Genomic DNA, 576,716 nt, shown 5'->3' with positions numbered 1-576,716 from the left:
CATCAGTGCAAATGGCAACATAGTGAAAAAGGCAAACAACACTTTAGTATTATTCCGATAATAATTTTGACCCTGCAGACCTCCTGAGAGGGCCTTGGAAACCGCCAGTGGTCCATGTCATCACGCTTTGAGAACTGCTGTTATGGGTTGAATGGTGTTCCCCTAAAATTCCTGTGTTGAAGCCCTAATCCCAGAACGTCAGAATGTGACTGTATTTGGAGATAGGGCCTTTAAAGAGGTGATTAAGGTAAAACGAGGCCCTTTGGGTGGTCTAATACAATCTGACTGATGTCCTTATAAGAAGAGGTGATCAGGATGCAGAGAGACACCAGGAGTGCGTGTGCACAGAGGGACAAGCATGTGAAGAGGCAGCGAGAGGATGCTTATCTGCAAGCCAAGGAGAGAGGCCTCTGAGGAGACCGCCCTGCAGGCACCTTGATCTTGGCCTTTCAGCCTCCAAAACAGAGAAAATAAATGTCTGTTGTTTAAGCCCCTCAGCCTGCTATTTTGTTATGGCAGCCCTAGCAAACTGACAGTCTTTCTCACGCCCATGCTGTGTGTCAGGTGGCTTCTGCAACAACTGCCCCTTGAAAACCATTCGCCCTCCTCTCAGGCGGATTGCTCTGATGCTTGTGTGTACGTGTCCCACGCTCCTTCAGAAGGAGCCTGCCGGCTCTGCTTGGTGTTTACATTGCACTCTGTCCACATTTTCATTACAGCTCTAGCCTAGGCACTTTTCCACTCCTATAACTGCTTCGTGGCTTAATTAGGAGATCTTTGAGTTTGAGGACCAATTCAATTTCTCCTCCACGGCCTAAGTGCCCAGTGCAGGGCTCAATGTGTATCTATTAAATGAGTAGAGAAATTGACGCAGCGTGCCTTGTGTTCAGCAGCTCAGGGAGGCAAATCACACTCTTCTCTGATAGATTTCTGTTCCAGGATCTCCTGGCCCAAGGCCGTAACTTGTATAATATTAGTTTGGATGCCATTTTAGCAAATTTTTTAAAATTACCATTTTATAAGAAAGTATTACTCTTCCTAACATATATATTAAACATTGAGCCACAAATAAGATTTCCTTGTGCACAGTTTGAAAGAAAATTTTAAAATTTCACTTCTCATCAATACTTCAGTTTTAATCATTCATTCTTTCTTTTTTTCAAAATTATGATCTATCTCACATTTTTCTCCCCAAAGAGAGTTCTTTGTTCCTTAGGCAAATTTATAGTTCTGTGTCAATGGTAATGTTTTGGCTTTTTGTCTTTTATAAATTTATTCATTAATTCCACAAATATTCACTAAGTGCCTCTTCTGTGCCAAGGACAATTTTTGGTGCTAGGGATGTGGCAATGAGCCAAACAAAATCTGTACCATCACAGAGTTCACAGTCCAGTGAATAAATTGTGACCGATCAAACTACTTTGGTATAACATTCAAGGGTATATCTTTTGTCTTTGATTACGTGTTCTGAAAAGTTCTCCCTCAATCTTTAGCAGTAAGTGTGTTATTGGCACAGATAATATTTTGGTGCTATCTTATGTAGATACCAAGGACTCAATCGTTACCCACTGTGTCCGTAAGAAAAATAGAAGAGGCCACAGCTTAACAGTAATTTAATCATTCTAAAATCCCACTCTTATCTTGCGAAACAGAAGACTGGGCAGTATTGGCAAAGTTCACATATGATTGCACGTGATTCTCCAGAACTCAATTCCAATCACCAAGGATGATTTCCTAATAATTTGAGATAGTATCAAAAGATGTCAATGTGTCGATTTAATGGGACAAGACAAAACTGGACATAGGAATTTTAAGGGAGGGATCTTTTAACTGAGCAAATACTTACGAAAATAACTGAGCAAATACTTAGGAAAAGCAGCCTTCTTAGATCTGTCCCTAATAATCACAACTTAATTATAGAGGACCAGATAAAGCACTTACTAGAGAGATATAATTAGTGTCATTAAAGTGCCTCTCAGGAGTAATGGGAAGAGAAAGAAGGGCCCAAGAAATTACATATAATGACTCTCTTCTCCTTATTTTTTGCAAGTTAATAACTCTTACTCTAACTTTCCCATTTCTTTTCCTTGTCTACAGGCCAGAAGTTAGCCTATTTATACGTGAAAACAACAGCTAATCCCCTGGGCATGGAGTGGGGAGCTTAAATCATACCACTTTAGCAAGACCCCCCATGCTTCCCTGCCTTGGTGACTGATGTCTTTCCTAGGATGCTTTTGAATCAGATTTGAGCCAATATCTACAAAGCTCCTGATGCTACATACGTTGAAGGCAGAAGAGTGGTTTGATAACGGACTGTCCAGTAGTCACCACCAGATGATTCCTACGATCTCCTGTGACCTTCAAAGTGGGCCCATATACCCTGCGGGAAGTATAAGGAACTCTACTGGGATGCTGGAAGGAAATAATAGAACTTCTGTTTATACTTTATTTTTCATCTCATCCTTTTGTAATTTCTATTTTTGTGTATGCTTTACGATATAAATACCATATAGGAGCTTATGTCTATAATTTATAAGTGAATAAATGCACATTGGGGTGCATGCTCAAATGTTTGATTGATGGAGCATACAATCAAGCTTGGTGACACCATTCTGATCAGCAAGGGTAGAAATACTTCAATAGAGCAAGCTAGATGAAACCCTGGGGAGGCCAGAACAAGAGCAGCAGACCACTTTGCCTTCCCTGCCTTGGTGTAGAATGGTGTAGTGGGAAAATGTTGCCGACCCTTCCTTAGGGTCTGGTGTTCTCTTCAGTGTGGAGTTACAGGAAGTCCCTCTTTTGGGGCTCTGCCATCAAGTCTCATGACATGTCAAATTAAAGGACTTCCTGGTGCTTCACTCAAATGTCTACCTGGAGTCATTGCCCTCAACTCTAACTTGTGGAGATGTATCTGCCCTGCTGTTTCTGCTGCTTGGAAACTGCTAGAACGTGCTGCCTGGCCACCTTCGAACTCCATCCCCACTGCTGGGCACTGACGCAGAGGCATCCTTCCCCAGGCCTTGTTGACGTCTTGTTTCAAAGAGGCACAGAACAATGTCTCCTCAAAGCCAACGGGCTCTGGTGTCCTCCTGTCCCATGGGGCCTGAACCCCTGCAAGTGCCCCTGCAGCTTGGTGGGAGTGAGACAGCAGAGTGCCCCAGGCTGGGCTGGCCACACAGCTGAGGCCCACAAGCCTACCAGCTGCCGCATGGCAGAGGTGAAGTATCTCTGCCCTTTTCCATCTCTAGCGAGCATCCCCAGCCTGGGCCCAGGTTGAAACCCCCTTTTTAGTTTCTCCCTTCAGGTCCTCACAATGGCACCCTGGTGGTTGGCCCTGAGGGTCAGGCAGCTTGCTGTGTTCAGGCTCATTCATTGCCTCTGATGCTAACTTTTGTTTGTTTGTTTTTTTGAGGAAGATTAGCCCTGAGCTAACATCTGCCACCAATCCTCTTCTTTTTTGCTGAGGAAGGCCAGCCCTGAGCTAACATGCACGCCCATCTTCCTCTACTTTATATGTGGGACTTGCCAAGCGGTGCCATGTCCGCACCCAGGATCCAAACCGGCGAACCCCGGGCCACCGAAGCAGAACTTGTGAACTTAACCGCTGTGCCACGGGGCTGGGCCCTCTGATGCTAACTTTTAAACATTAGTTAAGCTTTTGGCTCTTTTCCAGAGACTTCTCACCAGACTGCCTGAAACACCCAGTCAGTGCAAAGAATCCTTCTCCAGCCAGAGCCCCTCAGGTACCACAGAGCAACCGGACCTCTACATTCTACCCCGAGGGTGGATCATGTTAGTTCAGCCAAGCCTTAAATGCTTTCCAGAAAATTCTTTCTAGTATTTCTTTCATTCTGTGTCTCTCACAATAAGTTAATAAGTTGTTAACCACTCCTCTTAAGCAAGAACATGATTACCTTTTCAAGATGAAAAGAGATTTTATGGTCTCTGATCTTTCTCAGGTATTATACTTCCCTATTTTCTTGCCACGCTCCATCCCTCAGGCCCTAGACAACCACTTTTAAATACTTCTTCAGCTTTAGTTCTAACACACTTGTTTTAGCCTTCCCGAGGGCTTAGGGCCCTGATAGGAAGGAGCAGTATATTAAGTAGATCTCACTTATTTTCACTTTTAGCTCTTAAAAATGCCTCACCTTGATAGCGATGCGGATGTTGAAATATATCGGAGTGTGTTCTGTGGTTCTCTGGAAAGACACGTGAATAAAACCTCTTTAGCATTCCGAGCTTTCCCTCTCTCTCTTCTCTTTGTGGTCAGAAAGGAGATTCCCCTCTCCTCACGCATTCTGACTCATTGAGGCATATTTACCACGAGGGTGTGTGACCCAATGGCGTATTCTGTCTCAGCTCTCAGCAACGCCTGCGAGATTTTTTTACCAGTAAGATGCTGCATTACGAGTCACTCCAAATCTTCCTCTCCACTTGATTTCTGGATCCCAAAGATCCAACTGACGCAATAAATAGTTATATTTATCTGTGTCACTCACAAAAGGTGAAGTGTTATAATAAAAAAAGATGAAAAAACGTAAGCCTTGAAAACAGAGATTTTAAAGGTACATGAAAAGAATAAAAAGAAATTCATCATCAAATACTGGAAAATCAGACATGGTACATTTTATACTTTATGAATGATTCCTCCTCCATGCCTCTCAGCTCTTTTCTCCTAAAGCTCTCGTTTCATTGTGTTGTAGGTATTATTTACATTGGTTTGTCCTACATTTGATTTCAGTTGCTCCAGGATAAAAGCCAGGTTTTATTTATCTCCATATCTCCAGTACCCAGAATGGTGCTGAGAAAACCGTGGTTGCTCAACAAAGGTTTATTAATGGGAAGGAGTAAAGAAAGTGAGAGAAGAATAGAGAAAGTCTATTGAGAGAAAAAATTGGAGTGTAGCACATAACTAAAAGGAACTCAATGATTGTCTGCACCGTAGAAAAAGTTTCCTTATGCAGCCATAAAGTCATGTTTTCCCTCCAGCTTATTGTAAAGGTACTGAGAATTACCTACTGCATTGAGAGGGGAGGGGTGACAGAGTGGGGAACAGGATAAGACTCAGTGCAGATGATGAATTTTGGAGAGGGGTTTTTCACACACATGCTGTCTTACAGGCTGTAAGAATGAAAGCGAATTAATTAATCACCAAGCGTTAAATGCCTTTGAATCCCCCGGGAATGATTTGGGGATATTTTGAGAATTAAAGATGAGTAAAAGAATAAGCCCACATAGGTAATTTAGTGGTCTCTAAAAAGAACTAGAGGAAAGAGAGCTTCTACCAGCATCACCACCATCATCATCCACAACATCATCATCAAACAAGCAGAAAACATAATGTCAGTGTCAGTACACAGGGAAATACCCACATTAGAAGATGCATTTTCCGGATAGATGCCCCTTCCATCACTAGATCCAAGAGGCAAATGAGGTAGATAGGTAATGAGATGTAGCTTAGTACTTGTGTTACACTGTGATTTTAGTAGAGTCGTTATTGAGCATCTCCATTAATATAAGATTCCCCAACGGGTTAGTATTCTGTTAATGTGGAAGAAGAAGGAATTCAGGATTTTTATATCTTCTGAAACAGATGGTTATAATTTAAACTTCAGGAAATACAGGAAAGAAGAAACGCAATCAAAAACCTTAAAGTCCTAGTTTCTCATTTTCCAGGCCAAAGCCTGCAGTATAATTGTATAAATAGTTCTGAGACTCTCTTCTATTTTTCTTCCTTCCTGGAGATAATCCACAAAATGTCTGTGTGGACACATCTAATGGTTAGCCAGATGGCATTCCAAGAATCGCTCTTCTAAAAGTCTGAGATCTCATCAGATACATTGGAATGATGTCGAGCTGGTAGAGGGGAAGCAGCAGTAAGTATAGAAGCTGTGGAATGGAAGGAAGGGGAGGGTATAGAAGAATGCCATGGGAGGAATATTTACTTTGAAAGGCAGAAGGAACATTTGAAGGTGAGATGAGAAAAACATTATACGTATTAACTCTGTCATGACCCTTATGACACAGTGTTGCTCCGAGCTGGTCTTAACACTATCAACACCTCTTAACAGCAGAGTAAAGGCTATATCAGGGCTTGTAAATATTTCACAATCAGACTTGTTAACTGCAACACTTTCCTAACTGAAATGAAACAAGTTGGAAAGCAAATTATAACCACTTTAAGCAAAGCTGATAAGACTTTCCTTCAGGGCCAGCCAGATGCTATTCCAGCAGACCCCACTTCAGACTCACGGGCTGATGCTGAAAATTTACCCAGAGCTTCAGTACTTTAATTTAAGGCTCTACTCCCTGTTAAAATGCACCCTCCCTAAACACCACTTTTTCATTCACACTCTTCCCAGAGATAACATTTAAAATAAGCTGCAGACTGATTACCTAGAGATTAGTGAATGAGCTTCAGTTTTGGTCCTGAGTATAAGTTTTTTAAGTGTCTAATTCGATGTTTTTATACATTCAAGACTATGCAACCACAACCTTTTTAATGGCTGAATAGTATTCCATTGTATAGATATACCACATGTTGTTTATCCATTCCCACATTGGAGGACACTTGAGTTGTTTCCTTCCACATGTTGTGAATACTGCTGCTATAAACATTCATGTACAAATATTTGAATACCTGTTTTCAATTCTTTTGAGTATACACCTAGGTGTGGAATTGCTGGGCCATTTGGTAATTCTATGTTTGCCCTTTTTTTGGCAAACATACCTTTTTATATGTTTGTTAAACTATTCTCAGAGTGGCTGCACTATTTTACATTCCCTCCAACCATGTATGAGGGTTCCAGTTTCTGCACATCCTTTCTAACACTTGTTATTTTCTGTTTTATTTTGTTTTGTTTTTATAATGACCATTCTAGTTAGATGAAGTGGTATATCATTGTGGTTTTTAATTTTTTTTCTGTGTTTTCTCCCCAAATCCCCTAAATCCAAGTACACAGTTGTATATTTTAGTTGTGGGTCCTTCTAGCTGTGGCATATAGGACGCCACCTCAGCATGGCCTAATGATTGGTGCCATGTCTGCACCGAGGATCTGAACTGGTGAAACCCTGGGCCACCAAAGCAGAGTGTGTGAACTTAACCACTCGGCCATGCGGCCGGCCCTCACTGCAGTTTTGATTTGTATTTCCATAATGATTAATGATGTTGAGAAGCTTTTCATGTGCTTGTTGGCCATTTGTATTTCTTCTTTGGAAAAATGTCTATTCAAGCCCTTTGCCCATTTTTAAATTGGGTTGTCTTTTAGTTATTAAGTTGTAAGAGTTCTTTATATATTCTGGATTCTAGACGCTAGGATTGCTGATAGTCACCAGAAACTAGGAGCGATGCATGAAATAGATTCTCCCTTAGAGCAGCTTCCAGAAGGAACCAGTCCTGCCACCACCTTGATTTTGGACTTCTGGCCTCCACAACTGTGAGAGAATAACTTTTTCTACTGTTTTGAGATATCCAGTTGTGATTATTTGTTACAGCAGCCTTAGGAAACTAATACAGAGGGTATCTACAAATAATCTATTGCGAAAAGTATACTCAGTGGAAAAATATAGAATGCCTTCCTCCTGAGAATGGGATGGAAACAAGGACGACACTCTCATCAGATCTCTCAGCACCAAAGGGGAGGCTGCAGCCAGTGCAATAAGGCAAAGCAAGGAAAACAAAGTCGTAGTATGGCCAAGAATGAAATAAAACTGTGATTATTTTCAGATGATATGATTGTGTACATTTAAAAAATCCAAAAGAATCTACTATTAAATTATTAGAAATAGTAAATGAATTTAATAAGTTAGCTATATATAAGATACCAAAATCAATTGTATATCTATATGCCAACAACAAACAAAAAATTTTAATGTTATCGTTTACTATAGCATCAAAAAGCATTAAAAAACTAGGAATAAATCTAAGGAGATATACGCAGGTCACAAAAATACATAAGAAAATATAAGACATTATTAGCAGAAAATTTTAAAAGACAACTAAATTGAGGTATAGATCATGTTCATAAATGGGAAGACTCAATATTGTAAAGATGTCAGTGCAATCTCAGTGCAAATCCTAACAGGCTGACAAACTGATTTTGGAAATTACAGAAAACCAAAGAGCCAAGAGTAACCAAGACAATCTTGAGTAAGAAAACAATTGGAAGACTTTAACTAAGAGGTATCAACATGTATTTTATTTTATTTATTTTTTTGAGGAAGATTAGCCCTGAGCTAACTGCTGCCAATCCTTCTCTTTTGCTGAGGAAGACTAGCCCTGAGCTAACATCCATGCCCATCTTCCTCTACTTTATATGTGGGATGCCTACCACGGCATGGCTTGCCAAGCCGTGCCATGTCCGTATCCGGGATTGGAACCGGCAGACCCCGGGCCACCGAAGTGGAACGTGCGCACTTAATGGCTGCATCACTGGGCCGGCCCCAAGATATATTTTCAGTGTAGAATAATTAAGATTGTTGGTGTTGGTGCAAAGACAGACAAAATAGATCAGTGAAAGGGAATACAAGTAGAGGAACAGATCCAGGCTATATTAATGATTTATGACAAAGGTGGACACAGCAGTACAGTGGGAAAACGATGGTCTTTTCAATAAATGATGCTAGATCAATTGGATAGCCTATGAAAAAAGCAAATCTTGACTCAATTCACACCACACACAAAAATCAATTCCAAGTAGATTTTAGGCATGAATATAAAAGGAAAGTAATGAAACTTCTAGAGGATAGCATAGTAGAAAACCTCATGACCTTGGAGCAGACAGAACTTTCCTAAATAGGAAACAAAGGTCACTAACCTTAAAGAAAAGACTATAGCATAGTTAAGAACTTCTGTTCGTCATAAGAAACCATTGAAAGAATGATAAGCCAAGCTACACAGCAAGAGATAATATTTGTAATACATACATCTTACAAAGTACATACTCATTCCCAGAATATATAAAGAACTACACATCAACAACAACAAAAATACAGAAAACAATTTAAAAATGAGCAAATGAGTGATAAGCATTGATTATTGGATAATTAATGGATGATTAATCTCATTGGTCATCACGGAATTGCTAATTAAAACCACCATGTGGTACCACATCATACTCATCAGAATGGCTAAATAGAAACAAAACAACTGACAATACTACACTAACTTAGTGAAGATGTCAAGCGCCTGGAACTCTCACACACTGTAAGACAGTACAAATCAGTAAAACTTCTTGGGGAAATTGGCAGTTTCTGCTAAAGTTGAAAACAAGCATAGCCTATGATCCAGCATTTTCACGCCTAAGTACGTTCCCAACAGAAATGTGTACATGTGTGTACAAAAAGACATGTTCCAGAATGGCCATTGCAGCATTATTCATAATCATCACAAATTAGAAAGAACCCCAAACATCCATCCACAGTAAGAGGGATAAATGAATTGTGGTATATTCATGCAAAGGAAAAGTATGATATCAATGAAAACACAGCAACACTGATGTATCTCACAAGCATAATATTGAGCAAAAGAAGCCAGATCCCAAAGAGTGTGTAAGGTGTCACCTTATTTAATTTAACATAAATGTATATATAAAGTTCAAAAACAGGCAAAACCAATCCATAGTGGTTACCTTGGGAAGGGTTGTTACTGGAAGGAGAATAGGGAATGAATCAGAAGATTTGGGGTGCTAAGAAGGTTCCAGTTCCTGTTCTGGGTAGTGGTTCCACTAGTGTGTTCACTTTGTGAAAATTCTTCTAGTTGTATATTTATGACCTGTGTACTTTTCTATATTATGCTTCCATAAAAATATATATATATTTTTTAGAAAGATTAGCCCTGAGCTAACATCTGCTACCAATCCTCCTCTTTTTGCTGAGGAAGACTGGCCCTGAGCTAACATCCGTGCCCATCTTCCTCCACTTTATATGTGGGACGCCTGCCACAACATGGCTTGCCAAGCGGTGCCATGTCCGCACCCGGGATCCGAACTGGCAAACCCCGGGCCACCAAAGCAGAATGTGCACACTTAACCGCTGTGCCAACAGGCTGGCCACCATAAAAAAATATTTTTGAAAAACCAAACAAACAAAGCTTCGCTTTAGCCCTCTGTTCGTTGACTCCTGGCCTTGAATTCAGCAAATTAGCTGTTATCCCATTTGAATCTCTCTCCATCTGTTTCCACTTTATTTTCTTTTCTCCCTGAGGCAGATCACAGACAAATAAACCCTCACTTCAGAGTGTACTGAAGCTTCTCCTTCCCCACCTTTCTCCCTCTTTCTTTTGTCTTCTCCAAACTCCTGATCTACTTCTGTTTCCTCTCTCTCCTTCCTGCTCTTCTGTTCAGATCCCACTCACCCCTTCCTTTCTCTCCCTCTCCATCCCTGCTCCCTTGCCCCTCTCTTCTCTGCCCATTTCTTCTCTCCTCTCCCCTCTCTTCATGAATGAAGTATGCGCAGACAGGGGAGCGAGTGTGTTGCTTTCATTGCATAAAATTTTACGTTTTCTATTTTTCTGTTTAAAATCAGATAAGTTGAAAATACTCATTTTCCCTAAGAAGCATTGTCCAGGTCAGGGTTGCTCCCATTTTAACTTTCCAAGTTGAATACTGCTAAAATGAAAGTCGTAAGAACATGCCCCATATATTAACAATGATCACTTCTGGGTGGCAAGGTTACAGGTGATTTTTATTTCCCATTTTTAAAAATCTATTTCTGTGTTTTAAAAGTTTCTACATTCTTTGCAAATACTACTCTCCTTAAAATGTTAGTAACAAATTGCCACAATTTCTCTTTTAGGCTTTACGCTTTTTACATTTCAGAAAATAAATGTTTTAGAAAAAAATAAAATTTGTAACCAGTTCTATTTTTCCTCTCTGGCATTATGGAACATCAGAATGAGGCTTTGACTTTTTCTCAAGTTGTTGATTAGGGTTGACAGGTAAAATATAGGAGGCCCTGTTAAATTTGAAGTTCAGATAAGCAACAAGTTTGGGACATACATCACATCATTATTCATTGTTTATCTGAGCTTCAGATTTAACTGGGTGTCTTGTATTTCTTCTCCTAAGCCTGTCAACCTTAGTGTTGATGGATCTTTTTCTGTGGGTCACCATCTTCACTAGAAGGAGAGGCTCCCTAGCCCCCGCGGAATAGGAAATTGGCAGCAGACGTTGAGTGGGAAGGTCAAGCATGAGGCAGAATCGTTCCATAGGCATTTCTAATGATACTTTCCCTTATCATCCTGTTCACCAATCAGAACTTACTGTAAGTACTAAGCAGTGGCGGAACCTTCCACAGAGAAAAGCACAGTCTTTGGGGTCAGGTACACCTGGGTTCAAATCCCAGCGTCTTCTTTTATTGCTTGATGACGTTGGGCAAGTAACTCAAGCTTCATCTTAAAATAATAATCCTGTTGTCACAAACCTGTGTGGTTGTAAGCATGGAATAAAATAACACATGTAAAGTCCTTAGTATAATACCTGCCATAAATTGAAGTTCTCAGCACACAGCAGTTCCTGTTATTGTTAGTAAAGAGACACGATCGCTTTCCTTCATAGGAAGAGAAAGGACCTAAGACAAATGCCGAAAGGACTCTACGTCGAGGCCTACAATGGTGTGGGTGGAAAGAGGGAAGGTCGGTGTTATGGAAGCGTGAGCAGAGAGGGCTAACTCTGCTCTTGCCATCAGGTGTTCACTCAACACCTGACATGAACAAGAGACATTGGGCTATATTTGAAGTGGGCCTAGATCATGGGACTTAGAGTAAGGACATTCTAGATGGAGAAAATGACTGGAGCCAAAGCACAAAGATGGGACAATAGGGGATATGTACAGGCAACAGCAAATGACTTAATTTGCAGAGGAGAAAGAGTAAGGAGAAGTGTTGGGAGATCCCACGGCGCTAAATGCAAGGCCTCTGAGTCTGGACTTGATTTCATGTCATGGGAGTGTTATCAAAGGTGTTTTAGCAGAGGCATGACAAGATGAGGATGCCCAGAAGATTATTCTGCAGCAATGCATAGAAAGGATTGAAAGGGAGATTTCCTAGTGGCTGGGGATGGAGCGCTGAGTTCAGGATCCATTGAAATAATGCTGAGCTCATGATTCCCCTCCTTGAAACTCTTTGGTGGCTTCCCACTGCCCCCAGGATCAAGTCCACAATGCGTTAGGTGGTGTAAAAGCCCTGCACGTTCTGGCTCCTGACTACTGCTGTCGCTGACCGTGTGGGATCTCTGTGCTCTGGCCACACAGACACCCCTCAGCTCCTCAGGCTGTCCTGGCTGTCCCACGTTTCAGCCCTCATGCTTGCTTTTGCTTCTCCCTAACGCTCTTCACCCAGCATGAGGCCCAGGCAACAGACGCTTGTCATTCAGATTCCAGCCTCATCAACCGACCCTCCCATGGAAGCTGTCCCTGAGCCTCCAATGGGGCTAGGCCTTCCTGTACACACTCCCAGTGCACCCTACAGAAATCCTGGGCACACTTGTCATTATTTACACATTTGTATTGGTTTTCACACCGCTCTCCAGGTTCAAACACATGGTAGCAGGCTTTCAGCAAACACTTTTTGACTGATGAACACAGAGAACAGTGATGAGATCCTTCCAGTAGCATGATGGCAATGAAAATGACAAGGAGGGGAGGGGAAACATGCATGTGTAAATCTGTGCTTGCTCCTCTCCAAATTGAATGCTCCAGAATAGAGGTCAGCACACTGTGGGTGCGACCCGATCAGGCCTGCTGCCTGCTTTTGTAAAGACACTTTTGCCAGAACAGAGCCCGCTCACTCATTCAGACATTGTGTATGTCTGCTCTCTCACTACAATGCCCGAGGTTTAAGTAGTTGCAATAGAGAGGACCTGCAAAGCCTAAAATATTTACTCTCTGGCCCTGTGCCAACAAAGTTTGCCAACTCCTGCTCTAGAAGAAAGACTGCATAGAGGTGCCCTATAATAATTGCAGTGGCTATCTTTATGTGGCAGGATTCCCGATGAGCTTTATATTCTTCTTCATTTTCTGCATTATTCATATTTTCTACAAAGAACATGTATTATTTTTATAATCAGTAAAACAATAAAGGTTATTAAAAACCAGACTGAGTGCCCCACTAATTCTTTCTGGTTTTTAATTTCCAAGTGTTTTATACTTTTTTCAGGAAAAAAACTCACAAATCAGAGCAACCTTCTTTGCTGGCTTTGGAGAACATAGTAAGACAGCCGTAAGAGCTACAGAGGAAATCCGTATTCTCCCATTTCCTGCACCAGCGGGATGAGGCATTTCTGCTATTTTATGGCTCTGGTTGTTGATTCTGAGTTCAGAGAATCATGCTGAATGTTTCCGTGAAACCTGGATTCCAGTAAATGTGCACCTGTCACATTCTGTACATGTCCATGATTAGCATCTTTAGGGGGATATTGGTTAATATCTAGCAGTATTCTGATGGGGACTTATTTTCTATATTTTAATTACCATTATTAATATTAACTAAAACTGCAAAACATAGACACAGCTCTAACAATAATTGCAGGTTTTTAAAAAAGTGTTAGCAAATGACTTTAATTAAAACAGAAAATGAATAACCCAGATCTTTAAACATCTGGTAAGAAAACAAGGTCAGATTTCCCATTTAGACACTTCTCCCCTTCCTTTCCTTCCAAAAAGTTTCAAAATAATTTAAGCAAATGATTATTATGGAAATTTTCTGCCTATAATTTTCCATTAGAAAGTAAGCTCTGTGAAAACAGGAATATTATCATGGGTATGGTTGATGATGGTGTCCTGCATGTAGAACCGTGAGAAGCACATTGTAGATGCCCAATAAGAAATATTTGTTGAATGAATGACTATTAAAAAAGTAGATAAGAAAAAACTGGTCCCCAGGGAAAGTGCTCTTTTGCAAAACATTTTTGTTAATTATAAGAAATATGCACACTCTTAAAAACACAGACATTTAAGCAAAGTAGAAAGAAGAAAAATCCGTTCTGTTCTCTCAAATGTAAAGCTATCATTGTTATTTTGTTGCATTGCCTTCTTTCTTTTCCATATGTGTAATTTTTAATGTAATGTTAACCATGTACATATACAACTGTCTTCCTTTTAAAATTAATCTTACAATGTAAGAATTTTCCTGTAGGGACTGGCCCGGCGGTGCAGCGGTTAAGAGTGCAGGTTCTGCTTCTCAGCGGCCCAGGGTTTGCTGGTTCGGATTCCGGGTGCGGACATGGCACCACTTGGCAAAAGCCATGCTGTGGTAGGTGTCCCATATATAAAGTAGAGGAAGATGGGCATGGATTTTAGCTCAGGGCCAGTCTTCCTCAGCAAAAAGAGGAGGATTGGCAGCAGTTAGCTCAGGGCTAATCTTCCTCAAAAAAAAAAGACAAGAATTTTCCCTGTAATTTCAAGGTTTTTGTAAACATTAACTTTAATGATTGGATAGTAAATTGAGTGGAATTGCATTATTTACTTAATAATTCTCAGTTTCTTTTCTTTTGAAATTATAAATAATGCTGCAATAAATGCCTTCGTGCATTTAGTCATTTTTCAAAGAAAGCACTTGACAGATGGCTTATCAGCTCAGAGTCTAGGTTATGCTGCAGTAACAAAGAACCCCAAAACCTCTGGGCTGACAACAAGCATGGTTTATTTCTTGCTCATGCTATATGTCCATCACAAAAATGGAGAAATGGAATGAAGTCTTATAAAAATTCAGTCCCTTCGATTCAATTCAACAAATAATTTTTGAGTGCCTGATTATAAGTCCCACCACTGGCCTCGAATGTAGCTGAAAAGATTTTCTGATCAGTCACAGACAAATGAAAACTGGGAACTCCATTTTCCTAACATGCTGTTCAACAGCAGAAAAAAAAGTCAATGAAGGCAAAAGATCATTGTTCTAGAGGAGGATTGGCAGCAGTTAGCTCAGGGCTAATCTTCCTCAAAAGAAAAATAAAATAAAAAAGTTAAAAAAGATCATTTTTCTAGTCTAATCTTTTATATGCCATGTCTATACTGTTTTAAATGGAAGTCTCTTTCTCCGTCTGCCTCCTAAGAACCCTGCTTTGTGCACAAGGGCCAGCATGGTATGTCTCTATATGGACCAGTGACGTAGCCGGATGTGACTCCATGCCAGGCACTAGCATTGCCAGCCTTGGTTTTGCAACATGCTCGTGCTCCCACGACCTCAAAAGCTGTTGTGAAATTTTCCAAACAAAACACATTTCAATTTACCAAAAAGAATAAAATAAAAAATATTCTTTAGACCAATAATCCTAATACTAGGAATATTCGTAAGGAAATATTCAACCAAAAGAAAAAATGATACACACGTGAAGCTCTTCACTGTAGATATTTCTAACAGCCAATAATGGTAGGTAAGTTATGGCATGTTTACCAGACTGAATATCACAAATCAGTGAACATTAATAAGCATGAAATTTATATAGATGCTTATGATTTAAGATAAAAATGGAGAATTTCTTTATGATTTAAGGTAAAAATGAGGGAAAAAGGACAATAAAATTCCATCTATGTTGTGCAATTGTGTATAAAATATGAATATTTAAAAAAAAAAAGACCAGTAGGAAACATGGCAAATGAAATGGTTGGTTTGTTAGGGCATGGGAATTTTGCATTATTTTTAAAGATTTAATATTTCTGTTATTTTTGTTTTAATATTTGAAACAATAAGACACTTTTTCTAAATACAATAAAACCCATTTCTGGGAGTAATCTGTCACATTAATGTTTTTAAAAGTTGGACATAGGAGCTGGCCCAGTGGCTGAGTGGTTAGGTTCACAGTTGCGCTTCTGTGGCCCAGGGTCTCGCCAGCTGGGATCCTGGGCGCAGACACGGCACTGCTCATTGGGTCACGGTGAGGCGGCATCCTTCACAGCACAACCAGAGGCACTCACAACTAGAATATACAACTATGTACTGGGGGGCTTTGGGGAGAAGAAGAAAAAAAAAAAAGATTGGCAGCAGATGTTAGCTCAGGCGCCAATCTTTAAAAAAAAGAAAAAAAAGTTGGAAATAAAGCCTTAGTTAGACAACCAATATTGTGTTGGGATGTTTGCCAGCTCTTCTGGAAGCATCTTATCAGTTCCTCCTTCGTCTGATATGCCTTTATTCCTCAACACTCAAGAACTGAATCCTTTAGATAAAGTTTTTTAAATAGAGCTGTTTGGAGAAAAGTGTAGCCCTTGCTAGCTAATCTCTTGCTATCACTTTCCAAAACGCAGGAAATGAACAGAATCCTGAGGCATGCTTCTATGTGAAACGTGCGGGTCTACGTAACAGGGGACATTTTTCAGAACTGATGATGTGCAAGTCTCTCCTTTTGCTTTGGACTGGGCACTCAGAAGACCCAACAGATACCTGAGGGAATGCAAAGGAGAAGAAATGATATGGCACACCTGAAACCTGAGGGACAGAGGGACTGTGTTGTCCAGAGCGGCAGGCATCCAAAGCAGGAGGCAGGAAGGATAACGGGAGGAGGCTTGGGAGCCCTTGTGGAGAGCACACCTGATCACAGGCCACCTCCACGGAGACCTTTAGGAGCGGTGAGCAACAGCAGCCCCCGTGTTGTGGAGGCAACGTGCACTACTCTGGGGCCTTCACATCAATTTTCGTAGCCTTGTCGACAAAAGGTGGCAGGAGGTGGCTAATGAAAACTACCCAAGAGCGGTTGGGTTGGTGTACCTAATGTCAGTAGATTACATGCTTTATGGAAAACTCTCTCAGGCCCGACACTGAAGGGACAGGCTCTTGGAACCACTGTTTATCTTTGAATCAAAAACCCTTTGGAAACATTCCCGTGCTTTGCCATTTGAATCCATAATACTCCAACAAGGCTAGAGACTTTTTTAAAAGTCGCGTTAACAACTCCCCTTGTTGCTGTTGGTTTGTTAGTGTTTGGTGGTTTAGGTTTGCCTGGAGCAGACCCAGTTTCCTCACTTGGTAAGCTTGGCGACTGGCACACCACAGCAGCAGGAGCCTTCTTCATAGTACCGATGCCATCAGTCTTGGCAGCCAGTCGTGGCACGTCACAATGTCACCTTGCCTGTACTCCTGCAGACAGTGTGTTGGCTGTTGACAGTAGCATCTGTTCGGCTGCTTCTCTGGGCTGAGCCTGAGCAGTGAAGAGACCAGCGTGGGTTTATCAGGGACCAGGACGAGCCTTAAAGAGACAATCGCATATTCTGCGGGTAGCAATACTTGATGTACTTGCACGGAGCGACTGGCGCGTGATTGCTCCTGCCAAGCTGGCGTGGGAAGGCACCGGATCCAGAGCCAGCCACCCTGGGGGGCCCAAGTTTGCTCCATTGGCCCTGTCTCCTTACGTTCTTTTGCTCTACTTTGTTGCAAATTTAGCTGACATATGTCCACTCCTTGGGTCATTGTGAAGTTTCAATTCTCTTTGCAAAATATTTTGAGGTCCTCAGTAGAGATGAGACAGTAATTGTTGAGTACGAGTAATGAATTAGACTTGGGCCTTCTCTTCTGGGTAGCTAGCAGGTAATTTATTTTCTTTTCACATTGCAATGAAATCCCAGAATGCTGACAACCTCACCTGCATTCCTGGTTTTGGGTTTACTTTTTAGGATCTTCTTTTTTTTCCTTGTTTCTTTTAAAAATTAAGGTAGAATTGACATACGTTATACTAGTTTCAGGTGTACAATATAATGATTCGATATTTCCATATATTGCGATATGACCACCATAGCAAGTCTAGTTAACATCCATCAGCATACATAATTCCCTGTTGTTGTTTTTTATTGAGATAAAATTGGTATAGAACACTATATAAGTTTCAGGTATACAACATTATAATTCGATATTTGTATACCCTACAAAGTGATTGCCACCATAAGTCTAGTTACCATCCATCATTGTACTATTAGAATCTTCTTTAAGAAGAAGCTTTCAAAAAAAAAACTATGCTATTTAAATTATCTGATGTTTCCTTTGCCAGAGATTTAAAAGATGCAAAGATTTCAGAAAACTGTGGGAAACGAATCTTCAGTTGCCAAGTTTCGCGAAGGAGAGGACACTCTTTCTGAGTGGTTTTCAATCGTCTGCAGCAAGAAATGATTAATTTTCCCATTACATTGCATTAAAGGGATTAAAAATGATCCTACCCTCCTTTTATATCCAATTTTATGAGTCACTTGTATGATGATGTGTCCTGAGTAATAGAAATGGACCAGACAGTTAAACAGACTCTGTCCCAGCAGAGGGCTCCTGGGCGGCATGAGTTTCTTCTAACGTTTCCTGTCCACTGGGGAGTGGGTTCCCTTCTGAAACAGGAGCCCCCAGAGCTGTGATGGAATCAGAGGCCGGTGCCTGTGGGGCTTCAGGCAGCGGGGGTCCAGTTCTGCACGCCTTCTGGGGCTGGATGAGCCTTCCTTTGACCAGGCCAGATTCCTACACTCTCATTGTATTGGGTTCCTGGGGCCACCATAATGCATTACCACAAATGAGGTGGGTTAGAACAACAGAAATGTATTCTTTCACAGTTCTGGAAGCCAGAAGTCTGAAATCAAGATGTTGGCAGGGCCATGTTCCCTCTGAAGGTGCTAGCGAAGGATCTGCTCCAGCCCTCTCTTCTGGCTTCTGGTAGGTCCTTGTGGAAGCATAACTGTCATCTTCACATGGTGTTTTCCCTCTGTGCATATCTGTCTCCAAGTGGCCCCCTTTTATAAGGACACTAATCCTATTAGATTAGGGGCCCATCCAAATGTAGGACCTCATCTAACTAATTATATCCTCAATGACCCTATTTTTAAATAAGGTCACATTCTGAGGTTCTGGGTTTAGAACTACGAACCTGGGGAGACAAAATTCAACCCATAACACTCATCCAGGTAGGCCCCTCCCTGATACCTGTCTTGTAGCTTCAGACTCTCTACCCCGAAGCTGCAGGTAAGTTGCCATGTCTGTCAGGCTTTTCAATTTCATGCGACTGATTCTCCTCTCTTGTTCCCACCCCCCTTGAAGAGGAGAAATTCCAGTTTGTGGGGTATAGGTGAAGAAGCCTGAACGTGGTTTGTGTCCTCCCCATTTTCATTCCTCTTTCCTCAGATTACAAGTGACTTAATTCACCCTCTATCTAAATCTCCTTTCAAGAAATGATCTAGAATTAATTCACACTAAAGGAATGCAGCACATGATCATGGACTCTTGGTGTTAGATCTCACAGTTCATCTAGTCTAAATCTCTTCCACAAATGACCCTGACACTTCAGAGACCAAAGCCTCAGGCCCAATGAATGGATAAACATAGTGGAATTCTGGGCCCTGGTGATCAAGAGGGTCAGTTTATGGGGGGGGGGGGAGGGTTGATGATGAGATTATAAAGTGACACCCTTGAGGCCAACTCATCCTGCCCTAGATATCATCTGTGGGGTTTCATGCCTTGGATTCAATTAGCACCTTCCTTGGAGGCTGGGATTCTGAAGGAAGATGGGTAAGTAAGAGACACCTACCCTTGAGTGGGAGACACTCCCAAAATCACCTGGAAGGGTGACATGGGATTACCCCCCTACCACCACCACACACGGTGACTCTGATACACTCTGCCCTTGAGGTGAGTGAGTGTGTTCGACATCAGGCGTGTGGAGCGGAACATACATCGAGGCCCTGATCCAGGGAGCTCGGAATGCTTGGGGTATTTAGCTCCTCCTCCCCCTCCCTCAGGAAGGGATGGTCTTAGTGAGTGTTGATGTAGTTGGATTAATATCTACCATACTGTCACTGTTTTCTATTTGTTGTCCTTGTTCTTTGCTCCTGTTTTTGTCTCCCACTCTTTTTCTTTCTTTTGTGGTTTTAATTGAGCATTTTATGATTCCATTTTCTCTCCTTTCTTAGCACATCACTTATACTTTTTTTTCCACTTTTTTTTAGTGGTTGCTCTAGAATTTGTAATATACTTTTACAACTAATCCCAGTTCACTTTCAAATAACACTATACCACTTCACAGGTGGCGCGAGGACCTTATAGCAACAAAATAATCCTAATTCTCTCTTCCTGTGCCTTGTATCATTGCTGTCATTCATTTCACATGTATATAAACATACGTATGTAAATATATAAGCATACATAATTGGATACATTGTTGCTATTATTATTTTGAACAAAATGTTATCCGTTAGATTAAAAATAGGAAAAATAAAAGTTCATGTGATTTTCACTTATTCCTTCTTCAGTGTTCTTCTTTCTTCATGTAGATGCAAGTTTCTGACCTAGATTATATTCCTTCTTGCTAAATAACTTCTTTCAACATTTCTTGCATAGCAGGTCTACCAGCAGCAAATTTCCTCAATTTTTATTTGTTTGAGAAAGTCTTTCCTTCTCCTTCACTTTTGAGGGATAATTTTGCAGGTTACAGAATTCAAGGTTGGTGTTTTTTTTTTTTCTCTTAGCAATTTAAATATTTCACTTCACCTTGAAGCCATATGTAATTCTTATTTTTATCCTCTGTAGGTAAGGTGTTTTTTTCCTCTGCCTTCTCTTGGGATTTTTTTTCTTAATTTGTGACATTCTGTAATTTGAAAATGATATGCTTGGATGTCGTTTCTTTGGGCATTTATCTTGCTGGGTGTTCTCTGAGCTTCTTGAATCTGTGGTTTGGTGTCTGACATTAATTTGGGGAAATTCTCAGTAATTGTTGTTTCACATATTTCTTCTATTCCTTTCTCTCTTTCTTCTCCTTCTGATATTCCCAATATGTATGTGTTACACCTTTTGTAGTTGTCCCATATTCCTTTGATATTCTGTTCTGGTTTTTTTCGGTCTTTGTTCTCTTTACTTTTTACTTTTAGAGGATTCTGTGGATACATCCTCTAGCTCAGAGATTCTTTCCTCAGCCATGTCCAGTCTGCTAATTAGCCCATCAAGGTATTCTTCATTTCTGTTACAGTGTTTTTTATCTCTGGGATTTCTTTTCAGTTCTTTCTTAAGATTTCCATCTCTCTGCTTACATTGCTCACCTGTTCTTACAAACTGTCTTCTTTATCCATTAGAGCCCTTAGCATATAATTCACAGTTGTTTAAAATTCCTGGTCTGATAATTCCAACATTCCTGCTGTATCTGGTTCTGACACATGTTTTGTCTCTTCAAATTATATTTTTTGCCTTTTGGTATGCTTTGTAATTTTTTTCTTGATAGCCAGATATGATGTACTGGGTAAAAGGAACTGATGTAACTAGTCATTTATTAATGTGGTAGTGAGGTGTGGGGGCAAAGGAAGCATTCTGTAGTCCTGTATTTAGGTCTCAGTCTTTTAATGAGCATGTGCCTCTGGACAGTGAACTTGACAAGTGTCTCTCAGTTTTCTCTCCGCTTTAGGTAGGACAGGATGGCTAGAGCCCACTGGACTAGGGTATTTCCCTCCCTGGGTCAGTTAGGCTCTGGTAATACCCTGGCAGGTTAGTCTCTGGTTAGCTATTTTCCCCTGAGGGCAGACCTTGTTAAGAAGAACCAAGTGCTCTGGTGTATTTCATACAGTTCCTTTTCCCCTTCTCCTGCCAGAAGCAGGAGGGGATTTTCCCCTGATATTTACTGCAGGAAGCTGGTGGAGCTCCTGGAGGTAAATCTCACAACATACTGGCTCCCCCTGGAAATTTTACTTTCAGACTTGTCCCCACTGAACCTCAACCAATTCGTCAGTTACAGTTCAGTTTTTCCTACCCTGGCAAAGAAGGGATATTAACATATCTGCCTAGAGCCAGGGACAAGGAGACCCAGAAGGGAGTTACAGAAGAACATTCTCTAATCCACTTACTATACCTGTTTCTCAATCCAATGTACTTTTCTTTTAATACCTTTTCCCCTAATGTTTAAAATACTACATATTCATTGTATAAAACTTTGGAAAAGTACATATTCTTTGGTGAGGAAGATTGTCCCTGAGCTGACATCCATGCCAATCTTCCTCTATTTTGTATGTGGGATGCCTCCACAGCGTGGCTTGATGAACAGTGTGTAGGTGCACACCTGGGATCCAAACTGGTGAACCCTAGGCCACCAAAGCAGAGCATGTGAACTTAACCACTATGCCACTGGGCTGGCCAAGAAAAGTACATTTTTAGTTACTAGCATCCCTTTCTTTACCCAGAGATCACTACTGCTAATATTCTTGTGTATATATATTAAAAAAATACATGTATATTTCTTTTTGCTGAGGATGATTCACCCTGAGCTAACATCCATGCCAATCCTCCTCTGCTTTTTAGAGTGGGCCACCAGCACAGCATGGCCGCTAACAGAGCGGTGTAGGTTTGTGCCTGGGAACCAAACCTGGGCTGCCAAAGTGGAGCACACTCAACTTAACCACTAGGCCACCGGGGCTGGCCCATCCTGTATATTTTATTTCTGATTTTCCCCTATGTACCTGTGTAGACAGATAGATAGTAGACACATTTATAGAATAGAGTTGATAATTGTAGGTTATAGTTTCATATCCTGTTTTTTCCAATTATGTGCTATTACGAATATCCCCCCATGTCACTTAAAACTCTTATGCACATTATATTCAATGGGTGCTTAATTATACATTGTTTGGATTTTCTGTAATTTTATTAACCATCCCTTCTTCGGGAACTTTAGGTTTGTTTTGTAATTTGGGGGCATAAATATTTGATAAACAGTTGATTATTTTCTTTGATTAGTGTTCTAAAAGTGGAGTTGCTGGGTTAAAGGGTACGGAAATTTGAAAGGATCTTGATAAATCCTACTAATTCATTTCCAGAAAGTTCGCACCTGTGTCCCTTCCACATCCTACAACTGCTGAGCGTATGGGGGTACAGTTCTTTGTAGAGTAAGAAGCCATTGTCCTGGAATGGACGGGATATGGAGCTAACTTTCCCATCATTTTTGTTATGCTACAACGATGTTGATAAGCCCACAGTAGCCACACCTCTCCTCTTTTATTCAAATGCTTTGATTATTTTTTTCCACTGCTGCTGGAGAAGGTTGGTGAGCAGAAGACTAAGAACTCAGAAAGAAGAAAGAATTGCTGTAAATCAGTTACCTGCTTTTTTTTCCCCCTAAATAAACCCAATCCTTAACAGGAAGGAGATGGGGAAAAAGATGAAATGAACCAAAGTGATTGCTAGTTGCTCACATTTCCTCTCAACAAATCATGTAACATAAGCTGCAGGAGGCAGATATTTAATCTCAACAGAATCATTATTTCATGAACCAGGAAACTGGGCAATGTGGGTGGAAATGTTGGCCAAATCAGTGCCCAGATTGATCCCAAGGCCGCTTCCAGAAAAATCAGTGTTTGCAGGACCCACAGACGCCTCTGAGTGACCTGGGAAAATCTCTTTGGCTGATCCCTCTTTCCTAATCTGTTTGTTTGATTAAGTTTTTACTATGAAATATTTTAGATATGTGAAAAGGTGTATCCACAACCCAGCTCATTAACTAAAACATAATCAATAGGATGAGGCTTTTGCTCATTTATTATTACATTCTCCTCTTTCCACTGTCACACCTCTGTACCCAGCAATAATAATTATTCATAATTTAATGCTTATTACTCTCACATATTTCTCTATACTTTGCTGCATATGATGTATGCCTAAGCAAAATATAGCATTGCTCGCCATGTTTTTTAAACTTTATAAGGATACTGAATGCTTCTTTCTGCAACTTGTGTTTTTGTTCTACATGATGTCCGTGAAACTTGTTCGTGTTGAACAGGTAGCTCAAGTTTATTCATTTTTGCTGCTGTTTAATGCTCCTTTGTATGTATGTACCATTTATTTATGAAATCTCTAATGATGAATGTTTAGGCAGTCTCTAGTTTTCATTATCAAAAACAATGATGCTACATATATTCTTATACATAATTTTGTGCATGTTCCTTTGGGTTTCTATACAACTGTGGTCAAAAGGTCTGGACAGCATTAACTTTTCTGGATGGTGCCCATTTACTCTTCAAGAGAGCTGCATCTTTGAGTTTCCACAGCCTCATTAATTCAGTAGTACCAGACTAAAGTTTTGTAATCAGATGGGTTTTAATTTGCATATCCCTAATTGCTAATTTTAGCATCTTTGCATGTATTTATTGGCCATTGGTGCTGCTTCTGTGAACCCCTCTGTGTTCATACTGTTTGCCCATTTTGCTTTTTAGGTTGTTTGCCTCCTCTTCCCTTTTTTTTTTTATTGGTGAGGAAGATTGGCCCTGAGCTAACATCTGTGCCAATCCTCCTCTACTTTATGTTATGGGATGCTCCCACAGCATGGCTTGATGAGCAGTAAGAGGTCTGTGCCCAGGATCCAAATGTGCGAACCCCAGGCCACCAAAGTGGAGTGTGTGAACTCAACCACTATGCCATCAAGCCAGCACCAGTTTGTCCCATTTTTGAATGGTGAAATCTGGACAGAATGAGCATCATGGTCAACCCTAAAAGGGGCAGCATTGGGAGACGAGGCTGATTCGTCTGGTTGGTGGTGATAGGCCATTGTTTGGCCATCAGCAGATAGAACCACGGTACTCCCCGCCGTCTCCTGGTGGTGAGGGGCCCAGGGAAGTCTCCCAAATCATTGTATTTCAGGAATACTCCACAAAACCAAGTCAGTCTAGCTCTCCCAGTGATCAGTTCAGGGGTCTTTACTACAAGCATCAGAAAGAAGCTCCAGCTAATTTAAACCAAAATGGAATTTATTGAAAGGGTGCCAGCAGTGTTGAGAAGTTGGAGAACCAGGCTTGGACAAGGGCTTCTGAAACAGGAAAGATGTCCCAAAGCATTTCACAGAACTAGCTTGGTGGAAACACCACCCTCAACGCAGACATTAGATACCGCCATTGACTTTGGCATCGGGGACTGCACTGGCGACTTTAACAAGAGTGGTTTCACTATTATAGTGAGAACAGAAAGCTGATATGAGAAGATTCAGGAGAGAACAAGAGGAAAGGAGGTGGAAACAGCTCCATATAGAGAAGTCCTTGTGAAGGGAAGCAGAGACATGAGACTGTGGCTAGAGAGGAAGGGGAGTAAAGAGGGTTTTTTAAGATGGGAAATGTGACAGTGTGTTTGTACGCTCGTGGGAAGGACCCAGTGCTGAAAAGAGAGCAGATAGTCATAGGAGCAAGTTTTTGAGTAGGTGGGGGAGAACGAGATACTTTGCATGGGGAGGAAGGACAAGTCACTCGAGTAATGTGTGAAGCTGACGTAGACAGGGACGGATGCACAGAGGCTAGTAGATTGGGGGAGGTGGGACTCAGAAGTTCTTTTCTGATTCCTTCCATTTTTTTGGTGAAATACGCAGTAGATCAATTGCCAATAATTCAAAGGGGGAGCAGAATGTTCCAGGCTTGAGAACAGGAGAGAAACAGATATAGCATAAATCAAAATTCAAAGCTTATTGTTTTTTTATTCCTGATGTTTTTATATCCTATGATAAAAATCAAATAAGAAAAATCCTTAAAATGTCCACGAATGAACAAAAGTGTGATCTCAGTTACATACGTTGTTTTATCTTTGGAATGAACTGCTCGTCTACGAGAGCAGTTTCTCTATCGGAGAAGATCATCAGGTTCTGGAGAACCTCTGCAATCCACAATCTATTTACCTTTCTCCAGAAATGAAAGTGACAGAATAGCTTGCATCTAAGCTTGTCCTAAGCTTAAAGTCCAATTTGTAATATTTATTCTGACCAACCTTCAGAGAATGAGAAAGGAGTCTTTTAGAGCAAAGGGAAGATTTTAACCAACGACAATACTCTGTGGCAAGTACTGCATTTTAAAGAAAAAGAGAGGAAGCCAGAAGCAGCCAGTTTTGCGCTTCTAGAACGTGAAATGGTCTTCTTATAATGAGAGAAGCAGAATAACCTTCCATGGATGTATAAACAGCACCGATGATTCTGCCGGCCGCAGAGCCCGTGATGCCAGGCACTGGGAGTGTTTCAAAACTCATGTTTTGAAACTTACCACCCACACTTGCCACTTCCCTATACCAGCTGAACTTCAACACTGGTCTAGTGGTGCAATGTTGACATTCCCCTGGCAGAAACTCCTTCCCAGAGGTTAAAGAATGGGGCAGGCAGGCTTCCTGACAGCAGCTTTCCTACATCGTGATTTGATGGTGTATAGCGGACTTATAAATAACCTTGATTTGAAAATTTATTTTGAGCACAAAATTTTGCCAGCCCATAAATTTTCTCTTTGGCTCTTTCCCCGACGTGACACCTCTGACGCTGCTTGCTGGGAGCACCAGCAAGAGTATGGATTTGACCATCAGTGATTCATTCAATTCATTTACACTGATTGTTGACTCTCCCCACCCCCAGCCTAATTTATTTTGGAACTGATCTAATTTCGTTCGAGATCTGTGCCTGCGGACTCATGTTAATTTGTTAATTGAGTTAGAGCGCTGCCAGAATATCAGAAGACCTTCGTTTGCCCCTATCCTGTGTCTAACGGTGAAATGCTGGGCTGTAATGTAGTTATATCGGGTGAAAAAATGAGAGCTGATGAATTACAGCCAGAATGTGACATTGATGGCAGTCGTTCATTCCCGGGGGGTGCACATCAGTCTCGGAACTGCAGATTTCACAGAGCAGACCTGGGAGTAGGAAGATTGGTGACTTCTAAGCAGTGTGCCCTTCTTCTGGAAGCTTTGACACAGCAAGTGACACTGGGCGGAGAGGCATGACTCAGCGCCCAGGGACTCTCCATTCCCCAAGATTGTCGTTCAAATGCTACTCTCTATGACTCAGCTGTCGTGACCTCTCTGGGCAAGTTCCACGGCATGTTTTGTGGGCCAGGGCTCTTAATCTAAATACAAAGACCTTATCAGCCAGGCAGACGGTCGGAGCAGCTGCCACTTCCCAGGGAAACTAGGAGTTCCCCGGGGTCAGCGGGGAAGGGTTTCCTGTGACGATGCCACGTGTAAAGTCCTCGGGGATGCCAGGCATTCTGAGGATGTGAGTGATCGCAGCGAAGCTCACCAAGGCTTCTCCGATTTGATATAAATAACTCTGTGCTGGCAGCAGATGGGAGGGGAGCCAAGTAGTAACGAATACTAGGACAAACACACAGGCCTCCGGGACGCCGGCCCAGCCGCTCCGAACCACGGCTGGCAACAGGCTTGGGGGTGGTGGTGGGCGAAACTGTACCAACAACATTGCATTCATCCGTGTGGACGAAGGAGGAAGCTCTTGAGAATAGTGCAAGCTTGAATAATTAGGAAAGGCCATAGCACAGGAAACCAGAGCGCTGATTAGAGGGGCGTAAGTGTGAAGCACGTTAATTTGCCCGATTTGATGTTAGTTCATATTTAAAACCAACAAATCAGAAGTTACATATTGGACACTTCCTATTTACAAAGTACTGTGTCAAGAGATAGCAAAGAAGCACGAGCCAGTTTCAGCACCAAATAGAGCTTACAACTAAGTGGAAATGCCTGGCAGCAGAAGGGAGAGGAGGATTTAGTGCAGCATTGTATAGCACACGGCAACTAACACGGCAACTATAGCACACGTGTATAAAACAGGCTTTTTATTGCCTTGTTGGGCTCCTGTTAAATGGGGTGGGGGGGTGGGGGGCGGAAGACGAACCGAGGGTGGGAACACGGGGGAACAAGCGAATTCGGAAGGCAGAGTTCAAGCTCTGCGGTTAGGTCAGCACTGTAACGATGAGTCTCAGCTACGGAAAGGGGATGGGATCGGAAATGGAGACTCTGGCCTTAGGCTGGGATGTGCCCCTGGCCCTCAGTAGAAGCAACCTCAAGTCCTCTCTGGATAAAAGCATCCCCATTTTAGGCCCTCAGGAGTCCCCAAAATTAAGACCTGTCAATGACTTCAGAATCAAAGAACACGAAAAATACAAGCAAACAGGCCACCATGAGTGAGAATCAGCAGAAACTATGACGCAGAATTAACCCCCTTCCTTCAGGTAATGAAATTGTCAGGCACAAAAATACATACAATAACAATGTATCAAATGGTTAAAGACTGAAAAAAGGAATCACAAAGATAAGCAAGCAACGAGAGACTACAAAAACGATCAGGAAGATTTTGAAAAGAAAAAAAAGTAAATTTGAAAAATGAGAAATAGAATTGTAAAAGTTAAAAAAACACACCTCGATAAGTGGGTAAAACAACAAATTAGATATAGCTGAAGAGAACATTTTATTTCTTCCTTGAACACACAGTTATTGAATATTGATCAAAGTCAGCTACTGTTGTAGGCCAGGGGAACAAAACACACAAAAGTCCCTGCCTGCACACAGGTTACAAAGCCAACTGTAACATAAGTAAAATGTATAGCATAATATTTTGAAAACCATAAATTGGGGAAGGCGGATGGAGAGCACTGGGGGTGCATAGAGCTGTGTTTTAAATAGGAAGGACAGAAAAGGCCTCACTGAGAAGTTGACATTCGGGTAAAGATTTGAAAGAGATGAAAGAGTAACCCATGAAAATATTAGGGGGGAAAGCATTTTGGGGCAAGGGAACAGCGAGTCCAGTGGTCCAGAGGTGGGAAAACAGTTGATATATTTGACCTCCTGGCAGAGGTCAGTGTGGGTGGAAAGGTGGGGGTAGGGATTGAAGAGGTAATGGGGGCAGGTCCTGGGGGCCTTGCAAGATCATAGCAGGTGATGTCAGCAGCAGTCACACTATAAAGGCCCACATGAAGTTAGTGGTTATGAATTTTAAGTTAGAATTTAACTGTAAAATGCAGCTTGCAAGCGACCCCTAAAGCCCCTCCCATCCTGGCCTGTCTGGCCTCTGTCTCCTGTGTCTGGAGTCCTCTCGTCCCTCTAGTCCGTGATCTTTGATGTTTTCCCTGACCCCTTCTGTCAGGTTTGTTTGCGCCGCATCCCTGTCCCCATCCCACTCTATACTTATGTAGAGAACTGACATTGTACCTGGTGATTGTGTATTATGCCTTCAACCAGGAGCAGCATCCTTAAGGATGGGCCACAATCAAGTGCAACGCTCAATAGATTTCCACCAGATCACTGCAGGAAAGGGCTCCGTGGGGCTGTTTGCAGTAAGATTCTTTTGGTGCTGTTACCAGATTTGATTTGTCTTTAATTTAAGCACACTGCCGAATGTGCAATCAATATTTTAGTAATTATGTACAAGTAGTTCTTGTTATAAATCAAAGTCGTTATTACTGCCTTAAGCTTTGGCTTTGGTAACAAGACCTTCCTTGGAGAGTGGGCTGTTTTCCTGGTATCCGCCGCCTCAGTGGGCTCCAGCACCGTTCTCCCACAAAGCTGTGCACGGGGGGAGCTGGGAAGGAAGGAAGGGCAGACACAACTTTCCTGACATGGCCAGAGTGGGTCTTAAGTGCCTGTCTCACCAATGGGAGAATCAGGCCTCCACTCCTATAGGCAGGATTCTAGCCTGAAGCCTATGGTGTTTTGTCCAGGCCACCATGACCTCTTGCACAAATCTCTCCAATGACTTATTGGGACCTAAAGTCACTCAAATTGAAGAAAACTCTGGAACTAAAAAAACACAGCAAGTTTGTCTCATCTTGATGTAAGGGGATGGCCTTTTGTGCCCTGGTCATTGTACCCTGGTGGCCAGTTAGTTACAGGTTGCTGCCTGCAGGGCAGGGTGTTTATGGGGTCGGAGGGTAACCCCTCAGGCAAGGCAGCTCCCGTGTGCCAGTCCAGCTTTCCAGGGGAGCAGCTCTAAGCAGTTGGGGGACAGGTGCGTTGGCCAGGTAAAGGGCACCTCGGTGGGTGCCCACAGCAACCAATTCACACTCCCAGGAGATTCAAGCTAGAACAAGATGGCGTAGCTACAAAGATGAAGAAAGCACACAATCTATATATATATATTTTTCCTTCTTCTCCCTTGAGGAACTAGGCTTGGCAGCAAACCAAGACAAGAGGATTCTTAACGGAGTGGTGTTCCATGATGAGGAAATCCATACATAACCAAAATGTTCGTTCAAGTTCTTCCCCAGTCACTACCAAATGGTTCCGCTTTATCTAAACTTGTCCAAAGCATGACAGTATATATTTTGCCATCCTTACAGAGGGATCCCATCTCTGAGTTCTCTGGCATCCCTCTGCCAGTCTCCACAGCCCCCCACTGGGTTAGGACAGAGTTCTGCTATGTAGCCCTAAGGCCCCATCATCACTCCGATTTCCGGCCACGGCAATTTCAACTCCCTAAACCTGTACCAGGTGGGCAAGAAGATCCAGGCGCAGTCATGAACAAGAGAGACTCCAGAGTAGGAAACCTTACATCAGGGGCCAGCCCCCCCAGAAGATGACCTATGCCTTCATTTTTTATTAGAGAGAGCTGTAGCCTGAATCGACAGCTGAATGACACCAGCCATACCCATAAAACTTTGATTTGACTGCTTATAATCAAAAGGAAAAATACTGCTCACCTCTCCATTTTATCCCAACATTGCATCTGCTATTATTGTCCACAAAGTCTTTGTTTTCAGCCCAGCACAGACATGATAAGAGGGCTTACCAACTTCTCTTTTAAAGACGAATCAGTGTGTTTAAAGTACTACTGTCTGCCTCCCTTCTTGTTCCAAGCAACATTCATGCACCTCTCTGGTTCCTCATGAGCTGGACCTGAGGAAACCCCACGGGACTTGCGTTCCCCTCCAACACACACACTCGGTTCTCACAGAGGTCTCGATGAGAAACCTGCATCTTCCACCCTGTTCTTGCCTTTGGTTCCAAATAAATTAAAAACCCAACAGAAAGATTCTAATAAGAGATGTAAACAAAAAGAACTAATCACTTACCCCCTGGTGGTATGAATAGCTCATGGCTGGCTCAAATCGTGGCACTGAATTAAAAAGCGCATGTGTTAAGTATATATTTAAGCCTTACCTCAGACAGATGACTAATGGGTGTTATGCTGTGTTTTGTTTCTTGTTAAACCCACAGAGATAATTATTTACTCAATAAAATTTAAACAGTTCTCATAGCCTAATTGGAAGCTGAGGGTAGTATTTTCCTCTCCCCGCCCCTTCCCAGCTGCAGCTGACACAGTCATGGAGTAGACAACATGATTATTGGTTTGCTTCTGTAGCTTTGTGACAGTCTGTGGAGAGAAATCCACAGGCCCCATCTTTAACAGTCCCCATGAAGGTGCCCCTCGTAAATTCTTTCCCGACCGGAACTGTCACCCCCTATTTCTAACAGGTTCGTTTTCTCCATCCCTCAGGAAAGGGGGTGTTTTCCAAGTTACTATTTGGGAAGGGGAGACCTGCCAGCTCGAAGCCCTCTCCTTTCTCATTTACGAGCTTTGCAGTGGTAGGAAGAGTTTTGAATCATCCAAGAGAACCACTGGGCGTCTGTCCCAGGTCTGAGGGTGACCTGGATGCTTAGTGGGTTTCAAGATCAGGAGATGTTAGGAATAGATGGGACCTGGGTAATCACAGAGGACAACTTGCCCATCCTGCAGGTGAGCTAACTCGAGCCCCGGAGAGGGCTGTTTCTGTGGCTAAGAGCTAGGCATAGTTAACAGCTGGTTAGCAGAAGAGCTGGGTCTAGACGCAGGCCAGGTCATGGTCACTCCCCTCTGGGCCTCCTGACCTCTCTCCCTACCTGCCTTATGGCAGTTTTCCAGGTGGCTGCATGCGTCTCTTCTGACTTCTGGAGGCTGAGTTTCCACACGGCGTCCTGGGAAATGTCATGCCCAGAGGAGTGAGTTAACCTCTACTTGGAATATATTCCATAAATCACTCCAGTTTATCAAAATGTAGTTCAGGAACCATGAAAATAAAGCGTATGTTTGGTGTACATCTTGAGAATACAAAATGGCCCTTCTTAGAACCCATTTCAGCAGGTAGCAACAATTCAGTCACGTTCCATGCTTCTGTGTAGCTCCTGCTGTTAATGGGATGGGTGATGGAGCCTACTAGAATGGATATGCAAGCAATCTCAAGATTTCAATCTATCTGGGTCAGCCAGCCCTTTGTGTGGCGTGAAACAAGCTTCTGCCTTTCTCGGAAACCTGTAGACAGAGGCCTCATTGCCTTCTCTCTCCACTCACACACGCCTTCCTCTATCTGCATTCTATTGCCACAGGGATCAAATGGCTGCCATGCCAGCCTGCAGAAATTCCTTGGCTCAGCAGGGCCCCTGAGTCATCCTTAGAGAGATACTAGGAGCAAAGAGGCAGATGAGCAGGACACAAATGGGCTTTGTCTTGGGGAAGAAGGCTGAGGAAAAGGCAGCACACCCAGCGACGCAAAGATGCTGCTGTCAGATGTTCTGTTCATCCTCCTTTTCATTTGCTGCTGTCCATCCCTCCATTCCTGACGTTTTCGGACACCAGCTCCTGCCAGCTGGGAGCACAAGGAGACCAGGTGACTATTGTCTAGAATCTACCAGTGTTCTGAAAATGGCCTCTTTCCTGTCCACCAAAGGGGAATCAACAATGCCATGGAGATTTAAATCATCATTAATGAGGACACTTCTTTATTAGAAAAGGTATTTTTCTTTTCCAAAGGGGATTAAGATTATTGGTCAGGTGGTTAGTATTTAAGTTTATGAAAACATACAGCATAGGTTGCTAATGCTTTTCTATTATTTTCAGTGATATTTATACATTAAAGAAAAGGCAAGAAGACTTGAGGATTTCTCTCCCTAAAGATGAAATATGGGTTGCATCTAGGAGCTCTCAAAAAACAGGAAGAACTATTACCTTGAAAAATATATCAAACAAGAGAAAGAGAAGAACCTTTGTGTGGTCTTCTGAGCTATCATTCGTTAAAGTAGTTTTCTCGGGCAAAATGCCCTGATTAACTGTATCCTCACAACCAATGACCACACGAGGGAAATAAAGGACCTGGTGAGGAGGCCGGTTACAGATCTGTTTAGCCAAGGGGTAAAGGAAGAGATTCCCCCATCCCCCTCTCCCCTATGGTCCTTCTCCCTGCAACCACTGCCTGCGAAAAGCATCCCTCCTTTCTGTTTTTGTGACTCTGTTTCTAGCACCCAGTAGCGCACCGTCGCCTTCCGCTTTCTCCGGTCATTTGCTGGGCGCTGGCTCACAGAGCTGCTGGGGGCATTCAGCTGGCACTCAGCACCACTGATGCTCCACCGCACGTTGCTTGGGGAACGGGCTCTGCCTCTTGAAAGCTGCAACACAGCTGCTAGGTGCTTGCATCCCATAGCTGCTTTGTGAGCGAAACTGTGCCTGCCTCAGTTTCCTCCTCTGTAAAAGGATGATGTTTATACCCAGTGACTTGGTGGACTTCCCGTCTCCCAAGAGCAGAGTCTGAGTAAAGAACTGGGAGCAGATACATCATTTGGAAAGTGCGTTCATTTACTAGGACTGCTGTAACAAATTACCGCCAACTGGGGGGCTTAAAATAACCGAAATGTATTTTCTCACAGTTTTAGAGGCCAAAAGACCAAAGTTAAGAGGGGGGCAGGGCTATGCTACCTCCGAAGCTCCTAAGGGAGAATCCTTCCTGGCCCCTTCCTGGCTCCCGGCAGCTGCTCACAATCCTTGGCATTCCCTGGCTTGTAACTGTATCACTCCAATCTCTCTGTCCAGCGTCACATGGCCTTCATCTGTGTGTCCTCTTCAGTCTCTTTTTTTTTTTTTTGAGGAAGATTAGCCCTGAGCTAACTGCTACCAATCCTCCTCTTTTTTGCCGAGGAGGACTGGCCCTGAGCTAACGTCTGTGCCCATCTTCCTCCACTTTATGTGTGGGACGCCTACCACTTTATGTGTGGCTTGACGAGTGGTGCTATGTGTGCACCCGGGATCCAAACCAGCCAACCCCGGGCCGCCAAAGCGGAATGTGCGCACTTAACCGCTACGCCACCAGGCCAGCCCCCTCTTTGGTCTCTTATAAGAACACTCTTCCTGGATTTAGGGCCCACCTGAATCCAGTATGATCTCATCTCAATCCTTATCTTCATTACATTCTGAGGTTCCAGCTGGACATGAAATTTTGGGGGGAACATTACTCAACCCAGCACAGGGCTCAAGCCTCCTTTCCGGTCCTTAATTCTAGAGTTTCCTAATGTTGACAGTGGGACTAACCTGAAGGGAGGGTGGGGCAGGGAGAGCGGATGCCGTGGAAGGGACGAAGAGCACAGCTGGTGCGCCAAGTACCTCCCTCTCCACTCACTCCTGTGGCTGAAATTTCCCCACAAACAACTTCTAAGCAACTTGATTCAGACTTCAAGACTCAATCCTCAGAGAAATGGCAAATATCTCAGAGAATTGAATTTCTCAAACTGAGATTCTCAAAGGGGTGGGACACATTAGAATCACCTGGCTGGGGGTCTTTTACAAAGAACACCTGCCCCAGGAATTCTGCAAGGGGGAGGAGCAGGACGGAGACTCTTGCAAGTGAATCGTTTCTATAGTAAACTGCTGTCACTCCAGCAAATGTCATATACATCTCAGGTGTGTAGCTTCTGTTTCAAACCATGATTACTCACTTCTTGGAAATTAGTTGATCCCGGCACTTGTTTGGGGGTTGGGGGAAGAGAAGGTACACCAGGTAGGCAGCCCACTGAAAGGGCAAACCACCCAGATTTCATTTCCTAGAATAATAAGCCTAAAATTTGTAGCAGGGATGGCAAATCCAATTTGGCCCACTAGTTGAAATCTTGAAATATGTGGCTGAGCAGAGTGCTGTGTTAGGAAAGATTCTGAGGCTGTATCTGTGCTAAGTGGGAAGAGAGCCATGATAAAGTCACTATCTGCCACAAACATCCCCAGGGACTTTCAGGGCACGTGCCACAAATTTGTCATCCCTGGTAAATGGCTTTTTGGGGACCATTTCCTAACTATGCCATTGCCAGAATAGGTAACAGATTTTTATGTCCTGATGTAAAAATATACAAAGTCATAGGAACAAGCTCTTTCTATGCTATCACCACTTTTTCATATTTCTGAAGATATCTTGATACTCATGTAGAAATCTTGTGATTTTTGAATCGTTAAGTTCTTAGAGGCAAGGCCCTGTGTCTGTTTCTACTCTCTAGCTGAGTGGCTGCTGGATGTCAGTTGTGTAACCAGGATTACTGGGCCTGGGTCAAGCCTGAGCTGAGCTGGTTGGAGTCGGGGTAGGGGTGTTTTAGTCCCAGTTCTGCCTTAAGGTTATCTGCATGCACCTCTGTGGATAAGGTATTTCAGCTCTCCGCATCTCACTTTCCCTGTCTCTAACAGGAATAATGATTCCGCCCCCATCTTCCAACACAGGTTGGTGTGAGGTGTGTATGCAGCAAAAGTATGGGCCCTAGACAGGGGGGGAGTTGTCATTTAGAAATCATTCCTGCACATTCTGAGGGCATTGCCATGACAAATAAGAATGTTTGCATGAGGAGGGCACTGCCCAGGAAATCCGGCTCTGATTAAAGAGAGACATCCGGAAGTCTTCTAAAGATGCCAAACAAGGAAATGTGACAGTCTGAAAAGTCAGCCGTGCCCCTGGGATGGGTTGCAAGGAAAGGTCAGAGAGGCGGTGCCAGGAGCTGACCTTTCACTGCATCGGCACCATCCACCATCCGTGGGGCCTAAGACAGGCGGCCGAGGTCATTTGACCTCATAGCCAATCCCTGAGGACACTAGAAGGGGCCCTGGAAATCACTCAGTTAAATGTTTGCTTGTGAGGAAGCAAGAGGAAAAGTCATTTTTGCCAGGATTCCAAAGCTAATTAGTGGCTGAAAGGGGACAAGAACCCCACCTCCCAGATGCCAGGGAGACAGAATGTACAGGGAGCTGGAGGGAAGACCCAGAAGGAAACCCCGTATTCCCTGTGAAGAGCTGGCCTTGAGACCAGAGGGAAAGCGCTGGACTCTGCTGTCTGTGGGTCCCTTCCCAGGTAAAGGGGTTGTAGCTTGAGTGGGAAAAATCAACCTGTGGGATTTCAGTGTTTAAATCTATTACAATCCTGTACAATGAAACCAGTTTGATGGTAGGAAGTTACAGGGTCTGTGGGAGCAGAAGGGGATGTTCCTAAGATCTACACCACAGCGTTGAGGCAGTGAATTTTCTAGTTGAAGGTTGCGGGTTAAAGAGTGGGCAGTGGGAGAATCTGCCTGGTACAGGACTAAGGGGAGGGGGGCATCGTCTAAATTTTAGAAAATTTAAAAACACTAACTAGTAAAGCCATCTAAAAATTGGTCTGCCTTTTATTATCACCATGCACAGGCAATTCTAAATAATGTTACTGATACATATTCCCCCCCCCCCCGAATAATCTTCTGTTGGCCTGAGTTCTAAGCAATTGTGCCTACTGTTGAGTTTAATATTATATACTTAAGCCTGAATGAGCACATTCTTGTTGTTTATCCTTAAATAATGTATTCCGCATGGAAGTTAACTTGGCTGTCAACTCTCTAGGGCTCAGCTACACGTGTTTTGTTTCCAAAAAGCGCATGAGAAGCAGACAATGAAAACGATTGTAGACAGAGGCACAAACTTGAGTGACTTTAATTCTGTTGCTCTATGTGACCATACAAAAATATTTGCAAACTGTCAGAAGCCACCTTAAACAGGGTGCACAATGCTTTAAAATTGTTCCTTGAAGATCAGTGCGAAGAAATTGTAGAGAAGGCTGTTACGTCTGCCAAAGGGAAAAAAGTGAGGAAATGGACAGTTACATAAAAAAGAGAATCAAATTCAAGGAGGAAATGTTAGAAGAAATGGCCAAAGGTGTTGGTCTTACATTGCCAGATGAAATTACAAGGGCTGTATTTGAAGCCCGAGTCACTTTCACTGGGAACTGGACAAGAACACAATGGCTTGGATAAGTCCATTTGCTGTCATTTATCCATTTTCTGTGATTTTTGCAGAAGAAAAACTTGAGAACCAAATACAACAGAAATTTCGCGATAAGCTTCCTGGTGATGGGTTTTTAGTGAAAATTTTTCAGTTGTGGAGACATCTGAAAGCTGCTAGAATCCATCCTGAAGAAACAAAGAAGGGGGCTGTTTTGCCGTTTCTGGAATTTGCTGTCACATAGGATTCACATGAGTCTCTGCCAAATTTATCCTTATGCTTAAGACTTCCCTGAACTACTTACATGTCTCTTGTTACAGGTAAAAAAAAAAACTTGAGAAATTAAAATGGATGAAAAATATTCTTCAATCAACTATGAGTTGGATTGATAAATCTGGTTCTGCTGCCTATTGAATGTGAATATACAAGATCAATTTGGATGCAATCATTGACAAATTTGCAAAAGTCCCCAAAACAAAAACTGGTATGTTCTCTGTTACCAACATACCGGCAAAAGGTTTTGCCCTTTTCTTTAAAAAAAAAAAAAACAACACCTAATTTAAAAGTATCTACTTTTCCCCTTTTTTGGTAATGTAGTATTTATTTACTTGTTTATTCATTTATTTATTTAACTGCCTTGATTATATACGTCAAGTTTAATAAAAGAAAAATTTCACTATCTGCATTTCTTTCTCTGCTGTTACTGTTATTTCTTGAATTTCATGATTATTACTAAAACTAACTTTGTTGTATGATAGGAGAGTTGTTAAAAAGAAACCATTCCAGGTATGAAATACGCGAGGTCCACGCTGGAGCAGGCATAGCATTTCAGCAGTTTCTGCTCGTTAAAAGCAACATTGACTCAGAGAGAGAGAATAATAACAATATATAATTTTGCTGTTGTTAACAGCACCAACATTGATAACATGTCTACGATTGCCTTTATCACACAGTGTCACACAGTATCACACTGAATGTATGAAATACACTCAATATTTGCCATCTGCTTCTCATCTTGGCTGCCCAAAGGGAGAGTTTGCTGAATCTCGCTGGATGCAGATAACTTGATTTTGGGGGAAATGTCAGCTTCCACTCTTAGCTTCTCTTACTTCAACCCAAGACCAGCCCAAGGTCGGACTGTGAAGTCTGGGTGGTGTATCTTTGGCCCCACAGCCTTCCTTCTGTTCTCTTCTCCCTCAGGAACTGAGTTCTCTGCCTCCCCTGCTGTCTTCCCCTGGCTCCTTCTCAAATCCTCACCCCCTGAAGGCTGTGTGATACAGTGGAGAAAGCAAGGGTTTTGGGGGTGAGGGAGAATAGGCCTATTTTGATAAACCTGGCTCTGCCCCTTAATGGCTGTATGATCTTGGGCAATTCATTCTCTGACTCTCGATTTTTTTCATCTGTAAAATGGGGATAATAGCAGATTATGAAAATTAAATGAGTAAACATACGTAGAGGACTTAGAATGGTGTGTGCCCTGTAGTCACCAAGGCTGTGGACTCCAGGGCTCTAGTGGACTCGAGTCCATTCTAATGAGAGAATTCTAGGCATCAGCCAACAGTGGAGTTGGGAGGAATTTTAGAGGTACCAGTTGTCTCTTTTGAAAGACCTCCTCTGCACTGTCTTAAGGCGTTTAACAATTGGCATCCGCTTTGACCCTCCCACTTAAGGACCCACACTCAGCTCTAATCCGAGTTTCATCTCAGCGCCGGCTCTCAAACAGTTGCATTGAGGATAGTGAGGCTTTGTCCCTGCTGCCTGAGAACGAAGGCTGAGATTGATCAGCAAACCCTGCTAGGGAAGAGGGAGCAGAGAATGCTGGCAAACGAGCTCCATATTTGCCATCTCTGTTTTAGCCTCTCAGCTGTCAAAGCCAAGCATGTGTCCTACATCCAAAGGCTACCCTTGCCTTACCTGCTTGACACTGAGAGTGGGATAAAAGCTGCATATTTAAGTAAGCACAAATACATTATTGGCTTGTTTGAAATCAGATTGTTTTCCTCGAGCCAGGGTCATAAACTGAGAGGTGGGGCCAGGCCAAATCTAAAAGAGCCGCTTGGCAACTCTAACAGTTTGCAAAGAGGAAAGAAATCGGTAAACAACGTTTTAAAAATGTTAAATGCCAAGCATTCTGTATTTCAGTTTTAATGCTTATTTATGGATACCTACTGCTATTTTCGGGAATTCCAGGAGCAAGTACCCAACTTTTCCAAACCCCCACCTGCTACTGAGGAGCAGCTCCTGAAACACGTTCCTGCTTCCAACAGCCTAGATAGACAGAGCAGAGGTGTCCTTTGGTGTGATCTCAGAGAGAACATCCTTGCCTTCCAAAACACTTCCACCACCTTCTTGGTGGTGAATAAATGAGGAAAAAATCTTGTCTAGAGAGAGAGCCGTGTACTAAAGTCCATTGACTTAAAATTACTGATAATCAATTTTTTTTTCCCTGAGCCCAAGTTTTGATAGAGGAGAAAAGGAAAGAAAGATGAGGGCTTGCAACTTTGATGAGAGAGGAAAGGAGGGATAGAGAAGAAGAAATGGAAGGTACTCAATACCAGATTCATCTATTTCACAGTGTCCCTGGGATGGCTCAGAATGTGTGGCTGCCACTGAGGCTGCAGTGCCCAGATTATTTGGGGTTACATGTCTTTGTCTTTTTGGGTACTTTCCCTGAGCCATTCAGCGGGCAAACGGGAGGGCAGCTGGCAGCCTCAGGCTCTCTGCCCCGTCGTTCATAAACCAATGACTGAGGCTGAAGCTAGTGAAGGTGGCGCTGAGGGGATTTGTCTAATTGTACCTGTGGCGAAAATCTGTCCCAAGGTATTTAGCAGGTTAGCTTTGGTGGTTCATATGTAATAATTACGTCAATCTGTTGTGTTTCTAAAGCCCCTGTTCTCCAGACTTCTCAGAAAAGCAGCAAGGAGTGAGTGAGTTATACTTTGAGGACCTGCTATGTGCCCAGCCCTCTGTTAGGGACTCTCATGTTTTATTTCCAAGCCTCATCACAGCACCACAAGGAAAAGACTATTTTTTCCAACTTACATTTGAGGGAATTGAGGATCAGGAGGATATCATGAAGCTGGCGTTCAATAGAACCTTTGTCACTTAGAAAAAGCAAACTCATCTATAGCCAATACAAAGGGGAAGGCTCTTTCAGGGGATTCAGTGGCGGCAGCCCGAGAGCTCTTCTCAGAGTTTTTTGACTCTTTAGTCCCTTTTGGTTGTGGCCTGATGCCCATCAGTGCTGAGGTCAAATACCTACAGTGATCTTGATGGGAGAAGTTGCCTCAGGTTCTTTCTTCTGTCCAAATGGAAATGTAATTAATTCTGCCATGTCAACACCATCCTATCTTTCTCAGCTGGTCACTCTCTGAGTGTTCTAGAAGAGTGTTAATGGGCATCAAGGGTTCTCCACGGATGAGATGCTGACAGTGCCTTCTCTGCCCACCCCAACCTTGCTGGGTACCAGGCTAACCTGACTGAGAGTTGCCTCCTCCATTAAGCCCCGCAGCCCTGAGAGCCTCCTTTCACTTGTTCCATCTGCCCTATGGTTTGGTTGTGTGTTGATCATGAGCTCATCTGGGGAGGGAGGTAGAGGAACTTGATCATAGACAAGCCTATTAATGAGGAAAGCAGTTGGAGGTCCTGTCTAACCCGAAGACTATGTCAAATGTTAGGGATAAGTGCCATCATCTTCTAAGTCTGTTAGAGCAATTTGCGGCTACCTTCTTGAGATCCTCATTCAACTGCGATACTGGAAGGGGAGGAAGGGCAAAGACCCTGGGCCCAACCTTCAATGGAGCGCCACCTGGTGGAACTGTTTTTAAATACAAGCATTATGCTGCCAGGGGAGTCCTTTTGCGTAAGGGCCCTGGCATGTGCTTCTTATTTTAGGTGCTGTGTCAACAGGATGATTGGGCATTTCCTAAATCCAAATAAGCTGAGTTAACATATCACGGATTTAAACAGGGCGTGTGTTAATTGAACTAGGCTATTTCAAAGCCTAATAGCTTGAGTTCCATTTACTCTTGAGTAGAGGGAGCAGAGTGGATCTGTTACACTGGGATGGAGTCCCTGGCAGGTGGGAAAGTGGCAGGGAAGGAAAGGAAAGAACAAGGCAAACATTCTAGAAATTTCCATAAAAGATCAGGCACGGGCAGATTAAATAAATGTCATCCTCACGAGAACAGGCAGACAGATGACCTGGCGTCCCAGGCTTCAGAAGCGGCCTCTCAGCCATCGCGGCGAAAATCCTCGGCAGGCTGGCATTGTACAGAGGCCCTAAATGTTTAAATTCTTTCCACATCACCTGTCGCTCAATGTGATCTAAACACAAATGATTTCAATCCTCTCATCCCTCTTGTTTAGAGGCAGCTTGCTGTAATTTTATTAGGTTAGAATTTCAGGGAATAAAAACCTGCTCAGATGAACACCCACCACCCAGTGACCCCGGAACTTCTCTCTGGTAGGAATAGTGTATTCGTTTCCTAGGGCTGCCCTGGCAAAGTACAACAGACTGGTGGCTTACAACAATAGAAATTTATTCTCTCACAGTTCTGGAGACCAGAAGTTCAAGATCAAGGCGTCAGCTGGGCCAGGCTCTCTCTGAAGGTGCTACAGCTTCTGGTGCTGCTCCTGGTGCTGCCTGCCATCCCTGGCATTCCTTAGCTTGTAGACACATCACTCCAGCCTCTCCCTCCAGCATTACACGGTGCTCTCCCTGTGTCTTCACGTCGTTTTCCCTCCGTGTGTGTCTGTGTCTTCACGTCGTCTTCCGTCTGTGTGTCTGTGTCTTCACGTCGTCTTCCCTCCGTGTGTGTCTGTGTCTTCATGTGGCATTCCACTGTGTGTGTGTCTCTTCTCTTCTTATAAGGACACCAGTCACATTGGATGAGGGGCTCACCGCCCACCAGTGTGGCCTCATCTTAACTTACATCTTGATTACATCTGCAAAGATCCTATTTCCAGATAAAGTCACTTTTACAGGTACTTGGAGTTAGGACTTGAATATATCTTTCTGGGGACACATTCGACCCACAAGAAATAGGAGGGCAGAACAGCAGGCAGAAAACCACAAGAGCAACTCTAGTTACGAGGGTGAGGGACAGCAGATGGAAGCAGGGACTCCCCAGTGCTGCTGGCTGAGGTTTTCCTGAGTTCCCACAGTCTGATCCATCCCAACCTCTATTATACGAGGCTATGTGTGCAACACCAGACAAGACCATGACATCGTATACTGAACATTATTTTGATAGGATTAGAAATATATTTCAAAGATGAGATGTTTCCTTAGAAAGGTGATAAGGGCCGTGATTTATTTGGAACACCTTCAATTTAGATATGTCACTAACTTGCTGCCCTTTATTTTTAGTGGGCATAGAGGAAATCAATATGACCCATTTAACACTATCTGTGCATTTCCATCGAAATGGAGAGTCAATCTGAGATATGTAGAAACTTTCCTCCGTCATTTTATCCAGGACTCCTCCTCATTTAATACATTATCTGTTCAATTGATGCTTCAGTAGGTCTGATTGCACTAAAGCATATAACATTCTGATTCCTTACACCTCTTGCAATCCATGTTGCCTTGTTACTGATAACACATGCGTGTGTTAACACTTAAGTGCTGTCCTCATAGGAAATACTTTATCCCTCCTTTCAAACAGATGTTAATGACACTTGTCTAAATTTACTGACTGCCTTCTATGTGCCAGACACTGTGTGAACTGGTTTATATGCATTATTTTATTTAATTCTTAAAATCAACTTATGCTGTAAGTATTAATAGTCTCGTTTTAGAGATGAAGAACCTGAGACTTGGATAACTAAGTATCTTCTCCCAAGTCACATAGCTCTTGGGTGGCAGAGCTGGAATTTAGATTCAAGTTTATGCTTCCAAAGCTCATATTGGACGACCTTCATATAACATTTTCCACAGTAATCCTGGTGGATTTCCTTGACCAATCTAGTTCTTTTTCCCCTCCCCAAGGAAAGGACTCACAAGAAAGCCAGCCCAGGTTTAGCTGCATGGACCATTACTTAATGGGTCAAACCCATTTGAATGTCCTCACATTTTGCTTTTGACCACTAGGTGGCGATATGCCTATTTTCTCTCCGGAAGATCTTGAACTCTTAACCAAATGCCTTAGTGAACTCATCTCCCCTCTTTGGGCCCCTGAAATCTAAATGGCTATGGAACCAGAACCAGATTACTAAGGAGTAAAAACACACAGAACTGGGCCTCTGGACACTCTGTCATCAGAGTGTTTCTCTAGGCTTCATTAGAAGTGAAAAAAATTCCACAGCGATTCCAGATGATGGTTGAATCAATAATCCACTTATATACAATAGACACTATAGGCTTGGAAACTAGATGAATGTGTTTTTTGACCTATAAAGAGCCACATCAATGTAGTATTCATAATAATAAAAATTATATTTTGAATGAAGGTGAAGATGTGATGAGCAACTTTAAAATGGCTTTGGTAGCTTTTAGGAAATTACATCTAATTTTTATGGATTAGGTCGCTGGAGTAGGTGGTAGATGGAGTGTGGTAGACGGAGTGTGACTGACCTTGCTGGACAAAGTGCCAGGCCCTGTGCAAGGTATGTTGTGTACAGTGGTGAACCTGATACATGACTCCTGGCTCATATCATGGCCCGTGCCATGGTAGGTGCACCATACACAGATCAGATCTGACCTGGGAGTTACATATGTGTATATATGTGTGTGTGTATATATGCGTGTGCATATATATATATGTAAGTGTGTATGTATGAATGTGCATGTATGTATAGAGTTGATCCTTATAATTCATGAATTCCATATTTGTGAATTTGCTCACTCACTACAATTTGTTTGTAACCCCCAAATCAATACTTGCGGTACTTTTGTGGTCATTTGTGGAGATGCACAGAGTGGTCAATAATTTGAGTCACTTGAGGTGATGTGTTCCCAGCTGAGGGTGAACAAGGCAATTCTCTGCCTTCTTGTTTCAGCTCTTATACTCTAAACGAGTGTCCTCTTCACCATCTGTTTACTGTTACAGTTTTCACATTTTTGTGCTTTTTGTTGACTCCATTGTTTGAAATGCCCCCAAGCATAGTGCTAATGTGCCGTCTGCTGTTCCTGAGTGTGAGAAGGCTGTGTGTGACGTGCCTTACGGAGAAAAGACGTGTGTGAGATGAGCTTCCTTCAGGCACGGGTTATGGTGCTGCTGTCGTGAGTTCAGTGTAGTTAATTAACAATCTACATTAAATAAGATGTCTTTAAACAGAAACACACATAAAGCAATGCTATGTATCGACCAGTTGGTGAAAGAAAATGTGACCAAAGTCTTGAAGGAAAGTAACCCTATAGTTTCCCCGGGAGCAACAGTTCAGGATTCACTAATTCAGTGCTCATGGCGACTTTACAGACCATAACTACTGTGAATAACGAGACCTGACTGCATATTCTATATGTACACACACCTACAGCTATAAGGAGTATTAATAAAATGCCACATGATCCTGATGAAAGGTGGCATCCACCACAATCAGTATAGCCGCTCAGTGAGTTCTCAGACGAGTTGCATGCACGCACGATGGAAGGAGGAATACATGGATTAGGGTACACACTAGGCTAAGAAAGAAGTCATTGGATTTGGAGAGGATTTCTGATTTGTAGATCAGATAGCCTAATCTTTGCGTCTGTCATCTAAGGCAGGAAGGTATGGATAAGAAGAAGGAGAGAGAAGATGGAAAACTCAGAATGTCCCTACAAATGAACATGGGGCTAAGGTGGCTGGGGAGAGCTGACTGCTGATACCATGAGGGTATTGAGAGCAAGCAGATCTTGATATAATCATCTCAAATATGTTCCGGGGACGACTATCATAGATGTTAAAGTTTTCTTATAATTTTCCCATTATTTTTAATCCTCTTCTCGGACTGTTTTCCTGCCCTCCCCAGCACTAAATTGCTTTGGATAACTTCAAAAATATTTCTAACCTTATTTAGAGTTGGAGGGGATCAAGAATGATGTACAGTTGGATTCCTTGCTGCAGTGCCCAAGTGAGAGAAGGAAGCCTGGAGAAAAGCAGATAGTGGCAGCTAAGAAGGAAAGCAGTTAGCCACTCCCTGGGACCCACTGAAAAGAGCAGCAAGGGGCATCCCTCATCACGCAGAAATTACTCTAAGACAGTGTCCATAGGCAAAAGGTCCCGGCGTGACTTCCCTATGGCCAACCATCTAAAAGGAGCCTGGACCTTTAAGAATCGTGGCAGGAAGTTCTAAAGACTACAGCCATCAGGGCTTGTGACAAAAACTGTGGCCAACCCAGAGGGCTTTGCTGCTCTATCAGAGCCAAGGAACAAGGAAGACCACTAACAGGCCTGAGGGAGAGTTCAGTGTAAATACCTCCAGAATAAATACAGGACTACTCAGAAGTACTCAATGACGCTTTTGTTTCTGTATCACAGACAATGATCTACCGGGAAGTATAAAATAAAAATAAGCTTAGAGATGTGAAACCCGAAGTGGGAAGAGTCCAACAGCTTTAACATCTTGAGTGCATGAGATGGGCGTGGGCAGACAGGCCTCCAAGCTCAGGTGAACTGTGTTCCACGGGGGCCTGGGATGCTGCAGGGGTGGTGTCTAAAGAACCAGAGCAACGAGAAAGAAACGACAACCCTAAAGACAAATCTGATGTCATATGATTTAAGAAAAAGGGGAAGGTGGAATCTGGGGAGTATAGACAAGTAAGTGTTAATTCCTGGCTAAAGATTAGAATCTATCATAAGCTGTCAGTTTTTCAGCCCTAGGCGTGAACACTAAGAACAGGTGACGCCAAACTAACCACATTTTCCTATTTTATAGGATTACTATTAGATTAGCGAATCGGGGAGTCCAGAGAGCTGAGGTATGTGGATTTTGGCAAAGACTCTCAAGGCACTGCGTAAACAAGATGGAGAAATGTGAATTGGAAATATCACCTCACAACCCTGGCGGTGAGGACCACCTGACCAAGAGCACAGGCCCGCTGACAGCAAAGCTCCCTCCCAATTCCAAGACACAGGAAAATTGATGGGATGCTAATTTTGAGCAAGAAGTCGATGACTCGCTACATTTCTACTACTGCAATTGATACTGGAATATAAAGATGAACTCCTTCCGTGAGTGAACTTGTTTCTCAAAAAGTTAAGTCTACTCATTCCACTATGTGTCCACTCAAAAACTTGCACATGAACATTCATTACAACGTCACACTTAGCCAAAAAATGGAACCAGTCTAAATGTTCATCAACTGATAAACGAATAAACAAAATGTGATATGGCCACACTTAACATTTGTATGTTTCAGTGTATATAAATGTCATCTCAATAAAAGAACAGTAAACAACAATAAAAAAATGTGTTATATCCAGACAACGGAATATTATTTGACAAAAAAACCCCACCAAGAATGAAGTACTGACACACACTACAACATTCATGAACCTTAAAAACATTATGCCAAATAAAAGAAGACAGTCACAAAAGACTATATATCACGTGATTTCATTTTCATTTCATTGTACGAAATGTCCTGACCAAGCAAATCTACAGAGACAGAAAGATTAGTGGTTGCCTAGGGCTGTGGAGTAGGTTGAAGGAAAATGAGGAGTGACTGTTAATGGATGTTGGCTTTCTTTTTTGGGGTGATGAAAATGTTCTAAAACTGGTTGTGGTGATGATTGCACAACTCTATTAATTTACAAAAAATCATTGCATTGGACACTTCAATGGGTGAATTGTGTGATACGTGAATTTTTATCTCAATAAAGCTGTATCTAAGAAAAAGAGTGAACTCTACTAGTGGAAATGTATGTAAACAAACAATCACAATACACTCTGCATGGTCCCATGTCAGAAGTTCTATGAATTTATATGTTTACCTGTCAGTCTCCCCTACCACATGGTAAATCCCTCCAGGAAAGGAACCATGGATTAGTCGTCTTTGTATCCCCAGCTTCTAGCACAGTTCTTGGCCCATAGAAGATCATCACTAAATGTTGTTGATTGCTCGATAATGGGTAACATGCTAAATGGCAACCTGGTAAAATTAAATGCAAGAGAAACGAATCCTCAATGAGTGCTTTTTTGTAAACACATGATATTGACTATTTCTGCAAAGGCAAACCCTTACTTAAAGGACCCACTTTATAGCATTAAATGCCAAAATTGATAAAAATAAACAAAAAGGAAAGTCAAATCTGTATTTTTGCAAGCATTTTTTCAGTGTTGAAATCCAAACAGGTAATACAAATGGCGTGCTGTAAATATTCCCTCTACGGTGCTTTTGCAAGAGCACGGTGCAATGGAGCTTTTTAGAGTTGCTATTCCATAAAGTTTTGATTGAAGGCATGGTGTTCTTTTTCAGGTTAGTCATTCAGTATCAACCAGTGGTTTTGTTTATTGTGCCAAGAACCTCTAACTCCAGTTAGGTTCAATCTTCTCAAAAACTGTCGTGGACTATTTGATGGGTATAAATGCCTCCTAAGGTATTCAACGGCCTGTGCTGCTTAAAGGAGCTCTTTGAAGCTTCTGTTCCGTGAATTTTGGCTGCTTATTTACATAAACTCCTCATGGCTGAGCTACTCTGAATGAGAGCTTGACAATTCGAGCCCATCCATACGAGAAACTTCTTTACTCAACATATAATGGAGCCAGGGAGTGATTTTTCTCCTCTGACAACCTCAAAAGGTGTTACTGTCCAAAAGGAGTCCTGTTTCTTTGGAATTCAACTCTTAGTATATGGATCATAGAAAAAGAAATGGAAATTCCATTTCACTGAGGTACTATTTCACCACTCCTTTCTCAGAGTGACAAAAATCCAACAGGGGACAACTTACTCATTGCTGGTGGAAATGCTCAGTGGCACAGTTCTTATGGAGAAGAACTTGGCAATAGCTAGCAAAAGTATATGCATTTTGACTCAGGAATTCCACTTGTAGGAATCTATTCCAAAGAGATGCTCTTAATAATAAGAAATGCGTATGCACAGGCTTTTCATTATAACACTATTTGTAAGAGCAAAAGACTGGAAATAGCCCAAATGTCCATCAGTAGGGAAGTGGCTGAATATACTAAAGCTTATCCATATATTAGAGAGCTATGTAAGTGTAAAAAGAAGGAAGAGGTTCTCCATGTACTGATAAGAAGTGGGTGCAGAACCAAGTACAGGAAATGTATATAATAGGTTACTTTTTCTCTGAGAGGGAAAAGAATGAATATATACACACATATTAATATATATACATATATTAATTTGCCTATATAAAAAAACTGAAGGGCAAATAAAAATCTAAAAAACAGATTACTACAGAAAGAGGGAGGCAACAGACAGGACAAGAGTGACAGCTAAACTTTTCTAAAGATACCCTGTTTTGTAGTTTTGACTTCTAACTGTGTACATATCTAACAAATTAAAAGAAAAATTAAATCAAAATGGGAAAAGCATGTTGAGAAATTGAAAGCAAACAGAAAAAAATGAACCTAACTATCTGTTCACTTGATAATGTAATCACACAGAAAACCAGTATTGCAAGTGACTTTAAAACATTAGTTTGACTGCACACCCCTCGTGGAATATATATATATCCTAAGTACAAAGTCTCAAAACATGAACAAAAATCCGGGGGGAAAACCTGCAAAGAAATCTTAAAGAATTTTCAGTAACCATATTGTTGGTAGTATTATTATTTTGAACATATTTGTAGGATAAAACAAATAAGGAATTATGTTAATGTCTTAGGAACCAAGATTTTCAGCATAAGAGAAAAGAAAGTGAAAAATCAAAGAAATAAAAACTCTATAATTCTAATTTTGAATTGCAATTATCAGTGTGAACTCAGAATGTATAGTATCTTTACAAAATTATTTCCTAGATAGTCCACAAAAAAGATCTGAAACCAATGACCAACCCAGAATCAATGAGTATTCCTAGTGCCCAGATTGGGGTCTCTAAATACTATTTCCCAATAAAAAGAAGCAGACTCCTTTGGGAAATGGCTGATTCCAGTTCAGAGGCAGGAGATGGACAAGATGAGCCTTGAATATCTCATATAAAAAAATCGAGGAAGTTATCCAAGACTACTGGGGTTTCATCTGGAGAACATAGTAACTAACTTGAAGGGGTTCCCATTGGCCAAAGCTGGGAAAATTTGAGCATCAAAAATAAAAATAACTGTAATGAAATGAAACATAAATTACATTAAAATTCATGAATCCTCAAAAAAACTCCTATTGGTCAACTTAGGAGATTGCTAGGGTACCATTCATTATTCTGAAAACTGGTAAATAAGGGAAAAGAATCAAGTGTGCATCTTACATTTTCTGCATAAATGATGCCTCAAGGTAATCAAATATTTGTTAAGGAAAAATTATTCTTTATAGAGGAATTCCAGCTAATATTTGCAAAAAAACTACAGAAAATACAGAGAACAGAGGAACACGTTATGTGACACCAAGGACACCAAGTCAGAAAAATTCAGAATGTGGGATAATCCACAGGACAAATGACCCAGTGTATTTAAATAGATAAATGGCAAGAGGGAAAAAATGAGGAGGGGGAAGCTATAGAATAAAATCTCCTTAAGAGACATATCAGGGGCTGGCCCGGTGGCCAAGCGATTAAGTTCGTGTGCTCCTCTTCGGTGGCCCAGAGTTTCACCAGTTCGGATCCTGGGCACTGACGTGGCACCACTTATCAAGCCATGCTGGGGCAGTGTCCCACATAGCACAACCAGAGGCACTCACAACTAGAATATACAACTTTGTACTGGGGGGCTTTGGGGAGAAGAAGAAGAAGAATAAAAAGAAGATTGGCAACAGTTGTTAGCTCAGGTGCCAATCTTAAAAAAGAAAAAAGAGACATATCAACCAAATGCAATGTGTGGGTTTTGTTTGGGTCCTGGTTTGTACAAAGTGTTGAAAACTCATAAGAGAATTAGGGACATTTGATGATATTAAGGAATTATTATTATTTTAGATGTGATAATGATATTGTGGTATGTTTAAAATAGTCTTATCTTTAGAGATACAAACTGAAGCATTTTTTAGGTGAAATTATATGATGTCTGGGAATTTCTTTAATGGATTGAGGATGGAAGGGAAAGTGGGTTGAATATAGAAGAAACAAGATTGGCCATGTGTTGATAATTATCGGACTTGTTTGGTAGCTACATAGGGGTTCATTATATTATTCTTACTCCTTTTATATGTTTGAAGATTTGCTAAATAAATAAATATTTGTCATAAACTCTAGCTTTTCTCTTTCATGATTTCCTAGAATATTATTTACTGCCTCTGAACCCATGCTTGTCCCCTGAATTCTAATACTAAATTAGCCAATGATCAAGCCATCCTTCTTTGCTATTTCTTCTAAGCTGTTTTACGTACATTGAAAGGAAATAATATTTTTGTTAAAACAATACCGACCTAGAGGCAAAATAATTTGTTGATTGCCATGGGCTTCCATCAGCTATTTTCTGTGTAGTTAAAAACTGTGCTCCCAACTTAATGGAACAATTTGAACTGGGAGCTCCTCCATGTGTATCCATTTCTGACTCCCATTCCCAGGTGGAGGATAGGCCTTTTAGCTGCCCAAGGGGTTTGTCAGGGTGACTCCTAGAGACATCTGGGGCTGACTGGATCAAGAGATCCAGGCCTCAGCAGTGAGTTCAGAAATATTGCTGGACCAGGTTGTTCTAGCCTGAACCTGAGGATGCTGAATGAGGATTCTGTTCATGCCTGAGTGAATATGTTCCTCATCCTGCATAACTGAGATGGATACAGTGCACCTGGAGCAGGTAAGACAGTCACTGGCACATATGCAGATTAGGCTACATGCAAGCCTGTGTAGCCATATATAGATGGTTATGTTTCCAGAAGGTGTGATGTGACCTTCATTCTCTCAGACCAAATGTGCACGCCTCTCCTCCATGACGACTTTATGATCTACAGCTGGGCTGTGGTAATTTATATTTAAATTATTTAAAATTAAATAAAATTAAAAATTCCCTTGCACAGTAGCACCAGCCACATTTCAAGTACTCAATAGCTATATGTGACTCATGGCTACCATATTGGACAGCACAGATTTAGAACATTTCCATCATCTCAGAAAGTTCTTTGGGACTACTCTGATCTAGAAGGTTGCACCTCCATCTTTGATAGCATTTCTGATTTTTCGCAGGTATCCTAGCTGAGGTGACCTCATTCTCAATCATTTAGAATTGAAATCCCCTTGACATCATACAAACCATCTCTGTATCTGATTATGTCCAAAGTCTGAGCCTGTTGTTTACATTTGTCAAGACAATGTGGAACATCAAGCTTCATTTCTTAAGTGATGGCTTTTCTCACATTTTTGCTGATTTTGTATTTTATACATCATGTTCCTTTTCTCAGTCATGTGTGATGAATGAAAAAGTTTCAGAGTTTGGAAAAAAATGTAGGAAAACTAAAGAGAGCTATAAGAGAGATGCATTAGCTTGAGGTGTGGGTGCTGACTGGGCTGATTTCTGGCTGGCCATCAGGCAGACATGGATGTGAATTTGGTTATTAATGAGGGTATCATTTATGATAAGTGGGTTGTGACAGCAAGGGTTACAAGCAGTCATTATATGTCAGAGTTGACTTGCCACACCTCAATTCCTATAGCCAACATAATTGATTTCAATGTCTTCATAGCTTGATATTCAAAAAAATTGGTAGTTGATGAAGCCACACCCATTTAAGGTTTCAGTCGAGAGTGGAAAATCCATAGTCGTCGTAGAAGATGATCACAGTGAGGTTTTTTTTTTTTCCTGTTTCTACTATGCCAGAGAACCTATAACGAAGCAACTCAGATGATGCAAATTGCCCTCTCCAACTGCAGTGAGGGGAACTCTGCTGTCATAAGACACAACTTCTGACAACCTGATTAAATCCTCCTTCAGATGTATTTTAGTCAAATAGAGGCATTGTTCCTGCCCAGGCAACTCCAGGAGGAGCCCCATCATGCAGATTTCTGGGAGGTCTTTCCTGGAAGAGGGAACTCTTTAAAAGTTTTGCTGAGATGCCTAAAATTTCCCTGAAAGATCACAGGAAAATATTCCTGGCACGGATTTGACATTACCGCACGTGCTATCCTGGCTAACTGATGGTTACCCTACATCATCTTATGCAGGAAGGGGCTAGCATGCTTTATGAATTTAAATTAATATTCAGAAATATGACTGGTGTGGTAATGAAAAGATTTTGGCAGAAGCAATTGTGGAGCCCTTGACAATTACAGTTGAGAAAATATACTGAGATGGCTGGAACATCAATTATGAAATAACCTTCCAACTTGACATTTTTGGAATTTCATATTTTCCAGCATTCCAAAAGGGAAGACAGACGGCTCTCGTAGTCAAACATATCTCTCAGTATATTGAGAGGGCAAAGTCAGGGCAAAAAGGCGGTGTGTACTGGACGCAGGAGAGAGAAGCAAGCAGATGTGGGCGCGGGTCAACCTCTGCAGTAAAGGCAAAGTTTTGGGGCCAAAGTTTCCAGTCTTCTATGAGGTATGAGAAAGTAGGAGTTTAAAGACATTGGATCATTCATTCATTCATTCATTCATTATTTATTCAATTGATTGTGGGAGAATGGAATATTCTCTCTCCCTGAAAGCCTTCCTTCCTTCTGCTCCTATTCCAGTGAGGAGAGTGTCTTAGAAGATAGCCGAGCTGGGCAGACATGTTAAATATGATAATATAAATTAGCAGTCAGTCTTAGCGAGGAGGGTTTATTTGTCTTATTCACGTGCTGCTCTGAGGAACCAGAAAGTCTTATGACTTGTGCTAAGCGGGGCAGCAGGGGTACACCTAGCTCTGCCTTCCCAGATATAGTGCAGGATGAATGGTCCTCATGACCCTGTGGGCTGCTGCCAAGATGGAGCCTGGATCCTGGGGAAGGGGTGGGGAAGGAAGGAGAAAAGGAGAGGGAGCAGAGAGAACAGGGACCCTCTCAGGAGCCTGTAAGGAAGGCTCTGTGTGAGGACACGCTGAGGGAGAAGTAAAGAAATGTCTGGCCCCATCTTCTGGAAGGCATGTGTGTTTCTGATTGGCTAGAAATAAGAAAGTTTTCTTTCTGGCCATGGACTGATCAGCTGGTCCTCACACCCTGGGGGAGGGAGGGTGGAGGCTAGGCAAGGGCTCGTTTATCCAAAGGCCTGTGGAGACCCTTTGTGAGGAGCCTTAGAAACTTCACAGTGGAATCATCTCCAGCAGCTGCTTCTAAGGACTGACCGTCTATTAGAAAGAAAAGACTCAGGAGTGAACAAATGGACACAGATGGCTGAAATGTAGGTGAAACGGATGAGAGAAAGAAGCACGACGTTTACTCACTACCACACGCCAGGCACTTATGGATAACATTAGGCTCCCTCAAGAAGGTTCCACGAACAGATATTTCATTGCTGGGTTTAAACATCTTAGTAAATTTGCTTGCTGTGGTAGGCAGGGTAATGGCTCCCTGAAGACATCCACGTCCTAATCCCTGGAACGCATGAACATGTCACCTCACGTGGCAAAAAGGACTTCGCAGATGTGATTCGGTCAAGGACCTTGAGATGGGGAGATCATCCTGGACGAGCTGGGTGGGCTCAATATAGTCACAAAGGCCCGTCCAAGTGAAAGAGGGGAGCAGGAGATTCAGAGTCCGACAAGGGGACATGGCAACAGAAGCAGAGGTGGGAGTGATGCCACTGCTGGCTTTAAAGGTGGAGGAAGGGCCACAAGCCAAGGAATGTGGACAGCCCCTAGAAACTGAAAAAAAGAGAGGCAGATTCTCTCCGAGCCTCCGGAAGAAATTGCCAACACCCTGATTTTAGCCCAGTGAGACCTGTTTCAGATGCTGACCTCCAGACTATAAGACAACACATTTGCGTTGTTTTAAGCTGCTAAGTTCATGGCCATTTGCTACAGCAGCAGTGGGAAATGGATATACTTGCCTTTAACCAGATGATCACCTGATGTTTTTATGAGAAAAGTGAAGAGGACAGACTTTTTCACACCCCTAAAATATAAAATATTATCTTGGGAAAGCAAAACAAAGCAAGATTAACATATAGGATATAGGACGTAGATTTCCCCCAAATAAGTGAAATTCTTTGCTGTCAATGTCCTATTTTTATAGTGTGAGAGCAGGGAGGGACAGCCCTGTTCCGTTCCTGCACCAGCGGAAGCAGCACCCCAAATGGACGGAGTGGACCTCCCCACTCCTCCCTCTGCGCTCATGTTCAGTTCCCCTCTGCCCAGCCACAGCCTGGCGCTCATTCCCTCTCCTGGTGAGTCTTCAATGAGCCCTGCCTCTGCTTGGGCAGTCCTTCTTAGGAGGCCATCCACCACGCTCCTCTTCAGGAAAAATTGGCCAGCAGGCTTTATCTAGCCCAGGAGACTGAGGCCAATCCAGCCAAGGACGGGTTCTTCAAGTGTTGGTTACAGACCTGTGTGGTCCCAAGCTTTACGGGGCCTGTGTTGCATCCTTCCAGTTCCAGTAGGTTTCCTGGAGGACCCCCCGATGACGAAGACTCCAAATGATCCTGAGTGACGGGATAATGTAGTTGAGAGATCAATGGTGTCTTACTTCCTGCTTGAACTCATAAAAGAACGATATTTTCCCTTCTTCTCCAAGAGAGCAGCCCAGTGTTTCCATCCTGGAGGACTGGGTTTCCTTCACCTTACTAAAACTTTGATTTTCAAAAGTCTAGGCTAAAGAGCTCAATTGTCCATGGGGAAAAGGAGCTGTATTAGGTGCTTGTTGCCACCATAACGAATCACCATGAACTTACAGGCTTAAAAAGACACAAGTGTGTTATCTTACAATCCTGGAGGTCAGAATCCTGAAATGGGTCTCACTGGGCTAAAATCAGGGCTGCATTCCTTTTGCAGCCTCTGGAAGAATGTTTCCTCACCTTTTTCTTCCTGCTTCTAGATGCTGCCTGTGTGGCTTGGCTTGTGGCCCCATCCTAAAGCACATTACTGCAGGATCTGCTTCCATCACCACATTGCCTTCTCCTGTAGTCAAATCTCCCTCTCCTCCCTCTTATAAGGACACCTGTGATTACATTTAGAGCTTGAAAGATATTCTCCCCTTCTCAGGATCCTTAACTTAATTGCATCTGCACAGTCCCTTTTGCTATAGAAGATAACATTCCCTGGTTCTAGAGAATAGAATGTGGGTATCTTAGGGGACCATTACTCAGCTACCAACGGGCTGGAGGGCTGAGGAAGTGAGGAGTGGTGTGACCTCTGATAGAGGGGTCAGATTTCCCAAGCTGGAGTGCAGTGGATTTCTCCTCCCACCCCCTTGCCATGCAGCACCCAGTTGGTTACAGTTTCTGATGAGATAAACAGAAGGCCAATCCCTAAGCCATGGGGCTAAAGACCTCGGTGTCCAAGCACGGCTCAGGAAGAACGTGGCAGTCCACCTTCTAATGGGCCACAAGAGCTGAGACAGGAAGCATGAGGATCCACAGCATCATCCAGGATGGCCTAAAAACCAAAGACCTTGCCCCACATTTTTGGACAGACTCCTTTAGCACCCTAGGGATGCAGAAGGGGCACCCCATAACCTGGCTGAGAGCGAATTTCTTGCTACCTTGGTCAAGTAGAGGCCCAGAGCTATATTTAATTTGATTTAGAAAAAAATGTACTCATAGGACCTGTTTTGCTCCTGAATGTGGAGCCAGTTCATACCCATTTGGAGATGGGGCCTGGTTGGCTTCTAAAGCAAGTATGCTGATGCCTCAACTTTCTCATCATGTCCTGATTATCTGCCCAAGAGGCCTGCTTTTTACAAAGGAATTTTCTTATCTCCAAGGCTTGAGGTCCCCTTCTTTTCTTTTCTAGTTTATGGGAGAAAATTCCCCAAAATAACATGCAGAGACAAGTTTCGTGGTTTGGCCATTTTAATCTCAGTCCATATCAAGTGGGCCAGACCAGAGATCTCCAGCTCCTATAGCAAGAACTCTTTTCCTTTCCCCCTATTTTATTTCCCTCCTGAGAAAGAGGGACGCCGTGTGCCTTCAGATCCAGATGTGAAGAGGACAATTTTGAGCCCCACAGATGGCATCCTCCCAGGGGCTGATCAGGATGAGAGCTAGAAATGCAGAAGCAGGAGAGCAAGCTCTCATCACCCTCCACGGGGAGTTGTTGAACTGAGAAGACAGTGGATACAAGTTGAACAGGGAACCTGGCTCGGCAATTTAAGAGCCAGAGTGAAAATTTTGTTATTTAAAACCTGAGGTGACTAGCCTTCTCCAATTGATAGGTAGTACATCACTCATTTCTGTGGGAAAATAAATTCCCTTCTGCTCAGTCCACATAGAGGGACTCGGAGACGGGAGCCAGGGAGAGTGAAGTTTTGCAGCCTCTGCTGTTTGTTGTCACCAGGAGCGGGTGCTTTTGGCTGTGCAGAGGCCGGCCAGGAGCCATGTAGGGGGCCAGGGGGCAGGTACTTTGCTCTGAGAAAGAACAGAACTGAGTTGGAGGGTATGAGTGAAGGAAGTCCAGAAATGGAAAAGGTGGCCTTGGGAGATAATTGGCTGGGGGTAGGAGTGGCCATGGACATGGCAAGACATAGAGGATGTGGAGAAACCTGCCTGGTGAGAAATCCCCAGGATTGGAGGCTGTATAATATTCATTTATGCTGTTTGTACTTCCGCGGGTAAGACTAACACGGAATATTTACTAGGCAGATGGGCCGTGCCTGGCACACTAGGTGGCTTACGTCGTTTACTTCTCACAATGGCCATTATGAAATGGATACTGTTAATAGGCTTGCTTGGGGGGTAAGGGAGGGAAGCACAAAAGGGTTACGTATCTTGCTCAAGATCACAAAGCCTTTAAATGATGAGACCTGAACCCCAAGTCAAAGCCCAGGGGCCCATCCGCTTGCCCACTGAACCACACTGCCACAGGACTGTAGTCAGGGCTGTGCACACATACATTTTGGGGAGGTTTTATTTGGGGGGTTGGGCAATGGAAGCCCGCTGGGCTCCTGGCTGGAGTGGTGCAGCAGAGAGAGAACAGCTCTGAGGGGTGGGCCCAGCCCAGAGGCGGCTAGGTTAGCAAGAGCCGGCCTTGAAGCACCAGGGCCAGGAGATCTGGTGAGGCTGGGGATTCACAGAGATCCTGGGAAAGGTCCACAGGACCCAACTTGCGGCTTGGGCTGCGTGGATTTCCTCGATGGCCTTCGGGATGTTGTGTCATGCTTGACTAGATAAAGTAATGAAATTATTAGAATGAACATTTTTCACTTCTTACTAGATGTTTTGAAAGATTATATAAATGGCATCGTATTGCATTTTTTTTGGTGTCTTGCTTCTTTTGTTGAACATTCTGCAGTTCGTTCGTATTACTCTATGAAGTGTACACACACTCGCTTTCACCGCTGTACCGTATCCCACTGAAGGACTGGGCCAGACTTTATTTGTCTATTCTATCGTGAATGGACATTTGGGTTGTTTCCACTCCGAGGCTATTTTAAGGAAGGGTACTCTGAGCCTCTCTGCTTACGTATCCTGGTGCACATCTGTGCAGGTTTCTTAGGGTGCTGTGATATGGCGATTTATAATAAGAAATACGTATTTGGCCTTCGTCCCTGTTTCTGACACAGAACTCCTAAAACCCTCGGAATTTCCTAAGTGGTGAGAGCGATAAAGCTGTCTTTTGTTATGTTAATGAGGTGACTTGGGAAGTCCTTAGATCACCTAAGGATGGGGGCTGGTTGCCGGGAGAACCAACCAAGTGATTAGAGGGCTGGAACTCTCAGCCCTGCCCCCAGACCTCTGGGGAGGGGAGAAGGGCTGGAGGTTGAGTTCAGTCACCAGCGGCCAATGACTTAATCCATCCTGCCTGTGTAATGAGGCCTCCATAAAAACCCAAAGGAGGCGTCCAGAGAGCTTCCAGGTTGGTGAAGAAGTGGAGATGTGGAGAGAATGGCGGGCTCCAAGAGGGCACGGAAGCCCCTTCCCCATGCCTTGCCTCACGCATCTCGTCTATCTGGCTGTTCCTGAATTGTGTATCCTTTTATAATAAACTGGTAATCTACTAAGTAAGATGTTTCTCTGAGTTCTGTGAGCCACTCGAGCAAGTAAATCAACCCCAAGGAGGGGGTCGTGGGAACCTCTGATTTATAGCCAGTAGGTCAGAAGCACAGGTGACAACGTGGACTTGTGATTGGCATCTGAAGGGGGAGAAGGCAGTCTTGTAGGACCGACCCCTTAACCTGTGGAACCTGGTGTGGGAGAATTGCTTGGTGTCAGAATCGTAGGTGTACACCTGGTAGTGGAATTTGAGTCACAGGGGACACCCTTGTCAATGAAATGAAAATTTGGGTGAGTTTATTCTGAGCTGAAATCTGAGGACCATGGCCCAGGGTCTTTCTTCCCAAAGGAAGACAGGGCACCAAAGAAGTGGGGTGCACAGAGTGGTTATATACCCCCAAACAGGGTGTTCCACATATGATTGAAATGTCCCTCCCACAATAGTCACAAGATTGCCCTGTCGGCACAGCACTTGATGGACACAGCAGGTAGTGGGTCTGCTATCTTGGTGGGCGTAGCAGGAGGCAAGTCTATTGTCTCAAGCTGGGCGGTCACAGGTGAGCGCAGCAGTCAGTTTCTAGCCTAAGGAAAGATGCTTAATCCCTAAGGAAACGCCAACGCCAACGTTGGGAGGCGGAGGGAAATTGCACCTTTACCTCAAGGGCCTTTTGCTCTTGCCATAGGGAGTCTCTAAAGCAGATGTACAATGCATGCTCAACGGCCTCGGTCAGGCCCTTTTGAAAGACAAGGTCAGGCTGAATTAGGTTTATACCAAATGGCTTCCTCATATTCTCCAATATATCCTATTGCTTGCCATTTTTATTTGTCACCCTGAACTTTGTCATATGACAGCGAACTTTCTCCAATGTGTGCTCCTGATTCATTCCCAGCAGCGACATAAGAAGTGCCTGTGTCTTTGTTTCCTCATCAACAACTAATATTGTTAGAACTGTTCAAATTTTGCCAATGTGCTGGGGATGTAATGGTATCTCATTGTGGCTTTACTTTGTATTTTATTGATGAAAAATGACATTGGGTAGGTTCTCACATGTTTATCAACTATTTGGATTTTCTCTTTTTTTTTTTTTTGGAGGAAGATTAGCGCTGAGCTAACATCTGCTGCCAATCCTCCTTTTTTAGCTGAGGAAGACTGGCCCTGAGCTAACATCCATGCCCATCTTCCTGTGGGACACCTGTCACAGCATGGCTTGACAAGTGGTGCATAGGTCCACACCCGGGATCCGATCTGGCAAACCCCAGGTGGCTGAAGCAGAACGTGCGAACTTAACCACTGCACCACCCTGGATTTTCTCTTTTGTGAAGTGCCTGCTTGAGTGTTTTGCTTATTTTTAAAACTAATTGTCTCTTTTTCATATTGATTTTCTTATTGCTGGAGTCCTTCATGTATTTCGAATACTAGTCCTTTCTTAGTTACGTGTATTTCAAATATTTTCTCCCACCCCGTGGTTTCCATCTGTACTCTCTTCAGGGTGTCTTTTGATGAAGAGAAGTTCACTCAGTGTAGTTGAATTTACCGGTTTTTTCCTTATGGTTAGTGCCTTTTGGGTCTTTATGAAATCCTTCCCTATTCTAAGGTCATGATAATCTTCTGTTTTACTGTCATTTTATTGTCACTGACATTTTTAACCAGTTCTCTTGTTTTCAGCCCCCGCTGCATCCCTCCTTTCAGAGGCTCCAGGTGCCTGAGCTTTTCTGGGATTCTGAAACACCAACAGATCTGCTTCTTGGTTTTGCCTACTACCTACGAAGGTTTCCGCTTTCCCTGATGGGCTCTCTGACCTGACATCCACCTGCTTTTCAGCTTCCAAAACATCAGTGCTTTCATTTCTTTCCCTGTTATCTTTGTCCTTGTGAGTTTTTACCGTGTGTGTGTGTGTGTGTGTGTGTGCGTGTGTGTGTGCACACGCACGCACATGCGTACAGCTTTATTGTCACATTGGTGGGGTTTCAGGAGAGAGAGGCAATAAATACGTGTTTAAATGGAAGCCACAGCAGCATTGCTTATAATAGCAAACAAAACTGGAAACAACCTAAACATCCACGCCCAGAAATAAGGCACAGTATGTCCACACAATGGAAGACCACGCAGCTGTACAGCACTGTGTTACATAGTGGCAGGCTAGTGTGGTGGCTAAGGAGACAGATTCTGTTACTTACTAGCTGTGTAACTTCAGGTTACTTTATCTCTCCACCCTTCAGTTTCCCCATCTGTAAAATGGGATAATAGTATCTACTCTGTAGAGCTGTTGTGAGGATTAAGAGTTCATACATGTAAAGAAAGATGAACAATTGCAGGTGCATATTGAGGAGCACATAAGAGTGATTATTGTTATTAATAAAAGAGCGAAGTGGCATTATACATGAAAATATGGCAATCTCTATAACGTATATTATTAGGTAGGAAAAAAAGTGAAAAACAATATGCATAAAAGAAAAAATACACTTAAGAAAAACAGCATGATCACACTTTTAAAAGGACAAATGTGCATACATACATGCATAGGATATTTCTGAAAGGATGCTCAAGAGACTGGAAACAATGGTTACCTTGGGGTAGAAGGTAAAAGGGACTGTGAATTTAATGTCTTTTGGTATTCTTTGATTTTTTTTTTTTTGCTATGTGTGCTTACTACTGTTAGAATTTTTAAAAAGCACATTAGAATGTAGATAATTGTTGGAAGATGGAGGTTTGTTACGTTATCTCTACTTTTGTGTATATTTGAAATCTTCTAGAATAAAAAGATTTTTAAATACATTAAAACAAGCAAATCATTATCTCTGGCAGATACGCTCCAAAATCCAATGTTAAACAATTGGATGGCATGAAATAATTGCTTAAAGAACCCTCCCTCCCTAGCTGCCCAGGGGCCTCCCAAGGAGGCACACAGGACCCATGCTGTGGAGAACCAGCTGTCCTGCAAGAACACTGGAGGTCTTAGCATGGTTGTAGGACAATTTTAAAAAAAATTTTGAAAATTTTCTAGGCCCTAAAACGCTTTTGTTTCCTAGAGATCTTTGTGTTCAATTTCAAGAGCAAATCAAAAATGGCCTTTTTAGGGAACTCCTGGCTTTCTCTGCAGCTAACTGTGGGCAAAATGACCTTCCATCTGAGCAAGAACACAGATGAACTTCTCAACTCCCACAGTAGGTTATCAACCCTACCATCTGCTCACTTGCTTTCCACATTACGTGCATCTACGTTCCTGCAGCAATATAGGAGACAAGCCTTCTAGACTCTCACCAACAGGTTCAATTTAAACTATTGTTCACCTATCTGTTATCACTGGATTAGAGAAGTGATACAGAGATGGCTGTGGACACAGCATGTGCATTCCATTTATTCCTTTAACTATTCTGAGTTTTAGCCTTTGATCAGTTAGGACACCAGAAGCCTTGATATTTGAACTCTATTAGATTAGCCTGTCAGAAGATTATCTTTCACTGCCTTGGCTGTTATCCAATGTTGCTGTAAGAAGCGGTCCTGTGAAATTTGCTTCTGTAGTTGCTATAAAATGTTGTCTCCTACATCACCTATATAAAATGCCATCTGAAACGTTTATTTCAGAAACTGGGGCCAAGAAAGTGTTGCCATGACATCATGAAACCAAAGGGATTTCTTCCAATAATGAAAATCACATAATCTCAGCATTTCCCTCATTTTCTTAAGCTGTTGGGAAGCTCAGAAATGGCTCCACAGCTCAGTCACAGCAGCTCTGTTAACCTGAATAGTTAGCATGCTTGCATTCTCTTTATTCCATAATATTTATTCTCTGTTTCACTAAATTTTCTGTCTGTCTGGCATTGTCTCTTCACATGTTTTTTTACTTAGTTGATCCTCTTCAAAAATTTAATAGATTATATCCTGAAGAGGTACATATTTCTTTGGGTGATCAGGGTCAGGATCTTTTTCTCCTGGCGGGGTAACCAGGAATGGTTTCCTGAAAACGTGACATTCGAACAGAGCCTTTGAGGACAGGTAGGGTTGACAAACGCCGGGAAGGACGTTGGACAGGAACGATGGAGAGAATGCACAGGCCATTTTTTGGGAATGGTAGGATTCGGTTTAGCTGAGGCCTGAGGTGTAAGAAGAGATCAAGAATACTGAGCAGGAAAGATGGGTAGTGCCAGGTCAGGAGGGACCCACGTGCCAAGCTGATGAGTTAGGCATTACAGCATAAGAGGAGGATTTTATCCCCCCAGGATAGAAGAAACTATTGTACACTTTTAGGTAGAGGATAGAAACTATCAAGACAGAGAGTTTAAAGACAAAGATAAAAGAATAGAGCTCTAGCAAGGTCCCAGGCGATGTGGCATGAAATGGGATTAAAGGCACCAGAGGAGAGCTTCACCTTGGAAAGAATGTGGAAGAAGAGAAGAGCATCAAGCGCACACAGAGAGGCTGTGCTCTTCCCCAACTCTGCTGTGACAGATGTTTGAACTGTGCTTTTCTTCACAGGTACCTTGGTAAACATAAACAATATCACACACTTAACCACAGCATTAAAATGGATTCCTGGGGCTGGCCAGGTGGCACAGCGATTAAGTTCATACATTCTGCTTTGGCGGCCTGGGGGTCACCAGTTCGGATCCCGGGTGTGGACATGGCACCGCTTGGCAAGCCATGCTGTGCTAGGCATCCCACATATAAAGTAGAGGAAGATGGGCATGCATGTTAGCTCAGGGCCAGTCTTCCTCAGTGAAAAGAGGAGGATTGGCAGTAGTTAGCTCAGGGCTAATCGTCCTCAAAAAACAAACAATAAAATGGATTCCTGCCCAATAATTGATGAGGGAAGGTTTTCTGTTTTTGTTTTGTTTTAACAGAAGAATTCCAGCCAATACAATCAAAAGGGGATAATCGAATTTCATAATCCCCTTTTACCACTTTAATATAAGGGATCTAAGCAACACTCAGTGGTGGATGCTGCAACCATCAGCTGAGCCTTTGAGGGCAGGAAGGGATGAGATTCCCAGGAAAGAACATCATGAGAATGACGGACTTTCTAGTGGAGGGATCAGGTGGACCTCACTGAGTCTGCTGATCAATCTGGGACATAGAAGCATCGGGAAATGTGGGGTGGTTAGACACAGTGTACCTCATGATGAGACACAATAAGTAGGACATACTACTGCCTAGGAAGTATTCTTGCCTAAAATAATTAAACCTGAATCTAATCATGATTCTAGCTGTAAATATTGTTTTACAAGAAAAACAGTAAAAAGAAGAACCCGTTAAATGACACCCTGAGGAAGCAATCAGCCAAATCCAAAATGTGCAACATTCTATAGGATAGATGACTCATTTTCAAATAAATCAATGGCAATATATATATATTATATATATATATAGAGAGAGTCTGTAACAGAATAAATAGAATAAAGGGGACTTAGATATTATAATCAAATGCAATGTATGGATCTCATTTGGATCTCGATTTAAGTAAATCAACCTTAAAAAGACATTTTAGGGGCCACCTGGTGGTGTAGTGGTTAAGTTTGTGTGCTCTGCTTCAGCAGCTCAGGGTTTGCAGGTTCATATCCTGGGCATGGACCTACACACGGATCATCAAGCCACCCAGTGGTGACGCCCCACATGCAAAACAGGGGAAGACTGGCATGAATGTTAGCTCAGGGACAATCTTCCTCAAGCAAGAAGAGGAAGATCGGCAATGGATGTTAGCTCAGGTCCAATCTTCCTCACTAAAAAGAAAAAAAAAAGACATTTTAAAGACAATCAAATAAATTTGATATGGGCTGGTTATTAGATAACGTCAAGAAATTATTGCCAATTTTTAAATATGACAATGTCATGTTGATTACATAAGAAAACAGGTAGAGTTTGTAAACAGTAAACATCCCTTATCACATAGACAGGCATACTGAAACACTTACTAGTGAAATAACATGATGTTTAGGATTTGCTTTAAAATACTATAGAAAAAAATTAAGGGAATAGGTGAAATAAGATTCACAAAGTATTGGTGTGGGGGATTGGAATTGGCCACCCCAAGATATGTCTCTTTGGCATGAGGATTATTGCAGGCTGGTTACTTTTAAAAACTGCAGACATGAGAGAAACTCTGAAAAGTAGAATTTAACCCTTTGTAAAGAGACATTTACATTGTAAAGGAAATCTCCATCTGTAAAGGTGTCTCCCTCTCTGTACCAGGGAGAAGGGAGGAAGACCCTATCTCTAGAAACTCTTATCAATGCAGAAGGCAAGGACTTAAATCTGCATAATAACCTTACTCTTGTTTACTGTCCTTTTGTGGTAATCTCCCATAACTGACTCCCCCAACTCCAACATCCTCCTTTGTCTTTAGCTGAGAATGGTATTTAAGGGGAGAGCTTCCACCATTTTGGTGAGTTGCTCAGTTTGCCTGAGTCTCTCCCATGTATACATGTTATAAAGCTTTGTTTAATTTTCTCCTGCTATTCTGTCTCACGTGAATTTAATTCATTGTCTGGCCAGAAGGACCTAGAGTGGGTAGAGGAAATGTCTTCCTCCCCTACATTGGTATCTATATAAGCTGGCGATGGGTACATGGGGGTTCACTATATTATTCTTTCTACTTTTGTGTCTGTTTGAAAATTTCTGTCATAAAGAGATATTTATTTTAATGGATTCTTTATAGTGAGTAGTTTGAAAAGTATTCGTTTTGTATTTGGTGAGAGAAAGGGGTCGTTTTAGTGTATGGTGTGTAAATTCAGACTAGCCCCAATAGACACTCAAGGGACTAAATGCATTATTTTACCTAGTATAAAATGATACTATTCTGTAGATATGGTTTGTGGAGAACAGAGATAAGAAAAATCTTTTCTGACTCTCACAAAGGAGATATCTTTGGATTAAATGACCTCCTGGCTTCTATTGCATAGATCCCTGGAAGCACCGAGTCCCACAGCCCCTTCCATGAGCCACACGAAGACTGGATTATGCAATTTACAGCATAACCCAAAAGGCCAGGAGCTGACACAGTAACCAGCCCCATAACGCCAGTGTGGATATCTCCAGCTGAACCCTGGTCTGCCAAAATGTACCTGCTGTATACAGAGTGACTAAAAATGTGTTCATCTATTCAGTCTCTTGGTCAGCAAATATAACTGAACATTGATTATGTACATCTTAAGAAGGTAAATCTTTTCAAATGAATGGCTGAGTTTTATCTCTTAAATCAGATCTCCTCCTCCTCCTCCTTCATCATCAGCACTTCTATTATCAGGTCATCTCTATTCTGAAATGGTCAAATGGAGAGCACTCCAGGAGACAGAGCCAGGTACTCACTGTACTCGGAAGAACTGGCCCCAAAAGGAATCGCAGGCAGAGTTTAGCAACGACAAATGATGTTCCTGTTTTCTTGAGGACAGATCCTGTTTATTCTATGGGGTGGATGTTGGGAAACACCGACCAGCTCCCCTTCAGGAATAGAGGACCCAGCTCGTCAGCTGCCACAGTGTTGCCAGCAGATGGCTCTCAGCCCTCATCTGTCTTCAGAAGTTACCCTGGCTGAAGACAGCCATTGTGCCCCGGATAACCCCACCTCCTGGGCAACCAAAGAATGGTTTGACTCCAGAGTATAAAGGCCTCACTCCCTCACTGCAACTTGAGATGACTCTGAAGGACCATGCCAGCCTCTGAGCTCCCCAGGGATTTAGCTGAAGCCTTCGTTGAGGTAACATCATAGCCCAATCTCTCCCTCCGCTCAATCCTGCTTCCTGCTTTTCTTTTCATAGGTGTTGATCCTGAGAACACTCCCTAACAAACTTCCCGCAGCTAATCTCTCTCAGAGTGTGCTTCCCAGAGAACCCAACCTGAACAGCTCCAACAGCACCTCTCCTCAGAACAGGTAGGCAGATGCCCTCCGAGGAGCTGTCCTTCTGCTGTCCCCAGCTACTGTTAGAGAGGAAAGGTGGCAGTGGGCCTAACTCCTGCCTCGTTCTGCCTTCTCAGGCCACTCATAAACAGCTGATTGAGGGGAGGGGGAAAGAACAAGTCACAGATACCTGCTGCCCACAAACAACCCCCATCCATCCCATGGAAAGGTGTGGAGGTGCCATTGTTGCCAACATCTCAATTTCCAACCTCTTTGCTTAAATTATTTCTTTGCTTAAATCACTTGGATACAAAAAGTATGAAACGGTCACCTTGCCTAAAAGCATTTATCATGGAGTCAATGTTATTCCTTCTTCCACCTGCCCCATGTAGACCACATGTGTGCTGGGGCAAAATGGCAGGTGTCACCTTCCAGGACAAAGATAAGCACAGGAATAGACATATCTATCTTGAATGCCACTAGCTCCGTGAGTCTTGTCTTTGTGTTCACTGCTGTGCCTGGCACAGAACCTGGCACGCAGTAGAAACTCACTAAATATTCATTTAATGGGAGCAACGAGAGGGAAAGAGGATAAAAGAAGGAAATACCACCTTCATCATGAACCTCTTCTTGGTGTCCCGACCAGGATAATATATATTCTGTCATGGAACCTTGAGCTACTTGATGGAAGGTCCCCATCTATGTTTATCTTTGTGTCCCTCCTCCCTGTGACTGAGTCACCCAGTAGATGCTCAGGAAACTATGTCTTGAGTGAATGAAGAGAAAGAAGTTCTGCAGATCAAAGGCAGTATTTAGTCATCTATGGCCGAGGAACAAACCATCTCAAATCTTATCAGCCTAAAACGGCCACCATTATTTTCTCACCACTCTGGCTCAGCTGGGCAGTCTCCTGTGGACTCACTCCTGAGGCTGTAGGGTCTAAGAAGTCCTGATTCTCATGTCTGGGGCTACCAGCTACGGAGCCTTGGAGCCTCAGTTCTCTTCCCCATGGTACCTCTCCAGCAGGAGAGCCTGGGTTTTTTCCATGGCGACGGCAGCACTCCACAGGGCAGGCTCCCATGTATATATGTTTATCAAGCCTCTGCTTGAGTCACATGTGCGGGTGGGTCACATGGCTCAGCCCAGCATCAACGTGGGAGGAGACAACCGCAGGCCCTAGATGCTGGGAGGAATGATTCACTAGGGGCCATGAATCCGGCAACAACCTACCATAGGCACATTAACTCAGGTTTAGCCACTTAGGTCCAGAATTCTGGAAGAATTCTTTTTCTTCCAGTGGTTCACAGGCGACTGGATCTTAGATTTAGGAATTTCAGTGGCAGCAAAAAAGAACCAACCAGAGAATAGTCAGGCAAAACCCTGCAGAGGAGCTGAGCGTGGTGAACACCTGGGCTGCCACCCACAGTGGCGGCAGTTATGGGTGGCCTGGGTTGGGAGTTGCCACAGTGGCTTCTGGACAACCACCTCCTCTGAGCTTAGGCCAGCTCAGGAGTTCCATCTCCTCCTAGACCTCCAAGGGTAGTGGGCCTGGCCACCTCGATGGGGTGCAGAGGACCACTGCACAAACAACTAGGCCTGTGGGCAGGAAGCTGGGGATGAAGGGATCGGAAGTTGAGATGTGGGAAGGGACCTGGAAGCTGGGGCCAGCAAGGTCTCAGCCATACCACTGGCTGGTGACTTTGTCAGTGAAGGACCCTGGCTGCTCCCCCCTCCCCTCATACACCCTAGTGCTTGGCCCCCTGTGCACCCTGACACCTCAGAGCTCAGCACTCGGGTCTTTTCTCCGCTCATCTTTTGGCACCACTGATTGTTTCATGCTCTGAGTAATTAGTAAAATTAGTTTGCAGTAATTATATCATTTCTCTTCTCATCCCCTTTAACATGGTGTAAACATTTATGCAAATTGAGAATATTTTCAATAATGAAGTATTTATATCACATCTGCTATGAGACAAAAAATCAAGCGAATTAAGAATTTCCAAGGTAAACTACTTCAAATTCTGAGACTTCTGGAACTCTCAGGCCATCTCTGGGAAGTGGTTTAGTTGGAGTCGTAGGGGGAGGAGGTTTGTCTGTGATTACTGACAAAGCTTCCGAGTGGAGGTGAATTCACATTTGCAGGGGTTACAAATCCAGGATAAGTTAAGATCAGCACAGAACCACCTGGGGGTTGATTATGTAGAGGAGTCTGTTTATTCCTGTGCTGGCTTCTGGGTTCTTCGGAGCACTGCAGTCCATGGTAGGAGGACAAGAGGCGGGGAAGCACCTCCCACCTCAAAATAAGGTCACATTTCTCGGCACCAGGGGTTAGGACTTCAACATATTTTGGAGGGGACACAATGCAACCCACAACACCGCCCCATAGGCCACATGTCTGGGAAAAGCCTTTCTTCAATAGCGACTGAGGACAGGGATGCCTGAGTGAAGACTGGGAGCCCCATCTCAGATTTGGTCCTGAAGTACTTGAAATTCTGCGGCAAAAAGGGGCCTCCCAGTTCCAAAGCTTCACTGCTTCTCCATTGTGCTGACTTCCAGCTAGAGGTCGCCTTTGGGGCCTACGATGCTTCTGCTTTAGGAAAAATACCCTGATTGCCCTTTTGTTTATGCAAAGTAAAGCAAATATCCTGTTCTGAAATAGGGTGGCTCAAGATAAAGGGACTTCTGCGGCAATAGGAAAGTCTATCTTCATTAATCTGTAGGTTGTTTCTGAGGGATGCAGCTGGGCCTGGATTCTGGTTAGGGCAAAAATGGTTTCAAGAGCATTCCTTTGCTGGGGGTGGGGATGGGAGAAGTGGATGGGGCATGGGAGTTACAGGCAGTGCAACCAGGAGCCGGGCTGAAGGCTAATGAGAAAGTTACCCCCAGACTGTAAGATTTTCAGGAATTTTGCAAGCTGGTTGATAAACACAGCCATCATTAAAAATTAAATTAGATAAACTTACAATTAAATAAATGATATTAAAAACAAAGTTAATAAACACTCAAGCTCATCACCTCATAATTAATTTTACTACATTTTGTATTACCTGTGCTCTTGAGGTCTAATGTATTAGTTGATGGAAATACTATATAAGGGTGAGCTACTGTGCATCTCTTCCCAACTCCCATTCAATGACATCACAGTTGGCAGCTTGAAATTGGCCGTGGTGGGAGTATTTACACCCAGGAAGTGCAAACACTGGAAATCAATCCCCTCCGGCAGGCTGTTCAACATCTCCCCGCGCATCACCAACAGGCGGTGGAGGCGACTGATCTGCTGGCTCTGGGAGTTGTCTGGTTTCCAATGCTGTTTGTCTTTTCTGTGCTGGAAAAATGGAATTAAGGAGCAGGCTAGTGTCTATGCATGGGGAATATCAATATGGAAGAGCCTAGCAGCCTGGGCAAGCAGGTGACAAGGTGGCAAGAGGGGACGTGCAGATGGAGTACAGCCTAGCCCAGAGAGCCGACACCTCTAAGGATTTACAGACCATGTAAGCTCGGTGCTAGCAACTGAGCACTGTTGGCCCAACTCCATTCTGAGGCCCCCAGAATAAAAAGAGTATGTAAACACGGCTTGAGGGTTCTCAGAAGCAGTCTCAGAAGGGAACCTGAGAAAGGCCTGGGTTTCCAGTCATCCCACAGGCAGGGCCTCTGACCGCTGTCCTCAGAGAGACTGACAATATCTCAGTTCCAGAAAGTCAATGGCAGCCTTTCCTGTGGACTTTCTCGGGCCCTTCAATGATCTAACATGCCCCAGGACTCCCAGGGGTGTGCGTTTATAGTATTTCCCAAAGATATCTGTCCACGATATAGCTCAGGGCTAGAGCTCCAAGAAAACAAATTTGGAAAGCTCTAAACTAGATGCGTGGGCATCATGGAAGTCGACCTCCTGGCCAGCCTGGCATTTTCCAGGCCCGATCACAGTTCAGCGAACTGTAAAGAAGGAAGTGATCATTACATTCCCAGGAGCGATTGTGCTCAGATGGAGCCTCCCTCAGCGCTCTTCCCCATCACTCCACCACCCAAAGTGTACAACAGGAAGACATCTTTTTTTTTTTTAAAGATTTTATTTTTTCCTTTTTTCTCCCCAAAGCACCCCGGTACATAGCTGTATATTCTTTGTTGTGGGTCCTTCTACTTGTGGCATGTGGGACGCTGCCTCAGTGTGGTTTGATGAGCAGTGCCACGTCCGCGCCCAGGATTCGAACCAACAAAACACTGGGCCGCCTGCAGCGGAGCGCGCGAACTTAACCACTCGGCCACGGGGCCAGCCCAGGAAGACATCTTTGTGCAATGACAATAAAGAAGAGTAAACTGCAGAATATTGGCATCTCCATCGTGTGGCCAGAAAGCATCAATGAGGGCCAGGCTACAGTTACCAAAAATATAGGATGCCCAGTTAAATTTGAATTTCAGAAAAACAAGAAATAATTATTAGTATCTGCATACCTCATGCAATATTTGGGACACACAAATACTAAAAAGGTATTTATTGTTTATCTGAAAATTTAACTGGGCATCCTGTATTTTCCTGGGACCCCAAGTGAGGGCAGGATTTTTAAGGGATGCGGTCAGGTATTCAGGGAGGCAACTGTGTAGCATTGGGAAGAGGACAAGCTTTTGAGTCAAAGAGATCTGGTGGGACTATGAGTTTTGCCACTTAACTAGCAATATGAGCAAGTTAATAACCTCTCTGAGCCTTGATTGCCACAGCTATAAGTAATTACAGGAGATAATATTTCCTTCATAAGGTGGTTGCTAGAATTAAATTTGAAAATTCATGAAACAGACTGTAGCACAAATTAATAGCACACAGTAGTTGCTTAGCCAATGTTAGTTCCACTCTCTCCATCATACTGTTCTCTTTTTTGGGGGATCGATCATTGAGGAAACAAATAATTTTGCTGGAATCCTGAAGGATATCATGAGCAATTCAGCCACTTGTAAAACCTTCACCTTCCACCGTTCAGCTTCTATGGGACTTCAGTTGTTGAGAGCGAGGATCTGACTGACAACTGGCTTCTCGTCGTTCCCGGGACAGCCCTTCATGACTGAAGACCTCAAGAGACACATCCAGAAGCTATTGCAGTGAGACTAAACCAGTACCCACCTACGAATTCAAACATGCAACAATGCCACCAGGGACAACTAGCTGAAATCTTCACGGAAGCATCTACGATTTATTTCTAAAGTGCTGATTTCACAAACAACGTTTGCTGCCAGGTGAGGAAGAGTCCTGCCCGCGTGGCTCTGCTCCACCTCTTTCCCTGTCACCCTGTTCCTGACACATCTTCATGCTATTCTCAATTTCCCAGGGTAATGAAGAAGAACTGCAGAATTGATGCTCCAAAGACCGCGAGTACTTCAAGTTGCGAGTATTTGTGTCGACACTGGTTTATACAACTATTTTGATGACAGAGTTAATTCTCTAATTATGTTCCATTTGGACTAACGCTAATTATTTAAAATTAGTTTGGAGCATGGCTGAATTGACTGGAAAAAAAAATCAGTTGGTTTAGGCAGTGAGGGGAATTAGAGGCAAATTTGGGGCAACTCAGTATTCTAAACTGGTTAGGCAGAATTCTGGAAGTAGATAATCCATATATATCATATAGACAGTTAACTTTTTAAGAAAAACGCCATTTCCTGCAAGAGAAATGAAGAGTCGAAGGTTGTCATTGTTATAATTATGGTTTCGGTTTTCCCCAGAACGCAGGAATCTTCACATTCTTTTCAAAACAGCATTAAGGAAGTTGAAAGCTTCCTTTTAATGAAAATACAACCTGATTTGAATGTTTAAAAATACCTCTTGAGCACTGGATCAATTGCTCTCCTACTTAGTGCTTGGGCATCAAGGATGTTGATTGTAAAAGTTTTCATTAAACAATAAGAGGGAAAAAGCCACAGTTTAAGAGTGCAATTACCTAGAAGAATACTTTATTTCATTATTAACTTCTTCAGATAGATCTAAAGCCTGTAGAAGCCTGGCTTTTAAGGAAACAAAACAAAACAAACTCTGGCCATCATTAGCAACTATTTTTAACTGTTTTTAGAGTCAGTTTGTCGACAATACCAAGTGCTAGCAAGGATGGAAAACAATTGGATCTCTCATCTATTGCCATATTGTAAACACACACTTACCATACAGTCCAGCAATCCCACTCCTAGGTATTTACCTAAGAGAAATGAAAACCCACGTCCACACAAAGACCTGCATGTGAAGGTTTATAGCAGTTTTATTCATAATTACCCCAAACTGGAAACAAACTAAATGTTGCTCAACTGGTGAATGGATAAACAGACTATAGTACATGCAAACAAAAGACTACTACTCAGCAATAAAAAGGAACAAACTACTGATGCATGCAAAAACACGCATTGTGCTAAGTGAAAGAGGCCAGACTCCAATGGCTACAAACCACATGACTCCATTTATTGGGGAAAAGACAAAGCCACAGGCCCAGACAGGGGGGTCAGCGGTTGCCAGGGGCTGGCGGTCGGAGGAGGCAAGTCACCACAAAGGAGCAGGATGAAACTTTTACAATGATGGAAATGTTCTGTCTTGATTGTGGTGGTGGTTCCATGACTACATGCATCTGTTAGAATTCACAGAACTATAGACCTAGGAAAGGTGAATTTTACTGCATGTATATTACACTGATTCAATGAAACTAATTTAAAAACCAGTTATTTTGTGACTTCCTAAGTATCATGCTGATGTTGAATAAGCTTTCATTAACATCTTGATGCAAACAAGTGCAGGGAAGGTGGGCAGGTGCTGGGCTTCAATAACTAGCCCGGATACTAAGCTATGGCTGGTTCCCTGTCTGAGCAGGAGACAGATGCACTCTGTTGACAGGGCCCATGAGTGACTGTTGTGCTCCTGGAGAATGGTGGCCACCATCTGTCCCTCCTGGAAAACGTCCTCCATCCTATGGACATCTGCTCCTTGTCCAAACCATCCATGGATACGGGACATGAAGGGTCAAGTAACTGCTGGGTTTGTATTTGTTTGCTCTGGTTTAAAGATCTCTCAGCCATGCCTTGGTGGCTGTTTCATCATTTATAGTAAATGCTGTAATGAATATACAGTCATCGACACAGATCTATAGGGCTCTGCAGCATAGACCCAACGGGATGCAATAACAGACAAGCGCCTATCAGCTACCGTGAGCGGGGTTGCTCATCCTTCTGTCACTGCACGTGAATCTATACTTGCTCTAGGTGCTAAAAAAGGGTAACCAGTATCACCTTATGCACAGAATGGGCATAGGGCCAATGGACTGGAAGCTTAGGATATAAAGCGTCTAACGCAAAGCTTTAAAGCTCACTATTGAATGTGAGAAATGAAGTCTGATTATAATGAAAAGGTTCGGGGTATTTTGAAAATATTCCCATCATTGATTTCCTCCACCTACATCAGTTCAACCCTAGTGTACCTTATTTTGCTACAGCTGAAAACAGAATATGTTAGAGGAAGCAAAACATACTGGATATAAACCTGACCAGCTAGCCACAAAGTCATTATAACAATGGGCAGGAATGCAAACCTCGGAGCTTGGACGCAAACCACACATACCAGCTTTGTGAGTTTGTGGAAGTTCATTAACCTCTCTGACCCTGTTTCCTCTTCTGTAAAGACAATAGTCACCTCATAGATTGACTGTGATGCGAAGTGAGGCTCTCTCTTTACCCTGAGTAAAACTCACATTCTTGTCTTCTTGCTATAATAGAATTGTCAGTGATTGCTGCTGTTGCTCCTTCCCCTTAGGCAGCCAAAAGTGGATTTATTTACAACAGAAATTTAAGGTCAAGAGCAGAGGCTGCTGTCAGTGTGAGGGGCCTGGGCTCAGTGACAAATGACAGCTCAGCATCAGGCAAGGATCCTGATCAGAGTTCAGGGCCCTGACAAAACACCACACTCTAGTCCTGATACTTGAACTCTTGCAGGGCCAAAGTTTCTTTCTCTTATTGTCAGGAATTATTTTTCCCCAGATTTATTGAGATATAATTGACATATAACATTGTGTGAGTTTAAGGTGTACAATGTGATGATTTGATACACATATTATGAAATGATTACCACAATGAGGCTAGTTAACATCTCCATCATCTCACATAATTACCTTTGTGTGGTAAGAACATTTAAGATTTATTCTGTTAGCAACTTTTAAGTATTTAATATAGTATCGTTAACTATAGTCAACATGCTGTACATTAGATTCCCCAGAACTTATTCATCTTATAACTGGAAGTTTGTGGCCTTTGACCAACATCTCCCTATTTCCCCACCCCCGGCCCCTGGCAACCACCGTTCTACTCTCTGTTTCTATGAATTTGCCTTTTTTAGATTCTACATATAAGTGAGATCATACAGTGCTTGTGTTCCTGGCTCTGACTTATTTCACTTAGCATAATGCCCTCAAGGTCCATCCATGTTGTCGCAAATGGCAGGATTTCCTTCTCCTTTATAGCTGAATAATATGTCATCAGGAATTACTGCTCTAGCCTTCCTTTACCTTCTGAACCAGAGCCAGCTCTGGCTTAATAAACATGCCTATTTTAAAAAGGAAGGAAGACACACAAAGAAGGCTTATCTAAATAGTCCCACTTTTCCACCATGGCCTGATGAGTGGTATGTAGGTCTGCGCATGGGACCCAAACCCGCGAACCCTGTGCGGCTGAAGCGGAGCGCGTGAACTTAACTGCTACGCCACCAGCTGGCCCCTGTATCTTTTCTTGAGTGATTACCAAGAGAGCAGAGATTGGAAGAGAATCATCTCATCCTGTGTTTGCACTTATGAGACCTAGGCGGTCTGGGGCTACACATGGTTCAGGGGTCCACCTTCCAACTTACCTCTGGACACATTCCTGCCCCCAGGCCTGACTGTCCCAAGTGGCCTTGTTTTCTGTTAGTGGCCTTCCTTGGCCACTGATTGGCCCGACCCACACAGGCTATAAACGGTAGCCTGGTTCAAAAGTTATGTTGCGATAACCAGAGACTCTCTCTTAGAATGTGGAACTGTTATGTATAAACTGGATATAGTTTACATACTGTGTGTGTGTATATAAATATACTAAATATAGTAACTATAAAACATTTTACATTTTAAAATATTAATATAAATATCATACATTTAAATAATATATTACTATATAAATATACTATATTTAGTATACACACACACATATATACATACACACACACAAATACATATGGCCAATGGGTAGTGGACACTGGAAATGAAAGGATTTAGGAGCTGAAGATTTGAGAAGAGGGCAGCCATTACATGCAATGCACATAGAAAGTTATGACGGGAGATGGAGAGTCTGAGAGAGGAAAATGAGGGAGCGAGAATAGAGGGGCAGTTTCCAGAGCTTCCTTATTCCTGCCCTTTCAACATTCTGAGGCTCATTTTTCCTGGCTTCTCGAGATGTCTCCCTGAATTGACTTGCTTTCACCTGAGTGGGCTCCTAGTCCCTGAGACATTTGTATAAGCCTTTGAGGCTGTCAGAAATCATTGTTGCTTTTAACTATTAAGCATTGAGCAGGGCTTATGGGTTTAAAAAATCATTTAAATAACAGTGCTATGCAGGGGGCTGGCCTGGTGGCCTGGTGGTTAAGTTTGGCATGCTCTGCTTTGGCGCCCCAGGTTTGGTTCCCAGGCACAGACCTAGATGGTGGCCATGCTGTGGTAACGAATCATGTACAAAATAGAGGAAGACTGGCACAGATGTTAGCTCAGAGACAATCTTCCTCAAGCAGAAAGAGGAAGATTGGCGACATATGTTAGCTCAGGGCAAATCTTCCTTAGCAAAAAACAAACAAACAAACAAACAGTGCTATGGATCCGTACATGCATCCAGAGGCTGAAATGATGAGGTCCAAGTCCAAACCCCGCCCTTTGCGTCTGAGGGGTCCTTCCTGAGGGAAGATGGGTTCTGGACTTTGCCTGGACATGAAAGCCATGTGTCCACTGGAGCAAGAGGAACAAACAGTAATTTCCAAGAAAAGGGCAAGTTCTAAAAAAGTGATTGGTAGAAGGTCTAGCTCCGGCAAGAAGATCTTACCACAGCACCCTCTGCAGCCCCAGGCTCTGGGATGGGGAGGGAATGGAGGACCAGGCAGAGGGGAAGAGCAAGGACTGGAAGGAGAAAACGAGGAGACTGACCAGGGGAGGCCGAGGGCCCCAGGAGATGAGTATTAAGGCAGGAGGAACAGAGGAGTCACTGAGGGAACAACAGTTAAGAACTTTGGGACTCACAGGGAAGGATGGAAAGAGGGAGTGCCTGGGGGAAGATGCAGAGAGTCGGAGGATGGCTTGAACAACAAGAAAAGAGAGAGAAAGGGACACAGAATTAAGGAACGCAGAAAAGAGGTCAGGGAAGTTGGAGAATAGTGGAAGAGGATGGGGAGGAGCAGACTGAGATAAAGAAGACTCTGATTCTGACACGTTTGCGTCAGTGACCCCTGTTCCATGTCCTGGCCTCTGCCCATCTAGATTGTCCTCGTTTTCTGATTGGTTAAAAAAAAGAGTAACAAATATCTTCCCAGTCTATCTCACAGGAAGAAGTCAGGACCACAGCAAGAACTGGTGGAAGAAATTTGCAGTCAGAGAAAACTGCATGTGCAAAAGCCCTGAGGCGGGAGGTGCGTGCAGTGACGACCAGTGCAGCGGGAGTGCAGAAGAGTGGTATGAGATGAGCCTGGAGGAGGGTGGGGCATGGAGTCCATGTGAAAGACTTTGGTCTTTTATGAAGAAGGGATAGTTATGGTCAAATTCATAATGTCCTGATTCTTCTTTTCCCGTCATCTGTCCATCTCCGCCATGGTCTGCTTCACTAGCTGCAAGTATAAATACGGTCTCATCTCTTTTATTTTTTCCTATTAATTGCTGGAGCCCCCATATGTCAAACTGCTCACATGTGAAGCCTCCCACCGCAGGCATCCAAGACCCCCAAGGTCTTACTCAGTCCAAAGCAGAAGGCAGCTTCTCCTTCCCAATAGCACAGAGAGATGAAAAGGACTAGTGAGCTCAGTCGTGCCCTGTCACAGCCTCTGGTCACTGTCAAGCACTATCCCACACATACAGATACTTGTGTGCTGCCGAGGGGAGGAGAGGCTCCAGGGGTAAACTCCGACTTACCTTGCTCTCGCTCAGCCATTATCTCCAGAGAAGAGTCTGGGGGGCTGGGCCTGTAGGAGTGTCCACCTGTCCAGGCCCAATTCTTTACCACCAGCCCAAGTGCCACTCTGGAAGCCTCGGTGTCCTTCCTGCCAGGGGACCTCCCTTAGGATGAGGCTAATCCTTCAAGAAGCTCCCACGTGTCGAACCTCTCAGGAGGCTGCTGCGCTTCCATGCAGTCTTGCCTTCCTCGTCCCCCAGACCAGGGGACCTGCAGACCAGGGGACACCTGTGGAGGCGTTTCTGTCAGGGCACAGCAGCTCCTGTCACTCTCTAGGCCAATATAGCCCATGGCAAACGGCCTTTCCCACTATAACAAGACCAAGCCCACGGCCACCTGCTCTCTCCATTTCCAGACATAGAGGATGATGATGATGCCATTTGGAGTTTTTATTTTTCCCTAACTCAACACCTCATCATTAGAATATTAATATATAAAATCATGAAATCAGAAAATATCAATAGAAAAATATCCCATTTCCTCAACCAATAAAAGACATTTATATCAGCATGTTTATGACAAAATGCAGTTTCCATGGGTGAACGTGCCTCCGGGCAGGGTGACTGTGGCATTCGATACAGCCTTACAGGACTGGCAGCCCACTGAGCAAATGATGGCTCTAGGCCCCGACACTAGGAATTCCACTTTGAAAACAGGCTTTATTGTGGAAACATCTACTCTGAATAAACGTTACTGACATATGTCTCCTGGAACTCAATTTTTGTTAAAAACTGAAAAACGATAATGTCTTTACTTTTTACTAATGGTAGTAAATACCTACAGAATACCCTAAAAGCTTTAAAAATATATCTTTCCATGGTTTCTTTTTCACTGAAATAGTAAGGTCCTAAAAATCTATATATTTTTGTATCCAGAATATATAAAGAACTTTCAAAACTCAATAAGAAAATAAACAACAGAATTTAAAAATGGGCAAGAGATTTGACACACACTTCACCAAATAAGAGATAAAGATGGTCAAATAAGCATATGAAAAGATGCTCGGTCATGGGCTGCAAATTACAGCTACAATGAGATACTATCCATCTATTAGAATGGCTAAAATTAAAACATATGAACAACTGACAATACCAAGTACTAGTGAGGATGTGGAACAACCAGAACTCCCATTCATTGCTGATGGGAATGCAAAATGGCACTGCTACTTTGGAGAACAATTTTGTGGTTTCTAGTGGAGTTAAATATATACTTACTGTATAGTCCCACAATCGCACTCCTAGGTATTTACCCAAGAGAAATGAAACCACATGTCCACGTAAGTTTTATAGTTGCTTTATTTGTAATTGCCCCAAACTGGAAAGAACCCAAATATTAGTGAATAGATAAACTGTGGTACATAAATACAATGGAATACTACTCAGTAACAAAAGGGAACTAACTAATGATGTACCCAACAACTTGGACAGATCTCAAGGGCATTATGTTGAAAGAAGCCAAACTCAAATGGCTACCTGTTCTATGATTCGATTTATATGACATTCTAGAAATGGCAAAACTGTAGGGACAAAGAACAGATAGCAGCTGCCAGGGGTGGGAGGTAGTGGAGAGGGGATTGACCATAAAGGGAAAGAGGGGAAATTTTGAGGTGCTGAAAATACTCTGTATCTTGATTGTGGTGGTGGTGGTTACACAACTATATATTTTTGTGAAAACTCATAAAACTGTATAATACCAAAAAGGGTGAAATTTACTGGATATAAATCACAAAGAAACCCTGATATAAAAAATTATGCTTATTTTTCCACTGATACAGTAAGTATTTAGAAAAAGCTCTTCTAAGAGCTTTAAATATGCATTTTTTTAATGGTCTCTTTGCCATTGAAATAGAGAGGCCATAAAAGCCAATTAAATTGAATTCGCTTTTCCATTTTAGGGTAAGATGTTTTACTGCCTCTGTTTAAATTAAGGCAACTCATAACAGTCTTATCATAAGAATGTAGTCTTTCTCGTGACTTTAGTCCATGTAGCCTTTGTTTCTGGGGCTACTGCTGCCCACGAGAAATCAAGAGCCTGGGTCACAGTGAAAGCTTTTACTGGGCTCCAATCCCCTTCCAAAGGGGCTTGGGTCTATAATGCCACCTCTTCCAAGCTGGTGGCCAATTTATTATCCTCCTCAAACTGGGAGAGACATCCAGGACACTGGGAGACAAAGAAACACGGCCTTTTAACCTATACATCCTAGTATCCTTCACTCTCCCCAAATGTTAGTGGCTGGAGCGGAAGGCCCACCGAGGCCCATTCTAACTGTGCTGTCCTGCTAAGGCAGTGTATCATGGAGCTACATGGCACAAGTCCACTTCCCTCAGTGTGTGATGTCAGAAGATGAGAACTTCGGGTCAACCACCATAATCTTGTCAATTGACTGTGGAAAAGGTGCCCTTGGACCTGGTTTCAAAGAGTAGGAAGGTGTCTGGGATGGGCATAGTTAGCTTACAGTTACGTGGTCCAATTCAGGAAGGGAACATGATGTCTGAGACTGTGGCCATGTCCAGGAAAGGACAGATGTAAGAGACAGAGAGGGAGAGTGACGCATGACAGGTGGGTCTCCACAACTGGTATCTTCTAGGAACTCTGCGGTGCTTGGTTGTACCTCATCCCATTTCATCCTCACACCAGCCCTATAAACTAATATTGTTATCTTCAATTTACACATGTAGAAAACAAGGCTAAGAAACGAAGCGGCTGCACAAGGGAAGTCAATAGCGTCTGAGTTTTGATTCCAGGTCTGATTGCAAACCTTCTGCTTGTTCCGTTACAGAGGGGGACAGGGTAACTTCACCAGCCCCTGTGGTAGAATGAAGTTACTGTCATAGACCTGGAATTTGTCACTTTAACTTTTATGCTATTGGTAATCTTATTCTTAAATTAAGATTTTTCGGAAAGTGTTCCTGCATGTCAGTTTTACTAAGGGGAATGGAGGAAAAAGATGTTAGACAAGCATGAGTTTCAATCTGGGGTTAATAACTGTGGAGTAGTGAGGTGGACAGACAGACAGAAAGTTAGACTTCTAAGAGCCATGAAAAACCATGGTGAAGGGGTCACAGTCAGAGGTCACTTAGGTGTCCCTCCCAACTTGGAAATTTATTCAGTGCTCCCCTTGTTCAACCCTTGGGGGACATGGGGTTGTTTTACCCAGGGAGACAGTTTCTTAGTGGGGGCTGCCAGGGGAGTGTTGGTCCAGGGTTTCCAGTGCCTTGGCCCCCCTGATCCTTTGGGTTTGGCTTCAGTGAACCTACCTGACATGTTTGTGCCCACTGCTCATTCCACCACTGCCCAACTTTAGGTCCCACCTCTTTTTGGCAAGGCCTTAATAGTTGCAAGCTAGTGTTTGTGGAACAGCCCTGAGGGTCAGGAATGTCACAGATAATCCCTTCCCAGCTGCTCCTCTGGTGCCCTGGAGCAGAGCAATGTCCACAGTCTTCCCTGCTCTGTAGGACATTCCTAGACTCCTTAGGACTCTCCAGCTATCTTTATCTCGTTTCTCAGGGATGCTCAGGGCCCAAGCGTTAAAAGCACACTAATAAAAATGATGATTCACAATCGAATGTTTAAGGCTTTGAATGCTTGCAACTCATGCCTGGAGAACCTCAAAACTCCCCAAACCAGATGGCCAAGGGGAGTCATGTGCCATCAGCAACTGTCAAAGAGCAAATGTTTCAAAATTACATCTCTCCCACCAAAGACACTACCTTTGCTCGAGCTCACCCTTTTGCCCAGTACCTACCCATAAAGAGTCTGTTTGTTGAACCAGCATGAAGAGTGAACACCAACAACATCCATTTATGTAACAGGTTCCTCTACCCAAACGATCTCACCATTTTTCTTGACTTTACAAATAGTCACTTATCAGTGCTCTGTGCCGATGGAATGCAGTAGAAAAGTAGATCCAGTTCTCCAATCATGCATATTTGGCTTTGGAAGAAGTTTCAATACTTAAATGTGAATGTTGGTGTCCTTCCAGTTGTAGGAATCCACTGTACTGTGCATCAAAGGAATTCGACCACCAGAGAAGGAACCACTTATTAGAGGCTGGGAACTGCTCCACTCCTGCTCCAGATGCACTCTTCCCTGTGCCATTTTATTCAAACAATGTCACTGTGGTAGATAGACGGCAAAAGGAGCCCCATTCTTCCCTTGTATCCACCCTTCTCCCAATGTCACCCTGTAACTCTTCTTATCAAGAGGTGGGGGTCTATTTCCCCACCTCTTGAATCTGGTGGGCCCTTGTGTCTTGCTTTGGCCAACAGAATGTAGCAGAAGTGCCAGTGTGCCAGTTCAAGCCTAGTCTCGAAAAGCGTGGCTCATTTTTGCTTGTCTCTGGGAACACTACCACCGCCATGAGAACATGGCTAGGCTAGCTTTCTGGGAGTGTGAGGGCCTGTGTGAAGAGGGCTCAGTCTAGCCCAGCCAACCCCCAGCCGGCCAGCCTGCAGATTGCACATGGGTGGAGCAAACCCAGCTGAGCTCACCCAGGCCTGAAGAGCCAACCAACTTGAACCAACCCACAGAACTGTGAGCTCAATAAATGGTGACTGTTTCAAGCCACTAAGTCTTGGGGTGGTGGTTTGTGACACAGCACCCCCTTCCTCACATGAAGCTTTCAAGACATCAAACTGCCCTTTGTGCTTAAGGTAGAAAGAGAAATTAATTCTTCCTTCTTTTGGTAGTAGAGTTAAATGTGAGTAGGAAACCCTAAATTCCACATCCCTTTCAACTCTTTGCATAGCCAACCTGTATTTTAAAGAATTTTCTTATGAGATAAATAGCATATATGATATATCTATCATAATACGCTATATCATCATAGCAAGGCATTTTCTGTCCCAACTCTGTTGCTGAGGTTTCCACCAATAAGACACAACATAACTAACATTTGACCTCATGGCACACCACAGAGATCAGGAACAAGTCAGACCATTATTTCACAAAGAACTCTGTTTAAGCAAGCCATGAAAAAAAAAATTCTCTATGGTCAAATACAAGTTTAATAAAGTCTTTATCACATGCCCCTCTCCCCCAATTTTTCATTATTGTCTTCATTTCATTCTGTTTACATTTGTTACATACATCTCTACAATATAGACACAGACCTTTTTATATTTGCTATACATTTCCTATCATTTCATTGTCTTTGGATCAATATAGAATTAGTAAGGATCAGTGTGGGAAAGAATACTACCTTTTTCTGAAAGTAGATTCTTGTGTATTTATTTAGCACCTTTTATTTAAGGAGCTCAAGATACTTTAACAGGCACTGTAGCATCCTTTTGTTATCTCTGGGTAGGGAAAGTGTCAAATATGATCATTAGTGCCTTTTCATAGAAAAAAGAAAGCACAGGAAGGTAAAGTAACATCAGTGAGATGATGACAGTCACAGTCGAAACTTGGGTCTCTAGTTCAGCATTCTATTTTGTGAACTCTGTTTTGTCTAAGATACTCCATATCAAAAGGTATAATGGTTTCTTCCATTTTTATAACATTTCTCTTTGGATGGATATTAACTAAAAGGGCAGGACAGTAAATTCCCACCACTGATCATTCTGGCAATGCAGTTATTTCCTGTAGTTTTTTATGTCAGCTAAGGAGTCCCATAAATTACAGAGCCACCCTTTGCTTCTTCATTAAAAATCACAATTTGCTACTACTCTTCTAGCATTTCCAAGAGATCTGCAACAAGTAGGGAGAAACCAGTGACCAACGGCCATTCCTTTCAGCTGGGCATTGTGGCCATTAAAGTCTAGACAGTGACAACTAGCAGCACTCTTAAAACCTACCAGGTCCACAAAGTTAATTTTAATATGCTTAGGTTTTTAATTTTTCTCCAGTATTTGAGGAGAAGAAATGCTCACTGGCCACAACAGATAGAACTCAGGGTAATTCCTTTCAGTCTGACTCAGACGCTCTACTTCTTCACAAGAGGACTGATGCTAAGAGAAAAGCATCTTCAGGGTAAGTTTTCTTCAATTCACAATATGAGGATTTGATTTTTAATTTAAATGCATTAGAAAATAGCAGGAATGTTTTCCACTTCTACAAGGCTAAATTACAATTATTTAGGAGGAAAATAGGGCCTATTGCCTAAACACATTTATGCCCTTCTTATTCAGAAAGAGAAAACGCAAATTAACATTTCCACTTTATTCTTTCTTTCTGGAACTTCCCTGGCACCTTTTTTCACTCCGTGCAGGCTATCCCCGTGCCCTGTTCACTTTCCTCTTCTTTTCCAGAGAGACATCAAGAATAAGAATGCCAAGCTGCAGCAACTTGGATTTTGAGAGATTTAGTTGCCAAAGTACCTGACTGCATCTGCTGGAACAGGTAAATAAATTCACCCCAGGGGATGAACTATTTCGGGATGGCGAAAGGGACGAGGACGAAAACTGCCACTTAGTTCTGCCCAAGGATTGACACAAACCTAAAAACATTCAAGGGGGAAAATGGGGTTTCCCTTTCTCCTTCCTTCAGAAAAACGGAAACAGAAAATTTTTCAAAAACTAAGAATCTTTCCACTTGTTCCCTGAGCCTCCCTCCAGGCTTCACATTTCCAGCTTTTTCCCCAAAGTGCTTAGTACAGACAACCCCTCCCTCGAGAAGCCATCGCCCAAACACAGGCACCTACTTGTGAGAAGGGGTGCGAAAAATATGTAAAGACCAGGACCCTTAGGAGAATTTTCAAGAAAATCTTTAAATAGTCAAAGGGGGGGGGGGGGCGGGGAGTAACAAGAACAATGCTAGGAAAGTTATGAAAGTGACATACAAATATAGGGGGAAAAATACAAACCCCAATAGAGCCAGATAGCCATAAAAAGAGATGTCATAGAGACCAGTACTGATGAAATGATGGAAGGAGGGTGGGAAAGGAGAAAGAAAATCCATAAAAGGAGGTAAAAAGTGGAGCTACCAAAGAGAGCAACGTGTACCTGTGTCATTAGTTGGTATGTGACTTTGGACATCAGCAAATGGTAACAACTAATGCACGTTTTTAAAAAGTCCCCGATTCTATGAAGAGCAGGTGGGCAGAGAACGTCAGGTAATTTGACGCAGATGTACCGAATGGAGGCGCGGAAAGGCGCAGATCGGGGCCCCGCCCCCTGCTCCCCGGCCCCGCCCAGGTGCAGGTGCTAGCGGCCGGCGCCGCCGGGTAAGGATGCGGTCCGGTTCGTGCCCGCGCAGAGGGCGGGCTGGACGGCCGGGGGGTCGGCACTCCGGCGGCATCGCGGATCCGAGGGGCGCCGTGGGCCGCGGCGGGTCCCCGGCCGCTCAGCGCCAAGCCCCGGGCGCGCGGGCGTCGGCCTCGCCCTGCTCCTGCACCGGCCGCGAGGCCTTGTCGGGCTCGGGGGCACCGCGCTCCTGAAGCCCCGGGCCCGGGCGCGCCTCGAGGCCGGCACACGTGTCCGGGAAGCGCGGCCCGAGGCCCGCGAACGAGTCACAGCGCGGCGGGCTCTCCTCCTGCACCGGGCGGCCCACCGGCTCCCCCGCGCCGCTGCCCGGCGCCGCCGGGCCCTCCTGGGAGTTCTGACTGACGTAGACCACGATGATGTCGCCCTTGAAATTCATCACCTGCCCGCTGGAAATAAACGTGGAGTTACTGTTTCCAGTCACATTGCCTACAAGGGAGAGGAAGAGAGAACACGCAGAGGGTGAGTCAGCAAGTCTCCGTGAGAACTTGGTCTTGTGAGAGGAAAGTTTCCCCAAGAATCGGGGGCGATGGCGCCCCAGTGCGCTCACAGGCTGTTCTGGAGCGGCCCCTCCTACCGACACGGCTCCTAAACCGCATCGGGCACCCCCAGCGGCTCCTTCATTTGTCATCTCACCAGGCCTGACTGCGGCCGAGGAAGGAGGGAGGGGGAGAGAGAGAAAGAAGATAAGAGCAGAGCAGCCAGAAGAAGCGAAGGGAGAAGCCCAGAGACGAGAAGCAAGACTAATGGCCATGCGCGAGTTTTGAGTTTGCCACCGGGACCCTGGGAACAGAGCACACCCGGACTGTAGAAGCACAGACAAGATTCAGATGTTACCAAAGGGTGCGCGCGCGATCGATATGCAGCGAGCAGCCCACGGCCCAGCCGTGGTCAAACGTGTCAGGAAGGGAAGCGAAGGCTGGAGGGAAGGTTGTTGCCTGACAGGACCCTGGAGGCCACCTCAGCCCTGCCCTGCCTCCTCTCTGACCGGACCCTCACATCTGAGGCCTCTGTCACCTTGGGTGCCTTTACACTTCCCACCCTCCATGGAGGTCCCTAACAGCTCAGCCGTGGAGGGCCATGGGGCCACCCAGGCTCAATTTAGCAGAGGTTGATCAGTTTCCTTTTTTTTCTTTTTTTGATTCCAGGAACAAAAGAGATTCAGAAAATCTGGGGGGGGGGGGGGGGAGATCAATCCTTTAAATCACTCTTCTGAACCCTGAGGGATGTTTTGCCCCTAGGAGGTTCTATCATCACTTCTTTGTGGATGACTGGATTGAGCCAGTCTCTAATTAACGGGCCTTTTTAAAAAACAAATAGAAAAGTTCAAGTGTTAGGAAACTCGCTACCTCTTATTATTCTTCTATTTTAAAGACTGATGCTCTAGAAATGTCCCCAGGGAAAATAAGTGCCACAAACCAAGCAGATGCAGAAATGCCCCAACACTCAGCCTCACAAACAGAATTTTTTAGTCTGACCAGGGGAGGTGAGCATCAAAACGACTCATTATTCATCTCCCTCATCTTTTTTCTTCTCTATTGTGACCCAGCCTAATAATAATTTATGCAAGTGAAATTAAGTTTCTGTCACTACTCCACATGGAAAGATGTTCCCTGACTTTGGAAGGCATGTTTTGGATGGTCTGACTAAAATACAAAGGGCATACAGGAGATCCCTTTGGGGGGCCTTCTCTCCACCCACAGGGTACCCACAGAGAAGCCGAGACCGAGGCACAGAGGCCCATGAACACAGGGGTTTCAATGTGAGCAATAAATCCAAAGTCACACGGGAAGATTTGAGACTCATGCTGTTTCTCCCCTAGCCAGTTGTATGGGGGTATATTCCAAGATGGGTAGTGGCAGGGATTTATTTGCTTAATAACCCCCTAAACAAAATGGGGGAGGCCAGCTAGTATTTCCATTCACCAGCTAGCCAGATTGACCCACGTTCTCCATTCCCTCTAAAATGTACCGACAGGTGCTCATAACAGACAGCGTTCTCTCTAAGCTAGGCGTCTACTCTCTAGCATGTCTGTGCCTTCTTGCTCCCCCCAGTTACTAAGTTAGTTCTCAGGTCTGTTTTTACCAGTTGAACTCATTAGGAAATCTAACTAAATATCTATTATGTAAAGTGGTGAAATCTAAGTGTGAAAAAAAATGGGAAACGTTTCTATGAAAACTAAAGTGAATGCTTTCCAAGGACCCAAATAAAAGTGAGACACTAAGGGTAGAACAAAAGAAAAAACCAACAAGCTGCTGAACTGGTGTGGTGCTGTGGGCAAGGCAACTGCTGGAAAAGGGAAAAAAACGAAACAAAACAAAAAACAGTAAAACTCCAGAAGGGTTTTGCACTGAAATTTGTTTTGCAAATGTCTCTAACTTCTCGCTCTGCACTAAAGAAATAGAAACCGGAAATTCAGATGGCATGGTTAATGTCAAAATGGTTCAGGAGACTATAACCTGCCGATACAGCCTTATACTAAAAAATAATCAGTGTGTGAATGTAAGTTATATGTTTTAAGTTAAAAAAGATGTTTAAGATGTGAACTTGAAAATGACTTTTTCAAGGAACTCAGCATCTGCTGACCAAGAGCTGATACAAGGGCTTTTGTCGCAGCAGAGTGAGTGAGCATGTAACACCGAAGCCTTCCTATTGAGAGGTCACTAGTTAGTTAACAGAAAAAAGTCAAAGTGAGAAATCAAAACCAATGTGTATATACCATAACATTCTATTCTGATCTAAAATATACCATGTTTGGGGCCAGCCCCACGGCCTAGTGGTTAAGTTTGGCACGCTCTGCTTTGGTGGCCCAGGTTCAGTTCCCAGGCACGGACCTACACCACTTGTTGGTGGTCATGTTGTGGCAGCAATGTACATACAAAATAGAGGAAGACTGGCAAAGATGTTAGCTCAGGGCGAATCTTCCTCAGCGCAACAAACAAACAAACAAAAAGGGGCGAGCCCTGTGGTCTAGTGGTTAAGTTTGGCACACTCCACTTCGGTGGCCTGGGTTTGCAGGTTTGCATCCCAGGTGCAGACCTATGCCACTTGTCAGCCATGCTGTGGTGATGACACACATACAAAATAGAGGAAGATTGGCACAGATGTTAGCTCAGGGCTAATCTTCCTCAAGCAAAAAAAAAAAGGAATTTTTTATTTTGAATGTGATTTCACCTCTTCTTTGTCCTCTTCATATTGAGATTTATAAATTAATATCATGGTATATATGATTTCTCCATCATTTTAAACTTTACTTTCCAACAAATTGTCATCATGAATCCATTGTTGTGTAAACTTCTTCCATGTCAGAACCTTCAATTTGTCTGAACTCAGGTAAAAACCCATGTTTTTACTATCATCTTGCACATCAATTTTCATATGAAGAATTTCATTCCATGGCATCACTTCATGGCAAACAATATCATTGATAGATTCTATAGGATCTATATTCTTATTTTCTATTTTTTTCCTAAAAATGGCACTCAAACCCTTTTGCCTAAGAGATACGTGTAAACATTTCAGAATCCTGATTCACAGACTGGATCAAGAATATTATTCTTGTGGGGGTGGGCAGAGTTGGGGAAAGGACAAAAATAAGACCTTTAAATTTCCTGATGATTAGGATGTAAAGAAAAGTTACCTAGAAAGAATATGAGATTCTCAAACAATTTTATTCTTCACGTTTCTTTATCAAAGGTACAATGATGGAAACCACCTTTGTCAAGTCCAAGTCCATTCCGTCCATGCTGACTTTTATGAGACTAGGAGACTGGTACAGACTAAACTTCGTTAAAAAAGTCTACTGATTTGCCTATGACAATAAGTGGCGGGAGCCATCTTCATGTGTGTGTGACCTGTGCAGTCACACAGGGCCCTGTGCTCTGAAAGGCCCCACGCCTGCTTTAATGTTCTACTGTCATCAATTTGAAATTCTTGTTAATTTTTGCACAAGGCCTCGTATTGTCATTTTTCACTGGGCTCTGGAAATTATGTAGCCAGTCCCAAGTGGCACGCAGCACTTAGGAGTATTGCTCTGGGATTTTTTTCCCCACTGATGCTCTAATTTTAGCATCATTCTTTTTGGAGGTAATGTCTTATAAGTGGGACACGTTTTGATATTGCAGAAGTGTTTGCCAATCTCATTTTCTCTATGGATGAAGAAGTAAGTGTTGAGTAAGACACTGGGTTGCAGAAGCTATCCACTGGGGCTCCTCAAATACGGATCCTATGTTGCCCTGGCCTTATCAAGCCATCTGTCACTTGCTGTAAATCGTTCAACACAAGCTTTCTGATACAGCATTGAGGCTTGTCCCTTTGAGAAAAGGTCTACTGACTATCAATTACTCCTTTAATGCTTTGCCTACAACCTCTAGTTTTGGTTTCTTTAAAGTGGAAGGAGAACTAAGTCACTTGCCAAGCAGTCTAAGTACAGAATCTTTCTAGGGTTTTATTCCCTTCATCTTTCATAGTTGTTTCACCCACCTCAACTTCAATAGCAAAAACCTTCTAGAAACTCATTCTTTGAATCGTCCTGAAGCAGTGAACAGTTTTCATAGAAACAGTTCTCATGCTTATCAACCTCATTTTTTACCAGTTAATGTAACAGTTAAAGTTTTAAGTTAAAGCTCATACTCACAGGACTGGGAACACCCACGGTTAGTAAGCGCAACCGTTCCCCAGGTGGGAGCAGAAAGGCCCAGGTGTTCTTGAGTGACCTGTTAACTGAGAGCCATCAGTGTGGTGTGGGCTTCAGGCGGCTTACTTTACAGAGGGAAAGGGGAGTGTAGGCTGATCCATGGCTACTGGAGATAGATTAAGAAAGCACCCGTTACGGCAATAATAGTAACAGAAACAACACTCCAAATCCAGAATTACTGAGCGCTCCCTCCATGCCAGGCTGGCTGTCCTGCAAACACCAGCAGGCAGTTACTTTGCATGTGAGCATCCCAGGTTTGCTTCTTTTTCCCCCCTCTACCGACTGACACTGCTTCAAGGATGAAGACTGTCTAACAGCCTTCTTTTTCCACGGCTTGTCGTAATGCAGACTCACCCGCAAGTAATCTAATAACATCAATGTCATCCTGATGTTTCGGTCTCTGAAGAGCAGAATGTACATAACTAGTGACTAAAGGGAGGGTGGATTCCGTGGCTGCCTGAGTACAGGAGGGTAAGAAATGGGTGGGGCAGAGGATAGTGCAGGGGTCTGAAAGCTCTGCTCTTGTCCTGGCCTGGCTCCCACTAGCTGTGGAATGTGGGACAAACCACCTGACAACTCTCCAGATCTGAGTCTGCTCATTTATGAAATGAGCATCAATTTTCAAGCCCTGCTAGCTTGGCAGGGTGCAGCTGCATATGATAAATGTTAAATGAATAAATGAATGCAAGAGAACCCGGCAGGATGGCATAAGGGTCGAATGAGATGATAGACTTGAAAATGCTTGGGAAACAGCAAAGAATTAGTCAATGCATTAGGTGCAGTGATGGCCTGACTACTCCCTGAAAGTAGTCTTAGTGCTCATGGAACTCCCAAGGAAACAGAGATTTAGGAAATGTACTGAGCAGTAATGTTATCTTTCCATCCCTATCTTGGAGGACTTGTCTTGAACACTGAAAGGCACTTTCCTCTAGAATCTAACCAACTTTTGTTTTCTTTGCTGAAATAATCATTATGACTGTCTCTGGTTTGAACATTCATCTATGTAATTCTACACCAACCCTTTCTTTTGTTTCTCGTCATGCAAGTTGGCTGTGAGTTGAACACAGCACTAGAGTAGATCAAGGTTTAGAATGAGTTGGTAATATTCTTATTCTATCATATACCTCAGTCCCAAACGCGCCTTGTTTAAAAGCAATAATTCCTTAAATGTTGCTTTCTACCTTTCAGAAGAGAATGGTTTTACATGGTCATGTGAACTGACCTGAGAGGGCAAGGCCCTGGGATGGCAAATCAACAGCACACCATGCCAGCAAGCTGCATAATCAGGTGGTTGCTGTGGGGCCTCCTTTTCAGCATGGTGGCCATGATTTCTGCAGTTGAGCCCCCCAAAGGGGTAACTCTTTCCATTGAGTGCCAAGGAAGCCCCAGGATGTTCTGATGTTAGGGGGGCCCTCTCCCTTGCTGGTGGCTGGTAAGCAGGGAATGTGAAAAGGGAAGGATGGTGTGGATGAGGCTTATCCAAGATGCCTTAAAGGCCTGAGGCTTTTATAGGTACCATTAGTCTATGTTGCCCCTGGGAATACAAGTGAAGCAAGGGCCCATCACTCCCCTTTTCCTTACTCACCTCAGCTGCCTTTCCAACAGCTTTCCTCTGCAAGGCTGCCCCTCACATTTATTTTGTTTCACTTGCAAAAAAAAGATGGGGTTGGAGGCATGTGAAAGAAAGGGGTTTCCTCACAAAAGAATCGGTGATAGTGAAAATAGCAACTTCCTGAGACAACTGGCAGAAGAGAAGGACTCATAGGCCAAGATGGCCATCACCTGCATGGACCCTAGTGTCCCTTCCCGTGGAACCTTTGGGCCGGGCTTGGCTACTGCTCTTCGCTCAGCCAGAGTAGGTGATTATCCCAGGCCCGAGTCTGCCCTTGTCCTGTGGCACACTGGACTCTCCAAGGCACGGTACACAAATGAAATCCCTATCAGCGGCACTGATTTAAGGGGAGCCCATGCAGTGGTTTAAGAGACAAGCTTCACAATCAGATGTTTGAATCACGGTTTCGTCACTGACTAGCTGTGTGGTTCTGCATGAGGAACTTGCTGATAGGATTTCTGTGAGGAATTGGGAAGATAATACACACGAAGCCCTTAGCCAGCACTTGGTAACTAATATCTATAATGTCATTGATAAAAATATAACCTTCAGGATGTCAACACGGTCTTACACGTCTCTGAACACAGGCGACTGATAGAATTCTATTTGAAGGCTAGTCAAAAGTATGATTTGAGAGCCATAATGACATGAGGATTTTTGTTTTTTTTTTTTAAGGAAGATTAGCCCTGTGCTAACTGCTGCCAATCCTCCTCTTTTTGCTGAGGAAGACTGGCCCTGAGCTAATATCCATGCTCATCTTCCTCTACTTTATATGTGGGACGCCTACCACAGCATGGCTTGCCAAGTGGTACAGTGTCCGCACCCAGGATCCGAACCGGCGAACCCTGGGCCGCCAAAGTCGAACATGCGAACTTAACCACTGCATAGCCCGGCCGGCCCCTACGTGAGGACTTTTTTAATTAGAAATTTTGAAGAGTTTCTAACCTTTAAAATGGGTTAGTTGACTTAACATTAATATTTAATGTGACTTAACTAGAAAAATTTTCAAGTAACTTGAGAGAGTTACAAATAGCATTTAAGTCAACAGAAATAATAATAAATGAAGTGCCCCATCGTGACCAGAAAGGTGTTTATATTTTGCTAAGTCCATGCTTTACAAAGTGGGCTCCGTGGAATCTCTTATTTCTCAGGCAGAGAGAACAAGCTTCCTTTTAAGAACTCAATTCCTGACAGAATTTACATTTTTAAGCAAGGCAATGCACACTTCTCTTCTCAAAAGCTTATGTTGTTTAAAATACATGAATATTAAATCACAAGAACTATAGCAAGTAATACCACCCAATTGTCATGTAGATTTTCTTCCAAGGAACAGAACTAAAAATATACACAAATACACTCAAACTACCCAGGCTACATTGAGTTCTTTTGGAATTTTTTAAAAACTTATTTTATATTTAACCCATATGCTTCTCATGTGATTTTCCTTTTTATGGAAATGCAAGCTCTGTTTTAGGCATTTGGAAGAAACTGGGTATATGACGATAAGAGAAGGGAAGCAGTATTTAATAGTTCCATTCTGAATCATGCTTGAAAATTACTTAGAATGGCGTACGAAGGAAACCCTTCCAAAATGAGCCCCATTAGAACAGAAAGAAGGCAAGCAGGACTAAAGTAAACAAAATATACAGTGAACACATTTTTCATATATTTTGAAGTAATGCATTGACTTTTAGCACTAATGAATGCTGAATATTATTACCAAAAACCAAATTATAAGACCTTTTTTAACTTGCAGAGTCAGTGAGCTAATACCTGCCTGTACCACACTTAGCTAAAAGTGAAACACAAGTTAGTGGATGGCATTTCAACAGGAGAGAGAAGAAAGTTAGAAACAGAGGACGAGCCATTCTTTGGGGTGAGGCAAGGAAAGGGGAAGAAAATTAGGGCAGGAAAACCTTTATCTGTCCTTTCAGGATGTAAATAGATGGTCAACAACTGTCATTTCAGGACAGAGTGGGACCCAGGGATGGAGACTGAGGATGGGGGAGAAATGGGGTCGGGCAGGTTCCCTTCATCCTTCAGTGTCCTTGCCTCCCAGGCTTTGGCCTTGGCGTATCGCCATTTGGATGAACCAGTTTGCTTTTGCTTCCGTCGTCTCTGCCTCCTCTACCCAGGACATCTAGGTCTGCCCAGGAGCACTAATGCCAGTCCCTTCATCCCCTGCTTAGCCCCCAGCTCCCCAGAACAGACTGAAGAAGTGGGAGGCTGAGAATGGGTTAGGGAGCAAACAGGGAGCTATGGTCTCTTGTTCCTCTAGTTATTCATGACTGGATGAATGAATGAATGAGCTTATAAACATCTACTCTCTTAACATACTGTGACTAAGCCACCTTAGGAGAGACTAGAAAGATCAGGTGTGGCGAAGGTCATGGAAATTCCTACTGATGGCTGTGGCTGCCTAGAGACGGGATGTTGAGAAAGGAGTGAGTGTGCTAGGCTCAGTGAGAAAGACTCCAAGATGAGTTAGGGAGGGCTGCTGAGGGCACGGAAGGGGCCAGTGGCCGCACAGGCGGCATACCTGCCATTCCTGGTTTAGGAAGTAGCATTTGAGCTGAGAGTTGAAAGACAGGAGGAAGTGGGCGCGCTGAAAAAGGGACAATGTGGAGACAAGGGAAGCACGTCACGGTGCAGAAGCAGGCCAGGGAGAGCTGTTCCCACTAAAAGTGGCTGGCTTTGGCCAAATCTTTGGTGGGTGAGCGGATGAAGGGGCACAACAGGCTGCAGGTTAGAGAGGGGCGTGCCGTGGAAGGCTCTGCTTTCTCAAATTATTGATTCTTTTTGTATTGTCCATTCCCTGAGCTCAATCCCTATTTGTTTTCCAAGTCTCCATGGCTCAGTGGACCCTCAATAAAATTTGATAGAAAAACAATGTGTAGCTGGTGTTAAGAACCATTGTGGGCCTAGTAAATAAACAACTCGCTCCGGCTCAGAAGCAGCTGAACCAATTAAGTGATTTCAGGGGCCAGAAGCAAGTCACTGGCCCACTAGAGACACATTAATTATAAGAAATCGTTCTTTCTTTCCCATGAAATAATTTTCTGGATACAGTGAGAATTCTCCAGACTCAAGGCGAATGGGCTTGTAACCAAGGTAACCACCACCGAGTTGTCAGGATAATACTTAAGAGGTAAATGAAGACATGATTATGTTAGGACATAACCAAAGGTATGTTTTCCCCTTTCTGGGTCTTTGCTAGTAATTCTCACTGTGCTTTGAGGGTTATACCACTGCTAAAATAGCCTTCATGTTGGGTATTGGTGGAGCTGTTTCAAGAATCATCATTCTCTTCAAAAGGATGCTGGGTGCAAAGGAGACACTCTTCCCTACCGAGGAGGTCCCCAATCCTGTCATTTCTCCAGAAACCACTTGATTTGGTTGTGAGTTAAAAAAGCAACAACACAAAATCCAAAACCCAATAAAAAGCCCACCTCCCTCAGGTCCTGAGAGCACAGTGGCTTTTAGGACATCAAATAGGATCAGGCCCCCCCTCTTACCTTCCACCCAAGCTCCATCCTATTTCACACATTTTATAGAACACAGATTATGACAGTTTTTGAAAAAAGCAATAATGAAAAAGTGCTATTTTGACCAGAAACCAGAAGGCCTGTTCATGTCGAAGTAATTATGGAGAGCACAGCACAGCCTCCAAAATCAGTCTGGCTGCTGCTTCTCCTCGGGCGAAAATGAATCTGGCCCGTTTGCCGGCGTCCGCGGGCAGGCTCTCTACGGATGTTCTGCATGGCTAAGCACCAGAAGAAGACAGAAAAAGCAGTGTAAACTTTCCGCAAATTAACACCACTTAGTTGATGACACACTTTTTTTTTTCTTTCCTCCATGCCTAGATGTTTAGTGCTGGAGAAATAAAAGATAATGAAAAACAGACTAGGGCACTTTTTTAACCCTTTACAGGGGAGCACAGATCTGGCTTTTGGTTTTATGACACTAAGTGAAAAAAAAAATCTCTTTAAATTTGGCCAGTACCATTCTTCCAAGAACTGCTGATGATTTTCATACTGTGGCAAACGTCACCTTCCTGGTGTCACCACCGGAAAAACCAGCCTGCCCCTGGCAGTGTTACCAAGACAGCCACGGCCCCACTGAGCTTCGGACTCCCCACAGCCCCCAAAACACTAGCCTTCTGTGTGTCTCTATACCCAACGGGAAGACAAGCAACTGCTAAGAAAGAAACAGAACAATGCAAACAAACAATGGAGCCAAACTTTTAGTCACGGAAATTCCTTAAAATCTTAAAAAAACGTTGACGTTTTCTGAAGGAAAAACACATCAGTTCTTTGAAAAATATCCCTAAACGTATCCCCTCCTTTCAGTTTGAGAATTTATATTATAGAATTTACACATCAGTGAATTTGTGTAGTTGCAGCAAAACCACAGACCTTGGAAAACAGATTAAAGTACACTATTCTACCAAAGAAGCCAGGGGCCATCATCAGCGTGAGGCCAAACAGTCTCTGAGCTGCGGGCAGGGATCTAGCTACCTCTGGTTATAAAATAACTCAAAGACCAGCTGCTAGCACCACTCGCTGTCTAAATAAAAAGGCAGGAAAGAAAAAAATAAAAAGCATCCCAGCATGAAGGTGGTCCATGAATGCACTCTGTTTAGAGGGTGGGAGGATTCTGTGAAGCCCATTAAATAGTATATATCCATATTTTCATTTTTCTGGAGAGAGTGTCTATAGCGTCCAGAAGATTCTCAAAGAGACCATAATCCCCCAGAGCCGGAGGAAGCCTTCAGCATCAGAGGCAAAGTCCCTTGTGACTACATAATGAAACAGATGGTGTTCTACCTTTGTAGAAAAAGCTATAATATTATAATTGGTGGGCTATTCACGCTCAAGCAGTGGGGCAGTGATAAATCTCTATTATGATTTTAAACTGTAAAATTATCTTCCTGGTTCCATAAATATATTATACTCAGTGGTTATAAAAGAGGTTTCTCATATAAAGCATTAAAGGATGGTTTACTGCATCATTAATTTGGTATAGAACCAACAAGTTAATTTCAATAAATATTAATTAAAGATTAAACAATTTTGTTTGTCCTTCTGAAATCTATAACACATTTTTTGGGGGGGGGGGTGGATTTGAGGCGTCAAAAAACAAAAACAAAATCCAGAAATCTCAGCCAAGCCCGAGGTCAATGTTGACATTGTCTTCAGAGGGTCAATACTGGGATTTGAGGTCTAATCCCGTCACAAGAAGCCTGATTGCAGGAGGGCCTCAGCTAAGTATCAATGAAGAGACAGCCCCAGGGGCAGAGGAATAAGTCACACAGCAGTGGGCACAACCCACAAACCCAGTGGGTGGACTGAAAACCCATCCTGTAAAGAGGCCTATCAGGAGAAAATGCTCCAGCTGAATTTTTCGCACGTTCGCTTCCCTCTTCCCTAAATGGTCTGTGACATTTGCCCCCAAACACTGCACCAACAACAGGCTTCTTTGCTTAGAAGCAAGAGACCAGGAGAGCTACTTACCAGATGCAGGTAGCTGGTCACTGGAGGGGCTTCCTGGCCCAGGGCCTCCCTTTGTGGAGCTGGGAAGCCTTACATCAGCCCCATCCACGGGCTGGCCTGCTCCCTCTGCCCCGTCAGTGGCACCTTCAGGTGGAAGGCCCATGCCATAGGCACACTGGGGCAAGGGTCCACTTTTCGGGGAACCCATGAGGGGTTCCCGGTCCTCCCCAGGAGGGTTCCCGCAGCCTGTGCAGCCGTCTGCAGAGTTGGAGCTGGCTGCCCAATGGGGGCAATTGCCACCCTCCACTTTTTGCAAGTACTTTTCGGAGGACATGGGAATCCAGTCAGTCCTGCACAGGCGCTCGGCGAAGTTGCAGCTTTCGGAATCCACCATGTTCTCTGTCCCAGTGAAGCACTGGCTTAAACTGTCATTCTCCCCCACCTCCAGGGGCTCAGTGAAAGGGGGTGTGGATTTGCTTCCAGGCTGAGTGAGGAACAGTAAAGAGTCTGGGGTCTGGGAGGGCCTGTCCACGTATTCGTCTTCCATAGGAATCTGCCTGAAGGGGTCCCCCTCAATCTCGCTGATCAAGGTGAGCATCCCGGCGTCTTCTGCCCGTGCACGGGGACTACCGTCTGCACACGCGCCCCCACAGACACCACCATCGTCTGGACAGCACATGTCTTCAGAAAACATCTTCTCTTCCAGAGTCAGCAGTAAGACACCTTCACGAATTTCACGCTGGCTGGAGGCTTCCATGTGAGTGCTGCTAAAATTGCTGCCCGAGGACTCCTGCTGATTTAAATTCAGAAGACAGAAGCATTAATACCCAGAGTTATTAGAACATGGTTCTGCTAAACACAGCTGAAATGGTGTTTACAGTAATTATTTCCACCATAACAAGTACAGATGGAACACTCACTATGGCACTTTATTTGTGTTATTTAAAATTACAGAGTGGGAGGGAACCCTAAAATGGCATATAACCAGAAACCAATGAATCTAACTGTATTTCAAATGAATGGCATGTTCCCACGGAAGCAAGGGGAAGAGCTATCCCAAATACCTTTAGAACACAGTATTTTGTCTATACTCTCAACCTAAAATTTTAAAAAAACATAAACAAATATTGCATCTAGTTAGTAGCTTCGTTTTTTGCTGTGATATGGTTTAGTAATTCTGAAACTACTTTCTGTGTATTCTAGAATTGAGCAAATGAGTAAATATACTGAGAAAAATGGGAGCCTGGTTCATACTGTTGGAAAAGGGAAGATTCAAATACAGATGAGGGAAAGACTAGAATGAATTCTGTGGTGTTGCGACTGGAATTGGGGACATAGTATGAGCACACGGCCTAAAATTTATCTATCTTTATACCTAAGAAAACAAATCTAAAGGACATAATTGGAATAATTAATGAAATTTTAATATCAAATGTGGATTGGATAATAGTAATTGTACTACTACTAAATTTCTTGATTTTGATAAATGGCCTATGGTTATATAAGAGTATGTTCTGAAGAAATTCACACTGAAGTATTTAAGGGTATAGGAGCATGGTATCTGCCATTCACTGTGAAATGGTTCAAGAAAAAAAATATACATACACACACAGAGCAAATAATAAAGCAATGTCATAAGTAGAAACAAATGGTGGATCTGAATGCAGGATATGTGGAAATTTTCTGTACTATTCTTACTACTTATGTATCATTTTGAAATTACATCAAAATTAAAAGTTACCAAAATAACTACAGAGTAAAGGAAAGTGGTAGCTCTTTCCTCCTAGGAATCTGTACTAGGCAATCACGACTGGCACCAAAATAATAATATAAATAATATACGTACACAGAGATGACAGAAGTGGAATGAAATACAAAGAAAACAGGCATTTAGGATGAGTACCACCTTGGGCTTTGGGTTATTCTGTGGGAATCAACCCTGGGATTTGAGGGTCCATCTCTTCAAGGAAGTACCCCTTACACAATAGGACTCAATATTTCACTAATAATAGCCATATCAGCCTAATTGTTAAAAGTACTTGAAGGAGGCACTTAAGATTTTCAAATTTACCTTATTTCCACTTAGGCGGCGGCAAGCCTCATTGACCCAGTGCCACAAATTAGCTAGAAAAACAAAGAAAGGATAAGGGCTTCATATGATTATTTCCTATTTTTAATTAAGTGTTACTGACCACTATGTCAGTTCAATATTGTCTTTAAACATAATCCTCTGCACGTCTTCCAGGGAGAGTTCCTAAGAGTGAAAACACTGAAAAGAAAATCAACCAATTTAAAGACGATGAAGGCATCTTAGTCTTCCTCTCAAAAACAGAACTTTCTGGGCTGGCCACGGTGGCCTAGGGGTTAAGTTTGGCGTGCTCCCCTTTGGCGGCCCGGGTTTGGTTCCTGGGCGTGGACCTACACTGCCCGTCTGTCAGTGGCCATGCTGTGGTGGCAGCTCATGTACAAAAAGAGGAAGATTGGCAGCAGATTTTAGCTTGGTGAATCTTCCTCAGCAAAAAAACCAAAAACAAACAAAAAAACAAAAAAAACCCAAGTTTCTGATCCATGTAAAGCAAAATGTGATCCAGTACCGTTCTGTCGAATGCCTTCGGGCACATTTGAGGGCTGTCAGAGCTCCTGTTATGACGACAGACATTCTCACTCCCTCAGCAATGTTTCTTTGACGACGAGGGACTAAGTTCAGCATGTACAGGAGCAAAGATGACATGGGCGTAGGAGACTGACTTTCCAGTAAACTAGCTCAAACAGATGTACAATAAAAGTAAAGCACACGCCGGCAGGCTGTGTCAGACCCCAGTGAGTTCCAGTGGTCCCCGGATCCTTTTCCACTATACCCTCTTGCTTCTCAGAAGAAAGAAGGATACGTTCTGTGGCAAATACAAAGTATATTTCCACTAACTTTTTAAAATAGAAGTGATGAAACAAGTCAAATCTAGGAATTAAAAAAAAAAACCTATGAACTTATATTATTCAAAGATAAAATTTTACACCACCTCCGTTGAATATTTAATGTTGAATTCACTATAAAGACTGAAGTCAGGAAGTTGTCAAGTCTCCATTGGCAGATAATCAAGTCATAACAATAGCTAATGATACCTATTATGTGACCTTGCCCCATTTACTTAACTTCACTGAGCCTCAGTTTCCTCACTGTCAAATGGAGAAATTGAATGCCTTCCTTAAACTGCTGTTATGAGATTTAGTTAGTACCTCTAAATGCATATAGCAGTGCTGGCACAGAATACATAGTCAATATATGTCAGTTATTGCTACCGTCATCGTCATTCTTCTTACTGCTGCTTTTCTATAATTTTGAAATTATATAAAAATAAAGTTACCCTGAATAAAAGGAAGGTTGCATCTCTTTCCTTGTAGGGATCAGTACTAGACAATCCCAAATGGTACTGAGAAATATCTGCACACAGACGTGATAACTTTTCATAAGTACTATGATAATTTCTCCCCTGGATGATTGCAAAAGCCCTCCTAACTGGTGTGCCTGCACCCACTCTTACCACACTTCCAAATTTGTTTTAATTACTGAAATAGCCAACTACTAAAACCAGAGGTTTTTGAGATGGCTGTTTTTACTTCCCTTTGACAAGGATAAGGAGCAAACTCCTTAGCAAGTTCTGCGGGGCTGCATCCTCCGGCTGTTCCTCCCTTTCAGGTTTAATCTCATGCTGGTTCCAGCTTTCTACTCCAGCTGCACTAACCTTCCTTCAGTCCCGACTCGCCCTGCTCCCTCCATCACGCAACTCTCTCCACATGGAATGCTTTTGATTCTCCTTGACTCTCCTCAGGCTAGTTAATTCCAACCTGTCTTTCAGATCTCAGCCGCCCTGTCTCCTCCTCTAGGAGGCCCTGGGCAACCCCAAGGCTGGGAAGAGGCCTGTCATATGCTCCCCTGGAGCTCTGCACCTTCCCTTTCAGTACTCAGCCTCAATCCGTGGGCCTAATGCCTGCCTTGCCCACTGAGACGCTACCTCCGTGAGGGCACTCACTATGTTTGTGTTGCTCAGTATTGAGACCCCAGTGCCAGCCAAGTCCCTGGTGGCCAATAAACATGTGTTGAAGGAAGGGATGAAGAGAAAGTTAACAGTCATAAATCCCGGCTTAGTAATCGGTAGGCCCATTGCCCTTCACATTGATAAGATAGGGCAGTAAAAGATTATACAGGGAAAAAAATTAAAGAACATTGGAGGTCTGTTTATCTCATATAAACATAACTATATGAACAACCCACATCATCTGCATATGCATTCTTCAAATCCCCAGCTACGATGTTGTGAGGGAAGTGAAGCTGCATTAAATAAAAATATTAAAAAATGAATAAACTTTAAAAAAAGTGGCTTGTATTCAAACATTGCTCTCTGCTTAACACTGGTGACTTCAATCACCATCTTCTCTCTTTAATCTTTTGATTGCCCAGTGTTACATTAGGTAAGGTAATGTCAATGGAAATAGCAAGATGTGCAGGGTTTCATGAAGCCCATGGGCGTAACGTGGGAGAAGTGTCAAATCACAGCAAAGCAGAGGCAGACGAGATAAACAGTGAGCAACTGAAAATGGAAAAGGATGGCAACCTCTCCAGGCACTTACTGTAAGCAGGTCACCCGTGGGCAATATATGCATCTTCCAAAGCATTTACTTAGAAATGTATTGTTGTCTTTAAGATTCGTTTTCAAAAACCACCATAGACACGATACCTGTTAGTGCTTTCCCTTTTTTCCTGTAGTAAACACCAAAGATGACGGCAGCAACTAATGCCACAGATATGAAGAGAAGCAGAATAATTAAACTAGGCAAGTAAATCTGGGGTTCTGTGTTGGAAGAAAATGAGAAAAAACGGTATTAAAGATTATTTTAATTTTACTCTCTAAGTTTAAAAACCAAACCCTTTAAATCAAACCCCAGCATCAAGGATGTTGGTCTGGAATAAGAGAAGTGTGAAGCTCTGAACCCTGACATAGGTTTGTCAGAGTGCTCACATTCGGAAAGGTGGACTCAGCAACAGAGCCCAGTCCTGCTGCCGGGCATCGCTCCGAGCGAGCCCAGCCCAGGACCATCTTTACATGGTTCTCCTTTAGAACAACCCTAATCATGTTTGTCATGCCATCCGGTTCCATTTTTGCTTACCTACAGAACACCTCAATCTCTCCAGCTAGACGGCCTGGGAGGCAAAAGGAAGCTCCTTATCATATTTCTTTTCAAATAACAACACGGCACCAGGATTTTGCTGGTCATGAGAACAGAACTGCAGCCATCTGTGAAGTGTTTCAGGCATTCCGTCGACAACACAATGTGCACTCACCCAATTTCTTCATCCCCCTTGATCACTTCATTGCTAGAACCTTACACTATAAATGCTTGGTTGACACGACCTGGTTTCCAGGACTCTCCCCTCTCCTCTCCTTCTCTCTTTTTAAAAATAACTTTCTATTCCCTCACTTATTTTTAATATTGTCTTCAAAATGGTCTATTTAAAACGCTGCTCTGACTGTGTAACTCCATATCCAGAACCCTTTGATGTCCTCCTGTTTCCTAAAATGTCACACCTAAACCCTTGATTTTCTCAGCCACAGTTCATTAATCTCATTATTCTGTGGCCCAGGTTCTCTTGCCTCATCAGAAAGGTCTTTTTGCCACTTAGGCCATCTCTGTGCTGCAGTATCTGGACCCGCCTCCAGATATCTCACTCACCTGGGTAACCAGCATCCACCACTACGTGTCAATTCCTGTCAATCTTTGAAACTGTATTCAAGATTAATTTTGTCTACAAAATGTTCCATAAATAAGAATAGCTATATTCCAATAAGTTGTTAACTCTGGTTTATAGCCAAAACTTCCCCATGGACACCCCTACTGTGAACTACCACCATCTTACCATATTTCAGCATTTTAATTTATGTTTGCAGCTCAACTTTCTTTCTTTTTTTTGTATATTTGAATATATTGTTAGATATATCATTAGATTATTAATTAGATAATTAATTAGATTAATTAGATATACATTATATTATTGTTATCCATTGCAGAGTAGAAAATTATCAAGTAAATAACATATCTGGAATTAAAATACTGATAAAAATCAAATCCTGAGCTGATCATGGATAGGATGAGTTGAAAAGGGAGAGATGAACCCGTCTAGATATAGCATGTAATTCAGGAGAAATCTAGAAGAGCTGACTAGATGGGGACACATCTACCAACCAACCTGCTCTATTTAAACATACCATTTGGTGGTTTCATTGATGGCAGAGAAGAACTACAAACCACATCTGATTTATCAGTCCCGTGATGTGCTTCCATCTTTCCAAGAATGGTACAGCTGTGGAGGAAAAGGTAGTTAAGTACTTTGGTTTTATATTCTTATTTAGGAAAAAAAGCTACACAAGGTTTTACTCCAGTAGATTACTAGCTCCTTCAGGAGAGAAGCTCAGGTCTTCCTGGACATTTGAATCCCCAGCACCTGTCCACACATCATAAAGGTGGACAAAAGAATAAACAAAAGTAACCACTGTCAGTGTTCTCTAAGAATGACTCTGAGAATATGGTTCCAGAGAGAGTAGATTGGTGTTTTTTTGAAGAAGAAGATTAGCTGTGAGCTAACATTTGCCACCAATCCTCCTTTTTTTGCTGAGGAAGACTGGCCCTGAGCTAACATCCGTGCCCAACTTCCTCTGCTTTATATGTGGAACGCCTGCCACAGCATGGCTGGAGAAGCAGTGCATGGTTCTGCACCAGGGATCCAAATTGGTGAACCCAGGGCCGCCGAAGCGGAACATGTAAACTTAACCACTGTGCCTCTGGGCTGGCCCCAGATTGGTGTTTTCAGTAAAGAAGATTCCAACACTTCCATTGCTAGGGCTAAGTGATAAACTTCTAATGAATGCTCTTTTGAAGTTGAAAACACAGAGGATCTTTTCAACATAAAACTTGGATAAGTGGATCAGAAAATAAATATTTAATAAGAATATATTGGGCACTGAAAGAATCATTACATTGATTATTAGTATTCAACAACCAGCAGGCAATGAAAGGATTTAGGAATTCCACTATAGATATATTCACATAAGGGTGAAATAGTATATATATGAGATGATTCATTGCAAAATTGTTTATTATTGCAAAAAGACTGGAAACAACCTAAATGATTATCAATAGGAAACTTATTAAATAACTTATGATACATCTCCACAATGAAGTACTACATAGCTATGAAAAGCCATGAAGATCTCAGTGAACTAACATGGAACGAGCCTCCTGCAGGATAGATTACGTGTTTACAGGATGCATCATTTATATAAACAGGGGGCTTCCACATACGCATACACAACACACACCCACAATCTCTGGACAAACGAATGAATGGTGTTGAGAAGCTGGGAAAAGTGGGAGTGGTGAGTGAATGAAAATAAATGTCATAAATCATTTCCAACTAAACAAGGTTAGAAAAAGGAAAAAGAAGCTACCACGGTAAGTCAAGATTCAGTCAAACCGAATCTAAAAAGTAACACACAGTTCTTGTCACACATCAGGATGAAGATTGGTGGGACTGGTTTATTTTGCCCACGTTCAATTGACAGACTCTTCCCATTTTGAACATGGCTTCGAGAGGAAGCCTCACCAAAGTGAATCAGTCTGTTTTCAACCCAGAGGAGACAGGGAGGTCGATCTGTTTAAAATCAACCACCTCTCTTGGCTCCTTCACCATCACTTACTTGGTCCAGGGTTTGCACTTTTCTGTGGAAGAGAAGGCATCGGAGAAGTAGCCTAGAAGGCAGGGCTGACACACCGTGTCCTTGTTGAGCTGCACTGTCAAAAAAACAAACAGACAAAAGAACAAACAGAAAACAAACGAGGACACTTAGAGATCGGCCAGGATGACGTTCCAGAGGCCCAGAGCTCGGCCACTGACCCTCTGCCTCTGGCCTCCTCACCCCCGCCCTTGCCACCTGCGGCTGATTGCTTCAGCCTCTGCTGGCTTTAGAGGGCCCCACGAACCTGTGCTGATCCCAGCAGTAGGTTACAGAATTGTGTTCAGAAAGGGAACAGGCCCAGTGTCAGGCTGCTAACGTCCGTATCTGAGTTAGAGCCAGACCTCTGGTCCTGACCCTTTGCAGTTCAGAGCCTCTGTCCTGGTCACTAGTACTTTGTTCCTAGCCCAGGAGCCTGCTGTCTGACTTGTTTTAGCCAGGCGTCTGTCTGCTCTCCCTTTTTAGCCTCTTGGGTTTACCATCAGCTTTCGTCTACAGAGAATGGCAGCCCTTTAGTCAAGTCAAAGGGTTTTTAAGGGAAACTTCTTGTCCTAACCCCTTCTGCCCAGCTTAATCTCACCAGCCCAAGTATTGGAGTGACAACGTTTTCTAAAAAAAAAAAAAAAAAAAAACGCTACAGGTTCTCTTAAACCAAGGTTTGGTAACAAACTTTTCCTATAAAGGGCCATCCAGTAAATATCGTAGGCTTTGCAGGCCTTCCAGTCTCTGTAACAATTCCCTGTGGCATGAAAGCAATCATAGACAATATGTTAAAAAAAAATGGATGTGGCTGTGATCCAGTAAAACTCTATTTACACAAATACAAGTGGTGGGATGGATTTTGGACACCTGCCTTAAACCTGCCAGCACTGAAAGCAGGAATTGATCCTGGTTAGTAAGCTTTCTTCAACTCTTTCATACTCCTCAAAAACTACACTATCAAAACAGGAAATATCTCAGATTTCCTATGTCCATTATCCTTACTGCCACCAACACATGACAACCCTCTGGTAATTCCAATAAAGAAGAACATTGGCTACCATGTGATATGATAATCAGGCAATTGGCTAGGGCCCCAAACTACAAATTACTCTTGAAATTAGTGGCACTTCTGTGATTTATTTTCATGAATAAAACACTAAAATAAGGAATTACATTTTCTTTGTCCAAAGTCAAGTGGGAAATACATTCTTGATTTCTGCAGTTGCCTCAATAAGTAAGGTAACTCCCCCCTTAATCTAGCAATTTGATTTGCCTTGAAACCATATTAACAAAAGCCCAGTTAATGTCTAGTCACTCACATTAATTCAGACAGCTTTTAAAAAGATAAACACCCTCTTGAAGAGTAATCCTTAAAAACAAAGAGACTTCCTCAGGGGTGACAAGGCACACAGAGCTTTAAGGACATTAATTTCTATACACTTGGCTTCCACGTCCACTCTTCGTAACACTGACCTGCCAGGGGCATCCTGCAGGTTCTCCTTTTCCTTTTCCCTTCCACCCTCGCACTCCTCCCACTTTTCAAAAGAAGGCACACTTCTTACCCTTCCACATCCCGCTGTGGTGCCAAACCTCTGAGAGGCCGAGCCAAGAAACAAGTCAAAACAGTGGTGATGGCCACACTCCTGCATTCGGGGCACCTCAGTGCAGCCTCTGTCTTTCCCTGTCTATTAAGGGCAAAGTATGACAACAGAAGCAGGGTATTTGGGACTAGGCTGAGCTGTTCTGAATTCAAATATAGTGCAAGATAGGGCAGGAGTGAAATTTTCATTCATCCATTCACCCCCTCTATCTCCCACCTATTGCCAAAAAATGCACCATCCCCACAGGAGAAGGCAGAGAGGACATTCAGCAAAAAGGAGGCAGCACCTTTTATCATGCAGGTGCCCAACTTGCGGAAAGGCACTGGGCCTTGTCTATCTTAGAATCAGAATTCAGAAGGCAGCTGGCTGTCATAGGAAGATTTATTCTAATAATTAAAAAACCAAGTCAGACTTTTTCTAAGAGAAAGCTCGTCTGGTTAAGTCAGGGCCTGTGACAACAAGGACGGACTGCGCCAGTTAGACTCTGGGATGGACTCTTCCCTCAATAGGAACTGAAACAAGTAATATTTTAATTCTCCCAATCCTGTGTTTGACTTTTACAGCTATAATATAGCAAAATATAATATATTCATTTTTGACCAATTGTGTAATAAGAACTATAGTAACAACTTAGTCCAGAGGAAAGGTTTTTAACCCTTAGAACCTTGAGTTACAGGAAATTTTTAAAAATTAAGATTTCAAATAGGTGCCTATTTTATTGATGTAAAAGAGTGTGAAAAGGTAATTAGTAAAAGCTCTCGAAGCATAAAAATATAGCATAAAATTCTGTAGGGAAGGTAAAACGGATATGAATCAAAAGAGAGAAAAGAACTATATAAAATTTCCAACAGCTAAGGATGACTAGTGCGTTTTGAAATAGATGATGAAGGGGATGAAATTGCTATGGTGTTTAGATTCCACTGAATACTTTAAAACGCGTTACTGCTGTTAAACCTCCCTGGAAACTAAGTCCTTAGCAACTCTTTAAATTTGTAATAAAAAATTTTAGATGTCAACTTAAAAATATGACAGGGGGTGCACAAGTTAAAAAAAGCTTCAGGACCCCTGCACTACCGGGTGCCCTCCTAAGTGGGGATCCTGAGGTTTCACAGATGCAAGAGTCTTGAGATGAGCACGTGAGCCAAGCGCTCACATTCCCACGGAAGATCCATGACCTGGGGTCATCCTCTGGGGACCCTCAAGGTCCTGCAGCGCCACCTGGCTCCCTGGAGCGTGAATGACGCAGGGAAGCCGGCTCAAGGGCGGCTTTGGCCTCGGGGTCATCGCACGATTGGGTGAGGGCCGGCAGAGGCACTATGGGAGGCGTACCCGGGGGCTGGGCGCCGAAGCCGGGCGCGCACTCGGCGTTGCGGCGGCAGCAGTCGCAATCCTCGCTCCAGTGGTACCCGGCCGTGCAGGCGCAGCGCCGCGGGGCCGTCCGGTTGCCGGGCTCCACGGCCACCAGGGCCTTCCCTGCGGGAGAGAGAGACAGGGCGGCGAGGCAGCGGGAGGAAGCAGGGACACACACCTTCCACCTCGTGCAACCCTCCAGCACGCAGCCCCGAGCCACCCAGAGGCAGCGCCAGGGCCGCTCGCCGACAGATGACTCACTCAGCACGCTAGGTTTCAGAAGTTCCCCTCACACTTCCTGTGCTGGGACCAAAACATCCCAGGAGGTTTTTTTCTCTCAGTAATTAATAGAGTCTTGTGGTTTTTGAAAAACTCAATTTTCATGTTAGTAGGAAGATTAAGGACTGGGAAATTTATGATCATTGACTACTTCGGCTAATGCAAAATAGACTTCACAGGTTCTTGATTTTTAGTAAACTCACTTGTGATAAATATTCTTAACACGAATGCTAGATTGGACCTATGAGGATAGGGTTTCTGGAGATTGGGGATCCATCCTGGGATCCTGTAGGGCCACAGAATCATTCAGAGTCATGAAAACAGGGGTCATGGTGTAATTAGGTAAGTCGAGAAAGTACAGAAGTTGGGCCTGATGACATACTTGGAAATTAATCACTCCCCGGATACTTAGGATAACACGCTTATTTGTCTCCTTTTGCACAACACAGAGTGAAGGGCTTTCCTTCTTATCCCACAGCTCCTGGCCCTTTCCAGTTTTTGTGGAATAGTGGTAAATGCTCACACATAGTCGATCTTTATTATTCACGGATTCATATTCAATTCCACCTACTCGCTAAATTTCATCATAGCCCCCAAATCAATCCTCCTGGCACTTCTGCAGTCATCCTTGGATGCACACAAGTCAGAAAATTTTGAGTCACTTGCTTGACATGCATGTTCCCAGCTGACACTCTGCCTTCCTGTTTCAGCTCTCACGCTGGAAACAAGTATCCTTTGTGTGGCCTGTTTAATGATATTTTTTTCATTTTTGTGCTTTTTGTTAGTGATTCCACTGTTTAAAATGGCCCCCAAGCCTAGTGGTGAAGTGTTATCTAGTGGCCCTTGGTGCACGGAGGCCGTGATGTGTCTTACGGAGAAAATGTGTGTGCTAGATAAGCTTCCTTCAGGCAGGAGTTACAGTGATTTTGGCTGTGTGTTCGAAGTTAATAAATCAAAATACTTATTAAATAAGATGTCTTTAAACAGAAATACACATAAAACAAGGTTATGTGTTGATTGGTTGACAAAAACGTCATGACAGAAGCTCATAGGAGCCTGTATTTGTCCTAGGAGTCAAGGTGCAGTGTCTTTGCTGACCTTATAGAACAGAACCGCTGTGAACAATGAGAATCACTGCACACACACACACACGACACACACAACATCATTTAAAGTAGACCTTCTACCCCATAAGACCCCGTCTCGCTTGGATTGTCCAAATGGCCCTTGTGCTTTACATTCTTGAATAAATTATAGGAGTTTGTTATGGACTGATGTTTCTGACCCCTCAAAATCCATATGTTGAAATCCTAACCCCCAATGTGATGGCATTAGGAAGTGGGGCCTTCGGGAGGTGATCAGGTCGTGAGGTTGGAGTGTTCACGAATGGGATTAGTGCCCTTATAAGAAGAGACAGCAGAGACCTCTCTTCCTCTCTCTGTTCTCTGTCATGTGAGGACACAGTAAGAAAGCAGCTGTCTTGAAACGAGGAAGAGGGCCCTTATCAAGAAACCAACCAGGAGGCACTCCAATCTCCAACTTGCAGCCCCCAGAACTGTGAGAAGTAACCGTGTGCTATTTAAGCTACTCAGCTTGCAGTATTCTGTCACAACAGCCTAAGCTGACTAGGTCCGAGCTCCAAGGGGAAAGAAACAATCCAGAAACCTGTTCCCTCCTTCACGGTCTCAAGTTCTGGCAGCAGGGGAACCTGGAGAAATCTCCATTCCCTCTATGTCCACTCTCCGAGGCCCAGGTCAACTCTGCCGCACCAAGGCCAATATGCCTTCATGTGTACATAATGCCTGGAACATACACGGATAACTGTCATTTCCTTGGAAAATCCTAATTCCAGTGTCCCACTCAAATGGAAGTGAATGTAAGCATGTGTGGTGATGAACGGTTCTGACATATTTTTAAATAGCTTAATGAACTAGGTTTTATGTTTTAATCAATTTTGGCAGTAGACAGAATGAATCTTTATTTCCAAGAGACAGCAATGAGTCAAGGTCATTACTAAGCAGTGGGAAAGAAAAAAAAGACTCAATCAGATGCTTCTGTTTGGTGGAGTTTCCATATTACCTTCTCTGCCAAAATTTGCCAGCTCTCTCTAACACATTAGAAAAATTATGATGTTAAAAAGAAATACTTATTTCCTAGTTCTGTCCACTGGAAAAAAACCTATAAACAAGGATCAATCCAGTAGCAATGAGCCTCCTAGCACTCAGACTGAGGTCACCAAATAAGATGTTCCACTGAAAGCAATCAGGAATCCTTGGAGAAACGGCTGATTCTAGGCCCAGGGCAGGACATGTCCAAGATGAGCCTGCAAGCAAGGGAGCTCTTAAAGACAATTGGGTTGTATCAGAAGACATGGGGGCCACCTGGAAGAGGTGGGACAATCTGAGCACCACTAAAACCACAAACTGCAATGGTTAGAAACACCTCAAATATGTCTAAATGCATGAGTTCATAATATTCATATAAATCCTTTGGAGAAAGCTTGATGATCTTGTCATTATTTTGAAAAGTGGTAAATAAAGTTAGAAGCATTCATTCTGCCTTTCCTGTGTATACAGGACTTTCAGGGTAACAAATAGTTGATGAGGGCAGTTTCTCTTTATAAAGCATGCCAGCTAATAAATGAAGAAGGAATGACCGAATTAGAACATCACCTTTCTGCAGCCCCTAATGAAAATGGATCTAGGTCATGACCGTCCACACCTGCTAATATCACAAAAAGAGGGAGAAGCAGCCACTATATGATGCCTGACGTAAGTACAATACACCAACTATGAAGGAGTTTTGCCAAAAACAAAACTAAACTAAATTCTCATCAGCCTTCTAGATCTAATAACCACTTTACAGGAAATATAGGAGACAGAAGCATATGTTAAATGACGCCAAGGGAATGCAACCAGTAAAAATCAGACTGGACCCTCCCCAGGAGTAACAACATGGTTTCTTCAACAGATAAACTGAATGGAAAAAGGAAAAAACAGAGAGAAAGGAACCTTTAGGTTGAGACTTAAGAGATATATTTTGATCCTGATTCCTACAAATAAATTACAGTTAAAAAAACATTTGAGGCAAAAAAACTATAGCAGTGTGATAAGGAGATCAAACTATAGAGTTGATAAGACATTGACGATTTAGGAAAAAGCTAAGAGAGTCGGAAGATCTGGCTTTGAGCTCTGCTTCTCATTTGTTATCCTTGGAGAAGTCATTCAACCTTTCTTGGTCTCAGTCTCTTCATCTTTAAAATGGGATAATCATGGCTACCTCACAGAGTTTTTGTGAGGATCTAATAACACAATACATGTGGAAACATTGTGGAAATATTTTGTCAACTGTAAGATGGGTTCCATGATTAAACTGCAGCACAAACATATTCCAGAACAAAAGTGCGGCATGAAGAATTTTAGCACAGTGCTTCTGGGATCTGAAGCACATCCTTCTGGGGGTCCATGGTCAAAACTTCTTCCTATGTGCCCAAAAGGAGACAGCACTGGGGTATCTAAATCCATCGTTTATCCACACTCCCCACTAACATGACTGACTGACCTGTATCGCAAACTTTATGCAGCAAGCATTTATCTTCTTCATTCCAGGTGTCCAAGTATTCATCTGGGCCACAGGGCAGACATACACTTTCGGAGGTAGTAGTGCATTTGGAAGACATGTATTTTCCTAAATTAGAAGAGGAAAAAATGCACCAATAAAAAATAGCCAAGAAAGGGCTGGCCCGGTGGTGTAGTGGTTAAGTTTGCACACTCTGCTTCAGCAGCCCAGGGTTCGTAGGTTTGGATCCCAGGCATGGACGTAGCACCGCTCGTCAAGCCATGCTGTGGCAGCATCCCACATAAAATAGAGGAAGATTGGCATAGATATTAGCTCAGGGCCAATCTTCCTCATACACACACACAAAAAACCCAAGAAGCCACAAAACAATAAAAATGCACCAATCTACTGGATCATTTACATGACCATGATCCCAGGAAGTCCTACAGACAGTATGACACACGAGAGGAGGCCACATGGCACAGTGACGGTCTCCTCAAGCCTCCCAGATGGCTAACATCACCTCTCCTGGGTCTGCTGTGCCTGCGGTCACAGCAGTCTTTTAGCTCTTCTAAGCAAAACATCGCCTTTTCCACCCAAAGGACTAAAGAAAAGAATGATGGTTTTCAAACTGATGCCTGCAGAACTTGAGGGGTTCCCTGAGGGCTAAGCAAGAGGAACTTCATTTCACCCCTCCCTTCCCATCTTCAAAATCCCCTCTATTGTTAACATGGATAGTTAATTTCTTTTATCCTCCATACACTGTGGGCTCATGGTTAACTTAGTTTGACCAGAGAGTCCTACACACACACAGACACACACACACACACACACTCAGCCCACACACACATGCATGAAAATTACTGGACCGTGGTTCTGGACATCCAACAAATATCTGAGCTGAAATATCTAAAGGGTCTTGTTATAAGGTAACCACCTTTTGCTCAAGGATACCCTCCCCTCCCCAGAACAATGAGTGAGTGAGGACCCTATGGTCTTGGGACTTCGCTGGGGCTACAGAAATACTTGGCTGCATTCTGGCAGAACACCTTTGGGGAAGTGGTAACCAGTCTACCTTCTGCCCCTCAGCAGGTGTGTGGGGAGAAGGTATTACAGGGTTTAGGCAATTTTCAGCAGCAACCATTCCAGTATGATTATTCCCCCAAAAACTTCTGTGAAAATAATACTTTTAAATAAGAGTTGCATTCCATATTTTGAGAGTTTGACTCACAAAGTGCGAAGATACGGTTTTAAAAAGCTTCTTGCCTTCTCAAGAAACAGTGTTTTGGAAAACTGTGTTCCAGCATGAATTAAGTACGAGTTTCTGAAATTGCCTTTGATTGTGAAGTGATTTCACCTATTGAGAGAAAGGCTTTCGTCTTCAGAGTGACATGCAGCGCTACCTGCTACTACCATAAAAAGTGGATCCAATTTCTTTTTCCATTTGGCAGGATAGGGATCATTCCGTAGATTAAAAAAAAATAAACAAAAGCCCCACCCACTCCTGAAGGACAGTGAAAGGTGGCTCCGAGTACAAACCTGGTTCACATTTGTTACAGCATCGTCCAAAATGCTCATAGTGCCTCTCACTGCCACACGGAGGGGTGATCTGAAAAGTCACCTGAAACGAAAATTGACATCAGGGAGAGATGACGCACAAGTTCTTTCTGGATAAAACAAAAAGTGAATCACCGAATTACCTTTCTGAAAAGCATAAGAAACACCATAAACAGTACTGAAACTGCTCTACATAATTTCCCCCCAACCCCAAAATGTTACTTTTCTATTCTAGCCCATTTCCCCGTGAGAATGTATAAAGCCACCTGATACTGGCATGAAAATCCATTTAAGCACTTAAAAATATTTTGGTTATGCTCATGGCAGGATGACGGATGAGAAGAAAATTTACAAATTGTACACAGAAGGTTGAAAACTGCTTTATGCGAGCCACATACAAAATTGGTCCCACTTCCGTACAGTCACGTGGTGGCAATATGCTCAGTCAATTTGGTCATATAACTGTAGGAGAACATAATGAGGCCCCTTAATATGTGTGTTATACTGGGGGATGTCAAATTTGGGTCTTACAAGCTATCTTTGATTTTTTAAAAGATGTTTAATACTGCTTGACTTTTAAAATTTTAACCATGCAGAGAATTTTAAAAAGCAGGACAGCAAGTTCTTATAGGAACTGTGTGGGTTTGGAGCCAGGAGTCTTGACAGCCTTCTGGCTGAGGGGCCCTGGACAAGTTGCTTAAGATTTTTGAGCCTCTGTTTCCTTTCTGTATGACTCTAATACAGATATTAATTTCTGAATCTGCCCATGTAACTAAAACAAAACAAAAAGCCAAGTCCTCTACAATCACTCAGAGATTCTTATCAGTTTGCAACAGAAAAGCTGTTTTCCTCATCAGCGTTCTCAGTGTAAGAAAAAGACAGCAAAGGCTCCTGTTGGCAGGCAGTCATCTTAGAAATTGAGTGGTGAAACTGAATAGTTGGGTTTAGCTGAACAGACATCAAATTACGCATATCAAGGGTCAGGTTCCCTGCTGGGTCTCAGGGATCCAAAGTTACAGACCTTGCTCTCAAGGGGCTTACACACACCATGGTGTGTGCTACGATGGAGGCAGATGGGCCCCTACCTTGGCTGAAGAAGGCCATGGAAGGTGTCCTAAGGGATGTGACAAGTGAGCTCAGGTCAGATGAGGACAAAGGAAGTGGCAGGTGGAAGTAAGGGGAGGGATGAGGAAGGCTTCCTTAAGACTGAGCAGTTCAAACAGAGGCACTGAGGTCTGAAGTGGCATGTGGCATGGGGGTGGCAATGGAGACCATAAGCAGAGTTGGTGGGAGATGAGAACAATGATAGAGCATTCAGACAACTTCATTTGCATATTAAAGAGCTGGCGTGAAAGGTGTAGAAATAATGTGGCTTAGAAGAAGCCACGCATCTTCAAAATACCTCAGTTATGGAAGGGAGTTTCATAAAGAGAGCACCACATCCAGGAAGCCCAAGGTAGCTGAGTGTGGTGTGGGGGATGCAGCCCATGTGGACTTCTCTGACCTCACCCTGGCCAGGCAAAGGGCTTACAGGGGGATGGGGACAGGGACAGTTATTCTGAGGTCAGTGAGAAGGACAAATGTGTTCCTGGAGCTAGGTGTGCCAGGAGGGTTTTCTTCGGACCTGCTTCCCAGACCCTGTGGACACTGGATGCTCCCCATGCATTTGCTACAGGACAGGATCTGAAGGATAGCGCAGCGAGCCCAGCAGAAATCACAGCACCTCTCCTTTCTGGTCTCTTTTTCTCTTTGTTTTTATAGGAACCCATTTCTCTGCAGGCAGCCCTTGTCTGTGTCTAGCACAGTAATGCACGCACACGGAAGAAAGAGGAACAGAGGCAAAATGGTACAGCTGAATGTGGCTAACGCGAATTTTGTCTAACAAATGGGATTTATCTGAGCCTCATGATGTACGAACACTACTGCAACGCTGATGACAAAAGTCAACAAGAGAGCTGTGGTTGGGTGTATTTCAGTGATTAAGGTAACCAATGGCTTCTGACCCATAAGAAAACTGCAGCGGTCTCAGAAAGATAAGCGAATACTTCATCTGTGTTACATACACCAACAGGTTCTTTTTAGGGGAATTTGGTAAAAGGGCTACCCCTGAAGCAACTGCTTGGGAGCACTGGCAGGTGCTGCTGGCTGTGTGCTGGGCTCTAAATCCTGGTTCGTGCTGAGCATCATCTGACCTGAACACATGGACAGTTTGTTTACACGTTTAGGAGGGTGGCTGTGATTCATTCAACCCATCCATCATCTCACTTAGGAGCTTTATACCTCCCGGCAAAAATGGGGAAGTCACTGATTCCAGAGATGACCAGATGTCCTAGCTCTTAAACAGATTTCCACAGATTATTCTTTAGAATTCATTTCTCTCTCCTAAGCTTACCGGGACTTTATACCTAGACATGTCTTCTTTTTTTAAAAATTGAGATATAATTCACATACCGTAAAATTCACCCTTTAAAAGGGCACAGTTCAGTGGTTTTTAGTATATTCACAAGGTTGTGCAACCACGACTGCTATCTAATTCTAGAACATTTTCATCACCCCCAAACTGACATATCTACTTGATAGAGCTATAGGATTACAGATCTTTTAAGGAGCAGCAGCAGTTTTGCTTTTGGGAAAATTTGCTATGGTGAGGTAGAAAATACGGCATGAATCTAAGTGAAGGTAGAGCTTTAACAGAACCCTACTTTGTTCTCGAGTTACATTATATACTTCGCAGTAACCTTCAAACCTTCAAAATGGCAATAAATACACAACTTAAAAGGCAATACACATACATAGATCTATTTAAGGAAATGTGGTCTTGGGGTAAATTAAAAGAATCTGGAAAACTTTCTTTAGGATCCTGCATATTCAGGAGGCAAGACGTGCCTTTGTTGTCTTCTCTCTTCTTGCCTAGCTCTCCACATCCAACTTCCTTTTCCTCCACTTGCAGAGACCCAGCTCTCGGATGAACTCTCTTAGAGGACTTTGCAGCTCCCCAGACCTCGTACAGCAATGTAAAGGCCACTTTGTGCTGGCCTCACTCTGATCCCATGATCTACTTCTAGGAACAGGCTCCCGGGTTTGCTCTGCATGGCAGTCTCTGTGTTTGTAACTATCAGGGAATCCAGATCTCTGACACCTGGCCTATCTTGCGTTGGCCAGTTCCTAGGGACTTAGAAGAGACTTGTCTCTGGATGCTGCAGGCCATACTGGCTCCGCCTGCTCCTGACTCTCAGACTCCAAGTCCCCCAGTTCCACCTGCTTGGGCTTGCTTTGGGTTAGCCTGTGCTGTATCTCCTTTATGCCAGTCTCCCCCTGCCTGCATGGCCTGCCAAGTACATCCTCTGAATGGCATTTTTTTGTATGAATGAATGGATGTCCTTCAGCCAGACAGATGGGACCCTGTCCCCAGGCCATTCAAGCCCCTCCTGGTCCTCTGGCCCTTCTCTTCCAGCTGCTCAGAATTTGGGCCTGACTCCATCTTCCAAGACCAAGCTCCCAATGGTTGTGAGGTGGTGGCTCTTATTATCGGCAGCAATCCTAGTAAGGCAGCAATCTGATAAACACGTTCCTGCTTACGAGTTAAGGAAACAATCTCCTAGGGAATGGGGGAATTTAGCATAAGGCTGCAGATTTTCAGTTAATGGGGTGATTTTGTCAGCCACCTACAGTCTCCTTTCTTTGCCCAAGATGTAGCAACAGAAGGCCTTCGGGAGTTGAGATGTATAAACTTGTAGTTATCTAGGTTTTTTTCTAGTTTGCCTTTAAGATTGACTTGTTTCCTTCTAAAACAATAGAGCTTTTGAACCATAGTTGTTTTCATTAAGCGAATAAAGCAGAACCACTCCTAAATTTTTATTTATTGAATAAAGAATACAGTTGCATGATATAAAATTCAAAAGATACAACAGGCTATTGGGGAGTATGCCCACCTTCTGCCAGCCACTCCGCCCCACAGGCAGCCAGTGTGATCATTGTTTTGTGCCTCCTTCTGGGGATGTAAGGAGACCTGACTGCCGATCCACTTGGGGGCCATTCGACGCAACAGCTGCCTTGGAGGCCAGCTGGGATCAGGTCTGTTTCCAGCACTTGTGTTTTGGGGAATACAGTTTGATTTATGGTACTTAGAAGTCTTGTAAAAAAACACAGCCACATATTGACAGGGTCCTACTACCGTTCTTAATCAATAAACTACAAAAATGATGCTTGGCCCACAGAATTTACATCAACTAACCTTTGCTTGCTAATAGACTTGCCGTGAATTAATAAGGAACACTAGAGCCTGTCTGTGGCAAATATCCTTTACACCCCCCCCCCCATATAATTCTTTGGAAAGTTTTAAAAAAAGGGAAAATGGTAAGAACGATAAATTTAATTTATTTGCCTTCTGTTGCCTCACTTTCTTGTGTGTTTTGTGTTGAGCGTATATTTGTTTCAGGGCATACAGGCTGGTGTTTATTTTAACGGCTGACAAACTCTTCTGGAATAAGCATGTCCGCAGTCTGTGCCAGGCTTTGGGAGGTAGGAGGAAGGCCATGAGCTGTACATCAGAATTCTGTTTAGAGGGCACGTGGATTTGTTTCTCAATGCACAGTCGTGTTGGGTTTAATTCTGAAAAACCCTAAGCTGAAGAAACATAACAGATCTGTTGGCAGAGCTGCAGAGACCAGTGGATCTGCATTTGGAATCCTGTAGGGGAGGCTGACTCAAATACTCATTTTTCATGCTGTTAATCGACTCAGTCGTAGCGAAAGTCATTATGGATGCTAAAATTACTTTCTTGTTCTATTGAAAATTCATGCTGACATATAACAAAGCAGAAAGCAGCTTAGCCCCTTCTTCAAATCAAGGGGGGAAAGAACCCGATTCAGAGGAACAAATGAGGGATTTTCCATAGATTTTATTTTATAAACTATCATCTGTGACCATATTTGAGAATTTGGCTAATAATTTAAGATAGTATCAAATTTCTGAAAGATGGTTAAAAGAGGAACTATTAAATGTGAAAATAATACCTTACTTAAAAGTCCTACTGCCCTGGGAAAAAATATCCTTAAGGAAAGCCACAATTAGAATTGGTCTTACCCAGAATAGAATACAAATAAATGACTAGTGACCTGTGTCCCCCAGAACACCAAGAGAGCTGCTTGACTGTGACACTTTCATCCCAGGATACTGGTTCTCTCTGAAGTATTTTGTTTTTAGAAACAAACAACAAACAAAGAAAAGGCAGCACTAATAGGTCAGAGTGACCTACTGACAAATGCTGTCACTTGTCCATTTCTCAGAATGTCTTCTTTCTCAGCTGGCTGAGAAGACAGGCCAGAGAAGGTCAAAGTTTCTCCCCTTACAAATGTGTCAGTTAGTGAGTCAAAATGCAGACCCTCTAAATTGAGATGTTCTGGGAGATCTTTTCGGTTTTGCCCCTTTCTTAGCTCCTTTTCCCCAGAAGCTTCCAGATGCCCTTCTCTCTTTTATCTAGCTTTCTAATCTGGATCGTGGCACAGTCAGATGTCTGTTAATGGAAAGAAACACCCCACTGTCATGCTTCTCTGTTCAAAGTTCATAACTGGAGTAGAAATGATAACAGGAGTCACTTGTAGCCCAGAAGTCAGAAGGCAGGTTTCTATGGAAAAAAGAAAAACTAGGGGCTGGTCCTGGGGCATAGTGGTTAAGTTCAACACACTCCACTTCGGTGGCCTAGGTTCATGGGTTCGGATCCCGGGCATGGGCCTATATCATTCATCAGCCATGCTGTGGCAGTGACCCACATACAAAATAGAGGAAGATTGGCACAGATGTTAGCTCAGGGCTAATCTTTCTCAAGCAAAAAAAAAAAAGAGGAAGATTGGCACAGGTGTTAGCTCAAGGTGAATCTTCCTCAGCAAAAAAATAAAGAAAAGAAAAAGAAAATACTAAAATAAAGGCTGACATGCCAGAATGTAGGAATTTAGTGGAACAAAGGTAGAGGCCTGGAGAATATGGGAAGAGGGCAGCATGGTCCTGGAGAGCTGGTGAAGAGGGAGGAAGGGCCTGGCCAGGCGGCCCCACCGGTTCAGACAGGGTGGGCTTCAGGACGGGAAGATTTTTCTATCCAGGGCAGCTCTCAGAATGGCGCTTCCAGTTTGGCCTGGACAGAAGAATGCCTGACATTTCTTTAATAAAATTATCTATGTTTCTACAATTTGAAGAAAAGGAAAAAAAAAAAAAGACAATTCTAAGCTTTAATGTCCTCACCTGTAAAATGGGGCTAATAATTGTGCCCATCCCACCACAGTGAGGATCAGATGCGATAATTCATGTAAATGATGTAGCATTGGCAAGTGGCAATCCTCAATAAAAATTAGGCTCTGCATCCTCATTTTGATGCTAAAGACCTTTCTAGGAGGCTGCTGGGAGAGTGAAGTGAAGTGACCGCATGAGTCACTCGGCACAGTGGCCCCCACCGCGGGCAGGCAATGGCGGGGGGATGCCAAGGTGCACACCTGTGCAGAATTAGTGAGCATATGTTACTCAGATCATTCCCTGAGGAGGTAAAGGGGAAAGAGTGTTACCAGGAAGGGGAAGGAGGGTGGGAGAGAGAGAACGGGACCCGTAGAAAAATTCTGAGGGCCTGACAATTTTCCTGAGCGCACCATCCCGCTTCCTTTGAATTTGGCTCTGATGCACAGGAGGTGATGGCAGAGTGTTTCAGCTGGGCGACTGGAAAAAAATGTTGTTAATCAAAGAGGTCTATTTTTTTTTAAAGTACGTTCAGTTTCACATAAAGAAGCGCTTTCTCGTGGATTGCAGCCGTGACAAGCGGTCCAAGTCATTTCAGCGGTTTTCTGTCTGGGGTTCAGTCAGTGGGGTGTGCCGCGCTCGGGCGAGGGCACAGGCAGATCACTCAGGGTGTCTGCTGATAAAGCGGCTACAGATGCTATCTGGCAGGGGTTCTGTGAACTAGGACATAATCGAGTCATGACCAAATGCCCTTCCAGACATTCTCATTCTAAATAAACTTAACAGAATTTCAAGCTTACAGATTTACAGAGAAACTATCACTCATTTTTCTTTTGTACAAACCAAAGCTTCACATTTCATGCTTTAGAACATTCCATGGGCACCTATCAAGATAGTATAAATTAAAGAGACAAAGAGAATAAAGGGGCAGCTTTTGGGGCTCTCCTGTGCACCCCAATAGATCACCTGGCACACTCCCTGAGCTGTATTCACACCACCCGGGACAGCACTGAACTACAGAACATGTTAAAAACTTGGAGACCCCACATTATACCAGCCAGGTGCTTGGCCTAAGTCCTAACAGAAGCAGACACAGGAGCAGTGGGTTTAATCAGAAAAACTCCCTGAGTGTTTAAAATACAATTAATTTCATGGAAATCTATTTTACACGCAGCTCTTGGTAAAACAACTCTGTTGCCAAAAGTGAAGGCTCAAGTATTCTCTGATTGGTACTCTCTCTACTGGTCTCATTGAATATCACAAAGATGAATCAACTCCCTCCCCACATAGAGTTGATTTACTCACTCGCAAATATTAGAGCAAGGCCAGTCATTCCTTTGCCTGAGTCATTTGCTTTTATCTTGTAAAAACGATTTTCACATAATTATAGTCAGAAGATAAATTTCGGTCTAGTCTAGGGTTTAAAAATAGAAAGCATCAATCTCTTAAAAGCTCTGCTATCATCACATCTTCAAAGCTGTCTGTTCTGAGCTCTCATATATTTGTGCAAGGGACTGGTTTCGTTCAGGACTAAAGAAACTAGCCTGTCCCTGTCCTCTCAAGGCATTTAGCCCCAGATGACAAGGCACAGATAGAGAGGAAAGAAAGCTGTAACAGATAGAGACCCACAAGACAATGCAAGAACTGGTGCACTGGAAAGCTCGGAGTTTCACTAAGTCCCTGGATTCAACCCTCTCTGGTCCTGTAGAGGGAAGGAGAGAGAGCAGCCTGGGACACACTGACTGGTGTCTGCATCTTCCGTCTCTGCGATTGGGAACGAGTCAGAGGGAGGTGCACAAAGCCAGGAGGGCAGGGGCAAGGGGCAGAGGCAGAGGGGGTAGAAGTGGAGGGAGCAGTGGGAGATCTGGGGAGGTGCCGGCTCAGGGGCTGGTGCTGAGGCCCAGGGGTGCTCTGACACTGGGAAGGGGAGGGGCTGCGTCAGGGCCCTGAGGATAGGGCAGGTAGGTGGTAATAGGAGAAAGGGAGGGTCTTTTTTTTAGCGGCATCATGACACATATTGCAAAGAATAGTGGAATGAGAAGGCCAATAAGAAGGTGCCAACTCCTTTTAGACAATGCACAGTATCTTATGGAGGGAAGAACCATGTTAAGAGTTGTGTGAGCAGACGACAAAGTCGCGTGTCTGGATCTTGCAGGAGGCAAAGAAAGTAGCTCACTTCAGGGTGGTGAGAAGGGGCTGTCTCCCACTGGGAAACATTGAATTTGGCTCTTTTTATGCCTGTCCTTTAAACGCTATTTTTTTTTTTTTAACTTTGGGGTACTTTAATTAAAAACTTCTTTTTATTGCGGTAAAATATATATAACAAAATTTGCCATTTTAACCATTTATAAGTGTACGTTTCAGAGGCATTACTTACATCACAATGTTGTGTCACCATCACCACTACCTATTTCCAGAACATTGTCATCATTCCAAACAGAAGCTCTTTTAACCATTAAACAATAGGTCCCCACTCCTCCCTCCACCTAGCCCCTGGTAATCTCTATTCTACTTTCTGTCTCTATGAATTTGACTGGGTACCCCATATAAGTGGAATCATATATTTGTCCTTTTGTGTCTTATTTCACTTAGCATAATGTCTTCAAGGTTCATCCATGTTGTAGCATGTATCAGAACTTCATTCCTTTATATGGCAGAATAATATTCCATTGTGTGTATAGACCACATTTAGTCTATCCATTCATCTTCTGACTGACGCACACTTGGGTTGTTTCCACCCTTTGGCTATTGTGATGCTGCTGCAACGAGCGTTGGTACACAAGCATCTATTTGGGTCCCTGTCTTAAATTCTTCAGAGTCTATACCTGAGTCATATGGGAATTCTATGTTTAGCTTTTTGGGGAACCATCAAACTGTTTTCCATAGCAGCTACACCATTTTAATACATTCCCACTAGCAATGCACGAGAGTTCCAATTTCTCCATGTCCTCGCCAACACTTGTTATTTTCTGTTTTTTTGGTAACAGCCATCCTAATGGTTGTGAAGTGGTCTCTCCTTGTGTTTTTGATCCTCATTTCCCCAATGACTAATGATGTCCAACATCTTTGCATGTTCTTATTGGCCCTTTGTATATCTTCTTTGGAGAAATGTCTATTCAAGTCCTTTGCCCATTTTTTTATGAGGTAATTTAATTTTGCCTGGACCTGTTCACAGGACTTGATTCAGCTGTTAACAGCACTGACTCGTCATATAGGACACGAGTGGTATCAGAGAGCTGGAGGACCCTTGGGTTCATTTTCACCATCTTGAAAGAAATCCTTGACTTTCCTGCTTAAGAAAAATGCTCCCACTCTAAACAGCATCACTGCGTGGTTCTCTAGAAAACACCCCAGGAGATTCAGCATTTAAGTAAGACATGCTGAGTGAGTTTACAACCTAACAGTGAGACAAAATGAATCTACATCCATTTATTCCTCGCATATTAACTGAACACATGCTATGTGCCAGAGACAATTTTATGTTCTGTGGATACAGTAGATGGATGCTAGACACGGTCCTCGCTTACAGTCCACGGAGAAGAGCGACAATAAACAAACACGTATTGAAATCTGGTTGTAATGACTGTGATGAAAAAATAAAACAGGATAAAAAAGGTGATGGGATTCTGACGGGGAGCCTCTGTGATAAGATGACATTCAAGCGGAGACCTGCATAGGGTGAGGGGACAGCCAAATTGACAGCAAGTGTCAGGAGGAGGAGCACTCCAGGAGGACATAAAAAGTTGGTGCAAAGGCCCTGGGAGGAAGTATGCATGGCTTGATCAGGAATAGCAAGAAGGCCTGTGTGACCAGCGCAGTGAAGGAGGGGAGTCGAGAAAGTCACACAACCGATCACAGAATTTATCCAGCTTGTGAGTTAACATGCACCACAGCACCAGGACTGTGTGGCACTGACTTTTGGTTCATATTGGACATTGCTGATACGCCATAAAGCTTTAAATAGTCAGCAGTTCATGCTATTTCCTTTACCAGCCAGGAATTACAACATCTGCCATAAGATATTTTTAACTGTGATAAAATACACATAACATAAAATTTACTATGTTAACCATTTTGCCACAAGATAGTTTTGGAGATATTATGCACAGAAAAAAACCTGACTTAGGTCAGGTTGGATTAAAAAAAAAAACCTTAAAAATGTAGAGTAACTATGGCCTATTAGAAATCTTGACATAGTCACCATTTTGATTTCACAAACTGTTAAACAACTGTCTTTCTAAGCTATATTCAAGTTGCTTCTTATGGACTCCTCAGCATTTCTTCCCTGATCACCTTGATTCCAGATAAGCTCCTTAAAGAAAGTAAAGAGTTCTCTACTTATGCAGACAGGAGCCTATCAAAGGTCTGTTGATTTTTGCTCAACTCTCTTTCTTACCTTCCTCACAATGCATTTATTATCTCTGCTCCTAGAAAAGAAAACATGTGGCCCAAAGGAAAATGAAGAAACAACCTTGCATTTCAAAACTTTAATTGCAAGTTTCTTTGTCTTCCAGAAAGATAAAGAGTGAAAAAAATGAAAAAAGTTTGCAGCTGTGGGCTACTTGAAAGGAAAGTGCAAGGAAGGTTTGTTTCCTAAACACAGTAATTAGGATGGCTTTGTCCTTACCTTATCATTCACAGGCTCCAGTGAATGCCCCTTTATTCTCCCAGTGCAAAGGCGCTTTTTTTTTTTTGTGCCATTCTTGGATTTTTTTTTTTCTTTCATTCATTTGAGAAGAGAGCTGCTTTCTCTTCTTTCCTGTAGTAAATGTCAACGACACCTATGCTCCCAAGACCACACTGGTCTGCTGGAGGCCAAAGCTCCTTCTGGGCTCTGCCTCCATTCTGGGGGTGCACCAAGCTAATAAGGCCATGAGCCCCCAAAGTGGCCACGGAAGGGACCAGACTGCCCCTGGCCCTCAGTAAAGTCCAGTGCTTCTCAAATGTGCATAGAATCACCTGGAAATCGTATTAAAACACAGATTCTGATTCAGTAGACCTGGGGTCGGGCCCCAGATTCTGCATTTCTAACAAGCTCCTGGTGATGCTGGCGCTGTTGGCCTTTGAGTAGCAAGGTCAGAGAGTATGTTAACGACCAAGAGATGACAGTAAAGACCAAGATGAGGTCCGGCTTCTCAACAAGGTTCCCCATGCCTCCATGCACGTCTCCTGCCTTTCCCTCAGCAGCCCTGCCCAGCATCCTCGGCCTAGAACACACTGCAGCCCTGGCCCTCCATTTCTTCCAGCCAACTCTTGTGCTCCTACTCAACCTTCAGGCCCCTGTCAACTACGAGGCTGAAATGTGAAATTACTGATCTTGACCATTTGGGTTTAACCTAAAATCTCCCTCATACGTAGACTGGGGAGACTTATGCTAGACGGTTCCATATCCACCTGGACTTCCTCTTGTCCTTGTCTCTTCCATGCTCTGCGGTTGCTTCTTGTTTGCTTGATCTTCCTGGTAGACTGCAAGCTTGCGACTGGGCCCTCAGCACACCACCCATCTTCCCCAACTCACCTGTGCCCAACATCTGTCTCTAGATGTCCCCACAGTGCTTTCAGAGTCACCCTTGCTCAGTGTCCTCCATTAACTCTGTGCTCACTGGCATTCCACGCCCCCAACCTGGTTTTGCATCACCTGTGCCTGCTCATCACCCATTGCTCACCACAAACCAGTCTACTGACCACACCCACTCACATGCCACCCCGCCCCGGAGCTTTGCTCATGCTCTCCCTGTCTTCATCTTCATTGTCAATCCAAATGCCAGCCCTCCCTCCCTCCCAGCTTGGCACACATCCAGCCTCTCCTGAGGAGCCTTGCCTGGGGACTCTGGCCCATGACACCCTCCAGCCTTCCTGACATCCTACCATGCATATCACATGTATTCCACATCTTAATATCCTCCAGTGTCCTCATGTGGCCACATCTAGGGACTTTGACTAGATTAGAAACTCCCTGAGGAGAATGATGCCTACATCCATGTTCCCTGAAGAACCAAGCAGTGCTGGCTACTGAACAGGCGGCCACAAGACACTGGACCCAGATGGAGAATGCACTGCAGCTCCTCACAGTGGCTGGCATGGGGGCCCAACACCCTAGTGGCCTATGTAGCCTCGGGAGTAATCGTTATCACGCTGGGCATGCTCCATCTGTCTTGCTTTTCAAGACCTTAAACCCCACATCCAGTGCATCCCTGGACTCTTGAACTTGTCCCTCTTCTTCCTTTTTTCTTTGATTAACACAGTTGATCTCCACCTTCTCTTATTTCAGCCACAAGTGACCTAAACTCAGTCAACTAATATTTATTCAGTACCTGTTAGTAATGCTCTATGCCGGGTCTTCTCCTCCACTCCCATGTTCACAGACCAATTCTTCTCAATCAATAACATGCATAAGAATCACCTAGAAATCTTGTTAAAAATGCAGATTCTGGGGCTGGCCCCGTGGCCGAGTGGTTAAGTTCGCGCGCTCCGCTGCAGGCGGCCCAGCACTTCGTTAGTTCGAATCCTGGGCGTGGACATGGCACTGCTCATCAGAACACGCTGAGGCAGCGTCCCACATGCCACAACTAGAAGAACCCACAACGAAAGAATACACAACTATGTACCGGGGGGGCTTTGGGGAGAAAAAGGAAAAAATAAAATCTTAAAAAAAAAAACAAAAACCTTATAAAAAAAAAAAATGCAGATTCTGATTCAGTAGGTCTAGGGCGGGGCCCGAGATTCTGCACTTCTAACAAGCTCCCAGGTGATGCTGATGCTGCTGGTCTTTGAGTAGCAAGGTCAGAGATTACGTCAAAGACTAAGAGCCAGAACTTTCTCATATTCCCAAACACTGCACAGTCATCTCCATCTATATAATGTACATTGAGAACCGCCCCTCCTATCGCTGGATACAGACACCACTTATCTTGAGTGGGAGTGAGGGAAGAATTGGCCCATCCGAAACACCTGCGTGCAGGCACTCTGTCAGAGACTTGACTTTCCTTATTTTCCTGCATCCTCACAAAGAGAGGGAGCACCTTGCTCCAATGGTTAGTGATAAGGTGACTGGAACAATGCTGGCATGTTGCAAATGCTCAAATTCTTGTTAAAATAATGAATAATTTTTCCTGAAGGACCATTGTGATCTCATAACTTCCCTTTACAGAAGGCTCTCATAGTTTCCTTGTAGTTCTGAATCAAATTCACCCTCCCAAGCCCGGACTGGGAAAGGCTCCACCAATTTGGGGCAAAAGTAGAGATTCCCTGGGGGGAGGGGTTGCAAAATCAAGATTCGAAATCTCTTCCTGAGCTCAAATTCTCTTTTTCAGTAGGGACAGAACAGAGTTCTACCTAAGTAACACACAACACAGCTGCTCTGGCCCTTTACGTCTGTCACTCCCACGTGGGAAGGGAGGGCCTCTCTCCTGGAGGAGGCCCCTCTCACGAGGCCCCTCTGGACTTGCTCTCCAGCCACGGAGGAGCAGGGCACCCATCACTTTGGCATTTCCTCACCTGGGAGGACCACTCTGCACCCTTAAGATGACAACCAGTTGGTTGTGCATTCTGATGCTTTGGTCACTTCTAATTTTACACATAAAGAGGGCCTCAAAGACCTGGTCACAGGAACCCCATCTGGGGCTTGGAAAACCTCAGCCCATCAGAAGGGGGCAATTTTTTATGGTTTCATTAAAAAAATGTGCAAACTTTGTGACCATTAGAAATTAAATGGTTAAAGTTTAAGACAGAGATTCCAACTGTGTTCCCACTGAATTTAATTGCCCCCATATCTTATACTCCCTTGTCATAGGTTTGGGGGTCTCTTTCGGATTTCTTGCCCCCGAGCATTAGTAACCCATGTTATTCTTCTCCACACAAACTCCCCTGGCAGCTCGCTATCTCCCTCGAGTAAAAGCTCCAGACGTGTCAGTGACCCAGAGGCTATATATGTCTGACCCTCTTTCTTATTCCAATTTCTCTCTCTACTTAGGGGAGAGCCTTTGAAGAAACGTCATTGAAAAACCATTAGTAATAGAAATGATTTAGATTTGCGCCGTGATAGAGACATCAAAAGAGGAGCGCAGGGCGCTTGGGCGGAGAGAGGAGTTCCCAAATTCACTGTAAACAGAGTAATACTAAGACATGAGGGGCCTTTACAAATATGATAGAACTCCATGCAGCGGCTCACGGTACGCTGCCCGGGGCTCGGGGGCCTTGTCTCCATCCCACCTGCCCCATCCAGCGCAGAGCCTGGCAGGTGGCGGAGTAGGGTAAACACAGCCGTGAATGCCTGGACAGGTGCGGGAGCAGCGCTCCAGCACGGCGGCGGAGTACACTTTACTTCTGGGGGGGGGGGGGGAGCACCGAGGAGTCAGAGATGTCTTTGCTTCAGGAAGTGGCAGAGATGATTCAATATGTCACATTCCTTTTCCTCCTGAGTCAGGGATCAACTGGTGCACAGACCCTGGGCTGAGTGCTCAGGGTGCCTGTTTAAACTCCATTAGCCTTAAAGTCACAGCATTTTTCTTTCTGCTTAATAGTTAATGACAGAAAGTCCTCAATGGGTATCTGTCCTCGAGCAGAGCCCTGCGAACGCAGACTGGTTACGACATTTCCCCAAACACTAAAAGGCGTGCTTCCATCCCACCATTCCCGGAGGTTCTTTCTCTGGTTCTTTCCCCATCATACAGTTGACTTTATAAGCAGTTTACCTGAGGGCTTAAGACCATGCCACTGGAGCAGACGCCTGGGAGGAGTTCCAGCTCTGCCACTATGAGCTGTGCCAACTTGGCCAAGTTACTTAGCCTCTCTGTGCCTCAGTTTTCTCATCTTCTTGGCAAGGTGGAGTGAGGATTAGAGATAATCTGTGTAAAGCATCTAGCACATGCCTGGCACACGGGAGAGATCCAACAAATGGCAGGTACTTTTACTATGTTAATCATAGATCTGAATTTAGAGCCAAGCTCAAAACCATTCTGTGGAATCCCACAGTCTATAGCAGTGGCTTTCAAACTTAAGCGTGCATCAGAATCCTCTGGAGGGGTTGTTAGGCCAGACTGCCGGGCGCCACCCCAGAGTTTCTGATTCAGCAGGCACAGGGTGGGGCCCAAGAATGTGCATTTCTTACAAGTTCGCAGCTGCTGCGGATCCTGGGTCCAGGGGCCACATTCCCCATGGGGCAGAGTCCCAACTCCTAGGTTTGTTCACACAGCCCTTCACGACCAACCAGCGGCCCCCTCCCTGGCTGGCCTTACCCTTATCTGGTCTCTCTGGCCAGCCCTGGGCTCCAGACATGGCACGGGACTCAATTTTCTCCTGCTTGTCCCCACCTCTGCCCCTTCGCTCTGCCCTCAGAATCATACCCGTCCTTCCAGTGCCAGATCAAGCACTACCTGCCCACTTCCCCACTGCAGTCCTCTGTCCCTTCGGTGCTCCTGCAGCTTCTCGCTCCTTCCTCTTTTGTAGGGCTTTTGACCCATGTAACTAATGCAAGGGACGGAGACCGGGAGGTCTCGTCTTCCCCCCTAGATGGGGAGCTCTTCAGGTCAGAGGCTGCGTGGTCTAAGTCAGATGTTTCCCACAGTGCCTTAGGGGCTTTTGTTTGTTTGTTTGTTTGTGGATTTTGCTAGTAAGTGCAAAATCAGTATCCACCGAATTGAAAGGAAAAAAAGCTGACAGAGAGGCTAAAGGAACTAGAATGAATAACCCTGGGCAAGGGGAAGTTGTGGGCGAACAATCTTCAACAATAGAAACATTAAAATAAAGAAGACACTGGCCAACTGATCTTTACCCCTATGAAAGAACAAATTTGAGGAAATGGGGTCAAATTGTGACATATTAGATGCAGGTCTGCTATAGGGAAGTTCCTGACATTGGGAATTAGTAAATGATGAACCAGATTAGCGGATGTGAATAATCTCGACTAACCTTTAAAAATGGTGCAGATTCTCAATTACCCTGCAAGTTCTTAGATGCCATGCTGCTTCACACCTTGGGGACAGAGTTGAGCAATGTGAAGGGCCCTTGACAGGTTCTTTTCAACTGGAGAGGAGTTTGGCTGCTGTTTGTGCTACTTAATGATACACTTTGCAGTTAGTTGCTAACTACATTAGACAAAGTAACAATTTTTTTCTTTTTGAGGAAGATTAGCCATGAGCTAACTGCTGCCTCTCCTCCTCTTTTTGCTGAGGAAGACTGGCCCTGAGCTAACATCCGTGCCCATCTTCCTCTACTTTATACGTGGGACACCTACCACAGCATGGCGTGCCAAGCAGTGCCATGCCCACACCCAGGATCCGAAGCAGCGAACCCCGGGCCGCTGAGAAGCGGAACATGTGCACTTAACCGCTGCGCCACCGGGCCGGTCCCAGTAACAAATATTTAAAAAAAAATCAATACCTTAGGGAAGTGGTTCACTTCCCACTTGGGGGATATAATGAGAACCCAAACCAGCAAACGCGGCGGTGCTAATAGGATTTATGCAACACCACACGTCTTCCCTTCCCACTTGCCAGGTTTAACCATCACATTCATGAAAAGTTGAGAGTTTTTCTTCCTCATTTTTAATGGAAAGTCTTCAAATTTCTGGTAGCTGGAGGAAGTGGCTCTTGCACCCTTAACACTGAACAGGAAATGTAATAAGTTATTATTACTCTGACGAACTGAAAGGGCAGTTTTTGCAGTCAGTTTTTCTCGCCCCTTGAAAACCTGGCAGCTCTGACTTCGCTTGTGTCACACGGGCTCCTGTGTCACCAGCTGGGCTAGGACTTTTTCGGGTGGCGGCTGGGCAGAGAGGGAGGGAAGCCCTCCTGTGAGGCACTAGCAATCCACCAGGAAAACGTGTTTTCTGCAAGCACGTAGTTTTCGCCGAGCTATGGGTCCAAGGTAAACACTGCTTCTGTGGGGGGCAGGTGACATATCTGAGGCCAGTGTGGGAAGACCCCGGGTCAGGTCACACCTGCTCTGACGCTGGACCCTCTGGGGGTCACTGGCTGCTTATCTCTCTTGAGTCCTGAGTTTTAGAGCTCTGCCTACATCCTGAACTTCTGATTCAAAGATACCTTTACGTCAGGAAATGGCTCTAAATTCCAGAGCACACCAATTTCCTGCGGATCCCAGCACCTTGGGCCTTTCAGCTTGTTTACCTCTATACGGTCTGAGGAACATCGTCTCTACCGCCCAAGAAAATAAAACAGCTGAGGTTCAAGAGCCTAAACTTCATCCTTCTTTATTGTTTGTTTGGGGGAAAAAATCCTTTTTCACTTGAACCTGAACAACATTTGGATTTGGATTAACACAGAAATTTCCTTAATAAACTGAAAAATACAATTCAATGGTCAGCTATTTGTTCTGATATCTACCACATCTTTTTTTCTTTTAAATAACATGTCCAACCACATCCTTTGCCCCTGTATTGTGGGCACCGAGCACAGCCCTGCTGGCTCTGAAATCACTCCTGTAGGTGGCTTCTCCTTTCTCTCACCACTACACCGACCTGATTCAAGCCTTTACTAGCTCCTCCCCGAACCAGGGCAGTGGCCTCCTTACTGTCCCCTCAGCCCACCCCGGGGCGCTCTTTCCCATAACACACAAACCAGAACACACAAATCTGATCGTGTCCCTCCTGAGCCCACAATTCTTGGAGATAAAAATCTAAACTATTTCGCTTGCCCTCAAGGCCCCCGAGCACCGGCTCTGGCTCCCTCTCCCCACGTTCCCTGGAGTCCAGGAATGCTGTCCTTTTTAGAGTTGCCTGAAAACTCTGCACTCCGTCATGCCTCCCTGCTGTTCCCACCATGAGGGCACTAGCCACGCCTGAATCTCCAGCCGAAAAGCTGCTCTGTTGTCCCTCTTTACAAGCTTTATACACACACAACTGCACAGTAAGGAAGAACGTGGTATTTTCCCCGACACTTTCAGGCGGGTTAAAGCGCTCCTTGTCGTGGGTGCCCACACTTTGGAAATGCTTCCAGGACACATGTGTCCTACCGTACATGTCTAGACTGTGCTTCCTGAAGACGGGCTGTGCCCAGGGCTCTGCCTTCCTGGCCACCTGCGCGTGCCACCTGGCGGAGGTGCTCACTTTCTTGAAATAAATGACTACACACATTGAACACAAATCCAGTTTTATTTCTCACTATGGAGTGCCCTGCCCTGAATGTGAAAGCCCACAGAAATCAAAGGCTGAAAGTTGATGGTGGCCCACAAAACAAATACAGATATAAAGTTATCATCGCTCTTCCGTCAAGAATGGGTTTCAAACTGCTGACTGCGGTGCTGTCGTGGGAACAGCAGCGCCAGCCAGCCCCTGACGACTGAGACAGAGGGGAAGCCGGCCGGGGGGAGCGCTGGCAGGCTGTGTCCCCGGCAGGAAACAGACTGAGCATGTCTCTTGAAATGAGGACAGAAGATACAGGCCGGTGTGTAATCTTGCTCACCGCCTACTCAGCATTAAACCTCATAAGCTCACCGAGAACTTCAGACGGACCAGATCTTCTGTTTTGCTGAAGCCCACTGCCTCACTCTTGGTTTCTCAGGCTCAGTGCTTTGGGGTGGAAAGCATGAGTTGAGCTTAAACTGTTTCTAGCAGTGGATCCTGTAGGAAGCCCACGCTTTGCAACCAGAGGGAAACAGAGAGAAGGTCAACAACTTTCTACAAACCACGTGGAGAACCTAAAGACGCTTGGAGGGAAAATCACCTGCTGGGCAAAATCTTACCCATGCCAGCTCTGGATGCCTGGAGGTGGGGTCAGGGAGCTGTGTGTGCCATCATGCATGCTTCCCTTGTGGGTTGGGGTCAGGACACTGCAGAGAGACAGCAGACAGGTCCTGGGTGGCCACCTGGCCAGAAGGTGTATGCCCTAGGGAGTGAAACACCTGTAGAGCTGATGACCATGGGAGGAGGCACACCCACACTGGCAAAAAGAACAGCCTAGACAGCATTCCTAGTCCACTGGACACATTATGTGGGAAAAACACTAATATTTTTTTCCATGCACTTCAAAAATAGAAAAATACAATGGGGGAAATTTTAATACTGACATGGCAGATAAAGTTCACGCAGCACCTTCTTAAAACAACACTCTGCAAAGGAGGGCCTGCTTTGGAACTCCCCTTTTCATGGCCTCATAAAGCACTGATTTATTGACCTTCGAAGATACACCTTTATTGTTTCAGTTTTCCTGGTGTAAGAATTGCTGGTAGATAACTGAAAAAGCAAGCTCACATTTCCTTATCAACACAGAGAATGTGTTCATATTACAGATTTGCCATTTTCGGGGAAAGTGGTGGGAAGGAAATAATGTTAGGGGGAGGCATTTGAAACATCTGTTATCAACCAAGTGAACTAAAAGGCCACTGATCTACATGGCTGTGGTTCTCAGAACAAAGTGTCTTCCCTCTAGGATGGGATGGGGGCAGGGAAACGGCCAGGGCAGGTGCCCAGCACCCACCTGCCCTCTGGTCCCAGCTCCACCCTCGGGGATTTCCTCTGCGGGGTCTCCCCACAGGCCTGTCCTGGGCCCTGCAGCCTATCTGTTTCTGAAGAGTCTACCTTACCAACTCAATAAGGGCCATACAAGAGTTATCTCGAAAACTATAAATGTTTAATGCCCCATCTGTTTGGTAGGGTTTCCTGAATTAAGTGCTTTGTGCTATCTATAAAGTCATAAAAATGTGAGTTTTTTTTTTCTTTTTTGGCAAGATTCCTTTAGGCCTAAACATACTCACGCCATCCTCTCGGCTAGAAAGCTTTCTTCCTCAAGTACCTCTTAGAGTCATTCCTTCTCTGACCCTTGATTTCCTCCCCATCCTCCAAAGACCACGGCAGAACCCCCTTCCTCCAAAAGTCCTCCCCATTCCTCCAGCTATACTCAGTCTCTCCGGCTCTTGGCACCCTCTGCGCCTCTCTTATCACAGGCTGCTTCACCCGTCTGGTCCTCTCGACTGGACTGTGACCTGTGAAGACAGCTATGTCTTCGTCTTGTTTCTCACCAGCACCATGTTTTATGTACCATCAATGTCTGCTGGCCTGGCTATGAATGGATTTGCCCTTAGGTCTTGGATACCTGGAATTAACCTGGCTATGTATAATCAATTATCTAATGAAAACAGTGTGCTTCTATTATTTTCTTACTTGGAACAAACCAAACTAGCAACACAAAAACTTAAAATGTTTTATCTGTAGGCAAACACTCTTTTTATGGATGAAAACAAATTCCCTCACAAATACAGGCGGACAGAGATATAATCACCGAAATGTTTGAAAAGGCAAAACACCTAGCCTTTCCAGGTAAGTTTAAATCTATTTAATATAGTGTAAATGAAACTAGATACAATGCTTGCAGATAAAGCACTTTCTAGAAGCTGTTTTTGCCAAGTATTTTACAAAACCAATCCCCTGCCCCTAATAAGCAGTTCTTCAAGCCTTGCCCGGTGTGTGATGAAGAAAATCAATAGACAGCCAATGCAATTCCTTTTTTTTTGAACTAATAGAATAGGTTGGCCAAAAAAACAGTAATTGAATGCACACAGTGCCTATAACCGCAGTGTCGCTTCTGGAGATAATAACGTGATACTACATCTAGCTCCACCTCTCAGAGTGGATGGATTTCCACTGGGGAGATTGGGCACAAACCCTATCATTTGATTAGAACTGTCCCAATGGCATTTGATTGCTTCCTGTCGAGGTATGATTGAAAAATGCACATAATTCAAGTGGTCTAAAGGGAAGGGTAACAGCACTTGTTGAAAGGTCTCTCCAAAAAATAAATTTGTTTCGCTAGCATTTGTTGTTATTATTCGAGCCTACTGTACCTTATGCATAGATGTGGGCAGTTTCTGCAATAGCAACGTGAGACGCTCTTTAAAACCATATTCTTGGTGTGTTTTTCTCAGGAGGCTGGCTGTTCACTGGAGCTGGTCCTTTACTTCAAATAAGGTAGCACCCTGTCCAACCTGTTGGACACTTAATTAAGCAACACCTCAAGTGCTTAAAATAAAAATTCCACTAGGTTTTTCCGCCTTCGTTTCCCTCAACCAACCGTTCTAGAAGACCCAGACATGTAGGAACGAAATAGGATGAATCTTCACGAGGATGTTCCGCTCCAGCCCACAGCATATTCCTCTTATTTTCGTCCATGCTTTCACCCCAGGCTGGCCTCCCTCCCTCTTCTCAGCCCAAATACAGTTCTACAAGCACCTCTCCTGTGTCTTCACGGGGTTCTGTGCCACCCTGCCAAACAATGTTAACAACAGCTTAAGCCAATTTTAAGAGAAGGGGAATCTGAAACTGCTGAAACCAAGAAAACCACCACCATTTCCCTTGCCTCTGAGGTACTTCCAAGTACACAAGATTTTTATAGTATTTGTGGTGCTGGGCTTGCCGCACTATAGCTCTCCCCCGGGAGGACAAACATCAGTGGCTGGCTTTATTTACTTGGCAGCTGGACTGAGAGATCGGTAAAGAAATTTCTTCTCAGAGGACTGGGCGGCAAGGATCAGGGAAGGTGCTCATTTTCTGGCCCCTCAGCACTCTTCAGGCTGCAGCCCTCTATCAGCCCTGCGGTGCTCCTAAGGGGATGGCCCCTGAGGGGAGCCCCAGGTGCATCCCGGGCTGGGGAGACCCAGAAGGGCCTGGTACCAGGGAGACGAACCACAGCCCCACTGTGGGTGCCTGTCCCGGCCCCTCCCGGGCCGAGCGCACGGAACTGGCTGTTTCGGGCTCTGTACTGACTTGAAGCTCGTGTACCTTGGTTTCTCCAATTGCAAACAGTACTTCGTCCTAACATCATCAAAGAGCTTCTGAGAACACGTGATTCGAGCTATTCAGGGCCAGAACCTGAACTGGTGGACCTTAAACTGTTTTGGTGGGGGGGGGGTGGGGGGTGGGGGGGGGGAGTCGGAACGGAGACACACAAAAAAGGGGAGCATAAAAAAGAAACGTGATGTCAGCTTCTCGGAAGAAACTGCCAAATTCGGTTTCACTGCCCGCTCCGGCCATCCCCGCGAGGCGAGTACTGCTCTAGTCCTCAGATGACCAACGAAGCTGAGGCGGGACAGGGTGCGAGCGAAGCGCAGTTAGAGGGAGTGACCCAGAGCTCCGGGGGACTCGAGGTGGCCCGAAAGGAGAAACCGCATTCGGGGGGGACTGCCCACTGTGGGCCCCGTCGCGGCTTCGCACGGTCTCCCTCGGTGATGCGGTTCGCAGCGGGAAGGGGCTGGCTCTGGGCCGCGGTCTCCGCAGCAGCTACCCTGCGTGGGAACTCCGGACGGGCTCCAGAAACGTTCGCGGAATAAACGACATCATCAAAGCCTGTCCCTAAGCGGGACTTTTAGAAGCGCCGCGTCCGCGGGCTGGGGTCCCGCAGCTCCCCCTTCCGCGCCCCAGAACCGCTCTACTCGCCCTATCCCTCCTTCCACCGTCCAAGGCGGGGACCGCCTCCCCCGGGTTTCCGCCGTCTCGGTCCAGGTCTCGGGACGTCCCGCAGCCCCGCGCCCCGTCCTGCCCCAGCCCCGGCGGCCGGGCGGCTTCCTTACCTGCAGCGGGCCGAGCAGGGCGCACAGCGCGAGCAGCGCGGGCAGCGGGCGGCGCCGCCGGGCGCGCGGGGCCATGGCGCGGAGGGCCGGGCTGGGGCCGCGCTCTGCGGCCTCTGAGGTCCTGGCGGCGCGACGGCCTGGGGCTTCGGGGTCGCCCCGCCCCGCCAGGCCCCGCCCCGCCCGGGCACCTGTCCCCGCCCGCCCGCGCTGCGCCCCCCTCCGGCCGGGCCTGCCAAGTGGAGCCCGAGCGCGGGGCGCGGCGTCTGCTTCGCGGGCGTGCCAGGGGTCGGGGGCGCTGGGGGCGCTGGGAGCGAAGGCGGCGACAGGGACCCGGGCGCTCATCGCCCCGGACGCCCGCGTGCTCTGCCCAGTGGGCGCGTGAGTTAGCCCGGGAGCTTCCCATCCTTGGCTCCTCGGGTTGCACGCCGCCACCGAGCACCCCCTGCAGAGACAGGGTTGCCTGCGACCTGACCTAGGTGTCTTTCTCGTTCGCAGGCACCGGCCGGCCTGCATCCCAGGCCTCCTGGGCAGGATTACCGGGGAAGGCAGGCGGCCTAGCGGCCCGGCCCCCGCCCAGCGCCCGCCTGGAGCCCGCGCGCTCAGCCCTCCCAGGCGGAGCTTCCCAAAGGTGGATGCGCCACCACCGCGGATGGACGAGAAGAGGCCCTTTACTGGAAATCTCGTGGACTACACTGAAAGGATTACCACAATATCCGTGCAGCATGTTCATAAAATCTCCTCTTTCAAAGTTTACCAGCCAGCAGCCACCTCCTCTTGCTTTTCCTCCAGGCTGCCAGCCACCAGCCTGTCTCCACCCCTACTAGCCAGATGCGGGGACGCAGCACCTGTTGTTGTGGTCCCTTGTTCTTCCTTGCTTAGGAGTGTGTCTTCCCTCACATTCTAGGTCGATGCTGGATGCACATGTATACCCACTCCTTTGTATAGATAACTTTTTGAGTGAAAATACTTGTCCCATGTCAATAGAATGTATTGTTTTGAATTCTTTGAATGCCGCCAACTATCTGCTTGCCTTACTTTTGGAGCAGCACAGGGTGTATCTTAGTGAATATTCCTGTGCACTGGAAAAAACGTTGTCTTCCACCGCTGTTGGGTGAAGTGGTTTACAAATATCAATTAGGTCAAATTGGTTGAAATAACCATATTGATTTTCTGTCTGCTTGTTCTGAAAAAACTGGAAATCTCCAACAATACCTGGATTTGTCTATTTTTCCTTTCAGTTCTCAGTTTTTTCTGCCATGTTTTTGAATTGCTGATTTGAGGCATAAACATTTAGGATGTTTATGTCTCGATGAATTGACCCTTTTATCATAATTACATGTCCTCCTTGATTGGTGGTAAAATTTCGGGTTCTGATGTCTTTGATATTTGTTATACAGCCACTTCACCTTCTTATGAGTAGCATTCACATGGTATATCTCATTCTATCATTTTAATTTATGTTTATTTAAAGTGACAGCATATAGTTGAGTCTTGCTTTTTCATCTTATCCGGTTTGACAATCTCTATCTTCTGACTGGAGTGTTTAGACCATTCACATTTAGTATGATTACAGATATGGTGAAGTTTAAGTCTACTATCTTGCTATTTGTTTTCTATTTGTTCCATCTTTGTTCCTTTTGTCCTTCTTTTGAATGACTTGAGTATTTTTAAGGATTCCATTTTTTCGCCACTGAGAGCTGATTTTATATACCTGCTTGTTTTATTTTTTTAGCTCTGGGTTTATAATATGTGTCTATAACTTATCACAGTCTACCTTCAGATAAAATTCTGCCACCTCTTGTACACTGAGAACCTTAGAACAGCACACTTCCATTTGCTCCTCTGACCTTTGTGCTACTGTAGTCATACTGATTGCTTTGCTTTGTCACTCCCTACTGTGTGGCCTGATTGGTGTACTGCCCAGCTGCTTTTGTGCTTTTTGGAAAGCAATCTTGTAGTGTTGATTAAAAAAATTAAAAGTGAAAATATCCTTTTACAAAGCAATTCCATATCTTGGAATCTAACATATCAATACATAAAGAGAAAGGTACCAGGATGTTTACCTTAGCATTTCTGTAAAGCCACAAAGAGAGAAAACTGTGAATGTGTTTATAGAGAAATGGTAGAAAAAAATTGTGGTCCATCAGTGTAAAATATAATGCAGCTTTTAAGAAAATTAAGTAGTTTTAGAAGATGTCTGTGATATAGTAAGTAAAAGAAGCAAGTTACAGAGCAATATCATCCCATGTTTGTAAACAACAATTATAAACACTTACTTATATAAGCAAAGGAAGTTTCTGGAAAGACAATAATAATAGCAAACACTAATAGCATACCTACACTTACAAATTCATTTACTCCTCACAACAGCCTTGTAAGGATTGCTATTATTAGTCTTATTTTACAGATGAGGAAACTGAGGCACAGAGAGGTTAATAACGTGCCTAGGGTCCCTCGCAAAAAGGTCAGAGCTGGGATTCAAACCCTGGCTGTCTGGCTCTGGAGTGTGAGCCCTGCTTCACTAACCACCAAATTTTTAACATCAGGTGAGTTGCAGAAGGGAAAGGAGAAACTACTAATTTTATTTTTGATGTTTCTAAATTATTTACATTGAGGAAAAGTACTTTTGCATTTTAACTGACAGTTGTGTAAACATGGTAAGTAGATGTTAAAACTCTAAACAAAGTAAGTACAGGAATGGTTGCAAGTACAGATTAAAGAATATTTAGTTATCTGGCCTATTATTGTCTTGAATGTGGAGCCAAGCTTTCTGGAAAAAGTGGTATGAAAGCTGGATGAGACTATGATTTTGCTAAAGGGAACTGACTTGGGGGAAAGGGTACTTTCACTGTGGCACTTCATGAGAAATACCAAGGCTTAGTCCTGGCACATTTCCAATGTTACCTCTTTCTTTTTTCAGAAAAGATTAGGGGACTTAAAACTTCTGCTTGGAAAGCCCCAGAGGTGTGTGCTGGTTTTGGAAGCACTTTGAACAACAGAATGCCCGTGTTAACACATTCAAGCTAGTAAAAAAAAGAAAGCTTAACTTTAGAAACTTAAGTTACTTTTGAGAGACTTTATTTCTATATTTACAGAACTATTACTCAAATAATTCAAAATTATATAAATATTAATGTAGAATACCATTTGTTAACAACAAAATTAAAAGGGGCCTGAGGATGTCATCTTTCCTACATAAATAGCATTATTATGAGAAACATGGAAGTAAGTTATCTCAAATACTATTTTTCTCTATTAAGTGAAGGATGCACATGTTATAGCTAAAGAGGTTGCTCATCATTTACAAAAACTAGATTAACTGTTACTTATCAAAAGACCTCTCACATTTATAAACACATGTACAATTAAATTTTGTTATATGTAATACATGTAAAAATAGACTTTAAACAATAGATACCATAATATTTATTAAAGTCAAATGTTTCCAAGTTTTAAAAAGTAATCAGCTGACAATGAATTGTCTTATTTGTACTGGGGAGAAACAAATCACATTCTACAAATACAGGAATTGTAGGTATATTTGAAAACTCTTTTCTAAGGATAGAGTGCACCTCACCCTGGAAATCCCCACTCCTCCCACTTCTGCATGATCTCTTTAGTTTCCAGAATCAAAAAGGTAAAATAAAATGTGGCTATCATTCTTGTTCCTAGTGGATGGCTTTTAGGTATTATATTACATTTTAACAGTCTTCGTTTAGGAACCAGAAAACAGAAGCACGATCTTGTTAATCAAATGCTCATAAATGTCAGCAAGAATGAGAATTAATCAGTTTATGTAATTTTTTTCACATGGTGATATAAAAATAGTTACTGTTCCTGGGCACAGAGCTAAAGAGAATACATAAACAAGCAAAGTTATTAAGTAAACATAAGACTTCACACATCTTTCAGTGAAAACTTGCTAACAAACACAAATATTTCTATTACCTACCCTGTTAGCTTTTGCTCTTCTCTTCTTACCTGTGAAACACTTTTTAAACAAAAGTAAATCATTGATAAAGCAGTGGTCATTCAGAGCTAAATTAAGGTGCAATGCTGTCCCATAATGAGGCCCAAACATAATATGAAAACTTTTGAACTGTATACATGGAAACCTACCCTGCCTTCTTTGGTAGATAAGAACTTTTAGTTCTACAGGTTTGGGATTTGAAATAAATGAATTGCTAAACTGTAAAACTAGTAGTTATCACATGCTTTTTGGATATTTTGTTACAGGTAAAATGTTTCAGGTGGGAACAGGGATATAATTTGTATCTCCTCTCCTTCCCTCCTTCTTAACTGGGCTTTAATGATATGATGGAGAACGTGGCTGCATGTCCCTCACGCACGAACATAAGGACAAGTACTATCCCATACGCTGATGGCAAAGTTCTACTTTCGGACCGTCAGGTTCAGATCGGCCTCAGTAGACAACTGATACGGCTCTGTAGATTAGATAGAATGATTTCTTTTTAGCAGTATTTTCATTGAAGTATAATATACATAAGTTGTACAGCTTGATGAATTATCATAAAATGAAAACATACCTATAGCCACTACCCAAATCGTTAAGTAGAACACGATCAGCACCCCAAAAGCCCTTTTGGGGGCTTCTGGTCATTACCTCTCATCTTCCTTGATAGATTTAATTATAATATCACTGATTAGTTTTGTCTACTTTTGAACTTTATATAAATGACGTCTACACTGTAGTATCTTGCGTATGGCTTTTGTTCAATACTCCGTTCGTGAGAGTCACCCACATCATTACTGTATAGTGTTCCACTGTATGAATAGATGACTCTTTATTCATCATTTTACTGATGAAGGCTATTAGAGTTATTTTATATGTTGGTGGATTCAGATTGCTAATATTTAGTTTAGGAGTTTTCACATCTATGTTCATTACAGAGATTGGCTTGTCATTTTCCTTTCTGAATTGGGTCCTGTCGGGTTTTGGTGTCAGGGTTTTGCTGGGCAAGACTGAAATGGGTGGAAGAACTTTGAAAGGGTGTATAAGAACGGTATTTTTTTTCTTAAATATTTGGTAGAATTCACTAATGAAGCCATCTGGGCATTGGGGTTTCTTTGTGGCATGGTTTTAAACTACAAGTTCAACTTCTTTAATAGGTACAGAACTGCTGAGGTTTTCTGTTTCATCTTGTGTTGGTTTTGGTAAGTGGTTATTATTTTTTAATAGGAATATGTCCATTCAATCCAAACTTTTAACTTTATTGGCATAAAGTCATTCATAGTATCTTATATTTTTAATGTCATCGGGTTTGTACAGGTTTCTTCTTTTTCTAATATTAGTTACTTTATGCCTTCTCTTTTCCTTGATAAGTCCTGCTGGGTTTAATCAAATTTATTGTTCAATTAATTAGAATCAACTTTTCAGCTTTGTTGATCTTCTCTATCATATGTTTGAGTTTTCTATTTCCTTAACTTCTGATCTTTACTGCTGCTGCTGCTTACTTTGGCGGTTCTTTTCAACTTCTTGAAATGAACACTAGATAATCGATCTTAAGCCTTTATTCTTATCTATGCATTTAAAGCTGTATGTACAGCTCCCTCTAAGCATGGCTTTAGTTTCATCTCACGTTTTGATATTTTTGAATTTTTATTTAATACAAATATTTTTTAATTTTCATTGTCATTTCTTCCTTAACCTACGGTTTCTTTTAGAAGCACATTGCTTACATTTCCAACACCTGGTATTTTCTAGTTACCTTTGTTATTAATTTATAATTTATTTCCAGTGTGTTCAGAGAATATTTTCTGTAGGACTTCAATCCTTTGAAACTTGCTGTGTGGCCCAGCATATAGTCAGTTTTGTTAAATATTCCATGTACGTTTGAAAATAATGTGTATTCTGCGGTTATGTACAGAGCTCTTCATAAGATGATCAGGACAAACTTATAATTGTGTTGTTCCAATCTTTTATGTCTTTATTGACTTTTAAACTGCTTGTTCTCCCTCAGTTTCCGAGAGGCGTGGGTTAAAAGCATTACAACTTTCCACTATGATTGTGCGATGATTTCTCCTTTTAGTTCTGTCAATTTTTGCTTAGTATATTTTGAAGATATTTTGCACTATTAAGTGCAAAAAAAGATTAAAAAAAATCTATTCTTCCTCTCAATAAACTTGACATTCTTTTAATGGTTAAACTAGAGGTTATAATATACATCCTTCACTTGTTAAAGTCTAATGCAAAGTTTATTTTTATTATTTCCGGGGCAATAAGAAACTTCGACTACTTTAACTTCAGTCACACACCATCCCCACCATGTGTGCTATTTTTGTTGGGTTTGTGTATTTTAAATCTTACAAGACACTTTTAGTTTACCCACGTATTTATGCTTTCTATTGCTCCTTATTCTTTTTTTGCATCTCTAAGATGCCATCTAGGATCATTTTCCTTTTGCTTGAATAATTTCTTCTGGTTTTTTATTTGGTGTAGGTCAGCTGGTAAAAATTCTGTTTGTTTTTTTGGGAGGGAGGAGTCTAAAAATATCTTAATTCGCCTTTATTTTCAAAGCTATTTTTGGTGAATAGAGAATTCGAGGGTGGCAGTTATTTTCTTTCAGCATTTTAAAGATATCATTCCTTTGTTTTCTATTGATAAGTTAACTATCGGTCTTACAGTTGCTGATTTTAAGATTTTCTCTTTGTTTTTGCTTCTCAATAGGTTTACTATAACACATGTAGGCTTAGTGTTCTTTGAATCTATCCTGTTTGTGATTTGTTGCCCTTCTTGATGTTTTTGTAAGTCTGAGAAAATTCATGGCCATTCTCTGTTCAAATAATGTTTCTGTCCACTCTCTCTCTTCTCCTCTTCTGCCTCATATGCCTTTTACCCTCTTTTCTGTGTTGTGCATTAAAAAAAAAAATCTGTGCTGCTTCCTGTTTCCATTTCCACATGTAGGGAGCTTGGAACTCACCACTCCATCCTAACAACAAGTAAAAAGCTGAAGGAACTGAAAAAATCAACAAATCTTCTTAAGACCATAAGAGAAGAGAGGTCAGAGGGCACACTGCTGCCCCCAAATTGGACAGACCAACAGGCAAATACAGAGAATCACGAGTTACCAGAGAAGAAACTACGAGCTGAAACCTCGTGGGAACCAGTGTTGGGGTAGGAAAACCAGAACTGTAACTGATGAATTGCTGGAGGCTCAGTGTGGACAAGTCTGAGAGTTAAAAACTCCAAGGGGACCCAGTCAGAGTGGCCCCTATACTTTTGTGAGCTTTACTTGCAGCTTGACTATGTTCTCCCAGTAAATATCAGAGAAAAATCTCCTGTGCTTCCAGCAGGGGGAGGGGAAAAGGAACCATTTTGAAATACACTAGAGCACTGTGTTCTTAACAAGGCTTGCCCTCAGGGTAAACTAGTTACTGACACCTAACCTGCTGGGGTATTTTCAGAGCTTAACTAACTTAATTTCCAGTGAACGGAAATACCGAACTCCAGCTCACTCCTGCCAACCTGTACTACTTAAAGGGGAGAAAAAACATTTGAAATGCTTGTCAAGTAACAGTCCAGAGACACATCTTCATACAAGACTGAGACCTAATCACAGGACTATAGAATGCTTCCCTTGCTCCCACACCTCACCACCACTCTACTACTAAAGGTCTATTTACAACAGTTCCTTTTACCCAGTACATCATATCTGGCTATCAAGAAAAAATTACTAACCATACAAAAAAGCAAAAAACACAGTTTGAAGAGACAGAGCAAGCACCAGCACCAGACATGGCAGGGATGTTGGAATAGTCAGACCGAGAATTTAAAAACAACTATGATTAATATGCTAAGGGCTCTATTGGATAAAGTAGACAGCATGCAAGCACAGATGGACAATATAAGCAGAGAGATGGAAATCCCAAGAAAGAATCAAAGAGAAATGCTAGAGATAAAAAACATTGTACAGAAATGAAGAATGCCTTTGAGGGGCTTATTAGACTGGTCATGGCTGAGAAAAGAATCTTTGAACTTGAGGATATCTCAATAGAAACTTCCAAAACTGAAAAGCAAACAGATAAAGACTGAGGAAAAAAAAAAGAACAGAATATCCCAAACTGTGAGACAACTACAAAAGGTATAACATGCATAATGGGAATATCAGAAGGAGAAGAAAGAGACAGAGGAATAGGAGAAATACTTGAAAGAAGAATGACTAGGATTTCCCCAAATTAATACCAGACACCGAACCATGGATCCAAGAAGTCAAAGAATACCAGTCAGGATAAATGCCAGAAAAACTACACATAGGCTTATCATTTCCAAACTATAGAAAATCAAGGATAAAGAAATATCCTGAATGAAGCCATAGGAGAAAAACACCTTACCTATAGAAGAGTAAAGTAAGAATTATATCTGACTTCTCCAAAGGAAACAAGCAACAAGAGAATGGAGAGACATATTTATTTATTTATTTAATTTTTTTTAAAGATTTTAAAAAATTTTTTTCCTTTTTCTCCCCAAAGCCCCCCAGTACATAGTGGTATGTTCTTCATTGTGGGTCCTTCTAGTTGTGGCATGTGGGACGCTGCCTCAGCGTGGTTTGATGAGCAGTGTCATGTCCGCGCCCAGGATTCGAACCAACGAAACACTGGGCCACCTGCAGCGGAGCGTGCGAACTTAACCACTCGGCCACAGGGCCAGCCCCCCAGAGAGACATATTTAAAGTGTTAAGAAAAATAACTCATCAACCTAGAATTCTGTAACTTGTGAGATTACCCTCCAAAAGTAAAGGAGAAATAGACTTTCTCAGGCAAACAAAAAGTGAAGGTATTGTTGCCAGTAGGCCTGCCTTGTAAGAAATGTTCAAAGAAATTATTTAGAGAGAAGGAAAATAATATAGGTCAGAAACTCAGATTTACATAAAGAAAGGAAGGGCACTGAAGAAAGAATAAGTGAAGGTAAAATAAAAACTTTTATTTTTTTCTTATACTTAATCTAACAGACAAGTTTTTTCAAAACAATCACAAATGTATTTGATTATGTATACTTATGTATATATCACGTATATATGCTTACATATACTTATATCTAAGTGAAATGAATGACAGCAATGATACAAGGGATGGGAGGAAGTAGGATTATTCTGTTATACGGTACTTACACTAAAAGCATTCTAGTCCTATTTGAAAGTGGACTTGGATTAGCTGTAAATGTATACTGGAAACTCTAGGGCAACCACTAAAAAAAATTAAAAAAGAAGTAAAATTGATAGCAATTTCCTCTTAGTAAAGAGAGGAAAGAAATGGAATCATATAAAATGCTCAAAGCCACAAAAAGAAGAAAAAGAAAACACAAGTATGAACAAAGAACAAGGGCAACAAATAGAAAACAGTAACAAATATGGTAGTTATTAATCCAAGTATATCATTAATCACTTTGAACATCAATGGTACAAATGTACTAATTAAAAGAAATTGTCAGATTGTATCAAAAAACAAGACCCAACTATATGGTATCTACAGAAAACTCACTTTAAACATAAAGACACATATAGATTAAAAGTAAATAGATGGAGAAAGATCTGTCATGCTAACACTAATCAAAAGAAAGCAAGAGTAGTTATATTAATTTCAGACAGAACAGACTTCAGACAAATGAAAGTTATTAGGGATAAGGAGGAGCAGTACATAATGATAAAGGAGTCAATTCCCCAAGGAGACATAACAATCCTTAACGTGTATATGCCTAACAATAGAGCATCAATATATACAAGGCAAAAACTGATAGAAATGCAAGGAGAAATAGATGAATCCACTATTATAGTTGGAGACTTCAACACCTCTCTCTCAAAATGGACAATCCAGCAGGCATAAAATCAGTAAGGACACAGTTGAACTCAACACCACCATCAATTAACTGGATATAATTGATATCTGTAGGCTACTTCATCCAACAGCAGCAGAAATCACATTCTTCTCAAACTCACAGAGAACACTTACCAAGATAGACCACATTCTGGGCCATGAAACACATCTTAGAAAATTTAAAAGAATAGAAGTTAGACAATGTCTGTTCTTTTTTTTTTTTTAGATTTTTAAATTTTTTTCCTTTTTCTCCCCAAAGCCCCCAGGTACATAGTTGTATATTCTTCGTTGTGGGTCCTTCTAGTTGTGGCATGTGGGATGCTGCTTCAGCGTGGTTTGATGAGCAGTGCCATGTCCGCGCCCAGGATTCAAACCAACAAAACACTGGGCCGCCTACAGCGGAGCGTGCGAACTTAACCACTCGGCCATGGGGCCAGCCCCAAGACAATGTCTGTTCTCAGACCACAATGGAATTAAACTAGAAATCAATAATAGAAAGGTAACTGGAAAATCCCAAAATACATGGAGATTAAATAACTTCTAAATAATACATGGGCCAAAGAAGAAATCTCAAGAGAAATTAAAAAATACTTTGAACTAATGAAAATGAAAACACAACTCATCAAAATTTGTGGGATGCAGCATAAGCAGTACTTAGTGGGCAATTTATAGCACTGAACACATGTATTAGAAAAGAAGAAAGATCTGAAATCAGTCATCTAATCTTCCATCTTAGGATATTAGAAAAAGCAAATTAAATCCAAAGTAAGCAGGAAAAAAGAAACAATAAGATTAGAGCAGAAATCAATGACATTGAAAACAGGAAACCAATAGAGATAACAAACAAAACCAAAAGATGGTTCTTTGAAAAAAATCAATAGAACCAATAAGCCTCTAGCCAGGCTAACTAAGAAAGAGAGAAACACAAACTACTCATATCAGAAATGAAAGAGGAGACATCTCTACAGATCTCATGGACATCTCTATGCCAAATTTGATAACCTAGATGAAACGGACCAATCCCGTGAAAGACACAATCTGTCAAAACTTACAGAAGATATAGACAATCTGAATAGGCCTAGATCTATTAAAGCAATTGAATCAATAATTAATAACCTTCCAAAACAGAAAGCACTAGGCCCAGATGGGTTCACTGGTGAATTCTTACCAAACATTTAAGGAAGATATCATACCAATTCTCCACAATGTTTCAGAATACAGAAAGAGAGGGAATACTTCCTCATTCTATGGGGCCAGTGTTACCCTAATACCAAAACCAGACAAAGACATCACAAGAAAAATACAGACCAATATCTCTCATGAACATAGATGCAAAAATCCTCAGCAAACTATTAGCAAATGGAATCCAACAATGTATAAAAAGAATTATACACCACAACCAACTGGGATTCATTCTAGGTCTGTGGGGCTAGTTTCAATTTTTCAACTGAAAATCAATTAACATAATCCATCCCATTAACAGGCTAAAGAAGAAAAACACAATCATATCAACAGATGCAGAAAAAGCATTTGACAAAATCCAACACCCATTCATGATTAAAACTCTGAGGAACAGCCTTAACTTTGTAAAGAATATCTACAAAATCTCTACAGCTAACATCATACTTACTGGTGAGAAACTTGAAGCTTTCCCACTAAGATCAGGAACACTTTGATTTGCAGAGAAAACAGGTGCCCAATGGACCCTATCCTTTTAGTTTAGAGGAACTACCCACCTTCTCAGAGATTATCAGTCTAATGCCATCATCACAAACCTGCTTATCTCACTCACCAGAAACCCAAGGTTTTTCCAACCTGAGCTCTTACCTCTGAGCTACCCTGAACGTTCCTTAAAGTAACAATACTCTTAATACTCTCTCCAACCCTTCCCCACCACTGACTGAGCCCATGGGAACTCATGGTCTGTTTTCAGATGTCTCATCTACACCCTCAAACTTCTCTGAAAGCCCTCTTCTTCATCTTATACTAATTGAATCCTGGCTACTCCTAAGACATCATCTTCCCTGCTATGCTTTTTTTTTTTTTTTTCCTGCTATGCTTTTAAGTGGAGCTTTTCATTTTCGTTCCCACAAACCTCTGTACCTTACAGCCTGGAGATAGAACATGTATCTTATTTGCTTTTCATTTCTACTCCCAAAGGAAGTATCTTTCCGGTTCACTTACTTTGAATATTCTCACTAAAACCTACTTTTGACTTTATTGAGACCCATCTCTCAGACTGTTTATTTCCTCCCTTATTCTGATATCTCATTTTTTCCCTTTCTCCAGTTTAGAGTCTATGGTCCATCACTATAATCATTTCTTTGCAAGCAGCTTTAATATCCTTGTCTTTTCTCCTCCTTTTATGCATCTGGAAAAACCCAGACCTGGTTATACTTTATTCTGTGTATACTTCACATGTGCGCCTGAATGACCCCATCTGGAGAAAAAAAAAATACAATTGTGTTAACTGGCTCTCTTTAAATTCATAATTACCATTCTCAAATGGGCTTTCAAAATTGCTTGGCAATTCTACCATTCCCTCAATAATTCACTCTGCCACTCTTGAAGACAACCATTCCTACCTTCTTTCTCCTCAAACCTCCAATACTTCTCACATGCCAGCCAAGCTAATGTCTTTGCTTCATACTTCACTGAAAAAACAGAAGGAATTAAATGGAAACCCCCAAATCTTCCCACCACTGAATCGACCAAATCACCTCCAAGTTTGTTTGTTCTCTGCTTTCTCTCCTATTACAACGGAGGCCAGTCTCTGCATTTGTGCTCTGAATCTCAGTCTTCTCTTCTCAGTGATTTCACTCTCACAGTTATTGCCTGTTAATGCTCCTGCATCATCACCTTCTCTCACTTTCCTGGTGTATTATCAGCAGCATATGAACACGATCTAATTTCTCCCATTATAAAACAAAACCGTCCTTTGGCCTCATGTTGCTTTCTAGCTACCAGCACTTCTGCTCCCCGTCATGGCAAAATTTCTTGAAAGACTTGTCATTTCTAGTCATTGTCTCTCTTTAACCGGCGCCAATCAGGTTTCTATTTCTACCAATCCACTGAAACTACTATTGAAGCCATTAATGAACTTAATCTTCCAATGAGTTTCAGTTCCATCCTCATCCTGACTGAGTAGTAACTGACCCTCCTTGGAATGCTCTTCTATTTGCTTCCATGGTGCTACACTCTCTTGGTTTCCCTCCTACCTCTTTGTACACTCCTGATCCTTGCAGTAGTTCCTCTTACTTTGCTGAATTTCAAAATACGGGAGTGTCCCAGGGTTCAGAGTTGGATCCTCTTCAAGTTACTCTCTCCCCAGATCATCTCATTTAGTTCCATGCCTTTATCTAAATATTGATGACTCTATCATCTATATTTTTCAATCCTGACCTCTCCTAAGATCCAGACTTGGATAACTAACTTCTTACTTGACATTTACACAGGCAACACTCAGATATTTCAGATTTCACACATCTAAAACAAAATTGTAGATTAACTCCCCAAACTTGTTCTTTACCTCACTTCCTCACTATTGTCACCACTCATCATTTAGTCTAGACAGAAATCTCAGTGATATTTTTTTCTCATTCCCTTACTCTTCATACGCAACCTGTCATGCCAATTCTTCTTCCAAAATCTATCTCAGATCTGCCCCTTTCCCTCCATTTTTGTCCAAGCCGTGATCATCTCTTGCTTGAATTACTGCATTAGCTTTGCCTTCAGCCTCTACTCATGCCCTTCTCTAAAGCACTGTTACCAAGGAGAAGTTTATCTAACCATAATGTAAATTAGATCAAGTCATTCTACTACTTCAACTATTCGAAGGCTTCCCTTTGTAATTTCTAACCATAGTGTACGAGGCTCTATATGATCTGGCTATACCCCCCTCCAAGTTCATCTCTGGATACTGTTTCATTCATTATGCTCCAGCCATATTGGTCTTTTTTTTCGAGTTCCTTGAACATGGCACTGTTTCTCATCTCAAGGTTTCTGCACATACTGCTCTTTTTTCTTTTCCTATTTTCACATGGTTAAAGCCTATTCATCCTAGTTTTCAGGTAAAATGTCACCTTAGAGAGGCCTCCAAAGTAAACCATAAAGATAATCACTATAACTAAAGTAAGTCCTCCTCAGCCCTTCCCTCTCAAGCTGTTTGTTTCCTTGCCTGGCTGCAAGCTCTCTACGTTGGTCTTCTTCAGCACATCCTCATGCCTAGCGTAAAACAGGTACTCCATCAATAATACAGCCTTTGAATGGTGAATGACTTTGTAATCTTTAGAAAGGGATGGCTGCATCACATTTACAAATTGCTTGGAAAGCTTGCTGAGTTTTGTTGAGAAGGGGGACTGCCCAGGGAGCCAGAGACATGAATACAAGCTCTGTGAAGCTTTTTAGGCCATAGACACGTGGCACAACTCTTTATTTGCACTTTTATTTAGTCCATATTTTCTACCTTGGAAATAAATAAGGACATTATGAGACACAGTCAGATACGTTGCTGAGATCAAGATGCACAAGACTACACAATTCTCCTGATCAACATATAATGGCTCCATGAAAAGGACATTAGGGTAGTTTGGCACGTAGTCTCAGTAAACTCATACTGTTTTGAAGGACTTCTAATTATCTTCATAAACTATCCTTTTAATCTAACCAGCAAACTTGCATGGAATTCTTATCAAGCTCAACAATTCATTAATTCATTAAATCAATGTTTTTTGGGTACCTATCATATACCAGGGATTTTTCAAGTACTGGAGAGACACTGAAAAGGATAGACAACATTATCTCATGGAGCTGAGTCTAGTGAGAGAAAAACAATTAAGAACAAGAAAATGAGGGGCTTGCCTTGTGGCCTACTGGTTGGGTTCAGTGTGCTCTGCTTCAGTGGCCTGGGTTTGGTTCCCAGGTGTGGACCTACACCATCTGTCAGCGGCCATGCTGTGGTGGTGACTCACATATAAATAGAGGAAGACTGGCACAGAAGTTAGCTCAGGATGAATTTTCCTCAGTAAAAAAAAAAAAAGGAACAAGAAAATGAGTACTTCTGAGGTAATCATGAAAAAGAAAAACCAGGGGCTGGCCCGGTGGCGCAGTGGTTAATTTTGCACATTCTGCTTTGGTGGCCCAGGGTTCACCAGTTCAGATCCCGGGTGTGGACCTACGCACTGCTTGTCAAGCCATGCTATGGCAGGTGTCCCACATATAAAATAGAGGAAGATGGGCACGGATGTTAGCTCAGGGCCAGTCTTCCTCAGCAAAAAGAGGACGATTGGCAGCAGATGTTAGCTCAGGGCTAATCTTCCTCAATAAAAAAAAAAAAAAAAGAAAAACCAGGGTGCTCTGAAGGAGTTACAGGGGTTCCTTTGCATTGGGTGGTCAGAAAAGGCCAACTTGAAGAGGTTTTATATAATGGAGAACTAGATAGTCCATATTTTATAAAATGTACTGGCTTCTCATGTTTGAAAATCAGGACATTTATCCATTTCTAGTCTTTCATCAATTCTCCATGATTTCTTGAGGATGATCATGTTAAGTATTTTAGTAGTATGACAGAGAAAACAAAATGGTCTCCAAATTTAATTTTACCTCCTAAGATCTGAAGACTTTTGTAGCTTCAGCAAGAAACCTAGATTCTAACTTTTTTTTATCGGTCAATGGTTAACTTAAAAGTTTCTTTCTCTTAGATAACACCAGGAACCAATTATTTTCAAGAAATCCCAGTTCTTAGTTTTCTCCCATTAGTATGAAAAATTTCATTACAAGGAGCTTGGAAGTTCAAACTAAGTATCAAAATAAGCTAGTTTCTATAAGAATCAAATGTATACTAACATACATGAGTGGAGTTGCAAAGGGTAAAATACTTTTCAAAACCTAAATAAATTATGTAATGGAAAATTAACTTATCAAACTAATTTACTTAGGTCTTAAAATTTTTTTTTAATTACAAGTTTTAGTAAATAAAAAGTAAAATCAACTTACTAGTCTTTTCTAGGCTGGAAACCCTAGGAGTGGTTAAAGTAGGTAAAAGTAACAATTGAAAGTAGTTTCTGCATTCTACTACAATTTTAGGTAAATCGTGCCTGGCATGGCAACCTATTCACTTACTAGAAAACAAAAGTATGGGGGAGGAGGTTATCTATGCTTTATTCAGTGATTTAAAAATTTAAATTCCACTTTGAACTTTCATAATACTTTCTAAGTGCTAAAGCATTTTCATGTTTACTATTATGTAATTTTCATAAAGTCCTGTAAGGAACGGAGAGCGTGTTATTATTTCTATGCTCTTTGATGTTAAAAGAATTTGTTAGAAAGGTGACTATGTTTATAAAATACACATAAAAAATAAATTAGGAAATGATTTACATTATGAAAGTATTCACTATAGGTTCATTATTTAATACATGACAGGAAAGCTTATGAACAGGGAAAGCTAAAAATTCGAAGAACTGTCAAGTAATTGTCAGAAATGAAGGAAAAGCATCTATGAAATCATAAAGTCAATGAGAAATTATTACATTATTCAGCAATGTATATTTTATATAGAGATATTTATAGTATTTTTAGCTTTGAAAATGCATATCTAAAAATATCTAAGGTTGCAAATACCAACAGTTCAAGAAAAGGTTACTTTTCCAGTAAGACAGTAGTTTTGTTTACTTTTAAAAAGCAGATTGCTGTCAACAAATGACAACCTTAAAAAAAATCACTGACAAAGAATTTAATACCTGTAACACAACACAAAATGCCAGTTTATAGACAACATAAATTTTACTACATTCAAGTCCCTCAAGAAATCTATACATACAATGATCTAATTGCAAAAAGGTAACAGATTAGTCTTTAATGGAATAAAAGGAATTAAAATGCTCTAGACAGAATTTTCCAGGTATTATTCAAGACTCCTTAGAGAAAACAAATAATTTATATTCCTCACCACACTACACTGAAGGAATTATTTATATGTTGTCAAAAACACATAATAAAGTTTTCTACATTGTGTTAAGTTTACATGAACTGTTGTGTACTTTCTGATCGGTATGCCTTGTAATGAATAGGAATGTTTATTCAAGATTTTTCTGAAACACGCAAACAAAGTAAACCATAAAGAAGGCAATGAAAACAATGCTTCCTGTAGTCAGTCCTGCAGGGAAAATACGAATAAGACGCGCCCCTCTCGAGACTGTGACTAGAGCGCTGATTCCACAGATGAAAGGCCCAAAGAACACCCTTAAGTAGTCTGAAAAGTCTAAAATCCAATTATTTTGCCAATATGCAGAAATCTACCAGATCCACTTATTATTTTTGATTAGTAGCTTATGTCTTTAATCTCTTATTTTTTAAATGTCCTGAAATAAAATAGTAACAAAAACAAGCATACTGCAAAGTTACATCAGAACTTTCAAACACGTCTATTCATATGAAAGGCTAAATTTATTTCAGTTCGCTTATAAGAGAATGAACATCCAACACAGAGTTGGAATTTTGCTACCTGGCCAATCTGGACAATTTACTATAATTGCTAATTACAAAGCTCTTTAGATATACATTTCTTACACAAAAGTTAAGAAATTGGTAACCAGCACAAAATGTTATCTGGAGTTAGCTCTTGTAGTTCAAAGATCAACAAAGTGGTAGCTAGAGAAAGTTACTTTCTTAAAGTTCAAATAATGATCTAAAATAGGTTATTTTAAAAATTCAGGTCATGAAAAGACAACTCAATTCATATTGATTTCACCTCCCCAAACTTTATGAGAGACTGTTCATTTGAACTAATTTTTTCTGTAAAAGAAAGAAATTTGATAGCACCTTGAATTGAGATCCCATTAAAATTACTTAAGTTACTCACAATTTCATTCAGGTTGTAAGTCAACTTGATGTTTAGCAAAGTAACCTTTCCAAAGGGGTGCTGATGCCAACAAATGAAGGTCAAGGGCACCTGTGTACAGAGATCAATAGTGCTACCATTCAAGCAAGGTTCTTGCAATAATTCAGCTAACTATGACACTTCTGGATTTCAGAAAAATTTTAATCTCTGGTTTGCTTAGAAACACAAGAATAATTTCAAATTAGCTTTTCATTACTTTGCAAACTTAGCTTTTAATTAAGTTGAATACTGACACTTGTACAATCTTTACTTCTGTTTAAAGAGTGAGTATGGAAGTTTTATGGCTTGTTTTGGAAGAACACAGTCTCAGTGATTAGTGTCTGCCTTGTCTTTAAAGATTCTATATTTTACCATAAAAATCAACTTCAAAGTAAATATGAAGTCTTACTGACATCAAGATATTTAACAGTATAACAAGGGAAATTCACTTGAAAATATTGTGTATCTTTTTAGCTGTTGGCTTTTAAAAAACTATTAGTATTTAGATAAGTGGATTCACAAATTAATAAAAATTATCACAAAAAAATACATTATATTCATTCACCTGGTAACAAACATACTTATTCTACTGTAGTTCACAGCAAATGAGAGTTTTTTTTTTTTTTTTTCTTAAAGATTTTATTTTTTTCCTTTTTCTCCCCAACGCCCCCCGGTACATAGTTGTGTATTCTTTGTTGTGGGTTCTTCTAGTTGTGGCATGTGGGACACTGCCTCAGCGTGGTCTGATGAGCAGTGCCATGTCCGCGCCCAGGATTCGAACCAAGGAAACACTGGGCCGCATGCAGCGGAGCGCACGAACTTAACCACTCGGCCACGGGGCCAGCCCCAGCAAATGAGAGTTTTAAACATTTTTCTTTAAATCATCTCTGAAATGTATTAATTTTACAGCAAAAAATCTTTTTTTAGTAAAAGTAAACAAAAATTGGTAATTTATATATAGTCCTAAAATAAGATATTCGTACATTTTAATGCATATATGCATTCTCATTTCCTTTTGCTTGGATATAGGATAGTGTTTCAAAATTAAAATAAATACACATAGCCAAAACCAAAACCAAAACAAGTATGCAAAAACATTTTATTTATAACAGATCAACATTTTTGACATGAAAGGTAGCCACTTTCAGTTTCTCAGGAATGCCTAGAATCCAACAGTTTTCAGAAAGACTAGTTGGTTAACAATTACTTCACTGTAGGTAAAAGAAATAATTTCAGAATGAACTTTTTAAATGGCTTTGTCTATGGCAACTTATTTTATAAGCCAGAACGTGTGATAAGCTAACTTTCTCAGGAAGTGAATGTAATCCAACTATGATCCAAGTGTATTAAACCAGCTTATGCAACAAACATGGGAATCACCTATGTGCATCAACTGTGCTCAAACAAGAATTCTCTTTATCAAAATAGTCATTTTTCAAAAAGGCCTCACATTAACCCCTTAAACCAATCACCCCCTTCTATGTCCAGTACCCACTCTTTTCTACTTCAAGTTGCATTACTTTATAGACACTTGTCAAACTCCAGTGGAACTGTACACTGACTTAAGACTCTCTGTAATATATATCAAACACAAGAATAGTCACTGACTTTAAGGGACAAGGTGATAACTAACCAATAATAATTTAGCCAGTGTCATTTTTAGTTCAGAGGGAAAAAAACAGCCCCCAAAAGTCCTTAACTTTTCTGTACTTCTTTGTAACACACAAAATGAAAAGATAATATCTGAAATTAAAATCATTAGAAAATATCTTAAATAAAATGTTTCATGTAAATAAGTGTTAAATTTCAGATTCAAACCACATTTTCTTCTGTATTTCAATTTGGGAAAATATTTCACAATTACCAGCTCTTTTTACTTACATTTATTTTTGAGTATTTAAATCTACTACATGCCAGTTTGCAAAATTCACCTTGGTTACCACTCCCCATGCTTATGCGCTGTCTTTCCTCAGGTGCATCCATTACACGCATGTAAGTGCCGGGGAGGTTTAAATAGCACTTAAAGAATACACATGAGAGCTAGGAAATGCTGAAAGTTTCTTATTATCTACTTACTGTAGGATTTGTAATTCAAATTCATCACAGTATTATAAATACTGTGTGAATGGAATGCACACAGTTCCTACAGACACACAAACTGAAGTCCAAAAGGCACAGAGTAATGCTGGTGGCTCTTTCTAGTCAGTTAAGAAACAATAAAAAGTCTGCATTATTCTTTCATAATTTAAATACTTAAGTAATCTCCACTTTTATTACTTTATAACAATGACTTCAAATTTACATTATTTTAAGTACCATTGTAATAGCTTAGTGTATCATACAGATATTTGCTAATATCCCATCCAAAATTAAAAAAAAAACTCTTCACTATATATATATATATATAAAAAAAATTATTCTGAAAGACAAGAACATAGAAGAAGGACTCGTACAGACTATCAAGTCAGTTTTCTATCACCACAGTTATAACTCCCAAATTAACAGATATACAGCAATAATCAAAAGCAGTGCAAATATCTTTGGAGGTTAGGATAAAATTATAATGCAAGAACATAAAACAAGGAAATAAAAAAGGCAAGTACTTCAAGTACAAGGAACAAATCTGCTTGAGGTCCATCTTAGTGTTTACTGGGGGCTTCCTTCTTGCTTTTACTTCTTTCTCTGAAACACATTGGCCAACATGGCACCTGATGTTGTCAACTGGCCCATTTTGTTCAAAAACTTGGTCTTTGTATCTTCACTCACTAAGCTTGCAGCAATTGACATAGAGCTATGAAAGAAATTTTAAAATCCATGTAAAGCAATTAAAAAACTAATCCATTTTTTCATTTCTTTAGTAGTATATCGTTAATAAATACATTCTGAACTGGTATCACAAAAGGGAAATTAATAATTATGGAGTGGAGTTTTTATGTACCATAATAGGTTGGGAGCTTTTCATGTTCATGGCGTCTATTAAAGCAAGCAGTATGGTGCAATGGTTAGGAGCAAGTCTGGAATGAGAGTGAATCTTGGTTCTGTCATTTACCAGCTATGTGACCCTGGGCAAGTTATTTAATCTCCTCTGTAAAATGCAGAGAATCCTAATATCTACCTCATTGGGCTATGAAGGATTATATGAGTGTAAAGTGCTTGTTGGCAGTGCTAGGCATGTAATAGTATGCCGTAAATGTTAGTTATTTTTCATATTATCAGCATCATTTCATTTAATTCTTACAGCAACCCTGGGAGACAGATATATCCCTATATTCACAAATGAGTAAATTAAATCACAGTGAGGTCTTGTACTGTGCTGATAATAATCCTATGACATGTTACTTTTTTTTTAAGGGGTGGGGGAGAAACATGTCCTCAATTGCCAGTTGCATTAGTCTCAATCAATAACGTCAAATCCATTTCTTCTTTCTTGTTTCTCCAAACTTCTGTGTAGGAAGTAAACACAATCTAAATGACTACTAAAGATTGCTGATTTATCATACTACCAAACAGAGTACTGATCAAGTTCAATTTTTCAGTGATTCAATAATTATGCTGCAATGGACTCAGGAACCCAGTTTACTGGGCTTGTGGCTTTGGCCAAGATGCTTTAGATAACTCTGACTTAGTTTCCTCACCCGTAAAACAAAGACTGCAATTACTACTGCAAAACATCCTGAGGTCTAAGTAAGACAGAACAGGAGTTCAACAGATGTCTGCTGAATCTACGCAAGAAGTATGTGCTGCCACCAAGGACTTGTGGTTCTGTGTGGTCTTTAAAGATGTACACCGTGGATCACTCAGGTAAACACCTGACCACGACTCCCATTTTGAAAATCTCTTCTTCCCGAAGCTCTGCTGCCAGGACACTGACCAGGTCTGTTCCCTCATGTCTTTGACTACTCCTTTCCTGCTGCTTTTTCTCTTCCCACAAAGCAATCCTTCATAAGGTTCAGCATTTGGCTCTTGGTTCTTCAACTACAAACTTACTCTTGAAGTTTCAAATTTCATCTCCAGAAGGACAACTCTAAAATATTTACTGAATCACAACCCAAGGACAACTCTAAAATATTTATTGAATTACAACCCTTTCCCTGAGGGCCAGTCCTATATTACTATTGTTTGCTAGACAAAGCCAGTGTTTCCAGCTTTTTTTACATCCTAACTTTAGAAGTAACTCCCCATTTTTATTTCCTTATCTGCCATTGATTCCACTATTTTCTTCTCTTTCCAGCAGTGACTATAACGGCTCTCTCTCTTTCTATTTCAAACCAATCATCAAATCCTGTGACTTCATTCTACGAAACATCTCCTCTATTGTGTACTTATATCTCCCCTGTCAATACTTTAGAGCTGAATTATTCCAACAGTCTTGGATCTGGTCTCCTTGAATGATCAGATTCACCTCTGAAATAATCACTTCTTTATAACACATCCCTTCTCAAAAATCTTCAATGGCTATTTACTACCTATAAGATAAAATGTGCCTGGCATTCAAGAAAGACAGCAATCTAACTCTTGTTTTGTTTTGTTTTTTAAACCCACCATCACCGCACAACTTCTAAACCCCATTGAGTCAGGTTTGGCTAGTCTAATTGTTCTAATCACTCTCAAGTTAAATCTCTTTCCCTCTGATGTCTAGCCATCTTGCAAATCTCAGTTCAAGTCCTATCTTTTCTATGATGACTTTCCTTAACACTCTAGGTTTACAGTGCTGTTCTCTTTCTGTAGAAAACAGTGTTAAGTCAAAAGATAAGTATGATTTTAGTTTGCATCTAGAAAACAGGATACATGGGTCAGATAATACCTGAGACACTATCAAGTTTTAATGATTTTCTAAGAGGAGGGCAACAACGATGTTAAGGGGTCTGGAAACCATAAGAGGTAAAAGTGAAAGGAATGAAGAAAGTTTGGTCTGGAGAAGAGAAGATTTAGGAGACTTAACGGACACCTCCCTACATCATGTGGGAAAAATTAGATACATAATATATATCTGCACAGCTGTATATATCTGCATAGCTCCACTGATATACATCACAATCACCTGGGGAACTTCTTGAAAATATAGATGCTTCGGCCTAACCCCAGGGATTTGGATCCTTTCCATCTGAGGTAGAGGACCCAGGTATGCAGTTTACAAAGCTCTCCAGTACAGAACCATTGCATTACAGCATCTTTTTCTGAAGAGACAGTTTAGATTTTATCACTTTTACAAAGGGGTCCATAACGCTCTGACCCCTCCGCCAAAGGATGAAAAGCTGTTTTAGAGAGCAGACATTATAGGAAGGGAGATTTTAGCTCAGGATAAGAAAGGAATTTTTAAAAAAGAGAATTGTTAAAAATGAAATGGGCAGGCTTGTAAGTTAATATGTTTTCTTACTGCAAGTTTTCAAGGAAATCTCAGATCCTCCCTTTGCAACTCATATCCAATCAGTTGCCATTTCTTGTTGATTCTGAATCTGTAGAACCTCTTACTTCTGGCCTATTTTTAAAATTATTTGTGTACTAGAATATCTCTTTCTCTCCTTATATCATTCCATGTTGCAAATTAAAGATCACTACTCCATCTCTTTGAAATTCCTATCTGATTTTTTAATACCACTCTGGTTTGCTTCCTACTTCGCAGACAAGCTCTCTCAAATGTTGCATCTTTACTGTTGGTCTAATTCCATGTCTGGGTTTCTTTTCTTCCCCATTGGAGCTCCTTTTCCAAGTGATATCATCCATCCACCCCAACTCTTACCCCAAAACTTTAATTACCACCTATATTCTAAGGGGTCCTAAATCTCAGTGACTGCCTTTAGTGCTTCTCTACCTGTACCTCAAATTTTAAATATTCCTGTTCAGAATAGCTCTTAGTCCATTTTGCTGGATTGTGCCACCATTCAACCTAAGAATACTTAGATTCTGGTTCTCCTTCACTCTTAATCTGTTGCCAAGTTACACTGAATTCACATTTTAAATATATCTTGAACCTATCTTATTCTCATACTCACTGCCATATATAGGCATTACAACATGGTGGCTAAGAGCATGATCTCAAGAACCACAATGCCTGGGTTCAAATTCTGGCTCCTCTACTTAGTAGCTAGGAGGCCTTTGATCAAGTTACCTAACCTCTGTGTCACCTGTAAAATGGGAATAGTAATAACATCTACATTGTAGGGTTATTATGATAATTATTAGCAAATACATGAAAAATGCTGAGATTGGTACCTGGTTTTTAAGTGTTCCTTACTATAACCTGCTCCTCCATGCCCACACCTGCTTTCATCATGGGTTACTATAACAGCTTTCCAGTCTGTCCCATCTGCTTCTCTGTTGCTAGTATTCACTACAGGATGGCTTCTAAAGCAGTGGTTCTCAAAGTGTGACTCCAGGACCCATAGCATTCACATGACCTGAGAATTTGCTGCAATGCAAACTCTCAGACTCTACCCTAGACCTTCTGAATCAAAAACTCTGACGACAGCACCCAGGAATTTCCAGGTGATTCTGATGGACCCTAAAGCCCAAGAAATAAAGTTCCTAAAGGTTGGTAAACTAAGGGTTGGAGGCCAAACCCAGTCTGCTGCCTGTTTCCATAAACAAAGTTTTATTGGAATATAGCTATGCCCGTTCATTTACATATTGTCAACGGCTGCTTCCCTGCATCAACAGCAGAGTCCAGTCGAGTAGCCGCAACGGAGACTATACGGTTTGTGAAGCTTAAAATATTTACTGTCTTTATAGAGAAAGTTTGCTGACTCCTGGCCATAGGATTAAGTCCAAACCTCTCACGTGGCATACAAAGGTCTTTATTAACTGGTGCCTGTCCAGCTTTAGACCCTTATCTCTAGCCTTCTCTCATTCTCCCATACTCTGTGCTCTATCTTTACTCACACTTCCCAAACATGCTTTTCTGTAGCTTTTGTCCTTTTGCAGTGTTGCTATTTCTCCACATAATCCCTTTTCTTTCTACCTTTGCCTCTGGCTAACTGTTCACACTTGGAAGACTCCTGTATTCCTTCTTCCTTGGAAACATTTGAAGGCATTGTTTAAGTATTTATCTATATTTTTTAATAGATTCCTTTTTCCACTTCCAGCTGTAAGTTCCCCAAAAGAAGGGACTGCCTTGCTCAAGTTCATCTTTATGAACAGCCCATGGTAGGTGCTCAGTGATTTTACTAAATGCTGAATGAATATAAGAAGGGTATCAAAATACTTATGCATTTATTTTCTGTCTGCAGATCAAGACTTTTCAAACTTTTCTGACAAAGAGCCACAGTTAGAGATACATTTTACACAATGACCCAATAGCACATCTTTATACAGATAAAAAACTAATACCCATCCTCATTACATGGGATGCACTCTCTGCTTTGTATTTGATTCTATTTCTTGGAATCTTGAACTAATTTAATGATGCATAACAGATCATGATCTGCAGTTTGAAAACCAGTGCTCTAAACCATAGGTTCTTTGGGGATGAAATTCATTTGTGCTTCATCTTTGTATTCCCCACAGCAATTAGCAGAGCATTTCACAGATAGAAATATATTCTGAATGAAATTTCATGAATTTGCATGCAGGAATTTAAAAGGAAAGAAATATCTTTGTAACTTCCTAAGATTGCTTTGGTTACATGACCTTCCCTCTTTTAAAAAAAGAAAAACCAGAGTTCATTTTTATAATCATATTTTTCCCATGGTATTCAAATCTTTTATATTATCACTGATTTTTTAAAACTCTTATTGTAGAGAATTTCAAGTAAACAGATAATACAATGAATTCCTATGTATTCATCACTGAGCTTCAACAATTATCAACTCATAGTCAATTTTATTTCATCCATACCCACCTCCTTCCCTCTCCCATATTCTGGTATGTATCTCTAAAAGATAAGTGCTATTTTTAAAAATATAAACACAGAGTCATTATCACACCAAAATAACAACTCCTTAATATCATCCATTATCTGGCCTTTGTTCAAATTTCTAATTGTTTCAAAAATGTCATTAGTGATTTATTGTTTTGTTCCTTACAGTTTGTTTCTGAGTCAGGATCCAAAGTTTCAAGCATTGCAATTGGTTGATATGTCTCTTAAGTCTCTTTTAATCCACAGGTTCCCCTTCTCTTTTATCTCCATAGAATTTACATGTTGAAGGAACTGAGTTATTTGTCTTATATAGGTTCCCACAGTCTGAATTTTGCTGATTGCATTTCTCCTGAGTTGTTTAACATGTTCCTCTGTGTTTCCCATAAATTTGGTAGCTGGGTCTAGATCTGGAGCTCAGATTCAGGGCATGTTTTTTGTTTGGCAAGACTGCTTCATAGGAGGAGGTGTGAGGTGTGTTCACATCATGAAGCAGATAATGTCTGCTTCTCTCTCTTTTTGGTGATGCTAACATCTGTTAAAGATCAATGCCTAGACCCACTAATTCATTAGCCCTTACAAAATGTATTATTCTAATTCTATCATTTCTTCTTCATTTGTGAGCCAGAATACCTCAGTGAAGAAAACTTTCCCCCACATGTACTACTGTTACCCAGCGATATACTTTATATAGTAAAGACAAGATAAATGTTCAATTCCCTCTCTTTATACACAGTTTCCAAAATAATGAATTGATTCACCCTCTGATGGTGACCAGTTAGGTGTTTCTTTTTCCTTGATATCATTATAAACTCATATATTTAAACATATTTGATGTAATACAACGCATTGCACTTATTATCTTGTGATGCCCAAATTATCCCTTCTTTGGCCATTACAAGCCTTTTCAAGTTGAGTCCTGAGTCCTTCTGATATATGCCTTCTTTGCCAACTGGTATGACAAGATCATAAACGTACTTAAAAAAAATTCCTTGTTTTGGAGTGTAAGGACAGGAAAGGGAGACATTTATAACTTTGTGTATGAACTATTTCTAGTAATTAAAAAATTAATTAAGATTTGCAAGGCTTAATTAAGGATGTGGATTATATGTGAAAGCTTTCACATAGAATTTTTCTCAATTTCGTTCCAAAACCTTTCACATTTTCAACTAATAAGGCACCAAATAATCTTAATGTATGACAAATGGACAGAATGATTTACTTTGGTGTTAATTTTACAGTTTTGTGTTCAGAAAAGAAACCTATCAAAGTATTTTTATTGTTTTAAATTTCCATGGCTAAAATGGTAGAAGAGCTCTTACCATTCTAGGAGGCCAAAGAAAGAGTTGTGACACATAGTAAGAGGCAAAACACTCTGTGTGTGTGGGGAGGCGGGTGGGGTGTTTGGGGGTGTGAAGTGTGTGTATGTGTACCTAGACGGCTCAGACGAAACAGTTTTTCCTGTTAGTCAGCTTTATAAAGAAACACATTTGAGCTTTTTATGCCCAACTGAGTCCATTTAAGATTAACTACTCAAGGTTACTTCAGCAAGAATTAAAGTACACAAAATCTATTTGTAAATTACCTCCTCCCCTGAAATGCCCAAGTTTATTCTTTTATATCTATGTTCATATTTTAATTTCACTGAATCTTTGAATTCTAACTAGTTTGGTTAGAAGCATGTGACTAGAACATTCACAAGTTTATAATCCTTTATTCAGTGAATCAAGTTACATCTTATAACTCATGTCACAAATCTCCAGCTATTTTGACCAGTGATTCTTAAATCTGGCTACATACCAGAATCTCTTTGGAAGCTTTTAAATATATAGATCCCTGAACTGAATCAGAATGTTGAGAGGAGGGCACAGAGCATGGGGTAGAGACCTGAATTTTAAATTCCCCAGATAATTCTGATGCAGATGGTTTATGGACTAGCATTTGAAAACTGCCAATTTAAAAAATTTTCTTATCTTCCAAATAACTGACTACAATGGAAATGCAGTCTAAATGGAATGTCTAAATGTCTAAATGGAAAACTGAGACAGAGAAATTCAGGTTAACATGAAGCCTTAAAAAAAAATTAATGTCTTACCCTTGAGGCTCTTGGACAGTCTTGTTCTCTACTTTTTGTTCACATTCTTTTATCATGGAAGTTAAAATAACCTGATTAAAAAAAATTGACTTTAGTAAAATACAGTTTATATAGTAAAATACTATGGTTTAAACTTTTTAATTGAATTTTTAATATTCCCATAAGCTAACATATTAATTAAAAATTTAAAGTTTTGGCAATTACTTTGTTAAAGGAATTCATGGTAGATTACTAGACTAGGTAGAGAGATTGCTTTAAAAGATCTCAATCATGTAACTTAAGTCATTTTGATTTTCACTAACCTTCTTTCTAAATCTGACTCCCATTCCCCCTTAGCTTTCCCCACCATCTAATGGTAAAAGTAAAATTTATATACATCTATACAATTAACATATACACATACCATAGTCACAGACATATTTTCCCAGTAAAAGCTGTTCTATCCCATGTCCCTTTGCTTTTCCCAGGTTGTAAACAGCAAGATGCTCTATTTTAATGTCTAGAGCAGAGACCATATATGTCTGTGGCTACTAAAATATACTCAGGGGTACAACGGGTGTCTGAGAGTTAACATAATTCCTGCAGGGAGACTGAGTTAGTAATGGAAAGGGCAGAGGGATTTCAGCTGCTGCTCCAATTGCTGGCAACCACACCAGAAACCAAATGGCCCTCTGGTATATTCTTGGCCCATGTTTGGGTATGGAGGTCACTAAACAACAAATATTTATGGTCACCTACTATGTGTTAGACACTTTTTTAGACACAGAAGATGAGGAAAATAAAAAAGATAAGGTTCCCTCCTTGTGGAGCGTTTATGTTCTTATGTTCTGGACAATGAACACAAAAAACAGGTAAATTATATATTAGAAGGTGATAAGGGCTTTGGAAAGAACACTGAGTAAGATAAGGGGTACCAGGAGCCAAAGGGAAGAATGTTGTAATTTACATGGAGGTGTTCAGAGCAGGCTTCATGGAGAAGATGACATTTAAGCCAGAATCTGAAGGAGATGAGGAGTAAGTGTTTTAGACACTGGGAAGAGGTTGAATTAAGGGTGTAAGTGGGAGTATGTCTATCATGTTTTAAGGAAGGCGGCCAGAGTGGTGGGTGCAGAGTGAGCAAGGGAGAGGGTAGAAGACCAGGCCTGAGATGTAAAGGAGGAGAGGGGCTCGACCCTCTAGAGCCTTTCACATTACAGTAAGAACTCTGGTTATTATTCTGAGAGAGTGGGACTTTCTTCATATGCATGTGACATCTCCTAGGTTAACTAACTTTTTTGATTATTTTCTGTTTTCCTGCTCTCTCTCATCTAACAGATTATATATCTTGTTTGTTTGGCTATTTTTTCCTTTACTGTTTTTTGGGAGAGTTTTTTGTATTTTTTCTTCTGCTCCTGGCACTGTCTCTGTTTCCTCCAGTATGTTCTTTCTTGTGTATACGTTTTCATCTGTCTTTGAGGTTAGAATCCATTTCTCAAATGGTTGGTGATCTTGTGATGTCCATCAAAGACTGGGGCACTAAAATGCTGATTAGAATCTCCTCATATATGAGAGTAACTTAACTTTAAGGTGAATCTGGCACAAACCCAACTTTGTCAATCTTTTTCCCCTTCGGGTATAATCCTGGCTGCCAGCATTCTTGGAGTCAAGAAGGGGAAAGGTATTGAGGTTTCTAATCACTAACTATGCCTTCACCTAATTTCCCTTTATTCAGTATAGCAGCTCATTCCTGCTCTCAGCTATGCCTGATCTCCCAAGTCTAGAAAGCAAAGCCCCAATCTTTCATCAAGGTTGGAAAAGGAATCTGGGAGTCTGATCCTTTTAAAGACTTTTAACCCCCCCCCCCACCATTTTCAGTCCCACCCTACACTAACGGAGGGTGGTGAAATAAGGCTTGCTTCTTGTTTGTTCTATCCTACAGACTTAGCCTCCATCTTGGATACAAAAATCCTCAACAGAATACTAGCAAACCAAATCCAACTTCACATAAAAGGAATTATACACCATAAATAAGTGACATTTATTGCAGGAATGCAAAGGTTGGTTTAACATCCAAAAATCCATTAATATAAAACATTGTATCAAGAGAAAAAAAACGATAACCATGCGATCACCTCAACTGATGAGAAAAAACACTTGACAATATCCAACACCCCTTCATGATAAAAATACTCGACCAACTAGCAATAAAAGGGAACTTAACTTGATAAAGGGCATCTATAAAATATACAAAACAAAAATTGAAAACCTAAAAGGAGAAATAGACAATTCCCAATCATAACTTTAACACGTCTTTCAATAGCTGATAGAAAAGCAGATCACAGAAAACTGATACAAATATAGGAGAACTGAGTCAGAAAATTAACTACCTTTACCTTTTAAATAAAATCCATGGATCCAGAAAGAAATAATGGAAATGAGAATCTAGTTTGAACTGAATGATAACAAAGATACAACACAGCTAATGCATGGGATGTGGCCAAAGGAATACCAGACTTAAATTCATGTATCAGAAAAGAAAAGTTAACAAGTAAATAATCTAAGCTTCCTCCTTAGGGAGTTAGAGAAGGAGAAAAAAATCAAACCTAAAGAAAGCAGAAGGAAATAAAGATGAAAATAGAAATCAATGACACAGGAAACAAATTGAGAAAAATCAACATAGCTAAAGTTCAATATTTGAAAAGATTAATAAAATTGATAAATTCCTATCAAAACTGTTTTAAAAAGAAAGTAAGAAACAAAATAACAATATCAGAAGTGAAAAAGGGACAGCAATATAGATCCCACAATAAGACAAAGGGAAAAAACAAAGTAAAAGTATTAGAAAAGAAAACATTATTTGCAGGTGACTTTCCTACACATAAAACATACTCAAAAAAATTCAGAGACATTTTACTATTAAAATTAATAATAAAGTTCTCAAGTTGGCCAGATATAAATTCAACATACAAGTTATATGTATTTCTATATACCAGCAAAGAAGGGTTAAAAAATATATAATCCTGAAAAGGTAGCATTATAACATTATAGATATAAGGTGTCACTTTTTTTTGAAAGAAATTATAAAACTTTACTGAAAGGCATTAAAAGAGATCTAAATAAATGTATGATATAGTATATTCTGGACAGGAAGATTCAAAATCATGAAGATGATGTCTCCTCAAATTAATTTATAGAATCAGTTCAATTTCAATCAGAATCTGAATGAGATCTTTCTTGGAATCTGACAAGATAATACTAACATTTACAGGAAAAAGCTAAGGGTCATGAATAGTTATAATGAAAGGACAGGGTGTTGGACTTGTCTTATTAGACATTAGGACTTTTTAACAAGGCAATTAAAATAAAGACAGTGTACCATTGTTATAATAATTGACCAAGAGACCAGTGGAAAACAATGTTCCCTAATGATAAACACATGCATATATGGAAACTCCATATATGATAGAGGTGTCACTGCCAATCAGTATAGACACGATGTATTGTTCAACAAACAGTAATGGAACAACTGGTTATCCATATGGAAAAAAATGTAATTGGACTGCTACCTCACACCATATATAAAAACCAATTCTAGGTGGATTAAGAATTTTAATGTGAAAATACAACTTTAAACATTTTTGAAGAAAGTACAGATGTCTTTTACAAATGATCAATTTGACTATTAAAAAATTAAGAATCAGTGTTCAAAGGGGCCAGGAATATGAAAAGACATCACAAATTGGAAAAGATATTCATGAAACACAAAACTGACAAAATACTGGTACTCAAATATACAACAAACTTTGAAGAAGTAATAGGAAAAAAGACAACTGAAATGAAAAATGGGCAGAAAGTGTAACATTTTTTTTCTTTTTTCTGAAGAAGATTCACCCTGAGCTAACATCTGTGCCAATCTTCCTCTCTTTTGTAAGTGGGTCACTGCCACAGCATGGCTGCTGAGTGGTGTAGGTCTGCTGCACCTGGGAACTGAACCTGGGCCACTGAAGTGGACTGTGCCAAACTTAACCACTAGGTCACAGGGCTGACCCCTAAACAGAGTTTGCTGAAGAACACAACTAGTCAGTAAACACACAAACAATGCTCAAGTTTGACAATCATTGGAGAAGTGGAAATGAAAACCATATGAGATACCATTTTATATCCACCAAATTAAAAAGTCTAAGAATGCTAAGTGTTGACAGAGATTATGGATGAAAAGGGTATGCACTGCTATAAACTCCTATCAGGTCTGAAAAGTGTCCTTTGAGTGTAGCACTTTAATTACCAGTGATCTTAGGGACCGCGGTTTCATTCGATTAGTGTGATGGTGGTGAATACGACATAACAACAGAGAGTGTGCAAGTTGAGAGAGTGAATGTAGACTACCAGGAGGAAAAAGAGGTTTAGGGCAAGGACGAAGGGAAGATTTTGATTTTGTTTTGTTTCATTTAGGAGGGGGGATTTGAACATGATAATAGGTTAAAGAAAAGTTGGTAGAAAAACAGGTTGAAGATATAGAATAGGAAATAAATGATAAGCAGGGTTTTGGAAGAAACAAGAAGACAAACAGAATGGAAGAGTTAGGAGGAAATGGTGACAGAAAATAGAAACTTTGCTTCTAAGAAAGCTGATTGTCAGAGATAACATTGTATAACATTTTACAGATAAAAGCATTTCATGTACATTATCTGATTCAACTCTATTCAGTGAAGGAGAGTACATTATCCCTACTATAGAGAATTAAACAGAGGCTCAAAGATGTTAAAGGAGTTGCTCAAGATCTCATAACTAGTAAATAAATCCATAAAATGACACTGAAGTAGATTTCAAAAAATTAAGCACAGTGTATCATAATCAAGCCTCACATAATGAGGAACGGAAGTCTCCATAGGAGATATTAAAACATACAAACACAGCACTGATAACCACAGCTGCTTAATCATCACGGTAGCTTACCTCATGTTCTGGAGAAAGATGTTCCATGTCAATCCGTAAACATCTGAGACCAGGTAAAAAGTGATTAACCATTAAATCCTCTGAAATGACTTGAGACAAAGTAGTTAAGGGACTTAAAAAACAAACCGGTATGTCCAACAGAACAACGGAAGAATATAAAAGCAGCAGCTCTTAGATGATACCTATGGCATGCTGATGGCTTAGAGGAAACAGGCTTCCCTCAAGCATGATTTTCATTTGTTGTTAGTTACTTATCAAGAGTCAACTGTGTTTAGTCCTAAAAATCTCTTTATGTCAATGGTATTTATTATTGAACATTACATAATTTAATAACATGTTATATAAGCATATGAAATAATGGGCATGAAAACTAAATTATACAATTTAATTGGATGTTTATTTTATTATTTTTTTTAATTAATTATTTTTTTTTGAGGTAGATTAGCCCTGAGCTAACTACTGCCAGTCCTCCTCTTTTTTTGCTGAGGAAGCCTGGCCCTGAGCTAACATCCGTGTCCAACTTCCTCTACTTTATACGTGGGACACCTACCCCAGCGTGGCGTGCCAAGAGGTGCCATGTCCGCACCCGGGATCCCAACCAGCGAACCCCGGGCCACCGAGAAGTGGAACGTGTGAACTTAACTCCTGCGCCACCGGGCCAGCCCATAAGTGGATGTTTAAATGAGTATGTAAAGTAAGAAAATTAATTAAGACAACCAAGTTGAAAGTTTTGGAAAAAACCGATGAGGTCCAGTTGCTTAAAACATTGTTAATTATGTATATGTGAGACAACTGTAAAAAATTAGGAAAAAAATAAAAATCTAGAAAAATTCTATACCTAGTATCAGAAATGTTTCTGGATCCTCTTTAAAGAAACTTAAACTGAAAATCATAGACAATTATACTCTGGATGTGGTTTATCTAACAAAAATGATGTTTAACTCTAATCGGCAGATTCACACAAAAGAAGGGACTCAGTCCTACACCAAAAGGTTGGTAAAAGAAAATACACTTACGTATTTTAAGTTAAAATAAGTTATCTTAGGTATATACTATTTTCCTAACTTCTTGCTTTAACCATCCCGTTAAACTGACCTACTACTGGTCCTGACTGAATTGGGTAAGAGAGGTTTTACTGTAATAATAGAAGTTTAGTACTACTTATATTTCCCAGTCATCTTTGAGTTTTAGCTCATTATTTTGACATTCAAAAGAATCAGAAAAGCAGATATACTTCTCAAGGAAACAGTTCACCTTGTTTATTCATATCAATTCTCACCTTATCATAGTTTTCTGCCATTAAAAAAATTCTTATTTCATATTACACTATATTAGAGTTAAAAATGCCAGTAAATGACTTCCTTTATAAAGTTGAGTTAATTAGTCTTTCTGAAAAAAAAATTACAATGAATTTCATTAAGCAAAAAAAATAATTATATCTACTGCCATGAAAATAGAGTTATAAATATTGTTTGTAAACAAGGCTCCTATAATAAGTGACATATAAATAGGCAGTTTAAAAATATAGACATCATTTGGTTGAACCAAATCCCTATAGAGGGCTGTGATCTAAGGGTTATACAGTTTGGCTTTCTAGATATGGGGAAAGCATCACCAAGACACATCTGTGAGTGACCTTTCGAGAAGCAGTCAGGAGTCTGATCTAGGGAAATACGGGGATGGACTGAAAAGCTAAAGATGGCCTTATGTGGAGGTGAGAGGGAAGTCACTCTCCTCCTCTCTTTCTACTCACTGTTTGGTCCGACCATTTCCCCATGGAACCACACAATCTTTCTTAAGGGCTGGAAACTGAGAGGTCATTTAGTCTTATCTGATATTAGGAGTCACCTCTACCTCATCTGTGAATGATGGTCATAAGGCCTCGGACTGCTAACAATGACAGGACATTTACAGTTCCATAAGAGAGATCACTGCATTTTTAGATAGCTCCATTTGAAAGTTTTCTTATAAACAAAATCAGCCCCTCTGTGACTTCTGCACCTTAGTTACACAAAAGTGTGCCTAACTTTCTTCTATATAACAACTTTTAAAATAATTTTCAAATTATCTTTTCATCCCTAAGCCATTTCTTCTCCAGGTTAAACCAAATTCCTTTAAATTTTTCTTAAACATGATTTCTTGACTTGTTACTATGCTGAATGTTAAACCTTATATGTCTTCTATGTTCCTACTAAAATATAATGTCAGTGCGAAAAGGAATACTCTTGTGTTCTATTAGCTCAGAACACAATGGAACAGCAGAACAGACTTGGACAATGTGATTTTATTAGCGGCTGCACCACCCTGTTGACACAAGTAGAAGCTGTGACTCACGTAGAACACTCTTAATACTTGAACAAGGTCTATTGTTAAGATGATTCTTCCCCTTGCTGTATTGGTGTAAAGATTTTTTACTGTATTTACTCTAGTAATATTCTGTGCATACCTAAACACACAATAATATTCCTTCTATACAGACTTCTAAGCTCTTTAGAAACCACTGCCTTGCCCACTTGGAAAACTTGGTTTCACAGAGCTAAAATTTTTGATCTTTTGACCTTCCCATTTTCCTTGAGGCATGTTCCTTTAGAAACTCCCTGCTATATAAGATTATACACGACTTTTCACTTAAGTTTTTAAACATCTACTTTCATAAAGTCTAGGGAACAGGTATAACCATACCAATGTTTTCTTTCTTTGAAATAGAAATTCTGACATGCCATTATTACTTTCTTATAAGGGTCCTGTCACTTCTGCATTACTGAAGAGTTCTTCCTTGCTAATTCAGAATATAACTTCCTCTTTTTGCTTCCTCTATCTTCTCTAAGTTGAAAATGCCAACAAGATAAATCAGGAATGATAATAAGTTCTGCTTTTAGTGGAATTAAATTTATAGAAGACACATGGATACTTGAGGTACAGAATCATAAAAATATGGTGTCTCTGCCCACTTTATAATCTATATTATAAAAAAATGGCTTCTATCCTCCACATGAATAGGTAATTTGTAGTAGATTCCCAAAATGAAATGCTCTCAACCATGCATCCAACTTCAAGTTTTAACATTTCTAAAAGGACACATAGCTCCTTAACAGCTCTACGTTCCTACTTTCCCTATTTGATTATTCTAAACAAAAATAACCTCCTATTGGGCCATTCCAGTTAAGAATTCAGTATGAATGAGTGTCAGTGGTGTTTTGGAAGATATTTATCTCATTTAAAACTACCTGTTCACTTTGCTTATTACTTCAAACTGGTATATCACAATGTGAAACCATCAATGTTAATCCTGAAACACTTCCTTTGTCCTCTATTTTCTCCTATGAATCACTAAGAAGCTCACTCTACTGTCTTTTTTTTTTTTATCATAATCATAATTCTCTGATTATGCTGTCTAGCATGAACTTTTATAGTTCTATTTGAGTGTTCAGCCTTTCACTCCTTTTTGAGTCTCTTATTTCCCCTTTCTTGAACTCTTTGGCCTTTTAATGGGAGAGCCTGGAAGCTGGAGTTTACTCTGCCCACCTTTATCTTTACTTCCTTCTTAGTTTTATTTTAGCAGGCCTAGGATAGTAAAGAGAATATTTAACAGGATAGCTAAAGTTCATTGTTCTAGTCACAGTTTCTCTTTTAACTACAAGAAACAGAAGTCACCAATGTCTTCAAACTTTAGTTTAATCATTTATAAAATGCAGTGGTTGACATGGGTTAGATGATCTCTGAGTTTTCCTCCAGTTCTACCATCACTGGGGAAGATTAGCCATGCTGGCCCTATATTTCTTCAATGAGTGATATCTCTCCAAGAGATGTTCAGAGTATTCCACTGGAGAAAGATGGTTAAACAGGACACATACAAGACTTCTTTTTGATTAACAAAAGCCTCAGCTATAACTCATTTCTTGTTCAGTTATAGAGCTAATTAACACAGATCAAATCTGTGGATGTTTTCAAAACTACAGAACATATAAGCATAGAGGACTTAAAATTATCTTTAAAATTATGAGATGGCTTGAATAAGGAGGGGGCAAATCAAATTTTTAGTTTTCTATAATCTTTATGTAAGTAAGTTGGAAAAAAAATTCTACTTCTCAACCTTTAACCACTGAGGTTCACTGTAAGACTGGTTATATAAATACAGATACACATTAATAAAACAAGGATACAGCAACAGGAAAGTGCACTGTAAGCTTCGAAAAGATGAGTAGCAATATCCAGTCTTTTAGAATCCACAATTTGTAAGTTGTTTACCAAGGCTAACTTATGCAAATGTGGTATAACAACTGGAAAAAGAAAAAGAAATGGTTACATTTTTATCTAAAACACGCACTCACAACACTCATACATTTTAAAAAGAATTCATTAATTTATAAAATTTCATTTTAATTCTAGATGATTTCAAAAGATTACCACATCCTATGCTTGCTTTTTCTTACTAGAGAGAAAGTACATTTTTCAGAAGAAAAAGTGTTCTGGGATTTGGGAGAAACATATTATAGCACTGTCATTCTAACCTAATCATGAAGATATACACCGGCCATTTACCCTGGCCGGTAATTCCCCGGCAATTCAATTCCCCAATTTAAAAAATGAAAACCAAATAAACAAACACAAACAATCTACCTTTTGTGTTGTTATTAGTTTTACAAATAAGTTTCTTTATGAAAAACTAGGTCTTACCATTGCTATTAAACAAAAGATAAATATAGTACATTTATTCTTTTTCAACAACAAATTATTTCACTCCTTCATAAAAATATTATTAGCTTTAGTTTCTCAAATTCTTAGGAAAGACCAATGTCAAATAGTATTGATGGCAGAGTTTTCAAGTCACTCAATGGGCTTAATATCTTATATCTCAATGAATAATATAAAATTTCAAAAATATAGACAACCTACTGCTAAAATAAAAGCGATGGCCTAAGAAACAGCAACCAATTCAGCGGGAATGAGCACTCCTAGTGCCTAAGATTCTGTTTTCTAAATACTATTTCCTACTAAAACTAGGATTCCTTGGAGAAATGGCTCCAGGGTCAGTGATTACCACGTTGTTGATCACATGGCTCCTTTCTAGTCTCTGCTTGATTGGAGAATCCAAAACACCATTCATGAGCACATAATTCTTACCAACTGTAGTGACCTCATTAACATTTGCATTGAGTTTGTATATGTTAAAGCATATACATACATAAAGCATATACACAGTCTCCTCTTAGAAAAATTCCTGCTTCCTAAATAAATCGATGCTATAATCACAACTTTTATGCTTACCTTAGTAAGTGGAAAAACCCCCAAAAAAACTTAGGTTAACCATGGCCTTTTTTCAGCAGTCTTTTAGATTTGTCAAAATTAATAACAATATACTTAAGAAGAGCTCTAAAACAAATTAGGAGACAAAAACTCCAAACATTCATTGACTTTCCAATGAATTCATTAAAATTCCAATTCATTAATTGACATGCGGAGGCCTCAACAGAATGGTGACTCTAAGATAGTCTCTCTGAGATTCTCTAGTCCATTTATGCCCAAACCTTTTGAAACTTAGCTTCCTTGCACTTTATCTATTCACGCATGGCTTCTTTATTCCTTCTGCTCCTTCTCTGACCTCCTATACAAGCAATCCTTCCCTCAATGTTTTTCTCAGAAACTCAACAATCACCCTGCACGATATCCCTTTAAAATTGCTTAACTAGAAAATAATCTATAGAAGTTAGTTGAAATTCAAGACTAGAGCCGGTTAAAGGCTACCATAAAGGATCTTCCTAAATCTCAGGAAACAGATGGATATTTACTACAGAGTTCACCATTTCATTATACACATCTATAGCAATTAATTCCCTTAATTGTTAACCCCTCAGATGAAGATGGTTAAAAGTAGTAGGATATTAAAGACTAGGAGAAGATTTAATAACCTAGATGTGCATACTTCTAAAACTGACCTTCAGTGGGCAAGGAAAATAGGAAATACACAACATAAAGCCATTGCAGAAGCCTTTCTCTTAAGAGCAGATTGGACAAAGATTCAAAACTGCAAACAAAATAAAGATAAATCAATAGGAGACTTTATAAAACTAGATTTCAATAAACTTTCAAAAAATATTCTGGGGTACAGCCAACAGCCAAAGTAAAGTGAATCTTGTCCTCTCCTTTTATAAATGGGCTCAGGTCTGGAAAAAGGAACTTCGAAAAAAATAATCTGAAATGGAAAACTACCAGGTTAGAAAATCTCCAAGGTAGGACTGAACACTTTGAGAGAGTCTTATAAAGTAAAAAAGCTGAAAACAAAAAACAACTGTACCATGTTCCAGATAAAACAAATGGCCCTGAAATAAAGTCGAGACCAAAAGGTTCTGTGATAACTAAGAACTGGAAAAGAAAAAAGGCCACTGAAAGAACCAGTGTCCTTTATTAGTTAAGAAGCAGAGGGACAAATATCCAAACTACCACTCCAAGGAAGACTTCACCACCCAGCAATTTTCTGTCCTTCCTCTGAACTCCTAAAGGGAATTGTCTATAAATACGGATGTATAACAATATAGCATCCTTGTCACTATGGGTTCTATTTTATTTACCATTAATCTGATTAATACAGGACATTAAATTCCTCAGGCTAATGTTTTAAAGCAAAATGGATGCCAACTGACTGGGTAGTAAGTACAAAAGAAAAAGTAAAAAATTTTGTCTTAAAAAAAAGTCTCTGGGGCCAGCCCTGTGGCCGAGTGGTTAAGTTTGCGCACTCTGCTTCGGTGGCCCAGGGTTTCGCCAGTTTGGATCCTGGGTGGGAACCTAGCGCTGTTTATCAAGCCACGCTGAGGGGGCATCCCACATAGCACAGCCAGAAGGACCTACAACTAGAATATACAACTACGTACTGGGGGTGCTTTGGGGAAAAGAAGAAGAAGAAGAAAAAAAGACTGGCAACACATGTTAGCTCAGGTGCCAATCTTTGAAAAAAAAAAAAAAAGTCTGGTTGTGCCAGAATGTGAAAGAAGACTGTATAAGACATACTTGCAGGCATACAAGTTGTAGAAGGCTTCAGGGATAATAGTTTACTACACCTATTCAAGCAGCAGAAACTTCTATCCCCAATCTTTTCCCAAGCCAATCTTTAATCGTTATTTTAGGACCATTATGAAAAGAAAATTTCTTTCTTCTCTGTGACACAAAAATCTCTTTTCTTTTCTTCTTCTTTTTTTTTGGTGAGGAAGATTGGTCTTGAGCTAACATCTGTTGCCAATCTTCTTCTTTTTGCTTGAGGAAGATTGTTGCTGAGCTAACATCTGTGCCAGTCTTCCCCTATTTTTTCTACATGGGACACTACCACAACATGGCTTGATGAGCGGTGTTGTAGGTCTGTGCCCAGGATCTGAACCCGTGAACCCCAGGCCACTGAAGTAGAGCGTGGGAACTTAACCACTACACCACCTGGCTGGCCCCTAAATCCTTCTTTTGAATGTACATAAAAAGGCTAGATCATGTTCTAGAAGGGTATTAACTCAACAACATGACACACACCAAAGATCCATTGCCTATTTAGCCTATTTCCAGGAGCAAAGACTTATTCTCCTCTCTTCAGAGCAATTACAGCCTCAAGAAAGTTAGTCAAAACACCTTCAGAGTTTTTACTAGTATCATCTGTAAATGTGATGTTACAACATGTGCAACTATCCCTATTGCTAACTAAAATACCAAACCTTTTTCTGTTAACTAATTATGAAATATTGTTATTTTCTCCTCATTTTACCAACACTATTATTGGTTGAAAAATGATCTTGTGATTCTGTTTCTGTAGCTTGATAAGTGTTCATGCCCTCACCAGACCTTCTGGACACTGCAGTCCAAATCCTAGCAATATTTTTTGTTGATGACTCTTATCTTAAAATCACCAGGCTAGATATGCAATAACTTTGATGCAATGCTTTGATGCTAACCAAAGAAACTGTTGTCATAAAGGTTGAGGCCCACAGTAAAAGAGATACTATAGAAACTAGAGAAAATGCTTTAGCAGATAATCACCAGACCATGTAGCAAATCCACAAGTGGTGAATTAACAAAATGATGTATCACAGCCAAAAGGCATCCTAAGTGGGAGAAATGCATATTTTTCATGAGACCATGTCTAGAAACAGATAGAAATTTCCTTAAAAATAAAAAATAAGCTTTAAGTGTAAGGCAGCACAGTATTTTGCAATTAACAGTTATTAAGAAATATTTTTAAAATAACTTGAAATTGCGTTTATGAGTTACTTTTCATATATCTTACAGCAATCAGTATATAGTTTAAGAAACCATCCAGTAACAGTAATACTGATCAACTCACAATAACTAACTTTTTTCACTTTCAGTTTTCAGTATGTGAAAGGTAAAGTGTAGAAAGGCTTGAACACAAGACAAATCCTCAGAGAACCTTCTGGCTTTGATCTTACATTATAATTCAGGAAAAAGAGGTAGAAAAATGCAACTTACACTCATCTCGGAACCTTGGTTCTGCATTAGGCCCAACTCTACCAAATGTTTTTATGATCTCTGTATGCAAAGAATACTGGTCTTGATATTGAGGATCTTCCAGGAAAGAAGCCAATTGCATTTTCACTCTTTCCAGCAACTTAAAATTGGAGATTGCACAGTTATTTTATAGAGTATTAAAAATTGAGTAGAGTTGTTAAAGAGAAAGATACACATTAACCATAGCTCGCAGCATTGGATTCAAATGATTTACACCAACATGATAGTAGAAATTTGGAATTAAATAAGTACTTATTTAGTCTTTGGCTCAGAAAAGGTTTTACATTGCTGTTTATGCTTGTTAATTCTTCATTTTTTGTTTTTTAAAAATACAAGTATTCCATGACAAACTGTAAAAACAAAAGAAAAAACCCCATAACATTTAGGGGAAAGGAGCTAAGTTTATAATGATTTTGTATCTAAACTATAAATTTTAAAACTAATAGTGTACGTTACCCAATTATTCACCTTCGGAAAGCGATGAGTCATTAATGACTTATATCTTACTCACATTTCCCTAAAAGATATTTTTATTTTAGGATTTAAGAACATGTTGAAATTCTGCCAAGACTGCAAGCTTTGCAGAATGATGTGCTTTTTTTTTGTTGCTTCACCAGTGAAATATATAAGTGAACAAATGGATAACATTTCTTTCCATAACTAACAAAAATGTATAATTTTTGTTGTAAAAATTCATATGAGAAAGAAATTTTACAAAATGGCTTTTCTTTTTTTTGGTAAAATGTCTATTAGATGGAAAACCTTGTCTTCCATTTAAGTGACTAGGTAATATGTCCACAAATAATTTCTCTTCTAATCTACAGGGTTTTTCATTTATATAAGGACATTTCCAATTTGATAACAAAGACTGAAATTCTGATACTAATTTTGAGAAGAGTCTTAATGCTGCAGATAGAACTTAACAAACTTGAAATTAAATCACAGTTTCAGAATCAAAATACACTTTCAGGGAGGAAGATCTTGGTAATCTCCTGAAGCACGCATGACAGAGGGTCTGTCATAGTGATGTGTGCTGCAATGAGATAATACCAGTCCAGTAGACAACTTACAGCTTGATATCAATGACGGTTATGAGAATACAGTCCCCACTGGCCTCCATTTGTGAAACTGAGATAGGTTTGTGTTCCTAAAGTTATCCGGCAAAACAATCTTCAAATCTGTGCAAACTGGCAATCAGGAATTTATGTAGACTGGCCAGAACTCTACTGGGTAATAGAAGGCTTTGGAAGTGATCTGGTTTGAAGGATTATTCAAAACTGCGAGACCCAGGTAGGCTTAAAATAGAACATCTAAGAGTCAGCTTATACTTAATTTTCTAATTGAGAAGAAAGACTAGAGATTTCCTTTAGGATATGAAAATATACTTTGGGTAGGCTATCAAGTTTTCAAATACTGAGATCCTCCTCTGGCCTATAACTAAGAAATAAAACGAAGACCTGATGCTCCCTGCTCCCTACCACTGCATACATGTATGGTAACACGTTATTGTCACATCAACAGTACACAGATATAAATTTCAGTAATTTCCTACCTCTCTTTGAATAACTGTTTCCATAATAGTGCCAAAGGCTGGAATTGTAGCAATTCTGACAGAGCTGTTAGAATTAAAAAAAGAAAGAAACTGAAACTTTCTTTGAGATGAAAAGCTGATGATTATTAAAATGTGTATCAAAGTAAGTACAAGGTAAATATATTGTATTAGTCTCTAGCAATGACAAATTAAATTAAAAAAAAGCAGACCAAGAAGAATGCTCAAAAAGACAGACAGGATAACTTAAGGTCGCAGTCTGTGAAACTCACAATTCAGGATCACTGGACAAGGTAACAAGGGCCGGAGCAACCCGCTTGTCAACTAACGCTTCACTCATGCCTCGAAGAGTCAGCTGTAAACCAGTCAACATGCAATAAAAAATGGTTTGGTAAACTGGAATGAGAACTGGGTTAGCTGTGACTGAGGATGGGCAGGCAGACTCATTGGCCTTTCTTGGTTTAGTCACCCATACGAGACATTAAATGTTAAGCCTTTGGTTCATGCCACTACACTTACTGGTAACAACGTTAGTGAGATTAGCAGAGCATCCCTTCTTGGCTTGGAAGAAATAGTCCACCAGCATGTTTTAAGTTTTGGAAATGTTTATTGAGGACTAATACTATTAATATACATTTTTCAATACATGGCCTCCAAATTAGGCTTACTGTGAAAGTTGACCAAAAAAAAGGATACATGAATAGTAATATGACAAAGTTTAAACCAAGTAAGCAATCCAATATTATTATTTTAAAGAGATAAACATATTCTTCAATGAATTTAAAAGCTGATGGTTATTTCTTGACAGGCGCATTTTGGAAGGGATGCTGAACATAAAAGGCAGGAATGGCACTTACATTTCAGGGTCACTGGAGAGAGTAATGAGAGCAGGAACAACCCTCTGAGCTACCAGAGTTTCATTCACCCCCTTCACCAACAGCTGATTGGTCAGCACAGGGGGTATTCACAGGTGATGCATGGAAAGAGCAAACACAGTGCCACGGGAAGAAGAAAGGAACAACCAAGAGAAAGAGAGAAAACACAAAAGCAAAACCAAAATTAGAAGCTAAGCAAATATTGCTACTAGAGTGCTTTATAAAGGCAGAGAATGCTTAGGAGGAAAGTAAAGCTTAAATAGCCTAGCAGTCCACGAAAACAGAATTTGTCAGAAAATTCAACGGCAGTTTGTACTTTTGGTCAAATGTCTATGCAATTTCCATGTTCAATTAATATGTGATTTAAAAGAAACCTTACTTCTTCTTCTTCTTTTGTTTTTAAAGAAGCTAAAAAGAAGACACATACTGAGTTCTATGGTTAAATTTCTTTAAGCAAATCTGGTGTGATCTTATTATGACCAATAAGGTACAAACTAGACTGTTTTTAAACCAAATGCAAATGGCTAGCAGCCACCACTATATTGCTTCTGCTTGTTCTATAGGAAATAAATTTACAAACTGCACAGAAAAATTCCCAACCTTTTATATCATATAGCTTTCTTGTTTGAGGCACAGAGACACAATGCAGCCGTTGGAAAGCATTACATGTGGGAATCAGATCTGGGTTCAGACTCTAGCTCTCCCTTTATTAGCTATGTGGCCTTGGATATATTACATAATCTCTTGAAACTCAGTTTTTTCATCTGAAAACGGTGATATTGTCATCTACCTTAAAGGATCATTGTGCTACTAACTGCACACAGTATACTTAAATATTGTGTCTAACAAAGGCTAGGCATTCGAGAAATGCGAGTTTAATCATTACGACTACTCCCAGGATACAAGATTTGTGATATATTTGGAAAAAGAAATTATTAATTAAAAAATTTTTTTGGCTGGTCCAAGTAGTTAACATCTACAAACAGTTCTTTGTTTTGCATTTCTCTAAAAGGTCAAATAAAAAAAACATAATCAGACCCATCTCTATAATTTAATCATAAATGATTCATTTAGCAACCTAAACTGGAGAACAAGAGAACAATATTGAGCAGTATGTATTTTGTTTTTATAAAAATTACTGAATTTTATGAGCTCAACAGAGAAGGGTAACATCCTAATCCTACATTCTCAATTTCAGAAGGTAAACACCAATTAATCCTAAATGCTAATCAATCTGTTCACCTTGCTATGGAACAATCCTCATGGAAGATGGAAGATGCCATGGAATTTTCAGTTACGAAAACCCAAAACTGTGTGCATATGTTAACACATTCCTCCTACATAACACATCAGAGAGAGCAGAACTCACTTTATATAAAGATTCTTAGTTTTACAATAATGCATTGCCATTTAACAACTGATTCACTTCAGAATCTATTTCAGTATTCTAAAATAATTTTTATAAAAAACCATGGATAATTAGGTAGGAATAAAATGACAAAAGAACTTTTGTTACTACCTTAAACATTACAGACGTCCTGTAGAAAGAAATAAGTGGAAAAAGTTCAAATATTGTTAAATAAAACTTTCTTCTCTGTATCATTTTATAAATAAGATAGCTTAGATTTGAATCCTAAAGTGTATCCTGATGTCTGTTATCTTGTGCCAGCCAAAAAGCATTAAGAAAAAAACGATAATCTAGGGGACAAGTTAATTTTTCATTGCTCTGGCATTTTTAAGTTTAATTTCTTTATTAAGCTAGAAAATCAGAAAGCAAAATTTAACAGGTACCAGTTATTACACACTTTACACACGATATAGCATTTCATCTTAAAATCTGATGAGGTAAGTACAATTATCAATGTTTTAACAGATGAAGAAACTGAGTGTTAGAGAAGTTAAGTAACTTGTCCAGGGCTTCAGAGCCAATAAGAAGTGGAGCTAGAAAATGGACTCAGTCACATTGTCTTAAAAGGCCATCCCTTTTTTGACTTGTCGTCTAATGTTACATGCTTAATTTCCTTGTGATTGATATAAGAAATCATTATATAAAGTTCTTTTCCGTATCTTTTGGGAAATCCATTATGTTACACTAGGAGTCACATGATAAAGTCTCTTTATAAACCAATTTCAATAATAATTTACTATTTCAAAAAGTAATACACTGTCTTATTTAACGATGAGAATAACATGATTGATTGGGTTTCCCCTTTTAGTCCTGCTGTATGAAAACTCAGAGCTAAATTCAGTTTCAATTTCACTAAGTAACTCCTATTATGTTCCTGATATATCCATTTCTCACTTTCTTTTCAAGTTTCTGGTCGCACATTACAAAATTTTTTTCTTTTTAATTTTAGATGTCCTTTTTTTATATTTTTATTTTGAATTAACTCATTTTGAGGGAAAGCAGGCACAACTATAAATAATATAGTATTGCTATCCATAGAAGTCTTATGAAATATTTATTCTTTTAACACAATTTTGTACAAAATAAGGGTCCCTGACAAAAATGTAACTTTAATTTTTCCTGATGACTTTTACTGGCATGCTCAGTGAAAATTTTTTATCATAAATGAACTTGAAAAAATATTGAAATAAGTCTCTCAAATTAGACTTAGAAGTTCATAATCAACCCGAGAGAACACAGAAAACTGCTTAAGCAGAGGCATAGTTTCCAGACCAGCACTCACAACACAGAAGCCAGAACCAGACAAGAGCCACGTGTAAGAAATAAGGTCAGAAAAACCCAAAACAAACATAAAAGGGAGGATGCTTCATTTTACTTATTTATTTTCATTTGTATGGTATGCTTCACCAATGCATACATACATTTTAGAAACAAATGGTTTAAGAGAAAGAAATTGCTTTTATGGTCTTAGAATAAAATCCTATGAAGAGGGTACATTAAAGAACGAGCTCTTCATTTAAAAGGATGCTTTTTCATTTTGGGGGAAGGACGAGCTAAAGAAAGATTTTGTTCTTTCATGGTAATGACTCTTTATTATCATACTGAATAATCAAAAATTATTTATACCCAAAGTAATTTATACTAGACATCAAACTGAATTTTTAATTTGGCATTCACCTTGACAAAGAACACTTGATTATAGTTTTTTTAATCAAATATTTATAATAACTGAAGGAATAACATGGACAGAGGATTTTCAATCTCCTGATAACAATGGAACTTTTTTAGATTTCAAAAATCTATTTTATATATTTAAAAGTTTTAGAAGGTATATATTTTAAATAGGTAAGTGCTCTAGCCTTTAAATTACAATTTATCTTAAACTGTAGAAAAATTCTGAAATTCAGGAAGTATTCAATTATCTAATCTTTCTCTGGAACTAAATACTTTAAGATATTTTAAGAATCACATGCATATTAGGGACAATTTTAGTTTGAATAAATATATATTCCTTAAACTATTACACTATTTTGTGAAGTGACAGCATAGATTAAAAATCAACAATAACGATAATGATAGTTAACATTTATTATGCTCTTATTATGTGCTAGACACTGTATTAAGGGCTTTATAAGTATTAATTCACTTATTAACAAAAATCCTTTGGGATGGATACCTATTATCATCTTCATTTTGGAGATGAGGAAACTAAGGCACACAGAAGTCTGACCTTGCCATCAATTGGCAGAGACACACTAAGCCCAGGCAGTCTGGCTCCACGGCAAGACTCAGGAGCAAGAAGAAACACTCTAAACTAATTTTAGTGCTCAAAAACAAGTCCTATCACAACTAGAGGGACCCACAACTAAAATATACAACTGTGTACTCGGGGGCTTTGGGGAGAAAAAGGAAAAATAAAATCTTAAAAAAAAAAACAAGTCCTAGAAATATCTATATATAAACATACCAGGCTATGACATAATTTCCTCCATGATGGGTACAAAAGACAGGTATTTCAATTGTCTTACTTAACTTGGGTAGGTGGCAATTTAAGAAAATCTAGTTAAATTATACCAACAGTCTCTTCTCTCTTATAAGTCTATGGGCAGTTAATGAATAGGGATGTTATACCAGCTATGATGTGTGAGGGAATAATGAACTAGGAGGAATCAATAAAATAAATATTTCCATAATCGCAATAACTGATTTTTCAGTGCTACTCATGAATCCAACTATCTTTTACAACTTTAAAGATATCCTACATTGTTTTAGTTTAGTTTAGTAGCCATTTACCTCGGTAACAGAAAAATATAGTTAGAAACATTTACAGAGGATGGGAATTAAAATAAGATTTAAAAGAAAATTTGAGAAATGGAACTAACAATAGAATAACATCCAAGGAACCAATAAGGCTGGAAACATTCTTAATATGTCAAAGCTAAATCTCTGCCCCATCACACAGTCCACAACTAGATACCGTTCAACGCCATGAAATAGACATCAATATAGCACAGTTTGCAAAGGCTTTTCTTTTTTAAACATCCCCTTCCCCCTCTTCCAAAGAAAATCATAATCTGAACCAGCAGAAGCCTTGTTCCCATACCTCAAACATTCTAGCAGCAGTGCACCTCACAAGTGCTGACGTGTGGACAACACCATACCATAAGACAGTTAACAGTAATTCGTGGTAGGCTGGATTTGCACTGAAAGAAAAACAGTCAGTGTTAAAAGTGAGAGCCACAGTGCCTTATGGTGTACTGAGAACTACTACATTTATAAGGAAGATCAATGATAAAAATATATGTAAAACATATGTAATTAATTACTGTGTATGGTTTAATAAGTTATATCCAAGAGTCTTTAAAAAAGGAAGTCACCTTATAAAGCTCTAAATTTTTAGCATATTCAGGAATTATACTTTTAGCTTCTCTAAGCATTTGCAATTATAATAGAATTTTCAACTCTTTAATAGCATAAAAGTTAAAATTATTAAAAAAAAAGAAAAAGAAAATTTACCTAAGAGAAAAAAGAAAGAGTACTGGACTAAGAGTCAGATGGATAAGTTACAATCTCTGCAAGTCTTAATTCCTGCATCTATAAAACTTGGGGAAGTCGGGCCGACCCTGTGGCCTAGTGGTTAAGTTCACACACTCGGCTTTAGTGGCTAGGGGTTCACCAGTTTGGATCCTGGGTGTGGATCTACACACTGCTCCTCAAGCCATGCTGTGGCAGCATCCCACATAGAAAAACTAGAATGACTTACAACTAAGATATACAACTATGTACTAGGGCTTTGGCGGGGGGCGGGGTGGGAAGAAAGGAAGATTGGTAATAGATGTTAGCTCAGGGCCAATCTTCCTCAACAACAACAACAACTTGAGGAACAAATTGAGGAACAAATTGAGGAAGCAATACATGTCCTATTTACACCATATGGTTGTTGTAGGATCAAATAAGATCAACTCAAATCATCTATATGGAAGGGTTAGTTGGTTGTGAAGTCTATCCAAATGCAAGATAGTATTTTTAATAAAGGCATAAGCCTGTTTTCAGTAAAGAATGAGATAAAACTATGCTAGCAGCTAGATGATGTGATTATGAGCAGGACTAGGCAAATCAAATGGAATGGAAAAAGGAGCCTGATCAGCTGGCTTTCACTTGGGGCTCCTTTTTCAGTTTTGGGAAATTAAATCTTTTACAAATCTGTACTTATTTCTCCACCTGCTTCAAAGAAAACATATATCTGTACCCTTCCCCTCACTCTTTTATTACAATGTATTGATTACAAAATATTAAGAATATACAAACAAGCAAAAACAAAAAACAAAAAAAACTTAAGTCACAAAACCAAGAGATTTGGTGTGTATGCTAATCTTTTTAGACTAAAAATATGTACTCTATAAATCCAATTTTAAAACTTTATATGACTTTACGAAAACTGTAAAGCTATTATTTTTACCCCAGTTCCACAAAAGAAGCCTTCAGGCTATCCAGAGGAGCATGAGACAGTGACAGGAGGGTCATTACATCTTCTAAGAATCCAACTAACAGTTTTCGGTCTTCTTCCTACGGAGGAAAAAGACTGATAACGAACTTCCAAGCAACCAAGGAGAACCAAAACCACAATTTCCTATTTATAAGCAGAAAACTTTACCAAAGGGGAAATAGCCAAACTTGGAAGCATTTTAATTAAAGATATTTAGTAAGCATATTATGCTTACAATAATATGAGGACAAATACTATGTTGATTCGTAGGTTTAGACCTGTGCTGTCCCATATGGTAGCCACTCACCACATGTGGTTACATTTAAATTTAAATTAAATATGAAGTAAAATAAAAGCTTCTGTTCCTTAGTTGCACTCGCTACAATTCCAGTGCTCACTAGCCATGTGTGGCTAGTGGCTACCTTATTGGACAGCTCAGATATAGATTATTTCAATCACTGCACAAAGTTTTATTAGACAGTCCTGATTTAGAACATAAAAGGGTATATTCTTTCATTAAAATTTACCAATTCCAGCTCTCATTAATTTTGGCTCTAAATATTTAAATACAAACCACTAAACAGTTATCCCCCTAATAGTAGAAAATCGATTTCCAAGAAATTATCTTCGCAATATCTTAGTGGTGAGAAGCTGAATGTGTGCTGAACTATAGAATATTGCGTTCTTAAAAGAAATAGCAGCACCCTTGATTAAAAAATAATCTATATTTTTCCTAGAACTCTCATATGATTCGGCAATTCTACTTCTGGGTATTTATCCAAAGGAAATGAAAACACTAACTCAAAACGATATCTGCACCCATGTTCACTGCAGCATAAAAAAAAACTATATTTTTCAAACTTTAACAAACCATTATTATTTTCATAATCAGAAAACATTTTTCTTACACAACACTCTATCAAAAAACGTGTTAGAAAAAGTGAGTCTGCTAAATTAGCAAAGTTAAAAAAATAACTGTATGTTAAATTAACCTGAATCTGTAAGGGAAGAGAATCTGACATTCTATCAGGAAATAAAATATAATAAATTAGAGTCAAGTTTTTTGTCATTAGGGATATATCAGATCAACAATAAACAGCTTCTGGATATATCAATAGATCCGTGAGGAAGACTGGATTACCACCTACCATTTTTTTCTACACAGTCAGGTTAGTTTAGAATGAATGAGGCAGAGATAAAGAATTGACAAAAATAATAATCAGCATGAACACAGGATGGATAGAGCAGTTTTAGAAGATGACAGCCTACTTAATGAAAAGCTTAGACAGTGACAGAGAGCATTACAGCTACACTGAAATAAAGATTTCACTCATTTTTAATTGCCTGAGATATCAAATATAGAATATTCATATATTTGGAAAACAAACTGTAAATCTGAAAAACCCTAAGTGTGAAATAAAAGTTATGAAATACACTTCTAAATGAGCATGGATCCTTTTGATTTGAAAATTTACTACAATTCAAGTTCTCATTTTTGAAATCTCAAGAAAAGTAATATTACTTTTGTATTTGAGTCAAAATAATTTTTGTTTACCAAAGCATTCAGGAAAGTGACTTTTACCTTAACAGAAAATTCTCAGTAACAGAAATATTAACTGCTGGTGTGTGCTTCCTAAAACAAGTAACACTGGCAACCTACACAGCTGCCTCAATTCACACGTAACAACTGAAAAGTTCTTATCTCTTTAGATATTTGGGCTTCATGATAGTGACTCAGAAGACACGTCCTTATTCATTTCTTCAATGAATCTATCCTGAGGGCCAACTATGAGGCAAATCTTGTACTTGGTCCTTTATTATGCTTTAAAATACTATTTATGGGAGCCAGCCCAGTGGCGCAGCTGTTAAGTTTGCACGTTCCGCTTTGGCGGCCCAGGGTTCACTGGTTCAGATCCCGGGTGCGGACATGGCACTGCTCATCAAGCCATGCTGTGGCAGGCATCATAAAATATTACTTATATTTTATATGGCAGACATATAAAATAGAGGAAGATGGGCACAGATGTTAGCTTAGGGCCAATCTTTCTCAACAAAAAGAGGAGGACTGGTGACAGGTAGTAGCTCAGCGGTAATCTTCCTCAAAAAAAAAAAAAAAGAAAGAAATACTATTTATGGTCAAAATCAGCATACTAACCAAACTTCCAGGGGTTAAAAAAATATTGACATCACACTTGTTATTATGCTGGAATAGCTTCCAAAATTAAAGAGAGAGGAGAATGCTATGCATACTATTGTGTCTGGCAATGTGCTAGGACTTAATTTCCATGAATTTAAAAGAACAATAGAGACAGTCTGTTAAGGTTAAGAGACTTAAAATATCCTACACAGAGATTCTGTGTGTATCTATATTATGAAGTAGTCTTAGAAACTACTGTAGAAAAGAAAAGTTTAAAAGAATACTGTGCTACTTTAACAGAGTTGGAGCTTCTATTACAAGGTATCATGTGATGTCGCAGAACTGTATTTAATACTGTGAGATGGCTCAAATCTGTTTCAGAAGAAGAGTGCAATACATATGAATTTCTTTACTTTGAGTTCAAGGAAATGTTATTAGACATTAATGAAGGAAAATTCAAGAAAAAAGGTCTTCCTTTTTGATTCTCATATTCTAATTTCTAAAAATGCTTTATCCTGAGTCCGTATTTTCTCACTTTACTGGCGGGACTACCTCACACTTCAAAATGACTGATATGCCTTAATACATGTCATAATATGTTATTTACTTAAAACAATGTTAAGGTGAGTATGGCAGTCTGTTACGCTGGTGACCATCAATGAACCACACTTCCTGGTTCGCGCCCTTCTTTAGTTCCTCCTCTTGAATCTGAGCTGGGGCTGTGACCTGCTTTAACCAACAGAATGCAGCAGTAGTGATGTGCTAATTCCAGGCCTAAACCTTAGCTGAGCAGATTCTGCTTTTGCACTTTTGGGAGCCCTGAGGCACCACATAGTAAGTCTGGCTCTACTGCTCCAGAGGCCCTGTGGAGAGAGAGAGGCCCAAGGACTACAAGGAGACTGAAGGCCAGCCATCCAAGCTGAGTCCTCTGCCAACCAACCAGCTGCATGCAGCAAGAGTGACCACCAGCAAGACTATCAGAAGAGACACCTGGCTGAGCAAAGCCCATGAGCAAATAAAACAATTAAAATAAGCCCTTATGTTTTGAAGTAACTTATCATGCAGTAACAATTAAGAAAAACAAAGTATTATTAAAAAGCAGTTTGCTAAAAATGGCGACAGAGTATAGTATTCTCCGGTGTTCTGTAGTTTGCCTCACCTAACAGGTATGATTTACTTATTGTTTAAATAAGAAGTCATCATGAAACACACAGAAATTCCGCGAAATAAGTGAAACCCAACATTTTTAACAAAATATCAAGAAGCACAGTCTTTAAATTTATTTGTTCAATGGCGATTTTACTTGGACTTATTCAAATATGCTCTCCACTATAAATTATTTATTGAATAAAATGAATAAATACATTTTGTTTCCCTTATGAGTAAAATTTTCACTTATACATACATTAAAAAAATATTCTATTAGGTATCTTTGTAAACAGAGAGTGCTTTTACATTTTCTAGTAAAAGGACTTTTTCCCTTACCTGAATATAACATGTAAGGACTCCTGTTGCATAAATGGGGACAGTAGCTTTAGTGAGGACCCCATTTCCTGCTGAGGAATCTAAAATCATTAAAACAATTTTAAAAATCCGAGCATGTTTTAAATGTAAAGCAAAAAGTCATAATGCAAATTATATTTAAAATTACAACTGGTTACAAGGCTTACAAATAAATATTATCATTACTTCGGAAAATATTTTGATTAAAACACATATCCACTGGTTATTGTAAAAATACAACATAATACTTTTTATAGAGCCATTAGCATAAACATTTTTGATAGATGGGAAAAAACTTTGGTAACCAAAATGAGATGCTATACTTCTAAGTCCAGAACCAGAAATCAAGGCTTTCTTTGAGAAGCTCCCAAGGGTCCATATAAGCAGGTCTTTATAAAATTTTTGCCTTCACTTTGTAGTATTCAGTAAAACGTAAAGGTACTTAGTTAAAAGGAAGTGCCTAGATATATATTATTTAATCTGCTTCCAGAGATGCGATACTACCTAGTTTCCAGTACTAGCCTAGTTCCAGAGCCCCTCCTGAATCCTCTATAGGGATTTCAGCCAGAAAGTACCCTGACTATTTTCATGGAAGATGGAGGAGTCAGGTTAAGTAAAGCAGGGGACAGGTGAGTGCCCCGTGACTACAGTAAAATAAGAGATTTTCTTATGTAGTACTTGTATGTGATTTCAAAAGGAAAATTCCACAGATGATATGACAGCTATTATTCATAGCACCAACAGCTCTTGCTTACTGATCTTTAGGCATTGTTTTAAGTGCTTTATATTTGCTTCCATGTATTCAAAATTGTGTTATTACTTTTTTCTATTTTTATATGGTCAAATTCTTTTCAGAAAGTAGTATATAAAGAAATTAAGTTAAAAAGATGTATTTAATTCACTGGTCTGAAGAATTTTAGCAAAAAGAAAGTTCCATTTTCATATCAATTAGTATTTGAGGTTTGTTTATTCTCTTGGTAAGAGCAATTTTTTCTTTAGGGGAGTACTGATGTTGGTTAAGTGTAACTCTGGTAGTTGGGAGGTAAATCTGAGGCTAGGAACACAAGCTTAACTTGAATTCACAGATATGGACTGTATATACAGGGGCTAATAATCACTTCCTATATAAACAGCTAAACATTCATAGCTAACTAATAATTCTAAAAGCTGTCAATTTCCAAAATATGTAAAAATTCTTTACTAATTTATCATCAGAATAATTAATTAAACAGATAATACTAAGTATTAGGCATTCCAAACATTTAACCCTTTAGAAAGCTATTAAATATAAACTTGGAGAAGCATTTGTCAAAAAAACAAAACACAACTCATCAATGTTTTCAAACTTAAAAGAAAATGATTCATTTATTTATTCTCTATCTCCAAGGACAGCCAAAAATGGAGTTCTCTAGATGACTCAAAAAAAAAAAAAAATCAAATCACTAAGGTTGAAGTGAGATAAGAATTATCTATACACTGAAAGTCAACCAAGTTAAAAAAAAAAGGAGTGGGGCTATACATTTTTTTCTCTAAAATATTCCACCATTTATTCCTAGAAACTAGAAAAATACACAAGGACGTAACATCCACACATAAACGAGTCCCTAGGCCAGCAGTGCTATAACTAGATTTCTTAAGACAGATGAGTGAAAACTATCAACAGAGCGGCTAGAGCCTCACATTCAAGCCTGTAGTTTCTTTAAGATCTCATGTTTCTTCTTCAAAACATATATGCATATCTTGCATTCTATTCCATTGTTTAATTTTTAAAAGTTTTAAATAATTATGAATTGAATGCTCTTTATTTTGTAAATTTCAGTTATCTTGAATATACCACTTCAAACCTCCAAGGGTACAAGTATTCAGTTTGAGAAGCTCAGCCTTAGGTCAATTAGATTACAATGAAAGTAGATATTTACAATCAAATTGACAAAGATTAATCTCACTGCCACCTCACAGGAAGGATATTAGAGGCGACACAGTTTTAAAACCAAGAACTCCATAGTATAAATTTTCCTTTTCAATTGTGCTTGTTAGTTCGTTTATACAACTTGCATATAATGAATATAGTATTCTTCCTTAGTAAAGAGATTCAATTATTTTTAAAAGTAATAACAAACAAACTTACCAATGTTTTCTTCAGACAGTCTTAAAATCTCCTGGAACTGAGGTTTTACCTAAGCAATCCAAAGAAAAGATCCAAAAAGTCTCAGGTTCAACGGACCAATCAATGATTAAACAAATAAAATGTTTATGGCTGCTACTACTACTCTTTATTTTGCTTTATAGACCATTGATTCAAGTGGTCAGAAATGTAATAATTTTAAGAGACTAGGATAAAAGAAGAATAAAGTTACTGAAATTAACACCTTTAGAGAGAAAATATTTTAAAAATCAATTCAGATCAGCAAGTATATTCTGAAGGGCCTTTGGTTTCCTTCACTAAATTAATTTCCAAAATGATTTTAAATTCTTGAAATACTACCTCCTAAAATTGAACTTGATGATAGAAAGGTTATGTAGGTAGATATTATACGATTAGAATTATTGAAAAAAAAATCTGCTGTATTTAAAAGGAATAAAAAGGAAATTCCATTCATTTAGGGCATTCAATAAGTAACATATTCATCATGTGATATCCATCTGCTTAGATTAATCTTTTATTTTAACTTCCTTAAAATTTAAATTTAAACATCAAGTACAGAATTTAACTTTAATATTTTAAGTTAGAGCAAATGTCGTTTCAATTTTTTATTATTAACATTATATAAGATTTCAGGCCACTGAAGTCAACCACTTATTATTAAGTGCGAAAGTGGACTCCTATTTGCTTTTGCAAAAATAAATAGTAATAATAGCTTCTTCTTTTGGAGATGTCAAACAATTTTTGCCAATATTAGTAAGAGTAAACTCAAATTCCATTTGTTTAGTAATTAGACGCTAGTAAAAATGATCTCGCTTCCTCCACAGTAACATCAAGGTCTGATCTTTGCCCTCCTAATGGCAGGTCAGGCATATTAACTTATATATTCAACTTAAACTGAGGTGAAGATTAAAGATTAATCTTTAATTAAAAGATTAATCTACAGAATCATACAGAAACAATTTCTTCATTTCACACACGAAAAAGCTAAGCATAGTTAATTATTTATTATAGATCACAAATATAACAGGGCCGTAATCCATTTTCTGAATTTTCTTCAGTTCACTATACCAAAACGTTTGGCTTTAAATGTTTCAATAACTACAGATTCAATAAGAAAGAGCTGCACAAAATTCTTACCTTTTAAGTGTCTTTATTAACATTTGATTATAGCAACTACATCTTTTTATGTTTTTATTAGGTCTGTAAAGAACTGGCTTAACAATATGCTATGAAGACAAATGGATTAACAAAATTAAAGAAGAAACTGGAATCTAACGACATTCCAATTTTAACATCTAAAACTACAAACTAAACTGGCTAGGCAAATGTGACAAACAATACTTTTGGTAGTGACTGAAATATGCAGTATTTATCTCAAATTTCCATGTTACTCTAAGAAGCTGGCATCCTAGCAGGAAGTCTTCTATATAAGTAGCTTTGGTCCCACAATCGCCTGAGGTTTTGAGCAAAGTGGGCTGAGCAAAGAGCTGCTTCCTGAATCTGTGGTAGATGGTAAAGTACCAGAAGCATAATCAAAGAAGTGCAGTTGAGTTCCCTAGCTGATAATTCCTATGCTGGAGATCTTTGAGATATTTACAGTGAGGAGGTCTTATATCAAATTCTGAATACAAACTAAGTTTAGGCTAAAGCATCTTCTGAAAAATCAATAAACGTAAGAATAATACTGACTAGAATTTTCTTTTACTATCATAGTTTTATAAGACATTAAAAGATAATTAGAGTAAAAGAAGGGCTCAAGCTTTTATTTACTCTGTTACAGTTTAATTAACACATTACATTTCAACGTCTCTTGCATATAAGAAAATATGGAATACAAGTTTTTACCTTAGTGTTTGTAAAAATTTTGCCAAATGTCCGGCAAAGGCGCCAGAAAAATCTGGAGAATTCATGGACACAGGCAGTTGAAGTAACATTAATTCTGCCAACTATTTCTATAAGTTGTGGCAACCTGAATATGAAAGGAAAGAAAAATAGGTAGGGGATACACATAAATTACTATTTCCTTGCCAATTTCTGAAACAATGCAAATCTAACAACCTTTTCTGTTTTGCTTTTCATAGCCAGTAAAATTGGAAAGCAAAAGAGTTGTTTGGAACCCATTTTTGGGGGTGGGAAGAAGAGGGGAGGGAGCCTTTGAAAAGGTCTTAAGTATACATTCTACTGTATAAACTTATTGCAATAAAATATATGAAACCTTAATGGTAGAGTTCTGAGTATAGAGTTAATGAGACTTAAATCAATGTATTTGATGCTCTGTATAAGAGCATGGCTAACATGGCATCCATTTCACCCTCAAAAATGAGAAGTCTGGATATAGTTTAAAATCCATCACCACTATTAGACAATAAGCCAGCAGACAGGTCCTTTTTCAATTTATTTTTTGGTGAGGAAGATTGGCCCTGAGCTAACATCTGTGGCCAATCTCTCATTTGTTTTTTTAAGATTGGCACCTCAGCTAACATCTGTTGTCAACCTTCTTTGTTTTCCTTCTTCTCCCCAAAACCCCCCAGTACATAGTTGCATATTCTAGTGGTAGGTCCTTCTGGCTCTGCTATGTGGGACACCACCTTAGCATGGCTTGATGAGTGGTGCTGGGTCTGCACCCAGGATCCGAACTGACGAAACCCTGGGCCGCCGAAGCGAAGTGTACAAACTTAACCACTCAGCCACAGGGCTGGCCCATCTTTTATCTTTTTTCTTTTTTCTCCCCAAAGCTCCAGTACATAGTTGTATATCCCAGCTGTAAGTCATTCTAGTTCTTCTATGTGGGATGCTGCCCTAGCAAGGCTTGATGAGCAGTGCATAGGTCTGCACCCAGGAACCAAACCAGTGAACCCTGGGCCGCCAAAGCGGAGCATGTGAACTTAATCACTTGGCCATGGGGCCGGCCCCCAGATAGGTCCTTTTGACATAATATAGCAGTACCATCTTCATAGATAAATAACTACACATCCAATGGTGTAAATCTCCTCTCCTAAAGAAGTTTACCATAGATGATGCCAAGTTATATCTTGTTATATTTTGTCCATCAGTGCCCAGGCTAAATATAGTGAGATACCTTCCATTCAACTGACTGAGGTGTACCAAATAAACATGGAGGTAGTAACTTACAATTGATTGACAACCCATAGTAAACTCTCCCAGCCTGTTGTACCCTCGTGTTCCAGCTGGTGGTCATAAAGTTGCAGTAGCACTGCCAATTGCTCACGACTTCCAATAATAGTAGACACATCTTGAAGAGGCGACATAGGCCGAGGGAACCTAGTCACTATAAATAACAGAACAAATTTAACAAAGCTCAAAAATTAAGAAGATTTTATGAGACTAAATAGTTAATAAACAAATACTGTAATGAAATAGTTTGCTAGTGAAGAGTAAATTTTCTTTTAGGTTAAATTAAAATTGGTCCAACGATAACATCTTAGCTGAAATACAGATTTGAATTTGATTTAAAACAAATAGAAATACTGTAATTCCACCAGACTGTTTATTTCAATGAACTAGTAAATATGATAACATTTTCCCTTCAGGGAGTAAGAAACTAATAGGTCAACAGCAGGGAACAAATTGTTTACTACCAGAGAATAATGATATAAAATACATTAAAGCTTGAGCTGAACAGGCTTCTTAAGTATTTAATCTCCAATATTGAATGCTTTATTTAAAAAAGACTTTCATAGTTTGATAAACATTAAGTTAACACAAAGTATTAAAACCAGTGACCAGTAAGATAAGGCAAAATGCATTATAAATATTATAACCATGGTCTCATGTATACACTTTAAAAGTTCTGGGGGAAAACTGAAAAACGTACTTTTAAAATTATATAAATAAAACATGAATATACACTAGTATATTTTAAAGTTTGAACATATCAATAAAATTTGTGATCCTATAGATCATAATTAGATCCCTAAGTCACACTTCTTGGATGGCTGTTAAGTGAATAATGCAGGCCAACAGCTCATTAACTGTTAGTCAGAAACTCCTAATGACCCAACAACTACTGTGTAGAGGCTAACAGCCTAAAAAGACACAAATAAGGATGCATTAATATGTTTCTCAAAACATATTAATGGCTTAATGATAATATTAAACTTAAGAAAATATGAAACACACTAATTTTAAAAATACTCAAAGACAAAATTAAGATTGTCTTCCTATGCTGCCTAGGCTTTTAACAATATATTAAGTACAGATAAAGGTTATCCCTTGCTAGCTGAACTCTCCTATTTGCTATCATAATATAAAAACAAACAAATAAATGAACTTGGGTAACATGGTATCCCTCACTATCTGAGGTTTCTGCTCAAGTTCTCACTATTCTCAACCCAGGAGTTAAATAGATTTAGATGGTGAGGGATATTTGTACTTCATATTTCTATATCATGTCAAAGCATATCTGATATAAGTTCAAACAGGGTTATATCACATTGGTCACAATCTGCTATACTATGATGGAATGAATGTTATTCCTTCAAAAATAATGACAAATTATTGAAAACCAATGGAATAGTTAAAAGTAAAGTAGAAAGTCAAGATTTACGGTAGGAAAAGTGACATTCAAAGATTTAAAGCTAGGTCCAACAGAGGCAAAGCAATGTCAAGAAATAAGCAATTACTTGGATAACTCAGTTATTACATACAAGCAGTCAGAATGGTCTAGGAGCCTCAAACACTATTCTATTTAACAGGATTTTTAAAAATTTGAGCATCTAACTTAAAGCAATACAGAAAGGTCCCCAGAATGTCATTTTTTTTTTAAGATTTTATTTTTTTTCCTTTTTCTCCCCAAAGCCCCCTGGTACATAGTTGTATATTCTTCATTGTGGGTCCTTCTAGTTGTGGCATGTGGGATGCTGCCTCAGCGTGGTTTGATGAGCAGTGCCATGTCCTCGCCCAGGATTCGAACCAAAGAAACACTGGGCCGCCTGCAGCAGAGCGCACGAACTTAACCACTCGGCCACGGGGCCAGCCCCCAGAATGCCATTTTTAATAGTGTGGCAAAACATCAGCATTTTATCGTCAACAAAATAACCACAGTTACACAGCAATACAACAGCTGTTATGACTCTTTAATGTATTTCCCTCTCACTAGAATGTAAGCTCTATGATGGGAGAGATTCCTGCTTTATTCATGAGCGTATCCCAAGTGTTTAAAATAGTGCCTGACATAAATATTAACTAACACTGTGGAGTAAATTGGTAATAAAAATATTTGTGTGTGTGTGTTTCCATCATTTAAAAGAAAACAAATCTTTACTTATATAAATTATATCCCAAATTATATGGATGTATATAAAGACAGACATAGTTATATAGACCTTAAATAAGGATATAATACGTCCTCATTTATAATAAATGCATTATAACCTAGATGTGAGTACAATAACATTAACATTTATAGCTACTGTTAAAAGTCAGAGAATCAAATTAAGTCAACTAGAACTGAAAATAAAAAATTATTTTTGGTATGATGAAGACATAACCACAAGAAAAAGTCACATAAATACTAGAAAGAATATGTTCAGGATGGTAAAGCAGTTGTTTTGAAAATTTTGTAATCTTCAGCATTTCCTTGGCAACGAGCAACATTCAAGAATTATTTATTAAATAAATGGATGAATCAATGATAGCAAATGTTATGAGTTGAACTGTGTCCCTCACTGCCCCCCCCAAATTTCATATGTTGAAGTCCTAACCCCTAGAACTTCAGAATGTGACCTTATTTGGAAATAGTGTTTTTGCAGATATAGTTAGATAAGATGAGGTCATACTGATTAGAGGCCCCCTTATAAAAAGAGGAAATTTAGATACAGAGACACACACACAGGAAAAAGGGAATATGAAGCTGACAGCAAAGACTGGGGTGATGTATCTACAAGTCAACGAACACCAAAGATTGCCAGCAAACCACCAGAAGCGAGGAGAGAGGCATGGAACAGCTTTTCCCTCACAGCCTTCGGAAGGAACCAACCCCATTGACTCCTTGATCTTAGACTTCTAGCCTTCGGAACCGTGAGACAATAAATTTCTGTTGTTAAAGTACTCTGTAGTACTTTGTTATGGCACCACAGCAAACCAAGACAGCAAGATAGAAAGAGACAGAGGGGGAATAAGAAAGATAGGAAAGTCCCTAGGCAGAGGAAGTGCCTTAATGAGCGAAGGGGCAGAACCTGAAGTAGCTAGCTGTGAGCTCTTTATTAAGACTTATCTTAAAAGTTTGAATTTTCATCTCCTCAATAGTATCATTTTAAAATATTAAACTAACTCTACCCCATTCTCAATTTTTGAAGTTAAACTGACATTCAAACAGTATATACCATTTTTATGTTGTGCTTTGTGTATCCCTGGACACACTGTTTCATATCCCAAAGATTATAGGTAGCCCACAGTTTACTTTATATGAAAACTGCAATTCTAAAAACACTATCTGTTGATGTTCTTCATGTTATAATTCTTTTGGTTGTCAGAAGCCAGTAAGAGATAAGGATAATTTCACAATCTGCAAAAGCTGCAAAGAGATTTCATACATAGTAATAGCTTGTCTATATCCATTTATCCTGGGGGTCAGGTTTGGTGGGGTTACCAAATGCCACGGATCAAAGGTCACTTACTGGTTAGCTGGACGATGGAGATAGGAAAATACTGGCTATTACTATCAATTTCATGTATTTCTGAAAATAACTCATCTTCCTTCTTTGGAAAAAAAAAAATTCTGCTGTATATGCTTATATTCCTATCAAGGACATAGTAGGAAAGAGTAATTACATTTACTTTCCCCTACTGAAAATAAGATGAAACACCCAGGGAAGAAAAAATGTAAAGAAAGTGGAAATGACAAGGTTCATAAACTGGCACTGGTAACTGTTAAGTGAATCTTTTAATTGATTCAGCTCTATTAATAAAAAAAAAAACACATTTATTTCATCCACTGAAGAAAACATTATAAATAGACTATAGATTAAGAATGGAAAGAAAGTGTAAATATTATAAAATAATACCACGAGGCTTATCCATAAAAGATGAAGCCATATAGTTTACCTTAGATATCATACAATCTATGACCATGAGATTCCACAAATATAATATATTTTAGTAATTACAGTGTCATAAAAAGTGATTTTTAGAATTTTAATCAAGAACATTTCTTTGGGAAGCTAAGCTGCTAACGTTCTACATCTTTCTTTCAGAATTTAAGTTTAGTACCTTCTATCTGTGGCACTTCACCATGAAGTTTGGCTTTGCTGGAGAAAGGAGCATTCTGTAGCACTAATGCAAAGAGAGATGGGATCAAGGACTGCAAGGCAGAAAGATACATGTGGAGCTTATGTTCATCCAGCCCGTGCTCTCCTTCCTGAAACATAAGGAGGTAGAAGCTAATTTTAGTCTTTGGAAATTATGTATTTATGACGTCCTTCCTTACTGTGGCAAATAAGAAAACATTAATGACCTATGTGTTAGACTCATAGCATAACACCTAATGGAGATGTCCATGAATCTTAATTTCTCCAAGAATGTGAAAATGTGAAGAAGCTCTAAGGTACGTCTAAGTAACGGAATCTTTTATATGGAAAACTTTAGGGTGGACATCAGTCATTTCCATTTGTATGGAACTTCTTTACAGGGTTTTTTTTCTTTTAAGAGGGTCTTATCTTTTCAAATTTTCTAAGTTTAGGATAAAGAAATTAAAGCAAGCCACAGGAATCATTTAACTGCTCAACTATTAAACCAGCAGCAGTGCTTGCTACTTTCCCTCTCCTACTTCCTGTCTTCTTCTATAGATTTGCTGACATCTGTATTTGATAGCATTGAAAGCACTTTAAAATAATTCAACACATAGATAAAACCTAAGAGAAGAAATTTCAAAAGGAAACAAAAGAAAGAGATAGAGAAAAAAAAAAGAGTGAAAGGATCAGCATGGTACACAGAAACCAAATATTAAAGTGAAAAATAGAATCGTTAGAGACGAAAGCATTTTTCTGTTGAAATCCAGTTGAGATAGCATTACTATATTATAAAATGACAACTGTCAGAAATACCAGATATACCAATTATTTACTATCAAGTCCTAAATTCGTAATTTCTTCATGAAAGAATTACTATCTATGCTGAATCCTGCAGATAAGTTCAGTAGCAATGTGGAATTAGCCGTGAAATTAATTAGAAATGAAATCAGTTATGAAGTGGAATAAGAAAAACCGTGTATGAATAACTCTCAGATCAAAGGAACGCAAACGTTTAAAAAATTCCCTAGGTTTCCTAAAAAGGAGTACTTGTCTATTTATAGTGTTTTTTAATACCCATTTTGAAATTTTTAGAAAAAACAGCCTAATTTTTAAATTAAACAAATACACGTGCATACATTTAAGAGCATCTACAGAGTAGTTACAATGCTTTATGTAAGAGCCTTACAGATCCTTTAAAACTCTGGGGTAGAAAGGGTAAGAGCTTCGAGTTAGAGACTGATATTACATCTTGGTTCTGTCATGGACAGCTGTGGGACCCTGGGCAAGGTACTTAAAGACTTGCTTTCCACACAAAAACCAAAATGCAATTCAAAGGGTTATAAAAATATACAATATATTTTATATATAAAGTGTCCACCTTAACGGCACATAACAGGCGTGAAAGAAATGTTAGTTTTTCTTCTAGACTCTAAAAGGGATTTTTAGTTCAAAAATTAAATCAACAAGTTTCTATCATTTCTTCGACTTTAATCCTTTTACTTAGGAAGAATGAAAAGTTCATTTTAAAAAGTGAGGAAATGAACTACTGCAGTGAAATAAACACAGTTAAAGAATTTTGACAGTGTATAAATAAGAAAGCTTTAGAGACTCATATTTCAGTTATCTCTGTATTCTGGGAGCTGGACCTGATACTTTATCTAAAATATTTAAGCCTTCAGAAGAGGCAAGGAAGAGCCAGCTTCTGAATCACGTATGAGTTAGTTCCACAAAGGTGCTATTTCAGCTCATGCCCTTTCTCCTCTAGCTTCAGCAAAGGGAAACTTCCTCAAATGTCTCTTGGCTCCAGTCCAATAGAATCTTTAACTGGTAATTTATTAGAATGTTCAGCTTAGTGGTACTTTCTATCTTTGCTCCCCAACATTCTTTTAAGACTCCTTAAAACACACCTTTCAAATTTCTATAAACTATATAAACAAAGGAAGCATTTACCCTGAGAAGTTTTTCAATCTTGTTTAGCAATGTAGGAATAAGATGAGACTGTAAATTTCCAAGTTCTGTGGTCCAGGCAGCATAAGCCGGTAAAAATACTTGATGTGTTGCACTAACTACTCTTTCTGAGGGATCGCCCAAGGCTGAAAGCAACAATTCAAAACCCTGCCAAAAGGAAACAGGAAACATGTAAATTTTTAGAAGAATAAACTTAAAAAAAAACACACCTCAGTAAAAAGTACATTGCAGTACATTTAGAAAACATTTTAAGCAAGAAAGCAAGCCATCCATAACCTTCCTCTTCCCATTTTCTTTAAAGAACATGTCATATATCCACTGAGGAGGAAACCAAAGATAAAGGGTAGTAAACATGGCATGCTTGTCGCCAAATTTCCTGCCACAAAGCTGTGGCAGATACTGTAAATGAATCATAGCATTCTTTCCTTTGAATTGCAGAACTGAAACCAGGCAGCCAACTCCAACTGGCTAAAGTTGACATACCTGCCATCCTTACTATAGATTATAGGGTGTCTGAATTAGAGATTTGGAATGTTATATTATTTGGAATTTTATAATGGAGTAAATGGGGTTCATTCTGAAAAACATACCTGTTGATATTTGTCTGGATCATCAATGTATCCCATAATGATACCGAGGCTTTTGATCACAGCTTCTCTTACCAAATCTGCCTTATCTTCCATTAACATCTGTTGCAACATTGAAAGAACCAAGGAGCTACGGATTTCTTTCTGAAAATAAACAAGAACATGTCTTTACTATTTATTTACCCTAGTAGCAGAAAAGTATGGAAGATAATATGACCGACATCTATGTATTCAAAATCCAGACTAGATAATACATTAACATTTTGCTACGTTTGCTCCAAGTCTTCATTTTCAAAGACATAAACTATTACAGATACAGGTAAAGTATCACTGTCCTCCGCTCTCTCTCCCTTCCTCCATCCTCCCTCTCTAGAGATCTACACTGAATTCAGTATTAATCATCTCCCAGCACGTTTTCATATCTTTACTAAACATGTGCAAATCCCTCGAATCCTTATAGTGTACAGTAGCAGGCATTTTTGGAAAATCAACCAAGTCAACACTCTGCTATAAATGGACAATGACTCTTCTACCACTACCTGTTTAAGTGAGGGAAGAGTGTGCAGAGTTATAGTAACAGGAGGGGTTACAAAAACCACTCTGATAATAAAAACAGTTGCTCGGGGTAGGAGTGTGGAAACATTGTAAAATCCTGGTATTCCTATTTTTTTAAGTGAGAAAAAAAATTCAAACAAGATGATAAAATATGAGAGTAAACTCTAAAAGTACTTTAAAAAGAATTGCAATGCTATTTTCAGATGCTACTATTTAATATAAAAAGTAGACCCCTGTGGTGTCTTAATTTCATGCAATTTTTTCCACACTTAAAAAATGTTAAAAGAACGTTTTAGCCTAATTAATGGCTAAGGTTAGAGTAAAGAATTATCGTTATACAAATTCTTGCCTTTCCTTGCTTTCTTTGTACCATTATTGTAATTTGATCAATTTATAAAATTCTTTAAACCTGTTTAGGTCCTTTTTAAATATAAATATAAATAAAGATAAAATAAAATAAAATAAAGATAGAGATAAAATAAAGATAGAGAATAAAATAAAGATAGAGGATGTGACAATTTTCATAAATTTACAGTGTGACCCAGTATGCAGAGCAGGGTCTTACAGAAATTTTTAAATGACCTAGTTTTTGTTTTGACTTTTTAGAAACAAAAACGTACGTAATTTTACCAAATTTTGGTCACATTTAGGTTGGGGAATATGACTTTTGATACAGCCTTGTTTATTTATCTTTAGGCTAAAAATTGCCCCCCAAAATGCCTTATTGTATCTTCAAAGGGCTTCTTGGTTGGTATCAGCACAGGTAATAGGACAGAGGTAAGTAAACTTCAGCTGGATATTTGCTTCACACTGATCTGGGCGGAAGAAAACCATGGCAGTTTCAGTACACCACAGGGAACCCACGGTCCAAGACAGGAGGCATTACTCCATTGAAGCCATGACCATGCTGAGATTTTACTGTTTACTACTTACAGTGGGGTACAAGGCAAATAAAGATCCACTGAGGAAACATTCAGTCTATTGTTAATACTGCTTAGCATTCTAGTATCAGAAGCAGTGTGGAATAGCTTACTTATTCTTTGTGAGAATGTGATTTTCATCTCTGTCTGGAAACAATAAATAACAGGAGGCTCAAACTCACTCATATATATCTATCTATATGATTTATCACAACAACAAGATACCAGTTTTCTCCTATAAAATAGGAAAACATTAAAAAACAAATTCATCATGCCCAGTTCCTAGTGAATGTATGAGAAAATAAGAACTCCAATGCATGTTTGATAGGAGTATAAATCCATGCTATAATGGTTGGGGGCAATTTAACACTGTCAAAATCACAAATGAAAGAGGTAGAGGTATTAAAAGTATGAGAAATTTAAAAAATGCACAGATACCTACACAAGAACCTGTCAATGCTGTTTACTGTCAGGGATAATTTTGGGTAAGAAAATTTTAAAGAATATAAAAATGCAAGCTAGTACACACAAAAATTTTTATTTTCTGTAAGTATTTTATTTTCTGTAAGTATTAATTAAAAACTATCAGGGGCCAGCCCCATGGCATAGTGGTTAAGTTCAGTGCACTCTACTTGGGCAGCCTGGGTTTGTGAGTTCGGATCCTGGGTGTGGACCTACACCACTTGTCAGCCATGCTGTGGTGGTGACCCACATACAAAATAGAGGAAGATGGGCACAGACGTTAGCTCAGGGAAAATCTTCGCCAGAAAAAAAAAAGCACAAAAAACTATTAACAGTAGATAGATATCTTTGCAGAGAATGACCAGGGGTCAGGGAAGGAAAGTCTTTGATTTCCTTTTATTTTTTGAGGAAGATTAGCCCTGAGCTAACATCCACCACCAATCCTCCACTTTTTTGCTGAGGAAGACTGGCTCTAAGTTAACATCTGTGCCTATCTTCCTCTATTTTATATGTGGGACGCCTGCCACAGTGTGGCTTGATAAGCAGTACACAGGTCCGCACCCAGGATCTGAATGGGCAAATCCTGGGCCACCAAAGCGGAACACGTGAACTTAACTGCTATGCCACTGGGTCAGCCTTTGATTTTCATTTTATTCTTTTCTGTACTGCATGAAAATTTATTTTTAATAAAATAAAAAAAATATGGTTACTGGGAGTGAGACTATGGATTACTCTTTTTTCTTTTTCTGAATTGAAAAAAAAACATGATAAATTTTACCTTTTAAAAAGACAATTGTTTGACTATTGGTTACTCTTCACTAAAGAATATGAAGTTGACAGTAAATGCAACATAAACAGTTCATGCATTATTGCACAATTCTATTTTTTATATTCCTTTTTAAGAACAATCTTACAAAAATGACTCTTTAAGGCAGAGGTCAGCAAACTTTCTGCAAAGGGCCAAATGGTATACACCCTTGGCTTTGGGGACTATAAAGTCTCTGTTGTAACCAGTCAACTCTGCTGTTGTAGTGTGAAGGCAGACACAGACTACCCAAAAACAAATTGGTGTGGTTGTGTTCCAATTAAACTTTATTTACAAAAACAGAATATAAACTATATTTGGTCTCCAGGCTGCAGTTCGTCAAGCTCTGCTTTAAACTACGGTTGTTTAAATTAAAATAACTGTGATGTCACCTCATTCTGCTATCCCTTCTAAGCCCTGAACCTATGGGAAGATAGCTAAAGCACACAATAGTCCAGTGGTTCTCAATCTTTTTGGTGGCAAGATTCCTCTAGTCATTTAAAACTAATAAGCACCTCAAACAGCTTTTGTTTGGGTGGGTAATATCTACTGACATTTATCATATCAGAAATTAAAACTGAGAAATTTAAAAATATTAATCAATTCATTAAAGAATAATAAACTCATTAAAGGTTAACATGAGTAACATTTTAATGAAAGTAACTATTTATAAAATAAAAAAAATTAGTGAGAACGGTGTTGTTTTACATTTTGTTGCAAATCTCTAATGTCTGACTTAAGGTAGATTCTCTTATCTGCTTTGCATTCAATTGTTCTGATACATTGTTTTGGTTGAAGTATTTAAGAACACCAGGCCTCACACAGACAGGTAACTGAAAACAGGAGGAGTATTTTAATAGCCTTTTCCAATAAGAACAGATATTTTACTTTGATTCTATACTAAAACTGGACAAGTGGTAGTTTCTTAAGGTTAGTTGCAGGGTGGAATCTAAATGATACGGCTCATTGCTAATAAACTCTTTAAACTCTGACACATTAAGTTCTATTGGTCCATCTTGGACTTTGCCTCCTTTTTTCACCCAGACACGATTTTCAGTATTACGCACTGGTCATTTGGGAAATATTGGATCGCAGACTTATGCAGACATTCTTCAATATTAACACATTTTATTATAACCTCAAAAAATCATATTTGTTAGTATCACCACTGATCTCATCAGAAAAGTGATTACATACTTGGAAGCTGTCAAGCTCACAGTAATGGATATAAGTTTTCCAAAATTCCTGTTCTCACCTAAAAGTTCCAATTTTATCATTGGCAATAAATGCTGTCTACTTGTTTTCCTTGAAGTGACAGGCACACGTTATTCATTTTCATGAAAATGTGTGCCATGTACCCAGGTCTGAAAAACCATAGCTTGTTTGTCAGTGGTCAAGTAAAATCAGCATTCCATGAAAAAAAGCAGCTGGTTCAGCTCACAACTCAAACTATTTGAAGTGCTTTTCCTGAAATAGCCATGATACTTCAGTATGCAGCAAAAGGGCCGATATCAGTATATTCAATTTTATCACAGAGAATATTAAAAAGATGCATACTCAAGGGTCAAAATATAGAATTAATAATTTTACTGATTCATCAAGCTTACTTTTAAGTGAAATTAGCTTTCTCTGTGAGTGCATGGCGGTAAAGAATACAAGCATTAACCAGTATATTTGGGCGTCACTGCCTTGATCGGTGCTAATGCACTAGCATTGTTGCCCATTATAGCTTTCACACCAACAGTGTAAATGTCAACACAGAGAAAAACACAAAAGTGTTTTAATATTATTACGGAAATAATTTTCACCTCATGGACCTCTTTAAAACGATCTCAAGGAATACCCCAGGGGCCCCAGACCACACTTTGAGAATGGCTCACTCAGTTTAATATATTTATACTCATGCAAATGTTAATGAACTTGTCTGCATTGCCATATTCTATCAATGTGACCCTTTTCTTTTTGGCTCATCTTTTTCCTTTATTAGGAGAGCACACGCCAGGAGAATTTGGATTAAAACATATAAGACACTTGAAAAAAGTTTTCTCTATTATTAAAAAAGGAAAAAAGTTTTAAGAAAAAATGACAATTCTTACAGGAAGGTAAGGTGCCAACGCTCCACAGGATTCTGCCACAAGTAGTCTTCTTTCTGGGTATTTGTGATTAATCTAGAGTAAAAAATAAATAAATCAAGCATAAACAATATACCCTCCCATCCTCCAACAGAGAATTATTTTTCACCATAAATCCTGTTAAGAATACAATAAAACTTCTTTCTTTTCCACTTCCGAGAATCTTTGAGTGACTATACCTGGATCAGGAATAAGGGAATCAGGGAGAGCCTAAAAAATGAGGTCACAGGGGTTATCTGTTAAAGAAAAAGGGTAAAGCAAAGATGAAAATTTGGCAAGATGTCTAGAGATTGTGGGCTTGCCTAAGACTTGGTTGTCTTTAGGATGTCAGGAGCAACTTTCTCCTTCCCTAGCCATTAGTATATTTTTTAATTTGGAAAACCCAGCTTCTGGATATTATAGATATGGTCTATAATATGTGCCAGTCCTCTTTTTTACCTAAGGGCTTATGAAGCAAGTTAATCAATGATTTAACCAGAACCCGTGACTAGTGATATGATTTTATTTTTAAAGTAAGCAGACTTCAATCCATTCCTGTTTGCATATGCAAGATGATGAGGTTTTGTTACCGGGATGACTACACTGAATCATAACAAAAAATAACAAAAAAAATGACACATACTGGGTTTTGTTCCCATATGTCTTCTTCATAGAATATAAATCTTTCTTTGACTGGAAAAGAAGTATATCTGTTCTCATATTCCCATATGAAAAGGTGACATAATTCATTAATGTATTGGATGCCTAAAATTAAAAAAAGAAATTATATAGCAATCTACTGGGCAACAAACTAGACGTAGGCAGCTAGAAAGATCCCCTATATCCATGTTTATTCAGGTTAGAGAAGAGGAGGTGGTAGAGATGTTTGTAACTGACATCTCTGAATTTAATCTAATCCAGAAATAGCAACCTCAAAGCAGAATGGTTTGAAAGTCAAAATATGCTATTCATAAACTTTCATTTTGCTTTTTTTAGTCTAGCTCAATGAGTCTCAAAATTAAATGCACATACAAAAATCAACTGTATTTCTATATATGATAGCAACGGGCAAACACAATAAAGAAAATTCTATTTATAATACTACCAAAAAGAATAAAATACTTAAGAATAAACAAAAACAGTGCATAAATTATATTCTGAAAACTATAACACTGTTGAAAGAAAATTTAAAAGACCTAAATAAAGGGAAAGACATCCTAGATTAACGGATTGGAAGGCTAACTATTGGTAGGATAGCAATATCCTCCAAATTGATCTACACATTCAATGCAATCCTTAGGAAAATTCCATCTAGCTTCTTTGCAGAAATTGACAAGTTGATCTTAGAATTCATATGGAAATTCAAGAGATCCAGAACAGCCAAAACAATCTTGAAATACGAGAACCAAGTTTGAGGGACTGGTGTTTCTCTTTGGGGTGATAAAATTGTTCTAAAATTGACTGTGGTGATGGTTATACAACTCTGCGAATACACTAAAAATCACTGAACTGTACACTTTAATTGGGTGAATTGTATGGTATCTGAATTATATCTCAGTAGAGCTTAAAAAAATAAAATGAAAAAACTATTAAAAAATTAAATGTACATTTGAATAACTGTACAAAATTGGAAATTCAAAGTTATATATGTTGTTTCCAAGTTAATTTGACTTTTGGTGATTACAGCCTCCCCCTAAACTAGTATGCACTACAATCTAGAGAAGACACAAGGGATTATCAGAGATAATTATGACTACATGTAATGTTCACTTTACATATTGAATCTAGATAAGACTCCACTAAATTTTAAAGAAAAAAATGAATATTCAAAGAAATTGGGAATAGAATTCTAAAAGACCATATACTTTAGCAATATTCCAGAGACCAATTTTTTTTTAAGAATAAGTGACTATGCTATTATAAATAAGGCCATGAAATTTGCCTTCATAAGTGAGAATTCCATCTTTTTAAGGGGGGAAAATAAGCTACTTAATGACCTAAACATCAAGTCTAGAAAATTAGTGACTCTGAGTTCTACAGAGGACTGGAACATTAACATTTGATAGAAAACCACAAGTATTGTTAGTAAATAGTGAGTTGAAGTATAAATACAAAAACCTCCTACATCAAAGGTTTACACTTTACATTTTGTATATATTCATAATATATACAAGGTATTATTTTTATTACCTACCTACACATACAACTTCTTGCTCTCCCTTGAGCTCTTCAAGCACACTCCCACCTCAGGGCTTTTGTATTGGCAGCATCTCACTTCATTCAGATCCTTGCCTAAACATCACTTTCTCAGATTTCTTCTCTGACCACCCTTTCTAAAATAGCATTCTCCATCACTCTCTAATGTTTATCTGCTTTATTTTTCTTCATAAGTTATAACACTACAAGACCTCATACCATTTATTTGTTTATTCTTATCTCCCTGCTAGGATGTCTTTGTCTTTTATTCACCACAGTATCCTTAGTGACTACAATGGTACTCAGCACTGGAACTAGTGTTTCTTAAGTGTTTGTTGGAAGAATGAATAAAACGAAAGCATCCCAGAACATTCTTAAGCACTATTAAATCAGTGTGCTGGGCTACAGAAACAGCACTATAATGTATATGCCACATATTTCCTAATGGCATTTAAAAAAGGAAATATGAACATTTATAATAAATTAGAATATAACAGCTGGGGGAAAATCCAATACAGTTATTTACCTGTTCCCAACACTGTGGTAAAAGTTCAGCTTCTACACGTGTTGGTCCAACATGACGTGCAAATGCCACACAGCCCGTCAGTATCATCTGCCTAAAAAATAATACAAATGAGTAAAGACTTATATTTGCATTAGAAAGCACAACTAGGTCTAAGGGCTAAAAAGAATCAGGTCTGTAATTCACATAAAGTATAATATTTTTATAGAACCAAATTAGACTTTTCCAACAAGAAATTAGGCTGCCACCGAAAGAGTGAGTTCCTTAAGACTAGTTCCTCCAGCAATGGCAAGACCATTTGTGAGAGATGTTGTGAAGAGATTCTCTATTGGTGTGAAGCCAAATCTCATAACTTCCTAAACTAACTTCTTACACATGCATTCTGAGATTATAATATGTCTACTGCTTTAGCTTCTACTGAACTTCAATTTCTAGCCACTAAAACACTAAGTGATTATTTCCCCAGCATTTCTATAATTAAAAACTATGGTATCATATTAGTAAAATATTTCTTAAATCAGAATTTTTGATATTGTAACCAAGATAACTGTGGTAGGCAGCTTATGACTAGCTTCCAATGATGTCCATCTCCAGATATTCATGCCCTGGTGTAATCACTATGACAGTTTTGAAATACAGTTGAAAGGAGAAAAAGTCAGATGGCCTACAGATTAAAAGCATTGGAAACAGGCTCCTGTGCCGGTAGAAATAAGTGTCATTCCAACTTGTGTAAAATCACAAGACAAGGATTGTTTGACTAGTATTTGACCCAGATAGAAATATGGTGTCAATCATAGTTGTTAGCAAAGAACTGGCAAAAACCACCATTACTGAGTTTAAAATTAAGTTTTTCTTAGGATATGATCAAAGAAGCCTGAGACTCACTAAGTAAGGAAAAGTAATAACTGATTATATATCAAATATATTAAAAATTTTACTTTGTTAATTTCTTGTTCATATTGTATAAAGTTAACCAATTATTAGTATATTTTAATAAATAACTGTATTTCTGTAAGGTGAAAGATTTAAATGTGGATGTGAGCACTTAATTCCTGACATATCTCTACCTGAAGTAAGGCTAAGAGGTACTTTTGGCCAGCAGGTGGCAGCTATTAGCTTTGCATGCAGAGTCCATGAAAATAAGCCACAGATCTAGAGGTTTTTGCCTTGCTAATCTAAAACTGACATTGTAAGAAATGGTATCTAATCATTAACTAAGTTACCAAGATAGGGAATATTGCATTTTTTTTTTTTAAAGATTTTATTTTTTCCTTTTTCTCCCTAAAGCCCCCCGGTACATAGTTGTATATTCTTCGTTGTGGGTCCTTCTAGTTGTGGCATGTGGGACGCTGCCTCAGCGTGGCCAGATGAGCAGTGCCATGTCCGCGCCCAGGATTCGAACCAACGAAACACTGGGCCGCCTGCAGCGCAGCGCGCGAACTTAACCACTCGGCCACGGGGCCAGCCCTGGGAATATTGCATTTTTAAGAACAAAATAAAACCGTAATTTTCCTATACACCACCAAGAAACTGTCCTTAGAAAATTTTCAGTTTGCAATGAATGGTACTAATACAGTGATTTAATTTCCCTTATTTCTATCTGACTAGCATGTGAGGCCTGCTGGTGTAGATTAACCTTGACTGGATCCTGAAAAGGACATGTTTCTCCACTTGCTCAGGTACATTTTGGTAAGAGCAAGAAAGAGATTTATACTTAGAGGTTTTTTGCCCCCTTTTTTTTTTTTTTTGTGAAGAAGACTGGCCATGAGCTAACATCTCTGCCAATCTTCCTCTATTTCGTATGTGGGACGCTGGACCAGCATGGCTTGATGAGTGGTGTGTAGGTCCATGCCTGGGATCTGAACCTGCGAACCTCAGGCAGCCAAAGAGGAGCATGCAAATTTAACCATTATGCCTCTGGGCTGGTCCTTACAGAGTTTTAAAGTCTATATGACTGTTTTTATTCTCATTTTAAACTTGATTTGTTTGAGGGTTCACTCTTACGATCTTCCTACATTCACAGGAGAGCTAAAAACTGTAACAGTCAGTAAAACAAGTATTGCAATTGCATGAAGTTATCTAATCATAAAGGACAATTCTATTGTTTTGCAAAAGTATAAGCAAAAATCATTTTCTCATTAAGAAAGAAAATGATAACACAGAAAAACATTTCAACTGCCCAATTTTATCCAACTAGTGCTTAGTTTACTTACCCACCCACTAGGATGTTTCCTTCACGTTCATACTTGTACAGCTTCACTTAGTATTTAAAGGTTTTACCCTCTGAGTTAGACATCTATTATCATTACTCAATCGACACCTATTCCCCTTTCTTCTGGAAAGTCACCCTGATGTGTGCCCTTTCCCCTCACCACCCTCAGGCATAACTCAATTCTCCACATGAGCATCCTTGGTTGTAGGCACTTGACTCAGGACTAACGAAAACAAAACACCATATCCTTCTAGCCACATAGTTATTGGTTTACAGATAGTCCAGTGATGTAGAAATTCATATATTAAATATTTTATTTATTGTTAAGCATAACTATTAAGATTCTACAATATATCTAGTTCATCTATGGGAAAAAGGAGTAATATTTAGGAGTTCTTAGAGGTCAAATGTGAAGGATAAAGTAAAAAGAACTTGAATTAGAAGTCTAAAGGTAACTAACAAAAGGTGTACAAATTCAACACGAGTAATGAGAATAAGAAGAATGAAAACACTGCAGGCGTTGTGAATGGGGCCAGTGCTGCCTCTGTTTATTAAAATAGATAATTGGAAGGAAAGAAGGCATTTAGATTAAAATGCTAAACTTGATGCCAAATTAGTAAAATTAGTAATCAACATTATATTTATTTCCCAAAGAAGTAATCATACGCACCTTTGCTCATCATCTGGTCTCTTGATCAAATTGAAAAGTATGTGAAGAAGCTGATCTCTCTCCTTAGGCTCAGGATGTAGGCATGCTGTACACAATATGAGAGGAATCAACTCCTAAAGAAATAATGAAGTTGGAAAAATTCAAAGTAAAAATGTGTTGCAGAATATTCTTTTTTTCCCAGAGTATGCTTAACTCTGTGAAATACACCTCAACATACAAAAGAGCAAATTTTAATTTTGTAAGGTTGATAATCCAAGAGAAAAACTGAAACATATATTTACGTGTTGGTTGTGCAGAAGATTCAAATCATAAAGTAACGAAGTTACTTAAGATTGAACTAACCTTGTTTTCTTATCCAGTACTTCCCAAGGGTCTACTAATTTTTACACTAAATAAGATTCTATCTTACTATATAATCTGATATAGTAGTTTTAATTTTGAAAGTGTTTTTAAACAAAACTTGCAGAAGTTAACTATATTTTAAAACTTACAAAGATAACGTAAAATAAAGACAGCTTATCCCACTTCTACAAGAACAATACAATGTCTTTATTAAGATTAGATATAATTAATAATTTATACCCTTAGCACCTAACCCAATGGTTAACTGAAAAGATGGTTTCCACAGACGTTGAATGCTCTCAGTATTACTACAGAGTATCAGTAGAAATGTTTTATGTTGAAATGGAAATTTTTAACATTTTGTTTGTTGCACATCTGATATGCAGAGGTAAATTCAACATTTTGTAGAAAAGTAATAGACAAAAGTTCATTTCTCTCTTCCAAAGAAATACTTGAAAATTAAAGTTGTTTCACATTTTAATTAAACTAAGACAAAATTCTATAGTATATTCAAAAGATATTATCATTTTTCACTTTGGAATAGATTTTCAAATATAATGAGAATAAAAATGCAAAAGTGATAAAACATCTTTGGAGAGAAATCCTTTAAGTTATAAAAACAATATTTTGCAGATATTTTAAAGAAATCACTACGATGTAATAAGAAGGGCAGAATGATTACTCCCATTTCATTTTCCCATCTACCTCCCTACCCACCAAAAAGTGATAGCAGATTTAAAATAGGAGTTGATCATTACATAATAGAGCATAACACCCTGAAGAAAAGTCTATCCTCTAGGAGAAGTAACTTTCCATTTTGAAGATGCTCCCTTAGAAATAGATGATATGATTTTTAGAGGAGTTGAGACTGAGCTTAGAGGACTAGAAGTCCCTTTCCATTGTTTCTAAAGTCTTTGCATATTATTTCAAAATTATAATCACCTGGTATAAATCTTAAATTGAAGGTATAAAGATGTAGGTAAGAGCTAAGAATAAATCTGAGAAGTAAAAACAAGTTTAAAACATCTATTCTGTCATCTTTCTATTTGGGCACTTTTGTAGGTTTTAGATTAGTGAGTGAAAAGCAAAAGAAATAAAAATAATTAGGGAAAACAATTTTGCACTGGGAATGGAAGACAGAATATAATATGGATCCTACTTGTTAAGTAATGTTTTCATTAGAGGCTTACTACGATGCTTGATGGATTAGTCTTGACTTTGTAAGAGAAAACAAACAAGGTTTTATAAAATATTAGGGTAGGAGACCATTAATACCAAGGACTATCCTAATCTTTAGCGGATTCCATTTAGGCTGCTAAGAGTCAATGATACTAATGAGAAGACTGAGACATTATATCATCAAAATATCCTACTGAGTAGAACCTTAAGGGTGAAAAAGTAGTTATTCTAGAAAATTAACAAAAGGAGGAAATATTTTAATGCCTGAAAATCAAGAAAAGCCCTAAATATTTTATTTGTATTTTCCCCTTATGTCAGATTTTTCTCTCCCAAGGGTTTCTTACTTCTTCTTCCTAACCCTTCTTTCCTGTTTTCCCATTGTCTCTACATTTGCACTCTTACATTATCTTATTCCATTCTCTTGCTATCATAGCACTCTTTAAAGTTCTGAAAGGTAGGTAAGATATTTGCTGAAATTACAAATACATACTTGCATACTCTGTTTAAAGTAGACAGTATATTTAGCTTCGTCTCAAAAACAAGCATATAAAAACAACTGTATTCCTGTTTATTCTATGTACCTTACTTTTTTACTTTTTTTAAATCATGAGGCTTAGTAATCCTTAATCAAAGAGGAAGTTTATGTTGTACATTAATAAACAGAATTTTTTTAAAGATTTTATTTTTCCTTTTTCTCCCAAAAGCCCCCCAGTACATAGTTGTATATTTTTAGCTCTGGGTCCTTCCCACCGTGGCGTGTGGGATGCCACACCAGCATGGCCTGACGAGCGATGCCACGTTGGCGCCCAGGATTGAACCGGTGAAACCCTGGGCCGCTGAAGCAGAGCGCGTGAACTTAACCACTCGGCCACGGGGCTGGCCCAATAAAGAGAATTTTTTAACTAGAATATGGCTACAGATGTGCCAAACTGAGAACACTAGACCAGAAACTAGAAGAATTCCTGTCTCAATTTACTCTTTAGTACCAAAGAACCTAATGAAAACCACAAACTCTGATTTTTTGTTTCCTCAAGTGAAACTTACAGGAATTAAGATTAGTGTAGAAATGGAAAACTCTTTACATACATCCTGGAATTTTCTTATCTACTGCTAGTGGGATTGCTAATTTTTCCTTTTGAGATCAAAGTTGGCCTCAAAAAGCCTTCTCAACACAGCACTTACCAAAGCACTTCTCAACACCGTAGCCATTACCAACCATACCAACCAACGCAAACTGACAGATGGGAGGAAAACCATTTGTTTGTTAGTTCTTGTTCCCTTGAACTCTAAAATTCTGTGAATTTAGAGCTTTGAAGAAAAATACTTTTCACTTTCCTGAATCGCAGTAATAACTTGTTATCGCCATTTACTTTTATTTCTTGCTGGCAAAATTAACAACCTATGGAAAAGTCACTACCATAATTTTTGGTTGATATTCTATGCCAAGGAGAACTGAGTACACCCTGGCACATTATTGGCCATGGCAGTTGTAACTCAGCGTATAAAGTACGCCAAATGGTCTCATCCTCTTACAGTAACCTAGTGCTGAGAAGAAGCCCTGTAAGTGATGGTCGAAGAACGTGGAAAGAGTAGTCTGTTTCTGATAGAGCCATAAAGGATTTTAATTGCTAAGCTATGACCGGCTCCAAATATCCTAATTTCTCTATCATTCATGTATTTATTCATAAATTCTATTTGTACCATTCTTGAAATAATGAATTCTGCAAGTATGTATCTGCTTTGTTGTACATTCGCATTTATTTATTGTGAATTCATCTTTTCCAAGTCTCTGAAGTACTAACACATCCACATCAGAATTTAAAGTCTGTATTTACCATTTTCACACTATTCATAAGTTTCTAGATTTATGAATAACAATAGATTTTCTTGTGAAAAATTCTCAAGCATATGAGATCTAATGTTCCATGTTCATAATAAAATAATAACCACAGTAAGAAAATACCTATGGCTTTGGTAACATTATATCCAAAAGGTAATTCTCCCCCCAACACACAAAAAAGTTACTGTGGCCATATTTCAAGGCAAAAGGAATCTTAAATATTTTAAAACATGCTTTAGTACCTGACAGTACTCAAATGTATATTGAAGTAAAATTTACTACCAATCACCTACCAATCATTAGTGAGGAAATCAGTATAGTAATCCTATTACAGAAGGTATTCCAATATTGTATTATCATGTTAGAGAAGATATTTCTAAGGCCTTTAGAATTTATTAATTTAAAAGGCTGAGTAATCTGCACTTTACTCATGTAAATGACTTTTGTGTTAACTACTTTGATTTTTGCAATTTTGATAACAAAGCTAGTTCTCTATATGAAGGATCTCCCACTCCTCAAATCTTAGGTTACCTGTGGAATTTTGTACAGAATTAAATAGGAAAAGCTTCCAGCATTTTGATTCTTCTTTCAGTTTTACAACTAAAATAACTTATAATGATAATCAAGAAATCACTTTAGAGACAGTACCTGTCTTTAGAGATTTTAACGTTCGATTTTGTGAATATTTTTGCTTAACTTTCTCATTCTTATAAAGATTAGTGTGTTCAGACTACAAAAACAGAAAAAAAAAAAAGCACCTAAAAAGGATCTAAAACACTGTGAACGATTAGGTGTTAAGTGGGGGAAGCAATGAAGTAGAAAATGAGACCAGGCAAATTTTAACATTAAAAAAAGCATGGAAATATTGATAAGATAATGGCTCCAAGACCTGAAAGAAATCTAAAACAGAAAAGGAAGCATAAATTTAGATCAGATGCCAAGGAGGAAATGTCTGACTTCAGGTCAAGAAGCAAAAATTCTACAGTTCTAGAAAGGTAACACATTAGTCCAATAAATTATAGTTCACTGCTTGCCTTCATTGTTTCACTAAAATTATTTCCTATAACTCAAGCTGTGTTCAAAAATTTTAGATAGCTGTTACTTTAAATTTTTCCATTTAGTCTTTTGCCTAGGAATTAAGCAATAATGAATTGCAATTTAACCTCAAGCACTGACAAGTGTACATCCTCTGATTTAGATATTCCTTTGAAACTTGTCAGGATATATGCTGATAATTTTAACATGTAAAGAAAAAACATTACAAAGACTCACATAAGGAAAAAACAAGATTACTCACCTCTGGAAAAGGTCTACACTTCAAGGGCTGCTAAAATATCTATTCTTAGAATTATTAATATCTATAATTCCTGGGGCTCGACCTTTAAGAAATCTAATTGAAATACTTAAATGGCTTTAAAACTCTGATACTGCTAAAAAGCACGTGATTTACTCTCAAAATTAAAACACATACACACACATACACACACACACATTAAATAGGTAAAGAAGATGGACCAAGTTTATTTATTTACTATACTTATCTACTGTACTACTGTATAACTCTCATACAATTATAATTATCTGGGGCTACTATTATCATAAGTTAAAAAATTTACCATGGAGCAAACATGAATGGCAATGTAAAAGAGCAAAGTTTGGTTTCTCAGATGATGAGCAGGTCTTTAGAGGAAATAAATAGTTTTAAAACTTTCAGGGACTTGGTTCTTTCCTTTGCCTTTTATTTTTTCCTATAGCTTTAATGAGGCATATTTTAAATATCATAAAATTCATCCATTTCAAATGTACATTCAGTGGTTTTTAGTATGTTCAGATTTGTGCAACCATTACCAATTTAATTTTGAATCATTTTCAACACCCCCAAAGGAAAGTTTGGACTTATTCCCCATTTCCACTCACCCCACCCCCATTCCAGGCCCAGGCTTCTTGTTTGTTTTTTCAACTTAGCTAGCTGATGGCACATATTTTCTTGGCATAGAATGAAAATAAAAGTTAAATTTAGATGTATTATTTAAAAATGCTTTTAGAAGTAATCCTTTATAAAATCTTATTTTTAGATTACAGAATTTCCCCTTCAAATGCATTTAAAGCAGAGATCTTGAAAAATCAACTTCTTTAGTCTATTTACTATATACATATATCAAATGACAAATAAAAATATTTATTTTGTAATTTGATTTGAAAGATTCAAACTACTGAATCAACCCATTAAAATGAACTACTATGTATGCCACATATAGAAAATTAGTTCATCATTGTATTTTTTTCTCACAAAATGAATAGGCAAGGCAGTCTTTTTAAATACCAGTTGCTAAAAAGAGATCATTACTTCATAGAACGTAGGAGGAAAATTTCTTTCACTCATTTAAAAAAAATTTTTTTTTTTTGAGGAAGATTAGCCCTGAGCTAACTACTGCCACTCCTCCTCTTTTTTGCTGAGGAAGCCTGGCCCTGAGCTAACATCCATGCCCATCTTCCTCTACTTTATATGTGGGATGCCTACCACAGCATGGCATGCCAAGTGGTGCCATGTCCGCACCCGGGATCCGAACCAGCAAACCCCAGGCCACCGAGAAGCAGAATGTGCGAACTTAACCGCTGCGCCACCTGGCCGGCCCCTTTCATTTTTTATCATCTCTGAAATTGAGATGCACATTACAATGGAGAGCATGTCATAATCTAATTGGAATTCTTCTTTCTTAAAGGTACATAATTATTACGATCAATGGCATCTTAGATTTGAAATACAGTATGCTAAATTTAGAGAATGCTATAATTGTGATCTGAAGGTTGAGATTGTTACTCCTCTTTTAAAAAACAAAAGCAAATAACACTAATATCCATATTTACCATACTTTCTACTTTTATAAAAAATAAAAAGTTTAATTTATTACACAGCTTTAATTAACCTTTGTGTCACTCCTTTTAAAACAGTGGGTCATAAGATCAATTGTATGAGTCATGAAGAGAATTATTTCTTTTTTATTATTTATTTAGGTATATTCTCTATTGTTTAAAAATATTTATAAAACCATTTTTGATACTGATTTGTCTTCTATTTTAAATGTCTGTAATTAGTAAAGGCAAGACTTGATTTGTAAAACTTTTATTTTAATTATATATATGTAATTATATGCTAGCACAGGATGTAAAATGTCTTTTTTACTGAGAATGTAGGCAGCAAAGTCTCAAAAACACTAATATAAAACTATTAAAAGACTATTAAAAGATTCGATATTATGCAGCATTAAGAATGAGAAAGTTCTTTATATACTGATATAGAAAGATACAAAATATAATGTTATGTGGAAAAAAACAAAGTGAAGAATAGTGCATAGAATATGGTATCATTTGTGTAAGTCATGGAAAAAAGGTCATATATTTCTGTTTGCTTAAATGCACAAAATATCTCTGAGAGAATACAAATACAGTCCTCCAATATTAGTCGGAGACTTCAACACCCTAGTTTCAATGATGAATAGTACATCTAGCCAAAAGATCATTAAGTCAATAGAAGACTTGAACACAAAAACAATTAGACCTAATAGATATGTACAGAACACTCCACCTGACAATAGCAGAATATACATTTTTCTCAAGTGCACATGGAACATTCTCAAGAAAGACCATATGTTGGGTCACAGACAATTCTCAATAAATTTTAAAAAGATTGAAATTACATGAAGTATCTTCTCCAATCACAATGGAATGAAATTAAAAATCAATAACAGAAAGAAAATTCAAAAATTCACAAATATGTGGATATTAAACAACACATTTTTAAACAACCAATGGGTCAAAAAAAGAAATTACTAAGGAAATTAGAAAATACTTTAAGATAGATGAAAATGAAATACACAACATACCAAAACTTACGAGATGCAGCAAAAGCAGTAACCAGAGGAAAATTTATAGCTGTAAATGCCTACATTGAAAAGGAAGCACGATCCAAAGTCAACAACCTTGCTTTACACCTTAAGGACTTAGATAAAAAGCAAACTAAACCCAAGGCCAGCAGAAGACAGAAAATAATAAAGAGTAGAGCATAGATAAATTAAATATAGACAAGAAAAACAATAGAGAGAATCAACAAAATCAAAAGTTGGTTTTTCCAAAAGATCAACAAGGAAGCAACCTAAGTGCCCACTGACTGATGATAAGATAAAGAAGACATGGTGTGTGCATATATATATATATATATATATATATACATACACACAATGGAATACTATTCAGCCATAGAAAAGGATAAAATTGTCCCATTCATAACAACATAGATGGACTTTGAGGGTATTATATTAAGTGAAATACGCCAGATAGAGAAAAACAATCTCTGTATGACTCCACTTATATGTGGAAGTTAAACACATGGATAAAGAGAACAGATTAGTGGTTACCAGGGGAAAGGGGGAGTGGGAGGTAGGCACAAAGGGTGAAGTGGTGCACCTATAATATGACTGACAAATAATAATGTACAACTGAAATTTCACAAGGTTGTAAACCATCATAACCTCAATAAAAAATAAAATAGAAAAAAAAGATAAACAAAATTGACAAATTTTAGCTCAACTGACTAAAAAAACATAAGATGCAAATAACTAGAATCAGAAATGAAGGAAGGGACACTTGTAACCACCTTACAAAAATTAAAAGGATTATAAGTGAATACCATAAATAACAGTTCACCAACCAATCAGATAAGATAAAATTAACTAATTCCTAGAATCATATAAATTACCAAAACTGACTCAAGAAGAAATAAAAAATCTCAACAGATCTATAACAAGTAAAGAGCTTGAACCAGTAACAGAAAACTTTAAAACAATGAAAAGTTCAGGATGAGATGGCTTTACTTGTGAATTCTAAAATAAATTTAAAGAAGAAATAATACTGATCCTACTCAAACTCTTCCAAAAAAATAGAAGAGAAGGAACAATTCCTAACACTCTATGAGGCCAGCATTAGCCTGATATCAAAATCAGACACAGATAGAACAACAGAAGAAAACTATAGCCAAAATCCCTTATGAATTTAGACTCAAAAATGCACAATAAAATACCAATGCCAAATCCAACAACATATTGAAAGGAGTATACAGCATGGCCAAGTAAGATTTATCCCAGGAATGCAAGGATAGTTCAACATATAAAAAAATCAATCTGAACCAGCCCTGATGGCCTAGTGCTTAAAGTTTGGTGTGCTCCGCTTTGGTGGCCCAGGTTCAGTTCCCAGGTGCAGAACCACACCAACTGTCTGTCAGTAGCCATGATACGGCAGTGGTTCACATAGAAGAACCAGAAGAACTTACAACTAGAATACACAACTATGTATTGGGGTTTTGGGCAGGGGAGAGGGGAAGAGAGGAAGATTGACAACAGATGTTAGCTTAGGGTAAATCTTCCCGAGCCAAAAAGGAAAAAAATCACTCAAAGTATTATACCACATCAACAGAACGAAGGGAAAAAAATCATTATCTCACTTGATGCAGAAAAAGCATTTGACAAAATTCAACACCCTTTCATGATAAAAACACTCTGCAAACTAGGAACAGAAGAAAACTTCCTTAATATGATGAAGGGCATTTACGAAAAACTCATGGCTAGCATTGGACTCAAAGGAGAAACAGGAGCAAGGCAAGGATATCTGCTTTCTCAAAACACTACTATTCAACATTGTACTGGAAGTCCTAGCCAGAGAAATTAAGCAAGAGGAAGAAATAAAAGCCATCCAAATTCGAGAGGAAGAAACAAAACTATCTCTATTTGCAGATAACATGATTCTATATATTGAAAAACCTCACAGAATCCACAAAAAACTACTAGAGCTAATAAACAAATTCAGCAAAGTTGCAAGGTAAGATCAACACACAAATATCAGTTCTGTTTCTGTACACCAGCAGGGAACAACCTGAAAAGTAAATTAAGGAAATAATTCCATTTACAATAGTATCCAAAAGAATAAAATATCTAGGAATAAATTTAAACAAGGAAGTGAAAGATATGTACACTGAAAACTACAAAACACTGCTGAAAGCAACTAAAGACATAAATAAACATGCATTCCATGTTCATGAACTGGAAGACAATGTTGTTAGAAAGGCAGTATTTTTCAAAGTGATTTACAAATTCAGTGCACTCTGTATCAAAATTTCAATGACCCTCATTGCAGAAATGAAAGCTGAGCATCAAATTCATACGGAATTGCAAGGGGCCTTGAACAGCTACATAATATTGAAAAAGAAAACAAAGTTGGAGGACTCATCCTTCTCAACTGCAAAACTTACTACAAAGCTATAATAATCAAAATAGTGTGCTACAAGTATAAGGATAAACATAAAGACCAGTGGAACAGAATTGAAATCCAATTGAGAGAAATAGATCCAAATCTCTACAGCCAACTGATTTTTGACAAAGGGACAATGACCATTTAACGAGGAAACAATTTTCTCCTCAACAAAAGGTGTTGGGACAAGTGGCTAACCACATGAAAAGAGTAAAGTTGGACACGTGCCTCACTTCATATACAAAAAATAACTCAAAATGGAATAATGACCTAAATCTAAGAGCTAATGCTAAAAAACTATTAGAAGAAAACATAGGGGTTTATCTTCCTGACTTCAGATTTGGCAATGGATTCTTAGATTTGACACGAAAAATACAAGCAACAAAAGAATTGATAAGTCAGACTTTATACTTTATAAAAATGAAAAACATTTATCCATAAAGGACATTATCAAAAATGTGAAAAGAGAACCTACAGGATGGGAGAAAATATTTGCAAATCATATATAAGAGACAAGGATTTAATATCCAGAACCTTACAACTCAAAAACAAAGATAATTCAATTAAAAAATGGGCAAAAGATTTGAAAGAATACACTAGAAGCTAATAAAATTTATTGCATGTGGGATGGTGGTTCAGGGACAGGAGAAGAAGAGTTCTTGTTGTACATCTTTTTTTACAGTCATGAGCCACAGGAAGTTCTAGTCAATGACAAACTGCATGTATGACGGTGATCCCATGAGATTAGTACCATATAGCCTAGGTGGATAGTTAGGCTATACCATCTAGGTTTGTGTAAGTATACTCTATGATGCTCACACAACGACAAAATCACCTATCGACGTATTTTTCAGAACATACCCCCATTGTCAAGCAACGCATGACTGTATTTAAAAGATGTTAAACCATGTAATATATTACTTAATCAAAACCTTAACCCTGTTTCTAATATTTTATTTCTTTAATTAACTAGGATATTACTATGATCAATCAGTTTACTGAAGGACATTTATTATTTTTTTTGTGAGGAAGATTAGCCCTGAGCCAACATCTGCTGCCAATTTTCCTCTTTTTGTTTGAGGAAGATTGTTGCTGAGCTACCATCTGGCCAATCTTCCTCTATTTTATGTGGGATGCTGCCAGCGTGTGTCTTGATGAGAGGTGCTAGGTCCGCACCAGGGATCAGAACCTGTGAACCCTGGGCTGCTGAATCGGCACATGTGAACTTCACTATGCCACCAGGCTGGCCCCTGAAGGACATTTTAATTGTATTTACATACCAATAAAAAGGCTTACACTGGTAAGAGAATATATAAAACTTGAGAATTAAGAAGAAATCAAAATATTAATCCTTCAATCACAAGACCTTATAAAAAATACAGATTTAAGGAACTAAGGTGAAATATTAAATAAAAGTAATCCAATATCAAAAGGTGAAATGAAATAAAAGTTTTGTCCTTTTACGCCCTGGGATTGGTGTCAAACCAAACCAAAATATACTTCATTATTATCAATTTAATTTCGAGAGAATACAAACTTTGGTATATTATAAACGGTAAATTTTCTGATAAAATAGAATAAACAATGAAACAAAGATAATCAATTCTTCATGAAATTATAAGTATTTAAATATTTTTAAATAAAAAAACTTAAAATCAGCCAGAAAAGTAAACATCATACCACAAATGAAATATATGTGTGTTTGTGTGTATGTGTGTGTGTGTGTGTGTATATATATATATATATATATGCCTAGACATATATATTTATATATAATGTATCTGATTACTGATGATGCAAAGTTATAAATACTTCATGCAGTAAAATCAGATTTTAGTGGTAGTCTTCTGTGATAAATAAAAGAGAAAATTAAAATAAAAAAGCTTAAACTGCATAACAATTAGGTTTCTGTGACATTTTAAAGATTATACTGAGGAAACATAGTAAAAAGGATGCAAACATTAATGCATTGCATGGATTATGTTACAAGCTGAAAAAGGAAAAGAAGCTCAAACACCATTCTGCCAGGCAGAACTGCAAAACAATCTGAAATTGGACACTGATCCTTCAAGACACAGGAAATTTTCCAGACTTGTTAATATCTCACAACTATTTTTTAAATATTAGGTAAAATAAAACCAACAGTAAGAAAACAGTCATTTTAATCTTTTTTTAATTAAAAATACTTACAAGAATAAAAATTTTTAAAGCTCTACATGTAAGTTTTCTTGAAGATCAGTACAAATTTCTTGAGCTAAACGGATAATTAAGGATAAGCTTTATATGGGTTTTGCCAATGCACTGTGTACCTATCATACTGTAGGTCCCATGAATTATGATTGAAACCAATGGTAAATATTAAGAAGATAATGGAAGAAACTTATATGATACATTCTAAAATATTCTTAACCTATTTTTTATAAGAAATTTTGTGAACTGGAAATTGATTTCATAAAATGAATAATTCAAATAAACTTGTTTGCAAATAAATCATCCACTGTCATTTAAATGACATTACAGATAACTTTTTATTAATCTTTTACTGGCCAAATATAACTCTACAGATAACTTTATACAGTATTTATAGCTCATAACATATGCTATGTATACTAAAATATTTGCTACTGTACTTTGGATAGTTAAAGCATCTGTCAATAAGGTTAGCTACAAGAAAAACAAAAAAGTACTTTCAAAAGTTATTCTAGTCAATATTATAACTATTCTATCATCATAAGACAAGTGTAATTATTGCCAAACAAATATAATAAACCTAACATTTATAACAGATAATTATAAGTACATTTAAGAAAAGTTACATTATTAGTCTCTGTTAATTTTCCATACAAAGAATGTCTATTTCTGCAGACATCAAGCATATCATATCAAGAGCAGTGATAAAATAAATTAGTTAACTGGTAACGTAAAAAACGGACAGTGTTCATGGCACATAAATGGACCTACAGTAATAGTTAGTGTTGCAGAAGCTAATGATGCTTTAAGCAAAATTGGAAAAACATGAATACCATGCAGTTTTACTGAACTCACCTGACAGAGGTGTAAAACCATTCTCTAGGAGCAGAGATGCATGCACAAAAGTAAGAATATGATTGCAAGTAATAGACTTTAACAAAATAAAAATATACCACTAAACTTCAAAATGACAGAAAATGGACAACATGATGAGATTAGTGGGATGAAATACTTTTTCTGTGTCTCACCTCTCTCTTTGCCAACAGCACATTAGGAACAATGTGTGGCAGGCAGCGGCCCAGCATTAACATAACACTTTTCTCACTGTCTGCAATCCGAGACACCTAGAAAACCAACGAATTAATAAATGATGACAGTGGAGAACTTCTGTGCATGATGGTACTTAAAGTTCATGCTTTAGACCCTACCACCTCTGCTCCAAACACACACCCCAAATTATAACTTACGATGATGATAACGAGAACAACAACTGTGTTCCCAAACAGGATAAACATTTCTGTAGGCCAGAAAAGGATTTAAAACACCATTAGGAAGCAAGGGTGAAGTCAGAGAGGCCTACTAGGCTTCAGTTCTAGGAACAAGTAGGGATAACAGAGGACTAGGGCAGTGTTTTTCTTTTCATGGTTTTTCTTTTGTTCTTGAAAAGATGCCTACCAAGTTACAATCCTTGCCTAAGGCAATAGTTTGTATAATGAAGCTGCATGCAAGGGGAGGCCCAAGAAGGCTGACCCAGTCTTATAATAAGGATTGCCAGAATTGTATCCGAACAAACCATCCTCTGGCTCTTTCATATTCTCAACGACATTGTGGGACAGAGAGAGGTCCAAGACAGGTCAAGTGTAATCAACCGCAAAACACCCAGAAAGGGAGGAGTGAGTATAAAGACAGGAGAAAAAAATAATAAAATACCCACTCAAGAGGAGCCTGCAACAATTAAAAAGCACTTGAACAAGACTAATCTGAGAGCTAACAAACTCAGCAATCACAGACGACCACTCCTAATGAATAAAAATAATGGAGTAATCTAAAAATAACTGAAATATAAACAATATGTAAACTTTAATTGGTTTTCTGAATTATACCAGAGAGGCATATATGTCAGTAGACACAACAAATTAAAAATTGACTGCAAAAGGTCACTTTAACACTAAACAAAGCTTTAATCCAAAGAACAGAAAAAATCAATTACCTTCCTTAAAATTTTAGGAACTGTTTCTTACAGCATTATTTTAAATAATAGATTTGTATCTGAAATAGTCTTGTCACAGCTGTTTTTGGATGAGATACTGAGAAGAAAAACTGAATGTTTTAAGAAAGTTGCAAGAATATCTGGTATAATTTACCTCTGATCCTAAACGACTATCTGCTGACATTCGACAAAAAGAGAGTAGTGCTTGGTGGAAAGCAGGAGACAATTTCCTAGAAGAAAATATTGAATGAAAAGAGGACAACACCAGTTACCCTTCTCATTTAAGGAGATAGTAAGTTGCATGTCATAACTCCCATTTCTGCATTAATCCTACCCCACAAATGTTAACTGGATTTCTCAGCCATCAATGACTTGAAGGACACTTCACTGGAGAATTATACAAGGGGAAAAAAATCAGCAATAATGGCTGATCTTAACATAGCTTGACGTCATGTGAATGAAAAGTAACAGTGGATACAAAGGTTGACCTGGTACGTTGCTGAAAGGAATTAAAGTTTTGAAGATCTCTATAACAATAAAGATAAACTTTAATGCTAGAAACCTATATTAAAAAAAGGAAAATTAAAGATAAATGAAGAAAAAGGCTCATTCAAAATTCATGGTATATATTAAAGAAAGTATTTTTTTGTAATTGAAAACATTAGCCTATTTATGTTTAATAAAGGAGGCTAAAACATTTCTATTTCCAACACTGGTCTCTATGTAGTATTCATAATTCATAAAATTATGACTAAGAGTTGTACTTTATGTGCTCAATCTACAGAAAAGGGTTAACACCAGAAGGTACATAATACAAGTTATTTAGGACACACCACAAAGTTGTACTCAGTAATTTCTATGATTACAGAGTTAGAGTAGTGTGCTAAAGCTTGAGCCTGTTCGCTCAGTTATGTTCCTCTCCCACATTCTTTCAATGGAGGGGGCCATACACCATCCAATCGCCCAACTCAGAAACCACAAATCACCCTTTATCCTTCCCTTCCTTTTAACTCCAAATCTAATCAATCTTTTACCTTCTAACTATCTTGCAAATCTATCCACTTCTTTCTAATACAGGATAGGTCTTAGTCATTTCTTACTTGTATTCTTCCAACAGATACTAATAGTCTCCTATTCTCCAGTCTTGCTACCCTCTGATTACCTTACCTAGAGGACTCTTTCTAAAACTTAGATACCATCATGTCCCAACTCTCTAAAATGAGTTAACATGGCTTATATGACTTAGTCTTCACTTAATTCTCCAACTTCATCTCTTGTCATTCTTCTCGCTTGCACTGTTTGCGTAAACCTTACTAAATGTATGGTGTTCTCCTTGCACATGCCATTCTCCCTTAGCGGAACACTCTTCCTCCTACCTCTTTGCCTGGTTAACTCTTACTTAGTTACTAAGTCTCAGGTTGGATAACACTTTTTCCCTGAAACCTTTACTGCTCTGATGACTAGGTTAAGCGCCCTGATTGTTCCCAAGCAAGGTGAACTTCTCTTGTATTACTACTTTCATACTTTATTATAATCATCTGATTGTCAGTCTCTCTCATACTGTAAGGTCTATGACTGAGGGATTACCATATGTTTTGCTTGCTATTATATTCCCCGTTAACACTGCCAGGCACATAGTTAAGAACTATAAAAATTAGTTGAACAAATTTAACAATCATCCTTCTTCAGAGAATGCCTTTACAGTACTGAAGGAGATACATGGAAGTACTCCTAAACACTAAAGAACTACTACAAATGCCATTACTGTTGAGTATCATAAGATTTTTACTACTATATCTTATACGTAATAGAATAAATGCACCTTGAGGAGTGGGCCATGTTTATTTCAACTGTGTAACCTCCATAATACCTAAGGAAAAAATATACCTAGTAGGCACACGAAAAGTTGTGGCTCATGAGTGGAAAGCTTTGCTTTAAAAAAAAAAATCAAGGGGTTGGCTCTGTAACGTAGTGGTTCAGTTTGGCACACTCTGCTTCGGTGGCCTGGGTAAGCAGGTTTGAATCCCAGGTGCAGACCAACACCAGTTGTTGGCTATGCTGTGGTGGCGACCCACATGGAGGAAGACTGGCACAGATGCTAGCTCAATGTTAATCTTCCTTAAGCAAAAAAAGAGGAAGACTGGCAACAGATGTTAGCTCAGGGCTAATCTTCCTCAGCACAAAAAAAAGGAAGAAAAAAAATCAAATACTTTTCACTAATACTAGGTATCTGTAAGTCTAAAACAAATTAGCCATGCTTTACTATTATATTCCAACAGCGGGTATCACATCTTTCTATTTAACAGGAAGAAGCATGACTTTGTGGCTCAGAATATACCATAGCATATTTGTGAGGATTAAATAAGTTAGTATACATAAAGCATTTAGAACTGTGCCTGACATATAAAAACAGCTCAGTAAATATTCCTTTCTTAAAATTACTTTTTCACATTACAACCTAAAAAATTTTTAATTATATTTTGTCTCCTCCACTAGAAACATGATCACGAAGGGCAGGGAGCATGCTTTTGCCATCTGAGTACAATCACTGTGACAAAATTAAATAAATGAAGTGAGAAAATATTAACGAATCAGTATTAGTAATAGGAAGCAGTTACAAAAAAAAGGACTAGGAGCAAACACTATTCCTCTATTTAGCATAGGCAACTATGCAGTACCAAAATCTTCTACTGAGTCTGATAATGATGGAAGAACAGAAGAAAAGCTTTTAAAAAGCACTGGGTAAAAGCATTTACAGCAACAAAGAATGTACATATTATTTATGGGTTTAAGCACTTGGCTAAGATAGAATCTACCCCATTTATGGTTTATTCCCCTTTAATGTAATTTAACTTAGTAATTACTTTGTGATTTTTTTTGGTGACATGTACTTTTCTACATGTTAAGTTCATGACAAACATAAAAATTCATACATCTGATCCGCAAAACAAGAACTGAAGCTCTTCCTGTTTGACAATGTACTAAATAGCTGAAAAACGCATTTCAAAACATAGGATGCATACTAACCTGTTGGGTTTATCAAAATGGACTGTGTTTTTACTTGATGGAGAGGAAGATGGCATTCCTTCTCTTTCTCTCCTGGGGAAAGAATTTGGGAAATTCTCTTTAGGAATAGTGGAATCAACTTCATCTGATTTTGAAAGATGGATATCCTTGTTTTGTCCCTTGTCTGAACTATTTGTAACTGGATTCTGTTCACTGTCTTCAGAGTCTTTGTGGGAAGACTGATCCAAAGAAGGTTGAACAGAGTCACAAATTGCTGAGATGGCAAAGTGTTCATTTTTGAGGAAGTTCATTTCACTATAGAAAAAAAGAGAAGTTATCAGAGAACTGTATTTTTTAAAATTTTGGCAATAGCCTAAACCTCATAACGGGTTTAATGCTTTAAGAGTGTAACATATTAATAGAAAATGGTTTGGCAACTGATTAATCTTTTCTGTACCATATACTCTCAAGTTCCATATACCTAAAAGGGTAGTGAGAAACTCTTACCAATAAAATATAAAAATGGCCTTACAAACTCTGCTTTGGATTAGCACTTAACTTTCTTTTCTTCATTTGCAAAATGGGGATAATTCCATCTAACTCACAGGATTATTATAAGAATTAAATGAAATAATGAATGGGAAATATGTACAACACCAATGTGAAGGAGTTATTTTATTAATACTGACACAACTCAGAAGTAAAAAACTATCTTACTTCTTGGTTATATGATTGACATAATTGATTCTATGATTATTACATAGACTTAATAACTTTTTTGGGGAAAAAGGACATATTAAATATATAAAGCAATTATAAGACATTCAGAAACATCAGAATATGAAAAATTAATTCTTATAACTGAAATGTTATTTTATATATTTATATAATCTGCCAGTTTATTCCAAAACATTAAGAGGTTTTTTAGAAATAATGATTAAATACTAACCTTTCAAGTCTTCCGATTTGCTCCATCAAAGACCACTTCTCACTATTTAATAAACTAATTTTATCTTCTAATTTTTGTATTAGCAAGGAGTTCTAAAATCAAAACAGGAGAAAAACAGAAACTCAAGATCTCATAGTGTGCTTTTACATCGTTTAAACACATTTTGTGGACTTGACTAGTTAATTAATATCTCTCACCTGTACAGTCTGAGAAGCTTCAAGGGTTGGAGGAAGGTTGCCTAAAATTGGTGTAAGAGCCTCTAACTCATCTTCTTCTACTCCACTGGCTACATCCACAAGATCTTTCCCAGTCACTTGATGATTTCCAAAATCTCGGTAGAGTTGCAATAAGTCTGGAGGTTTTGGAATGTTTAATCCTACATCATCCCATAGTTCAAAATCCTAAAAGATAAAAAAAGTAATATAAAAAAAAAATCTATGAGGCAATTTTATCCTGCATTTTTGAGATTCATTTTATTTCTTATTGCTGATATCCTGAAAACCCAACATAACCATAACTTTGTTGTAATGTCAAAGTGTATGTTCCAAGTGAGTAAACGTCACTCTTAAGCTTACTTTACATCTTCCACTGTCCAATATTATTCTTGTAAACCTCCTGATAATCTAGGGAAACAGGCTTAACTGTCTTAAGATGTCAACATGATGCACATACAATCTTTTTATTAAATCTCTCACAAGTCTAAGCTCAACTTTAAAGTTTGTGTTAACTCTCAAGCTTGTAAAATACGCTTAAATATTTGCCTGAAGTCACAGAACATGTCTAGATTAAGAAAGTCTTAGTTCGTAAGTTTTACCTATTATTTACAAGTAAACTAACTGATAGCATTAATTTTGTTTTTCCTTTATTATTCCAACCTGTATTTAGTGTAATCTCTGGTGGGTAAGCAAGCAACTTAATCTGCTTGCCTTCTTGCTGTAGCTATTTGAATCTAATTTATATTAGTAAAAATGCTTCTAGCAATTTTCAGAATCCAAATAGCTGCTCTTCGATTTGTTGTGTATGAAACATTCTCTTGAGTTCAATCTAATACAATTTTACTATCAAAGTACAAAATGGCACGGCACCTCAAGCATTCTATGGGCAAAGATTTTCTGAAGAGGCTTACAGAGTTCCAGAGTAATCAATCACATGCAAATACAGTGTCCCTAACACTCTTTCTTCCTCCAATATAGGAGAATTTAGCACTAATTTGATATCTTATAACTTATTTATGAAACCCTCTTTGAGAAACTATGCCATGTTCATTTGAATGTTCTAAATGTGATACTCTTAATCCTTTGAGGGTTTATTTGAATAATGGGAATAGCTATTTTTGAGGGTTAAATCTTAGGCAGATAAAAGATAGGTATTAAAGTGGGGGCTTTGGAGAAAATCAGACCCAAGTATGAATTTCACAACTGCCTCCACTTATTACTGTTAAAAATTAATCTGAAAGTTAAACAGGTCATCAGTAAAATGGGTATAATACTTACCTCTTAGGGTTTTTGTAAGGATAAAATAAAATGTCTATTAAGGCCTTAACACAGTGCTCAGCCTACAAGAACTAAACAAATTTAAGCTTTTAAAAAAAATACAAAATGAGTATTATACATATTATTCAAATGCCCATTGATCCATATATATTCATTCAGTATTTATCACATATCTACCCTGTGCTTAGAAGCAGGGATAAAATATTGTCACTATTAAGGGGCTCTCACAGTTAAAGAGCAGGGACATAAAGAAATAGGTAGAATCTAAATGATTGAAGAACTATCAAGAATTCAGAGAAAGGAGTCAATTTCTGTCTCGAGGTAGGGGGTAAGAAAGTTTCTGGGGGCCGGCCCTGTGGCCGAGTGGTTAAGTCCATGTGCTCTGCTTCGGCACCCCAGGGTTTCACCGGTTCAGATCCTGGGCATGGACATGGCACCGCTGGTCAGGCCACGTTGAGGCGGCGTCCCACATGCCACAACTAGAAGGACTTACAACTAAAAATACACAACTATGTACCAGGGGGCTTTAGGGAGAAAAAGGAAAAATAAAATCTTAAAAAAAAAAAAAAAAAAGAAAGTTTCTGAAAGGTGATGACCTGTGCGCTCTCTTGGAAAAGGTTTAGGTATTTACAAGGCACACAGCAATGAGAGGATAGGGGAACTAATTATTTCAGAGACAAGGGGAAGAATGAGCAAAAACACAAAGCTCTGAAGGAGCCAGATATGTTCAGGGAGATGCAAACCCTTAGGTTTGGCATGATTATAATGAATATGCAAAAGATAATGTTGGAGAGGCAGGTAGAACGATAAGCTAAAAAGAAAGTTGAGGGTGCTTACAAATTTGGAATTGTTAAGGAAGAATTAAAGCAGAAGGCAGGAGAGACGACTGATGTGAGAGATTAGGAAAGTGGGGATATTAACATGGTGAAAAAAAGAGATGCACTAGGAGTAAGAAAGGGACAAAGTCTGGAGTGTGGCAGTCCTTAGGAGCATGCTTATTTCCTATAGCAGACTGTAGAGCAATGATGCTGGGAGCCAGGGAGCTCTTGGTATTAGATTATGGTTCCAGTACCAACTGTAAAAAACACTATTCTCTCTGCATGAAATTTACTTTGCATTTTGTCAGAAATCAAAAGATATCTAAGTGTAAGTCAATCTCTTGACTCGTTATCATGGTCCATTGATCTACTCGTCTATCTCTACGCTGATAAAACAGCATCTTGACTACAATATCTTGAAGTCAGGTAGTTTAAGTCCCCCGACTTTGCTCTTCTTTATTAAAGTTGTTTTGGTTATACTAGGTTCTTTCCATTTCTGTATGAACTTTAGAATAAACTAATTAATCTCTACAAAAATGCTGGTGAGATTTTGATTGGGATTGCATTGAAAATACAAATCAATTTGGGGAAACTGACACTTTGACAACATTGAGTCTTCTGATCTATGAGCACAATGTCTCTCTCTATTTATGTCTTCTTTAGGTTCTCTCAGTATGTATAATAGTTCAGTATACAAGCATTTATCAGATTTATCCCTAAGTACTTCCTGTTTTCTGATACTTTTGTAAACGGTATTTTTAAAATTTTGATTTCTAATTGTTGCTAGCATACAGAAATACAATTGATCTTTTTACTGATCTTGTATCCTACAACCTTGCTAAAATCACTTATTAGTTTTAGTACCTTTTTTGGATAGTCCATACAATTTTTTTATATAAGTATCTATCATGTCATCAATGAATAAAGACAGTTTTATTTTTTCCTTTCCAAAATGTGTGCCCTTTCTTTCTTTTTCTTGCCTTGTATTGGCTAGAATCTTCAGTATGATGTTCCATAGAAGTAGTGAGAACAGACATCCTTTGTTCTTCATCTTCCACCATTAAGGTGATGTTAGTGATAGGTTTTCTGTAAATGTCTTTTATGAGGTTGAGGACATTCCTCTCTAGTCCCAGTTTCTTTAAAGTTTTTATGGGTAATGGATATTCATTCTGCATCTTCTGAGATGATAATACAATTTTTTTTCTCTTTTAGTTTCTTATTATGGTGAATTATAATGACTGATTTTTGGATATTAAATCAAACTTGCACTACGTGGATAACCATTCGGTCATAATGTATTAGCCTTTTTACATATTGTTGGATTTGATATAGTAAAATGTTATGTAGAATTGCCGCATCTATATTTATGAGGGAAATGAGCCTGTAATTAGTTTTGCTTATAATGTTTTTCATATAAGACTTATGCTGGTCTCATAGAATGAGTCTAGAAGTATTCTCCTCTCTTCCATTTCTAGAAGAGTTTGTGGAGAAGTGGTATTACTTTTTCATTAAATGTTTGGTAGCATTCACAAGTAAAGCCATCGAGACCTGGAGTTTTCCTTGTGGGAAGGTTTTTAAGCACAAATTCAATTTCTTCAATAAATAAAGTGTTCTGGTCTGGGCCCATGGCCGAGCGGTTAAGTGTGCACACTCTGCTTTGGTGGCCCGGGGTTTCACAGGTTCGGATCCTGGCACGGACCTAGCACTGCTCATCAAGCCATGCTGAGGTGCCATCCCACATCGCAGAGTCAGAAGGACCTACAACTAGAATATACAACTATGTACTGGGGGGCTTTGGGAAGAAGGAAAAAAAAAAAGGAAGATTGGCAACTGCTTTGGCAGTTGTCTTCTTTCAAGTAAAGCTGTTCATAAAATTCCCTTTTTATCCTTCTAATATAAGTAAAATCTGTAGTGCTGTAACTTTGCTCATTCCAGATTCTGATAATTTGCTTCTCTTCCCTTTTTCCTAATCAGTCATGCTAGATGTTTATCAATTTTACTGATTCCAAAAATCAATTTTTTGTTTTATGGATTTTTCGCTATTGTTTTCTGTTGCCTGTATCACTAATTTATGCTGTCATCTTTAGTCTTCCTTTCTTCTGCTTACTTTGGGCTTTGTTTACTTTTCTTTTTCTAGTTTCTTAAGGTAGAAGCTGATTTCATGGATTTGAAACCTCTCCTTTCTATTATAAACATTCAGGGCTATAAATTTCACTCTAAGTACTGCTTTAGCTACATCCTGCACATTTTGATAGGTTTTGTTTTCATCTTCATTCAGTTCAAAATACTTTATAATTTCCCTTTTGATTTCTTCTTTAACTTATGTATTATTTGGAAATACCTGATTACAAATATTTAAGGATTTTCCATCTATCTTTGTTACTGACTCATCATTTAATTTTATTGTCATCAGAGAACACACTTTATATTACTTAAATCCTCTTAAATATTAAGACTTGCTTTACCACCCATAATATGGTCTATCTTGGTAGGTGACTCATACGTACTTGAAAATATGTATCTGGCCTACTAAAGGATGGAGTGTCTTATAAATTTTACTTATGTCAAGTTTGTTGATGGCATAGCACACATATTCTGTATCCTAACTGATTTTCTATTACCTTGTTCTATCAATTATCGACAGCCAGCTTGAAATCTCTGGTAATCTGCCTTTTAATTGGGAAGGATAGACCATTTACATTTAAATGGCTACGATTTAAATCTACCATCTTGCTATCATTTTCTTTGTGTCCCACATATTCTTTGTTCCTCCTTTCTTCTTTTTCTGCCTTCATTTTGGCTTCTCAGTGTTTCTCACATATTCACCATTTTTCCTATTCATTGTTTAATCATTAACCTAAATTTGTGATTTAGGTTAATCATAAGACATGCTTTTCCTAAAATATAATCATGGTAAAGTATAGCATTTATGTTAGGTAAATATTAGTTTAACTGTCTTTTATATAGTTCAATAAAACTATCATTTAATAAAAAATAATTATATAGTTTATTAATTTTACTACATTTAGTTTTTGCCAAATATATTACAATAACTGAGGGAGTAATTGAACTATCTCCCTATAGAACTTTTATTTTAGCTAAATGATCTATGGGATATTTTATGGACCAATGGAATATACCTGACTCAAAATGATGGCCTCCTGATTTCTTCGTAATAAACTCTTTGGTACTTACTTCCCTAAGGGCAAGATTCAAACTGATCCATTAGCATTAAGATGTCAAAACATTCCAGAGTTGGGAGATAACTCTAAAACAAGCCACCATTTCTTTGCTCAGAAGATTTTATCAGGAAAATAATGAGGTTCTAAAACTAGCTCCTATTCAGACAGATACACCTTATATTCTGACTCTCATTCAAAATATTCTCTCAATTGTTGTTATCTATTTATCATTTTAATTATTATAGTGCTATTGAGGAGGTTCTTAAACTGGTTTATAAATATACATTAATCTGTACTACCAACTAAATGTTTTAAAGCAAAAACAACCCCCACATTTTATAAATACATGTGAATATGAGTAGATTATATTGTTACTGGGGAGTTGTAAAAAGCTACCTGGAAAGAATGAGAAGTCCTCATGTAGAAAAATAAATCTATGAGCCAACAGAATATTAGACTGAGTAGGCCAGTAAAGGTGTTTGGTAACTAGCCTTATAGAACTTTACGGATAATTTTTTAAAAAATGAAAGAAACTGGATAAAGAGAAAATAAGTCAATTATAAGTTAAAAAGAAAATAAATCATTGTTATAAATAAAGAAAAAAAACCTGTACCTGATCATCATTTTCATCGGAAAAGGTTATTGATGTAAGCTTGTAGTTATTCTTCAATAAAAATTCGTTGACTAAGAAGTTTAGAGCTCTCTTTTCAAGAGGTTTGATTGGCTCCTGGAGGCAAAATAAAAGGCAGATACAATACCATAAGTTTTCCTCCTTCAATACTTGTGCTATCATTTTATGTGGAAGGTGTTTTTAGATCTGTCACTCACCCACCTGAATTTCAGGACTTGATTTGTAATTTTTTCGTTCCTGTAAAGGAACTTCGTGTTCTGATGAAAGAAAATATAAATAATATTTTACTATTTTACATTTGAAAATATCTCAGCTACTTCTACATTGTCAAAGTAGAAAAAGGCTCAAAAAAGTTTTATGTACACCACCTGCAGCCTTTGTCAGGTTGGCTCGGAGGGCCTGAATGGTCTCCTTGGCTTTCCGTAGTTCAAACTCCAGGACTGGACAGGGATTTGGAATAAACACACACAGGCATCCAACCAAGAAAAGGGAAACAAAAATAAAAAATAAAAAGCAAGGATGGGTATGAAAAAAAAATACAGTTTGTATTGAAAACAGAAAGCATGCAATCTTTATGAACTTGTGAACGCATGCAGCAGAGTTGATTTGCAAGCAAACTGGTGAATGTTTTCCATAGTTTTGGGAATTCAGGGGACTAATGATCAAATGTTCTAGCTGTCTGACAAGGAAGAGCACTATTTAAAAGTAAAATCTATGGCAGACTTTCATTTAGGTAAATAAAAATATTAGGTAAATAAAAATATTAGTAATCTGGGTGCTTCTGCTTCACTCAGTCTAGGTAAGAAAATGCAATGGAATGTTTTCAGGTGACATAATTTTAGGGGAAAAGATAAAAATTAGATGAAGTTCAAGCAAATATACTTAAAGAAAACCCTAGGATTAAAAAAAGGTATTTAAAATGCATTATCCAGAATAATGTTATGAATCAATATACAGAAATGTTAGTAAATATATCCCTTCCTTAAAAGGTTGAAGGAATATAGTTTAAATATTTAACAAATATTGGGATGCCTATAAATTTTTCTACAAACAAGTGTAAGTTTTCTATAAACAAACATAGATATGTTAAGCACTTATCTAAAAAACAGTTCTTAGAGTTTCATCTTAGGCTTCATTTAAAGTCAAAGGGTAAAAATAGTTTGTCTTTTAATTTCTAATTAAGATCATTCTAAAGTAAATAACTGTGTACAATTCTAAAAGTGTAGTTAGCTAAGGATACTAAGTAAAATCAAGTAGAATTTCAAAGTTTCTGATAACTCTTCAAATAGATATTTGCTCATGTTAAGAGGTATTAAAAGATTTTTCCCTGTTACCACCGAGTCTGATTGTAAGATAAACATGAATACTAAGCAAACATTTTAATAAGCTCTTTAAAATGTTTCATTATGAGCAAGATTTCACTATAATGTGTTAACTAGAAATTTTCTTTAAAATATGTAAATACTGCTCTGAAGAAAAACCAAGCTTAGATGTGAAAAAAAGAAAGCCATTTTCATGAAGTAAAGCTCTGGGAAAACTAAGTGATCTTTGTCACAACCAGATTTTAGAAAATTATATTATTTAAACAGTTCTGAAAAAACTAGCAAATTAAAAAATTTAAAGATGCAATTTTTTCCTGATTGACTAACAAACAGAAAAAAAGAAGATGGCAAATGAGATGCTATCAGAGACAAGAAAGCTATAAAAATATATGGAAAAATTAGGATTCACTCAGTTTGCATATTTTCATTAAAAACTTCAGATGTAACTGAATCACATCTAGTACATGAAGGCCAATTATTTTGATGCACAGAATTTCACTGCAGCAACATGGAAGCACAACTGAAAATTAGATGACGTACGTTACAATTTCCTTTTTGGTAGTCAGCAATGCTGATCTGCAAACATTTCTGTGCAACAAAGTTAAAACATTTTCCCTAATACTTGACACTCCTGGAAACTCCTTAGAGTTTGTGTTTAAAGTCAGACTGCACACATTTAGTGTGTCAGGGAAATAGAGAATGGGATTACTGTTTTTTCTAAATTTCAAAACTCTAGGTAACTGATTTTGATTTAAAAATACTTAACTATACCTTAAGGAAAATGAGTATACACATTATATTTCACATCACTTACAATTTGCTAAGACATATTACAGAACAATTGCAGATCAGAAATGCCCTGCACCAGAATGACAGAAAAATGAAAAAAATAAATGGAAAAAAAAAACTGGTTAAAACACAAACTGAAAAACTCAAATTCAACTGGTGAAAGTTTAGGTAACCAAGAGGAAAACACTGAATGATAAAGGCACAGAAAGCCAGAAAAACCCATGTCAGACGGCAAGAATTTATATTTTTATGCACATCTACATAGACATTGCCAAATGTCATTAAAAGTAACCAATGCTTTGAAAAGACAATGCTTATCAAAATGAATTCACTCTGCTGCATGTTTCTTAATATACAATATAGACTTTAAAAGACAAAGGCAAATCTTTGAAGCTATATTACATCTCTATAAAGGCACAGTATGATCAAGTAATTGCAGTTACATGAGAAAGTGTCAGAGAGAGGTCTGAACAGCTATATTACACATATATAAATTTGTTGTTTCTTTACTAAAAAATATTGGATTAAAGTTCAAAATTAATTATTCTGTAGTGAGATACATTGTACCAAACTCCAAATATTTTTCAAATATTGTAATTCTTCATAAAAATGTTTGAAGATGTGTATGTTTTTAAAAAATATTGTAGGAATCAACTACCAACCTGTTCACTTCACTAAGCCAACCCTCAACTAGCCGAACCGTGCTGAAAGGAATTTTACTGAAACTAAACTAATAACTGCAAAGATGGAGGTGAATTCTAATATTGCATATTACAATCTTATAAAAATAATTAATGATTAAGTCAGTATAAGCAACTTTAGATTAGCTGAAACACTTATTTCCCAACCAGGGTTGGATAATACCGGTAGTATTCAGAGGTACTTGAGTGCTTAAAGATCATGTTGTGGTTATGACTTGGGGGATGTACAAGTGACTATGTGGGGACACCAAAGGTGAAGTGTTAAATTTCAAAGCAGAAAAAAATATCAATCCTTTGTGCTCCAATTCAATATATACCAATATTATCTTGAAATATTGCTAGTCTGAGTTCATTTTGGCATGAAACTGAAAAATATTATTTTGGAAAATCTTTCCCATAACATTGATCAGAGTCAAGTATTTTTTCATTGCCATTCCTGTTCTCTATGCAAGAGTTCAAACCAACAGGGCTGAGTCAAGGACTTTGCCATCTCATAGTAGACATGAAATTGTCTTCTTTCAAGTCAGACTTTCCTGGATTTTTTTTCTGAATAAAAGGTGATTTGACTTCATAATAAAATATCACTTCTCTGTCTTTAATACTTATTTTATTATCCCATGAACAGTTCTAGGAAAAGGAAAAATTGTCTTAAGAATATGAGTTAGAATAAAAATCTAAAATTTTTCTAAATTTTCCTAAAATAATACAAAAATCCTAAGGCAGGACCATCACCACCCCTCCTAGGTTTAGAGAATCTCCCTGCCTATTATATACTTAAGAAAGGTATAATACCGTCAGACATGACTTATTAGACAGTGAGAAATAAATGAGTGGAAGCAAGATGCCATCTCCATAGATTGCAGACATTTAGTTTTCTGTATACATCTTAGGGGGAAAAATAGTCCTCTTCCCCAAGGCTTAAAAGAAAAAAATTCTTCCTATTACTATTCCTCCTGCTCAGGTTCTCTTACAGATTCCTCTATCACTTATCGCAAAGTTGGTGTTTCTCAGGGTGTCATCCTTGGCCCTTTTTGAAAATTACTCTACATACTCCACTGGGATGATATTCACTCTTATGGTTTTACCTAACACAAGTACCCTGATGATTCAGGAATCTTTAAACCTTTTCCTCAAGATACAGACCTACCTAATTATCTTTTGGATGTGCCCACTTGGAATGTCTCATAAGTTTTGAATTCACTCCTATCTAAATGAATTTCATCATCTTCCTCTCAAATCTGCTCTCCCTCCTCTTCCTGCAGTCTCTCTCCTTTAAGGGCACCGCAATCTACCCAGGTGCCCAAACAGGAAACCTGGAGATTACTCTTCACTTGTCCTTTGTGCTTACTCCCACATTAATTAAATGTCCAAGACATATTGATGCCTACCCTTGAGTAACCCCCTAAATTACCATTCATCTCAATTGCCTCTGCAATTGTCCTAGTTCAGACCTTTACGACTTATATAAATTACAACACCCTACAACCATATTAACAGCTTATTGCCTTTAAAGTCTTGTTAGAGCATCTATCCTATTTGAAGTCATAAAAAATCATAAATAAGACTTACATAAGGTTCAAAATAAGAAAAACAAAAAGTACTGCTAATAGGAGGTACGGATATCTTGTACTAGGGGAAAAAATATAGTAAGAAGAGAAATAGTCTTATTTAATCCTGGTAAGGTGGATATGCATGCTGCAGGACAATAGCTAAGGAATGAGAGGGCTACTGATGCTGCTTCTCACCCAGGGGAAATGGACAAGTTATCCCACAGGCAAGAATCTCACTATCATTTTAGAATGCCTATTAGATTATGTAAGCTTTATAAAGGCTTCATATGTCTATCTTCTTGATTATTGTGCCCCTCAACAGCATAACAAGTTGAATATAGAGTAAGCACTCAACAAATATTTGTTGAATGAATGGGCATTCCAATACTTCATGCCATATGTAATAAATCTGAAACATTACTGATATTACCATCATTCAGGAGTGTCTTTCCCTGCAAATTAGAAAGCACAGTTTTTGTAGTTCTCTAGATCCCAACAGAAAAGTTCAGGTGTGAACTAGAGAAGTAATACAGTAACAGGCAGACATATGAGAACAAACAAAATAAGAGACTCTGATGCTAACAGATGGATCATGTGAACCTGAGACAGGGATATAGGTGGTTGGAAAATTAACAAGGTCCTTATCACTGTTTCCAAAGTACTGAACGTTTATTTGTATTATAGATATAGACATGTTTCAATACAAATTTCTTGACTTTATTTCATGTTTCTATACCTAGTGCCAAACATAGTACCTGACACAAAGCAGCTACTCAAAATGCCTAAAATAAATTAAAGAATGGCAATCCCAATACCTAGAATATAGATGTCCTTTGCTATCTTTGAGAAAACCTGAAAAAGTAAGAGGCATACTGTATATTCACCAAGTAACACTAGCTATGTTTAATAACATACAGAAAGCCTTTTACTAACAAGTCAGTTAGATTAAGCTCATTTTGATTTGATGTCTACTACTCCTTAAATCATTTTTAGGTGAAAATTTACACTTTTAAATTTGGAAATGGAAAATATTTAAAATGAAAAGCTTTTACAATTTTACCTCTTTTAAAAGAAAATGGCTATGTTGAAATAGTCTTGTATGGGAAGGCAAGAGTCTGCTATCCACGTGAATGTACAGATGGGTCAAAGCTACAGCCTGGTACTAAAAGATAAATTGTGGGCTATGGAATAATAACCTATGTGGTCACATCCTGATCTTGCTCCTTACCATATGGAGGTTACTGGGCAAATTTCTCTATCTTTGTAAGGTTTAGTTTTCTTATCTATAAAATAAGGATATTAAGACCCAGTATGTAGGATTATTATGATTAAATAAAATATTTTATATCAAGTACCCAGCACACTGCCTGGCACAGAGCAGGTGCTCAATAAACATTTGTTCATTTAGAAATCTCTTCCTCTTTGAAGGAATACCTGCACAGACTTGAAAAAATCAGATTTTTAAATTTAGGGAAAAGATAGTAAGAATGATATGGAAAACAAATGTCCTATCTATTTGTCTCATAAACAGCAAAGGCTGATTAAAGTTTGGAGCAGATCCTACATTTGTGTGGTGGCACAATGGACTCAATTATCTGTGTTATCTATTATCTCCTTCTGCCCAAGACTGGTATAGGAAAATAATAGAGATTTTTGTTCTTTCTCAGTGAGGTTTACATGTGATCCAATGATAGGTTACAGGATAATTATCTTTCCTGGATTACTGGTCTTTTGACAACCTTTTAAGTTACCACCAATGGTTAGCAAGGAGTCAAAAATCTTTTTGGAAACGGGAACTGTGATTAATTGAAACTTTTTTGTAAAGTTTCACCCACATATCACACATTTGGTTCTATAACAGTCTATAGTACAACAGCACTAAAAATCTGAAAGCTATTCTCTTGGAATGACATATGTTTTCCCTCCCTTATTCAATGAAGGTGAAAGACAGCATTGTACAGTACAATTAACAGTGTACAGTAATACATTTTATTTTATCTGAATTATTTTATCTCCCCAAACTTAGAGTATAATCTTTACATTAAACATGTAAGATCAAAACCATCATGTATTTAAAACATTTTACTCTTAGTTATGATTAGTTATAACATTTTGCTTTTATACCTACAATGTTTCTCCAAATGAAAAATACTAAAATACCTAAATAATGAGAATAATTATGAACCTCTTAAATTTGACTAAATCTAAAATTTAGCCTTTCAAATGGAAATTAAAGAAAGGAAATAATTATGTGGCCAATTTCTGGGTAGGAGTTATTTTCTCATATGTAACCATTTGGACAATAATACCAAAACTAGGTATATTTGGTTAATCTCCAATAAACTAAAATACCATGTATTTAATATACAACATATATATGTAACATAATGCTACTTAAATGATATAATTAGTAGGATAAATCAGTCCTAAAATTATTCAAATAATTTCCACTTGATTTGCTAATTTTTAGACATTACTGATGTGATTAGCTGTTTTGATACAGCTGTCAATAAATAATGCTTATGACTAAATCATGATTGGATATGGGAGCCACATTCAACTCTTTCAGGGACTTACCCATTCAATTGATATTGTTATTGTTTACATTGCTGAATCCTCTCTTTGCTTCTGCTGAACCAAAAACAGTTACATCATTTTTCTTCTAACTCATGTAATACTGTCTGAGATTTTTAAATATTCGGTATCTCTATTCTTGAGCAATGAATCAAAATCATATAGTGGAATGTAATTTTCATTTAGGTCAAATCTCATCCTTCCTGTTAAGAGGTAGCATATGGTACAGTGAATTGTGGGCTCTGTTGCTGGGCTATCTGCATTTGAATCCCAGCTCTGACACTGAAGTCTTACATAATTCCTCTAAGTGCCTCAGTTTCCTGAAGAAGTGAGGATGATGATAATTCTATAACTCAATGAGTTAATGCACATTTAGAACTTTTTTTACAATGGGGCAAGTGCTATATAAGAATTAGCATTCACTTTTATTCATAAGACCACGACAGGTAAACATTTGGTAGGTTTTAACAAACTTGCCTCAGTAAAAGGAAGAAAAATTCAACAGGGTGGGTCAACAGATGAACTCACATTATCAGTGTTCCCTGACCCCATATTGCCCCCACAGGCTCCACCTGTCCCATGTAGCATCCGTCTTGTTCTAGGAGTGCCCACCATTCTGGTAGAGATGAAAATTCCTAACTGATCTCTCTGCTTTCCCTACCTCTCTCAGAGCCAATGTTCTGTGAAAACTACAATTCCTACAAGGCACTCAAGAATGACTTCAATGACAGATAGCCACAGCCTTGAGGTACCAGAAAGGTACTAGACATTTGACACTTAAGGAACTAGGGCTGCTACTGATAAATTCCAGGGTGGACCCTCAGCATAATCCAACTGGCCTCATTTGATGTAGGCAGAACACAGTGGGTACAAATTGGTCTTCTGAAGTCCCTACAGATCTCATGGTGATGTCTAGAAGGCAGGACTGGTGGGAGGGTGGGGAGGGGATGGAGACTGGAATGAGAAGCAAGCAACTAGAAAGGATGTTGGTCTTCTTATTGGAATGGACAAGGTCCTAGAGCAGCCTGCTGTACCAAGCATCAACCTTTTATTTTCTGGATTATAGGAAAGTCAGGAGAAGTTTCTGGAGAGATGCCACAATGGCTAAGGAGCACCCAAGGAACTCAAGACAAAGTTTTATTTGCCAACGAGCATGGAAGTATTTCAACCAATTTTTAACAATCTGTAGAGCTGTATTGGTATACAACACCTGAACATCAGCACTGGTTTGGACAATCAAAGGACTGAGGAGGCCAAGGTCTCACTAACTCTGTACTAAACCATGGCTAACTTAAACCTGTTTTATACCAGTTTTATAACTACATGATTGTAAACTGTTGGCTACAAGCAGAACTCAGCAAATTGTACGTGTGTATAACCAGAAACTTACAGCACCACTGGAAGAGGAAGTTAGGGGTTGGGATATTCCCTGCAGCCAATAATTTAGTAACATAACTTTGTATAATGACTATATAATTATATTCACATACCAAATTGTAGAAGGAAGAGAATTCCTCAAGTCATTTTACTATTTCTGGAATGTCAAAGAATCCAAATCTGTCTTTATAATCTTACTCACCTGCCACTCTCTCATCTGTTTCCCTGTTACCATCATCTGAATATCTTGCAAAGTCTAAAGAATCAAGGGTACTGATGCTCCCAGCTCTATCTGTAATAAAGAGAAAAATAAAATAATTAAATAGATTTTTACTTAACTGTCAATATAAGGGACTGGAAATTAATTACCTATGATTATTTCCAGCTAATAAAACTATGATTCTAAAATCTAGGAATTCTATTAAAACAATAAACTAAGGTAAAAATGCTCACATAAATTAAACTACTTTAAAATAACTCAAGCTTCCCTGCCCAAATCTCTGGCTAACTCTTGAACAATGCATGCACAGGGCATATTGCAACCAGCCTCACTAAAGACAGACAAAAACTGGAATGACTTTTGAGCTGCTGCCTAAGAGTTTGCAGATTGAGTCCAACAAGGTAATTTTCTAGTAAAAAAATTAAAACAAACAACACTGTTTGAAAAAATAGCACAGAATCCTGTCTCTACAATATATTCCACACATTGTCTACCATACAGCCCAAAATTACTTGATACACAAAGACCAGTAAAATGTGACCCAGTCTTAAGAGAAAACACAATTAACAGGGGCCAACTTCAATGTAATCCAATGTTGGAATAGTAGATTTTAAAACAGCTATTATAACTATGTTCAGTAAAGCAAAGGAATATATACATGCAATGAACAAAAGGAGAGGAAATTTTAACAGAAAAATAGAGAATATAAAAAAATACCAATGGAAATTCTAGAACTAAAAAATAAATATCTGAAATTTAAAATTCACTGTATAGTTTAATAAGAAAATGGAAATAACAGAGAAAAGAGTCAGTGAGCCTAAAGACAGATTAATAGAAATTATCCAATGTGAAGAAGAAAGAGGAAAAAAGAACAAAAAGAAAATTAATATGTTCTCAGGGACCAAAAGGTCTGACACATGTAGAATTGGAGTCAACAACAGGGGAGAGCAAGAGATGGAACAGATATAAATTCAAGCTCAGAGAACACTAAAGAAGATAAATAAAGAGAACAAAAAGTTAGGCACATCATACTCAAATTGCTGAAAATAAAAAATGAAGAGAACATATTAAAAGCAGCCAGACAAAATAACAACGCATTATATATAGGGGAACAACAGTTTGAATGACTGCTGATTTATTATAAAAAACCCATGAAACTAAAGGCATCAAGATTGTAAAGAAAGAAGTAAAATTACTTCTATTCACAGAGGACATGACTTGGAATATAAAAAACTCATAGGGAATCCACCAAAAAGTAAGTAGACCAAATAAATAAGTTTATCAAAGTTGTAGAACACAAGATCAACACACAAAAATCAAATTTTTATGCACTAGCCGTGAATAAAAGCAAATATACAAAAGCAAAACTAAAAAAAAATTCATTTCCAATAACATCCAAAAGAATAAAATACTTCAGAATAAAATTAACAATAGAAGTGCAAGACTTGTACATGGAAAACAACAAGACATCATTGAAAGAAATTAAAAACGATCTAGATAAACAGAAAAACATCCCAAACTCATAGATGAGAAGATCCATGTTAGGATGGCAATAATCCCCAATTAATATAGAGATCCAATGAAATCCCTGCAATCCCTATAAAAAATTCTGGCTGTGTTTTCTTCTATAAATATTAAGAATCTGATCCTAATTCATATGGAAATACAAAAGTCTCCACAAAGCCAAAGCAATCTTGAAAAAGAAAAAGGAGAGAAGAATCACACGTGCTGATTTTAGACTCACAGAATAGTTTTTTCAACAAATGGCGTTAGGACAACTGGATGTTCACATGCAAAATAAAGAAGGTGGACCACTATTTCATATCATAAGCAAAAATTAACTGAAAATGGATCAGAGACCTAAATGTAACTTTTAGTAGGAAATGTGGAAGCAAATCGTTATGGCCTTGGCTTATGCAATGTTTTCTTAGATACAACACAAAAGCATAAGCAATGTGGCAGGCAGAACAATGACCCCTCAGAGATGCCCACATCCTAATTCCTGGCATCTGTGAATGTTACCTTACATACAGATGGAATTAAGGTTGCTAGTCAGCTGATCTTAAAATAGAGAGGTTACCCTGGATTATTTAGGTTGGTCCAATGTAATAGCAAAGGTCTTTAAAAGTGCAAGAGGGCCACAAGCCAAGGAATACATGTAACCTCTAGAAGTTGAAAAAGGCTTCCCCTGGGGACTCCAGAAAAGAACACAGATCCGCTGACACTTTGATTTTAGCCTATTTAGCCCATCCCAAGACTCATTTTGAATTTCTGAACTACAGAACTGTAAGATAATAAATTTGTGTTGTTTTAAGCTACCACCTTTGCGATGATTTTTTACAGCAGCCATGGGAAACCAATACAAGTGATAAATGAATGAACAGAGAAATGGATTTTCATTAAAATTAAAAAATTTTGTGCTTCAAAAATCACTATTAAGAAACTGAAAACACAACTCACAGAATGGGAGACAATAGGTGTAAATCAAGCATCTGATAAAGAACTTATATCTACTAAAAATAAAGCACTCTTGTAATTCAATAAAAAATAGCACAATTTCAAATTGGGCAAAAGATTTAAATAGACATTCTCCAAAGAAGATATATGAATGGCTAATAAGTACATGGAAAGGTGGTCAACATCATTAGTCTTCAGGGAAATGAAAATCAAACCACAGTGAGTTACCACTTCAAATGCATTAGATGGCTATAATAAAAAAGACAGATGCTAACAAGTGTTTCATAGGATGTGGAAAAATTGGAACCCTCATACACTGCTGGTCAGAATGTAAGATGGTGTGGTACTTTGGAAAAGTTTGGCAGTTCCTTAAAAAGCTAAAGAGAATTATCATATGACTGAGCAATTCCACTCCTAGGTACATACCCAAGAGAAATGGAAACCTATGTGCACACAAAAACTTGCTCATAAATGTTCATTAACAAAATTCACAATAGCAACAATGTACAAATGAAACAAATGCCCATCAACTGATGCATGGATAAATAAAATGTTGTATATCCCAACAATGAAGTGTCACTCAGCCATCAAAAAGGAATGAAAGGGCCAGCCCCGTGGTGTAGTGGTTAAGTTTGGTGTGCTCTGCTTTGGCGGCCCCAGTTTGTGGGTTTGGATCCCAGGCACGGACCTACGCCACTCGTCAGCCATGCAGTGGCAGCAATCTATACATAAAGTGGAGGAAGACAGGCACAGATGTTAGCTCAGGGCTAATCCTCTGCGAGCAAAAAAAGTGGAAGATTGGCAACAGATATTAGTTCAGGGCTAATCTTCCCCAGCAAAAAAAAAAAAAAAAAAAAAGGAATGAAGTACTCATACATACTGCAACATAAACCTTGAAAACATGCTAAGTGAAAGAAGCCAGACACATAAAGCCATATATTGTATGATTCCATTCACATGAAATGTCTAGAATAGGAAAATCCAAAGAAACACAAAATAGATCAGTGGTTGCCAGGGGCTGGTGATAGAGAAGAATGGTCAGTGACTACTAATGGGCACAAGATTTCTTTTAGAAGTAACGAAAATGTTCTGAAATAGAGAGTGGGGATGACGGTACAATTTGGTAAATACAGTCACGTGTTGCTTGACGACGAGGATACATTCTGAGAAATACATCATTAGGCGATTTCATCACTGTGTGAACACCACAGAGTGTACTTTCACAGACCTAGATGGTATAGCCTACTACACATCCAGGCTGTATGATACTAATCTTATGGGACCACCATCGCATATGCTGTTATGCAGCCCACGACTGTACACTAAAAACTACTGAACTGTACATTTTAAAAGGATGAACTTTGGTATATGAATTATATCTGAGTTTAATAAAAAGACAATACAATGGTTGGCCAGGATGTGGAGAAACTGGAACCCTCATATATTGCTGGTGGGATGTAAGAGTGTACAGCCACTTTGGAAAACAGTTTGCCAATTCTTCAAAAGGCTAAACGTAAGAGTTACCATATGACCTAGCAATTCCTCTTCCAGCCAAGAAATGACAACATATGTCCACGCAAAATCTGGTAGAAGATTGTTTATAGCAGCATCATTCACAACGTCAAAAAAATGGAAACAACCAAATACCTGTTAACTGACGAATGGAGAAATAAAACGTAGTATACACATCCATACAATTTAACGTTATTCAGCAATAAAAGGGACTGAAATACTGATAACATGCTACAACACAGATGAAGCTTAAAAATATTATGCTAAGTGAAAGAAGCCAGTCACAAAAGAACCACATAGTGTATGATTCTATCTATAAGAAATGTACAAAACAGGCAAATCTACAGAGGCAGAAAGTAGGTTAGTAGTTTTCTAGAGCTGGAGGGTGGAGGTGAATGCGACGTCTACTAATGGGTGAGAGATTTCTTTTTGGGGTGATGAATATGATCTAGAATTAGATTAGGTGATAGCTGCACAACTCTATAAATATACTAAAAGCAAAGGAACTGTACAGTCTAAATGAGTGAATTTTAAGATACCTAAATTAATAAGGCTATTAATTAACAAAAAAGGGAATATTATCTTCAGAGTACAATGAGAAAAACTGCAACTCAAATTCTATATCCAACAACAATATCCTTCTAAAAGGAAGCCAAAATAAAGTTAATCAGTTTCCTAAATACTTTTCACAAAGGTCCTTGTATCTCAAGATGCTCCTAAGAAGAGTTTGGCTGGGGGGGGGGGATGTATATGTGTGTGTGTGTGTGTGTAATATTTCAGATATTTACAGTGCACATCAGTATATCAAAGATTCATAGAAATCCTGAGGCAAAGCAAAAGCTAACATTTCCCAAAATCATTTGTCCACTACATTCCTTTTTGGATAATACCTATTATTAGCACAAGGAACTAATGTTACTCAGAACACATTTTGAGAAACATTAAGCTGCTTTCCATTTTTACTTTCTGTAGTATAAAAATATAATACTCACTTGTTAAGGGGAATAATGCTTTAGAACAGGGTTTGGCCAGCTAAGGCCTGGGCCACATGTGGCCTAAGGCCTGTTTTTATATGATCCCCAAGCTAAACGTGGTTTTTAAGTTTTTAAAGAGTAGTTATCATTCATTCATTCACTGAACATTTATGGACCACCTACTCTGTGCCAGGTACTACTGTAGATACTGTGTATACAGCAGCGAACAAAATATATGAAGATATAGTATGCCAGAAGATGATCAAGCACTATGTAGAAAAGTAAAACACTGGAAAAGAGAAAACTAATTTATAAAAAACCACCTCAACTCTCATTAGATCTCTGTGATGTAGTTGTTTTTTGTTTTCAATCAGATCAGAAATTTCTTGTCTCTTAGATCCCACTTTACTGTCAGTACTCCCAGATTCAATGGGGCCATGGAAAGCTGCAATCAGAAAACATTTTAAACTGAGCTCTAAAGAATAAGTGTCTGCCAAGTCAACAACTGAGAGAAAAAATAAACAAGCATGTGGAGTCTTCAAATTGTAGGACAAGTTTGGAGTAAACAGTAAGGTTATAATGTGCAGAAGCTCCAAGGGGTCAGGCAGGTTAGGGTGTAAAGGACCAGGAATACAGGAGTGAACGAGGCTGTAAATAAAATTAATAAAATCAATTTTACAAAGGAATCTGCTTCTATATTAACTTTTGCAGACACAGAACTGGTTATTGTTGAACACTCAACTTTTAGGGTGATTCCTCCTGGGTAAACACTAACCCAGCTTTCTACTCCTTCCAAGATAGTACAGGACTGCCTTCTCACTCAATGACGTTGTAGGATTCTGCAAGTTTTTGGGGTGGTTATTATAAACACTTCTGACTGTTTAACTGTATAGGAAACAATAAAAGGAAATAGAGATTCAAAATTTAAATCAGAGCAAGACTTATTAAAGTGCGCCTAATACCCGAAAATTCTTAATACCCTGTTACTCTCTTTCAGGCACCATCTTAAGTGCAGGGAATTTTGTGTCAGCACGACTGACAAGGTCTCTGTTCTTAGAGAATATTCTACTGGAAGAGAGAGCAATAATTAAGCAAAAAAAAAAAAAAATCAGATAACGATCAAAATGGTATAAAGAAAATGAGACAATACAAGGCCAGAGAGCAGGTAGTTGTAGGTCAGGTGCAATATTAGCGTGCTCAGGGAAAGCCCTTCTGGAAAGGTGAGAGCAAAATGAGGCAAAATAGTTTCAGGCAGACCTGAGTCAAGGGGAATAACAAAGGCCAGTGCAATTGATTTGAAAACCATTGTAAACAGTTTGAATTTTATTCCAAGTATAGTGGGAAACAACAGAAACACATGTTTTTAGAAAATCATTTTGGCTGATGTGAGAAAAGTGGTTTGTCGAGAGATTAGTTAAGAGGCTATTAGAGTCACGTAGGTGAGAGATGATCAGATTTGAACTAGAACGGAGACAGGAGAAACGTGAGAAGCAGTCGTCAGATTTGGGTTATTTTTTGATGTAGAATTAACATATCCTGGTAAAGAATGGTTGTGGGTTTAAGAGAGAAAACAAGATGATTCCTAAACATTTCATTTATTGAATTTGTAACACGGGATGCAAAAGGTGAAGGGATGGGCTTCAGGGGTTCTGTGTTTTAAGTGCATGGTGGTGGTGGGGAGAGTCTTAGCTTTCACTACATTTTTCAGTGTTCCTCAACAGAAAGCACTATGTAAACATTCTCATTTAAACAAAGAAATCAAAGCTAATACTTATTAAAGGTGACATATCTAGCTGATGCAAAAAAGGGCAAAGGAGACACTAGGTCAACTCTTTTATTAAACTGTGCTACTTTACATAGTACTTAATGTTGATATACTGACCTAAGGAAACATATTATTCGTGTTCAGAAAGCACAATCTAGACAAATGAATGCAAGTTATAGGAATATAGATTTGAACTCCACATAGGGTTCCCCCACTTCCTTTTAAAACACTTAGTACATGCCAATAATTGAAATGGTCGACCCTTCAAACAGAGCTATGTCATTATCAATGCACCGTTTCTGTTTAGGTGAACTAAGTGAAATTCTACATACAGTCCTCTTAGAACGCTGTGCTTCTATCCAAAGAAGCATCTAATTTCCCTGCAGTTTAGTTATATCTGATAAATAACAACTTGCTATTAACTTTTAAACAGCAAAACAATAATAATGACAGAAAACCAAATATCATAGCACTCCTCATTACAGCATAATTTCCTTTGGGCATAAGCCAAGGAATATCAAGTAACAATAGTAACCACCAAAATCTTAAAAGCTCACATTAAAAATGGGTTGAACTCAGGCCAGCCGCAGTGGCCTAGTGGTTAAGTTCAGTGTGCTCCACTTCGGTGGCCCAGGTTCAGTTCTTGGAAGTGGACCTATACCACCTGTCTGTCAGTGGCCACGCTGTGATGGTGGCCCACATACAAAAAGAGGAAGATTGGGAAGACTGGCAATAGATGTTAGCTCAGGGTGAGTCTTCCTCAGCAAAAAAAAAAAAAGAAAAAAAAGAAAAGAAACAGGCTGAACTCAGGAACACTACTCAGCAATTAAAAAAACCAAACTACTGACATATTCAACAACATGAGTAAATCTCAATGCTTTACACCAAATGAAAGAAGGCTTATACAAGATTACATACTGTATAATTTCATCTACATAAAGTTTTACAACAGGCAATAGTAATTTATAGTAGAAAAATTCATATTACTGGTTCTTGGAATCAGGGGCTTGTAAGGGGTAGGAAGTGACTGACTGGGAAGGAGCATGAAGGAACTTTGTGAGGTGACAGTAATGTTCTATATATTGATGGGAGGAGTTTGGGTTATCACAGGTGTATTCATTTGTTGAAACTCATCAAATGGTACCTTAAGACATATATTTCATTATCTTTAAATTTTACCTCAAAAGAAAAAAAGGGAATTCTAAATATTGAGCTCTAATTAATGATACGCATGCTAAAGTATTTAGAGGAAAGTATACTGATATCTGCAACTTAATTTGAAATGCATGAAAAGATGGATTTTTGGAAGAATTAAAAGGTTGGAGAGATGCATAGGTATGAGACAAAGCAAGTATAGTAAAATGTTAATTGTAGAATCTACGTGGTGGGTAATGGGTATAAAAATATTTTCAACTTTCCTTTAAGTTGTGAAATTTTCAAAATAAAATGTTGAAAAAAAACTTGGAAGTACAGAGGGAAAAAACAGTTAAACACTGGTCAGGATCCACTGACTTCTAGAATTTAAAAATTAAAAAAAGTTGTAATACTGGAAAATAGCTCTTATTTCCTAGTGTCTTAAACGACAAAAAAATTTTTTGTGTTTTCCTTCCACCGTTTGAAATTTAACCAAAGCTAGACAATGAGTCACGAAAAGAAAGAAAATACTCATCAAAATATAGATAAACTTTTCCTAAGGTCTTTTACATAAACATCTTTTAGACAGGTAGAAATATAAAATGCTAGACTGGAATAAATCACTGACACACACACATATATATAAGAAACACTTGCCTGATAAATAACTAATATAAAATGGAGTTCCTGGATCACTATATATAGTGTATCTAAAATTTCCAGCTCTTAAAAAAAATTAATCTAACCGCTTTTCTCCAATGTTTTGTAGCACCATAAATAAGAGCTTCCCCTCCTATTACATAAACACACATATTATAAAAAATTATAATAAAGGTACATAGAAAAAAACTAGATAAATCATCCTAATCCCACTAAAATTGGGAATAAGATCAGATATTATTAAATTTTTTCCCAGTATTCCTAGATATTCTTTTTTGATCTCTTTCCTCTTTTTCTCATGTCTAAGTATGTGTACATTTTTTTTTTTGCTGGAGGAAGGCTAGCCCTGAGCTAACATCTGTTGCCAATCCTCCTCTTTTTTTTGCTGGAGGAAGATTAGCCCTGAGCTAACATCTGTTGCCAATCCTCCTCTTTTTTTTGCTGGAGGAAGATTAGCCCTGAGCTAACATCTGTGCCAGTCTTCCTCTATTTTGTACGTGGGTTGCCACCACAGCACGGCTGACGAGTGGTGCAGGTCTGCACCTGGGATATGAACCTGTGAACCTGGGCCACTGAAGTGGAGCATGCTGAACGTTAACCACGGGACTGGCCCCATTAAGTATGTGTAGACGTTTTTGCAAAAATAGGATGGATACATACCATTTTGCATCTTGCTTTTTAAAAATGAAGCTTATATAGTGAGAATTTGCATATCATTAAGGCTATTGATACATATTGCTTAAACTGCTTTCCAAAAAAATTATACATAGCAACCCGAGTCCAGCAGCAGTATACAGTAGCAGTTGTCACTGCTCAGTATTACTATTTTTAATCTCATTAATTTAACATACTATAAAATTATATCACTTAATTATAATCTCCTTGATGCCTGGTGAACTCAAATATTCTTTGAAAAAATATATTGGTTATCTACCTTTTTTGAGTGTGTGTGTGTGAATTCTCTATTCACATTCTTTGTCTATGTATCTAACATCTAGATTTTCCTGATATATTGGTTTATCTGGCCATTACTGCCTGACCAGAAACTCCACCTGAGTACTATGGCCTCTGCTCTTAGTCACATGTCTTAACTGCTCATTAGCTATTCTGATATCTTGATGTGTATTAAAACATGTACTATCAAACAGGAGGAACTTTTATCAACCAATATTTGGGTGTTGTGATACCAGACCTCACTGTTTTATTCCTGATTTTCATGGAATGTTAAGTATGATATTGGTTGTTGATTTCAGGTAAACATTTTTTATTATGTTAAGTATCCATCTAATGTTAGTTTTCTAAGTATTTCTCTCTTTCTCTTCCTCCTTGTAATATTTATAATCATACGTGCAGGCCTAGATTAGAGCCTGTTTGAGCACTATATATTATTCCTCCATTATACTATTATTATTTCTCCGAAAGGTTCAAAGAACTCAATTATACAATAGGGAGAGTCCTCAGGGAAAGCAAACATACAGTTTAATTTTCAACTTGATGTTATTATGGCCATTGCAAAATATATTCTAAATATTTTTTTAGTTCCAAGCCAACAACTTTATGTCTTCCAAGAAAAAAAGCTTATACCTTTTAAAACAATAACTACGATGTCATAAAAGTAAAAGTCTCCTAATTCATTAAAATTTATTTCACGTCAGAAAAAAATATTTATGGAAGTCATTTCAACTTTGATTGGACTAAGGTATAACAGATTTTGTAAAAAAAATGTACTTTGGATATTAAGACATTATAACAGGTAATATTACAGCTCTAAGATAAATATGCTTCTTCAGATTCAGCCACAATTCTCTTCCAGTGCAAGCAAATGCCTTTCTAAATATGCTAATATAAAAGAGAAAAAGTTTGGGAAAATTAGCCTCTTTTATTAAGAAATAAGCTACCATATTCTAATACGAAGTACACCACAAAGTCTTTCTTTAAATTCCAGGATTGTGTAACTTCTCAATAATTCACTTTATAACTCAAAAACTGAATGATCAGGTACTTTTATCATAGTTGGCAAACTGCTAAAACCTGCCTGTATATAATTTCTATTAAGCTGAGAACCAAATCCATTACAAAGTGTGACCATAAGGCATGCAGATGGATTTTATAAATCACATATGAAAGTAGTCCTTTTTATATTTACATTTAATATTTTAGTCCTCATGACAGAATGTACTTTTACAATAGTTAAAAAAACTACTCTCAGATTCTTGAAAAGGTATGTTTTATGCAAATCATATAGAACTTTAAAAACTAAATGCATCAGAAAAATTGACCAGCTGCTGAGTGGTAAAGAGTATTGGTTAGTTAATTCAACTAAACATTTATTAAACAACTACTCTGTCTCTGTATAATTAATTTCCATAAGTGGAACAAACAAAAGAATGCCGCAAGTGCAGAGGATTTAGAGCTCACTATGGCTGGAGGAGCTTCAGGGAGAGGAAGGAACATGAATCAAACCTTCCTTTAAGGATACAGAGGATCTGGAAAGAAGAAAAGGAGGAAGGAGAATAAGCATTCAAGAGAAGGAAAAATAATATGGACAAAGGCACTGAGTCAGGGAAATAAAAAATATGTTCAAGGAACACTGAGTAAACAATGTTAGTACAACAAAGGTTTTGTATATGGACAATATGGTTGAAAAGGAAGGAAGAAACAAAATTATAGGGAAAACTTGATTATAAATATTCACAAAAAATATTTTAGTCATTTTTATCATACACTATGTAAAAATGAGAAAAAATTAAATTCCTAAACAGGTTTATAAATTCTTTTTCTGTAAAATATAATTTATTTTGGTTTTTTTTTTTTGTGAGGGAGATTGGTGCTGAACTAACACCTGTACCAATCTTCCTCCACTTTACATGGGATGCCACCACAGCGTGGCCTGACAAGTGGTGCTAGGTCTGTGCCTGGGATCTGAACCCAGGAACCCTGGGTTGCTGAAGCAGAGTGTGCAAACTTAAAAAGTATGCCACCAGGCAGCCCCCATAATAAATAATTTTGATAATAAAAAAGGGCTGGAAAAGTTGCTTTGGACAAGAGAAAGCAATTTTAAAAGGTTTTAGCTGGAGTGACATGAATGAATAATTGCTTTTAAAATCAGGTAAGAATAAGGATGAAAGAAAAGAACCAGTTATAAGGCTAACACTGACGGTCTAGATGTGAGCTAAAGGCCTGAACTAAGGCAGCACAGAAGCAGAGAACTGACAGGGGGTCAGAAATAACAGAAAACATGATGACACTACCTTGAGCAATCTTATTTACCTACAACAGGACCAACTGGTTTCAAAAACAAATGAACAGCATTTCTGACTGCTGGGGATTTTTGACATAATAGGTGGGAAACTCAGGAAGAAGGCTACACCCTTGATTGCAACTGCGGTCTCCTCCTCCTTGAGGCTTAGTCATGCTCCATGACTAGACCCAGAAACTTAGATGTAACTAGGCAGCAAAGCTTCAAGATTGAAAAAGGGTACAAACTAATTCAGACTTGTAAGATTATTTCATTCAGAAGAACAATTGGTGACTGTATTCGGCTCTAATTCCAGGCTTACTCGATCCTGGTCTACAGACCCGATATCCTACAAACACACGCTGGATATGCACACCCTGGTTTGGATTCAGTGCTGTGTAGTATGGACACCTCGATGAAATTAAGTGAAGCTCTAGGCAGCTCATTCACCTCTGCCTTAGTGTGGTACTATAGTTTGTCACTTTATTTTTTAAATGATCAATTTTGTACTACCTGACCTGCCTTCTGCATTAAGAAGATTGGCTACTCTGAGTTAATAAGATGTACTCTGAAAGAATTATTAAGATACTTTGCCTGATCATATACCAAAAAGACCTGAGAACTTATGCTGAGCTGTGTTTTCAAGTCGACTTAAGGCACTGGTTGTGGTGTAATGGAAAGAGTGCAGACTTAGTGATCTGGGTCGGAATCCCAGTACTGCCACTTAAGACAGGATATGTGGTAAAATATAAAAAGGCATAGAAAGAAAAAGCAAGCCCTTGCCCATCTCCCAGTCAGCAATCCTCCTCTGGAGCAACAATCATTGTTTAGACTCTTTTCTATGTATCCTTTTAAAATACGCTAGGCATATGCAAATCTCTCCCTCTCTGTGCATAAATGGAAAGATTTACATACTAGCTCCATCCTAATTTATTCAATTTATAATATAATTTGGTGATCATTCCACATCAGCATATAGAGATTGTTCTGTTTTAATTAACCAACCCCTTACTGTTGGACATTTAAGTTGTTGTCAATCTTCAATATCTTTACTTGTAAATTATATTTTTAAAAACTTGATTTAATTTTTTTAATGCAAATAAGCAGGTCTATAATATATTATAGAAATGGAACTGGAGATTAAAGAACATGTATTTTTAAAATGTGATAGATAACTGCCAAATTACTCTCAAAAGAGTATCTTATCAACAGTGTATGAGTATACATTTTACCTTCTAACCTTTGTGTCACACATATTTTTATCAAAATTACACTCAGAAGACAATGTTGCTTATAGAAAAAATCTGTTAGCAAGAGTCCAGTGAGATGATAGATCAAAAAATCACCTATCAATACGGGCTACCTTTTTGATATGGACATGTTATGTAAAGGTTTAGAAGACAAAAATCAGTATTCTTGGGCCAGCCCCTGTGGCCTACTGGTAAAGTTCAGCACACTTTGCTTTGGTGACCTGGGTTTGGTTCCTGGGCATGGACCTACACTGCTCTGTTAGCGGCCATGCTGTGCTGGTGGCCCACGTACTGAAAAACAGAGGCAGATTGGCACAGATGTTAGCTCAGGGCAAATCTTCCTCAGCAAAAAAATAAATAAACAAAAAATTAAAATCAGTATTCTTACTATTGTGACTTATTAAAGAGTACAAAATGCAAATATTGATCATTAAGAACAACAAAATGTAACTAGAGATTTTGGTGATAGATTCATAACTCTTATCATTCCACATTACATTCTTTGGTCAACTCTCCTTACTCACACATCTATCCCTGAAGGAAAAAAAAAGCTTCAATCTTAACCATGACTGCAAAGAAAGTCTATAACAAGGAGCTACTCCTGAGTAGAAAAATTAGAAACTTTAAGACTGTTGCTAGGTGCTTTTCCAATGGTAATTCTACTTTCACACACATATACAGAATCTTTACAAGACACCTCATCCAATGCACTAGAAAGATAATGGTATAAAATCATTCTGTTCACTTGAAACATGCTAAATATATTCTAAAAGAGATCTGTGTCAACATTATACTAAGAATTATTACCTGAAGATTTCCCTTCCAAACAAAACTGATCCTCAAGGTTACAAATGGCAACAGGAGATCGAGAATAGATAACTCGTACCTTTGTACCAATAGTTTGTGAACAAAGAATGACATTTTTTTTACTGTTATTTTGTGCAAATTTAATTAGAAGATGATATAAGACACTGATATTCAATATAAGATAACAAGAAAGGTAGACATATGCCAGATGCATATGAAGAAATAACTTATCAGGCAAAATAGAATCTTTGTGTTCACATACCTGAGAGAAGACGGTATTTCATGTCATAAAAACACCAAATTCTGTTCACACTGCACAGATTATGGGATTAGGTGCCAATTAATGGTGGAACAGTGAAGTCAATTCCTATTACAAATTTTCTTTGTTTTGCCAGAATTAATTACATGCAAATTTTCACAAAGCCCAGTATATACTGCTTTGTTTTTCAAAAAGAAAAGTGCAAAGGACAACACCATATAAGCACCATCCGATACAAACTGTTAACATTTTTCACAATTTAAAAAGAAATACCATCTTAGAGAAAAAGTTCATGTCCTTAATTTTCCCTCCTCAAAAGCAATCACAGTAATGGATTTGTGTGACTCCAGTTGATGTTTTTATACTTGTAACACACATAGATAAGTACCCATGAATAATATACGGTATTATTTTACGTGTTTGAAAATGTACATAATGGTATCATACCATATGTAATGCGGTACAACAGATCTGAGATTTGATTAATGGCTGCTAAGTTTCCATTTTATGAACACAGCATAACTATTTTTTCCATTCTGTATGGCCAAAAGGATTGTTTCCAATGTTCTGCTGTTATAAAGTGGGTATCTTTGTACACGCCTTGTTTCACACACTCGTGAGCTCCAGATATATACTTCTATGTGGAAAAAATTGGGTTGAAGGGTGTGCACATCTTCAACTTTACTAGATTTTGTCGAAATATTCTTCAAAGCAGTTCTATCAACATTTCTACAGGTACCACGAGAGGGCCTGCTTCCTCTATATTTCAGGCAATACTAAGCATTGTATACTAAATCTTCATTTTTGCCAAAAAAATTGGGTGTTGTGAAATGCATTTCCCTGATAACTAGTGAATTTGAGCATCCTTTCATTGGCTTCTTTTTGAATTATCTATATTCTTCACCTATTTTTCATTAGGTTATTTTTCTTTTTCTTAGTCATTTGTAGGCATTCTATATTTGAAATACTTTTTGACTGTTATATATGTGGCAAATATGTTCTCCTAGTCTACGACTTGTCTTTTACTTTGTTTATCTTATCTTTTTACATACCGGAATTTTAATTTTGATACAAATTTATCAACCTTTTTAAAAGCTGTGATTTGTATGTCCTAAGAAATCCTTATCTCAAGGTCACAAATATGTTTTAATATTTTCTTCAAAAAGTTTTCAAGTTCTATTCCCCACATTTAGTATTTTAATCCATTTGGAGACTTTGTTTTGGTCTGTGTGTGTGTGTGTGTGTGTGTGCGTGTGTATATATATATGGTAGGAGACAAAGAAATAATTTAATTTCTGTGCAGAGGGAGAAAAATCATTTATTGAATAGTTTCCCCTTCCCCCACTGACCTGACACTCTTTTTCCTATAACAAGACTCACTGAGTTTGTTTCTAGTCTGTATTCTGTTCCTCAGCTCAATTTGTGCACCTCTCTTCTCTTGCTTTTAAAGTATTTGTTCTGTAAATGGTAATGTATATTGATTATTTAAAAATATTAAGATCCAAATAAAGACAAATCTCCTTTTCTGCCCATCAGTTAATTATAAAATTGTGTAACTAACCATTGCCTAAGAACTCAAAATGAAGAAATTAATAGTTAAAACATAACTTACATGAAGGTAATTAAAATATCTGTAAAACTGTCTGTACAATGCCTTTAAAGATATAAAATACAATTCATTAAGTATATAGTAGAAGATTTACTGAACCATTACAAAATCCTAACAATGTTTGCCTTTTAACAATTTACTTTCCAGTTATATAGACTTACTGCCAATGACTTAATAAATAGTAACTCATTAGACTCTCAGAGCAGCCCTATGATGTAGGTACTATTATCCCCATGTTTTATATGAGAAAACTGAGGCATAGAGAGATTAAGTAACTTCTTCAAGGTCACAAGGGTAAAAAAGTGGCGGAAACAGGATCTAAGCCAGGTAGTCTCATTTCAAACTCTGTGCTCTTAACTCACTATACCATGTTATCTTTTTCCTTTAAAATCAGCAGACTTTGATCTTATTTACAGTGGTTACCCAAATAGAAATACTATCAAATTTTCATGTGAATTTCAAGTACAGAAGTTCCTAGTATCTGTTTTTTAAACTATTTCTTTTTTAGTTAGAAATATGGCTTAAGCAGAATGCAAAAATATGGTGGAAGTGCTATTATTTTAAGTGCTATTATTTTAATTAGGACACCATCTATCCATTAGCTCAGTTTAACCCTATGAATTAGTATTGTTAGATCATCTATCTTTTTCGATATTTCACCATCAGCAAATCCGACTTAGTCTTCCTTCATTGCTTCATATCTTTCCTTATAAAAGAAAGAAGCAATTATAAAATGAGTTTCTGAAGCCCTTTCACATACATACTCTCATGTGAACTTCATTAAAACCCTATGACTAGTAGTGGACAGAAATTATTACTCTCCTTTACACAGAAAAAGAAGGCTCAGAAGGTTAAGTGATTTACCCAAGTGACAGAGGTGGGAAGTAGCAGAGGCAGAACCGAAGACGAGACACTAGCACAAGTCCAGCGGTCTTCAAACAAGTTCAAAATGTAGCTGGTGTGGACTGGGACATAACTACTATTGTTTTATCAGTTACATACCTTTCCACAGAAGTCTTACCAAGCCCATATTTCTCTATTTTGTTCACACCAACATGAGAGATGTCACGTATCTCGCTATAATCCAAACATACCAGTTCTAGGACATTCTTCTTGAGCCTGCTGTAGTTAAGTGTTATCTTCGGTTGAATCCTAGTAAGTACCATTGCTGTATTAATTGCACTGGGTATTCATTCTTCAGAAATCTATATTTAAAGTAAATTAACCAATTTACACTCAACTTGTTCAGATTTTCCTGTGCAGATTTCCTTAGTTTGTAGAAACTATACATATATGTGGAATTAGAGAGTCATCAGTGTCCCACATTTCAGTGAAAAGGGGCCAGCAACCAGTTCAAAAGTTAAGTGCAGGTAGTAACTTCCAGTCATAAGATAATAAGTCTTGAGGATGTAATGTACAGCATGGTGACTATAGTTAATAATACTGTATTGTATATTTGAAAGTTGCTAAGAGAGTAGATCTTAAAAGTTCTCATCACAAGAAAAAAAAGTGTAACTATGTGTGGTGATGGATGTTAACTAAACTTGTGGCAATCATTTCACAATATATACATATATGAAATCATTAGGTTATACACCTAAAATTAATAAAATGTTACATGTCAATTATATCTCAAAAAGGTCAATTGAAATATTGAAACAAATACTCATACGATAAGGGACTGAAGTAGATCAACCACAAACTAATGCAAATCCCCAAAAAGTCAATCAAAGAGGCAGTGTTCAAAATATGACCAATGAGCAAAACACTATTTAGTTAAATAACAAGTATGTTTTTAGTATAAATAATTTAGAAACCATAATTTATCATCAAATCTCACAGTCCTTATAGGTAGACGCCAGTAAAAACAGCTACCTATAAGAAAAAAACCGGCTGTTAATATTTAAGACCTCTCTCAACTGATACTTGTAATTTAGATAAAAGATTGTATTTTTAGACCAAGGTGGTTGATCATCATAAAACAAGGGGGCGGGGAACAGTTAAAAGTTATATAAAACACATTAACCAAACTTAGTTAATATTTATAAAAATATTAAACAACCTCTCTCAACTGATATTTGTAATTTAGATAGAAGATTGTATTTTTAGACCAAGGTGGTTGATCATCATAAAACAAGGGGGCAGGGAACAGTTAAAAGCTATATAAAAACACATTAACCAAATTTAGTTTTTGACCTAAAAATATTAAACAAAATGAAAATTATATCAATTCTGGAAGGTTTTTCTAACCAAGCTTTTTAAAAAACAAACAAGCATACATTCTAGAGATCATCCCTAACTGTCTTGTTTGAAAAACAGAACGTGTAATTTTAATTTTTGACAGAAATAAGGTCTGTTTTCCCTGATTAATACCCCTATCTTGCTTCCTTTTAGCCAAAGTACCACAATGGCTTGAAATGTCATACTGTATTTTTATAACTACCCAAATGGAATCACTTTATTAAGCAGAGAGCCAGATGATGGTAAAGGATGTTCCCAGATATTTTAAACAAGGCAAAATAAAAAATAAATACTATCTTTTCTTTACCCTCACTTCCTTTTACTTTTTCTCACTCAGGACAAAGAGTTAAATATGGCCAAACAATAAAGTTACCATTTATTCAAAATTTCACCTGTCCTTGAGGGTCAAATTTAAATTTTACTTTCTTCACAAGAGCCATTTGATTACTACAATTGACAATGATTTTTCCATATCTGAATGTTTACACTATTATCTGTATCGCAGAAGACTATTCTATAGTTCTTTCATGCGTTACTCTTGCCTCTCCATCAAGAACATAAGCTCAAGGACATACATGAAACATCCTTCCTTACAATCCTTAACTGATCACACAATTTCATAAATACATTGATTATTGTAAAATATTGGATACCAACTATATTTAAGTCACTGTGCTGGGCAGTGAAAATATCTAACTAAATTTCCGCAAGAATTAATAATAATTTTGAAACTACTGCAAAAGGCATAAGCAAGAAAAATGAGTTGTGCAACAGATAAATTTAGGAATTCATATGATCCAGACAATAGTGGAAAGTCTCATTCAGCTAAAAGCAGTCAGCTTGATACATTCTAGAAATATTTTGTTGATATTTTGTCTCTCAGAAGCTGGAGGGAACACTAAACGCAATTCCAACCTAACAGGGAGGGACTACTTCATAAAGTAGAAGAGATGGGAACTTCGGAGGATTGTAATCACGACATCTTAGCAGTGGTGATACTAAAAACAGAACACTGAGCACAGTGAGAGGGGTACTCTTTGAGAGTTCTAAGAAAAGATAAGTAGGATCATGAAACAGAAAATTTTAAAAAGGAGGAAGACGACTCAAGAAGGCTGCAGGCTCACAAGTGAAATTATCACGTTCAATCATAAATGCCCGCCTCCTGACAAGCTGCCTTATGAAAATTTGAAGGCTTGGTATATACAGAACAAAAGAAATCCATCACTGAAAGGTTTAAGTTATTCGTCTTCCCCATTTGACCACCTACTGTCTCTACTAAACAAAAAACTGGGCTTATCCTAGGAAATTACAGTTCAATTTTGATTAGAACTCTAAGGCTTCAAGTGGAACCAGCATTCCTCTGGCTAAGATACCACAATCTGCTCAGTGTTCATTGATGACACCGTCACAACTTTTATCTTGCAATCTAATTGAAAAACAAAACAATTACTAAATGGTAGTTATTCTGGCTCGACTGGCAAAAATACGAGGGAAAACATATAAATAATGTATATGTGCATATGCAAACACGTAATATTAAATACAGAAGACCTAATTAGTTCATCAAGCAGAACTAGTAGGAACATTGCAACGATGGTATAACAATTTATCAAACAATGAGGCTTCCTTAGAGCATTTCTTAAAAGCAATTTCATTCAGTTAGTAGAAATTCTACTACTGAAAACATAAAACTTATAGCTGTAATTGTTTTGATAATGAATCTTTTATAAATATGGATTACTTTTTTAGTAAAGAAAAAAAGATTACAACACAAAGACTTCTCAAAGTATTTTAAAAGCATTACTATACTATAGTATTAACCTAAGTCAACAGACTTTTAAAGATTTTAATTTTCCTTTTTCTCCCCAAATCTCCCCGGTACATAGTTGTGTATTTTTAGTTGTGGGTGCTTCTAGTTGTAGCATGTGGGACGCCACCTCAGCATGGCCTGATGAGTGGTGCCACGTCTGTGCCTAGGATCCTAAGCAGGGAAACCCTAGGCCGCCGAAGCAGCGTACTCGAATTTAACCACTCGGCCACAGGGCTGGCCCCATCAACAGACTTTTACATAAATAATTCAGTAAATCTTGTGAAATTAAATTTTTTTTAGACTTCATTAAATAAAGGAAACTACTTTAGATTATACAATTATTCTTAAGTACTATAAATGTTCAGATCAGACAGAAACAAAATATATATAAAAACAGATCAAAATAATTTGTTTTAGATAATCTATACTACCAATTTTTATACTATTTATGATCAACCAAAAAGTTCTTATTGAGTTTTATAAAATCATAACCCAACTAACAACAATTAAGATGCTAGAATTGAATATAGAGGATCTTTAAAAACAGGCAGTTGTCCAGTACTAGAGAAAGATTCATCCTTATAATTCCCAAAATATAATTTGTGTGATCAGGAGCTTCATCAAAATCTTCAAAACATTGTACTATGTGCAGTTTTACAGTTTTATTTTAGCATTTATCTATTTTCTAACCGGATTAAGACATTTGCAGGCATTGATATTCTGACATATACAATGCATTTGTACTTAAACTGTACTAAACAAAGTTTTTTGCTATAAATGTCTGCACATTTATAGGAGGAATATTTCAGAAATATTTCTTCTTTTTATGATACCTTATTAAAATGCAGTCCTGCCATCATAGACCTAAATGTAAATGCTAAAACTATAAAATTTCTAGAAGAAAATATAGGAGAAAAGTTTTGTAACCTTGAGATAGGCAAATATTTCTTATATAGGACACACAAAGCATGAATCATTACGGAAAAAAATTGATTAATTGGATTTGACGAAATGAAAAACTTTTGTTCATCAGGTACATTGTTAAAAATAAAATGAAAAGGCAACCATACTGGGTGAAAATATTTGCAAAACACATATTGATAAAGAACCTGGGTCCAGAATATACAAAGAACTACAATTCAATAATGAGACCAAAAAAGGGGAAGCTATACTAATCGCAAAAAGCTCAGAAGGAGTTCAGCATCACTAGTTCCCAGGGAAATGAAAATGAAAACCACAATGAGATACCAGAACACTCTCACAAGAATGAGTTAAATAAAAAGCCTGAAACTACCAAGAGTTTGGGGGATGTATATAAATTAGAACTGTCATACACTGGTGATGGGAATTTTAAATGGTATAACCACTTTGGAAAACAGTTTGACAGTTTCTCATAAACTTAAATACATATTAACTATATGACCGACCAATTCCTTTCCTAGGTGTTACCCAAAAGAAATGAAAACATATGTCCATGCAAAATTTGTACAAGCATATTCATGGGTTTTATTCATATAGCTCAAAACTGGAAAAACACAAATGTCTAACTACAGATAAAAGGATAAACCAAAAAAGGAATGAACTACTAATACAGACAAAAACAAAGATGAATTTCAAAAACATTATGCTGAGCAAAAGAAGCCAGACAGAAAAGAATATATGCTCCATGATCCCATTTATATGAAATTTTAGGACAGGCAAAACTTAAGCATAGAAGTGGTTCTCAGTTGGGGAAATTTTGCCCTCCCCTTCCCTGGACAATGTTGGAGACACTTTTGGTTGTCACAACTTGGAGGATGGGGGAGGGGTGGTTGCTACTGGCATCTAGTGGACAGAGAGGCCAGGGATGCTGTTAAACATTCTAGATTGCACAGGACAGTAGCCACAACAAAGAATTATCAGACCCAACATTTCAATAGTACCCAGGCCCAGGTTGAGAAATCCTGTTCTATAATGATCAGTGATGGTCTAAAGGTGGGACTGGGGATAGCGGAGGCAAAGAAATATGACGGAATTCTGTGGACAATAAAACCATTGTATATTTTAATTGTAGTAGTGATTCACTTTTCAAAACTCCTCAAACTGTACACTTAAAATGTACATTTTATTGTATGCAATTTTACATCAAAGTTGATGGTAAAAATTATATTGCCTGTTAAACAATATAAAGTTATACAAAACAGCTTAATCCAATTCTTGCTTTTTAAAATATATACATAGAAAAGACATGAAAGGCAAATACCATTGGCAGGATGATGGATAAGTTTGATTTTTTTCTCTATTGCTCATTTGCTTTGCATTAACTTGAAAACATATTATAGATATATCTATATCTCCAGTACTTAAAACATATCCAAATAATGAAGATGATAGAAAAGCACAGGTGCACACGAATATCTGACTGTAGTTAATATATTTTGATCACAAGACTTGGAATTTCAAGAAACTATAAAGATGGATAATGCAAAGGCATTGAGAAGTCAATTTTTACTCTGTTACACTGCTAAAACATTTAAAGAGTTAAATTATAAATATAACTATTTCCATACAAAAAGTTGTTGTTTTTTGAGGAAGATTAGCCCTGAGCTAACATCTGCCACCAATCCTCCTCTTTTTTGCTGAGGAAGACTGCACCTGAGCTAACATCTGTGCCCATCTTCCTCTACTTTATATGTGGGATGCCTACCACAGCATGGGTTGACAAGCGGTGCGTAGGTCCGCACCCGGGATCCGAACCGGCAAACCCTGGGCCGCCGAAGCAGAACGTGTGAACCTAACCGCTGCGCCAACGGGCTGGCCCCTACAAAAAGTTTTTAAGAGAAATTTTCACTATAAACAATGATATCAAACCGTAATAAGGCAGGCTGAAAGGTTAAGAAAGTCTTTTAGACTAAACAGAATAAGGAATAACCCATTTCATTATATCAATAGAGTAGAAAAATAGAGCAGATGCAATTCAGTTATGTTCAACAATAGGCCAGGGAGTGTACAAAGTGTGAAGAATATTAAAGATGTCCTTCAAGAAGTGACTATCTAATGGAGAAAAATAATTTTGTCAACAAATCAAAACAGAGTTAAAGGCTATGGCTGAGGTTTGAAAGTAGCACAATTAAAGAACCAGCCAACTACCTAAGCATGGAGAGTGTGGGAAGCGCTTACAAAGATGCCATTTGAGGCGGGTCTGAGGAAGTAGTACAGCTTGTCAGGTGAAAATCATTATTAGATAATTTAGAAATCTTCAAACAAACAAAAAAGCCCAACCACATCACACTTTTGTTACACTGCTGTTACATTTTACAGTCTTAAAGGCCAGCAATGAGAAAATCTCTTCCTAAGAAATTATCCTACACATTGAGTAAGCAAGTTATACCTACTGAGAAAATTCCACATCCAAGAGGGAAATCCGCTTAGGATTCACCTTGCTAGAAAATGCTCTCTGCACTTTCACTACATCTAAGTTCGGCAATGTAAGTCTCTGGCACAATCCAAAAGTATAGACACAAAAAAATAACCATTTAGTATACAATTTTAAAATTGTATATTTAACATTTGTCAGTAAATTCCGGTTGGCCTCATATAACACACTAAAACATCTCATACCATCAGTAAAGGAAAATCCAAGCTGCCTCCCAAAAGAGGATACTGGGAATCCAGTATACTTCCTGATGGCCGTACGTTTCCAAGCCATAAAAACGCTTATAAAATACGATGAATGGAGTAAACGATTACTCTATACTGACAAAAATGATTATAACAAGGTAAAAAAGTAAATTCCTAACTTCTGCAGAGAAAAAAAGCCTGCGAGGTGGTGGGAGCACGAGACAGACTGCAGGTAGAATTTCCTGCCCTGCTCCTCAGATTTCCTGTAATTTTGGAAACTACTGAAATTAAGACACCGAAATTGAATTAATTTTATTTAAACAGAACATATTTTATGCAACAGAAAACCCAATGTTAGAGTAAGAAAGTCATCCCAAAGACAAAGAGTCTTTACTGGATCTGGCTTTGCGCAGAGAGCAACAACACTTCCTAGTCTTTACTCTCTCTTGACTTTGAGTCAAAGAATTACTGCGAGCTTTTTAAGAGGCACTATTTCCTGGTAGTGGTGATTCAGGAGATTGGAGGAAAACGGAAAAAGATGAAAGCGATAAGCCAGTTTGCAAGCCTTCTGGAGTCCCGTAAAAGCCAGTGAACTAGAAACCCTGGATATTTTATAGATACCGACACCAATAAGGGAGCCAGGAGAAAGTGCAACTGCAGCCAAGGGTTGGAGGCAGGCAGACAGAACAGTCACTGCCAAATACTTTTGCGTCCACCGCAAAGACCCCCACCCTCTCCAACTCTCTCCCTCTAAAACGTTCCTAATACTCAGTACCCGCCCAGAAATAAACCCTCCCCCACTATCCCAACCACCCTGCCCGAGTGACAGGCTGCGTTCACTTACTGAGCTGTCCCCCGCCCGACGTCGTACTCGGCTCCCGACCTCCTGGGCCTCCCACGCCGGCTGCTCCAGGGATCCCCGGAGCCCCCATCCCCGGCGGGGTCCCACTCTGCCTCTCGAAGTTGCCAGGATTGGAGAAGTAGTCGCGCAGCCGAGGCAGCTCGCGGCCGCTCTCTAACAGCTCGGTGTGCAGCTCCAGGGCGGTCAGCAAGTACTGATCGCGCAACAGCTGAGCCGCGATCGCATCAATGGACAATCGGCCCGGGGTCTCCCCGCCGCCCCCCAGGGCCACCGCAGCTGCCGCCGCCTCCCCAGAGAGCCCTGACCGCGCACTGCTCCCTAAGGCCACGGGATCCTGGGGCGATAGCGAGTCTGCAGAGCCAGGATCTAGGCCGCCCCCGGAACCCAGCCGAAGTCCTGCCCGCCGCTCCTCGGTCGCCGCTACCTCATCGTCGTCCTCGTCTGAATCGCTGAGGAACGGATTCACGCCGCCACCACCACTGCCACTACCTCCAGGCGCCATCGCCGCCATCTTATTCTGTCAGGAGTATGGTCGCCTCCCTGGCTGGCTGACAGGCCGCAGCCTGAATCCCCCCTAAGCCTCAGCAGCCACTGCACACCTCCACAGCCCTGGCCTGGCCACGTCCCGTCTGCCCTCCCGGAGACCAGGCGTAGGCTGGGAGGCAGAACCTCCGGATGCAGCAGCACCCGCTGCCTCAGGCGCTGCTGCACCAGCAGCCGGGCTCTGCAGGCGTCTTCCTGGTCTCTAGTCTCGCGAGAAATGGCGCGCGTCCTGCCCCTCTCCCGCCCCAGCTCCGCCCCAGCCACGCCCCAGCCCCGCCCGTTCTCAACACCAGCAAGCAAAGACGGAGGGCCCAGCTCCACGCTCCAAGGCAAAACCCCGCCTCCACTCCTGTTTGATTGGCTGAGGGAGGAGGGAGGGGGCTGGCGTTCCGGAGGACTGGACTTGGGATTATCGCGATAGCAGCCGCTGGGCAGGTAGGCGTCACGGCGTTCCGCGGTTTCCTTGGAGCGGTTATGAAGGTGGTTTAGCAACATTCTCTTGGCTATCCTTTCAGGGGTCAGGGGGTAACTCTCCCTGAGAGCGGGATCCTGTCTTCGCGCCCAGAAGGCTTCATTCTCGAGATAAGGCGTGACCCTGAGAAGCCCCAGGTAAAGCCCGGGGACCAGTGCACAGAGGCGCGGTGGCACCGAAACTGACCTCATTCCCGCGGGCGCGCGGTGCCCTAGCGCGCTTCACTTTCTCTTGCTGTTTGCTGCCAATTGGTGACATTTCTCCGCACGTGTAGCAGGTGCCCAGGGTAGGAGTCAGAATTTAGCTTCCATTCTCTTCTTTCCCTTCCCGGCCCTGTGCCTGCTCGCCCTGGAGGCCTGGCGACAGCATTGGCTTCCTGCGCTTTGGGAGAGCGCCTTCTGGGCGCCGAGTTAATGCTCTAAAAGGGCGGGGCGGGCGGGGCGGGGTGGCGTGGGGTCTGGGAGGTGGAGAGAATAAATGCAAAATGGGACTCTGAGGTTTGGATTTGTTTGGATCTGTGAATACCCTGATAGCCTCAACTTGGATAACAGACCATTAGGGGCTCAGTAAACACTTAGTATTTAATATACAATTTGCACAACAGGGACCTTTCAAAGTATCAAATGCAGTTCCATCGGTAGAGAGATACGTAAGCTTAAGCCTAAAGACGTTCAATGACCTGGTCAAGTCAATTCCACCAATAAGTATAAAAGGAACCAAAATCGGTTCTCTTATGTCCAAAGCTATTCTTATGCCTTCCAGCCTTTCTGACTTGTCCATTTAGGCTGGAATTAAGGTATTGACCGTGGAACCTTATTTTAAAACTTGGTTGCTTTAGACAGTTTTGATTGCCTTTTTCAAACGTTAGCACATATAGTAAGTATACTAAGTTTGGAAGTTCAACATTTATCATTTATGTCATTCCTTGATTACATCCGGGCTGGTAAAGGGAATGTTACTATCTGGTCAACAGTACTAGCGTGCTATTCCTAAGAGCTTCTATTTTCTTCACACATAAATTGTCACTTTTGCAAGAAAGATTTACTTTCTTTCTGTATAGCTTTCTTTAAGCACCAAAATAAATAGGTAGTAGTAATTATGTTATCAGGTAAGTTACATTTACATTGAAGCTGTAAAGTATCTCTTTTAGCTCTGTGGAAAGTAAAAATAGAGCATTCTTATATAACATAGGTCAGGTTATTGGTTTACCTGTAAAGAGATGCCAACAGTTAAGTGCGGGCTTTCATTTCAGTTTACCCAGGCTCAGTAAACTAAAATTTTCATTTTAATGAGGCTTGGGTTTTTTGTTTTGTTTCTGTGAGAAATTTTTTTGGGCATTGTTAATACTAAGAATTTGAAATATTTTTTATAAAACATTAGCTCCTAATGTTGGAATTCTAAATATTTTTCTGTGCTGTATCTTGAAGAAAAACATGAAAAAAAATCCCTGATCTTAGGAATATAGTGTAAAATAGCCAATGGTGTGTCCTGTTACATATTTCTTAGCAAAAAGGATTGCTGATCCTTATTGTAATTGAATTTACCAGAGAGATTGAAAATGGAACCAATTTCTGGAATGGAGGAATGGGAGGGATTAGTGAATGGCATGGAAAGGGCATGGTTAGAAATGGATTGCTTATATACAATATTTTCATGTCTGTAATGGGGAGTTTTAGAAAAATCCTGCACTCAGGGTCCCTGAAGAGGATTGTGATTATCAGGTAGAAGAGCCTAAAGTTCACATCCCAGTTCTACCAATTATTTGCTGTGAGACCTTAAAAAAGTTACTTAACTTCTCTCAGCCTCGCTCCCATTCATCTGTCAAGGGGATAATGAAAGGATACAGAATTAGGAATGTGCTTGTCACAGTGCTGGTACCTAGTACACAAGAAATGGTTATTATAGTCAGTTATTAATTAATGCAATATTAGTATATATTGAGAATCTTTGACAGGTTTTTAAAAATAAAACAAATATCAACTGTTTAGCAGCTAAAGTCAGAAAAGACAATTAAGTTAGTAGGGTCTAAAGGGAATATCTTTAATTTAGGGTCTGACTTCTAAAACGTAAGTTGAAAATAGATTTAAAATATGTTTCCTCAGGGGCTGGCCCAGTGGCACAGCGGTTAAGTGTGCACATTCTGCTTCAGTGGCCCGGGGTTGGCCGGTTTGGATCCCGGGTACGGACATGGCACCGCTTGGCAAGCTATGCTGTGCAGGCTTCCCACATATAAAGTAGAGGAAGATGGGCATGGATGTTAGCTCAGGGCCAGTCTTCCTCAACAAAAAAGAGGAGAATTGGCAGCAGTTAGCTCAGGGCTAATCTTCCTCAAAAAAAAAAATTAAAAAAAAATTAAAATATGTTTCCTCAGAGAGTTGTAAGAAGTTCCATGTAGAAGTTCTTCCATCATTGGCTTCCTATATGAATGTGTAGTTTCCTGATTCTACTTCACAGCCTATAATCATGGACTTGTTTATGTGACCTTCCAAGCCAATAACAATTCAACTGGCTGGGCTTCTCAGTAAGTACTTTTCTTTTCCACAATGCATAGAGGTTTACTTATCAATTAAAAATGTTGAAGTAACACATACTAGAATATTAATAGTTGCTGATATCTACTTATAGTAATTTATTATTAACATTGTTGCGAATTGTTCTTTCTACTTAGCAAGATTTGCATTAATCTAGGTCTTTACAGCTAATGTTTCATTAAATAATCAGGTTAATCATTAAAGTTTGTATCTTAGTGATGAAAATGTAAAAGATTGCTTTTCCCCCCAAGTACGTCAATCATTTTAATCAAAATAAAAAATTATTTGTGGCCTTAATAGCCTTAAAATAACCACAAGTAACCTTTTAAATGCAAGTTTTTGGTTGATTTGAAGTTTTAGAAATATCTAATTTTTTATTGTTTTTCAGGGTGTAGTAAACATTCCATAGGTATAAGCTAAATAAATTTTATTGGTACATACATATGTGTCTTTTAAAATTTTTAGTAGTTAGGGGCTGGCCCGGTGGTGTAATGGCTAAGTTCACATGCTCTGCTTTGGTGGCCTGGGATTCATAGGTTCAGATCCCAGGTGCAGACCTACACACTGCTCATCAAGCCATGCTGTGGCAGCATCCCACATACAAAATAGAGGAAGATGGGCACAGATGTTAGCTCAGGGTCAATCTTCCTCAAGCAAAAAGGAAGATTGGCAATAGATATTAGCTCAGGGCCAATCTTCCTCATCAAAAAAAAAAAACAAAGAAAAGAAAAGAAAAAATATTTTTAGTACTTATTCATTTATTTTGGAGATTTCCAAATGATTCAACCATGACAAAGTTTTCTTTTGCAATAAATCTGAATAAAATGTGATTCTCCTTAAAGACAAATCTTAAGTAATAATATTGCTTATATACATGTACTTGACAATAATAAAATAAGTAGGGTGTGAAAGATAATATTTTGGAATCAGTATCCTGAATCTTCACAGTTCTTGTGTATGTTCTGGAGGAATAAAAAGAGAAGCAAGGTAGCCTCTAGTGGCTATAGTGCATATTGCATGTTCCTTTGAAATGATCATCTTAAATAATTTATTCACCAAACCTTTGAGTCCTTACTAAGTGCCAGGACTGTGATGAGTGCTGGAGAACCCCTATCTTGCTGTCATGGGATCATGGTTAAGTGATAGAGAGACTGTAATCCAAATAGTCAAAGACATTGCTGTGTAATTATAAACTGAAGTAAAGGTTTTAGTTTCTGATTTGGACTGTGTAGTTCCTGAGGAAGTGATCCTTGAAAGTGCAGGGGGATGTTATGAGACAGTGGGGTGAAAGAGGGTGGAGGACAGGTTGGAAGTGCATTGTATAGAGAGGAGTCGTACCTATGAAGGTCTTGTAGCAATAAGAAGCATGGGATACTTGAAGAAATAAAAGAAGGCCAGCGTGGTGAGATGCCATAAAGCAAGGGGGAGTCTGTGAGACAAGGCTAGAAAGGGAGGCAGTGTTAACACCTTGTTAGTCATCTTAAGGATTTTAAGTCTTGATTAGGAAGGGGGAAAGGCACTGAAGGGTTTTATACAAGGGGTGAGATGTTCAGATTTGCATTTTGAAAAGAGCAAAACAAAAAAGTAATACATGGCTACTCAGCAGAAGAATAGGGTATAGAGAATGACTCCTAGTTCTCTGATTTGCGTACCTGGGTGGAAGGTGGTGCTGTCTCATGAGATTGTGAACACTAGGGAATTAGGAGGGTTACCACCTAAACAAGACTCATGGGGGGATATCATGAGTTTGATTTTAAACATATTCAGTTGTGTTTATTTGGAATATCCAAGTGGGTGTGCTGAGGTTGTAGTTACATATGTGGATTTGAAGCTATAATTTCTTGAGACTTTTGCATATAGATGATAACTGAAGCCAAGGGTATGATTAAAAATGCCTAGACAGAAAGTATAGAGTGAGAAGAGAAGAGGGCTGAGGACCAAGTTTTGAGTCACTCCAAAACTCAGCGACCAGATAGAGACCATTCCATGTCAGAGAAGTAGGAGGAAAACTAAAGGAGTAATGTTCACAGAAACCAAGAAATGAGAATTGTTTAAAAAAGAAGACATGGTTAACAAAGACAAATTGAATGGATAAGCCATGGAAGATGAAGACTAAAAAATAACCATTGGAGTTTGTAGTGTTGGCTACTTTAGTGAAAGCTTTCTCTCTGATGTAATGGAAACAAATGCTCAGTATAAGTTGTTGGACAATTAAGTGGTCAAGAAAAAAGAGATCATATTCAGTGTTTTGAAGAAATTGGCTGTGTTGGGGAGAAAAGGGCAGTCAATGCTTTTACAGTTTTTTTCATTAATTCTTATATTTGCGAGATGTATCATTGTCATAGATGTGATAATTCATTTTCAATGCTGTATGGTATTTCATTATGGATAAACAATGTGTCTGTTCCCTATTGTTAGATATTGTTTCCAATTTTTATTGTTACAAATAGCAAAAGCTGAGTTTTGAATTTAAAGTTTTTTACCTGTATTTGCATCTGATGTGGAATTTATCTTAATAAATTCTAAAGTGGTAACTGTACTATTACTTCTGTCAGTTGGTTAAAAACATAAAATTAGATCTTTAATTCACACCATATACAAATATATTCTAAATAATGATAGGTGAAAAGCAAAAATTTAGAACTGTTAGAATTGAGTTCTAATTTAAAACTATTCTTATGTGACATAAGAACAAGGGAAGTCTCTTATACAAGACACAAAAACTTTAGTCCAGAAAGGATAAGTTTGATGAATTATGCTGTATTAACATTATAAAACTTCTATTTAACAAAAGGCACCTAAAACAAATGTATATTTAATATGTATATCTAGATATATGTAGATACACACATATTTAATTATAATGTATGCGTTAAAGATAAAAGGCCAACAACCCTAACCATATTTGATCAAAGGATATGAATGCACAATTGAAAGGATAGGAAACCCAATTGACCAATAAAAACGTGAAAAGATGTTCATCCTCGCTACTAATCGGGCAAATAGACACTCGACAACAGGATGCCATTTCATCCTGTTTAGACTGGCATAAGGTAAGTACGACAACACCAGGCGATTCTGAGGATTTGGAGATAATAGGGACACTCATACATTGCCGGTGGGCATCTGAATTGTTATGGACACTTTGCTACTATCTTATAAAGTTGAAAGTACCATTTATTCCAGCAATTCCACTTAATAGAGATGGCTTTCAGACTTATTTGTACATAAAATAGTTCAAAATACATTTTTTACTACAATTTGCTATATTCGTGGATGCACATACATGCATGTACACACATAGGGAAAAATTAAAATACTCTTTCAAAAGAATTGTTTGCCTTACTACTTCTGAGGTATTTTATTGTGATATATTCTCTATCGTCTCCTATTCTATTCTATTTCATTTTTTTAAAAAAGGAAAGAAGGCTAATTGCAATCCACCAAAAATAATTTTGTGATGGGTCATCATTCCACTGATTGTCATTATGAAAACCTCCCAATTTTACCATAAGAGATATGCTTAATTGCAGCATTCTTTGCAGTAGTGACAATTGGGGACAATGTCTATCAGCAAGATAAGTTCAAATAAATTGTAGTATAGTTATATAATAGAATATATGTTTAAGTGTTCGAGATAATTCAAAGAAAGAATGCTTTGCATCTATTCTGATACAAATTAGTTTATAAGTAGGATGGGGAAAGCAAGAGTGGCAATGTTGATGATTATAATATTAATCAAACCTTGTAGAATGACAGATGGTTTTTAACCATACAGTTGACTGAGTTTACAATATATACTCTCTGTGCAGAAGAATTTCAAGTAATTTATGTGGATACTTCATGCTCTCAGTAGGTGGAGCATAACTCCTCACTCCTTAAGTATTGGTTGCACGTAGGGACTTCCTACCAAAGAGTACAGTATGAGAGAGGGAGGGAAACCATTGACTTTACACTGGAGAAACCTGACAAACACTACCTTAGCCAAGTGGTCAAGTTTAATCTCAGTAGCGATGAGTCAAGTTGATAGTATACATCCTTAATATGATGTGATGAAAATGGCACTTTACACATGTAGTTTTCCTCCCCACAATCTATAACCCCATTCTAATCATTAGAAAAACGTCAGAAAAATTCCAATAGAAGAGCATCCTACAGTATACCTGACCAGTACTCCTCAAAACTCACAAGGTCATCAAAACAAGCAAAGTCTGAGAAATTGTCACGGCCGAGAGATGCCTAAGGAGACATGACGAGTAACTGTACTGAGGTATCTGGGAACAGATAAAGGACCTTAGAAATGAAGGAAAAAATTTGAATTCTTTTCAAGTGTGTAGCTGGGCATGAATCATCTAAATAGATGACAACCTCTGTTGATCTACTAGCCATGAGGAAATTTGAAAATTAATTCTTATATGGCATTTTGTAAAGTCACATATAGTGTTCAATTAAAAGTGTCATGAATCGTGATGAAAAAGATATGCAGCCTAAAATAATAAATAAGAAGAAACAAATCAACTAGTGTTAATTACATGGCTTAATAGTTTACCTGATCATCTTCTCTCGTGTGCAGGTCTCAACTACTTTCTTACAGTTTTGACTGGCAATATTCACTCTTCACATGGCAGATTTCTCTATTTTTATTAACTATCATAAGTAATTAAGAACATAATCTCTAGATGACATCACAGAAAATGGCAGAGTATAGCACTAAAAGGGTCAGTCTCTCTACTGAAACAAGCAGAAGTTCTCAATAACAGAATCAGCTTCTTTGGAACTCTAGTATCTGATTGAACATTTGCAGCAACCAAAGGACAGCTTAATGAAGAAAAGGGCAGCTGAATTTTGGTAAGAGCACTGTGGCATTTTCACCCACTGGATTGCATCTTCGTTTACTAGTGTGGCTTGGCAGCAGCTGTGGGGACTATGGCCTGCATTCCTGATGTGGCTTACTGGTGTTTATTGTGGATCTTGTTCTTAAAATACCATGGTCTGTTCATTTCCTGAGTGACTAATGCAGAGGCTGGCTTTTGTTTCACACCCCCTCAAACTCCTCCAATACATGGAATGCATGCTCAGAAAAGACCTGAGAGGTCCCTAGGCTTCTACCTCTGGTTAATCTCTGGGCTCAGTGCAAGCAGAAGGTGGCCAGGTTTAGCAAAACAGAAAGATGACTGAAACCATCAAAAATCAGCATCAGGGGCCAGCCTGGTGGCGTAGTAGTTAAGTTTGTGTTCACTGCTTTGTCGCATTTGGGTCCCAGATGTGGACCTACACACAGGCCATGCTGTGGCAGCATCCCACATACAAAATAGAGGAAGATTGGCGCAGACGTTAGCTCAGAGACAATCTTCCTCACCCAAAACAAAAACCACAGGTAAACCCTGGTGACGGGAGAATCTGATTTCCAGGGTTACCACATTAAAAATGTAAGTTTTCAACAAAAAATTACAAGGCATACAAAGAATCAGGAGAGTATGGTCCATTCATAGGAAAGAATAATAAGTCAACAGAAACCATCCCTGAGGAAGTCCAGACATTGGACTTACTGCACAGAATTTATCAAGTCTTAAATATGCTCAAAATACTAAGGGAAACCATGGACAAAGAACTAAGGAGATCAGAAAAGTGATGCATGTGCAACGAGAGCATCAATAAAGAGATAGAAATTTAAAAAGGAACCAAGTGGAAATACTGAAGCTGAAAAGTATAATAGATACGAAAAATTCACTGGAGGAGTTCATTAGCAAATTTGAACAGGCGGAAGTAAGAACATGGAGATAGGGATGACTGAAATTATCCAGTCTGAGGAGCAGAAAGAAAAAGGACTGAAGAAGAGCGGTCAGAGCCTGAGAGAACTGTGGAACACCGCCTTTAAACAATAAGCTTTTAGTGTGATTTACACCAATGTGAACACTAAACCACTTAAAAGCATATGAGTTTAGCAAATAACCTTTATTGACAGGAACAAATGTTATGTGAAATCGGAGCTATCCATAAAATTTGTGGTGGTTATAACCATAACTCTAGTTGTGTTATCTTTTGAGTACAGACTTAGGCTCCAAATTGATTGTTTTTCCTAATTTTCATTTTGAAATAGTGTTTATTTATTTACTTATTTGCTGAGGAAGCCCTGAGCTAACATCTGTTGCCAATCTTCCTCTTTTTGCTTGTGGAAGATTGTTGCTGAGCTAACATCTGTGCCAGTTCCTCTATTTTGTATGTGGGTCACAGCACGGCTGCTGACGAGTAGTGTAGGTCTGTGCCCAGGAACCAAACCTGGGCCACCAAAGCAGAGTTTGTGAAACTTAACCACTAGGCCGTGGGGCTGGACCCTGAAATATTTTTAGATCCATGGGAAAGTTGCAAAAATAGTACAGAGAATTCCTGTACACTCTTCACCCACTTCACCTAACGTAAACATCTTGCATAACTGCAGTATAATTATCAAAACCAAGATGTTAACATTTGTATGATACTGTGCTATCAACTAAGCTATAGATCTTAGTTGAAATTCACCAGTTCTCCCACTATTGTCTGTTTTCTGATCCAGGATCCAATCCAGTTTCCTTGTTGCATGTAGTCATGTCTCTTCAGCCGTCATTCTATGACAGTTCCTCATTCTTTCCTTGTCTTTCATGACCATGACATTTTTGAAGAGTACTGGTCCATTATTTTGTAAACTGTTTTTTAATTTGGGTCTGTCTGATATGTTCCCGAGAATAGATTGGCACTATGCATTTTTGACAAAAATACCACATATTCTTTTGCCGGGAATCTATGTTGTGCCTTTCTCAGTGCATCATGTCAGGGTTGCATCATGTTAATATGTCTTATTATTGGTTATGTTAACTTTGACCACTGGGTTTAAGTGGTATCTGAGGGGTTTCTCCATTCTAAGTTAGTAGTTTTCCCATTGTAATTAATATATATTTTGGGGGAGATTTCTTTGAGACTGCAAATATCCTGTTTTGCCTCAAACTTTTACCCACTGAGTTTAGCATTTATCAGTGGATCTTGCTGGCTATAATTATTACTGTTGTGTTTACCTACTTATAATTTTACATTTCCCTCATTCTTCTACATTTGTTAATTGGAATTCTTCTGTGAAAAAGAGGTGTGAGATTCTAATCTCATTAATATCTCATTGCATGCTGGTAGAGATAAGGATAATATGTAATTATCTACAACATGATGTTAGAGAAAAAGTATCAACTATATTCTCCTTTGATTTTCCTTCCTAGAATTCTCTTAGACACTCTTATTTAACCTTATCTTTCTTATATTGAAATAAGTTATTTAAAAATAAAAATCAACAGAAACTATTGTTCATTTTTTACTTTTTCTATACCTGAAATCTGAGACAATAGAGCCTATGCTCCCTAACTGGAAAAATTAATTAGTTGGTGGTGGTTCCTAATTTACTTGGGAGGGGTTTTATAGGCTTTCAAGGACTCTTCCTTTTTCTTGGCTCTTTTCTTACCATCCTCCCCAAAACAAGTAAAATTTCTCTTCACCTTAATGTAATTTTCAGTGAACTAGGGGGAAGCAATCAAATAAAACATATATACATTCAGTTCATTCCACCAATTAATTGACTGCTCCATACCACTTAAGGCCCTGAGGATGAATGAACAGAAAGGCAGTCCTTGCCTTCATTCTAGCTTATATTCTAGTCTGAGAATTCATATTAAAAAAAATAAGTTTTGAAAATGCTAGGAAGAAAATAAATGTGGTACTTTAATAAAGAAACATGGGTGAGGATTCTTTTTGATAGCAGATCAGTGAACCATCTAAAGAGGGGACATTTAAACTGGGACCTGGAGATTGAGGATCCAGCCAGTGTAGTGCTGAATCCCTGAGGTGAGAAAGAGCTTGGTGTGTTTCTGGGAATTTAAGGAAGGCCAGTGGGACTGAGCCTAGGGAGGAAGGGGTGCTGTGGGAGTGGCATGATGAGGTGGAAGAGGCCTTGGAGATGCTGGAAGGACACGGGTTGTTATTCTTGGAACAATGAGAAGCCACTGAAGGATTTTAAGGAGGGAAGAGATATGACCTTATTTACATTGTAAGGGAAGAAACTGGAAATTGTATGTGGAATGCGTTAGAAGTACCTGAGTTTTGGGGTTAAGACCTGTGAATAAAATCCCTAAAGAACAATTAGAATGAAATGTGGGGACCAAATGAAATTTAGTACGATTTGTAGAGTCCAATATATAAGATAATTACTTTAGAGGAATGGAAAAATTTGTGTCATGTAGTTTCCTGTAGTTTAATAGGGAAACCCATTTGTAGGTTGTTGAACTGATCCAAGTGAAAAATGATAAACTTATATGGTGGCTGTAAATGTGGAGAATTGAGAAACACAAGCCCTTTTGAACATAGAACCAAACTGGATGCTGAGAAATATTAAATAAATGTACAATGTTCATGTCATTAATATTTAGTAGTAATGAATATTCCAAGTCCATAATCAAGAAGTTTTGAAATTTGATGGGGCAGTTGTTTTCAGAGCCACTTAAAAAGTTGTTTTGGGGGCTGACCAGTGGTGTAGTGGTTAAGTTTGTGTGCTCCACTTCAGTGGCCTGGGGGATCCAGGTTCCGATCCCAGGTGCCGACCTACATACCGCTCATCAAGCCATGCTGTGGCTGTGTCCTACCTACAAAATAGAGGAAGATTGGCACAGATGTTAGCTCAGCAACAATCTTCCTCACCAAAAAAAAAAAGGTGTTTTGCAGGGATTAAATTGCATGACAGCTTGAAAATGGTCTCTGATCATCTTAAAGCTATGATTTTATAGGCTAAGCAAACTTGTACAGGACACTCATTTTTCTGTTCAATTGTTGCTATATATATAAAAGATGTTGTGAGTACTTATCTAAAGCACTTTTACAAATAATGCCTTAGAATTAATTTATCTGATTAACAGAGTAGGAAATTAGTAGGATCAGAAAAAATATTGAATAAAAATATAAATAGCATAAATCTTCTGTTTCATAATACAATAGAAGGCGTCAATGTGTTGATGTTGATATATAACTCATTGTTATAATTTTTTTTGTTCATTTCACCTAACTAGATTTTTATTGCTGCTTATTAAGTAGCAGTATGATTTAAACAAAAGACTTCATCTCGCTGGCCTTCAGCTTCTACTTTTGTGAAATCAAAGTTTGACTAGGTTGTCCATACTTTCTAATAATTCATTTCTTCATGTAGTTAACATTTACTAAGAAACTATTAGTGGGTCAGTCGCAGGTGGACAGATGTCGTGGAGATGCAAGTGACTGGGTCTGTGTCCAAAGGATCATTGTTTAGTAAGACTGAAAGTCAATAATTCCAATAGTGGACTAGGCGCTACTCTGGAAGTGTTTCCAAGGCATACAATGGGAAGATGAGGAGCGATCAGTTTCAAGGGTGAAATTATGGAAGGCTTTTTGGCTTTTGTTCTTTATTTGTGCCTCTTCCTTGTGTTCCAAATGGAGAGGAGGAAGGCGTGAGAGAATTAATTAGGAGGTTTAGTTGGCAGAATTTAGTGAATATGTGACTATTCTTGTTTTATAATGTTTAGTTTATTGTGTTATCGTATACAGAGTACCAAGCACTGGGCCAGGTATGTGACATAAATTCATTCTAATCCTGACAACCATTTTTGTAGTTCATTGGTGTTATTTGCTCTTTACAGGTGAGAGATCTAAGGCTCAGATTATCTAAAGACAGAATCTGCTAAGGACTTGATTTCCAAGCCCTTCCAAAATAGACATGAAGTTGCCTTTTAAAATTTTGTAGACTGTTGCCTAATAGGTGCCTGAATAGAGTTATTGTCAAGTTCTTTTATTTATGGAATTTACTTATATTATATTAGTAATCACTAATAACAAGTCTCAATCTTAATTTACAATTTGGTAGGAAAATGTATCTGTTTCTTTTCTATTGCTTTCTTTCAAAATAATGTAAACTCAGCTATTTAGAGTTTGATTTAAAAAAATAAAAGCAAAAGTTGAGTTGCTTCACAATCTGATTGTCTACAGTATTGCTAAAACTTTATATTTGTATGGTGCTGTGTTGTATTTACTTGGTATAATGCTCCTGTCTTAGAATAGGACTGATGGTGTCTTTTTTTTGGATGGATAAGGAAACTAAGTGACTTGACAAGGATCCCATTGTTATTATATAACAGAGCTAGATTTTTCCTTTGGCTGTTATAGCTTTAAGAAGGTCAAAGTTCTCAAATAAAAGATTTATTTCACTACTTCAATAAACTTTTCGGTGGTGGAAAATTTATATTATCCTTTAACACATAGACTTTGATACTTTTTTCAGAAAAGCTATGTAATAGCAATTGGGAAAAGAAAGAACATAAGTCCAGGGAGTTATTTGTAAATGCAAATGAAAGTGAGAAATGATATAGATGTTTGCTTATTTATAAGCATAGTAAGGAGAATACTAAGATTTCCGTGATAAAGAAGAGCTACTTATATCAATGTAGCTTCTGTACATCTAAATATACCGTTTGTACTTTAGCTCTGAATAGAGTTTAAGATCTACCTGAAATGAATTAAGTGCTGGAAAAATGACTTACGTTGGACAACTAAATATGATACCTGACAGACTGGGTCCTGGACTGAAGGATAGGAATAAAGGATAACGAGTGAATAGCATGTTAGGAATAATTTTAGGCCAGTAAATTTGACAATTTGAATGAAATGGACAAATGGACAAATTTCTTAAAAGATGCAACTACCAAAACTCACTCAACAAGTGGTAAATCTGAATATCTCTATATATGAATAAATTGAATTTATAGTTAAAAACCTTCCCACAAAGAAAACTCCAGGCCAGTGGTCTCATTGGTGAATGCTGTTACACAATAAAAGAAGAAATATCAAGTTCTACGCAAACTTCCAAAAAATCCAAGAGGTGGCAAAACTTCCCAACTCATTGATATCAACACCGGAGAGAAAGGCATTACAAGAAAAGAAAATTATGGTCTAATATCTCTCATAAACATTGCTTTAAAATGCTAAACAATATTTTAGGAAATAAAATCCAACAGTATATAAAAAGGATAATACTTAATGACCAACTGGCATTTATTCAGGGAATATAAACTTGGTTTAACATTTGAAATTCAATCAGTACAATTCCCCACATTAAGACTAAAATAGAAAAACCAAATGATCATGATCATCTTAATAGATACAATAAAAAGCATTCAACAAAATCCAGCATCCATTCATTTAAAACTCTCAGCATATTAGTTAGTAAAGGGAACTTCTTTAACTTAATAAAGGGAATCTACAAAAACCTAGAAAACTGAGAACTTTCATCCTAAGATTGGAAACAAGGCAAGAATTTCTGTTGTTACCACTTCTCTGCAACATCATACTGGAGGTCGTAGACTGTATGATGAGCATAAGACGTAAATAAAAGGTATACATTGACAAGGAAGGCGTCCTTTATTTACAAGTAACATAATTATCTCTGTAGAAAATCAAAAGACATCTGTATAAAAGCTACTATAACTAACACTTTATCAATGTCATAGGATACAAGATGAATATATAAAAATCAGTGGTGATTTAAGAACTAACAACAGGAAATTGAAATAAAAAGTATCATTTACAATAATATCAAAAAATATGAAATATGTAGGGATGAATTACAGAAGCAGGGGAAACTAGAGGGTTATGATTATATTCATTATCTTGATTGTGATTATTATACACTTTAGATATGTACAGTTTATTATAAGCCAATTATGTCTCAATGAAGCTATGAAAATGCTATAAAGAACATTATCTGGCCACTTAAAAAAATTGGAGTAGAGATGGTAGATTAGATAAAATACTGACATTGAATTTACTGAAGTTGGTAACTCTACTTTAGCTATATAAGAGGGTATCACTATTCTTAGGAAATAAACATGAAAGTGTTTAGGGGTAAAGGGCTGTTGTATATGTAACATCCTCAAATGGTTTAGAAAAGATATTATGTAATTTTACACACACACACACACACACACACACACACACACAGGAGAGGGGTGAGCTGGAGAGGCGAGGCAGGGATGGGAGAGCTGAGAGAACATGGTAAAACAAAGGGAAAATGGTAACATTTGTATATGGCTAAGGGGCATATGAGTATTTGTACCATTATTCTTGCAACTTTTCTCCAAGTTTGAAATTATTTTCCAACAAAAAATATTAAAAATATATGCTAAAGAAGGTGTCATCATTTACAAAAATTCCTTAATGGGGACACAAAATACAATAACCAAAAGAAAAATTAATTGAACTTAATCAAAATTTAAAAGTACAGGTCTTTGAAAAACACTGTTAAAAAATGAAAAGGGAAAAAAAGAGGATTTTAAAAAAATGTTCATTACACACATGAGAAGTTGCTCACCATCACTGGTTATAAGGGAAATGTAAACTAAAAGTACAATTGGTTACCACCACACTCCCACTAGAATGGACAAAATTAAACATTACCACACCAAATGTTGAGCAACTGGGACTATCAGACATTTCTGGCCTGAAGGACATTATGCTAAGTGAAATAAGCCAGTCACAGAAGGACAAATACTGCATGATTCTATTTATATGAGATATCTAAAAGAGTCAAACTCATGGAATCAGAGAGTAGAATGGTGGTTTCCAGGGGTGCAGGGGAGGGAGAAATGGGAGTTACTGTTCAATGGCTATAAAGTTCCACTTATGCAAGATGAATAAATTCTAGAGCTCTACTGTACAACACTGCCTATAGTTAACAATATTGTACACTTGAAAATTGAAGAGGGTAGATCTCATGTTAATTGTTCTTACCACAATTAAAAAAAAATTACCCATATAGATAAGGAAAGTAGCAGCAGAGCAGTGAAGCTGAAGTTGCTGCTTTGATGTAAAACCAAGTTTGGGACTTAGTTCTCTAATCAAGAGATTTACGTCCATTAGATTAGATTTTAAGCCCCAATATGGATGGCAAACAAGTTTTTCTCACAGAGTAAATGCAACTTCATGTACATCAGGAACACTAATAATAGCTAGTACTTAATGAGTGCTGACTACATGGTAGGCACTCTGCTGTGTATTTTACATATTACATGTTACATGTTAACTCAATTCTAATAAAACCCTAAGGAGATAAGTACTATTGTCCTCCCCATTTTACTGATGAGGAAACTGAGGCACAAAGAAGTCACAGGACCTTCCTGCAGTCATACAGCTAATAAGTAGAGAAGGCAGGATTTGAATCCCGGCAGTGGAATGCTAGGCTATACGCTAGCATTCTGCTGTCCTGCCCCCCAAGGAAAGATACTGAGATCAGGTCTGGGCATATTGGTCATCTGGATAAACGTTAGAAAAAGCTTGGGCTCTCCACTGATGTGACTGAGGGTTCAAATCTCAGCTCTTCCCCTTACTAGCTATGTGATCTTTGGAGCATCAGTTAGGCCCCATGAGACTCGATTCCTTCCAGTGAAAATGGGGATTCTAATATTTCATTTACAAGGTAAAGCCTGAGGATTAGAGGAAATAATGTAAGAAAATCCCCAATCCCAGGATCTGGTACAGAGCAGGCACTCAGTCGGTAGTAGCTAATACTGTAATTGAATACTCTCACAGTGTGAAGAAACGTTACACACTGTAAGAAGGTATAACACATATTATACTTTCTATAAAAGTCAAGTTAAATCCTTAAATGGAATTTATAGCAAAATTGTAAATTGTCAATAAAATAAAATTGTAAAACTTTTAAAGACAATGCTTGTAGGTGTGTAAAACAGTTTGGAAAAAGTTTGGCAGTTCTTTTTGTAAATTTAAACATCTGCTTACTGTTTAACTCAGCAATTCTAATTCTGCATATTTATTCAAGAGAAATGAAAACACCTATACATAAAGTCCTGTACATTTACTGTTCATGGAGGCTTTGTAATAGCCAAAAACTGGAAACAATTCACATATCCATCAATAGGATAATAGATAAACAATTTGTAGTATAGCCATACAATGGAATACTTCTCAGTATTAAAAAGGAACAAACAACTCAATCACAGTGTGTGCATTAATCTCAAAAACGTTATGCTGAATGAAAGCAGATAGAATAAAGTACGTACTGCATAATCCCATCTCAGTGACATTCTAGAATGATAAAAATTAATCTTAAATCCCAGAAGGATTGAAAGATCAGTGATTGCTTATGGACAGGGCTGTGGGGGAACTTCTTGGAGTGATAAAACTATTCTCTATCTTCATTCTGGTGGTTGGTTATATGAGTGTATGTATTTGTCAAAACCTGTAAAACTTAAAGTGGGTCCATTTTTGTATATAAATTATACTTTAATAAAGTTGATTAAAAAGTAGATGTCGTTCATTAGAATGCTTCAGAAAAACTTAGTGAGACTATTGACCTTAGAATAATTGACTTATTTAAATAAGTGGAATATATTATGATAGAGAGCGCTTACATTCAGAAAAACAATTGTGTACAGCTAGAGATAATTTTTATTTAATATGCATATATTTAAAAATTAGACTAAAAGCATACATTAGTTGATAATTTTTGGATCTGAAAGAATTATCACAGGGTTCCTCGTTAGCATTGAAAAGTGGTCTACCAGATATTGTATTTTTGCACTCATCTTTTGATTGCCTAATATTCCAAGTATCCTTGAAGACTTGGTTAAATGTCAGTTATTCTTCAAAGCCTTTCCTTTGGTTGGGTTCATTGCCCTCTTCTTGGGGCCCTGCTAAACTGAATGCCTGTTATACTGAGGTGCATTTATTTTCATGCCTCCCTTCTTTGGACATCTGGAAAGCAGGGACCATGTCTATTCCTTTTTCTATTTCCAGTGCTGAGCGTAAGACTGGAGAAGTAGTAGGTTTTGAATAAATGTTGTTGAATTGAAATAAGATTCATCTTAGCCAAAATTACTTTGCCATTCATTTAATTAGTTCATTAAAAAAAACTGATGCAGCAGCTGCTCTCTGTCACTAGGTGGGACATACAGTAGTGAACAAGATAAGACCTCAATCTTTGTCCTTATGGGACTCACATTCGAGTGGAAGAGAAACATTAAGTAAATTTTAGCAATAAATACAGAATGTATAATTGTTTAAATCAAGGAAAATGAGGGAGGGAGTCTACTTCTGGGTTGTCAGAGAAACCTTGAGGAGGTGACACATTTGAGAAGATGCATGAAAGATGACAAGAAGCCTGCCATAGGGAGAACCAATTGAAGAGCCCAGAGGTAGCATGCTTGGGACAGAGAGGTTTCCCTGGATACAAGACTTTCAGTGCCCAAAGCAGGAAGGTCCCAGGCCAACGAGGAGTAGGCCAACTCCTCCACTTGTGCTCTAGGTTCCATCTCTTCATGATTTCACAAGGATTTTTTACTTGTGTAGTTACTTTAGCTTTCTGCTGCAGCATTAATTTCTTTCTATATTCTAAGTTGCTCCTCAACACACAGATTGTCTAGTATCTCCTAGGTGAGGAAACCCCCATATTGGCCCTACATCAGTTTTCCTGTTTCTTGTCTTCAGACTCAACGTTCTCCCAAAGAGCTGTACTCATTCTCTTATCTTACCCTCCCTCACCTCCCGTTCAATGTTCAAACAAGCACTTTAATGGGGCTCAGCTTTCACTACTCTGTTGAAATTTCTCAACAAGGTTAACAAGAACTTCAAGTGGCCAAATCACTCTTTGCTGCCCTGCTCTTTCTCTAATCTTTTAATCTTTTTAATCTTTTAAGTGTATCTGACAAAGTTGACCACAGTCTCCTCTCTTGAAACACTGACATTAGTAATAATTTCTCTGTTTGAAATCTTGTCATTTAGGGGCCAGCCCTGTGGCCGAGTGGTTAAGTTCACGGGCTCAACTTCTGCAGCCCAGAGTTTCACCGGTTGGGATCCTGGGCACGGACATGGCACGGTTCGTCAGGCCATGCTGAGGCAGCGTCCCGCATAGCACAACCAGAAGGACCCACAAGTAGAATATACAACTGTGTACTGGGGGGCTCTGGGGAAAAGGAAAAAAAGAAGACTGGCAACGGTTGTTGGCTCAGGTACCAATCTTTAAAGAAAGAAATCTTGTCATTTAGAATATTCTACTCAATGTCTCCTTTTTAATTCATCAAATTTAGTTTGTTATACTGCATCTATTTGAAATGATGGCTTTTTCTTTAGGAGGGCTTGTGAGATAAGCAAGAAGAGAATTACATATTGCAAGTATTTAATTTATTATTAGGAGAATCAGTATTCAGCTGAAAAAAATCATTTCCATGTACAGTATATCAAAAGCCTTAAAGATGCTCAGAGCCTTTGACTCAGTGATTGCACGTATAGGCAGTATCTTAAACACATAATGTGAAATGTCTGAAAAGTTATAAAAATTATATACAAATTTACATTAATCACATTGACACTTTTAATAGTGAAAAATTGGAGAAAGCCTCAATGCCTAACAATATGGGGATGATCAGGAAAATTAAGATGCACCCATAGAATAGTGTGTGGTAATGGTAAATGATGTGTAGGAAGAGGTCGTTTTTTTTTTCCCAAATAATAGAGAAATGTCAATGTATAATAAAGGAAAAAATCAATATGGAAAATTGTGAGCCTCTGTAAAAATCTAGATAGGATGAAAATTCTAAGAAACTGTTAACATTTTTCTTTAGGTGGTAGAATCGTAGATAGTTTTTCTTTGTTTTCCAAACTAACCACAGTGATTATGTTTTATTTTTGTATTCAGAATACCATTATTAAGATAGTACTTGCTGTGTAGTTGAAGCTTATGTATATTAGAAAAAGCTGGGGGCTGGCCTCATGGCTTAGTGGTTAAGTTCATGTTCTCCACTTTGGCAGACCAGGGTTTCACTCGTTCGGATCCTGGGTGCAGACCTAGCACCGCTCATCAAGCCATGCTGAGATGGTGTCCCAAATAGCTCAGCTAGAAGGACCTGCAACTAGAGTATACAACTGTACTGGGGAGCTTTGGGGAGAGGAAGAAAAAAAAAGAGGAAGACAGGCAACAGATGTTAGCCCAGGGCCAATTTTAAAAAAGAAAAATGCCAATTTTTTTTGTTGTTGTTGAGGAAATTTTGTCCTAAGCTAACATCTGCCGCCATTCTTCTTCTTTTTGTATGTGAGCTGCCACCATAGCATGGCTACTGATGGACAAGTGGTGTAGATCTGTGCCTGGGAACCAAACCTGGACCGCCAAAGTGGTGCGCACCGAACTTAACCACTAGGCCACCAGGGCTGGCCCAAAAAAGCAGAATGTTTATTTTGAGGGTTTTGTCTTAGATTGCAGAATAGCATCTACTCTCTAAGGGATTTTCATACTTTGTGGAATATCTTTGATATTTAATTGACTCTTGATTCTCTCAAGAAAAAAGTGGCCCATGATTTGACCATTTGCTCTATTTTATTTTCTTTTTATGATGTGCTTGACTTTAATAAGGTGTTTTTCCCAATATTTCAGTTTTTTGGCAGGATATTTTGCCATTTTTTCCTTCTATGATGTAATTCTTCAGGCCAGGAAGAATAAGATGTATCTGTAATTAAAATTACCTCATCTTTGGTGTTTTTCAGCCCAGAGTCACTATATGTAACTAATGCGGTTACATTATAAGAAAGACAAGTTAGAGTACTTTATTGTTGTTTTTAATCTACAGAGAGATTCATCAACAAAAGCGAATTACAGACTGGCTTGAAAAGTACTCCAATGGACAGTTTGATCTTGACAGTTAATGGCATACTGTCTTACAGGGTTATTCAAATGTTTCACTTTGCTTAGTATTTGTAAGCTCATCAGATGCAACTATGTTTTCTTGGTGTTCTCTGTAGAACCCCAGCACACAATTATGCACATAATATGTGCACAGAACACTTTTACTGAATGAATGAATGTAACCTTTTGCTTTTTGTATTGGTTCAGGGAACTAAAATAATGTTCCCTTAATGAGTGCCAATTTTCTGAAGCGCAGATGAAATTTAACTACTTTTTCCTCCCTATAATTCAGTTAAATAAACAAAATGCGTGTTGTCTGCTCAACTTGGTAGTAGTCAAGAGAAGATGGAAGTCTCCTAAACTGATAACAAAAAGTAAAAAATAATCCACAAACATTTAAATAATCTTAAATTCCAAGAATATCAACAGTTATTGTGTGGGCAACCAAGAGTACCACGAGTTATATAGTTATATTTTCTATTTTATTCAGGATTTGATTTCAATGAACCCTAATTCATTTTAGGACTCATTTAATTCTTTCTCTGTTTTTTTTTTTTAAAGACTTTATTTTTCCTTTTTATCCCAAAGCCCACCGGTACATAGTTGTGTATTTTTAGTTGTGGGTCCTTCTCGTTGTGGCATATGGGATGCTGTCTCAGCATGGCTTGATGTGCAGTGCCATGTCCGCGCCCAGGATCCGAACCTGCGAAACCCCGGGCCACCAAAGCAGAGCGCACGAACTTAACCGCTTGGCCATGGGGCCGGCCCCCTCTTTCTCGGTTTTTGGATCCTATGTTAGTTTTTATGAGCTTAGTATGCATTTAAATTTACTATAAATAGTTTATTAGTGCTAATTGTTTACTATTATGCTTGAACTTTTTCTTTTTGCTTGAGTGTACTTTATCATGTATTTTATTTCCGTATTATCTCATTATTAAATAATGCTTATTGTTAGTCCCATAAATGAAAATGAAGTTATGAGTTATGTACTGTAATATTTTTAAATATACGTTCAATCTACACATAGTCATCAAAATATGTGAAAATACATGATTCATTAAGGTTTACCCAATTTAATTTTGTTCCCTCTTTCAGTTTTTCTTGAAGATTAATGAGTTACACTGGATATGCTGCTGTTCTTTATTTTGGGATTGCTCGTACATTTTGTGTTCTTCGCCTCCATCTTTGATATTTATTTTACATCTCCTTTGGTTCATGGAATGACTCCTCAGTTTACGTCATTGCCTCCTCCAGCAAGAAGATTAGTGCTGTTTGTTGCTGATGGCCTGCGAGCAGATTCACTTTATGAGTTAGATGAAAATGGAGATTCCAGAGCACCATTTATTAGGTAAGCATGTCAACTGGTACAGATGCACCTCTGGAAAATATTATCATGATACTATTTATCTCATCTTGGGCACAAGAGTGATGACGAGAAAGAGAATAGGGCACATATACATTGGCCATTGTCTTATGGATTAGCAAGTTATTTCTGTTATTATGGAAGTTGATATCAGGTGAAGTGAAATGTACGACCTTAGCTGCTTGGCCAAACATGTCCTAATTTCTCAGATCTGTCTTACAACTCATTATGTTATCTTTTTCTTATAAAACAAGCCTGTTAAATTTTTTAAATAATGACAAGCATAAGTGTTAATGAACTGCTAATTGCAATGATGTTTAACTAGAAAATACAGACTTCAACTCAAAATAAGCCTTCTGTATAGTATATAAAGTCCTTCCAAGCCTATATCACTGTGCAGTGTAATTTTAGGTTTTAAGTGGCTTTAAATAGAAATGTTTAATTTTTTGGACTTATGGGGCTCCTGCAAACAATTGTTCTTTTTCTGATTAGTGGCAAGCCCCTCAAAAGCCCTTCCTAATGCTGTTGTGGAGAGACTAAAACTCAAATTCAAGTGGAAATTTCTCTAAAATATTGCATCTTCCCCTGACCTTATCTGTGATCATTACCTTCTATCCCTTTACTCTGTTTTATTTTTCTTTGTAGTACTTAGCATATGCAGGTTCCAGGAAGGCTGCGCCTTTGTTTTGTACAACACTTTATCTCCAGTTCCTAGACCATTGTAGGCAGTTAATAAATATTTGCTGACTGCTAGAAGAATGAATGAACTTGAATTCTAGGTTGAATTTCCAGAAATAAATTTATGGTGGTTCAAAGAAATGCATAATATACTAAAGGATAAAAATAAATAAATGAACCACTCAGGGCAATAGGAAAATATGAGTAGGAAAATAAGATCAAAGCAGAGTTAAGTTCAGCACACAAAAATGTGTAACATAAATTCCTACAAATAATTAAAAAATTTGAGTGATGTATTTTGGTGAATTTCTTAGTTTTCAAAGAAAGGAGAGAAATATAGTTCTCTGCAAAATTAATAAAATAAAAATATACAGGTTGTTAAGAAAAGACGAGCTTTTCTGGTAGCACTTGTTTCTCCTTTGGGTGTTAGGTGGCGGGCCAAGGGCTCACACAGTTGACGTGCCTTGTGTTGTATGTCATTGTGTGTTTACAGTTTCAGGAATCTTCTACGTTTTGTTTCTTAGTTTATTTTTTTAAATATATGGTCTGAATTGATCAAACTGTTTTTATACAGAGGTATCCAAATTTGTTTATACCTCCCTCTTTCTAAGTTCGGTTTTCTTTATATAACTGAAGAGGTTAAAAAATATTTCTCCCTTAATGTGTGGTTCAGTAGTTTTCAAGCCTTTTAATTATTATGTATGTATTTTACCAAAATTGGTTTTATTATGAGGTGAATCAATATTAAGTATCTAAACTAGTACTTACAGATATTTTTCTACAGAACATTTGGAGAGTCAAGCATTTATCTTGAAAAATGTTAGCAATGCTGTCGTTGTTTTATATCTTGTTGCTCTGCCGCTCTTTCCCCTGCAATGGCATTACTGGTGGTTTTGCTTTCTTCACCCAATTTTTCAGAACACTGTGATATAGCTTAAAGAATGTTGATACATTTTAGCAAAAGAACACTTTGCCTGTTCTAATCTCAAATTTAGGAATATAATTTAACTCCCAATTAGGAGTGTAGCCGTTTCCCCTCTCCTTAGTTTTTTATTTTGGGGATTTTTCAACTACAGAAAAGTTGAAAGGATTATATAATCAACATCTGTATACTGCTAACCTAGATTTAAAAATTAACTTTTTTTTTCATATTTGTATTCTCTCTCTCAATACACATACACATATACCCACACATGCTTAAACTTCTAATTATTTTTTTCCTAAACAGTTTGAAAGCAAGATATTATGACACTTCACCCATAAACACTCCAGCATGTCTCTCCTAAGAATAAGGACTTTCTCCTATACGACCACAATACCATCATCACACCTAATAAAATTTAACGTCAATAGAATAATATTGTTCATATCAGTTATTTCTTATGTAACAAAGCATCTCAATACTTTATAGCTTAAAACAGTGGAGGTGGGGCTGGCCCTGTGGCCGAGTGGTTAAGTTTGCGCGCTCCGCTTCTGCAGCCCAGGGTTCGGATCCTGGGCGCAGACATGGCACCATTCAGTAGGCCACCTTGGGGCGGCATCCCACATGCCACAGCTAGAAGGACCCACAACTAAAAAAAATATATATACAACTATGTACTTGGGGGATTTGGGGAGAAAAAAAAAACAATAGAGGTATATTTTGTCTCATGATTCTGTGTGGTGGTTGGTGGTTGGTTGTTTTACCTGAGCTCACTTATGCTACTGAATCCAGCAGGCAGGAGGGCCAGGACTGGGCTCAGCTGGCGTCAGGAACGTTTCTTATCTTTTTAAATTTTGATTCACTTTTTTGGTTTCAATTCCTTCTGTAATAATCTTATTCTAAAGCCTTAACAGAACATTTAATCCTGGTCTATGTTAACTATTCATCTGTGGTATCTTTTAGGAATATCATAATGCATGAAGGCAGCTGGGGGATTTCTCATACTCGTGTGCCAACTGAATCTCGGCCAGGTCATGTCGCCCTAATAGCTGGTTTTTATGAAGATGTCAGTGCAGTTGCCAAAGGTATCGCCTATTTAGACCATTTGTCACATGAAAAACTTATTGCGTAAATATTGCTGCTTTAACACTGAATCATGACACACAGTAAGGTGTGTTTTGAGATACTTTTGACAAATGTTTTAGTATGCCTTACAAAAACACACTGGTGTTGATTGAATAATTAAACTTTAGTTTTTTATCATCCTGTACTATTGGAAGAATATGATTGGATGGATCTATGGTTTTCCTACATGTTAACTCTCAAAAGTACAAAAGTGAGTCTATATTTTAGTAAGAAGTAAATTATCTATTGTAAGCTTTTTAAAAATTTTGTGGTATAATACATGTGACAAAATCTTTTATTAGTTTTGCATTTGTTCTGCAATTAATCCTCGTTATTATTTTAAGAATACTTCTTTAGGGGCTATACTAATACTTCGCCATGTATCTATTACTATTGTTAGTGTTTGCTTTTTTTCTTACTTACCTGAAGGATGGAAGGAAAATCCTGTAGAATTTGATTCTCTTCTTAATGAAAGCAAGTACACATGGGGCTGGGGAAGCCCGGATATCTTGTCTATGTTTGCCAAAGGTAAGAGTCATTGATTATATTTCCTCAGATAGTAAATAGGTAATAAATCAATAAGATAATTTCTAATATATTACTGTATTTTATTGATTCTGAGATACATGCTTTTATATATTTAACATCTCTGAAGTAGGGATGTGTATTACAGTGGATAGAGATGTCAGTTTGATTTTTCCTTTTTAGTTGTACTTGAAATATTGGCACATCGTACGGTTGTTAGTATCTTGGATTCGATGAAATGGTATATGACTGTAACATTTAACAGCTTTATAATATTGGGCAAGTTAGGTAACTTCTCTGAACCTTAATTTCCCTTTTTGTAAAATGTGATAATAATTTATATCTCATAGGTTTGTTTTTGTGATTAAATTAGATAATTCATGTGAAACTTTTAGCAAAGTGCTTGTCACATAATCTCTCATGATGATGATGTTGATGTCTGGTTCATTTTACTTTGATAAATTATTAAGAAGTTAGTGGATATTCACATATAGATTTAAACGTTAAAGTTTATATTTATAATTTCTGTTTTCATATGTTCAAGATCATGCCATTTGGATTTGTTTTATTTGTTTCTGTGCATGAATCTACAAGTACAGAACATCTCTTGATTAGAAAATTCACTTATATTATTTTCTAAAATCAGTTGGATTCAATTTGAATTTTATGTCATTAAATGCTTTTTAGTGGGAGCAGAATGATTGGTCATTTCATGTAATGAAAAGTTTTTGTGACAAATTTACTTAGCCATGGGTGTAATTATAATAATTGGAATTATTGAAGATTATTATATGTCTCAAAAGCAAAATATATATTTAGAATTTTATGTATGATATTCATAAAACATTGTTATGTAGGGCAGGCCAACAAACCTCACACTGCTTGCTATTTATAGACTTCTTTTTTCGGAAAGCAGCTTAGCTTTGGGGGACTGGTAGTGGTGAGGGTGGATTAAGTTGCTATGGCTCACCAAACTTCCCTTCCTACTTCTGGCTCCAGTTGATAGGACAGGACCAATGCCTGAAATGGAGGCCATCCAACAGGGATGTTCCATTTCTTATGGTAATCAACAAACACACTCAGTCTTTACTTAAGATGTGGGAAGGAGAATGGCTGAACAGTGGCTTAATGTCATTAGAGCAGAACTGATATTATCAGAGATTGTCACTACTTTGTTATATCTCTTTGTTATGACCTGTAAGGGCCTATCTAACTCAGAAATTCACTAAATTGATTAGATTATTAATAAAATCTTGCAAATGTATAAGATTAATATATTTGTTGACTCTTCGGACTGTTTGGCAATAAGCAATATTTATTCCCTTATATTGAGAAAAATGAACATACTATGAATAAAAGAAGTGAAGTATTTCAGTTTCCTTCTTGCTTTAGGAAGTTTTGTAAACTAAATGACTTCATCTGTTTTAGATCGTAACATCCTAAGGATGCACACATTTTTTGACTAGTTTAATCCTTATCAACAAACTTTGGTTTGTTATAGTTTATTTTTGTCCTATTGTATATTGGCATTGTGACTTTGGCAAGTTAATTAACTTACATGTAGTGTATCTGTAAAACTAGAATATGTTATTGTGAGAACAAAAAGCAACAGCATATGTTAAAGTACAAAGCATGGTCTGTGGCATGTAAAATAAATGTTGAATTATTCCTCTCATCTTTCTCTTCCCAGCATAATACAAAATCTTTTTGAAAAATCTGGTTACTCACAAAAATCTTTAAATGACTTACATATTTTATGACAGTTTAAAAGATTGTTAAAGTCTTTTTTCCCCAAATTTCCTTTTCAGATGTTAGTGGAGACCATGTTTTTATACATACTTATGATGCTGATGATGAGGATTTTGGTGCTCATGATGTAACAAAACTGGATACGTGGGTTTTTGATAATGTTAAGGTACGTGCTATTGAGTGGTTAATCTACAGCACATATATTTGTACCTAAGGTACTAGAAACTGATTTACTAGTAACTCCATCTTAGTTTTTTTCTACTTCCATGAACTTGAAAGTTCTGTTTTGTAGCACACCACTTTAAAAAGACTAGATTCTAAGAAATTACACGTTCTACAATAATCAATTAATAGAAGTTTTTTTTTATCGTTACGCTTGTATTTCTGAAAAATAAATCAATACTCTCTTCTTGCTCCAATTTCTCCCTCTCTCGCTGCCTTTTTCCTGTTTAACTAGGTTATTATTATTTTTTTATTTTTTTTATTGAGTTAATGATACGTTACAATCTTGTGAAATTTCAGTTGTACATTATTGTCTGTCAGTTTTGTTGTAGGTGCACCCCTTCCCCCTTTGTGCCCACTCCCCGCCCCCCCTTTCCCCTGGTAGCCAATAATCTGTTCTCTTTGTCCACATGTTTAAAATCCTCATATGAGTGGAGTCATACAGAGATTGTCTTTCTCTATCTGGCTTATTTCATTTAACATAATTCCCTCAAGGTCCATCCATGTTGTTACAAATGGGATGATTTTGTTCTTTTTTTATGGCTGAGTAGTATTCCATTGTATATATATACCACATCTTTATCCAATCATCATTTGATGGGCACTTAGGTTGCTTCCATGTCTTGGCTATTGTAAATAATGCTGCAGTGAACATAGAGGTGCATGGGACTTTTGGAATTGCTGATTTCAGGTTCTTTGGATAGATACCCAGTAGTGGGATAGCTGGATCATATGGTAGTTCTATTTTTAATTTTTTGAGGAATCTCCATACTATTTTCCATAGTGGCTGCACCAGTTTGCATTCCCAACAGCAGTGTATGAGGGTTCCTTTTTCTCCACAACCTCTCCAACATTTGTTACTATTTGTTTTAGTTATTTTTGTCATTCTAACGGGTGTAAGGTGATATCTTAGTGTAGTTTTGATTTGCATTTCCCTGATGATCAGCGATGATGAGCATCTTTTCATGTGCCTATTGGCCATCCATATATCTTCTTTGGAGAAATGTCTGTTCATGTCTTCAGCCCATTTTTTGATCGGGTTATTTGATTCTTTGTTGTTGAGTTGTGTGAGTTCTTTATATATTAAGGATATTAAGCCTTTGTCAGATGTATGACTTGGAAATATTTTTTTCTCAGTTAGTGGGTTGTGTTTTTGTTTCAATCCTGTTTTCCTTTGCCTTGAAGAAGCACTTTAGTCTGATGAAGTTCCATTAGTTTATTCTTTCTATTGTTATAGAAGTTTTTAAAAAATAATTTTAAAAAGGTAACCTTTTTAAATTCCATGTTTCTGACAGTAAAATGAGCCCTAGATTGGAATTCAGGAAACCTGCATTTCATTCCTAGTTTGATGAATTATTCTAGGTGAACCTTCTTGATCTTCCATTGACCACAGAACCAGTCTCTTACAGTAGTGGAACCATGTGAGATCTGTGAGTTTCCTTTAGAAATAAAGATTTGGATTTAATAGTGACAATTATCCTAGTTTCACCAGCAATCCAGGAGAATTTATATTTTCAAAAATTGTGTGAAAGTCAATTGTGGGTGGATATTGGCTCTCTCCTTTCTGCCAATCCATTTTTTTCTCATCTCAAATTGCAACCTATAATTCATCTGTTGTAAGAAGCATTCATTGGTTGACCCTTAATGATTCTTCTTTTTACCAGTACTGTCTTTTTTATTTTTGTGAGGAAGATTGTCCCTGAGCTAACATCTGTTGCCAACCCTCCTCTTTTTGCTTGAGGAAGATTGTTGCTGAGCTAACATCTGTGCCAATCTTCCTCTATTTTGTGTGTGGGATGCCGCCACAGCATGGCTTGATAAGCAGTGTGTAGGTCCACAGCTGGGATCCGAACCTGCAAAACCCAGGCTGCCAAAGCTCACGCATGAACTTAACCACTACACCACAAGGCCAGCCCCACCAGTACTGTGTTTTGAATTGACATTGCGGACTTCTCCACAATGCGGTCATTTTTGTTTGTTTGTTTGTAAAGGTACTCCTCAGTATGTGCCTGTATTACCTTTTGTATTCTCTTGGCAGAAATTAAGTGCTCAGTACCTTCTTTCGTAAACTCTATTTCTTTTTTCAGGATCTTTTTCCTTGAAATTTTCTTTTTCATTTAACATACACTTTTGTCAACAGGGAAAATTTGCAAGTTAAATAAAATCTCTTTAAAAAAATTAACAAATTACTTTGTTAATTATCACTTCTTAATATAATCTGCTTATGTTAGCACCTACTTAAAGGCCCTTGGCTTCTAATTTCATATACATAGCTAAAAATGCTCCAAAATCATGGATTTGATTCCTTGTGGATGGGCAGGTATAGCTGGTGGTTGGCCTGATGTTATGTCTTTTTTCCTTTCTTTATTTCAACATTGCTAGTATTGGTGAGATGACAGTGAACATAAAAAAAGATTTGCCCAGGGCTTCATAAAATATGGTAGAGAGATATCTATTAATCGAGTAATAACAAAAATATGAAATTATCAACAATGGTTAAGTGATATGAAGGAAAAATACAGAGACTAAGAATATGTCAGTAGAAAATTCTGATCTAGACTGAACAGTTAAGGGAAGGCCTTCCTGAGGATTTTGAGTTGATCTCTGAAGTGTAAGAACCAAAGAAATGGATGCGTCTGGATTGCACGTGGAGAAGAGTATTTCAGACCAACAACATTAGGTAAATCTTGGCCTCTATCTTGGGAACACTGCCTGGGAGTAAGGTCTGAGATAAGGCTAGAGAGGGAGTCAGGCGTCTCACCTGGACATTGTGTCCTGGCCAGAGACTCATGCTTGATTCAAGCCAAACAGTTTACAGATCCCTGCACCTTTTCACTCACTTTTTTTTTTTTTTAATTGTGGTAAAATACACAAACAGAAAATTTGCCATGGTGGCCGATTTTAAGTGTACATGTTCAATAGTGTTAGCTATATTCTCATTGTAGTGCAGCTAATCTCCAGAACTTTTTCATCTTGCAAATATGAAGCTCTGTACTCATTAAACAACAGCTTCCCATTTTCCCCCTCCCCTAGCCCCCGACAACCATCATTCTGCTTTCTGTTTCTTTGTATTTGATTACTCTAGATACCTCATAAAAATGGAATCGTACAGTATTTGTCTTTTTGTGACTGGCTTATTTCACTTAGCATGATATCCTTAAGGTTCATCTATGTTGAATCTCTTTGCTTTTTAAAACTCAGTTCGTGTATCATCTCCTTTATTAGGTCTTCCAGACTTTCCTTTGCTTTACCCCACTTTCAGTTCGGCTTAGATCACCCTCTTCTCTATGCCTTAATACCTCTTAGTACTTTATGGTGCGTTACCATAATTGTTGCTACATTGGCATATCCCCCTTCAGTCCTATGTGCCTCTTGTTGGCAGAGATACTTTTTCTCACTGTTAACTCTAAATTCCTATCAAGGAATTGTCTGGCACATAGTACATTTATTAATTTAGATTAGGTTCAGCTTTGTGTAATAGGAAAAGAAAATAGCTTAATAATGTACTTCTATCTCAGTAAAGATAGTAGGCAGCCCAGGATTAATGCAGCCCAGCACTACTGCAGCCCAGGATTGCTATAGTGGTTCCACAGTGTCTTTAAGACCCAGGCTCCTAAATTTCTCCTCTCTCCTCAGAGCGTGAGTTTTATCTTCAAAGTTGTCTCTTGATCCAGGAGATGCTAGAGTTCCAGCCATTATTTCAATGTTTTAGGACAATAGTACAAGGAATCAAAAAGAACCTTTTCTCCTACTAAATTATATTTACTTCAAAGAGCCTTAAGTCCATGTAGCCTTTTGACTGAAATGTTTGACTTGAATCTCATTGGCCACAACCGCAAAGGCACATCTAGCTGTGAGAGAGGATGGGAAATATGTTGGTTTTGAGCATTGAGATTCCCATAAAATCAGAGGTTTTTACTCAGAGAGAAAGGAGAGTGCATGTTGGGGTAGTCATCTAGCAGCTTCCTATGATGCCTAGTAAATATTTGTTGAGTACAGAAATGAATGAGTGCCTTTGAACACAGGGGGGCTGAGAAAAAGTGGGGGCTGATGGGTATAAGTATACTGAGTATTAGCAAAGAAGCTAGGAGTATATTTCACCTCTTATGTCCAAAAGACCAACTTTGTAAAAGGCAATAGAAATCTAACGGGTTGAGCTCTGTAAGATTAATATTTCATAACTTTCCAATCTTGTGTCCATATATGAATGAATAGCACTTTTTACATAGCTGAATATTTTTCACCAGTCATGGAACAAATTATAAATTTGACTCAAATTCGGTTGCTAAGTTTTTTTGTTTTTTGTTAGCTTTCAGTTGTATCTTTAGAATTTAACTCCTTTCTTTTGAAGAACTTGCCATTTCCATCTAGATTTAAAATTTCTTGGGTCTAAGTAGAATGTATATGAAAGTTAGGAGGCAATTTTTTGCTTTTCAGGAAGATGGTAGCAGGTTACATATTATGTTTTTATTCTTAAATAGCTAGTTTGTTTAATGGCACCATTTGTAATATTCATAATAGTGAAGAATAATTTGAAAAAATACTTAAGACTTTTCTGGGAAAGTTAAACATCTCTTGTTATTAAAGTTAACGTCTTTTATAGTTAGAGACATTTATGTGAGCAGTAATTATATATCTTGGCATAGCCTGTTGACTTATTTAAAATAACTTAAAAGTACTCTCCGCAGGTACTTACTTATGTGTTCATGTGTATAGAAGTCCAGGGTGAATCCTTTGTCTTAGAAGGGCTTTATGAATCCAGTTGATTGTTATAAAATTGATATAATAATTTTTGAACCATATTTCATTAAGCGGACATTTTTGTATCACACGATGTAAAGAACAGATTCTAGTCCTTTGGCAAAGGTAATAGTGAGGAGGCTGTTCCTAATGCTCTAAGTGAGAGGTTATGCTTGGACTAGGGTGGGAACAGACAGGACAACAAGAAGTAGTCCAGCTCTGAAAACATTTAAAAACGATAGAGCATTTCTAAACTGTTGCCACTAGTACTTTTTTATTTTTGACTCTTAAAATATTTCTTCAATCTGCTGCATTTTATTCAGTGTTGTGAGATCTTTGTGAAATCAAGATCCCCTTTCTGTTACCTTTTTTTGGGCTAATTATAACATAGAAAATAGCTCACTCATTCATTATTTGAACAGAGATGTATAATGTGACAACAAGTACTTTGTGTTGGGAGGTCCTGAGGACAAATTTAAACCAAATAAGATAATTTAATTTTATAGTTATGTATAAATTTAATTAGATGTTTTCATCAGAAGTATTTTTTAAATAAAATAAATAAACTAAATTTTTTTAACTGATTTGTTGCATACAGGAATTCTTTCGTGCTGCCAGAAACAACCAATCTTTGTTTTCTAAACTAAACGAAGAGAAAATAGTTTTTTTCTTACATTTATTAGGAATAGATACAAATGGACATGCTCACCGACCATCATCGAGGTAATTTTAAAGCTTTGTTTAATTTCAAGTTTTTGAGGGAAACAGCTGTTCTGTTTGAACTTTAAAGTATTATGTTTTCTTTTTAATTAGCACAACAGAATTTATATTTTAAACAACTCTAAAGTAGAGTCAGTTCTCAATGATATGAGATGTAGTATGATATATTGGCTAAAATCACATGTGCTGTGGCCAGACTACACATTAACATAAGTAAAATAGATCTTGTACATATATTCCATATTCTTAATTTATCAAGGCAGAGAAAAAAAACCTATATACTATATATTTTGGTAAATCTTGAAATAAAAAGCATTTTGTGGTGTTAATATTTATATCACAAAAAGTTGTAATTAGCTATTCCTTATGTGTTCCATTTAATCAGTATCGTGTCTAGCAAATAATTGTATAAAGTTTTGTATGCTGTATTTCAGTAGCATTCCTTATGTAGAACAGCAAATATTTTTCTCACTTTTGCAGACCATGAGAAAGAGGAAGAATCCACGTTATGCTTTTATTCTTTATTTCAAATTTGTTTTAGCTTAGTCTAACTGTAACTGTAGAGTCTGTTGGTCCCCTGCCAGTAATCAATACCTCAGCTCCCCTTCTTTAACTTGATGCTCTGTTGTAAGTGATGGAATTCCTACCAAACCAACTTTGTTCAACTGTTTGGGGAGCTTAAATATAATTTGTTCAAAACATTATATTATATTATCACACACATTCTAGGGGATGAAAATATTCTATACTTGAAACAGTGATACTTACCTATTAATGTGGCAAGAACAATATAGCTTGCGTTATGAGAGATATGAAATTGAAAGTCATCCTTATTGCTTTTGAGACTTAAAAAGTATTCATTAAAATGTATTTGCTAATCAGTACTCTCCTTTTAAATCATTTATGAAAACTATTTCAGATATTTTTGCTTTTTTAAAAGAAAAAAACTATTTTTAACAATCTAAAGAGTTCTGACTTTAAAATATTAAAGATGAAATCTAGAAGTATTTCAGGAGTTATTGACTTTGAATGTAATGAGTTCATGTTGAATAAATTTGATTTTTCAAAATTAATATTATTTAATTTGCTCTTCTGTTTCTTTTTAAACAGGGAATATAAGGACAATATTAAAATAGTCGATGCAGGAATAAAAGAAATTGTGTCTATGTTTAAACATTTTTATGGAAATGATGGGAAAACAGCATTTGTCTTTACGGCTGACCATGGAATGACAGACTGGGGTTAGTCTGTCTTTAAACATCATGTACTTTATGATTAAAGTAGTGTAAATGTAGCTTGCAGGTATCTTATCATATTGAAGAGGATTAGATGTCTTATATGCAAAGTGTCTAAGTATAATTGTATACTTAAATGTTAGTGTAAAAAAGACTAATCTTATATAAAAATCTTTCTTCTAACTATAAAAGGAATTTATTTTCATTTAAAATGAGAAATCTGAGAACAGTCTGGAGAAGAAAACAACACATACCTCATATTGATCTACCCAGAGTTAACTGCATGTGTTGGTAAAGGGGGTGAGGGTAAGGTGGGATTAGTGGGGGGCCAGGACTCCTGAAAATCCACACTAGAGGAGCCCGTCCTCCCTGTGAGATTCCTGAGGCAAACACAGTGGGTGCACACCCAACAAAATAAGGCAGGGTGAGGTGTGCGCCCCCAAATTCCAATACAGAATTCCAGAATTGTAGCCCTGTAAAGGGCTTTTGGCTACTCCAGCCAGAGTAGTCTGGAAGAAAAGCATCTGGAGACATTGCCGTCCTCTCCAGAACAGACCTGGCCTCGACTGCTTGCCCCAGACTTGGGTGGTTACTCCCCGAAAGAGCTTTCCCTGTTCTTTCGCCTCCTGCGCTCCTCTGGTGCTGTCTCCTCTAAGTCTTATTGTTCTTCTTTTTCTTTCAACCAGAGTCACCCAACGGAAGTTCTGCTTTTTGTTTTTGCCTGTTTGTTGTTGATGCTCCGACTTTCAGTGGGAATATTTTAAAACTAATTGTCATAGAGAGTCGCAAGCCTTTGGGAGTGGTGGTGGCTGGAGTTAGCTATATATGGATTAACTCTTTAAAACTGCATATTTAAAAGACTAAATATTTAGGTGTAAGTTAGTTCTTATACACTTGTCTTATTACTCTTGGTGTCTTATTTGTAGGTGTCCATGGGGCTGGTCATCCTTCAGAGACTTTAACTCCTTTTGTCACTTGGGGAGCTGGAATCAAGTATCCCCAAAACGTATCAACTCAGCAATTTGAAGATGCGTTTTTGAAAGGTATGAACATTTATCTTCATTGTTTTTATAAATATGACATTTTTCAATAAAACCAAAATTTAATTTATAAAGAAATACTTTTCAAGTTATAGTTTTCACTTTGATATTTGTGTCATTACTATTTCTGTGAATTACTTTTGTATGATTCCTATTATTTGGTTTATAATATTCAGCTTGAAGTATACAGTCTTAGTTATTTGCCTTATGAAAGTTCAAGGATAAATTATACTGTTGCTTTTTTTCACAAGTCTTATTATCACTGGGATTTAGATTAAACCCTTGAGTCAGATCTTACTTGCAAAGGCTATCAATCAGATAAATCACACATTTGTCACAGTTGATGTGTCACAACTGGACAGATTTTGCCCCGTCTCTAATACTTTTGAAGGCTCTCTGTGGTGCCCGAGCCTCTCTTGTTTCTCAATCCCTGAAGAGAAGGACTTCCTTTTTCCTGGAGCTCTGCTTATTTTGTAAGGTAAGGTTTTTTTCAGAGTTCCAAAGGTTTTGCTAACTGGACAAAACAAATTCCTCTCAGATGCCTTACTCTGGATTAACTGCGTCAGACTCACCCAAAGCACGTGTTAAACGTACAGATGAAAGAAATGCCGATTTCCAGATGTTGTCACTCGAGGTTTTGATTCCATGAGTCTGGATGAGGCCTAAATATACTTTTTTTAAACCTTCTCCAGGGGTTTGGACTCACAGCTGTGTTTAGGTATTTCTATCATAAAAGATTCTTTTTGGTTTGTATAATAAAATTTTCTTAGACTCTTTCTTTTTTGGATTTATTTTTTTATAGAGATATAATTCTCATATCATAAAATTCATATTTTAAAAGTGTACTTTTTTTTAGTAGATTCACAAGATTGTACAATCACCTCTACTATCTAATTACAAAATATTTCATCCCTCACCCCCCCCCCCCCCAAAAACCCTCATCCATTAGTGGTCACTCATTATTTCCTCTCCCCATCATCTGGCAACCATTAATCCACTTTCTGTCTGTGTGGATTTGCCTGTTCTGGACATCTCATATAAATGGAATCCTTCACTGTGTGGTCTTTGTGTCTAGCTTCGTCCACTTGGCATAACATTTTCAAGGTTCATCTACGTTGTAGCATGTGTCAGTAGTTTATTTTTTATAGCTGAATAATATTCCATTGTATTTATATACCATATTTTATTCAGTAATCTTGTGGACATTTGCATTGTTTCCACATTTTGGCTATTATGATAATGCTGCTGTGAATATATGTGTAAAAGTTTTTGTGTGGACATGTGTTTTCATTTCTCTGGTGGTCACCTAGGAGAGGAGTAAATGGGTCATATGTAACTCTAGGTTTAGTTTTTTGCAGACCACCAAACTGTTTTCCAAAGCAACTGCACCACTTTATATTCCTGTGCCCTGTGGTAAATGGATTAGATTGGGTCTAAATAGAAGTTAGATTAAATACTATGTTTGTGCTTAAGAGAGAGAACTTTATTTTGGCATTTGTTTTCTCAGTGAATTAATGCTTTAGAATCATATGACTTTAAGAATCATTACAGAAATAATGTATTTTTTCTCATAGGAATATTGAATATTGTAAGTTATAGAGAAAGGGAGTGTGTAGTTTTTCCTCAAGTGATAAGTGTGAATTTTTAGTAACTGACTAGTAGGAGCAGGAACATATTTTTAAACTTTATTAGCTTATTAAAGGAAATTTCATCATAAAAATATCTTAGAACATTTTTGGTAATATATCTTAAAGTCGTTAGATCAAGACATGGTCTCTCATAATCATTTGTTTTGATTACTATTTATTGAAATTTCTGAATTTATGTGTAGAAAAATATAGGAATGAGGTTATCTTTGAAGGCAGTTTTAATAGCAACTGACTATACTATTTTAACATTTGGAATTACTGACAATAGGAAAACCACAACCACAGCTACAGTTTTAAGTATTTTGCAAGCAACTGCGTTACAGAAAAAAGAAGAGCTGAGATGGACTAGCAGACTGTCGGTTGCGTGGTTCCTCTCTACAGGATTGTAATTAGTTGTGCTCACGCTGACACTTGTTATCACTGTGCCTTTTACTCCCATCTTTCCATCTTGGAAAGACGGAAACAATTATCTCCAATTGAGCATTTTGAAAGTTTGATAAATCGTTGCAGAAAACACCAAATATTTACTTTTCAGTTATTCTTTTAAAATTTTAGTTTTAAAAATCTACAGCTCTGCCTTTTTAAGTACTCTTTTTGTTCATATCAGGCTTAAAATAGACTTTTCCAATACTTTTGTTTTCCATTAAGCATTGACCACTGATAGTAATGAAATGATTTATTCTTTTAAAAATCTTAACATCAGCTCTTGTGTTTAACTGTATCTTTCAGAATGGAAATTGGAGAACTGGAAGAGGCAAGATATCAATCAGGTATTCATTTCAATTTAATCACATTGAAATTTAATTTTAACTCCTATAAGAAGTTTAGACAAAAAAAATCTGAAAAAAGATATTAATAGTAATGATGATAAAGGAGTTTTCAAAGCATTTCTGTTACTAAGGGAAATCTTTTTAGTGCAAATATTTCAACCCAGCTAATCTCTCCTTTGGCAAAATAAAAAAAAAGCCTCAAGTAAAACTAAAAGGAGGGGCCTGCCTGGTGGCATAGTGGTTAAGTTCATGCCCTTTAAGTTCCTTCAGTGGCCCTGGGCTTCCTGGGTTTGGATCCAGGGCGTGGACCTACACACTGCTTTTTGGACCATGCTGTGGAGGCATCCCATGTACAAAATAGAGGAGGATTGGTACAGATGTTAGCTCAGGGCAAATGTTCCTCCAACAAAAAGAGGGAGATTGACAACAGATGTTAGCTCAGAGCCAATCTTCCTCACCAAAAAACCCCACAAAAAACTAAAAGGAGAAGCCTCCCTCAAAATAACACTGGCTAATTAAAGAATTATTATGTAAATTGAAATATGCATACCTGTTAAATTTCTGTGTTTTCTTGTCATGGTTCCTTTGCTTAGTTGCTTTAAGCACAGATGTAATAAAACCCCGTTATGAGTTTCCTTCCTGTAGTATGTCAGTTACTGTTTGTTTTTATTAACATGTATTTTATCTTTAATTCTACCCAGGATCTTTACAAATGCAATGGGAAAAAAGTGATGAGTATACTCAGCTAGAAACCTTAGATTACAGGAAAATGCATGGCTAACCTAATCGAGTTAGACTGGTAACATTATCTGTAAATGTGAAGCGCAGAATTTTCTTTGTTGAAGATATGCTATGTAAACAGCCATTTTCACTGTTTGTGGAAGGCGTGGCATGACTGGTATGTGGCCTCCAAAGCGGCAGGAATATTTTTAGCTTCTCCAGGTCACCCACAAGCTGACATTTCTTACTGTGGTAGATAAACCAAGGTCTCGAATCCCATTTTCAGGCCTGTGATTGCAGAAGCCTGTTCTTTCTCAGCATATTAAGAATGTTCTCTTCTCTCAGGATGGATGCATATTACCCAAATAAAAGAAAATGTATAAAATCAGAATAGCAACTTATTAATTTGCAATAAAAATCACTGTCAAGAGGATAGGAATAATTTGAAGGCCGTAAAACAAGAACATGTTTTACTTCTAGCCACACCGGATTATAATCAAAAACTGGATATGGATTCAGCTATTGCTCTCTGAATATTCCTACTTCAGATCAACATTAGATGAGAATTTCTTTATTCATTTCTCCCACCAGCATTGTTATATGACGGCAGTGTGTTTAAACATTGTGCAAACGTTAACCTTAACTTTAAAACTTTAAAACATCAACATTAAACACTGTGTAAGGGATATGATGGTGAGTAAAAGCAAGCATAATCCTTGCCCTGGGCAACTTATAGTTTAGGGATGAAAACAGATAATAATCAAATCATTATGCAAATAAATGTAACATTATAGCTGTGAAAAGTACTACAGAAGAGGCATGTGACCCCGTGAGAGCATAGAGTGGATGTATCTGGTAGATTGTGTGATCAGCAAAGGCTTCCTGAGAAACTGAGGATTGAGCTGAGATTGAAGAATCACTAGGAGTTACCAGGCCCAGGCAGTAGGAGAAGGCCTTTCCAGGCAGACGGAGCAACATGTGCACAGAGCTCTGGTAAGAGGGTACTCAGGATGTCAAAGGATCTTGAAGGAAACTGGTGTTCGGAGCAACAGAGACTGTAGTGTGATATGAGGCAGAAGAAGGTAGGCACTAGACCACACAGGCCCTAATGGGCCTTATGGACTTAATCCTAAAGCTCAGGGAAGCCCTTGAAGCATTTAAAGGCTGGAGGGTGACGTGATCCGATTTAATGTGGAAGGATTGCTGTGGCTGCAGCTGGAGAACAGATTACAGGAGGCCCAGTGGATTCTGGGGGATAGAGACAAGGCGATTAGGAGGCTGTTGGAGTTTTCCAGTTTTTTTGTACTTAGATGGAAAAAGTAAGAAGGACTGAGAGCCCAGGACCAAACTCCAGCTTTAAATGGGGGACTAGAGAAGGTATCTGGAAAGAGCCACAGTGAGATTGAAGACTCTCAGTGGAGTGTGATGTTACAGAGGCCGGGAAGCGAGAGGTCTACACAGTGCTTTTGAGAGGTCAACTAATTATAATAACCACAACAGCAGTGGTGGCCACTATTTATTGCAGGAATAGTACATGCCAGGTACTTTATAAATTTAATCTCATTTAATCATGCCATAGCTCTATAAGGAAGAAACTTTTATTTTTTAACTGGTAAGGAAACAGAGGCATTGGAGAGGTTAAATAACCTGCTCAAGGTCTCAGAGTTTGCAAGCCAAGGGCATTCTGACATCCAGGCAGTTTACTGCCTGAAAAATTGTGAGGACTAATATAAAAGCCGTCAATTAGATTTAGAAAAATGGAGGTTATTAGCTCTCTTAGGAAAGGTGGCATGTGGGATGATAAAGGGTTAAAGCAAGTGAGAATAGGGGAGGAGTGATGGGGAGATGAGGAAATGGAGACAGAAAGCATGAACAGCTCTTCTGGGAAACTGTCCAAGATGGTCTTTGGGATCTTTTGTCTAAAGATCCTCTTGTTTGTTTTATATCTTTTCTGGACTTCACTAGTTGGCCGAACCTCCTTCTGATACATGCTTTTTTTCTTCAGTTAATATATACATTTCTCCAGTTAAAATCTGATGTTGCTATTTGTTATCTGTCTAGTTAAGGCATACTTTTTGAAATACTGAGAAACTGTTAATAAAGTGGTGAAGTTCTTGGTTACTAGGGTAAGTAAGTTTTTGTTTTAGTATGTTTTACATTTGGGGCTCTTAATGATTTCTTTTCAAATTTACTTTTTCATAAGTTCATGTACCTCTAGTAAAGGACATTTTTAGAGATCACTATCTAGTTTCACTATCTAGTTTGTATTAAATAAACGTTTGAAGGTAATGGATTATAACAAATATCACGGTTATATTCCAAAATACAGTCGCATTAAATTACTTAAGGTTGATGTCTATAGACTTCTTAGAATTGAACTTTTCCTGTTTGTAGGCTGATATCGCACCATTGATGGCTTCTCTTATTGGAGTTCCCTTTCCCCTTAATTCAGTGGTAAGGAATAAAATTTTCTTATCAACTCTCAGAATAAAAGAAAATTACTGTACAGTAAAATTTACTTTTTATGTGTTTCTGGATAATCTTCAACTATATTTAAAACTGTATTTTCCTTTATATTTCTTTTTAAATATGTAATACCTCATAATTGTGTATGTGCTATAGTCTACAACATGGAACACAAGCCTAATAGCTTTTCTTTAAAATTTTGTATTTTCTAAAATGTATACAGATTTATATCTTTGTATTTTAGTTATGTGATGGAAATATATAAATAATTTTTGATTGCAAGAAGCAGAAATGAATCCATTTAAAGGAAATTTATAAGCAGGAATTGGTGATTCACTGAATCAAAGGGGTGTTCAAAAACCAGGCTTGGAAATGAACAGGAACCAAGAGAGCTCCAGAGACTTGAAGAAAGAACCAAACCGTGGTCCTCTGGCAGGGCTGGTCTGCTCAGGGCCCCGACACTAGGGGAGAGCAACACTGCACCTGTTGTACTGCTGTGCCTTGGCTCTCCAGAGTCATATTCCAGTGCTAACCATCTGAGTGGTGTAGCCTGGGCTATTTGTCTGCCCTTCAGTAAGGAAAGGCAGGGCCGCATTTGAGACCCACTACGCTATATCCACGGGGGAGATTTCTCAACATAGAATGGTAATGCTGTTAAGAATGGGAACGGGATGCTGAAAATCCGAAAAACAAACAAACAAGTCTATTCCGTCCAGCCATTCTTATTAGGTCTTCAAATAAAACTTTAAAAGAATAATGTCATCTATCTCAGAACTCCAAGTAGTATGACCGCTATAGTCGTAAGGGTGTGTGTATGTGTGTAATGGAAACAAAAGTTTCACAAGACAATCCTTACTCTCATTATGCACAGTATACTCTCATATTTCTTATTATGTCTTTTTTTCTTTGAAGTATGCTGGCTGTGGCCCACCATAGTGAGTTTTTGTGTGTGTGCGAGAACTTAGTTCCTTACTGCCTAGCACATAGTAATCTTTCAATAGACATTAGATTTTTTTGAACTTAATTCATCTCTTTTGCTTTATTTTATTATGTCTACTTTGTGAGAAAAATAATAGAACATTTTTCAGTTACAGTTTTAAGACAGATTTTTTAATTATTCTACTAATTTATTTGTCCATATGTCTTATCTTTATTGCTTCCTTTTAAAGTCTATTTTGTCTTCTAAGAATAGCCTGAGCTTTGTTAATACTAATATTAAACCACTGTTGGTTTTTCACAGGGGATCCTTCCTTTGGATTATCTTAACAACACTGATCTCTTCAAAGCGGAGAGCATATTTGCAAATGCCATACAGATCCTTGAACAGTTCAAGGTAAAACAAGACTCACACACAAAATTGGACACTACTACAATTTTAAAATGGAATATATTAAGTAAAAATATTTGATTTTGTGTTTTAAGAGATGGTTTCCTATAATTTATTATCTTTAAACTTTGTGTATTTGACTATTGTCATAAGTTTCACATTTCTGAATGTGAATTCAAGTTCCATGAATCACTTTGAGGAGTGTCTCTAATTGTAAGACCACCACACATGCTTATAAAGACTACAAACCAAGTCTTTATCGGTTGGAATTTGCCTCATAGAAGTAATATTAGAAATTACAATATTTCTTGTCATTCCATGTACATTATTACAAGCATGAGGAACTTAAAGATGTGACCATTTAACTGAAACTTTCTTTTATTCTTAATACTGTTACTGCAGCTTGGCTTATTTTGTTTTCTAAGGGTTAAAGAGGTACAGTTTAATTACAGTACAGTATGTTATTTTGCAGGCTTGATATGCTTTATTCTCAGCTTATTGTGATAGTGTGATAATGTTGAATTTTTCTTTAAATAGTTGTGAAAAATATAGTAAAACGAAATTCCGTTTATTTTCAAAGTACTTAACCATCCCTGAAGAACTACTTTCATAGATGTTTATATTTCAAAATGAAATGAGTTAATTTCTTTCTCTTTTATAATATAGTATTTTCATACTTGGTTCCCAGGTGAAAATGACTCAGAAAAAAGAAGTTACTTTATCATTTTTGTTTACACCGTTTAAGTAAGTCTCTTATATTTTTTACTAACTTGTAGGAAAAACTTTTTCAGTGAGTTTGAATGGTGACGGGATAGATGAGTTTCTTAGAAACTTTATCTTTTTTGCGTACATTAGTGCAAATTCCAAAATGAAAGCTGCTGTTGTTTTTGTAAGTAATGGGCCGGATGCTTGAACGGCTGGTAGAGGAGATATAGGGGTGCAGGGAAATATCGGAAACATTAAGGAGATAAATTCACCTGGCCTTGACTGGGAAGGTGTGGGGGCTGTTGGCTTGGATGGTTGGGAAGAATGCTGGTACCAATATGGCTTATAGAAAGAAAGAAGAGCTAGTTTGAGAGGCAGGGATGAATGTTCCTGAGTTCAGCTTCCACTTGAAGATATCACTTAATTAGTTAGAAATAGGAACTTGGATCTCAAGATAGAGAGGAGAGTTGGTTATGAAGATTTTGGAACCATCAGCATAAGGATGGTCGCAGCTGTAGGGAGGGTGTAGAAAGTGACAAGAAATGGCCAGTGATCCAATTCTGGGAAACACTGGCAACTACTGGGCGGGCAAAGAGGAGAGCAGACTTTGGTGGGCAGCAGATTTTGCTGTCCCAGATCCCAGAAAGGTGTGTTTTCCTTGAATCAGGTACGGGAGGTCTGAGTCACAAACCTGGCTCTGCACCGCTGACTCGGGCAGCTTGACTCAACCTCCTTGAGGTTCATTTTCGATTAGCGAGGATTCACATTTAACTGAGAAGGATTTTGCTCTTGACCAAAACAAACAGAAATTGTGTGAAATATGAGTGTTAGGGATATGATTGACTTCACTGGAATTATTTTTGACAACTTATATAGCACTAGTGTGGTATTCATAAACTAGAAAGGCTTAAATATGGTGTGATTGTATGTCTGACTTTCTGTGTATGTGTATGTATAGGAGAGTAAAAAAAGCAAAATTAGGATTTTTCAAGTTATGATCATATGAAATTAATTACCCTAAATATTATATACATCAAAAGTAAAATTACCTTTGAGGACTGTCCCCACTTAGAACTTTATTATCACATATGCTTATAAAGACTATAAGGAAAGTCTTTATTGATTGGAATTTGCCCCATATTATATCATTTACATATCATGTGTGTCTGTTTATTTATAATGTTGTGGTACAATCAGACCATAAGAAAATAAACAAATAAATGAACAACAAATATATTATCATTTCCTGGCGTGAAGAAAATACACAAGACATTCAAAGTGAGAATAACTGAGGGTTGCTTTAGACCAGCCACTGTAGAAAGACTGATCAGGGAAGTGCTTTTCTACAAGGAGTTCAAGTGCACACTACCCACCTGCTTCGACTTGGCCTGCTGGCTGACCACGAACTTCCCCTGCTCTGATGCTCAACATCTGCCTGCAGAGCCACTGCTAGCTCTGTGTCATCTGGGGGCCCAGCAGGATGCTTGATTCCCACCCACTAGCTCACCCACCCTGGAGCGAAGCTTACCAGCCTGGCCTGTAGACTAATCTGGCTGAAAATCACCATTTGCCAAAAGCCTGCAATGTGGCCAGAAAAGCCGAAGATAAAATGAAGAATTGACACTTGAGGAAATGGATAATTTAAGGGACAGAAAAGAACTTAAAAATATTAAAATCCTCACAAATATTTGAGAAACTATTGTATCCATAAAACAAAAAGCAGCACAAACTTTACAAAATGAGAAAGGTACAGGATGCATTTTTTTTTATTGAGTTAATGATAGGTTACAATCTTGTGAAATTTCAGTTGTACATTATTGTCTGTCAGTCGTGTTGTAGGTGCACCACTTCACGCTTTGTACCCACCCCCCCAACCCACCTTTCCCTTGGTAGCCACTAATCTGTTCTCTTTGTCCACATGTTTAAATTCCTCATATGAGTGGAGTCATACAGAGATTGTCCTTCTCTATCTGGCTTATTTCACTTAACATAATTCCCTCAAGGTCCATCCATGTTGCTGCAAATGGGACGATTTTGTTCTTTTTTATGGCTGAGTAGTATTCCATTGTTTATATATATATATACCACATCTTGGTTATCCAGTCCTCTGTTGATGGGCACTTAGGTTGCTTCCATGTCTTGGCTATTGTAAATAATGCTGCAATGAACATTGGGGTGCATGGAACTTTTGGAATTACTGACTTCAAGCTCTTTGGATAGATACCCAGTAGAGTGATAGCTGGATCATATGGTAGTTCTATTTTTAATTTTTTGAGGAATCTCCATACTATTTTCCATAGTGGCTGTACCAGTTTGCATTCCCACCAGCAGTGCATGAGGGTTCCTTTTTCTCCACAGCCTCTCCAACATTTGCTACTGTTTGTTTTAGTTATTTTTGCCATTCTAACGGGTGTAAGGTGATATCTTAGTGTAGTTTTGATTTGCATTTCTCTGATGCACAGTGATGATGAACATCTTTTCATGTGCCTATTAGCCATCTATATATCTTCTTTGGAGAAATGTCTGTTCATGTCTCCTGCCCATTTTTTGATCAGGTTGTTTGATTTTTTGTTGTTGAGTTGTGTGAGTTCTTTATATATTATGGAGATTAACCCTTTGTCAAATGTATGACTTGGAAATATTTTTTCTCAGTTAGTGGGTTGTTTCTTTGTTTCAATCCTATTTTCCCTTGCCTTGAAGAAGCTCTTTAATCTGATGAAGTCCCATTTGTTTATTCTTTCTATTGTTTCTCTTGTCTGAGAAGACATGGTGTCCAAAAAGATCCTTTTAATACTGATGTCAAAGAGTGTACTGCCTACATTTTCTTCTAGAAGCCTTATGGTTTCAGGTCTCAGCTTTAGGTCTTTGATCCATTTTGAGTTTATTTTTGTGAATGGTGAAAAAGAATGGTCAATTTTCATTCTTTTACATGTGGCTTTCCAGTTTTCCCAGCACCATTTGTTGAAAAGACTTTCTTTTCTCCATTGTATGCCCTCAACTCCTTTGTCGAAGATTAGCTGTCCATAGATGTGTGGTTTTATTTCTGGGCTTTCAATTCCGTTCCATTGATCTGTGCACCTGTTTTTGTACCAGTACCATGCTGTTTTGATTACTGTAGCTTTGTTGTATGTTTTGAAGTCAGGGATTGTGATGCTTCCAGCTTCGTTCTTTTTTCTCAGGATTGCTTTAGCAATTTGGGGTCTTTTGTTGCCCCATAGGAATTTTAGGATTCTTTGTTCTATTTAGGATGCATTTTTTGACAAAGGAAAATGCAACTAAAAACTTAGAAGTGATAAATTGTACAAGAATGGTCCAGGGCCAGCCCCGTGGCCTAGTGGTTAAGTTCTCGCACTCTGTCTCGGTGGCCCAGGGTTTTGCAGCTTCATATCCTGGGTGCGGACATGGCACCGCTCATGAGGCCATGTTGAGGCAGTGTCCCACATGCCACAACTAGAAGGGCCCACAACTAATAATATACAACTATGTACTGGGGGGATTTGGGGAGAAAAAGCAGAAAAAAAAAAGATTGGCAACAGTTAGCAGCTCAGGTGCCCATCTTTTAAAAAAAAAGAATGGTCCAAATGGGAGGCAAATCCTCCAGATTAGAATAGGAAGTGAATGTGTAGACCTCAAGTGAAATGAAATGAATTTTAAGTAATGTATGGATTGAGTAAGAAGCTGGAGGAAACACGATAACATATGTGGGAGGCGTACGTTTCTTCATCCCCCAAAACAATGACAATTGGAAACTTCAAGGAAAAGAAAACATTTCAAACTGTACAAGAAAGTGTGCTTCAAATATGAAGCAAACTAAGATGTGACATGATTTTGAACAGTTGCTGGGAGTATGAGAAAGGGAATTCATTTGAACATTGGCACATGGATAAAGGTTTCAATGAAATAGATGAGAAAATCTAATTATAGCATACAACTTTGCTACTCAGTGAACAGGATTTAAATAATCATAATAATGTAAACATTGGTTTTCAGCTTTTCGAGTCAAGCCTCAGACAAAGCAGGGAAGACATAATTATGATTATAGAATAAAATGCAAATGTTACCAACCTTGACAGTGTACAAGGTTATAGGTTGGAAGGCAGGCAGGGAAAAAAATGTAACTGGATTAATAGTGGTGCTGTTGTCCTCATAAAGTCAAATATGGAGATTCTGGCTACAGTCGAGAATGTAAGACAGAGGTTTAGGTATTAGATTGTTAAAGTGACTAACCAGCAAACAGAGGACGTAAAAATAGTCATATAACCACCTTGAGGTAGGAGGAGACAGCAGGAACAGCCAGAGTCAGCCAGGAGTCAACAGAAAGTGTCTCAGGTCATCAAGTCAAGAAATAGTAATAAAAGCACGTGATTAAGAAAACTGGAGGTAACTATCAGGTAACTAAAAAGAGACACATGGAAAAGCTTTTGTCTCTACGTTGAGGAGCTGAGAGATGAGAAGGGGTAGGGCAGGGATTTATTGGTTGTCATTGTGTCCTCTAGTGATTAAGGATTGATTCTGTCACCACTGTGGCTGGGGATCATTTTCAGTCAGGGAACCACACCATCCGTCTGTTGGTTGTTCATACTGTGGCGGCTGCGTGTTGCTGTGATGCTAAAAGCTGTGCCTCCGGTATTTCAAACACCAGCAGGGTCACCCACGCTGACAGGTTTCGGTGGAGCTTCCAGACTAGACAGAGTAGGAAGAAGGAGGTGGCCACCCACCTCCAAAAATATTGGCCATGAAAACCCTGTGAATAGCAGCAGAGCATTGTCTGATATAGTTCCAGAGGGTGAGAGGATGGTGCAAAAAGACCGGGTAGAGTTCCTCTCACCTATACACAGGGTTGCCAGGAGTCGGACTCCACTCAATGGTGTTAACAACACTGTGCCTTTCTGTACTGTTTTCGATTTTTAAAAATTATATGCATATATTGCTTTGACAAAACATTAAAAAAGAAACAAAAAATAGGTATTTTAAGCATTGGCATGAATCATAAATTCATAAAAATCATGGAAACGAATAAAAAAAATTTATTCTTCTATATATGTTTTAGAATCATCATCTTGAGTTATATGAGAAATTCTTTGGTTATTACACTGTATTTAGGAAGTAATTTTTAGAGGATTGACATTTTTACAATACTGAACATTAGTATCCAATATTTATTTACTTATATCTTCTGTTATGTTCTGTAGTAAAATTTTATAGATTTTCCCACAATATCTATTGCTCATTATTTTACTCTTGGATATTTTATTTCTATAATAAGTATTGTTCCTATTATATATGTTCAGTACACCAGGAAAAACAGTTATCACCATTTATCGTGTAAGTACAATGGACTCTTTATTTTTCTCTAATCCAATGAATCTTTTGTATTTCTACACCATGTGTTTTCTTCCGATCACCTTTATATGCACATCTAATGTCAGCACTGTCCACTTAGAAACTATATCAAGTAAACATTGGCACATAAACATCATAAAAGGTAAAGAATACTGTCATCACTTATCCTTTCTGCAAAACAGCTCAGGTTCTTGTTCAAACAACTGTGTGATGAAGCTCTTCCCTCTTGAATAAGTACCGTATTTCCTTTTTATTCTTAGAAATATATTGTTCATTCATCAATTCTTAATTTGAGAAAATTTATCTAGGATATTGATATCTAAAAATTCATAGTCTTGAGATTTTACTTACATGATCAATTTCACCAGCATCACTAGATTTTAGTTTAATAATATCTCTTTACCATTCTTCCATTGTCTTATTTAGTCTTCTATAGCATGAACAATTGATGAATAGTGTGATAATTTCTAGGGTGATGAAATAGCGAATATTTCAAGATATAGGAAAAATAAGATGCTAAGATCCTGGAACATATCTTAGATTTGTGAAAGTGTCCAGTGGATCCATATGGTAATTAATTACATATCATATTTTATCCTATTCTTTAAAAAATAAGTAAATTTTATCTTTGCTATTTTAAAGACCTCTAAGAAAGAAAAAAAGTTATGAAATATCTGTTCTAACAAATAGAACTGCTTGAAAAAGAAACAGTAAGCTAAAGTTGGGTCCTGTGGATCCTGATGCTATGCCAAGGGATGACCAGCAGGTGGAGCTATATGACTAGGCGAAGCATAAAAGTTTGCCTATATGTCAAAGTACCTTAAAAAGGAGGAAAGCCATTTTATATTTGAAAAGTGTGTGCTTTAGAAGCCAAAGTAAGACAAGAAAAACTTTAAAAGAAAAAAATGTCACGAAATGGGAAAAAAGCAAGAAAGATCTCTTAAAAGATATTTTAGAAAAAAATGAAAATGGGAAGGAGATATTATTCCTTGCCAATGGAAGCAAAAACATTCGTCTTTTATTAATAGTCACTATATAAATTCAGGGAACTTAAATAAATTTTAACAAAATATTTTAATCTATTTTCTACTAAAATTCAAGATACTTTGCTTCTTTTTAATATATTTGTTTCTTTTAGGCTGATACAGATTAAAGTTCCTCCCTTGGATCAAATTTAAACACTGATTTTAATGTGAATCCTTCCACCACTTCACCCATTTGATTTACCAATTATTTACTAGAAATATAATTTTCTGCCTAGAAACTGGCATTCTTCTTTAAAAATTTTAACTTTTATACATCACATACATACATAGGAAAATATTCATTGACTCAGTTATGTCATGAAAGATGATATAAGATTTTACATCACCGGTCAGTCTAAAGGGATGCAAATTATCTAGAAATAAAATAATTTTTATCCTGCTTTCTCTGACTTTATCTTCTTGATTTGTTTTTTCCCTTAATCTAAATAGATGCTCTAAAAAGGAGTGGTCTGGATATCACTATGTATCTCTAAGATATCATGTGTAAAGGGAAATATTTCTGTAATAAAAATCTGAGTAAAGAAGATATACTTGTTCAAAGGGCAGTATTTTAAGGAGATTTTGTACTCCAAACACTAGTTCACCCTAAATAATTGATGATAAAATTCTTGATAATCCTAAAACATGGTTTACTTTCTCTATAGTGTTCAAATAACTAAGGAACAAAGATGGAATGATAGCAATCACAGCAAAGAAAAGTGCACAATTAATTCTCATTTCTCTTTTCCCTTTTACTAAAGCGTAACATATTGATAATAGATTCTTTTAAAACGATGTTTTCAGTATAAAAGATTTAGTCAATAAAGGAAATTTTTTCATGCAAATTACCACTATGTAGAAATGTTGTCTTGCCATCATCATCAAATTTTGCTTCTGCCAAATTCTCTCTCTTCTCCCTCTTTGGGATTCCAGTTACATGTGTGTGTGTGTGAGAGAGAGAGAGACCTGATCACAGTGACTTGTATGGCTTTTTTAATTGTCTTTTCTGTATTTTCCATTCTTTCTGCTCTTCAAGGTGTAGGTGGGATATTTTCTACTGACCTATCTTCTAATAAAACAAATCTCTCTCTGTTTTGTCCAGTTTGCTGCTATTGAATTCTTAATTTCAGTTATTACCTTTTTTCAATTCTAGCATTTCCATTTTAGTTCATTTAAAAAATAGATTCCAGGGGCTGGCCCTGTGGTGTGTTGGTTCAGTTCATGCGCTCCACTTCAGTGGCCTGGGGTTTGCAGATTTGGATCCTGGGCGCAGACCTAGCACTGCTCATCAAGCCACACTGTGGCAGCATCCCACATAAAATAGAGGAAGATTGACACAGATGTTAGCTCAGCGACAGTCTTCCTCAAGCAAAAAAGAGGAAGATTGGCAACAGATGTTAGCTCAGGGCCAATTTTCCTCTCACACACACAAAAAAGATTTCAAGACTCAGCCACATGGCTGAGTGGTTGAAGTTCTGCGCGCTCCACTTTGGCAGCCTGGGTTCGCAGGTTTGGATCCCAGGTGCAGACCTACTCCACTCACCAGCCACGCTGTGGAGGTGTCCCACATACAAAAAAATAGAGGAGGATTGGCACAGGTGTTAGCTCAGGGTGCATCTTCCTCAGAAAAGAAAAAAAAGATTCCAGTTTTTTTTTTTTTTTTTGAGGAAGATTCGCCCTGAGCTAACATCTGTTGCCAATCCTCCTCTTTTTGCTGAGGAAGACTGGCCCTGAGCTATCACCCGTGCCCATCTTCCTCTACTTTATATGTGGGATTCCTGCCACAGCATGGCTTGCCAGGTGGTGTCATGTCCACACCTGGGGTCTGAAGCAGCGAACTCCGGGCCACCAAAGTGGAACGTGCACACTTAACCGCTGCGCCACCAGGCTGGCCCCAGATTCCAGTTCTTTGGTGCAATTTTCTGCCTTATTCTCTATTACTGAATATGTTAACCACAATTATTATTATTTTTTTTTCTGAGGAAGATTAGCCCTGAGCTAACATCTGTGCCAGTCTTCCTTTGCTTTACATGTGGGTTGCCACCACAGCATGGATGACAAGTGGTGTATGTCTGTGCCCGGAATCTGAACCTTTGAACCTGGGCTACTAAAGCAGAATGTGCCGAACTTGACCACTATGCCATGGGGCTAGCCCTCCTTAACCACGATTATTTTAAAGTGTGCACCTAACAACACTACCAATATCCATATTATTTGTGAGTTTGTTTCTGTTGTCTTTTCAGTTGATCCTGTTGTTTAGTCTGGTAGTTTGTAAATGAAGGCTTGTCACTGTGTACGGAAAGTTTTAGAAGCTCTGGATTATCTCATTCTCCAGAGGGGTTTCACCTTATCCTCTGACAGGCGCAGAGTGGTGGCTGACTCAAGGCTGTGTTGAGGTTTTGTTAACTCTGCTCCTACCTCTGGGTGGCCTCTGCCCTTGGAGTGTAGCCTCCAGTGATCTCAGTCGAAAGCTCGGTGTGTTATTTAGAGCCTGTCTTCTCTGGTGGCTCCTGAACACGAAGTTTTGTCTCTTATATATCTTGAGACTTCCAAAACTTCTCTCCTACTTTTCAGGGGCTTTCTTCTTAGCTTCTTGTCCTCTCGTCCTACACAGCTGAAGAATTCAGCTGAGGGTCAAGCTCACCTCCCTTTTCACCTCTCTTCTCACCAGGACTTGGCCTCTATTTCTTTACCTGAGTTCTCTATATGTAATAGAATATAAATTCTTTCTTATAAAAGTCCCTTCTCTCATTCTTTAAGACTTCATCTCAGAGTCTGTATTAAATTAATTCCAGATAACCTTCTTTTCATGTCCTTTTTTAAAATCTAGAATGAAAATTTTATATTATTCTCTTACCTTTCTTCTCTTGGGGTCCTCAAGTCCTGGCTGCATTGGCAGCCACACATTTTAACTTGTATGTCTGCAGTTTCATAAGATTTCCAGAGGCTCCACTGGGTTCCTTCCCTCCAGCCAGCAGCTCTGTGCCCAAATTCTCAGCTGCCTTGTGCCGAGAAGAAGAGTGGCAGATGTGCTAAGGGTTACAGTTCCTAGAATGTTGGATGGCTCCTCTGTGGCTTCCTTCTGTCTAGTATCTTAACCATTCAATTCTTGGTGGTCTCAGCAGCTCTCCAGTACCTTTAAATTGATTTTTAATTTTATTGTATCAGACTTTCCAGTTGCTCCTGGTGGGAGCATTGTATACCCAAACTTCTCCATCATAGCCAGAAGCTATGCTTAAATTTAATGTTTTCATTATTTTACTTAAAGAAAAACTTGTCAGTTAAATGTGAATGAAAAAGTAATGCATTAACACAATAAAAATTACGCAAACGATAATAAAAAGTTACCTCTCCAGTATTCCAGTCTTAGAGTCTTTTTCTCTGGAGGCAACGTTGCAGTTTCTTATACATCTGTCTATATATATCATGTGTACATATGTACATGTATGTATATATCCCTCTTGCTAACATATTTTAAATTTTAATTATGAAATACTTCACACGTGCTAAAAAGAATGGAGAATGTAACAAAAATCCTTGTACCCACAATCCAGGTTTAAGAAATGTTAACATTTTACCATATTTCTTTAGATCCTTTTTTCCTTAAGAAATAAAATGGTGTAATGTCATTGAATCCCTGTTTTTAAAATCTACCAGTTCTTATTATAATTCTCTTTTTTCCAATCAGTATGATTTTCAAGATTTATCATGTTCACATGTGCAGATGCCCTTCATTCATTCTAATTTACGTGTGTTATTCCTTAGATTACTCCCCTGCCAAACCCTCTTGTTTTGTTATTTGTTTTGTCTTTTTTACATAAATGTTAACATATTGTACCATATATTCTGGACTTTACTTTTCTCACAGAACTTGTTTATGGTTAAAATATGTGATAGTAAGATTTATTTTGCACCCCTTCCTGACTTATGGAAAAGTAAAAAAAAAATATATGTATATATATATTCATCTCAGAATCTGTATTAAAGTAATTCCAGATAATTGTATATAGGGGGACAAGTTTATGAGAATCTTTAATGTCAATGCTACAGTGAGGATTGTACAGAACATTTTGATGGATTCCAGACATATTCTGAACCTTTGGTATATCCCAAGATTTACATATAGTCTATTTAGGAAAAATAGAAATTAACCTGGTCTTGGTTTCCTTACCTAAGTACTCCATATATAACATAATATTTCATACCTAATATAATATAATATTTCACATACAATGTGTTACATACAACATAATGTAACATAAATGTTTCTCTTTAAAAAAGTTTCTTCTCTCATTGTTCTTAAGACTTCACTTGAGAACATGTATTAAATTAGTTTAAGAAATTTAGTTGCTGACAAGCTTTTTTTTCATCTTTTTATTTAATTTAGCAAATTGTTAGGTGCTTTAAGATTGGCAATGTATATTATTCTCTTATTTCTATTCCTTTTTTAGGTCTGCAATACTTTGATAGCATTTTACTCCATTAAGATTTATTGATTCGTTTTATGTGCTTAGCTCTTTGCTAAGTAATATTGTGGATAGTCATGGAAATAATTAATGGTCCACATGGAGGTTAAAATTTAATTGAAGAGAAATGAATTGATCATTAAACCACACTAAAGTGCTAATGGTTTGAGGTGAGATTTGGAGTGGACCATAAAGGATAACGAAGATTTGATTTTGGAAAGCAGAGAGGGGAGGATCTTTATGAACAAGAACTCAGATGTGAATACAAGAGGTGAAGAATGAAGAGTTTAACCATTCTATAGCTCAGGGTATACATTTGGGATAATGGGAAATTAAGTAGAATAGGAGATGGTCGTCAGTAGACCAAGAAGTTGAGAATTGATGAAGTAGATAGTAGGATGCCCATATCAATTTCAAGTAAGTTAGAAGATGCAATCAGCGTTTTAGGAAGCTGAGTGGATCAGAGCAAGGGGAGGGAGATCAAGTAGAAGGCCTTGAAGAAATTTGGAAAGTTCAACCAGATACAGCCTTCAGAGAGGCCTCTGCACTTTGGCCCAGTAGTTCCATTTTTAAGACTTCCAGGAAAGTATTCCAAAATGTGTGATGTCTGAAGAACAAAGAACTGGATCATGGCAACAATTTGAAGTAACTTGTTTTTTTTTCACATATTCCTGCTTCCTGCTACCTTTTTACTTCAAATCCCAGTGAGTCCAGGGATGGGGAATTTTCCTGCAGTCTGAAGCAGTGATTGGATTCCCCTGAATTGAAAGATGTGGAAGCCCCAGATTCTTAACCAGGGAACTCTGGAGGGTACATAGAGGAGCTTCTGGGGTTCATGAATTTTCTGAAATTACATGAAAGATTTCAGATTATTTATATTTTCTAGACAGAGAGTTTCAGTTTATGAAAGAACTCTGTGATCTCTCTCAAATTAATAACATCACTTAAAAGATTTACTTCCTACACATCTCAATCTTATCTCTTCAGAGACTTCTGGAACCAAATAGAAAGAAGCCAAGTGATTATATTATGTTGAACCATATGAAATTGCCAATATCTAATTTAGTAGTTTTGACATACAAAAATAGCAATTTCATATCATCTAACCTAATATATCTTTAAATAGCTTTTTTGTACTTTTTAAATATAAAGGTATTCATTTTAGGAGTGTAGGTGTTAGTTAAGCAGTATATTTTGTACTTAAATATACTTAGTTATTTCAATAAGGTAGTTATGTTCTGGTTATATTTCCTCAGTTTCTACATTCCATGAACTTAATACCTTTAGATATGTACCTTTTCAATTTATGCAATATTAGGAGTATTTCTCTTGTGTATTTAAGGTTTCTACTGTGGTAAAAGGACAGGGAAATGAAGGAAAGAAAAATGAAAGATAGGGGAACAGAAAAGGTATATGGTACAGTATAAGAATAGCAAATAGGTTCAAATTGTTCAGTAACTGACTATTGGTTAGGCTCTGCCCCGAGCTCCTCGGTAATGAAAATTCTTAGGCTCCTCTGGCTCAGGGGTACAAGGCGAGCGCCATGATGGATCTGCCTGTCTGCTGTGTCTGCCAATGAGCATGGAAGGGCTGTGCGGTGGACTCACAACACTAGTATGCTGTTCCATTCATTCTGTTGATCTAATCAGAATTTCTTTGTTAGCCAGAGTATTAACGTTTCTTCAAAATGATGGATTATATGACTATCATAAGTATAGTTTGGCAGTTAAAACTTTGAGTCAAGAACACCAAATTTAACTATAAGCTGTTTCTTAGAAGAGTTCTGATAACCAGCAATAATACACTTTAGCTTGAAGTTTCTTTTTTTCTTTTGTTTTGTGTTTTCATTTTCTCGTTTCACCATTCTTTTATTTTCAATTCAGCAAAAAAACAAGAAAAAATATAATTGAAATGAGGAGACATTTTAAACCTAACTTTTTTTTCCTTTTTAGGTTGCTTTCTGAGTCTAAACAGCACAACATTTTAAGAAAAGCAAGATCTTATATAAAACAGAGAAAGTATGATGAAGCAGTAAGTATGCAGGCCTTGTTATGTAAACAGTTGATCATCATTTTGGATACGGGGAGGGGCAAAGTATGGCCATGGAGAGCACAGTGGGCAGGCCAGGGAGCTTTCCTGAACCCTCAAGATAGGATTGTATTTCCTAAGTAGCTGCTTTTGCCATGGGCATACTTCTCTTGTTTCAGATAATGTTATGGGTAAACTTTTTTAGGTTAGCATTGGAAATGAACAATTGCCATTTGCTATGATGACAAAGTGTATTCCAGGTTTCTATCACCTTACTTATGCATAATATTTTAGAACATGCCATATTTGTACATTTGGAATTATCTACACACTATCAGAAGTCTAATATTTATATTGAAGCTTTGACTCCTCCCGGCTCCTACCCTACTATGTTTTTCATTGACTTTCTCTTTGTTAAATGGTCACATAATTTTAAACTATGATAGAATTCTATTAGTAGTTTCTAAAATTGCCTGAGTAATACCATGTATTTCTAATGCTTATTTTTGTATTGCTTTTAAAATGGTAAGCTGTTCTCCTCCTCCAAAATACTAAGCTATTTTAATGATGTTTTATTACTGATTTGGGTAGTCTGATATGAGAAAGTAAAAAAATGATATAAATGTGGGCATCTCTTTTATTTGGGACGTCTAGTAGAGGGCCTTCATTTCTTTCTTTCATGTACTCTGAAAATAATTTCCACAAAATGAATGATTTTAAATCGCTATATTAAATCACAGATAGATGCATTTAAAATGCCCTTTCTTATCAAGATTTATAGATTTTTGTTTGTTTGAGGAAGATTAGCCTTGAGCTAACATCCGCTGCCAATCCTCCTCTTTTTGCTGAGGAAGATAGGCCCTGAACTAACATCTATGCCCATCTTCCTCTACTTTATATGTGGGACGCCTGCCACAGCATGGCTTGACAAGCGGTGCCGTATCCATACCCGGGATCCGAACTAGCAAACCCCAGGCCTCCGAAGCGGAATGAGCGAACTTAACTGCTGTGCTACTGGGCTGGCCCCTCTTATCAAGATTTAAACATTCATTTTATTCAGGAATTTTTCTTCTACTTTGCAAGAAGATCCTCGAACAATTAAAATCTGTTCTTGATCAGGCATCTACACTCACTCTAATTTTAATAATTTTCCTTCCTTTGACACTTAGGTTTTCTTATTCTTTCCATGTGGCAAGTTATATTTTTCTTTCTCTGTAGATCTCCCTTTGCAAGGAGCTGATTCATCTTGCATTGAAAGGATTGTCCTATTATCACACTTACGACAGATTCTTTTTGGGCATCACCGTTGTTCTTGGTTTCGTGGGATGGACATCTTATGCTTCTTTGTTGATCCTTAAGTTTCATTCCAACCTTCCCAGAGGTGGTAGTAAAGAAGTTAAGGTATGTTCAGAAACTATAATGGAGATTCAGATGATGGTGTAAAATCACTAGGACTGAGGAAAGAAATCAAATCAAATCACTTGTAATGAGTTCATACAGTGTGCAGGTTGATGCAGCTAACTCTTATCTTTTACTTGCTTTTCTTCTTTTTTTCTCAATTATCTCTGTTTCTTTAGTTGGGAAAAGAGTGTATTAATAATAATGGCCCTTTAACTGAAGCGGCCTATAAAGATACCTGTATAATTTAAATTCTCCTGTGACACTGTGTTGATTTTCTGTTCTTTTCTGTGATTATTTCCCATGTTGTAAGTATTCCATATCTTTCTAGTACAGGTGGTCAGAAAACTACTTCAAAGCAATATATTTAACTTTATCTGATATTAAAAGAATAGGAGCTGGAAAGCAACAAATGACTATTCAAAAGGCTTCTTTTTAAATAATGTATATGTTTTCTGGAACTGTTCTTACCTTATTTCAACTTTATGAAATTCTTAAATACAAATTTCCAGAACTTTCTATTTATCCTCATTTTAAGAATTAGTCCCTAGTTTACTTTTTCAATGCAGAAAAAAACCTCTAATAGTGTTTCATATAAATGAGAAAATATAACAGTACATATATGGTTTTACTACGTTAAAACACTTTACTCTTTTAAAATATGTTGCTGACTTTCCAGATAGGATATTATTAATAATAACAGTCTGCAAACATTTCCAGTGGTAACTTTTTACAATTTTATATTTTATTTTTCTGTAATAGAAGGAGAACAGTAGTGTTTTTTCCCAGTTTTTTATAGTACTTTAATACATCTTAAATAATTTCCTGCAAGTAATTTTCATTATTTGAATGTATGTGAAATTGTCTAGAATAGGAATAATTTCTCACATGATAGGAAAAGAGACAGAAACAATCGTGTTTTAGTAATGGATATGTCTTGGCATTCTGCTAGGTAGTTTAAATTTATTTTGCCATTTTAAACTCATAACAATGCTGAAAGTAGGATTATAATTTCTCTTTACAAAAGAGGAAACAAGCTGTTTAAATAACTTGCAAAAGGCCACTCAGCTAGGATGTGGAGGAGCTGAGGTTTGAGTCCAGAATAGTCTTGTGCCAGATGCTGCCTTTTCATATTCATCTTGATGTTTGGGCTATTGTGAAAGGATATGTCTTTAGGTTGATGTGTCAGCAGTTTTATAGCTGATAGTTCTTCTTTATTATTAATCTGATAATACAGCAAATATTTAATTGAGTGTACAGTACAACACTAGATGCTGCATAGGCTATACAAAGAAATGTAAAATTCAGATTCTGTTCTCAAGAAGCTTAGAATTAAGTAAAGTAGGTAAGAGATGTACACACATAACCACCTTATCAGACACAGGTCACTATACTACACACGTTATAAAAGACAACTTTAACATTTAACAATTTTAATATACGTTAGGTTTAGCGTGATGCAAAGATTATCCTATTTTAAATAAAGGAGAGCTCACTTTAGCTAGGGTGATGATAACAGGAAAAAGTAAGTCTTGGTGGAACTTTAACACTCAGACTATAAGGAGATGAGAATTAAAGCAAATAGAATCATATAAACAGAGGCAGAGCTGGGAAAATGTATTATGCTGGGATAATAGGTAATGTTTCTTGAGCCCCTCCATTCCAGGACTGTCCCCGGTGCTTTACGTGCGCTATTCAGTTAAGCTTAACACTACCCTAAATTTGGTAGTTATGATTATCATTATATAGTTGGGGGAATTTAGGCTCAGAGAGAGATATATTTTCTTTAAGGACACACTGATGTTAATGACAGAACTAATATTTTGTAATACTTAAATTTATGCTCTTTCTATACCATGCTGCCTTCAAAATAAATAGTTCAAGTTGGGGAGAATGTGGGAAGTTTGTTCAAGTGCCTATTAAGAGCTAATACTGACAATATAGATTAGACTGAACTAATCAAAGGCCTCAAACGCTGGACTATAGGCGTTAGACTTTATTTAGTTGGCGTATCAGCTAGTTCTCTGTGACAGAGAAACAGACCCAGTAAAATCTACGTATTAAGAGACTGAGTGTGTGGTGCCAGCCGGGTGGCACAGCAGTTAAGTGCACACATTCTGCTTTGGCAGCCCAGGATTTGCCAGTTCGGATCCCAGGTGCAGATATGGCACTGCATGGCAAGCCATGCTGTGGCAGGCGTCCCACATATAAAGTAGAGGAAGATGGGCATTGATGTTAGCTCAGGGCCAGCCTTCCTCAGCAAAAAGAGGAGGATTGGCAGCAGTTAGCTCAGGGCTAATCTTCCTCAAAAAAAAAAAAAAAGAGAGAGACTGAGTATAAGGAATTGGCTTATGTGATTGTGGGGACTAGTTAGGCAAGAGGCCTAAATCCATAGGTCAGGCCATCAGGAAGCGCAGACTGGAAAACTTGCAGACAGGATTGGAAGCTGCACTCAACAGGTGCAGTGTCTTCCTCGGGGAAGCCTCCGTTCTGCTCTTAAAGCCTTTCAGCCGATTGAATTGGGCCCACTCCAATTATCTAGGATAATCTCCCTTACTTAAAGTCAACTGATTATGGACTCTAATCACATCTACAAGATACTTTCACAGCAACACTAGATTAGTGTTTGATTGAATAACTGGGGACTATAGCCTAGCCAAGTTGACACATAAACCTGACCATTACAGTTGAGGTCATTGCAAGTATTTTGAACACTTTGATTCTGTTGGCAAAAACATTCTGATTCCTCTTCAGTGAGTTTATAATCTGGTGAAGTGACACAATCTAAACAATTGGGAAGAAAGACTAAAATGCCAGTAGTTGATAGCAGTGATGAAGGGAGGCGTGGAGAACGGTTAGGAGGTACGGGGAGTGCAGCTGTGCACGTATTAGGGTATGATGCTTGCAGTTGGGGTGCAGGCAGGCTTCGCAGAGGAGGTTATTGCTGAAGTGAAATCTTAAAAGGTAAGTAGGCTAGCCCAGTAGGAAAAAAGGAAAAGACACGCAGAGAGCGGCGTCTGTCAGTTGAGGAGAGAGGCAGCACAGCTTGGAAGAGCGGCAAGTCTTCAACAGGGCCAGACTCTAGAGGGCCTGACGGGAGCGAGAGTTGAGCTGCAGCACGTGTTATCCTCCATTGCCGCATGAGGAAGCCGCTTTAGACAAGCTAATGCTGTAGTCAAACTGACAAGCAAGTAGAATGGCAGCACTGGAATTAAATTTAGGTCTGACTCCAAAGTTTATGTCAATTCTACATGACAGTGTCCCCAGATTATACAGGTCGTTTCTAATTTATCACTGTTACAGGCAAGTATGCAGCGAATATTCTGTTTTCTTTAAATGTAATTTGCCGCAGCTGCTCTGACTTGAACTCTGCATTTCACTTCCATAGTCTCTTTTCCTTTGCTTCTGCCAGGTCAGATGTCTTTTGCTTTAGAACAAAATATCTTTGTTTTGCCATACGCTTTCCCTTGTTCTCTTATTAACTCGTAAAATCCCCAAATATTAATCCCTTAAACCAATCCCATGATTCAGTCTCCACCTGTATGGTTTAAACTCCTTGAAGGCCCGTACCTAGTACTGACCATAGCATAGAGTATGCGACTTATTAAATGTTTCCTGGTTGCAGGAGTAATCAATGCACATGGCATGGTTCATTATTGTCAGGTGTTTTTGGGGGAGCCGAAGAGAGGCGGGGAGTCAATTCATGATGAAGTAGAAAATGTCTGCCACTCTCGTTATTTGCAAATCCTTTCAATTTTTACTTCAGCTGAACCAAATTCTTTATGATTTAGCTTCCAACAAGTAGATGTCATTTGTAATGTCTATTACTTTATATATCAAGAGATTAGGTAATTATACCGTATTGTACTGACGCTAGAAAATTCCTTGAGTATTTTTTTAGGTACTCCTTTAAACTTCTTTTCTTATTATTTTACTGTTCTCAAAATGATGTGAAACCAGTCTCACCTGTTACAAGGAATACACACCTCAGCCACCTTCAGTTTCAGAGACTCCACCTGTCCACACCCATTTGGTATTTGCTCCTTCCCCTTCCGTCCCCTTGCTTTGGGACCTCCATTGCTAGCTCAAACATTCATTTCCAGCTATTCACTGAAGGGTTTCTGTAGTGACTTCTGGGACTAATGCAGAAAAGTAGAAGAGGAAAGAATAAAAATAAAGTTAATAATAGCAGCCATTATTTATTAAACAGTAGTAATATTTTGGGCATTTTGTTAACTTCTTTACATAATCTCATTTAAGCATTACCAATGTTGATAAATACATATGGAATCATTCTCATTTTATAGATGGGGTGAAATTAAGCCTCAGAAAAGTTTTGTACTTTGCTCATGGTCATGTAGTGAGCAAGTGACAGAGCCAGGATCTGAATTCTTACCTATGTAGCTCCAAACTCTTAAACACAATGCTGTGTTTCACCTTCTTTTTACAACTATGCCCTAGTTTCTCTTTGCTTCTTACTTCTTTCCTGGTGACATTTTATTCCAGTAGGGAGGAATTATAAAGAGGAAAAAAGTTTTGTGCTTTTCCTCTCTAAATTCCCCTACTCTGGAAGGTAATTCTTAATTCTCAGCTTATTTAGCTTTGGCTAGCAAAGCCAGGGGAAAATAGAGAAAACAAGGAACAGGGGCCGGAGAGCACCACATTGCCCCTCCATTCCTGGTTTTGTTCTCCTGTACTATTCTTAGCATCATACCTTTCCATAATCATTATGTATGTGATTCATATCAGTATATATGTGATACTGTTCTTAGCATCACTGCTTTCCCAGTCATTGGAACTTCTGTCCCTGACGCTTGCATCATTACTCCTGGCCCAGAGCACCCATGGGCCTGCGTAGCCCATGGAGGCCATCACTGGTGACTTACATTGAGGAACTCCTTTCTTGCTTGGCAGGTGGTTGGGAAGAGGAGATATGACTGAATGAATCTACTGTGGTTGGTCAGTGGAGAGAGAAGCGTGGGCAGCATGTCAAGTTGGAGTTTGAATAGATGGAAGCATTGTCCCAAGTGAAAATAAGGCACATAGTTTCTTGTGGATTAAATGGGTTTTTGTAAGCTAGTCAGAGAATTCAATCAGCATTTATAAAATTGTTACTAAGGAGAAAGATGTTCAGAGTTCCGAACAAGTTACTTGCAAACAAACTTGGAACATAAGCACTTTTAAACTGAGAATTGCTTAATTGCAGCAATTCCAGGCTATCTAGCCTTTTCTTCTGGAATATGCTGCTTTAATGGCAGATTTCTTAAAATGCAGTTCTTAGATTAATCATCTAGTTGTAAAACCACTGGGAAAAAAGTAATATAGTTTCTTCACTTTATAAAATCTCTTAAAAGCCTATCAATTAGCATGAATTTGGAAGTGTTTCAACGTTTTGTTTGATTTTCAGAAACCAAGCCGTCTCCTGCAATATAGTTTTGTAGCTATTGGTGTTTTAGTAGCATTTTTCCTGCTGATTCAAGCATATCCCTGGACTTATTACATCTATTGTTTATTGCCAGTGCCAATATGGTATGCGGTTCTAAGAGAGTAAGTAACACATCTTGCTGTCTTGTTTTTTCACTTCACTGATAATTAAATCTGTATTTAAAATGCATTAGATTTCTGTAGCATAAGTCATCAAAGATATTTATAATACCCTCAAATCTCCAGGCCCTCTCACTTCATTTATAATAGTGTAAATGTTGCATATAAACATCCTTTTTGTTTTACCATTCCCTTTTGACTTCATCTTTATTGCCCTGAAGTAGCATTGACTTTGTTCCCTTCTTTGGGTACCTTTTATAAGAAAAATCTGGAATAAAAATAAAATAATTAATATCGTTTGTACCATACCAGGAGTAGCTTAGATTTTGAACTTGTCTCACCATCTCAGATTCCAGTGTATCTTTGTGTTTCATGAAGAAATTTGCATAGTTTCTTTCCAAACATTTTTGCCCCTCCTTTCCTATCCATCATGTAAACCTAGATAAATGAAGCTTTGTAATGAAACCCAATCTAGTAATGCGTGCATACAAAGAGGAGTGGATATTACTCACGTGTGCTGAGTGCTTCTGCACAAGTGGATTTCAAAGGGATTCTTAGAAAACATCAGAGGTGGGGATCTCAGGCAAGTTTCAAGCACTTTGAAGTAAAACCACTAAAACGTTGTGCTGGTTCCTGGTCACAGGCAGCGAGGGTCACGTTGCAGATCTTGTTGATTTCTATATTTGCACCAATAATCTAGAATTTAAACTTAGTCTTGGATATCCAAGGATCCTCTGAGAAAACCAGACCCCTAAAACAGCCCAGGGAGTGAGAACCCAGAATAAAAGGGTATTTTCAGCGTTGGCTAGCATGTGTGTCATTTTTTATACAATTTACATTTTTTATACATTTTTTATACATTTTATACTTTATACATTTTTTATACATTTTATAAAAAAATACAACGTGTATTTTTTTCTAATTTTTGCTAACTCCAGCTTTGACCATCTCTTCCATTCTTTAAAAACGTTAAGTTTTAAAAATATTAAAATGTTAAAAATGTAGAAAATAAAATTAATATTGAAATATTTATTAGCATCTTAAGATATAAAGCAAAAAGACACTGACAAAAGAACATGCTGTTACTTCTCCATTTGAAAGGAATAGGGTTGCTAGATATACATATTTAAATCATATATTTTTTTCTAATGTCATTTAATCTGCTTTTAAAATTTTAGAATGAAAAGTTTTATCCTTATAGAAAATTCAGTTTTCTACAGAACCCCTCCTGAATTAAATGTACTAATTATGAAGATGACATGTATGTTTAAATTTTAAGGGAAAATGTGATTTTGAAAGTATGTTGCGGGCCGGCCCCATGGCCGAGTGGTTAACTTCTCGTGCTCCGCTTGGGCGGCCCAGGGTTTTGCTGGTTCAGATCCCGGGTGCGGACATGGCACTGCTCATCAGGCCATGCTGAGGCAGCATCCCACATAGCACAGCCAGAGGCACTCACAACCAGAATATACACCTATGTGCTGGGGAGCATTGGGGAGAAGAAAAAAAAAGAAGATTGGCAACACTTGTTAGCTCAGGTGCCAATCATAAAAAAAAGGTATGTTGTATTCTTTCTTCTTGATAGATTATATAGAAAATAAAACACAGAAATTCACTTTCCTCTAGAAAAAAATCTTTTAAATGATTTAACAAAATCCTCTCTTGTTTCTCTATGCTTATTCACTGTTGAGAACAAAAGAAACATCCTCGTTTTGACTGATGTTAGCTTTTCTTTCCTACATGACACCTTAATAGTTTTGATAATATTATGTAGCCATTGTTTTCAATCAGAAAACGGTCATAAACCAAATCATACTGACTTTCCTAATTAACTATTTAATAATGCACTACAAATGCTAGTTTTTTTTTCTAGAAATGAAATGTAAAATGTACTCAAGTATGTCACGCATTTTTAATGGTTATGTATTCACATTTAATTACAATTAGTGTATAATTTAGTGACATCTTAAATTGGGTTTGGAAAAGGTTATTTAACTCAGTGAAAAAGTGCAATAAAGATTTTCTCTACCTAGGGCCGGCCCCGTGGCCAAGTGGTTAAGTTCACATGCTCCGCTTCAGGGGCCCAGGGTTTTACCAGTTCAGATCCTAGGCACAGACATGGCACTGCTCATCAGGCTATACTGAGGTGGCCTCCCACATAGCACAACCAGAAACACTCACAACTAGAATATACAACTATGAACTGGGGGGCTTTGGGGAGAAGAAAAAAAAAAGAGTGGTAACAGATGTTAGCTCAGGTGCCAATCTTTAAAAAAAAAAAGATTTACTCTACCTAGATTAGGAAAGTCTACCTTTATTTCATTAAGATAGATGAGATTTCAGTATAAGATTAACCTTGGTGAATTTAAAAAATTTTTTCAGTTTTATTCGTTTGAGTTCATTGTATTTTATTTCTGGTATTATATCTGTAATTGCATGTACCCATGTTTAAACTAAGATCAAACAAGACATTTCTTGTCATTGATGTTTATAAAAACCAAGCAAATTTTTGTGGTTATAGCAAATTAATTCAGAAATTGCAGTTTTTCCTAAAATACTTCTAGATTTAAAAAAAATAATTTAGGTAATCAAAGCCATTGAAATAAATCTTTTCAAGATTATCTCAGTTTTTGAATAATGAAAATTCCCTGATTTCTAGCTCTGTGGAATGTTTTTATTTTTTATTATTTATGACCCAATATGTGATTCAATATGGAGTGTAAATAATCTTTTTATGAATAATCTCGTTAAACAGATTTCAAGTTATTCAAGACCTTGTTGCATCACTCTTGAGCTGCCCTCCGAGTCATTTTGTTGGATACCTGTTAGTCTCTACCCTGGGAATTGAAGTATTAGTAAGTCATTAACCACATTACAACATTTTCAGATTGCTTTCATATATATGTAACTCCTTTTAAATGACCTGATTTTTCATTTCTTCTTTGGAATGCATTTCTAGGTTCTCAGTTTTTTCTACCGCTATATGCTTACAGCTGGACTTATTGCGTTTGCGGGTTGGCCATTTATCACTCAGTTGTGGACTCGAGCAAAGGTATAAGTACTCATTTTGACACTAGACAGGTTAGGAGCTACTTTGTTTTGATATGTGTTTGACTCAGGGAATTGTTCATTTTTAGAGAAAAGGGCACAGTGAGTCCTTGCGTAAAGAGCCTGGTCCTTTTGACAGGAGGACTAAGGCTGCCTTTAAAGTTTCAGTGATTCAAATAGACTCGCGTGTCAAAATGAGCTGGTCGTGTGGTGATTGAAATACTCTGGAAGCGGAGCTGGTAGGTCTTCCTCTGAAGCATTTCCTGAATTCCTTTAGCCTCGGATGTCTAAATGGTGGAGCAGCTGAGGAGCTGCCCAGAGCAGCGCAGTGGCAGAGGGGGCCACGCTCTGAGCTTGAGTGAGAGGAGTCACCTCTCTCCTGGCCCTGAGCCACCTTGTGTTTTTTCTGGAGAAGTATATATTCATGATAGATTATTTTAAAATATAATTATTCCTGATTTCCTTCCTTTAGGTAGGGAATTACAATGTGCTTCTACAGTGAATACTCTCATGTTTCCGCTTTAATACTTTGATGGAGGTAGCGGCAGATGGAAATATCTTCTTTCGACCCTATGAGAACTTATACAGTTCTCCAATTAAAAGTATTTTCACTTATTTCCCTCCTTGGCTCAATCATTTGATTATGGTTGCAGGCCAACTTTCTTACAGATGTAATCGATATATGGTATAACATAAATTGAATGAATGCTTTGAAATATCAGGCCCAGGTTTAAATCCTGGTTGTTTCATTTACTAGTCATAGACCTGATGCTACTTATGTTTTAACATCTCTGAGCTCAGTTTCCTCATCTGAAATATTGTGAATAATAAAAGCTACCACTTGAGGTTATTGTGACAATAAAAGATAACACTCATATTATACCTAACATGGTACCTACTCTATGACAGATCCTTCACAAATAGTAACTGTATTACTGTTTGAAGGAAATAGGTGTAAGCCTTTGCATTTTCCATGTAGTCTGTGAAACAGTGAAGACAGTTTTCTTAACCATATTTGTCTAAAGGTAACTTTTTCTTTATTTTAGAGGACCTCACTGAATTGGATTTTCTTCTCTTTGCTCCTGGCAGTGTTCCCTCTGATGCCTGTTGTAGGACGAAAGCCAGATATCTCTCTAGTGTATGAACAATATTTTAACTTATTTTCTTTTCAATACAATTGTTTTTCTCAATTAACACTGTGACATATGAACCTAATCTTGGTTATGAGTTTAAAATTACGTGAACAAACTGGAAGTTAAAATGCTAATATCAAACCATTAGTCATAATTTTGGCCCAGGCTCTGAGAGTCATTACAGCTCTCTGGAGATGCTTCTGGGCCTTCACAAAAAATGAAATTGTACCAAACAGTGATAACTTAAAATGCAAAGAATAAAAGGTCTAGAAGGTTTTGTATTTTCTCTATATTGGGGAATTAGTAAAAGGTTTCATATGAAAAAATGTTTCTGTTGCCAAAACAAAAAGGTCAAAAAACCATTGATATAATGCTATGTTTGCCTTGGAGCATGTCCACAGTTTAAAAGTCTTATAAAAATGAAATTTTCTCCTATTCTAATCTGAATTTAAAGATGTCCATGGGGAGAAACTCTGTCTTGACAATTTTCCCATGTTTAATCATTTAAATTGTTAGAAAAGTCTATATACCTTACCTGAATTCTCCATGCTGCTGTTGTATTTACTTCTCCTCAATATATCCTAAATAAATGTGTAAAATAGTTGGTTACCTTTACTTTTAACTTTGCTTTTAAATTATTATCAAGTAATCTACTGGCTCTGTGTATGTGTGTGTGTGCATGCATGGGCTTGCCAAGTTAAATGATCGTTATTTCATTTACCATTTTCTCTCTTATTTTTAAATCATGTAATCACATTACTTTCTTTTGAACTCTGTATAAGAGCATTTTTTTTAGCATTTTAACCTAATCTTTAATCAATGAGGGTAAATCTATTTTAGCTGAAGGAAGATTAACTAAATGTTTTTTAAAGTATGTGCTAATTTGTGAGGCTCTACACACTTATCTCATTTCTGTAAGAATACTAATATGGACTAGATAACGAATTATTCCAGGAAGTCAGTTTATTATCACAGCCCCAAATAATTGTATTGAATTCTAAGACCATGCTACCTAATCCATACTTTATTAGTGTTACTAAGTAAAAACATTTTGCAGCTATCATACACTACAAATAGTATGTGAGAGGATGAATTCAAATATTTTCATTTATTTCTTGCTTCGTGTTGCTCTGTGAGCTCTTCTCTTGTCTCTGGAAAGCGCCTTTCCATCCTTTAATCAGCGTCTGCCTGTCTGTCCTGCTCTAACAGTATTGACGTGGTTGAGCAGAATTTATCATGTGTTAAAAGGAAAAGAAATTGTGTAAATGGTCTTCGTAGAAATTTGCCACTTGCATATTGTAGTAAAGATGAATTCAGGAAGCAAACTTGTTAAAACGTGAGAAATTTAATTTGTATTTTTAAAAATTATGTTGTTTCCTTCTATACTTCTTAAATTCCTCAGTGATTTGTTTGTGTGGATTTCCTAGTAGCTATATTTGGAACTTCTTTATTTTTACTCCTCGTTCATGGAGAAATTTCTGCTCTCCATTTGATCTATCACCTCACCTCCCTTCTTTAGAAAATTGCAGTGCAAGATATGTGAAAACATGGATAAAATTAAAAGAAAAAGCAAAAATATATATAACATAGTGGTAATATCCTTGTTACTCTAGTTCTCTGAAGTAAAAACATATCTGTCAGTGAATTAAAATACAAAATTATTTTTAAAAAAGCAAAAGCAAACAAAGAATCTTGATCATACGTGGCTATTTTTCATAAGTTTTAATGATAGTCCATGTTGAATGCGTAACTACTTTTTTCCCTTATGATTCGCAAAGAGGATATTAGAAAAATAAATAAAAAACAAACACGCATTTTCCTGGGAATTCCTGCTTTGCGGTCTTCTTAGCCCTGCCCTTTGCTCTTTCTCATTTCTCTTAAACCAACTCCTTTTTGTTCTGTTATGTTGCTGGTTCCGGATTCTGTCCTCAATTTCAGTCATCCTATGTTATTCAGATTTTTAGGAGATGAGAGTCAGAGTTCAGCATTAGTATACCGTTTCCTTGATGTCAGTTTCCTTCGACTTCAGAAACCATACTATAGCTGGTGTTCTTGAAATAGTAGAATTTGTTGTTTCATTACTGTACAAAGTGCCTCCCTTGCATGTTTCCTTGTGACTGCTGTCTTATGTCTTACTCTTCCTTTAGCCAGGAATAGCTGAGGAAAGCACCAAGGTCAATGATAAAAAGGAGCAATTTGTCGTGCTAGGAGTAGTATGGATTATAAATACAGATCCTTTTTGTATGAGTTAAATGCTTATAGTCAGAAAAATGTGTGTTTTAGATACTGATGATATGTTTGTTTAGCTATCTTTTATATTGTTTTCTGTAAATTTTTCCAGTCAGGCTAAGAGTAATGGTAAATGGTATACATAAAAGTTTTAAAAATCAAATTATAGAAATAAGATAAAGATACTTAAAAAATAGTGACAAGTTACAAATAACTGCATCTCTATGGTATTTTTATTCTAAGATTTTCATTCTTATACCTGTGTATCCATTTTTCTAGTTCGTCTTGATTAAACCAAATGAGAAGGTCTACATTAGAGTAAAATGTCTCATATTTCATACGATATGTGTTCAGTAAATATCTTAAGGAAATTTGAAATTGTGTTTTAAAACAGAATGACTGCCGGCTTGCTGGTTCTTCTCCTATCCCTGTTTGTTGTAGCGTCTCTCACAAAAAGAAAAGATAGTTTTGTAAATGAAGAGCTACCATTGCATCTATTACAGGTCAGTTACAGATTTTTGACACTATGGTATACTAATGATACACCAAAATGTATCTTATGGTTGTATTTCATTATGTTGTTACTGTGATGCTATCATATTTACTGTACTCAGTACCTGCCAGCTGAGAAGAAAGTTTTCTGTTTAAGGTATTACGTGGAAATATATTTTCTAAAAGGTATGAAATAACAAAAAGGTCTAAAGGGGGCAGCCCAAAGATGCCCAGAGAGCAGAGGTTAAGGAGACTTAAGAGGCATCTGTATTGACCAAAAAGCTGAGCTGAAAAGGGCCTCCTTTAGACTTGAGATTCTATGTTGTTTTCATTTGGGTCAGGAAAAAGGTAAGCTTCTTTAAAGTGAAAGCAGCCTTTGAGTATATTTATGTGAAGAATAGCCAGTGTAAGACTAAAGACAAGTCCTAGGAGAAAATAAACGTTACCTTGGTTAGTGGCTTTGGTGTGTTGAAGAGAACTTTGAACTTGACATTTCAAAATTGAGACAGTTCCTGGTTATGCTGCATACTAGATGTGTGATTTTTAGTAATTTAACTTCAGTTTGTTTTTAATGGGTAAAGTGGAGATAATAACTAGTAGGGTTGTGAGCGATAGAGATTATATAATGTCATTCTGTAAAATTATAGCTTTTTTGTAGGTAAGAATGGAAACTACTTTTTTCTTTTAAACAATAAAAAATTTTAAAAACCTATCTAGACCACTAATTAAAAACAAAATAACTTATATGAGTCTTCTCAAAATATTTCCTCAGAACAAAGCTGGAATAATAATAGAAAGTATTTCCAAGAATAGTCTGAAATAAAATATATAACACTTAATAGATGTTAATTCATCCTTAGAGGACAGAGAACATATAAAAAGAGAAGAAATATTTTGTCAAAGCTCCTATCAAACCATTGGAACATGTCTTTCATTTTAAATGGTACACTGCCTGGCTTTACGCTAAAGCTCATGGTAGCACTGACAGAATTCACCTATAATAGTGAGTACTTTGACAGAAGTGAGTGTTTCTGAATCTCACTCTATAGGAGCAAAGAATGTCATGTTAAAATTCCTATGGGCTTTGTTAGAAATACCCCTAAGTATAGGTAAATCTGTTAAGAAATTCCTTTTTACATTAACTTTATTAATTTGCATTTATTCCTCTACTGTGTAGCATATTTTTCATTGATTCCAAGACAAATATCTTTTCACATTTTAACGTCTCTGAAATGAGATTGTCTTCCAGTTGAAAGGATCCTGGAATTGTGTTGTAGCTTTATTGACAAGGTTTTTTCCTTCTTAATTCACTGAAAATATGAGGGAATTAAATATATCTCTAGGATTTGGTGATGAGGTTGCTAATCTGATCTCTAAGAGAGTTTACTTTGTTCACAGCTATATCTTAGCTCACTTCTTAAAATGGCAGTTAATCCACCAGTTCAGGGGTCAGGAAACATTCTTCTAAAGAACCAGATTGTAAACATTTTAGGCTATGGGTCATATGGAGTCTGTTGTAAAATTTTCAACTCTACAATTGTAGTGCAAAGGGAGCTGTAGACAACACATAAATGAATGGGCATGACAATGTTCAATAATACAGTATTTCTAAAAGCAGGCTGCCAGCCTACAAGCCGTAGCTTACCAACTCTACGCTAGTTTATATATATTCCCTGAAGAATATTGTAGTCCTTGTATTCCCAGTACCAGGTGAATACTCAGGCTGCAAATATGTGTTGAATGAATAATGCGGGTGAGGGCCAGAAGACACTAAACCATATACATTTCGCCCTCTGCGTTTCCATGATTTAAGAAACCTTCAAAGTTCATAATGAATATTTCTGTTCACTATGTGATAGTGTGTGCCAAAACAGTGTGATAATGTTTGCCACAATACTCCTGAAAGTGTAAAATGCCTCATTTCATGCTTGTAGAGGAGGACCTTTGCTTGCTACAAGAGTTGTAACTCTTGGTTACAGAGAAGGTGAGCTGTCCAATTTCAATAGCGTTTTGGCCAGATTCCGGTTGTTCAAGCACTTTTCTAAGTATTCTTTCTACTATATAAATTAGTCTCTCAACACCTTCTCTTTTATTTATGTGTTTTGTATTTTTTTTCAGATGCTGAGCATGGTGCTTTCCATGTACGTTGTGTATAGCACCGATAATAGTCTACTCAAGAAACAAGGACTTCCTCTTATTAACCAGATCATTAGCTGGATAATATTAGGTAAGAGGTCAATCAAACCAAATGAGATAACTTTATATTAAGTCATATCTTAAAATTACCCATTTATATCTGTATTATTGTTATTCAAAGAAATAATTTTGTTGCAGGAAAATAATAATAACCAGCTTTTGCTTCTATCTTTTGCTGGAATTTGACAAAGAAAATTAGAACTTTTGTGAGCATTCGTGTGTTAATAAAAATTAATATAGAATATTTATGACCTGATAATAAGGGTGTATTTTTATTCTCATCTGATAAAAATCTAAGTGATTCCAGAGGAAAAGAGGGTTTTGTGATGAGATTCTTCTGCTGAAATTTTGTGTCAGTTCGTAAATTCTCAGTTTTTACACAGGGACTTGGAAACGGTTAAGTTTTATCTTTATTTCTCTTGCTGAAAATAACATTGATCAGTCACCTCCCAACACATTACACATTTTATAAGGCAGGTGCACGTTCCAGAACGTATTTCTCTGCAGGACTCTTACTTAACAGAGCTGGAGTATGCGTGTGAAGCAGACACGTGATGTAAGGAGAGGACGGGAGCTAGCTTTAAGTCCGGGATTTTCGTTTAAAAAAAATGACACTTTGTAATGCCTGTGGGTGATGTGATGTGCACTGTAACTTTTATCTTTTTTAAAATAATTTTGTTGTTCATCATTAAAAAAGAAAAAGATTTTGGATAGAACTTTGTCTTAAAAAGTGGATTAAAAGATGAGTGTTTTTCCTTGGATTCCTCTTAAAATCCAAGCAGAGGCTTAAAAATACGACAGGAAGCAGACATGTATCTCCTAAAATTTTGATTTGCTCCTGTTCCAAACCCCTTGGTCGGCGTTTAAGTGGCAGTTATTCTTGGACAGTAACTGCTGTCATCATATATATAACTTCATTTTCACCACGTAAGCTTCATTTCATTATAGGCACTCTGCAGGCCTTCCCTTTTATATTATCTCGATCAATAAAGTTCCTGTTTGCATTCATTCTGCATGAACAATATCAATGACTGTTCCTTCACTTTAAAAATTGTGTGCAGGGCTGGCCCGGTGGCGCAGCGGTTAAGTTCACACGGTCCGCTTCTCAGTGGCCCGGGGTTTGCCGGTTCAGATCCCGGGTGCGGACATGGCACCACTGGGCAAGCCATACTGTGGCAGGCGTCTCACATATAAAGTGGAGGAAGATGGGCACGGATGTTAGCTCAGGGCCAGGCTTCCTCAGCAAAAAGAGGAGGATTGGCAGTAGATGTTAGCTCAGGGCTAATCTTCCTCAAAAAAAAAATTGTGTTCAGTTTGTACTATGTTCTGGCATGTTCTGTCCCCTGAGAATAATAAAGATAGACTCAGTCCCTGCTCTCCTAGAGCTCACATTCTGCAGAGACAGGTGGGCTGGTATTCTAGTGAGGTAACTGTGTAACGATGTCTCATATGACATGTTAGTTTTCAAATCCACAGAAAAACCAAAAGTTATGAATGAGAACTACAATATTATAGGAAGTCTTGGGCCAGCCCCAGTGGCCTAGTGGTTCGGCACATTCCACGTCGGCGGCCCGGGTTTGGTTCCCGGGTGTGGACCTGCACCATTCATCTGTTGGTGTCCATGCTGTGGCGGTGGCCTAGGTACAAAATAGAGGAGGATTGACAACAGATGCTAGGTCAGGGCAAATTTTCCTCAGCAAAAAAAGAGGAAGATTGGCAGAGATTTTAGGTCAGGGTGAATCTTCCTCAGCAAAAAAAATAAATAGTAAAAAAGGAAAGTTTTTCTCTTATACCACATAACTTTGCAACTGTGCAAACATGTACAACACACACCAGCAGATAAATAATATATGGCAAATAATAAATAGGAGATCAGGTATACATAAGTAGCAGCCCAGCTTTTACTTACCACGTAACCTCATTTCTTTGTAGTGTAGCCTGGCCCAACTCTTTAGTATTCTTACCCACCTAGTGATAAACCACAAGGAGGAAGAGAAGCAAAGAAAACAGAATTTTTGCATCTATCATTGTATCTCATTTTTAGACATCTAAAACTTCTAAAAAGGTAAAAAAAACATTTACCAGAATTAAAGAAAGCCATCCTCCACTTTGTATGCTTGTTCCTTATCTGTGTTTCTGAGTGTATGTAAGGGTAAAAGTTTTTAAACACTATATTCAATATTTTTGTGTATTCTACCATTCATATATTAATTTTTCAGTTGACCTAGTAACGTTCTTTATGGCATTTTCCCATTCTTTGTCTTTTATGACGTTGACTTTTTAAGAATATAGCCAATCCCAACTCCCCTGCTGCAGACTGTTACTCAGTTTACATTTGTCTGATGTTTCCCTGTAATTAAACTGAGGTTATACACTACTGGCCAGAATACTGCGTAAGTGATGTTGTATCCTTCTTAGAGTCGCATTTGGAGCCACGTGATCCTATCTGTCCCTTGTTGGTGATGTTAATTTCCATCACCCTGTCAAGATATTGCCCAGTTTTTTCACTGTATATTTGCTGTTTTTCCCCTTCCCTTGCAACTAATAAGCTGTCTGTGGGGAGACAGACAGATCCTCAAAGACCATTAAATATCTTTCTTATCAAAATTTCTCCCTAGATTTAGCATCCATTCATAAGTCTTTCCTGATCCAGTCTTTGTCATGATGGCTGCAGAAGGATGATTTTCTGGCTCCAGCACTCCCATTGCATTTACCAGAAGGCTCTCAGCATTCTGCTGTGAGAATCCTTCCTTCTTTCCTATTCATCCATCCTTCATTTAGTCACTTCTCTGTTTATTGTTGTTGTAGACTTGTGAGCTCCTATGTTTTCAAAGGTTTATACTTATTACTGTTGATACTTTGGTGCTCAAATTGTCCCAGACTTGGCCAGAGAGAGCCCCTTCAAGGTAGCTTGTAAATAGGCCCCCATAATTTTTTTGAGTACTTTCTTACTTTCTGGCATTAAGGTGTTTACCTTACAAGGCTTACCTTATATCCACCATGCCCCAACTCTGAAATCAGTTCTTTCTCTGAGGGGCAATAGCTCTTTTTATTGGGTTAATGGCATTAGAGACCAAGATCTGAGTGCTAGTTGTATTCATCATTACCTAGTTATCTTTGCTTCTTTGCCGTTCAGTGGACAACTAGGAGATACATGCATGTGTATAATATATATATATGTATACCTACTATTACATATAAATATGTACACACACATACATTTTTCACATGTATATATAGTGTGCACATAAACATGCAGATATACGTACCTATACATATTTTAGAGACCATAAGTCCACACTGATACCTCTAATTCTACCTATCCACACAGAGTTCTTTCTTGCCTTTCTCTGTTCCATGTTTATATGCCCCTCCTTCCACAGTGATAACCCTGGCTTCCCAAAACATCAACACATTTACTCATTTGTTCAATCCTGTAATACATTTAAAATAATTTAAGAACTGTTTCACCCATATCATTACAATAAACAAACCTACTATTATTCAGGATTTGTTTGCAATTCTCACTTTGCCCACCGCATTCCACCCTGCCCAAGACCAAGGTTTTTGGTTAAATACTATGCCATAGTTGGATGGGCTCGCTTGCCTGCCTTCCTTCCTCTCTTCCTTCTTCCCTCCCTCCCTCCCTTCCTCCATTTTGTTCATTGTGATTTTGGTATTTATTTGTAATATAACTAGGTTTGTTTGTTTCAGTTTGCTTTCTGTTTTTAGGTGCTTTTTCTTTCCCTTTCTTTTTGATTTAGTTTTTTGTATATGTAGAATATTCACATGCTTTCAAACATAGAACCTATACAAAAACATATGCTCAAAAAAGTGCTGCCTGTATTACCACCCACCATTCTCCCCTGCCCCTAGTCCCTCATGGGTAACCTTTGTTGCTTTCCGGTTATGTGTTTCTCTTTGCAATGGTAAACAGATGTAGGTTTGTGTTCTTATTTTTTCTTCTTCCTTACACAAAAGGTAGCATATATCTTCTTTTTTACTTCGCATCTTTCACTTAATAATATCTCCTAGTAATCACTCCATATCAATTCATAGAGCTCTTTATTTTTACAGCTATTTAGTTTTCCATTGTGTGTATATTCCATTGTTTATTTAACCAATCTTCTATGCTTTCATGTTCAGGTAAGTAATGATTTTTTTAAAAATGGCAAATCATCTTGCAATGAATAACACTGAGCATATGCATATTCATATTGTTAGAGGTGTATTTTCAGGATAAATTCCTAGAAGTTGGATTACTGATTCAAAGGGGCAATGCATATGTAGTACTTTTAGATATTGCTAAATTCCCCTCCAGAGGTGGTGTACTATTTTTCATTCCTGCCAGCAAGATATGAGTGCCTATTTCTCCATAGCCTCACCAATGTCTTTTGAATTTATGCTAATCAATAAATTTATACCAATGCCAATCAATTATTTTCAAGCTTTCGAATTTATGCCAATTTTATGTTTGAGAAATGGCATCTTTGTTTTTAATTTGAATTTTTCTTATTGTGAGTGAAGTCAAACATCTTTTCATGTGCTGAAGGGCCATTTTTATATCTCTTTTTGGGAATTATCCATTCATCTCTTTTCCCTAGTTTTCTATAGAATTTTTGGTCCTTTGCTTCCATTTTTAAAAGTTCTTTATAAATTAGGGATATTAGTCCTTTACCTGTGAGATATATATATGTCAAAATTTTTTCCCCAGTTTGTCATTTGTCTTTTGACTATGCTTATGATGTCTTTTGCCATGCAAAAGATTTTTATTTTTGTGTAATCAGTCTTCCTCTTTTAATGCATCTGCATTTTTAGTCACAGAAAGCTTTTCCTGATAACTAGGTTATAGAGGAATTCACTCATGTTTTCTTGTAGTACTTGTATGCTTTTGTCTTTCATATTTCAATCCTTGATCCATTTAGAGTGTGTTCTTCTGTATCATTTAAGGAAGTGGTCTAGTTTTATTTTTTTCCAAATGGCTACCCAGTTGTTCCAATATATATTTTTTAAAGATTTTTATTTTTTCTTTTTCTCCCCAAAGTCCCCCAGAACATAGTTGTATATTTTTAGTTGTGGGTCCTTCTAGTTGTGGCATGTGGGACGCTGCCCCAGCATGGCTTGATGAGTGGTGCCAGGTCCACGCCCAGGATCTGAACTGGAGAAACCCCGGGCCACTGAAGTGGAGAGCACGAACTTGACCACTTGACCACGGGGCCAGCCCCTGTTCCAATATTTTTATTAATAAAGACTTCATTTGTCCCAGTAAACACTGGGATAACGCTTTTATCATACACTAGATACACTGGTCTGTTTCTAGACTTTCTGGTCTATTCCATTAATATGTCTATTCATGTGCCAATAGCAGACTATTTTAGTTATAGAGACCTTGTAGTGTATTTTAATAAAATATGAACTTTAGAATCACCTTCCAACTCAAAAAAAGGCCACTGGAATTTTTATTGAGATCAAATTAAATGTATAAATTAACTTAGGGGAAACATATTTTTACTGTAGATAATATTGAAACATTCTGAGAATGAGACGTCTTTCCATTTGTTCCAGTCTACTTTTGTGCCTCCATTCTTTATGTAGTTTTCTTCCTTTAGGCTTTGAATATTTCTTAAGTGTATTCCTAAGTATTTTATCTTTTTTTGTTGCTGTTGTAAATAGGCTTTTCTCATTCACTGTATCTTCTAATTATTATTTGAGTATAAGTTGCTATTGATTTTTACATGTTAATTTTATGTCCTACTTCTTTACTGAATTCTTTCATTTCTTAAGTTAGGTTTATCATTGATTTTCTAGGATTTTCCAAGTATGTTATCATGCCATTTACAAATATAGATACATGTTTCCTCCTTTCCTGTTCTTATTCCTCTAATTGTTTTCTTTAGTTTACTTACATTGGCTGGTACCTCCAGAACAATGTTAAATAATGGAGATAGTGACCCTCCTTGGTTTTTCCTGACCTTAGTGGGAATGCCTCTGGAGTTCTCTCATTAAGAGAGATACTGGCTTTAGGGTTGAGATATAGATATTTATTGTGTTAAAGAAAGTACATGCATTCCTGTTTTATTTAGGGTTTTAATTAGGAGTGGATGTTGAATTCTCCAAAGACTTCTTCAAGATCTGTGGAGATAATAATTAGATTTCTTTCCTTAGACCCATTAATATGGTAAATAATGTTAATAGATTTTCCGGGATTGAACAATCCTTGCATTCCTGATATAAACCCCTAAGACATATTTGATTATAATGTATTATTTTCTTAACATAGTGTTGGAGTCCATTTGCTAATATTTTTGTCAGTATTCATAAATGATAATGGTCTTTAATTTTCCTTTTTGTTCTATATTTATCAGGTTTAGGTATCAGTAGTATACTTACTTCATCAAAAAAATTGTTTCCCTTTGATTTACTGTACCCTGAAATAACTTATGTAGCACTGGAACTCTCTGTTCTGTAAAGTCTTGGAAAAATTCTCCTGTGAAACTATCCAAACCTAGTCCTTTTTTTGTTAGGTAGTTCCTTGATAACTTTCTGTGTTTCTTCTATGAAGTTGGTCTATTTAAGCTTTTTATCTCTACTGGGGTTCGTTTGGAAAGCTATATTTGCCTAAGGAATTATCTATTTCTTCTAGGTTTTCAAATGTATTTGCATAGAGGGATGCAAAGTAATCTCTTATGATTTAAAAAAATTCCTTCTGTATCATTAGACATTTTCTTCATCATTTATTTTGCGTACTTTCACTTTCCCCCTTTTCTTTAATTAACTCAGCTAGTGGTTTGACCTTTTTCTTTATTTTATAACTTTTTTTATAACTTTATAACTTTTTGTTTTGTATTTAATTTCTAGTTTCATTGCATTGTGTCTGAGAGTATTGTTTGTACTATTTCTACTTTAGGGAAGCTGCTGATATTTTTTGTGCACTAGTGTATAATCAATTTTTGCGAACATTCCATATGCACATCAGAAGAAGATATAGTCTCTATTATGAGACTGTGGTGTTCAATATATATCCAGAATCTCTACTTTGTTGGTTATGTTGTTATATATCCTTATTCTTTTGTCAGTTTATCCTGTCTTATTAGAATGATGTATAAAGTTTTCTGTTACATATAGCATGTATGCATTAAGCATTCTGAAACATAGAGTGTGTTTCTATGTATTTCTGTTTGTCTCTCTTATAAATTTTGTGTTATATAGGTGACTGATGGTTAATAATGAGCAAAATTTTTAACTATTGCATCATCATTGTGGAATGTGGCTGTTAGCATCATAAGGTGTCCTTCTTAGTCTTGTTTATTGCTTTTTGACCTGAAGTGTACTTTATTGAGTATCAGGATTACAACCTTGGATTTCTCACTGTTTCCATTTGTCTGGTTCATTCCTTTATTTTTTAGCCTTTTGAATCACTGTGTTTTAAGCTCTTTTTTATTTAGCATACAGTTGTCTCTTTTATTCAGCATACAGTTGGGTTGTGCTATATATGCCAACTTGAAATTTTTTTCTTTCAGTTAAAAAGGTGAGTTAAGCTTATTCATGTTACCAATATGACTCTTAAGTGTGGTCTCAATTCTGTCATATTTTCTTATGTTGTAGTTATATGCATATCATGCTATATTTCCTGTGCTTCTTGCTGTATTTGGAGTGTCCTACATCATTTTATTTATTGTCCTTATTGATTTTATCAGTGTTTTGGGAGGGTGAGATGCAGAGTCAGTCTATTGTTTTTCTCTAAATGCATAAGTGTTCCTCTAGGCATGTATTTTATTATTTTTATTTTTTTTAAAGAATATTTTATTTATTTTTTTAATTATTGAGATATAATTGACACATAACATCGTGTAAGTTTAAGGTGTACAGCATGTTGATTTGGTATATTTATATGTTGCAATATGATTACCACCATTGTGTTAGCTGACACTTCTATCACATCACCTAATTATCATTTTTTTTGTGGTGAGAACAATTAAGATCTAGTCCCTTAGTAACTTTGAAGTTTATAATAAGGTATTGTGGACTATAATCTCTATGCTGTGCATTAGCTCTCCAGTCCTTATTTATCTACTAGTTGTAAGTTTGTACCCTTAAACGACGTCTCTCAATACCCCCTCCAGCTCCTGGTAACCACCATTCTACTCTCTATTTTTATAAGTTTGGCCATTTTAGATTCCACATATAAGTGATATCATAAATATTTCTGCCTTTCTGCCTGGCTGATCTAAGCATGATGTCCTCAAGGTCTATCTATGTTGTTGCAAAGGGCAGGATTTCCTTCTTTCTCATGGCTGAATGATATTCCATTGGGTAGGTGTATGTGAGTATATATATGTTTGTATATATATATATATATATATATATATATAGCTTCTTTATCCATTTATTTATTGACCAACACTTAGGTTGTTTCCATATCTTGGCTACTGTGAATAGAGCTGCCATAAACATGAGAGTGCAGATATGTCTTTAGTATCTTATTTTTCATTTCCTTTGGATATATTCCCAGAAATGGGATTGCTGGATCATATGGTAGTTCTATTTTTAATTTTCTTTTTAGGTTATGCTTTTTTTCCCCTTTCAGTGAGGAAAATTGGCCCTGAGTTAACATCTGTTGCCAATCTTCCTCTTTTTTTGTTTTCTCCCCAAAGCCCCGGTACATAGTTGTATATCTTAGTTGTAAGTCTCTCTAGTGGTTCTGTGTGGGATGCCGCCACAGTGTGACTTGATGAGTGATATGTAGGTCCACACCCAGGATCAGAACCAGTGAACCCTGGGCAGATGAAGCAGAATGTGCAAACTTAACCACTAGGCAACCAGGCGAGCCCTGTATTTTTAATTTTTTCAGGAGCCTCCATACTGTTTTTCGTAGTGGCTGAACCAATTTGCATTCCCATCAGCAGTGTACAGAGTTACCTTTTCTCCACTTTCTTGCCACTACTTATTATCTGTTTTCTTGATGATAGACATTCTAACAGGTGTGAAGTGATATCTCATTGTGGTCTTCATTTGCATTTCCCTGATGATGAGTGATGTTGAGCATCTTTTTATGTACCTGTTGGCCATTTGGATGTTTTCTGTGGAAAAATGTCTGTTTAATTCCTCTGCCCATTTTTTAATTGGATTTTTTTTGTTGTTTTTGTTATTGATTTGTATGAGTTCCTTATATATTGTGGATATTAACCCCTTATCTGATACATTGTTTCCAAATATTTTCTTCCATTCCATAGGTTGCCTTTTCATTTTGCTGATTATTTCTTTTACTGTTTAAAAGCTTTTTTGTTTGATGTAGTCCCACTTGTTTATTTTTGCCTTTGTTGCTTGTGCTTTTAGTGTCATATCAAAAAAATCAATGCCAAGACCAGTGTTAAGAAGCTTTGTCTTCGTATTTTCTTCTAGTTTTACGGTATCAAGTCCTATGTTTAAGTCTTTAAACAATTTTGAGTTAATTTTTGTGAATGGTGTAAGAAAAGAGTCTGATTTCATTTTTCTGCATATGGTTATCCAGTTTTCCCAGCACCATTTGTTGAAGAGACTATCCTTTTCCCATTGAGTGTTCTTGGCTCCTTTGCAAATATTAGTTGACCATGTATATGGAGGTTTATTTCTGGGCTCTCTATTCTGTTCCATTGGTCTACGTGTCTTTTTTTTATGTCAGTACCATACTGTTTTAGTTGCTATAGCTGTGTAGTATAGTTTGAAATCAGGAAGGAAACATTCCTCCAGTTTTGATCTTCTTTCTCAAGATTGCTTTGGCTATTCGGGGTCTTTGTGGTTCCATACAAATTTTAGGATTGTTTTTTCTATTTTCGTGAAAAATACCATTGGAATTTTGATATGGATTGCATTGAATCTACAGATGGCTTTGGGTAGTATGGACATTTTTTTTTTCCACTTCACCAAATTTTGTTACCAGCTCAAGATGTTACATTTGTTTAGTTTATTTTATTGAGGTCATAATAGTTTATAACATTGTGAAATTTCAGTTGTACATTATTATTTGTCAGTCACTATATAAGTGTGCCCCTTCACCTCTTGTGCCCACCCTCCAGCCCCCTTCCCCCTGTTAACCATTAAACTGTTCTCTTTGTGTGTTTGTTCATCTTCCACATATGAGTGAAATCATATGGTGTTTGTCTTTCTCTGTCTGGTTTATTTCACTTAACATAATACCCTCAAGGTCCGTCCATTTTGTTGTGAATGAGATGATTTAGTATCCCACTCTATATATGTACCACATCTTTATCCAATTATCAGTTGATAGGCACTTGGGTTGCTTCCATGTCTTGGCTATTGTGAATAGTGCTGCAATGAATATAGGGGTGCATAAACCTCTTTGTATTGTTGATTTCAAGTTCTTTGGATAAATACCCAGTAGTGGGATAGCTGGGTCATATGGTATTTCTATTTTTAATTTTTTGAGAAATCTCCATACTGTTTTCCATAGTGGCTGCACCAGTTTGCGTTCCCGCCAGCAGTGTATGAGGCTTCCTTTTTCTCCACAACCACTCCAACATTGTTATTTTTTGTCTTGGTGATTACAGCCATTCTAATGAGTGTAAGGTGATATCTAAGTGTAGTTTTGATTTGGATTTCCCTGATGGTTAGTGATGTTGAATATCTTTTCCTATGCCTAGTATGGACATTTTAGCAGTATTAATTCTTCTGATCCATGAACATTGGATAGCTTTCCATCTGTTTTGTGTCTTCTTCAGTTTCTTTCATCAAAGTCTTGTAGTTTTCATTGTACAGATCTTTCACCTCTTTGTTTAAAGTTATTTCTAAATATTTTATTGTTTTTGATGCTATTTTGAATGAGAGTTTTCTTAATTTCTTTTTCAAATATTTTGTTGTTAGTGTATAGAAACACCACTGATTATAATTATATCCTGTAACTTTTGTTTTGTTGTCAATTTGTCAATTAGTACCAACAGTTTTTTGGTTGAATCTTTAGGACTTTCTATATAATAAGATCATGTCATCTGCAAATAATGACAATTTTATGTCTTTCTTTCCAATTTGGATGCCTTTTAATTCTTTGTCTTGCCTGCTTGCTCTAGCTAGGACTTCCAGTACTATGTTGAATAAGAGTAGTGAGAGTGGGCATCCTTCTCTTGTTCCTGATGGTAGAGGCAAAGCTTTCAATTTTTCACTGTTGAGTATGATGTTAGCTATGGGTTTGTTGTATTTAGACTTTATTATGTTGAGGTATGACTTTCTATATCCAATTTGTTGAGGGTTTTTATCATGAAAAGATGTAATTGTCAAATGCTTTTTCTGCATCTACCGAGAGAATCGTATCTTATGATTTTAATCTTTTCATTCTATTAATATGGGATATCACATTTATTGATTTGTGTATGTTGAACCATCCCGGCTGCCCAGGGATAAATCTTACTTGGTTGTAGTATATAGTACTTTTTTTTAAAGTTAATTTTTATTGAGTTTATGATAGTTTACAATCTTGTGAAATTTCAGTTGTACATTATTGTTTGTCAGTCATGTTGTAGGCGCACCCCTTCACCCTTTGTGTCCACCCCCCAACCCCCCTTTCGCCTGGTAGCCACTAATCTGTTCTCTTTGTCCACATGTTTAAATTCCTCATATGAGTGGAGTCATACAGAGATTGTCCTTCTCTATCTGGCTTATTTCACTTAACATAATTCCCTCAAAGTCCATCCATGTTGTTGTGAATGAAAGGATTTTATTCTTTTTTATGGCTGAGTAGTATCCCATTGTGTGTGTGTATACACACACACACACACACACATATCTTCTTAATCCAATCATCAGTTGATGGGCACTTAGGTTGCTTCCATGTCTTAGCTATTGTAAATAATGCTGTGATGAACATAGGGGTACATGGGACTTTTGGAATTGCTGACTTCAAGTTCTTTGGATAAATACCCAGTAGTGGGATGGCTGGGTCATATGGTATTTCTATTTTTAAGTTTTTGAGAAATCTCCATACTGTTTTCCATAGTGGCTGCACCAGTTTGCACTCCCACCAGCAGCATATGAGGGATCCTTTTTCTCTACAACCTCTCCAACACTTGTTACCTTTTGTTTTGGTTATTTTTGCCATTCTAATGAGTGTAAGGTGATATCTTAGTGTAGTTTTGATTTGCATTTCCCTGATGATCAGTGATGATGAACATCTTTTCAAGTGCCTATTGGCCATCCATATATCTTCTTTGGAGAAATGTCTGTTCATGTCTCCTCCCCATTTTTTGATTGAGTTGTTTGATTTTTTCTTGTTGAGTTGTGTGAGTTCTTTATATATTATGGAGATTAACCCTTTGTCAGATATATGACTTGAAACTATTTTTTCCCAATTAGTGGGTTGTTTTTTTGTTTCAATCCTGTTTTCCCTTGACTTGAAGAAGCTCTTTAGTTTGATGAGGTCCCAGTTGTTTATTCTTTCTGTTGTTTCCCTTCTCTGAGAAGACATCATGTCCAAAAAGATCCTTTTAATACTGATGTCAAAGAGTGTACTGCCTACATTTTCTTCTAGAAGCCTTGTGGTTTCAGGTCTTACCTTTAGGGCTTTGATCCATTTGGAGTTTATTTTTGTGAATGGTGAAAAAGAATGGTCAATTTTCATTCTTTTACATGTGGCTTTCCAGTTTTCCCAGCACCATTTGTCGAAAAGACTTTCTTTTCTCCGTTGTATGCCCTCAGCTCCTTTGTTGAAGATTAGCTGTCCAAAGATGTGTGGTTTTATTTCTGGGCTTTCAGTTCTGTTCCATTCATCTGTGTACCTGTGTTTGGAGAAGTACCATGCTGTTTTGATTACTGTAGCTTTGTAGTATGTTTTGAAGTCAGGGATTATGATGCCTGCAGCTTTGTTCTTTTTTCTCAGGATTGCTTTAGCAATTTGGGGTCTTTTGTTGCCCCATATGAATTTTAGCGTTCTTTGTTCTATTTTTGTGAAGAATCTCATTGAGATTCTGATTGAGATTGCATTGAATCTGTAGATTTTTTTAGGTAGTATGGACATTTTAGCTATGTTTATTCTTGGCAACCCATATACATGGAACGTCTTTCCATCTCTTTATGTCATCATCCATTTCTTTCAGGAAAGCCTTGTAGTTTTCATTGTATAGGTCCTTCACTTCGTTAGTTTTGTGGCAATTGTGAATGGTACTGTGTTCTTGAGTTCTTTTTCTGTTAGTTCATTATTAGAGTATAGAAATGCTACTGATTTACATAAGTTGATTTTATATCCTACAACTTTGCTGTAGTTGTTGATTATTTCTAAAAGTTTTCCAATGGCTTCTTTGGGGTTTTCTATATATAAGATCATGTCATCTGCAAACAGCGAGAGTTTCACTTCTTCCTTCCCTATTTGGATTCCTTTTATTCCTTTCTCTTGCCTAATTGCTCTGGCCAAAACCTCCAGTATTATGTTGAATAAGAGTGGTGATGGAGGGCATCTTTGTCTCATTCCTGTTTTCAGGGGGATGGTGCTCAGCTTTTGCCCGTTGAGTATGATGTTGGCTGTGGGTTTGTCATATATGGCCTTTATTATGTTGAGGTAATTTCCTTCTATCCCCATTTTGTTCAGAGTTTTTATCATAAATGGCTGTTGGATCTTGTCAAATTCTTTCTCTGCATCTATTGAGATGATCATGTGGTTCTTATTCCTCAGTTTGTTGATGGGGTGTATCGCGTTGATTGATTTGCAGATGTTGAACCATCCCTGTGTGCCTGGTATGAATCCCACTTGATCATGATGTATGACCCTTCCGATGTAGTGCTGAATTTGAGTTCCCAAAATTTTGTTGAGAATTTTTGCATCTATGCTCATCAATGATAGTGGCCTGTAGTTCTCCTTTTTCGTGCTTTGTCACACTTTGGTATCAGCATGATGTTGGCCTCATAGAATGTGTTAGGAAGTGTTCCGTCCTCCCTAATTTTTTGGAATAGCTGGAAAAGTGTAGGTATTAAATCGTCTTTGAAAGTTTGGGAGAATTCCCCAGGAAAGCCATCTGGTCCTGAGGTTTTATTCTTTGGGATGCTTTTGATTGCTGTTTCAATCTCCTTCCTTGTGATTGGTCTGTTCAGACTGTCTGCTTCTTCTTGACGTAGCTTTGGGAGATTGTAAGAGTCTAAGAATTTATCCATTTCCTCTAGGTTATCCATTTTGTTTGCATGTAGTTTTTCATAGTATTCTCTTATAATCTGTTGTATTTCTGTGGAGTCTGTTATTTCTCCTCTTTCATTTCTGATTTTGTTTATCTGAGCTTTCTCTCTTTTTTTTCTTTGTAAGACTGACTAGGGATTTGTCAATTTTATTTATCTTCTCAAAGAACCAGCTCTTTGTTTCATTGATCCTTTCTACTGCCTTTTTTGTTTCAATACCATTTATTTATGCTCTGATTTTTATTATTTCTCTCCTTCTGCTGACTTTGGGCTTTGTTTTTTCTTCTTTCTCTAATTCAGTTAGGTGTAATTTGAGGTTTCTTATTTGGGATTTTTCTTGTTTGTTAATGTGTGCTTGTATTGCAATGAATTTCCCTCTTAATACAGCGTTTGCTGTATCCCATATGAGTTGGTATCATTTTCATTTGTCTCCAGATATTTTTTGATTTCTTCTTTAATTTCTTCAATGATCCATTGCTTGTTCAATAGCATATTGTTTAGTCTCCATCTTTGTCCCTTTCTCAGCTTCTTGTAATTAATTTCTAGCTTTATAGCATTATGATCGGAGAAGATGCCTGTTATTATTTCAATTTTTTTAAATTTGTAGAGGCTTGCCTTATTCCCCAACATATGGTCTATCCTTGATAATGTTCCGTGTGCACTTGAGAAGAATGTGTATTCTGCTGTTTTTGGATGGAGTGTTCTATATATGTCTGTTAAGTCCAACTTTTTTAGCTTTTTATTTAATTCTACTGTTTCCTTGTTGATTTTCTGTCTGGATGATCTGTCCAATGATGTGAGTGGGGTGTTGAGGTCCCCTACTATTATTGTGTTATTTTTAATATCTTCTTTTCAGTTGGTTAATAGTTGCTTTATAAGCTTTGGTACTCCTGTGTTGGGTGCATAGATATTTATAAGCGTTATTTCTTCTTGATGTAGTGTCCCTTTGATCATTATATACTGACCCTCTCTGTCTCTCTTTACCTGCCTTATCTTGAAATCTACTTTGTCTGATATAAGTATTGTGATACCTGCTTTCATTTGTTTGCCATTAGCTTGGATTATCGTCTTCCACCCCTTCACACTGAGCCTGTATTTGTCATTGGAGCTGAGGTGTGTTTCCTGGAGGCAACAGATTGTTGGATATTGTTCTTTAATCCATCTTGCCACTCTGTGTCTTTTTGTTGGAGAGTTCAATCCGTTTACATTGAGGGTGACTATTGATGTATGAGGGCTTAATGCTGTCATTCTGTCACTCATTTTCTGGTTTTTCTGCATTACCTTTGTTTCTTGTCCTGTGTGTTTTGGCCTACCCATTGACTTCTGCAGTTTCTTATTTCCTTACTTATTTTTTGTGTCTCTGTTCTGTTTTAAAGTTTAGTGGCTACCCTGAAGTTTGTATTCAGAGTCTCATGTATAACATAGTCCATTTTCTGGTGGCCTCTTATTTCCTTAGCCTAAACTGATTCAGTCCCTTTCCTCCTTCCCTCCTAAGTTATTATTGTAATATTTTATTCCAACTTGTGTTGTGAGTTTGTGGTTAAAGTGATAAGGTTGTCTTTGTTTTTGGTGTTTTCCTTCCCTTTATCCTAATGCTATAGTTGTATATTTGCTATCCTATTCTGATTCTATCTATTTGTCTCCTAATGCTGTGTTTCGTGACCCTTTCTCCCTTTTTTTCTTTTTTCAGGCATGAGGGCCTTGAGGATTTCTTGTTGGGGGAGCGTCTCGTGGCTATGAAGTCCTTTAACTTTTGTTTGTCTGGGAAAGATTTAATTTCTCCTTCATATCTGAAGGATATTTTTGCTGGATAGAGTATTCTTGGCTGAAGATTATTATCTTTTAAAGTTTTGAATATGTCATTCCAATCTCTCCCAGCTTGTAAGGTTTCTGCAGGGAAATCTGCTGAAAGTCTGATAGGGGTTCATTTGTAGGTTATTTTCTTCTGCCTTACTGCCCTGAGTATTCTTTCTTTGTCATTCACTTTTGCCAATTTTACTACCATATGCCTTGCAGTAGGTCTTTTTACATTGACATATTTAGGAGACCTGAAAGCTTCCTCCACACACATTTTTCTCTCATTCCCTAGATTTGGGAAGTTCTCTGCTATTATTTCTTTGAGCACACTTTCTGCTCCATTCTCCTTTTCATCGTCCTTTGGGATACCAATAATTCTTGTATTGCATTTCCTCATTGAGTCAGCTATTTCTTGGAGATTTTCTTCATTCCTTTTTATTCTTAGTTCTTTCTCTTCCTCTCTCTGGAGCCATTCAACTTGTCTATCTTTGATTATGCTGATTTTCTCCTCTATGGCATCCACACAGGTATTCAGGGATTCCATATTATGTTTTATTTCTTCCACTGTATTTTTCATCTCTGGTATTTCTGATTGATTCTTCTTTATAGTTTCAATCTCTTTTGTGAAATAACTGCAGAACTCGTTGACTTGTTTCTCTATATTTTCCTTGACCTCACTGAGTTTTTTGACAATAGCTATTCTGAATTCATTGTCGTTTAGTTTACTTATTTCTGAGTCCTCAGGACATAATTCTGGGTGTTGTTCTCCCTCTGGTCTGGAGTTTTTATGAATTGTTTGATGCCAGAAGAGTGATTTTTCCAGTGATATTATCTGGTTGGAGTTACAGCCTGTCACCACTAGATGGGGGTCGAGAGCCGCATATTCTGAGCCCTGGCCTTCAGCTGAGATGGCTGGCACAATGCGAGTTGGGGGAGGGGGGGGTCACTTTCTCTTGCGCGCAAACCTGGTTTCTCAATCAGCTCTTGCTATCTGGTCTCCTGGGGTCTTGGCTTGATGAGGTCACCCCCAGTGAAAGCTTTCCCCCATTAGAGGGCTTCCGTCTGCACGGCAAGGGTGCTAGGGAGTCCTGGGTGATCCTGCTGATGCATGGCCCTTCCCCCACTCATTCCCTCATGGAGCAGCCTGCAGCAGCAATCCCAGTGTTTAGGGGTGGGAGCCAAGTTCTCTCTTACCCTGTTCCAGCTCCTCCAAGGGGGTCTCCAGCCTCTCTGCCCTCCATCGTTTGGCTGCTGTGGGTCTCCAAGGATTCCTGTGTTATTAGGATATTTTTTGTTGGAATATGGTTGCTCCTTTTTGTTGTATGTTGGAGGGGAGAGAGTCCTAGGCAAGCTCACTCCACCATGATGCTGATGTCACTCTATAATACTTGTAATGTGTGGTTGAATTTTGTTTGCTAATATTTTGTTGAGAATTTTTACATCTATATTCATCAGGTATATTGTTCTATAGTTTCTTCTTGTGACCTCTGGCTTTGCTATCAGGGTAATGCTGGCTTCATAAAATGAGTTTGGAATTGTTCCCTCCTCTTCAATTTTTTGGAAGAGTTTGAGAAGGCTTGGCATTAATTCTTCTTTAAGTGTTTGATAGAATTCACCAGTGAAGCCATCTATCTGGTCCTTGGATTTTCTGTGTTGAGAGGTTTTTGATTACTGATTCAATCTCCTTACTTGTTATGGGTCTGTTCAGATTTTCGAATTCTTCCTGATTCAGTCTCAGTAGGTTGCATGTTTCTAGGGATTTGTCTATTCTAGGTTATCCATTTTGTTGGCATATGATTGTTCATAGTAGTTTCTTATCCTGTGTATTTCTATAGCATCAGTTGTAATGTCTCCTCTTTCATTTCTGATTTTATTCATTTGAGTTTTCTTTTTTTTTTCAGTCTAGCTAAAGGTTTGTCAATTTTTTTAATCTTTTTTAAAAAAAGCTTTTAGTTTTGTTGAGCTTTTTTATTGTTTTTCTGGTCTCTATTCATTTATTTCTGGTCTGATCTATGTTATTTCCCTCCTTTTGCTAATTTTGGACTTAGTTTGTTCTTCTTTTTCCAGTTCCTTGAGGTGTAAAGTTAGGTTTTTTTATTTGAGATCTTTCTATTTTCTTAGTACTCTGTTCATTTATCACTATACACTTTCCTCTCAGAACTGCTTTTGCAGCATTCCATAGGTTTTATGTTATGTTTCCATTTTCATTTGTTTTGAGATTTTTTAAAATTTACCTTTTGATTTCTTCTTTGACCCATGAATTGTTCAGGAATGTGTTGTTTAATTTCCACATATTTGTAGATTTTCCAGCTTTCCTTTTGTTCTCATTTCTAGTTTATACCATTGTGGTTGGTAAAGATATTTGGTGTGACTTCAGTCTTCTTAAATTTGCTAAGACTTGTTTTGTGGCCTATCATATGATCTATCCTGGAGATGTTCTGTGTGCACTTGAGAAGAATATGTGTTCTGCTGCTGTTGGATGGAATGTTCTATAAAGTTCTGTTATGTCCATTTGGTGTAATGTATCATTCACCTCCAATGTTTCCTTGTTGATTTTGTCTATGGATGATCTATTCATTGCTGAAAGTGGGGTATTGAAGTGTCCTACTATTGTTATATTATTGTCTATTTTTCCCTTCAGATCTGTTAGTATTTTCTTAATATATTTAAGTGCTCCAATGTTAAGTGCAAATATATTTACAATTGTTATATCCTCCTAGTGAACTGACCCTTTTATCATTATATAATGACCTTCTTTGTCTGTTGTTACTGTTTTTGGTTTAAAGTCTATTTTGTCTGATATAACTATAGCTACCCTTTGCTTTCTTTTGGTTTCCGCTTGCATGAAATGTCTTTCTCCATCCCTTCACTTTGAGCCTATGTGTGTTCTTAAATCTGAAGTGAATCTCTTGTAGGCTGGACATATATTTTAAACAAGACGTTTCCTCTGTGATTGGGAGAGATAGGTACTAGAGGATGCCTACCGAATGGTGCAAGGCATGAAATAACTGACTTGTAGATATGTCAGTTATCTCCAGAGATCTCTTCTAGGTACTAATTCACCATAGCCTAGCTCCAGTGACCATTTATTGCTAACATGCTGTGATCACCAAATGGATTCTATGTTATGAAACTGGTGCAAACTTATGTCGCTCAGAATGGAAACTCTTATTTCACCTTTAGCACCTCATCACTCCTTTAAACAAAAGTAAAACAAGGATAGAAAATACAGTTCTACAGAAGAGGTCTCATTTGAACTGGCTTTTTAAATAAGAAATATTAAAATTTTTTTCTTTCCATTACAATATGTATCAAGTGATGATAACATTATTGAACTACACATCTGAAAAAAATCAGAGGCTGTTTGTCTAAGGGTACTGTAAGTATAATTTGCATAGTCTTAAATCTTTCAATGACTTGACTTTGAAGGAGATTGTCTTTCCATTTAACTTATTAGTAGATGTTGACTAGTAATAATAATAGCAGCTAACAGCTATTAAGCACCAACTGTATTCCAGGCACTATGCTCAGGGTGCATTTTATAGGTGAAATTGTATTTAAACCTTATAACAACTTTTTTGTATCATCTCTACTTGACAGACAGGAATACTGCTTAGATGGGTTAACGAATTTGCCCCATGGTTAAGCAGTTAATAAGTGATTCAGCCAGGATTCCATACCAAGTCATCTGTCTCCATACTCTGGAGCATTTAACTCATGCATATTGCCATCCTTACTGGGGGAATTAGGAATTAGGAAGTTATGCACATTTGCTTTCCAAAATTCCCCAAAATTCATCTACCCTTCTCCCACTGAAGTAGTTTCTTTCTTATCTTGTGGGGGAAGATTACTGCATTTATTAAGGTTACTCATTACAACTCTTGTGCGTGATGCGGTCCTTTTTTCCTGTCTCTGATTTTCCAAGTGGCACACTACAACTTTCAGTGCATGTTCTGCAGTGGGAAACTTAGAGGAGAAGGGGGTTAGGGAAAATCAGTTTCTGGTGAGTAAGTTGTCTTTGAACTAAATGCCTAATTAAGAGAAGAATTGCTGAATCTTGAGTAGTATTTTTATTGCATTTTTTATTATTTACGTTAGAAAATAAATTATTCATTTAGGAGTTAATATTGCAGTGAACAAGGCTGAATATAATTTGAGAAAATCTGAACCAAAATGTGGTTAAAACAATGAAATGTAATTTTAATTAAAAGTGTGAAGTTTCAAATTTCTTATAAAAATGGTTAGGGCATACATAGCCTCATTTTAAAGGTCATACAAACAATAAATGCCATAAATGATAATAGATTAGTCTGTGCTTCTAAACTCACATGTGTTGTGTCCATCATACTGACACTACCCTGCTTTGTTTCATTGCAGCCTCTTCCTTCGTCCTGCCGCTACTGAGCCCCCCGATTCTTTTTGAGCGATTGTTTAGCATACTTCTTTCTCTGATGTCAACCTACATACTTCTAAGCAGAGGGTATAAACTTTTTTTAAAATTTAATTTTTAGTAGCAAGTTTTAAATGATATATTGACATTTCTCTATGATTATCAAACTTCTGGAAATGAAAAATTGGTGTTAATCTTGAGAAATAGATTATAAATATTTTCTACTCTGTAAGAACTATATATGACTTTATCTGTAATCTTCAGTTTTCTTTTTCTCATCATTTTCATAGTATTGCCTGTTGTCTTTGTCTTTCTGTTTATTTCCTGAAGTTGCTAAAATGTCATTTTACTACAGTGTTAGAAGGTTCTGATTGATTATGGAGGAATTTTAAGTCTCAAACAATGACTTAGAAAAAGTGTAGTTTTTGTTGCATTTCTTTCATGCACCTTAAATTAATGCTTTGATTTGCTCATTTTTCTTTGAATATATATATGTTTTTTACTCTTACATATATCATGGTCCAAATATTCGTTTTGATTCAGAAAACTTTCAGAATATTTTCCTGAAAGTTAAAGAATCCATTTTTATTTAAGATTGAAATTTTCTTATAAAACAAAATCTATAAGCCCACTTTAGGTGGATCCTGAAGCATTCTCTAAAACTCTGAAAATAGTTGTATACTCTCCCCATGTACTTTGAAGAAAAGAATTCTTCACTTACTTTTGAATTCCGTTTCATTTTTACTTAAGTCTTTGTGAGGGTGAGAACTGTGCATATTGTAACAAACAGTGAGTAGACCAGATAAATTGAATAACCACCACTCATAGACAATTTGAAATTTGGCCCAAATCTAGAATAATGATCCCAATTAGACTAAACCTAGGAATTCACCATTGTGCTATCAACAGATTATTCCTAGTTTAGGTGATTTTGTGAAGCCATTTTGGGTACAAAACTTGGGTTTATTCTTTGGGAAACTTAGTTGTCCTAATTCAAAATTAGAAGGATGTTCTCAAATCTTTTCATGGTAGACTCTAACATCCTAAGTGACCCAGACCCCAGGCATTCTTCTAGTCCCCAGATAGGAGATGACCCAGTCGGGCATTAACCTTCCTTCTCTTACCAAAGCTCCCCACACCTCCTGTCTTTTCCCTTTTCCCTGTATAACCAGATCTGGGGCATGGCTGTGAAGATAGAATATAAGCAACATGGAAATTTTTACCAGCTATCTAATAAGATCTTAAGATGAGCTTGCTTTGAGACTTAGAACTTCTAACTTTCAAATAAAATGAAGTCTATCAGCGTATTCTTCTCAAGAGTGATAAACATAATGAGACCTTAAAGCTCCTCACTCTTTTCCCCTTTATTGGTGGAATTTTAGGATAAATAATTTAGTTATCGTCAGAGTCTATCAAAGTACATATGAATTAGAGTATGCACAAATTTTTAGTGTAGATAAGAAAGCAGAACATAAAATCATTTCTATTCTGACCCACCATTTTGGGGTGACACACAAGTTTCTTTTAGGAAATCACACCCAGAGGTTGCCTTAAGCAAGTAAATATTTGAGGGGCCCAGGAATATGTGCCAGTGTCTACACAGCCACTTAATAATCAATAAGCCCTTTTCTTTTTTGAACCTTCAAACTCTAAGGCAGTAAACAGATTTAAAGGAATGTGTAGTAGATTTAAAAATACAAACAAATCTAGAAATAGATCTGGTTTGCTGGTTTAGAAATGAAGGAAGAAAGAAAGGATAATTCAAGTTGAATTTTGAGTGAAAAAATATTTCATAATGTAGAATAAGTTAATCATGTAACTTACATTGGGGATGATAAGTGTTATAGTATTATAAATCATCAATTTCATAGTCTTGGAAGATACCAAAACAGATTATCCTGAGCATATTTAATTTATTTGAAGAAAATCCAAAAAGTGAAAATTCACGCTTAAAATCAGAATATTAATGATGAGTATGACATTACTTACCTTTGCAAAAAAATTCAACAGGGGTAGTCTGAAACAGCACAGTCTAATAATTTCAATTAGTGCATTTTTCAGTGTCATATCAGTTTTGCAAAACATAGTCCACCTGCTATCATTCCACATTGCTATTTTGGATGACCTGGAGAGTTCTCTACGTAAATTAGTGAATAGTCAGAATTATAGGGTATTTAAAAGAGATGCAGCTTTATTACTTTATAGAAATACAGTAATCCTAAATTCTAACAATGCATCCTTGATTTAATGAAGAAACACTATTCATTTTTAATCAGCACTTAATTGTTTTTATGTAAATGGAAGCTGTTGTAATACTTGAAAATAGTTCTCTTAAGTTGTTTAAACAGTTCCCTCTGAAATTTTGTTATATTATCCCTTAGGTTAGCAAACTATAATACAAAACTTAATGCATTTTCAGCCCTGTTCAATTTGCACAGAGACCAAACTAGCAGGTCCTGATTTAGTAAGGTTTTATTATGTACACTGTGAGCCTGTGATGACATTTTATTGGTATTTTAGTTTATTAATTCAGATATGCAGACTTTATACAAGATATTGATCGTCTGAAGAAATAAAGCCCCATAGGAAGATTGCCTTTATCATATTTATTCCTCTACATTTTACAAAAGAAAATTATCATAGTTTATAGTTTTTGAAAGGAAATGAATCTGTAGCACTATTTGTAGAACTATGGAATTCATGTTTTTATGTATTAGGAAAAAATAATTTAATATATAACTGGAAATATTTTAAAAGTCATAGTTCTCTTTTGCTCAAGGGAATATACCTTCTTGATTCAGTTAATCGACAGTTTTTTTTTCTTCCACATCCAGTGTCCTGACCACTAGACAGACATCCAGGCAAAACAATTAGTGTACCCCAGGCATAAAGTAGAGTCATAAGCTGCTATAACATAAGGACTTTATTTTTCAGTGTTAGCCAATTACAAAATGCAACAATTAAGTTATTGGGAGTTAATCAAGTTGTGAATTGTGTGATATAAAGAGTCACTAGAGAAAGAGTTTGAGTAGGGGCGCTAAATTGGTCCCATCAAGGACCCGTGTGGAAGTTGAACTAATCTTAAAGAATGACTAGGATACAGGCATTCTAAATCTTGTTTTTTATTTTTCTTTTAAGCATTGTAAAAATAGTATAATCACATTTTGAAAAGTAGGGGTAAGGGAGAAAATCATTTATTAACCCCAGCACTCCTGTTCATGTTCTGGTATATTTCCTTCCAGTCTTACCTCTGTATTTATCTTTTTAGCATAGTATTAATCATAGTCTACGTACTATTTTCTATCTTTTTTTCCTACTTTACTTTAGAAGCATTTTCCCAGGTGGTGCATAGGCTTCCTAACCATCATTTAATAGATATTTAATATTCTGTGATGTGGATGCACCTTGATTTAGTTAGCCGTTTCTCTATTTTTGATGATTTTATTTATTTCTACTTTTTATTATCATAAATAATATTTTGCGTTATATTTTTATGCGTTAGCTTTTCACATAGTTTCAATGATTTCCTTTGTTCACTTCTTGAATGTAGTATAGGTGGGCCATAGAATATGAACTTTTTTTTTACTTTTAAGAACAGTGCCACTTTATAATATCACAAACAACATATGAAGGGTTCTGTTTCATTGTATCACGCACAGTAGTTGGTATTTCCAATTTTAAATAAGAATATCAAATGCTATTTTCATAGATCAGAAATGGTACCGCTTTGTATAATTTTCTGTACTTGTTTTCCTAATGATATTCTCTCTCGTATGTACTGTCTGTTCGTATTCTTGGCCATTCTGAATCTTATATACCAAGTTATTTGTGTATGCTTTCTTAAACCTCAGTGTTTCCTGCTGCCTCATCTTCAGTGTCTTAGTTTTATGATCTGTGGTAGAGTTTAAAGCATTTTGTTTCTTTTTCTTTCTCGTGTTTAGGAAATAGTGCCATATGGAATAGAGTTCAATAGTTGAAAAAGTTGAAAGAGAAATAAACTTTTTTTGTTTTGGTTTCTTTGATATTGTTTTGTAACTCTGAGTTAGGTGAGTAACTCACTCAACAAACAGTGTGAGCTAGCCCTTCAGTGGTCACAAGGCTGACACAGTCGAACATATCACAAACTAGCAGGGGATGCATACAAGCAAACGTGATTAAAACAGTGTGATGCGTACTATAATAGAGTATTTTGGGGATTACAGACGTGGAACACTTATCCCAAACTAGAGCAGAAAAGGATTAGAAAAGGCTTCTGTCACTGCATTGTCTTGTGAGCATTTCTCCTTTGTCCACATTATAATGTCCATATTATACTCCAGCCTAGAGATTTGCTCTATGTTATTTCATCACTGCCCTGTAGATATGTAGGTTGTTTCCTGTTTTTCCCTTCTGTAAACAATATTACAGCAAACATCTTTATATGGGAATCATAGTACACGTCTGATTATTTTATCTGGGTAAATTCCTAGAAGTTATGTTGTTGGGTTATAGTATATGAATATTTTTGAGATTCTTGATGCATAGCGTTAGATTGCCTTCCTGAAAGTGTTTATTCCTGTAAAGAAAATAAGAGAGTTCCTTTTTCATTACACTGTTGTCAACAATATTTTTTATATGGGTAAATATGATAAGTGAATATAGTATCTCTCTATTGTTTTAATTTCCGTATTAGTTATCAATAAGGTCAAACATTTTCACGTATTTGTTGGCTCTTTTTTTCTTTTTGAGAGGTTTATGTTCCTGTATTGCACCCATTTTTTTAAAAAGTTTGGGATGTTTGTCTTGCTCTTCTGTATGTGTTAATAATATAAACTCAAGAATTGTCTTTTTACCTTTGTCTTAATGTTTTCTTTCTTTTTTGTGTATATCTGTCATTTACCTTATGAATGATTTTTAAATATCTCTACTACTTTAAATATGTAATGATCTCAAGATTTAATCAATTTAAAAAAAAAGATGGTGTTGGAGTTGATATTTGAATGTTACTTTCCTATCTTACTTTTTTCTCTGGAAAGCCTAGAAAATTTAAATTTTTGTGATATTGTGACTTAGAAGTATTATCAAGATTGTTTTAATTTAGAGGAAGACCTCTCAGTATAAATTTTAATTTGTTTAATTTTTTTTTTTTCTTTTCATTTCTATCCTCCCATTTGCACACCCCCCACGCCTCCCACTCCTGCCTTAGGTATGAAGCTCTCTTTCCATTAGTATTGTCATGTTTGATGTTTGCCTGGATACACATGGAACAAGAAACCCTACAACAATCTGGTGTTTCCTGTAAACAGAAGGTAGTTTATCAAAAATCATTGTTGCATTTATTTGAGAATATTAAAATATTCTGTTATCCTATAAGGAAGTTGCAATGTTATTTCGTCAAAAATTCTTTCTACTTAAAATTGTACACTATTTGAGGCATTAGTAATTTAAGTTAATGATTAATAATTAAAAGCAAATAGTTTGTAAGGAAATTTTTCACTTAATAATATAAGTTATTTTATTGTTTATAACCATTTTATAGGTTGAGCTTTTCTTAGAAATTGAGAATCACTTTAAAAATATCAATATAGGGGGGCTGGCCCCGTGGCCGAGTGGTTAAGTTCGCGCGCTCCGCTGCAGGCGGCACAGTGTTTCGTTGGTTCGAATCCTGGGCGTGGACATGGCACTGCTCATCAAACCACGCTGAGGCAGCGTCCCACATGCCACAACTAGAAGGACCCACAACAAAGAATATACAACTATGTACCGGGGGGCTTTGGGGAGAAAAAGGAAAAGAAATAAAAAAATCTTAAAAAAAAAAAATATCAATATAGGTGAAGGAATGGAGGAGAAAGAATGCTCTTTATCTTATTTTCATCTGTTTTCAAATCTAATCTTTCTTCTTTTCAATTTATTTTAGTTGGAAGAATATTTATGTTGTTGCAAGTCAATTTATAAATTTGATCATAAAGTGACAGTTATCTTCCCAGTGTTTTTCTCTTTCTAGACATCCTCCTCCAAAATGCTTGTTCTGTCACCTTGTTGATTGTGACCTCAGTCTAAATCTTAGACTGTTTATTCAACACAATATACTTTGAACTGGCTAAAAGCCAACTGCATTTTAAGACCTTTTTATTGAGCCAGAGAGGTAAATTGATGTCTCTTCCCTTTGTTTTAGAACTGAAGGTAATTATAAGAAATTGGCAATAGAATATTTGCAGTTTTGCTGAGGTCAGATGAAATGAATATTGAGAAAAACACCGTCAGAGTTCATCCATTCTTAACTGGTTCCAGTTGAGTTTACAGACAGTAATTGATAGTTTAGAATAATTAATTTCAATAAAGAAGAAATCTTATTGAAGTATATTGAATAATTACTGGTTTTTAACTTTCAGCCCTGGAATATTAACATAATACATGAAAAGCAGTTTTGATCAGATTCAAGTAAATGGTCAAACTGTCCTTAATATTAAATATTTTAATATTAAATAAATGTTAAATGTAAAATGAGGTTTATTGTGTCATTTTTTTAATTCTGTTTTTTAACTGAAAGGATGTCTTGTTTTAGAAAAGTATTAAAGCATCCTAAGAACTTACTAGAAAATTACACGGGGAGTCGGGAATGGGGAAAGTCTCTCTTTAAACTCACCCATGAATTTTTCGTTTTTAGGGAGAGAGGGATTAAGCAAGAGTACGTCCAACTTGTTGGAATTGAGTGACTTTATATTTTACCAAAGACAGGGATATTTTGAATTATCAGAAGAACAAAGAAACAAAAAAATATTTAATTTTACCCATGCTTTTTAATATCATACCATACCTGGGTTTGAGAAGATCAGGACACTCTGGGAAATCAGGTCTTAGAAAAGGGAAGAATTATATAGGGATTTAAAGGTGAAGCATTTATATAGGATAAGAAAAAATCCAATTCTCATTTTTGTTACATATACTACAACTCTGTTCGGTATATTATTAGCAACGTATTTTGCCTTTTGACAGATTTTATTAAGGTGTAATTAAGCTATAGGAAAAGATTTATTGCTGGGTTTTTTTGTCAGTGCAGAGTATCTTTCTAGCTAGTGTGACTGAGACTGCAAGTTTGCCTTTGAGGGCAGAAGGAGGCGAGCTGCTATTGTGCCTTCACATATTGCTCGTTGTCTCACAGGTCAACAGTATCCAGTTCATCTATAATACTGATCTAACCCAGCTCCGACAGCTCTGTCTGGATGACATCCGGAGGGCCTTTTTCCTTGTATCCTTTGTTTGGACTTTTGTTTAAAGATGCTCAACCTCCCATCTAATGGAGTAAGAACACGTGGTAGGTCTTTCTGCCTGTTGCTTAATAGTGGTCTTACCTGAGAAGCCATTTAACCCTCCTCTCAACCATAATTTTCCCTTATGGCTCACGGTTTTTAAAACTTCTTGGAGCTATAGTATAAAGCATAAAACTAAGCATAAAGAATGATGTAACAAACGATGTATATTTGTGTATTTCTACCATCCAAGTTATCAATAATTAATATTTTGTCACATGTCACACATTTAAAAAAAATTAAAACATTACAGCTATAGCCAAAGTCTTCTTTCAACTCTTAGCTTCCAATCTGATTTCCCTCATCCTGAAGAAACCGCGATTATGAGTTTGGTTTGTATCTTTCTATGTGTATTTTACACTATGCTCGTGTTATGTAACATCTATCGCACACAGTTTTTGGATCACATCAGAGGCAGTATTGTATGAAAGTTATTAGTGTTAGAAGTTTCAAAGACAATATGGCAGAGTAAGGTCTCATTTTGAGAAGGCTGGCTGACCAGCTTCAAAAAATTCACAGGGAAACATTTCCTTTGAGCTTACCATGGTGCAAGGTCTGGACCTTATAGGTCCAGAAGATAAATGTTCGCATTCTTTCCTCTATCTCTTGCTTTCACTCTCAATTTTTTTTTTTCCCTTTTTGCAAGTTCCTGCCACTCAGCCTCTACTAATAAAACACTTTTTCCCTTGAACCCCGCATCTCCATAAATTATAATTTCATCTTCTCCTTCCTGTTTACTACCAAGCTCCTTGAAAGAAGAATCTATAGTTGCTGCTACCATTTCTTACTCATTTATATGCTATGTCCTCAAGCCTAGAATGGCGCCTGGCACTTAGTAGTATTGTACATGGGAGCTCTGTGAGTGTTTGTCAGATGTTTCTACTGAAGCTATACTCTCAGTGGTGGGGCTTCCTGATTGCCCAGTCCAATCTATTCAGTGTTACTTGACCACTCTATAACATTCAACTCTATTAGATTTCTCTCTTTCTTTTCCCTTGACTTCCAGGACACTATCCAGGTTCTTTTCTTAGCTTTTTATATCATCTCCATTCTCCTTCACTAAAACTTACTCTTCCTTTGTCTCATCTTTTGACAGGTTTTTCTCTGAGCTCTATCATTAACTTTTGCTTCTTCCTGTGCCTGGATAATGTCATCCTCTCTTGTATCTTTGACCAACACCTCTGTGCAAACAACTCTGAGATCTACTTCCCCAGCCTTGACCTCTCTCCTGACCTCAAGAGCCAAATGTCCAACATCCTGCTGAGCATCACCAAATGTATGTCCCAAACTGACTTAAAAACTGCCCACTCCTCTGGAAAGTCACTCTCTGGCAGGCCTCATCTCATTTAATGGCATTGCCATACTCCCAACCACCTAGGCCATCAAACTTGTCATATTTAGCTGCTCCTTGTCCATTTCTAAAGTCCCACAGTCTCCCCTCGTTCTTCCTTTCTGCTCCCACTGCATCAGTTCAGATTTTCCCTGTCCCTAACGTGGACTATTGAAATAGTTTCATAATGGGATTTCCTGCCTCTAATTATTGGTCTTCTTTATCTGAATATCTCACTGTCACTGTTATTTCTTTTTTATATCACTCACCTAAAATATTTGCTAGCTCTTCATTGTCTCCACAATAAAGTTGAAGGCTTTTTATTAGTATGCCACCAACTATATTTCTTGCTTCATCTTTCACTTTATCCTTCAATAAACCCTAAGGTTCTATCACACGTATTTACTGTTTCTTGACTATGTCATTTATTTTTCTGCTGTTTACCTTAAAATTCCTCTCATATTCTTCTCCATATTGTCATAATTTTAGTCACCATATGAGCACTTTGAGACTATTTTATTCAGATTTATGTTCTTAGTGCTTAGCTCTGCCTTTGACATATACTAGACAATAAATGTTGGTTGATGAGTTGACTGGTTGAATGAGTGGATCCGTGAATACATTTAAGGCTCAAATCACCAACTGAAATGCCACTTTTTCACTGAACGTTGTCATGAGTCACATTTTCTCTTGCGTGTTTCTATACTACTTTTGTGTGTGTGTGTATAATAATAAATAGCTAACATTTATTGAGCCCTTTCAGTGGGCCAGGCAGTATTTTAAGTACTGTACTAGCAGTAAGTTCTTAGACACCAATAGGATTAATGTCTTCTTTTTATTACTGCACTAATACAAATGTAAGTTTAAGAAATGTCAAAAAGATGTTTAACATTTTCCCATGGCTCATTCTCTATTGAATTATTTTAAAACTTGATTTCTTATTTCTTTCTATATTGGGCGCAGAGCAAGCATATATGAACTGAAACAGTATTTCAGAAGAAAATGTCTATACATGTGCTGGGTCTGTGTTCTCCTTCTGAAAAATTGGCGGCCATCTACAGATACGATAATCTGACTTGCTTACGTTAGAGAAGAGGAAAATAGTAGCCTTCCCAAGGTTACCAGAGACAAGTGAGGATGACCTCTCTCAGGCCTCATTGTTCTTAGTACATTGCTTCTTTAATCTGGTTCTTTCAAAATGCATTCATAAGGAGATATGACAGAAGATTCATTTACAACAATTGATGATCCAGTGTACAAGTGAAAAAGCAAATTACCCTCATGGTAGAATAGGTGTTTCTTTTCTAAATGAAAAAGAAATTTGTATGCATTCTGACTTGTTTTGGCATTTCCTTAACTCTATTTAGGTTTTCTTCTTAGTGACAGCATTTTTTGGAACTGGGAATATAGCTTCTGTTAACAGGTAATTTTAGATGAAAACAGCATATATATAAACAAAAAATAATACAAATTGGATTTTGTTCTGTATATTTTTATACTGAAGGATGTATTTTGGAAGTTCATATATATCAGCACATACAGCTCTACATTATTCATTTTAGTGGCTTCATAATGTTCCTTGATACAATGTATGCTTCTGTTTTAGTAAGAGTACATTTCAGAAAATTAGTTTAAATGTCCTTTGTTTGCAGAACATTCTTTTAAAGTTACCATGTGACTTCTAAAATCTTTTTTCTTTGTGTTGGTTCCTTAGCTTTGATGTTACCTCTGTCTATTGCTTTCTGACCGTGTTTAGTCCCTTTATCATGGGAGCCCTGATGATGTGGAAGGTTAGTTTTCTGGTTTTATTATTTTATTAAGATACTGATTAAGATTATGAACTCATTGTGGCATTAAGATTATAAAGTCTTTGTGATAGTGTTAGATAGCATGGAAAGAAGATACCTTCCAAGATACTGCTGAGCAGGAGGTGGGACCCTCCAGCCTTTACTCCAAAATATAGTTGATCTTTTTACTTTACTTTTAAGCCCATTTAACTTCAAAAGAGTAGAGATTCTGTGTTAGTCTGGGAAGTTCTATCAAAGGTGATTAAAGCCTGTGGGGAAGTGCAGTGTAGATCAAAACTTCATTACTCCTCAAGAGCTATGGCTCCCTGAACCCATGTTCCCCACCCATGAGACTGCCAACATGTCATAATCTTTTCTCATAATCCATGTACTTAGAATTGATTCATTCCTTCAACAAATATGTCATTGAATGCTTATATTTAGTAATGCGCCTGCCACCAGCTGGGTGCTTGAGGATACCAAGATTATGACAAATTTTCAGCTTTCCAGGGGCTCAGACTCTCCAGTGGAATGTAATCCATGGTCATTATGCATGTCCTATTCCCTCTACCATAGTGCCTGGCACATTTTACATAGTTAGTATATATTTGTTTAAGTAAAGTAATAACTACCTAAAATCTGATTGCTTTCTGTTCAGATCACATAAGTAATAATTGTCAAAGGTATGTTCTCTTAATGAGACTAGTATCTTTTTTTTGTTACTGCACTAATACAAATGTGATTTTAAGAAATGTTAAAAAGATGTTCAACAATTTCTCATGTCCCATTCTCTATTGAATTATTTTAAAACATGTGTTGTTTCTCACTTCACAATATATGCAAACATCAAATCATTGTGTTGTAAACCTGAAACTAATAAGTGTTATATGTGTGTTATACCTCAAAAAAACCCAAAAAACATGTACAGTCATGTGCTGCATAACGACATTTTGGTCAACATCAGACTACATATACGACAATGGTCCCATGAGATTTGTATCATGTAGCCTAGGTGTGTAGTGGGCTATACTGTCTAGGTCTGTGAAAGTAGACTCTATGATGTTTGCACAATGATGAAATCACCTAACACTGCATTTCTCAGAACTTATCCCTGTCGTTAAGCAACACATGACTGTATCTCAAAATATTAACACTGTTAGTTCTGGATTATGGATTTTCAACCAGTATAAATTTTATTATACCTTTATTTATTTATTCAGATTTTTTACAGTAACTGTGAATTTTATAATCAGAAATAAATTAGTATTAAAACAACAAAAAGTGGTAGTAAAGCAGCTAAGTCATGTTTATTGAGTTGTAGTATCAACTATCTGGGTGGGTTCAGGGATTTGTGAATCAAATTATCAGGCTCTATAATTTATTTGGTTTGGGCGTTCTGTGCCTTTCACGCCCTCTTGGAATCATTTGAACATGGTCATTAATTTTTATGAGTTAAATAGAACAAAAATTTGTAATAGATTTTATTTGGAATGCCTGTAGATATGTTATCTTTTATACTACGTGTTATCGATGTAGATTTTTAAATTAATTTCATCACTGTTCTATATGTCATTGGTATAGTTTTATTTCAATGCTTGTTCTTCACTAATATATATAAGTTATTTGAAAAGTTGAAATATTTCTATAAACAGAAATAATATTCATTTCAAAAAGTGTTCAAATGCTTCAACTACCCATGGCATCATTTGTTGTTCTTTTAAACAGATTTTAATCCCCTTTGTTCTTGTGATGTGTGCTTTTGAAGCAGTTCAGTTAACTACCCAGTTATCATCAAAAGGGTAAGATGAATGTTTAAGAAGCGTTGGATTTGCCCATTTTTAGGAAATGAGCGTAAACATTTGAGGGTATTTCATGTGACTGGTATTAGGACACTAAGATTGTTTATTACAAAAATGAGAAAAAGCGTTTACCCTTTTAGTCAGGGTTCAGTCATCATTGGAGGAGATTAGACGATTAGAGCCTCTAGCAGACAAATATGATTTCTCAGCAATAAAATGTTGTTAGAATATTATTCAAGCTAGTGAAGAGCCTTCTAGAAAACTGTAAAACTTAAATGTTAAATTCTTGTAGTTAGTGACTTGTTTGTTGTAGATATAACTGTGCCTTCAGAAAACAAGGAATATTCTGGCTGCTTTCTTTGGGGCTGTTTCTTAAATAAGTATTAAACAAATGTGTTAACAGCGTTTCATTTTACATAGCTTGAAATTAGCTGTTCTAAATGTCAATGACTTACGTAGTTTCTCTTTCTTGATTTCTACACATTTGACAAATGGAATGCAAAGTATTCTTTCTGAGTTTTGAGCAAGTTCTGGAGAAGTCAGTCTTAAGCAGTGAAGACTTTGGAACAGAAGCTGTCAGCTCAACTATTTGCTTTTTTAACAATAAAATTGCCTCATCAGCAGAGGACTCATCTGCCGCTCTGAGAGACACTTGAGATAAATATGAAGCTTCTTAGCAGTTTTGTTATTCTTGAATCAAACTGGCATATTCAGTGCCGAAAGAAATAACTAATATTAGCGTATATTTGCTTGTTCTTCTTGATGAATTTAAGCTAGAACTGAGTTTAGCATATTATTGTGCATATGCCATAATAAAGAAAAGGTTTTCTTCCACTGTTTAAAAATAGTAGAAATTTCGTTTCCAGTTTAATTTAGTATATTTTTGCAGGATATTTATATGAGTTTAACATTGAAAGCATTTGTACCTTGTCAGTATCATGTAAAAGTTACTTAGATGCAATAGAAAAGTGGTAAATGACATGTACTTTCTTGCATATCTGTTAGAAGACACGTTTTTAAGAACAGATTTTAATTAAGATTTAAATAAGAGCTGGAGACACGTTCAATGAGAAGTAGAAGGCTCATCAGAATGTGTGTATGTATGTGTGTGTATATACATATATTTGTATGCACGTGTGTGTGTGTGTGTGTAGTATTTCTATCCTGAGACTAGTGCAATGGAAAACTAAACAAACAGAGAGAACTCAGGGAAAGATGATGAAGTTGAGGCTTTGTAAATGTCTTCTTTTGACCTCTAAATCTTTACCAGTCACTGACATTTCTCCCTCAGTGTCACACTGACCCCTCAAATTTAATATGTCACACATTGAACCCAGCAATTCCCTTTCTTCCTGAAAGCTTCTTGAAAACTAGCTTCTATCCTGTTTTCTTTATCTAATCCATCACACAAGCGTAAGTCCATCCGTCTCTCATTGCCACATCCATTTACTAAATATCACTGATATCATCTCTCCTTTCTATCCACATTTTTAGTCTCATAATTTATGTTGCTAAACATTTTCTTACAACACAATTCTTGAAAGCCTAATGGTTAAGATGGGACTGAAAGACTTGCTTATTAGATCCATAATGCCAAGGATGAGTTCAATGTAACAAACCAGTGAGATGATCCTAACTGTTTTTCTTCCAACCTATTCTTTATGTATCAAACAAAGGTGAAGTAGAGCTGTGTTAGCATCATTTTATTTTGCATTACTTTAAAATTAACTTTTCTAAATACCAATAATTTATCTAGTTTCTCAGTCTTGATAACTGGCTTCATCAACAAAGACTTGTGTATTTTTGATAGAGGCCACTGAAAGGAAGTATCTGGGCATGAAGATTACCTAATGGTTAATCCATTAGGAATGCTTTTGGCTGCAAGTAATGAAAATCTGTCAACTTGAAAATCAAATTTGGCTATTATTTTATCTCAAAATGAGTTTATTTGAGAATAGTCAAAAGAACTGCAATTCAAAATATGCATGCTATGGCGAACAATAGGCAAATCTGGAAAGGAAAGGACGAGAGCTGCTTTTATAGAGAAAAGGAGAAGTAGGAAGGAACTGTTCTAAAAGAAAGTCCACTGGGGCAAAGTAACAGTTCAGGGCTGCAACAGCTTCTCATTGGCTGAGCTGCATCATTTCTCATTGCCTGGGCCGTTGCCTGATGGGGAGAGAAATCTTCTTTCAGTAGTAAAGTAGTTTTACTTCCTGTCCAAAATGCAAGTGCATCTCTTCCTGTTTGGTGTAATTGATGGTGTATGTGTGAGAATTCCCCCTACAGGCCTTCCCAACTCTGATTTGGTTAAGGTTTCTTTTATTAATTTTCACATAACTAACAGTAGCTGAGAGAAATAGGGATTTGTGTGCCTCACATAACATGGAGTCTAGAAGTTGGCAGTCCAGACTAGTGTGATGTCATCAGCATCCATGCCTTTCTGCCCTCCCACTCTTAGGGTGTTGGCTTTTCTCCTCAGACCTCCATGAATCACATCTGCCATCCAGGTAGGAAGAAAGGGAAAGCACTGATGAGGAAAAAGGCAAAGAGATGTGTCAGCTGATTCTCTCTTTCCATCAGGGAAGCAATGTCTTTCCCAAACGCCCCATCCAACAGATTTCGGATTATGTCTCAAAGGCCAGAACTGTAACTGGTACACATTCATTCTCAACTGGAAGGTGGTCAGAGAAAAGGGAGTTGGGTTTGGAGTTGGGGTGGGAAACAGCGAACCAAAAGTGTCCGTCACAGTTAAGGAAGATATTTTGAGGCCAGTCCATTTCACCTTGAAGACCTCTATCACTTTCAGAATGCAACAAAGCATGGAAGAGTATTAGAAGGCAACTGAGAAAGAGGAAAAAGTTTTCTTAGAATTATAGAAGTGTCCAAGAAGCAACCAAATAATGAGATCTAAAAGGGATAATAAATTAGTTCTGTATTTAATTAAATACTCAACTGTACAAGAAAGCCATGGCTAAATAGTAGGAATTGAAAAACAAACTCGAAGCGGTCAATAATGTGATCTAGCAGCCCAAAAAGCTATTTTTCTCGTGCCTTGTACTAATTTATGGTTATTATCTCTACTAGGTCTAATTTACCTAAGTCAGATATTACAGATCTGGTTTTCGTCAAGAAGATTTGCTTTTCTATCATTATTTTGTCAGTTATGGATTTCACTCTGTGTGGTTTTAGCTTTTTACAGTACTATTTGGTGGTGTTGCTCCCAAGTCTGATTTTTCCTAGGTTTTCCTAGGTTCCTAATTTTCCTAAAATTTTTTTAGTGTCCTATGAAACCAAAAGGAAAAGCTTCTTAAGTTAGACTTAGGTCTGAAAAAAATGTCAGGATGTGTAGTATTAGCCATTTTCAATTTTATTTTATTCTGATAACTTTTACCATTCATTCAGCACAGGTGTTCTGAGTTTCTACTATATGCCAGCACTGTTCTAGCTGCTGGTGATACATGGGTAAATAGAGCTTACCATCTACTTGGGGAGACAAATAACAAATAAAATACTTGCAATAACAATAAAATGTCAGGTAGTGTTAAATGTCAGGAAGAAAAATAGATTGATCAGAGGAGACCTCTGTGAGGAGGAGAAACCTGAATAAACAGAGAGTGAACCATAAACTATATGAGTAAAGAGCATTGCAGATAAAGAGAGTGCTGAACATAAAAGGGTGTGAGGTGAAAACGTGCGTGGTGTGTTTGAAGAACAGCAAGAGGGCCAGCCTTAAGCAGAGTGTGCTAGCAGAAGAGTTGTAGGAAATAAGGTTGGAGAGGTAGGCAGGGGCCAGATCATATGGAGCCATGTAGGCCATAGTTAGGATTTCAGAATTTCTCTTCATTGTGGCAAGAAGCCATTGGAAGGTTTTGAAGGGTCCTTTGTTGTGTGGATAATAACTTTAGGGGGACAAGAGTAAAATCAAGGAGATCAGTTAAGAGATCATTGCAGCTGAACACTCACGGTGGGTTGGTGGAGGTAATATTCATTATCATTTGGATAAAAACCCAGTAGCATGTATTTATTTCTTGAATCAAAGAGTATTCATGGGGCAACCTCATAGGATCTAGATGCTTAGCAGTTTCAAAACATCCTAGAGATAAAATGATACCATAAAACTAACCTGCTTTTAATAGAAATATTGTATCCAGAACAAAAAGAGTGATAATGCCATCCTACTTTCATGGTGATTTTATCACCATGAATATTGAACAGTGTGTTACATTTGTGCCTTCTTATTTGAACAATATGTGAATAAACAAGGAACACATTCAAAGGAAAGTGATGAGCACGTTGAAGGCTTCTGGGAGTCAGTATGCCCTAAGTGCATAATGGTTGGGAGCTCAGGCTCCAAGGCCAAACTTGCTATGTTGAAAGTCTGCCCTCTTACTAGCTGTGTGACCTTGGGCAACCTACTTCTCTTTCCCTCTGTTTGCATAGAATGGTTCAAGCTATGAAGATTTGCCCTGGAAAAGCTTTTTCCTTTGTGTTAATTAAGGCTGAGATCAGACATCATGTTCTCTGATAAACTTTTCTTACCCAGCTGCCCCACCCTCAAATTCCTAGCTAAATTAGGTTACTCATAGAGTGATAAAACTATTTCTTGCTTTTCTGTTTCACACCCTGTTGTGGGCTGAATTGTGTCCCCCCAGAATTCATACATTGAATGTGACTGTGTTTCAAGAATAGGGCCTTTAGAGAGATAATTAAGGTAAAATGAGGTGGTGTGGGTGGACCCTAGCCCAGTATAACCAGCATCCTTCTCAGAAGAGGAGATTAGGACACAGACACACACGGAGGAGAGACCATGTGAACACAGAGGCAGAAGATGGCCATCTCCAAAGCAAGGAGAGAGACCTCAGAGTGAAACCAGCTCTGCCAACACCTTGATCTTAGACTTAGCCCCCAGAACTGTGAGGAAAGAAGTTTCTGGTGTTTAAGCCCCCTGGTCTGCGGTAGTTTGTTGTGGCGGCCCTAGCAAACTAATACACACCCTTTGAACTCTATGAGGGCAGAGATCGTATCTTTCATTTTGTCTTTAATTTTATCTAAAGCGATTGTTACAAGGAGTGGGAAAGAAACCAGTATATATTAGGCACCTACCAAATGCAGGCACTGTATTACCTGACTTAATTTTCCCAAGAATACAGTGAAGTAGATATTATTATGCCCATTCTATAGCTAAGGAAACTGAGGCTGAGAAGACAGTAAGTACTTAACCAAGTATGTCTTACCTCAAAAGGATTCTAGAACATCATCTGTGTCATACAATAAAATAATTTGCTTTAGAAAAACTACATTTAAAAACATCAAACAAAACTTTAAAAGAGACATTTTAAGGTCTGTTGCATTTAAATTGTGTTTATTTTTTTCTCTTGTTCTAGAAGAACTGGATCCTTAGGGTGGAATTTTTGTTTCACTGATTATGATTCAGAGAAGGAAAGCACTTTGTAATAGTTGGAGCTGTCTAAAATGGAGTGGATTCTGTTACTGGAACCACTAAAGCTAGTGCTGGACAAAGCCTTCATATTTGGGATCGTTACTTTGGGAATTCGAGCTTTGGGTAGAAGGTTGTACTGGATGACCATTGTGTTCTCTACAAACTCTTAATCAGATTAAGACACTTTATTGTTCGTCTGTTATATCAGATTTATTTTGAATGATACTATTTCTGTAAGATTTCACAAGTCTGACTTGTGGTATATATCTGCATATATGGGATACATATTGAGTTACATTTCTGTACTGCAAACCTGTAGACAGAAAATCTATTATTTCTTTAAAAGAAATCACAAACCTTGATCAAAACCTCATACTTATATAAAAATTAACTCAAGATGGATCATGAATTTAAACTTTTAGAAAAAAATAAAAGAAAATCTTTGCGATTTGGGCTAGGAGAAGAGTTAGACATGATACCAAAACCATGATCCAGGAAAGGAAAAACTGACAAATTGGACTTCATCAAAATTAAAAGCTTTTGCTCTACAAAAAAACCCTGTTAAAAGAATGAAAAGACAAGGTACATACTGGGAGAAAATATTTACAAACCACTTATCTGACAAAGGACTACTATCCAGAATATATAAAGAACTCATAAAATTCAGCAGGAAAACCAAACAATTCAATTAGAAAATAAGCAAAATATCTGAAGAGGATATCCAGATGGCAGAGAAGCCAATGAAAAGATGTTCAGCATAATTAGCCATTAAGGACATTAAAACCACAATGAGGTATCATTATATGACTTTTGGAACAGTTAAAATAAAAAATAGTGACATCACCAAATGCTGGTGAAGATGCAAAGAAATTGCTCTCATACATTGCTAATGGAAATGTGAAATGGTACAACAACTCTGAAAAGATGTGACTGCCATATGATCCAGCAATTGCACTCTTGGGTATTTTTCCTAGAGAAAGGAAAACTTATGTAATGGCCACAAACTAGAACAACCTTGATGTCCTTCAGTGCTTGAATGGTTAAGCAAACTGTGGTATATCCATACAATGGAGTACTACTCAGCAATAAAAAGGAACAAACTATTGATACATATAGCACCTCAGAATCAATCCCAAGGGAATTGGGTGGGTGAAAAAAGTCAATCCCAAAAGGTGACAGAGTGTTATAGAAATGATTCCACTTATACAACATTCTTAAAATGACAAAAGTATAGAAATGGAGGACACATTAGTGGTTCCCAGGGGTTAGGAGTTAGGCAGGAGTTAGGAGAGGAGGTTAGATGTGGCTATGAAACAGTATCACGAGGGATCCTTATGATGATGAAAACATTCTGTATCTTGACAGTATCAGTGTCAAAATCCTGGTTGTGATATTATACTATAGTTTTGTAAGATAGTGCCATTGGGGGAACTGGACAGAGGAAATATGGATCCCTCTATTATCTCTTTCTTGCAATTGCGCATGATTCTACGATCATCTAGAATAAAAAGTCTAACTAAAAAATCATAACTCAGGCCCAGTGGTGTAGTGGTTAAGTTTGCATGTTCTACTTCGGTGGCCCAGGATTCGTGGGTTTGGATCCTGGGCATGGACCTACACACCACTCATCAAGCCATGCTATGGCAGCATCCCATATACAAAATAGAGGAAGATTGGCACAGATGTTAGCTCAGGGCCACTCTTCCTCAAGCAAAAAGAGGAAGATTGGCTACAGATGTTAGCTCAGGGCCAATCTTCCTCACCAAGAAAAAAAATCATAATTCATGTCTCTTTCATACCATTGAAATAAATAGTCATAGTGTTAAATAACATTTTTAGAGTCCAACTCATCCCTGTGGGACAGTAGTCCATGATAATGTGATAGGGGCTTTTGTTGAAAGTATTATTTTCAGAAGCAAAAACACTAACAGAATATTGGGTTACTTGATTATTCTCATTTTGATTTTTAATGTGCTCTAACAATGTGCCTGCTATATTATGTGTAATTTTTCTTTATTTTTTTCCAGTCTTTTCCTCATGGTTCTCGTCATATCAGACATTATGGCTTTGGTAAGTCATTCTTGGATATTCCGTATAAATAAGATTGAGAAGCTAAGGGCTGAGTTAATTTAATCAAGAGAAAGATGGGGGCCGACCCCGTGGTGCAGTGGTTAAGTGCGCACATTCTGCTTCAGCGGCCCGGGGTTCGCCAATTTGGATCCCGGGTGCGGACATGGCACCACTTGGCAAGCCATGCTGTGGTAGGTGTCCCACATATAAAGTAGAGGAAGATGGGCATGGATGTTAGCTCAGGGCCAGTCTTCCTCAGCAAAAAGAGGAGGATTGGCAGCAGATGTTAGCTCAGGGCTAATCTTCCTCAAAAAAAAAAAAAATCAAGAGAAATATGAATGCATTTCTGTACATGAAATCTTTAAATATTGAGTTATAAGTGCTGGCATAATTTACATATATTAATTACTTTCTTTTTATGTGACTTATTATAGTAAGAGTGCTCTTTTTTAGGTGTCAAAAGTCTTCTTATTTGATTTATTCAAATCTGTCATTTTATACCTAGTCTTCCAGGGTGCATTGTGTCTGAAATGGACCTCCCTAAAAAGTTAACATAAGAAGCTAACTTTAGATTTAGATAATACATCATTTTCCTACTTGAAACATGGATTTTTTAATCCCTTTTTTCAGATTGAAAAAGGAAGGGAGGAAGGGAAGGAAGGAAAGAGGAAATAGAGTTTTTCAAGTGGGAAGATGTTGCCGAGATGATAGCTCAAATAAATGAGTTCTGAGTGAGGAGCATGTAGGCAGGCCTCTTGTATCTAGTGTACATACTAACAAAAATAACCTATTTTATACCTGCAAGTTCAGGGAGTTCCTAAAACTACCGTCAAGTTTGGTAATTCATTAGATGGACTCATAGAACTCTCTGAAGACTGTGATGTTCACATGTATGGTTTATTACAGGGAAAGGATACAGATTAAATTCAGCCAAAGGAAGAGAGAGAGAGGGTAGAGTCAAAGAGCAGTCCAAGTGTGGAGCTCTGGTCGTCCTCTCCCTGTGGAGTCAGGACAGTGTTGATGTGTGACGGTGCACACGGAGTACTGCCAGCCAGGCTCACCAGAGCCTTGGTGTCCAGACCTTTGATTGAGGCTCAGTCACATATTGTTCCCATGGCTAACGTTTAATCTGCATCCTTCTACAGGTAGAACTGATAACATGGCCCAAAGCCCCCAACATAAATCACACTATTAGACTGTCCTCATAGCTAAGGCCCCCCAGGCAAGACCCTCCTCTCAGGCAGGACATTCCAAGGGCCTAGAAAACACCTCCCAGTAGCTTAAGGCAAAGGCCAGAGCTCTTGGGTAAGGTTAATTCTTCACTACAGAACATCCTATGCTAGAAGCAATTAGGGTAATTTCCAAATCAGATTCCTAGTCACTTGATTCAGATGACAGCAATTTTGTGTTGTATTGAACTGGATATCCAATATATTTCTGAAACTGACCAAACATAACATTAGAACAAATCAGCTTTCAGTTTTGCTCACAAAGTGTCAAATAGACATGTTAATAGAAAAGAGTTTAAATTTTCTATTTAATTTTATATAAAGAGTCAGATTGCTTAATTTAGCATAGAAAACCATAGAAAACCATTTGTGGTCTGGCTTCTGCTTACTTGACTGGCATCATCTCTCCCCTCTCCCTCCTTGTTTTCTCCACACCAACCTCACCTTGGACCTGCCAAGCTCTACCTGGACTCTTGACATTTATATAGGTTACTCCTTCTGTCAGAAACATACTTCTCCCTCCGTCTCCCCAACCTCCTCTTTCGTCTGAACTCTGCTTTTCACGTAGATCTTTAGACTTTTTATTAGGGCAGCCTTCTTTTATACCCCAGTCAGGGTGTGGACCCCTTCCTGTAAGCTCCCATAATTGCCTGTATTTTCCAATGATAACGCTCATCACACACACACACCCCTGATAATTTGACTGAATCATTCACTAGATTATACACCTCCTGAAAAAGAATTTATCTCCAGGACCTAACACGATGATTAGCTCATAGTAGGCTGTCAGTAGATATTTGTCGATAATTGGATGATATGGCTTCTCTTCAATGAGGTCTTTGGTATTACTTAGTGTCCTTTATTAAAGTTGATTTTCTTTATTTCTAGTTATTCACAGATGTCACTTTTGTGTTCATTTGATTTAATGGTAATGCTATTTCTAGCTTTTAGGCTATTGCTCATTTCAGTCCAAGCAAAGATTTCAATAAAGGGCATATTCTTATTGATTCCAATCAGAGAGTGGTTCTGAGGGGTCAGAAATCTGAAACTTAATCCTAAAACAACATTGTTTTTTGACTGACTCTAAAAGCCTTTGTTTTTAATGGAGCCAAATTTTGCTTTATTTTACAGCATTTTTTCTTCTTGGTCAGGGATTATGGCAGCTGGCTTGATATTGGAACAAGGTATGGTATATATTCACATAAAATTTCTGAAAAGTGCAGTGAAAAAAAGTAACTTGATATCTTAGAATAGAAGGTGCCAATTTCATTTTCAAGGTAAGCATAGCAAGTAGCAATTATTTTAAGCCTCTGGAAGTAAGACACGTATCTCCAGATCTTGGCATTAACACATTAGCACGTGTTTTCTTAGGATGATGTGGGATCGATGTTAAGTCTGGAGAGAACTACAGGACAGTGGGAAGATGTAAGAGAAGCTTCTTGATTCTGAATTTTCAGAGTAGATCACTCCAGAGTCTGAGTTCTCATAATCTCTCAATCTCTCTAGAAAGGTGAAGCTATTCAAGTTGCATTGTGAATTTAGTGTGGCCGTTTAAATTGCATGCAATCATTATCTGCCTCTTAGAATCTTTAATATGGGAACATTGTAAAATGTGGTGCCTGTAACATTGTTGTTTAAAGTATAATCTGAACCAAAAGTCAGTGTCTTCTTTGTTGTGATTTGAATGTCAGTGATTGCCATAATCTGTTAAATTTCTTCTCTTTGAGAGGAAGGAAGCAAAGTTGATCTTTTTGTTTTCAAATACATTTGGAGATGGAGTACATTTTTATAGGCTGATTTTATTTCACTTAGTCAATATTGATTCTGCACCTGTGTTGCCAGGAATGGTGTAGGTTTGGGTGAGACGCTCCGTGTCAGACATTCTCTCCTCTGTACCTACTTCTTAGGCAGCTCACGGCTGGTAGGGACTGCCTTGTTATTTATACACGTGTCTGCCTCCCCAAAAAGTCATCCGATTTTAGTCTCGTTCATTCCACGCATGCTAGGCGTGTAAAAGGTACTCCATAGATCATTGATTTTGTTTTCATTACCCTTAAGTTCGAATGCTTAGGGAAAGTCTTGATGTCTGCTTCTCACCAGCCCTCTGATCCCAAAGACTCCAGGCAGATGGAGGGTCAGAGTGTGGGCTTGCGAGCACCTGGGATTGGACGATTTCTGCCACTTTTTAGCTGTGGGACCAGTGGCAAGTGACGTAATCGCTCCCTTGTCTCTTGTAGTCATTTTGAATTAATCTGTGTAAAGCGTTTAGCGCAGTGCCTGCCGTCTAATGAGCCTGCATAGATGGCAGCTGTTATTATGGATGTTATTCTCTGGTTCTATTTTTATCCTTCATAGTGTTTCTCGTAATTACCATACCTCTTCTTACTCTCTCTGGAGTTTGATTAATTTTTTTAATTTTAGACATAGGTTAGAATTTTGTTTGGAAGATGTTTTGATAAAATATAGTATTTTTGTGTGTGAGACTTTTTATTTTATTTTCTTTTTAATTGTGGTAAAATATAAATAATATTAAATTTACCATCTTAACCATTTCTGAGTGTACAGTTCTGCAGCCTTCAGTACATTCTCATTGTTGTGCAACTATCACCGTCATCCATCTCCAGAACTCTCTTCGTCCTGCAAACTGAAACTCTGTGCCCATCAAATAGTAACTCCCCGTTCTCACCTCCCCATCTGTCCTGGCAACACCACTCCACTTTCTCTCTCTATGAATTTGACTACTCTAGGTTACCTCATATAGATGAAGTTATACAGTATTTGTCCTTTTGTGACTGACTTATTTCACTTGGGATAATGTCTCAAGGTTCATGATGTTATAGCATCTGTCAGAATTTCCTTCCTTTTTAGGGTTGAATAATGTTCTATTTTATATATAGACCACACTTTGTTTATGGACACTTGGGTTGCTTCTACCTTTTGTCTATTGTGAATAATGCTGTTGTGAACATGGATGTGAGACTTCTTTGATGGGAGAAATCCATATTGGTTTTGGCTCTAAAGAGGTGCGAAGAAATGAAGAGGATATCATTGTTTTAAAGATTGGCACCTGAGCTAACATCTGTTGCCAATCTTTTTTTTGCTTCTTCTTCTCCTCAAAGACCCCCAATACATAGCTGTATATTCTAGTTGTGAGTGCCTCTGGTTGTGCTATGTGGGACACTGTCTCAGCGTGGCCCGATGAGTGGTGCCATGTCTGTGCCCAGGATCCAAACTGGTGAAACCCTGGGCCACTGAAGCGGAGCACATGAACTTAACCACTCGGCAATGGGGCCGGCCCCGAAGAGGATATAATTTTCACATGAAAATGTGCATAATTAATTTATGCACAGCATCATTAACTTATGCTATACAAATTAATAACTTGATTTTATGTGATTAGCTTGCAGTTTATCTTACTTGGCAAATTTTTCCTTCAAAGTACAAATTTTACTGTTATTACCAGTAATAACATGTATAAAACACAAAACATTTTGAATACCCATGATGTCTATTCAATCCAGCAAATATTTGTTCATCACAAACTGCCTTGCCAGGTGAGTTGGCTGGTGATGAAAAACAGTCTTGGGCTTCCAGGGAGCATAAGGTTAGAGAGGGAAACAGATTCAGGAACAGGCACTATCATGCAGTGTGAGAAGTTCTAGAATAATCTCTTAGGTGCTATGGGGACGTTTGTCAGGGCACTTACCTCAGCCTTGGAGGGTAAGGGAAGGCATCTCGGGGGTTGGGGGGGGTTTAGCGTGGGGTTTAGAAGAGCACACTGGGTCACAAGATCTAGGGAGAGTGTGTAGAGTGAGAAAAGACGAAGATCTAAGGTGGCGCCTCTGGGAACCACTGATATTTAAGGGCAGAGAATGAGAAGTGTGGAAATGAGATGGAAAGAAGTGGCCAGAAAGGCAGGAGAAAACCAGGCGAGAGTAGTATTGTGGAAGTCAAGAGCATTTCAGGAAGGAGGGAGGTTATCCAGATGTTACAGAGAGATCAGGTGGGAAAGACAGAAAGGTTTGCACTGGATCGCTCGGCAGGGTCGTTGTGAGCTTGGCGATGGAAGTTCCAGTGGTAGGATTTAGTACTAGATTGCCACGCTGAATCAGATCCACTGACTTCTGGGTGAGGACTGCAGACCAAAGATAATCATTTTTCTCCTTTCTACCAAGACCCCCCCAAAATAACAAACCCAGCAAAAGTGAAGAGAATGGCAGGAGGACCATCAGCAAATGCGAGTTCAACAAATTTCTAGAAGATGGGTAATCAGAGAGAGAAAGCAGCAGCTCAGAATCTGTCAGCCGGTACTGCCAAAGGAGCAGGGAGCCTCGAGGCGCCAGACTCAGTCAGACAGTAATATGGAGGGTAGGAGTGAGGAAGGGAGAGCCAGATGGGATCAACTAAATATCTGTCTACCTAAGGATGGTGTCAACTGGCTCTCCACAGCCTCTCTCCTCCTTCTTTCATCCCCATGCAGAAAGTGCTACAGGCATTTCACTTCCAGGGAAAAACCAGAGACAGCTGTAAAGAGACTGAAAACACGGGAAGACTTCCACTGCTGTGGTATATGAGCTTCCACCTCAGAGAAGAGCCGTCCTCCCTTCTAGCGTTTGCAGCCTCCTCCCGCCTCTAGCCGAACAGGCAGAGGCAGGCACCCCTCCTGCTCCTCCTAAAACACGAAGTAGCGATTTCTGTCACATGCGTAGGACTTATCAGCAACCATGCTATTTGTGGGTGAGACTGAAAGGAAAGCAAGACTTTTTAAAAAGTTAAATATACACTACCCTGTGGCCCAGCTATTCCATGCCTAGATATTTACCCAAGGAAAGGGGAAGCGAACGTACACAGAAAGGCTCGTGCAGGAATTGTCAGGGCAGCTTTATTCATAATAGCCAAAATCTGGCAACAACACAGATGTTCATCAGCATGTGATCAACAAATTGCACTGTGTCCACACAATGAAATACTACTTACTCATAAAAAGAAGTGAATGACTAATGAACTCAACTACATGGATGAATTTCAGACATTTTCTATTGAGTGAAAGAAGCCAGGTACCTAAGAGTACATATTGTATTATTCCACTTATATAAAATTCTAAAGCAGGCAGAATTAATGTGTAGTCACAGAAAGCTGATCAGTGGTTGTCTGGGACTGGGAGTTGGGATGAGTGAGCTTGACTGTAAAAGGGCATGTGAGAACTTTTGGGATGATGGAAATGTTCTATATCTTGACAGTCATGTTGGTTACGTGGGTGTACCATTTGTCAATACTCATGTAACTCGAAATGGTTCTATTTTTTTATATATAAATTATACCTCAACATTGATTCATAAGGAAAAACAGAAGAACTGAAATAACTATCTAAAATTGAAATGAGTAGTGTATAGTATAAGTAGGCTAAATTCTTCTCTTTCCTAGCAGGGACTTGATAAATAATGTTTCAAATTGATTCCTCAGTGAACAGCAACACGAAGATACTAATTCATGTTGAGGGGGAACCACTAGAAGCTCTGAAAGGAGAAGGGATTGTTGCTTTTTACTATAAATCTTTCTCCATTATTTCGCTTTTTTTCATACTGTGTGTATGACTCTGATAAAAGTTAAAAGGAATAAATAAAATGGAAGGCCAGGAAGTGGGGTTATAAGTATAGACCATTCTTTCAAGCTTAATTGGAAAGGAGGGGAGAAATAGAGGGCAGTTAGTCACATGGGAATACCCTCACCTCTCTGAGATTTTTATTATCGTTTCATTTTACTCATGAGCATGAGGGATAATATAGTTGGAAGGAGTAAATGTCCCTAGTTACATCAATTCTAATTACCCTCCGTCAAAGCTGGGGTTCTGGAGCCAGTATTGGGGTCCAAATGGAGTAAGCTCATTCACAGAGTAGGGTAGAGGCATTCTACCCGCGAGATCAGAGCAAGGCTGTGCATTACAACAGCGTCCATAGACCCAGCAGTTGGTTATTTGAGACATGGGCCTGAAAGGCATGATAAAGACAGTTCAGAGACAAGGGAGTCAATTTATATTAGGTAAAAGGAAAAATAATACAGAGGCTTCAAACTTGAGTGGGAGGTCCAGGGTGTCAATCAAAGGATGGCCACCAGTCACACACCAGAAATAACCAACATTTGTATTGTGCTACTGTGTTTACAGGATCTTCTAACACGTTGTTTCGTGTGATCCTTATCACAATGCTGTGAAGTGGGTATTATTTTCCACAATAGATATATTTACTGTCTCCATTTTATAGATAAAAATTTACTGTGGCCCTAAGGAGATTGTGGCTTGCTTCTGTCATGGACCTGGAAATGGCTGAGCAGGTCCAGAAGGCTGCCCCTCAATAGCCAAGGCTGTGGTATTCCCACTGCTCTTCATTGCCTCTACTTAAAGAGAATTTCCCAAAGTCTTTGTTTTATAACTCTAACAAACTCTTTAAAAAGTGGCTTTGTATCTAATCCTGTGTTTGCAAAGGAACCATTCACTGCAAAGTTTTGAATAATATAAATTTCGGATTTAAAGGAGAAAGAAATATTGATTAGGAGGGCCAGAAGTAAGGGCACCTTAGGTCAGAAACGTACTGTTTTTGGCCAGAGGCCTTTGTTAGATGTACAGAGCAGAATCGTGTCTTCAAAGAGAAAAGACTGAAAGGAAGGGAGTGAAGTAGAAAGCCACATTCCAATGGAGGAAGGCTGTCACGGGGCGTGCAGGCGCTAACGGATGGCACCGCCCGTCCTTCCAACCTGCACGGCTGGCAAAGTTGTTTCTGGTTTATGTCAGAAGACAGAAACGGGGAGTGAGTCCCACATTGGTGGTTGAGAGAAAGACCTCATGACACAAAGAAGACTGTTGCTAGGAGAGTTAAAAGGTATAAAGTAAGACTGCAGGAGTATCTGAGGCTGTGTGTGTGCCCTGGAAAGACTTTGGCTCGGGCTATAGAGAATCAGGGGCAAATTCAAGGAAGGTAGGGATGAAGCAAGATACCCATAAGCAACCCTGAAAGAAATTTTCCTTTGCCTCGTCACCTTTGCAGACCTTGGTGACTTTGATACTCAGGACTCAAGTAGAGGAGATTTCTTTTCAGCGTTGGGTTCCTGAATTCAGGATCTTTTTCACACTTAACTGATTTAATTAGTTTTTTATGCTTTCGTTCAACAAGTACTTATTGAGCTACCATTATGAGCCTGTCTTTCTAATTATAGACATTCCGCCCTCTCATTCAGTTTTCCTAAACTGAGTAATCCCTCTCTTGTCAGTGCATCATGGATTTTATTCTATTCAACACTGTTTTTCCTGTTTCCTTTCTGTCAACCTTCAGTCCTTCATCTAAAACTTATATTGGCAGAATATTCCTCTCAACACCAGATCAACTTAGCTTTCCTTTCTTTTCCTCTCTAATAATGGACTGTTTCATCAGAAAGAAGAAAAGAAGGAAGGAAAATCAAGAGAGAAGTTGGAGAGGGAAGGAAAGAGAGAGAAAGAAAAAGAAAACCCCTTTGAGCCCTTTATTTTCCACGTCCTGGCATCAGCATCAGCCCTTAATCCACTCCAGAAGTCCTGTATCCCTCTGCGTCCAAGAATTATTTTATCTCCTTCACAGTCTTTCATGTTGCTTATTTAAAGATAGTCATCATTTTTCTCTAGAAAATTCTAGAATGTCTTATGTTAAGCTGTTCTAAGTAATTTAATGCAATCATATTTATCTCTTCTCTCTTCTGGGCTCACTAGAAGTTTTCAGAAATTATTCAGAGGATTGGATTTTTGCACCACAAAGAGCTTCTATCCCAACCCGAGGAAAAGCTAGGATAAGTTAAGCGGTGATCGAGAAAAGGATTATTGAGAAAGGTATTCGATTCTATAATAATTAGTTTTAAAATGTCGTGTATTGCACTCAGTGTATTAGGAGTTGTACATATGTTATTTCATTAATTCTCACAACAATGATGTGAAGAAAATATATTACCATTTTACAGAGGAGGAAATTGGCTCCAAAAAACAGATTTCACAATAATGTGGCATTCCTAGCTTTCATTTTTTTACATTGTGTATGCATTTAATATATAGATAATTTTTTCAGAAAAAATTACATTCTGAGCACTCACCGTGCATGACGTGTCCTGGGCATTGTCAAGGACCCAAAGATAAATGAGTTTGCTTCCCTCAAGACTCAGTGATGCCCCATCTCTGGAGATGGGTAACTACTTCATCAGGATATTGTGTAGGGAATTCAAGCACTGAGTAGAAGGTTCTAATGGATAGCTTGTAAGGGCCATTCTAACCCTAGAAGTATGTGACTGTGACACGTGGCCCCTGCGTTTGGGGAGGTTATACTCTAACACAGGTTGTAAGATGTAATGACTGTAATGCAAGGTAGCCTGTGGTTAAGGGCTATATGAATACAGAAGGGAGGCCACTTAACTTCTGGCTGCAGTGACGGAGAAAACATTCTACAAGGTCTGCATTTCAGCTGGGCCTTGAATGAAGGGTATAATTTCGATTAGAGGACTTGGAGGTTTGGGAAGGGTATTTTAGCCAGACAGAATGGATAGGAACAAAGCTATAGAGGTGAAAAAGCCCAATGCATACATCTCTGGAGTGTGAAAAATAATTTGGATTTCAGAAACCATAGGTTTTGGATAAAGAAAATTCTAGAAAATAACCTTCGAGAGCCTTAATTTGGAAAACCTTGAATACAAAGCTACAGTGTACATTCTATTGGCATATAAGTAAGGAGCCGTATTCTTTGGTTCTACTTGAGCTTTAATATTTTAGATGTTATTTCCGCAAGTTAATCATTGCGTAGGAGTTTGACTGCCTTTTTTATACAAGTTCATTCCATGGAGTAAAGGATGGGGTGGAATGTGTAGAAATGGAGGCACTAACTGAGCTCGCACTGTCAGGGTCATTACAGCATTGTCCCTATGTGTTCTTGGCATCATAGCCTCAGCAGCGGTCTTAATTCTCTTTCCATCTCCTGATGTTATTCTTTGCTTCCAGGCATGGTTTTTTTCCTGCTTCCTTCAAGGTCAGTCCTCCCAGGCTGCAGTGATGTTGCGGGGCCCTTCTCTATGTCATCATACTTTGCACCAAATCCAAATTGTCAACTTTTACTTTTTTTCCTTTGTACTTTTCTTTCCTTTTAAAAAAGTTACAGTCATATATATATATATATATATATATATATATAACATAAAAATACCATGTTAACCATTTTTAAGTATGCAGTTCAGTATTATTATGTACGTTCACATTATTGTGCAACCAATCTCCAGAACCTTCTCATCCTGAATAACTGAAACTCAATACCCATTAAACAATTCCCCATTTCCCTTCCCCCCTGCCCCTGGAAACCACCATTCTACTTTCTGTCTCTAAGAATTTGGCTGCTCTAGGTACCTCATGTAAGTGGAATCACACGGTACTTGTCCTTTTGTGACTGGCTAATTTAACTTAGCATAGTGTCCTCAAGTTTCATCCATGTTGTAGCATGTGTCAGAATTTCCTTCCTTTTTGAGGCTGAGTAATATTCCATTGTATGTATATATCACATTTTGTTTATCTGTTCATCCATCAATGGACACTTAGGTTGCTCCCACCTTTTGGCTATTATGAATGATACTGCTATGAACGTGAGTGTTCATTATCTGTTTGAGTCCCTGCTTTCAGTTCTTTCAGATATATACCAAGAAGTGGGATTACTGGATCATATGGTAGTTATGTTTTTAATTTTTTGAAGAACTGCCAAATGTTTTCCATGGCAGGTACACCAGTTTACATTCCTGCCAATACTACGCAAGAGTTCCAATTTTTCCACGTCCTTGCCAACATTGTTTTCTGTTTTTTTGATGGTAGCCATCATGATGGGTGTGAGGTGTATCTCATTGTAGTTTTGATTTGCATTTCTGTAATGATTAGTGATACTGAGCATTTTTCATATGCTTGTTAACCATTTGTATATCTTCTTTGGGGAAATGTCTATTCAAGTCCTTTGACCATTTTTAAGTGAAGTTATTGTTTTTTTTATTGTTGAGTTGTAGGAGTTCTTTGTATATCTTGGATATTAACCCTTTATCAGATAAATGATTTGCAAATATTTTGTCTCATTCTGTAGGTTGCCTTTTCACTCTGTTGATTGTGTCCTTTGATGCACAGAAGTTTTGGATTTTGATATAGTCCACTTTATTTTGATTTTTGTTACTTGTGCTTGTTTGATTGTTTTTAAAAGAGGCTTTGACCCATTGCAAAATTTTCATTTAACATCTAGCATGAGGTGTTTCTTGGCACTTGTGTGGTACCTCCGGCCCTATTCCTTGCATTCCTTTGCACAACCATCATGGGAATAAAGTGTTCATCAGAGCAAAAAATAACAGCAAAAAGAGAGACTCCAGAGGCATAAAACAAACAGTGAGCATCATTCAAACCAAGGGAAACAGAATAGTGCATTAGCGTTTGGGGGCTGAGAATGCTTTGATGACCCCCACTCTACAGCATGGGCCATAAGAAAAGGATGTTACTCCATGTTTCAGTACTATAATTGATTTATGATACATATTAAAATGTTATATAATTAATTAATGCCCTATAGGGTAAAGGCTATTCTGTAGAAATATTTTGTGGTAATAGTATTTTTTATAATGGGAGCTGCCCTATGCGTACAGTGACTGTATGTCCAGATTTACCTGAAACAGTCCTGGTTTGTGCCTCTTGTAATCATTGCACCCTCATCTATACAACATTAAAAATCCCAAATGGATGGGAAGACGAGAAAGACATAGCCAGTTAGTAAGTTATGTTAAACCTCAGTTTATCTCAGTCTCAATGCTTCATCTTCACAGATCTAAGTCCCGTAGGTTAAATGGGGTGCCTGCTTGGGGAGACTTCTTGAAGGCAGGTATATAGGGATTTCAGAGCTCAGTTCTCTTCTTCAGGCTGCGGGCATGGGCCTATCCTACATAAATTCCCCACATACTCTCCTGGTCATTCCTGCTGAAATATCTCCTTGCTCTGCTCTGTCTGTCTTGTCTTTTGTTGTATCATATGCCCACTTAAGAAAGGAAGATGGCTGCAGAGGGGAGGGTAGAGGGTGAAGGGGCTGGAATAGAGAAAGAAACTGAAATCTAAGTTAGTGAAATTAGGCTTTCTAAGTGAAATTGCCCCCATTGATGCTGCAAGGTGAGGCTTTTGTTGCTGCTGCTGCGCTTGTCGGTGAGTTAGAATTCGAAAATCTCTTTGTATGCTTTACGGCAGTAATGGCACATACTGCCGCAGTGAACCATGTGGTACAGGGCTAATGGGCAGGAGTGGTTCATGCATCTTCATAAGCGTCTAATTGATTGCCAGGAAAAGGCTTGGATAATGGGGGAAAACATCCTTCAAGATTCAGAACTAAAGCACCATTTAGTAGGGTTCACATATCAAAACTTCATTATTCTACTTTTTCCGGCTTCTTATTTGTGAGAATGTTGCTTTTAAGTTTTGATTTTCTAATTATTCCTATGTGAATGTATATTTGAAAAGCTGAGCTGTTTCTTGTGATGTTGCAGATACTGTTAATCTCTCTGTCGAGTTCCCCGAGTGGGAACTGGGGTTATTTGAGCTGTGCTCCTGCAGTGGTTCCCTTTGTGACAAATTTTATTTCTAAACTCCTTTGTATTAGTAACGCAGTTAATAACTTCAGCCATTCCATGCCCGTTATTCACAGGAAAGGAGTGTTATCTTTTTGTCCTTGCTGTTTTATTGCTTTGTGAGTGCAGAAATGGTGAGAATCTGTCCCAGAATTTTAGAGGAGTGGGAGCTAGCCCACCCCATGCATGGAGGCTGGTGTGTATCTGTTATCTTTATAGTGTCATCGTGGTGCCTGCAGTGGGTTTTCAAAATAGGTTTGAGAGATTCCTCAGCTGTTCATTTTCAGGTTTCCTTAACAATAGAGATTGCATTACTGGGGCAGGAGACGGTGTGTCTGTTTATGGGCATAGTCTAATGTTTAAATGCATCTTCAGAGCAGATTTTACCAGAATTAAACTGAGACTCTTGAAGGAACACGCTCCAGTCAGCATAATCAGCCGAAACTGCGGTGTAAGTTCAGTGGGTCCCTGGAGAAATTCATGGCCTCAGGTGTTCCTTTAACAGCCCTGTGAAAAATATCCTGCCCAGGCCACAGAACTGAGTTGGGCTGACAGAGCTGTAATTTAGTATTTTCTTCTTTTGATCTTTTACACTGTATCTTCATCCACAGCAGGTCATAAACTTTACAGAGTACCACCTTTTATATGGCGAACTGAAAGAAGTGCATTTTTTTAAACTACAGAAAAAATGCCTTTGAGGTAATTTTCATAACCATAAAACATATATTTAAATTTATGTTCTAAATGTATTTGATATGAGGTGAACAGAGTCAGCATCATCACTTTGCACTGTGGTTTGGTTTGATAATGATGTTCATTTGGACTTTGTTTCCTACGTGCACTATTGTTATACCTTATTAAAATACAAATGACAACTAAAATGTCTTTTCTCTTTTTATATAATGAAAACTTATGATTATGTTCAGTAATATTTTAGTACCTTTCTAAATGTAATGAATAAGTGCCATAAAATATCTTTACTCTTACAATGAATACTAAGCTTTATTGAAATCGGTGATCCTCAATCTTTTTCCTCCCCAGTGCATCTGACAGATATAACCTGCTTCTATTGTCCCTTACTCTGAGGAGAAGTACAATCAACTTTGTATCACCTGTTGCACAGGTTGAAAGGCCTGCCTGGTGGTTCTGTGTTCCCTTCCACACACAGACCCTGCCCCTCTCTACCGTCACACGTGTACACCTTGAGAATAGCTGTTTTAAGTGATGTCAGATAGTCATAGGGGGAAGATGGGAACAGCCGAACTCATTTCAAGTTGAAATTTGATGCTCCTTTAACTCTGCTATGCTGAGATGACACCAAGACTTGATTGATGGAAAATATCACAAGCTAAATGCCTTGTGGCTCAATTGCATGGAGATGCACTTCACAACTGTTCCTTGCCAATAACATTAGCTTAAATGAGCCAAGAGTCAGTAATTTCAGGCCGTTGTAAGGAGATATGTGATCTCTGTCTTTTATAAATAGACTTTCAGTAAGTTTGAGGATGGCTCACCTACTGGTTTTACAAAACTTACTTTGTTAAGAGATCAAGTTATATTTCATATTTTAAAGTAACTTAAAATATTAAAAGTGATAAAAGGCCTAAAAGTGATAGCAAAATTTAACAAAGAAAAGTCTGCTAGAATGTAATCTTTTCTTTCTTCTTTTTTACCACTTTATTGAAGTATAATTTACATATCATAAAATTCATTCATTTTAAGGTTTTAAATCACTTCAGTGATTTTAAGCTAATTTATAGAGTTGTGCAACCTTCACCACATTCTAGTTTTTGAATATTTCCATCACCCAAAAAATTCCCCCAGAGTGATTACAACCTATCCCCATTCCCATACTCAATCCCAGGCAACTACTAATCTGCTTTCTGTCTCTACAGATTTGCCTATTCTGGACGTTTCAATGAATGCAATCATACAATAAGTAGTCTCTTGCATCTGGCATTCCACATGGCCTAATGTTTTTGCATCCATTTGTGTTGTAGCATCTATCAATACCTTGTTCCTTTTCATTGCTGAATAGTGTTCCTTTGTATGGATATGCCATCTTTTGTTTATCCTTTCCATAGTGTCATCTTTTACAGTCCTCATGGCTTTCCTTTATCTACCTGACTCCTGACCTCCTTGTCTGGTCTCCCATGGAACCCAAACTCAGATTGAGTTTTCCTGGATTTGATCCTCAAGACCTAGATTGGGCGGTTTGTACTCACTCACTCATCTCATCTCTGACGCCAAACTTTAGTCCCCGGGTTGGAGAGTAAACATTCTTACAACATGAAGAAGTCGTCACCATTGTATGCAGCTTGTTGGATTGAGGATTTTGATCTCAGGAACCAGTGCAGATTTTGAAATGTCCTGTGAGAAACAGACACTGAATAGAGTTGAAGTTTCTGTGGTAATTATGATCTCAGCCTAAGAGTTCTATGGCTAATCCTACCATAATTTGTAAACATCATATTAAATTATATCAAACTTATTATAGAAAATAAGAAGTTTGTCACTAGCTTATTTTAGAAAATACTGAAAGCATATAGAAAAAATAAGAAGTCACCCATAATTCAGTGTCTCAGAGATAAACACTGTTCAACATGTTGATATATATCCTTTTAGCCTTAATTTATGTGCAAACATATACAGGATTTTGTTTTGTTTTAAAATTGACTTTCTATAATAATTATTTCCCCATGTCAGTAAATACTTTTGAAAGCATGAAGGTTACTGTAACTAGAATGGTGTGAGGGGAAACATGCTAGGGAGAGAGTTCAGAAAGACAGACAGTTGGTATCACTTATGGTTGAAGGTCATTGCAAGGAATTAGGAATTTATTCCAAGTGTAAGGTGAAGCATTAGGCTCTTGAGCAGGGAAGTGATTTGATATGCTTTACGTTTTGAAACAACACTCTGACCATGGTGTGGAGAACATATTGTAGGGATCAAGAGAGAGAACGGGAAGACTGATTCAGAGGCCGTTGGAGTATCCTAAGCTAGAGATGATGGCAGCTTGGACTAGGGTAGCAATTCAAAATGGTGACGAGAGGCCGGATTTGAAAATGTTTTGAAAGAGGTGAATAGAATTTGTTGATGGATTAGATGTGCTGGGAGAACAAAAGATAGGAATCAAGGGTGACCCCTAGGTTTTTTATCTTGAGTGACTAAGTGAATGGTAACACCATTTCTAGAGATGGAGAAGGCTCTGGGAGGTGGGAGTTTGATGAAGAAGGATATAGGAAATTAAGAGCTGGGTTTTGGACATGCCAAATTTAAAATGCCTTAAATTTGGATGGTGGTGGAGGGAGCCATGGGATCTTGGGAGAGTTTTTCATTTGTTTTTAGGATGAGAGAAATTACGCATCTGTGTGGTGAAAGAGATGCTCACGTTAGAGGGGGAGAAATTGGCCATATAGGACAGGGATAGTTGCAAAAGTAAAGTCCTTTGGTAGCAAAGTTGAAATGGGATCCACAACAGAAGTGGAGGAGTTTGTTGTAGACAACATCAGGTGCAGGAGGAAATGTGGACACAGATATGGGTACCTTAGTAGGTTTGGGGCGAGAAGAAGTTCTCTTTTAGGATTGCTCTGTCAGTATTTTCTCAATAAAATTAGCAAAGTCATCTGCTGAGAAGGGATAAACTTGAGTTGCCTTGCTTTGGAAGATGTTTAAAGCAAGATCAGTCAGCCAATTACCCAATTCTGTGTGTGATCAAATGTCAGCATGGCTCACCTAATTTTAGTAACATAAGCTTGTCTATTTTGGCATGTTTTTCAAGAGAATTCTGTTAAAATCAATATCTAGATAATTCTGTTCCCAGCAAAACTTGATAGGATGATAAATAAATCTAGTCTTTTGATCATTATTTTCATTTTAAAATAATGATCAGTGATTTATTTCCTCTGTAGCTAGTAAAGTTGGGAAGTGGCTTTGTAACTTGTAACATCTACATAATTAAATGGTAGGTAAGCTCTATATCATATTCGTTCAGGGTTAAAAAAATGTACAAACACATGCACATAAATTTAAGTAGAAAAAAATCCCTGGTCCAATATCCTGTTGCATTATGTATACAGTGAAAACAAACAAAAGTTTCACAAATCTTACTTTAGTGTTAATATTTGCTTAGCAATTAAGGATCTGATTTTATTGTTTTCCTTTTTACGTCAGGAGCCTACCCTAGACCAGAACGAGATTTCTAATATAGCTAGTTCTAATTCTTGTTTTTTTAATTAACCAGCTCTTCTTTTTCTATTTCAAATTGACTTTATAAGGTGAACCTAGAGAAAGATTCTAAATAAGAATGTCCTAATCAGTGCCTTTCCAAGGAAAATCTTATCAAACTATAAAACTTTACAAGTGGAGTTTCTCACTTGAAAGCTGTAACAATACCAAAACCAAAGGCCTGAGCCGAGTAGAAGGCCCTTCTCTCCTGGCCTTGCGGAGGCCTTGCCTGGGGGCGAAGACCTGGCAGCACGTGGAAGCTCTGCTTAGCTTGGCCTGGGAGAAGCAGTCTGGCATTTGGGGGCTGCCCACCTGTTGGACTGGAGTTACTGAGAAGGTGGGAGGGAGATTTGTCCCTTAGTCTCCCTGTCCTTCTAGGTGACGGACTGTTTAAGTGCACCCAACAGTCACCTTGCCAGATGTCCTGAGGCAAGTTCCCTGGGGCTTGTCCTGTGGGCCATTTCGGGGTAGGAGCTTCTGTAACCAACGCCATGACTCCTGTTTGCTGGGGGGTAGAGGAGAGGAAGAGGGAGAAAATATGGCCTCCCTTCACGAAGCCAGCCTGGTTATAGGCCTGCTAAAACGTCCCCCCACTTTTGCCGAAGGATGTAAAATGTGCGAACCTATTGCAAAGTCAGATGGTTCTACGTGGCTCTGATAGGCAGTGTAAATAGACCACTTGCCCGTCTGCACTGTAGCTTAACTTGGGCGATACTGTGCTGGTACCACTGATGAAGCCTCTGCTTTACTGTAAATTTGTCAGATCTGTATCCTAAGTTTCTTCCCATACTTATAAATTTATCATCAAGCCATAGCTGTGTAGACAGTACAATAACTGTGTTTAGAAAGAAAAACTGCACATTTCCTATTGCTGATGGATGAGAACTGATAACTGAGTAATTTTAATAGTATTCATTATTCTTCTTTTTCCAAAAGTCTGAGAGACAATAGCTTTGACTTTGAGATTAGTAAAGAGATGTGTCCTTTTTCCTTTGTTCAGATTCCTTGACTAAAATTTCACTTCACTGAATTTGAGTTTGGCTAACATTTTTCTTTCTTTGGGGTTAGTCGTTTTGTCACAGTGCTTCTATTTTATGTCAAAGCATCGGATGGCATGCTCTGAAACGTCAGAACACTTAACCTGGGAACATCCTGGGGAGTCCGTGGATATTATTCAGAGGGTCCAAGACTTGAAGGGGGAAAATTATCTTTATTTTTCTAAAAGCTAGATTTTGAAATTGAGTTTCTATTGGTGACAAAGACACAGGCACTGCTAATATCAATCGGATATTTTCATAACATATTATAGTTGTTGGAGATATCTCAAAAAGTTATTTATGTTCATCACTACTTCTGTAACAAATTTGTTTTTTTGACATTTTGATATCTATTTCCACATCATTGGGCTCCTTTGTGATTCTGTGTATTTTATATATACATTTTAAAACATTATTTGGAGGAATCTTCTCCTTTTCCTTATACATGTTCTTTCTGCCTGTAACATATTTCTTTTTCTCCTTCTGTAGCATCAGCCACTACGTGATTGTCATGTCCATGACCATGGTTCTGGTCTTTCTCAACGGCCTGGCACAGCTGCTCACGACAAAGAAACTCACACTGTGTGGCAAACCCAAAAGCCATCTCATATGAAGGTGCTGAAGCCGTCATTCAGCCTCTGGATCTCGTTTCCCCTTCTCCTTGTAAACTAAAATCTTATCAAGGATTCCATAGGAAGATGGATATTGATGCACAGTACGTTATGCTCCTGTGAAGAAAATTATATGTGGAATTCTGAATTTACAGGTTATCTGAAATAAAGGAGCTTCCATTTTCTTTAGGTTTTGCATGTGTGAAATTGTGATTATATCTGTGGGAAAGCATAAGAAAGCATTCTCCATTTTCATTTTTTTCCATTAGCTGGCAGCTCTTCCCACTGATGCTGCAGAGCACCTGTAACAATCTGGTCCCCAGCTCTACAGCTGCCCAGACATGCAAAGGAGCATGTGCTCCTGTGGGGACAGGACTGACCACATCCAAAATCAATGCTATGGCTGAACTTGAAGGAAGTCACCAAGTGGCACCATAAATATTTATCAGCTCTCAGCCCTGGTGTTGCAAGTAGTTCTGACTACTAAACAATAACACTAAAAAGACAATCAGGATGTATTATTTCAAATTTAGTAAAGCTTCAGTCGAAACAATGTTTTCAATTGTTGTCATTTTTCTTCAGTATGCAACAGTGCTGTCTTATGCTTCGTAGTGCTGTGTCAGGGTTTTCACAGTCAACCAGCTAGATACAGGTTTGAACTTCATTTTTTTTCACTTCTGGATTGTCCTGGAATTTCTGGAGATAGAAAAGTAGAAAATGTTTAGTATTTGTGTCTTGTTCATGGGAAAAAATTTACGGGATTAGTTTTTGATTTTTTGTGTTGTTTTCTGAGGAAGATTGGCCCTGAGCTGACATCTGTGCCAATCTTCTTCTATTTTATGTAGGATGCCACCACAGCGTGGCTTGACGACTGGTGCTAGATCCGCATGTGGGATCCAAACCTGTGGACCACGGGCCACCGAAGTGGAGTGCACGAACTTAGCTACTACGCCACCGGGCCGGCCCCTAAAGGATTAGTTTTTAATTGTAGACTCAATATCTGTTGCCACCATAGCTTTTATTATGATTTGTTTCAACAGAATTCTTTAAATCAGTGGTTAAACTTTCTAATATCATAAGAATCAATGTTAAAATTGCTTTTCTATCTGATTGTGAGATTCTAGTCCAAAGGTCTTAAAGTCCTCTCATTAAATTTAGATTTCCATTCGTAAATTAATTCTAATGGACAAAATTTGTTGTAATTTTTATTTGGATGTTTCTTAAAGTGACCTTTACATCTCACTGTAGAGTTGGCCTTTTGCCCATGGTGTGCTAGCAGATTTTGGCTGAAGCTAAGCTTTGCTGGTCTGAGTCCTGTTTTTAAAAGATAATTGCTTTTGAATTAAGTTATAGCATTACCAATTCACATCATGATGAGGAAGCCTTCTCCAAATTACTAGATTTTTCAAATTGGCAGGTGAGTGAACAAATACAACTTAGAAGACAAAAAATCAGTTTGGCAAAATGTGCTTTCTTAATTTCTGTTCATGATGAAGTATAATTACAACATATTTGTGACAGTACTTCATGGCGTACGAGCAGAAGCATTATAGTACCAAGAAGAAAGCACTGATGTCCCTGTGAGAGCTCATGCCTCGGTCTGTAGTGTAAAATCTGGGTGGACAAGTAAGGAGCTGCTATAGCAGACGGTGACGTTGGCAGGTAGAGAATGCAGGAGCTTTCACGTTGCCTCAAAGGATTTTTAATCAGTTTTTTCAAAAATCAGAGAAAACTGACTTTATAAACACTTACCATTTAACTCCTTTTCTATCTGCTTTGCCTTTCATCTTTTCCTGGATTTTCAAGCAGAGAATGAATGAATATTTTATTACGACTTTGTAAAAGGTGTCAGTGCTCTACCTTTATTTTGCTGTTTGAAGTATGACTTTTTCTTAATACTGTTTTGAGTCAGTGTGAGTTTACAAAGCAGGAGCATGCGCCTGCAGCCGCGGGCTCTCCGCGCTCCCTGCACCTGGGCCCCCGAGACTCACCTCAGAGCAGAGTTTGCTGGACAGGCCTTTTCTGTCAGTACACAGTTCATCAACTCTCCTAAAGTGTTTTGCAGTGCATATTTTTATATTGAATAGCAGAGAAAAAATAAATAAGATTTATGTAAAATGTATTTCTGTTTAATTTGCTTTTTCATTCTAACTATGAATACCAGATTTCCAAATCAAGACTTAAGACATTTGCTGAGTAACATCATTTAGATTAGGAATTGCTATAAAAATTCAAGTGAGCATATCAGGGTAAGAAAATATCAAACAACAAAAAAGCTATAGTGTGTTGCGTGAACCATGAATAAGTCTTGGAGGAAACTCTAAGGATTTAGGAAACTAACTGCAGCCTATCCACAATTTACCAGTGTTTTAATTCTCTGTATTGTATTTAGTGTGCAGTATTTAGAACACAAAATGCTTTTTCACTTTTTAGGGAAATAATGTTATAAATGGTAGCATATTCTTACAATAATCCCCTCAAAATGATTTAACAATGATAGAGTTGAACTACATTTAATCTATTCATCACTTATGATATTGATTCTAGCGAAAAACTCATTCCAAATTTCAGCCAAGTCGGATATTAGGAACATATATGTCCACCCAGAGCCCCTACCTTTACACCCTTGTTATGGTAGACTGGGGACCCCTTCGCTCCTCCACCTTTTGATACATAACTGTGCCATCAAAAATGTAATTTCTGGTGGAGCTGGCCCTGGAGGACTTGGGGTTGGGGAGGATTGCACAAATATTGTCCCTAAAGACAGGCACTAGATGCTGCAGGGTTCCAGCTCTCCTGGGGAGGACTGGTTGAGCTCCCATGTGTCCGCCAGACGCCGTCTATTCAGGAGGCCTGAGGAGAGTGAGCTGAGTCAACTCAGTCATTTGGAGAGGACCCCTTCGGGCCAGTTCTGAGGACTGCTTTAAGAGACCAGAGACACTTGGTAATGCTCACCTTTTCAGAGTTACTCTTTTTATGTCAACATTCTCTTCATCCTCTCTAAAATGCTTTACAGTGGGATTGTTATGGTATGTGTTTTCAGTACTGTGGTAATTACTATCTTGTAGCATTTTCCTATTTCTACATCAGCGTGATTTGTAAGAAAGGTGGGTGGGATTTCTGCACACAATACTCATTCTATAAAAAAAACATTTGAGAAGATATGTCTCACTTACTAGTTTCCTTAGAGACACTAAAACAGATCACAGCTGTTGCTCAACTCACCACCCTTAGAATCTCAGTATTTATTTGCGACATAGCAGCATTTCTCAAAGGATGTCCCTTAGAACATGAGTTCCTTAGGATACAAATAGATGTCATAATAAAAAGGGTTCCCTGACCAAATATATTTGAGAAACGCTTGGTCAAACAAAGTTAACTAGGTGTATTTATTGTAGTACTTTGGGAACTGAACTTGGTATATGCCTCGTGGAGGGAGGAAGATAGCAGTAGGCCAAAAATCCCACTCGCTTGATTACAGTCCTGTCTTAAACTCTCCCTCCAACTGGTAAACATACTTCAGAAATGTCACCATACACTTTTGCATAAAAACTTCAGTTTGTCACAGTGTTTTGAAAAAGGGCGTTGTATGCTTAACTGAATCTTTTCCGAGAGCTGGAAAACCATTTTCATTTTAACCCTTAATGTGGGAAAACTTTAAAATGAACTATTAATTTTACCTGCCTCTGTATAAATCATGCCTGTTATCATTTAGTCTTGCATGTGGGAACCTTCAGTCCTACAGGACTGGCATCCAGTTCATCACAGATCATCGGACAGCCCTGTTAGAATTTGGACTAAGTCTTTATACTTTCTATTTTACCTCGTTTACCAGAAAAATAAATTTAGAACAAATATTGGCTTATTTTCTTGTGATTTGCACTGTAGAAGGTGATTACTAGTTACATTTTTGTGCGTTCCTTGTTTTTTCTCTTTTACTTATTTCTCTCTTCCCCTGTTTTCTGTCTTTTCTACTCATGTCGTTCCGGTCTCTTGGCCTCACTTAGAACTCCATATGTATAGGGACGTGTTTTCCTTCATGAGGTAGTCTCTGCATTCAACATGGATACAGTGTGAATGAGTACAGCTCAGCTGTGCCACGTCTGCTTGGCAGTATCTTCTGGAGTAGCTGTGTTTCCGTTGCTAACCGTGTCTCTGGCAGGAGCCCCGGGGTTTGTTATGACTCTCTGCTCACCCCAGTTGACTAGTTTAGGGTGTGCATCTGAGTAAAGGGGTGCAAGCCGGGCAAATCTGAGTTCTTTGCAAGATTTTCAAGCTAGAACAGAGAGAAAATTTGTAAGACGCGGAGTTTAGGAGCTGTTGTTGGCTAAGTTTAATTGAGATACTCCAGTACCTTCCAGTAAGTAACCTTCCATCACATACTTATTATCCGATAAAAAGAGGGACTTATGTTACTGGTATTTCTAAGAACACAGTGGATAATGACAAGTCCAAAGCTCCACTTAAAATGTTTATTTTTGTATATGCTTTTTACCTTATGCTTTCTAAATCGGCATTGATTGGGCAGAATGGTTCAGTGATGTTTCTTCTAGGTCCTTGTGGCTGCATAGTCTGCTGCCCAGTTTCCCTTGGCTCCAACCATTTTTTGACCCTTCCCAGTTATTCTACAAACCATTCATTTCCTAAAAGATTTTGTCTGCATCTCTGTTGCTTATAATCAAGAACTTCAATTGATGTGCATGCTTTGAATGTGTTTGTAAATGAATCTCTTCAATATTTACTGTGATTTCTAATTATGGCTTTTTAAAACAATGTGATAAAACTTATATAGCCCTTACAATGTGCCAGGCATTGTTTTAAATGCTTTACAGATACTAACCTATTTAATCCTCATAACAACCCTGTGAAGTAGGCTTTTTATGATGATGCCATTTTACAGATGGGAAAACTGGAACACAGGATGATTATAAATAACTTGCCCTAGATCCCACAACTAGTATGAGGCTTTTTGTTTTTAACATGGATAGTTTTCCCCAAAACATTCTATTCTGGAATCTACATAAAAGCATTTGTAGATTTTTGCTTCTGAAAACGCAGTCACTGTGCCTAAGCAGGTGATGTGAAAACTAGACTTTTTCAGCTGTGTATGTATAATCAAGTGTAAACAGTATAATTAGAAAAACATGCTTTTAAAATTGCCTACACGTGTGCAGTTGGCATGGGCACACTTGCACCAGACTCCTGACATCCACCTCTGAGGCCTGTGTCAGCTGTCTTCCCGATGGTATATAAAGCAGAAGGAAGAAGCATCTCCTCACTCTTCTTTATATTAGCGTTAAAGCATGGAAGAAAATATGGGCTATTTTCAAGTACTTAAGGTTTTGTAAAGACCTGGAAGTCCAGAGTACACTTTGTACATTGGGCTGAATTGTGGCCCCCCAAAAGATATGTCCACATCCTAGCCCCTGGAACTTGTGAATGTGACCTTACATGAAAAGAAGGTCATTGCAGATGTGATTAGGTAAGAACCTTGGGATGAGATCATCCTGGATTATCCAGATGGGCCGTAAATCCAGTGGCAGGTGGTGTTGTAAGAGACAGAAGAGGAGAAGACAGAAGGAGGAGAAGGCCATGTGAAGACAGAGGCAGAGATTGGAGTGATGCAGCCACAAGCCAAGGAATGCTGGGAGCCACCAGAAGCCAGAAGAGGCAAGGAAGGATCCTCCCTTAGTGCCTTCAGAGGGAGTGTGGTCCTGCCAACACCTTGATTTAGGACTTCTGGCCTCCAGAACTGAGAGAGAATAAACTTCCATTGTTTCAAGCCACCCAGTTTGTGATAATTTATTATGGTAGTCCTAGGAGCCTAGTAGTTTTGGAGAGGTAAATTTTACAGAATCATCAGCCAGTCTTCTAACGGAATCACAGCCTTGTGTGGCTAACTCTTGTAATTTACTGGGCCATGACTTTGAGTACCATAGTTCACCCTGATATGTGAATATAAAAATATCAGCATATAAACCTGAAGGTGAAATTAATTGCTTTTATTGTGAATACTGCTGATGATATGGCTTTTCTGGAACATTCCTGTCATATTATTCAGAAAGTAATAAAGAGATTCTGAGACTTTCCTTTTCTCTTTGATATTTTTGGCATTTATGTGTCTGGACTCAATTGAAACCAGAAAGTTGAAAGCTTGTGATTAAGTCTAATTGTCCTTTAAACCGTTGCCCTCAGGGGCTTACTTGAGAAGAACCCCACCCTCAGGAACACTGCGCATCCATGACCTAGTCCAGAATGGAGGAGGGACTTTTCCCACAGGAGCCCTGCATGCAAGTCCTCTTGGTCCTGATCCAGATTAGGTGTAAATTAGACATGCCACCACAGGCCCCCGTGACAAGGCCTGGCACCATCACAAGAACATTCCCTGAACCCGAGAGTGAAGCCTTCGAGTGGCGTTTCTTTTCTTAAGCCACGAGTCCTGTGTAATCTTAACTGACATTCTGGTTTATAAGGTCTTATCTCATGCCAGTCTGACGGCTAGAGCTGCTGTTCTTAATGCTTCCAGGGCCTTGGAGGCTGACAACTCATTGGGGTCTGAGATGAGAGAATAATAAGGTGAGGGCTTGTTAGCCATTCCCGTGGTCTCTGCATTTGAGAGTTTGTATGCCTGGAGGTTCACTGGTCCCCTTATTTTAACTGGTAGACCTGCTCCTCCAGGAGGCTGCTGACACGGGGGACAAAGCTGGTGAGGCCTGGATCTGGCTTTATGAGTTTGGCCCAGTGCAGTGAATGCTTTGATGGGAACTGCAGACATGCATGACTCCTGTCACTGCGTTAGGTGAAGTTTATTGAAAGGCCAGTCGTTACCTTGTCCTGCAAGGGACTCTATTCTGCTCTCCCCTCCCATTCCTAGTCACCCCTCTCCTATCCTCACCCCCAGCTTTATTGTTGCTTTTCTGACTGGCAATTTGAAGTTCTGGACTTGCTCCTGAATATATCCTGGAGAGTGGCAGTCACCAGTACTAAACACCCCAGTCTCCTCCTCACCAAATTCAACTTTTTCAGATTGAGCCAGTTCAACTGGCTGTGAACAAAACAAGTGCGTTTTCCTTCAAGAAAGAAAAGGAGTTTCCCTTCCTTTCATGCATCCATCTACCCAGCCATCCTTCCATCCCTCTTTCTGTATCTCTCTTCAAAAAGCTCTTCTTGGACCCTTGTATGTCAGCTATGAGGTTGGATTAAGGAACTTGAAATGGTTAGAGACCCTACACTGACTTTACAATCACCTTCTCCTGAGGCTTTGCAGGTGGACAGAAAGGCTAACAGGAGACTAAGGAAAAAGAAGAGAGCAGGAGAGATCGAAGGGTTCTCTGGATCAGTTTGCCCAAAAGGGACAGAAAAAATAAAAAGTAATATAAAGCCATAAGAAGAATGGGACAGTCCTCTTTCCTCCAATGCTTCTTACCCTCCCTTCTTGTCTCAATCAAAATTATATTCCCGCACGGGAGAACTCCATGGTGGAGACACAAAGACGTAGAGGACTTGTGGAAGTGACTCTCACCAGGTCACTGGCAGATGCCGTATCGCCCCATCTGTGGCTTGTCCCTGTCTGTGACCCACTTGAATTCTCCATTGAATTCCTTTGCCTCTGGCGACCATTTATAGCTGTATAGTCTGTGCTGCTTTTCACACGGAGAGATGATGGTGCTCACCTGCTGATCCGGAAGACAAGCACGTTGAATTGCTCTTGGGGAAGCAGGGTAGTGTTGCTATCTATCCATGAAGACTTCTTCCCTTCTCCCTCTGAGGGTAACTTCCTTACTTGGGAAGCAATCCCAAAACCTTGGCCTTGTTAGCTCCATATTCTAAGGAGCCAAGAAACCGAGTCACGCAGTTGCTGTAAAAGGAACAGTGACATCTCTTACTTGGAAAACTCCAGTGACTTTGATCTACATGGAAATGTAGATCATTTTCAAATGGCATTTTGTTGAGAATTATTATTCTTTATCGCACAATGCTTTTCTGTTTAAATAATTAGAATCACAATGTGCTTAAGAAGGAGTAGAAACCCCCTTCTAAAAATTTTAAGTAGAAAATTCCTGAAGCTTTGTCAAGAAGACTATTTTTTCTGCTAATACCACCTAAATAATGGCATTTTCATCAACTAAAATATTTGTAAAGCCTTTTAATTTCTTCTGTTTCTTTTTTCGAGCAGTTGGTCTAAATGGCCTAAGCTTGTCCCAAGATGTTTTGATTTATTCTTTCAGAGATGCTATGCCTTAGAAGGACAAACAGTTCAGGAGAATAAAGTCAGTGGAATCCCTCTGCTAAGTTGGTGCTGTTTCGGATCTCTGCTGTCACAATGGGCCAAGAGAGACTCCCCCGGGGGGACCAGGTCCATAAAGGCGTGCAGCACCTTACAACTGTCAGACATTCTTATTGTGGCCGTTGTTGTCATTATTATGAGCAAGGGGAAAGAGTTGGAAGTGGATTTGCCAGCTGCTCCATAGGATCTGTCTGTGGATTGCAGGATCCAGTGCTAGCAGCAGCATGGCGGCAGGAGGGCACAGTTTAAATGATGATATTGGAATGTAATAAATGCTGAAAAAAGGAACATTTAAATAGAAATGAGTAGTTATCATCCTGCTGTCTTTTTAAAAGCTTGTCCGTCAGGGGAAAGCAATCCTTCTCAAACCATGCTGGTTTGCACATTTTCAATAGTTATGGTTCCACATTGGTCTGTGGTGACAAAAGTACCACTTCCTTCCTACTTCTCTGGCAATTTCTGATGTGTCTGTCAAGTCCCCAGAGCAAATTCATTCTGGAATGTCTTTTGACAGGAGTGGCAGTAGCAGCCTGTGAAGGCTTTTGGCATTCTCCGAGTGAGGAGAGCATATTGGGTACATTTTGAAGTAATAACAGACATCAACTTTCCGTAACTGTTACCCGAGACATTTTTAAAGTAGATTACTCTCCAACTTGAAAAGTTTGGCTTTTTAAGAGGGGCTGTAGGCTGCTATTTATCTTTGCTTTTCTTCCAGGATTGGTATCATTTGTCATTGGTTGGCTCTTGGGGCCATGGAGTCTGTGGTAATCAGACACACAATGAAACCTTTTACCTGCTTTTGAAATTCAAGAAAGGCTAAGATTGCTTAAATGTGTACCATTCTTTAGAATTTATAGTCCTGGATCTTGTTCAAATTGGCTGCTCAGGCTTTTTGTATTATTTTGTTTTGTTTTTTCTGCCTACTTTAAAATTATCTATTGAAAAGGGATATAATAGTATTAACCTTGTCCTGTCATTTATATCTCAATATTCACATTTCTGGAACCTTAGAATGCTATTCCTAATTAAGTATTCTGTGTAATTCTTTTCTTGTTCCTTTAACAAAAATTTACTGAGTTCTTGCTGTGTGCCACTCACATTCCAAGGAATGGAAGAGATATGTAAACAGATAATTGGGTTATCATGATATATGTGATATAACTAATATATATTCCAAGCTCTATGAGAGCCTAGAAGGGAAACTGATAACTTCTGGCAAAGTGGAGGGATTGGGGGAGATTGCACAGATCTAACATTTGAAGGATGGCCTTGTTGAGACAGTTATCATTAACTTGGAAGGGTTTAAGATGCATGGATAGCAATAGTCTAGGTAAAAGACTAACTGAACTTGAATTCAGACAGAGACCATGGCAGGAGGTGTATTTGAAATCTTTTGCAGGCATGTTGAATTGACTGGATGTAGGGACTGGGGAATGGGAGAGTCACAGATAGTGGATATTTCTGCTTGGATATTGAGTGGATGTTGGTACCTTGGCTTAGGTAAGAAACCCAGGAGAAGGAAGGCGTTTAAGGGCAAGATAATGCATTTTATTGCAGACATGCTCAACGTGAGATGTCCAAACGCAATCCTGGGGGAATGTCTAATCATGCCCCAATGGCAGCTCATCGGAGGCTTGCCTCATCAAGACTTAGAGACAAGTTGTAGGCTGAAAAGGTACATTTGGGAGTCATCCTAAGCATGCCACATAAGTGCTTTTGTGAAATAGTCTGCGATGATGTTTCCAGCTCTATCTTTTGTTACTCACTTCTCTTGTGTTTTCCTGGCTTACTCAACTACATGCAGTTGCCTCCTGTCTTACTTTGGTCTTACATATACCCTTCATTGTGCCTGAAACACTCTTTCTCTGGTGTTGGACAAAAGCAAAACAAAACAAATAAACAAAAAACCAAAAGGAGACAATGTAACTGTCTCTCAGTAGGGAAATAATAAACATACTTGTTAATTTATATGGTGGAATACAATTCAATGGTTAAAATGAATGAATTAGGTGTACCGTTATCAACATGAATAGATCACAAAAACCTAATATTGACTGAAAACAATCATGTTAAACTGGATATGTACAGCATGATACCATTTTTATGTATCATGTACCATACATATGTAATGAACACATATATAAGTAAAAGAACTGACAACGTTATAATGTTAAACTTTGTCATCCATGAACATGATGTATCTTTCCATTTATTCAGGCCATTTTTATGCCATTCAAAACAGATATAATATTTTTGCATAGAAATCTTGTGCAATTTTATTAGCGTCCATCCCCAATCTCTTTCATAGACTCAGATCAATGGTTCAATGTTTCTTCCTATGGCAAGAATTCTCCCACTTACTTGTACCCATGAGAGTGGTTGAGGTTTCCCATAGCATCTTTAAGAATGAGGACTATGTCTTATTCATTGTGACATTTCCAGTGCTTAACCAGGGACTGGCATGTAGATGATGATGGTAAGTTTACAGGTGGTAGTTGAAGCCATGGTAGTTAATGAGCTCTTCCACGGGGTGCATATGAAGACAGTAAAAAACAAAGGGGAGCCGAGACAAGTACCAAAATTTGCAGGGCCAAGGCTGGGGTTTTCGAGGAAAAGAAAGCAGTGAAAGAGACTGATAAGGACTGTAGAGAAAGGAAGGGGCTAAGAATAAGAAGAAATAATGCCCCCAAAGTCAGAGGGGAGAGAATTTCTAGCAGATCATATTAAATGGTATCAGTTGGCTCAGAGAGGCCAAGTAAGATGTGGACTGGAGTTTCCACTGCTTGAGGGAACCCCTGGAGCCCTGAGTGAGAGCAGAGAGAGGCTGGGAGAGAAGTTTGACTGGGAACAATAAGATGGTCCATGTCTCTTAGCAGCTACAGAAACCCAGAGGTTTTCTCGCTTGTGAGGAACTTCTGTTTTTTGTTATCTCATTCTTTGCCTGTTGTCTTTGTGGGTACTTCTGCAGTGGACCTAAGTGCTTTTAGGTTTGATTTATTTGTTTGTAGGGTTTTAAAGTTCCAACGTATATCTAAAAGGAATTAACATGCGTAAGCCTATTCAAGTGGTTCTAGTCATCTAGATGCTGAACTCTTTGTGTTCTAATTTCTTTTAAAAAAGACCCTACTTTTAGCTGCCCTCTGTATTTGGTAAGAATACAGGCAGTCCTCACTTTCCACCATTCTAACATGCACAAATTTCAGTTACTATGCTTTAGTTGAATAACATTGGTCCCCCAACAGCATGGGTCAAATTTCAGTTACCATGATATATTAGCTGTAAGTAACTGCATAGCCAGCTCAGGTGGGCTAGTGGTTAAGATTTGGTGCTCTCACTGCCACAGTCTGGGTTCATTTCCTGGTCAGGGAACACACCATCTGTCTATTGGTTGTCATGCTGTTGTGGCTGCATGTTGCTGTGATGCTGAAAGCTATGCCACTGGTATTTCCAATACCAGAAGAGTCACTCATGGTGGACAGGTTTCAGTGGAGCTTCCAGACTAGACAGACTGGGAAGAAAGACCTGGCCACCGACTTCTGAAAAAATTGGCCACAAAAACCCTAGGAATAGCAGCAGAACATTGTCTGATACAGTGCCAGAAGGTGAGAGGATGGTGCAAAAAGATCTGGCAGGCTTCCACTCTGCTGTATACAGGGTCACTAGGAGTCCGAATTGACTCTAAGGCACTAACAACAACAAAAAATTGCATAAAATACAAACTTCACAACTAGCTCTTCAGTGCACAAATCACTGTGTAAATAGCAGATGTGCATCATGATCAGTGACCAATCGTGTTACTTCTTTCAAAGGCTGTCAGTGGTCAGTTGGTCAATGCACATCTGTTATTTAGTTCATGCACAGACAGCAGAGTGTGTAGTTGTGTTGCCTCCTTGTCTCTCAATGATAAAACCACGTGACATTGTACAACAATGGATAATCAAAAGAGGGAATTAACCAACAAAGATGAAATTGCAGCAAAGAAACCCAAAGTGATAACATTGTAAGTCAAATTCAAATCAATGTAAATCAAGTTATAGAAGAAGTAGCTCACCATGGGACTGCTGACACTGCCACTGTTGAGAGACTGTAGATATGCAACCGGAAAAACTTAGTGAAGGCGAATTTATCAACACAAATGAGGAAAGTGGTTGTGATGAAAGGGATAAAGATGTCCCAGACGTAGTGACACTGGCAAAAAACTTTACGCTAAAGGAACTCTCAGAGATATTTCATGACACTGAAATAACAAAGAATTAAATGGATAAAAATGTTGGATCCAGACTTAAAAAGGAATATGACAACGCACCAAGGCACAGGAAAGATGTTTACTCTATACCGTAAATTATACAATAAAAAAAGAGGAAAGCAAGCTCTGCTCAAACCACTCTTGATTAGGTTTTTTTGCAAAGAAATATAGCACTTCAATACTTAGTGCTTCTCAAATTTTAAATTACCATGCACTTCCTAAAAATATTAAACATGGAATAACCATATGACCCAATATTTCTCCTCCTGGGTATGTACCTAAGAAAAATGAAAACGTAATGTCCACACAAAAAATGTATATACAAATGTTTATGGCAGTTTTGTTTATGATAGCCAAAAAGTGGAAACAACACAAATGTCCATCAACTAATGAATGGATAAACAAAATGTGTATATCCATACAATGGAATATTATTCATCAATTAAAAAACTGAAGTACTGATACATGCTATGACATAGATGAACCTTAAAAACATTAAGCTAAATGAAAGAAGCCAGTTGCAAAAGGTCACATATTATATGATTTAATTTATATGAAATGCCCTGAATGGGCAAATCCAGAGAAGAAGAAAGTAGATTAGTGGTTGCCTGGGGTTGGGGGTGGGAGTGGGGGCAAATGGGGAGTGACTGCTAATGGGTATGGAATTTCCTATTGGAGTGATGAAAATATTCTGAAATTAGATTGTGCTGATGGTTGCACAATTCTGAATATACTAAAAACCACTGTGGTGTACATTTTGAATTTTATAGTATGTGAATGATATCTGAATAAAGCTGCTATTAGTAAATTGCAATATACTAAATATTAGTTTTCTATGTTTTTCATCTCCCTATACATTTATAACCAACAGTAAGACAGTTCGTAATGTTCTGACAAAAAATTTGAAAGGGCACGGAGCAATCATAATTTTTCCCATTATGAAGATTGCTTAACACGGTTTCAGCGAGCACAGCCATTTTCACAGTCCTGCACTGTCTTGCAAAGCAAGGACTGCCAATAGTCTCTATACTCTATAGCAAATATTCAAGCTTAATCCTGACTTCCAAGTTAGCTCTCTTTGATATGGTAGGCAGAATTCGAAGATAGCTCCCAATATCCTTGCCCCACAGTGTAAATGCTATATATAATCCCTGTCACTTGAGTGTGGTCCTGACTTGGTGTCACTTGAGTGTGACTATTATGGGATCCTCCCCCGATAGGTTGCATTATATAAGACTCCATCAGCGCACTGGAGGGGATTCCTCTGCTGCCTTGGAAGAAGGAAGCTGTGAAGTTGTGCGAGGCCATGTGGCCAGGGCCTGCAGGCAGCCTCTAGGACTGAGAGCAACCCCTGGCTGATGGCCAGCAAGAAAATGGGAACTCAGTCCTCTAACCACAGGAACTGAATTCTGCCAACGACCTGAATGATCTTGGAAGGAGACCCCAAGTTCCAGATGAGAATGCAGCTTTGGCAACACCTTGATTTCAGCTTTGTGGGACCCTGAGTGAAGAATCCATCTCCGCCACGCCCAGACTTCTGACCTACAGAAACTGTGATGGGTGTTGTTTAAACTGCTAAGTTTGCAGTAATTTGTTATGCAGCAACATAAAACTTATACACTTGATGACAGTTGCTGATACACAGTTGACTTAGTTTTCTTCATGGAAATCCTGGTGGAGGTACCTCTCCCTCCAGAGGGGAGGATGGGCAGGTTTTCCAGTAGCCTCTATATAAAGCCAGGGCATCGGAGTCTCAATGTTTCCTCTCCTATAACGTACCCCACTGTGTGTGCAGGCAACACCTGGCTCTCTTCACGTCACCCAGTGGGGTTGCAGCTCAGAGAAAGGATGCAATGATGTTACTCTGGCTACCACTATTGCCACGTGTAATAAACTGTCTTTTGTCTCTGACCCAGAAGTCCTATGCCTTCTGTCTGTATTCGTGATGCCTTGTTAGCCTGCAAGTAGAGTGACAAATCAAACTCTGACTTGACATATACCACAATTTGTTTATTTATCCATCTGTTAATGGGCATTTGAAATATTTCCAGTTTGGGGTTATTATAAAGAAAGCTGCTATTAAACATCCATGTATATGTCTTTGTATGAATACATATTTCCTTTTCTCTTCTATTTACCTAGAGGTGGAATGGTTGGATCACATAGTAGGTATATGTTTATTTTTTAAAATAAGTTTTCAAACCATATTCTAAAGTGTTGTGTCACTTTTCTATTCCTGCCAAAAGAGTACGAGTCCCAGTTCCTCCATATCCTTGCCAACACTTGTCATGGTCAGTCTTTTTAAATTTTAACCAGTTTAACCTAATTAATCTGTGTGTAGCAGTATCTCACTGTGCCTTTTTTTTTTTTTATGGTGAGGAGGATTGGCCCTGAGCTAATCTCTGGGCCAATCTTCCTCTGTTTTATGTGGGATGTTGCCACAGTGTGGCTTGACAAGCGGTGGTGGATCTGCGCCCAGGATGTGAACCCCAGGCCGCCAAAGCAGAGCATGCAAACTTAGCCACTATGCCACTGGGCTTGCCCCTATCTCACTGTGATTTTAATTTGTATTTCCCTAATGACAAATGTGCTAATAAGCTACTGTCCATATATCTTCGTCGGTGAAGTGTCTTTACAAATATTTTGTCCGTTAAAAAAAACCCAGCTGTTTTAAAGTCCTCATCTGCTAATTCCATCATCTCCGTCATTTCTAGGTCTTTCAATTGACTGGTTTTTCTCCTGGTTATGGATCACATCTTCCTGCTTCTTCACATGTCTGGAAATTATTTACTGTATGCTACAAATTACGGATGCTGCGTAGTTGAGTGTCCAGATTTTGTTGTCTTCTTTAACAGCGTTGAATTTTCTTCTGGCTGGAAGTTAGTTTGCAGGTCATCTTGCTATTTTCAAAGGTGGCTTAAAGCTTTGTGAGGGTAGGTCTAGAGTGGCCTTTCTGGGGTCTTTACCGAGTGCCGGGGGTCAGCGACATTTCTCCCCTCTGACTGGTCAGCGCTTGAACACCTCCCAGACCTAGTCAGGTTCCAGTAGGTGTTCACTCTCAGTTCTCCAGCATTCTTTGACTAGACCACAATCTGGAAAGTGCCTGCAGTCATAAAGGGTATCATGGGGCTCATCTCTTAGGGATCACAGTTTTTGCTGCCTTTCGCCCAACTTCTGAAAACTGTAATTTCATATATTTTGTCCAATGTTACAGTTGTTTCCTGTGGGAGAGCTAGTTCAGTACTAGTTAATCTTCCATGGCCAGAAGCAGAATCCCAAACGTGCTGTAATGGGGAATTTCATTTAGAAAGGGAGATTAGAAAGGCGGGGGGGGGGGGGGGGGGGGGGGGCGTCACCTGGCCTCCCGAAGGAGCCAACTTTTGCCTCCTGACTGGTTCCTCTGAGATGAAGGAAAAAAGGTTATTAGGATGGATTTAAAGACATTTTGCCTTGTTTTTGGTTTTCAGCAAACTCGTAAAACAAAAATGTGTCTAGGGCTAGTCCTGGTACATTCCCTACACGCTTCACATTCGGGGTGTGATTTTTTAAAAAGCTATTTATTTTGTTAGTCTAAAAAGTAAAATCCTTCATGTGGTTAATGAAATATCCTGAAGGAATATTAAAGTTTGAAAACGATGTTTATCTCTGGCAAAAAGTGGACCTCAGCCCTCCAAAACACTACATGCATCAGTTACACAGACGCTAAGTTTGTGTCAAAAAAGTCGGATGAAGGGACTCAGGAGACTGAGTCTTCTGAAACTGTCAACCTGGGGCAGGTCCTTGACACCTCTGGGTTGTGTGTGTGTGTGTGTGTTTTCTTCTGTAAATGAGAAAGTTAGACTAGCTCCTTTCTGGCTTCAAGGCGAGAAGTAGAAAGCTTTTGTTATATGCATGTGGATTCAGAATCTGTCCAGCAGACTCAGGTCTGAACCTTGGTACCACTCTCTCTGGAGCCCCAGCTTTCTCATCTTAAAAACTATGATAACATTAAGGTTATTATGAGGATAAGTGATAAGAAGTATTTTGGTTAGCCTGGGGCATGGCACAAGGTAGAAGTCTGTGATAAGCCACAAAGAACGAAACTCCTAGAGAAATAGATGGTGAGTAATGGGTGGTGAGTAAGCGCTATCTGCCCCTGTGTACCGAGTGCAGTGGTTCGACAAGTTCAGGCTGATAGCCGAGTGTAACCCTAGTGAATGTAAATCTTAAAAAGGAAAAGAACAATTCCAAGCTCTTAAAAAGAGAAGGAGGCAATGATTTTTACGTGTGTTTGGATCAAATGGAATTGTTCCACTGAATGTGCACAAGCAATCCCCTTAGGGCTGGCGAACGCAGCCAACAGCTGTTTCTATTTCTGGTCTTCAACTTGATCTCTCCCACTCCCAGCCTCCCAGCTCTCCCAGACCAGCTGGAGGTCCTCCTGGGTGCTTTGCTAAGCTTCCTTTCCCAGAGGAAGCAGGAGTCTGTTCTGCGTTCTCTGTATGTTCTCAGTGATTCCTCTGTTCCATCCCTATGCCCATTACTTTCCAGACAGTCCCCTGTGGGTCCCTTTTGCTTTGAGCTATTGCCAAAGCCTCTGACTGCTCTTGTCTCAAGGTGGGAAGGAATAAATAGGGGAAAATAGGTAAACTTTGACACTGTTGGTTGCTGACCCAACATCAATTACCTTTGTCTTTTTAACTAACTGAACCTCAATTTTGTTCAAAGTGGCTCAATAAAACATTGACTTCAACCTTTGTAGTGGGTGTAGCCAGGTGAAATAGTCTGGCCAATGGGATGTAAGAGAAAGTTGCCAGGAGAGGCTTTTGGAAACGCTCTTTATAAAGCAGTTAATTCAGTAAGTCATACTTTTTGCCCTTCCTTTCACCTTTCCTGGAATGCAGAAACATGCCTGGAGGTGTAGGCTTCTGACAAACATGGGGCTGAAGGCCATGCGTGGTCTAATAATGAAGGAGCAGACAGCTGGAAGTAGGGTGGGTTACTGATGGCACCGTGGGGCTGCCAAACCAGTCCCAGAAGACCTACCTCTGGTCTCATTATATGAAAAGAATAAAGCCCTTGCTTTACTTAAGCCACTGTCTAGTAAGTTTTCGTTATTTTCAGTTTAATGCAAACCTAAGTCATACTACTTTAAGTGGGAAATTAAGATAAATATTTGTTTCTGTCCATGGGAGAAGTGATAAACAACCCAGCATAGGAGGTATTTAAGCAAAGGCTAGATGGTCGTTACTAGGGATATTTACGGGGATTCCTGCAGGAGGTGGGGAGTTGACTTTGGCAGAGAAGCAGAATGTTAATTTATAAAGAAAGTCATTTGAGATAAAGGTGGCTTACAGCGCCTCAAAGTGAAATTCTAATTACCATGAAATACAATTTCTTTATTACTTTAGCATTTAAGGAAGCTACACTTCTAGGTGTGTGATATATTTCTGTTTCCCACATTTTTTCAAATCTATGAAGATTGAAAAAAACCTGTCAATTTAGGAAACAGCAGAATTTCCATACAGTGTGTCAAGTACACCTTAATTAAAAAATGGATTGTTTCATGTCTATCCTTGTAGGACTTCTAATTAGGCATGGCAGGTTGAATACGTGTATCTTGATTCCTTCCTGAAACCTCACTAAAGTTAAGGAAATAAAAAAATGTATAAACCCGCAAAGACAAACTTAATATAAGAGTTTTGAGAAGCAGACAAGTGATGTTGAGACATTTTTATAGAAGATGGAGAATGGAAGAAGGGAAATTAGTAGAGGAGAAACAGATAAAAATTTGTGCCTGCAGCCTATAGCAAACATCATATTTAATAGTGCAATACCGTAGGCTTCCTGCCTATGATTAGGAGAGAGACAAGAATGCCTGCCATTGAATTCTCTACTTCTATTCAACATTGTACTGGAGGTACAGTGAAACCTAAAATAATACCATTTGCAATAGCAGTTCAAACATCAGATGTCTAGGAACAAATCTATTAGAAGCTTTTTAAGATGGCTTTACAAAACACTATATAATGTACTTAGAAGAAATTAAGGAAAATCTAAATAAATGGAAGGATTTACTATATTCATGGATTGGAAGAGAGAATCGTGTAGAGAGACAATGTTGTAAAATTGTGATTCTTCCCAGATTAATTTGGAGGTTCAATACAATTCAATCAAAATCCAAGCAGGTCATTATGGGGAAATTGGCAAGCTGATTCTAAACTTTATATGGAAACGCAAAGGGCCAACTATATTGAAGACCATCCTGAAGAAAAACAAAAAGTTGGCAAATTTATTCTAAAGCCACAATTACTGTGATATTGGTACAAGATAAACCAATAGAAGAGTAGAAAAGAATGGAATATTCAGAAATAAACTCGCATATCAAAAAACCCTTGACTTATGAGAAAATTGACCCTGCAGAGCACGACAGAAGTCAGTCTTTCACGAGGAATGGTCTTGGGTCAATTGGATATCCACAGGGGAGTAAAATGCATCTGGACTCCTACTTTACACCATTTAAAAAAATCAATTCCGAGTACGTTGTAGAAGAGGGAAACCACAATGCTTCTAGAAGATAACATAGGCAAAACATTCACTAATTATATAGGAAAATATCGATGTTTTGGACTTACATTTATTTATTTATTTTCGGGGAAGATTAGCCCTGAGCTATCTGCTGCCAATCCTCCTCTTTTTGCTGAGGAAGACTGGCCCTGAGCTAACATCCGTGCCCATCTTCCTCTACTTTATATGTAGGACACCTACCACAGCATGGCGTGCCACAGGGTGCCACGTCCGCATCTGGGCTCTGAACTGGCAAACCCCAGGCCACCGAAGCGGAACGTGCGCACTTAACCGCTGCACCACGGGGCCAGCCCCTGGCCTTACATTTAAATTAAGAACTTTCATTCGTCAAAGGACTCCAGTATGATAGTGAAAAGGTGAGCTAAAGAGGAAGAGAAGATATTTGCAATACACATAATTGGCAAAGGGCTTATATCAAGAATATACAAATAAGTTTTTCAAATCCGTAAGAAAAAGGCCACAATCTAGTTAACAAGATGTTACTGACGTTAAATAACTTCTTCAAGTAACATAATAATGTAGCAGTTTTCAAAAGCAGAGGCTCTAGTGAGGTCGCCTGAGTTCAGATCCCAGCTGTGCCTTTTACTAGCTTATTGTGTTGCTCTGAGTTTCTTAACTTCATTTACCCCAGTGCCCTACCAATAACAGTACCTACATCTCAAGGTTGTTGTGAGGCTTAAATGGGCTAATATAAGCAAAGCTCTGAGAACATTGCTGGCCTTCTGTGTTAGCTACAGCGACGTGTGTCATTATTATCAGGGATTAAACTCATATTTATCTTCATCTAAAACTCATGCTCTTGCCCATTACACCATATGACCCTCAGGAAATGTTTGCTGTTCGTCTCCCAGTTCACAGAAACCTTGAATAATTTGCTGCTTATCATAATTCTTATCATCCTTTGCGTAAGTTGTATTATTGGATCAGCCTTTTACTATAAATCCACTCAAGTCATTTTTTTACTTTGGAGTAATACAAGGATGGTGACAATAAATAATTAACCTTTCTTTTTTTTTTTTTAAAAGATTTTATTTTTTTTTGCTTTTCTCCCCAAAGCCCCCCAGTATATAGTTGTACATTCTTCGTTGTGGGTCCTTCTAGTTGTGGCATGTGGGACGCTGCCTCAGCGTGGTCTGATGAGCAGTGCCATGTCTGCGCCCAGGATTCGAACCAACGAAACACTGGGCCGCCTGCAGCGGAGCGCGCGAACTTAACCACTCGGCCACGGGGCCAGCCCCCAATTAACCTTTCTTTAATACTGACTGTCTGCCAGACAGGATCTAAACACTTTACATGCAATTTCTCCTGTAATCGCCACATCAACTCTTTAAAGTAGATACAGTTATTCCCATTCTAAATGAGAGGAAACTGAGGCAGAGAAGATTTAAGAAAATTGCCTATCATAGAGCTGCTGAGGGGTACAGAGTAGGTCAGTTTTTAATTCTGTTGATCTCAGAATGTGCCATGTCCTTTCTTTAGGAGTCGTCAGATGTCAATTAACTGATTAAAAAAAAAAGTATTTATACAGAGAAGTGTAACACTATTCTTCAGGAGATTCTCAGGGACCCAGAATATATTCACAAACAATAATTGAAATTATCCATATTAATAACCAATTTGAAGTATATGCATGCAAATTAACTATTATACTGTATTGCATGTGAGTAGAAAAACCACAGGCAGGCAATACACTAAAATAATAATAGCACTAATTTCCATTTTGTGGGATTAGAAGTGGTTTATATACTTCTTACATTTTTTATTTTTTTCTGCAGTAATTTTACTACAATAACGTTAGTGTTGTAAGCAAAAATATTAACTTAGAGAAAAATTGTATATTGCCACCATTTCCAAATGTTAATTGAAAACTAGTGTAGGTAGACAGTAAAAATGACCGCTAACTTCAGTCCTGCTGAGTCTTTGAGACACGGTCAGTGTCTCAGCTCTCCTTCAAAGCCAAATTTTTGGGTGAAAATTCTGTTTCTAGATGTCAGGATCTTCTCCCCATTTAACCTCACACTGGGACAGACTTTATAGATCTGATCCTCCGTCTTCGGGGATGCGAAATAGAAGAGCACTTCTCTTTGTTGACCTTTGGGGGCGCCAAAGGCCAAGGTGAGGAAGATCACACAAGGCGAGGGAAGGCACTGTCCCTGCTCCGGGAGTGAAAACGTCAGAGAGACACCTGGAAATCAACGTCATTGCTCGGTCTGTGAGCAGAGGGCTTCCTGGATGGATTTGCCATTAATGACTGATGGCAGGAGACATGTGGGGAGTTGGGGTGAGCAGTCAGTTCTGGGCAAGAAGGTAAGCTTTGGAAAAACATCCTGAGATGGGGGAGTGATGCTGGGGAGCCAGGTTTCTAAGGGGAGGGGAGGAGTCCGGACTCAAGGGCAACAGGTTTATCCAGGTTGCTCAGTCAAGGACCTGGAGAGGTTTGGTCAGCTCCCGGTCCTATGCCAAAGATCTCCCCCCCTAAGGCAGAGACTGGCAGGGAAGAGGTGAAGAGACTCTTGGCCGCAGCCTTGCAGACTAACTCAGCCGCAGCTGGTATGGAGTTGAGGGTACCGGAACGAACACAGCTGCAATGGGGTCGTGATGTGAACTGTGTTAGGGACAGAGCAGGGACTCTTGAGTCCCTGAGACTTTCCCTTCCTTTGCCAGTCTCATGCTGGCATAGGTTGGCAGTGAGACGACCCTGGGGAAACACATAAACAAACAAAACCCTGAGGTCATCTCCATCCACCCACCAGTTCAACTCTCCCCATCCTTAGCACCTGCTGCCGCCACAGTCCAAGGCAAGACTCCCACTGGCTTCTTTCTCTCCCATTCTAGACTATGATTGTTCTGAGACTTTGCTTATTCTCCTCAGAATCTGGCTGGATATTTATTTTAACTAGATTTTGCATTTCCTTGGAGCAAGTCTGGCTTTGAAAAAGGACAGGGAGAAGGGTAGGGCAGAGGTGAAAAATGTGAAGGGAAAACTGTCAGAATGTGGCAAAAGCCAGGACTTGGTGAGAGAAGGTGAGTTAAAATGATCTGGAGGTTTTTCTGTGAGCAGATGAGTGGGACGGGGCCCTTGGTACCCCCATATTGTCCTCAGGGCTTTACTTCTTTGTGTTCTGACCTTAGTTAGGAGCACATGGGGTCATCCATAGTTAACAGGGAAGAGATCTGGTCTGGGGGCGCAAATGCCGGAAGACAACAAGGATTTTGGTCTTCTGTAGAGAAAAGTTCAGTGCCAGGTGGAGGAATTTCTTACACACAGACACACAAAAGTGAAATCTCTCAATATTATAGATGGCAATATTTTAGGAGATAAATGACAAAACTAAGGTTTATATGGCTTGATTTGGAGCACCAGGGTATTTTCTCCCTTTCAGAGTCAGGCATTCATTTCTAAAATGGGTAAAGAGCACAAGTTGATGGTGCTGCGTCTTGGTGTCCTGCCATGTTGTGCTATTTCAGTTGATTGAGCAAACTTGTTCACAGCACATCCCAGAAGTTCTGCTTTGGCTGAAACTCTGGGAAACAATGGCCTTTTTGATTTGACGGTTGCACAAAGTGGGAGGGAGAAGGATGCTACAGGATTGACTTTCCTCAGTAAAGGGTCACAGGATATTGAAGATTTTATGATTACAATAGCCTTATAGATGATCCTTCCAATAACGTGTACGGCCTTTCGGTTTCTTCTCTTCTCCAACGATCTCTTCTCTACCTTCCTTCCGCCACTCACTCCCATGGTCAAGCAGCTCTTGACCAACCACTGAAAGGTAGAGGTGCATGCAAACCCAGGTCCCTTGCCTTGAGTCAATGCAATTCTGAAGTGTTACCCAAACTGCCGAGTTTCCCTATGGGATCAGGAAGTAAGTACCCTCTGTGAGATTTTGCCTGAGGTCGCACTCTTGTTTGGCTTCCTCCCCTCCCTATTCCACTTCCTGCACAACTTCACTGTTCTCCCAAGGTACTGAGTACAGTGCTTTCCCAGGGCCCTCTGCTGGCTTCCCAAGGTGCTTTCCCAGTAGTCTGTCTCCAGGTCTATTTTGGGAACTCCAATCTAAGGCAACATTGATCAGCAGCAGCTGCTCACATCAAAAAATGAGAAACAACCAGGCTGTAAGTGCCTCGACCACCGCCGATTGAAGTATTCTTGCCCAAAATGTCAAACCTGAATCTTGTCTGGATCCAACTGGTAGATTCAGAGGAAATACGGAGGACAGGAAATCCTGATAATCACATGACACCACAGGGACGTGATTAGAAAAATACAGACTGGGGCAGACTCTATAGGGACAAATGACCTGAGTCCCCTAAACAAATAAATTACAAGAAAAAATAGAGATAGGAAATCTATAGATTAAAAAAGAAATCTTAAGGAACATATGAGTTAATTACAACTTTGTTTTACTTCTGATTCAAACAAACTATAAAAATAAACACGGCATCTTATGAGATAGATATTTGAGCACTGAGTATCTCACATTAAGGAATTGTTAATTTTTTTTTCTGGAATATGATAATAGCTTTTTTTTTTAGGAATCCTTATATTTTAGAAATACATTCTAAAATATTTACAGATGAAGTGGTCTGATATCTAGAATTTTCTTCAAAATAATACAGACCCCTCAGAGAGTAGTGACTGCTGCTTCACTTTGGGTTTCCAATTTCCTGAAAATTCCTTTTTTGGCTAACTCTAATCTGGAACCATACGAAGAAAGAGATTCTGGGATATATAATTCCAGTTTGGTCAAGTTAACTCAGTTCACAACCACATGCTAGGTAATCTCATTTTGTCTCATGGCTTTAAATTCTACCCATATTCTGATGATTAACAAATTTATAATTGCTACCTGGCATTCTCTGATCCAGACTTATGTCTAATTCCCTGCTTAAATCACACTTGGATATTTAATAGGTTTTTCAAACTTAACATATCCAAAAACTGAGCTCCTTATCTTCTTCTCTGAACCTGTTCTTTCCAGAATCTTCCTCTGAGGAAGAGTCTAGGTGTTCAGTCCAAAAATCTTGGGATCACCCTTTACTCCTCTTTTTCCTGCCCAACAAGTGATCTATCAGAAAATCCCATTGGCCATTCCTTCAAAAAATATCCATTAACTACTACTTCTGTAGTAGGCTGAAAAATTGTCCCCTAAAAGATATTCACATCTTAATCTCGGGAATCTGTGAATGTTACCTTATACAGCTAAAAATAGGTGGGAGGAGTCTTGGCAGATGTGATGAAATTAAGGATCTTGAGATGGGGAGATTATGTAGGTCAGACTTAAATATAATCTCATGGACTCTCATAAGGGGGAGGCAGAGGGAGATTTGATACACACTGAGAAGAAGGGGATGTGAAGATGGAGTAGAGAGAGGTTGGAAAGTGCTGGCCTTGAAGACTGGAGTGATGTGGCCACAAGCCAAGGAATGCTGGCAGCCACCAGAAGCTGCAAGAGGCAAAGAATGAAGTCTGGAGAAAGCACTGCCTTGCTGACACCTAGATTTTGGCACAGTGATACTGATTTTTAGACTTCTGGCCTGCAGAACTGAGAGAGAATACATTTCTGTTGTTTTAAGCACCAAGTTTGTGGTAATTTGTTACAGTAGCCACCAGAAACCAATACAACTTTTTACCACTTCCTCAACAACAACCCTGTTTCAGAGCACCACCGTCTCTTCCTGGATTGTTGCAGTGGTCTCCTTTCTAATGGTCTCCCTGCTTCTGGCCTTGCTCCCCTCCCTGTAGTCTAGTTTTAGCACAGCAACTAAGTGAACCTTTAAAAATAGGTCAGATCATGTCACTCCTTTTTCAAAACCCTTCAGTTGCTTCCCATTTCATAGAGTAAAATCTACAAGTCTCATAATAGACTACAAAGCCCTATGTAATTTGGCCCCTTTCTACCTGTCTGACTTTATCTCCTACACTCCACTTTAGTAACATTAGCCTCCTTGATGGTCCTCCAGCATTCTAGGTGTGTCTCTGCCTCAGGACTTTTGCACTTGCTCTCCCCGCTGCTTGGGTTGCTCTCCTCCTCCCTCCCATAGCCATATGGCTTACTTCTTTGCCTGAAAGCTGAGACCTTCTCTGACTACTCTTTTCAAAATACCAGGCCTCCAACCTGACTCACTTATATGTCCTAATCCTCTTCCCTTCTTACTTCTTCTATAATACATATTGAATTCTGACATATATATTCTTGTTTAGTTGTTTGTCTATGCTCCCCCATTGGAATGTAAACTCTGTGAGGGCAGGGATATCTGTCTATCTAGACAATTTCACTATTGTATCCCTAATGCCTAGAAAGGGCTATGGCACATAATGGATGCTGAAGAATAATTGTTGAAGGGATAAATTATCCAAGAATGCCAAGTTAGTTTTATATTACAAACATTTTACTGCATTAAAAGATCATGCATTGAGTTGTAATAAGCAATTACCAAACTCTTTCCTTGATTTCATTAATATTCTCTGGAGACGGTATGCTTCTACATTTCCAAATGTCACTCTGGTCAGCAATGGAACCAAATATTGGATTCAGTCATAATGTAAATAATGGGACAATCATGCATTCCAGAAATGGAGGCCTTCTCTCCGTTTCTGTTTTCCCTATTCCCCTGCTTTAGACTGGGAGGAAGGGATCAAGTGGGAATTGGGTACTCCTTTAAAGTGCTTTCCCAATCTAACAGCCTTTGATTCTGTCTGTGGGCTTAATGAGCAACATCCCTTTCATTCATCCTCCCAGCTCTGTGGTCCCTCTCTTCTCATTCTTCCTCTCCCCAGTCACTTCCTGTCACAGCAACGGTTTTAAAATTAAGCTCCAATTCTAAAACAAGTGAAGCAAAGGCAGGAAGGGGGAGATGAATTGGAGCATATGGGAACGGTTTTGTTTGAGAGCGTGATCAGCATTCTTTGCAAACAAGCTCTGGCCATATGGGGCAGGGTGGGCGTAGAAGGAATTTTTAAAATACAAGTGATAAACTGTGGTAAATGTCTGAGTTATAAAGAGAAAGCTCACTAATGATTGATTTGATAGTAAGAAGTGATACTTTGAATGAAGTCGCTCTCTAAGAAGACAAGGTATTTCTGCGTCTTTTTTTAAATCAAAAGATCACTAAGGGGTAGCCTGTGGTGAGTTAAAATACTTGCCTCGTACTGACAGAGAAACTGGACAGTTGGTTGGGACTTGTGTCTTGGCTAAAACCTAGGTCACTTGAATTCAAATTTATTGTTATACTAATAGAAAATTATTTTTAAAACCAGATCTATTGCTTCTAGTTGCTCATCCCTACAGAATAGAGGAAAGAGATGTGTGTGTGTGTATGAGTGTGTGTGGGGGTGGTTCTTTTGTTGACTGATTCATTTAATAAATGGTGTTGTGACTAAACCCCAGGCACAATGCTAAGCCCTGGGTATTAAATGGTAAGCAAAAGTCATCGCATTTCCTGCTTCCATGGAGCACACTGTCCAGGAGGAACATGGTCAGTAATCAAATGGTCACACAAACAAATGAAAAGTAACAACTGTAGTCTGTGCTATGAAGGAGAACAGTGGTACAGATTCTATAAGAGACTATGACGGTGCCTGACCTAGTCTGGGGAGTCAGGAAAGGCTTCCCTGAGGTGATGATTGACTAGCAGCTGGGAGATGAGTCCTTGAAGCGGGAACAAGAGGGTGCACAGAGAGAGTTTAGAGCAGAAGGGGCGACATGTGCAATGGCCTTGGGGCAGATGGGGTTGCAGTGTATTCAAGGAACTAAAAGGAGCAATGAAGGTCAATGCATCTCGAGCTTGAATGTGAGAAGTAATGAGAGGAAAAAGACGTAGGAAGGAACATGGCCACCCAGTGCCTTACAGGTTGTGTTAAGGATTTTGGTCTTACTCTCAAGGAGAAGCTATTGGAAAGGGAGATGAGACAGTTATCAAGAGCATGCTCCCTCACCCCATCCTATACTCACCTCACCTATACTACTCTATTCAGGGTCATAGAGAACGTGCTGTTGGGAGGTGAAAGTGGTAAAAATTGGTTACGCTGAATCAACCTTTCATTTGACAAATGTTATGAGTGATTACTATGTGGCAAGCTCTGTTCTAGGTCCTAGGATATGGAAGATGAACCAGAAACTTACTGATCTCACCTCGTAAGGCTTATAGTCTGGGACACAACAAGCATTATAAAGATAGTCACATGAATGAATAAGAAATTGCAATTGACATAATGCAACAAAAGAACTGTGTAGGATGCTCTGAGATTCAGTAACAAGAGTCCTAGCCTTGGGTGAGAGTGGTGGGGAGCCTCAGAGAAGGTTTCCACTGAAGGTTAGGTTGACTAAGTGTTACTGGTATGGTTATTGGAGAGTTCCTGGGAATTTCAATTAGGCTTCTATTTTCTACCCCCAATCCTTATTTCATTAGGTGACCTTGACTTTCTTGCTTTCTCCCTCTGTATGTAAACGGCAGTGAGTGGTTAGCAAGGCTCCCGTGTTTCTGGCAGATATGCAAAAGCCCACTTATTCTGGGCGCCATGTCTGTGAGACGTATGTTAGTGGAAAATGAAACGATAAACTATGAGGTCATTGTTCAGCTCTGATTTTGTTCTGTCTCTATGTAATCCACCAGGAGGGTAGTAGTATTGATATTTCTAAATTAACACCCTTTTCCTTACTAAGCCAATTACTTTCAACATGTTACAGTTCATCACCTCCAACTAGTTTTTTTTCCCAATCAGTTGAAGACAGAAAATCCATAAGCAGTTTATCAGTATGTGATGCTGTTTGCATTTCAGTGCTGCCACTAATCTGGATTTTCATCATTCTTTGTACTTTTAGCCCAATCTCTTCACAAACTAATGTGTTTATCTGAAAACAAGCAGCAGTGCTTGTTTATGTATGTAGCCTAGAAACCAGCCAGAGCATACTCTCCAGAAACTTTGGGTGTGGTTGGTTGTTCCTGAAGATAAAGCCAATGTTATTGTTCTGAATCGACCCAGCCCTTTACTGAAAATGCATCAACCCTGGGCCTGCAGTGGAAGTGTATGCGTTAATCCACAAGGAACTATTGTAGTATGGGTTTGAATTCTATCTGAATCACTTAATAGTTTATATCTGCTTAATAAGCCTGATAATTCTGATTGAATTCCATCTCAATCACTTAACAGTATGTATCTTGGACAAGTTGCTGAAGTTCTCCAAGTTTCCTTTTTTTCTTCAGTAAAGTAGAAACAATTATGTCTGCTCTGCCCTTTTGGTCTAGTTGTGAAATTAAATGAGAAAATATTTGTTAATATACTTTGTAAACTCTAAATCAGTATTTGCGTGTAGGATGTCATTATTACTCCACGTGGTGGAATTGGATCATTGACCCCAATTCTTCACCCCTTCCTGTAACTATGCCCTTTACCACGTGACTTTGCAAGTCCTCTTCTAAAGAGGGAGGGTATAATTCTCTGCCCCTTGACTTTAGTTTGGATATGTTACTTGCTTTGGTCAATAGAATACAGCAAGAGCAACAGTGTGCAGTTCAGAGCCCAGGTCTTAAAAAGCCTGGTTTGTATCTGCTTGTTCCTGTGTGCTCTGCCAATTGTCATGAAAAGAACATGTCTCTGGTCCCAGGAAGAGGATGAGGGGCATGTGGAGCAGAGCCACTCCAGTCCAGCTGCCCCAGCTGAGCTCAGTCTAGACCAGCTGACTTCCAACTGACTTGCAGATACGTGGGTAAGTCCAGCCCAGGTCAGCAGAGCATCCAGCCAAACTGTGTGAACTAAATAAATGTGTATTGCTTCGTGGCACTGAGGTTTTGCTATAGTTTGTTATGCATCATTATTGTAGTAATAGTTGACTGATACATCATCTGTCAACCATCTGCTTATCCAGCTAATCAAACATCCATTAGTTCCCTAAGACTATAGTATCTTCCAGGCACAAAAACAAGAGAGTTCAGTTTTGAATGGGCTTTTCCTTCTCTCCCTATGCTCCTCTCTGCTCTTCCTTCCTTGGCCCAATATTCAAAAGTAAATTGTTCAAGGGTTGCAAATATGAAATTCTCTGTATAGCCTCCCAAGATATCTGAATAAAGGGCTCAATAGAAATTTAACAAATAATATTTTAATGAAAATGTTTACTTCTAACTACTAAGGCAATGAGGAGTCTGTTAGGATCACATGCTTTCTTCTTCATTGTCTAATTTATAGACTAGACTGATCTATAAGTGTATGCAAAAGACAGAAACAGAGTATGAAGTTTCACTAAGAGCCTTAGTGTCACCCAGCTTTGAGACCCTTTTAGGACAATTGTATATATAAGCTAACAATTCAATATAACACACACATATTGAAAATACTATACCACATGTAAGACATAGTATAAGATCCTGAGGAAATAGAAATGAACAAGATACAGCTCCCTCCTAAGGATCTAGTAAGGGAAACGAAATGCAAGCTACTCATGATACTGTATCTCGTAAATTCTGTAACACGCATTCTTTTGTACTTCTTCACATGTTGAAATCAGGATGGTGTGCCATAGTTCAGTTGGTAGTTAGTGTTTTTTCTTTCTTTGTGGTATATAGACTAATGATGCAGATTATAATTGATAGCATCTTAGAGCCAAGAAAACACAGAAGTAAATAAGAACAGCATATACACCATGTCATAGGATCAGAAAGCAGAGAGGGATGACTTCTCCCTGATAATATGAGAGAAGACTTCATGGATGAAGAAGCATTTACACGAGATGCCAAAAACATAAAGGATTTCAATAAGAAAGAGTGAGCTAGCATGAAGACCACTGTAGGTCAATTGGTTCCTAAATTTTGTCACCAAGGAGCATTTCTATCACCTATTCCCTTTCCCATCCCATGTTGTTTTCAAAAAGATTTTGTCATTATAAATAAATTTGCATTTATCAAAAGTTACTTTACTTCTCAATATGATAGCTAAAGCCATGTATTCCTGGTAATCAGAGTTTCTAATCAGATGAGATAAGTAGTATTCCTGTACTGAGCCAGCATTTTTGGCCAAAGCCAAGAAACTTCATATTTTACTTAGCATATGAAGTTATTATTCCAGGTAATTAATTTTTTTAGGATTAATTAATTTCCATTTGGATTTTTAAAATATTGACAAGAATTAATCCCAGACGGGAACATCATTCTACACGAAAAGTTTGTCATAAGAAAATAGGCAGACGTGGGACTCACAGGTTGCGAGCCTCAGTGTGGTTTGCTTAGTGCTTGAGCAAATGAAGAAAGATGAGGGGAGATGAGACAGGAATTATGAGAGGACTAGCTCATGGAGAGTCTCGAATGTCTTACTTAGGAATTTAGACTTTCATTGTAACCAGCCCTGAAGAAATCATTGGATTGAATATAGAAGGTAGAAGGACCAATAGTATGAGTTTGGTTACAAAAGAAAGAAAAAAAAGAGAAAGAAGAAGAACTCATATACATCATAGCCAAAAGAAGTAAAACCTGGATGACTAAATTTCCACCAAAAGAACGCACACATGCCACAGCTTGCATGCTCCCTATAGCGGAGTAGCCTCCAACAAGCCAAGTTTGGGAGGAATGTGTAAGCTACACCATCAGTTCTGTATTTCTTACACAAGGGTTGCAAACAAAAATATTGTGTAATAGCAAGAGCTTGAATTCTGGAGTCAGTTCGACTGGGTTCACGTTTTGTCTGTACTGCATTTTAGCTCTGTGGCCTTAGGTAAGTTCCTGAAGATCTTCGACTTTTAATTTTCTTATTTGTAAATAGGGAAAATAATATTATCAATATTAGAAGATATTTGTAAGGATGACAGAATTTTTGTAAGTTGGCGCATGGTTAGCCGGACTTAATTCTTAGTTTCTTTTGGATTTGCTTGGAAATCCAAATGTTGAGAGACTTCATGGTGGTGTAGAACAATAAATTCAGTCTTCTCTTTTCTCATCATCTCATAAGATGCCAAACTGGCTGGTAATCAAGAGCCTAAGGAGAAAACATATGCTCCAGACGCCAGCTTTGTCTTGGCAATGGTCTGTGTTTGACTTGACAGTAAACAGGAGGTGACAGGTGAATCTGGTGTGGCGATTTCACGAGGGTGGTTTTCCTGGAGAACTTTAACTGGAAGCTCACGTATGGCAAATAATTATTCTTGTTGTAAATACATGAGAGTAGAAGCTAGAGGAAGCATCTTGCAGAAGAAAGTCCCAGAATTCCTGAACAGGGCTGAAGTGGGAAGTCGGAAGCACTGCAGATCAACATCCTGTTGAAGTCTTGACTGCCATCGCCACCTCTGTTCCATAAGTTTCTTTAGTGATTCCTTTTAATCAGCCTTATCTGAAATTGACACTGCAGAAAATATTTTTCCCATGAATATGCTTAAATATATATTGAATCATGATAATGAAATCTTTGTCATGTATTTTTGGAGTGTTCAAATGCTTTCACATTTATAATTTCATGTTTTTCACAATAACATTTTGAGGGAAGTAAGGTATTATTATCCTCCTTTTCGAAATGAGGAGTCTGAAATGTCAAATGGCACAGGGAACTTTCCTAATGATCATGGCTACCAAGTGGAAAGGACCTCTATCTTTTGACTTAAATCTGATTGAGCCTACTACATCCTTGTCCATATATGAAGATTTGTCATCATTTTCCCAGTAGACTATGATAGTCACAATCCATCCACTTTTTGGAGACTTTCTTCCCCTTACATTATATTTTCTTACTCAACAGTTTTATATCAGGCCTTGCTGCTTCCAGGGTCACGAGAGACTAACATTTGCCTTTTCTCATCCCACATACTTTTTGGAGGTTGTTATGGAAAGTTGGCAGCGTATCACTTTCTTCATCCGGTTTGATCCCAGGCTTTCAGAAGATGGACTCTTGAACTTCTCATCTGTCTGAGTGAGATGAGGGTTGAATTATTGAACACCTGGTCAGGGTCACATCTCATTTTTTTCATATCTTAAGTCTGTTCACCTTCTAATCTTTACAGACTAAGATGTCAGCTGTAACACAATCAATTTCTCTCCTTTTTCTTTCTGGGGCCCATCAAATATAATAAAATTCACTGTCCTTCACAAGAAGCAAAACTCTCTTCTCTGGTTTAGAGCATTTCACATTCCTTCCGTGTTACTCAGCATTTTAAGTCATTTTGAAGCATAGAACAACCCCTCCCCCCTTTTTTTCCATCTCATTTTAAGCAGGAAATCACCTCCCAGAAACCCTTGGGTGAAGAAAAACAACTTAATGAAATCATGTGTAGGACGTCTCATGGAAGTTAGAATAGCTTTTTGCAAAAACCTTAGTGTTCGCATCCTTTTACTAGTAGTTTTATTTATATAATAACAGTATTTTATTAGTAATTCAAGTCGATGATTGATCAAATCACCTCTCTAATGTTTCAAATGGACTGTTTCGGTTATCTCTACTGTGTAACAAACCGACCCCAAATTTAGTGGCTTACAAAAATAAAACAACAGTTCATTTGCTTATGATTTTGCAATTTGGGCAGGTGAAAGAAAAAGTAGCTTGGGTAGCTCTACTCATCTTTCCTGGACTCTCACTAGCTGCAGTTGTCTGGAGGCTTAACTGGGGCAGGAATGTTCAAGATGGTTTCTGCACTGGGTTGAATAGTATCTCCCCAAAACTCACACTTCCCTGGAACCTCAGAATGTCACATTATTTGGAAAAGCGTCTTTGCAGATGTAGTTAGTTAAGATGAGATCATGCTGGAGAAGAGTGGGTCCTAATCCAATACAATTGATGTCCTTATAAGAAGAGAAGAGGACACAGACACACACAGGGAGAATGCCATGTGAGCACAGAGACAGAGATTGGAGCCAGGGAACACCAAGGACTGCTGGCAACCATCAGTAGCTGGAAGAGGCCAGGAATAGACTCTCCCTCAGACCCGTCAGAAGGAGCCAACCCTGCCGACACACCTTGATTTCAGACATGTAGCCTCCAGAACTGTGAGAGAATCAATATTCTATTGGTTTAAGCCACCCGGTTTTGTGGTGCTTTGTTCCATAGCAGCCCTAGGAAACTAACACACATTTACTCGCGTATCTAGTGTCCTAGCTGGGATGGCTGGAGCAGCTGGAGCCTGACCAGACCTCTCTCTCTCTCCATGCAGTCTTTCCACCTAAGTAGCTGAGCATCTTTCTGTGGAGGCTCAAGGTTCCAAAAAGGTGAAAGTGGAAGCTGCTAGAAAACTTGTGGGTTAGGCCCTGAGGTATCACTATTTTCTCCAGCCATATTCTGTAGGTTAGGGCAAATTACAGGGCCAGGTCAGATTCAAGAGGAGGAAATTGACTCCATCTGTTGATAGGAGGGCTAAGCACACGCAGGGTTGGGAGGACTTGTTGGTGTCCATCTTTGGAGTCGGTCTACACCAAGGACTGGGGCTACCTGAGTTTGAATGCATATTTCATTACACTATAGACCTCTTAGCACAAATCACCGTATGGGCTTCATAAGACTTGTTTGACTGATGATCTTCTGAACTTTCAAGTCATGCCTTTGAATGTCAGCCAGCTTAAGCCACCATGTTGGCCACTCCTAGCTGGGCAAGCAGACGTCCAGGGGGCAGCCTTTACTGAGGTTCCAGGAGCTAGAGTTCAGTATAGGAATGAGTGCAGTTGCCTATGGGAAAGATATTTTTACTTTTCTTGTGGAGAAACAATTGTTTCTGTGAGGTCAGTTCTGACCACAGCACACACCACTCTCCAAACCAGAGTTTATAGGATGATAGTACCTTTCTGTGAAAGATGGTAACTGTTGACACAGTCAAGGCAATGCATATGAATGAGAGAAATGGGGGAAGAAGTAGCTATAATAATAAAAATCCACAGTTGAAACTTGATTTGAGAGTTTTAGAGGCCCCAGGTATTGATCTTGAGTTGGTTTTGATTCTAAATTCCTGTTTTTCCACTATAACCTGCACAGTACTTTTTGTAAGAACTTGAAAGATGGGTGAAAAAGGAAGATATAATACTGTTATCAAGAGGAGGAATGATAATGTAGGGTAATGCAATAGATGTCTCTTTCTCAGGCAACTTCTATTTTTTCCTTAAAAGTGTATTATTAATATCTGACACATGCAAAAGAATATATGAATTCTATATGTAAATAAGGAAGCAGAATAATAACATAAACTCCTGTGAACCCACCGTCTAAGTTAAGAACTGGAACTTTGACAATGTCATTGCATCAACCCTCTTCCCCTTCTCTATCGAGAGGATCTCTCTCTGATTCTTTAACCACAATTCTGAATTTTGTATTTATCATTTCCTTGCTTATTAGGCAACTAGACCTTCAGATTTGAATTAAAAGGAGAAATCTAGCTTGTCTCCTAGTTAACTCGAAAGCCATTTTCTGGTTAATTGTTAGCATATTAACTCACCTGCTTTTTGTATATTCTATAAAAGTGTGACAGTGACACTCGTCTGATGAGCAGCCTCTAGAACAATAGAGGTTTCATGAGAGCTGCTGGGTTTGTGTGAGAATTTCTCATAGTTAACCAGATGTGGCAGTTTCCTCTTCTGGTCTTAGATACACATCATACACCCAGGGGACTCCCAAAGACCTTTCTTCTCATTCCTCTGCGTTAAGTTGTGCCTCTTTATCCTCTTCTCCTTGGGTGTCTGGGTCAGCTGTATTGAGTCTCAAATCTGTGGCTTCTAGAAGACTGAAGAGCCTAAATGTTTCAGGACAGAAAATGTGGCAATTACAGAGCTATACCAGCAGAAGTGTTAAAGTAATTTGCATAATCTGTTTCCTAAGAAAGCAGCAGAAGCATGGAAAGGCTTTTTCAGGGATCTGCAAAGTCTCAAAGGTAAAGCGTCCACTTGGGATATATTTGCTGTTGATTTCCTTCAGGGGCATATAAATCGTGCAGATTCTGTTATGATCACTTTCACTGCAGAAAATACAATTTTTTCCACTTGGAGAGTTTTTTATTTCATTTTCCTTTTATCAAAGTAAAATTACTTGCACATAGGTTTTTTTTTTTGCACATGGATTTTTTTGATGCTCTTGTGCATAAAATTTAGTAATAGCATGCACCATCCCCTCCCCTCACATCCTCAGTACAATTTCCTAGAGCCAACCACATTTAATGGTTCTCATTTTTAGTTCTTCTGGTGGCTACTTGAGCATCTTTAAATAATATGCTACTTCTTGACTAATCAAAAACATTGCTCATTCATTCATCCCTATTAAATTTTGATATCATTTGATTTTTTTAATGGCCACAACTGCACACTCTCTGACCTCACATCTTATTACTGTCCCCCACGGAGGACAAGCCTGCTCCTCAAACACACCAGGCTTACTCCTGCCTCAATTTCTCTGCATTTGCCTGGAATGCTCTTCCTCTAGTTGTGCACATGTCACACTCCCTCTGGTCTTTACTTAATAGTCATCTCAATGAGACAGAGCTGGGATTTCACTCCAGGCAGTCTAGCTCCAAATCCTCCACTCTTAATGTAGTGTACAGCCTGAAGTCAAGGTTGACAACATTACACTTTATTCTATGACTATGTTGAAATCTTCCACAAGTGGATTCTTAAAGTTTGAAAACCAATAATCTCTTTCTGCACTGTGTGCTATGATTATTGTCCCTTTTTTCGCGTCCAAAGTCATGACCCTTTTGCGGATCGGAGGAGACTGTTCCTAGCCAATTCTTTCCTTTGTGCCCAACTTCGTTTATCTCTCTCTCCGATCCTGGAGGCTGGCGAGGCTGTAGTCAGTCAGAGCTGGCCTTTCCTCCACTGACATGTCCCTCTCCCATTCTCTTTGCTGTTATGGATTTGTTCCTTTACTACCATTTGATCTGGAGGTCACATATCGTGGGAGCATGGCAGGAGGGGGCAGAGTGAGGGATGACAAAAAGCAAATACCAGTGCTTAGTGCTGCATCTTGAACTGGAAGCCCCAATAAATGTATTTTTTTGAAATTTTATTTTAAAATGAGAATCTGGAACAAAAAAAGGGAAAGAAAAAGAATTAACATTTATTGGGCAGCTTATCATGTGCCAGACTCTATATGTACTTCTCCTGTATTAGATAACTGAATCTTCTTCATTCCCATCAGATGTGGATACATTGATTTCTATTTTATCGATGAGGAAACTGAAGCTTACTAAGAAGGTTGAGAAACTTACCCAAGATCACAGTCTAAAAGGCTACGGGGCTGATGATGGAATGGGAGGGGAATTTTAGATGCTTGAAACCTTTTCTTTACACTACCCATGTCATGCAGGGGACCTGTCACTGCCCTCTCGTGAAGGCCAGTCAGGGCAGAAGACATAGGATAATACGGTTTGGGGACACTGAGGCATAAGGACTCTCTGAGGAGAGGTCTTTGCTTTTGCTTTGAGCCTCCTGGATTATCCATCAGCTCATGGGCAAGCAGTAGCTTTGCATCTCTCAGAGTTGCAGCTCCAGACAGAAGCTCTATGTCCTGTGTTTACTATCTTGAAGAGATATTTAGCTTTTATTTGTGGGGGGTAGAAAAAAGAAAATAATGGTAGAGTACATTTTAAAAGCGACGAAAATTGTGGGATGCACCCATGTACTTCCAAACCCCAATATTTTCTGAAATAATTGCATACAATGATTAATTCATAGGTCTCTAAAAGAAGCTTGAGGATAATTACTGATACACACATGGTTTAGAGTTCATCGGATTAGAGTATTATTCAAATTTACATAAGATAGAGTAAAAAGACTTGAATACCCCTAAAACTAAATCTAGGCTTTGTCATTCCTCATGATATTCTGAAAGTTCCTAAATGTAGTTTTGATGACGCTTGAGTGCATGGGGAAATAGTTCCTGGACTGCCTGACTCTTTCTTTCCATCAAGACCAGTTAGGATGGGAAATGTTTTGTCTAAAACAGAGCTGGAACGGTAGGAACAAAAACTGGTAGATTTCAGAAACCCTTTCAGACAAGTACAGAATTATATTTTGTAGGAAACACATTAAAGTAGCTTCAAATTCATGTGTATGGGGAAAATGAATTGCCTCTGTGCTGTCTTCGGGAATTTAAATTGAGTCCTTTTTCAAAGGGGAAAGAAGTTGCATAAATGCTAAGGTTGACTACTTCCTGATAAGTTCTATTCCCAAGAAGACAAGTGCATTAGAATTACTTTAGGAAATTTGGCTTTTCGTTGTTTTGGTCTAATTGAACGCCTAATATAAAAATGTTCCTGATTTAGACTTTGGCAGTCCCCAGCTTACAGATGGATTGAGTTCCCCAAATTGGATTCTAATCCACTTGTTTGGAAATAAGTATATATTTTCCCAGTGAAACAATGTCATGAATGATGGTTAGAGTCCCAGGCCAGCACACAAAACTCTGTTTAACTCCCAATGTTCTAAAAAGAATATTATAGATCATGGTTTTTCAAATTGAAAGCCACAATCAATTAATGGCTCATAAAAGCAATTTAGTGAGTGGTGACATCCTTTTTAAAATAATGAAATAGAACAGAATGGAAGAGAAAAATATCAGAGTGCATTGCACGAGGTGAGGATAGGTACTGGTTCACGGAACTTCTGTTTCAGCTGTGTGTGCGTGTGTGTATGTGTGTACTGGTAATGCAGCAAATGTATTTCTTATTTTGGGCCTGGGTCGAAAAAAGTTTAAGAAACATTGCAATAGGCCAAGACTCTTACCACCAAGTAAAATACCTTCCCGCAGGACACATTCAGAATCACAACTCTGGGTGTCATTACATTTCTGCGGATCCCTTGGGTTTCAGGCGATTTGAACTAACTCCTGTTAAGTGGGACACGATTTGTAGCAGTAAGGAGACACATGTGAATGTAGAGGGGGAGTAGTAGCTGTTGAGTGAGAAGCTGAGGTGACTGGGAAGGAGATGAAGCGTAGGAACAGTGTGTGCTGGCGGAGCAGGAAGGTAGAACTGGGATTCTAGAGTGGGAGTCAACAAACTTCTTGTGCAACCTGTGAGCTAAAAATGGCTTTTGCATTTTTAAAAGGTTCTTTAAAAAAGGGAGAATACGTGATGGAGACCATATGTGGTCTTCAAAGCCTAAAGTATTTACTATCCAGCTCTTTACAGAAAAAGTTTAGAGTTCTCCTTTTTCTAGTGGAACAAGGAGCAAGTAATTATTAAGACTCTGAAAGAAAATAAGGATAATTCTCATAATAAGCACTAAACCAGAAGGATAATGATAAACCTCACCTAGTGAATGCATGGAAGATCAAGAATGAGGGTGAATCTTAACAGTTCTCAGTGAGAAAAGATGGAGTGTCTGAGAGGAAAAGACTGTCAGATTGATGGCCGACTTCTCGTCCTGAGCCGAGATAGACCCCAGAAGTAAAGTGTTAGAAAAAGTACTTGCAACCTGGAATTTTGTGCCCAATAAATCATCTTCCAAGATTAAGAGTTGAATATAGACATTTTCTAATATAAGAAGTTTATGATAACTTCCCTCCTATAAATCCTCAGTAAAATAACCATTAAAAGAAGTATTCGGAAAGAGGAACAGAGAAATCCTAGGGAAAGCGAGGGAGGAAAGAAACAACACAGAGTCCAGAAATTGTTAAAATGTGTCAGTATGTTTAAAATGTTTAAAAAGTAATGTAAAAAATTTTAAAAACAGGTAAAACTATAAGACTAGAAAGCAATTACATGGTGGGAGAAGGTGTTCAAAGATACTTAAAGTGTGTTAAGGTTCTTGTGGTTCTTGGGAGAATAATGGAAATATTGAGTAACTTTTGGCTATGTTTGAAAATTGTATGGTTAAACATGTATGTTTACTTGTATGGTTAAATATGTATATATTTATGAAAATAATTTGGTAAGTTTGTTCTTACTTTACAAATTGAATTTAGTTTCTCAAAAAATGAGTGGCAAAAAGGCACTTTTTTTTTTTGGTGAGGAAGATTGGCCCTGAGCTAACATCTGTTGCCAATCTTCCTCTTTTTGCTTGAGGAAGATTGTCCCTGAGCTAACATCTGTGACAGTCTTCATCTATTTTGTACGTGGGATGCCGCCACAGCATGTCTTGATGAGTGGTGCTAGGTCCATGCTTGGGATCCAAACCCATGAACCCTGGGTCACTAAAGCAGAGTGTGCAAACTTAACCACTATGCCAGTGGGGCGGCCCCACAAAAAGCGCTTTTAGTTTGCAGAAATAAATGGACCTGCTGTGTGTGTGTGTGTGTGTGTAAACATTTTTTGTTTTTAGTCTGATAGGGAAGATACAATACAGTAGAAAAAAATACTGAGGTAAGAGTAAAAAGGTTGATTAATGGAGGGGGTTGATTTTCTCATAACCTTAAAGGATCTACACAGGGAAAGAAGGAAGATGAAATCTGTGAATATCTAATGGAGAACATGAATCTTCCATTGATAATAGAAAGTGTGACTCATGGGGTCAAAGGATCAATGATTTTTTATATTTTACACTTCATTCAATGAAAAATTGAATGGGTCCAGGTAAACTAAGTTTAAACAGCATTGTTGATTATATGATTAAAGAAAACGAATAAGGAAGTTCTCAAAGCAAGGTTTTCATGTTGCTCCAGTGGTAAAATGATGAAAGGAACTGAATCTGCCCAAAGCCCCCTCTGGATTGTCCTGCTGGAGCTCCATGGTGAATGACTCGGATTTAAGAAAGGTGCTATGGGGGCTTTTATGTCCCACAGTAGGGGCTCCTCTCTATTCAAACCTCCAGCACCTCCTCCCCCAGCCTCATTTTCACATGATGTATGTCAGTGATAAAATTGAAGCAAAGATAGAAGAATGCTCATCAACTTACTTCTCTAAGCTCTTTACTGCAAGTAGGTAAGCCCTTCCAGAATTTCTTAAACATTTCTCCTATGTTAGGACAGTGCCTTCTTCCACTTGGCTTGAATTCGGAGACTGGATAAGGAAGAGGCACAGTGAGTAATCTCTGGAAAATAGGGTTGATAGGAAGAGAGCACATTAAAACACTTCTAGGGGACCAGCCTGGGGGCGCTGCAGTTCAAGTTTGCACGTTCCATTTCAGCTCCCGGGGTTCGCCAGTTTGGATCCCTGGTGAGGACCTGCTCCCTGTTTGGCAAGCCATGCTGTGGCAGGTGTCCCATGTATAAAGTAGAGGAAGATGGGCACGGATGTTAGCTCAGGGCCAGTCTTCCTCAGCAAAAAGAGGAGGATTGGCAGCAGATGTTAGCTCAGGGCTAATCTTCCTCAAAAAAAAACAAAAAAAACAAAAAAACCCCCACACTTCTGGGTTTGGATAAAGAGAAAAACACTGAATGACAAACTAAAATGTCAAATAGTTAGAACTGGAGAATATACAAGGAGGACTCAAAATGACATGTCACCCTTGCAATTCTCCTGGAGATTGAGAGACTGGCAGTTGTTGGTAATTATTACGAAAACTTTGCATCTCATCTAGGACACACACTTCCGGTCCAAAAGTGTTACTTATACGAACAGGTAAATGCTACATTATAAGGGCAGTAGTCACCAAGCTTTTGGGTTGTGCTCTCTACGAGCTAAAAGAAATTTTGGAGTACACTTTATAAACTTATTTATCATCCGTGGCTATATTAAACATATGTTTATAAGACATAGAAAAACAAAATATGGAAAGGAGTAGAAAAACTATGTATGACTATTTGCTCTCCAATGGATTATCTTCCTATCATTATGTCTCCCCCTCAAATATGTATGTTTCCAAAAAATTAAAAAGTTGAAGCATGATCTTTAACATGCAAGTTGCTAGAGATGAAGAAAAGAAATAAAGATGCTACAAACTGGCAATACAGAAAAAAGGAAATCGGAATGGGTGATAAACAAGAAAAGATGCTTTCCCCCATTTGCAACCACGAAAGTGCAAATGAAAGCAACATTGTGTGTCACTTCACACACACTAGAAAGGCAAAAATTTGCAGACCGTCCCCATGGCCAAGTGGTTAAGTTTGCACGCTCCACTTCAGCGGCCCAGGGTTTCTCTGGTTTGGATCCTGGGTGCGGACATGGCGCGACTTGTCAGGCCACGTTGAGGCAGCGTCTCACAGGCCACAACTAGAGGGACCCACAACTGAAATATACAACTATGTACTGGGGGGATTTGGGGAGGAAAAGCAGAAAAAAAAAAAGGTTGGCAAGTGTTGTTAGCTCAGGTGCCAATCTTGAAATAAAAAAAAAATTTAAAAGTCTGACAATGCCAAGTATAGTGAGAGTATGAAGCAATAGGAACACTCATGTGTTACTAGTTGGATATATTGTCACAATTAGCTTTGGGAGCAATCTGGGAATAACTATTAAAGTTGAAGATGAGCACAGCTCATGATTCGCTTCTTGGGAACTCAGACTTGGGCGCCGGGACGCAAGAACTAGAGTGTTCACAGCAGCATCACTTGTAAAGATGTGAGCCTAGAGATCCGTGAATGCAGACGCCATATGAGGGGCTCGGCAGAGGCACAAGCTCATGGGTGTTATTGCCAAAAAAGAGCAACCACCTGCTTGAGAAGGGGGAAATTCTGTCAGCATGGAATCCAAAGAGATGGTGACCCAGATAAACACACTCAGAACCACTGCCAGGTTCAAGACTACTGTTTACCCTGGTGGTTAGAGACTTCTGTCAACTCAGCATGGAGAGAGATTTTGTAATTAAATAAGAATTCATGGATGTAAAACATGTTGAATTTATGGGTGATATTCACATATATGATTTGGCAAATCTGTATCTCACCTATAATGTTCTTTTGGTCTTTTTCAATAAATTCCTTTAATTCCAAACCTTTGAGTTAATGTGTTACTAGAATCTCATTTAGGTGTGATTAGAGTGGGAACCTCTGAAGTGAGCTGGGCCATCTGGTGATGGTTTTGTTACTTCGGCAGGGCCTGCCTTACAAACCAAACAGTCTCTATAAAGACGCTATCACAGACGAATGTCCAAGTTGATGTACTTCTCCAAGATAAAGGTCTGCATCCAGTTATTCATTCCCATCCATTCATTTACTCACCCATTCAACCCACAATTACCAAATATTTACAACATACTAAAGATATAAAGAAGACTAGGACAGGGTCCCTAATTTGGGGAGCTCACAGTCATGTGAGTGGGAAGACAATAGCACACGCGAATCATTGCAGTACGAGACATTGACCTCCAGAAGAGTGGTGGGAGCCAGGTGCTCCGGGAGCTGCGGAAAGTCCCCAGAGTTTGAATAACTGAGTGGGTTCTTGAAGAATGAGCAGAAGGGGCCCCAGACTTTTACCACATTTGCATGTAAAAAGCTATTTCCAGTGCTTTAACTTAGAGTTTCTCAACTTTGGCACTATTGTCATTGGGGGCCTGATGCTTTGTTGTGGGGGCTTCCCTGTGCTTTGTACAATGACCAGCAGCATCCTTGGCCTCTACCTAGTAGATGTCGTTAGCATTTACTCTCCTTGTGAGTCCTGGTGATCGAACATGTCTCCAAACATTGCCAAATGTCCCCGAGGGGACAAAACGTTCTCCCCCACCCCTATTGAGAGTCACTGCTTTAACTGATGCTGTTACTGTTTCTGTGGTTCCCTTTTATTTGTTTTTGCCCTTGCATCTCTGTGCACAGTCCAGGTGGAGAAATGATTTTGTGAAACTTCGCAATGCACTATAGCTCAGTTTCCCTTTACTTCACTTTCCCCTAGGCTAGGCTAAACTGAAGTGCTTGCCCTGTGCTATTCTCAAGTCCTGTCCCTTCAATTCACCTCTCTCTTCTCTAAGGATAACTCCCAGGCTTTACGGTTCCCTAGGGGACTCGCCCTTAGCCCCTGACCACAGGTTTAGAAGCTTTATCACAGCTTCTCTCTGCTTTTTTCCTGCTCACCTTTAGGAACGTATTTTTCAATCTCTTTCTAACTTGTTGCTGTGGTTGTGTCTACTCCTCTGTTTTCCATAGCTGAGAGGAGGCTATTTATTCTGCCTGTGTTGTTTGACACAGAAAGTGATAGCTTATAGCCAAAGTACTGCCGTATTATTTACAATAACCAAGACATGGAAACAACCTAAGTGTCTGTCAACGGATGAATGGATAAAGAAATGTGGTATATATATCTACAATGGAAAATTATTCAACCATAAAAAGGAAGAAATCCTTGGGGCTGGCCTGGTGGTGTAGCGGTTGTATTTGCACACTCTGCTTTGGTGACCCAGGGTTCATGGTTTCGGATCCCAGGTGCGGACTACACACAGCTCATCAAGCCATGCTGTGGTGGCGTCCCACATACAAAAAATAAAGGAAGATTGGCACAGTTGTTAATTTAGTGACAGTCTTCCTCAAGCAAAAAGAAGAAGATTGGCAACAAATGTTAACTCAGGATTAATCTTCTTCACTAAAAAAAAAAGGAAGGAAATCCTGCCATTTGCGACAACACAGATGAAACTTGAGGACATAATGCTAAGTGAAATAAGTCAGACAGAGAAAGACACTGCGTGATCTCATTTATATGTGGAATCTAAAAAAACCCCAAGCTCATAGAAACAGAGAAGAGATTGGTGGTTCCAGGGACGGGAGAGAGAGGAAAATGGGTGCAGTTGGTTAAAGGGTACAAACTTCGAGTCATATGGTGAATAAGTTCTGGGGACTTAATGTATTGCACGGTGACTCTAGTTAACGATACTGTACTATATACTTGAAAGTTGCTAAGAGAGTAGATCTTCAAAGTCCTCAATACATGCACTCACACATGCACACATACACATACAGTAGTGACTATGTGAGGTGATGAATGTGTTAACTAACTTTATTGTGGTAATAATTTTGCCATATGTACATGTATCAAATTATCATCACATTGTACACCTTAAACCTACATGATGTTATATGTGAAATATATCTTGATAAAGCTGGAAAAAATGTGTCCAAAAAAACCCCTGTGTTCTAAATTTTAAAAAAGCAAAAGGAAGAAGAAGATAAAGAATCTCATAAAAACTCAAACAGTTGTTATATCTGTGTAGAGAGATTATGAAAAATGATCTGCTTTGTTTTACTTTTAAGATTTTCCTAAATTTCTCCAAAATGTTACTTAGAGGGCTGGCCCAGTGGCATAGTGGTTGAGTTCACACACACTGCTTCAGTGGCCCAGGGTTCGTGGGTTTGGATCCCAGGTGTGGACTTGCACCACTCGTCAAGCCATGCTGTGGCCATGACCCATGTACAAAAAATGGAGGAAGACTGCCACAGATGTTCGCTCAGCGACAATCTTCTTCAAGTAAAAAGAGGAGGATTGGCAACAGATGTTAGCTCGGGGCCAATCTTCTTCAAGTAAAAAGAGGAGGATTGGCAACAGATGTTAGCTCAGGGCCAATCTTCCTCACTAAAAAAAAAAAAAATGTTACTTATAAAAAAAATATTTTAGGAGGCTGACCCCATGGCCGAGTGGTTAAGTTTGGGTGCTCTGCTTTGGCAGCCAGGGTTTTGCTGTTCGGATCCTGGGCACAGACATGGCACCACTCGTCAGGCCATGCTAAGGCAGCATCCCACATGCCACAACTAGATGGGCCCACAACTAAAATATACAACTAGGTACTGGGGGGTTTGGGGAGACAAAGAAGAAGAAGAAGAAAAAAAACATTGGCAACAGTTGTTAGCTCAGGAGCCAATCTTTAAAAAAAAAATTTTTTTTTAATCAGTTCATTAAATGAAAAAACAAACAAAAACCAAAACAAACTACGCTATAAAAACTTCCCTGTTTGGAGCAACAAGCCCCTTTCTCCGACCAGGATATTTCCGTCTGTATTTCGCTCTTTTCTCACAACTGCTGGCCAGAGACAAAATGGCCGTATTTAATATGCAAATGCTACAGGTCACCCCTCCAATGGCAGCTGTCCCAGCAGAAAAGCCCTTTCTAGCCCCATTAAATCAATTGGCTCCTTTCCTTCTCACAATGTGTAGATTACTTTTGCACTTCCAAAAATCCTTATGGAAACACTCAGTTCTGGATAACAAAAAAGTCAACACAACTGATTATTTTGGCAGGTTCTATAGGCCTACTTTCAATACTCCTGATGAAAAGAGCATCCTTCAGCTGAATAAATACACAAATCATTACTTTAAGAACCCAGGTATCAAATCAAGAATAATCTATTTATTTTTGCATTAGTGGTTCTCAAACTTTAGTGTGTGTTGACATCATCTGGAGGGCTTGCCAAAACATATTTTCAACAGGGCCCTACTCCCAGGGTTTCTGATTCAGTCAATTTGGGACGGGAAGTGAGAATTTGCATTTATAACAGTTTCCTAGGTGGTGATGCTGCTGTTGTGGCTGGTCTGGGGACCACCCTTTGAAAAATCACTGTTTCAGATATTGCTGGCCATCAGCCACTTTCATTGTGGTTTAAATTTTTTTTTTTCTCTGAGGAAGATTTGCCCTGACTAACAGCAATTGCCATCCTCTTCATTTTCCACTTGAAGATTAGCCCTGAGCTAACATCTGTGCCCATCTTCCTCTATTTTTTTTTGTATGTTGGTTGCGCCACAGCATGGCTCTTGAGTGGTGTAGGTCTGTGTCCAGGATCTGAACCCATGAACCTGGGCCTCTGAAGTGGAGTGCACCAAACTTAACCACTAGGCCACAGGGCCAGCCCTAGATATCTTTTTTTAATGATCTCTTTTATATCATCCCCTTGGAATTTAAATTCTGATTTTAGGCTTAACAACCAATAGATCCTACTGTTTGCTAGCCATGTTCTGTCCCATGAAAAGATGTAATACTGTTCATACAGAATCTGTCTATCACTTACCTCCTTCTCCCTGGATGCTGAGAAAAGAGCTCATGGGATTTTGATGTCAGGTTGTTGAGATATAGAATTACCAATGAAAACCTCCAAGATTGCCACTGTATCTTTTTTAGCACCAAAGATCGCTACTGTATCTTTTTAGCATCAAACATTGCTGCTGTACCTTTTAAAGGGAAGATTGCTACCGTATCTTTCTTAGTGTCAAAAATTGCTACTGTTTTCTGATCTGCAGTAGAGAATTTAGGCTTCTCCTTTGGACATGTGCCAGAGGTAATTTTAAAATTATATAGAAATTATACACATGTACACACACACTCACACGCACTCTGACAATGGAAAAGAAAAAACACTGCTCAGGGCTGGAATAGGGTTCTAGGGTATTAAATTGTAATTAACACCTGATTCTTTTGTCTTGTTTTATCTCTGACTCGTATTTTGGACTTTGCTCCATCAAATGGATATCATTTAAACTCCGCTGTCTCTGGTGGCCTCCTCTACTTGGTGACCAGCTCCACTCACTGCTTGCTCTTAAGCACTCATGACCTTAAAAGCAAAAAGAAAAAAGAAAAAAGGAGTAAGTTTGACAAAAGAAAAGGAATTACAGGCTTCAGGAAGTGTTGTACTTGAATCTTCTTTCCAGACAGGCTGACAGACTGAGTTGCTTAATTCTGTAGGGCCTCCTGGCCTTCTACTACTAAAACAGTATTTTCACAAGTATTTTAAACCATTTGGGGAAATAGAACTGGGTTCGCTAATAGACATGTTAGTAGAAAGGAAGAAAAACGTGTGTTCTCCCCTCTCACCTTTTTTATATCTCATCTCTTTCAATGTTAATTTAAAAAGAAAACATGCAGGTCACATTCACAGAGGCACCTCACTTTTCTTTATGAACCGATTCTTTGGTTTGGCTGACTTTAAAGCCATTTTTTCCCATTTCCTTTTAAAAAAAAAGGTGAATTAAAGCCATCATCTCAGTAGCAGGAATAGCTGGTCATTAGTCTAACATTAACTGAACAATTTCTTTAACAGGGAAACCTCAAAGAAAATAGATACCGATATTTTCTTTAATTAGTTATTATTAAAATCCTTTCCTGATGCTCAGTGATCCTTCCAAAAGATTGTTTTAGGACTGAAACAGATTTAAACTGACATTCTTTTATGAAAATATCTAGACTAATAATACTTAGAAAAACCTCAGGGAAAAAAACTCCTAATATCTGTTTAAAACACCAGACTTTTGGATAATGTTCTCCTGAGGGCAGCAGAAGAAAAGGCATAAGTGAGCATTCAACCAGCCTTCTCAATCTTTGAAGAAACTTCTGAGCCCTCCAGACAAAGATGGACCACTTACCAAGAAATCTCTCTTCTCAACCTGTTTCCCATGCTTCCGGCTCCACCTGGGTGTGTCTGCTAATTTTCCTTTTATCTACCCCTTCCATCTATGTTCTTCTTTCCCAAACTCTTCTCTCTCTTTATTTTCTGACCCAGAACCCTCTCTTCTTTTCTCAGCACTCTAGAAATCCCCTGGAGATAAGCTAAGAATAATGTGTGCTTACAAAGGAAAGGATGTACAATGAAAAAAGGGAAGGAGAAAGTTTGGGGTGGGGGTGGGGAGTGGTGGATAGAATTTTAAAAGGGGGGAGCACAATAGCTCAAAGGTGAAGCAGCGCAAATTTCCATCTGCAGATGAATGAATAAGCAAATTGTGGTATATGCTTACAATGGAATATCAACCATAAAAAGGACTGGAGTACTAATATATGCTACAACAAGAATGGAACTCAAAAACCTTATGCTAAGTGGAAGAGGCCAGAAACAAAAGATCGCATCTTTGATGATGCCATTTACGTGAAATATCCAGAATAGATAAATCCACAGAGACAGAATGAAGATCAGTGGTTGCTGGGGACTGGAGGGAGAGGGGACTGGAGAGTGACTGCTCACTGGGGTGGGGTTTTACTTTGGAGGGTTGGAAATGTCTTGGAATTAGATAGAGGTGGTGGTTGTACAGCATTGTGAATGTACTAAACATCACTGAATTGATCACTTTAAAATGCTTAATTTTATGTTAAATGAATTTCACCTCAATAATTTTTTTTTCTGGAAAGTTGGTCCTGAGCTAACATCCATTGCCAATCTTCCTCTTTTTGCTTGAGGAAGATTGTCTCTGGGCTAACATCTGTGCCCATCTTCCTCTATTTTGTGTTTGGGATGCTGCCACAGCACAGCTTGATGAACAGTGTGTAGATCTGTGCTCAGGATCCAAACCCATGAACCCTGGGCTGCCAAAGCAGAACATGCAAACTTAATCAGTATGCCACTGGGCTGGCCCCTCAATAAATTTAAAAAAAAAAATTTTTTTTAAGAGGGAAATTGGGGCTGGTCTGGTGGCACAGTGGTGAGGTTTGCGTGTTCCACTTTGGCGGCCCGGGGTGTGCAGGTTAGGATTCTAGGTATGACCTACAGACCACTCATCAATTCATGAGGTGCTGGCATCTCACATACAAAAAATAGAGGAAGATTGGCATGGATGTTAGCTCAGGGCCAATTTTCCTCACCAAAAAAAAAAAAGAAAAAAAAAGAGGGAAATTTATCAAAATTTCCAACTCCACTTCTCTTAGATTTTATAAGCTTCACAGCTGTCTTTCTCTTTGTTTCCTAAAGAAAGTTATGCATTCAATTTAGGTACTAAGCAAGGAGAGGTCCTAGGTTGACCTCCAAATCTTAAGTATTTTATCAGTCTTCAATAAATTAGCCCTAATAACAATGGGAATAATAAAGTCACCCTATGAGTCAGTGATAGCGCTGGCAATGGCTCCCAAGGAGCATTACCTTTTAGTCTCTTCTAAATTCTGTTGCTCTCTCTCCATGTCCCTGAAACTCCTGATGTAATTGAAGATGACTTGTCAATGATGTCATCCACCCAACCAGGAAAAGGAGCACGGAGGAGCCTTGAACATAGGTTACTGATCGCCATGTCCTCTGGAGGCTGCTGCATTCAGATTCAATTCTGCCCTTGGCAAAACTTGGAAGTAACATAAAATTTGTCTGGGCTGCTCTTAACTCACTCCTTCCTGTATCCTCCGACCTCCCTGGGGCCCTCCCCTTCATCCTGTGGGCACCTAGAGAGAACTTCCCCTCCTCCATCCCGCCTTTTCTTATTCTTTCATCTATACCAGCAATTAGAAAAGACGTTGACATCATTTCTTCCCCAGGAGTGCATTTGACATAAGTATCTCCAGCTAATGTTGTTGGCGATATCTCCACTTTAATACCAGACACTTTGGCAGCATTGCTGGGCGTTCTCAGGTCCTGCTTCCATCTGCACCATGTGCTTCAGGACGAGGCACCCTGGGGTCATTCACTCCTGCAGAACACTGTCAGGTTTGTTTGAAGTGGAGAAGCAGTGAAATACACTCAGGGCAGCCTAGCAAGTAAACTGACTTCCAACAGATTGAATTGTAGAAAATCATACGTATATAAAAGTGATTGGGATTCTAGCTTTAGCTTTGCCCAGAGGCAAATTGCTGGGTTTCAACACCTGAAAGGATCAAAGAGAACAGTTGACTCAATGGTCCAACTTGGACTAGATCCATTTTAACTCAGAAATAGTTCTTCCTCAGGGAGTATATGAGCCATTTCTATATTCTCCTCCTCACCCCACGTGGTATCCACCTATTATAACATACACCCACATTATCCCTGCTTCTCCAGGTCCCAAAGATGGAGCACCTGGTGATGGGCAGCTAAACCACAATCAGAAAAACAATCCATCTGTGCTTACAAATAATCCAGTTTTAGCTCCTCAGTTTGTTAGCACAACCTCTTTTTGCAACTCCAAAAGCATTTATCGCTATCTAGTTTCAAGGAACTAGTTTCCCCATTTCCAACTGCTTGTTATTACCATGTACGTATGGAAGCCCCCACTTTCTAGGAACACAAGGCGTTGCCATTGTCAGATGATCCAAGTAGTGAGTGTTGTGAACTGCTGGTCAACCAAGATGTCCTTGGATCTCTGTCGGCTGTTGGGTACCTCTCGGGGACTTCAGCTTGCCTTGTGCACTGCACATTCCCATCTGTCAGCTCACAACCAGGCACCAAAGAATCAGAAGGCTGAGCAAAAAGATTTAGGGCTCCATCTCACTCCTAATTTTTATGTGTTTTAAATGCAAGCTAATAAAATCCACAAAAAGTACTGGCAAAGTAGTTGTGCAATGAGGCCATTTCGGGATCCTTATTCTTTCAACGAGAGTCAAACTCCCTTCCATAGCTTTTCCTAGCAATTTGGTGTAATGGGTTTTCATTGAATACTTGGCACTGATTTTTATAAATCTCCTTTGGGGGTGGGGACTACATTTTTTCCCCCTTCTTATTGTCAATATTTATTTTTCCATTTGGAGTTTAATCTTTTCGGGGAAGTTCCTTGGTCTGTGTTTGAGAAAATTACTTTTGGGGCTGATGCCAAAACTCTGGGTGACTTTGCAGTCCAGACAGCACCAAACTAAACATGGTCACAGCCCTTTTGCTGCTATTTGCACAAGTGTCAGTTACATTCCGTGCCTCTGGGCAGGCCTAGGGAATCTTTGGAAATTAGATTGATCCCAATGAGGAAATTAACTCAATAATACCACACAGATAAAACCAACATGCTTTGGATTACACTGGGAGGAACATTTGTAAATACTCTTAAATTTTGAAAACAGCATGGGCTAAAGAGGTGAAGTCAGTCATTATTTTAAAGTCTTTTATCAATACCATTTCAGGAGATGTTACGGGTGAAGCTGACTGGTAGCAGTTTTGGGTGGATAATTTTTGTAGAATTTCTTGTAAGGCTAATTACCTTATAAAGCCAAGGAGTGCAGTGAGGATGGTGCTCAAGAAGAATTTAACTTGGAGAAGTTCAGCTCCTCTTCCAGGTTCCTAAGACATTATGTAGAGAACTGGTCGAGAAAATTTCCCCGTGACATTGATTATGGAAAACAGACGGAATGCACCACCCCTTCTTCCTCAACTGCTTAACCAGACCCTCTATTTACCGTTTTTGTTTCTGCTCACCTGTATCCTATAATGTAGATTGGCACTGTTACTCTCCCCACAACCCCTAAATCTTCAGCACAGTTAAATCCTGAGAAGATAAAATAACCCCCAGACTCAGTGGAAGGCAATCACAGAATTGGTGTGGTTACTTCTGGCTTCTCAGAGCAAGTCTACAAGTGTAAAGGTTTCTCCATGTTTCTGACCTGTGGTCACAGGGATTTTGTATTTAGTAGTATGCCTGGTCTATTAGTTATCTATTGTGCATAACAAACTGTCCCCAAACTTAGCAGCTTAAAATGGTAGCAAACATTTGTTAACTCACACAAGCTTTGGGGATCAGGAGCAGCTTAGCTGGGTGGTTCTGGCCCAGGGTCTCTGACAAGAGTGCAGTCAAGATGTCGGCCAGGGCTGATGGTTATCTGAAGGATTGACTGGGCCTCAAGGATCCACTTCCAAGAAAGGTCACTCGCAGGGTTGGCAAATTGATGCTGGTTGTTGGCCTCAGGGCTCAGTTCTCACCATGTGGACTTCTTCACAGGAGTATTTGAGTGTCTTCATGACACAGCATCTGTGTTCTCTAAGAGCAAGTGATTCAACAGAGAGACAGAAGATGTGATGTGTTTTATAACCTAGGATAAAGCCAGAGAGCACCAATCCTGTGACATCCTCTTGGTTACACAGACCAGCCCTACTCATGTGAGAGGGGAGTACACAAGATGTGAAGGCCAGGAGGGAGGGCTCGCTGGGACCGTCTTGGGGACTAACCATCACACCTAGATATACCTGGTCACGTCCTCTTGGACCAGGTGAAGTCTTGAGGGAGCTGATAAGGCCTCTGTTTCTTGTGGCCTCTCAGTGGACAGTAGATTTGCCTGCTTCCTAGGGCCTGTCCTTGATGATGTCTCCCTGGCTGGCTGCCTGCCTGCTTTGTTTACACAGTTCTCCTGTGGCTGGACTCCAGCCTTAAAACTCCCTGGGATTAGAACATGGCAGAGTTGGAAAGATCAACTATCTAGCCCGATTCCTTCCTTTTATAAAGAATTATCATTATTCATGAGACCAATCTAAGACAGTTCTTAGGCAAATCACCTGTGAAGATCCACACCTGTAGATCAAAGTGAGGGGCTCTGGAAATTTCCTTTAGTGACTTGGATTACTAAGATCCAGAAGATCGAGGGTTTAAGAGTTACCTTTAAACTGCTGCTTCTCTCTTTATTTTACGCTTTGCTATCTGCAATATTGCCCCTCCCCTGCATGCCTAGGCCCTTGTGGTTGTATGAATGAATGATCAGAGAATGAATGACTAATAAGAAGATGGGAGAACGCTTATGGCCTTTGATGCCAGGAGTGTAGAAGGAGGTTGGGGTGCTTTATTTCCCAGCTCAGCCCAGTATATGCTCCTCCCTCTGATTTGGTGGGGATGCAGGTCATGCCAGGCCTTGGAGGGATAAGCAGACCATAGCTCTCCTACTCAACCCATCCTTCCTCAGGCCCTCACTGTCAAATTTCCAAACCGACTGTCTTCTCTCAAAAGGGCCATGGAGTTCCCTGTTCCTTGCTCCCATGGCTGTCCCTCTATGTGTAACTTCCAGAAGGTCAACCAAACAGAAAGAGAAGTCATTCTTCAGGCTTGAACCAATCTTTAGTGGAAAACGAAAAGATACGCAATTCTATTTCTTGAGAGGATAGGACGAGAGCAAAGAATCAGAACTAAGATAGAAGGTCTTTGAGGCTTTCTTTTTTAGAATGATGTTAATATCTGGATGGGCCCTTTCCCCTCAGGCCACATTTTGTAATTGCACATATTAACACCGCACCAAATGTCAGCACTGGCTCACCTCATAGAAAACCCACCGCTCTTCTCACGTGGCTCGAATCTGCTGACTAATGAAGCTCTGTATGCTCTGTTTAGGCCAATCCCAGAGAAGTTTAAGGCAGCGTTGTTCCAGGGGAAGAGCAATAAAATTGCTGGTGGGGATGATTTGTACTGGAATTCATTGACCTGCTCTCCCCTTCAATATCTAAGCTATACAGATATTTTTCACTGTGTTTCTCTGGCATTTTCCCATCTATTTGGACATAGGCCAGAGGTAACCCCTCTCATAAAGAACTTTGAAAAATACAACTTGAAATAATGCAGACTTGCATCATTTTTAGCTGTTTGGCAAAGCGGCTTGAAAAATGTGAGCACTTGAAGATTTCAAACTGTTGGCAACAGTAGGATCTTCTGTTTCCAGGAACACTGTCACAGTTTTAGATCTTGTCGTTCTGCTTAAATTATACCAAATACTAGAAATATTTCTGAGTGTTTCCTAAAGTAGAGTCTGAGACTTGGTCGTGTGTGTGTGTGTGTGTGTGTGTGAGAGAGAGAGACAGAGACAGAGAGAGAGAGACAGAGACAGAGAGAGACAGAGAAAGACAGAGACAGAGTAGGGATTGATTGCAGCCCCCAAGGGAACGCTTAGAGGCCACTGGCACTGAGGTCAGAGTATCAAAGACCAGAGTGGAAGAATTAAGTTGGGGTTGGTTGAAAAGTCACAAAAGCTTGTAGGAACAAAAAGCAGCCATGAACAGCCAGAAGTTAAGAAATATTGTCCAGCAATAAAGGGAAGCAAACATTCTCACTAAAAACAATAGGGGTCCCAGATAATCTGCTTGGTGGTCAAGAGGTCCTGATGGGAAGAAACTGGACAATGTCACTTCCCAGAAGAGAGGCCATTAGTTTAGCATGGAAGGTGGCCCTGCAGGTGCTTCCGAAGGCTGTGGCCCTGTGCCGATGCCCCCTACCCCTGCCCCAGCCAATTTCAAGAGAACATCCAAGGAGTCCTTGGTAATGAAGGCTGCAATGTGCACTCAGCAAACACCTCTCAGCTTTTCTCTAATCCAGCCAGACCAAAAGGAAGCCCTGGGAAACCCGGATAAGCTGATTAAGCCAGGTCACATTCATGACAGGCTTGAGAAATGAAAAACAAAGCTAAACTAAGTGAAAACACCCAGGGATGTGTTACAGAAGCAAGAGAGGAAGGGAATCGATGTAAGCTGATGCATGCCGCCAAGTTACTAGTGAAAGGTGAAGATGGCGGTACTCGCCTCATCCCAGACAAGGAAAGATGCTGGACGAGACGACATTGCCTTCTGTATTATTACACAACTACTTCACAAATACCATTTTCATCTTTCCACGGGGTTTTAAGGACTTCATAGAAGTAAACGTGTCACAAAAAGAGGTGTTGATGAATGCCTGATTCAATCTGGCCCCACACGCCCTGTTCCCTGAGGCCTTCCTCACGATGGACAATGAGACTTGAAGAGTGTGAACAGTTGCTTCTGTGCCACTCACATGGATTGGCATTGCTGGGGTAGTGAAGGATGCCAAATAATGGGAAAACTTGGAAATTTTATAGATCCTCTGACTTCAAGAGTAGATGAAGATGTTCACAGAGGAGAAATCATTTAAATGACGTCAAGTCCCAGGACCGGCCTACCTGATATGGTGGCTTCTTTGCTCTAAAATCTCTTCCCCTGACATGCCTGAAATGTGTTGGTTCACTGAAGATCACAACGATGAGGGAGTGTTTGGGATAAGATGTATCTTCTGGGGGGGAGAATGTTGCAAGCTATAAGTCATTCATATATTAGCATGAATGAGTTTATGCAGATGGCTTTTCTTCTATTATAGCTGGTATCGGTTGTGCAGGGGCAATGAACTTAGGATTTGAAAGCAGCTGAAGAGTAATTGAGTGACCGTGAACATGGGGCGTTTTGAGGAGATGAGACAGCCCTGCATGGGAGCCTAAGGTCAGAGCCATAGAGCAGCTTGAGAACGCTGGAGACTAAGAATCAAGGGAGAATGTTGAAAAGGAGGACAGCCTCCAGAAACTTCTCCAGGCCATGATATAATTGAAATACAGAAATAATAGTATGGGTCTGAGGATGGCTTACCTGAGGAGTGCACCTTAGCAGGTGTTAGGATAGGAAAGTCCACTTTAGGTAAAACTGATTTAGAAGTTTCTTTGCTGCAGGACTTCTCTGAGCCTTTAATTTGCTAGTAAGCATCCTGAATATCCAAAAGGAGACTATAGCATGCAGTGTTTAACACGTTTATTTTACCAAACATTTGAAGAGTGTCTCCTGGGACTAGTGTTCAACAGAACAAATTTTGGGGGAATAAATTTATCGTTTATTCAAAATAACAACATGAAAAATCTTGGGCAGTATTTTCACCTCTGAACCTCAGCTGAAACTGCAAGTGTTAGGTTGTGCCATCTGTTTCCTTCTAATTCTAGAATCTGCAGCCCATGAGAAATGAGAGCAGGTACCGTCTGAATGAAGAGTGACTGTGCCGTGGAAGGATGGAGAACAGCAGCAAAGGCAAAATTCAGTCATTATGAGATCTTCTCAAAGCCAATCTTACTCTAAAAACAGGAAAGGAATTCATTTCTTCCTCTGCTCTTCTAGTCCAGAGCTCAGAGGGGTCCATGCTCCAGTTACTAATTTTCCCTCTCCATCCAAAATGCTCAGACCTGCCCAGCACGTCTCACTTAGGTCCTGCCAAGTTTGTCTCCTAAATGGCTCTCAGATCTGTCCCTGCCCTCCATCTCCGCCGCATTTCCCTCATCTCGCGCCTGTCTCCTGTTGTAGGGCTCTCAGTGGTCTTCCCCTGTCTCCTCCAGTGAACAGTTCTAGATGGTGTGAGTGAGCATAATTTCAGCAGTTAAGCCATTCAACGTGTAGGCAGGTTATTTCTCACCAATACATCTCCCCTGGTATCAACTGCCCAAAACTGCCTGCTTTTCATTCCCCTAAACACTTAGAGTCTCTAAAAGCTCGAATGTTTATTTATCTTTCGGCTCCATAATGGTTCTCATGACAGTAGCAGTGGGCCAGAGCTGTCTCATGGTAAGAATAACAACTTTTCGGACCCAGCGCTGGTGTTGTTTCGGAGAGGGACAGTGGGGATGCATTCTGCATTTGTAACCATTGCTTTACAATGAACTTTTCAAAAGTGGAGATTTGTTTGTATTTAAGAGACAGCCTCGCGGCAGTGGAAGGAGCCTGGGTTTTGCTGAGACTGGGGAGAAAGCGCGGTGAGGGTGATTCATGGGTCCAGGGACGAAAATCCTGCCCTTCCCCCTGAGTCTGGTGAGCTCATAGTAACAAGCCTTCTAGCCAAGGAGTGGAGACTTGCTGCATCTCCTTGGGAACAGTTGAGGGGAAATCCTGTGAGGCTGGGAGAAGATGTAAATTGAGTTCTCTTACAGTGGACTGTCTTAGCCCCAGGTCGTAAGCAGCCCACACTCTGATTTTAATAAGCTTGAGGGTTGGTACTTCTTAGTAATGAGCAGACTTTAAAGGAAATGAAACCAATTCATGAGTTTTAGTTCATTTGTTGTAGAGCAGAAAGCACCCTGATTAGTGATCGAAATAGCAGTAGGTAATGTCTTGGAACCAACTGACAAGTTAAAAAAGGATTTGGGACTCAGACTAGTTTTCCAGCCTACTTTTTGGCTGATATAGTTTCTGTCTCTTCACAGAGCAGCGTGTGGGCCCTTTTCTGATCAAGAAGGAAGGTGACTGGCTGCTCAAGGCAGTGCTGTCTTCAAGCTGTGTGGAGTAAGTGCCTTCTTCGTCAGAGGGGCTATTTCATGTTTAAAGCCGTGGAGGAGATTATCGTTAACACACCTGGAAGCAGTTTTGGAACTTCACCATGAGAGAATGTTTGGGGAACTCTGCAGGCATCTTCTGGTTGAAATAAATATTCATGTGTGTCCAGCAAATGCCCAATGTCTATCATATTTAACCCTATACGGCAGAGACAGTAAGTGTCCTGAGTCCTCACATTTTCTTGGGTAATAGGTAAATGCAAAAGGAATTGGCCTGTGGCATTGAAGGAGAACCTAAAGCACAAACCACCGAGGGCCTTGCTGAATGCAACTGTGACCGATGTCTGTGGAATGCCGGTGACAGGGCTGATCGCCATAGAACTAGTCAAGCTGACTATTCTAGGCATTGATCTTCAAGAGCTTTGAGGCCCACACTGAGGAGCTCTGGGCTTCCAGTAGGATTGCCGCCCCCTCTGGGCATCCATGGAGTCATGGTGAGTGACATTCCCAACAATGCTTCTGGGTAGCTGATGGAGAAATGATGGATATGAAACCATAGTATATGGTAAAACTTACGAAATGATGACGTAAATGGGAAATTCAAGCCCTAGGTTCTAAAATGCTTTCTCAGACGTGAATTTGCTCAAAGACTTTGACTGTTGTTTTTTTCACCTGTTAAATGGGAATATAATTCTGCTCTGATTTCAAAGATGCAGTAAGGGCTGACGAACTAAAATAGTGTAAATCAAGTTGGCAAATGTAGAACTCTGATATTAATAAAGAATAATATGCTTGACCCTGCCTAGCCTAGGAACAAAATTAATGTGGGCACAGAAAGCTATCATATTTAAGTGGTTAAAAATGAGTAGTATTCCCTTTATGTTTGGATTTTAATTTAATCCTAGGGCTTTATGAGAGAAAATCCCTTACTGAGGTAGACAAGGACAATTATTTGGAAAGAAAAATATGATTTTGAGATTCATGCCCAGTGCCAGTGCTCTGAAGGCGCATGTCAGGTTTCAGAGAACATTGTCTAGTCTCCAGGCAGTACAAATCCAGAGTTTTCCTTTTCTACTAGTCTATAGGATGAGGCAAAAATAAAACACAGGTGATTATTTCTCTCAGATCTCAGAAGGGTTGCAAGGGATCTTGCTAACAGAAGGAAACCAATGGAAAAAATTCCTCTGCTCCCATTTAGAAATGTCACCCCACTAAAGTGAAAATCTATAATAGTGCTTATCCTTCTATATGGCTTTGCTTCTAAGCTTGGCAAAGGCAATCTTCAAATTAACCTCTTTTGTGCTTAAGCATCTCAATCCCAGTGTCTAATGGATGATAGCTTGCCTGTACTGTTATGTTTGCATAGACTGAAACTCAGTAATGGAAAACGCAAATCAAATCAGAGAGTGTGAGTCACTGCCCTGGCAGTGCAGGATTGATGCGGAGAAGCAGTTGTCTATCTGCTCGCCAGGGATAAGCTGGGAAGGTCTGATTCTGGCGTGATTCGGCTCAAGGGTTTTGCATTCCTATTCCGAGTCAGGTCCCATCACGCTCAGTGACTCATAAACGGGGCACCAATTAGCATGCGGGTATGATGATTAGCAAAAGGAAAATGAATTGACTAAAACAGACAGCAAAGTGGGTGGGGCACGCTTCAGGGGACACTACAGAGGCAGGACAGTGAATGGTCTGTGGGTTACACTGCACCAGGCAGGGCCATTCACTTCTAAATGGGAACGGTGAGAGGGACGGAGGTTGCAGGGAGACGCCAGACCACGTCCCTCATCTTGATGGCAACCATGCTGCAGGGTTTGGGTCACAAGGAGAAAAAACACTGTCCAGTTGGGTGAGCATACAGAAAAGTGTGCATCCGGGCTGTGTCCCAGCACTTCTACCTGGGGGAAAGGAACAGTGGGGTGCTACCCTACTGTGAGGGGAGACAAGTGACACTGGGCGTTATTGGGCCCATTCAGTGAGACAAGTGGCCGGGAACGGGGTCTGACACTTGCCCTTATTGGTAGAGAATGGTCTTCTTAGCCTAAACTTTAAAGCTCATGTGTGTAGGCAGTGGATTTTTAAAAAGTTTTAAAAATCAAGGCACAAATTATATACAGCGTCTTAGTCCATTTGGGCTGCTGTAACAAGATACCACAGACTGCACGTCTTATAAACAACAGAAATTTATTCGTCACAGTTCTGGAGGCTGGAAGTCCAAGATCAAGGTGCCAGCATGGTCAGGTTCTGGTGAAGGCCGTCTTCTTGGTCCATAGCCGGCACCTTCTCTCTGTGTCCTCACCGGATGAAAGTGGCGAGGAATCGCTGTGGGGTCTCTTTTGTAACAACACGAACCCCATTCATGAGGGCCCCACCCTCAGGACCTGATCTCCTCCCAAAGGCCCCACCTCCAAATACATCATCTTTGGGGGTTAGGATTTCAACATGTGGATTTGGGAGGACACAAACATTCAGACCATATCATACAGTAAAGTTACATACAGAAAAACCTGATGAATTGTTGCATATGCATGTATGTACCCATGTAAACAACCACCATTTCTTTCACCCCTGGACTCCTGGTCAATAACACAACTCAGAGGCAACCACTTCCTGACTTCTATCATCATAGATTAATTTTGCCTGTTCTTGAACTTTCATATCAATGGAATCTTAACAGTATATACTCATTGTGTCTGCCCTTTTCACTCAACAGCGTTTATTTGCAATTCATCCTTGTTGGAGGCATCAGTGGATGACAATTTAAAAGACGTGCTTTCCTCTTCCTTTGGTACTTCTTTCACTTTTACTGAGGTTGCTGTTAAGTGTCAAGAAGACAGATATAATATGCAAATTCTTTAAACTAATAAACAAGCAGTTCTGTATAAAAACATCTGACAGCATGATATGAGGGACACAACAATCCCGTCATGCCACAGCAACTAAGTAAACGCCCTTTATGTTGCACAGTTTTTACTGTGTGTGCATCTCTGCTTCCGACTGCAGTATAAGCATTTCCTCCAGCCTTTAGAAGGTGGCCTTTTGTTCCCAAAGACCCACAAAACTGCTGTTGGCTAAATCACAGGGTGGTTAAGGCTGTGATTGAAATTTAGGAGACAGCGTTCAATGTCACCTTTGATGATCTAAAATTGCACACAGGTAGACTGGAGCTCTTGGATAATAGACAGCACACAGAGGCTCATTTTTGGATTGCGTGCTCACAGGATCTTGCTGCAGTTGACTGATGTTATTAAACTTTCAGGACCCCTCTGAGAAGGATGTTTGGCTCCGAATAGCAGTGTTCTCGGGGAGATTGTGACCTGATGACCTCACACAATTGAACCTCTCTCATTTTATAGAGAATCTGAAGCTCCTCGCCATCAAGGTGACCAAGAATAGCAGGGCAGTTGTATTCCTTTTCTCTTTTAGCACATTCCCAGGGACCAGGGGCTGTGCTTCCTGAACATAACTGGGACGAGAGCTTATGGAAATGTAATGAGATGAAGGATGCACAGAGTGGAGTTCACAGATGCTGCACAATGAGAAAGGCTGAGTCCCTAAGCAAGTTGCACAAAAGGTCCCCTTACATTTGGCAAGTGTGAAATGAACAGATCTCCTTTTGCATAGTCCCTCCCTGCAGACCAGCAGCCCCAAATAGCTAATTAGCCTCAACTGAGGTGGCCTGCATGTTCCCTTTGCAGTGACCTCTCAAGCTCGCAGCTTTGGTACCTCTGCGAGGGGAGCATGAGGCAGCAGCCAGGGAAGCCCCTTCTCCTGATGCACGTTGCCACATGGCCTCGTGAAAAAATGCCCTGCATGAGAGAGGGACCCTCATCTATGGGAGTGTCTGGTTATTAAAACGTGGCAATTTTCTTCAAGTTTTGATAAACCAACAGACAAAAGCATTTAGAAAAAAGAAGTGAGAAAAAGTTAGCAAAGAGGTAAAGGGAATCAGACTTCAAAAGGACTGAAACCTCCAAGTCAAAAACAAATAAAGGAAGAAAACATAGAATTACAAGTTGGTCAAATTTATGTGGTTTTGCTCATGGTGGAAAACAGTAACTTTTTCATATGATCATCATATCCACATACATTGCCATTGTGAAAGTCAGGGATAAAGCTACATTTTGCTTAGGGAGTTCCGGTTTGTAGGAATTGCTCAAGTTTTTATTATCTTGTGGACCAGACATAGATAGAGTCACCCTATTATTTTGGGTTTATCTCAGGGTGTAAATTCTTTTTTTCTGTTTCCTGACTGTGGTGTATCATATCCTTAATCATAATGGAAGCAGAGCAAAGTATCAGCCTTGCTTCCAGAGTCCCTCCTTTGCTCACGTGCCTGCCCCTAAGGTATGGAATCGACCATACAAGATTCTTAGTCGTTTTCAGACTCAGTATCATTAATATGATGTTTTATTTTATCTGATGAGTTTTATTTTCATGGGAATAACGAATGTTTAATACACAAATATCCTCTTGTTGTACATTCAAGAAAACTAGAACAATGTGATATTAAGGCTTAAGAGTTACTTTTATCCGGAGGCCTCATAAGGCCCCTAGGGGTAAAAATTTTATGTCTCAGAAGAATTTTGTTTTTCTTGCCCATTTGTCCACTGAGATCAGGAACTAAGAACCATCAAATTCACTTCTACCAGGCTTTGCCCACAGTACCTCTAACTTTTGGATATCTGTATTAGTCAGGGTTTTCCAGAGAAAGAGAACCAATAGGAGATAGATAGATAGTAGGGATAGATAGATAGGTAGATAGATAGATAGATAGATAGATAGACAGACAGACAGACAGACAGATAGATTTATTGTAAGGAATTGCCTCACATGATTTTGCAGACTGGGAGGTCCCACAATCTGCTGTCTGCAAGCTGGAGACCCAGGAAAGCTGGGGTGTCTGAGTCTGAAGCTCTGAGAAGCAGGACCCCTGATGGTCTAAGTCCCAGTCTGAGCGCAGGAGAGGACTGATGTCCCAGCTCAGTCTGGCAGAGAGAATTTCCCCTTCCTCTGCCTTTTTGTTCTATTCAGGCCATCAATGGGTTAGAGGAGGACCACTCACACTGGGGAGAGGATCTGCCTTATTCAGTCTAATCCCATCTGGAAACATCCTCAGAGTCACACCCAGAAATAATGTTTACCAAATATTTCGGCACCCTGTGACCCTGACAAGTTGACACATAAAATTAACCATCTCGACATGTCAGGGTCTCCTCTTTCCCCCGGATCCCCTTGTTTGTTAATGTTCCTGGCCCGCATTTGAGGCAGGGGTTCCACAAGCCACAAAGCAGGCTGCAGACCAGGTTGGTGGGAGGACACTGAAGGCCTTGTTCCGTAAGTGAAGATGTAGTTCTTGGGTTCGTTTTACTTAATTAGATGAGATTTTTGGCATGATTGTAGTATAGATTTGATTTGATTTATCCAGTTATACCCTGGTTGGAAAAAAAAAACATTCTTATTGAAACTATGCAAATAATACCATGATTACAGAGAGTGAAGGAACTTAGTAAAGGCACTTTTAATAATATTTAACCATTGTTGCCATTGTTTTATCTTATTATTTTTTATAGAATCATTATTCTTAAATTTTCCCTCATCATTTATTAATTTACAGTCTATCTTAAGATCTCTCATAGGATTCCTCCCCAAATCCTGAGGGTTCAGTTGGAACAAGATCTTTTTTCAAGAGGGTTTCATACCAGTTTGAACAAGCATAACCTATTCAACTGAGGGTCAGTGCTGGATTAAGAAGAAAGAAAAGAGTTTTCCTCACTTGTGTATTGAAAATAGAACACTGGCTACAATTAAATCAGTTCATTCCATTCATTTAGTTCTAGGGAATTAATTTGTTATTTTGTTGATCTCAGACTGAACAGTTGTTTTCCATGAAGTCATTTGCTTTTGGAGGGGAATGTTCTGGAAATCCTGATTCAATTATTGACAGTTATTGTGCCCATCTTTATAAATGAACATAAGTATGTTTCTGACATAAAATTTCATAATTACTGAAACATTTATATTAATAACATTTTATTTCTATATAATTACAGAGAGGTTTAGCTTTTTGACTTCCTGTTTTTTCATATTATGGACATAATAGTGTTGAATATACTAAAGCCAGAGAATGCCAGATTATTTCTATTATCTCCTAAAAGGTGAGAGATCAAATCTTTGTGATACCCCATGGACATCTGGGAAACTCCAAAGATGAGGTAGGTATAACAGAGATCTTTACAGTTTTGGAGTTCTGATTTTGAGTCTTGAACTTGGGCAAGGCAATATCAAAAAGAGCTATCAGAGGAGACAAGATATGAGCAGTAGTCACAGATGCCTGAAGACAAGAAATGGTTTCGGGTGATACTTAAAGGAAACACAGCAATACGTAAAAATGATCATGTGGAACTCTGTTTCAAAAGTAAAGATATTTTGTTAAAATTGATTCAAAAGTGTGACAAAAACAAGTTACAGAGCATTTTCGTAAGAAAGTGAACCCACTGATATCTGGGCACAGAACCTTGTAACTCTCCTTTTTTTTCCTTTGTTTTTGTTAGGAGCATTCTATACACTCAAGGATCAATTTATCACTTTAACAGAAAGAGACACAAATTCTTATTTTACTCTTTTTGATTACCATCCATGTAGCAATTTGTAGTAAAGGATGCACAAGCCTCTTTTCACCTTATGAAGCAATCAATTATCACTGAGCCAACTTTGCAGAAACTTTTAACATATTTCTTTGCTCATTTCAAATTCACTATACGCAGGCATTTTAAGCCCAGGCTCTTAAGTTGACTTTTTCTTTCTTGCCTTATTTGCAATATATCCTCAAATTGCCTTCTATTGCCTTCTTTCATGTTATGGCATAACCAGTTTTATTTAAACAAAACAAATAAAATACATCCATCATTTTGCATACATCTCTCTCTACAATCAAATACATCTTTTAAAAAAAACCTTAAAGAAGCAAATTTATGCATCCATTTTAATCTGCTAAATGATGGCAAGAGCATAGTAAAACTAGTGTTTTCAGGTGTACAAGATATGTACTAATAGCTTGATTTACTATTCGTTCAAAGTCTTAAAGTTAATTGGTGGATTTGTAAAATGGTGCAGACACTGTGGAAAACAACTTGATCGTTCCTGAAAAAGTTCAGATAGAATTCCCATATGACCCAGCAGTTCCATTCTGGGGTATATACTCGAAAGAACTGAAAACAGGTACACAAACACAGTCTTGTACGTGAAGGTTTACGGCAGCGCTATTCACAATAGCCAAAAGGTGGAAATAACTCAAATGTCTATCATGGATGAATGGATAAACAAAATGTGGTATATCATATAATGGAATATTATTCGGCTTTAGAAATGAATGAAGTACTGATACATGCCACAGCATGGATGAAACTGGAAAACCTTTGCTAAGGGAGGAAGCCAGGCACAAAAGGTCTCACACTGTATGATTCCATTTATATGAAATATCCAGAACAAGTAAATCTATAGACACAGAAAGCAGATTAGCGGTGCTCGGGGCTGGGGATAGGAAGGAATAGGAGTGACTGCTTAAGGGGTATGAGGTCTTCTTTTGGGGTGATGAAAACCCCATCCAGTTTGGGAACCAGGTGGAGGTGACGGCTGTACAACATGGTGAATGTACTAAATGCCACCGATTTACACACTTAAAAATGGTTAATTTTGTGTTGCATGAATTTCACTCCAATTTAAAAAATAAGGATTTCATGTATATATGTATAAATATGATTTCATATATATGCGATGTATAGAATTGTACACACTTAACAAGAGTAAATCCTTCTAAAGAATACTAGTTAATATAATCTATTTAGACAAATGGTTTTACATTTTTATAATAACAAAAGCTTTCTTGACTCATAAAACTTTAAAGTATTCAGATTAATTAGGCTTTCCATAATAAAATAAACTCAAGTTTTCTATAAACTAGAATATTACTTCTTGTATTGCGATATAATCAGGAAGACATAATTGCTTTGAATTAAAATTTTCACCTTGAATAACTATTTCTTAAACTTTTAAATAGACATAATTTATAAACATCTATATTTATAAAGCAAATATTGAAAATTCTTTAAATTGTGTTTGAAGTCCCAAAGGATTCCTTTGCTTCTTATCTTATAACCCGTAACCAAGGATATTAATTTATCTGAGAGTTAAACTTTTTATTCCTCTGAAGTACTCATTCAGTAAGCTTGTGAAGTGTTTTCCTAAAGAACTATGACATTAAAAACATGAAAATTAGATTTTCCTCCTTTCTCGAAGTACTTTTAAATTTATTTTAAACCTTAAAAGGTATTATTTTAAATTTATATGAGTGTTTCTATGTGGGAATCAAGACAAGTACTCTGATAAATATAAATAACTTTATAAGGTAATTTGTTAATTTTTTTCCCACTTTTGACTAGTTTATCCATAGAGTGCACACAAAATGAAAGATATTTATAATTAGTTAATCTCTGAAAGTTTTTTTGAGAGGAGAGGAAAAGAAAATGAAAAGTGAGAGAAGAGAGGGAGGGGCTAGCCTCAAATATAGAATGTGCTAAACAAAATATTGAATTACCTTCCTTTTGCAAGGAGAGAAAAGAGACTCGTTGTCTTCTTTTTGCAGGAGAAAAGAGAAAAAAATTTTTTTTTCACGTACAAAAAGAACTAGCAGCGGGGCTGGCCCCGTGGCCGAGTGGTTAAGTTCGCGCGCTCCGCTGCAGGCAGCCCAGTGTTTCGTTGGTTCGAATCCTGGGCGCGGACATGGCACTGCTCATCAAACCACGCTGAGGCAGCGTCCCACATGCCACAACTAGAAGGACCCACAACGAAGAATATACAACTATGTACTGGGGAGCTTTGGGGAGAAAAAGGAAAAATAAAATCTTTAAAAAAAAAAAAAAGAACTAGCAGCTTCAGTTTTATAATCTCAGCTAGAGATAAAATATAAACAGGACGCAAAAGCTCACAGGGCTCGCCACTGTAGATCTCAAAAGATTGTTTGTGTTTCCCTCAGGCCCAGGACATTTTCTTGGGTGACATGATTTCATTGAAGGGGAGGTATTCTTGGCTGGCAACCACCATAAGCCCAGTCCTGCCAGAACCTGAGAGCGGGATGTAGACAGCCCTGGTCCTCTTTGGATTCCAGTTAATCTTCACTTGGGTCCTAAGAAAACACTCATTGCAAGTTAAGTCCATCCTTGCCCAGGGCCTGATGGCACTTCTTTCTATATTCAATCTTGTCACCAGCCTAGAATATTTCTAAAGCATATCTCTCCTCATTTTATAGGATGTTTGTACTGACATTTCAACAACAGAGGATATCAGAACTCCCAGGTCAAACAAACAAACAAAAAAGGCAGATAAACCAGAGTCTCTGCTATTTGCCATCTGGCAGAGATCACCAGAAACCTAGATTCCCTATCTGTCAGTCTTTAATCAGAAATAAATTGTTGCTCATCCTTGAACCAGAACTGGAACCAGACTTGATCCCGAAACGCAAATAGAAACAGCCAGAAAAATGCAGCGTTAGGAAGAAAAAAGAAGGTGGTGTTAGTAAAGCTCTCTTGCTGCATGAGATTCATTCTGGAAACCTAAACAAGCCTTGTTTGCTTCCATCAGCGTGTGGGGTACATGCAGGTTTCAGGAAACTCGTTCAGTCAGCTCTGGCAGGTGGGGCTCCCTCCTCCCCAGATAAATCTCCCTGGAACCTCCGGAACTGCAAAGAGACCCAGACACAAAACTGTTTAGAAGAAAAAAAAGTATTTTTTTCTTTGCTTTCAAAGTGCAAGGGTGTCAGACTTCAGAAGGATTGATATGCCAAATAAAAAACACACCAGATATTTAGTGGAAAAACACCACACAAGCTTAACAAAATCATCAAATTTAGACTATCGGTTTATATTAATATTATATTTCTATTATATTTATTTTTATTAGTTTTTGTTACTAGTCTGTTCATGAAGGGAAAAGAGTAATTTTTCACACGATCATCATATTCACAAAGTTCCACTATTATAAAAATCAAAGATAAAGCACCTTCCCTCTACTTTTTAAAAGAGAATTAAGGTTTATAGAACATATTCAAGTTTTTATTATCTTTGGGGCCCTAACTAGGCAGGGTGACTTTGTTATTTTTGGTTTATCTCAAGGGTCGAAAATTTTCTTTTTCTCTATGTTATGTCACATGCTTATCTATGATGGAAGCAGGAAAAAGTATCAGTTTTGTGACTATGATGATACACAATGTTTCCTGGAGACTTTGGGGTCTCCCGTCACACCTGTTATGGGCTGAGTTGTGTCTACCCCAAAATTCATCTGTTGAAGGTCTAGCCCCCAGCTCCTCAGGAGGTGACTGTATTCAGAGAGAGGGCCTTTAGAAGGGTGAATAACTTGAAACGAGGCTGTGAGGTTGGGCTCTAATCCAGTCTGACTGGTGGAAATGTGGACACAGGGAGAGACACCAGGGATGCTCACCCAGAGGAAGGACTCCATGAGGACACCAAGAGAGGGCAGCCGTCTGCAAGCCAGGGAGAAAGGTCTCATCGGAAACCGGCCCTGCCCGCGCTTTGATCTCAGACTTCCAGCCTCCGCAACTGTGAGAAAATACATTTGTGTTGTTGAAGCCACCCAGCCTGAGGTACTTGGTTACGACAGCCTGTGCTGACCAAGGTTAATGCCCTGCCAGCCCCCTAAAGAACCAGCAAGTCCTGAAAACGAGGCAGGGAAGCACCTGGCTATTGTGACTTCCAGCTGACCTTTGGGGTGGTGCTTCTCAATCCTGGCTGTACATTAGAAATACTTAGGGAGTTTTAAGAAATAATTTTTAGGCCTCACCTACAGAGAATCTGATTTAATTCACCTGGGGTGGGTCTATTTAAGCTCCCCAGGTGACTCCAGGATGCAGCCAGAGGTGAGAACCCACATCCATAGCCCTAAGATTTGCAGAGGCTGCTTTAATCTACCTAAAGCCAGTCTACTGAGGCTTCTGAGTTATGGTGTATGCTTTTTAAGTTGCATCAACATGTTTTCCAAGTCCTGCTGGAAACACAGGAAACCAAGCTTGTGTTCCAATTTTTCAACCAAAAGGGGGGCACTCTAAGGCAGTAGATAGTCTAGTCCTGGGAGCTGGGGAAAATAATTCGGCTTCACATATTTGAACTAGGAAGACATTGAAAAAAAATATCCATCAACCATCATTTCTTGATCTTTGAGATGGATTTAGAGCCTTTTGTAGGACCTTCATATTTGATCTTTGAAATCAACAAATATATTTTGATTATCCACTCTGTACTGTGATTCTGTTAAGCCTGATGTTTTCCTTCTGGAAGGGAGCATGCAGAAGAAGGGGCCTTGGGAAAGTTCTAGAGCATCATTTCTGAGAATGTTCAATGAGAAAAATGTCCGTTGAAAAAAGAACGCTGCATTTAGCTAACCCTGGGAGATACTGCATGCTGTATCCTCTCCTAGTAATTCATAGTGAGCATCAACATTTTAAGGGATCCAAGAAATCGTACATTAATTAAATCAGCAGTTTCCAAACCTCAGTGATGAGGAACCCCTCTCCCTTTTCTTTTTTTTTCTCTTCAGGTAACAGCCATTATCTTCCTGCAGAACTAGTGGTCCATGGAACACACTTCAGGCAATGCTATTTTATAGGATTTTATCTCCATTTTGAGGGGAGGGGCCGGGGAGGCTAGAAGTCTCTGATTTATTTGGGAAATAAATGCTGCATGCTAAAGGGTTTTTGAAGCCTCTAAACTTGATTTAGGGATATGGCCTGGCTGAGACAGGAGGCACCTCCCCTGGCATTTTGTCCGACGCCTGCATCATGATGGATGTTATGAGGCCCCACAATATGTTTATCCCCATCCCTGCAACTAGATGTGAGATATTGAGGGGTGTGACATGTGTCTGGCAATAGGTAATAAAGGTTTGTTGAATGAATGAGTGAATGAATCATGTTCCTGCTGTAGTGGGGCTCTTGTAGCAATACCACACTTCCTCCACCATCCTGGTTGTTTTATTTTTTGTCCTGATAATTAGCATATCTCACTTGTTCTAACAGATTATTACACAGCAAGAGGTCTGGTTGAGGAGGAGGTATTCTTGGCTGGTGACCACCATAAGCCCAGTCCCCCCAGAGGATCTGAGAGGGGGAGGTAGGCTGGCTTTTGTCTTCCTTGGGCCTTGGATAGTCTTCAATTGGGTCTGAAGAAAATTGGCTCATTGCAAGTTAGATGCATCCTTGCCCAGGGCCTGATGGCACTTCTTTCTGTATCCAACCTTGTTGCCAGCTTAAAATATTTCCAAAACATGTCTCTCCTCATTTTATAGGATGTTTGTGCTAACATTTCAACAGCAGAACATTTTCAATGTATTACTGAAATTACTTTTATCTTCCACATTGTTTCAGTGACAAATGGTTTGCAAGATTATAAATCTCATGAAACAGCGATGTCAAGACAACAGCAATCTTATGCAAAATTCATAAGTATTGTCTGGAAGAAGGTAGCCAGTAGAGACAAGGACGTAAATGCGATTATGAGTGGTGTTGTTACTGCAGGTGATTATTATTGAACTGTCATCTGGATATATTTGACACTTGCTCAAATAGTTAATTGCTGTGGGTTAACTAGTCACTAGGCATTTATTGAGAGCTAAGCCCTCCACTAAAGGATAAGATAATAAACCAAATAATTCCTGCCCTTGGAGAGTTTCCAATCTAGTTAACAAGACTATGTATGAATAGAAGCAATAAAGGTACTCAAGAGCAACTTGCTACTGAGTTATTGAGGCTCAATGATACATTTGTGCTTACTTAAGGCCTGAAGACTAGAGACTGGGGCAGGAGTAGGGGTTAATCAGGAAGGATGTAGCAGATGAGTTTTAAAGGATGAATGGAGGAACGGTAGCATTTACAGGTGAGGGAAATAAACCTCTAAGAGGTATAGGGACCAAACCCATAAAGCAATAATGGATTTATTAAGTGAGTTATTTAGAATAGCACCTGTACATCACATAAAGAAAAATATGTCACTTTTCAAAGATTTGCTCGTGCCATTAATTTTGGAGTGGGAATGTGATAGGTGTTGGGGGTTTTGTGAACGTGACTCCTGGTGCTGTTGTATTTGATGTCTGATGAGGAATGAAACCCGTCTAGCTGGAAGGAGTAAAATCATTGAAGATCATAGTTTCTGTCTGATTGGCTGAGGCAGGAAGCAGGGAGAGCACCGGCTCTAAACAGTAACTTACTCAATCCTGCATTTCTTTCTAAAACTTGCATGGAAGGCAAATATTTTTCTCCAGGCCCAGGATTTAATGCAGCAGAACTAGGAACCGGTTTAAAGTCTATAACGAGGAAATTGAATCTGAGAACTCCCTAACCCTTTCAAGACCTTGATAACTTTCTGTCTGTATAGTCTGTATAAAATAAGGTGAATTTCTGGTAGGAGAAAGCAGCGCTCGCTCTGCCCTGTGGCAAGCTGAGATGTTTACAGTCGATGTGTTCAGGTGAAAATTTGATGTTCAAGTGAAGAAAAATAGTGGCAAACACCGTGAGGTGGATGTGGCATGGGGAGGGGACGGGAGGAATTAGGAGAGAGGAAGAAAAAGAGGTTTTCCTAGTTGCATCTTTAAGTCCTCGTAGTCATTCCATGCAGAAAGCCAATGGGAAAATTCAGAAAGAGTTTAGGAGCTCTGAAGATATTGGCTCTCCCAAATAGTTTTACATATTGTGAGGTGCTAAAACAAATTCCATGCAATCCTCAGTAAAGAATATTGGATTCAGAAAAAGAAAAGAATTATCGGGTGCCGTTTGATGGTTGTCGTTGGGAGGGTGTTGGAGAGAACAGATTACTCGTACTCACAGGGTCTTTTCTTTGAGGATGATCTCAAAAGTCACAGATGACAGGACAAAGTGGTATTTAAACTCATATTAGTGTCCAGACTCCTAAATCCTTTGTTGAGGCTCAGGTTAACAGGCCTTGGGGCCACCGTAATCCCTATCCCGGGGCTCTCTCTTTGAACATCCCAGTGCTGGCACATCTTCCTCCTTTGAAGGACTGTCCTGAGGATTTACGGGGATAATATTCCTAAAGCATTTTGAGCAATTCTTAGCCCTGAATAAGTGGGAGACATTGTGTTTTTTTTTTTATTTTGACAATTATTAACATTAGATTTGATTTTTGCAAACCGTTGGAAGTCATGTAGAGGGAAGTCTGATGTATAAAGAAGAGAGTCAAGCCACAACCCGGCATTTGGAGTCTAAAAGGCAGGCAAAAATGGTGAGGTTGTTTCATGTGGTTCATAAGCTGAAAGTGAAAGGTTATATTTCACTAAAAATTCCTGGAAAAGAGAAAGCTTCGAAAATATCTTGCGAGTACATCCCTGCGTGCTCAAGGTGACGGGCTTCACTTGCATGTGTATATTCTGGTGCGCTTTCTGAGGACACTATGGGATGTTTAAAGGGGAATCCAAAAAGTCAGGGAAGGCTCTGTTACTGGGGAAAGTTGGGGGTGAGGGGCGGGGTACAACCCAGAGAAACCAAGTAATAGGAGCCCAGCATGAGGCCGAGGTGTTGAGGCTGCTGTTGCCACAAATGCAGAGGTCCCCCTGGGTCCTGGCTGGTGCCTTGGGGACTGAGGAAGATCCCAATTCTCTCCTTATGGATGAGCCAGAGGAACAGCCTCCAGAGGTAGGTTCTCTTTTGACTTTGGGGGACAAGCAGTTTGGGTGGTTACACATATGGATATGGATTCTGGCTCTACCACGTGTTAATTGGGCTCTTTAGTCATTCTGAGTTCACTTATCTTTTCTTCAAAATTGGGACATTTAACACATTCTTCAAAGGAGTTTCTGATTTTTATTATGAAAATTTTCAAAGTTTTCACAATTGAACAGAATATTACACATAATAACCCCCCATGTATCCATAAGCCTGCTTCAAACCCTATTACTTTACACTGATCTTATGTTTTTTCTACTTTTACCCCATCACTCCCCCCACTCCAGATTATGGGAAAGTAAGTCACAGGCATTTTGTCATTTAATCCATAAGTATTTCGCTATGAATCTCTAAAAGATAAAGTCTCTTTTTAAAACTATAACCACAATTCCATAATCACACCTAAAAAAATAAGACCAGTAATTTCATAATATCAAATATCAGCTACCTAGTCAGTGTTCACGTTTCTCCATTCATCTCATAATGTTTTTAAGAGTTGGTTTAATTTTAGAGTAAAATATGGTCCATACATTGCAATTGGTTGATGTGTTTCTCAAGGTTCTTTTAACCAAAGCTTCTACTTCTCTCTCATTTTATCCCTTTGCTATTTTTTTTTAACTGAGGTAACTTCCTTTGCAACTTATTTATCATTGTCTTTTGGAAGTTTCCTGCAGTTAGGGTATTTTGAAATGGAGGTTTTATTATTGCTCAGGTGTGGTGAGGCCAACAGATCAGGAGATGACTGCCAATGAAAAGGTAGTTTGTTACTCACAGTTCCCAAGAGGAGGGGGCATGCCAGGCCCAGGGGACCACACGGGGCAGCTCCAGGGTAAGCCAGGAGGCAGAGGGAGCAGGAGGAAAGCATGGGTGGGAGCCTTTATTGTGGTTTCCATGGGAAAGGCAAGAGAAGGCAGGCTAAGCAAATTTAGGAATGGCTAGTTTGAATAATTTCAGCAGGCTCTCAGGCACAGGGACTGTCTCTAGTTGTCTGGTACCTGGCCCTGAGGGTTTAGGGCAGGGCGATATTGGCCCAGGGTCTAAGAACCTGATGGAGGATGTGGAGGGGTGTTGGCCCTGGATTGGTTAGTCTGCATATGAAAGGTGTGCTTGAAGGTGAGTCCTTGACTATTGCTAGGAACTGGTTAGCCCTGGGAGGGGCAGGCTCTCATGGTCAGTAAGGCTCCAGATGTCACAACATCAGAATAAAAAGACATGCTTAATAGACAAACTTTGCCTATTACATCCCCACGACGTCATTTTATCCCTTTCTTTGTCCCCTGTATTTGCTATAAATTGGTAAGGACATCTGCAGTCTTGATTGGACTCAAGTTCTATTTTTTTGTGATTTCTATTACAAAAAGCATAGTATCCAATTATCTCTCTTTTTGTTATGCGAGCAGCTATTGATGAGCGATGGCTAGACTCATTATTTAATTAGGGATTGCAAAAGAGGGATATTCTAATTCTATTGTTCCTTTATTTATTAGCTTGATAAATTTTTCTATAAAGAGAAATGTCTCCTCTTCAACTATTTGGTAACCCAGAGATAGGCTGTACGGGAAAGGTAGATTAAATGCTTGTTTCTTTCCCTTTATTTACCTGTTTTTAAAAATAATGTGTGGGTAAGCATCTTGGGAAAGTGACCAATGAGTTTGTTTCATAGATTTAAACATATTTGATCAGTTTCAATCTGCTGTAGTTATGCTTGTCAATGCTAAAATTGTCTCATTTTGGAGCAGTAGGAGCTTCTTCAAGCTGGCCTCTGACTCATTTTGGCAGAACGTCAGTGGTCTACCCGTCCTTTGGGATGAGAAGAGTTCTAGGCTTATACTGTACATTTCCTGCCCCAGACCTGGAATCAGCCACATTTGTGGGAGCCTGGTTCCTTTTAATGGGAGGTTGTATTTTGAGACCATATTTTCATTGTTTTTCAGTACTCATTGCTTCTGAGTGGGTCATTGTTTCTAGGTCTTATCAATGGATAGAGCAAGGAAATACATGTGTAATTGGTTGACATGTTTAGTAAGCCTCTTTTAAATGTTGGTTTCTTCTCATTTTCCCCTTCTTTACTTCGGTATACCCTCCTTTCAGTTTGGTTGTTGAGTTCATACTGATACTTCCAACTCAAATTCAGATACTCAGGGTTTTTTCCTAACTTTTTCAATAATACATCTGCCGCACCTTTTTAGATGCTGAAAATCCTAGTTCCCAATTCAAACCAACATATTTACTCACTTGCTTTATCTCAAAATATACAGACAACACTCTCAGAATAACAACTGCAACACTTCCACCAACAAGGTGATAACTGAAAACTGTTAAATTTTTTAATAGTTCTTTTTGTCCTTAGGTTATATTTCACTGAAGGATGCTCATTTAAATTCTGTGTTTTCGAGTCATTGAAATAATCCTTCTTGGAGTGGTTATTCTGCCAGCTCAATTCTCCACTAGCCCATTCATTTTCTTCATTTTGCTTTAGACTTTTAAGGATAGCATATTTTTAAAATTTAAATTTGTTTTATAGTCAAGGTATATTCACATGAGGCTAGCTTTTATCCTCGTCTTCACTGCCCTGTACGCCTTGCTTCTATTGTTTTAGCTTTTAGTTTTTTTCTCCTTTTTTTTAGTATAAGCAAGTTTTTTAGTGTAAACAAATTTTAAAAATATAAGCAAATATTCATTCTCCCTCCCCTTCTAAGCTAAAAGTAGCTTACTCTACATGCTTTTCTCCACCTTGCTTTTTTCACTTAATATATGCTGCAGATCTCTAAGTAAGAATATTTTAAATACTAAATAAAGTACAAGTCCACTGACTCATCCACAATTTCCAAATTCTCAAAGCTCTGAAAACCCAGAATTTTATTATAATCTTGCAACTCATTTAGGGAAAAAAAAAATCAGACGTGAGCACACATAAAGTTATTTATTGTCTTTATTTTTTATTCTTATGTGCCTTTATACTTGATACATTTTTGATGCTGGAGTATTTAATGTACTTGATTATGGGTACAGCCTGATAGATCAATGGCAAGTACTAAAGCATCAATGGAGGTGTTAAATAATATATGGTATATGCACTGTATTACTTTTCTGAAACCTGAACATTATGAATTCGGAAACATATCTGGCTCCAAGGATTTCAGACAAGGCATTCTGAACCTGTAATATATAAATCATGTATTCGTCACTTTTGGTCCCTTTTCTTCTCCCAACACTTGCTTTTGGATTTTTTTTTTTTAGCGTTTGTGACTATAATACTCAGTCTCCCATTTTAGTATAACTGGGTAAATAATGTGATTCTCTCAGTACAAACTGAATGGGGACAGAAAGTCCATGGTTTTTTTATTTTTATTTTTTATTTTTTTGCACAAGCCACTACCAGGTGGGGTTCAGAGACTTCCTCTTCAGTAAAGTAACTTCAGGGGCAAGGATTTCTGGGGAGATGCTTTGAAGACTCAGAGTAGTATGTTGAAATTTTAAGTATAATTATGAAGCAGATGCATTTTAAAGAAAATCCTGGTTGGAGTGTTTTCACAGAATTCCCAGACTTTGCTAACCCCTTCCGTGTTAGAGTATCATAGAGTTTTGAGGTGGAAGAATATTGGTCATTGCTGGAAAGCATCTTCCAGAACAACTGGACCAACCATGACTTACACCAGAAGCCTTTCCTAACTTTGCCTGTTGCTTTTATGAGGAACCGTTGCGTTTATGGTGCTTATAGCGGGCAGGTATGAACAATAATTATAATACTGTTCTACTTGGTTGCCAAGTGGTTTTCAGAATTATTACATCCTAAGCTTTGTCTGGGAGGTGACTTACGCCAAACTTTTTCACAGGTGAGAACTGAGAGGCCTCTTAGTGTGATAGATTGTATGACATTCACAATACTTGTTATCCCTCCTTTTGAGAGGATTTTGCATCCCTGTCCCATTGACAGAGCCATTGGACTTGCTCTGGACAGTAGAGTGTGAGTAGAAATGATGTGGGCCACTTCTGGGAAGAAGCTTTAAGAGCCAGCATGTTATTTTCCATGTGTTCTTTTCCCTCTGTCACTAGACTGTCCAGGTCCAAGATAGAAATTGCTCCATCAGCCTGGATCTGAGAGTGAGGATGATGACACAAAGCCACAATCACTCGGATAGACATGTGGTGTGAATGGGAAATAAACCTTAGTAGTTATAAAGCCCTGAGGTTTTGGGGTTGTTTGTTACCACAGTATAACCTGTCTTATACTGACTGATGCCCTTGCCAAGGGTCATGCAGCCAATGGTTAGATGTGATAGGGAGCCCCAGGGTCCAGATGAAAGCCCCAAGTGTTTACTAGAGACAACAGTTATCCTTTTGGTTTTCTAAAGCTCACTTTCCTTCCCTATTCTAATTTCTCAAATTGCTTGAGATGCCTAATTAGTATTCATGAAGTTCTTTGAGATCCCATGTTTATGGCAAGTACTAAAGCATCAGTATCTTTAGATATAGCAAGTATTAAGTATTATAAATATATTCACCATTAGACAGGGAGTGAAAACAAGGTGACAGAGAAATTAGTAATCTAGGAAGTGGAAGAAAGATGAAAAGGAGACAAGAAACATATCATGATGGATGAATTTGTTTGGTATTTTAATTTTCCTTGCTCTGAACTGACAGAGAGGACTTTTGAAAGAAAGGTGCTTTCATCAATCTTTCTAATTTCTTTCACCAGAATAAGGAGATGGGAAGGTTTCATTTTATGGGGGGAAAAAAAAGACCACTCAGGATAGAATTTTAAAAGTTTAATTTTGGCATTGCATCTCTTTGTTCTTATATGCTCATATACACATGCTGAGTTTGGAGGTTGAAAGACCTTCTCTCCCTCTCTTCTCTCTCCCTCCTCCTCTTTTTCTTTCATTTTATTAAAAGAAACCCCTAGGGCGAAGCTATCACATTAGTACCCCAGGCCATAGAAGAGGGTGTATTATAAAGGCCTTTGCAGCTCAGGTAGGGACAAGTCTTGGATAGATTACTGAATTCTGTACCCTCATGGACTAAACAATTCTAAGGCTCCAGCATATTTATTCTAATATTTGTAGATCTTTGAGGAAATTAACTAAGAGTGGGAGATGATATGATATTAAGAAAGCTTAGAGAACTCACCCCTTTCCAGGAATTCTGTTTAGTGCTCTGTTATCAAAGAGACCTTGTGTCAGTGTGTCCCATGCCAGGAAGATCTTCCTTCTATTGTCTATTGAAAATTGAAATTGTTTCAGTCAAAAAATACCATGTATATATCCCAGGATTCCATAAACATTTATCGAGTGCCTACTGTGCGCCAGACTTTCTAATACTCATCCCCAAAATAAGCAATTTGGAAGAACTCGGGATTGGCATAAGATTCCAAATCACTTGGCCCCAACTCATAATTACAGAACAATGGAAGACATTGGAATAAATCCTTGAAATGCACCAATTTGGCTTGGCTTATAAAATCTCAGTTGAAAGTGTGAATTGGGAAGGCAAGAAAGACCCACAGATAACCATCCAAATGGAAGAGGCTCAAACTGGACCCTGCTACGGTGGTGCCTGGACTTTTGGGCAGTTGAGTGGCCGGAATCAGAGGAGCTGAGATGCTCAAGAACTCACTGACTCACCTCGAGAATTTTTATTACTAGGTAAAACATGCCTTTCTTTTGAAGGATGATTACAGTACAGTAACTATGATGAACCACACTCTAATTGACTTGGAAGTTCCAAATAATGCAAGCAATTTTCTTAAGAACATGGAGCATATATATTTATACTCACAACCAGCATTCTATTTCACTCTCTAGTTCTGACATAACTGTAGGAAAAAATACCCTTGATTCTATCCCAGTGTCAGTATGAATTAAATTCTTTCATCACCTATAGTTGGAGGACAGCAAAGTATCGTTTCCTTTCCATCAGCTTTTTCTCACTCATAGATGTTTGAACAAGTATGAGAAAAATAAATTCTGGCAAGGATTAACTTGCAACTGCAGCTATTTGGGGAAAAAAGAAAACAAAATAAGTTCAGTCCACGACAAGGAGAAGCCTATTGGCTATTGTCAACGAGGCAGGATTAGGACCAAAGGCTAGCTCTCCACCCAGACCTAATTTACTGCTCTCTTACCTCCCCACGGCAGTCTGGATGGCACATGGACCCCTCGCCTTCTGTAGAAATGCTTCTCTGCTGAAACACTAATTGGCCAGAGTCAATGGGGTTGGCTGGGCTGTTTCTGACTGTTTTGCTCACAAGGCACCAAAAACAGGAAGGCGTTTCTATGGGCTAGAGCCAAATCAGGTGGGTTTCACATATTGCTAACAAAAGATCATTTGGGAAATGAGCTGGGAAAAGAAAGATAGAAAAGATAATTGATGAAAACATGTAAAAATAAAGCCTCGCTCTGATACCCTGCCTCTACCTCATTCCAGGTAAGAAACTTATTCTGTAGCTCTTAAGGCAAGGTGGCAGGGCCATCCACCAATGGGATTTAAGTCCTGGTAGTGCAAATGTAGGCAGTCTGAGATAGCATTTACATTGCTGAGATTTGAGGTGGAGTGAGATGGGTAAAAAACATGCTCAATTCAAAGAAATGACAAATAGAAAGTGATGAATAAACAATTCAGAATTTGGGTAGACAGATTTCAAGATAATGAATCATAAGAAAGAATTCTGCCACTTTCAAGTAAAAAGCTTATAATTTTTGGTTATCTAACAAGACGAATTGGTCATGCATGCATTCTCCGTGTATTAATTATCTATGATTGTGAGACAAATTACCCCCAAACGTAAGCAACTTAAAAACGAAAACCCAACTACGTATTATCTCACGTGGTATCTGAGAGTCAGGAATACAGGAGTGGCTTAGCTGGTGGTTCTGGCTCAGGATCTCTCATGAGGTTACCATCAAGAAGTCAATCAGAGCTGCAGTCATCTGAAGGCTCAACCAGGGCTGGGTGGCCTGCTATCAAGATGACTCACTCCCATTAACCTTGGTTGGAGGTCTGTTTCCTGCCAGTGAACTTCACCATTAGGGTTGCTTGAGTGTCTTCACAACATGGCAGCTAGCTGCCCGAAAGAGTGACCTGAGAGAGTACGTAAGGAGGAAGCCACAATGCCTTTTATGACCCACGCTCAGAAATCTCATAAGGTTACTTCTGTCATATTCTCTTTGTTAGAACTAAAATACAACCTACACTGGAGGGGAGGGAAATTAGGATCCATCTTTTGAAAGTAGGAGAGCAAAGAATTTGTGAACATATTTTAAAACTGCTACAGTAATGAATCACAGGAAAGAATTCTATCACCTTGTGGCAGAAAGCTTACTATTTTTGTTTATCTAATGTAAACAATTGTTCTTGCATTCTCCATAATTTAACCTTAGGCTGATCTCCCCTTGCTTACATAACAGAGTAGTAGAGAAGAACATCATTTTAGGCAATGGGTGACTAGTAAAGAATGAATCTGTCTGGAATTTTTAAAGAAAGTAGAATTTGCCACTTGGCTTACCTGGGATGGTTCTAGCAAAGCCATTCAGGAGACCCAGCAGACATGCTACATCAGAATCACACCAAGCCCACTCCATCGTTGTGAAATTTGTGTAACTGCTCTTAGCTGCTTTCGTGGCCGAACCTGATTATGTTTTCTTCTCCTCTTAATCAATGCCTATTCTGTGTTGTGCAAGTGCTTTCTGGGACCAGAAATTTGGGGAACGAGAAGGCAGGACCACACATGGAGTGTGATATTCAGTTCTAAGCAAAAAAATAAAAAGGCAAGACCATCTGATGGAACAGGATGGAGGAGACCCCTGGCTACGCTGTGTGCAGAACCCTGGAAGACTCCTGGGCAGTCTGACCTGGAGAATGTGCCGTCCATTTCCCCTTGAGTCTTAGCATGATAGTGCAGGCTCGCTGAGTTTTAGCCGCTCTTTGCTGGAGGGCTCTCTCTGGAAGCTGGAGCCTGATGTCTCTCAAGAGCGGCCCCCGATTAACAGCTGATGGGTGGTGTGTACATCCCTGGCTCCCTTACCCTTTAGATGGAATAACTCTGAGGCCCATATTCTACACTGGTTTCCAGGTTGCCCGAGGATTGTGCTCAGGTTGTCCACAGTGGTAACTGGCCTGATAGCACACACGCTGTTGGCTGCCTTGGCTTCCCTCTCAATTCCTGACTCCTTTACTGTATTTCCTAGAACCACCTCCCAAAAAAACTACTTGCATTTGAACAAATCCTTGTGACAGAGTCTGGTTCTTAGGGAATCCAATTAACTCAGTAGATGACATGACCACTGTCTTCAGATGTTTGAATGATTTTCCTATGAAAGACTGATTAGATTTACCATTCAAAGGGAAGACTTAAGACGACTAGATAATGGTTATTAGGTTTAGTATAAGGAAGAATTCTAGAATAACTCAAGATGCCTGTGACAGTTAATTTTATGTATCAACTTCACTGGACTAAGAGATGCCCAGATAGTTGGTAAAATATTATTTCTAGATGTGTCTGTAAGGATGCCTCCAGAAGAGATTAGCATTTGAATCAGTAGACTGAGGTGGGTGGGCACCATCCAATCCGTTGAGGGGCTGAATAGAGCAAAGAGGCAGAGGAAGGGTGAATTCACTCTCTCTGCTTGAGCTGGGACATCCATTTTCTCCTGTCCTTGGACATGGGCACCCCTGGTTCTCAGGCCTTTGGACTCAGACTGAATGGCACCCCCACTTTTCCTGGTTCAGCTTGCACACAGCAGGTTGTGGGACTTCTCGGCCTCCGTAATGGCATGAGCCAATTCCTATAATAAATCTTTTCTATATATCTATATATATCCTATTGGTTCTGTTTCTCTGGAGAATCCTGAATAATGCAATGCCTAAAAATGAAATGGATTGCCGTGGGAGGTAATAAACTCAGTGTCACGGGGAGTGTTTATAGAGAGGCTGGCTAACCACCAGGCATACGTGATTGATATGAGGCCTAAACTAAGCGACTTTGAAGGTCAGAGGTGGGTTTACTGTGAAGCCAATGAAGCTGAAACTTTTGGGTCCTCCTCTAGCACAGGCCCCCTTCCAGGCCCAGCAATGTGCTTGTATGGCCATACATTTCCATAAACGTACAGATCTTTGTTTTACAACTGATTAAGACCACTGACTGTTTCTACTCCAACTTAATATTTTGTCTGGGAATTTCTTGAAACAGAATTTATTAGAATTCCAGGGTTTGCAGGTAACAAGTAACAATGCTGGACGTGAATAGAATTCTGTGTAAAGTTGCATGATTTTATACATCCCAACGTACTGGATTGAATTTTAGAATATCTGACACATCTTGTCCTGACAAAGTATGGTGGTTCCAGATGAAACAGCATGCAAAATTGCCACCAATGCGGCAGAATAGCCTGAAAAAGCAAGTGACAATGGCAAAAAATTTCCAGTGACAAAATTCTTATACTAAGAGCAATTTGATAACATAATATGTCACCTTTCCAATATAACAGCAATTATACAAGTATTAAAATTGCCTTTTGTTTGTTCTTTAATTTTAGATGAATTTTTAATATTTTTCATAATTGTTAACCAGCCAAAATTGTAAATATGACAGACAGGAAGTATCTTGATGGAAACCCTAAAGGTAATATCTAAAATAAAATGGTTGTTAGTGTTTCTCAGCTTTTTAAAGTTTATGTGTGTGGTGATTTCTTTTCTCATTTGAAACAGAATTCACTTTTGTACCTAATTTTGCATTCGTAATGTGACCCTGTCTGTTCCTTTTACTTAAAGGGGCCCACATGTAATTGGGGCCTGCCACTGTCTGAGGTACTTTTTGATTTGGAGATTCTGAGTCATGAATCCTCTGGTTTCCATGAGCTGAATGGCAACCATGTTCTTTACTTATCTGCTTAGGAATATTTGGAAGAGTGGATTCATGAGATGTGTGGCCCTCTAGCTCAAAAGTGCAGGGAAAATTCCCAGTCGTGCTTTACATAAAATCTTCATATACAAAGCCAGGGCTGGCGAAAGCCTCTGCCATCTCTCTCCATAGCCTTGTCCCCTTAGGGGACCATTGTTTGGATGCTTACCCACACTTTCCAGAAAGAATCTCATAAACTAAAAGGGCTCTGTAAGTGTGTTATAAATAACAATAAAAGTAAAATGATAAAACTATCCTTTTGAATGCTTTCTAATCTATATGCTACTGCCCAGGGACGAAAGTTGATGATTATACAAATATGTGTGATAATATTAATTCGAATGATCAGCATGAGGAGAAAATGAAACAGTAAGACAACTAAAAGTGGCCAGTTACAAAAATGGTTTAAACACCTAAGTGCTTATCAACGGACGAACAGATAAAGAAGATGTGGTATACACACACACACACACACACACACACACACACACACACACACAATGGAATATTACTCAGCCATAAAAAAGGTGAAATATTACCATTTTCGACAAAGTGGTTGGACCTTGAGGGTACTATGCTAAGTGAAGTAAGTCAGAGAAAGACACATACCACAAGATTTCACTCAGATTTGGAATATAAAAAACAAAACAAAATCAAACCAAAACAAATGAACAAACAAAAGTAAACCCATAGAAGCAAACAACAGATTGGTGGTTACCAGGGGGAAGGTGGTGGGGAAAGGGCAAAATGGGTAAAGGGGGTCAACTATATGGTAATGGATAAAAACTACACTTTTGGTGCTGAGCATGCTGTAGTGTATACAGATGTTGAATTATAATGTTGTATACCTGAAACCTGTATAGTGTTATACGCCAGTGTTACCTTAATTTTAAAAAAAAGGGTTAAACATTCCTTGATTGCAAAGGGATAAGGTTATGTGGCTGGAGCAGGAGTTAGCAAACTGTGGCCCATGGACCAAATCTGCTCCTGCCTCGTTTTGTAAATAAGTTTTGTTAAAATGCAGCCATCCTCACTTATTTGCATGTTGTCTACAACTGCTTTCACCCTTTCAATGCAGAGTTGGGATGACAGAAACGGTATGGCCTGCAAAGCTTAAAATATCTACTATCTGGCCTGTTCTAGAAAAGGTCTGCCTACATCTAATCTAGAGGTAATCTTTGGACTGGACAAAATTTGTCTCCTTGGAAGTTTGTAGTATGGATATATAGAGAGGGAAAATTATTTTTCTATAAAAATATTTCCAGTAAAAGGGATCTCAATGTTGTAATAGTTAGAAGAATTTTAAAAATTAAAAAAATATATTTTTTGGCAGTGAAAGTTGTGAAACTTCTCTATGCTCAGGTCAGGCTGTTAGCGATGAACGCAGAAGAGGGGAAAGAGCAGGTTTAAAAATATTTTTGTCCTCAGTTTTCTCATCTGTAACTATCTATGAAATGAGGAGATTGGATAACGTCCTCGCTCGGATCCCTCAACTTTAACATTTTACGGTTTTATGAAGTCTCTTGAATTCCAAATTCACTGAGCCTGAATTCCTGAGGTTTTTCTGTACTTGGGGCCTCAGATAGACAAAGGAGGGGCAGCACTGGCCCTCCCGTGCGAGCTCCTGCAGGATCGGCCAGTGTGCGTTCCTGATAGCAGCCTTCAAACCATGGGGACCCCTTTCCCACTGAAATTTGTTCTCTGTTCCCTTCTTTCATTCCTAGACCCCTGGTATTAAAATTTATTTCTATTTTTACAAGACCTACCTCGATTTTAGTAGATTGTTGCAGGATCCAACTTCATGTCAATCACCACTATTGGCAACTTTTGAATAATATTAAGAGCCAGGATAAAACACATGGAGTTTTTTTTCTTTTTTTGAATAGGAAGACCCACATGGGAGCCTTCAAACGTGTTTGTATTTATCTCAGGTCTTTAGAGGCCCAACTCTTCCAGTGGGACCACTGATGTCTGTGTGGTTCACTGGCTAAGGATGGGCCTGGAGATGCACATCTCACGTGGGCCTGAAACCAGGAATGAAATCCCTTAGTCTAGTACATACTCCATACAGAAGACTATTTGTTTCATACTTGGGAAGAAAGTGACCGTATTTTATAGCCTGGAAGAACTGTTAGAGTGTCCCCAGAGCTTTCTTGTTAAATAACTTTTAAATCCCAATGCTCTTGGAGCCTTAGAAGTTGCAGTTTTTATTATGAATGATGTCATTACCTAGGAAATAGCCACCCAAACCTCATTCTTTGAAAGGATTCTATCGAATACTTCTCAAAAGTATGGAGTTTTCTGTACACGTGCATTAAACTACATAAACTTGCTAAATTGATTATGTAAATTTTGGAAAATAAACAAATATTTGCTGCATAAATATTTCTAATATCCATACTCTATATTACATATACTAGAAGCTATATTTTGCCTTTCTATTAAGTTTTGCAAGTATAGCTTAAGAATAATAATGATGATGCTAGTCAAAATAGCAATGCAGAATTTTAATTGAGAATAATAAGGTGCTCGGAAGGTGATAATGAATATAAATCTCACACAACTATACGATTAATTTCTTGATTTATTAGGAAAGGATTTAGAAAGGTAAAAATTCAGCCTGGTTCCTATTAGTATAAGACTAATTATGAATTAGTGGCATCTGAATTAGCAAGGTTTTATTTTGAATAAACTTTGCTTTTTAAAAAAATTCGTTTCGATTCTGTAACAGTTTTTTGTGGTTGCGTCTGTGAAGTCTCCCATAGCTGAAAGTGCCCACTCACCGGAGCCGAAGATCTCACCCTGAGGTCCGCGCTGTCAGGGGCATCATTGTGGAAGACGCTCCTGCCGTTATTTGTGGTCACTGCAGGTTATTTTAATCCTGAGCCAGTGGTTTATTCCACAGCGGTCTGCTCTCATGATGGCTGGGAGGCAGAGTGGAGCAGGGTAAAGAATCCTGGGGTCAGACAGACCTGAATTCAAGTGACATTTCCGTGACTTACTAGCATGAGGTCTTAATTTCTCTAAGCCTCAGGTTCTTCATCTGTAAAACGGGTCCTACTTTGTAGGATACCTAATGGGACTGAATGGGCTTAAGTAGGGAGAGTGCTCTTCAATGTGCTGTGTAAAGGTCAGCCAGTGGTGTGAACCAGCTCCAGGTCTTACTTTCGTACCCCCAGCAGGGTCTAACATTCCTAATGGGCTTATAAGAAATGTTTATGGAGCAAAATTAAAATCCACCACTATATGTGCTGGAGGGTTCATGGCGGTAAAAAAGAAAAGGGCCTCGGTTGATCTGACCGTGGGATAATTGGTTTGGCTTTGAGCATCTCACAGAGCCCTTTTAGGTTTAATGCTAGGTGAGCCCATGTGGGTTCCTGGCACAGAGCTCCTAAAACGCTTGGAATTTCCTGACTTATAGGAGTGATAGGAGCATCTTTTGTTATTCCTAATGAGCTCATTTCAACCATCCCTGAGGTTTTGCTAATGAGGTGACTCTTGGCAGGGGGCTCCTAGATAGCTTCAGGATGGGGGCTGGTGGCCAGAGAGACTGAGCCATGACCAAAAGGTTGGAACTTTCAGTCCCATTCCCTGACCTCTGAGGAGGAGAGAGTGGCTGGAATTTGAGTTCAATCACCAATGGCCTATGATTTAATCAATCACGTCCAGATCAGGAAGCTTCCATAAAACCCCCAAAATGAGGGAGTTTAGAGATCATCCAAGTTAGTGAACACATCCATGTGCCAGGAGGGTGGTGCACCCCAACTCCACAGGGACAGAGTTTCCTGTGCGTGGGACCCTTCCAGATCTCGTCATGTGTACCTCTTCCCGTGGCTGCTCATTGTATCCTTTATAATAAACTGTAATAGTAAGTAAATATTTTCCTGACTTCTGTGAGTTGTTCTACCAAATCATTGAACCGGAAGGGGAGGGTGCAGGAGCCCCAGAATTTTTAGCCAAGTTGGAAAGATGTGTGAGCAGCCTGGACAACCATCCATGACTGGGATTTGAAGGCGGGATGGTCTTACAGGACTGAGCCCTCACACCCATGGGAACTGACGCTCACTCCAGGTAGTTAGTGTCAGAAGGGAATTGACCAGTTGGACGCCCAGCTGGTGTTGGAGATCAGAGAATCTGAGAGCCCATAATGACCATTTCTGATACGTTTTGTAACCTAATCTCCCTGTGTTTATTGTTTCTAAATTAACTAGAAGGGTAGCTGGGACAAAGTTTGTCACACTTCTAGGCTGGTGCGAGGGAGAGGTGTGTTCGTGTCTTCCCAGCATCTCCACAGTGTGCTAGGGAGGGCCGTCTCTCTCCTCTGGACTGCTGTTATCAGATGGGCATCTTAGAGTGAGAAATCAATGGCCTAAATGAGCAACTATAGGGCCAAGAGTCAAGAGAACAGGGAAGTTAGTTGCTGTGGCCAAAGTCATCCTCGAACCACAAAAGGGGATGCTGTGTGTAAGCTTATTGCCTGGAAGAACATTTAGGGTCTTTCTAGCGCTTTCTTTTTAAATAACTGATCCAGACTGAAAACATCCCCCTCACCCCCAGGATTTTCTTATTCACTGCAAATCCTTTCTGGAAGTGGGCAGGGTACAGCAAACATAAACAAACACATAAGTCAATATCTCATCTTCATTATCGTGTAATATCACTGGGATGAATCTCATTCTAAGCATCTTCCTTGCCCTCAGGAATCATGCGTCTACTCCTGTGGTTCATCTTTTCAATTTTGAAAAGCTTTCCCACAAACCGTTTTCTTCCAGTTCTGGCCTTATGAAGCGAAATTAATTTACTTGCCTCCTTTCTGTGGTGTCAGCTTAGTTCTGTTAAGTTGGACGCTGGAGGACATGTGTTATAACCCTCCATGAGAACTAAAAAATGTTTTCCAGCTTGTAAATTGCTTTTTGTTTATTTAATTTTGTCTTTCACGGACTATATATTCAGCATATGCCTCTGGGGTCTTTTATACATTAACAATTCAAAAACCACTGACCTATAATCATATGAAAACTCCCATTTTATCTCCAGTTTACCCATAATAGAATCCTGTTACATGAGTTGGGCAGAAGCCTTGTGAATAGATAATCTCGCCTCTAAAATGCTCAGTCTTTATGGAGTAAGTAGGGATTGTAAATTCAAATTGTGAGCCATTTTGTTCTTGTAGATTCTGTCATTGTCACACAATTATAAAGCATTCCAAATTTTATCATCTCTTTAGCCATCTCCTGATCAGGTTAGTTTTTCATTCTTTTTGGTCAAGGTTACTGACCCTCCCAACAGGTGGAGATGAAAGCAGTTCACAGGGGCAGAGATTGCTTCCAGTTCCGTGTTGGTGGTGAGTAAGACCTGGGCATCTCAGCAATCCAACATCGAGAGGCATTTCCATGCTACCCGGGGATTGCAATATGACACTGAAGCATCTCCTCCTTCCAAAAAAGTAGTTTACGCCTGGGACATTTGAAGACTTGGCTGAAATTTGTCCCTCCAGCTAACAAGTTTGGCCCGTTTCCAAGAGGAAAACCAAAAGCGTTTGTTTAAAACAACAATTACGCTGAATGTCTGCCAGGTTCTGATGAACGAGACAAGTCACGATGTTATGTTAATGACAGCTTGATCTAAATTTCATTATTCGGTTTTATCGAGAGTTCTGTTACGAGAATAAAGGAGACAAGTCTAAAGCTGCAGCTATACATGGTCATTCAGTCCATTTTCTGTGTGGCTGTTTGTTTAATTTGATTTTTGCACAATTATTTAGGATACCACGTAGTTAAGGCAACTGGGTCATTACAACAGCTAACAGAATGGACCATGTAACAGCATATTTATCTGGGCCATTTAGGACAAATAAGGTGAATTTTTTAAGGCTACATAACCAGTTTATTGAATGGAACCATCTCAGTGGATACAAACAGGACGTGGTATTATTTATTTTTCCCTTCATGGCCTTGTCAGATCTCTGTTCCCTGACTTGTGATGGCACCGTGGGCAGGGCTCATTTCTTGTGAGTGGCTTTCAGTTACAAGAACAATCTCACAAGTAGCTGTGACTCACTTTCAAGGGTTAAAGTGTCTCCTCTAGTTTAAATCAAAACTTGAGCCTCCCATGCAATTCAGAGCTTCTTCCTTCCCCACCTCAGCCTCACCCTCGCTCAGACGCTCAGAGACACAACGGGGAAGGGCGGGCTCCTTCACTCCTCTTCCTCCTCCCCTTCCCCGCCTCCCCATCTTCTTGAAGACCACACCCCTCCAGCCTCAGTGAGGGTCCTTCAGGGGCCTCCCACTTCTGCCCTGGAGTGGAAGGGCCTCTCCCTCTGCCGTTCCATAAGTTTCTCCAATTACTCTTTCCTATTTCCTGTCTTTCTTAAATAAGCTGGAAGTGGACTACAGGGATTTTTCTCCTGTTGTTCTCAGCATTGAGGCTGTACTCAGAATATATGGCAACAAGAAAAGTCCTACTAAACATCTTTTTACAGATACATATATCACAGCACAGGTATGTTCCAGTGTAGACACTTCACTTCATTTGATCAGAGAGTTCATCAGGGATCAACATAATTCCTAGAAATTCTTTAGTTTACTAGGAAAGAAGTGACCCTAGAAAGTGAGTGTTGAGAAGAATAGCCAATACTGAGCTTTGGATGCTGTTATTGTGTACTTCAGGGCCCAGAGGGTCTAAGTGTCTTCTTAGATTGTCTCTCTCATGCACATGATAAGGTGATGTTGGTGTCCACATTGACACAAGTGGTTCCCATTTGTCAGAGACGGAATCAGGACCATCTGTCTCCTCTTGGTACCACCTCTAGATAGTGGGTGGTCTGAATAATGTGGAAAGGAGTCCTGAGTTTTGTGCTGTTTCTACTTTAATTTGTTTATTTTTCATTTAACTGCTCTGCTGGGAACATTAAATCAATGTGGATGATTTTTGAAGAATGTAATCTAGAAAATTCAATTATTTAGTGCCTGGAAGGGTTTCAAAGATTAAAATGCTGTGTAAAAATGTGTAAGCATTTATTATTAAAATTAAATAAATGTTTGCTCCATGCAATTAAACTGCGTTGTCAAAATGGTTTGTATAACTCCTCAAAGCACATTTTTGTATTATTTTTGTTCCGACTTTTCCTAATTCCTCCAGGCAGAATTAGAAATTGCTTTCCTCTGTTGCTCTCATAGCTTTTTCTTTATACCTCTATTTTAGCTAGATTCGATTCAATTTGGTTTGATTTAGTTTCAAATAACATTTATTAAGCGTAAACTATGTGCTGGTTGTTGTGCTAGGCTCCGAGGAAAAAAAATTAGGTTGTACTTTCCATCAAACATCTAGAGTGTGTGCAAGTACACATGTGTGTGTGTTTTAACTTTAATGCAATTAGTTCCGTGGTAAGAACAAAATTCAAAGAAGGCAGGGGGAAGGGAACACCTGTCAGTGTTCCCGTTGCTGAAGAGTTCAAAGGAGAATGATTTTGGTTGTGTTGAATTAACTATGGAAGCTTTCATCAAATCTGTGTCCCTTCCCTTTGGGAAGAGTTCAGATCTTAGTGGATGGGTGGAGAAAATGCTCCTCCCACCGCTCCCATGGAAGAGGCACGATGGAGAACTATGGTGGCAAAATTTTGCTTTCACTAGTTTTGCCCTTGAACTTGGTGAGCACAGTTGTGCAAATTGGACTATTTCTGAGGTCTCCAGGTCCTTCAAGTTTCCAGCAAGTGTGCCAAGCATGATGGCGACCTTCTTCCTGGAATCAAGCAGTTCTCTTCACTTGCTCATAAGTCTGACTTGTTTACTGAGAGTTGACTCTGAATAGTAGACAGTTAGTATTCAGAAAAAAATAGTACGGACCAGCCTTCACGATCATAAAATCATTACAAATGTGAAAATTGGAAAGTCAAGATTTTGGCCTAGACCTTTGAGTATTAGCAAAGATTTTGAAAGGGAAGGACATTAACTAAACTGAACTAAACCAAAAAAATTATGTATTAAAGTTAAAATACCAAAAAAAAAAAAAAAAAAACCCAGGATAATAATCACAAACCATTTGCATTTGTCAAAAAAAGCAGGATGGGGTTGCCTACATTATAGATATTTATTGTTGAAATGTTGAATTCTGAAAAGGATGAGAAAAGCATCTTCCTGTTTACTTCTTACCTATAAACATGTTTCACAGCCTATTAAAAGCTCCTCAGGAGCAAAAATACTTTTTAAACCATTTTTGCGAGGCAGCAAGTTTGATAGACTATGAGGTTACTTGAGTGTAAAAGACCAATAAAATAAATAAATGGTGAAAGGGGCAAAAAAAGTGAAGGGAAGGATTACAAAATGAATGGAGTAATTTCCATTTTTCACATGCACTGGAACAAACCATGGAGGATGTGAATTTTTATTCCTCAAGAATTTGAAAAAATCTGCTGGTAAAATGATCTGGTTCTGGAGCCTTTATTGGGAAATAGTTCTTTGATGGTTTTTTTTAGCTTATTTTACTGTTATTACTCTAGTACAGTCTATATTTATGGGTTTCAACTTTGGAATCCCTGTCTTGACAGACAATTCTGAATTAACAAATGAATTAAAAGACATGAGTTTGAATGTAGGGAAGATTGTAGTCAGTACATGGAGTGGTTTAAAATGTGGCCACAAATTCTTCAACACTCTTCCCTTCAGAAGGTGCATCCTATCCCCTTCTTCTTGAATGTGGGTCAGATGTAGTGACACACTTCTAAAAAATAGAGTAAAGAAGAAATGATGCTGTGCAACTTTGGAGACTGTCTGGGTCATCAAAGGCACTGTGGTTTCCTGCTTGCTCTCTCTCTCTCTAGAATCACATGCTCTGGGAAAAGCCAGCTGCCAGGCTGTGAGGACACTCAGGCAGCCCTTGAGGGGCACATGTGGCAAGGAACTGAAGCCTTCTCTCAGAGCCAGCCAGGAACAGAGATGTCCTGCCAACAGCCATGTGAGTGAGTCTTGAAAGTAGATTGTCCAGTCCCAGTCAAGCCTTTGGATGATGGCAGGTCCGGCTAACACCTTGCAACCTCATGAGAGATTCTGAGCCAGAACCACTTAGCTTAGCCACTCCTGGATTCCTGACCGCCAGAAACTGTGAGAGAGAATGAATATACATATATTTTTAAGCTGGAAACTTTGGAGATAATTTGTTACACAGCTGTAGGTAACTATTACAGTGCAAAGAGATGCAGTGAGGGTTGAAGAAAGGAGAGGTCACATCCCCTTGGGAGGATAGCAGGAAAGGAGAGGTGTGGCATTTGAGAAGGGTCTTTCAGAGGACTGAGCAAATATGTGCATATGGAGAGGAGAAGAAATATTTCAGGGGAAAGAACAAGGAGATGGAAAAGTAAAGGTCATGTTCAGTGATCTGTTTCTATGGCATAAGTCAGAAACTGGTGGGAGACGAGGCAGGAAAGGTGGGCTGGCTCCACAAAGTAGAGCACCCATGTGTTTCCTCTTCCTCATCCAGACCCCTAGGGACAGCTGTTCCCCACGGTTTGATCCTTGGATCTCTGCTTTTATTGAGTTCCTTGGTGATCTCATTCACGTTTGGGATTCTAACCAATTTCTACCTGGATTACTTTAAGATCTAATTCAGACCTAACCTCAATGATTCAGTCTCACACCTCCAATTGTCTGCTGATCTTCTCCACCTAGATATGCTACCAGCATGTCAAATACTTCTGGCTCCTAAATTCATCTTTCTTTCCAGCCATCCTCCCTAACTAACTGCCTTAAATCTCAAGGCTGGCACTGCTACTGTCACCACCATCCAGGTTGCTTTTCCATAGGCCACTCATCTGGGGATAGTTGTAGGAATCCAAGAGGAAAACTCTCTCATGGAATGTTTCTAAGGACGCAATTTAATATCCCTGAATGGAAGTCTGTGGGACAATCCAGAGGAAGCATTGTCCATATTGTTCCCTTTATAGTTAGCCGAACTGCTTGCCCCATACACATTCGTCATGCAATCCCTTGTTACCATCTGTGGATGCCTGTTTTAGATCACATTGAAAGCAGCAATTTTCCTTTTATTTTAACCCTGAATGCAGCTGTTCCAGGTGTAGTGTATCCGTCCTGGACTGGTGAGATGAGGTTGTTGAGAAGGTTGGTCCTCAGGGTAAAAACTTCGTCATCACACTGACGTCTTTCTGCCATCAGTCTTGAAGTCCCCGCCGTTCTGCCTGCCCGTTGTCTCCTGTTTTCAGCCATACCACCCACCCCTAAGTAGTCAGGATGGCGCTGTAGTTCAGAGATTCTCAACCCAGCGGCAAATAGAATCCCTGGAGAGCTTTTAAAAACCCCCTTCTCTGGGCCTCCCTTAAGACTTACTAAATCAGAATATCTGGGGTGGAGCCTAGACATCTCATTGTGTAAAAATTCATCCTGCGATTCTACTGTGTAGTCAAGTGGTGCCCCACAGGTGGATGAGAAGAAGCATGGCCTTGGGATCTGATGCTCCCCTGGTCTGTAATTACTCTGACCTGGGAAAATCATTCACCCCTTCTGAGGATCAATTTGCAATCCTGTAAAATGCAATGAAACTTCCCTAGCTAGATTATTGAAGGACAAATGAAACAGTGGTGTCGAAAGACGTGACAACTATAAAGAATTAGGGATTATTATTAAGATTATCACACTTTTACTGCTTCTTGGCTGATTCCAGTCCTAATCACGCCTGCTTGGTTTAATGCTCTGCTGTCACCATCTTGAAATTCTTAAAGACTTCTGGGCAGCGGCCCCCATTTCATTTTATATTGGGCCCTACAAATTATATAGGCGTTACTGATACTGAGTGATAATATTTGATTATTCATTTATTTCATTTTTTTAAATTGATTTTTTACTGACGTAACATTGGTTTATAACATTATATAAATTTCAAGTGTACATCATTATATTTTGACTTCTGTGTAGACTACACTGTGTTCACCACAAGTCTAGTTGCCATCCTTCACTGCAAACATGTGCCCATTACATGGGTAATGGCTTTTTAGCTGCGCTCCTTGTTTCCGGGATCTCTACTCTCCAAGTCATCCTCCACAGCAGGGCCAGATCAGAAAGCACACTGGCTCAAAAACCGTCCTGCTTTTCATTTCTTGCAAAATGAAGTCCACCACTCCAGACATCCTCAAATCGAAACTCGAAGCACTTTTCTAACTTATTTTCTATTTCCTAACTCTAGCCCATCTGCATCCAACCTCCACAAACGTCTGAGCACTGAGCTGGAGCTGTGGGGACATGCAAAGATGAGCCAGAGGTACGGGAACCGAGAAGCTGGCCATCCAGAAGCTCGTAGAAATGATTAGTTAAATATGATTAGTTAAATGATTAATTAAACGATTAGTTAAATGATTAGTTAAATATAATCTTCGAAGACATCTTTAGCTTCTCCATCTCTCTGTTTAAGGCTCAATTCGCATTGGGCCTTAAGCAGTTCTTGAACAAACTTTCAGAGATGAGTGACCATCATATCAATACTGAATGGTAGAATAACTGGGGCCTATTTCCCATGTTTTTGAGGATTACAATAGTTGACAGGGCTGGGTTTGCGGACACGCAACCTGTGCAGTCACACAGGAACCCCCCCTCCAGCCCCCTCCCCATTCTGAAGGGTTCAATGCTTGGTTTAATGCTCTGCTGTCACCATCTTGAAATTCTTAAAGACTTCTGGGCAGCGGCCCCCATTTCATTTTATATTGGGCCCTACAAATTATATAGGCGTTACTGATACTGAGTGATAATATTTGATTATTCATTTATTTCATTTTTTTAAATTGATTTTTTACTGACGTAACATTGGTTTATAACATTATATAAATTTCAAGTGTACATCATTATATTTTGACTTCTGTGTAGACTACACTGTGTTCACCACAAGTCTAGTTGCCATCCTTCACTGCAAACATGTGCCCTTTACCCCTTTTGCCCTCCCTTCACCTCCTTGCCTTCTGGTAACCACCAATTTGTACTCTGTGTCTACGTGTTGTTGTTGTTTTATCTTCCACGTATGAGTGAAATCATGTGGTATTTGGCTTTCTCTGACTTATTTTGCTTAGCATAATACCCTCAAGCTCCATCCATGTTGTTGTAAATGGCAAGATTTCACCTTTTTATGGCTTAATAGTATTCCATTGCATATATACATACCACATCTTCTTTATCCATTCAACTGTTGATGGGTACTTGGGTTGCTTCCATATCTTGGCTATTGTGCATAATGCTGCAATGAACATAGAAGTGCATAGATCTTTTCAAATTAGTGTTTTCGTGTTCTTTGGATAAATACCCAGAAGTGGAATAACTAGGTCATACAGTAGTTTTATCCTTAACTTTTTGAGAAATCTCCATACTGTTTTCCATAGTGGCTGTACCAGTTTAAATTCCCACCAGCAGTGTATGAGGGTTCCCTTTTCTCCATATCCTCTCCAACACTTGTTATTTCTTGTCTTTTTAATAGTAGCCATTCTGATAGGTGTGAGGTAGTATCTCATTGTGGTTTTGATTTGCATTTCCCTAATACTTAGTGACATTGAGCATCTTTTCATGTGCCTGTTGGTCATGTGTATATCTTCTTCAGAAAAATGTCTATTCAGATCCTTTGCCCATTTTTTAATTGGGTTGTTAGTTTTTTTGTTGTGGGGTGTATGAGTTCTTTATATATTTTGGACATTAACCCCTTATTGGATATATGATTTGTAAATATCTTCTCCTAATTGGTGGGTTGTGTTTTCATTTTGCCAATGGTTTCCTTTGCTGTGCAGAAGCTTTTTAGTTTGATGTAGTCCCATTCATTTATTTTTTCTTTTATTTCCCTTGCCTGAGGAGACACGATATTCAAAAAGATACTGCTAAGACTGATGTCAAAGAGTGTACTGCCTGTGTCATTTATTTTATTTCTGTTTTATTGTTTTAAGAAGGATTTAAGGCAGCATAAAAGATGACTACAATGGAGGAACATAAAATTTAGAAGTAGCTTCTTAATGAGGCAAAAGAAAAATAAAGTTAGGAAGTTAAGATGGAGCTGGACTGAATTTATTACATTAGAAGGCATGTCAGGTTATCCAATTCGCCTGCTAGAAATGGTTCACAAATATGGTTTTAGGCTTTCTGGCAGCCATTGTGAGGAGGAAGGAATGACCAGCTATAAGATGTATGATACCCACGCTCAGCTAAGGAAGAAGGACAAATATCCCTGATAGGAGGTCAGGGGAAATTTCTCTCGTGGGTCTTCCTAATTGGGATGGGCCACAATGTTCTTTAGGGAAAAACAGCACTGGCAACATCCATACTGTGAACCCAGCAACACGTGTCACAGGGTGAGTTCTTTTAATATTCCTCACATCAGTGGTAATGCAAAATTCATTAGCTTAGCTGCCTTGCACATGAGAAGGGCTCAGTACATATGTGCTGAATGAGTGAATGAATACCACAGGGCAAGGATCCCCTGGGTAAGCAGTGCTATTAAGAAGTCCAATTCCTGTAAAGCCCAGAGGGAGAATTCTTGTATCATATCATAACTCTACCCCACCCACACCCATCACCCTCCCAAACTCTTTATTTTAGATGGATTTGGCAATAACTGTGAATCCCACTCTGGCTGAGCTGGAGTAACTGAGTTGTAAAGACTTTGTGAAGAAGCAACTTAGAGAAAATCCCCTGAGAGGGCATGTTGGAAGCATGACTCTGGAAGGGAGAGTAGAAACTCCTTTCGGTAATTTTAAATGAATACTTATTAAACACTGTGTGCAGGGCATGAGCACTCTATTCTGCGTGGTGCTGGGGGCCTGTGGATGGATGTGTGTGCTAGGATGGATGGGGTGAGTAAATAACAGTTGCAGTCTTCAGGGACCTCTTGGTGTTACAGATATGTGAATAGCTAGCTATGAGGGAAGGGAGGAAGTAGTAAGTGCTAAATAAAAGAATAACCAATGGGTTCTAAAGGACCCAGAATGTCAAAATGAATCTGGAGAAATCTGAGTGAGCTTTGAAGGGACAGAAGGTCAGGGTGAGAGGCAGAGATGTCCATACCCCTGGAAACTTTGAAAACACAGAGTCTTTGGGGATTGACAATTATAAAGGTAGGTCATGTCGCTGCATAAAGTCAAAGAAATTATGAGAGTGAGGATAAATGAGAGCAAATCTACTTGAAATCTTGGGGGAGATTTGGGGCCCTGTGGTACTACGAGCCACAGCGTCAGGCTTAGAAGCTACTTGCTGACCCTGAGCTACAACAGGAGAGGCTTGGAAGAGACAGATGCGTTTAAGCCAAATGAAGCGAATTGCCAGAATACTGCCATCTATGGGCAGAATCTCGGTGGAGCAAGTCAGGGGGAGTGCTTTGGGTTTGGCAGACCTGGGTCAAGTTCATGTTCACCATTTACTGGGTATGTCATGTTGGGCAAGGTGCTTAAATTCTCTAGGCATCGGTTTCCTCCTCTGTAAAGTGGGGATGCTCATACAACTAAGGTTCTTGAAAGGATGCATGGAAATACTGCAGGTCATGGGCAGCAACACTATCTGGTTCACAGGCTCAATTATCATTCACTAACCAAAAAGAAATTATTGTTATTTACTGATTTTGGAAGTGATTGCTATCCTGAATTTCCCTTGCCCTGTGGCAGAATAATTTGTGTTCTTTAAAACAGTCAAATATATGAACATGCCAAACTACTGTGGTCACTGGGAAGGGGAAGATAGAAAGAGACTAAAGGAAAAAGGTTGAGAATGGAATGGGGGGTGCTTTACTCCATCCTCCCATCCCCAGCACACTCCACCCACAGGGAAGGGAGAGAAATAATAGCAGAGGGAAGACATTAAGGCAAGAAGAGGTAGGAAGTGTTTGGAGAAAATTCTATCTGGCATTGCCCTGTGGTGACCTCTACAAGGATCAGACCTCTAAGTGACTCCAGAGGTTGCCATCTCTCCTCCTGACCACTAGAGGGTGCCCTGATTTGATCCTCTGCATCCACAAGCCACAGAAACAGATGTTTGGTTCCCTTTTGTTGGAATGACTATGGCAGGTCATGACTGAGAACAGAGACAGTGGGGAGAATGGGCTGGGTGAAGCCAGGTCTGGACCTGGAACAGGTGTAGCAGTGCCAGGTCAACTTGGGTAAAACGTAGTCTAGGGATGGAGTAGAAGAATGGATCCTGGAGGGACTGGAGCTAGCTTCTGGGGACCAGGAGGGCAAGGCATTGGATCCAGACTTAGGTGGTGGAACCTCCATTCCTTTGTTCCTTTTCTCCTGTCTCAAAGCTGCACCATTACATTACCTGGCAGCTGGAACAGCAGGTTTAGTGGCCAAATGAGGGGAGGAGCCAACTGGTGCCAGGAAGCTGACAGCTGATGGAAAGGAAAGATAGGGAAGACAGTAGGGACGGCATGGATGAATGGAAGATGAGGGTGTACCTGGAGGGAAAGAATAGGACAGAAAATGGAGGTGAGGCACAGTGGGGTAAGAGAGGAGCTACACGTCCAGTCCTTCCCTGGCTGGTCAGATGTGGTCACTCCAACCCAGTAGGCAGTGAGAACAGTATCTCACGTTGATTGTACAAGGAATGGAGTTCGGTTTATAATGATTTCCCTCTACCATACTTATGGCAAAGACACTAGCAACTTACTGGTGGAGTGAGGATCTTATTCAACCCCAAACTGTATAAATGTGACGATAAAAGAGCAGAAAGCTGATGTTGGGGAGAGTGTCCAGAGAACTTTGGCATCACAGTCTAAGCTGACTTTCAGCCAGGACACACTAAAAGGGCCATATTGTTTACGGCCATCGTCCAAGCTGATTGGCGGATGCCTGAGCCTACAGCCTGTTGAACGTGTTGACCATCACCTCAGCTACGGTCACATAGTTCTAGCTGGCTATTTTGGAATATGTGTTGTACGTATCAAAGATGAGGCCAAAAAAAGAGATGGTTTTGTTCAATCCAACACCACTTTTAGAAAAGCAATCTGGATATAATTCCCATGAAAATCCTTTGGGGTTTCCAGAATACTTCAGTATCTTGTTCTAGATGAGGCTTCCTTGTCCTTAGATAGTACCTGGTTCTAAATAGGTAAGAGATTAGACACTGGCAAAGAGCATACTTCTCTCACTTAGAACACCTTATCAGAATAATTAGTCTGTGAGGATGGGTTTAAGGAGGCCCCCAAAACAAAAACCAGTCTTGAAATGTGCACTATCTTTAGCAATCATTATTAGTAAACTATCTCACACTATACATACTTTAAGAATTTTTTTAGACTTTTTAAAGACTAGGTATACTTTAAGGTCGTAAAATATCACCTAAAGAAAAGTACATTTTCAAATTGAGTAACACTCATTCTTCCTCCTGTGTTTCTCCTTTACTTTCACACAGAACACTTCACTTCTGACAATTCTGGTCACCAAATGTGTGTGTGGTTTTTCCCCACAAGCAATTCTCTGCAACAACAATTGCATGTCCTACAATTTAACTCAATTCTGATACTATCTATGTGGAGATAGCGTCAGATCCTACAGGTTAAAGGCTCAGTACCGCAAGACTGCACCCGCCCCCCTCGCTTCAGATGACAATTGCACATCCAGGTTGTCACCTGTTCTTCTGACCAATCAGCTATAAATCAGAGATTCTCACAACCTCCTCCTTGGGTTCAATTAACTTGCTAGAGTGGCTCACAGAACTCAGGAACACACTTTACTTATTGTTTACCAGTTTATTATAAAAGGAATGATAAAGGATACAGATGAACACACAGATGGAAGAGATGCTCGGGTCAAGGGATGTGGGAAGGGGTGTGAGCTTCCATGCCTTCTCCAGGGGTACCATTCGCTCTGCGCCTCCAATTGTTCACCAACCCAGAAGCTCTCTGAGCGTCATACTTTTGTGATTTTTATGGAGGCTTCATCAAGTAGAAATGATGGATCATAAACTCCATGTCCAGGCCCTCTCCTTTCTCTAGAGAATGGGGAGTGGTGCTGAAAATTACAAGCTTTTAATGATGGCTTGGTCTTTCTGGTGACCAGCCCCATCCAGGAGCCATCCAGGAGCCCACCCAGAGTCACCTCATTAGAACGAAACACTCTTATCACCCAGGAAATGACAAGGGATTTAGGAACTCAGCGTCAGAGACCAAATAGCAGAACAAAAGATGCTCCTAGTGCTCTTATTTCTTAGGAAATTACAAGGGTTTTAGGAGCGGTGTGCTAGGAACTGGGGGCAGAGACCAATATGTATTTTTCTCTTATTTTATACCAATCAATTTGGTTTAAACATCTATTAGGAAGGATGATAATGTGTTTGGTTAAAGATGCCTCTTCAGCTTATCACCGAGAGCATGTGAAAGCTATCTAAACACGGGCTCCTACTTCAATGTTTTTAAACAACTTTATTGAGGTGTGATTTATGTACTGTATAATCTGTTTGTTTTGTGTGCAACTATCACCATAATTTGGTTTCAAGATGAAATTTTAACATGTTAAACGGAAAACTCACCGTCATTCTCGGGCCGGATTCAGACCTCTAGGGGTCTTAAGCACTGAGCAGGGTGTGCTCCCTGTGCTGATTCTCCTCCCCCCTCCTTGCTTCCCTCCTTCTCACCTTCCCTCGTAGTGTGTTAGGCGCTCGGGGTAGAAGTTGAAAGATAATCTCTGTCCTTAAAGATCAGGAAGACGGTCATGGAAAACAATGAAAGAGATCATCACATTCTTTCGTGGAAGTGTCATTTCTGATAGAAGAGCTGTCCGAGGTATGATGGGGTCACATTTATCTCAGCCCCACCCCGAGTTCTCGGAGATTTAAGGGCTCAGCTCAATAAACATTTACCTGCGCTCCATGCTGCTGGTGAAAAGATGAAGTCATCCCTGCCTGGATTTAAGCAGCTTTAATTCCACCTCAGGTGACTAAGCATCACTCAATGTTATTGGTTTGACTGACTTTGTAACCCAGTCCCAATAGCCCAACCTTTGCCCGTGGGAATGGACACAGCCCCATCTTGTGCCATCTCTGATAACTGGAAGTCTCTTCCTATTTACCGCCATGGCTTGCTGCCTCACTTCCTCCAGCTCTCTATGCAGAAGGCACCTTCTCAGGGGGACCCTCCTTGCCCACGGAGCTGAAATTCCAGCCTTCTTCCAACACGAAGACTTCATAACCCCCTCCCCGCTTGACTTTCTCCCCTTCCCTTTTTCATTCTCCAACAGACAATTTATTTTACTTATTTATTATGTTGTTTATTCTCTGCTTCCTCCATTAGAATCTAAGTTCTTGTGAGGGCAGGAGTTTGGGTCCCCTTTCTTCTCTGGCCTAACCCTAGGGCCAGGTTCTCGGTACATAGTCCGTACTCCAGGAATATTTGTTGAACGACTTCCTGACTATGTGATCCTTATCATGTTCCCTGGGGCTGGGGTTGGGGCCCATCCTGATAACCCTAGTTTTTTAACACCTGGGAAGCTGTCTTGATTTCTTGTCACTGCCACCACGGGCAGTGCCTGAGTGTGGAGGGTATGCCAGAAGCTTTGACCATGCTGCCCGCCAGCTCGCAGCTCTGAACCCTGCCTGCTCCCAGCAGCCTCGCTCCTGCAACTGCCTCCCTAAAGACTCCGTTCCAACGTGTTGGTGCCTGTTCCTCCCCTGACTCAAGCTGTTGTTGCCTGCCCCAGCCCGAGCCCCCAACTAGTCTTAAGAACTGGCCTATCCCAGTCTGCCCCAGTTAATTAACCTTCTCTGTGTGACAGCTGTACAAGACTGGACAGAAGGCAGAACACCCATGATGCTGTGTGAATTAAAATCCCAGCCAGTGGGAATGAATGACTAAGGATGGAAGAGTTTACCCCACACCAGGCTGAATGCTTGAATCCTCCCAAAGAACTGTTTTGAAAGCAGCTGAAAAAAGAGTTTAAACATTTTAGAATAATTACTGATCTCTGAAATTAGCTTCTTAAAAGCAGTCTTTAAAGTCACTCTTGTATAATAATAATATTCCTAGGTTAACTTTCCTAGAAAAATCTTGGAGTGCTACAACTCACCATCTTATTCCAAGCTCCTGGTCAACATCAGAGTTTTCAATACTCTCATTAGCTTCTCATTGAAAAAACAAATTTTATTTTCTGCCCTGAAGTTGAGGCTGAAAATAAAGACTCCTGAAGTCTTCTATTCCAAGGATACCTTAGGCTTTTAAACACACATATAGCTTCCACTCCTGCCAGGTGTACCATAGAGGATGTAACTCAGGTGAACGAAAGGACACAGATCAGCCAGGTGACGGCTTTACCTGGATCCTGGAGAGGACTGACACCCTTCGAGCTTTATCTGTCTCTTGGTGACCGATTTCTGTATATGCTCAGTGACAGCACATTGGGGCATATTATGAACAGGTTTTATTTGTGGGACAAGGAGGGTCAGTGGAGTACATTATGAATTTTACTAAGTCACATAGAGCCCCTGTTGGTTCATATGGTTGCCTTTACATCCTCTGGGCAGAAACACTTCAATGAGCTATTGGGGAGGTTAGAGTGGGAGTTCTTTCCTTGTGTACAAGACAGTAGGACATAAAGACAGTTCTATTCCAGCAGCGGGGAAAGGCTGCACGCTCTGCTGGGTGACTTAAGGGCCACTCAGCCGAACCCTGGTGCTGGAGATCCAGGAAAGTCGGCAGAGTCATAGAATAGAGTTTTGAGTCTTCATTCTGCGTAGAAATCCCTAAAAAAAGGTGCCTGAAAAAAGGCACCAGAGGGCATGGAAACCATCCTCTACCAGCTACCTTTTGCCTCCGTTCTCTTATTTTTGCAGTTACAAGGGGCAGGAGACCATGTCTTTGGATTTTCTTGGAGAAACTAGACACTCTAAGCACGTCCCTAAGGTAGGAGTTAGGTTTCAAGGTGAATAGGTTAGGTCCCAGGACGTCCTGGTGGTTGGCACTGCCGTGCCTCTCCGGACTGGCACCTCTCTGCTCCCCTTCTCCCCGCACCCTATCTGAGGGAGCCAGGTGGTGGGGGATCCATCCGGGCCTCTGTGGATGTGTCCACGAAAGCAGGATCCCACCCTGCCTGGACTACGCGAACTTTTAGGGGCAGCCAAAGATTATCTGTGGTGACGCGGATCCAGGGCAGTTTTTGGAATCGTGACGACCTCAACTTCTCCCTCGCTCAGTCCCGAGGTCCTGAGCTGCAGACCGGTCCTCGCCAGCCTCTGCCCCCACCTCAACCCCGCCCTCCTGCCGGCTCAGCTCGGCCTCCTTTCACACCTGATTCCAGTTCAGGTCCCGCTCGCGCGCCGTGGGAAAGACAACCTCAAGGTCCCGGCTGAGGTTGGACCCTTGGGGGGGGCGAGGCCGAGGGAGCACGCGAGGGAGGGTGGGCAGCTCCTCACCCCGGGGGTGGTTTGCGATTCCGGACAGACAGACCGACGTCCCAGACCAGCGCAGGCGGGAGGGCTGGAGGAGGTGGAGCCGCCGGGGAGGGGCGGTGCCGCGGGGAGCGGAGCCCGGCCTCCCGCCCCCACCCCCTTCGGTGCCTTAGTCTGGGCGGTGACACAAAAAGCTCCCGCTCGGAGCCGAGCGCCTGGCGGCGGTGTCCGACCGGGAGCGCGGAGGGCGGCCGGGCAGGTGGGGCGCGTCCCGAAGGGCCGAGCCGGGAGCTGGGGCTGCAGGCGCCGAAGGCGCGCTCCCGGCGCCCGCCCCACAGCCCGCGGCGCGTGTCTGGCTGAGCGGGGGGCGGGCGCGCCGGGACCACCCCGAGATGCTGCCGCCGCAGCTGCCGCCGCCTCTGTAGGGAGCACCCGAGCCCGCTGCGGAGAGAGGTCTGTGAGTTTCGGTTTGTTTCTCTGCTCTGCCCCTCCCGGGTTCTGGGCGGCGAGAGGGGGGCGAAGGGATGTCTGCGCCCCCAGGGCGGCTGCACCCGGAGCTTGGGAAGCAGGAAAGGGGGGCTGCCTCCTGGCGTATTGGGGTATCTTTTGGATGGTGAGTAGGGGTGCCACAGGGGTCCCGGGGAGAGGAGTGCCGAGCGCGGCGGGGCGGCCCCGGGGCGCAGGGGAGATGGTCCCTGGAGTTGCGTTTCTCCCGAGCGCTGGTGGACTTGGGCTGACGGCGTCTCGGCGGAGTCCTCAGATGCCCCCTGGAGCTCCAGTCCTAGGGAGCTCGTCTCGTGCCCGCGCCGCGCGCGCCCCTGAGATGCACGTGCGTGCGCGCGCGCCCTACTTGCGCCCCCACGCCTCACACACCCCGATGGTCCTCTCGCAAGCCCCTAGTCTAGCGCCTTCCCCACCCCCAGAAGTTGCCCTCGCGCGCCCCTCTGCGGCCACGGGGCACCTCCGGGGAGGAGAGGGCGCAGAGGCGGGCCAGATGTTGGGGGGCTTTTGTGTAGACCCACGCGCCTGGGGCGCTTGCTCCTGGAAGGGCAGCGGCAGGACAAAGTAGGCTGGACTCGTGGGACGCAGCTCGGGAAGCAGCAGTCCCCGATCTCACCTGGGAGTGGGGTCGGGTGGGGGGAGCACCGCACGGTTTTGAAAAGAGTAGAGAAATCGGCGAAACAGAGTGACAATAATTTGATGAGGTGGCAGACAGGGGCAAAGGAAAGAAAGGATGCTCGCGAATGCCGCGCGGGTGTGTGTGTGTGTGTGTGGGCGGGTGACTGGGCGCCCCGCGTTCCCGGATAACCGGGTTTACCTAGTATATTTTGCTAGTGTATATTTGCCCCAAGATGTTATTCTCCGCCTTCTCGGATTTCTTTTTTCTGAGGGATTACAGTTGCTAGTAGAAGCTCTACTGCCAAAGGAGAACTTGGGGGCGGGGGAGACTGCAGAGGAGCGGGGGGAGGTGGTTATTTATCCTATAGAGGCAATTAGGAGGCGTTACGCCCCCTCCGCGGCCCGCCGGCCCGCCATGCCGATGCACCTCAGCCGTCTTCCTCCACCTCCCCCGGGGCCCCCACTCCGCCGCTGACCGGGGAGAGTGCGTGGATCTCTTTCTCTGTTGCGCGTATCTAACCCTTACTGCCTGTATTTCACTGCAGGCTGAACAGAGCTCACGCTCAATTGTGCATCCTGCTTGCCCGCCTCTTGCCTCCCAGACGCGTACCATTTCCACTTGATGTCATCACGCAGAAGGGGGTGAAAGGGACTCGGTGACAGATTCAGGTAACCCCCAATAATCTGGGTAGCCGCCTGGGTGTCTCTGGGTCATTTAGGCCAGCAGGGTTTGCACTGGGCTTTTTGAGTGGTTTCTGCATCACATCATTCCGTTCCTGTCTGTGTGGCAGAGGAGGGGGCCCTGAAACTCCTGGTTCAGAGAAAGAAATTGCAAATGACTTTAAACCTTCCTTTTGAAGAAGTCATTGGGCGCAGGGTGCGTTTGGGGTTGTATAAATTCCACCTGATTTCCTTTGATGGGAATTTTGATACAGTCAGTGCATAGGCACTTGTATCTGAATGTGAGCTTTGGATATATGTATGCCTGCTTTCTTATCTGTGGCAATATATTTTGGCTTCATAACTGAGATATTGTTTATTTAAAAGATGTCATTGTAAGGCTGATTATAAATTTGACCAGGGCTCAATTAGGGCATTGGTCAAATGTGGTGACCTTCTTGTGAAATAATGTCTTTCCTTGTAATAGTGTTTGCAATATCAAGAAGGACACGCCAGCAGTAAGTTACTGGGAGATGGAAGGGAAGGGTGGGGTGGGAGGAGCACAAGGAGAAAAGGGAGCTTTAGTTAAGTTTCCGTTTATATAGCCATGAACCATTAGGCTCTCATTCTGCGTTGTATCTTTGGGTCGTTGGTTCTTTTCCAAAAACTCTGGGCTGTTCTTTTCTTTCCAAGGATAGTTCTGTTTTGCTGTCAGCCTAACCAGATCAGGGGTTATCTTGATAGAGCTCAATGAAACCGTAACCTTCAGACAGATCGGGGCACCTTGGCATTGTCTCCTAGAGGGCAGAGTCCTGGCGTCCTGCACAAGTAGGAGGGACTAAGGATGGTTGTGGAAATGGACTCGAGGTTTGCCTTGCAGGAAGAAGGCATTGCCGAGGGCCAAAGGCTCCTGGAGCCCTCTTGCACTGCAGCAGCAGCATCAGCGTATCTGTGACAGATTCTCTCTTCACCATTTTCCCCCCAAATCCCTTGAAACATAAAATTTAGAAACTTGAGAGATTTGTCATTCACCTCTAAGGTAGTTTTATTTTGAAAGGTGACTTTCAAAAACCTAAGTGACACTGGCATTTTTCCTTCCACTCAAAGCATTCAGGAATCCCTAGGAGTGGTGAGTTATCTAGTCCCGGCTGAAACAAAGCCCAACGCTTTAGAAAGATCAGATTTGCAATGTGTTGGGAGAGAGGTATTTTGACAAGTAATTTTTGTGTCAGCAATAATGCAGGGTGTGTGCTGTGTTCCTGCAAGAGGAAAAGCCACGTGATGGGGTAATAGGGAGTATAATAATGCAATAGAAACAAAGGGTGTGGTTTTTTTTTAATAGAAAAAATAAATACCTCACACACAGAATTCCACATGGGAAAACAGCTGCCCGCGCATGTAAATGCACGTCCAAGAACAAAGATCGCCATAGTGCAGTGTTAGGTTTCGCTGTGGTTTTGAATTGTGTACAGTAAGAAATCATAGTAAAGTGTTGTACTGATGTTGAATTTTTTTTTTAGGTGCAGGCTCCCCACCCCCGAGATGTCTGCAGGAGTGTGGTTAGCTTTAGGTTGGACAAGCCCTAGAGGTTATGAGACCAACCTTTGCCTCCTGTGCCCGAGTCCTTCCTACAATGCTCATTTGATTCATTTAATAGCAGATGTTTATCAAGCACCTGATAGGTAACAGGCTCTGTGGAAGGTGCCAAGGGGTGGGGTGGGGGCGTGTGGAGACATAAAAATGAACCACCTTCAGGGAGTTTACAGGTTGAGGGAGACATGAAGGCCTGATTCCGGTTAAGTTCCATGGAAGCTAGACAGAGAGGAACGGAGTGGTATTGGACTTCTGAGGAAGGAGGCTAGGATCATTCAGCCTCTACTTGAATGCCTCTTTCATTGGGGAGCTCACTACTTTGTAAATGACTGGACCTGTTGTCAGAAGGTGACCTTTTCTTCATAGTCTTTAAACTCCTCAGCTGGGTTCCACATGAATGGTTAGATTTCCTCATTGTTGAGAGGTCATTCTGTTTTCACTCCTTATTCCCTGAGTTGTTTGAACCTGTCTATCCTGTTGGCACCCTCTACATTTCGAGGTATTATTCAGTCCCGGCTGCACTTGAATTTTGAAACAAATTCTGCTGTTCTGGATTATTTGATTTAGAAAACAGATGGGGTGGGGGAATTTTTGCAGCTTTCTCTCTTTTTTAAACAGTGATGTATCAGCAAGATAGGTTAAGTTGCGCTGCAGTAACAAATCACCTCCAAATCCCAGTGGCTACGTACAGCTTCTTTCTTTCCCGTGCTGTGTATCCAGCGTGGTCAGCAGGTGGGCCCTGTTCGTCAGAGTCACTCAAGGGCCCAAACTGAGGGAGGTGGGATCTTGAGGGTGCTTGCAAGATCACTGCAGCATTGGAGAGGAAACCAGAGAATCTTGCTCTGGTAATGACATGATCTGACCCAGCAGTGACTTCATTGCCTCACCCAGAACTAGTCCTATGACCCCATTTAACCACAATTTCATATTTATTCTACTGAAAAAGGGAAAACAGGCTATAGGTGGACAGTGCTAATGACTTCCACAAGTGGTGTGCCTGGCCGAGAGTGTGTTGCTGCCAGGCCTAACTCGGTGCTTTGTGGGCATCATTGTTACATGACTATTGATTGAATGAATGAATGATAAATATCTTAAAGCATCTGGTCCTACCCCAACACGTTACTTACTGATATGTTGGTATTATATTTCCTAATATGATTGTACACTGGTCATCTAATAAAAAATGATGATTTTCTTTTTTTTGCCTGCTTTGAGTACTTGTTTACTCTGAAGTGCTAGGCCAGGAGATATTTCCAAGGCTGGTTCTAGGAGGTTCGGTGCTTAGCGTTATGTAATAGAGAGGTGTTACTCACAGACTTTCTCTCCCTGCCCATCTGCCTCTTGTCTAAGACTTCCTGAGTTTGTTTGGAACAGCCCAGGGGAGAAAAAGAATGGCAGTGGGCCTGGCATCACCCAGAAGGTGGCCTCACGTAGCAAAGACTGCAGGGCATCAGAGGGCACCTGGAGAGGGCAGGCATGGGTGTAGTGTAGCCTTGGGTCACCCTCTTGTTACTTTGATGTTTAGAAAAAGCAGTTTGGACAAGAGGCTTTTTCTGGTCTCAAGACTAGTAGACCACCCAGAGAGTTCTGAGGCATTTGTACTTCCATCAGTGGCCCTCCTGGCTGTGAAGGTGGTAAGTTTTAAAGCCCTCCTTGCTGCACTCTCCCTAAAAATACTTGGGTGCTGTGGAACAGGCATTGCAAGGGCCTGTGGATTAAACAGTGGGTGGCTTGTGGAGAGATTTTGCTGTGGAAAGGGCTGGCCACTCAAATATCTTTATTCATGTTGTGATAAATGCATGCGTAGATTAGAATTTTCAGGATTTGATAAATACTTTAGCATAAACATAAGCATGGAATTTAACAAAATAATATTGCTTCTATCTCAATAATCACCTCGTTGAACATATTTTTAATAAAGACAGCTCTCTGTAGGCAGGTAATGTGGTAAACTGACTGTTAGCCCCCAAGACACAGTGACTAGAGGACGTGAACATTGGCCTAAGGATACAGAGGCTGCCTTTTGGTCCATCTTCAGTTGAGTGACAAGATATTGCATCCAAAGGGGTTCTGATGTGGGAGATGAGCAGCAGGAAGAACCAGATGTAGACCATCCAAGACCTCCAAGAACCAATTGAGGGTGCCTGTGGTTGGGCTAAAGGAGAGGCACAAACTGAGCAAGAGGGAAAATTAAGCCTGAGGGACTAGTCTTGAAGTATATTTGAGAAGCTCCAAAACACATTTCTATATTTAGTTTGGGCTCTGAGTGTCTATCACTTTAATTTCGTAACAAAGTTGGCTGTCCAGGTAGAGGACACTTGTGGAGTGAGTGTGGCTCCTGGCCCTGACTGTTGCAATGTTGTGGAAACCTGAAAGGAGGAAGACATTGGTTTTCTTGCTTCTTCCTTCATGGCTTCATGAGCTATGCTGTGTGTTCTGGAGTCTGCCTCAATAATTGAAGTCACAGTTTGGATAAAATAAGTATTTGTTTTATGTTTAAGGATTTTCTACTTCTGGTTGACTTACTATCATTGTAAGATATAAAGAGGGAGGCCTCAAGTAGTGTATATGTGACTTGCATTTCCTTTGGGTAGTTCTTGAGGCCTGTGCTTTCCTGGCTTAGACCCTATATGACTGCTGAGGCCTAGATACATCTTTGTAGTGTTATGGGGGGCTGCTTGTGATCTCCTGGGAGTGGAGGGGGTATGCCCTATTTACCGCTTGATTCATTAACTCCTGCATAGATAAAACTCATTGCCAACATCCTGTGTGATAAAAGTTATTCTGACATCACATGGGTTTCCTGGGGCATCAGACTTCATGCAAGGAAGGGATTGATCAAAGGCGGATGTGTTGCTCGTAGGGGCAAAGTCATGATGAAGTGGAATCTACGAGTGCTGTGTTCTGTGCTTGCATTTTCTTTTCCTACTCCCCCTACCCCCATCTTATTCCTACCTACCAAGGAAATGTAACTTTTCTGCCTTGATTTCCATTTATAAATCCAGATAATCACACTTAATGTGCTCCTCACTGAGGTTCTGCAAGAACGGATGAGATTTTGATCGTCAAAATCTTTGATGATCAAAGATTTCAGATTTGACAAAGATGTCAAATAGTTTGACAGAGACTGTGGAAATAGAGAGCATTGTTATTAATATTGCTGTTTTGCTTACAACAGATTAACCGTCTCTCCTTAGTGACAGTTCCCATATCTCCCTTAATTTTCATCCCCACTGCTGGCTGCGTCCTAGCCGAGAACCTTATTTCTCTCTGGGCTATTAGAATGGGTACCCTCACCTCCTGGCTTTCCCATCCCCAATCTGTATAACAAAATATTGTCACGCTTAGGACAGTAGGTCATTTTAATTGTTCATTCCCTTGCTTAATAACCTTCAGTGGCTTCTGTTTTTTTGGGATGAGCTTCATGTTCTTTAGTCTTTCCTTTGAAGTTTTCCCCAGGTTAACCCCAGACTTCTTGTCCAAGCTTGACTTTTGTTCTGCCTGACTTTAAAACACTACCTTAGCTGGCCTGGTTAAGCCACTATTCTCCAAAAATGCTTTGTATAGCCACTTTCTTAATTCTCTGATATCCTGTGGCCCACAGTGTCCTCTCCCTATACCCCATTGTTAAAAGTGCAGCTTAGCTCTTAACACTTCTAAAAATCTAACTCCTTCACTTTAGCCCTTAGCCATCCTTCACTCCTCCAGAGTTCTCTGGCAAGATTGCCTCCATCTCTTGTGTGATTCAACATTCATTCATTCTACAAAGAACACCTATCATAGATTGTCTTGTAATATCGCCTAAGACTCAAGTATCTTTTTCTTTCTGTTTGATTGCAAAGAACAGAAACCCATTCAAACTAGTTCACACAAAGGGAGGTATATTGAAAAGATGTCCCAGGATATCTTTTATCATCAAGCCACATATCACAAGAGTCCTAGTGAATGGGATTCTTCCAGTCATCGTTCAGCTGGGGGAAAGAGTGAATGAGGTGGACACTTGCCTTCAAGGGGGCCTGCAGCCTGGCAGATGAGACTGGGAGATTGAGACCAGCAGGATCTCAGTTCCTTCGAAAGCTCCTTAAAGATGAAGACTGGATGAGGTTTGGCCTTATTTTGTATTCCCCACCATGTTTGTACATAGTGAGGGCTCAGTAAATACTCAATCATCGATGAGTTTTTGACAACACAAAAATGATTGTGACCTACTGTGAGAAAGGAATTTTAGATACTTTTAGCCTGTAGACTTAAAAGAAGTTAAGAAGAGAGAAGCTTATTTTTAAGAGCTTCGCCTGCTTGCATTAATAGTGATTAAATGTTGAATTAAATTAGAGTTGCCAGGCTGCAGTGTTCACACCAATGATTGGGAGGTGAGCATTCTCATTGAGAGTCATCATTCTAATAAATGAATTATTATTGATGGTCTGTTTTTCAACTTCACTTTGCCTGCTGCTTCCAAAACAACAATAAAACAAACTAAAAAGCCCCTCTCCTTGGTGACATATATAGAAAGCAGCATTAGAACTTTATACCCCACCAGGCCACCCCACAGTCTAAAGGAGCAGATTTTGCTGTTTGGGTTTGACACAAGTGGGTGACAATTGCCCACAACTGTGGCCACATCTCCCTTCGCAATTAACTTGTGGCGTAAATGCCTTTGTGATAGACATCTGGTTTACCTACCCCTTTTGGTTTTGGAATACAGATTCACGTGATAGAGACTCTTTACCACTCAGAATGCTTGATCATTATGGATAGTGTTATTATGAAAGAGGAAATGTGTTCAGCTGCTTGCAGAAGATGGCCAGGAATACATTAACATTAAAATAATGTTCTCAGTTTGATGGAGAGTGAATGGAGCTGAGATAAATGTCTCAAAAACAAAGCATCTGGTGTGAGGTCCTTTTGCAGTTGTGTTGCTCCAGGGTAGATTTCCAAATTGCTTCCCTCCAGGTTAATATGACATTAAAAGTGGTTAGAGAGCACGTGGATAGATCTCTGTATTTTAAGAGAATTTGCCTCTTTGTTGCATGAGACATAAGGGTTTACTGTCATTTTAAGGGAGTAATAGCTAATTCTACCATGCAGGTAGAGAGCCATTCTTAACTGGGGTAAGTACCTTTCCATCCACTCCTGCTCTGTCACACTAACACTTCAGAAACCTAGGGTAGGAATCTATCTATTCACCTCTGGTGGTAGGTAAAATAGCATTTGAAACACTGAACATCAATGACTTAAACCCTGTATTAGGTATACCATTGTATTTAGTAAATTTATTCAAATATTGGGTGCCTACTGTTTGTCAGGCACAATTCTACCAACTGAAATCCCTGCCTTGCTGTAGCTTAATGCGTAAACTTAACTCCTAATTAATTAAGTTTTCTGGGTTTTTTTTTTGTTTGCAATGGCAAAGCTAAAAGGAGAGAGAATAAAAGAAATGTATCTGATATTCTTCTTTCTCAATTCTTGATCCCTCACCATAGATGTCCACCTTACTCAATCCTAATTCGGTTGAGTGGTTAAAAAAAGGAATTTTTGAAGAGAGATGAGTTTGGGTTCAAATGTGAGCTCTGCCGTAATGACCTTGAGTCAATAAGGTCTGACCGAACCTTGGTTTCTTCATTTGGAAAATGGAGGACAGTCAACCTCATTGAGTTATTATGAGAGTAAGTGAGATCATTTATACAAAGTACTTAGTGTGCTGCCCTACGCATTGTGAGCACTACATAATGGCAGCTATCTTAATGTCCATTTTATTTAGCATCTACCATCCACCAGTCTTGGTGCTGGATTCTGGGAATCTCGGGGTGAATAGTCATGGTCTAAACTGAAGAAGCTCTTAAATTGGCCAAGGAGATAGCCGCATCCAAATAACTACAGCCTTCGGCATTTATATGAGGATTTCTTCTGTATGTCATTGTCATTGGAGTCTTGTCATTGGAAAGTCTTTGTACAGCTTTGCTTAAATACTGTGGAGTTTAAAAGTGATAGCTCTCAAGAGGAAGCTGGAGGAAGCTGGGGGAAGCTGTGAGGTTCTAAGATAGCAGGCAACCCAGGCCTTTCTTAAAGGGCATAGCCTCCTTTGTCCTTTGACCTCGCTCCTCCCAGGCAAACGAAGGCCCTCCTATAATGGACCGCTCTTTCTTAGGGTCTGGTTTCTTGGGACTAGAGTTGATATCCAACCTCTTAATCTCAAGTTCATGTGCCAGATGTGCAGTAAGCCAAACACTGAGACATCATGCTTGGAGATGGAGAAAGGTTTATTTGAATTGGCCAAGACAAGAAGGCAGGAGCATGAGTGCTCTCAAATCTACCTTAACAAGAGAAGAAGGCAGGGAATTTTATAGAGCTAAGGGGTGTGGCAGGAGGAGTTTCAGGGAAACAAGGGGGTAATCCATGTTTCTTTCACTCCAGAAAGCCCCTGGGCAATGGAACTTCTGGGCATCAATGGCAGCTGGGGGCTGGTTATCTGCTGATCCTTGAAGACATTCTCTTTCTTCTGTAAAACAAGCCCATAAATCCTTGTGAGCCTTGAGTTACCCCTTCAAGTTAAATAGAAGACAGCAAATTGGAGGATTAATTTCTTTTCATAACAAGGTCAAAAGGTAATCTTACTGAATATTTACAGTAACCCTCCAGGTACCCAACTTCAGAGTGACCTATCGAATCACTTTGTTCAGGACTAAGTGAATACCTGGGTCAAAGGACTTTTTGTTTTAAAACCAGAGCAGTCCCAGGAAAACCGGGACATGTTGGTCACCCTATGTAGGGGTCCTGTCCTTGTTCTGTGATTGTTTTTTGGCATCCTGAAGCAGGCTTTGTGGACGTTTTACAGGGTTAGAGATACAAATATCCTAAGAGGCAGGCGAGAATGGGGCAAGATAAGACGGGAGAAGGCAGCTGGTTTTGTTAATCTCTTTATTTATGAATCAGCTTTTTAGCATGGGATCTTTATTATCATCAGCATCATCATCATTTTTTTTTTTTTTTAAAGAAGAGAGTGTTTTAATAAAGGCAAGAGAACTAGACTATACAATATAAATGTAAAGTTAATGGGATCTTTAGAAAATTCCCCTTCAACAGTGGTAGTTGCTGTGGCTGGCAGGATTGTTGCACAGGGCTTGGTACACAGTAGGCACTCTGTAAATACTTGTTTAAGGAATGGTGGAATCAGTTTAATCTTCAGAAATAACTTTGAGAGTTGGGTTCCTGTTCAGGCTGGATTGCTAATTGTAGTGGGATTTCAATCTGGGTCCTTCCATAGCTCATTTGAAAATGCATAAACCTAGATCCTCTCTGGCTTCCTGGTTGCACTGATATTCGGAGCATACTTATGTGTAAGCTCTTCTTGACTTTTTTTCTTCTTGACAGAACCACATGGTGCTAGCAGATGAGTTGCTTTGTCTTTTGTTTGCAGCCAGGATGCTCATGTTGTAAGCCTGACAGTAGTGTGGGCTGTGATGGGGGTGCTGTGTGCACAGTGCCCAGTGCTTTCCTCTCAAAGATATGGGAGGGATTTCCTGATGAGTCTATTAATACCAAGTGGGGGCTGGGAAGGGAACCAGGCCTGCCTCCATAACCACTGAGTGGAGATATCTGGAGCCCGCCCTCCAACTAGGCTCCAGTTTGCTGGCATTCCTTCTCTCCATTCCTAACACGTGGGATTGATGGCAATGCATAAGGCTCCTGGATAAGCCACAGATTTTTCTAATCTTTAGCTGATACCTCAAATAACACTTTGTGTTCTGTTTCTTCTTGAGAACTGTAATTGTTTATCTGAGGATGGTAGCTTGGTGCGGACAGGACCTGCAGCAAGTTGCCAGAAACAGTAATTAGCTTGCTGGTTGCCAGTTCTGTAAATTTCATGCACGTAGCGCCTGAAGGCAATTGCCAGACATTCACGTCACCCTTTCGGTCAGATTCCCGTGTCATCAGTATGCGTGCCGAGATAGTATTTCATTTATGTTCCTGATAAGCCAGATTTCTTCATGCTCTATTACTTCACCTAAGAAAAAGGTAAATACCTTGTCTACGAAAGGGGAATCTTTTAGGCAAACAGAATTCATGTAATAAATTCCCTTTCTTTCTTTCTTTTTTTTTTGTTTTGTTTTTCAAAGGGTTTTTTTTTTTTTAAAGATTGGCACCTGGGCTAACAACTGTGGCCAATCTTCCTTTTTTTTAAGGATTGGCACCTGGGCTAACAGCTGTTGGCAATCTTTGTTTTTTTTTAATGCTTTATTTCCCAACCGCCCCCCCTTCCCCCCCCACCCCCGCCCCGGCACCCGGTACATAGTTGTATATCTTAGTTGCAGTTCCTTCTAGTTGTGGGATGTGGGATGCCGCCTCAACGTGGCCTGAGGAGCGGTGCCATGTCCGCGCCCAGGATCCGAACCCTGGGCCGCCGCAGCAGAGTGTGCGAACTTAACCACTCGGCCACGGAGCCGGCCCCTCCCTTTATTTCTATATACAAAATGCTAAATGTTAGTTCAAAGAGTTAGTGTTTCTCTGCTGGATCAGTCATTTACTTTTTTCCCCAATAGTGGAGTTACAGCTATCAAAAGTTCATCACTCCTACACCTTGAGTTTATATCAAAATAATATCGCAAAATAAGTATCGCATCTCATGGCTGTCGTACTCCCTACAAGAAGTTCGTTGATTTACAAGGGAAAATGTCTTCACTAAATGTGTCAGATTTCACCCCAGACTTCTTACACCTTATTTGTGGAACCTGACCATGGAGATGCCAAACCCTCTCTTTGATGAGCTCCTTAAAATAACATTCTTAGGGTTAAGTCCAGTCTGCAATGGGAATTGAAAAAGAGATACTATCCAGACAGGTTAGAATTCCTTGTAAATTAGGAGGGGAGTGATAATTAATTTTGAAGTCTAACAAACGTGGTTCAGCGTCGTTCTTCTAATTGTCTCGGCTTTCATTATATTCCCTGTCCTTCACTTGTTGCAAAGGGCTACGCCATTAGATTCTGTCACCACTTTTAGTAAAGGTGAATGGGACTTCACTTAGACTAGAACCCTTGACATGGGTTGTTCACCCGCAATCTGGAATTCTTGTCTCAACACAGAAGGAAGCAGTTCTGAACAGCCTGACTCTCCTCTGGGTTCTGGAGTCCGCTTCCCTCATTCAGCTTCTCCTTCGAGATTCTGACTTGTAAAGAAACAAATTTCTTCCTTTTATGAGGCTTTTTACTTCTAGGTGATGGCTGTTGTTCAATATAATCTATAGTACTTAACAGCTAAATACACTTTGTTTTCGGAAAGCTGATCACAGTGAAAATAAGAAGAGTAGAGAGAGGGGCAACACTCTGAGGGAGGAAATGAGTAGAGAGAATAATGGAGGTACATAATTGTGTAGGAGTATGTATTTTTAAAAATTCGATTTTAGTTTCAAAATCAAGAATAGCTGTTGTTTACGTGGTGATATTGGTTTCGTAATTAAAAGCATCTTGCCCAAAGCAAATTGAAGTTGTTATTAATAATGTTCTGTAAAATGACATGGAAGTTTGTCAGGTATTTTCCTTCCCAAACTCTGTTGGATTCCACAATGTATTTCATGGGAACTGAGAGACAATTTTGGGGGGCAAGGGGATAACTGCAGTACAAAGATAAAGATAGTGTTTATTATATGCATCAGGCTCAGTCCTAAGTGCTTTACGTACATTATCTGGGAGGCAGGCGATCCTGCAAAGTTAGGTGTCTTGTCCAACATCACGTGGCGAGTTGATGCCAGAGCCGGGATATCAACCTGGACAGTCTGTGCTCTTAACTGCAGTCTGGGAGTCACGTTCACAGCTGGGATTAGGGATCAAAAGAAACGAAAACTCTTTTTTTTTTTAAAAAAAAATACAAAACGGGTTCAACGTAACATAATTTAGGAAGAGATCTGACTTCTGCACTGTCCTGTCTTTGGGAACAAAGACGGACGATTTTGGTCAACCGTCTACCTGAAGCAGTTTGATGTTGGCTTTGAGGCAGTGTGGTTTGGAAGAGTCGGTGATGGGTTCTGCTGGGGAATTTGCAGTGAGGTTTCTGGCTATTAGCTGAGCTTTGCCCTGAGCTAACAAGTTTCTGTGAAGTCTGGTGGCATGAATTGTTTCTCGAAGGGCCACTTGACTGAAAGCCAGCTTATGTAGCAGGGAGGTTAAGACTTTCATGAATACACGACTGAAAAATATGTTTGAACAAGAAAGCATTTTTTACAACCCCTCTTCCCCCACTTACTGTTTTCCCCCATACCAGAAAGGAGAATAGATCACATTCTTTCATATTGCCATTCCCTTGTTCATGCAGTTCCCTTTTCCCAGAACACCTTTTCTTCCTGCCCTTCCCACCCCCCACTTCCCCTAAAAAAACACAACATCGTGATGGAAAGTTGTAAGTATGTGCTTCCTTCAAGACTTCCTTCCCATCCCACCTGCCCTGTGGATTCTCCTCCAACTCTCTCAGGCAGAATTACTTTCCCTTCCATTTGTTCTTTTTAACCCCACTTACCCCTGCGTATGATCATTCTGTATATGGTTGCTTCCTCTGCTCCATTGTGAATTCCTTGACTGTAGAGACCCTGTCTTGTTTAAGAGTTTGGAGGAGTGAATGGAGGAGTGAAGAAGTCAATGAAGGAACAAACTATGGATACGTGGATTTGTTGAGATTGATTAGAATATATGTTGGTGAAAAATGGTGGTAGACCTGAGCATTGATATGTTATGTGATGTGGCAATTGACTAGATGCTTACCAAAATCTCAGCATTATTGACATTTGAGACTGGATAATTCTTTGTTGTGGGGAGACTGCCCTATGCACTATGGGATGTTTAGTAGCGTCTCTGGACTCTACCCATTAGATGCCAGTTGCCCAGTTGTGACACTCAAAGATTTCTCTAGCCATTGCCAAATGTCCCCTGGGAGTCAAAATTGTCCCCAGTTGATAGCCACTAGACTATCACTAGAAAGTATTAGACTACTTTCCGCATCTAGGTGGGACCATGTGACTGGTTCTCACCAATGGGATGTGTGCGGAAATGAGAGGCAGTTAAGAGTGGGGTGACTTTTCCACACTTGCTCTCTTTCTAGTCTGCTGGCCAGCTGCAGGGGGTGCAGGGGAGAACTGCGGAGCCCTAGGATGTGGTGGAGCCACAGGATGGAAGGAGCCTAGATCTTGAATGACCATGTGGAGCAGAACCTCCCTTACCAAGCTGCATTGGGATGCATTGTGAAGAAGAGATTAAACCATTAGTGTGTTAGGCCAATGAGGTTTTGGGGTGTTTATTTTGTTACTCAGCGTACTGTGCCTGACCTTCCTTGACACCTAGGATGGAGAGACCTTGCTGACACAGCCATGCCAGTATTCCAGGTAGTGAGTAAAAACAGACATTCCAACCAAAAGAGACAGACTTTTTTGTTCGTTCTTGTGTAGCATCAGTCTTATTGCTATGATTCTTTTAATTTCTGTATTGTATCAGCAAGTAAGATGGTGATAAATGTAAACTTGTTATTCCACCACTCTGACCATTCTGACGTGAATAACGATCAGCTTGGAGCTATAAATAATTTTAGTAAAAAGTAATAAAACATCAAGTATCCTAGCAGTTGTCATTTCACTGTGTATGAATATGTGTCTGCAATGCAAATTCAAGTTGAGGTATTTGTGGCAATTTATGTTTAATGTATTTCACCCTTTTTGGGGGAAAATGACAGATGTTGATGCCCTACAGTCACAGCTGTTCCCCACACCATTAATAAATAAATCACTGTATGATGTGATGGGCTTTGAAACGGGCTCGTATGTGCTTAGTCCAGCTGAATGCAGTGGATTAGTGTCCTTTAAAAAGCTGAACCCAAAAGCTTGCTTATCAGACTAAATTCAGCGCGTAGGTCTAGGATTCTTTTGCAGCAATTAATTGTATTTGTGGTTGTGTCCACGCAGAGCCACTGACCGAAATGCGTAAGTCAAACGGTTTCATTTGGCACCCATCTGGATGACAATGGTGGGGTTGTTTGTGGGAGACAATGGCTGTTTGTGGGTGAGCCCTTCTATGGCTGAAAGCTTTGTGTTTGATTCAGTGGTCTTGGTGTCTTCTCCGTTTCCACAGCATTCAATCCATTGTTCAAAGAGCCCCTCCCAGTGAATTTCCCCCTGCTCTCAGTCAATCAAAGAATCCCTGTCAGGAGATTGAGCAAATCTGGCTTGACGATTTCAAGGCGGTAAGGTCTCTCTTTCTAGTAAAAAATCCTGCTAGACATCTTAACTACCAAATATCTGATTCTTGTGTTTTTTTCCCCCCATATAAAATATATTCACAGTAATAAGAATAAGATGAGCTAACAGGTATGGCACTAATTATGTGCCAGCCTCCAAGAGTTTTGCATACACTACATGCATAATTCTCACAACTGTCTTATGCGGAAGGTACTATTAATATCTGTATTTTAATTTGTCTATTTACGAGAAACCAAGGCATAGAGAGGCTAAACCACTTGCGCAAGGTCACAGAATGGTTAAATGCCCCAGCTGGGATTAGAACCCAGCCACGAGTGACTGCAGAGTTGATCCTATAAACCGCTGCGGTGTGCTGTCTCAGACTTTTCGTTCTGTTAAGGAGACTCACTTTCTCTGAGAGGTTCTATATTTTCATGACTTCAACTAACATCTGCATATGAATAATTGAAAAAGAGTTATTGATATTATTGCTTTATTTTTGCATGGTTTGAGCATGATTTCCCAACTTAGCTGTCAGCTGATGCTCTTGTGTCGTCCATAATTCTTGGCACAATGCTTCCTTGTAAGAAAGTACTAAATTAGCACGTTGGTTTAATTATTTTTATGCAGAGATGCTCCTTTAGGAGGTTACTCCTGTAGGGGTATGAACACACTTACACAAGGAACTCAAAGGCCAGGTGGTATTGGATGAAGTGGTATTGGCATTCAGAGGGAGAAGATTACTTCCTGCCAGAAGATTTAGAAGGGCTTCATGGAAGAAGTAGCATTTGATGACTCCCTTGAAGGGCAGTAACTGGACATGTGGGCAGGTGGTAGGGGAGGGTGGATCTTGTCTTCTGGACAACAAGTAATGTGCTATGACTAGAGCATGGAGTATGTGAGCCAGGCTAGTACAAAAAGGATTAGAAAGGTTGGTGGGAATGGGGACTTTGGGATTTATTTGGAGGAAGCCATTGATGGATTAGGGACAGGGAAGGACATGGGCACGAAGCTGTGCTTTCAGAAACTTAATCTGGCAGCAGTCTAGGTAGATTGGAGAAGGAAAGGTCAAAGATGGGGAGACCAGCTGGGGTCCAGAGAAGATGTAGTGAAGATGTGAACCTCAGGGGAGGCCACAGGAATGGAAAGGATACGTGAATGCAAGTGACATTTCAGAGACAAAATTAGTAGAATTTTGGAGACCAGTTGAATGAGAGGTGGGAGGTAAATAGGTTTTCAACTCTGAGGTACTGGGTGAATAATGATAACAAATATAAAATTGTAGGGAAAAGACCAGATTTGGAAGAGATCAAGAGTTCACTTTGGAAATAGCATTTAGTAGAGAGGTTAGAGCTGTATCTTTGAGAGAAATCCACGTCCAGATGGTCATTATGAGCCTGAGGTTGAACTATGTTGCCAAGTGGGAGAGGGAGCCCCTAGGGAGCTGGCTATGAAAGGACAGTGGTCTAAAGGATGGTAGAAACAAAGAAAAAAATTCGTTTTCTGGAGCGAAGGATATTTGCATACGTTGAAAAGTAAAAGTGTTATGTGAGTTCACGTTATAGTGTAGCTTAATTTATATTTATTATTCCTAAGTTGGTTATGTTTCTCCTAGACTTAAAATATTTAAAATATTTTACAGACTGTGTGTGAAGAGTGTTATGTATGGGACCCTGCCTGGAATATCAGGAATCTGGTCAGAAGCCCTTCTGCTCACCTGAACTGGTTAACTCACCATTTCCTAGATATGCTCTGGGCTAGCCTGCCTTCTTCCTGTTGCCTCCTTAAGGATACCACCTTCTCTTTCTTCCTCTGACTTTCTGTTAAAATCCTAACTCTTTCTTTAATATCCCACACAAATCCTGTTTCTGAATCCCTGATGAATACAGCTGAAAATGGCCTTTGCTGCCTCCTGCATCTCACAGACCTTGGTGGAGGTCCTGGCATGGCCAGCTGCTGACCAGTGGTAGATGTGGATGCTCTGAGGGCGGGCCTGCCTTTATTCATCTTTGCATCCCAGGGTTTTCATCAGTAAATTGTTTTTTACCAGTAAATGTTGGCATGAACCGTTCTGTTATATCTCCAAGTAGTTCTTAGTCTCCTAAAGAGCGCAGTGATCTAACACTTTTTAATATCCCCCACACCTTGTTGGATACGGTGTCTTCATGCTGCTGGTGGGTTAAGGGCCGGATCATTAGGAAGTTTTCTTTTCTCTTGGTGGGCACTGCATCTTGCTGGCTGAAGCTTGTATCTGTAGTCAGAGGCATAATATGTTGGTTCCACCATTGGCTTAGTTTATATTTGCCTGCTATTCAAAAGGCATATTGACTGTGGTGATAGAGTCTTCTCTTCTCAGTTAACGCTCTGTGAAACGGGCAGCAGGAGGGAGCGCTGAGGCTAATTGCCCTGTCGTTTTGCCTTTGGTTTCATGTCAGATGTTGGGGTAGGTTTTCAGGAATCAAAATACACTCAGAGCCCAGCTGGGTCAAACAGTAGTAGAAGCCTGATATTAGTTTTTATATTTCTAATATTAATTAATCAGACAGAATTCACTTAGTATGATATGAGGAATGGTCATGAATAAACAGAGTAAAACTATGCATATTGGGGTAGATCAGGAACATACTTCAGGGAGTACAGTGGTTTTAATTTCCTTTTGTAAGGTTTGTTTACTAACACAATCTGAGCTCCCTCAGCCTCAAAAAACTCCTAGTAAGTAGTATGGATTAGCTAGAATGTGCTGTCCTGCACTCCGGTCTCTTCCATTTTCTCAGAAAACCAGTCCACTCTCTTTGGGTTATGGAGAGAGAACTTTCATCTCTTCAGAGAATGTGTTTGGTGGACTGACGTTCGTAACTGACTTTTGAAAATTCAGTTTAGTACGTTGGCAGAAAAAGAAGCAAATGGTGGCAGTTGCCTGGCTCTGTGAGTTGTGAGGCCTGCCGGCTTTAAGTGTGGAGACTGAAAAATTTTGAGTAAAGTTTTAAGTATGAAATAGCTTTGAATTGGACTTACACTTTTATAAGTTAAAAAAAAATTCTAGTACGTACTTGGCAGTCACTAAATTCCAAAGCATCTTGTGAGGCTCTATGTAAGTTACCCAATTTAATTCTCACAATAATTCAGGAGTAGATTTTTTATCCCCATTTTTTGGATGACCAAACTGAGGCACAGAGAGGTTTAGTAGCTTGCTCAAGGTTACACCGTCAAGTGGAAAACCAGATGGAAACGCTGAATCTGATCAGCAGTAGCAATGGTATGTCAGCCCGTTAAAATACAGCGGTCTTTCAAAACTTTGTGGTAGTAGTTATTAATAAAAGTACCAATAAAAAGAAGAAGCTGCCATCAGAAACAAAATATACTAACAATAAGCATCTTTATAGTAATTGTTCACTACAAAGATGAACATGATATTAAAAATGAAATACTAAAAATTTTAGTTTTAATTTCGGTTACTCTGTGCTCTAGTCATAATAGAGTTGTGATTAATTATCTTATTGAGGCTATTTTGTTTCTACACCAGAAATTCATCTGGAAATTATAGTGCAACAAATAGCTGCTGAAATCATGATGGTGGTAATTATGCCCATGACATAATCGTGGAAGTATAGAATAATGAGGTTATTTTGAGAGAAGTCCGCGTTAGTAGAATAGCGAATGCTTTTCAAATGTAGGACAAGCACGAAAGGAAGAAGTCCTAATTGTGGATTTGTGATGTGTAATGGAAATGGGTGTTTTCAGGAATATTTTGGAGATTAAAAATTAGACTGTTCAGAGTTAATTCAGAGTTTTTAACCAGGCATTATCAAGGTCACGAGCAATATTTTTGGCTCTGGCAGTAAGCTTTTTAAATAAACGTTGTCAATCTCTGGGCTGTTGTTCTGTGAAGTCTCCATTTCTAGTGCTGGCAGTAACTTACCTCATCAGGGTTGCTGGTCTCCCGACTCAGGATCCCTTTCTAGAGCCTCCCTCGCAGGAGGTGTTGGCTTTTGCCATGAACACTCCCAGGAGTCAGGAGCTTACCGCGTCCCGAGTAAATTGTCCGCATTTTATAGTTGGGAAGACCTGAGACTAAATGAGGTGAGTTTATAGACCAAGGTCTCTGCAGTTCAGGAGTGGGCCTTGAGTTAGCCCTGATAGAACATGCCATCCTGTTCAACTCCGGTCATGCCCCAGGAGTCACTCTATGCCTAGCCTAGCTGTCCAGCTTGTCCTTCTGATACCATCGGACTACCACAGGACCCTAGCAATGCAGTCTCACTGCACCGGCCTGCACAATGTCCGTGGTTTTACTGTTAGGGGATGCATTCCATGTGGTGTGGTGAAAACAGCAGGAATTGTGGTCACTTAGTACACTGAGGGCTATATCCCTGTTCTGCTACTTATTTATGAGCCTTGTGATACTGAGCAAATGATTGTGTCCTCATTTAAGATGAGACCAGCAGTACCTATCCTGAGAGGTCATGATGAAGGTTAATAATGATAAATGATGTGCACGGAGGCCTTGCAAGGTGCTAGGTACTGTTTTAAGTATGGTTGTGGGCCGCATAATGATGTTTTGGTCAATGACGGAGTGCATGTATGACAGTGGTTTCATAAGATTATAGTGGAGCTGAAAAATTCTTGTTGCCTAGTGCCTCTGGAAGAAGACACTCAAGAGGTTCATCCATGACTTCAAAGGGTTCGCCAAGGATGAGGAGGTTGCAAAAATCAACACGGCTGTGGTTGAGGTGGCAAATGACTTCCACCTCGGTGTGGATGACATTGACACTGAGGAGCTCCTGGAGATGGTTCCTGAGGAATTGTTGGAATTGGATCAGGGACCCATAGCTGAAGAAGAGGCAGGAGAAAAAGCTTATAGAACAAGGCTATAAAGAAAATATTTTGTACAGCTGTACAATGTGTTTGTACTTTAAGCTAAGTGTTATTACGAAAGAGTCAAAAAGTTTAAAAAAATTGAAAAGTTTATAAAGTAAAAACGTTACAGTAAGCTAAGGTTACTTTATTATTGAAAAACAAAAAAATTTTAAATAAATTTAGCGTAGCCTAAGTGTACAGTGTTTATAAAGTCTGCAGCAGTGTCCAGGAAGGTCCTAGGCCTTCACTTTCACTCACCACTCACTCCCTGACTCATCCAGAGCAACTTCCGGTCCTGCCAGCTCCAGTCATGCTAAGAGCCCTATACAGGTGTACCATTTTTTATCTTTTATACCATGTTTTTACTGTACCTTTTCTGTGTTCAGATATTTTTAGATACACAAATACCATCGTGTCACAGTTGCCTACAGTACTCATGCTGTACAGGTTTATGGCCTAGGAGCAATAGGCCACGCCATATAGCCTAGGTGTGTCGTAGGCTGTACCATGTAGGTTTGTGTAGGTGCACTCCATGATGTTCACCCAATGCCAAAATCACCTGACAACACATTTCTCAGAACTTATCCCCGTCTTCAAGTGATACATGACTGTATTATGTATATGTTAGCTCATTTAATTCTCAGAACAATCATCTGAGGTGGGAATTGGAGGCAGGCCCAGAGAAATTAAATGATGTGTCTGAGATCTGAAGCTGGTATGTAGACGGTTCAGTATGAATTAGTTCATTTCTCTTTTCCTTTTGGGTTTTTTTGAGTCCTGTCCTAAAATGTGAGTGCCCTTCTAAAGGGGAACACACTCGCCTGCATAAGGGTGTAGTAGCTAACCATTGGAATCAGGTCTCCACCAAGCCCTCTGGGAGGCAGGTGCAGATGGGAGGGCGGGTCTCATGGGGGGAATGTGAAAAAGAAGAGCACGGTCATCTGGGCAGATTGGCTCTACCAAGACTGGGGGATGGGGTGGTGGGAGGAGTAAGGTGAGCATCAAAACCAGGGCAGGAGGCACGGACGTAGGAAGATGGTGTGGAGCTCACTTTAAATGGGACCATTTTACCTTGCACAGAGCTAGTCCCTTACTTTGGTTTCTCTTTTCATTTTTTCTTGGATCTGAAGACGTGAAGTCTACAAACATGCTGGTAGGAAAATAGGACTTTGATCCTTTTTCTTTCTTGGTTAACCTTGTAAGAACTCTTCTTCTTTCTGCATCCTTAAAAAAGGGAGAGAAAGAATGGTGATGCTCTGAAGCAAAACCTAAATGGAGTGGGGTTTGGGTCTTACGTGGCCAAGACGCAAACACTGGACTGGCCTTTGGAGCAATGGAGTTGGCAAGGATTTGAAGTCATTTCTCCAGGGGAAGCAAACCCGTGTGAAGAACTGAGGACTGAGGGGACAGATGGTGGGGACCTGAAAGGAAGGCATGGTTTTCCACCTTTTCGTCCCTGTGTAGAAGAAAACCAGAGCAGATGAGGGCACTTTGTAGAAAAAAGCTATGTGGAAGATAAGGAGACGAAATGTATGACATGAAGATTTTTTTAAAAATGCCATGCTTGTGTATATTTGCCATAATAAATCCCATCCTCAGATACTAGGATCACTAAAACCTGTTTCTCTTTGGAGAGCGTAGACCACGTCATGGCTGCAATGAAATTTGGCCGCCGAAGTCTTCCTGCTGTGCTTTCTACACCCCCACCCTCACTGCAGCCTCTTTATAATCCTAAAAGCAGGGGATTAGTGTTAAATGTGGGCCCAGTAAAATAATATTTCCATATTTTCAGATCTTTTCTTTCCAAGAGAGGGTGAGGTTTGGGAGAAATGGAAATACCTTCCTAGATCTGACAAGATATATGGCGAAGCCAGACTTGGGTTGGTAGACTTGCCCATCTTTTCCTTCATGGATTGAATTCTGAGTGGACAAGTTCAACATGTAAGTCTATATCAGAAAATGCAAATACTTGTAAGTGAATCCTAATTACACTGCTTCTGCCATGGTTTCCTGTCCAAAACACATCTGCTTATAAACTTCTCCTTTCATCTGTATATGGTTGTTGCTTGTATAGTTAGCAGTTGAAATTTGAGGATGGAAATTTCCCATTTCTGTGGATTTCACTAATTAGAATTTTTTGTGGTAAACTGAAATACTTCGGGCTGGGGTTTACTTTAGCTAGTCCTACTTACAAAGAAATGGTGAACTTAGGATATTCATAGAACAAACAAGATTACCTGCATGATGCTAAAATGTCCTTAAAATCTTTTCTAAGAACCTCAAATGCATGTGAAAGACCTGTGTTCTTAAAAACAATGAATACTTTTTAGTTCTTCTATTTAATCATTAAAGTGGGAACCCTAAGAACCTCAAGCACAGGCAATCCTTTATTGATCCGCTTTTAAGTCATGTGTGAAGAATCCTGAATGTTGTTGACCTTTTCATGAAATTGCCTTCGTAATGCCTGCTCCTGACTTTCCTAGTTTTCTGCTCTGTATCTTTCCACCACATAACTCCAAGGCAAAATACTGATTTATGCTTTTCATTCATTTAGTGGAGGACTTTGAAGTTGCTTCTAAAGCCCATACTTATTCCCGTGACCCAAGTGGCCTTTCTGGATGCCCTGTGCTGTGAGCGCCCTTCAGGGTCAGCTAAGGGTGACTGGGCTGGACCTACCTCCGTCCCATAGTCTCTGAGCTGACATTGAACAGGTGTGGCTGCTCTTGAGACACTGAATAAACTGGGAGAAAAAGAGCAATATTGGAAAATATTTAAAAAGTGCTTTTCCCTGGGAGAAACACCCCTGAACATAACACAGATATGTGTCATAAGCCTGCAGCAACACTTGAGGGCCAGCCTCCATAGTCAGCAGCTTGTTCTGAATGCCTGTGCTGGCTGCAAAGAAAATGATTGAAGAGAGGTGACAAACCCAGCTCCGTTCGTTACCATGAGTCTCCTTGGAAGGTTTTGTGAAAGATGAGCCGGGGCTCCCAGATCACCCCCCTGGGCTCATTAAGTTCTAAAAAGGTGAGCAAACTTGATTTAATATATTGTTTGTTTGAGCTAGCGTATTAGTTTAAGGTTAAATTTACATAATGGTAGAGTTGTATTTTTATGTGCATGTCATGTGTTTTTACAGTACCATGAGTACCTCAGAGAATTCCGTGCACTGGACATTTGTAACTGTTTTGTGGGATATAGGAGCGTTATTTTACATTTTATATGATTACCATGAGTTACAGCTGTTATCTTTGCTTTTCGTGCTGCATTGCTGACGGCATCTGGGTTTATGTGATGCCGAGTTCACGGTCGGGAATGGATGCCCCAGTGGTAAGACTGATGCTGTGGGGAGTCCAGCCTGGTTTACATCGGTTTCCCCTCATGGTAGGGTTGACAGAAGAGCTTCAGGGAGTGGGGACTGCCTCCTTAAAAGGAAAAAACAAAACAAAACAAAACCCCAAATACCGAACTTGCATCAAATATCTTTTTGCTCTCCCTCTGCTGCCAGGAAACAACAATAAAAAGCAGTCTGAGTTGTGGCTTCAGTTTGTCATCTGTTTGCTTTTGTGATGCACGGGTAGCTCTTGAGTTCCACTCTGGAGATTCTCTCTTGCCGATTTTAAATCCGAAACAGGCTCGCTTCATAGAGCCGTCAGCGAGCGAGCAGACACCTAGGTGTTCTCCACCTCCCATGGTTGCCACGTTTGAAAGCTTAGGTGAAAAAAATTCCCTGAAAGGCAGAGCTTTTAAAAAGTGCACATAAACCCTCCCGTCTCCTTATCCCCTCTCTTAAGGGACCTGAGTCGGTTTGGGACAAGCCGCTAAATCTGTTGTTTGGTTTTGTTTTTACTTTTTAAAGTGTCCCTGAGGATTCACCATGGCACACTTATAGTTCCAAAGCTTACGGAGCATCTCACCACAGCCCTGCTAAGCTGTGGGACACAGGGACAGGTTGTGGGAAAGCCAGAGCTTCTGCCTCGGAGAAGGTCACAGACTTGAAGGGGACATACAAGTGTACCCCAATGTCAGTAGAAAGGAGTGACTGTTCGACTAAAGGGATGAACATGACACTGCAGGAGCACCCAGGGGGAGAAGAGACTCCGAAGGGGCCACAGGAGCCGTCCTGGGAGGACAAGTGGAGGGAACAGCATGTGCACGTAGTTTGGAAAAGCTGGAGTCAAGGGTAGATGGAGAAGAAGGTGTGGGTCCCATGAGGCTGGAAACGTAACCAAATCACCAAAGGACCTGTAGATCCTGGTGGGCGTGTGGGCCCCACTGGGTGGGTAGTAAGGAGTGAGTAGAATATTCAGCTCTCTAGGGTGGCATGATCAGCTGGCTCACAGCATGAGAAATTGGGCAGAAAGTGTGAGTGTGAATCCTGGTTCTGCCAGTTACTCGCTCTGTAACTTGGGCAAGTGTTTTGAATGTCTTTGTTGCCATCCTTTGCTCTGTGATATGGGGACGGTGAGGGCACCTTCTCTGAGTTGTCCCAAGGATGAAGGAGTCGCCATATGTAAAGCCTTGGCATGGAGTAGCACTCCTGAGGGCTGGTGGGGATAACTTGCCAGTTAGGAGCAGTACACAGGATGGTTGGAGTGAGAGAGAGGTTGGAGACAGGGGCCTGGTTTGCAGGCTGTTGTGGTGGTCTGGGCTTCCGCTCCCAGGGAGGTGTGCCCTGTGGGACGCTGGTCCTCTGGGCTCCTTTGGAGGTGGGGGTACATGGTCAGGACTATCCCTGCCTGCTTCTCCACTCTAGCCTAGGGTGTGAACCCAGGTGGTGGTGGGAACAGACCTGAGAGAAGTTTTAGGAGGCAGAATAACCTGGGCTTGATGAAACATTGGAAGCATTATATTATCTTATCCTTTAGACAGCGTGGTTATTCCAGTGCCCACTCATTCTAACAGGGAGATGTGTAATTGAACCTTAGCTTCCTAGCCTTCCTTGCAAACTAAAAGAAAATAGCCATTTTTAGAGTTTTATGCAGGTTTTTTTGGGGGCGGTGTGGACAGCTATCATGGGGGTATTTGCCTTCAATTTAAAATGAGTTTCCTTGGAAATCCATTGGACTATATGTCTAAAATCTAATGCTGAGAAAACTCTTTTCTGAGGCACAAAAATACTAGTCTGTTATGAAGCTCTTTGTGGCAATAGAGGCTGTAAGTACTAAATTCCACAACGGAGTGGCGGCTGCTGATGGCAGATTATCTAGGACTTGGTTTTAGGCAGGTTTGGAAAACAATTCAGCAAAGTATATAAAGGCGATGGGGGAAAATAGTATTGCTTTTTTGTGCTGCCAACCAGGTTTGTCACATGGATTAGTAATTTAGATAGGAACAGCCATGAATCACTGCTTAGAGTGTTGCATTTAATTTTATCCTGGAAGCAATTTCCTTTCAAATTCTCGAGCGGTAGTTATCATTAATGAATTAAACATTATGAAACCCGGAGAACTACTAATTCATTTTGAAGTAAGTAGACATTTAAATCTGTGAAAGAAACCTTAAATTTTTTTCAGTGGTGTTTAATATTTTCAAGCTGACAAAATGTGGAATGGCATTTCTTGCATGTAATTTCCCAGAATGGTTAGTGGTAGGTATTGGGGTGCCCAACATCTTGGCTGCAGGGTTGGGGGCATCACACGTGAAGTCAGGGTTTCTTGATGAACAGGGACTGGATGTTTTCCAGAAGGGGTAAGATTAAAATATATGGAAAAGGGAGCTGGTTAGTCAGAGCTCTCCACCCAGAGTCCTTATCTCCAGTGCTTTTTAGCTTAACTCTCTCAGTCCTGTCCTTTTCTGGGACACCTGCCACCCACTCGGTCTCCGCCTTCTTTCCCTTTATCAAGTGTTGCTTTGGCAAGGGTTCATTCAGTCATCAGAGGTTGCTGGACTCCAGGCTATGGATGCTTCAGCCTCTCAGCCACGCAGAAGTCCATCTTCTGGAAAATGCGCCCTTGTGCAGGGTGACGGTGGTGGAAGGGCCATGTGGTCACACAGGAGTGCTTGAAGGTTTGGAAGCAGGACATGAGAGGGAAAACAAAGGCCAGCGTCCTTACCATTCAAGCCTAGAAAATGTGTTCAGTTTCTTCCCCAAAGATAATTTAATGTAAACAGCTGGTTGGAGAATCGGCGGATCATGTCTACAGCGGGGTTACTTGAGTGACTGAAAAAGGTAAAAGTGCTACTTTTTAAGGCCAGGAGATTCGACTTGTTTTGGACATGGACGACTTCTAGAACTTTTGTTTAACTCATCTTATTTTTTAGAACATATTTAGGGCTGTTATTTATCCCCCTCCACTCCACGACCCCACTTTTGTTTGAAAGCCTCTTGCTTTGTCAGCTGACGTTGTTTTCAGGATGGTCATCTCGTGTGTCGGCAGCCTCTGATCTCATCTGAGCCTCAGTTTCCTCATATGTAAAATGGGGTTGATAATACCTGCCCTCTCACCCTGCCACAAATGTCGTGAAAATTAAATAAGATCACAGATATGCAAATGCCTACCTAATACCATTCTATAAGCGTATGAGGTGGGAGGAGCTAAGAACATATTGGATTCTGGCCACCCCCCATTCCAGTATGACCTCATCTTCACTAATTACGTCTGCAACAACTGTGTTTCCTGGGAAGGCCACGTTCTGATCCTGGGGCTTAGGACTTAAACACACCTTTTTTGGAGACACTGTTCAACCCATACCCCTTGCTCACCCCCACCCCCACAGGTGGTTTGATACTCGTTCATGCCACAGCTCAAGCCCGTTTTTAGAGGGCAGCATATGCCACCCCGGACAGGCATGCAGCTAGCCCTGGCTTTTTCTAGAACTGGTAGCTGTGACGTTATGTCTCTAATGACTGTGTCCTGGAGCCCCAGGAGCATGGTGTGTGAAAGCTATGCAGCACTTCAGAAGCAACTTCGAGTTTGAATTAGCACCCGGACAGCTCTCTCGTGCTCTGTTGCTGATTTCACTTAAGTCAACTAAGCCTGAAACCAAGAAACTCAGATGGTACCGGGGGGAAGTACAAAAGTCCTTCCAGTTTTATTTGAAACAATTGGTTTTATTGGAAGTACTGAGGTGGGAATTTGAGCAAATGCGTACTCTGTCCCATTCTGCAAGGTGGAACGCGTATGCAGTGGCTTCTGAATGGTGCATCCAGGTGGCTGGGATGCCAGAGAGCTCTAGCACTCATCCATAACACGGGATCGTGGCCCAGGGGCATCAGATTGACCCATGTGGGTTAGAAAGTGCCTCCTTTGCCCCCGCAACCCACTGCATTAGGTAAGTGACATAATCCAGTGCATAAGAAACAAGGAGTTTCCCCAAATAGGATTCATACCGTAAGAATGAAGCCAGGAGACACTGAGTTTAGTCCCGGTTTTGCCCCAGTCTTGCTGACTGAACTTAAGCACATTTCTTATTAAAATGGGATCCCAGGTTTCTCATCTCTGTGTGAAAATAGTGAAATTTGCTGCATCGTGATGTCTGCAAGGCAATTAATAGGTTGCTGTATGCAAATCGCTGGCAGACCTCAAATAAATAGTGAGGGATGATAATGAGGACAGCCACTCATTAACTTCGTCTCCATGAATAGATAGATTTTAGGTTCAGACAGAGGCACTTAAGTAAGAACAAGGTCCGAGATGCAGAGGGTGAGAGGAGGAGCTGCCGGTCTTGTTCTCAGAGCCCAGCTAGGCCAGGAAGGGGTGCTGTAGTCTTGCCTGGTGGATGCCCTGTATAGAAGTCCACCTGCCAGATAAAATGGAGGAGCTCCAGGAGGGCTGGGGGCTTGGGGCATCCCCTCTGGGTGACGGGTTGCAATGGGAAGTTGAGGGAGACAGTAATGGGGATTATTTCCAGAGGCGGCAGTATCTCAGGGACGGGCTCCAGGTCCTAGGGTACATGGTTGTCGGGAAGGCAGGTCCAGGTGGCTTGGGGGAGGGAGGAGCAGCCAGGAGTCCAGTGAGCTTTAGACCTGGAGGGCTAAGGAACCAACAAAGGACTCAAGTGTAGAGGAGCCTGGACAAGAAGTCACAGCAGAGCCAGCAGTCAGGGGCACTTGGGTGGGATCCCAGAGAGTTACACCCAAACTACCTAAATGTCTCCACTAAGGGTAGGGCTGGTCCCAGGAACTTGGGTGGGTGGAGGGGATTCCAGTTGTGAGAAAAGAGGGCTGGGGCCGCCCCAACCCAGGGTGGGACACACCATGTCTGGGACAGAGCAGTCACCCTACTCAGCTCCTTTCAGGGGCTTAGCCCTGCTTCCTTTGTTTTAGTAGATTTAGTAGCAGAAAAGATCCCCAAACATAGCTAAACTCCTACCCACCACCTCGGCACAGACTAGGTTTGTTTTTTGCTGCTGCTGCTGCTGTTTTAGTTATCTGATCATCTTTAATCACAGGGCAAATGCATTATTTTGGAAAGCACTATTGAATGTAGATGTTTATATACTTCCACGACAAATTTGCTTTAAATGACTATTGATTAACAGGGCTGAGGCTGAGAGGTGTTTGTGATACGGTACCTTCCAAAAATAGAATGAGCAAAGGCCCACGGTCAGAGTTTTGATTGCTGGCCGGGGCCTGGAAGACGTGGAAGTGGAGTGTGGACTTATTTGCTGCTTTTGTGCCCCTGTACGATCAGAGCACAGCCATGAACCATGAGGCTTGGTCGTTTGAAAGAAGTCACAGTAGGTGAGGAGGACCACGGTAGTGACAACAGACTGTGAGGCGCGTTCTCTTGTCTGTAGCGGCTGGTAGAGAAAACTCCATCTCTGTGGCTGCTGAAAATTTGCTTCATTTTGTCAGGATTCAAACCAGAGTGTTCCGAGGCCCTAGGGGTTCAAAAGCAAGGCCCAGGCAAAATATAGGACAGCTTTTGATATAGAAATTATTTTAGTTTCACCATGAAAATAAAACCACATGGACATGTGTCTGATGTCCTGGAGGAGGTGTTGAAATAAGGAATTTAGTGATCTGGGTTTTTGTTCTCACTTGACTTTGGGGTGAATCAGTTCATTTCCTTAAAGTCTCAGTTTTCTCATCTGCAAAATAGAATAATTTCTACACTTTCTCCCTCCCGCAGTGTTGGGGGTAATCCAGTGAGTCATATACACGGCAGTGTTTGAAAACTGACTTCTTACGCAACTGCTAAGTAGGAATTGTCGGCACAAAGGTGAAAAGTCAGATTCTCTCTCTTTTGTGCCTGTTCCCCTGCATCTGTTTTAATTATGTTCACTCCAGAGTTTTGATTGAAAAATGCTAGTTTTTCCTTGTTTTACTACTTAATTGATTTAAAACGCTACCCTGAGCAATAGCACTGTATCCAGATGAGGGCTGCTCCAAGAGGAGGAATTGGGCGGGAGGATGTTTGTAAATAATGCTTAGGTGACACTCTTGTGATAATTATGGCTTTTTGAAGAGGATTTTTATAGCAAGTCCTCAATTTTCCTGTCACTTTTTTCCTGGGCTCTCCCACTTCAACAAATGCATTGGTTCCATAGCGCTGGTTGTTAAGGGAACTAAATCCCAAGAGAGCTCAGTGGCTCTGCAAATCCACTTTGCCTTTTCTGGGGCTGATTTGGTGAGCCCTCAAGAGGATAAAGTTGTCTGAACACCCGCCTTCCTCAGCCCGCAAGGACAGGAGGCAGAAGGTGTAGCAAATCCCCTAGACACAGTTTCCGGGTGCGATGAGCTGCTCTCCCTGGATCAGAATGACCTTGAGCACTGCTGGGCAGTCAGTGGCCAGAGACCCTAGTGATGATGCTCTGTGTGGGATCCGAATCCCAAGGATGACCCCCCCATCCCTTCTGTGTCTACACTTGGGAGGTTCTGAGAGCTAGTGACAGCCTGAAAATGCAGGACCCTCCTACAGAGAAGTATAAGCGCCCCCAGGGGACTTTGAAATAAACCCTTGGGACCCCCAGGCGTTGTAGCTTTCCTGAGTTGGACCTGTTTTGTGTTTCACTCTGTTCTCTGCTTATGTGTGTCTCCAGCTTTTAGTTGTGAAGACTTTGGAACATCGGCTTCATTGTCTCCTCTTTACTCACCAACTCAATTGGCATCTCATTTCAGATAGAAGTCAGCCAGTGAATTTTGTTAATGGATCTTTGGAAGCTTCTAGAGTTGGAATTGGAGGAGCCCTTGGAGGTCATCTTGTGCAGCCCTCTCACCTTACAGATGAGAACCCTGAGACCCAAAGAAGTAGAGTGACTGGTCCAGGTTACATGTGAGCGAGCGGCAGAGTCAGGATAAGAATCCAGGGCTCTCTGGGAAGCATCAGGAGGATGTATTAAAGTGTGGAGTAAGGAATACTTAGCAGGTGTGCTCTCTTTTAGTTTAGCCAGGTTATTTTTGAGGCTGTGATATTGCCAAAATAATGAATCACATGGACTCGAACATCCTAATGTTATTACATGTTTATGGTTGACTCCTGGTAACCAGAATTCCCTGCTGATGCTACCCTTGTTGGAAAGCTTGACGAAATGTTTTGATTTACTGTTCTGAATTAGTGACCTGAACTGACTCTTAGAGGTCAGGGAATCTTGCTACCCCTTAGAATCATTCCCATTATTGGTTATAACTGTATACACTTATAGCTTCTGAGCATGGATGTGGCATGAACACAAGCCATTAAATATTTTCCAGCCCTGCCGTTTGTCCCCACCACATTAGCTTATTTAAAATACAATATTCTGGTTGTTTGAATTCTTCCACATGACCTTTAAAAGCCCTGTTTGCAGTTATTTTATAGTTTTGGGGACAGAGTCCATGAGTTATCTTAGTCCAGGAAAATCATGTAACTTGCTGGGATCGTACCAGTTGCATTCTGATGAGGCACTGATTTTTTTTCTTCACCACTATTTTCACATCAGATTGAACACAGGCACAGGTGAGGTCTGAGCTTAGCAGTGGTATTTGCTTGGCTTGTTAACTTTGTCTCATTGTTCAAGTGGTGTGATTCAGCACTGGGTTCTTTGCTCCCTGATATGAGAGGAGGGGAGATGAGAATCCCAAGGCATCAGTGGAGGTGTGACCATCGGATTAGAACCTTCTTCATGTCAAAGCCTTACCTGCTACTTCCTGATTACCCCAGCTAAAGTAATACCACGTTCCAGAAGACCATGACCTGAGACTCTAAATACTGCTCCCTCCATTTAGTTCCCTCAGTTGAAAGGAAGAGTGAAAGGAACCATGGAAAATCTCTGAGAGGATGGTTACCTATTATGTAATTCTGAATAGGTTCTTTCAAACATGGAGGATATGGACGTCACCTGTTATAAATTTTCCTCGAGACGGTTACTCCGTGTATGTATGTCTTAGAAAGTTCAGATTGTTTAGCTCTCTGAAAACCAGGAGCTTGCTTTTTTCCCCATGTACTTTCATGTGTGACTGACCTCTCAGGGAGTTGGGATCTAGTAGTCTGTATAATGAGTAACTGCCTCAGTGGGCTTGCTGGTTCTTCTGGACCATAGGGAAGGGGTCTAGCTTGAGGCAGGTTTACCAGTGGGGGTGCATGGAACTGAAAGTTTCCACTTGGCACGTATTGCTTGAGAAACAGAGAAAATGATTGGGGCAGAGTGAAAACACTACTTGTTAACAGTATGGTGAAAGCTTAGGAAGAAAAATGATATTGCAAAGGTTGCCTTATCCTGGGGGGAGCCATAGGAGTGGCAGAAAAAAAGGGGGGCTTGGAGTTATAATCTGGTTTAAATTTGGCTCTGTCGCAGAGGTGAGACCTGGTTAAGTCATGCAACCCTGAGCGCCAGTTTCAGTTGAACAGTGAGGGTGGTGGGGAGAGAGAGCGGGCACAGCAGTCGGGAAGGTGATGTCTGCCTTACCTGTGGCAGGCTGAGTAATTGCCCTCAAAGGTGTTCTTGTCCTAATTCCTGGAATCCATGAATGTTACTTTACAGGGCAAAAGGGGCTGCAGAAATGACTGAGGATCTGGAAATGGAGAGATTATCCTGGATTATCTGGGTGGGTCCAATGTAATCACAAGGGTCCTTTCTTATAAGAGGGAGGCAGCAGAGGAATATGAGGAACGGGCCACAAGCCAAGGAATGCAGGTGGCCCCTAGAAACCGAGAAAGAGCAGGAAACAGAGTCTCCTCTCAGAGCCTCCAGAAGGAACCAGCCACACCTACACTTTGACGTTAGCCCAGGACGACTAATTTCAGACATCTGGCCTCCAGAAGGATAAGAATAAATTCATGTTGTTTTAAGCCACTAAGCTTGTGATGATTTGTTTCAGCAGCCAAAGGAAACTGATACACTTACCTACCTCATAGTTTTTGTACTGATTAAATGTGAGTTTGTATCTATATATTTGTAAATCTCAAAGTGCTACAAAGATGTTAATACTTTTAAAAATGAATTTTTATATTCATCTGGATTTCCAGGTTAACGTATGTCAGGAAGTCCAGGGGAACAATAATCAGGACTTTTCAATTATGCAGCAAACAGACTTGTGTCTGAAAATTTAAACCCATGTTATCAAATAATTCTTTTTTGAGGAAGATTAGCCCTGAGCTAACATCTGCTGCCAATCCTCCTCTTTTTGCTGAGGAAGACTGGCCCTGAGCTAATATCTGTGCCCATCCTCCTCTACTCCACATGTGGGATGCCTACCACAGCATGGCTGGCCAAGTGGTGCCATGTCCACACCCGGGATCCGAACCCCAGGCTGAAGCAGAATGTGCGCACTTAACCGCTGTGCCACCTGGCTGGCCCCTCAGATAATTCTTAGTTGTGCAATTCTTCATGGTCGTTAGCACCTGTGAGTCACTTTTTAGGTGAGCAGGCAGGTGTGGGCCTTACTTTCTGTCCCTGTGGATGCTCATTAGAGTCACTGGGAGAGCTTTTTTAAAAGTCCCAGTGTCCAGGCTGCACCCCAGGACAAATAAATCAGAGCCTCTGCGGGTGGAGTGTGAGCATCAGTATCTTTTAAAGCTCTCTCGGTGAGCGCAGGGCGCAGCCCGGGCTGAGACCCGCTGCAGAGGTGTCGTGTCTGCTAAGTCAGATTTTAAGTCAGTTCTCTTTGAAGTTTGATGATCTAGGCGTTCTTTCGAGTTTTGGGGGAGATGCTCTTCCGAGGATTCTATGTCATACCTTTCAAGGATATTAACGTATCCGTTTCTGAGCTATGGTGTATTTCTGGCAAGAAAGACGAAAGTTTTAGTTATCCAGCACTCCTGAGATGTTTAGGAAACAGGCTGGTGGGCCCTGATGGCAAACACAATTTCCATAAGCAAACACTTTTCTCCTCAATTGCCCAAAGATTTTTAAAAGCAATAGTGAGTGGGAGAAAAGGAAGACATTCAGGCTTTCTCCTCAAATGGTTGAACCCCTTGAGAATTGATAAATACTGTTTGTACTTACGTCATTTGTCCTTATGTCTCCGTTCTGGAGGAGAAAATAATCATTTTGAAATTTCTTCCTTTGGAACCACTGTTGCCAGAAATGGTGGTCTTTGAAAGTTTCCCTTGATGCCTCCCTGTGTTCCTGGGTGCATTGAGCTGCAGTGTGCCTTGGGGGGCATCTCTGGGCTGCTTGTCACTGGCAGCGCCCTGGCCTTTGACAGCAGGTGACGTCATCTGCCTTATGTATGTCACAGGAAGAGTGTTATAGGTAAACTGTTTTTATAAATCACAAGGTATTATGCAGATGTCGCTATTGTATTTTCAGTGGGAATTCTGGGTTGAAGTTAGAAAGATGATAGAAAGCCTGTAGCGTAAGATTATTTTCATGCATAAGAACACATGGGGGTCTTTACTTTCTGGGGTTCTTAGTGACCAAGTAGAGACACTGGGTCTAATACCTCTAGAAATCATGTGGTTTCTTACTGGTCATTTATCAGTTGAGTTTAATTTGCTTATCTGTAAGTGGAACCATTAATACTTCGCTTTCTTAAGGTTGCCTCAGGTGAATTTGGGTGTCCAGGCAGTAGGGCAGTACTCGAGTGTAACTCTGGATTATATTGTCTCAGTTTGAATCTTGGCTCTGAAATTTATTGCCTGGAGGACACTCAGGAAGCTGTTTCACCTCTCTGTCCCTCAGTTTCTGCATCTGTAAAGTGAGCAAATAAGTTACCTTCTCATTGGGCTATTGTAGGGATCAGCTAAGGCACTAGGGAACTTGGCGCTGGCCCTGGGTGTGTCACCAGGGCCCTGTCCTTCTACCTCCTCACCCATGAATGTGGGGCAGCACACGAGCTTGAGGAAGTGTTTTCTCCTCTTTTCCTTCCTCCCTCCATCCATCTCTTAATACATATTTATTGGATACCTACTAGTTGTAGGAACTACACTATGGATACAGTTTTTACGCAAAGTAGACACTCTCGTCAAGAACGTTAATGGTTTAAATGTTTGATGTAAAATATTGACACAGAGTTGTGATGGGAGGGATTGGGTGGTAAAGCCTGTTTCTGATAGATCAGAAATGTAAGACCTCACATGGTTTATTTGCACCGACTGCAGTAAGATCATAGGATGTTTCTGTTATTGTGGGTGTCAGTAAATGGTCTTAGAGACCAGGCAGAGGAAGGTCGTTGGCACGTTGCTGATGTACCGAGTGGTCCCCTGGGAAGTGGACATGGTTCTATGATTGGCCATACGATCAATCATATATGAAAGCAAACATGATGATTGGGCATTTCTGTATGCCCGGCGCTGTGACAGCTTTTGGGGGTGCACGTTGCCTGCCCGGATGGAGCTCCCTGAGAATCTGGAGCCCTCACAGGTGAGGTACTTCCAGTGAGGATGCTGGGTAGGAGTCTCAGGAAGCTTGCACCAGATCCCTGAGCTCAAAGAAGCATTTTGGGTATTTTATGGTTCATGAAATTGTTTCTTTTTTACCCTATTTTTGGCTCCCATTCACAAACTGGTTTATTTGCTGCCATAAATTTATACTTTTTCTCATAGAAAATGGGCCCAAGTGAAATAGTCTTTTTCCACGATTTCCCTCAGTAGGAGTTTCTTGTGCTCTAATCAAGTCTGTGTAGCTTGGCCTTGCCTTTCAGTAACTTGGGCTTATTAGCGGTTAGAGCCATTAATCAAATTTGGTGGTGATCATAATAGCCATTTGTGTTATTTTTCAACTCTGCTTTTCAAGACTGAAAAAGAGAATTATTTTAAGGACATCAAATAATTCTAGAGAATGCTCAAAGAAAATTTGTACTTTCACCAATTCCACTTAGAACCGCATATGAAAAATGATAATGAGGATGATAATGATTACATTCTGCTTTTGAGTCGTTACTCTATGCCAGACAATATCCCAAGGGCTTTGCACATTCTTATGTTATCACCCAGCAACTGTATGAGGTCGTGCTTTCTTAGTTTTCACATTCTACAGATGAGAGGCACTAAGGCACAACAATGTTGGATAAATTGCCCAAGGTCAAATGGCTCATCAGTGGAAGGTCTTCTGTTTGATTCCAGATGGGTCTGACTCAGACGTGCTTTCCACACTACTGTATTATTGCCTTGGCAAAAGCCATACTTAGGAGGTTGGGAGAGAAGAGCCTCTAAAAGAGACAGGCAGGATGTATTAGCTAATTCACCCCGGTATGTCCCTGACAAGTTTGGATGAGGAGACATCGTATTTCTTTTAGAGATAGGGATGCTGAGCTGCTGAGAAATTGAGAATTGCCTCAGGTCACACAGTAAATCACGGAGAGAACTTAATCCAGAAGCCAGTTGCTCCTCAAACTCATTCGATGAAGACTCAATCTACACAATTGCACAACTGACATCAATTCAGATGAATTGATGGAGGAGAGATCCATTTCGTTTTGGGTAGTCTGAAACCAGAGGTTTAAGAATTTTCATTTTGGATTAAATTGTAAAACTTCTTTTTTTCGTGTCTTGGAAAACTGCACAGGCTGTGGCGTCTGCTCAGTGGTCACTTTGGGTGGGTTACTTCAACTCAGCAACGAATACTTCCTTTGCGTGGCTGTTGGGAGGAGTGGGTGCTAATGGCACCTAGAACTTTGTAGATATTCATTATAATTGCCCAGTGATTGGTCACTTGTTACACATTTGAAATAACTTTAGAAAAGAGAACAGGGTTCTCCAAACTGTTATCACGGGTCTAGAGAAATTCGTCAGGGTCAACTTCAAGGTAGCAGAAATGGAGATTTTCTCAAAAGGAAACCCTCTGGCCTTACCAGGTAGCAACTGCATCTTGGTTTTTGTGTGTTGTGTACTGGAGACCATTTGCTTTGGACAAAGGAGTTAGGACTTAGGTTATGAGCTGCCGGGGCAGGACTTCCCTGGGGCAGGACCTCCCTGACACAGACCTGGCTCCTAGATCCTAGTGGATCAGCAGCTAACAATAAGGGGAAGTCAGGAAAGCTTGCGGTTCCTCTCCAGTCACCCCTTCCATGCTCTTTCCTGGACTGGTCAAGAGTCCAGGATCTCCATTGACTATGAGAGGGTGTGCTGGACCTTCTCCACTCATCCCTCCAGATCATTCTTCTGTCTTCCCATACCTTCTTGGGTTGCATCACCCCAGCTCCCTTGCCCTCTGGCTTCGGATTGGGTTTGGCCACTGGCAGGAGATGGAAGGACAAGAGAAGAGAGAGGTCAGAGCACTCCTTGCCTGCCCCACTGCCTGAGCAATGCCTGCCTGAGCCCCATTTCCCTACCTCTCTGTTAGCTCCTTAGCAGACATTCCATGGCTACAAGCTTTTACTGATTCTGATGACAGCTCCCTTCTCTTGCCCTTCAGCCATGGGGTTGTTAGGGGACTTCCACTACTGCCTATCTCTGGGGTCTTTGACAAGACCCTCAACCCTGCATAGACCTGCATACTGTCCGGTCCCTTCCTTAGCTCTCTTCAGTTACTCCTTAGGAAAATGTAGCTGAGTCCGGCCTCGGCCACGCGCAGACTGGGTCACCGTGTGTTAAAATGGTAAGCATACGGATGTTGCTTGCCCTTCTGTTTCTGACTTCCAGTTTTATTTGGAGAGAAGTGATGGTAGTGGAGTGGTATTAATTTTGTTTCTTTGACCATATGTGACATACTAGGTTCTCTCTTAGAACATGGAATCGTTCAAACGTGTGATCTAATTATTTATGGTCAGAAAAATTGTGGAAACATTGTTATCTCTTGCAAAATGTTGCGAAAACTAGACAACTAACTGGTGTGGTGGGACAGAGAGCGAGGGGACAGAGTCAGTAAGAGCCCATTCTACCTGCCACTTCATAGGGCGTTAGTTGGCTGGTGAGACAGAAGCCCAGAAGCAGTTTTTCAATCAAGCGTTTACTATGTGCCAGGCACAGTTTTAGATGCTGGGGATGCAGCACCGAATAAGACACACACAGAGCTCACATTCTGGGCACTTAGGGGATGACTCCAAGCAAAACAAAGTAGTTAACTTAATAAGATATTAGAATATGATGTGTGTCTGGAGAAAAATAACCAAAGAAAGGGGAGAGGGGATGCTGGGAGGCCTTGCAATTTGGAAAAAAGCAGTCAAGATAGGCCTTCTGGAGAAGGTGACATTCGAGCACAGACTTGAAGGAGGTGAGGGGGCAGACACATCAATATCTGAGAGAAGAGATTCCGGGCAGAGGGAAGAGCGTGGAGTGGAGGGAGCAAGGAGGGGAGCAGGGGTGGGGGTCCGGGGTGTGATGGGCCGGATGGTGCAGGTCCCTGGGGGCCACTGTAAGAACTTTGGTGTTACTTCTTATGACATGAGTGGCTACTGTAGGGTTTGAGGGAGGGGTAGCATACTCTGACTTTTGTTGTCACATCACTCTGGATGCAGTACTGAGAGAAGACTATAGGGGGCAAAGGAGGGGACAGGGAGCCAACCAAGATATTGCCAGTGCTCCTGGTGAGAAGTGGGTGGCCTGGACCAGGGCGGGTGCAGGGGAGTAGAGAGAAGTGGTCGAATTCCAGAAATTTTTAAAAAGGTGAAGCTGATGGGGTAGGTGGAATATGAGTTATAATAGAGACAGGAGACCTGGATGATGCTGAGGGTTTTGGCTTGAGCTGCTGGAAGGATGGAGTTGGCAGTAACGGAGATGGGGAGGACTGTGGGGGGTGCATTTGGGTGCACTGTGGGGAGACTGGGAATTCCATTCTGAACATGTTAACTTTGAGAAGTCTATGAGAAACCCCAGTGGTGACCTCAAATGTGTGACTCTTGTCAATGTTTGAATGATAGCTTTTAGTTTCAAATTCTATCACCCTTGGTGGCTGGCTTTCTCTGAGGCATGTTTTAAGAAAAAGAAATGTTTACACCATGGCTGTAGTGATTCTGAGAGTAAGCCTCAAGGCAGAATATGCAATGCCTATATTTTCCATTGATGCAAAACCATCTTTGCATAGATAACAGATTCAAGGACACTTGTGGGAATTTATTTGGAGCCAAGAGACCTTTGGCACTGTTTTACCAGCTCTGACTGTAACCACACCAAACCTTTTTTAGAGCAGAGCTGCGTGTTATGGCATTATGCAATGAGGGTTTCAAGTCAGCCACAAAAGCAGACCTCAGATGGAAATAGCACATTTAGCAAAGCCCCGATTTTGCTTGTGTATTAAAGCTTTGCTGCCCTTTCAGATATATTTTTGCTTTTAAATGTTATTCTGGTACCTCTTGTCTTGTGCTTTTCTCGCTACTTTCTTCTTTATTTCTGAAAGTTCTGTTGTTGGCAATGTCACAGTTGCTGCCAAAGTGAAGCTGGACTGTTAGTAGGGAGAGAACACCAGTGTTTGTTGAACAGCTATTATATGCTGGCTACGGGGCCGCGTACCTTACTGGCTACCCATTGAATCTTCAAACGATATTTTGAGAGAAGTATGATTGCCCCTGCTTAACAGATGAAACTGAAACTCAGTGAGGTTAGGTGACTTGCATAGGGCCATGCAGCTAATTAGTGACAAGTGTTGAGATTTCAATCCAGATTAGTGAATTTCCGAGATCCAGGGCCTGAATTCTGTACAAGATCTCTCTTCTGGAAGTCCAGTGCTTCCAGCTGTTCATGCATTGCTTTGTCTGGCTTTCTTACTGATGAAGGGGAGGTGAGCAGTACTAATATTTCTATGCCTGATGCTTCTTTCATAAACGTTTCTACGAGTTTGCCAGAATGTATGGTGCACACCTGTTGTGTGCTCACTCTTGGTGTGAGCAGTAAGTCCTCAGGCGGCTCACGCTCTGGCAAACATTAAATAAGGAATTATGTGGCAGAAGAATGTGAGGAAAAGGAAGGAGCAGGTGTTGCATGAGCAAGCATCAGTCTGTTTGGGACCACCTTTCAGCCCAACTCAATCTCTAAACCAAAGAATTGTCCGCCAAGGAGGTAGGGAAGGAGGCTCTTGGCAGCAGGAACAGGACAAATAAAGGTCTGAGGTTGGGCTGCGGTTGGATTAGATGAGATTACTCGTGTGCAGTGGTTGGGGGGAGGAGAAGTGCGTCTAGGGTAGATAGAAGTGGTCCGTCTTTGGTACTAAATGACTCTTGTAATTTTGACTTTTATTTCATGATACCATAGCCAAGATAGTTTTATGGGATTTTTTTTAAGGGTTAGGAAGAAGCCAAGAACAAGAGTGAGCATGGTTGGATTGAGAATTATAAGTGTGCATTGGCTAAATTTTTCAGCGGCCTTAGGGTCAGGTTCACCAAATGCAGATGATTACTGGGAGGACAGTTTGAATTGGCAGCACTGTCAGCTGGGCTGCATTTGCTATGGGAAGCCAGTTTCTCGAAGAGTGGGGAGGGTGAGCACATTAGAGGGCAATGTCTTAACGTACGAATGTATCCATCCGCTTAAGACGAAATGATAGGAAATCTCTCAAAACCTGTTGTAAGGGAAGAAATCTTTTTGAGTATAAACTTCCACCTTCAGCTAAACAGATGAAAGGTTGATGTTTTCTAGCACAAAAGCTCCTAGGTGGCCCGTTTGGTTTAAGTGGTGGCCGGAATGGTATGCACTGTATGCCCAGCTGGCGTGGGCCGCCACGTGGGCTTGGCGAGAGGTCCTGCACTCTGAGCCATCTTCATTTTTTAACCAGGTTTTATCTGAGATGCCTAGCATTTTCCTGCTTACACAGCCCATCCCAAACTGTCACCTTTACAAGTGAATAAGAAAATCGTCTTAACCCAGCCTCCCTGCTAGTATAAAAATCTTACAGTGTCACCAATATTTTTCTGCCCTCATATCCACTTATGGCCCCCAGGAGGAACAGAGGGAATAAAATGAATGAAATAGGCTCTTTGTTACTTGCCCTACATAAATTGTTCATCACTGGGGTGAGTGGGTGAATAAATGTCTTTTTGCAAGGCCATTGTGAATATCTAAAGGTCGTCAGAGCCTTTAAAAACGAGAGTAAAATGCATTTTGCGTATTCCCTTGAGAAATCAAGTTTCACTGCATCTTATTGCACTCATTGAAGGTACAAATTGTAAGCACATACGACCTACACTCCCATGTTACCATTACTTTTACAGTCATGTGTCGCTTAATGATGGGATATGTTCTGAGAAATAGGTCATTCGGCGATTTCGTCATTGGGCGAACATCATAGAGTGTACTTACATGAACCTAGGTGGTATAGCCCACTACACACCTAGGCTATATGGTACTAATCTTATGGTACCACCATGATATATGAGGTCTGTCGTTTTCTGAAACATCGTTATGTGGCGCATGACTGTATTCTCTCATAACTTCTAGAGATATTGGGTAGATGCAACATGAATAATTTGTTGGACTGTGTGCTAGTGATTTAGAAAAAGAAGCTTACCTTCTAGGTAAAAGGTGCTACTGTGAATATCCTACAGTCCTGAACATGTTTCTTACACATCAACAACAAAACAAGTATACAAAAAACACCCATGCCAATGTGGCTTAGTCCACCAGATCAAGATGATGAATGTCCTTTGCCATGGGGCAGTGGGGTATTGCTTTTATGATTTTCAATGTTCTGTTTATCATAACTCATTTCAGATTAGTTGTGAGTTTTGTTTTTTTTTTTTTGAGGAAGATTAGTCCTGAGCTAACTGCTGCCAATCCTCTTTTTGCTGAGGAAGACTGGCCCTGAGCTAACATCCGTGCCCATCTTCCTCTACTTTATATGTGGGACGCCTACCACAGCGTGGCTTGCCAAGCGGTGCCATGTCCGCACCCAGGATCCAAACCGGCAAACCCCGGGCCGCCAAAGCGGAACGTGTGAACTTAACCGCTGTGCCACCAGGCTGGCCCCCATTGTGTGAGATCTTATAAACGAAGTTTGTTCATGAATTTGACTTTGGCTTTCAAACAAAGTGATAGGCATCGATTGTGCTTTGTAGAGTTTTACACTTTGTGCTTTTTAGACACCTAGATACTATTGGTTTTTAAACCATAGCCGACAATCCTGGAGAAAGTTAATATCTCATTTGGTGAGACTTGACATGAGAAATGAGTGAAAATGGCTAGAAACACACCGTCGACCTACGTCTTTTCTAGCTAGAGCTGGCTTTTCCGTTAGGGTGTGCATGAGTTAAGAAAGGAAATATTTTTTTCAGTCGCTCAGAAACAGTTGTCAGGGTACCCCTGGTACGTGCCCGCGTGGGCTTTTCTAAAATCCTTCCCACAGAGCAGGTCAGCAGACACCTGGCCACATCGGAACTGCATTTTAAAATGCAGGACACTTGGGAGGAAAACCCGTCTGAACCACTTCCATTCTGTGGAGTCAGGCGGTTGTGGTTGAAGGGAGTTGCCAGAACCAGTCCGGAAACAGGAAGTGACTTGGTGAAGCTCACCCAGGAAGGCCCTCAATGGTCAGGCATTTGACCTTCTGCCATGAAGGAAGGGATAGGCCAGCGAAGAGCCTTGTGTGTCCTAATTTTTGCCAAAACAGTTCTCTGGGGGAACCAAGTCCTTGTAACTGTTGGCCTGAGTCTGACAGCTGCCAGGTTTGTTAAAGAAATGACAGTGGCTTCCAGAAGAGAAACAGGCTGCTTGGAACACGAAAGAACGTGTTGTTTTTATGTCTGGCGTGTGGTCAGCTGTCACTTAATAGAACTGTGCTGCGAGTTAGAGAACTAGGCCACAAGGGGTCTTTCAGGAAATGTTTATAATTTGGAATGATTCTGACCCTCATTGTGTCGCCTGGAAAATGGAACAATGGCTTGTTCATAACAAATTGTTCAGTAGGAAAAAATGTAGTAAGAGGAATTGCTGGTTAAGTAAATAACAAAGTAAATATGATAAACTTGTGGTAAAAATAAATGTGAAAAAAAAGTCAGAACTGAGTTTAGTTTTGTGATTTGCTGTTACATGCCTCTTGCTGGCTTTAAAGATAATACCTTCTAGTCTAGGCCTTGGGCCAAACCCAGCCCACCTCCTGTTTCTGTAAATAAAGTTTTATTGGAACACAGGCAGGTCTATTTGTTTGCGTGTTATATATGGCTGCTTTCTGCTACAATGACAGAGTTGAGTAGTTGTAACAAATACTGTATGGCCCACAAAGCCTAAAATGTTTACCATCTGTCCCTGTCCAGAAAACGTGTCTTGACCTCTGTTCTAGAACTGTGCCACTCAAAGCAGCATTGGTGATTCATTGGCACATTAAAGTTTGAGACGCACTGGCCTGGGGCAGGAGTTCTTTACCTGGGGTTCAGTGATCAAACTCCATGAAGAGATAGGCACAATTCTGTTTGTGTACATATGTGTATTATCTGCACTTTAATCATCTCAGAAGTAGAGAAGTCTATACCCTTCCTCACTTTCTCAGAATCGTTTGTAACTCCAAAAAGTTAAGAATCATTAGACTGGAAAAGGGAGGCCTCAGTTGACTCATGGATTCATCTTTGAAACGAGGGTTACGAAGATCTCACTATTCTACACCAAAAAAAGGTCAGATTCAGCTTGTGCCCATTTATTTATTTATTCTTAAATAAAGAATATAAGATTTGCAGCACTGCTGTGGGATATGACATTTTATAACTATTATTAATGGATAAGGGACTATTTCATGGATATTGGTTCCTTGAGCCTTAATAGCTAGTGTCAGATCACATTGTGGTTCTGGAGATATTTATTACATGCCTCTCCCACCTTGGAAAAATGAAAGCTCTAAGGTCCAAAATTATAGGCCTTTGTAGTGACTTTTTATGGGTACTCACTAGAAATCACTGCTAGTTAGTCTGACAACGTTATTAAACATCCATCATGTACGGAACCCTGTAGGAATTTCTAAAAAGCAAAAGATGGAATCTAAAATGGGCTGAGGCTGACTTCTGATTGTCTTTCCCATGAATGGCAGTTTTGTGTACTCTGGGTTTTTCTCATCTCATACCAGGCTCCTGCATAGGTACTGGGAGATGATTTATATGTCATCTCTAGGTTACCCAGATGGATACCTGCTTCTGGAGATGGAAGCTGTGTAGACCAGTAAAAGGAGGAATAACAATGGTGCTTTTAGAAAAGTGTGGTTTCAGAGATAGAGAAAGGCAGGAAGCTCAGAAATGCAGGACTAGCTGAGGAGAACTGACCTGGGGACTAAAATATCACCCCCACAAACCTGAAAAGGTACATATTACCTTGCTACACCACCTAAAACGTTTTTTATCTATTAGAGATTAACGTAGGGTAAGATGGACTATCACTATTAACAATGTATATATCTTTTGGTCCTGTTTTTCCATGGGAGAGTTCTGCTCTGGGACAAATAGGTCCCCAGGGTCCTGGGTTCTGGGAGCTGGGATGAAGCTGTCTGCAAAGCAGGACTGGCTCTCAGGCTGCTTGGGACCCAGGGACTCTGAAAGTCCATTTAGGAAGCTAAGAAGTGAGAAGCAAACACACAGAGTAATATGGCAAGGGGAGAGGCTAAGGATGATGTATCATATGGAACTGGGAGCCCCCAGACCAGAGGGTGAGGCTTTGGAAGAAAAGGAGGAGAAGGTGTGAGAGACAGAACAGGACCCCCACTTTGTAGGCACGGCTCCTCGGGGTTGTGGGTTATGAGGAAAGGATAGACCAGTCCAAGTTGCAGGATCCTAGGAGATTTTACTGATGTTGAGGCTTGTTTACTTTACGGGAGCAAGACTTTGGACATCTCCAGTAGAGCTCAGAGGTTACATATATTTCCTAGCTGTGTCCATGGATAGAGTCTGGGAGCAGTGATGCCCAATGGCCATGAGCACACCTGTTACCCAGATCTTGGTTTCTAAATGCCATTCTGCACTGAAAGGAGCCAGAGCTCCTTGGAGAAATGGCTGATTCTGGGTCTGGGCAGGGTAAGCATAAGATGAGCCTAAAACATCCTTTTGTGCCACAAAGTAAGGAAGTGCTCAATGAATGATAGGGACATACCAAAGGGACACAGGAGTCAGCTAAGGAGCTCCCAATAGCCAAACCTGGGGTATTTTCAGCATCAAAATAAATATAGCAGTAATGGATCATAACTCATTGAATTATGTAAAGTCAATGAGTCCATACTAATATGAATAAAATAAATAAGGAAAAGAGGACATTCTACCTTCAATAGAATGTCAACTAATAAATGTAAAAGAAAGGGTAGAATTAAAAATCATTTGGCAACCATCATGTTATAAGTAATTCAGGCAAGAAATTTTAAAGCACGCTAAAATTAGTGTGCCCAAGTTTGATAAGGAACAAGATATTTACATAGCCTCACAGTATCTCTCCACAAAATACTTGTTAAATACAAAAGGGGGGAATTAAGAGTAACGTTGTAGTGGAGCAACCTGGGAGGCAAAAGTGATCACGTTAGTATAACATATGACAACCACCTACTGGGATGGAATGAGAAAATTACAGCAGCACTACTGTAATATCTCCCCTCTCCCCACCAAAACAAATGTAAACCTCAGTCTATTCATGAGAAAACATCAGACAAACTCAAATTGAGGGACATTCTACAAAATAATTTCCGGTGATCTTCAAACTGTCAAGGTTATAAGAGTCAAGGGAAGACTGAGGAACTGTTCCAGACTGAAGAAGGATGAAGAAACATGACACGTAAGTACAACATGTGACCCTGGATTCTATCCCTTTGCACCATTAGGGCGTTTAGTGAAATTTGATTGGGGTCTGGGGTAGTAGTGTACCAGTGTTAGTTTCCTGATTTTAATGGTTGTAATGCAGTTATGGAGGAAATTCTTTGAGGATACAGGAGTAATGGGACCTCAGGTCTGCAACTTACTATCAGTAGGTTTGGGGAGACGGAAGCTTATTTGTTTTTTGCAACAAGGTGGGATCCTACGGGTAATCGTTGTGTTTATTGAAGTTGTGGAAAATGACGGTAGTGGTTGGCTCAGATTGCAGACAGGTGAGGAAGGTTGAGAATGAATTGGCAGCTTGTATCGTTTTTAGCAGAGAAGCAGGCTTTAGTAGTGACAAGGACGAAGGAACAGATGGGAAGTTGTCAATTTGGGATAAGGGAACACCAACCTATAAAAGAGCGGAGCTTCTCCAGGAGGGAGTAAATAAATGGGAGGCAAGGAGTTGAGTCAGGAGAAAAGGATGGGTTAACACTTTGATGGATCTGGATGTGGAGGTGAAAGCAGGGACCTTGAGTGGAGCGTTGAACAGCAGACCTGCCTCAATCTGCGTGCTGTCCTTTGCTGGACCCTCCAGTGCCATCCTAGTAAATGGCAGCTCTTCCCAGCCGTGAATGTTAATGTTACCTGGGGATGCTCTGTGGCTATCTGTAGATGCTTTGGGGCCAAGCTGGGCAGGAGGAGTGGGAGGAGAGGTGGCTTGTCAGGAACTTTGGAAGGATTACAACAGTTTATTCTAGAAAGAGAGGTTGGTTTTAGCTCACACTGAGGTACATTTCATTTAATCTTCGTTCTCTCAGATTCATTTCTGCTAATGCTAATGAAAATCTGGCTGGCTCCAAGTCCAGGGTGCAGTGTGAGGATTTAAGTATTATTCCTCTGCCTTTGGTTATAGGGCTGATCTTTCGAGTCCTTTTTGTGATTGCTGCTGTGGTCCCTTGAACATACCAAGTAAATGAAAAGCCAGAAGAGTCTGGAATCGAATATACAGGATTGTTCGTGTTTCATATTAATTTAATTCACCGAAGGTATGAACGCCTAGCATGTGCTTCAGCGCTGTGGTTTGCAAAGATAAAGAACATGTGTTTCCTGCTCCGGAGGAGCCAGGGTCTCGGGGGAGAATTGTGAGTGAACAAACAGTTATAATGCAGCATGGGAAGGGGTTTAGTAGGGGCTGATGAAGGGTGAGGAGTTGGGGTGGAGGGAGCCTCGGAGTTCGTAAGAGCTGTGGAGAGAAGCCTTCAAGCCAGGAGGAACAGTGTGTGTGTTTCTTCAAAGAAAGGCACACAGGCGAGGAAGTAGGAGTTGGAGGGTATCTTGGAGTCTAGTGGGGGCTGCGAGGCTGGGAGACGGGGTCTGTGTGATTAATGGTGGCTGGATCAGAGGACTGTGTGTGACACCCTGCAAAGTCTGGAGGGAAGAGTACACTTGGGCCCTAGGAGCCAGGAACTGTGCTAGATACTTTGTCTGGCGAAAGAGAAAATTAGTCAACGAAAGCCCAAAGTCAGTGTATTAGTTTGCTCGGCTGCCATAACAAAGTAGCACAGATTGGGTGCCTTAAACAACAGACATTTGTTTTTCTCACAGTTCTGGGGGCTAGAAGTCTGAGATCAAGGTGTCAGCAGGGTTAATTTCTTCTGAGGCCTCTCTCCTTGATTCGTAGATGGCCGTCTTTCCCCTGTGTCTTCACATGCTCTTCCAAATACCTGTCTGTGCCCTGATCTCCCCCCTTATAAGGACATAGTCATATTGGATTAGGGCCACCTAATGGCCTCATTTTACCCTAATCACCTATTTAAAGGCCCTATGTCCAAATATAGTCCCATTCTGAGGTACTGGGTGTTAGGACTTCAACATAGGAATTTAGGGGGGATAAAGATCAGCCCATAACAGTCAGGAACTTTTGTTTTTGTAGATTCTCACTCAAGTTTTTAAAGGGAAATTAGCAGCTTTTCTACAAGTGTGAGAGGCTTGCTTTACTGCATTGGAGCTTTCTTTCACCTCTAATCTTAGAAATTGAAGGAATAACTGAGTAGGTGGGGTGGCGATGAGGTTTAACATTTTGCCACACTTGCAGGCATCGTGACACGTCACCCGAGGGTACTTCCAGCATGTATCTCCTGAGAACAAAGACGTTCTCCTACAAAATCACAACATCATCATACCCAAGAAGTTCACCAATAATTCAGGAATATCATCTAATATATAGTACATCTTCAAAAATGTCCTTTATCACTGTAGAGTCCCCCCCACCCCCACCCCAATCCTGGATCCCTTCATGTTCATACATCATATTTAGTTACCACGTCTCCTTAGTCTCTTACAATCTAGCACAGTCTCCTTGTTTTTGTTTTCCTTTCTGTGACATTGACAGTTTTTTTTTGGTAAGGAAGATTGTCCCTGAGCTAATGCCAGTCTTCCTCTATTTTGTATGTGGGACGCTGCCACAGCGTTGTTTGATGAGTGGTGTGTAGGTCTGCACCTGGGATCCAAACCCAAAAGCCCTGGGCCACCAAAGCAGAGCATGTGAACTTAACCACTACGCCACTGCACCGGCCCCACATTCACAGTTTTGAGGAGCCCATACTACCTCTACATGTCTCCTTCTTCAAGATTAAATTCGAGATGAACACTTTGGCACCTTACCTCATAAGCGGTGTTGTGTTCTTCCCAGGGCATCACCACAGGAGGCACATGACGTCAGTGCATTCCATTATTGGGGGCTGACAAATTAGATCTTTGGTTAAGGTGGTGATATCTGCCAGATTCCATTGGAAAGATGATTTTTTACCATTTAAAAAGCAATCTGTGAGCTGATACTTTGAGGTAAATAAATGTCTTTCAACAACCTTTCACTCAATGATTTTAGCATCTATTGATGATCTTTGCCTAAATCAGTCTCTACATTGGAGATGGAAAAATGGTGGTTTTTAAAATTTAATTAATCATTTTTTGTATATAAGCTAACATTCATCAATTAAAAAAGACAAATCTACCCCATTCCTCTCTTTTGTTCCCCTTCTCTTTCTGTAGTTTCTCTCCTTTGAGTATCACTGTGGAGTCACAGATTGTTTTTTTTTCTTTTGGTGAGGAAGATTCACCCTGAGCTAACATCTGTCCTCCTCTATTTTTTGTATGTGGCATGCTGCTGCAGCATGGCTTGATGAGCAGTGTGGAGGTCTGTGCCCAGGATCTGAACTGGTGAACCCGGGCTGCCAAAGTGAAGTGCCCGGAACTTTAACCACTTAGACAGGAGGCCGGCCTTATCACAGATTCTTTTTTTAATTCAATGTCTTAGAAAACATTATGTGTGTCTCAGTCAGCTCAGGATGCCATAACAAAATACCATAGGCTGAATGGTTAAACAAACGATTATTTCTCACAGTTCTGGAGGCTGGGAAGTCCAAGATCAAGGTGTCAGAAGATTCACTTCCTGGTGAGAGCTGTCTTCCTGGTTTGTAGATGTCTGCATTCTTGCTGTGTTCTCAGATGGCGGAGAGAGAGAGGGCTTTGGTCTCATCTTCTCCTTCTAAGGGACTGATCCCATCATGGGGCTCCACCATCATGACCTCATCTAAACCTAATTACCTCCCAAAGGCCCCACCTCCAAATACCATCACATCAGAGGGAGAGCTTCAGTTTTGGGGAGACACAAACATTCAGTCCACAAGATCATCATTCTCTTCTCTGGTCAAATCTTGCCCAAATTGGCCAGTGCAGTTTGAGCCCCTTCAGGCTGACTCCTTGGCCTTTGCATATGTCCCCATCGTTCTTACTTGATGGCACTGTAGGATGATCAGGGTCGCTTTGTCATTTCCCTACCCTAGGCGTAGAATCAGCCATGTCCTGAGGATGTCAGGTTCTTCTTAGTGAGAAATGGGATTTAGAAACCAAGATCTAGGAACTAACCATGCTCGTTTGTTGTTGGACTGTCATTGTTTTTTCAATGGACAAAGCTTAGAAATATATGTTATTTAAAATCATGATTGTATTCTCATGGTTCCAATTTAAATTCAACACGACTATGTTCCTTTTCTCCTTCCCTCTTTCCAACGTTTTTATCCCCCTTCTCCCATAGTAAGAAAACCTTGTTTCCTAACAACATCAGTATCATTGCTTATTTGTTTTAGCATATCGTAGATGCAAAATACTTTCAGAATGCCAGCTACAGTAGCACCAATACCAACAACAAAACCAACTAAGTAAAGTTCAAGATGGCTTGGCAGTTTTTATTATTATTATTTACTATTAAAGAATGTGTCCCACTAAAGGTGTGTTCATTAGTTATGTAAATGTGGTTACGTTGTCCATCTGAGTTCTCTTCACTTCTTTCTGTTTATATTTAATTTTAGGGCTTGATTTTGTTCATCCTTCTGATTTGATTATTTTTGGGGGATATGTAAATGTTTACAAGACTCAAAAGTCACAACTGTATAAAAGATACACTGAGAGAGGCTTCACTTCCGTGGTCCTTCCTCTCTGTTCCCATCCACCTCCTTATTGATGACCATTTCCATTAATTAGTTTGTTATTTGGTTATTTTTGTAAAAATAAGCAAATATTTATTCTTACTCCCCTTCTTTCTTTCACCTTGTTTTTTTTTTTTTTCTTTTTTTTCACTTAACAGTATAACCTGGCTGTCATTCCAAAGCAGTTCATAGACCTCGTCCTCATTCTTTTGGACGACCACATCCTACTCCATTGAGTGGATAGCCATTTAAAAATGCATAGTCCCTTTGCCCCTGAAAGCCCTCAGAATGTTTCCCATCCACTAAATTAGTTTCTGCGAATGGGGATTTAGATTTTTTTTCTCTAGCATATTGCTATTCCAGATAATGGTGAAGTGAATTCCTTGTGAATATGTTACTTTGTGTTTATGGAGGTGAATTTTCAGAGTGAATACTTAGAAGTGGAATTGCTGGTTCCAAAGGTAAAGTCATTGGATAATGACACATTCCCCTCCACTGTTTTATTCTCCTGACAGCAATGGGTGAGAGTGCCTGTTTGGGGCTAGATTGTTAGTGCCCTTTTTAGTTAGAGTAAGGAATTATCAGTGGCTTTCAATTGACGTGGGAGCTTTTTGCAGATATTTACATTGGGACCGCACCCCCAGGCACTGATTTATTCTGTCTTCAGTGGACATGATGAGACATGGATTCAAATTGTTTTGTAGAAGTACTAGCTTAACATCTAAGTTCAGTTACCTGTACAGTAAGTTTCTCCTTTAACTAATTTACCATTCTGGGAGGAGGTAAATAAAAGCATACAGTTAATGCATGAACCTTATGGTCATGATTTCTGAATTGCCTACAAATACTGGTGACCATGTTGCCTTAGTTTTCCAAAAATGGGATGATTCCAGTTAGTTTTCATTAATTCTACAAGTACTTGTTAAACTCTTACTGAATGCCAGTCACTGCCTAGGCACTGAGGAGAGAATATAAGACAGACCAGATCCCTGTCCTCAGGGTCTGTGTTCTAGTTGGGGAGATGCAGGTAAAGAGGAGTCCATTGAATCCCGCAGTTGGCCAAACATGGTGTGTGTGTCAATTTCCCTGCGCTTAAGTAACTCACTTTCCAATGGGGGAGACACAGGTAAACAGTATATGATCATTATAGAAAGGAGTCCTTGGAGAACATAAGAGTGACATCTAACCCTGCTAGAGAGGTAAGAGAAGACTTCTTGGAGCTGGTGATGGATATATGGGCTGAATTTTTCCAAGCCGAAAAAGAGAAACAGCATTCCAAGCTAAGTGAATGATGTGTGTGCACAGGCTTAGAGGTGACAGAGGCATGTTGTTTTTAGAGAAGTGCAAATGGCTCAGAGAGGCTGGAGTGTGAGAGTCAAGACACGGCATGACAAAAGGAAGATTGGATAAGAAACTAGGGACCACATCCTTTGTTCCAGTGCCTGGTGCATAGTAGGTGCTGAGTAAATTATTGTATGGTTGATTGCATGAATGATGATTTGCTGATTTGTGGAATAGAGCAGTTTTGCCTTAGCTTTTTGCTGACCACACTCACAATCAAAGGAGTTGGTGTTCCTAGTATATTTGATATTTTATCTTGTGGATAAAACTGATTTTTTTATACAAATGGAAGATTATGAAAGTAGCCATAACTGGGAGGGGTCACCTGGGTGATGTATTGCCCTGTTCTGGATTGACGGACAGAAAGAAAAATCTCTTCAAATTGTTGTCATGATGTTTCTGTCTCTTTTATCTGCTTATTATAATCCAGCTTCGGGGATAGATGGCATTTTAAAAATGTATTGTCCCTTTAGCCCGGAGGCCTTGGAGTGTTTCCCATCAGCTAAAGAAAAACAGACACGCTCACAGAAGGCCCTCGTGTCAGTGATGTTAGCTCGAGATCACTTCCTCAGGAAACCGTGTTTGTGTGTGAGTCTGGTCCTGTGGTCTCATTGGTATTCCTTTAGGCGGGACCACGGAGGAGCAGCGACAATGAAATCGATCCTTTGAAGGACAGGGGTTCCTCGTGGAAGCTGGAACTGGATTTGCAGCTGTAGCCGTGGGCACGTGAATCACCTTAGATTTGAATTTTTGTGAGACCTTGCTGCCTTCTCCCTCCTTTAAATGTAGGTTAAGTTTGACCTTGTTTTAAGTTACTCAATAACTTGAGAGCAGAGAAGTATTTTCTGAAATAGACTGGCTGTCTCAATAAACCGATTTAACCTGATTCCCGTGACCTCCATCAGCTAATGGATTGTCAGAAGTTTATTTGCATTTAAATCTGTATTTGTTGTTTTACTCCTATTATTACTACATCTCTATGAAAAGTGTCAGGATTGCATAAAGCAAGGAAACGGGTATTTTCTCTGTTGGTAAAAATCAGTGAATTTTAGTAGAAACATAGAATCAAGAATGGATGGAAGCTTGCTGCTACCGCTTAACTGGCACAGTGACTTGAGATACGTTTTACCATTTCTTCTGCTTTGATAAATATCTTGAATTAAACACATATAGATTTACCGTGTTATCATAGGTACTCTGAGAACAGACTGACAAAAGCTCAGCATTGTCAGCTATAGCAAATTACTATTTGTGATTGAAAACACATTCTTCATATCAGGCAAGACCTGCCTAATACAGGTGGCTCCATATAGGCGTGGGTTCCAAAATCCTATCAGTTTTATTTGCTGGCCTGAAAGACTGTGTTCTAATTTGTTTTCTATTACAAAATGCATGCTTGCTAAATCAAACTATTTAAATGCAAAGGTAGAATATGGTTAGCTTAAAAAATATTAACTTACTGTTAATACATACATAAGTTATTGAGAATTTTTTGTGCAAAGGTAACAAAAGCTGAAAATTAGTAAGTTCTTAGTAGATTAAACAGGCTGAATTTAATAGGGTAGTACACAGCTATTTGGGAAATATTTTGCCTTACTGAATTGGGATACTGGTTTTCACCCAATAAGACTTATCAATTACTTTAACTAAAACTACTAACTTAGGACAAATAAACGTTCCGTACTATAAAGATACAGATAGATATTTTTAAGTAGTTTTAGTTAAGTAGTATGTATATACATGTGTGCTTAAAACAAAAAATTAAATTTCTACATATTGTGAATAACAATGCAGACTTTCCTACTTGTTCAAATCCAAAATGCTTTAGAATGACTTTACCTCAACCAAAAAAATATCAAAAGGATATTGCAAAAGGCATTGGTAGAAATTACTTTTAAGTGTTGTTCATTACTGGTTAATTCAGATACTGGCTGTCAGTTGTTTAAAAATATGACTGGATTATTGTACTTCCCCTAAAATTGGGCGTATTTAACGTGAAGAAGAGTAATTGCAATAACTCCATAACAAAACCAGTTTAAGACTTAGGAATTGTCTATCTTTATTAGTTAAAAAAAAAATGAATTGGCTTTTTTTTTTTTTTTAAAGATTGGCACCTGGGCTAACAACTGTTGCCAAGCTTTTTTTTTTTTTTTTTTTTTCCCCTGCTTTATTTCCCCAACCTGCCCCCTGCACAGTTGTATATCTTAGTTGCAGTTCCTTCTAGTTGTGGGATGTGGGATGCCGCCTCAACGTGGCCTGACGAGCGGTGCCATGTCCGTGCCCAGGATCTGAACCCTGGGCCACCGCAGCGGAGTGTGTGAACTTAACCACTCGGCCACGGAGCCTGCCCCAGAATTGGCTTTTATGTGACCTATATATGTAAATATACTTACAGATCATGACACATATATCCCCTAATATGCATACTGTATTTTTTATATGTATTTTATTTTGTATATGTATTTCTATTCTAAAAAGTTTACATAATTAAAAAATGTGTTTTGGAAGGAAATTGTTTATTTGATGACACGACCTTTAAGCTTGAACATTTAACAAGAAAAGTCATTTTTCTATTGATTTATATGTAAAGTTTTTCTAATAAAATTATTACTTTCTATCTGACCTAGAAATTGTATCTTCTCAGTCTTTTTTGCCTTGAGGGTGCTTGGTGAGAGTAGGAGGTAAGCATTATGTCCTAAATTGCTTAATTTTTTTTCTTGCAGCTTAAATACTTTGTGCATGGTTTTAGATGTAAAAATTTGAATAATCCATAGCCTCACCTTTCAGTTTTGGGCTTCTTGGAAAGTTGACTACTCTTGTTTATCGAGACTATAAGAGAGTGAGAGTCAGCCAGGTAGTTGTATCTGAGTGTTATTTAGTAAATGAATTCCCACTATGTACCATCTTTCGTGCTCAGCAAGTTTCATTAATCTGTAAAGATGTGTCTGTTTCAAGAGGAGGAAGGGGCTCAAAATGAATAAGGAACAAAGGGAGAGACGGTGAATCTCACATTGCCCGACACTGATTCACAGCGCGGTGTTCGGAGAGGAAGGAGTTTACAAGGCAAGAAATGGCTGTGGGCCCAGAGACCATTGTTATTTGACAATGTAATGACCTAATAAGCAGTTCTAGCCTGGCCCCACAGACTGTCTCACACGTATTTTACTGTAGCTTTTTAAAGATGCGAATTTGTACACTGTTTAATCTGTATAAACTTGAACATTGATGAGTCATAGTCTCTTCTCCTCCCCTGCTTTTTCTAGAGGGCCTATTAATGAAAACACCTATTTCTTTATGGTCTAATAATTGACTTGGGGAAAGATAACTTCATATAAGTAAAATTATATGGTAAAGCTAGTTGCCCAATAGTTATCTAAATTTCACATAGAAGTCAGGACTTCAGTAGTTAGAAAATTTCAAGATTCAGAGTGTGTTGGCCTTCTCTGTAACCTTCAGACCCCTCACTGCATTTCCTCAGAGCAGCGCTTCTTACAAATGCTACCTCCATCCAGTGCCTGAGCCAGAAACCTGGGGATCTTCCTCATTCCTCCTTTGCTCTCCCCTCTTTTTCAACTTCCAGACCAGCTCCATGTCCTCTTCATTTGCTCTTTTCCTGCCCCTCCGCCCCCACTGCTTTCATTCCAGCCTGGCCCCCCACCTTCCATTGAACTCTGCTAATTCGTTCCTTGATCTGCTGCCAGAGGAGCTTTAAAAAATAATGCACAATGGAATATTACTCAGCCATGAAAAAGAGATGAAGTTCTGATTACATGCTTCAACACAGATGGACTTTGAAAACATGCTTAGTGAGATAGGACAGACACAAAAGAACTGGTGTTGTGTGATTCCACTTATATGACATACCTAGACTAGGCAAATTCAGAGAGATGGGAAGCAGAATAGGGGTTACCAGGGGCTAGGGGGCAGGGAATGTGGGGTGTTACTATTTAATGGGTACAGAGTTTCTGTTTGGGATGATGGAAAAGTCCTGGAAATAGTGGTGATGGTTACACCACATTATGAATGTACTTAATGCCACTGAATTGTACACTTTAAAATGGTTAAGTTGGTAAAAAAGGTAATAATAATGATACTGCAGTTATGATGGTGATACTCCTCCCCTCTGAGGTCCTCACAGCCCCTATCGCTTACAGGAGAAAACCCAAACTGTGTGGAATAGGAAGGGGAGGGGCGGCTCTTCCATTCATTGGATGACCACCTCTTCCCACAAAATAACAACCACTGCTTCTGCCCTCTGGGGCCTCGGCCTTCCTCAGTACCCTCTCTGAGGATTGGAAGGAGGAGGGAAAGGGCCCTGCTTTGGCTTGATCCCCGCCTCCCTTCTCCTCTCCCCTCGCCTCCCCTCTCCTCTCCCCTCGCCTCCCCTCTCCTCTTTCCCAGACCTGTTTGCCCTTCTTGGGGGCATGTTTTGTTCTCTGCTCCTGCTGCCACCTAGTGACCTGGCCTTTCCCAGCCTGCCGGGACAGCTCCCCTGCTCACTGGGACCAGAACATGAAGAAGGAGGAAGTACCATTTTGGCTTTGGGCCCAGCTGTTCCCTCCAGTCTCGCTTTAGAACGGTGTAGCCCAGGTCAGGTTTTAACCCCCACCACTTTCTTTGTCTGCTTCTCCACTGGGCTCAGAACATGGAGGGAAGGACTGTGCTTAATTAGTCGATTAGTTAATGCTGCTCAAACCCCATTGCCCTCCTGGCAGACCTGGTCCTTCAGGCTGTGCTAACCTTCTCTTTCCTGCCTCATGGAACAGAGATTAGTACCAGGAAGAGCCAACTGGTGCCACTCGTTCTGCCTCATCTAGGGCTCTGTGCCTTTGCACATGCTGCATCATCATCCTTGAAGTTAAAATGCCACCTTTTCCTGAAAAATCTTTCCTGACTTCCCCAGACAAACAGGTGTTCCTTCTGATTCTCCTTGATACCCACCCACCCATTAAGCCCAGATCACATTGTGCTGCAGTTATTATTATGGCTGTCTTTGCAGGGGAGGGCCCCATCTTTTTAGATCCCCCAAACCTGGAATAGTTCCTCATGCTCAATATATACTTGAGTGAATGCATTCGGGGTAGTATTTGTTACTCTAGGGTTTTCTCTGAGAAAGGTGAATGTGAAGTTGAACATCTTATTTCCAAGGTCACCTGAAAGTACACTCAAAATATTGCCACTTTCCCCTAAACCAGTACCTACAGATAGAGTTTTAAATACACAAATTCAAAGATAGAAAGCAGAGCAGTGGCTGCCGGCGGTCAGGGCTGGGGGTAGGAAGGATGGACTGGATGAGGTACAAAGGGGCCTTTTGAGATGATAGAAATAGCCTGGTGGGTGTAGTGGTTACACAGCTGCCTATATTTGTCAAAACTTATTGAATTGCATGCTTAAAATATATGCATTTTAATATTGATAAATTTTAGCTCGAAGTTGACTTCAACATAAATATAAGGAAGCAAGAGGAGAAACCTTCTGGATTTATCGTTAGGTTAGGAAAGATGGATTAATGATTGATGGCGTTTGGTCGCACCACTGTTCAGTATCTAGTGGGGTTTTTTTTCTTCTTACCTTGCCTAAATGGAAAATCAACTTTCCATTGAGTTCCTGCAGCTAGAAGTAAGAAAAAGCAGAAGTGATGACCAGACTGACACCTGACTCCCCAGGGCGCTTAATTTGAGGACCGGTGCCTTTAGGAATTCTTTGCAACTTTAGTTTGAGGCTTACTTAACTCGTGTGATGAATCATCCATATTGAGGGTATGTAGGGAGATTGCAGCCATAAATAGTCTCTGCTCAAAGAAAATAATCTTATGAATGGTGTTTGAATAGACTTATTTAAAGAGAGATCTGTGAAACTCACCAGGCTTTTTATGTGTCATTCTTTTCAAATGTTTAATGTAGAATGTTCTCTGGGTACTTTGAAGAAATCTTAAGAAATATGTATATGTATTTTTTAATGTGTGAAAGCAGATGAATCTTAACAATTAGGTGTTTTTTTTTCATTGAGCCAAGACTTTCCTGTCCTGCATCTCTTTGCAGCCTTAGGGTGCTCTTGTCATAAATCATATGTGTTCTGCGGGACTTTGAAGGAATGCTCTGTGTTTGGGGAATTTATCCAATGTCCCGTCTTGGTAAAGGTCAACCACCAGAAGATGCTGCTGCACGGAGCTGAGATTAACCTGAACCAATCTAAATTGGTTCAGCTCCTTTGTGGCCTGCTGTGACTATGCAAATGAACCCTCGTGTTCAGACTGTCAGGAGGTATTACCATCGTGTTTCTGTGAAGTTCCATCAAACGAGGGGTTACCTTTAATCTGGAGCTGTCGTGATGAATGCTAGAATCATCGCTCATTGGTTGAAGTCGTAGATCCCAATTTCTAAGTGTGAAGAAAGTTTGGACTCCTCCCTGTACGTTCTCACTAATGGTTTTAGGACTCGCTCCTGGTGGGACAGGCAAGTCATGGTCCTTGTCAGTGTTCTTTGCTCAACTCTCTTTCCTTCTGTTGCCTGGAAATAGTCATTTAAAAAGATGTTGCATCTGTAGAGTTAATAGCCCTTTATTGTCTCCCGTAAATAATTATGGAAGTATTTTGCATTCTTTAGCTTGACAGAAAAACTCAGGTGAGATAATTCATGTTAGAGCAACAAGCCGGTTTGAGGAGAGGCGTCTCCAGAAGGTGTACTGAATTTAGGGGGTTTAAGACAGGGCTGATCAGAAATGATGTAGCTCTGGGGTCAGCAAATGATGGCCTGCTGGCCGAATCCAGCTGCAGTCTCTGTAAAGGCAGTTTATTTGGGACATAGCCTGGCCTGATCCTTGACATACTGTCTGTGACTGCTCTCACGCTTTAATGGCAGAGTTGAGTATTTGCAAAAGAGCCTGTATGACCCGAAAAGCCTAAAATACTTACTACCTGCCCCTTCACAGATGGTTGTAGGGGCCTGATGTAGATAAAATATATTGGGAAAACATTAAAACATAAATTGCCTTGGGGCTGGCCCAAGGGTGTAGTGGTTAAGTTCGCATGTTCTACTTCGGTGGCCTGGGGTTCGTGGGTTTGGAACCCTGGGTGTGGACCTACACACCGCTCATCAAGCCATGCTGTGGCGGCATCCCACATACAAAATAGAGGAAGATTGGCAGAGATGTTAGCTCAGCAACAATCTTTCTTACCAAAAAAATAAATAAGTAAATTTCCTTGAGGGTTCAGTTTGTGCTGGAATTTGTGGTTGGGTAAGAAAATAGGAGTGAGGAATGCACATGTGTGTTCATGTGATGAAATGCAGGTATATACACAGGAAGTCTCTTTGGAGCAGGTCCTCTGTTCCCTGCACGTAAGAGCAGACCAACGGAGGCCCGCAGCAGAGAGGCCTTTGCTCTCCAGGGAGCTTGCCTCCTGGGACATCCTTGCAGTCCTAAACGCACAACCCCTAGCCCCCAAACCCTTCCCTGCAGCAATGACTTAATGTCCTTCCCTGGCATTGGGCTGTCTTTAGACTCCGCCTTGAGATACCAACTTGATCTCCTGCATCTCTTGAGGCTCCTGGGCTCAGAGGCCGCCTTGCTGTCTGGGACAATGCTGACATGGATCAGATGTGACATTTAATCAAATAAAGGAAATTTTGGTGTCCTTCCCCCTGACTCTCTTGATTTCCAATGTCCCTGCAGTGGAAAGAACAGTGGACCAGCTGGTGGGCTCCCTGGGTTCCAGTATCTTCTCCTGCTCTACCAGGGAATGATGGTTCTTTGCTTAGTGGTTCTAAGCCCTATGTGTGATCACTTGAATACGTGTGCTCACTTGAAGAAGAGTCTCCTTTCGGAGCTGTGTCTGCCTTCCCTCTCTCCTGTGGTTCTCTATCCACGGTTCAGGTTGCTCATCCAGGCTCCTTGAGGACAGAGACTCTTCTCTGCCATGGTATCCCCAGTGCTTTCAATCCTTAGTGGGTTCCCAGTAAATATTTATTTACCTCCCAAAACATATTTTGCCCTAGTAGATGGCCAGCTGTTGGGAAGACTTAGGATTTTTGTTTGTTTTCCGTCTCTTTGGCTTTACTTGTGTGCCTGACTTGTCAGTTCCTTCAGCTCTACTCAGAATTCTAGGAGTTGGGGTAATTCATCATTTCGCCTTTGCTCTGCCTGTCTGTCTGATGGCATCTTTTATCATCCCCTCTCTCCAGGGAGCCTGGTGGTCCCCTGACAGTCTTTTATAGCTCTCCCCTGCTTTTATGACTGTCCGCCACTTTTTATTTGCTGTCACTGGGTGATCAGAGCAAGTGACGGTGAAGCAGTGTGTCTAATTAATGTCAGTGTTAATCTTGGCCTCTTGGCCTCATAACCTTGGTATGAACTGGACAGCCATGCAGGCTTATTTTCAAGGGAAAGTTGGGACCACCTTTACCTAGTAGCAAGTTTGGGTAATAAGGATATCTTACTTGATCTAAGGTTATTGATTCGACATAGAATAGTTACCCTTTTCTTGCTAAAAATTGAGGTTGTGGCTGTTTCTGTAGGGTGTGAACTCTAGTTAGACTCATTCATTAAACTAAAGGTGTCAAGGAAGAAATTTTTGTTGTTGTTTTTGTTGAGGAAGATTGGCCCTGTGCTAACATCCATTGCCAATCTTCCTCTTTTTGCTTGAGGAAGATTGTTGTTGAGCTAACATCTGTACCAATCTTCCTCTATTTTGTATGTGGGACGCCACCACAGCATGGCTTGATGAGCAGTGTATAGGTCTGTGCCCAGCATCCAAATCTGTGAACCCCAGGTCCCCGAAGCAGAGCATGCAGACTTAACCACTATACCACTGGGCTGGCCCCAAGGAAGAAATTTTTAATATAAATTGCATCCCATTTATTTTAGATGCCTGCTGTCTCACATAAATGTGCATTCTTATGAGATCACTAACAGATAATGTTTATAAATTATCTGTCAGGTATAATAAGCATAGAACAAACATCCTGACAGCTCTGTCATGCTGTCAGAAACCCAGGAGTGTGTCTAGCAATTACTTAGATCATAGAATTATTTTTCTAGAAGGCACTCTAGGGGATCATGTAGTCCAGTGTCTTTGCAGGTGAGGACACCACGGGTCATAGAGAGGTCATTTGCTTAAAGTGACCCCTCTACTTATGGGCAGAATTAGAGCTAAATCCTCCTCTCCTGATCCCTAATAGTAATGATTGTCTGATAGATGTTGAAACAAACCAACAAAAACCGGTGGTTATCGTCACTCACGGCAATACTGAAATTTGGCTTTAACTCCTAAAAATGTCTTGATTCCAGTATACTTTTATTTTAAATATGCATTGCCAGACTGTGAATGGGTCAAATTTGTTCATCTTTTCCCTTACTTGACTTAAATGAAATGCTCCTGAGTAAACACATCACTGGAGACTGTGGTTCGGTGTTAGCTGTTTGGTTAGTTGTGTTTTCACAAATTGATGTGTGTGAACAGAGATGGCACGTACGCTGTGGCCAGGTCGGTCGGGCCCATGGTTGTCTCAGTGAGCAGTGCTGGTAGGGCCAGCCCTTTGGTTGGCTGGCAAGTCCCTGGGCTGACCTTGGCATTCTGGCCAATCTGCTGCTCCCTGCCTGTTCAACCACTGAACTCTCTGTCCTGCCCTGCTTGCCTCTGCTACCAAGGCCTGTCTGCCTCCAGCACTGTCACCACCCCCTGCCCCATCCCCCTTGATCATCCAAGACTTTTAAGTGGCACTTCTCACTTTCTGGATTCTTTGTATCATCAAATAGGGTAAACCAGGATGCTCACAGGAGGAAACAGTGCAAATGTTAGAGCTTGGACCAATGGAATTCTCCTTTGAGATTTGTCAGAGTCCTGGAATCCACTGCCTTCTACCTTAAAACAAAGACAATAGGTACACCAATTGGACTCTACATGTATTAGGCATTTGTGTCCTGAAAAGATTGCTCTCTGCTACCAGAAGAACAAAAGTCAGTGACATCTGTCACCACCAGGCCGTTCCCATTCTTGCCACTAATCAGAGTGTTGCTAAGATCTAATAAAACAGAGTGGTCTTGCTAGCTGAAATGCCAAATTAAATGGAATAGTAATTATTTTGTTTAATCTCGTTTCAAATATTTACATTTTCTTGAAGAATTGAGTAAATGGCCTGCATCAGACAGACAAGCAATTTCAATGGAATAAGAAAAGAAGTAGTGTCTAGTTTAATGTCTGCCTTTGAGATTTTTCTCAACACAACCATTGAATTTAAGGTCCTTATGTAGACCATCAAATAGAACAATTCAAGGTCAGCCAGATGTAATCAATATCAGTTCATGCCACAGTTCTGGGGGAGAGGCTTCGTAATTAATGCCACTGTCACAAACCTAAATCGGAACGTATGAGGAGTATAAGGAGAGTAAAATTATCTGGATTATTTATTTCGTCAGCCTTTGTAGCCTCATATGCCTGGACTTCTAAAAGCAACTGGGACTATGAAGATCCAGTGTTGGAGACCTTAGCTATTTTATTACCCACTAAATTCCTGGGAGCATTTTATCACCACCACACCTTTTATAAAGGTGCTTAAAATTATATAGGCTAAGAAAAAGAAGAAATTTTATTTTGTGAAAATATATCGGTGTTGTAAAGTGCCAAAATCCACTGTGCCCCAACGACAACAGAAACAGATATACCCCTTTGGTTTTTTGGCATTTCCTCCCCAAATCACGCCTCCCTCCATCTACACAAGTCTCAATCCACTTTTTAAAGTATTTAAAACCAAGGTGTGCATTGGTATCAAGTTCAGCGGTTACTCAAGGCCTTTCACGTGTGTGTTTGTACAATTGATATTATTTATGAAACTAAGTGCCATTTTATGAAGATGTATTAGAAAAAAAGTTCTATCTCGTGAGCCATAATTATTTTGAGAATGCCCTCCCTTAGCTGCTTTTCCTCTTTTTGCAGTCTGTTTTTTGATCTTTACCTTAGTTCTTTCAAAATAAATTGTAGTGACATTTAAAAATTGTTCCAATATATTTCAGTGTAGTCATGTGCCACATAACGATGTTTCAGTCAACAATGGACTGCATATACGACAGTGGTCCCAGAAGATTAGTACCATGTAGCCTAGGTGTGTAGTAGGCTATACCATCCAGGTTTGTATAAGTACACTCTATGATGTTTGCACAATGACAAAATCCCCTAACGAGTCCCCATTGTTAAGCGATGCATGATTGTCTATACTTGTTCTGATGCATTCTACCAAAGCGTTCTTTCCTTTTAAATTTAAAGAGTATTTTATTTGAGCATTACATCTTGCCAAACACAAGTTCCTAAAGCAATTGCCAGTGTGTGCTTGCATATAACGCATTTGACTGGAAACTCTAAGTTTCTCTTCTAGCCTGTGTGGACCTTGTTTCCATTCCTTTTCTTGGTAGTTGACTCACATCTTTTGAGTTTATGATGAAAGGGAGAAAGAATGATTCATCATTAGCTTCGGTCCATACCCTCATAAATTTCCTTCTCTTTACCTAACTAATCATCATCATTACTAATTATGCTCCAGAAAATAAACTGGAATGCGGTACAGGCTGGCTTAATATAGAACAAATCAGTGTATAAATCAGAGAGGCTACTGTCAAAATGGCTTGAGTGGCGGGCTGGCCCCGTGGCCAAGTGGTTAAGTTCGCGCGCTCCGCTGCAGGCAGCCCAGTGTTTCGTTGGTTCAAATCCTGGGCGCGGACATGGCACTGCTCATCAAACCACGCTGAGGCAGCGTCCCACATGTCACAACTAGAAGGACCCACAACGAAGAATATACAACTATGTACTGGGGGGCTTTGGGAAGAAAAAGGAAAAAAAATAAAATCTTTAAAAAAAAATGGCTTGAGTGGCTGAGCACGGAAAATAGGAAGTGTTTTCCCATTCTGCTTTTGTGTTCAGCCTGTGTTGTCAGGCCTAGAGCTGACTCGGATAGAGTTGGAAATTGAGTAGTATAATCTAATTTTAAGGGAGCTCAACAGCAATTAAGTGAACATTACTTGGAACATAAATTCATGAATAAAATTGCATGTTGGTTTTGTTGAAAAATGGTGGTGTGGCAGGTCTTGGGGCAGAGCCAAGGAGAACACTTGCATCTCTCCTTCCAAGCTGTTCAAAATGGCAGTTCTTTGAGAGCCAGGAAGTGCCTCTGGGCAGATCACACACAGCGCTGAAGGGAGAGCTGGGAGGGAGGAGAGAGCTAGAGCCAAGCCCTTCGCTCCAGAGCTGTCCTGAAGCCCTGAACTCTGAACTCACTTGACCTTCAGCCACAATTCCTTCATCCCTGCCTGGCAGGTGAGGCAGTAGGCTCCTGAGAAGTTAAATGACACGTGCCAGTATCACAGTGATAGTACAAGGATTTGACCCAAGATTCTTTGAGGCCAAAGCCCCTATTCTTCCCACCCTGCTAAGCTGCTTCCCATATCTTTATATGGAAAGAAGGTTAAGAAATAAATTGATGGTCATGAAACATTTTTTGTTCCTGACTCCATTTACAGTGAAGTTGGTTGTCCTCTCCAAATTCATAATATTACAAGAATCTGTGCTTTCTTTATACCCCCTCCACAATTTTGTTGTTTCTGCCACCGTTGTTCAAAGTGATCTATCCCCCCACCCCCTTCACATCTCCCTGTAATTTGTAACCTTATGGGCTAATCGCCCCCTTCACATCTCCCTGTAATTTATAACCTTATGGGCTAATCTCTGTCAGTGGCCTTTAACAGTAAGGCTAGGAAAGTGCATTTGCCAAGATTCACCAGCAAACCCTGTGTTTTGTTTTTGTTTTTGTTTTTTTAAGAAAAAATAAATTCAGTACCTTGGGTATAAAAGTAGAAGAATTCTACCCTAGTTGCTAATACATTGGGGATTTCTGGATCCATTCCACATTCTCCACTGCAGTGGTCCACACATTTCCCCCTTTCTAAGCTCCACATACTACCTTCCACTTACACCTGTGCCTGGGGGTCACTGTATTGGACCAGACCATCTGGCTTTGAGCGCCCTAACTTGCCTCCTCTGCCCCTCTGTGCTCAAATGTCTCTTCTGAAAATAAAAAAAAGCATTCCTTGATTCTTCTCTCTCCAAGCCACCATCCTACCCCTTCACTTCACACTACCTCACAGGGGAATCTAATATTCACATACTAGCCCCCTCCAGTCTCCATCATAACCCTGATACTTTGCTGAGACCACTATCAAAAATGCTAGTGACCTCCTGGTCACTGAACCCCAAGTCTTGTCTTTTTCTTTTTTATTCTTTTTTTTGATGAGGTAGATTCACCCTGAGCTAACGTCTGTGCCAACCCTCCTCCAATTTTTTTATGTGGGATACCTCCACAACATGGCTGATGAGTGCAGTAGGTCCACACCTGGGATCCGAATCCGCACACCCCAACTGCTGAAGCAGAGCATGCAGAACTCTAACCACTTGGCTATGGGGCTGGCCCCCAGTCTTTTCTTAATGTTCGCTCCCCATAACCTTATGCTGCTTGGAACTCTTTTGCCTGGGAAATGTGCTGGGAGACATTGATGGGTTTCCCCTACTTCTGGCCCTCTTCCTTTTGACCTCTCTGTTCTGTTTTATCTGGCTGGTATCTCTTCTCTGTGGATGCCACCTGGATCTCTTAGGGCCAGTCCTTACTTTTTGCTGCAATATCAGCTCCACATTTTCAGCTTCTTTTTGGCTCTTTAATATCTTCCTGAATAACTTATTTTTTCCATCTTCCTGCACCTCAAATGGAATATGGCCAAAATGGAACTCTCTGTCTTTCTCTTCGCCATCCCTGTTTCTCTTAATGATACCACCCTTCTCTCAAGACTTCACCCCGCTTACAACCTCATTGTAATACACTGCCAGATCCCACTCGACTTCTGTAAGGCCTCTCAGCAGTTTTCATCTCTCCATCGTAATTGCCACTATTTTCCTCAGCTACTCATTATCTCGTCTAATATTATAATAGCTTCCCAGCAGGTCTTTCCAGTCTATCCTGAATATGGCTGCCTGATGAATCATTCTCATAGTCTTAACCTTTCTGGTGTTTTCCCATTGCCCACTAGAAAGTCCCACATCTTTGGCCTGGCTCTTGAGGCTGTCCACGGTCTGTGGTCTGTGGCCTGTGGCCTGTGCCTGGCTATGCTCATCTCTCCCCTTCCTATGGGACCTGCTCTCCCTGGCTGGGCCTGTGGGAGGGTGCTTGCAGGTTTTGTGAGAATTCTGTTTCTTTAAAAGTCTTCTGTAGCAAAAACCTAAACGTAAGAGCTAAATCTATAAAACTCTTAGAGACGGCATCTGTAAGTTACTCTTGTATTAGAAAAAACTTTCTACCCAGTGTGTCACAGCCAGAGTATAGAAATCATTCTGTGATTGCTCACCTCCTTTCCTTTGCTCATGCTGATTTCTGAACCTGAAAATAACCTGTCCCCGGATTTTACATGTCTAAATCCTCTCTATAACCCAGATTTTTCGCTGAGCCATCCCTGACTCCTCCAGCTCCTGTATGGCGTGTATCACTTTGTATTTACATTACAACTGTTTACGTGCATAACTGTTTGAGAACTTCTGGGCTCAGAGTTTCTTATGGGCAGTGACAAGGTCTTAGTTGCAAGGGACAAAAATAAATACCATAATGCTTGACACGTGGTAGATATTTAATGTGATTCAATTGTAATGTGGTAGATATTCAATGAGAATTTGAATGAATAAGCAAATTGAAGAGAAAATATATCCATTTGTTCATTCTTACCTAACTTTAAATTGCTTAAGAGTAGGATTTGGATCTGATTCATCTTTATATCCTACAGTAGCTAGCATTGTGCTTTATGCGTGATAGATACTCAATAGGTATTTCTGTATTTTTTTTTTCAGCTTTATTGAGGTATAATTGACAAATAAAATTGTAAGATATTTAAAATGTACATCGTGGTGATCTGACATACATCTTGTGAAAGTCTTCCCTCCGCTGAGTTAATTAACATGTCTATCACCTCACATATTTTTTAAATTTATTTTTTATTGCAGTAACATTGGTTTATAACATTATATAAATTTAAGGTTTACATCATTATATATTTTGATTTCTGTGTAGATTATAACATGATCACCACCCAAAGACTAATTACCATCCATCACCACACACATGAGCCTAATCACCCCTCTCCCCCTCCTCCCTCCACCTTCCCCTCTGGTAACCACCAATCCAATCTCTGTTTCTATGTGTTTGCTTTTTGTTTTTATCTTCTACTTATGAGTGAGATCATGTGGTATTTGACTTTCTTCCTCTCACTTATTTCACTTAGCATAATACCCTCAAAGTCCATCCATGTTGTCACAAATGGCCAGATGTCATCGTTTCTTATGGCTGAGTAGTATTCCATTATGTGTATATACCACATCTTCTTTATCCATTCGTCCCTTGATGGGTACCTAGGATGCTTCTAAGTCTTGGCTATTGTGAATAATGCTATGATGAATGCAGGGGTGCATGTATCTTTAGGCATTTGTGATTTCATGTTCTTTGGATAAATGCCCAGCAGAGGAATAGCTGGATCATACAGTAGATCTATTCTTAATTTTTCAAGGAATCTCCATACTGTTTTCCATAGTGGCTGCACCAGTTTGCACTCCCATCAGCAGTATATGAGGGTTCCCTTCTCTCCACATATTCTCCAATATTGATTGTTTCCTGTCTTGTTAGTTATAGCCATTCTGATGGGAGTAAGATGATATCTCATTGTAATTTTGATTTGCATTTCTCTGATCGTTAATGACGTTGAACATCCTTTCATGTGCCTGTTGCCCATTTGTATATCTTCTTTGGAGAAATATCTGTTCACATCTTTTGCCCATTTTTAATTGGGCTGTTGGTTTTTTTGTTGTTGAGGTGTTTGAGTTCTTTGTATATTTTGGATATTAACCCCTTATCTGATATATGGTTAGTAAATGTCTTCTCCCAATTGTTAGGTTGTCCTTTCATTTTGTTGATGGTTTCCTTTGCTGTGTAGAAGCTTTTTAGTTTGATATAGTCCCATTTGTTTATTTTTTTCTGTTGTTTCCCTTGCCCCATCTTGCCCCATGTATAAAAATATGCAGTTAAGACTGATGTTGAAGAGTGTACTGCCTGTGTTTTCTTCTAGAAGTTTAATGGTTCCAGGTCTTCCATTCAAGTCTAATCCCTTTTGAGTTATGTTTTGTGTATGGTGTAAGATAATGGTCTACTTTCATTCTTTTGCATGTGGCTACCCAGTTTTCCCAACACCGTTTATTGAAGAGAATTTCCTGTCTCCATTGTAGGTGCTTGGTTCCCTTGTTGAAAATTAGCTGACCAGAGATGTGTGGGTTTATCTTTTTGGTGAGAACATTTAAGTTCTACTCTTAGCAAACTTCAATTATCCAGTAAATATTTCTTGAATTAGTGGATAGATAAGTAGTTGATTATGATGTGAGCTTTCTGAATGCTTTATTACTATATTTTACTTTCAGTAATTCAATTTAGGTGCTCTTACTGCAGCTAAAATATTTTGAAATATATTGCTATTTTGATCATCACTGTTAATTTTTATCAGTGATTATTTTTGACTTTAAACTTAACTTTTTCTGCATTCTCAATTTTGATTTTAACGAATTGTGTCTCACTGGGGAGGGGTACACAAAGGGGTGACTTAATTTCACGAAGGAAGTTAGAAAGACAAAGAAGGTTAATTTTTTAAGAAAAGTGTCAAGAAGCTTTTCTGTGTTATTAGCTCCTGCCTCTGGGTGTAGGTGGGTTTCTAGGACTAGCAATTATTTCTGCGATAGTGGTTGAATAGTTCTTTCCAGAGTCATCCTGGCTCCATCCAGAGACATAATTTGGATGCTTTCAATAGGAAACGGGGATGGGCAGCTTTCACTGAAACACTGCTGGAGCACTCGGTGGGGGAACGGGGCCTCAAACCCCAGTGAAGTTGAAGAAGGACTAAGTTACTCTGCCTCCTGTCCATACCAGAAGGGTAACTCTTTTTCTTCTTAGGGTGAGGGCTGCCTGCGAGTCCTCTCTGTCAACCTTTTTTATATAATACTTGATTATGATAAGTGAATTAATAGTATTCGCTTGTAGTTGTGTTACTTGGTGCAACCTAAATAGTAATGAAATTGAAAGAATTGACTGAGAAATCCTGGTGATCTGAAATCCTAGTGGTCCTGTGTGCCTTGGTAACCCCAACTGCCTGAAGGTTTATTGTAGCTGCTGGTTTTGTTGTTGTTTTGGTCTTTTTTGTTGTTTTATTTTTGTCTCTTTTAAAACCAATTGACAAGAATTACCTTGGTTCAATTGATTTGGTGGAAGAGATAATAGATGTCTGCCTGTGCTTCTTTGGTGGCATCCTTTTAATTACCTGTGAGAGAGGAATAGTTCTAACCTATTGAAAGTGGGCAAGCTAGTGACAGGAAGTACCTGGATTTGTGAAGTTGCCCACATCTGGCAATGAATGCTTATAGGAGGGTCAGTAGAGTCAGGAAAAGAAGGTCAGAGGATGCAAGGAAAGAAATTTACTTTTAGGAAATGCTACAAACTTTTTGGAAGCAAGAGACTTTCTCCAGGGTATTTGAAAGAACAATCCAGGGTCCACTGAAATGTACAAAACAGAAACGACAGACTCTGTGTTTGTGAAGTGTGGGGGCATCGTATACCCCCACAGAGGTATTTGTTTCTTTAGAAGGGAGCAAAGTATTCACAGTGACAAGGCATCTGAGACAACTCATCCATCTTCCACTGGACGTTATGGGAATCCTACAGTCTCATGAGAGGGAAATTGTATGCTTTTGACCCAGTGTCAAGACTTTTGAGCAGTGGTATAAATCCATTAGATATGCTGACATCTCAGCTTGTTTGAAATAACTAACTTTGCATTTTTTGTCTCCTTCAGATATGAACACACCTAAGAGTGCTAGATGCTTCTGAGCTCCCCCATCACCTCACAGCTTTGGAAAGACTCGAAGAAGGAAGGTGCCGGAGTGGAGGACTCTGAGAACAATCTCCTTCCCCTTGGCCTTGACTTTTCTGTTCACCATCCACAATGGAGACACTCTCCCAAGATTCGTTGCTGGAATGTCAGATCTGTTTCAATTATTACAGCCCCCGGCGAAGGCCCAAGTTGCTGGATTGCAAACACACCTGCTGCTCGGTGTGCCTCCAGCAGATGAGGACGAGCCAGAAGGATGTGAGGTGCCCCTGGTGCCGGGGCATCACCAAGCTGCCCCCGGGCTTCTCCGTGTCGCAGCTCCCCGATGACCCCGAGGTCCTTGCTGTCATTGCCATCCCGCATGCCTCCGAGCACACCCCAGTCTTCATCAAACTTCCCAGCAATGGGTGCTACATGCTGCCCCTGCCCATCTCCAAGGAGCGAGCGCTGTTGCCCGGAGACATGGGCTGCCGCCTGCTGCCTGGGAGCCAGCAGAAGTCTGTCACCGTGGTGACCATCCCTGCCGAACAGCAGCCTCTGCAAGGCGGGGCTCCCCAGGAGGCAGCGGAGGAGGAGCAAGACAGGCGGGGTGTGGTGAAAAGCTCCACCTGGTCTGGGGTGTGCACTGTGATCTTGGTGGCCTGCGTCCTGGTCTTCCTTCTCGGCATCGTGCTCCACAACATGTCCTGCATTTCTAAGCGCTTCACTGTGATATCCTGTGGCTGAAGAGGGCTGCAGGGAGTCTCTTGTGGGTGCCAACTAGGGGTTGAGCAGATGTTGGTGATGGGATCATGATGAGAAGATGGGGAGCGATGCTGATCATTTGGTGCCGAGCACTGGCCTCTGGGCTGCCATTTGATTATCCGAAGACTGACATGAAGGGCAGAGTGTGAGGTCTCAACAAGACGCCACCCAGATCGCTCTGAGTATTGATGGCGACGGCTTTGAAGACGATTGCATGCATCCTCATAATCATTTATTAAATGGATTGTAATTTATGATTTTTCAAAATCATGTTACAAGATAGACATACTCTACTTAGATGTTAAACTGTGCCAGTGCATACAATGTGATCTTCTCTAAATGTGGTAGATTCAAACAAAGATGCTATGTGTACAAGTAGAATTAAACCTGAGAATCCAAGTAAAAATTCAGCGGTGACATGCAGTGCTGGTTTCTTTCCTTTTTTTAAAACAAAACCTAGTCTTCATTTAGTTGCTAAGGCTTTTTATACTTTTTGAATGGCACCCAAATTAAAGTAAGTTAAGCAGGCAGTCGTTTTTTGAAGAAAATATTTGAACAAGTGTTTCCAGTGTGTTGTGTTTTGTCAGGTATCTTCATTTTTCTTCCCCTTGTAATTAGAGCTTGCTACGTGTTTATTAAACTGAACGCCCAACAGGGGAGCAATAAACTGAGTAATAATGAGAAATGCCTAACCCCACAGGAAACCTGTAGGCCAATTTTTCTCAAGCCATCTCACAAAATAAGAATTTTAGATGTAAATATTGTGTATTTGTGTGTATATGTGTGTGTGTGTGTAATTGATTTACCTCAGGTTTTGAATCTTTTCAGAAGAATCCCAGGGGTAAGACTTTGTGGGTGCAAATGAGTCCAGGGTCCAAAATGGTGGCTGCCTCATGGGCACCAAGACACTCCCAGTGAGGTGTCACATATATGTCACTTCCGACACTTGCTCCTCTTCTGTGCATTCAAGTCCTGTATTCTATGAGGCACAATTAGAGACTAACAGAAGAATCTATCTTGTCTCCCAGGTTTGGGGTATTATAATAGCCTTGAGTGTTGTTAATGGATGACAAACCTGGACTGGCATTTTAATAGACAGTCCGTGATTATGTTTTGAAAGATATTTTTCCATGAAAGTTAAACCGTTTAGAATTCCAGTTTCCTTTTGTTGGTATGAGTGAGAAAATCTCTTGTATTTCAAAATATGTTTTTATTGAGAAAAGTGGTGAGATAAACTAACAAGTTACATTCCCAATTTAAGTGGACCAGTTCATCATCAATTCTCAGATATCCTTAAATGTGTAATGGTCTATAGATGCTCGTGAAGCAAGATCTGCTGGTCTCAGATGGTAAATTCCTCTGCTGGGATGTGTGTGCATTCTGAGATAGCTGTGAGCTTTACAGTTCTCTTCTAATTTCTTTTATGGAGTTCGTGAAGCAAGCGATATGTGACAAGGACTCCTCTCATAAATATATCTGTTTATGTTCCATTGAATCCTTGAAAATAGGGGGAGGGAAAGATGAGCACTGACGCTTCCAAAAAGCAAGGCTAGACATAACCTGTAACACTGAGACAATTTAATTTACTTATATGCTGTTACCTTCAAGCAGCACACAATATGCACATTAAGTGATGGAATAAATGGGAGATAAAATGACAATAGAATACCTAGAATCCAAGGCTAACACTGTTCTTTGGTGTGAGGATTTGATATAAAAATATGAACTCAGATTTTTCAGATCTTTCAAATTTGTCGTAAGACCTTTAGGAAATGTCTTTGAAAGCTCAAAGTAGAAATTAGGTTAAAATGCCATTTTATTGTGTAAGCTATTGGGCATTATACAACGAATAATCTAGGATTTATTTGGTATTAATAATTTAGGTATCATATTAGCTGAATACTATCCTCTATTATGTAACATAATATATTGTTGGGTTAGTGTCAATTTCTCAGACTCTCCAGGCTGCCGTAATGCATGTCTGACCTAATTTCTATTCCTCTTGGGGAAAAAAAACCCCACAGAAATGTTGCATTAAGAATGCTGCATTTCAAATGGACTTTACCCTTGTAATTTTAAGCCATGCCACATTCCAATTAGTTTTGTGGATGATATCTACATACATTTATGTACAGTATGAAATGACTGGCTCTGTAGTGTAGTGTGTGATAGAGTTCTACATGTTAAGTAGGTTACATATAGACACTAATGTGTGTGAGGATACAGCACCTGTATTTTTTAGTGGGAAACCATGGGGTAAAAATGCCCATGTAACTTTTACTTCAGAATAACCCCATGCTAGAGCCATGATTAAGCAGTGCAAAATTAATCATCTCTCTGATAGATTCTTGACTTTACAATTTAAAAAAACAATAACGACCCAAGTCAGAATTTTTTGTGTGAATCTTACTGACATAAGAAACATTGTTTGAATGGATTCTGCCTGCAGTTATTAGTCTATTTGCTTGTTAGGGTGTGCATTCACGCACGTGTGTGTGTGTATGTGTGTGATGTCTCAGCCTGCCAGATAGAATTTTTATAGATTTAATGATGTTTTAATGTTATTTGTCATCCCCTTGCTCTGGTCTTTTCTGGCATTTACCCATGACACTAACAACTCCTCTACTCCATGTGACTAAAGTCCAGTAACACAATCAGCCAGAATTCACAGTTGCACGTCCGTGAAAAAAAATCACAACTGAAAGCACAGAAAGTTAGAGCTGGAAGCAACCTCTGGTGGCTTCATTTTATGGATGAGTCCACTGAGGGCCACAGAGGTGTGTGGGAGCTAGTGATTTTGGAGCCAAAGGGAGACAGCAACGTTTACACTGCAGGCTCCTCTCGCTCCTTCGTAGGCCTGTCAACATCTCTGTTGGCCTCTGATCCTTTTCAGGGTGGGTGATACCCTTTACTAACTCAACTATTGCTTTAAGTTTTTTTGTTGTTGTTGTAAATTTATGTATTCGTTTCAGTTAGCATCTACCTCTATGGGAAATGAAAGGAGGGTTGATTTAAGGAAGAGCATAGACATTCAAAGAAAACCATGTGATTTGAATTTTTTAAATTGCAAACTGTTGGTTTCCCCCTCCTCCTCTTATATGTAAAGGACAGTGAGTGTTGTGTAAATAGTAAACTATAAGAAGCATGAATTTTCGTCTTTATTAATGATCTGGACATAAGAGAATGCTTAATATGTTAAGTAGAGCCAAGTATGCTATAAAAAGCATTGTCTTTGGAAAATTTTTGTATAATGACCTGGGGCATAAGTTGTGATGAAAGGCAGATAGCTTCTCAGTTCCAGTCATACTTTATGATCAGAAAGCTATAAGGCATTTTCCTTAAGAGTATAATTAAGTTTAATCTTGCACATGACTTAAGAGCAGGTCCCCTGGAGGTTGAACCTTGTGCTAGTGCAGCCCTTGGGATTGGTGCTTCTGGATTGGTGCTGTTCAACAGAACCTTCTCTGATGATGAAATGTTCTATGACCTATGCTGTCCAATACAATAGCCGCTAGCCACATTGGCTATTGGGCAATTGAAGTGGGGTTAATATGACTGAGAAACTGGATTTTGTATTTTATTTAAGTTATTTAAGTTTAGTCACTCACATCTGGCTAGTGGCTATCATATTGAACACTGTGGTTCTGGATGATTGTGCATTGGGATCTAGCATCCAAGTGTTAATGGAGTAACAGAGTAAGGCTAAGAAGACAGTTTGTGGTTTAGTAACATGGAACTGGCTAAAAAGAAAATTCCTTTCTAGGCTTAAAAAGTATATGATCTCAAGTATGACAGTAAAAATTCACTGATTGCCCTTTGAGTTTATTACTTAGATAATTTGGGCCAAGGAAGGATCAGTGAAGCTTCAAGAGTGCTTTATGAAGCCCCTTTTCTGGGATCATTAGCTGCATGTGAATCTCTTGTCCAAAAATAGTAGTTGACAGTAGCTGTAAAACATTTGACTTGCAAGCTATGCATGACCTGTACTGTGAAATTGTGTTTAGGGTCTTGTGGCCCGAAAGTAAATGTTACAGAAAAAAAAAAAAAAGCCTAATGAAATCTGTCTTCACTTTCAACATCTTACCCAGATGTCATTGCTGCATTAGTGAGGTGTGCAATATAAGGGCAAGCACATTTTGCAGTGTTCATAGAAAGTGTTTTGGTTTGCCCTGAAGTCTGCCAGCTTGTTGTATTTGGTGTGGGTATATGTGGGCATCATTTTTCAGATGCCAGGCTAAAACATTGGTACTATTTTTAGAGTGAGATTTGACATTGTTTTAGTCTTGTTTGGGTTTTTATTTTAGTTATCACTGAAAAAATTGGAGATTTGAAGCCTTGCACAAAGGCACTTTTTTTTTTTTTAGCATTAAAAAACATTGCCCATGGAATTTGCAGACTTGGGGGTTATCAAAGTTACTAAAATTGCTTTCTAAGTGAGGGAAAGGAAGCAGAAAACTCAGTTTGAGATGTATTTTCATAGAAAGATGAGACTCCTCTTGATAGCCCAGTATTTATTCTAGTCTAGATTTTGATTTGAAGAGTTCCTGTTGTTTTATTTGAAAACCTATACTGTGTCAAAATTGGTTAGTCTGCTTTTTATTGTTTCTGAATGTAATGTAAACCAAATACATGTGCTTCACTTTAGCAGAGTTAGGTTGATTTTTTTTCTAGAACTCATCAATGGGCATAACTGTTCTTTCTAGCTTGTCTTTAAAAATTATTTAAATGTTTTTGCTGAAATGGTCATTTTTCTTTAAACTTAAGAGGAAGTTAGAGATCCAGAGGTTACTGCTATGAGAGAAGTGATAGGCAAAAGGCTTGAATTTCTAGCTTCTCTTAGAAAAATGCTGCCAACCAGTCAGCATTTTGTTTCCATATAAGAAGTGTCGTCAGTCAGTTGCTCTGTCATCCTTGACCTAGAAGGAGAGGCTGTTCCTTGTCATTTCCATCATTCTCAGTAAAATGTCACCCACAAGGTAATCCTTACCAAAACAGAGACTCCAAAGAAGAAAGAGATAGTCAAGATAATTCAGTAACTTTTGAAAGTAATAATCTATTTCAAAAGCAATGATGATCAGTTGCTAAATTTTGTTTGACATGAAATACTTCTAAAAAATAAGTGGAAATTCAAGCCATTGATTTTTCTGACACAATTGATTCACTATATATAGGTATATATCTATACCTATCTATATAGATATATATCTGTATAGGTATAGATATATATATGTAGATACACACACACATGATTTAGCTATAATAGGAGTTAAAAAAAATCAAGTAAAAAATGTTGTTAGTCATGTTTTCCAGTTTGTGGATTATACAATGTTGAATTTAGATGTTAATATCTTAACAAATGCTATTGGCTATATGCATTACGTCAAACCAACTACCTTTGGGAGTGTCTATATAACTAAACTCTTGAAACTTTTCAAATATATGAAGAGGTGGCGTCTACTGTGTATGTTTCATTGGAAAGCCATTGATCATTAAGCAGGTGGGGCATTTAATTTCTCTCTCTCTCAAATAGCATTTTTTGGCTCTGCTCAAGTGGTCATGGGTGGAGCACCATTATTCCTGAACTCTTGCAATATGGCTCTGATTTTTCTGCACAAGTTTCCTCGCACAGTTGGGCCAATGATTTTTTTTTTTCAGGATTCACTGCCTGGGGTATCCCACTATGTATATCTCACTTATGATGTAGTGGTGCTTGAAAACACTCATCTCGTTAGCTGGACTTTATTGTTCTAGTCTAAGGTTTTTGATACTATTCATATTATGATCTTTCTAGGGACAATCAGTAATATTTGGGGCAAAGTACTGATGGGTCCCTTGAGGTCTGCAATAGCATGTATTTTCTTTGTTTTTCTGGGGGTGTTCTCGTATAGCTGTCCCTGTTCTTCTAGAACATTAATTTAAATTCATCACCACGGGATGCAGGGCTAGTAGCCCATGTAAAAGTCTTCTGTAGTCTCCCTGGGGTGTGAGTTATTGGGTTATTCTAACAAGAGTTTTCCAAAGGGATGCTCAATTTTTAATTTGACATTGCTTTTTGAGAATCCAGAAGCAGACAGTTGGATATGATGATGGTGAAGGCACATGGGCTGTAAGAAGAAGGAAATGGATGAGGCAAATGCCCCTTTCAGGGGAACAGTTAATATCTATGTCATCTCTGTTTAAATAGCAGGAGAAGAGTGTAGCAGGTATCTTACCCTGTGCTTCAGGAAATTCCTGGTTGGATTTTCCTGGCTGAGAGACAACTGAACTATTAAATAGATCCTGTTTGGGAGGGGTGGAGAGGTGGCCTTGGGTCTGTAGCAACAGAGAGGCAGATATACCCAGAGAGTGAGAAAATACTTGCATAAAGGGAGAGGAAGTCCGTAATGGACTTAGAGCTCCAAACAAAATATATAGGAGCTAAAGGTCAGTTGTGGCAGAAACCAGCTAAAGAAAGAAACACAAAACAACTAGGGATAACTTAGCCAAACACAGTCTGTCATTCCAGCATGGCTACCAAATTCAATTCAGGATGTTTCAGTTGAAGACATATAGGGAATGTGCTCAGCTGATGAGAGGATCCACGGAGGCCCCATTGGGTTGTTAGCACACTAGACAATTTCAGAGCCTCTAGAGCTCATTGCTGAGTCATTAGAGATAAATGCTAATAACATCCTCTTCACTGTGAAATGCAGTGTCTGTGCCTGTGGATGTATCCTGACTTGAATAGGTTAATACCATTGGGAAGACTTATTCAAGAATATTTTGGTTTCTATCCTGGTGGTTGTCATTTATTATATTTTTTTATTCCACCACGTGTTCCTGTCTGTCTCACTTGACTGTTGCAGGTGAGGAAGCTGGTTTCAGCTTGGGGTGGTTACAAACTCCCAACATAAGCCATGCAGCTGCTGCTCAGGGTTCCTGCCAGTCTTTCGGCTCCACTGGTGGGTTCCCTGGCCCTCTTGATAACTAATACTCCAGTCAAATGGCTAGATGAATGCTGCTCAGAGGCTGTTAACTCAAGTCCTTGACATGTTTCATTTACAATTATGTGGATTATTTATTTTAGGAGCTTTTCTTTTAAAGGGCCAAATAGCCCCACAGATAAATGAGCTGCTGGGCTGTGTAGAAAATATTGTCCAAATGTTGCCAAATATTGACGTTGTAAAGAGGATATCAAGCTGCTGTTTATAAATCAGAATGTCTTAAAAGCATTCTTGCTTGCTCTCTGTTGTAGATGGTGTCTTAGTAAGTCTTGAGTTTTTCCAATGAACCCAATTTTAATATATGGTATTTTTGTATGCCAAACTGACGTCTTGTCCTTTGTATATGTGGTAATGTTGATTTTATGACTACTGTTAAAACACATTTGCTATGATTAAAATTCATAAAATGATTTCAAATAGACTCACGTGTTGGTTTTTTTTCCTCCCACCCCACGAAGCAAAAAAAAATTGGGTGGAATTTTCATCATCAGCTACTCTAAAAATTTTAGTAGACTTGGATAATGAAGCAACAAGGAGCTGCTGATCCAAGGATTTTAAGTGGAGATGACCTTCAAGTGGTTCCTCTGAGAAGCCAAAGAACTCGTTTGTAATGAGTGAACCCAAGCACGTTTTTGCAACATGCTTGGGTTTTCATGGCTTCTGGGGGCTC

The 576,716-nt window shown here is 39.5% G+C and overlaps 4 protein-coding genes and 1 long non-coding RNA gene across 86 annotated transcripts; 3 read left to right on the top strand and 2 right to left on the bottom strand.

The window, feature by feature from the left end:
- Window positions 1–52,084: 52,084 nt before the first annotated feature.
- On the top strand, window positions 52,085–76,410 carry LOC111774758 (uncharacterized). The gene is made up of 3 exons (XR_002809992.2): window positions 52,085–52,270; window positions 65,548–65,660; window positions 76,183–76,410. It is a non-coding gene; the product is annotated as an uncharacterized lncRNA (long non-coding RNA).
- A 7,091-nt stretch (window positions 76,411–83,501) lies between these two features.
- TNFRSF11A (TNF receptor superfamily member 11a) lies at window positions 83,502–134,827 on the bottom strand. 5 transcript variants are annotated; one of them, XM_023647933.2, is made up of 10 exons: window positions 134,665–134,822; window positions 111,907–111,988; window positions 110,371–110,496; window positions 106,510–106,653; window positions 103,562–103,655; window positions 102,074–102,168; window positions 100,547–100,660; window positions 97,885–97,937; window positions 95,835–96,606; window positions 83,502–84,442 (listed from the first exon to the last, which is right to left on the bottom strand). In XM_023647933.2, the coding sequence occupies exons 1-10, from the start codon at window positions 134,737–134,739 to the stop codon at window positions 84,096–84,098; spliced, it is 1,902 nt and encodes a 633-aa protein (XP_023503701.1). In that variant the 5' UTR covers window positions 134,740–134,822; the 3' UTR covers window positions 83,502–84,095. The 5 variants fall into 5 exon arrangements, with proteins under 5 accessions (XP_023503701.1, XP_023503703.2, XP_023503702.1 ...); XM_023647935.2 differs by having other exon boundaries at window positions 83,952–84,442; window positions 103,562–103,650; window positions 134,665–134,827; XM_023647934.2 differs by having other exon boundaries at window positions 83,952–84,442; window positions 95,835–96,603.
- An 18,632-nt stretch (window positions 134,828–153,459) lies between these two features.
- RELCH (RAB11 binding and LisH domain, coiled-coil and HEAT repeat containing) lies at window positions 153,460–268,187 on the bottom strand. 26 transcript variants are annotated; one of them, XR_011421086.1, is made up of 32 exons: window positions 266,735–267,499; window positions 264,977–265,090; window positions 242,557–242,646; window positions 234,410–234,481; window positions 234,243–234,298; window positions 234,024–234,137; window positions 228,115–228,318; window positions 227,918–228,009; window positions 226,990–227,283; window positions 224,117–224,192; window positions 223,001–223,096; window positions 222,828–222,851; window positions 210,122–210,234; window positions 207,243–207,333; window positions 204,506–204,577; window positions 199,671–199,811; window positions 199,063–199,227; window positions 197,093–197,240; window positions 192,995–193,151; window positions 191,708–191,831; window positions 189,845–189,893; window positions 187,699–187,778; window positions 184,050–184,156; window positions 182,694–182,793; window positions 178,165–178,247; window positions 177,580–177,662; window positions 177,311–177,374; window positions 175,720–175,858; window positions 171,420–171,536; window positions 167,257–167,345; window positions 162,322–162,392; window positions 153,460–155,165 (listed from the first exon to the last, which is right to left on the bottom strand). XR_011421086.1 is itself a non-coding variant. In XM_070221121.1 (31 exons), exons 1-31 carry the CDS (start codon window positions 267,261–267,263, stop codon window positions 155,045–155,047), a joined length of 3,792 nt encoding a protein of 1,263 aa, XP_070077222.1. In that variant the 5' UTR covers window positions 267,264–267,499; the 3' UTR covers window positions 153,460–155,044. The 26 variants fall into 26 exon arrangements, 19 of the variants coding, with proteins under 19 accessions (XP_070077222.1, XP_070077223.1, XP_070077224.1 ...); XR_011421087.1 differs by lacking the exon at window positions 222,828–222,851; XM_070221121.1 differs by lacking the exon at window positions 177,580–177,662.
- Window positions 267,701–454,636, top strand: PIGN (phosphatidylinositol glycan anchor biosynthesis class N). 50 transcript variants are annotated; one of them, XR_011421093.1, is made up of 33 exons: window positions 267,765–267,904; window positions 270,139–270,288; window positions 286,130–286,356; window positions 289,119–289,371; window positions 291,950–292,071; window positions 292,541–292,639; window positions 294,445–294,551; window positions 299,946–300,070; window positions 301,178–301,308; window positions 302,229–302,345; window positions 304,721–304,761; window positions 307,876–307,935; window positions 309,188–309,280; window positions 309,963–310,018; window positions 322,766–322,844; window positions 324,060–324,242; window positions 329,647–329,786; window positions 332,536–332,635; window positions 332,740–332,832; window positions 333,875–333,966; window positions 336,585–336,693; window positions 338,801–338,909; window positions 359,201–359,303; window positions 364,399–364,501; window positions 366,355–366,441; window positions 369,200–369,255; window positions 369,547–369,622; window positions 371,345–371,418; window positions 378,886–378,928; window positions 381,289–381,341; window positions 387,893–388,009; window positions 397,542–397,767; window positions 398,509–403,752. XR_011421093.1 is itself a non-coding variant. In XM_070221140.1 (32 exons), exons 4-31 carry the CDS (start codon window positions 289,151–289,153, stop codon window positions 387,966–387,968), a joined length of 2,748 nt encoding a protein of 915 aa, XP_070077241.1. In that variant the 5' UTR covers window positions 267,765–267,904; window positions 270,222–270,288; window positions 286,130–286,356; window positions 289,119–289,150; the 3' UTR covers window positions 387,969–388,009; window positions 397,542–397,852. The 50 variants fall into 50 exon arrangements, 38 of the variants coding, with proteins under 38 accessions (XP_070077238.1, XP_070077240.1, XP_014583331.2 ...); XR_002809991.2 differs by lacking the exon at window positions 286,130–286,356; XR_011421097.1 differs by lacking the exon at window positions 387,893–388,009 and having other exon boundaries at window positions 289,278–289,371.
- Window positions 454,637–498,912: 44,276 nt separating this feature from the next.
- On the top strand, window positions 498,913–576,463 carry RNF152 (ring finger protein 152). Of its 4 annotated transcripts, none has more exons than XM_005612965.4 (3): window positions 498,913–499,081; window positions 500,784–500,907; window positions 568,284–576,463. In XM_005612965.4, the coding sequence occupies exon 3, from the start codon at window positions 568,434–568,436 to the stop codon at window positions 569,043–569,045; it is 612 nt and encodes a 203-aa protein (XP_005613022.1). In that variant the 5' UTR covers window positions 498,913–499,081; window positions 500,784–500,907; window positions 568,284–568,433; the 3' UTR covers window positions 569,046–576,463. The 4 variants fall into 4 exon arrangements, with proteins under 4 accessions (XP_005613022.1, XP_023503684.1, XP_023503687.1 ...); XM_023647916.2 differs by lacking the exon at window positions 498,913–499,081 and adding an exon at window positions 499,274–499,572; XM_023647917.2 differs by lacking the exon at window positions 498,913–499,081 and adding an exon at window positions 499,968–500,184.
- Window positions 576,464–576,716: the final 253 nt, after the last annotated feature.

Source organism: Equus caballus, chromosome 8, assembly GCF_041296265.1.
Source record: "Equus caballus isolate H_3958 breed thoroughbred chromosome 8, TB-T2T, whole genome shotgun sequence".
In the NCBI taxonomy this organism is placed as follows: domain Eukaryota; kingdom Metazoa; phylum Chordata; class Mammalia; order Perissodactyla; family Equidae; genus Equus; species Equus caballus.
Note: the sequence above shows the minus strand (reverse complement) of the source record. Positions and strands in the feature narration are given on the sequence as shown.

Bases quoted from the DNA above. Each gene is read 5' to 3' on its own strand.
- RELCH (XM_070221121.1), bottom strand. From the start codon at position 267,263: ATGGCGGCGATGGCGCCTGGAGGTAGTGGCAGTGGTGGTGGCGGCGTG. The intron at 204,578-207,242 runs GTAAATAACTGT...TTTTTACTCTAG, and splicing joins TACCACAGTGTTGGGAACAG to ATTAATCACAAATACCCAGA. The intron at 189,894-191,707 runs GTAAAAACTTGT...TGGATTGCTTAG, and splicing joins AAATTTTTACAAACACTAAG to GTAAAACCTCAGTTCCAGGA.
- PIGN (XM_070221137.1), top strand. From the start codon at position 289,151: ATGCTGCTGTTCTTTATTTTGGGATTGCTCGTACATTTTGTGTTCTTC. The intron at 292,640-294,444 runs GTAAGAGTCATT...TTTCCTTTTCAG, and splicing joins CTTGTCTATGTTTGCCAAAG to ATGTTAGTGGAGACCATGTT. The intron at 294,552-299,945 runs GTACGTGCTATT...TGTTGCATACAG, and splicing joins GGGTTTTTGATAATGTTAAG to GAATTCTTTCGTGCTGCCAG.
- TNFRSF11A (XM_023647933.2), bottom strand. From the start codon at position 134,739: ATGGCCCCGCGCGCCCGGCGGCGCCGCCCGCTGCCCGCGCTGCTCGCG. The intron at 111,989-134,664 runs GTAAGGAAGCCG...TTTTCGTTTCAG, and splicing joins CCCTGCTCGGCCCGCTGCAG to GTGACTTTTCAGATCACCCC. The intron at 110,497-111,906 runs GTTTGTACTCGG...CTTCTAATTTAG, and splicing joins CTGTAACAAATGTGAACCAG to GAAAATACATGTCTTCCAAA.
- RNF152 (XM_005612965.4), top strand. From the start codon at position 568,434: ATGGAGACACTCTCCCAAGATTCGTTGCTGGAATGTCAGATCTGTTTC.